This window comes from Balaenoptera borealis, assembly GCF_965194805.1.
Source record: "Balaenoptera borealis genome assembly, chromosome: 16".
In the NCBI taxonomy this organism is placed as follows: Eukaryota; Metazoa; Chordata; class Mammalia; order Artiodactyla; family Balaenopteridae; genus Balaenoptera; species Balaenoptera borealis.
The window spans coordinates 62,992,365-63,569,080 of record NC_138872.1 but is presented as its reverse complement, the minus strand read 5'-3'; the positions used below and the strand labels follow the sequence as shown (position 1 = coordinate 63,569,080).

Here is a 576,716-nt window from a genome sequence, read left to right as displayed (position 1 = left end):
AGATGAGGAAACTGAGGCATAGAGAGGTTATGTAACCAGCCCATTGTCTCCTAGCAGACATTGCACCAAGCAGTCTGGCTCCAGGCTAAAATCCCTTAGCAAACATAGTAGTGAGCCTGGCACATAGAAAATGCTCAATAGATTTTGGTTATATTTTGCCATTGAACTGCCTCCTAATTGCTCACCTATTCAGAAAGGAAAATCCTCAGTGTCTTGGGGTAAGAACAACAGAACAAATATTGACCCTTGGGTTTGTCCCAGATTCTTTACTTATACTCTCTTCATCTTCATAGTAATACTGCATGCTATTGTCATGCTAAATCCCATTATCCCCATTGAATGTATGGGGACCCTGGGGCTCTACATAGCCAAGGGACTCTCCAAAGGCACACGGGGCACCAGGACAGAAGTCCAAATCTTCCAACTCTGAAGTCCATGGCACACTGACAAACTGGGCAAGCCCCTGTAACATACACTGTCGAATCAGACAGATCCTTTCCACCTCCTCCACTTCATCCCGTCTTGTAAGACAGGGCTTCTCAAACTTTACTGTGCACATGAATCATCTGGAGACCTTGTGAAATGCAGATTTTGATCCAGCAGGTCTGTGGTGGGAACTGAGATCCTGCATTCCTAACAAGAACCTGTGTGACACCATTTCTGCTGCTGTGAGGACAACAGTTTGAACAGCAAGGATGTAAGAAAGAGTCCTTCAGTTCCTCCAGTTTTTCACTCTGCCACTTGAGACTCAAGAGGCTTCTAAGGTTGTAGCATTGAGACTGGGAATTATTTTCACCTTTTTCAGCTCTATGGAGTCAGATTTTCCAAACCATCCCTGCCTCCCACCAATTCCAGTCTCACCACCAACATCACCATCAAACACATACGTGCACGTGCACGTGCGCGCACACACACACACACACACACACACACTCCATCTCTCTCTCTCTCAACCTCTTTTAAATTTTTATGCCTTTCTAGCATGCGGTTATTATGCACATTTCATATTGGATCATTCCAATGGCATATGAAAATTCAAATTGTTACTAGGCATCTTTAACTCCAAGAGGAGAATTTACCATAAGGCAAAATGCAGCAGCACCAGCAATTTACAGTAAATAATGACTTAAGTAAAGATAATGGGCCTGATGGTATTTGTTTATACATGGCTAAATCATTTGCAAAATAGTCCCTTTCCCACTCTCAAATTCAGACCTAGGAACAGTTATTTAAGGGGTTCTCTATAAAGAGGCCCTCTCTCGCTAGCCCATGATTTCATAGGTGTGGTCCTTCCTGTCCAGCCAAGACCCACTTTGCCCAGATGTGGTTGACTGTCCCCGCCCTTTTTATCCTACAGAATCACTCATAGCAAACTCTGAAGGCATGTGGGGCAAAGAAACACCACCAATTCAGCCCCAGAGCCTCAACCCACAATGACTCCTTTAACGGGTCTTGTTCGGGCAGCCTCGTAAAGCTGTAGAATATGGCTCCTCTTTCTTTTATACTGGAAGTGTCAGGAGTCTCTCTGGCCATTTATTTGATAGAGAGGTTGCTAAATGTTACGGCAAATGGCCACATCAATCTGGATAATAGCTGAGCATCGGTGTCTGCTGAAACCCTAAGACCTCACCAACCTGCAAGGAAAAGTTTTCCTGACCTCCACGCCGTGCTCCGCATGAATACAATCAGGAAGGTCCGGTGGTGCAGTGGACTCTGACCTCGAGGTGAGAGGTGCTCCCTCTTAGCCCTGATTCTGCTGCTAACTTGTGTGACCTTGAGGAAATCAATTCTTCTCTCTGGGGAAGTTTTTACTAGAAGGGAAAAGAAGCTAATATCAATAGCCCCAAACATGTGCACCCAGACTTTAGAGGCAAGTGCATCCTTTCAGAATTGGGAGGTGCCAATGAATTCCTTCACTCTTCTATCAGCTAACTATGGCTACAATATTGCTTTCTGCTGTGTAACAACCACAAAATCCCAGTGTCATGCAACAATAAGAATTTATGTAACTCCTGCATCTGCGGTTCAGCTGATGTAGGCTCAGCTGGGCTGGCTGATTTGATCTGGGCTTGGCTGGGGCAGCTGGCTCTGTTCCACGTGTGTCTCATCCTCCTCTGGCTCGGGCAGCAGACTAACCAAGGTATATGCTTCTCATGGTGACGACAGAGACACAGAGAGCATGTAGAAACGGGTAAGGCCTCTCAGGGCTTGGGCCCGGAACTGACATGCAGTAACTCTCGCCTTACTCTGTGGGCCAAAGCAGTCCACATGGCCAAACCAAAGTTCAGGGGCAGGGAAATAAACTACATTCTTTTGGTGCAAGGAGCTACAGAGTAACATGGGACAGGCCATGCATAGAGGGAGGAACCACCTGTCCACCTCAACAGGAAATCTGGACCTCCACTGGGCCAGTTTCCTCACTGTTCCCCACAAATGTCTTTGCTTATGTTGTACCCTGACCTGGAATGATCCTCCACCCACCCCTCTAAACTCCACCTTCTCTACAAGTCCCGGACCAACAGCCCACCTCCTCCCCTGCCCCAGGATGGACCACTTCAGCTGTTCCAATCCTCTGGATGTAGGCTTGTGATTCCTATCTCTCTGGCCAGCTCCTGACTGCCTGCTAGAAGCACATATGGAACATGTCTCTTTCAGGGCCCCGCCACTGGAGCTCACTCAGCAGGGGCTGGCTGGTGGACTTGCTGTCTGTGAAAGGGAGGTGGTGTTGGTGCTTAGCTTTCCTCCCAGGAAGAGGAGGAAATGTTGATTATCTCTGACTTACCTGCCAGACCTAAAATCCCTGGGGAGCTGAATGGTGTGATTCCCCTTCCGGGGTCATTGAGTCGGAACCAACCTGTGGTTCACCAGTAGAGGGCGCTGTACTTTGTCAGGTTGTCAGGTTGATGCACAGCCCCACTGCCTGTACATCAATTCTCACAAAGCCCCCTTCAGCTTGTACAAAGAACCTCCATTCTCCTGAGAGCCCAGACCTAGCCTATGGAGTGGGGCTGAGAAGCAGATCACAGCATCATAGGGTCCCTCGGAGGATCTCTCATGCAGCCACGATACTCAAAATTTCCTCGTTGAAGAACCCTTCCTTCTACAAAATCAACCCAGGCACAGACAACTGTGGTTGCAGACCCACACCCCCAGACCTCAATTTAGATTTATCCAATCCACCTCCAATGACAAATACAATATTTCAAAAGTGAGAACTTAAGAAGAGAAAACAAAGGTAGGAAACAAGATGAAGCCAAGAGCATGTAACACTTGAAATTAATTACATTGCATCCCTAATAATCCCTGGCTTTGGGGTGCTAGCAGGAGTCAATGATAAACATATGTGAATGAGCCCAGTCTGTTTTCCGCCACAGAGCCCAATGCATGAGCCTCCTTCCTTCCCCTTTGGATCTTCCTCATCAATCTCCTGGACTGTCAAGGTCTTGCTCATCTCTGACTACAGGATCAGGCCTGCTGGGTCTCAAAATAAATACAGTCTGATCCCCACAGATTCCTCCAGGGCCACTCTCCTCTCACAAAGTCCTGTACTGCCACTTCCTTCAAAGTCAGAGGCAGCCCGGCCCCCTGCACACCAGGCCGTATGTATATCCTTTCCTCCTCTCCCTGTTAAGTGCCCGGGGACCGTTTTGCATACACCTCTCAGCAGCGCTGCAGAAACATGAGAGCAGAATTCATTAGCTCTGTAACAGGTCCTTCGCTCGCCCTCCCCAGCGTTCCTGCTTCCGTGGGGCATCTGCGGGCTATGGCAGAGAAAAGAGAGAGTCCAGCAGCTCCTGATGCCCCGCGGTGGCCCCAGTGGCCACCTGGAGCACATCTAAGTGGCCTCCTGGTTTGGCAGGCATGCACCAGAGCCTGGCGGGTGCACTTCAGGCCAGGCCACGCCGCCTCTGCTCAGAAAACAATTTATCACATTTTTCCCACTGTTCAGGAAAGTGGCGACCTACAGAGATTTGGTAATTGGCATCCCAAGTCCTAGCCTGTCCTGATCCCTGCAGAGCTCCTTGTTCCTCTAATTGTTTGGAGATCCATTTTCATATCCCAAGACCAGGGGCCAGAGACTCTATAATAACCTAAAGGCAACAGACACGAAACTTGCTCATGGTGCTGGACAGAATGAAGTTTTCCATTTTTAGCTGGAGCAGCAGGGCAGGACAATTCTGTGATCTAAAGAGTTCCTTCTAATAGGTTAGGGTCCACAGGAAACAGGGACTCATCAGGGTCACCCCGAAGTAGAATGGGCTGGCTTGGGAGGTTGTGGACACTGTAAAGTGTAGGGGAGCAAAATTTGCCACCCCAAAATGTCTTCGGCATGTGGATTATTTGGGGCTGAAAACAATCAAGGCCCAAAAGACTCAGGAAGAAATTTGACCTTCCCCCTAACTGCCTAAAGAATGTAGACAGAGGACCCTTCTGGGAAGGGAACGTCACCATAGATCACTGGAGTATGAACTAGATGTGTGGAACCTAGCTAAGTGTTTGTTAAAATTCCTCTCTGTGTCCCACTGTCTCTGCTGACCCAGCAAACATTTGTTTACTAAACATTTGCATTTCCTTTTCCATGGCAATTGCCTTCCTCCCCTTGGAGGTCCCAAACCCCTATCCCAACAGCCTCTTTTGTCTTTAGCTGCAGGTGGTATTTAAGGTGAGGGTTTCAGCCATTTTGGTGAGTTTTCCTGGGTCTCTCCCATGTATACATGTTATTAAACTTTTGTTTGATTTTCTCCTGTTAATCTGTCTCATGTCTCTTTAATCCTTAGACCAGCCAGAAGAACCTAGAAGGGTAGAGGGAAATGTCTCCCTCCCCGACAAGGGGTTCAGACTGAGCCCCTCAGTCCAGCCAGAACCCTGGGCATTATCTGTCCTTCTTTTCTCTCCCTCACAGGCCCATCAATCAGCAAGTTTTGACGATGTTACCTGCTCAGCAGCTCTTGGATCTCTCTCCTATCTTCCCCATTCCATTACCACCACAGCCTCGGCTCATCTCTTACCTAGACTATTCTCTGAACTCATCCTCACCCCCATCCCCTGCCCCCGTTCAGGTCACCAGCCCTCCGAACCCAGGACCAGCAAACAAGCTCACGGACGGCATCTGGGCCACCATCTGTTTCTGTAAATAAAGTGTTTTGGCACACAGCCAGGCCCATTTGCTTACATATTGTCTACAACTATTTTTATGCTACAATGTCAGAGTGGGGTAGTTGCAAGAGACCTTGCAGCCCACAAAGTAAAAAATATTTACTATCTGGCCCTTTAAGAAAAAGCCTGCCTAGCTCTGCCCTAAACCACCACAGCCAGTGTGAGTTCAAGTCACTTATCTCACTCAAGATTCACCAACTGTTCCCCCTGCCAAATAGGAGAATTAAAATTCCTCATCATACATCCTTTATGAACCAGTCCTTAGTTTGTTCAGGGATTACAAATGGGCATCCCATAGGCTTCATCTAGCATATATATATTGGGCTTCCCTGGTGGTGCAGTGGTTGAGAGTCTGCCTGCCAATGCAAGGGACACGGGTTCGAGACCTGGTCTGGGAAGATCCCACATGCCGCGGAGCAACGAGGTCCGTGAGCCACAACTACTGAGCCGGCGTCTGGAGCCTGTGCTCCGCAACAAGAGAGGCCGTGATAGTGAGAGGCCCGCGCACCGCGATGAAGAGTGGCCCCCGCTTGCCCCAACTAGAGAAAACCCTCGCACAGAAATGAAGACCCAACACAGCCAAAAGTAAATAAATAAATAAATAAATTAGCATATATATATCTCCACATATACACATATAAATATATCTTTTTGTGGCCCACACAGAGTTTAAAACATTAATTGCAAACTTTTAAAAATCATAAGATTATACATAAAAATTCATATTCCTGACTTGTCTTGAAAATAGGGAATTTTAGCAACACTTGGCCCCCATTCCCACATGGCATCAATCAGCCACAGAATCACCACGCATCTGCCCCTCGAGATGGTGCCTGTGCTCCCCAGATCACCACAGACTCCACCCCTCCGTACTGTCGTACACTAGGCCTGCTTCATTCATGTAGGCATATGAGCCTGACACGCCACACCCTTCCTTCTTTCTTTACCACTCAGCCCTCTTCCTAAAACTATGTACTATGGTTCTACCAAAAGACCCAGAGTCCCCAAAGAAGCCATGCCCGCTCCCACCTCCACCCTTTACGCATGCTATCCCCCTTGTCTTAGTCTGCTAGGGCTGCCATAACAAAGTACCACAGACTGGGTGGTTTAAACAATAGAAATTTATTTTCTCATAGTCTGGAGGCTGGAAGTCCAAGATCAAAGTAACATGAAGTTGGTCCCTTCTGAGGCCTCTCTCCTTGGCTTGTACATGGCCATCTTCTCCCTGTGTCCTCACATGTCTTCCCTCTGTGTGTTTGTCTGTGTCTGGGTTTCCTCTTCTAATAAGGACACCAGTCACATTGGACTGGAGCTCACTCTGGTGACCTCATTTAACCTTAATTACCTTTAAGGACCCTATCTCCCAATACAGGCTGAGGTACTGGGGATTTAGGCTTTAGTATGTGAGTTTGGGGGAGATACAATTCAGCCCATAGCACTTGTCTTCTGGGAATGCCCTCCCGTACTTTATTCAACTGACAGATATTCATACTTTTTATTTTTTTATTTTTTTTAATTTTTTTAAATTTTATTTATTTATTTTATTTATGGCTGTGTTGGGTCTTCATTTCTGTGCGAGGGCTTTCTCTAGTTGTGGCAAGTGGGGGCCACTCTTCATCGCGATGCGCGGGCCTCTCACTATCGCGGCCTCTCTTGTTGCGGAGCACAGGCTCCAGACGTGCAGGCTCAGTAATTGTGGCTCACGGGCCCAGTTGCTCCGTGGCATGTGGGATCTTCCCAGACCAGGACTCGAACCCGTGTGCCCTGCATTGGCAGGCAGATTCTCAACCACTGCGCCACCAGGGAAGCCCCATACTTTTTAAAAAGGATCAAATCAAGCACCACCTCCATGGTGAAGCCTCAGAAAACCCCTGCAAAAATTCGTCTTATATTTCTTTGCAACTTTTGCACACTTTCACTAGAAAACAATCACCTTGCACTGTAATCATTTATATTCCTTTTTTCCCTACTGAACTGTGAACTTCTGGGGGTAGGAACTATTTTTTTCATCTCTATTCACCCAGTACATATTCACTGGGGGCCTGAACATGCCAGGCACTGTCAACATCACTGAAGTTCTGGCAGTGGACAAGTTTCCATCTACATTCTAGTGAGGAAAAAGGACAGTAAATTAGTAAATAAACAAAAGTGGTAAATTGCACAGCACCATGGTTAACCTGTTGTAAGTGTTCAAAAAACACTGAAAGAATGCTATGGGGGAAACATGTACAGAATGGGTCTAGACATCTTAGAACACCTGCAGAGTTGGAATTCTGTGATTTTTTTTTTTTTTTTTTTGACTCTGAGTTGCTGAGGCCATTATTATGTAGAATGTCAGGCAGCCTTCCCTAAAGATTGGGTCACTACCTTGGGTCACTGCATCCCTATATCCCTCCTTAAATCTTGGGACCCAACATCATCCCTAGGAAGAGATTCATGAGGACTAAAACAAAGCCAAAGCCCACCATTTTCCCTCACGGCCCCTGCCACAAAATCCCCAGAGCCAAGGCTGGTTGCCAGTGGCCCGACACAGAGATGGGCTATATTTTCCTCTGTGCAATTTTTGGGTAACTTTGTGCAGGATGATGGGGGTGAGGCAGGTGACCAAGCCTAAGAGGACCCTCTCCGTGTAAACGATGCCCATTTCAGGAGCATCACAGTCTATATCCACCTGTAAGAAAGTGATGGATGATTTCTGGAAATTCTCTAGTAATACATGAGAAGTGGTACCAGTCACACTGGGACCCTCACTCTGCTAAAAGCACAAAGCCAGCAGAAACTCAGCATGGCCACCCATAATGTCCACTCCCTTCCTATTTACCATGATTTTTTTTTTTAAATATGTGTTATTTGGGTATCACTGAATAAAAAATGCCTGTTGTAGAAAGTGTAGATTAGAATTTAGGCACAAAATCCACCCATGGAACTCCATGTCCTCACTCATTTATTCATACAAATGAAATTTAAAATCATTTCTGTCACATAAAAATGTAAGTTATATTTATAGATTAATGTTAAATTTGTAGATTAATGGGACTTGGTTAGAAATCCTGGGCATCCCATTCTAGAGCACATCTAGTAGTCTTTTACAATATTTAAAGTAATTTTACAAATTTATTTCAGTATGTCCTACATATCATCTTTTGCTAGGTGGCTTATATACTTGGTGACCACTATCAATGAAATCTTTTTAAATGATGATATTTTCTACCCGGTTATCGTTGGTAAAGAAACGGTAAAGTTCAAACTACTGAATTCTCTTATTACTTTTAATAGTTTTTAGTTGACTCTATGAGATTTTCTATGTAGATATTCCTATCATTTTAAGTAATGATTATTTTGCCATGTTCTTTCCAGTATATATCCTTAGTTCATTTTCTTCCATTATTGCATTGGCAGGCAATCCCAGGGCACTTGTAAATAATGACAGAGAGAGTAATTTATCCTTATACTCAGTGGAAATGCCTTTAGTATCTCTTTGCATCTACAGGCATAATAATGGTTGACTAGTGACTTGGTATAAATTTGGGGTTATGTCTAAAAAACACATTTTCAGATTCCATTTGTCCTATTATCAGTCATTGATATCAGATTTTATCAAATGTTTTTAGGGATCTACCAAGATGATCTTAAGATTTATATATTACTTTTTCTGTGATATAGATTTCCATAATCCTTTATTTTTCCATGTTACAGGCCCAGTAGTGGAATTACTAGATCAAAGATACAAACATTTCAAAGTTCTTCATACATTTTGCCGAACTGTGTCCCCAAAGGATTGGGCCAATTGACACCTCCTCCAGCAATGGATGAAAACAAACTCTCTCCAGCATTGTGTTTTAACAACTAAAATCACATTTAACTAGACTCTTGAATGTTGGCCATAAAATATACAAGATATACCACCTCTTTCCCACTCTCCTACTGCAACTCTTAAAAAATAATTCTTGGTCCTCAGGTTTATGGTACCTGCTGACATTTCATAAAGATTTTAACACAATTCCTCCAGAAGAGACCTTAAGGAATATCTAGTGTGATGACTGATAAACATTTTGAGGTCACAGAACTATAGTAATCTGAAAAAGTTATAAATCCTTTCCCCAGGAAAAAAAAAGGTGCACACATGTAACTTCTTTGATAAATTTCCAAAGATTCCCAGATCTCCAAAAGCTCATCAATGGGGTGTCACAGAGCCACAATGAAGACCTCTGACCTATTCCAACACCTGTATTTTACAGGTAAGGAAAACTGAGGCCAGAAAATTCTGCTTTGATTAAAAATTGCAAAGAAATCTTTTTTTAAAACTTGTTTTCAGGGCCTTTTCCAAAAATATTTAAGAAGAAAAGTATATATTGGTTTTCTTTTTTTTTTTCTTTTTTTTTTTAAGCATATATTGGTTTTCTACTTTAAAAAGATATTTCCGTTTTGAAAAAGGAGAACACTTTGAGGATCAGCAGCATTACTGAACTAGCCATGAACTTCCCAAGGTGAGCACTGTAAGGGGGTCCACGCCCGTTCTCACAGGGTGAATGGGAAACGTGCCTGAGCAGGAATGAGAAGATCTGGGGTCTGGTCCCAACAGGCCGGAAAGTGAGTAACTCGTAACACTGTGAGTCTCACTTTCCACATCTGTAAAAAGGGGAATAATACGGTTGTATGTTATGGGGGTTGTGTGTGTGTGTGTGTGTGTGTGTGTGTGTGTGTGTGTTGTAGGCCGTGTATGTGTGTGTTGGGTCATGTAGGTGGGTTGTGTGGGAGGGAGCTGTGGATTGTGTGGGGGGTTGTGTGTGTGTGTGTGTGTGTGTGTGTGTGTGTGTGTGTTGTGTATGACTGTGTATTATGGGTTGTGAGTTGTATGGTGGATTGACGGTTGTATGTGTGTCTTATAGATTGTGTGTGTGTGTGTGTATGTTGTAGGCCGTGTATGTGTGTGTTGGGTCATGTAGGTGGGTTGTGTCGGAGGGAGTTGTGGATTGTGTTGGGGGGTTGTGTGTGGTGTGTATAAGGGGTGGGCTGAAACAGACTGTGGATATCACAGTAGATGCTGTTGGAGGCCCACTCATGTCCCTTCTTCAATGCAAGGCAGCTGGCCTCCAAATGCTAACACAAGCACCACTTTGCCTGAGCACCTTCTCTGAGTCTAGGTCCCACTTTGGCCCTGCCATCAGCAGGACAGAAGTTTCAGTGAATTCATGCTCCCCTCTGCCCCACCCCAGGAGCCCCCATCAGTCAGTGACTGACAAGAGTTGGAGGATAAATACCCCAGCTCCCTCACCTCTGGAGACAGAAAACTCTGAAGTGCATGTTCTATACCTTCCCTGGAATTCCCCAGGAAGACCACCCTCCAATTGCCCGCCATCACTCCAGTTGATAGTTTATTTTAACCAATAAAACCAATAGTTTTATTGGTTGCTTTCCCTTCAGTGTTTCAATTCCACGCTTTATCTGGGTGTTTCCTGAGATCCTTCCCAAATGAATGACTGGATCTCACATCCATTATCTCATTGATCCACTTCTGAGCAAACCTAAGCTAAGAAAACCGTGTAAGCCATGCTGAACTTGACCCTGAGGGCAACAGGCAGCCGGGACGGTTACTAGTAGGGGCACCACACAGCCTGTTGTGTGTTTAAAAAATTAAATAAGTGGGACATAAGGCAACCTTCTATGACCCACAGTTCACACCCCAAGGAAGGTGCCTATATAGTCCATGCCCAAAGCCTCCCAATCAAGGAAGGGTATTTGCCCACTTGCCAGGCAGGGTGATCCCACCCTCCAGGGACTTCTTGAGATTCCAGAGCATATAGGTAACTCATCTGAGCCTTCACAGCCCCATTCTCACTAGGATGCTTTCCAGTAACACCTTCAAAAGCATTTTGTCCAAACCAGTCAAGAACGGGACTCTCAACCAACTCAAAACCTGTTGGTCAGAGCTGCCGTTTCTGGTGGACACCGTCACTTCCATTCAGCCTCCACTTGGGAAAGAAAGACTGAAGCCACATCCTGCCCTCGGACAGGAGCCAGGGCTGTTTTCTTTGAAAGTCGGGCAGCTGCTGGTGAACCTGCTTTAAAAATGGGATTCTAGGCCGTTAAGAGATTCTGGTCCTGCCACGCGGCTCTCCTGGGAAACATCATCACTGTCGCTCTCTAGGCATGATGGACAGCTTGGCCTTCCTGGCTGAGGCGCCTTTGAAATGTTCCCATGTCAGCTCGCCCTTCAGTGTGAGTGAGAAAGGACAGAGCTGCAGCCTCAGGTCAGCTGGAGGAGGGGCCTCTAGCCTTATGAGAGACAGAACCCACTCCTGTTGTGGTTAGACTGTCAGTCTCTCCCAGGAGCCTGCTTCCTGGAAATGCTGGGAGGCCTGGCAGCACCAAAATAGTAATAGACCATGACACCACACAGACTCAACACCAACCCTAGATATTATTACTATTGATAAATATGTATTTTTGGACAAATTACTTAACCATTCTGTGCCTCGGTTTCCTCCCTTATAAAAGGGGGCTAATAATACCTGTTTCATAGCATTGCTGGGAGGCTTAAATGAGACAGTGTGTGTGAAAACCTCTAACAGGATGCCTAACACATACTGTTAAATATTCCTCTTCTTCCCCATTATAATAACTAACATTTGGGGATTGCTTACTACATTCCAGGCACTGTTGAAAGGAAACTATTAATGTTATTTATCTCCTTTAGTTCTTAACGACCCGGTGAAGCAGGTCCTACAATTCATCCCATTGTATAGATTAGCAAGCTGAGTCAGAGAGGCTACATAAGTTACCTGAGCTCTGGCACTTGCAGGGGGTGGCACCAGGGTTGGAAACCAGCAGGTCTGACTCCAGAACCCAAGCTCTTCACCCTTCCACTTTCTTCCCCACTTATAAGAAAGACAGGAAGCCCAGTTTTCCCAGGAAGAATGCTTACATATCATCAGGCATCGATTGTGTTAATCACTTGTTTATGCTAAGTTTTCAAGGCACAAGGCTATAGTCATGTCATCAGTGGTATATTTTATAGCTCTGGCTTAAAAACCAAACAAACCAAAATAATGATGCTGTGCAGCAGTGGTTCACAAGGTGTGGTCCACGGACACTAAAATCTGAACACCACTGCCATAGTAGAGTGTGTATTTTCACTCTGCAGTACCTACAAAGCATGAAGGTGTTATTGTTTTATTTCCATTTGGGATTGGTAGGAGATGGGGGTAGCAGACATGGCCATTGAGGACAAATTCATTCATTCGCTCATTCATTTATTCAAAATCTATTTTTTGACCACCAACTATGTGCTAGCTAATATGCAGGGAACGCAGCATTAGGTAAAAAGACAGATGTACAAGATCTTACCTACTTTTACAATCTAACAATCTAGTAGGGGAGGCAGTTGTGTACCACATAATTACACAATTATTAAGTTGTGTTTGTAATAGGTATATTAAAGAGAAAGGGAAAGCATACGGGGAGGGGAGGGCTCTGATCTAATCTGGGAGGGCTGGGACAGCCTTTCCAAGAAAGTGACATTTGAGCCAAGACCCTGTCCGGTGAAGCAGGCTGGGAGGGGACGACCCAAAGGGGGACTGGGAGCAACTATCCCAGGTGCGGGAGCAGCCTGTACAGAAGCCCCGAGCGGGAAGGTCCTCCACGGGTTGGTCTTAGAACCTCCACCAGAGCCCTTTGGACCAGTTTTTACGTTCCCACACTGTGTGATGGGGCAAAGTCAGAACCTGAACCCACGCACAAGGCCCCGTGTGAGTCCAGCTTCTCTCAGGGGATTCTTTTCCCACCCACAGCCCCAGACAGACGCCCAGCCTGCTTGCTGCACCCCTAAGCCTGCAGGTGGAGAGTTCGAGTTCCCATTTCCCATGATGGGTGAGTTCTGCCTGCAGCCAGCAGCTCCACACACAGAGGAGACACCTGGGGCGGTCTAGATGCAGCTCCTGCCCACCACTCTAGCTTTTGTTTCCTCTTTATTTCTGCTATGGAAGTTCTCCTTTCTTTTTTCCAAGCTCAGTTACATTTCTTTTTTCTTGTCATACTTTGCCCAGAATTTCTCTGGAGTTAAAGAGAAACAGGAAGAGTAGACTTGCCACAGCAGCTCAATCCACTATATTTATTTTTAAATCCCCACATCCACATTAGGTGTCATTGCCACACACTTCCAGTATATCTTCCCCATCTGAAACTGAACCACAGTGGATTATAACATCTACTTTAAGCACCTCCTACTAAACTGCAAATTCCACACAGGCATGAGCTTTCTGGCTTGCTCCCCAATATTCCCAGCACCTAACACAGTCTCTGGCATATAACAGGTGCTCAATAAGTATTTTTAAATGGATAAACGAGTTCACTGTTAACTTTCATATAACTCTAAAAGGCAGACCACATTGTTCCCCTTTTAAATATGAAGAAACTGAGGCTTGGAGTGTTAGGTAATTCACCAAAAGTCGATCATAAAGTAAGTTGCAAATCTTGGATTCAAATCAAAGCTGCTACATCCCAAAGACCTCTTTTCTCCACGCATGGTATTGCCTCTTCAACAGCCCTGAAACTCCAGAAGGGCTAGGTTTGTAGGCGAGTGCAACTGGATGGAAAATAGGGCTGATTCTTTCTGCCCTGAGTCAGGACGGTGTTTGCGTGATTGGAAATGAAGGGTGTGAGCCCTGGGGCATGGAAGAGTCACTGGGTTGCTGACAGAATGGGGTGAATGCAGACATCCTTGCACTGTCGCAACCGACAGGAGATGTTCTCATCCTAGTAATAATAAAGTTTAATCCTTCATAAAGATAGCACCAGATCTGCCCTGTAATGTAGAGAGCAGCAGGACCTTCCACATGAAAAGTCAGCTCAGACTGGTGCACATGCCCTCAGGGTCGCTCCCTGGACATAGTGCTCTGGAGCGTGCAAAGAGGGCAGCAGGGGGACTGACTGTCACCAAGAAAATCATGAGAGGCCGACAATTCTCCATGACTCTCAATACGAGAGACCCACCTTAGCTTTGTGAGACATTCAGAATTCTGAACCCTTAGCAGATTTAGTGAAACAGCAGTTATTACCTCATGATAAAAGTTGAGTGTAGAAAAGCAGGGTATAGACTGTGTTTCATGATGATTTCAACCTAGGTTAAAAACTAAATAAAAATATGTGCAACATGAAGGAGACAAGAACTAAAGGCAATACATGAAAAGTTGCTGGAGTGGGACTCAAAGTGGGTTTTTCCCCTCATTTTCTGTACTGTCCTAGCTTTCATTAATGAACCTAACTCTGTTGAATAAAATGAAATTCTGTTTTAAAGGAAAATAAATGCTTACTGAGTGCTTGTTATCTGGCCATTTCGTTCCATTTTACATAACGCAAGGAAATACATAATATTATCTTCATTTTACACATGAGGGCGTTAGCCTCTGACGGGCTTAGTAAATTGACCAAGCTGGATCTGGTAAGTGCAAAGCCAAAGTTTAAAAATAAATTTTGACCTACTCTAAAGCGGCAATTTCCAGTTTTGACTACATGTCAGAATCATATAGGAAGCATTTAAAAGTCCTGATGTCCAGGCTACACCCCAAACCAATTAAATCTGAATCCTTGGACACTGGACCCAGGCACCAGTACTTTCTAAATGTCCCCATCAGTTACAACGTGCAGCCAAGACTGAGAACTCTTGCTCTAAAGCCTGTGTCCCCAACTACCGTGCTATGTTGCTTCTCAATATATAGGGACCTCTGTCTCGAACAAATGAAAAATAAATATAAACCATTTTTTTAAACCTTCAATATCAACAAACACTGCCTGAGCACCCACTGAGCACCCTGTGGACTTCAGAGCCTTGTCCCTGTGTCCATGTCAGTGTGTGGAAGAAAGTTAGCCATCCTGCAGAAGCAGGGTGCACCCGACCGAGTGGGGAACAGAATAAGAATGCTGAGAAGAGACTCCTGAAGGCTGGAGCCATTTCAACAGGTTTACTGGTTGACCAGATCCTGGAAAGAAGGGAAGGATTTAAGATAAGCAGCAAAGAGAGTCAGAGACTAACGGGAAAGTTTCAATGAACCAAGACCAGAGTGAATTCAAGTCAGCTGCACCTACCATACAAAAGCCTGGCATGCAGTGCTGTTGGGCAGTGACAGAGGGTGAGCTGTTTATTTACACAGCTAATAATTCGGCACAGAAGAGGAAACTGAGGTCCCCTGGGAGGGCCAGATGAACAGATCTGAGACAGGTTCACAGGCAAGAGGTTGAAGCTAATGCACACATGGGTCAACTAGAGGTCAGAGCACCAAGCTGGTGAAGGACAGAGACTGAGCTAGCACAGAGTAATGACTCGGAGTATTAAGGTCCTCGCCACACAGGAGTGATGGTTGGGGTTATCATCCCTCTCTCCTTCTTACTGTGGGCAGGGTACACTTCTCAGCCCCATTAATTTCAGATGTGACTTGCTTTGGCCAGTGGGGTAGAAGCAGATGTTGATATAAGCAAAAGCCTGAAATATACTTGTATGGTTGGGCTTGCCCTCTTGTGCTCCTGTCTCTCACCCTATAAAGAAACATATCTTGGGTAACTGCTGGTCCAGGGAGAATGAGAGACGTGGAATGGACCTGGCCCAACCCACAGTGTTGCAGGCAAGCCCAGTCTAGATCAGCCAAACCACAGCCAACCTGCAGGTGCATGGGCAGGAGGAAGATGCTGTATTAATAAGGGTTCTCCAGAGAAACAGAACCAATACCAGGAAAGCCAGTGGTGTAAGTTCCAGTCCAAGGCAGGAGAATACCAGTGTCCCAAGTCATGCAGTCAGTCAGGCAAAGTTCCCTCTTGCTCAGCCTTTATGTTCTAGTCAGGACTTCAACAGAATAGGAGACCCACCCACACTGGGGAGGGCAATCTGCTTTACTCAGTCTACTCATTCAAATGTTAATCTCATCCAGAAACACCCTCACAGATACACCTAGAATAGTGTTTGACTAAATATCTGGGCACCCCATCCATGGTCCAGTCAGGCTGATACGTAAAATTAATCCTCACAGATGCTTGTTGTGGTATGCCACTGAAATTATGAGACTGTTTGTTACACAGAGTTACTGCAGCAAGAGCCGACTGAGACACATGATTGTCTCATTCCATCCTCTCCACAACTCAGAGAGAGAAGCATTGTCATTGACTCCATTTTATAGGGGACAAAGCAGAGTTTTAGGGAGGCGAAATAACTTGCCTCAGAAGAGTAGGCGGGAGATCTAGGTTTCTAATCAAGGTCTCCCTTTAAAGACCATGCCTAAAACCACTACACTATGCCACCTCCTTGAACCTTCAGGCCAAGAGAGCCAAGGACTGGCCCAGCAGTGACACTTTTCCTGGGCTTTTATCAAGGTCTGAGTCACAGGTAGGGCAGGTGAAGTTTAAAAGCCAGAGAACAGAGGTGATCAAGTGGTCACAGGGACATTGCTCTGGAAACTTCCCTCTCTGAAATGACAACATGAGCATAGGGGGTTATGTTTCAAATGGCCAAGATTTAAAGACGGACTGGCATCTCCAAAGTTCTTACAAGCTATTCTATCTTAATGGGAGTGTAACACCTCTGGAGAGAATGGTGCTGTAGGATCTCAGGAAAAATGAGCACCCTTTAGTATAGATACTCTCAACCTTAGCTCTGTTGACATACAGAGCTGATGATTCTTTGTTGAAAGGGACTGTCCTACGCACTGTAGGATGTTCAGAAGCATCCCTGGTCTCTATGCATTGAGTGCCAGTAACAGCCCTTAGATGTGACAACCAAAAATATCCCCAGGTGTTGCCGAATGTTCCCTGGGGGGGCAAAATCGCCCCCAGTGGAGACCTGTAGCTTTAATATATTAAGTATGTCCTTGGAATTAGCAAAAAATGTCACTGACTCTTGAACCTGGCCTACACATCAGAATCATGTGAAGAGCTCTGACAAATGTATACTCCCAGGCCTTGCTCTGACTCATTGAATCAGAACCTCTAGAGAAGAGGCCTGGGACTCTGTATTTCTGATGGACTTCCTGAGTGATTCTCTTCAGCCAGCCAAGCCTCAGACAATAGACCATTACTTAGGAGCCATGGTCTTGGGCCAGACTGACACAGCCCTGGTCACCAGCTCCATATTTACTAATGTTGTAGAAAACTGTCATGTTTTCCAGCTGCCCAGCATTTTGGGGACAACAGCTTTCCTACGTTAGGGGCATTTCTGCCTTACGAGTCCTTCCTCCCCAAGAGAGAAGCCAGAAGATTTGCTTGCCCAGTTTTCTGAGAATCAGGTGTACTCAAGAGAAACATCAATTCAGAAGACAGCACTGTGAGGAAGCAGGCACCTGGCAGAATCCATCTTTCTGGCAATGGTGGCATGGCAGCAGCTGGCTCTTGAGGCATCAGGGCAATGTTCAGACTCAGTAATATGAGCGTGGTGCCCATACCCATGAACAGCAAGAGTGTGGTCTTTAAAGACCAGCCCTGCACTGGAGTTCCTGGCAAGCTCAACCTCCAGCCCTTCGGTAGAGTCTGTGTGCACCCTCGTTGCTTTTAAACAAATTCCTTTCTGCTTAAACTAGCTCGAATGGCTTCTGTTGTCTGCAATCAAGAAAAGATAACTTAACCCCTCTGACCCTTTGAGGGAAGAATGATTAGCAGTATTAGGAATATAACGTAGGTGTCTGGAGCTTGGAGGTTGAGATTGGACTGCCTGGGTTCAAATCCCAGCTCTGTCACTTACACTGCTGCTTTAGGCAAGTTACGTCAGCCTTCTGAGCCTCAGTTTCCACTAAGTACCATGAGGATAGTACATACTTCACCTAGTGTTTTGAAGATCAAAAGGGAGAGTTTAAATGGTGCTTTTCACATATAAAACACTTCAACATTAGCTTTGTTATTGTGGAGTGTTGTGTCAAACAATAATCAGTATTGAGGTCGCAAAGAACAAAGAGCTTTATTTGGGGTCTTAAGAACTGCAATTCAGGAGAGACAGATTTGGGTAAAACTGAGCGAGTGTTCCAGGAAAGAGAGTCAGGGCAAAAGCCACAGAACTGTTCAAGGGTTATGACTGACCCTGACACAAGAAAGGAAATATTTGTCCTTAAGGGATAGGCTGTCATGAGTTATTTAGGGTAAGGGTCCGACAAGTAGATGGGCTGTCAAGAGTTATTTTAAGGCAAGGGTCCGATAAGTATCTTGAGTTTCTGGCAGATGTTCTGGATGCCTGCGTTAAGACAATAAGTGGTCAAAAGGTCAGATTCCATCTGGGCTGAGACGTGCCTAAGTCCACTTCCTCAATAGCCTCCCAGTTCCATCTAAGCTCTCTTAGCAATACCGACTCCATTTTGATTTCCCTTTCACAGTCGGTTCTGAAAGCTTTTCACCTTCCCTAAGACTCCAGGGGATCTAGTCTCCTCCATGTTTTTTAGAGGTCAAGCCATTCCTACCACCATCCCTTTGCCCTCGAGAGGCTCCTGCCTGGAATAACATTCCTTTTTACTTCCACCTATCCAAATCTTTCAAAACCTAGCTTATCTCCCTCCTTCACAAAAGCCATGCTACTGTTTCCCTACTCTGAACCTCTGTAGCATCTGGCAATCCCTACTGCAAAAATTTAGCACTTAATTTAGCATTGCTGTGATAATCTCAGTTATTTCATCCTGGGTATGTCCTGTCTCAACAGCTAGACTATAGACTTCTCGAGGATAGATCTATTGCCTCAGTATATCTTGGTCAACCCCACTGGGCTGGGCACTTAGGGGAAAGAAAAGAAAAATGTATCATATTGAACTGAGCAATTCAACAGATGCTAAAACGTCTCAGGTCACAGGAGCAGAGGAAGGTCAGCAATGAAACCAGGAGTGGGTCTCCAGGCAGCCCTGAATCCCACACAGCAGAAGGACTAGGAGGCTGTTTGGTAATTTGCATACAGATGACATTCTACAAAATGCAGGTGTCTGCCTTTTTACCACAGAGGCCAATTAAATGCTTTGCATTTTAAAAGCAGACTCTTTAAGAAATGCCTGTGAGAACAATTAAGAACACAACACAAAGTAAATGAAACTGGAAGTTATCAAAAGCTACTGAAAGAAGTTGAGGAAAAAGGCCAGTGGCCAAATGGGAGGAAACAGAGTCCAGTGGATCAGATTATGAGCTTTGGAAGCCATAACCTGGAAGCCAGGTCCCAGTCCCAGCAGAGCTTCTCACTGGCCAGCTGTAAAATGGAGGTAATAATAGTACTTGCCTTACAGGGTAGTTGTTAAGATTGAATGGATTAATATATGTAAATTAATTAAAACAGTGCCTAGTACTTAGGTGCTCAATGACTGTTGGTTACTATGATTATAATGATTATTAACACAGTATTACATATGTTCCAAAATAGCAGGGACCTTTTCTGCCTTGTTTTCTCAGCACCCCAGCACTTCTGGGCACACAGGAGGAAATTCAATAAATGTTTGTTGAATGAGAGAATTAAATGGCAAGTTTTGCTGGTGATAAATTATGATCCTGAGCAGCCTGCAGACCTGCTGCCCAGGTGCCTTCAGCTGTTCCCTCCTTCCCACAGCCAAGTCTCAGGATCCCTCTTGTAAGTTTCAGCCCTGGTTTGATAGCCACAGGACCCCCTCCAGGCTCATCCGGATCCTCAGTCTCTCCTGGCACGGCTCTCCATCCCATCCCCTCCACAACAGAGCCACTTCTTGTATCTTGCCCAGCCCCCGTGGACCTGCACATTCTAAGCTGAGACCCTGGAATCTTACAGACCTGGGTTTAAATCCTGACATTCAGTATCTTGCTAACCTATGTCTTTGGGTCATTTGCTTCATTTCCCTAACCTCAGTTTCCTCACCTGAAAAGTGAAATAACAATACCTGCTTATGGATGTAAATTACTGCTACTGTGCCCAACACAGCATCTGCACATAAAAGGGGGTGGCCCACTGCTAATTCCTTCCTGGCCTGCAACTTCCACAATCGGGTAGAATCACTAGAGCCCCATAAAAACACTAGATGAGCCATTTGGCCAGCAAGAGCCTGGTGACTGAAATCATGAGCATCAAGTCTATTTCTCCAAAAGAGAGCAGAAGGTTGTAATAAAACTGACTTGTAGTAGAATGATAGGAAAAGCTGTTTGCTGCAGCCTTAACAGGCAAGATATAAAGAGCACATCCTCAGAGGCCAGGGGACAGGTTTATTAATAGGATTAAAGTCAGGGGGAGCTGCTGGAGAGTCAGGGTGGCTTATCAGCATGAAATAGTGTATACTCACAGATAAGATCACCCACAGAGTAGCCAAGAGGCCACTTCAGAAATAAAAAATAATGGGCTACTGGGATAGGAAATGCCAATGGTCCCCCAAGCACTGGTCCATGATCTTTTCTGTAAGGATGGTGATATCAGAATCACCAGGAGAGGTTTTTCAAGCACAGAATTTAGACCCATCCCTGGAGTTTCTAGTCCAGTGACAGTAAGTGGTCCCTGGGAAGCTGTTAGCAATTTTTAAAAGAATCACAGGTTATGATGCTGAAGAGACAGCCAACTTTTGGATTGTTTGAATTACAGGCACCTAGATTTATCCATCTGTTTATCTAACAAATATCCATTACATATTTTGGTAAGAAAGAAATAAGAAGAAAAGATGGCCACCTTCCTCATTGAGCTTACACTTGACTACTGGAGATGTTAATCAAAGAGCCTAACAATCAATCAACCGTTCATTCATTCAAAAATGAAGTGCCCACTGTGTGTCAGGCTCTGTGCTCGGGATTTTGATTGGGCCCCAAAAATGGGAAGCAACAAGGGACTGGGGAGAAAGTCATATTTTAGACTTTAACCTATCCAAGGGAGGCATCACTGTTTCCTTTTTTTCTCTTTTCAGAATTATGGCCCATATTATTCCCTGAGATGGGAGAGGAATGTTTCCTAAAGTTCAGAGAAAAGATTATGTTTGCAAGATCACAGTCTGCAGGCTTGGGGAAGAGGTTTGCACAACTGAAATACTGACAACATGTTCTCAAATGATACAAATGAGTTAGAAAAGAGTAAGGAGAGTAAAAGGGAAAAATAGCAGTAATCATATCTAACATATTAAGCACTTACTATGTGCCAGGCACTGATCTCAGTGCCAAACAAACATAAAAATATATATACATAGCTCTTTCATTGCTACTGGATGGAGCAGCAAATGCAGTAGTCCTTTGCAAGGGTAATTTCACAGTGGCGTCAGTGGCCTTAAAAAGCATTCCTGCTGTTTGACCATGTTCTTTCTTTACAGAGAGTGAGTGCATCCTTTGGCTTCATGCACATATCACTAAGGCTTCACTAAGGCACAAAGACCTGCAGCACTGGTTTCTGATGGCATAAACCTGGAAACAAAATGCCTGAAAGTAAGGGTTTGCTTAAATTATCTCAGGTACATCAACATAACCGAAGAATGAGAAACCTTTCTTTGTACTGATACCTTTTCCAAGATTAACCATGAAGTGAAAAAATGCAAGGTACAGAAGGATGTGTAGTACCTTTGAAATTTTATATCATAAGCATACATTAACTTTGCAAAAGCAATTTAAAGCAATACATCAAACTATTAATTGAGTGTAATCCAATAATCTATGCAGGGACAAGAAAAATTGGGAAAGAAGTTTGGGAAAATGTTAGCTGGTTTTGTTTGTGTAGTAGATCACTGGATTTTTTTCTCCCATTTTTCTATATTTCTAAATTTAGATGTGTGGTAAAATTTTAGTAAGAGAAATCATGAGTCCAGGCTAGGGATTTGCTTAGATTTTTAAAACCTTACAACACATATAAGAAGGGATCCATGATCAAGAAGCAAACACCAAAGAATGGCAGAAAAGGTTGAGCATATGGTTAGAAAGGCATAAATCTTAGAATAACTTGCCAAAAACCAAAAAGCCAAGGGCCTCTCAAAATTGAGTTTTAAAGCATTGTTCAGTGGTTGTTCTCTGGGTTTGTTTGTTTGTTTTTTTTAAGTGTATTGGTTAGGACTTTTCTGTTGCAGTTGACAGGAAACCCAACTCAAACTGGATTAAGCAAAAGAGGAGATTATTGGCTTATAGAATTGAAAAGCCCAGGGGAAGGGTTTATTCAGGAATAGCTTGCTTCTAAGGTTCACCCACAGAAAGGCTTACTTTCTCTCTTGGTGCAGCCCTCCACTGTGTGTCTTCAGAAAAATCAGACCCAGGTAGTGGTTCCTGAAAGCCTAGGCTCACTTCACTGTTATTACTAGCAGTTCTAGAAGAAAAGAGCCTCTGCCTCATCTTCCCACAGATGCAAAAGTATCTAATTCACACCAATTGGGTCACACGCTCATCTCTGAACCCATCACTGGGGTCAAGATGATGCAATGTTCTGATCGGCCAGCCTGGGACACACAGCAAAACCTGGAGTCCAGGGTGGATTCAACAACATCTGAAGCATGTTGTTCCAGAAGAAAAGCAGGTACCAGGAGAAGAGACTGGGCAGCAAAACAACAGCTGTCCCCTCAGATAAAAGAGAAAATTGCAAATTCACACATGACCATCTCTTCAATTAAAAAAAAAAAAATTAAGAGCAAAAATGAAAGAACACATACTGTTAAGAATAACTTGAAATCTGACATAAATGAGCAGCTGGTAAGAGAACATTGTTTTAAATGAGTTCAAAGATGGGAGGAGCAAAGTGTCACAATTCATGGCTCTGTCCATGGAGCTGCCATTAAAGACCTGGGCTTTGACACCTTTGGGAGAAACCAAAAAACTAGAGAGACCACAAAGGAAACAGGGAAGAGTTGGAAATTGATAATCCAAGAACCAGACTCAGCCACTGATTTCTGAAGAAATGATTGAACAGATTGTAAAACAGCAGATTTAAAAGGGTTTAGAGAAGAGTTGATCAATAGGACCCACGATAAGCTCACCAAGAATATGTTTACCAAATGCACTGCACAGGATTACCAGGTTGGAACCTCTCAAGAAGACCATTTTAAAAATAGCACATGTCCTTTACAGAAAAGCATTTGAGAACTTGAAAGCAATATCTCATGATAAACCTTTGGAAGCGTAGGAGACGTGGGTGTGACTTAGTAGCTGACTGGTTATCTATACCAACAAATACCATCATTATCATCATAAGAATGGCTATCGAGTGTTTTTTACTATGTGCCAAGAATCAGGCTGTATCGAAACACCCTCTCACTAAATCCCCTAAGCAATACAGGAAATAGGTATTTATTAGTCCCCTTTTACAGATGAGAATGCTCAGTCTCAGGAGGCAAAATAACTTTTCAAACTAGCAAATGATAGAGCTGGCATTCTGACCCAAATCTGTCCAATTGCAAAATTTTTCCTAATTACACTAGTCTATATACAGAGAGTGTTCATAATTGGTAGCTGCTCTCATGAACTGTTAGCATTATCCCAAACAAAACACTGCCCTTTAAGTGTGAAAATGTGCCTCATTCACTCCTTTTCCATAGGACCTAGACGTTTAAAGGTGTACCAAGAAAGGACAGCACCCCCTTCAGGGCAGGAGGACAAAATGCTTGGCCAAAGGTGGTTGTACCTGTGTCTGACATTTTTCTTTCTAAAAAACCCACTAGTTCTGTTCTTCTTTCTTCTTCCTCATCTTCAACCTCTCCTTCTTCAATTATCTGAGCAATTCAACATTTTATTTCTTTATCTTATTTGATGTTTTAGCTACCAAAGTACTGTGCACTTATCCTCCAAATATCAAGCAACAGATAAATGCATAGTAAAAAATGAGTGCTCCCACCCCCTAGAAAACTTCTGGTGACAGTTTGGTACATAATCTTCCACAATATTTACTGTGTACATATAAGTAAATTATGTTTAATATAATCTTGTGTATTTATACAGAAGTGGTGAAATATCCACCAGAGTGGCCAGCAGCCTTGCCTGGTCTCTGGAGCATGCATGTGGCCTTTCTGTTGACACCTCTCAGAAACCCTGTTTACTGCTCCTTTCATTCATTCCTCTACCAGTCAACAAATGTTTAAGTGCCTGCTATGTGCCAGCTGCCACGCAAGGTGCTCAGAATACAGCTGTGAACCAAACAGACTCAGTGCCAATCCTGGAGATGAAATCTGGGCTACATGGATGGTGGGTCTAACTCAGTTCAAGAAATGCATTCACCAAGTACCTTCACCACATCAGCCCTTGTAGAGGGTGCAGGATGTCACAGGTAAATCAGACACAACCCCTGCCCTGAAGTGCTCACGGAATAGTAGAGGAAGTACATGAGAAAACGAGATATATTCTTTTTATTTTTAATTATTTTCATTATATTATTATTATTAACTAACTTTATTGAGCACTTACTATGTGTCAGGCACTACACTGAGCACTTTACATGCACTAACACACCCAATCCTCACAAGGACCCTTTGGGGTAGGTATGATGACTATTCTCATTTCACAGATGTGGACTCTGAAGCTCGGAGAGGACCAAGTGACTTGCTTGAGGTCTCATAACTGGTGAGGGACTGGGCTGTGACTCAAGCCCAGATCTATCTGTCTCCAAGACTCCTTTTCTTTGACCCACCAGCTATTCCATTCCACAATGTTTTCTTTTTTGCTCCCTCATCAGCAGATTCCTACAGAACCCACATGACTCTGCCTCAATCAATTTGCGCCTGAGTCTCCAAACTTCAGGGAAAAGCCTTGCTTGAACTATATTGATAGCTACACTGACTGAAAATTGTGTCACGTACAACAAAGAATATCTGTTCCCAGGGCACCCAGCGACACAGAAGTAGGTCTGTTACCAGTTTTGTATTCCGCATTCCACTCGGAAGGTTAACGTTCCAGGTCTCATTCCTCCTGAGCTTAAAACCAGGGGCATCAAAGTAATGAGGGGCGCAAGCATTCCATGAGGTTTGGACTAATGACCACTGAGCTGCGGTTCAGTACTGAGACCCCGTCATTTTGAGTTCAGCATGGTGAGAAAACTTGACAGGATCTTGGTCAAAAGAAGTCTTGATCATTTCATGAAAAAGGCTAACTGGCCAACATCCCACTAACATTTATTTTTAGACCAACCTAAGTCATAATTCTATTATCTTACCCCCATCACCTTCCTGACCCTGCCCTGCACCCAATCACTGTCAGCCAGCTCTGGGATGCAAACATTCTGTGAATGTCTCCCTGCCCTCTAGATTTCCCTGAACACTGTGCCTTGACTGCAGATGTGTCATTACTTCCATAAAAACGTGTCTCTGCTGACTGAGCTGACTGTAGGGCTGTTCCATCAGGATCCCTCCTTCACTGTGCCATCCCCTCCTCAAGCTCCTATTCTCCAATCAGACCCTTCAATCCATCTCAAACGTGTTCTACTGAGCTTCTACCTTGGCTGGGGATAGGAAGATGAATGAGGCCCAGGACTTAGAAGATCCATGGTGCCCAGAGTCAGAAAAAAAGGGTGGAAAACTTACACCAAAATAAAAAGAGTAATGTGTTTCCCATGCAGTAATATGAGGAAAAACAAGATACAGAGGAAGGGGTTATTTATTCTCTCTGGAGAGCATAGGAGAGGACAAAAAGAAGTTTTCGTAGATGAGGGTTTTAAAGGATGAATAGGAGTTTTCCAGGAAGAAAAAGAGGAAACAAAGATAGGAAATTGTGCAAGGGCATGTTTGGTGGGTGGAGAGGTGGGAAGAATAAAAAAGGGTTGCACAGAAGATAGTAAACCTATAGCGTCCAACAAGGGCAAGCAGAGGGGTGATGAGCAGTGGGGATTGTGATGCCCCCTCCCCGCCTCACCACATGGCTTGCTTAGTTCTGTAAATTTTTTTAGATTTGGAAATAATTTTACACTAACAGGAAAGTTGTAAGATTTGTATAAAGAACTCTCATATAACCTTTCACTTAGTTCCCCCAAAATAGTCAACATTTTACCACACTAGCTATGTCATCTTCTCTCTGTGTACACATATTTGTATTTTTTTCTGAACTATTAGACAGTGAGTTGCAGACACAATATTCCTCTACCCCTAAACACTTTAGCGTGTACTTCCTAAGATCAAAGTCATATAATTACTACATAAAGTCAGGAAATTTATGTTGACTTAATACTATTACCCAATGCACAGACTTTGTTCATATTTCACCAATTTTCCTAATAATTTTCTTTATAACAAAAAAAATTGACCACCCTATTTTAAATTGGAACCCCACCACACTCCCAACATGCCCTGGTCCTGTTTTATTTTTCTTCAAAGCATTTACCACAATATAACATATAATTTTTTAAAATTTCTTTGTCTCTCCCTTCCTATCAGCCCACTAGAATGTAAATCCTATAAAGTCAAGATTTTTGTCTACTTTGTCCACTGCCATGTCCCCAACACCCAGAATACTGCCTGACATGTTCCATAAATATCCTTTGAATGACTAAATGGCCAAGCCTGGAGGTATCTCTTCCCAACCTCCTATTCCTTTTTTTTAAACAACAACAAAAAAAACACCAATGGATATTCACGTCAGCAACACTGAGCTCCACGTTACTGTTTTCCTTCTTTGAAAATTCTTGTTTGGGGTTCTTTTGTTCCCCTGCAGGTATACAGTGTATATTGCAAGGGAGAGGGCTAGCCCAAAACAATTAGGGCTTCTTCTAAGACTAGTCCAAGTCAACTGAATACCCTTTGGGCCATCTGCATTGACGCAAAAGTCCTTGATGTGCAACGGTAGCTACCCCTCTGCAAACAGAGTTAGCATCTTTAGATCTAATTGAAAGATTAAAAGAAAACCCCCAACCGGAAGGTCAATTTATAGATTCAACAGTTAAATCAAGTCATATCCTTAAGCACATGGGACACGAACCTTGTATTAAATCAAAGACTTAATCTAAGTTAAGCTACCCTGCCTGGGAACATGAGCTGAAGACATGTAATTAACACCAGCCAGTCAGCACCAGCTGCTCCAGCTGACAGTCCAAGGCCTAGACAACCTGTTACAATTTCCAGGAGGCCCGGGATGCTCACCTTCAAGTTGCAGAGATGGTGGGCTTGGCCTCTTTCTGTCTGACCTCATCTCCTAAGACTCACCTCTGGGCTCATGACACTGCAGCCTCACAGGCCTCCTCGTGCTTCTCAGACATGTCAAGGATGCCTCAAGGTCATGTGTACCTGCTCTCCAACCAAATTCCCTTTGGACTTTTCTCAAATGTCAGCTTCTCAGTGAGAACTTCTCTCTGGTCCTATTTAATTCTGTAAGCCCCTCTCCTCCCTGTCACGTGCTATGCCCCTGCCCTCTTTATCCTTTCCCATAGCACATACCACCGGACATACTGCACATCTTACGTAATCACTTACTCTCTTCCCCACAGCAGTATTCACGACCTAGGAAGGCAGGGGGTTTGCTTTCTCATTCAGTGCTGCCTCCCCAATCACCTAGAACAGTGTCTGGTATATATTACACACTCAATACCTAATTGTTTAATTAATTAACTGGTTAGTTGTTTGATTAAGTGACTTGTTAATTATTTAATTAAATCCACTCCTGTGGCTAGCCCAGTGTGGCCACTGGGCTGATAAACTCTATCAAAGCCTGTGCTGGGTACTTGGGTTACCAAGTCAAATAAGATCCACCTAGAAAAACCCTAAGCCCAGATGTCTCCAATATCCCACCTGAGTCACTGACGCAGATTGGTGCCCTTAGGATAAAGTTCAAATGCACTGCTTCTAGAGTCCTTATCTCCTGGATCCCTACCCTCCACACCCCCCAACAGTTCCTCTCCCCTCCAGTGACCTAGAACTTCTTTCAGCTCCCCAGAGTCACCAGGTTCTTCTCACCTGCAACACCTCTCTTCCTAGAATAGTCCTCTCCAACATCCCCTACTCTCGAAGCCTGGCCAGCTCCTACTCACCAGGTGCATCTCCTGTCACAGCACCCTTCACACTCTATGGAAGCTGTCTTCTTGCAGGTCAATCAATCCCACTAAACTGTGGGTTCAGTGACACCAGAGCCCTTGCCTTCCTCTTCACCACTGTACCCCAGCATCTAGGGCATTGCCAGACCCCTAGCTGAATATTTGCTAATTTGGACAAGAGTTATCATCCCATTTCACAGATGGAGGTCAAGTATAGTATAATGATAAGACCATGGCCTTGACACAGCTCTGAATTCAAATCCCAGCTTTTCCACTTAATAGCTGTGTGACCTTAAGAAAGTTTCTTAAGCTCTCTGAAATTTTTTCTCATCTATAAAATGATGAACACAGTAAATTTTTGATCTATTCAACACTGTTCTCAGAACTGGGAAGATGGCAATAAACAATAGGGTGGTTCGTAATGATATCTGAGCCAAGTCCTAAGTGATAAGAAGGAGGTGGCTACCTAGGGTACAAAAGGAAGAACATCTGGGACAGAAGGAACATCATGCACGGCAGTGTTGAGGCAGGAAGAACCTTGTAGTGTTCAGGGAAGAGAAAAGAAGACTAGTGGTGTGTCTGATATTCTTAAGAGCAAGCCTCCCATACTCTTAAGATGCACAGAGCCATTTTCCTGGCCCTATTTCAGGCTCCTTGACCAATCTGCCCAGCTTCAGACTCCAAGGTCCATCTCGGCTCCAATAAAGGGCACTGCATCTCCAACCACAGCCTTTTCATTTATCCCCAACCACAACTGGAATGTCCCTCTGGTTGGCCACTGTGTGTATTTCCCACCAACCTGGGCTTCTCAGTCCCCTGTTGTCCCCTTGGGTGTCACTGTAAACCAGGTTTACCTGACTCTCAAGATGAAAATCTCTAAGACAAAAATCTGTGGGTAATAGGGAGATAAGTAAAATGTGAGAGACTGCAACTCCAGATCTTGATGCCACTTGGAGCTAGTTAGGTCTGAAAATATAACAATTCTACATCCCAGTCATCCAAATTCCTATCCTCCTCTAACTCCACCATTCCTAAATGCCTTACTATTGGATATTTTATCTTTAATTAGTGTCTGCTTCACTCTCGTCCCTTTATGGCACTGATTCTCAACTGGGGGCAGTTTTGCCCCCCAAAGGACATTTGGCAACATCTAGAGACATTTTAGGTTGTCACAACTAGGGGCAGGATGCCACTGGCATCTAGTAGCCGGAGGCCCGGTATGGTGTTAAACATTCTACGATGCACAGGCAGCCCCCTCCACCCCCGGCAACAAGTTATCCTTCCCCAAAATTCAACAGTGGTTGACAAACCCTGCTTTAAGGGAACTCGCTTTACCCACATAAACATTAAACATACATAAAGAGATGTTAAAATGTATTTGTATGCAGAGAAATACAAATTAAAATATCAATGAGATATTTCAGACTTAGTATGCTGACAGTTCAAAAAGGACAAGTATTGGCAGGAATGTGGGGATATAGGAATCCTCATCACAGCTGGGGGGATTGGACACTGGTTTGGCCCAAGCAACCTGTTACCTTTTAGTCAAAGTAAGATTCACAGACTCAATGACCAGCAGTTCTACAAGAAATTCTTACAAGGCCCCTTAGAAGGACACATATGAAGGGGATCATTGCAATGCTATTTGTTGTTTCAGGAAGTTGGAGGCCACAGGGTGTCCATTACTAGAGAGGCAGACAAGTAAAAGCAGATCAGTAAACACCACGGAGTACTGGAAGTGATTTTTTTTTTCTTTTTTCTTTTTGGCTGAGTTGGGTCTTCATTGCTGTGCTCAGGCTTTCTCTAGTTGGGGAGAACGGGAGGATACTCTTCATTGCGGGGCACAGGCTTCTCATTGCGGTGGCTTCCCTTGTTGCGGAGCACAGGCTCTAGGCCCGCGGGCTTCAGTAGTTGTGGCACGTGGGCTCAGTAGCTGTGGCTCTTGGGCTCTAGAGAGCAGGCTCACTAGTTGTGGCGCACAGGCTTAGTTGCTCCGCGGCATGTGGGATCTTCCTGGACCAGGGCTCAAACCTGTGTCCCCTGCATTGGCAGGCAGATTCTTAACCACTGGGCCACCAGGGAAGCCCAGAAGTGACACTTTAGATGTACACATAGCAGTAGAGATAAACCTTACAACTACAATGAGAGAGAGGAGGAGGAATAAGAAACCTCATGAGGTCATTAGTACAATTCCACATACATCAACCTTTTTTAAGTGTACACATTAAGAGCGTACACTGATACAAGTACTTTGGAAAATTGTTTGGCAGTATTTACTAAAGCCAAATATAAACACTATGACCTAGCAATTCTACTCCTGGAAGTATACTCAAGAGAAATGAGCACTTGTGTCCACCGAAAGACAGGTACAAATATGTGCAGAGAATTTTAATTCATAATAGCCCCAAACTGAAAACAATTAGTTGTTAATAAATTAATTAAGGTATCCCCATATGATGGTATACTGTACGGCAATGAAAATGGACAAAGTACAACTATATGAAACATGGATGAATCTCATAGGCATAAGGTTTAGCAAAGAAGCCAGACACAAAAGAGTACAGTGTATGATTCCTTTAATGAAGTTCAAAATCAGGCAAAACTAATCAATATTGTTAGAGGTCATTACAGCAGTTCCCTCCTGAGAGAATTTAAGGGTTCACAAGGGAGACCTGCAGTGCTAAATCTAGGTGGTGATCATGTGGGCATCTATACATATGCAAAGAAAATCAAGCTAGGCATCTAAGATTTGTGCTCTTTATGTTAATTATACCTTAACTAAAAATAAAACTTAGAGGGGGCACTTTCAGAAGATATAGATCCACTGACAATACGAAGTACTGGCAAACATCAGAGCAATTGGGAATTTTCATGTTTTACTGAGGGGAGTACAAGATGGCACAGCCACTCTGTAAAACAGTGCGGCAGTTTCTTGTGAAGTTAAACATACACTTACAATATGGCCCAGCGACCCCACTCCTGAGTATGCTGAAGAAATGAAAACTTAGGTTCACACGAAAACCCATTCACAGATGCACATATGTTTATAGCAGCTCCATGTATAATGACCAAAAACTGGAGACAATCCAAATGTCCTTCAGTGAGTGAACGGATAAAGGGACATCCATACCATGGAATACTGTTCAGCAATGAAAAGAAACAAACCACTGATACAGGCAACAACCTGGATGAATCTCGAAGGCACTACCCTAAGCAATAGAAGCCAGTCTTGATACATTACATGCTGGATGATCCCCTATGTATGACTTTCTTGACAAGACAAAATTATAGTGATGGAGACAGATCACTGGTTGCCAGGGGTTACGGGTGGGGAGAAGGTGGACTGTAAAGGAATAATATCCTGATGGTGGGGGCAGTAGTTACATAAATCTATGCGTGTGTTCAAATTCACAGAACTATACACCAAAAAGGGGGGGGGGGCACCTGTACTGTATAATTTATAAAATAAATAAGATATTGATGCAGAGCCCTACTCCACAATTAATATAAAGCTATGTTAGAAATAAGACAAATAATTTCTGGGTATTTAATGTACAACATGGTGATTATAGTTAATAATACTGCATTATACACTTGAAAGTTGCTAATAGAGTAGATCATAAATGTTCTCACAACAAAAAAGAAATGGTAATTATGCGAAATGATGGAGGTGTTGGCTAACGCTATGGTGGGAATCATTTTGGAATATGTAAGTGTATCAAATCAATGTGTTGTATGCCTTAAATTTACACAATGTTATATCTCAATAAAGCCGGAAAAAACATAAATACACACACACACACACACACACACACAATATACATGCTGCAAGAACATAAACAAAATGTACTTTAAGCACAAAACGGTGGCCTCTTAAGAGTAGTGAATATAAATGAATGCAAGTGAAGTGCGGGGATAAAAGGAAATGAGCCTGCAGACAAATAAATAAAATAAGAGACACAGTCAGTGATGCACTAGAAAGACTAGCAGTTAGGACTGAGGCAACTGTACTCTCGGCGGTGGTTTATTACAGGGATCAGCAAGGGGCAAATCTGTACCAGGCGAGGGCCGGGGGAATCTGTGCACGAGCTCCCCACATCTCCCCATCTCGCCCGTCCCCCAGGGATCCCACTGAACGTACTCCTCCCCCTGGCAAAATTCAGCAGCATGTGTGCAGTGTTTCTGCCTGGGGAAGCCCACTTAAGACTCAAAGTTCAGGGGGCTGGCTGGGGGCTGGTCACATACGGAAATTCCAGACTCCTAAAAGGGAAGCAGGGATTCGGCGCCCCAGGTGGGCAAAACAGCCTTGTTACTGAGAATAGGGAACAATCCAAAAGCCAAGTTCCCTGATGCCAGTCAAGGGTCAAACCCCAAAGCACACCCTTCTAAAGAGACAACCTCAGGTCCACTACGTGAGCTCCTCCTTGCACTGGAGATTTGCACAGACCAATGTCAATGTGTCCTGAGCCTGTAGTCCAAAAGAAAAAATAAAATCAAATCAACACTGTATGAGTCAAACAAAACAATGGTTTGACCAGATACAGCCATGGACATTCTCTTGTGACTCTGCTCTCAGGGCTGCAACCATAGGGAAAAGGAACCCCGTGAATGTTCCCATCTCAGCCCATGAGGCAGATTACAGCCACCGGTGACAGGGAGACAGAGTGAATGTCCCTCCCCTTTCCTCATATTAAACCAGCACTGCCCTCGGCAAACTGACCTGAATGTATTTTTCTCTCACCTTTGCCTCACTGTGTAACAACCAAAGAATCCCTCAGCAAATGTTTAAAAACAGAGAAGTACAGAGGGGCAGAGAACAACTCAGAAATCTCCTCAAGGATAATCTAAAGATGGAAGGATTCTCACCCTCCTGCAATGACCCTCCCAGCCCCCCAGCTCCAAAGCTTCTCAGATTAAAAGGAGAAATTCTCTAATGTTTGCAGTTTCAGTTTTTGAAAGTTTCAGGCATGAAAGAGTTTTCACTCCCTAATGAAACCTCTTAGATCTAACAGGACCTGGGCTCTGTTTAGCTGAAGAATTGCCTTTATGTTCACCACAGACTTCCCTCACCTCAAAGATAGATGCTCAGCAAGAACAAGGAAACTGCAAAGCCTCAGAAACTCTCTGATATTAATTGATCTGCTCCTAGTCATCAGTTCTGAGTATAATTTCAGCCATGCTCATGTGTTAATCAGGCAGGCTCACTGGATGGATGGATGGATGGATGGATGGGTGGATGGATGGATGGAGATCGACAGATATAGATAGAACTAGATACAATTAGAGATACAGATAAATAAAGAGAGATGGAGAGAGATGATTTACCCGTTCACACAATAAATATTTGTTGAGTATCTACTATGGGTCAGGCACTGTTCTAGGTGCTGAGGATATAGCAGTAACCAGAACAGGCAAACATCACCTACCTTCATGGAGCTTACATCCTAGAAGAAGAGAGACAGACTATAAACAAATAAGTATAACATATAGAATGGTTGCTGGTGTTAAGTGCTATGGAGAGAAAAAATAAAAAGGGAGGAGATTGGGACTGGCGGGAAGGAGTTTCAATTTTAAATGGTAAAGTCAGAGAAGGACTCACTAGAAAGAGATCTTTGAATAAAGATCTAAAGGAGATCAGGGTGTTCAGGTTCAGGAGTACTTTTTAAGTAGACCTAACACCTGAGGAAAACAGGTTCACACCAAAAATACCAGGACAATAGAAAGTCACTGAAGTTGTTTTAACACTGACAGGTATTTAGAGGAGATCATGGAATAGAAATGTTTATTTGTTTGCAAGATTTAGATTGGAGAAGTATCATATGGCTAAACACACTTGAAAGAAACCAATGGGCTATCACCAAGAAGGAGCTGCCCAGCCCCAAGGTAACCAGGAGACCTAACCACTCCTTGTGTCATGATAATGCGGTAACACAAAAAGATGGGGGGACATGCCTAATTTTGGCATAGAAATAGGTAGAAATATAGGACCAACCAGGGCTGATAAAGACACCCTGGGGACATACCAGGTGGGTCAACAAGGACAACAGGAAGGCTGAAGTTCTTTATAAATATGGAAATGCAAGTTCTAGGCACTTGAGAATCTCTGGGATTTTGCAGGTCTGTTGCTTCTCCCACTGACCCATTAGTCACGCAAATAAGTCCATACTGGCAGAGCCACATCCTTCACACGTCTACCTGTTCTGAATTGCTGCGAGGACTGCTGTGGGGATTAGGAGATGGTGATGATCAGTCCTGATAGTGCTTGTGAGTCAAATCGGAATTCTAGTGATTTCTAAAGTAGTAATATCCCTACATGCACACCCCTTTGCTGTTCTTCCCTTTAAAGTGTGGAGTCTATTTGTCCACCTTCTTGAATCTGAGCTGGCCATGTGATTTGCTTTTACCAATAAAATCTCACAGAAGGGATGATCTAGGAGTTTGAGCCTCAATAGGCCTACAGCTCCTGCCTTCTCCCTTTTGAAAGGCTACCCTGCAGCGTGAGCACAACTTGCATTTTGCATCCGAGGTGCCTTGCTTGCCTCACCATTGCCTGGCCTTGCACCTTCCCTTCCTCAGCGCTGTGGGACAGTGAAACTCCTAAGGATGGGATGGCCCGGTGCTCTGGGCTGGTGTTGTGACTGGTGCCTCCCCTTTCCTGTGCAGGTGGGGCTGATGAATGGCGCTGTTACAGAGAACCAGCTGCTGCTTTCACTTCCCCTTCCTGCAGAGATCCATAATTACTGGGCTTCACCTGTTGAGTCTCCTTAAGCGACATAAGTGTGTATTTTTAAGTGGGAAAACAATTCATTAGGAAGTGCCAACATCTTAGAGGAGGGGAGTGCCCCCAATTAATTTCAGAACCACATTGCTTCAGCCAGGTAAGCACCCATCGAGGAGATGTTGCTTTGATCCGAACGCCATGAAGCCAGGGGAAAAACAGCTTCAGCGGATGGTGGGGACTTGGAGCCCACAGGAAGGGGCCATGAGGTCAGACCACCCCCTTCTTAGTCTCCCTCCACCCTTTAGCATCCCTCTGGTCCCCCGCTTTAGCTCAGCAGCCTTGGAATGACAGCAGGTACAGGCATTCAGGGACCACCTCCCTAAGTCAATACTACTTTAGAGATTTTTACTTAGCTCTAGCATTTTGTTAAATAAATGCAAGCTTTGAAAAGGCTAGCCTAGAGTTATCAATAGATATTTTGGCCCAGGATAACATGTCCTAAGGTACTAGAATTCAGGTCCTAAGACATCTCACATCAAGGGAGATTTTTAAAATTCAGGTGCCCAGACCCTGGGTTCGGATTTAATTGGTTTGGGGTGTGGATCTGTACGTCAGGATTTTTTTAAAGCTCCTGCAGAGACTTTAATGTGCAGCTAGGATTAAAAAAAATCACTCTAGTTTGCATTGCACTTTGATACATTTATAAAGTACTTTCTAAAGGATGGATCCTGGGTCTTATCACTCTATCACCCATGCCAAGCACAGTGCCCAGCATATGTTATGTGATTACATGTTATGTGAATAAGAATAATGTCACTTGACTCCTTTATAATTTTTAAAATTATTTTGCCGTACATATATATCCACAGATGTGTATGTATGTGAAAGACAGAGAGAGCACTTTTATTTCCTTATTTTTTGCTTTCTTGCCCTGCCCCAACCCCCTCCCACCCCTGCCCCATGACCTGTCCTGACTGAAATCCCTATATAAAGAGCCCTGTGTTCTTCTATATATTCTCCATCCTCATTTCACTCTAGACAAACATATAGACATAAATGAGCATGCGTGATCATTGTCTGTTTTGTAGAAATGGGATATTATACACACCAATCCCTCGCAGAAAGCCCTCCAAGTCAACTGTTAGAGCGCTACCTCATTCTCCATGACAGGCACGAACAAGTCCATGGGCAGATGCAACATAACTTACTTGGTCATTCCTCTGTGGAGAGGCACTCACTTTGCTTCCCATTTCTCCCCCATCAGAAACCACACAGCAACAAACACAAGGTCATGTGATGCTCACAACCACCCCGTAAAGCACAAATATCCATGTGGACCTTTCTTCCCATCCCCAGACATGTAGCCAATTGTCTGGCAAGCCTGCCTTGACACCCTAAAACTCTATCTCTAACCAAGGAGGATTAGAACAAATTACATGAAATCATGCATACAGAAAGCACTTTACAATCTGCAGAAGGCTTTGTGTCAAAGTCGGGCGTTCACAAAGCGTGGCCAGGTCCTCTGTGGCCAGCCCCATCCACAACACGGCTCTGGCAGAAAGCTACTCAATAGCATCATTAACAGCCCATTGATCCAATTACGTTTCTTTCTGTTCCACTTCAGAATTACAATCTCTTGTTACCCCCGCAAGAGCCCAAATAGATTCCTGGTGATCAGTAGAAGAGATAGCTGCGTCAGGACTTGCTTGATGGACCCAAACACTCATCTAATTGTGGCCCGGGATGAATTAATCTGGTTGACACATCAGACTTCTCTTCTCCATGAGAATTCACCATTTCCTCCAGCCTCTTAGTTTTTCTGGAGCTATTCAGAGATGTACCCAAACTTGGGTCAACCCAGTGACATCACTGGGCTGCCCTCATCATGTATTCTTGGCGTGTAGTAGGCACTCAATAAACAACTGTTTAATTGAAAACAATGCCCAAGGGATCAGATATTGGGGCTCCAAAAAGAGCAGATTGGCTGAATAAATAGTATTTGTCCAAATTGTGTCTTTGCCAGATGAGCCAATATGGAAGCTAGAATCTGAGTCCAAAGGTAATGCATAAAATGAAAATATACTCTAGAATAAGGCAAAGTAAAGACCTTGAGTGACAGCAAAGTAGAGGGAGCCAAATACACATTCTAAGTCCAATGGGCAGGATATGAAGGAAAGAAATAGACAGTAATAAGATCAGAATAGGAAGCATTCACTCACTTGACACTATATATTGAACACCTACCATAGCCAGGCACTGTGCTAAGTACTGGTGACATGGTGGAATAGAAGTCATGATTCCAGCCCTAAACTGCTCTGGTCTTATGGAGGAGACCAAGACATAAACACACAATCATAACACAGCCATGACAAGATAGGACAGAATTGAGGCCTAAGACAGAGGTAAACCCACCGAGATTTGGGAGTACATAAGGAGGTACTTAGGCCAACAATTGGAAGTATAGAAGGCTTCCTGGAGGAGGAGATGGATGGGGAAGAATTAGTAAAGCGGAAGAAGAGGTGAAGGAATATTGGCAGTTAAACAGTCTATACCATGAACGCCTGTGGCCTCAGTCCCCTTGCAGTGACCTCAACCTCTGACTTCTTCATCTAGATTCCTGGACAAAGGAATCTAAACCCATAATCACTTCCCTGGGAGTCATTGGCCCTGTGCTCCCCCATCTCTATGCCTTTGTCCATGCTGTTCCCTCTGCCTGGATAGCATGATCCCATCAACTCTTCCCAGTTTGCAAAATCATTATCTCCACCTCCCATCAAGGCACAGCCCAAATGCTACCTCCTGCCTGAAGCTCTTCCAAATTCCTCTATGTGGAATTAATCTCTGTCTCTCTCCCTGAATTCCAATAATACTTTGCTTGTTCTTCTCTTATAATACACAGCACTCTTGACATTGTATTATAATTATTTGTGTATTTGTCTTATCTCCTCTACTAAACTATAAACTCTGCTGGTGCAGAAAACCTTGTCTTAACCACTTTATATCCCCCACAGTGCCTTGTCCAAGGGAAGTGCTCAATACACGTTGAATAAAGATTGTGTTTACCAGATTCCAGGTGAATGGAAGAAGTTAACAGACAGCACAGCTAGAATCAGTGGACAGAACCAACTCTCTAACGACTAGAACCGGCTGCTGGCTGAAGCAGTGAATTTCCCATGATTGGATAGAAAGATCCTTTTTTTAATTTTTATTTTATATTGGAGTATAGTTGATTAACAATGCTGTGTTAGTTTCAGATGTACAGCAAAGTGATTGACATGTACACACTGCTATATTTAAAATAGATAACCAACAAGGACCTACTGTATAGCACACGGAACTCTGCTCAATATTCTGTAATAATCTAAATGGGAAAAGAATTTGAAAAAGAATAGATACATGTATATGTATAACAGAAAGATTCTTTAAAAACAGATGGACTAGGTGACTTCTAAGTTCATCTAACCTTTACCAGGTTACTATGATGGGGAATGGCTAATGAACAAGCAAAGAGAACAGAATCCACTAACAGGTGAGATGGAAATGGTCGGAAGCTATTGTCAATGTTACAGCATGTGGACTGGATGATAATCACAAGGGCATTTATTAGATTATTAAATATTTAATCAATTAAAGTAAAATAAAAGAGGTTCATTCTTAGAGAAATGATGACAGTGTGTCATGAACAAGGATTATAATTAACCTAATTCTGAACATCTGAGACCCATTTTACAAGTTTAATCTAGATAACAGCTGATTTCCAGACCTGATTTTGTGTGTCAGTGGGGTCAAGTTGTTAGGGCTTTCTAGAGCACAAATCTCACCATGTCATCCTGCTACTTAAAACCTTCAATGGCTCCCCAGTGCCCCCAGGACCTCCTCCTCAGTCCTTAGGATGATATTTGAGGGCCTGAACTATGTAGCTCTTGCCAATCTCATCTTCTACCACTCACTTGACACACTCAGACCAGAAGTCCCAATCTCAAAGGTCTACAGGGATGCAGTGGAGGGTGCTGGGCCCAGAGAAAACCACAAGTGCATGCCCCAACTCAAAAACTCAGCAATTTCACTGGTCCAGCCCCTTTTCCCAGCAGGAATACAAAGTCAGTATTGCAAGCTCGTCCTCATTTTCAAAATAAGGAAATCCAGATATTTTTATAGGATCTGCCATTTTTCGATATTGGCTCAAAATTTTTAAACAACGTGTAGGCCAGACAAACCCCACCTGCAGCCCACGGATCCCTACCCTATGCTTTACTTAGAATCTCTTTTTGTAAACTACTTAGTGTAATGTGCTATGCTCACTCACCTCCACAATCCTCTGCCTACATCTCTCCTCTCCACCTCCTTTTCCTGGAATCATTTCTACTCAACCTTTAAGATTCATTTCCAGTAGCAGTTATTCCTACAGAACTATCCATTTCTTTATACTTTCCTATTTTCACAAATTTTTATAATGAACATGAGTAGCAGATGCTGTCACTGCCCTCCCACACCCCTAGGATCCCTTGGACATCTTCATGCACACCATGTGCTTTCACTCTCAACAGCTTCCGGCTATTGGAACCCACTTTCTCTTCATGTTTGGAGAACCACAAGTTCCTGGGAATTTATGTCCCCCCAAAAGCAGCCCTTAGCCAATGAGTGGCAGGTGCAGGATATAAATACTCCAACTCCCTTGCCCTCAATGGGGATAACTACAAAATAGGCTGTCTCCAGTCACCCTTGCAGATTGAGCCAAAGTTCTCCTCTGCAGGACTTTGCTTGGTATCACATACTTCCTTGTGTTTTTCCTGGAAACACTTCCTAACAGATCAGTTTAAAATGAGTCCTATTCCAGGGTCTGCTTCTGGGATCTGTGACAGATAGCTTCTGACATGGCCTCCAATGATCTCCATCTCCTTATGTTCATGCCCTTGTGAAATCTCCTCCCTTGAGTGTGACTTTCTTCTAAGTCTAAAGGTGATGGGTGTCACTTCCATATTTACATTAGAAAAGATTATGAATTATATCTTGCTGGATGACTCTCTGTATTGTCCTCCCACTTTGCATGCTTTGATAATGCAAGTTGCCATGTGGGAGAGACCCAAGTGGCAAGGAACTGAGGGTGGGCTCTGGCCAACAGCCAGCAAAGAACTCAGTGCTGCCAACAACCACTGAGTGAGCTTGGAAATAGATACATCCCCAATCAAGTCTTTGGATGAGACCATGCGCCAACACTAGATTGTAGCCTTGTGCAAAACCATGAAGCAGAGGACCCCGCTAACTCACAGCCAGCCTCTTGATCCACAAAAACTATGAGATAATAAATTTGTGTTGTTTTAAGCCTCTGGGCTTTGGGGTGATTTGTTATGTGGCAATAGATAACATATAGGATCTCAACATAAAAAAACAGGTAATATAGTTACCCTTGAACAACATGGGTTTGAACTGCATGGGTCCACTTATTTTTTTCACTAAATATGTAATATAGTACTACATGATGGGCAGTTGGTTGACTCCCCAGATGCAGAACCAGATAGGGAGGGCCAACTGTAAAGCTATATGTAGATTTTCAACTGTGCAGGGGTCGGCACCCCAAATCCCTGCATTGTTCAAGGATCAACAGTAATTCTATAATTAGAAAATATTCCAAATCAGACATCTTTTCCAAAAAGCCATTTCTGAATCCCCAGGCCAGAGCCCTTGTGTCCCCTCTGTCATGGTTCTCATAACCCTGAATTTAATCATCAATATCCCTTGCCTCTCCCATGTCTCCCCAACTTATCACCTTCAAGGCAGACATTTGGGAGAGAAAAGGGCTGATATATTTCTTTAACTTATCACCTAAGCATAGTATCTGGTATAGAGTGGACGCTTACTGAATGTTTATTAAAGTAATTAATTTATTTGTTAATTGTTTCCACTATGAGATTTTGGCCAAATGTCTCCCTCTACTCCATCATTCTCCAGATGCCAAATCAAGGGTACAGCAGGGCTTTGGTACTCAGCGAGATCTCCACTCCATGCATCCTCTATGTCACTTTCTAAGCAGTTTCTTCTTTTCCATCACCAGGGTGCATATCAATTTCACATTGACACTTCATCCCATCTGTTTGATTCATCTGTTGGATGGTCACTTGCTGCCACTTCAGAGCAACAGGGAGTTCACTCTTCCTTTCATACCCCTCTGGGAAGCCCAGGGAAATTATCTCTGATTGACGTGATTTCTTCTTTTGGTCCTATTGAAAAATTACAGAAAAATCCAGCCCTACTTTGCATCACACTTGGAAGAAATCTGCTCAGCTTTTACCTGCCAACCACAGCAAAAACTTGATTAACCAGGACTCAGCACACAGTCATTTTTTGTTGTTGTTGTTTGTTTGTTTGTTTGTTTAGGGGTTTTTTTTCCTGGTTAGCTGAGGGATAAAACTGAAAATGCCATTAATTTCCTCCCTTACTACTTGGAAAAAGAATCAATATGTTAGCCCACAATGCTGTTCACTGTAAATAAACCCCCCCAAAGAAACTGTGTCTCTCTGAAAGAGATGAGCATTCTGCAAGACAGAGGAGTAAAGATGGTGTTAGAAACTAGGCTGAATCAGCAGAGGTCTTTGAAGGGTGGAATTTTTTATTTAAAAAATTATTGCTATCATCATATTCCTTGTCTTTGCCCTTCTCCTCCAAGCAAAGAATAGTCTGTATTCTGGTTATTTGAGGGTTCCAGATTCTTAAAGTCCAGCTCATATAAGTTGTATTCTAATTAATATTGTCTAAATCCAAGCTTATTAATGTCTCATATTCTATCTACTCAATGGGTAATCATAGCCTCCTGAGCATCTTGGATCCTACTCCCCCTCCCTCTGAGACACATGGAACTCTTACTCAGTTCCTTCCCATGGTCTGTGGCATTGTGAGAAACGGGAACCCTTCCTTGTTACTAAACTAACAGATCCTTTCAGCTCTAGGGGAGGAAGAAGAAGCCAGGATGGGAATTTGATACCCTGACCAAAATTCAACACCATTTCAAGGAAAAGGAATTGTAAAGAAAGGAAACAGATTATTGAGCACTGACTCTATGCCAGGCACTAGACTGAGACTGCATTTTTATGCACTTTTTATGATCATCGCTTCTGAGGCCCTATATGATCTAGCCCCTGCTTACCCTTTGGACTACATCTCTGCCCAGGCCCCCACATCACTTCCCATGCTACAGCCTTGCTGGCCCTTTCCTTTCTAGAGCGTGTCTAGCTCTTCCTACCTCAGAACCTTTGCACTTGCTGTTCCCTCTGCCAACAGTGCTATTCTCCTGATCTTCATGTGGCTCACTCCTTGTCAGCCCTCATTTCCCAATTCAGTGTCATCTCAGAGAGGTCCTCCCTAGCTAAGTTGCCCACCTTCCATGCCCAGCCATTCTCTATCATGTTCCTTAATTGCATTTTCTTCATAGTCCATCATCATTTTTAATTAACTCAATTATCATCTGCCTCCTCATAAGAATATAAACTTCATAAAGACAAGGAACTTTCCTGTCTTACTGTTGAGAGACCCACATGCCAGTACCTGCCTGCCACGTCACAGAAGCTCAATAAATACTTGTGGGGCTTCCCTCGTGGTGCAGTGGTTAAGAATCTGCCTGCCAGTGCAGGGTACATGGGTTCGAGCCCTGGTCGGGGAAGATCCCACGTGCCGCGGAGCAACTAAGCCCGTGTGCCACAACTACTGAGCCTGCGCTCTAGAGCCCACGAGCCACAACTACTGAAGCCCGTGCACCTAGAGCCCGTGTTCCGCAACGAGAGAAGCCACCTTAATGAGAGGCCTGTGCACCGCAATGAAGAGTAGTCCCCGCTCACTGCAACTAAAAAGAAAGCCCACATGCAGCAACAAAGATCCAATGCAGCCAAAAATAAATAAATAAATAAATTTATTTAAAAAATAAAAATAAAAATAAATAAATATTTGTGCAATGAATGAATAAATTTCTCTCTAATCCTCCCAAGATAAATATTTTTATGATCCCTATTTACAGATGAGGAAGTTGAGGTTCTGAGCAGATAAGGAAAGTACAAGTTTACACAGCTAGTGGGTGAGAGCCAGACTTTTGACCACAGACCTAACTCCAGAGCCTGAATTCTCCATCACTACTAGCTACTGTGTGGGAAGACAAGAGATTATGCTTTAATCAATTGTTTTCCAAATTCTGTTAATGAAAAATGTCTGAGCAGCTGTGATGAGAAAATAAAAAGTCTTTTATCAGCCCACAATCATGAGTATGTCATACAAGGGATGTGTCTTCAAATCAAACACTGCTATTTTCTCAAATATCTGAATTGAATGGAATTTCAAGAAACCATTGTGTCTGTCCTTCTCAGATGCACCCCCTTTCTGAAAGATCCTCTCAACAGGCAGATGAGGTGCAAGCAGTAGAATGGGTGATGCAGGCATCTGTCTAGGATGGTTGGAGTGGATGGATTTGATGAACCTGTGTTTGATGTGGGCTGTCTGCCCTCACCCCAAACCTTCTCACCAAAGCGGCCACCCAACCAGCATGGAAGCAACGGTGCAAAATCGTGGGAACTGGGTCCTGCAGCCCTAATGGTGGTCATTTTCTGCGACCCTCTCCTTTCATTAACACCAATGCTTATACTCCCATCTTCACTTCAGTCAATATTCACCCAACATCCAGTCTTTTGCTTTCCCTCTTGTTTCCAGCTCAAAGCTCAAAAGCCGCATAAGAAAGGACTGAATTGTACTTCCTGGATCTTGAACCTTGGGGCATCTTAAAGAAGCGCCTGCATGCCACACCCTCATCTGCCAGTCCTTCCTGAGCGTGACTGATTTAGGAATTGCTCCAACCCAGCTTCGGAGCCCCAAACAACAAACCCAGCTCTAGACATCCCTACCCTCGTTCCACTTACAAGAAAAAAAAATAGCTACGTCATCACACTTACTGTACTGAAAATTTCTGACCCAAAGAGAGAACTTCATGGAGGTGACCTGACAATAGGCAGATGCTTACTGCCCTGTAACTGGCTACAGAATCAGAGACAGGAATTACAGTTCAAAGGCAAAACTTGCACTGTCTTTTCATTCCTATTTTTTCTCACTTCAAGTCTTTTTTATTAAGAAAATCATAATGTTCTCTAACTGCATGACACTTTCCATCTTTAAACATTAACTAATTAATTGACTGAAATGGTATCTTGGGAGCATTTATCATCTATCCCATTAGCCAGAGAGGCAGGCAACTGTCTATAAAAGCTGTTGAACACTCAGTGGAGGCTTTGTTTTTCTGCTTGTCTTCCCAGGAATGTTTTTGTGTGTGTGTCTGTGTCTGAAGGCGTAATGGAAAAAATCAAAAGAGAGGATTTTGCTTCCACCAACCGCTATAAAAATCGACCTCTGGGAGACATGGAATTTCAATTGTGAAATAATCAGTCTTGGAAATTGTCCTGTCCTCCAGGAAAAGAAAAAATAAGTAGTTTAACAGCAATTGCCCTTCAAAACAATTACTAATTATAATGTCTATAAAGAAAAATACCCTGGAGACCATTACTCCTAATAAAGCCAGGCAAATCTATAGAAAGGAATTAGCTGGCATGTCTAAAATCTGACAGGAGAGCTCTTAGGAGTGGGTCAGAAGGGGGGGCATGCTCCAAGAGGTTTATAAACCCAAATCCAAAGCTTTAGGAAGCTTACCACCTGGGGCAAGCCCCCTTCAGCAAATTGGGAAGATTAACACATGCCTCAAGGAAATCAGGCCAGGACAATTAAGAGACGGGAACCCAAGTTATTTTTCCTGACCTTCCTTCCACTCTCTCCCGTCCCAGCTTTCTTCCCTGTACCCTCACCTCCACCTCAAGTGGTTGCCATGGTGTCTGGGATTCCACTTGTGAGTCATGCCCTGCCATAGGGTTCAGCATCGCCCTGTCCCCACGGTCCTCTGAAAGATGCAGAGATGCCTGGGAAGAGTTACATCACATCCCTAGGGCCTTGGAATGAATATGACTGTCAGATCCCATCTGTTTGGAACAAAATATTCTGTGGTAGAAGGATACTGGAAGAAAGAGAGAGAGAAAATCGGCCCAGAGAAAAGAACTTGGTGGCAGCAGTGAAGACAGACAAACAGAAAGAGTCAGTCTGGTTTCAAGTTCTCAGCCACTTAACCTGCCATGAAACCTGAGTCAGGTCATTTGAACCCTGATCCTCAGACCTCAGATCTTCATCTGTAAAATGTGGGGAGAGGACAGGGTACAAGAAACCTGGTGTTTTAGGTATTTCTCAGTTGCAGACTACAGAAATCACTTCAGCTACTTTAAGCAGAAAGGAACATATCACTAGGTGTAAACCGACTTAGAAGCACTCAAAGAGTTGGAGCTTCCAAGAACAACTCCCTGCCCCAAAATCTCCCTACCTCTATTGTGATCGGGAAAACTGCCACCATTGCTACAAGAAGTCACCAACTCAGGGAGCTAATGGCTATAGAACCACTTTGACTCTGCAGTGATCCACCCGCAAGGTGGATTGCATTATGCCCTTCTCCCCTCTAACTCAGTTCTAAGTTCAAGACTCGCGGGGTGCATTTGATTTGTAAAACCTGAATGATATCCAGGATCCTAGCTGCAAGGGAGTCTTAGAAACGTACCTTTTAGGCTTCCAGCCTCTGCAGTACAGATAGCACAGTTGACAGATACTGGAAAAGAAGTTGAAGGAGACTGTCTGTAAGGTGTATCCCCCACATTACTGGGTTGTCAAGAGAACTGAATGAGATGGTGTTTATAACGTGCCATTAATAGCTTCCCAATAAATGTCAGTTTCCCTTCTCTTTGTCAAAGTTTTGGTACAAGTTGGCCCTGTGAATCATCCTAAAACAACAGAAGGAAGAAACCTGGGAGCAGAGACTGGATCTTCCTAACTCACTTGTGAAGTCTATTTGGGCATCTTCTATTCAGCATCCATATCAAATATCAGAGTTGTCCCTACTTAAGGTGTTCTTCTACCAACAAGTAAAGATGCAACCATCTTAAACAGAAGGTTTTACCCTTTGTAAACAAAATTTTCAAAGGGACCTCCCTCTGGATAATTACATTTACTTTATCAATTTAACCAGTGTTTATTGGACACCTACTAGATGCCAGGCAGATGTGATTACTTCTCTTCAAAGAGTTAAAAGTCTCGGAAGAATAATTGTACAAAACTTATAAAATTGTAAATTCTGATAAAAGCTAAGAGAAAAGAACAGGGTTCCATGAACCAGAAAGGGCAAAACCGATTCTATTCAGGGAGTCAGGAAGTACCTCATTGAGAAAATGATGTCTAAGCTAAGACCTAAAGGATAATAAAGGTTAACCAAGTAAAGAGCGGGAGAGAAGAGCATCTCTGGAAGAGGAAGCAGCATGTGCAAAGGCTGTATGTTTGAGAAACCAGAATACCAGCATGGCTGGAGTATTCTGAGTGAGAAGGAGAATAGGGTAAGAATTACCTTGACTATGTACCCAAGACTATTATCTGGGGGTGATATTTTCCATGAGGTTGGAATCCAGACATGTTAGGTTACTAACATTTCACAAAAGTAACATCTGAAGCAATGTTTGCCCAACTTTCTGCATCTTAATTGTTTCCACCTCCCATCACCTGGGCCTATCAGATTCTTACACTTGGAAATTTGAAACGGAGACACAGGCTGATTTGGTCAGAGGGTGTTAGAAGCAGGAAAAATAAGGTCATAAAGAGGAAGAGCCAGAGCCCTGGGCAAGTGGAAAGTGATCAAGAGCAAAACCTGAGACCTCGATGGCAGATGCCGGTCTGCAGAGAGGAGACTGGAGCGGATGTGCAAAGATGAGCCCCAGAGAGCAAGACACAGAGAACGGCTGGCTAACAACATTCCAGGTCCCACGAGGCCCAGCTGTTATGGTGGATCCCCTGAGAACCTTCTGTGTCCTGACAATAAAACTTCCTATTCACTTTAATTTCTTTGAATGTATTTCTGGTCCTTGAAATTAAACAATCACTGCCTAAGAGACTCATCAAAGTGGAGAACTGAGGCCACCCTTCCTTAAATCAGATCTGAAATGCTACCCCGTCTTGCAAACAGGTCATAATAACCATGACCGTGTGCCCCACCGCCTTCTCAAGGCCTTTGCACAGGCCGTTCCCTCTGCACAGAAAGCTCTTCCACCCACATTTTGCAAAACTAGCTCTCACTCAACGTTCCAGGCTGTCCCCTTCAAGTATCATTTCCACAGAGTCCCACTCTAAGGTGGACCCATGCTCTCGGAACTTCCCCTTTGCATCATGCAACCCACTTGATTACTTGTCCAACGGCTGCCACCTCCCCAGATGCTACACTCGACATGTGCCTGCCCTGTTACCTGCTATGTCTCCAGGGCTTGATGGTGTGTCGGGCACATAGTAGCTGCTCAATAAATATCTGATTAATGGCTAGTCAATAGTCTAATAAGACCAAACTGACTTTTTAGCTCTCCTTTACTCTTTCTTTATAGAAAAAAAAAGTTTCATTGTAGCCTGCTGGGTGCTCTATCCTGAGCAAGGTGTTGGAAACATGAAGATGAATTAGATGTAATCCCCGTGTTTAGAAGCTCACAGTTTAGGAAAAGATGGATATGTAAATAAATAAGTTTATTATAATGTAACATGAGTACTAGGAGAGATAGAGAAAGGGAGAAAGACTATCACAGGAATGTTCAAAATAACTTACTTTGGATGATAGGAAAAATGAGGGATGGAGGAGGGGGTCCTGGTATCCCCTGTACCACCACCCCTCTGAATTTCCTCAGAAAATAAACGTAGTTGACGTCTGTTGCTTGGTTGTTCAGCATCTCTTCTCTCTTATTCCAGAAACAGCACTCCATTTTTCCTTTTGGAGAAACACCTCACCACTCTCTCAGTCCAAGTGGTTTAGATGGACCAAGCCAACACCTCCACCCCAGATCAGGGGTGAGTACGTGTCCCAGGGCTCAGTCAGTATATCCAGCCCCACAGCAGTGGTTCAGAAAAGATATAACAAAGGTTAGCCAACAAGAGCCAATCTCAGGATTCTTGGAGGGAATCAATGAGAAAGATGAGCTCTTTTTCATTGAGCTGCCGGGTCCCATATTGTGACTCTGAGGGAGAAAACCTCCTAAGAAAGAAGCTCACAGGGAAAGTAGCAGGTTGGAGAGAAAAAGATGCTTCTTATGACATTGTTGGAACATCTGGGTCCAACTACATCTATCCTGGATTTTTCAGTGATGGGTCAATAAATTCTACTTTTTTTAATATTAAACCAGAAATTCCCAACCTTAGAATTACTGACTTTTTTGGCTGGATGGGGGCTGTCCTGTGCTTTGTAGGATGTTTAGCAGCATCTCTGGCTTCTACTCACTAGAAGTCAATAGCCATCCTCACCCCACAGCTGTGACAACCAAAAATGTCTCCGGTCATTTCCAAATGCTCCCTAGGGGGCAAAACCATTTCCAATTGAGGACCACTGATTTAAACCAGTTTGGATCAGGTTTCTATTGCTTGTAACCAAAGAGTTATGATGTCATATGAACCCACCAACTAATTCCTTACTTAATTTCCAGGAATAATTTTTATTCCTACATTTCTTTACTTTCCATGGTACTTGAAACATAGAAAGCAAAGCCAAACAGTCTATTTCGTATTTTTTAAATACTGTAGTAAATGAAGCAAGTCAATCAGATCAAGAACAACTTAGAACTCAGTTTCAGCAGTACTTTTTATAAGTGGCAGATTTGGGTACATTGATTACACCTTTTTCTTCCTTTAAAAATTTAAACATCTTCCCTAATTTACTTTCTTTATTTTAGAATTTTCAGCAGTCAATTTTCTTTTATCCACAGGCCTTGCCTTCGACGGGAAACTAATCAATAAGAAATTATATTTTTGCCAGGCTATTTTAAAGTAATGTAACTAACATATTTCTCGCTCATTCATGGCTCTATTGATTGTGAAATAAAAAGAGAAAGTCAGTGGAGATTCCACACTACATTCCTGAAACTCCCATTTCATCGCACTCCATCACGGCCAGCTTCAGCTATCAGACCCATTTCTCCTGATGGCCCTACTTTAAGTGAAGCTTGTGTTTGATCATCAACCTCATATTGTAAACTGAAGCTCAGCTGAAAATGAGTTAGTCCTTCAGAATGAGGGATGGCAGGGTGGTAATTATTAGCAAAACACTCAAGCAGACAGCCTGCATTCACTAATTCTATCTGAAATTCTTTTTATGCCGGTTATTACTCTTATCATGATGATACTGACCCACCTTTTGGCTCCTAAATTGGAATATCCCTTTCAAGAAAATGTCACGTTGTGTTGAATAAGAAAATCAAAGTGAAGTTTCAAGATTCACTTTGTTATACAGCAGAAACTAACACACCACTGTAAAGCAATTATACTCCAATAAATATGTTAAAAAAAAATGAAGTTTCAAGGTGAGTACAGCTACCATCTTTTCAATTGTCTTTGAAAACAGCAGCCAGGAGAGTTTTCAAGACACAGGCACAGTTAGACATATGATTACATTTCATACACGTACTTGTGTATCTGAAGACCACTGATGCCGGGGAAAGATGGAGAGAGAGAGTAGACAGTGAGTGCCCCTCCCCCAGTGCACACAGGACATGCTTGGTGACTGCTGACCTGACCTGGTTTCTCAGGGTGGGAAGAGGGGAGAAATTCTGCTGCTGGAACCATCAATAATATTAATTGGAAAGTTATATGATCTTTTATTGTATGGAGAGAAATCATCCATTTGGGGTAGCAGCTTGAGAGTCTGCCAAGTCATTGACTCAAAGGTTCACGCATGGGTTAGCAGGTCATTGGGAGCACGCTGACCAAACACCTCAGAGCATGTACATTCTTGAGCCACGAGACCAACATCGGCCAAGAACTCATGTCTAAGTTTGACCAAAAGAGGCAAGCAGGAAATGAGACTTCCCAGGATGACTGGATATCACAGAACTCCACTCCTGGTTGCTCCATGCTAATGATATTATAGCAAAACAGGCACATGCCAATGAAGAAAGCAGTAACAGGATGGGACAGGACGTGATCTAGCCAACTCCATCTTGAAGGCAAATAAGGGAAGGAGTTTGGGAGGCAGTTGTGCATTTATTCTTTCAGCAAAATGATTGAGCCCCTACTCTGCACCTGGCACTGTCCAAGGCTCTTGGGATACAAACTAAACAAAGATCCTTGCACTTGTGGAGCAAACACTGTAGTAGGCAAAGGGTGAAGTTTTGAGGGGATGGTCAAGGGCTGCAGATAAAGGGATTGCATTAAGCCTGAACACTTCCTAAGTCCTACAAGCCTATTTAACCCCCACGACTTTGACAGAAGTGAGTCTAAGTAAACAGAATGCTTCCCGCATCCACGTGTCCTCCTCCATCTTACCTGTCATGGAAGCATACTCCCATCTCCAGGACAGGGAGATGGCAAAGCAGCATCTCCTGGGTGGAAGCTGCAGTGAGCTAACTTGAGCTGTGGCCAACGTTGGCAATTTTCTGCTTAGATAAATCACCCATCCCTAGCTGCCAACAACAAAGTTTCAACCTCCATGAGCCGTGAGGATTAATTCACAGGAGAGTCAGCAAAACAACAAGAACTAACACATACTGCACCTGCTCTGTCCATCCCTTCACAGATATCATGTCTCATTTCATTTTCACAGCAATGCTATGAGGCATATACACGTTGCCCCCATCTCACAGGTGAAGAAACTGAGGCTCAGAGAGAATAAGTGACTTCCATAAGGTCTGTCTGACTCCAAAGTCTATGGCCTTTCTGCATTGCTAAGCTGCCCACTTCTCCCAGTAAAACCCAACTCATTAGCATGTGAGTATTAAAAAATCAATAACCTGAGTCTCTCCGGGGTCTGGCTCTGTGCCCACCCCCAGAGAGGGCACTGTGAGGGGCATGGAGTTAAGATGCAGTCTCTCCTCTCCTGGGACTAACAGTCTAGCTGAGGAAACAAGAGGGAAAAATACTCATCCAATTTTTAACAATACTGACATTCCACCCTCACCCATTATCTTGTACGAATACTCGTGGGTCTCAGAACGTGCTATGCCCCTGCACAAGCCTGCAATCCCTCTCGCTTCTCCTCTCTCCTCTTACCCAAATCCTCGTCATCCCCCAAGAGTCAGCTTCTTTAGGAATCTCCACTAAACCCTCAGTCTGGTCAGTTGCCTCTCTTCTATGTACCCCAAAAACCTCCACCAGGAAACTTATAATAACTCGAAGAAAGGGAATTTCAGTAAGAACTTCAGGAGTCAGGGAACCCTGTGGGGAGGAAACAAAAGCCAGAGGTGGAAAGGTGGGCAAAGATAAAGGGGATGAGGGATGTGTATTGTGGTCTATGGGGGAACCATCTCTGACAGCAAACTGATAGCCAGGTATGGAATAGGATGGCGCTAGGGAGGGTATAACCATAAGACATATTAGTCAGTGTACTCAGAACCCAATTAATTACAATGTTTCACTTATTTTCACTAGGTGCTTCCTCCTCAGGAAGTATATCTGATCCTCACAACTAAGAAGTAGGTAGTAGATATTGTCATCCCTGTCTGATGGAAGAAGAAACTGAGATGCTCAGAGAGGTTAGTAAGTTGCCCAAGGTCACACAGCAAAAAGACCCCCAGGCAGCAGAGCCACGTGGTTAAGATCACACACTCCAGTGTCAGGCAAAAAACAGCCCTCAACTTCCTGGCCCTGTGACCTTGAATAAGACTTCACTTCTCTAAGACTCAGTTTTCACATCTGTAAAAGGGGACTAAAAGTCTCTACTTTCTAGAGTTGTTGGAACCATCAAATGATTATATAAGACTTCAGTCAGCTCTTGACATCTGTGACCACCTTTATCCCACCCATCAGCACTGCTTTTGTTTTGCCTGAGTCAGCTGCAAAACCATTTGCATGAAACCCTGGCCCCAGCTGTTCTCCAGGAACATCCGGGCTTCCTCTTGAAACGGGGTGGACAAGTTTCTGAGCTCCTGTCTGACTGCACATCCTCTTCCTTAAAAAGCCACCAGTTTCGCATTTCCTTTCTAAGCTGCCAGGAAACAAATGCCAGCGGCTTGCTCTACCGAATCGTTTGGGAAATAATTAGTTTGCCTTCCTCAAAGGCCAGAGTTCAGTCCTGAGATATTTAAAGCTCTACTGATGGCTTAAAAAAATATCACAATGGAGACGTCAAAACAGCAATGTGTTCTAACACATGACGTTTGGGGGTGGGGGGAGTAAAAAATGTAAATGGATTTACCAAAATAATCTCAAGGTAAGACCTTTGAGGTTTGATAAAACAGAAATGTCATATTGTTTCAAGTTTCTTTTTTTTTTTTTTGCAAGTTTGTTTTCCTCCTTTGAGGGCCCTGAAAGGTTTGTCATGAAAAAGAACTAAGAACTTTTCTCAAAAGGAAAAAAAAAAGCGTAATTGTATTTTTTAAATCAGTCGTAACAATTTTCAGTTGTTTCTTTATGAGCTTAATGCAATTCCCAAACACAAATAACTGATTTCTCCAACTGGGAGATGTCCTGAGTACCCAATGGACACCAAGTTCTATGCTGAGTATTTTAAATATTTCTTTCATTTTAGTCCTCACAGATGCTCAGTGAGGCAGGCATGATTTTCCCCCCTCTGCAGAGAAGGTAATAGAGACCTCAGGCACGGGAACATGGGGTTAATAAAACACATTGTCAGATTTGAGCCCAAGTCCGCCTTTATCCTGACTCCATGTTCTTTTCTGCACATTTCAAGAGCCCTCCACTCCATCCAGACCCATGAGGGCTAACCACCCAACATTATCAGACAAGGCAACAAACACAATCTTATTAACTGAAGGGCATGGCTAGCAAAAAGCAATAAAGGATAAACCTCAAAGAGAAGCAGGTCTAATAAATGCCCATATACTCAAGAACGTGTCCTCTCCCCACTGGCCTGCCTAGCAAAACCTTCTTCCTCACCTCCTACCACTTCCCACTTTGCCCTTTATGCTCTGTTAAACACCAAATCTCATATATTGCCTGGAACTATTCACGTCTCATGTCACCATGCCTTTGCAAATGCTGTTTCTCTTTCCCAAATGCTCTTCCTTCATAATCTGCTTGGTGAACTCCTATTCACCCATCAAAACCCTAATGAAACAGAATCTTTTGGAAAAAGACTTCATCCCTCTCCCACTCCTAGACCCAAAGGAATTCATCAGTTCCTCTCTAGTCCTTTCTCTGTATCATGTACATGCTTACATGTTTGTAGTCATCACAATATTTGGGGTTGTCCTCTTGGTTGGTTGGTTGGTTGTTGGTTGGTGGGTGGGTGGTTTGTCTACCTTATCTGTTCCCCTCACCAGAGTGACTTTCTTGCAGGCAGGAGCTATGCCTTAATCCACCTCTGTGTCCCCCACGCCCAGCTCAGAGCCAGAGTCAAAACAAGCATCTAATTGAATTGGATAAAAATTGAAAATGAAAACAAATATCATGGAGAACTAGAAGAAAGGGAAGCAACTGCTAATGTTGTGAAAGTCTATTACAGAGCAATCAAGCAGACCATGTTTTCCTAATACAGATTACAGAACTGGCACAGAGGCAGGACGGAGCAGCAGTGGGGACTCAGACTCTCTGGACATCTGCTGGGTGTCTCATCTGATCAATCTTCGCCTTGCCTTGCTGACAATTTCATCTTTCAGAAGTCAGAGGAAGCGACAAGGGAGATGGTTACTTGGCACTAAATCCTGGCAACAAGGAAACGCTGGTTAATGAGAAAGCGGCGAAATCCTTGGGAGAAAAAAAAATAAAATGGGCACGTAATCTTCGAGTTTATGATGGTTCAGGAAAAGGAGAACGAAAACAAGCATTCATTAAACGTTTACTGTATACCACCTACATTACACGTGTTACTATGTTTAATTCTCACAACCCTAGAAGGTGGGTATAAGTCTCTTCGATCTACAGAAAAGAAAACCAGAAAATGCAGAAAGGTAAAGTCATTTGCCCAAGGTCATACAACGCAAGTCTGTCTCCTGGAAAACCTCAAATTCTAACCTCACACTGAGTGAAAATCAGGGTATTGCCTGACACTCAACCTGGTCTTGCAGAAAAAGAGGTGTCAATCAGTATAAGCTAGGTGATGTTACAGGAACAACACACACACACACACACACACACACACAGACCAAAATCGCATCTGTGACACAACAAAAGTGATTCTTCGAGCCTTGGCAGCTTTCTAGGGCGGCAGCCACTGTTCTTTGTGTGGTGGCTCAGTGTTCATGGAGCTCATGGACCCTCCAGCTCAACAGATGCCTCAGGGTTTGCCTCAATCAGGGAAAAAAGCCCCAAAGATCTCACGCCAGGAATTGAATGCCTCTGCCCAGAAGGAGCAGCATCGCTTCCACTCACGGGACCTAACCTAATGCCAAGGGGCAGAGAAATGCAATTCTCTACCAGAAGGAGAAAGAACCAGAAGTGGCTGAGTGCCAAAAGTCCCAACCACAGCAGCTTTTGTAAAATTGAGAAAGACTGCTCAGTGGGCAGCCTGGAACACCTGGCAGATCCTGCCTCTGCAAACTGGCAAAAGAGAGAGGAGAAAACACAAAAACAAAAATTAATAATTAGATAGCAATTCTCAAAGTAAGAAATGGGGACACAGGAGAATTTTGTTATGGAAGATGGTGGTTCCCAACCAAGTACCAACAAGCATGTGGGGAAGGTCGGTGCTATGAACAAGGCCCCACACCACAACTCGAAAAGGAAATGTTGTGCAAAACAAACAAGAGCATCTTAGTCCACTTGGGCTGTTATAACAAAAATACATGGATGGGGTGGCTTAGACAACAGGAATTTATTTCTCACAGTTCTGAGGCTAGAAGTCCAAGAGCAGGGTGCCAACTTGGTCAGGTTTTGACGAAGGCCCTCTTCCTGGTCTGCAGACAGACACTTTGCTATATCCTCACAAGATTATATGAGAAAGCTCTGGTCTCTTCCTCTTCTTATAAGGGCTCTAATCCCATCTTGGAGGCTCCACCCTCATGACCTCAACTAAACATAATTATCTCCCCAAGGCCCCACCTCTTTGTATCATCCCTTCGGGGACTGGGACTTCAACATACAAATTTAAGGGAGACACAAACATGCAGTCCATAACGGGGAGGCCCAGAGAAACTGTCTGCCTGTTCCATTTGTACCATTGCCAGTGAGAAGGAAGATGAGGCATCAAAAGCAACTGACAGAATAAGCATAAGGGAAAAAATGTCCAACATCACTAATCATTAGGGAAATGAAAATTAAAACCACCATGTAATACTACCACACACCTATTAGATTGGTTAAAATAAAGAATACCAATAACACCAAATGCTGATGAGCATCCAGAGAAAACAGAAGTTTCATACATTGCTGATGGGAATGGAAAATGATGCAGCTGCTTGGGAAAACAGTTTTGAAGTTTCTTAAAATTTTTAAATATATATACCATATGACTCAGCAACTTTACTTCTGAGTATTTTATCCAAGTGAACTGAAAATCTGCACATGAATATTTACAGCAGCTTTATTTGTAAAACCCAACACTGAAACAACCCAAATATCCTTCAACAGGTAAATGGATAAACAAGCTGTGGTACATCCATACCATGGAATATTACTCAGCAACAAAAAGGAACAAGCTATTATAACACAAAATAACTTAAATAATCGCAAAGACAATGTTCTGAGTCAAAAAAGCCAATCTCAAAAGGCTTGTTTTTACCATGAGATCCCATGGTTGATTAGAAAGAAGCAGTGTGGTGTAAGTGCCTGACAATTAGCTTTTTTCATTGTAATATAAGTGCATGCTTGACATTAAGCTTTTGATTGCTGAGGTATACATTTCAAAGAAACCCATCTCAAATAAACCCACTGCCAGCTATACAACTATATAAAGAGCCAGGCCACCCCACCCATGAAGTTTCCCTTTCAGAAAGCCCTGGTTGACCTAGATAACCGATCATTTGACTGACCCTGCTTTTCCCTCCCTGTGCTTTAATTCCCGCTCTCATGTTTTAAACTCACCAATAAAGAGTGAACCTGCGAAACCCTAGGCACCCCACCCTCAACCAGAATAAAGGAAGAACCCCAGGTCTGCTAGTGTGCGCTCTTGCTCTCTAGTGTGTACTCCTGTTCCTCACCTCCTGACCAAACCTCTTGCTATGTGGCACCGCACGATGTGTACCTCCCAGGACCTGTGAATAATAAACCTTGTTTTCTCAAAGTTAAAAAAAAAAAAAAAAGCAGTTGACAGGTATACACAAGAGTTTCTTGGATGCTCTTATGTGAAAAGCTATGAGCCAAAGCTGGAAGGTGCGACACAAATAAACGGTGCTTTGGATATGGAGGCGGGATAGCATGAGAGAAAAAGTGCTGAGCCTTTGCCACGGAGCTTGTGACCTTTCAGTCCTTGATTTCTTGTATGTGCAATAAGAATGATAAACGATCTGCCTCAAAGGGTTGTTATGAGGGTTGAGAAGACCCTCCAGGTCATCTGCTTGTCGAAGTGCCTAGAAAATGTTAGAGTAAGGAAAAGGTGGAGAAGAATAAAAAGATGATGATGACAATATGCCCTTTGATGGGATAAGTATCAACCTGGTTGTCCCAAGAACCTTCAGTCTTGTTAGCTCTCTGACTTCATTCCCATCACCTTGTTCTTACCTGAACTTTGCTCCATTCCAGCTACACCAGCCTTTTTGCTTTGATTTGAATGAGCCAGGAAAGTTCATGCCTCAGTGCCTGGGCACTTTGGGGTTCCCTCTTCCTGCAATGCTCTTCTCGGGTCATGAGAGTGTGTCTTGCTGAATGTTATTTACTCGTTGAAACCCTCCACAACTACCAACTTGAAATTACAACACCCGCTCCCTGCCCCACACTCTCTATCTGCTTTATTTTTCATATTGGCACTTACTATCTCCTAATATACAAAATAATGTACATATTTATTTTGTTTACTGTCCATTTCCCACCCCATTAGAAAGTTTTCCCAAACTCATATGAACCCCCAGCCTAGAATAAACCAGGCACATAGTACACACTTATTATGTGTGACTTCTGTTGTTGTTGCTACGGTGAGTTTGCCTTTCTTACCTCTGATCTAATACTTATTAATTTTATGTTTTAGCAACAGAATATGCCTCATTTCTAAATTCTGGGCCTCCTGCACCTTCTACCCCTTTTACTCTGACAGTCTGAGCTTCCATGACAAAACATTCTGAAGGGTTCTTGAAAGTGTGACCCAGTCCTCCACGTCGTCCTGCAAAGACCTGTGTCACTTCGGCCCCACAGCTGCCCATCACATCACTCCTCTTGAGCTTTGGAGCTGCTTGGACATCAACTTGTGGGAGGTGACCTGCATCCACAGTGTTCGAGACTCGTAGAATAGTCAGCATAAGTTCCAGAAGGTATCATGCCTCCTCACCACAGGTCAGCGTGAGCCTGTGAATGTCAGTCTAGCTTTACCCATTTTGCATCAACTATATCTTTTTCTCAGGGGAAAGGGGTGTTCTTCATTTAACCTGGAATCCAGCTCGTGTGATTCTGTACTGTGAATAATATGGAATACCTGTACTGGGCTCCATCAAGGGTTCTCGTACTCAGTTAAAAGCAATGGTTTGCAAGTAGTCGTGACATCTGAATTTCTTGGACAATTTCTGATTACTTTTACAACACAATGACAGCATGGGGGCCATTTTAATACCAGATCTTATTTGGATGAAAATATAAAAATTCTTGGAAGCAATGGAATAAGTACCCAGCTACAGATTATCTAGGGGGTATACACCTCCATTCCCTTCAGAAAAAGGGCCTCACATGTACTGAGCATGTTCACAGTACCAGGCCCCATGATGAGCACCTTACTGTGCTATTCCATGTCCACAAGAAGGGTAAGCTAAGTTCTACTGGTCCTATTTTTCAGATAAGAAAAGTGAGTTTTGTTATGGTTACCAGGGGGGAAGGATGGGGGGAAGGGATAGTTGCCCGGGCGTTTGGGATTGACATGTACACACTGCTGTATTTAAAATGGATAACCAACAAGGTCCTACTGTATAGCACAGGGAACTCTGCTCAATGTTATGTGGCAGCCTGGATGGGACAGGAGTTTGGGGGAGAATGGATACATGGATATGTATGGCTGAGTCCCTTTGCTGTACACCTGAAACTATCACAACATTGCTAATCAGCTATACTCCAATGTAAAATAAAAAGTTAAAAAACATATATATATAACTCAAAAAAGAAAGTGAGGTTCAGAGAAGTTGAGATCATTCCCCAATTCCATGCATCTAGCAAGAAGCAGGGCTAGAAGTCAAAGTTATGCCTGCCTGACTCTAAAGATTGTGCTATTGCCACTATGATGGATGGGGATTGAGGCAAACAAGCTGCTCAAAAAGTAAATGAATGGAAGTACTGGTAGACCTTCTTCTATGGGATACTTGAAGGAGTTGCTCTGAATCTACCAAAGCCAGGGCAAGGTGATGTGTTCAGACCCGATAGGTCCCTCACCTCATTTGGGAATTTATCACTACTCCCAGTAGACCTAGATCAGTGAAGGCATTTAATTGAATCCATTCATCCACCATTACTAATTGGTCTCAACAAGCCAACAAAAGAAAGATTCTGTTCATCCAATTGACCTTGGGACTGGCTTATCCTTTATCTCAATGCTCACTCAGATGGAGAAAAGTCCTCCAGGCCATGATCAGGAAAATGAGCAACCTCCACTAAAGATGGCAGCTTCTCAAAAGCCATCAACTTAATATCATAAGAGATGAGGAGAGACAGATGGTAGATAAAGTACCTGGAAAACCCCAAAGATATATATAAGGCCAGTGTAACAACTTATATATCCCACATTCCTCCCAAATAGTACCATTCTCTCGATCTGATTGTCTTAAGAGACAAAACACCTTTTGCACAGCCTGATATGCTCAGCCTTGATTTTTTAAATGACTGGATATTTAGGAGACAAAAGAGTGATGAAGATTCTTGGCTGAGTCAGCCAGACCTGGGTTTGAATCCCAAGTCCACTGAACATAAGCTACAGGACTTGAGCAATTATTTAATGTCTCCAAGCCTCCGAGTTTCTTTATCTCTAGAAAAGGAAAAAACATAGCACCTCCCTGTCACTGAGTTGTGAGTTAAGTAAAGAAATACAAGTAAATCCCTGACACAGGGCCCAGTGCATAGGCAGTACTCAGTGAATGCTGGCTATTATTTCTAAGAAAGAAAATGGTTAGCTCATCTGTAAGTTGTATAGGTCAACATCAGTGCTGAAAATTCCTCTTTGCCATACCCTGAATCTTCTTCTCTTGACTGATATGCTTATGATTTCTGAATTTCAAGCTTCTCTTAATTCATTATTTGGGTGTCAGTGGGGTGATTAATGTTCCCCCAGGTCTCTTTCCTCTTCACCCTGCTGGACTCATGTTTCTACTGGACAATCTCATCCACACTATGGTTTTAGCCATCTACTCATTCCCTCAACAAATGTTAATCATCTGTCGATCACCAATTACTGTGCTCTACACACAGAGGACCGCACAGTATATCCACTCATCTCCACTTGGATACCCTACATACCTAAAACTTGAAGTGTCTGAAACTTGACTTTCCATCTTTCTCTTAAAACATGCTTCTCCTACTGCCTCCTTTCTTGATCAAAGTTTCCACCAACCAACCAAACGAAAATCATCTTAGACTTCCTCTCCCTCCCTCACCCTCTACATCCAACTGGTCTCCAATTCTTATGGATCCCAGGTCTGGATGTCGCTCCTATCCCGTGTCTCTCGATTCACAGCTATTGTGCTCATATTCAGGGCTTGGAGTGTCTCCTCTAGGTCACTACGGCAGCCTCTGATGCGGCCTCACTACTTCCAGTCTTCTCCAGGGGAGCCCCCATGCACAGCACAAAGTCATCCTCTGAAACATGATTCTGAATCTGCCACTTTCCTGTTTAAAAACTTTCAAGGATTCACAAAGCCTCCAAAATGAAGCCTCTTCTCTTTAGCCAGCAAGGCCCACCATGATCCAGCCCTGCCCACCTGCCCAGCCCCCCTGCCCACCTGCCCAGCCCAATCTCTGGCCATTTCTCAGCAACCCCCTTCACAACAAGCTGCAGTCCCACATGCCTTTCACAGCTCCACACCTTAGAATATGCTGCTCCTCTTGCTCACAATTCCCTTCTTACTCCTTGGTTACTCAGCTAACACCTTATCATCATCTTTCATGAGTTCAAATCCCCCTACAGGCCTTTTCTGATGTCTCCTCTCCAGGTTGACCTTCCTCTGTGTTCCTTCTAGCATGTTCCTTCTATAATAAGTATGACACAGAATTGTTACTTGTTTTTTTTTTTTCTTCTTTCTCTATTCTCTCAAAATCAGACTGTCATCTCTTTGAGGGCAGAGATTCTGTCTTTATTTTCAACGTCAAACATATTTTAAGAATAAAAATAACAGTTCTCCAAAGAAGACATACAGATGGCCAAGAAGCACATGAAAAGCTGCTCAACATCACTAATTATTAGAGAAATGCAAATCAAAACTACAATGAGGTATCACCTCACACCAGTTAGAATGGGCATCATCAGAAAATCTACAAACAACAAATGCTGGAGAGGGTATGGAGAAAAGGGAGCCCTCTTGCACTGTTGGTGGGAATGTAAACTGATACAGCCACTATGCAGAACAGTATGGAGGTTCCTTAAAAAACTAAAAATAGAACTACCATATGATCCAGCAATCCCACTCCTGGGCATATACCCAGAGAAAACCATAATTCAAAAAGACACACGCACCCCAATGTTCACTGCAGCACTATTTACAATAGCCAGGTCATGGAAGCAACCTAAGTGCCCATCGACAGATGAATGGATAAAGAAGATGTGGTACATATATACAATGGAATATTACTCAGTCATAAAAAGGAACGAAATTGGGTCATTTGTAGAGACATGGATGGACCTAGAGACTGTCATACAGAGTGAAGTAAGTCAGAAAGAGAAAAACAAATATCGTATATTAACGCATATATGTGGAATCTAGAAAAATGGTACAGATGAACTGGTTTACAGGGCAGAAATAGAGACACAGATGTAGAGGACAAACGTATGGACACCAAGGGGGGAAAGTGGGGAGGGGGGTGGTGGGATGAATTGGGAGATTGGGATTGACATATATATACTAATATGTATAAAATAGATAACTAATAAGAACCAGCTGTATAAAAAATAAAATAAAATTCAAATATTAAAAAAAGAATAAAAATTTTTTTAAATAAAAAAAAATAAATTTTTTGCAAATGTACTGATATCAGAAATTTTCTAAAAGCAAATATTTTATGTGTATCAGGAGAATAATTATAATGATGATAACAATACCAGCTATTTCTAAGTGCTTAATACGACTAAACACTTTACAGGCATAGTTCATGCAACCTTTTTAGCCACTCTATGAGGAGGTACTATTGTGTTCTTCCTGGGGGGATGAGGCAAGTCCAGAAAGGCACGATTCCTGATGCGGTTCTGGCATTTCCCTTCTCTGTGACCTGAAGGCAATTCACTTAGTCCTTGTTTGTTTCCTCATCTCTGCAACGGGGAAAGATTCACTGTGATCATATTTACAAAGTTACTGGCGCAGAGCTGGCACTCAAGGTTAACACCTCTTCCCCCAAACAATGACCTCTCACAATTTGTCCAAACCAATTCTGCAGGAATATTATTAAATTCTTAAATTGGAGATGTCAACCTCTGGTTGGCTGGTTCAGCTCTGGCTTTTCCAATAAACCAGCTCTGAGTCTCTCCCCCTCCGTGCCCCTCACCCCCTCCAAAACCCTATCAATACCAGCTTCATGGAAAAGGTGGGGCTCAGGACAAGTGATCTGGGATGGGGTGAATGTGATCACGACTCCCATACCGTTTACTTGATAACTTTAAAAAAGTGGAAAGCTTAGCAGTTTGTTTTTAAGGTTGTGAAGCAAAACTGAAAATGTTGGACAGTATTTCAATCAACTACACCTGAAAGGCCGCACCCCACGCCACGTACCCAGCTGTGGAAGGCCCAGAGATATGACACAAGCGGGGATTTGCCATGATGGGATTTAAAGGCAACCTGCTGGCCTGGAGATGCTGAAGCTGTCTTCCCATCAGCTCCCACCTCCTTTCGCTCCTCCCCCAGCCCTTCCCAGCTCCTCACCCAGGAATACATTGACATTTCAAAATGTATTGATTACAGGGGCAGACTAGGTTTGGGCGGGGGAAGGGGGAGAAATGGATTGATTTTATTATTTGTGGGAGGAAAAAAGAAGACTAAACAAGGGTGTTTTTGTTTGGAGGACAAAACCAAAATTTTCGGTTGAATGAGGCTGAATTAAGCACTTAAAGTTCAATCTTTTCAGGGTGCTGACAATGCAGGTGGAGATCAATACAGAAACAATTTGCACCGTGGAGAAGCCGGGCTCTGGTTATTAATGACTAATTATACCAAGTTTTCTGCAGGATGGGGTTAGTTCTCTTAAAGGGTGTGATACAGCAGGACTCATGGCAATGTTGGATCCAGGGCAGGGATTCAGTTCCCAGAGCAGCGAGTCCACAGCTTAGGATCAAGCAACTCCCGGAGGCCTCTGCTCTGTGAGACCCACTTCACAGTTTGCCACTCGCAAATCAGGGTACAGGAAGCTCATTTCGTTTTTATCAGAATTTTTAAAATATGACCACCAATGGCAAGGCTGATATTTAACCAAGAGCATCAATATGGCCATACAGGTTATTAACATACAGAAATTCTTCCATAGTAGTTAGTCAACAATCACCCTTGGAATCTCCCAGACCTCCACACCCCCATAATCCAAGAACTAAAGAGTTAACACCTGGCACAGCAAGGGGTCTCCAGAATCTGCCCCAGCATCCATTCAGATGAGTCAGTGCTCATGCCCTACAGGTGGTCAAATATTTTTAGTATGATCCCAAGCACAGATAATGGCTTTCTACGATCATTAGTCACCACAGCCAGTCTACAAACCCAGATGCCTTCCTTTGGGGGAGGGGGTATTTATTGTATATAAAGTACACACTATATATGTGTACACACATACATATGTATACATATATATATAGTTATATATATGTAATGATGTAGATATCATATATAGTTTTATATATACAGATAGATAGTTTATTTAAACTTGGTGTGTTTGGGAGATTTCCATGTTAGCACATGTAAGTGTATCTCATCTTTGTAACAGCCACATAACACTCAATAGTATTGGTGTACCATAATTAGCCACTCCCTTATTGACGAACATTTAGGTTACCCCCACTTTTTCACTATTACAACAATACTGTAACGAACATCTTGAACATATGTTATTCCACACACCCCTGGACATTTCCATAAGATAGATTCCAAGAAATAGAACTGCTGGATTAACGGGGATGTGCATTTCTAATGTTGATACGTCCTGACAAATTAGTCATACTTTCTTTTATACACAAATGATGAGGGCATGTACACCATTTACCTGGATGGTTTGCAGACATTAGCCCCCCTCCAGTCAGTCTCCAGTTGACTTGAAGAGCCTCTGTGATGTGTCCATCTGCCTTTAACCATCAGAGTCCCCCAAACACTTTCACATCTGTTCCGGCACACAGTTGCCCACAAAGAGACTGAGCAAAGCTTCGTTGCTGTTTCTAGTCAACAGATTATTCCAGATGCCCCAAAGCTTCCAGTCTGTTGAGTTGCCTGAGTATAGCAAAGAGTGAAGTTCCCTGCAGAGCCTGGGAGAATGGCCTTCTGGCCAACCCTGTGCCATCAGTTGTCACTCAGGCCCTGAAGCTTCTTTGCTTGTTGCCTGCACAGGCACATAAAGTCCCTCTGAGAGCTCTGCCAACTTCTGGCGGCCACACCTTGCCTAGGATATCAGCAGTCCTCTTAGGAAAAGCAGCTGTCTGTCTCCATCCCTCTAATCGTAGGAATTCAGGCCACGCAGAGGGTTAAAGGGAGAACAGATGCTCGCCCGTCCCCTCTGCCTTCCTCCTTCCCACAATAAAAGCTCGAGGGCCTGGGAGGGGACAGAGGAGAGGGAAGCAGTGCCCACAGTAGAAGCATCTAGACCCCCAGCTCAGTCAGCCAAAATGCCCCACTACAAAAGCATTTTTATTTACTCCATGAAGGACTTGAGGCAGCTCCAGAGAAGGTACACAACATAATAAAATTGAAAAATGTAATTAAAAAACAAAGCTGGGAAAAATATACTTGAGACAGGAAATGAAGACCAAGGGGAAATGCATCTATGCAATTCACTAGGTTCTTCACAATTTTAGGCATTTGGACTCCAACTGGATGCCAAGCTCCCTGGTGGCCAAGCCAAAGCAAAAAAAAAAAAAAAAGAAATGGGGGATGAGGCGGTGGATTTCAAGTTAGTATCCAAATCCACAATGTGTATGAAGAAAGTTCCCACATTCAGACTTTGAGGATAATCATGAAGTGAAAACAGGAAATAAATATGACACAATTCAATTTCTCAGAACAGTCCTGTTACTCCTTTGAACATGGGTCCCAGGAGCTGAAAATTCAGCCAAGCTGCCTCTCCAGCCAGCCAGGCAAGACCTTTCTGAGCTGACCTGATGCTTCATTTCCCATTTGAGCCCCACCCCAGGACTTCTACTCCACCCAGGCTCCCCCCTGCCCTGCCCCTCCTTGAGGCGCTGCCCAAATCAGGAAAAAAAAAAAGGCAATTTTTTTGTAAACAAAGAGAAAAGTTGAATGGGGTGAGTAAAATTGCACCAGAAGACCTAAATTCAGACCCGTGACTTAGCCATCCATCTTCTAGATCCACAAAATGAGGGGTCAGACACCAAAAGAGAAACTCTTTCCACCTCTGACAATATTATGTCTTCTGACTGACAGAGGCCCTGCTTTCCAGGGTGGGGGAATTCGCTGACATCTACAAACCATGGCAACTTTGATGAGAGGGTCAGGAGAGGGACTCTCTATGATGGGGCCGTTTCACTTTATTTTTTGTTTGAAATGTCTCACCCTGCCTGCGCCCTCAGCACCCCACCCTCAGGGTTTTGCCGGCATGTTAGGCTGACGGAGCTACAAAGATGAACTGCAGGCTTAGAGGCGGTAGATTCGTTTTGCAAACAGAAACAAAAACAAAACAGAGGCAAGACAAATTTTTTCAGCCTCTTCCTTTCCTTACCATAAATTGTTGCATAAAACAAGCAGCCTGTTTTCCAGAGGTAGGCTGGAGCCCCAGGTGTGTCCTGGAAGCCGAGCCTTGAGCGCCATCTAGGTGCCAAAGGAGGCACTGCAGGCGGCCTTGAGCCTCGCCTTCCTGTTCTTGCAGACCCTCCCCCTCTATACCCCCTTTTCCCATTGCTGGGAGGTCCCGGGAGAGGGGAGGTGGGGAGCCGTGGATTTTGCAGTCTGACCCTGCCACTTCCCTAACTGTGGAGTCTTGGGCAATTCGTTCTCTTATCTGCAAAGTGGGGACAATCATGCCCATTTCACCAACTGATTGGAGGATTAAGTAAGAAAATCTATATAATCTGGCGTATAACATAGGATCAATAAATTATTATTCCCTTCCCCCCCTGAAACATAAATTGGCTCAGCCCACAGACAAGTTTCTCGGGAGGGCTTCCTTTACTCATCTGCAAACCAGGGATGGGAACCTTGCAGGGATGTTGGAAGCAGAGGGAACGTAACCGATATATACAACTCCTGGCACATGGTGAGTGATCAACTGTTATTAAGGGGAAGGAAAGGAAACTGTAAATCTGACCCTGATCAGTTACAGGCACTGAGTTTATACAAACATATGAGACAGTTATAAAGATAAATAAGACAGTCTCATAGGAGAGAACCAAATGTAAATAATAATACAAGGTAATAAATTAGATGAACAAAGTGCATGTCAATATAGCTTTCCAGCCTATATCAATTACCTCACTTAATCCTCAGAAACACCCTGCAACAAAGGATTGTCACCCCCAATTTAGAGACGAGCCAGGGGAGGCTCAGTGAGGGTAAGGGGACACACCCCAGACTTACACTGTTCATGTCCCCATGTCTTCTCTGCTACTATTCCAGGTCTGATCCACCCTCTGTAGCCTTCCCAAAATGGATTCCCCATTTCTGCCCCTGAAGCAGAAGAAGTTCAAAATCTGACCCTTCCTTCCCACCTCTCCCCTCTCCTCTGCCGCCGGTACTCCATCAGCCCAAAGTCCAGTCTATTCCAATTCTCCACGTCCCTTCTGTCCGTCCAGGCCCTCTTTACATTTCCACCATCCTCTCCCCAGTTAGACCCCCTGCACTCCACCCCTGCAGGAGCCTCTGATCTGGACTCTGCTCGCCAGCTCTTTTCCCTGAAATCCCTCCTGTAGGGGCTCCCAGGGGGACCTCACACCTTTCAGCAGGTCCTTTCAGCAGGTCCCGCTACAATTCTAACCTCTCTAGGCTGCTCGCCTTCCTCCAGGAAGCTCTTCCCAACTACACTCCCCACAAGCACCTCTGCTTTCCCTCAACACAAGACAGGTTGTTCACACCTCTGACCACACCTTAAAATAAACTGGGGAAGATTTACAACACACTGTTTGCCAACAAGCACATGAGAAGATGCTCAAGGTCATTAACAATCAGGGAAGCCACAATGAGATACCACTTCATACCCATTAGAATGGATATGATAAAAAATACAGACAACAATAAGTGCTGGTGAATATATGGAGAAATCTGAAGCCTCATACACTATTTGTGGGAATGTAAATGGTGCAGTTGCTTTGGAAAACAGAGCTGGCAGTTCCTCAGAAGGTTAAGCGCAAAGTTAACCACATGACCCAGCAATTCCACTATTTTGTATATATCCAGAAAAATTCAAAACATATATCTATGCAAAAACTTATACACAAATGTTCATAATTGCATTATTCATAATATCCAATTATCCTGGATTAAAACCCCTGGGGTGGGGAGCAGGAATCTGCATGGATAACAAGTGTCCCTTCTCAGACATTCTGAAAGTTGAGAAGCACTGACCTACAGAATCAAATTCATCCAAGGTCTGTGTCACAGCCAAGACCATGCCTTTAGGGCCTGGCTCTGCTTGCACCTCTGACTTCATCTGTCACTGTTCCTGCCCAGCCCCATACAGCTCCACCAACACCTGCTGCCCCATGTCACAGAAATGACCTTTCCCTTCCCCTGCACTTGTCTCCTGCAATTGGCCTCCAGGCCCCCACTCCAGTATCACCTCCTCTGGCAAACCTTCCCTGAGCGCCTATATATATATAGATATCTATATATATATATCTATAGATATAGATATATATATATATATTTTATCTCCCAGGGATTTTCAACCAGGGGTGACTATGCTCTCCAGGGGACACTTGGCAAATCTGTAGATATTTTTAACTGTCACGACTTGGGGTGGGGAAGTACTACCATCATTTGACGGGTTGAGTTCAGGGATGCTGCCAAACATCCTACAGTACAACAGGACACACACACACCCACATTCACACACCTCAAAGAATTATCCAGCCCACCCAAAATGTCAATAGCGCTGATATTGAGAAATCCTGCCACAGCCTATTGTCATGTGAGTTCCTCAAGGGCATGAAATGTATAAGATTCAACACGTAACCTCAGTACCAGGTACAGAGCCTGGCACACCACAGAGGAATGGATTATCTGTTCCCCTCATCTGGCATTTGGCTGTGTTCATTCATACCCACCATATTCAAAAAAAGAATTGTAGCTGCTAACAAAAACCTACGCAATACAACAGGATAAAATAAATAAGTGAGAGTGTCTTAGAAGGAGAAAATAAGACGAAGCCAAATGTGGGTTGGGATCAGGTAAGCATCAGGAATGGTGATTATAGCCATAAGGTAGAGATGAGCTGAAATTTGACTCTAGGCTTCCTGTTGGCCATAGCAAAGAAGGAAACATGAGATTCATCCACTCAATAAAGATACCCCTGTTGCTCAAGGGAAACACAGCTTTCTCTGATGCTGAGACATGACAGGCACTGGGAGTGAAGTAGGCAACCTCAGCAGCATCAACACCCCAGGAGTCTTTCATGACTACTTTTTACTACTTCCTCTGAGTTCTCCTTTCCTCCCTGACCTCATTCTCTTTGCCATGTAACTTGGTAGTTTCTCCCCACTCCTTGAGTTTGGGCTTGGCCATGTGACTTTCTTTGGTCAAAGGGATGAAGACAGACACGATACAAGCAGGGGCTTAGATGGTCTTGTGAGGCTGGATGTGCCTTCTTGCATCTCTGCCATCATCATAAGAAGGACATGCCCTAGCCAGCCCCCTGGTCCAAAGAGTCAATCTAACTCAGGTTAACCCACAGTCCTGCAACATGCAGCAGAACCACCCAGCTGAGCCCAGCCTAGCTCAGCAAATCCCCTGATGGCCTACAGTTGCATGAGCAAGCCCAGCTGAGTTCAGCAGAGCCTCCCCAACCATCCCTCCAGATGCACGAGCTAAGTACATGTTTATTGTTACATGTCATAGCATAGGGAAGGTTTGTTATGTGGCATTATCCTGGCACTAGCTAACTAAAACATCTCCCAAATGCAAAGTGAAGGCATAACACCAAAGCATGGCAAACATAAATTAGTAAATATAAGCAATCTTTTGCAGGGCTAAGACAGAGCAAATTGTCCCATGTTAAGTTTTCCCCCAAGTAGGTAGTAATTCCTTGACGACAGACCACGTCCCCCTAAGTGACCACCACAGAGCTGGGCACTTAAAGGACACGATGCAAATGTGTCAGTCAGTATTTGATTGGGAACATAAGCAACCGGGAGCATTTCAGCCAAATGCTGGAATGAACCAAAGTCAAAATGCATGCAAAACTAGACAATAACTGATTAAATTGGACAGTCTATAGATTCAGATGCTCTAAATGCCCTCCAGCATATCAGATCTGCCAGAGGACCTAAAACAGAAAATGCACGGCAGGTTTCCTAGTCTTAGCTCCCATGTGGCATCCACCCTTCCATAGGTTGAGTTCTTTCCAACCAACTCAGACCCCTCAGCAATGGGTCCAAGAGCTCTCTTGATCTCTCATTCTTGCACAAGGCTCCACTTTCAACCCAGAGAGACAATTCCTGTCCTCCTCTCCATTGGGTAACAGGCCTGAGATCTCTGGCCTGACTGCTCAGAAATTAAATGGTCTGGCCGCCACCTCTACTTATGTTCTCTCAATTCGTCAGGCAACAGAATGGTTAGAGGCATGGACTGTGGAGTCAGGCAGTCCCAGGTTTCTACTGCAGCTCTGCCACTTATGTGCTGTGTGACCTTGGGGAGGCACTTAACCTCTCTGGGTCTCAGTTGTCTTAACTGTACAATAGACATCATAATACTTACCTACCTTAGAGTTGTTGTTAGGATGGAAAAAGATAAGGCATATAAGGTACTTAGCACAGCCCCTGGCACATAGTGTTTAATGAATGTGAGCTATTATCATTTGGCTTTGAATTCAGAGTGGACTGGTCAGATGGATCTTCCATGGGGTGGAATGGGGAGCAGAGGTGAGAGGACCTACTATGAGTACCTACCTACTGTGTGCTGGCAACTGTGCTAAGCTCTCTCACTTAATCCTCACCACCACCACCTACTTTGTTACCATGGCATGATGGTGGGAATTCCGACATCAAGTGGGAATTTTCCTATTGTTCTGGAATTGACAACTATGGCAGACAGCTGGCTCCTAGCTCAGGGTAGGAGATCTCCAAGAGAAATTGCTCCCAGGGAGGACAATCACACATCCCAGGTTTGCCTGGGATGGTCCCAACTTATACCTGATGTCTTAGCACAACTATTTATAACTCCCCACTCCCTTTCATACTCAGAAGTGTCCAAGTTTGAACAATAAATTATATGGTCACCTACCCTGGAGCCAGAGATGATGTGACTTATAAGTAGGGGAGCTAATGTCCCCATTCTTGAGGTGCAGAACCACAAGACCCCTCCAGTGCTGTCATCAGACCAAAGTCAAGTGAGGATTCTTGGGAAAGTTTACTCTAAGCAAAGTAACCACCTCTCACTCCCTGCACCCTCAGAGCCCTTCAGGGATGCCCGTGACTCTCTGTACAGGAGAAGCCAGAGGGAGCTGAGAGGCCTCCAGCCTCTGAGTTTGGGGTCTTGAGGCCACGGATGATTGAAAGGAAACAAAGGGAGGCAGGGCTGGCCCTCTCTTAGGGGGCTCAGTGACAGACAGGACACAGGTGAAGTTGGGACCAAGCCCACCACCAATGACAGGGCCACCGCATTTGCACAAGTTTTGAGCCACAGACAGACCTGGTGTCACTCTGGCTGATGCCAGGTCAGAAGTGCCACCCCACAGCTACAGCCTTGCCAAGTTAAGTAACACCCTTTCCCTCTCCCTCCCCCCACCTCTTTAGGTCCCTGCCATTGGGAAGGGAGAGAAATTTCCATTGGATCTGAAATTGGAGGTTTAACCTGGACCTGACTGAGATTTTTAATAGCTGAAAGTAATCAGAAAGTTAAGGGAGCTGCCAAGCAGTGGGGTAGAGATTTAACACACAGTTGATAATACGATTGAAAAAATGGTTCCATGTTTCTATCCCATGGAGTTGAAACTTCTTCCCAGACTAATTACCTGTCATTTACTGTGTACATTGTGCTAAATGCTTTACATATTTTAGCTCACTTAAACCTCACAACCCTTACCCCATCTAACAGATGGGAAAACTGAGGCTCAATGAGGTGAAGGACCTTGCCCAAAGGACTCCAGCTAAACAATGAGCAAAGATTCGAACTCAGGTCTATCCACCTGCACGGCACTTTCCCTTGCATCAAGCTGTTTCCTCCATCCCATCTTCACCCACCTCTATTCGCAGATGTCCCCTGGGCCTCATCAATTCCACATTGCAGGCCATAGCCCCAGCCTGTTAAATGGCATGCGGCCACTGTGCGAGAAGGTTCTAATTGCGTCTGACCACAAGGTCTGCAGGGAGTTAATAAATTATTCCAAGAGAATATTTGCACTGAAGGCATTATTGACTAGAGTCCATTTCCTGAGCTGGCATAATTTTTTTGCTGGCAACTGTTACAAAGCAAGTGCAAGTGCAAATCTTGATGCCTCATCTATGGGATCCCTTGCTTATCACCAAGGCTACATCTTCACAGCCTGCCTCCATAGTCAAGGCCATTACAGAGGGACAACCCCTTAGGAAAGAGGAAAGATAAGTTTTAGGGGTCCCCAGGTTTCCATAGAAGAGGCACTTCAGTTCTATTCTTTATGGGTTTTCAAATGAGTATCATTTTCTCCATCCCAGTCTCACTGTTTTCCCTCATTGCAGTATTGTAATACCCAATAAATAGAAACAACCCAAATGTCCATCATTAGGGAAATGGTTGACTAAATCATGGTACATCCACACAATAGAGTGCCATGAAATCATACTAAAAGAATGAGGAAGATCTCTATGTCCAATATGGAGTGGTCTATAATTTATAACTTTTAAATGAAATTAGCAAGGTTCAGAAAAGAGTAGTATATAGTTTTGTATAGGAAAGATATGAGCATATATTTTTGTTTATATTAGCAAAATAAAACATGGAAGAATAGATCATCAGAAAGTGGTTCCCGTCAGTGGGGAGATAAGGATAGAGGTAATCAGAATGGAAGTGGGACTTCACTGAGGCTGAGAGTGGGAGGAGGTACCAAGAAAGGAGGAGTGTGGGAGTGGTCTGCCCCACCAGATGCAGTCAATCAGATGCACTATCTGCAGAGAATTTAAAAAACAATAATAAACCTAACTATGTGCTAAAAGCAATGTGGTGTCCTGGACTGGATCCTGGGTCCAAAATAAAGGACATTGGTGGAAAAATTGGTGAAACCTGAATAAAGTCTGTCATTTAGTTAACAGTATTATATTGATGTTAATTTCTTAGTTTTGACAAATGTATCATGGTTGTATAAGATGCTACTATTAGGGGAAACTGGATGAAGAATAAATATGGGAATTCTCTGTGCTATCATTACAAATTTTCCGTACATCTAAAATTATTCCAAAATACAAGGTTTATTCTTTAAAATATATGAGACATGTTGAAGGGCATATGAATGAATTAGCAATATGAAATGAGGAGGGGGAAGCAACTAAAAGTCACCTGCTTTTTATTATCACTGTGTACTGGCACCACTAAACAATATCAGTGATAGAACACCTACCTTGTCCCCCCAGGGCAACCACTCACCAGCAACCCCTCTTTGTACCCCCAATGTTCTGAGGATACCTTTTTAATACCATTCTTAGTTTAGAATGATGTAAATGTTTTATGTATACAAAAAATAAAACAAAATTTGAAAACAAAAAAGCAAGAGCCATAATACTGGGCATAAATAATCCAAATCTGAGAACCATCACCACAGACCCTTGTCTAGTTCAGGTTTTGGCAACTCCTCACCAAAATCCCACAGCCATAAAAATCATGGTGGAATTCAAATCCAAGTCCAAATGAGCCCAGATGGACCTTCTTGGGGTGGGGGTCGGGGGGGAGGTGGGGCAGGTGACGGAACACAAAAAAATATCAGAATGGGAGCTTGCAGTTCTTCTTCTGCCCCCTTAGAAGTGTCAACAGGGACGCGAAGATGTCATCATCGTCAGGACTGCACTTTGTCCTCGTAACAGGACACTGCTCTTCCAGGGAAATCACACTGGCAGAGCCTCGAGTGCTAAATCTAATGCCGAGAGGCCACGGGCAGAGCAGAAGGAAAGCTGAGGACAGGCCCTGTCCATTCAGCCAACAAACAGTCCCTTTGAACAACGTATCTCAGAGTTCTTCCCTAAAAGGAAGCCCCCTCCTCATGGAAACCCCACAAAGAACTCAGCACAGCCTCAGCTGCGTGACTTTCGTATTTAACTACGAGCTTCTACTGAAGCATGTTTTATGGGTATAGTCACAATTTCCAAGCCCTACAGCTCTCTGCCCACCTTGGAGCCTTTGAATCGGCTCTTTCCTCTGCCCCACTTGCCCCCACATATCTGCATGGTTCATTATTCAGGTCTTTGCTCAAAGCTACCTCCTCAGAGAGGGCTTCCCTCACCGCCCCCATCACTCTCCATCCCTTTACCCCACTTTATTTACCCTCATAATGCTCACTCACTGTCTCTTGACATTTATCCATGTGTTGACTTGTCTGCTGTCTTCCATCTCTGAAAGCTCCATAAGAGCAAGGTCTATCCATGATGCATCCCCAGAGCCTGACACTTTTCAGAGTAAACTGTAGGTGCAAAGGCCAGGAGATGCAAATGGCCACGGTGTGCTAAAAGAGCAGGAAGAAGGCTACCGTGGCAAGAGGGAGAGCGCTGGGGAATGAGCTAAGAGAGACAGGCAAGGGTTGGATCACAAAGACCACTGTAGACCAGGGCGAGTGGTTTGGGTTTTGTTCTGGGTACAATGGGTAGCCTCTGGGGAGTTGTAAGCTGAGGAGTGACATCATCTGATTATGTTTAGTCTAAAGATCACTCTCGTTGCTATATGGAGAATAGATGGAACAGGGCAAGAGGTAAAGCAGGAGGACCAGTTATAAAGGTTACTGGAACAGGCCAAGGGAGATGGGATGGTGGCTTGTCCATTGAAGATGGACAGAAGTAGATGGAAGGCTTGTGGACGTATCTCGGCCATTTGCTATGAATTGGATGTGCAGTGTAGGAGAAAGAAAAAGGCAAAGATGGCTACAGGCTTAAGGAGCTGAGCAAATGAATGGATGGTGGTGGTATTAACGGAGATGAGAGTCTATACCTTCGGCAGGGGTAGGGGTAGAGAATGAAAAATTGTCACGTTTTGTGAACTCCATGAACAACAAGGAGCCAGAGAAGCTTAATATGAGCTTTTGGGAACCACTAACCACTCCTTTCTTCAGAGCACAGGCCCTTTCCCTTCTGGCAAAGATGTCTTCCTTGCTTAGCCAAGCCCAGATTCCTTGCAAAGAGAAGAAAGGAAAGGCGTTGTTTTGATTCACAAAAGGACCACAAAGATGGGTCTATATTAGACTTTGCACCAGAGTCCGGTGGGTTACTAATTTCCACAGATGGCCCCCAGCATGCACACCATTCTTCACATGAAGGAGGGTGCTATTTCCCCTCTCCTTTAGGCTGGGCTGGCTGGACCAGCTATGAGCAATGGAATGTGATGGAAGTGACATGCCAAGTCTTCTGAGCCTTAAGAGGACTGGTGACTTTTACTTCCTGCCCATTAAAACCAGCTGCCATGCTGGGAGAAGCCCAATCCACCCAAAGAGGACAACACAGAGGATAAGTGAGGCTCCCTGGTCAAGCTTCCAGCCAGCAGCTGCGTGAGTAAGCCACGTGGGCACTCCAGCTGAGTCGCAGTCCCACATGACTGCAGTTCTAGCTAACGTCACGTGGACCGGAAGTTTTGCCAGTTGAGCCAAGCCAACGTCCGGAATCATAGCAATAATAAGTTTATTAACCCACTAAGTGGTTAATATGCAGCAATTGGTAATTGAAGTTACTCAATCTAATAACTACCTTGATTCTAGGATTCCTTTGATGAAGTAATAATCCTACATTCAACGCACATATCAAATGAAAAGTGCATCATGATATTAGAATCCTTAAAAATCTGCTCAGTGTATGTCTTAGAATCAAGAATATGGCCACTAGATGACATACACAGGTACTTTAAGCCCCGTATCCTCCAGATTCCCACATTTACTTCAACTACATGCAGATAACAGAACAAATCTTTAGACAACTCAGATTGCATCTGGCTTATCACCTGGTTTGTCCCTAAATTTATTGCTTCTTCAGAGTGAGCAGACATGTTCCTCTCTCTCCCCCTCTCAGGGCATATTTCAATAACACTCCTTTTTGATGAAGTAATACAAGACACAGACACAGTCCTAAAACTCAATTTATGGAAGTCAGTGGAGACCAGAGTTTGGATTGAAACTCCCAATCTGGACTAATTAATGACACACATTATTGCCCCTGCTCCCCTAACTGAAAGCAGCCTCCAAACCTTGATGTGTTTTCCCAACGATAAAATGCAGTAAATGAATTAGTGTCCTGAGGGACCGCGGTGGGAATAAAGGGAAAGCCACAAAAGATAGACGATGTCTCAACTAATGTTATGATTTATCGATCTCCACTTTGCTCATTTTGCAATGTGGGAGAGCTCATTTTTCTGCCAGGCCCACAGTGGTGTCACCCTTGCTAACAGATATGATTACCATCCCCAAAACCATGTTTGTGAAAATAAGAAGTGTAGCTACTCTCCGCTGCTGACCTCAGCAGTTTTCTTTTATTATGTGTGCTGGACCTGCCAAGAACCGAAATTGATGCCCTTATCCGGGGACTCTGTTGGACGGTCACAAGCCTTTTTCTCATTTTTCTTACAAACAAGTTCATCTTTAAGCAAGTACAGATCCACGGTTTAAATTACTGAGTTGACACATCATCTGTTTTCAGTGTGTGTAACCTCACAAGGAGGATCTTTCGTGCGGTGGGAGAGTAGGAAAGGAGAGAAGCGTCACCACTAACCATTTTTGGCCCATGTGCCAACTTGAGTTTAAAGATATATTTGTTGGGACACAACACAAACTAATTTGGATGGTTCGATGATTCCATTCGGTAAACACTGATGTGTACAAGTATTATGCTAAGCATCCTGGGGTCGCCAGTTATTCAATAAGTATTTATTTGGTATCTACTGTATGCTAAGTGCTGGTGTTGCAGAGTGAGCAAAATGGACATTATCTCTTTTCCCATGGAAACTGTGCCCCAATGAGAAAAGACAGAATTTCAAAAGCAATAGAATAGCATGCATTGATGTACTACACCACAGCTGTGCTGTGTAGCACACACCAGTGGTTTCCAATGACAAGCATTAAATCTTGCTCGTGCATCTATGGTTCAGCCTGGGTCTGGCTGATACAGGCAAGGCTTGGCTCCAGGCCATCGGTTCAGTTCAGGTCCGTTCCAGGCATTTCTCATTCTTCCGGGACCAGCAGGTTACCCAGGGCATTTTACTCTCATGGCCATGGCAGAAGTGAAGAGTGTAAGCCCAACAACTCTGTGATATTTCAACCTCTGCTCATGTCACGCCCACTAATATCTGGTTGCCCAAAATGAGTCATATGGCCAAGTCCAAAATCATGGGATAAGAAAATAAACTCCACCCACAATTGGAGAAGGAAGGAAGTAAACATTTGCTGGGCAATAATCCAAACTATCACACAGAATGATGTGATTTTTAAAAAGTGATTTGGGAGGGATCAGAGAGAATAGAAGCCAGTAAGTAAGGGGGAAACAGAGAATAGAATGGTGGTTGCCAGTGGCTGGGGCGTGGGGGGAAAGGGGGAGATGTTGGTCAAGGAGTACAAATTTCCAGCTGTAAGATGAGTGAGTTCTGGGGATCTAATATTCAGCATGGCGACTATAGTTGACAGTATTGTCTTATAAGTTGCTAAGATGGCCTCACCACCACCAAAACAACAATAAAAAAGGTAGCTATGCGAGGTGATGGAGGTGTTTACTAAACTTATAGCTGTAATCACTTCACAATATATACATGTATCAAATCATCACATTGTACACCTCAAACTTACACAATGTTATATGTCAATTATGGTTAATAAAGTTCCAGGGGGCAGAGGCGGGAGGAGATCTGTGACTGAGTTCACCCTAAGTAACTCTCCTGATTTGCCACCATTCTGCAAAAGGAAGACTAGATGTTTGGGGGAGGTGGTCTGGTAAAGATAAAGCCTCAGAATTGAAAGACCTGGATGCACAGACCCACCTGTACCCTCAACTAGCTCAGTGATTTCTTTGCTCTTCAGTTTCCTCATACGTAAAATAATGGGCATTAAGTAACATGAGCAGATATGTGCACCACAATATATGGTGCATCACAGACTCTTGAATATGTGTTGAACAAATAAATGAATATTTAATGCAGCATTATTTATAATTATAAAAATGCAGGAATTACCCGAAGGTCCTCAATAGGGCAGTAACAAAATAAATAATGGTAAGTCCATACCTTGGAATATTATGTAGCTATGCAAAATGTTCTCATCATAAAAATTCATTATTGAAAATGTGGAAAATACAGAAAGATGCCAAGAAGAAAATAAAACTCCCCCCACAAAGACAGCCTCTATTAACATTTTGAAGGATGTCCTTCCATTCTGTATGGTATTTTTTTATGTGTGGGCCTTCATGCGAGAGTGTGTATCTAACACAATTGAAAGCATATCAAATGTATGAATTTGGATACTGCTTTTCCCCCCTTAATATTATTTTGAGGTGTTTTTCCCATATCTATACATTTTTACAAAGAGATTTAATGAAAGCATATCAAACTTATGAATTTGGATCCTGCTTTTCCCCCTTAACCTTATTTCAAGGTATTTTCCTATACTATGCATGTTTACAAAGAGGTTTAATGATGTTGAGAAATTGGTACTAATTTTATGAGGGTAGAAAACTGGAATGCAACATTATATATTCAAAGAGATTTCAATTACATAAACACCTCATAAAGACAGACGTGTGTGTTATGTATGTCTGTATGAATGACTGTGAGGAAATACACCCAATGTTAGTAATGGTTGTCTTTGGGTAGTGGGATTACGGTTGCCTGTCTCCAGCAATTGGCCTCATTTCCCCAATCTTCACTTTCACACGCACACACACACACACACACACACACACCCTACTGTCCACACCGGCCAGGCCTTTGCTCAAGCTGTTCCCTATGCCTGGAATGCCTTTCCCTCATTTCTACTTATTCAAATTCTTCACATCTCCAAAATCCTCTTCCAAGAAACCTTTTGAAAAACTTGAGTTGATAAGGCAAGAGCTTTGTTCAGACAGGTTCTGTCTCAATCCAGGCCCCTCTCCTTACTGGTTGTGCAAACTTGGGCAAGTCAAATCATCCTTCTCATCCCAATTTTCTCATCAGTAACATTGGATTATAATAATAAGAGCTGCCTCAAAGGGTTGCTATAAGGATTAAAGGAGAGAATGTCTTTCAAATACCTGTCAAAAAATAGTCAAGTTTATTTTAGTAAATGTCAACAAATGTCAGGTCCATATCCTCTTTCCTACCACAGTTCTCCACCCCATGTTCTGGGTAGTATTTTGCCTATATATTCACCATCTTCTGTCAAAGTTTACTTCTAAGTCTCCTGCAGTCAAAATTAGTGCAACTGCTAAGAACATCACCTCCCAATTTAGACAGAGTTGGGTGGTGTCCCAGCTCTGACATCTACTAGCCGTGGGATCTTGACCAAATCATTTTATCTCTCAGAGCCTCTGTTTTCCCATGTGAGAAATGGTTTTAAGGCTTAGTGTTGGGATGTTTAAGTGGATTAAGATACATAAAGCTCTTAGAACAGTGCCTGGCACACAGGAGGTGCTAGAAGGGTCTGTTATTACTGCTTCAAGGGGTTATGGTGAAGATGGAACAGCATTGCTCCTGCAAAGCCCATATGCAGAGTCCTGGCTGGCACTCAGCGAGCCTTCCATAAACATGAGTAGTATAATCTGGTGTTTGGTAAACAAGTTCAATGCTCCCCTCTGTGCCCCCTGAGCAATGGTACAGATGTCAATCAATCCCTGTTCAGACCAAAAAGGCCTGTTTTCTCCAGTTCGCTGGAGTGCCCCTGGACTAATTTAGCCATTCCCCTGTCCCTCCCATCCTAAACAGGAGGACTTCTGGAGCCAAGTGGGATTACTCTCTTGCACCATGAGGGCCCAGGGTCCAGGTATCATACCGTCTGGCTAACTGGGGACCAAGCAGAAACTGGCGCTGGAGGACATCCACCAGGTTTATTGCATTTCCTTCCCCCATAAAGGAACCCTACAGTCCAGCCCAGCCAGCTCCTCTCATCGACCAGCTAATGGGGTTACAAGATTCCACTCCCCAGGAAGCTGACTTCAATAATGGGATGCCAAGGAAAGAATGGTGCTAGCAGGGAAAGGGAGAGAGGGCAGGTGAGGGTATGAATCTGCAGCTGAGTGACACATCCTATATGAAGTTGATTCATGTCAGAGCAAATCTGGGCAGGGACCAGCTGATTCTGGCGGTGAAGTTATTGCTCTGCCAGTTTAATATTTCACCATCTGCTAACTGAAGGCTCCACTGCCTGCTGGGTCCTATAAAGACTTTTATTTATTATATTACACATGGCAACATCTGCCACCGGATGAGGCTGTAGTCGGTGCCCTAATTAAACAAACACATGATCCTGCGATGGCAGAGGGCCCCGGGTCTTGCTGTGAATGAGCAGAAGTGCTGCAGATACTAGGCAAAACTTGGAGTGTCCCAGACTGAGTTTTCCTGAGAAAAGGCAGCACGTGGGACATTCACATCCCCACCTGATGGTCACTAAAGATTTATAGCTGATTAAAAGTAGGCTGGAAAAGTGCTTTAAATATAGTCTGGGTTTAATCTCCTCCATCCTGCCTCACCCTTAAAACAGAACTGGAATTTTACGACTTGGTTCGGCCAGCAGTCAGACTTCCGGGTCTGCTTTTCCTGCCACTCTGTCACATGGTCCCCCTCCACAGTCACCTTCAATCTCCTTGTTCACTTTCAGAAATGCTAACTATCCTTTCTGAAAGAAGAAGCCCTACAGATGAGGAAAATGCATTTTTTTGTTCATGGATTCATTCAACAAATATTGAATCTACTGGGTGATCTGGTGAATGAGATCGACTACAATTCTATCTTCATAAAACATATGTTTGACTGGAGTCTTCCAATGGACAGCTAAACAAGATGATTACAGATTGTGATGAGTGCTAGGCCGGAAATAAAATGGGTGATGTGTTAGAGGGCTACGGCTGGGCTAGGATATGGTGGTTTTAGTTTTCTATACAGCTGTAACAAGTTACCATAAATTTAGTGGCTTAAAACAACACAAATTTATTATCTTATAGTTCTGTATTTCAGAAGTCTAACATGGGCCACACAGGGTTAAAACCAAGGTGTTGGCAGGACTGTGCTCCTTCTGGAGACTCTAGGAGAGAATTCATTCCCCTGCCTTTTTCAGCTGCTGGAGGCTCCCGTCATTCCTTGGCTCATGGCCCCTTCCTCTGTCTTCAAAGGCAGCAACAACATATCTCTGCTTCCATTGTCATGCTTTTTTCTCTCTCTTCCTCTGTCTTCCTCTTCTACTCTTAAGGTCTCTTGTGACCACATTCAGCCCACCCAGATATTACAAAACAATCTCCCTAGTTTAGGGAGATTAATAACCTTGATTCTATCTGCAACATTAATTCCCCTTTGCCACGTAGCCTAACATAGTCACAGGTTCCAGGGACTCGGATGGGGCATCTTTGCAGGGGTGTGTTGTCATCCTGCCTGCCACAATGGGCAGTGGGCTATTTTAGATACAATGGCCTTAGGAGGAGGATTCTCTGATATGTGACAGTGAGAAGAGGTTGCAAGTGGAAGGAAAAAGGAAGTGCAAAGACTCAGGGGCAGGAAAGAACTGGAGTCGTCACAGTACTGAAGGGAAGGTAGTCATGGGCTTGGGAGAGTCATACAGAGTCGTGGGCAAGGGAAAAGTGGCCCAAGATGAAGCTGAAGAGGTAAAAATGGGTCAGTTCATGAAGAGTCTTACAGACGCAGCCTGGTGCAATGATTAAAAGGCCAGAAGGGAACTTACTTTCATTTAGCACCTAATTTTTAACAGACCTTGTGCCAAGATCTTTAAACATATTATCTTGTTTAATTCCTACAAGTACGTAATATATGCTCTGCAAGTCCCATCTTACATATTATGAAGTAGTGACTTGTACAAGTGGTAGAGACAGGATGTGAACCCTGAAATCTCTGGCTACAAAGCACATACTCTCCCCACCACACAAGGCTGCTCTCCAAATGGCTTTGCCTTCTGTGCATTTGTGATTATGATGCCAGGACACTCGATCTCCCTCTTCCTCCTTTCATTTGATAGACAGGCTTCAGAGCCCAAAATAACATGCAGTCAAGTGTCCCACTTGTGTTTTGCTTGTTGCTGCTTTACCAAGAGAGGTATGTGAAATTCCTCGTTTGCCCTAAAGAGGTTGGCTCATTGGAGAGTTAGAGATGATATGTTCTCCAATCCCACCGACTAGGGAAGACGTATATTAGTTGGGACACTGGCTGAGGTGATGGAACAACAGACCCCCAAACAAAGTGCCTCAAATAGAGTAGGGATCTCTGTCTCTTTCACATAGGATCCAGAGGTAAATAGTCTGGGCTGTCATGGTTCTTCTGCCCTTCGCAATTATCCACAGACCCAGGTTTCTTAAATCTTATTGTTCTTCTTTCTTCTGGAGAATTGTTCTCAACCACATGGTTGAATGAAGCAGGCTTACCAGCAACCCATCAAATTCCAGCCTGTAGAAAGACGGGCGAGAGGACGGACTGCAAACATTTTCCTTTCAAATGATGTAACTGGAAGGTGTACACATCACTTCTGCGCACATTCCACTGGCCATAACATAGTCACACGCCCACATGTAATTTCAAGAAAAGTTGGGAAACGTAGCCTCCACCTGGATAGTCATGTGCTCAGCTAAGGCTTGGGAGGTTCTATCACTGACAGGAATAAGGAGAAAGTAAAAATGCCAGGGTGTAATTAGTACTCACTGCCACAAAGCATGACTGCCCTTCTTGTTGATCTAAGGTCTTGCCTTTCCTTTCCCATTGCAGGTTGTTAAAACCTTTTAGAGGCAGTAAATCTCTATTGTCCAGGAAAGGGAACCAAATTAAGTTCTTTTTCTCTTTCAAAGACTTAAATAAAAATGGTCTGGCCCTGAGTTGATTTGTTCTAACCTCCTGTCCCTGTGAAAGGCACAGGAGTTATGGGACCCATGGTGAATGTATACACAAACCTGCTCTGGAATAGGACCTCTTGAGGGGAGAGTCCTTGGAAATGAAGGCTCAGTGTATGAAAGAAAGAATTTTGTTCCAAGGGCTGTAGCTGGGGGAGCCCAGTGAGTCAAATGCGGACCCAAGGAGAGGGGTTACTCTAAGAGTTATCAGGCTGCAGGGCAATGCAGCCCAGTGGTGCCAGAACAGTGTTCAACAGTGCCTTCTGTGGCAGTGAGGAACAATAACAGGCTGACAAATACCAGAGCTGCTCCCTACTTGGCAGTACAAGTTGTGAGGACCTCTTTTCTTAACTACAGAAAACCCTGGTCTTAGAGGAAAGGCTTTCAGTTTTTCACCACTGAGTAAGATGTTAGGGTCGTAAAAAACCCTGTGATTCTTGCATGATCCATGGTAAAGGAAAGCCCCAATAATGTAATATAGGACTTCTGGCCAACTCAGACGGTGGCAACTCAAGCAATTTTTATTTAATTTGGAAAACAATAAATAAGTAAATAGGTGACAGTACTTGTTCTTGAGGTGTTGTGGGAAAGCTTATTTCTATCAACATGTAAAAGAGGTAAAAATAAACAAATTCCCTGGAGACCTCTTTAAACATGATGCAGAAACAACACAGTTCAAAAAAATACCAAAGATGTGGCTTATAAAGGTGCAAAGAAACTCATGAAGAGCCATGGTGGGTCACTAAAAACACTCCAAGTGCAATCTCTGAACAAAATCCCACTTAAAAGATTGTTTACCTGAGGTAACTGGAGGACAGGGCAACCCAATGAGGAAGAGACTTTCAGTGGGTCTTTGGGGCACATATTGACAATAGGAATTCCCTGACACTCACATAAGCTTCTGGCTTGTTCTCCACAAATACCCATAAATGACCTCAAATGTTTCATCTGTGAAATGGGCTGAGTGCTCTAACAGCAGGTCCAAATTGTTATGAGAACACATGGGAGTAAGAAGCTAAGCTCAGCTCTGTGTCTAAAGGATGTATCCCTGAGGAGGTAGCACTTGAGGTACATGTGGAAGGAGGGGAGGGATTTTGATGAGCAGAGATGACATGCAAGTGCAGAACAAAGGGAGTATTCCCAAACTTGCTGAGCCTCCATCTCCTCCATCAGTGACGTGGGTGACAGCATTACTGGGAAGGTTAGAAATAATGTTTGTAGAACACCCAGGACAGTGTGTGGCTTCAAAAAATAAGAAATGATTATTATTAAAATGACAACCAATCAGTGACTGTGGCAAGGCATACGAATCTGAGAATGCCACATTAGGCCAGTTTCTTAAAGGGAGACAAGGTACTCTCCGGGCTCCAGCAGAGGCAAATACAAATCCTCTCTACTGGAAAGACTTTCTTACTTAGGCCCTTGGTATTTCAATAAAGATCAAACCTCTATGAGTTCACAATCAAAAGCTACCAAACTCACTAGGAAATAAGCCACCATGAGTAAGGATCAGCAGAAAGAATACACAACGTACTTTTATCACCACTGACTTCGGATACAGATACAGGAAACAGAGAAACAACCAGATATGCAATATACAATAATCGTGTTTAAAAGAAATAAAATATAGAATTAGAAAAAATGAGGAAGTAATCAAAGACTATCAAAATTGACCAGGTATAGTTGAAAAGGAACCAAATAAAAACTTTATAAATAGATAATTGTTGAAAGCAAAGAGAATTAAAACTTGAAGATGTACCTGAAGAAATTATCCAGAGTGCAACACAAATAGACAAGGAGATAAAAACTCTTAAAGAGAGTTACAGGAGGAGGGCCTTCAAGATGGCAGAAGAGTAGGATGTGGAGATCACCTTCCTCCCTACAAATACATCAAAAATACATCTCCATGTGGATCAACTCCTACAGAACACCTACTGAACGCTGGCAGAAGACCTCAGAATTCCCAAAAGGCAAGAAACTCCCCACGTACCTGGGTAGGGCAAAAGAAAAAGGAAAAAAAACAGAAAAAAGAATAGGGACAGGACCTACACCTCTAGGAGGGAGCTGTGAAGGAGGAAAAGTTTCCACACACTAGGAAGGCCCTTCACTGGCAGCAACACAGCGGGTGGGCAGGGGTGAAGCTTCGGAGCCACAGAGGAGAGTGCAGCAACAGGGGTGCAGAGGGCAAAGCAGAGAGATTCCCACACAGAGGATCAGTGCCGACCAGCACTCACTAGCCCCAGAGGCTTGTCTGCTAACCCGCCGGGGTGGGTCGGGGCTGGGAGCTGAGGCTCGGGCTTCGGAGGTCAGATCCCACGGAGAGGACTGGGGTTGGCTGCATGAACACAGCCTGAAGGGGGCTAGCGCACCACAGCTAGCCGGGAGGGAGTCCGGGAAAAAGTCTGGAACTGCCTAAGAGGCAAGAGACGATTGTTTCAGGGTGCGTGAGGAGAGGGGATTCAGAGCACCACCGAAACGAGCTCCAGAGATGGGCACGAGCTGCGGCTATCAGCGCAGACACCAGACACAGGCATGAAATGCTAATGCTGCTGCTGCAGCCACCAAGAATCCTGTATGCAAGCACAGGTCACTATCCACATCTCCCTTTCCGGAAGCCTGTGCAACCCACCACTGCCACGGTCCCGTGATCCAGGGACAACTTCTCCAGGAGAACACATGGTGCACCTCAGGCTATTGCAATATCATGCTGGCCTCTGCCGCCACAGGCTCACCCCACAATCTGTACCCCTCCCTCCCCCTGGCCTGAGTGAGCCAGAGCCCCCGAATCAGCCACTCCTTTAACCCCCTCCTGTCTGGGCAAAGAATAGATGCCCTGAGGCGACCTACACGCAGAGGCGGGGCCAAATCCAAAGCTGAACCCTGGGAGCTGTGTGAACAAAGAAGAGAAAGGGAAATCTCTCCATGCAGCCTCAGGAGCAGCGGATTAAATCTCCACAATCAACTTGATGCACCCTGCATCTGTGGAATACCTGAATACACAAAGAATCATCCCAAAATTCAGGTGGTGGACTTTGGGAGCAACTGTAGACTTGGGGTTCGCTGTATGCGACTGACATGTTTCTGATTTATATGTTTATCTTAGTTTAGTTTTTAGCGCTTGTTATCATTGCTGGATTTGTTTATCAGTTTGGTTGCTCTCTTTTTTGTTTTTTATTTTTATTTATTTTTTTACTTTTTAAATTTCTTTATTTTAATAATATTTGTATAATTTTTCATTTTAATAACTTTATTTTCTTTTTTTTTCTTTCTTTCTTTTTTTCCTCCCTTTTCTTCTGAGCCATGTGGCTGAGAGGGTCTTGGTGCTCCGGCCGGGTGTCAGGCCTGAGCCTCTGTGGTAGGAGAGCCAAGTTCAGGTCACTGGACCACCAGAGACCTCCCGGCCCCACGTAACATCAATCAGCAAGAGCTCACCCAGAGATCTCCATCTGAATGCTAAGGTCCAGCTCCATCTACGATCAGCAAGCTACAGTGCTGGACACCCTATGCCAAACAACTAGCAAGACAGGAACACAGCCCCACCCATTAGCAGAGAGGCTGCCTAAAATCATACTAAATTCACAGACACCCCCAAAACACAGCACCAGAAGTGGCCTTGCCCACCAAAAAGACAAGATCCAGCCTCATCCACCAGAACACAGGCACCAGTCCCCTCCACCAGGAAGCCTACAACACCCACTGAACCAACCTTACCCACTAGGGGCAGACACTGAAAACAACTGGAACTACGAACCTACTGCCTGCAAAAAGGAGACCAGAAACACAGTAAGTTAAGCAAAATGGGAAGACAGAGAAATACACAGCAGATGAAGGAGCAAGGTAAAAACCCACCAGACCAAACAAATGAAGAGGAAATACGCAGTCTACCTGAAAAAGAATTCAGGGTAATGATAGTAAAAATGATCCAAAATCTTGGAAGTAGACTGGAGAAAATACAAGAAATGTTTAACAAGGATCTAGAATAACTAAAGAACAAAGAAACAATCATGAACAACACAATAAATGAAATTAAAAATTCTCTAGAAGGAATCAATAGCAGAATAACTAAGGCAGAAGAACGGATAAGTGACCTGGAAGAGAAAAAACTGGAAATAACTACCACAGAGCAGAATAAAGAAAATACAATGAAAAGAATTGAGGACAGTCTCAGAGACCTCTGGGACAACGTTAAATGTACCAACATTCCAATTATAGGGGGTCTCAGAAAAAGAAGAGAAAAAGAAATTTTCTGAGAAAATATTTGAAGAGATTAAAGTTGAAAACTTCCCTAATATGGGAAAGGAAATAGTCAATCAAATCCAGGAAGTGCAGAGAGTCCCATACAGGATAAATCCGAGGAGAAACACACCAAGACACATATTAATCAAACTATCAAAAATTATATACAAAGAAAAAATATTAAAAGTAGCAAGGGAAAAACAACACATAATACACAAGGGAATCCCCATAACGGTAACAGCTGATCTTTCAGCAGAAACTCTGCAAGCCAGAAGGGAGTGGCAGGACATATTTAAAGGGATGAAAGGGAAAAACCTACAACCTAGATTACTCTACCCAGCAAGGATCTCATTCAGATTCCATGGAGAAATTAAAACCTTTACAGACGAGCAAAAGCTAAGAGAATTCAGCACCACCAAACCAGCTTTACAACAAATGCTAAAGGAACTTCTCTAGGCAGGAAACACAAGAGAAGGAAAAGACCTACAATAACAAATCCAAAACAAATAAGAAAATGGTAATAGGAACATACATATTGATAATTACCTTAAATGTAAATGGATTAAATGCTGCAAACAAAAGACATAGACTAGCTGAATGGATACAAAAACAAGACCCGTATATATGCTGTCTACAAGAGACCCACTTCACACCTAGGGACACATACAGACTGAAAGTGAGGGGATGGAAAAAGATAGTCCATGCAAATGGAAATCAAAAGAAAGCTGGAGTAGGAATTCTCATATCAGACAAAATAGACTTTAAAATAAACTCTATTACAAGAGACAAAGAAGGACACTACATAATGATCAAGGGATCAATCCAAGAAGAAGTTATAACAATTGTAAATATTTATGCACCCAACATAGGAGCACCTCAATACATAAGGCAAATGTTAACAGCCATAAAAGGGGAAATCAACAGTAACACAGTCATAGTAGGGGACTTTAACACCCCACTTTCACCAATGGACAGATCATCCAAAATGAAAATAAATAACGAAACACAAGCTTTAAATGATACATTAAACACGATGGACTTCATTGATATTTATAGGATATTCCATCCAAAAACAACAGAACACACTTTCTTCTCAAGTGCTCATGGAACATTCTCCAGGATAGATCATATCTTGGGTCACACATCAACTTGGTAAATTTAAGAAAATTGAAATCACATCAAGTATCTTTTCTGACAACAACACTATTAGACTAGATATCAATTACAGGAAAAAATCTGTAAAAAATAGAAACTCATGGAGGCTAAACAATACACTACTAAATAACCAAGGGATCACTGAAGAAATCAAAGAGGAAATCAAAAAATACTTAGAAACAGGGACAATGAAAACACGATGGTCCAAAACCTATGGGATGCAGCAAAAGCAGTTCTAAGAGGGAAGTTTATAGCAATACAATCCTACCTCAAGAAACAAGAAACACCTCAAGTAAACAACCTAACCTTATACCTAAAGCAATTAGAGAAAGAAGAATGAAAAAACCCCAATGTTAGCAGAAGGAAAGAAATCATAAAGGTCAGATCAGAAATGAATGAAAAAGAAATGAAGGAAACGATAGCAAAGATCAACAAAACTAAAAGCTGAATCCTTGAGAAGATTAACAATTGATAAACCATTAGCCAGACTCATCATGAAAAAAGGGAAAAGACTCAAATCAACAGATTTAGAAATGAAAAAGGAGAAGTGACAACTGACACTGCAGAAATACAAAGGATCATGAGAGATTACTACAAGCAACTATATGACAATAAAATGGACAACCTGGAAGAAATGGACAAATTCTTAGAAAAGCACAACCTTCCAAGACTGAACCAGGAAGAAATAGAAAATATAAACAGACCAATCACAAGCACTGAAATTGAAACTATGATTAATAATCTTCCAACAAACAAAAGCCCAGGACCAGACGGATTCACAGGTGAATTCTATCAAACAATTAGAGAAGAGCTACCACCAATCCTTCTCAAATTCTTCCAAAATATAGCAGGGGGAGGAACATTCCCAAACTCATTCTATGGGGCCACCATCACCCTGATACCAAAACCAGACAGAGGTGTCACAAAAGACGAAAACTACAGACCAATATCACTGATGAACATAGATGCAAAAATCCTCAACAAAATACTAGCAAAAAGAATCCAGCAGCACATTAAAAGAATCATACACCATGATCAAGTGAGGTTTATCCCAGGAATGCAAGGATTCCTCAGTCTATGCAAATCAATCAATGTGATACACCATTTTAACAAACTGAAAGATAAAAACCATATGATACTCTCAACAGATGCAGAAAAAGCTTTCAGCAAAGTTCAACACCCATTTATGATAAAAACTCTCCAGAAAGTAGGCATAGAGGGAACTTACCTCAACATAATAAAAGCCATATATGACAAACCCACAGCCAACATCGTTCTCAATGGTGAAAAACTGAAACCATTTCCTCTAAGATCAGGAACAAGACAAGGTTGTCCACTCTCACCACTATTATTCAACATAGTTTTGGAAGTTTTAGCCACAGCAATCAGAGAAGAAAAAGAAATAAAAGGAATCCAAATCAGAAAAGAATAAGTAAAGCTGTCACAGTTTGCAGATGACATAATAATATACATAGAGAATTCTAAAGATGCTACCAGAAAAATACTAGAGCTAATCAATGAATTTGGTAAAGTAGCAGGATACAAAATTAATGCACAGAAATCTCTTGCATTCCTATACACTAATGATGAAAAATCTGAAAGAGAAATTAAGGAAACACTCCCATTTACCACTGCAGCAAAAAGAATACAATACCTAGGAATAAACCTACCTAAGGAGACAAAAGACCTGTATGCAGAAAACTATAAGACACTGATGAAAGAAATTAAAGATGATACAAACAGATGGAGACATATACCATGTTCTTGGATTGGAAGAATCAACATTGTGAAAATGACTGTACCACCCAAAGCAATCTACAGATTCAATGCAATCCCTATCAAACTACCAATGGCATTTTTCACAGAACCAGAACAAAAAATTTCACAATTTGTATGGAAACACAAAAGACCCCGAATAGCCAAAGCAATCTTGAGAAAGAAAAACAGAGCTGGAGCAATCAGGCTCCAGGACTTCAGACTATACTACAAAGCTACAGTAATCAAGACACTATGGTACTGGCACAAACACAGAAATATAGATCAATGGAACAGGATAGAAAGCCCAGAGATAAACCCAACCCACACACATAAGGTCACCTTATTTTTGATAAAGGAGGCAAGAACGTACAATGGAGAAAAGACAGCCTATTCAATAAGTGGTACTGGGAAAACTGGACAGCTACATGTAAAAGAATGAAATTAGAACGCTCCCTAACACCATACACAAAAATAAACTCAAAATGGCTTAAAGACCTAAATGTAAGGCCAGACACTATAAAACTCTTAGAGGAAAACATAGGCAGAACGCTCTATGACATAAATCACAGCAAGATCCTTTTTGACCCACCTCCTAGACAAATGGAAATAAAAACAAAAATAAACAAATGAGACTTAATGAAACTTAAAAGCTTTTGCACAGCAGAGGAAACCATAAACAAGACGAAAAGACAACCCTCAGAATGGGAGAAAATATTTGCAAATGAAGCAACTGACAAAGGTTTAATCTCTAAAATTTACAAGCAGCTCACGCAGCTCAGTATCAAAAAACCAAACAACCCAATCCAAAAATGGGCAGAAGACCTAAATAGACATTTCTCCAAAGAAGATATACAGATTGCCAACAAACACATGAAAGGATGCTCAACATCACTAATCATTAGAGAAATGCAAATCAAAACTACAATGAGGTATCACCTCACACCAGTAAGAATGGCCATCATCAAAAAATCTACAAACAATAAATGCTGGGGAGGGTGTGGAGAAAAGGGAACCCTCTTGCACTGTTGGTGGGAATGTAAATTGATACAGCCACTATGGAGAACAGTATGGAGGTTCCTTAAAAAACTAAAAATAGAACTACCATATGACCCAGGAATCCCACTTCTGGGCGTATACCCTGAGAAAACCCATCATTCAAAAAGAGTCATGTACCACAATGTTCATTGCAGCTCTATTTACAATAGCCAGGACATGGAAGCAACCTAAGTGTCCATCGACAGATGAATGGATAAAGAAGTTGTGGCACATATATACAATGGACTATTACTCAGCCATAAAAAGAAACAAAATTGAGTTATTTGTAGTGAGGTGAATGGATCTAGAGACTGTCATACAGAGTGATGTAAGTCAGAAAGAGAAAAACAAATACCATATACTAACACATATATATGGAATCTAAAAAAAAAAAGGTTCTGAAGAACCTAGGGGCAGGACAGGAGTAAAGATGCAGACATAGAGAATGGACTTGAGGACACGGGGAGGGGGGAGGGTAAGCTGGGATGAAGTGAGAGAGTGGCATGGACATATATACACTACCAAATGTAAAATAGATAGCTAGTGGGAAGCAGCCACATAGCACAGGGAGATCAGCTCGGTGCTTTGTGTCCACCTATAGGGATGGGATAGGGAGGGTGGGAGGGAGACGCAAGAGGGAGGAGATATGGGGATATATGTATAGATATAGCTGATTCACTTTGTTATACAGCAGCAACTAACACAACATTGTAAAGCAATTATACTCCAATAAAGACGTTAAAAAAAAAAAAAGAATGAGTGTGACATAAATCGTAGCAATACTTTCTTAGATCTGCCTCCCAAGGCAAAAGAAATAAAACCAAAAATAAACAAATGGGACCTAATCAAACTTTTGTACAGCAAAGGAAACCATATACAAAATGAAAAGACAACCTACAGAATGTGAGAAAACATTTGCAAATGATGTGACCGAAAGGGCTTAATTTCCAAAATATACAAACAGTTCATACAGCCCAATATCAGAAACAAACAATAAAAACCCAACCAAAAAATGGACAGAAGCAGTACCTAATATACAATAATCATGCATATTGCAATATACATAGGTACTGTTATTACTGTTATTATTATCATTGTTTTTGTTTCATTACTAGTAATAGTGTCCATGGTTCTAGTACTAGGTCTCAATTCCCTCTTCTAGTAAAAAGGGGGAAAAAATGGGCAGAAGACCTAAATAGACATTTCCCCAAAGGAGACATACAGATGGCCAACAGGCACATGAAAAGATGCTCAACATTGTTAATTATTAGAGAAATGCAGATCAAAACCACAATGAGATACTACGTCACACCAGTCAGAATGGCCATCATCAAAAAGTCTACAAACAATAAATGCTGGAGAGGGTGTGGAGAAAAGAGAACTCTCCTATACTGTTGGTGGGAATGTTAATTGGTGCAGCCCCTATGGAGACCAATATGGAGGTTCCTTTAAAAACTGAAAATAGAATTACCATATGATCCAGCAATCCCATTCCTGGGCATATACTCTAATTCAAAAAGACAAAAGACAAAACTCTAATTCAAAAAGATACATGCACCCCAATGTTCATAGCAGCACTATTCATGATAGCCAAGACATGGAAGCAACATAAATGTCCATCAACAGATGAATGGATAAAGAAGATGTGGTATATATATACAATGGAATACTACTCAGCCATTAAAAAGAATAAAATAATGCCATTTGCAGCAACATGGATGGACCTAGAAATTATTATAGTAAGTGAAATAAGTCATACAGAGAGAGACAAATAGCACATGATATCACTTGTATCTGGAATCTTAAAAAATGATACAAATGAACTTATTTACAAAACAAAAAAAGACCCACAGACATAGAAAACAAACTTACGGTTACCAAAGGGGAAAGTGGGAGAGGGATAAATTAGGAATTTGGGATTAACAGATACACACTACTATATACAAAATAGATAAACAAGGACCTACTATATAGCACAGGGAACTATATTCAATATCCTTTGATAAACCATAATAGAAAAGAATCTGAAAAAGAATATATATATTCTTTACATATATATGTATATATATACAACTGAATCACTTTACTGTACACATGAAACTAAGACAACATTGTAAATCAACTTCAATTTAAAAAAATTTTAATAAATAAGTAAAAATAAAAATTAGGATTCCAGAGCCTCTCCACCCAAAAAAAAAAGAAAGAATGATTATGAGATAACATTTCCATATAAACAAAAAGCTGAAAGATTTTACTACCACTAGATCTTCACTTAAAGAATTCCAAATGAAATGGAAAAAGGAAAATGGCCCAAAAGAAAGGTCTCAGGTTGCAAGAAGAAATGAATAGTTAGCAAATAAACTCTTAAACTGGTAAGCAAATCTATATTTATCTATATCAGAATGAAATATTAATATCCCAATTTGTGAGGTTTTAAAAGCAGACGAAATTGAAACAATTGATAATATTGACATTTAGGTCAGGAGGAAGACAGTGGCATTAAAGCATTGCAGAGTTCTTCTATTATTTGGAAGGAGAAGTTAAGACATTTATTGATCTTCAATTTTGTTTGGCCTACACAGTAAAATTTCAAGGGAAAAGTAAGAGAAAAGGGACTTCAATTTTTTGGAATTTTAGAATTTGGGGAATTTTAATTTTGGAATTTTGAAGTTTTAAATTTTGAAATTTTAAAATTCTGAACCAGTAGAAGGGGGAAACATAATAAGAAAACAAAACAAAAACAAGCAAAAACTTCAATTCAATGAAAGGGAGAGAAAAACATAGAAAATATGGGGTAAATCTTAGAAACCACATTGAATGAAAAAAGGGAAATCTCAAATATTACTTATAGTATGATACTATTTTTATAAAGTTCAAAAGCAAGCAAAAACAAATAAATATAGTAAATAACACATTTGTGATAAATGTGTTATCACAAAGGAAGGGAATGATAAACACAAAAGTAGGATAGTGGACTTCTGTATAAGACTGGAATGGGGGTGAGAGGAAATTAATATCCAAAAAGACCCAGGAGTATTGATAATTTTAGTTAGTAAGTTAGGCAGTGATTTCATGGGTTCTCATTTTATTAATATGCTTTATAGTTTTCATACCTTATGTTTCCTTTTGTTTGTTTCAAATATTGCATTAAAAATATCTAAAAATAAAATGAGTGAAACAATAGGAGGATAAGTTTCCTGAGGACAAGAACAAAGCTTTTCTGTATCCCCTGTTTGTTGTGCACCCAGTGGGCCCTCAACAAATATCTGCTTACATTACATCCAGAGAATATTTTCTCCTTAGTGAATTACAAAAGAATGAGGAAAGCCAAGACTTCTTAGAAGCAAATGGCAGTGGAGCAGAAGGGAGTCTAAATTGTGTGATACATATTATATATATTATAGTATATAATATAGTATAATAGGCACAATACAGGTAATATTAGCAGAAAAATACATCAGTTTTTCAGCCCTGAATTACACTGTGGCTTTGGGCAGGAAGCATGCCTGTAGCTACCCTGGGCTTCAGGTTGTTCAATCATGGTGGATGATCCCATAAGGAACTAAACAAGATCAGCGGAATTCATTCATTCCCCTGGAGCCCTGGGAACTCTTTCATTTTCCCCAGCCCTGACTGCTTCCTCCCATTACAAGAGGCAGCAGTGGATCCATACGACACAAACTAACAATGAGGTGGAAGAGAGACCCAGGACCACAAAGCTAGCATCCCAGGTCTAGACGCAATAGTTAGAAGGTAAGCATCTCTCTCACTCAGTCCAAAAAGAACAGCAGGGTGGCTGGGGGGCCCGGGGGTGGGGAGCACACTTGAGAATGAAATCCTGCATCTGCAGCAGCATGTGTCTGGGGACAGGTTAATTTCCCTGCGCATTTCATTAGAAAAATGGGAATGATCATGTGTAATTCAAGGATTACTGAAAAAAATATCTGCTTGTACCACGTCTAACACCTTGTAGGTGCCCCTCAAAAACCAGTTTACTTTCCTTAGTAAGTTCCCTACACATCTTCATCTCTGACTCCAACTTTAAATAAAGAAGAGAGCTCAATCATGAGTGACAGAGAAAAAAATGCCATTTAAAACTACTACTGACTGCATTGCTTCTGCCCCTAAGGGAGAGAGACACTATTTCTCTCCAGATGAAATATATTTTCTTTAGCAAAATACTTGGTAGGCAGCTTTGGTTAAGAAATGAGAGGCTCCCCCACCAGGGCACAGTTTAGAAGAAGACAGTGAAAACAAGGAGGTAGCTAAACAGCTCTGCATCACAAAAATGAACAGAAAATTTGAGGCTGGGCAGCATGCTGAGAAGTGGGGTGGCAGGAGAAAACACATTGCAACAGCAACCCCCATCTCTCCTGACAATCCATCCCATCCTCTTCCCCTACTTTATTTCTTTCATTAGAAATTATCAGCATCTTCTAAGTATAGAAGTGTATTCTACTTTTTATGTGTTTATTGTCTGCCTTCCCCCACTAGAATAGAAACTCCTTGAGGGTAGAATTTTTGTCCTTTTTAATCACTGCTGTTTCCCCAGAGCCCAGAAGAGAGCCTGGGAAATAAGATTTTTCTCAATAAATAATTAAGAGGGGACTTCTGAGGAATTTTGAAGCAGAACTGCCACAGCTGATCTGCAGATCAATGGAAATAAATGCTATTGCTTTACATTTGAGTTTGGGGGTTGTCTGTTGTGCAGCATTATAGCAGCAACAGCTGACTGATACAAATAACAATACCGGTTGGGCTCAAATATGATAAAAATAATATCGAAGTTGTGTGGTTGACTGAGGATTTGGATTCAGACCAACCTGGGGTTAATTCTGTCCCAGCATCTCTGAGCCTTCATTTCCTCCTCTGTAAGGAGTAGATCCTCTATAAAAAGGAATTAAATGATACCTTACTCACAGGTAACTCTTAGGATAAAACTGCCACTTTTTCTCATAATAAACACTCAACAAATGGTAGCCATTATTAATATCTGCTCAAACAATTGTGATGCTTGATTGATTCATTTAGTCTCCATGTAAGATCAGTCCCACTAAAAAATGAACAGAAGATTTTGATCCTGTACATATTTGAAATTAAAGATGTGGAATCCGTGATAATATTTTTGCCCAATAACGTAGCAAAATAAAATTAATTATAATTCTCAAAGCTTATTAAGCCAAATGGTTATTCTCATTCACCAAAAATTGGTGTGGCTTCCCTTCTTTTTTTTAAATTATAAGACCACATTTCATTAAGAACCATGAAAATCTGTAGATATTTTAACCCAGTATCCACCTTCTAGAATCTACGCTAAGAAAATTATCATAAATATTTTTAAACAATTTATGAATACATATCTTTAATGAAGTATAATTGGTTGGCATTTTATTTCCAATTCATAAATAGAAAGTCACCATAGAATGCCAGTCTCACCCAAATAACAAAAAGCCAGATAAGTTATAAAATCAATTTTTAAAACCTCTTCAGTGAGCTAAGGACACAGATAAACCCAAATGAACTAAATTCCAGAAAGTGAGTATTATTTTAGAAGAGAGATTTACCACTGATCTTATCCCTGGCAGAACTACAGGAGGAAGAATGGCAATAGAATAAGTAAGGAGAAAACAGCCAAACTCCTACCAAACTGGTAATAGCCATTTGTAGGCTGGCATGACATTAGAATCCCAAGAAGCCCCAGTCACAGAGCAAGTCTCCACCCATCTTTTGAACACTTTCTCACAGGTCTTCACCAATACTCAGGGATAGTAGACAAAACTAGGGATGAGAAAAGAAGTGAGAGAGTGTCCCCTGAAACATGTGGAACCTCCACATTAAGTGCAAGACAGCTGTTCCCTGAAATGGGAGGAGAGATTTAGGCAGGGCAGGAGAACAGAGATGAATCCACCAGAAGCATTCTGGACAGGCAGGGCAGCAGAGATGCTCCAACAAGGCCTGAAGGAAGGGCAAGAGAACTAAGACAAGCCTCCTTCAAAGCATTCTGGACTTCACAAGGGGTGGAAATGTCCCCTTCAGAATACTCAGGGGCAGAGCATCAAGGCTAAAATAGATTTTACAAAGTTCAGAAAGCAGGGACAGTGGGATTGGAGAACAAAGAGAGCTCTCCAATGGCCCAAAACGCAGGTATCCAAGCTTTACAACATGAGAAGTTTCTCTAGTCCCTAAAACTGGTGGTTCAGCTTGAGTCACAGGCAGTTTCCCGGCATCTCATCAGTGCCCAGATCTCAGGACCTGCTAGAGAAAAAGTTCTGATCTCACCATCAAAATATTTGAAACCAGTGGTAAGCTGAATAAAACTAAAGCTGCAACAAAGTCCAGACTGAGCTCAACTACAGACCAGATGGACTCAGCTCCCACTCTAATGGCCTGACGTAAGAAAAGGCATGCTCTGGGACTTCCCTGGCGGTCCAGTGGTTAAGGCTCCATGCTTCCACTGCAGAGGGCATGGGTTTGATGCCTGGTCGAGGAACTAAGAGCCCATATGGCACGTGGCATGGCCAAAAAAAATTAAAAATATAAATTAATTAATTAATTAAAAATATGTTTAAAAAAGAAAAGGAATGCTCTTTTCTAGAAGAAAGTATTTTTTTACCTGAGTTTCTACTGCTCTTTTATACAAAATACCCAGCATACAATCAAACTTTAAAAGGTACATTAGGGCTTCCCTGGTGGCGCAGTGGTTGAGAATCCGCCTGCTAATGCAGGGAACACGGGTTCGAGCCCTGGTCTGGGAAGATCCCACATGCCGCGGAGCAACTAGGCCCGTGAGCCACAACTACTGAGCCTGCGCGTCTGGAGCCTGTGCTCCGCAACAAGAGAGGCCGCAATAGTGAGAGGCCCGCACACCGCGATGAAGAGTGGCCCCCGCTTGCCACAACTAGAGAAAGCCTTCGCACAGAAACAAAGACTCAACACAGCTAAAAATAAATTAATTAATTAATCAATTTTAAAAAAAAGGTACACTAATAATTGAAAAAAATATGTGAAATAATCAATAGAAACAGACCCAGAAATGATCCAGATATTGAAGTTATTAGACAGAGACTTTATAAAACTATGATAAAAATGCTTTTAAAAAGCTAATGGAAAAAAAAAAAAGCTAATGGAAATGGTAGACAATATGCAGAAAGAAATGGGAAATTCCAGCAGAAATATGTTCCTCAGAAAATGTTAGAAATGTTAGATGGAAACCAAATGGAATAATTAGAAATTTAAAAATATAGCATTAGAAATGCAATTTGTTAAATGTTATTCATTGTTAAACTATTTTTTTCTAGCAAACAAACAAAAAACAGAGGAAAATATCAGTGAACTAAAGAAAAGATCAATAGATCACCCAAACTGAATCACAAAGAGAAAAGATAATGAAAAAATCAGAACAGAATATTCAACATCGATGGGAAAATATCAATGAGTCTAACTTGGTATTAAATAATGTGAAGAAGTCCCAGATAGAGAAGAGAAAAATAATGGAACAGATGATATATTTGAAGTGATAATAAATAGCTGAAAGCATTTCAAAATGGATGAAAGACATAAATCCACAGATCCAACAAACTCAGTAAATCCCAAGCAAGATAAATATAAAGAAAATTACACCAAACGCATTATAGTTAAAATTATGAAAACCAATGACAAAGAGCAAAATGAAACATTACATAAAGGAGGAGAAAATAAATGATGGTTGACTTCTTATCATAAGCAAGAATACAGAAGCCAGAAAACAATTAAAGGATGTCTTTAAAATACTAAAAGAAAAAAGTGGAAGCAGAGAATTCTATATCTAACAAAAATATCCTTCAAAACAGATGAAATAAATATATCCTCAGAGAGCCAAAACCTCAGAAACTTGATGAAAGAGGTTCTTCAGGCTGAAGGGGAATTACACCAAACGGAATCCCAGATCTCAAGACAGAATAAAGAGCATCAGAAAGGGTAAATATTTGTGTAAATGGAAAAGACCTTTTCTGAACATTTATTTTTATATCTATATTTTCTCAAATTTTTAAAATGACTACTGACTGTATAGATCAAAAACAACTAAAATGTATTATGGGATTTATAGCTATTTATAGCTATAAAATAGGAGATAACAAGAACCCAAAGAGCAGAACTGGACATAGTGTAATTATACAATAGTATGATTTTAGTATGGCTTCACTGTTTATGAAGTAGTTAAATATTATTTGATGGCATACTGTGAAGATGTACACTGTAATCTCTACAGCAACTTAAAAGGTTACAAGAAGAGGTATAACCTAACCATCCACACAGGAAATAAAATGTAATATTAAAAAATATACAATTTTCCCAAAAGAAGACAAGTATGAACAAATGAGCCAAGAACAAATAAAATAAATATAAAACAAATACCAAGAAGGGAGACGTAAACTAACCATTTCACTAATAGCATTAAATGTACGTGGACTAAACACTGTAACCAAAAGGCAGAGATTGTCAAATGGGATATAAAAAGCAAGATACAATATACTGTTTTCAAGAAACAAAATTTTATTATACAGATGCAGACAGGTAGAAAGTATTGATAAAAGGATGAAAAAATATACCATGAAAACACTAAAAATTAAGAAATATCATATGACTATGTTAATATCAGACAAAGTATCCTTTAAGACAAAGCATATTACTGGAGATTCAGAAGGACATCTCAAAATGATAAAAGGATCAATTCATCAAGAAGACAAAACAAAGACAAATATATATATGCACTTAACAACAGAGTTCTAAAACTCATGAAGAAAAAAAAATGACAGAATTGAAAGGAGAAATAAGCAAATCCACAATCACAGTTGAAGAAGGTACACCTTCTCTCAGTAATTGATAGAACAAGCAGAAAAAATACTCAGTAAAGATAATGAAAATTTGAACAACTCTATCAACCAAACTGACATAGTATTATAGGATACGGCAGAAAACACATTCTTCTCAGGTGCACATGGAACATTCAGCAAAATGATCATATTCTGAGTCATATAAAAAGTTTAATTAGTATCAAAGAATGAAATCATACAGAGGACACAATAGAATGAAAGTAGAAATCATTAACAGTGAGATATCTAGAAATCCCCAAAGTACTGGGAAATAAAACAACGCTTTCCTAAATAACCCATGAATTAAAGAAGAAATCACAAAGGAAATTAGAAAATATTTTGAATTGAATAATAATGAAAACATATCAAAATTTCTGGGGTAAAGCTAAATCAGTGCTTAATGGGAAATTTATGGCTTTAAATACTTATTTAAAGAAATATGGACTGGTGGTTGCCAAGGGGGAGAGGGCTGGGAGAGGGATGAAGTTGGAGGTTGGGGTGAGCAGACGTAAAGTTTTATATATAGAATGGATAAACAACAAGGTCCTACTGTATAGCACAGAGAACTATATTCAATATCCTATGATAAATCATAATGGAAAAGAATATTTAAAAAAACAATGTGTGTATATATATATATATATATATATATATATATATATATATATATAAAACTGAATCACTTTGCTGTACAGCAATAATTAACACAACATTGTAAATCAACTATACTTCAATTTTAAAAAGTTAAGTAAATAAAGAAGTATGAAAGAAAAGTATGAAATTGATTATCTACTCTTCCATCTTAAGTAGAAGAACCTAAAGTAAATAGAAGAAAATACTAAAAGTAAAGTGTAAATACAAAGTCTCAACAATAATCAAGGAAAAAAGAGAGAAAACACAAATTATCAACATCAAGAATGAAAACGGAACATCACTACAGGTCCTACAGATATTTAAAAACATAAATATTAAAAGAATATTATGACAATAATACAAAAATTAATATCAATTAAATGAAACTACAAATTACCAACCCTGAAGACAACGAAAATAAATAACCCTCTATCTATTGAAGAAACTGAATTTGTAACAAAAACCTTTCCACAAAAACAAAAACAAACTTCAAGTACATGTGGTTCACTAGTGAACTCTACAAAGTATTTAAGGGAGAAATAACATCAATTCTGCACAGACTCGGAAAATGAAGGAGGAGGTACCACCTCTCAACTTAATCTACAAGGCCAGCATAACCCTGATACCAAAGTCTGACAAAGATATTACAAGAAAAAAATAAATAAATAACAGGCCAATATCTCTCGTGGACACAGACAAAAAATTTTAAACAAAATATTAACAACATATAGAAAGGATAATACCTCATGACCAAGCAGGTTTTATTCCAAGAAAGCAAGGTTAGTTTAACATGAAAATCAAAGTAATTCTTCACACTAACAGAATAAAAGAGAAATTATTTGATTATCTCAAAATATGCAGAAAAAGCATTTGACAAAAATCATGAATCTTTTATGACAAAAACACTTAGTAACTAGGAATAGACAGCAATGTCTTCAATATGATAAATTACACCTATCAGTGTAACTAAAAAAGTACAGTTTATATAATAATTAATGGAAAACATTAAACCTTTTTCTCCTAAAATCAGAAACAAGGCAAGGATGACCACTCTAAACACTGTTTGATGTTCACTAAATATTTCAGTATTTATGTTCAATATTTACTAAAGTTCCTAGCCAGGACATAAGGCAAGTAAAATAAATAAATAAATAAAAGGCATGAAGTTTGAAAAGAAGTAAACTATTGTTGTTTACATAAATATTTACTTAAAACATGGAAGCAAAACTAATGGCCCCAAATAGTGGATCCTTTGAATAAATTTTGGTGAATACAGTCAATAGACTATTTTATAGTCATTTGGAATGATATTCTATAAAGAGTGTTAATAAAATGAGAAAATGTTTGTTATAACCAGATGTGAAAGACATTCTAGGGGAATTCTGGGGAAATATGGACTCATAATTAGATGATTTTAAGGAATTATGTTTAACTTTGTTAGAATTGATGGTGATATGTGGTTATGTGGAAATTTACATTTTAGAAAATGCATTCTGGGCTTCCCTGGTGGCACAGTGGTTAAGAGTCCACCTGCCAATGCAGGGGACACAGGTTCAAGCCCTGGTCTGGGAAGATCCCACATGCCGTGCAGCAACTAAGCCCGTGTGCCACAACTACTGAAGCTGCGCTCTAGAGCCCACAAGCCACAACTACTGATCCTGCATGCCACAACTACTGAAGCCCACGTGCCTAGAGCCCATGCTCTGCAAAAAGAGAAGCCACCGCAATGAGAAGCCTGCGCACCGCAACGAAGAGTAGCCCCTGCTCGCCACAACTAGAGAAAGCCCACGCACAGGAACAAAGAGCCAACGCAGCCAAAAATAAATAAATAAATAAAATGTATAAAAAAGAAAACGCATTCTCAGTAATTTAGGGCAAAGTTCTTCAATCTCAGCACTAACTGCGGAAAAGATGGTTCTCTGTTGGGGCGGGGGAGGGGGGACTGTCCTGTGCATTGTAGGATGTTCAGGGGTAACCCTGGGCTCTACCCACTACATGAGCATTCCCCTTGTGACAACCAAAAATATCTCCAGACGTTGCCAAATATCCCCTGAGGGGGTCAAAATCACTCTCAGTTGAGAACCACTAATTTAAGGTTCAATAGCATGAAGTGTGTTATTTAATTTAAAACATTTTAGAAAAAACACACACGTATAAACAAAAGAAATATAGCAAATATTTAGTGCTAATTCTAAATGATGACTATGTGGTGGTTTATTATACTATTCTATATTCTTTTCTATGTGTTTGAAATTTTCATAATAGAAGTCAAAATAATTGTAACATGCCATAGGTGGAAAACGTAATACTCACTACATATGTGCATTAGGATTATAAATATGTTAAACTATGTATAGAAAAATACTCAAAGAAATGTATCAAAGAGTTTGTGGATGAATTAGAGTGTGGCTCATGTTTGATTTCCTTTCCCAGTTTTTAAAATAATCTGTAATTATATACTTTTAGACTGAAAAAAATTGACAAATCTAAGAGTGTTGAAATGCAATATTATTAATCATTCGCGGTCTAATATTAGAAGAGAATTAGCAGTAAGCACAACAGGGATGGAAAACTTTCAGACTTGGAATCTCTCCTCCCTCACTGCAAAGAAAGCATCTTAAAGGCAGAATGGCTTTGAATGGGCATACATCTGCATAATGACTTTCCTTTGTTCTTTCCTTGCCGGCTAATTGAGTAACTTGTTAAACAAACATGCCTTCAGACGCACACCAGATTAGAGCCCTTTGTAAATAAAATTATAGCTGGGAATATGCTTCCCCTAACTGGTAAATAAATTTAGGAATTTAGAGATTTGGCATTGCATGCCAAGATGTCTAAGTAAATCTCAAATTCATCCACGCTTATGAATAAATGCCAAGGATTGTCAAATGCCAAGAGCTCTCAAGGCAAAAGGAGCCCACCTCACTCTCTGAATCAGAGACTCCCTCCAATCAAAATGCCCCACCTAAAAAGCAGTTCCTTTCTCTCCTACCACATTATGTATAAATGGGTGGTCATTGATGTCATGCTTGGTGGGATATCTGCATGGTTTCTATGACAACAAGGACAATAAAATCTCTTAGGATTCTGTGGCAAAGAGTCTTTTTCTCTTGAGTTCATGCATTTATCCATGCCTCCATTTAGCATGAGTGCTTCCTATGGTGCCAGGCATTTTTTAATCACTGGCATTACAAAAGACAACAAAACAAAAATCCCTGTCCTCACACAGCTTCCTTTTTAGTGTCTTCTTATTTCAATTTTCCCAAGATCCTAGGAAAACACACAACTTTCAGGGGATGAATCTTGGGTATCTTTAATCAAGAGTGAAGTTGTTTGGGCAGTGTATTCATTCTTCACATAAGGATAAAAATCTTTATCTGATTTGGTATTCATCACACAGCATAAGTCTTGGACCGTTTTAGGAGAAGCTGACAGGGAAGTGTTCTTGAATCTTTCAGATCAGAATGATGTCTGCCTAGGAGATGGGAAAGGGACTGACTGCTCTGAGGGATAAATGTTGCCTCCATGATGTCCTCTTCTCTCTGGAAAGCCAGCTCCTTCCCCACAAAGTAAGGTCAAGAGAACAGGAAATGGGATCAAAGGAGCCTTCACAGACAGGCTGCTTCAGTTCAAATAAAAGCTCTACCACTTACTAGCTGTGTTTCACTGAACAAGGTACTCAGCTTTCTTACCTCCATTTCCTCATCCATAAAGTGAGGATAACAAGAGTACTTCACAGAATTGTTCTAAGGTGTAAGTGGGATGTTTCATGAGAAGCAGTGAGGCACAGTGCCTGTCACATAATAAACACTCAATAAATGTTAGCTATTCCCCACTAATATAGTATAGTTTATATAATATATAACATAATGCTGGTTAATTATGAGTCATTATGATCTTAGGCCCAGTTACATACTGAGCACCCACTATGTGTCAGGCATCATGCTAACTACTTTCTATATGCTCTCCTTTAATCCTTCCAGCAGCCTGTGATGGAAGTATTATCATCTCCGTTTTACAGGCGAGGATACTGAGCTCAGAGAGGTGAAGCAAGCTACCTGAGACCACAAAGCCATGAGTAGCAGAGTCAAGATTCAAGCCCAGGCCCATCTTACTTGACATTCTATGCTCTCTTTGCAACATAATCCGGCTTCCCCATCTTCTGTCTTTCCAGTGACATCATTATCTCCGAGCCTTCATCTTGCCACATGTTCTTTAAACAACATGTCATTCAGATATAGATATAGACATATAATGTGCGTGTGTGTATATATATATATATATACATATATACACACACACACACACACACACACATATATATATATATATACTGGCAATCAGGTGTCTTACTCCATTCAGGCAGCTAAAACAAAATACCACAGGTTGGGTGGCTTATAAGCAACAGAAATTTATTGCTCACAGTTCTGGATGCTGGGAAGTCCAAGATCAAGGTGCTGGCCGATTCGGTGTCTGGTGAGAGCTTGCTTCCTGGCTCATAGATGGCCATCTTCTCTCTGTATCCTCACAAGGTGGAAGGGGGAGGGGAGTTCTTTGAGGCCCCCATTTCACAAGGGCACTAATCCCATTCATGAGGACTCCACTTTCATGACTTAATCATCTCCCAAAGGCACCACCTTCAAATACCACCACATTGGAGATTAGGTTTCAACATATGAATGGACGTGGGGGATTCAAGAACAGGGAAACCATCAGTCAACAGCACCTGGGAAATGGACTTCCTCACAGGTGGAAGCTCATGCTAATTGCTAAATCACCACCCCAAGCACCTCTGGACCTCTGAGCACTATCAGAGGTACAAATGTACTCACCCTTTGACTTAGCAGTTCTACTTTTGGAAATTTATCCTACAGGTATACACACACCTGTGCAAGACGACATATGCACAATGTTATTCACTGCAATGTGGTTCATAATAGCAAAAGATTGGAGCTAGCCTAACTGTCCATCAAGAGGGCAATAATTAAATAAATCATGATACATCCATATAATAGAAAAATATAAAATTATGAATAAGAATGAAAGAACTATTACTAACCTGATACAGAAAGATAAGCAAGACACATTGTAAGTTAAAAAGGCAGGATACAGAACTGTCTGTGTAATTTTTTAAAAGGAATGTATATACATTTATATTTACTTGTATATGCCTGAAATTCTACAAAGATAAAGAAGAAACTGCTAACAATGGCTGCCTATGAAAAGGTGGTGTCAGAAATAGGAGGAATACTTTTTGCTGGATACGCTGACATACGCTTATTTTTAAATTTTTGAATCATGTGAATAAACTGTCTATTTGAAAATGAAATAATAAAAAGCTATGTTTTAAGAGCATTATATTGGGAATCAGGAATCTGAGTAACAGGGTGAACTTGGACAACTTACCTTACCCTGATCAGCCTCAGTTTCCTCAACAGCAAAATCTCCTAGTCCTAAAATACTGTTACCTAATAATAGCAACATCATCTCCATCATTGTTACCACTTATTAAAAGCTTACAATGTGCCTCATGAAAAGATGCTCAACATTGCTAATTATCAGAGAAATGCAAATCAAAACTACAATGAGGTATCACCTCACACCAGTCAGAATGGCCATCATTGAGAAGTCTACAAATAGTAAATGCCAAATAATAAATGCTGGAGAGGGTGTGGAGAAAAGGGAACCCTCTTACACTGATGGTGGGAAAGTAAATTGGTGCAGCCACTATGGAAAACAGTATGGAGGTTCCTTAAAAAACTAAAAATAGAGCTACCATATGATTTTGCAATCCCACTCCTGGGCAAATATCCAGAAAAGACACAAACTCTAATTCAAAAAGATACACATACCCCAATGTTCATAGCAGCACTATGTACAGTAGCCAAGTCATGGATGCAACCTAAATGTCCATCAACAGATGAATGGATAAAGAAGATGTGATATATATATATATATATACACACACACACAATGGAGTATTACTCAGCTATAAAAAAGAATGAATTAATGCCATTTGCAGCAACATGGATAGACCTAGAGACTATCATACTAAGTGAAGTAAGTCAGACAAAGACAAGTATCATATAATATTACCTATAGTGAAATCTAAAATATGATACAAATGAATTTATTTACAAAACTGAAACAGAATCACGGACAGAAAACAAACTTATGGTTACCAAAGGAGAAGGGGGAAGGGGATAAATTAGGAGTTTCGAATTAGCAGATACACACTACTATATATAAAATAGATAAACAACAAGGACCTACTGTATGGCACAGGGAACTATATTCAATATCTTGTAATAAACTATAATGGAAAAGAATATGAAAAAGAATATATATATAAAACTGAGTCACTTTGCTACACTTGAAACTAACACAACATTGTAAATCAACTATACTTCAATTTTTTTTAAAAAAGCTTACTATGTGCCAGGACCTAAACTAAACCCTGTAAACAACTACCTCATTGAATCATCACAAGCAATTCTATGAGGTACGGACTATTATTATCCCCATTTCACAGATAAGGAAAATTAAGCTCAGAGAAAGGATGTAACATGCTAGTATGTGGCAGACCCAGAATTTGAACCTGGGTGTCTCTGGATCTAAGGCCTGTATTTTGACTCTATGGTTTGCCGCCTCCATCCAAATTAGCAATTTTCCTCCTGCGTTCCCTGCCCCTTCCACAAATCCCATCCAGAAGTCCCCTTCTGAGCACTGTCAACTTCCATCAGGCCTGGCCCTCACTCATTTCCAATCACGCTTTCTCCACCATAGCTTTAGAAATGAACTGTTACTAATGGCTAGTCATATGTCAGCCTAATGAATGGGATGCAGACTTGCATTAAAATAATGAAATTAGTGAGTTTCGAATTTGGTTACATCACATGGCACACAGCCTCAAGTAATTACCACCCCATGTTCCTTCCCTTGAATTAAAGTCAGTTTATTTATTTAGGGTCTTTGGCTGGGCTATCTCTATTAAGCTCACATCATCTATTTGGGGATGGATTTTTTTTTTTTTTTGGCTTGTTTGTTTAAATGATGTTCGGGCTGTTCCCATGATTAATAAAGTTGTAAATACAGCCAGAAACAGCTTCTGAACCATGTGCAAAAGCAAAGAATATAAATCAAAGAATAATTCTTTGGGGGCTTGGGTTTTGTTTGTTTGGTTTTTTTTTTTTTTTCTCCAAAGGATGGAAACAATGAGAAAGAAGCTCTTTGAGCTCCAGGAACTACAATTATGCTGACATTTCTGCAGCAGAAATACACCAAGATCCGTTTTGCAGGAACCCAGTGAACTAGCTAATCAGATTTCCTTGGATAATTTGCTCCAAAGGTCAGCTGCGTTAAAAAGCACCCAGTGCCTCATTATTTGGTGCAGCAGGCTGCACACAGGCTAGGATTTGGAACTCAGCCTCCCACCGCAAGGAAGTAAATCTTAAATTTTTTAGCACAGATCTGCTACCCTGGCCTTGGCCAAAGTCTCATCCAACTTTGTGATTGGCCTACAGACAAAATCCCCTCCAGAGAAAACACCTGAATTTGAGAGATCTCTGTCTCCCAGATGGGTCTCTCCTGTGTTCCAGGGGCACCACAGATGGCAGGCTCATCTGAAATGTTCATGCCATTGGTAAATTTCAGGAGAGGCTTTTATTGATGTGATGAGTGAGGGGGGCCAAACCTTGGTTAAAATCACCAAGTCCAATTCTACAAAATACCTGTCTAGCACTCCTCAAAACTATCGAGATCCTGAAAAACAAGGAAAGACTGAGAAACCATCGAAGACCAGAGGAGATTAAGGAGGCATGAGACTAAATGCAACATGGGACTCTGGATTGAATCCTGGACAGAAAAAAAGACATTAGTAGAAGAACTGGTGAAATCCAAATAAAATCTGGAATTTAGTTAATAGTTAAGTTGCAATGTTGGTGTCTTAGTTGTGACAAATGGACCACAGAAACATAAGATGACAACATTACGGGAACTCTCTGTACTATCATTGCAACTTCTCTACAAATTTAAAATTATTTCAAAATTAGAAAAATATTTTTTAAACTTTATATGCCCTAAAAACTCCACTGTGAGAACAAACTAGTGGTTACCAGTGGGGAGATGGATGAGGGGAGGGGCAACATAGGGGTAGGAGATTAAGAGGTACAAACTATTAGGTATAAAATAAACTACAAGGATATATTGTATGACATGAGGAATATAGCCAATATTTTATATCAACTATAAATGGAGTATAGCCTTTACAAATTGTGAATCACTATATCGTATACCTGTAACTTATGTAATACTGTACAGCAACTATACTTCAATAAAAAAATTTAATATTCTAAATATTTTTAAATTCCATTGTGTTTTATGCACAGTTTGATAAAAATAATTAAGTTTAAGTTTATTCTATAATAAATTTGACATAGTGATCTGAAAACAAAATAAAACACCAAGTCCAGAGAGGAGGTCAGAGCCTGTCCTATGACTACCTTTTTTTAAAATCTCATTTAAAATCCCAGCAAAGACATAAACAATAAAAGTAAACTAAAATTAAACTAAAATGCAATGGATGTTCACCCTCTACCAACTGGGACAGGAACAACCTTGCCGAAGAAGCTGGGCTCCTCAGTGTTTGCTTACCATTCCCCGCAAGCCTCATCGCCCTGAGGGATTCCTATGTTGACAAAAGCCACAGTAGTGAATATTGCTGGTTGAACACCCACCCTCACAGATTTATAAGAAACCCAACTCCAACTCTCACCCTGTGACCCCCTCATCTCCCCTGAGAGCTACTTCATGGAAAGCAATGTATGGAGGCAGCTGTTGTGCCCCATCAAGTCACCTGAGACCAGATGCTGGTCTTGCATCATGAAAACCTGGTAGGAGGGGTGTCGGAGCTGAGCCTTGAAGGAAGAAGGGGAGGGAGTTGGACGAAGAAAGGGAAGAGGGTTCCAGGGAGAGCACAGTGCATGCCAAGGCACCAAATTGCAAGACTTAGATGCACACAAACAAGTGGACAAAATTGAGGTGGTAGGAGTTAGAAAGGGTCCCCTCTCGAAAGTGCCTCAGTCAGTTTGGGCTGTATAACAAATATACCATACACTGGGTGACTTAAAAACCAAACATTTATTGCTCAGGTTCTGGAGGTTGGAAAGTCCAAGATCATGGTGCCAACAGATTTGGTGTCTGGTGGCGATCCCCTTCCTGATTCACAGACAGCCGTCTTCTTGTTGTGTCCCCACATGGAGGAAGGGGCAAGGGAGCTCTCTGAGCCCTCTTTTATAAGGGCACTAATCCCATTCATGAGGACTCCTCCCTCATGACTTAAACACCTCATCACACGGGGGATTAGGCTTAAACACATGAATTTTAGGGAGATACAAATATTCAGTCCATAGCAAAGGTTTTGTGTGCTAAGGAATTTAACTTTGTCCTGAAGGTGATGGGGACTTTTAACCAGAGGAGTGAAATGGCAACATTAGCATTTTAGAAACATTCAACAGATGCATCTGGGAAGGTGGATGGAAGGTGAGGCAGCCAGCAGTGAGGCCATGATCTGGCCAGAAGTGTGAATAAACCTGCCCAGAGACAGGGGCATAGGAAGATTTCTCCCAGGCTGGCACAGGGATGCTGCAGGGAATGAGGGAATTATTAACCCTTGCTATAATAAGAACTGAGGTTACTGTTTCTCCAGTAGCTTTGTAGCTCAGCAGCCATCCTTCCTCAAACTGGAAGATATCCTCTGCTATCCCTAAATTCCATACTCCAAGACTCTGCCCTACATCATGAACTTTTTGCAGCCTACCCTCTGCCTCTGTGTTACACTGTATCTTAAATCATCAACCTAAAGATCTCAGTTTCTCATAAAAAATGGAGGACTCAGAGACAGCTTCAGGATGGCAGAGGAGTAAGAAACGGAGACCACTTTCCTCCCCACAAATACATCAAAAATACATCTACATGAGGAACAGCTCCTACAGAACACCTACTGAATGCTGGCAGAAGACCTCAGACTTCCCAAAAGGCAAGAAACTCCCCACGTACCTTGGCATGGAAAAAGAAAAAAGAAAACCCAGAGACAAAAGAATAGGGGTGGGACCTGCACATCTGGGAGGGAGCTGTGAAGGAGGAAGAGTTTCCACACACGAGGAAGCCCCTTCACTAGCGGAGACGGCAGGGGGTAAGCTACAGAGCCATGGAGGAGAGCACAGCAACAGGGGTGCAGAGGGTAAAGTGGAGAGATTCCTGCACAGAGGATCAGTGAGGACCAGCACTCACCAGCCCGAGAGGCTTGTCTGCTCACCCGCTGGGGCAGGTGGGGGCTGGGAGCTGAGGCTCGGGCTTCGGAGGTCAGATCCCAGGGAGAGGACTGGGGTTGGCTGCGTGAACACAGCCTGAAGGGGGCTAGTGCACCACAGCTAGCCGGGAGGGAGTCCAGGAAAAAGTCTGGAACTACCTAAGAGGCAAGAGACCATTGTTTCAGGGTGCGTGAGGAGAGGAGATTCAGAGCACCGCCTAAACAAGCTCCAGAGACGGACACGAGCCGCGGCTATCAGCGCGGACACCAGAGACGGGCATGAGATGCTAAGGCTGCTGCTGCAGCCACCAAGAAGCCTGTGTGCAAGCACAGGTCACTATCCACACCTCCCCTCCCGGAAACCTGTGCAGCCCGCCACTGCCACAGTCCCCTGATCCAGGGACAGCTTCCCCAGGAGTACACGGTGCACCTCAGGCTGTTGCAACGTCACTCCGGCCTCTGCTGCTGCAGGCTCCCCCCACATTCCGTAACCCTCCTTGCCCCTGGCCTGAGTGAGCCTGAGCCCCCTAATCAGCTGCTACTTTAACCCCATCATGTCTGGTTGGCAACAGATGACCTCAGGAGACCTACGTGCAGAGGCGGGGCCAAATCCAAAGCTGAAACCCAGGAGCTGTGCGAACAAAGAAGAGAAAGGGAAATCTCTCCATGCAGCCTCAGGAGCAGTGGATTAAATCTCCACAATCAAACTGATATACCCTGCATCTGTGGAATACCTGAATAGACAACAAATCATCCCAAAATTGAGGCAGTGGACTTTGGGAGCAACTGTAGACTTGGGGTTTTCTTTCTGCATCTAATTTGTTTCTGATTTTATGTTTATCTTAGTTTAGTATTTAGAGCTTATTATCATTGGTAGATTTGTTTATTGATTTGGTTGCTCTCTTCCTTTTTTTTATATATATATATTTTTTTCCTTTTTCTCCCTTTGTGAGTGTGTATGTGAATGCTTCTTTGTGTGATTTTGTCTGTATACCTTTGCTTTTACCATTTGTCCTAGTGTTCTGTCTGTCCGTTTTTTTGTTAGTTTGTTTTAGTATAGTTTTTAGCACTTGTTATCATTGGTGGATATGTTTTTTGGTTTGGTTGCTCTCTTCTTTCTTTCTTTCTTTCTTTTTTTTATTACTTTTTTATTCTTTTACTTTTAATAATATATTTTTTATTTCTTATTTTAATTATTTTATTTTATTTTTCTTTCTTTCATTCTTTCTTTTTCTCCCTTTTCTTCCAAGCCATGTTGCTGACAGGGTCTTGGTGCTCTAGCCGGGTGTCAGGCCTGTGCCTCTGAGATGGGAGAGCCAAGTTCAGAACATTGGTTCACCAGAGACTTCCCGGCCCCAGGTAATATCAAACAGTGAAATCTCTATCAGAGGTCTCCATCTCAGTGTGAAGACCCAGCTCCACTCAATGACCAGCAAGCTACAGTGCTGGACACCCTATGCCAAACAACTAGCAAGACAGGAACACAACCCCACCCATTACTAGAGCGGCTGCCTAAAATCATAATAAGTTAACAGACACCCCAAAACACACCACCTGACACGGTCCTGCCCACCAGAAAGACAAGTTCCAGCCTCATCCACCAGAACACAGGCACCAGTCCCCTCCACCAGGAAGCCTACAACACCCACTGAACCAACCTTACCCACCGGGAGCAGACACCAAAAACAACAGGAACCACGAACCTGCAGCCTGCAAACAGCAGACCCCAAACACAGTAAGTTAAGCAAAATGAGAAGACAGAGAAATACATAGCAGATGAAGGAGCATGGTAAAAACCCACCAGACCAAACAAATGAAGAGGAAATAGGCAGTCTACCTGAAAAAGAATTCAGGGTAATGATAGTAAAAATGATCCAAAATCTTGGAAATAGAATGGAGAAAATACAAGAAACATTTAACAAGGACCTAGAAAAACTAAAGAGCAAAGAAACAATGATGAACAACACAATAAATGAAATTAAAAATTCTCTAGAAGGAATCAATAGCAGAATAACTGAGGCAGAAGAACAGATAATGACCTGGAAGATAAAATAGTGGAAATAACTACCAAAGAGCAGAATAAAGAAAAAAGAATGAAAAGAATTGAGGACAGTCTAAGAGACATCTGGGACAACATTAAATGCACCAACATTCGAATTATAGGGGTCCCAGAAGAAGAACAGAAAAAAAAAAGGGACTGAGAAAATATTTGAAGAGATTATAGTTGAAAACTTCCCTAATATGGGAAAGGAAATAGTCAATCTAGTCCAGGAAACACAGAGAGTCCCATACAGGATAAATCCAAGGAGAAACACACATTAATGAAATTATCATATTAATGATAGGCACATATTAATCAAACTATCAAAAATTAAATACAAAGAAAAACTATTAAAAGCAGCAAGGGAAAAGCAACAAATAACATACAAGGGAATCCCCATAAGGTTAACAGCTGATCTTTCAGCAGAAACTCTGCAAGCCAGAAGGGAGTGGCAGGACATATTTAAAGTGATGAAAGAGAAAAACCTCCAACCAAGATTACTCTACCCAGCAAGGATCTCAGTCAGATTCCATGGAGAAATTAAAACCTTTACAGGCAAGCAAAAGCTAAGAGAATTCAACACCACCAAACCAGCTTTACAACAAATGCTAAAGGAACTTCTCTAGGCAGGAAACACAAGAGAAGGAGAAGACCCACAATAACAAATCCAAAACAATTAAGAAAATGGTAATAGGAACACACATATTGATAACTACCTTCAATGTAAATGGATTAAATGCTTCAACCAAAAGACATAGATTGGCTGAATGGATACAAAAACCATACCCGTATATATTCTGCCTACAAGAGACCCACTTCAGACCTAGGGACACATACAGACTGAAAGTGAGGGGATGAAAAAAGATATTCCATTCTTTTGAGCTGGAGTAGCAATTCTCGTATCAGACAAAATATACTTTAAAATAAAGACTATTACAAGAGACAAAGAAGGACACTACATAATGATCAAGGGATCAACCCAAGAAGAAGGTATAACAATTGTAAATATTTATGCACCCAACATAAGAGCACCTCAATACAAAGGCAAATGCTAACAGCCATAAAAGGGGAAATCGACAGTAACACAATCATAGTAGGGGACTTTAACACCCCACTTTCACCAATGGACAGATCATCCAAAATGAAAATAAATAAGGAAACACAAGCTTTAAATGATACATTTAACATGATGGACTTCATTGATATTTATAGGCTATTCCATCCAAAAACAACAGAATACACTTTCTTCTCAAGTGCTCGTGGAACATTCTCCAGGATAGATCATATCTTGGGTCACAAATCAAGCCTTGGTAAATTTAAGAAAATTGAAATCGTATCAAGTATCTTTTCTGACCACAACGCCATGAGACTAGATATCAATGACAGGAAAAAATCTGTGAAAAATACAAACACATGGAGGCTAAACAATACACTACTAAATAATCAAGAGTTCACTGTAGAAATCAAAGAGGAAATCAGAAAATACCTAGAAACAAAGGACAATGAAAACACGATGACCCAAAACCTATGGGATGCAGCAAAAGCAGTTTTAAGAGGGAAGTTTATAGCAACACAATCCTACCTCAAGAAACAAGAAACATCTCAAATAAACAACCTAACCTTACATCTAAGGCAATTAGAGAAAGAAGAACAAAAAACCCCCAAAGTGAGCAGAAGAAAAGAAATCATAAAGATCAGATCAGAAATAAATGAAAAAGAAATGAAGGAAACAATAGCTAAGATCAATAAAACTAAAAGCTGGTTTTTTGAGAAGATAAACAAAATTGATAAACCATTAGCCAGACTCATTAAGAAAAAAAGGGAGAAGACTCAAGTCAATAGAATTAGAAATGAAAAAGTAGAAGTAACAACTGACACTGCAGAAATACAAAGGATCATGAGAGATTACTACAAGCAACTATATGACAGTAAAATGGACAACCTGGAAGAAATGGACAAATTCTTAGAAAAGCACAACCTCCCGAGACTGAACCAGGAAGAAACAGAAAATATAAACAGACCAATCACAAGCACTGAAATTGAAACTGTGATTAAAAATCTTCCAGCAAACAAAAGCCCAGGACAAGATGGCTTCACAGGCGAATTCTACCAAATATTTAGAGAAGAGCTAACACCTATCCTTCCCAAACTCTTCCAAAATACAGCAGAGGGAGGAACACTCCCAAACTCATTCTACGAGGCCACCATCACCCTGATACCAAAACCAGACAAAGATGTCACAAACAAAGGAAACTACAGACCAATATCACTGATGAAGATAGATGCAAAAATCCTCAACAAAATACTAACAAACAGAATCCAACAGCACATTAAAAGGATCATACACCATGATCAAGTGGGGTTTATCCCAGGAATGCAAGGATTCTTCAATATAGGCAAATCAATGTGATAAACCATATTAACAAATTGAAGGAGAAAAACCATATGATCATCTCTATAGATGCAGAAAAGGCTTTTGACAAAATTCAACACCCATTTATGATAAAAGCCCTCCAGAAAGTAGGCATAGAGGGAACTTACCTCAACATAATAAAGGCCATATATGACAAACCCACGCACATATGGTCACCTTATCTTTGATAAAGGAGGCAAGAATATACAATGGAGAAAAGACAGCCTATTCAATAAGTGATGCTGGGAAAACTGCACAGCTACATGTAAAAGAATGAAATTAGAACACTCCCTAACACCATACACAAAAATAAATGTAAGGCCAGACACTATAAAACTCTTAGAGGAAAACATAGGCCAAACACTCTATGACATAAATCACAGCAAGATCCTTTTTGGCCCACCTCCTAGAGAAATGGAAATAAAAACAAAAATAAACAAATGGGACCTAATGAAACTTAAAAGCTTTTGCACAGCAGAGGAAACCATAAACAAGATGAAAAGACAACCCTCAGAATGGGAGAGAGTATTTGCAAACGAAGCAACTGACAAAGGATTAATCTCCAAAATATACAGGCAGCTCATACAACTCAATATTGAAAAAACAAACAACCCAATCCAAAAATGGGCAGAAAACCTAAATAGACATTTCTCCAAAGAAGATATACAGATTGCCAACAAACACATGAAAGGATGCTCAACATCACTAATCATTAGAGAAATGCAAATCAAAACTACAATGAGGTATCACCTCACACCAGTCAGAATGGCCATCATCAAAAAATCTACAAACAATAAATGCTGGAGAGGGTGCGGAGAAAAGGAAACCCTCTTGCACTGTTGGTGGGAATGTAAATTGATACAGCCACTATGGAGAACAGTATGGAGGTTCCTTAAAAAACTAAAAATAGAACTACCATACGACCCAGCAATCCCACTACTGGGCATATACCCTGAGAAAACCATAATTCCAAAAGGTCATGTACCACAATGTTCATTGCAGCTCTATTCACAATAGCCAGGACATGGAAGCAACCTAAGTGTCCATCAACAGATGAATGGATAAAGAAGTTGTGGCACACATATATAATGGACTATTACTCAGCCATAAAAAGAAACGAAATTGAGTTATTTGTAGTGCAGTGGATGGACCTAGAGTCTGTCATACAGAGTGAAGTAAGTCAGAAAGAGAAAAACAAATACCGTATGCTAACACATATGTATGGAATCTAAAAAAAAACAAAATGGTTCTGAAGAACCTAGGGACAGGACAGGAATAAAGATGCTGATGTAGAGAATGGACTTGAGGACACGGGGAAGGGGAAGCTGGGGCGAGTGAGAGAGTGTCATAGACACATACACACTACCAAATGTAAAATAGATAGCTATTGGGAAGCAGCCACGTAGCACAGGGAGATCAGCTCAGTGCTTTGCGTCCACCTAGATGGGTGGGGTAGGGAGGGTGGGAGAGAGATGCAAGAGGGAAGAGATATGGGGATATATGTTTATGTATAGCTGATTCACTTTGTTATACAGCGGAAACTAACACACCATTGTAAAGCAATTATACGCCAATAAAGATGTTAAAAAAAAAAAGGACTCACATGTGCTTAATAATGTTGATAGCAGAATCATGATATGAGCACTAACTATATCTAGGAATTATGCTAGCCTTCAACCTGCAAAGGAGGGTATAGTAATCCCCACTTCACAGATAGGAAAATTGAGACTCCAAGATGTTAAATAACCTCATCCTACAGCTCTTAATGAGGGCTGAATCCAAGAATGCCCGATTCCAATCACCCTCTCCACGGCACCGCACTCTCTCACTTTTAATTACTCTTTATTCATTTATTGCAAGTGTCCCTCTCCCTCAGAATCAAACACATAACCATATGGCTGGACCAGAATAAAATCTGAATAGCTGCATGTAGCTGTTTTAAAATGCCCAGTCTTCCCTGACAGATCTCTGACTTTCCAACACTACAGCCTTCGTGTGGCAGGTTAAACAGCAAGGACAGTGGCTCCAAATCTCTTTTCCATTGGATCAGCGGAACAAGGCAGTCTTCCATCTAAAATAAAATAAAATAATGGCTGACTTTTTCTCATTCCTGAAAAAAATGTATATAGATGGATCAACAGATGGATGGATGGTTGGATGGATGGATAGATGAATGGATAAATGGATGGATGGATGGATGGACAGATGGATAGATGGATGGATAAATGGATGGATGGATGGATGGATGGATGGATGGATGGATGGATGGATGGATGGATGGATGGATGGATAAACAGCTGGATGGATGGATGGATGGATGGATGCATAAATGGATGGATGGATAAATAGCTGAATGGATAGATGGATAAATAGCTGGCTGGCTGGCTGGCTGGATGGATGGATGGATGGACAGATGGATGATGGTCAAACAGATGCATGGATATGCATTTCCAAGTGAAGACTATTTCTAAAAGGTAACATAGGAAACTATCAACAGTGGTAGTCATTCCTGGGAGGGAACAGTGTCTGAGACAACAGTGAGAGTGGGAACTACTTTTTACTCTACCATCTCTTATATCTTTCAAATTTTGAGCTGTGTGTAATACTTATGTTAAAATAAGTAGCAATATAAAAGTAATTTTAAAACACCTTGTTAAATAGATATATGCATGAATGAGAGGCTGGAAGAATGAATAAATCCTAAAAATAAAAATGTTTTAAATAGATTAATAAATTTTAACAGTTAAAAAATTTATGTTTCCCATTGATTTTTCTTTAAATCTTGGCACCAACTTCTACTTGTCTGTATTAGAATCTAGCATAATGTGGTTTCCAACTTGGCACACAATCGATTACAAAATTTGGTTATTTTAAGTCAAACAGGTCAATAACAGTGTGGTATTTTGCACAGAGCATCTTGACTTTAAGGTTTGCCCACACAAATCTGCTTAAGGACTGCTCTGCAGTTACAGTGAGCGACAATAGGGCTGAGGCCTGGACACGTGATCCCACCCAATTTTCCTTATTTAAGCTCTAATTCTCCTCTCATGCATCAAACCCCACCTGCATGCTGGGCCTCTGAATACTGCCCCTGCATTGCTGGGGGCTCTGAGTAATTGGACCCTGCCAAGGGAAAAATAAGAAGACAAATGACTTCCCCAGCCACCATCACTAGCATTTCCAGGAAGAAATGAAGAGAGCTGACTCTTGGCCATAAATGATTTGCTGCTTTCCTCTCCATCAGTATGGAAATGGAGCAGGGTTGCTTCAAAGCTGGGATTTTAGCTTTCCAGGCAGCTGTGTGGATTCCATACACTAGGGAGGTTGACAACATTCAACAAGACTTTATGGAACTTTTGCTGGGTTAGCATGGATCCCATGCCCTGCCCTCAAGGGATTTATACTCTAATCCAAGATATAAAATATAATCCAAAAAAGAGGAGGCAGTATTTGGATGTCAACTGTCCACAGCAAGTGCCAAGTTATTTGATGGATGGAGGATGGTGACAAGTCTGTGATGCCTGGCAATGTGACAGGACTGCCAGAGGTACGTGAAATCACCTCTGTTTAACTATGGGACACCAGTCACAGTTCTGTTCCTTCTGGGACAGTTTGGAAATCATAAAATTCTCTTCAAGAAAGAAAATGAATAAATGTAAGGCCAGAATAAATGTAAGGCCAGACACTATAAAACTCTTAGAGGAAAACATAGGCAGAACACTCTATGACATAAATCACAGCAAGATCCTTTTTGGCCCACCTCCTAGAGAAATGGAAATAAAAACAAAAATAAACAAATGGGACCTAATGAAGTAACAAAGTCGATTCAAGCAACAGAAAGAAGTTCAGTGTGGCTGGAATGAAGTGGATAAAAAGAAGGTGGTGAGTGATGAGGTTGCAAAAGTAAACAGGGATCCCATCAAGCAGGGTTTTAGAAATCAGAATAAAGAAGCACTGAGGAGCCATCGCAAGCTGCTAAGAAAAATTAGAGTTAATTTATGTAATGTGTCCAATATACAGTAGTTGCCCCAAAAATGAGAAGCATTGTGAGTACTGTTTTCTGTTAAACCATTTTATTGAGGTATAATTGAAATGTAAAAAGCTATACATATTTAATGTACAACTTGATGACTTTGGGGATAGGTATATACTTGTGAAACCATCACCACCATCAAGGCCACAAACATATCCATCTCCCCCCAAAGTTTCCTCCCATCCCCTTTATTATAATCATTGTTATTATTTTGTGTGGTAAGAACACTTAAAATAAGCTCTATCCTTTTAGCAAATTTTAAGTATACAATACAGTTGTTAGCTATAGACACTATGCTGTATAGTAGATCTTCAACTTATTCATCTTGCGTAACTGAAACTTTGTACCCTTTGACCAACACATCCTCTTCTTCACAGCAAAGAGAACCATCAACAAAATGACAAGACAACCTGGAGAATGAGAGGAAATATTTGCAAACCATCTGTCTGATAAGGAGTTACTATCCAAAATATATAAGGAACCCATACAGCTCAGTAGCAAAAATGCAAATAACCTGATTTTAAAATGGGCAAAGGACCTGAGCAGACATTTCTCCAAGGAAGACATACAAATGGCCAAAAAACATACGATGTGCTCAACATCATTAATCATCAGGGAAATGTAAATCAAAACCACAGTGAGATATCACCTCACACTTATGTTAGAATTGCTACCATTTAAAAAAATAAATTAAAAAAATTTTAAAAGATAACAAGTGTTGGCGAGAATACAGAGAAAAGGGAACCCTTATGTACTGTGGGTAGGACTGTAAATTGGTACAGCCAGTATGAGAAACAACATGGAGTCTCCTCAAAAAGTTAAAAATAGCACTGCCCTATGATCTACTTCTAGGTATTTATCCAAAGGAATTGAAATCAGGATCTCGAAGAGATATCTGCATTATTCATAATAGCCAAGACATGGAAGCAACCTAAAAGTCCATCAATGGGTGTATGGATAACGAAAATGAAATATAGATAGATAGATACATAGATACCTGTAGAACATTATGCTAAGTGAAATAAGCCACACACAGAAAGACAAATACAGTATGACCTCACTTATATGTGAGTATTGTTTTACCTCCGAATACACACAAACTCCTCTAATGAAATGGAGATGCATCGCTTGTATTTGCAAGCCCACCAGAGATCACAGACACAAACCAAGGGAATCCAGTGTGGGAAACAAAAAAGAAAAACAATTCAGCCAGGACAGTTCAACCACTGCTTTACTCTTCTTTGCCACTGTCAGGTTTATTCCCACAGTGACTCACCCACAGCACCACCTCCAGGCTGCCTCTAAGTGACCATGCTGACCAGTGACGTGCAAGATCATCTCAGAAAACAGTGGAAACTCCAAGGCAAGGAGGCCACCTGAAGAGGCCCTTTCCCTTCCCTCCTCGTCTCTGGACTGTTTCCAGCAAACGCAGCGAGTGCCTAAATGAGGGTCTGATCAATGGAGGCCAGGCTGATATTGATAAAGCGGCTGCAGTTTCTGCAAATCACCCGGCACTCATAGATACTGAAGATTAATCTTTACAAATACGGGGCAAAGGGGGAGAAAAGAACCAAGTCGATTTAGCTTCTGATTATTACTTTCTCCAGAAAGCACTGAAGAGTCAAAAGTTTAACTGATGTACATTAGACAGGGAGACAAATCCAGAAATATCACCCAATTACCTGGCAGCTTCTAGAAGGTATTTTTCATGACAGCAGGTGGGTTTGCCTTTTCTAAATCAGGAAGGAGACAAGACACCACTAAAAGGATGTTGACTTGGCCCAGTGCACAAGTGCTAACCTCACTGGACAAACTGAAGGCTGAATATTTGTCCTGAGTCTACAGAGTGTCCTTGAAAACACATCTCCACTGATTTCCTAGTTATTTTTATGTTATAGTGTATGTATCTTTAGAAATTATACTGACTGCTCCTTCCTGAAACAAGAAGGATTTATTTTTTCCTACAAAGAAATAATAAATAACAGTGCTTAGCCTCCTTGGGCCTCTGATTTCATATCCCAAGAGTGGGTATGAGCCCAGTATGTAACGTATAGCACAGTTTCTCAACCTTGGCACTACTGACATCTGAGGCCAGATAATTCTCTATTGGAGGGCTGTCCTGTGCACTGTAGGAGTTTAGTGGTACCCCTGGGCTCTACCCACTAGATGCCAGTAGCAGCTATCCCCCCCACCCCCAGTTATGACAACAAAAATTGTCTCCAGATATTGCCAAATGTCCCGTGAGGCAAAACTACTTGTGTATAGTAATGTGCAAATACACAACATAAGTAAGAGTCGGGGAAATGCCATTCAAAATATCTTCCATGTTGTATTCACACAAAGCAACAAAACCAAATTCTACACTTAATGCCAGCTATAACCTCTTTATTCACATCCGTGTCATAGCCAGACAACCTGAGGCAGAGGTTTTCAAAACCTGGATCACAGAGCAATTTCCTGAGATCAGGGCCAGCTCATTCGCAGGGCCAGCAATTACACACAGCCCCTGCTCAGAGGGCCTCACGCTGCTGCTGGCATCTGGAAATTCCTAATAATTTTTAACGAGGACCCCACCCCATGTTTTCATTTTGCTCAGGGCCCTGCAAGTTTTGTAGCTAGTGCTATCTGAGGTGCTTATTTTTTTTTTTTATTTTTTTTTATTTGGGTGCACTGGGTCTTAGGTGTGGCACATGGTATCTTTAGTTGCAGCATGCAGGATCTTTAGGTGCAGTATGCAGGATCTTGGTTTTTTTTTTTAGTTGCGGCATGTGGGATCTAGTTCCCTGACCAGGAATCAAACCAGGGTGCCCTGCATTGGGAGCGCGGATTCTTAACTGCAGGGAAGTCCCTGAGGTGCTTATTTTATTCATTTATTTTTTATTTATTTATTTATTTTTGGCTGCATTGGGTCTTTGCTGCTGCATGTCGGCTTTCCCTAGTTGCAGCAAGCAGGGGCTACTCTTCGTTGTGGTGTGTGGGCTTCTCATTGCGGTGGCTTCTCTTGTTGTGGCTCGTGGGCTCTGGGTGCGCAGCCTTCAGTAGTTGTGGTACATGGGCTTAGTTGCTCCGCGGCATGTGGGATCTTCTCAGGCCAGGGCTCGAACCCATGTCCCCTGCACTGGCAGGCAGATTCTTGACCACTACGCCACCAGGAAGTCCCAGTACTTATTTTAAATTCAGGCTCTTGAATGAAATGAAAACAAGACCATGTTCACTGCAGCATTATTTACAAAGCCAAGATATGCAAACAACTTAAGCGTCCATCTAGGAATGAATGGATAAAGAATATATCTATATGTGATGAAATACTATTCAGCCATTAAAAAGAAGGAAATCCTGCCAACTGCACCAACATGGATGGACCTTGAAGACATTATGCTAAATGAAATAAGTCAGACAGAGAAGGACAAATACTGTATGATGTCACTTATACGTGGAATATAAAAAATTCAAACTCATAGAAACAGACAGTAGACTGGTGGTTACCAGGGGCTGGGGGATGGGGAAATGAGGAGATGTTGATCAAAGGGTACAAATTTCCAGTTACGAGATGAATAACTTCTGGGGATCTAATGTACAGCATGGTGATTAGAGTTAACAGTACTGTACTGTATAGTTGAAAGCTGCTAAGAGGATAGATTGTAAATGTTCATACCACACACACACATACACACACACAAATGGTAACTATGTGAGGTGATGGATATGTTAACTAACCTTATTGTGATAATCATTTCACAAGATATCAGTATATCAAATCATCACGTTGCATACCTTAAACTTATACAATGTTATTTGTCAGTGATATCTCAATAAAGCTGGAAAAAATAACAAATAAAATAAAATAAACTCAGGCTCCTGAACCCCACTGTTTTTCAGTAATTCAGCTTGATGTCAAAGTCTGCAAGAGACATTCTTTGATTCTGTGACTTAAAAATAAAAGAGAGGAGAGAGATTTCTAAAACGTAGGAAATTCCAATTAAAAGTAATCTTTCATTTTAAATGCACAGCAGAAACACGAGATAAGTTAGAAGACAAAACTGTGACACCACTCTGGGAGGGTTAAGAGACTTCATGGAAATGAATACAAAAATATTTTAAATATTTAAATTGTCTAACCTTTCCATTTTTACTTCTAAATGAACCAAGAAAAAAAGTCAGATCATTTGAGAGGAATGAAAAAGAACAATTTTTATAAAATCAAAATCACATTCGGGAACTTTCCACTTGCATATAGAGGATGAAACTACACAGAATTTTCCTTGTGGGAAAAGGAGAACCAAGTGCCCCTTGTGGATACTGTGCTGGTGGGATTTTCCAAGCACAATTCACACTGCAGAATTTTCTGAACCTGATTCACTTTTCTCAGTATTAATCACTTTTCACTTATATTCCAACTACTATCCACCCCCCCCCAAAAAAAATTAAAGCAAAGACCTAAACTCTTGGGAACTTTCATATGAAAGGAACTTTCTAGACTGCCTTTAGATGCCCTACTTAATTAGCTATCATGAAAGCAAGACAGAGACTTCTTCCAAGGAGTTGACCCAGTGTATTGACATGATGCTCTACAGATCTAACATCATACGGGGTGAGACAGGCGGTCTCTATTTTAGAAAACAAAACAGAAGCAGAGCATACCAAGTATGTGTTCCAGCCACTTGACTGTGTGAGTCTGGAAACTAACCTGGCAAAGGAAGAGATGAAACTTAGAGGATTTTCAGAATCACAGGGCACAGTAAAATGTTTCCAAAGGCGGCCCTCACCTGATGCTACGAATAAGATGCATGTTTTGGTCTGAAGGAATAACGTAAAAAACAGTTTCATTTGTTTCTCTGGGTCCTCTGTTGCTGCTGTTGTTGCTGTTAGCTTGATCAAAGATAAGTGCCTTGCTCTGCAGCAATGCTAAGCCAGTCACTGCTAAAAAGAAAGAGATGAGTATGCCTAGCTTAGGCCAATTGAGGCCCATGCCCTGAGGCCAGGAGAAGGAAGGACCCTGTCTTCTCTGGGTGTACAGCCAACTGACGCATTAACAAAATGAGGGTACTCTCAGCAATGAAGAAGCGGGAATGGCTGTTGGACAGACAACCAACACATCCCCAGTAGTACATGCTCAATAAATGAGTGCATGGGTCCCTGGATTTAAATAATGGATGGCAACTTTCTGAAAGAAAGATAAAGTAGAAAAGGTCATCCTTTTCTAAGGATGCATGAGAATCATGCAGAATAGGCCCAGAGTGACTTGGATATTCAGGGGAGATCTTAGAGCCTTTAGACAGTTTGATAGCTTGATTACACAATTCAGAGCCATCAGAGAAAATGAAAGGGGGATGTGGGGAGCCCTTATTAAAGTCAAATACAAATATGTTCTTCCCCTGGTTAATACTGAGCAAAGCATTTTACAGTTCATAAAGCTCATGTCCATCCATTAATCTTTCTATTTAATCAAAAAACAAACCAATGTAATAGCCAGGTCAGGTACTGTTTAGTTCAAATACTTTTGAGAGAAATTAAAGAAGACTGAAATTAATGGCTACAAGTAACAGAGAATTCATTAACTGGAAAACTCAATATTGTTTAGAGAGAAATTCTTCCCAGTTATCTATAGAATCAGTGCCATCCCACTCAAAATCCCAGCAGGTTGTTTTTTGGGGTTTTTTTTGAGAAATTAACAAAATGACTCTAAAAATTATATGAAGATGTATTATAACAGCCAAAAATAGCCAAGGCCATCTTCAAGGAAAACAAAGCTACAGACATACCACCAAATATCAATATTTATTATAAAGCTAAAATAATAAAGACAGTAAAATGGCACAAGGGTAGACAAATGGAACAGAAGAGGAGGTCCAGAAAATGTGTGACAAAAACACCACTGTGATTCAGTGAGAAAAGATGGTCTTTTCAATAAGTGGTGCTGGGTCAGTTGGATATCAATATCAAATGTCAGCAATGATGTAGGGCACCGTGGCTGGTGAGTGTAGATTGGTATAAGCACCTTGGAAAACTGGTTACATCTACAAAAGCTGAATATATTCCCTGTAACCCAGCAATTTCACTTCTGGGTATATACATAACAAAATTAGTGCATACATGCATCATAAGGTTTAACATAAGAATGTTTGTAGCAGCTTTATTTGTTATTACCGTAAAGTGAAAACAGTCCAAATGTCCATCAACTGTGGTTTGTTTATACAGTGCAATGATACACAACTGAAAATAAAGTATGGCCATGTGCAGCAACATGAATGAATCTCAGAAATATGTTGCAACAAAAGACACCAAACACATATCCAAAAAGTGCGTAAAGTATTATTCCATCTATACGCAGTTCAGAAACAGGCAAATTCATTAAGTGAAATAAGTTAGAAAAGCAGTTCTCTTTGAGAGATATTGACTGGAAAGGGGCTCAAGTGAGCTTTCTGGGGTGCTTAAGATGCTTTAGATCAGGATGGTGGTTACACAGTTTTATACATGTGCAAAAACTTATCAAGCTATCCACTTATGATTTTTACACTTATCATTACTGTACATATGTCACCCTTCATTACAAGAGATAAAAAGTCAAGGGAATATTGTTAGGAGGATTTCCTGAAGGTGTGGTGCCTAGATTCCTGAGGATTTGACTCACTGCAGAGATAAAGCCTAGGCTACTAGGAAAATAGATGAGGAGCATGTCCTAAGCCTTGGCCCCTTGGGTGACAATTGTTTGGTTCTCCTTGACAGTGGCAGAGCACCTTGGCAATGAACTGGGCAGCGTAATACCCGGAAAGGGAAATAACCCGAAAACATAGCCAGCAGCAGACATAAATCATGGCTAAAATAGGAGCCAAGTTCTACCCCAGAAGAACAATATCTTTCACCAAATCCCAAAGGAAATAATGACAATAATTAACAACTAGCATTTTTTAACTGCTCGCTATGTGCCAAGAATTTACAAGTTTCAATTTACTCATTGAAACCTCGCCACAAACTAAAAACACATCTAATGTGTGGCAGAGTTGAGATGCCAACAGAAGAGTGGCTCCAGCCCTCATCCACCCTGTCCTGTGCCACACATATTTCCTAGGGATTCAGAGTCAGGTCTTAACTGTTTCCTGCCCACTTCTCTCCCCACTGGACTGGGTCTTAGGTCTCTCCCTAGATGTTTCTCTCTTTTATAACCCTCTTCACACTCTCTTGTCACTGTCTGGTTTTGTATTAGTTTCCTGAGGCTGCTGTAACAAATTACCTCAAACTCAGTGTCTTAAAACAACAGAAGTTTATTCTCTCCCAGTTCTGGAGGTCAGAAGGCTGAAATCAGTTTCACTGAGCTGAAATTGGGGCATCAGCTGGGCTATGCTCCCACCACAGGCCCTAGGGGAGAACCTGCTTCTTGCCTCTTCCAGCTTCGGGCGGCTGTGAGCATTCCTTGGCTTGTGGCTGCATCACTCCGGTCTCTGTCTCTGTCTTCATAGTGCCTTCTCCTCTTCTCTGTGTGCAATCTCTCTCTGCCTTCCTCTTATAAGGACACTTGTGATTAGATTTAGGGCTCACTTAGATAATTTGAAATAATCTCCCCCCATTACAATATCCTTAACTTAATCACATCTGCAAAGACTCTTTGTTCCCAGAAGGTAACGTTTACAGGTTCTAGGAATTACAACCTGATATCATTGGGTGGCCATTGTTCACCCTACTGTCTCTATATTAACTCTATCACTGTATTCATTATCTCTGTATTAACTCTGCACTCCTTAACAGTACAGACCATTTGTGGTCATTTTCAAGTGGCTACACATTTTGACATTCCTCTTATTAAAAGATGGGATCTACTTCTTCTCCCTTGATCATATGAATTCTGTGATTGCTTTGACCTATAGAATAGAGTGGGAATCACCCTGTTCCAGATTCTGATCCAGGTTTTAAAAGATAGTCAGTTGCTACTTCCTATCTCTTGGAACACTCACTCTTGGAACCCAGCCACTTTGCTCTGAGAAACCCAAACTGCATGGAGAGGCCACATGAAGGTGCCCCGGGCAACAACATCAACTGAGAGCTCCTAGTCAACAGCCAACATCAACTGCCAGGCATGTGTTTGAGCCATCTTGTATGGCCCGCCCAGTCAAGACTTAGATGACTCTAGCCCCAGCCACTATCTGATCGCAACTACATGAGAGATGTGAAATGAGAACCACCTACTTCTCAGTCAGTACAGAGTCATGAGTGATAAGATCAAATATTTGTTTCCAACTACCATGTGAGCGGGTCATTTTTTATGCAGCAGTAGATGATCTGAACATTGTCTTATTCAGAGTTGCACACCAAATGCCTGGAACTATGCTTGGAGATCTTGAAGTCCAGTGAACGTGGAATAAATGAAAAACAACCAAACTCTAGAAGTTATGGCCAAGAAGGTAGGCTGGAGATCAAGAATTGTTCATATTAGATCCCAAAGACAATGACAAGGTGATAGGTTACCAGAGGAAAGCCATGATGAAATAAATTTTCTAGAGCCCTGTATTAGTCAGGTTAGAACCAATATAATACATATATTACAATTATATAATCCCTCATAATAAATCTCCCAAGAGAGGGAGATTGAGATTTATTATGAAGAATTGGCTCACATGATTATGGAGGCTAAGAAGTCCCACAATCTGCTGTCTGCGAGCTGGAGAGACAGAGAAGTGAGTGGTGTAATTCAGTCCAAGTCCAAAGGCCTAAGACCCAGGGGAGTTGATAGCATAGATCCTAGTCAAGGGTAGGAGATAAGATGAGATGTCCCAGCTCAAGCAGTGAAGCAGGAAGGGGTAAACCCCTCCTTCCTCTGCCTTTTGTTCTATTCAGGTTCTCAGTGGATTGGATGCTGTCCACCCACATCTGGAAGGTGATTTACTTTATTTGAGTCCACCGATTCAAATGTAATCTCATCAGAAACACCCTCACAGACACACTAGAGTAATGTTTAATATGGGCACCCCGTGGCCCAGTCAAGTCAACACATAAAATTAACCATCACAAGCCTTTTGAGAGGTAATAGGTGGGCAGGTACACTGCTGAGCAGGACCAAGTTCAACAAACCTTCAGTCAACGCTTGCTGACTTAGAGATGCACAGATTCTACATATCATTTGCTTTCTTTTTAACCATTCCTTTAATTTAATAAGCAACGTATTGAGTACTTACTGAGAGCCAGACGTTGGTTTAGGTAACAGATATTCAGTTGTCAGCAAGTCCCTTCCTTCGTGGACCTTTGAATCATAGAGTATTTACGGAGACCTCAAAACCACAGGTAGGGGGTTCAAGGCCCCTTCCTGACCTTAATTACCTTCCTCTGCAGCCATGCTCACCAAAAAGCATTTTCTAAAAACATTATACCATTAATACTACTAAGTGTCTCTTTCAAAATGGATATAGTGCAGGCAGTAAATCAGGAAAGATTAACTTGGCAAAGTCCTTCCATTCATTTTGGGGCAGCTGTTACAATTTCCTGTCGTGGGAGATGAATAGACAGACCCCTTCTGTCCAAATGACTCAGCACACCTTCGCTGGGCACAAGAAAGGAAAGTACAGGTGTTAATGAGATGAGCCTGTATTTGGTAGGGAGAGTCAGCCCAAAGCCTTAATCTTCTCAAGACCACCATTATGTGCCTTCACCAAATGCTTCTGCTATAATAATGCACCAGCAGCTGCAGCCATGGAGGCTCCCTGCTCAGATCTTCCCTCACAGGAACCGACTCTCGAGAGCAGAGCTGACCAGCAGTCAGTCTCCAGCCGCTGCACTTCTGGACCACTGAGGTGTTCATGCCAAGCCACTCTTCCCAGGGCTTTTCCCAGCCAATGGCAGAGCATGGCAGGAGTACTAGAACCAGGCTATTCTATTCCAGGGCTGGATCTGTCCAACAGGCAACTTTGTCTCAAGAACTCCCTATTAGCCTGGCTGAAACTTTCTCAGAGGAGGCTAAACTTCCCTTCCTTCTCCTTCTCCTTTCATAGGTGTCAGACCTGCATCATGACCTGAAGGTTCTCCCTGCCTATCCCTGCACCCTTCCCATTTTCCTCCCCAGGCATTTCTCCAATAAATTTCTTGCACGATTAATCCCTGTTTTGCCTTCTGAGTCTTAGAGGACCTGAACCGACATACTATCTACAGACAACTGTTATTTTGTGCATGCTTCCTTCTTTTTCTGTTAGTGCATTTAATGTACATCGTTGTCATTTTGCTTTCTTTCCTATTTTATACTACGATATATGTGCCATCTTATGTTTTTGTGCTTCCTGCATATTATTTATAATCCTTAATATTCCACTGTATGAAAGGATCATAAGTGTCATCTGTTCCTCTTTAGTTGGACATTCAGGGTCTTTCCAATTTTTTCCTAATTAAACGATGCTGCAATAAATGCCTTCTTTGGGAGCTTTGGTAACGTTTACTCAGAACAGATCAGTGTACGGAGAACTTCCCCACCAGGGGAGGTGGATTCCAGGGGCTGCCTGGGACCGAAGAAAAAGTACTTCATGAGGAACCAGGAGACCTGAGTTCTGGTTCTGATTCTGCCCTATCCTAGCTGCATGACCCTGAGCAAGTCACTTCATTTCTCTGGGCTTCTGTTTCCCCACCCAACAAAAGGGGCTGATATCAGAGGAGGATCCTTTGTGAATATCAAATTTAATTTATGTCATCATTTTCAAAAGATTTTGGTTACTAGGGGCCAGAGAGGCAAGGAAAATGGGGAGATGTTGGTCAAGAGGTACAAAGTTGTGGTTATGTAGGATGAATAAATCTAGAGTTCTAAGGTACAGGCATGATGACTATAGTTAATAATACTGTACTGAATACAGGAAATTTGCTAAGAGGTCAGATTTCAGGTGCTCTCACTACACACACACACACACACACACACACACACACACACACACATCGAAAAAAGAAAAAAAATAGTAGTTATGTTAGAAGATGGTTAATTACCTTGGCTATATTAATTACTTCACTATGTATATATATATCAAATCCTGTTGCACACCTTAAACATATACAATTTTTATTAAAATATATATATAAATAAATGAAAAAAGTGACCCCAGAGAACTCTCTCACCCTCTTTCCACCATGTGAGGACACAGCGAGAAGTCAGCTGTCTAGAACCCAGAAGAGGGCCCTCACCAGAACTCAGCTATGCTGGTGCCCTGGTCTGGGACTTCCAGCCTCTAGAACAGTTGAGAAATACATTTCTGTTGCTTATAAGCTACCCAGTCTATGGTAATTTGTTATAGCAGCCTGAACAAAGACAGTGTAGATCCAGGCAGGGAAATCATTGGGGCATATTTTGCAATCAACCTACCACAACGGGCTCTGTATTATCTACTCCCGGAAATGGTGGCGGGGCAGACTGTGAGGGGCAAGAGACATCATGAGGAGGCAGGACTGTGGTGCTTGGGGTGGAAGCTGCTGATGAGAAACCTGCCTCTTAAAAGCATCTCCCAGAATGAGATCTACAGGTGCAACATCAAGGTGGCCCTGAAGAACCACCGGCAGTGCCTTCCAGAGCCCAGGACTGCTCTCCATGCTGGCCCGATACAACCCTCAGAGGGGCTGGTACTGAAGCCCTCTTGGTCTATAACCATGTTCAGGAGGCTGTGCCCTGGGCTCAGAGGGCTTCCTGCCACTACAATCCAGAGTGAGTGTGTCCCCAACTCGACTTCCTCACCTGACTTCCACGTCCGTTTTTTAAGGAGTTATTTGGGAAAAGTTGAAGCATTTGTTTTAAAAAATAAAAAGCAAAAGAACTAGCATATTTTTTTAATCAGCTTGAAACACAATAAACAACCCGGCCAAAAGCAAAGGGGGAAATGCTGAAAACGCTCATGTCCCTTCAACTACCCCAACCAAGACTTCAGAGGAGGCTCCGAGGGGGAAATACGCCTAGGGCTCTGTTATCCAGAGTCATAGAACACCCTAAGCTTATCTTTCCGGGGGCAATTTCACATTCCACTTCCCCTGGACCCTTCCCCTACCACCCCAGGACCCCATTCCCATTTAGCAACAAAAATACAGCCTTTGGAAGGAGAAGGGGAATAACTATTTAAATAAAAATAACACATCCCAAGTATTCAATCACCCTCTTCATCCTCACCTCATCCCCCGCCCCCCAAAAATCTCATTTATCATGTTGATTTTCTCATCTCTTCTGCACACAACACAATTGGGTAAATAAACTCTGTGTTCAATCTTTTAACGGGGGTTATTCAATTTACTCAAGCCAATGTGAATAGTTCCCCTGGTTTCCATGACAACCTCTCCGCACATTCAGTCGTCGTATAAATGAGTTATTGCTTTTATGTTCTCATACCCTAAGACAATGGGGAAATTAACATAATGTGGTCATACCAAAAAAAACCAATCAAAATCCTCATATCCTCCCCTGAAATTCACAGACAGCGTTCTGTGAAAAAGAACCAAAGACAAATGAGGCTTTTGCATCTGACAACACTGTTAACATTAGAGATTTTATTTCAGATGCATTTAAATGAAGCCAGACCATAGTGAGATTCACAAAAGTATACAGACAAAGAACTAAAATGAAGCGGAGAGATGTAAAGGCAGGGAGCCAACTTCACCTTTCGGACATAGATCATCCCCACGTGGCTGCCACACTGTGCCTCCCTCTCTGCACTCTGGCCATGCTAGCATTCCTGCCCCAGGACCTTCACATATGCTGTTCCCTAGGCCTGGAACATTCTTCTCCCGCTATTCTCCCCATGCCTGCTAATTTGCTTAGCTAATTCCTGCTCATCTTTCAGGTCTGCCCTTAGAAAAGACATTGCTCAGGGAAGTCTCGCTTCACCGCTCATCAACACTAGGTAGGATTCCCCTGTGTTATATATATAAATATATCCTCATGGCTCCTGGTATTCTTCATTGCCTTAGGTGGGTTTCCCCAGAAGCAGATCCTAAGAGAAGGGTTGAAGGCACGCAGGTTATCTGGAAGCAATTCCAGAAAACACTGGTAAGATAGTGGAGAAGTGAGACAGGGGAGGGGAAGAGGCCAATCCGTGTGCACTGAGCAGGTTAATAAAGACAAGTGGAGCTCAGTCCCAAGGGGGACTTCTGGGATCCAGCACAGAGCAGTCCTCATCTTAAAGGTGAGGAAGGCGGGACAACCACCCTCCCCTGAGTGTGCATTTCTCTGCACTTCCTCCCCCAAGGAAGCCCCAGGCATTGTTGCAGGTGCTTGCGGTAGGAATAGAGTACCGGTGGATGTGGCCAAGGTACCAACAGCATCTGCCACATCCTCCAATACAAATAACATAATTATTACTGGAGACTGGAGATCAATGGAATAAGAGACAAGAATTCAAAACCAACAGGCGAAAAGTAACAGAAGCCCAAATGAAGACCAAGGCACGGGAGCAGAGGAGAAAATATAGACTCAAGAGATATTTAAGACCTTGACCCTAGGTCTGGGTGACTGACTAGATATTGGGCTACAGGTGTAGTCAAAGAGCTGGAGACTGTAGAAGGGGGTGTGTAAGGTCCTTCCTGCCATCTTAAAATCCCCCATCATCTCTTTTGCTGGCCAGGGGCACACCAGGTAGGACCATCCAATCCACGGCAATTCCAGTTCACAGGACAAGGGAGATCAATCTTTGGTTCCAAGTATAGGAGTGGCTGCTCCCCAATGGACTTCAGAATGAACTCTGAACTTCTGTTTGTTGAACTTTGAAGCTTAAGCCTCTGAGCTTCTAGATGGTTCCAATTGGAGAAAGTAATTTGATTAACCACCAATAGGGAAATGCATCATTAAACAGTGATAAAACCATTCAATCAAATATTATGCAACCACTAAAAATGATGGCTGTTTGGGGTAGGTATTCATAAAGACTCGAATGTAACAATAATATTAGCAAGTATGAATTATGCTTATTGTTTCCTGATTGTCTTCCCACACTAATACGAAAGTTCATCAAAGGCAGGGATCTTTGTTTTGTTCAATGCTGCACCTCAGCATCCAACACAAGGTAAAATTCACAAAGTCTGGCATCCAATCAAAAATTACTCAGTCTACCCAGAGTGGGGGCAAGAGCTGGCCTCGATCACACCCACCAGTTCCCAGAGGTTCTGGATTCCCCAGCAGCTGCTAGGAGGGGCTGGGTGATAAAACAGGGTGAGGCAAACTTTCACTAATAAAAGACAGGAGGCAGGAGGGAGCTGGCAGATAAAGGACTCGCCCTTCCTACCTCACTACAGACAGTCCTGAGATGCAGTGATTCTACAGAACCTCTCCAGAGGTGGCCCATGGGACAGGTTGTGTTTCTGTAAAGCCGTGGCCAGTCCATGATACGCACCACCTGGCATCTGCTTTCTCTCCTTTCCTGCCTCACTTCCATTTTTCCTCGTTCCTCCTTCCTTGGGATTACTTAGCCCAATAAATCAATAGTGTATACACTTTCTATTGGGCTCTGTTGATAGGTGGAGAGAACACCTCCCAAAATCTATGACTCATGGAATATCTCCGGAAGGATGCTGCTCTGCTTAATCTCAAAACTTACTGTCTTAAAACAACAACCATGGTTGTTACAGCGCACAATTTTGAGGGTCAAGAATTCAAGCATCTTGGCAATTATGCTCCACGTGGTATCCACTGGGGTCCCTCAGTCGTATTCAGCTGACTTCTGGGATGCTCTGAAGGTTCCAAACAGCTTCAGTGACATGCCGGGTGCTGTGCTGGGGACAGCTGGAAGCTGGTCTCAGGGGACCCCTCTCCCTCTCCATGTCACCTCAGGGTCTCCCCACGTGTCACTCCAGCAGGGTCATCGATCGGACTCCTTACACAGTGACTCAGGACTTTAAGACCAAGAGTTGCAAGAAACTGGAAGCAGAAACTGCCCAACCACTTAAAGGTGAGGACCAGAACCAATATGGCACCATTTCTACGGTGTTCTATTGGTCAAAGCAGTCACAGGCCAGCAGAGGTTCACAAGGAGGGGAGATAGAGCCCACTTCTCCATGGTAGAATGTCAGAAAGTTTGCAGCCATCTTCTACTCTCCAGACACAAACACATAAGAAACTGGAAACAGGGGGAAGTAAAGACTGAAGCATTGCAGAAGGAGGGTTCCTTTCACCCTGTTGGCATGATTTGCCATGTGCATTGTATTATATTACTTTTTTCAAGTAAAAACATGTGGAGGGAGAGACGAGGAGGGTAGGGACAATGTCAGTAAGCCGAATCCTCACCTTCTATGGCAAAGAGTCAATAGAAAATGTCTTAAATTGATAAATCAAGAAACAGCTGCATAAGCATCTTATTTGGAGTTATAGAGATAAATACCAGAAGATCTAAAAATGGAAACAACATTTCAAGCAGTTGCCTCTTGGAAATAAGATTTGGGGAGGGGAGAGAGGAGAGAAGGGGCCAGGAACTGCTGCTTTCATTAGAGGCCCTTCTGTTCTTTCACTTTTTACTATGTGCACATATTACTTTGATAAAAAATTTAAAAGGGGAAAAAAGTAGAAAAAAAAATAAGATGGTTATTTTTAAAGCTATGTAATTAAACTTGGAAAAAAATCTCATTTTGCTAAGTGAAAAAAAAAAGTAGCAGGATGGAAAACTATATTCCTAGTATGGTTGTAAGTACTTTTAATTAAAAAAGAAATAAAGAAAGAAAACACATATATGGGGAAGAGGAAGACTCCCAAGAAATGTACCTACCAAATGATAATGGGTGGGTTTCTTTTCTGTTTCCCAAATTTGCAGCAATGTGATTCTCTTATATTCATAATGAAAAGAAAAAAATTCATTACTTTAAATAAATGAATTGAGCAGTGATTAAATAAAAATGTCAGAAGAGTCTCTGAAGAGCTCTTGGCTACTACACCAGAACCTTATTTTAATTCCTGGAACTTCCCAGGGAAGAGGGTTGGTTCTATGGATGGGGGCCTCTGTCCATAGACTCTGACAGGCTCTAGCCAGGCAGGCCTGTAGACTTGGTTATAAAACCTTCCCAGAAAGCATTTAGTCCATGCAGTTTGGTTTTTGTGTGTGTGTGTGTGTTTTGTTTGTTTTGTTTTTTTGGCCGGGTGGCACAGCATGTGGGATCTAAGCACAGAGTCTTAACCACTGGACTGCCAGGGAAGTCCCTAGTCCATGTAGTTTTAATTCAACAGAACAATAACTTCTGTAAGCCTCCAATGTACTCAGTTCTGAGTCTAGAGTGCTCCTTTAATCATTAAGTTAAGTATTTATCAAGTACTCCTAGGTGCCAGACAAAATGCTAGGGTCTGGGGTTATAATGATAAATAAGACAGGTAAAATCTCCACCCCTATGGACCCACAGTCTAGTGAGAGAGACAGATGAGTGGCCAGGTGATTCCAATATATCCTAATAGATGCTTTGATTGGGGAAAGTATAAGTGGGAGGAGATCACCTGGAGGACTTCCTGGAAGAGGCCAAACCTAAGCTCAGACTCAAAGGATGAACCAGAGGAGATCAGGCAAAAGGGGGGAGAAGTACTTCCAGCACAGAAAATACCATTTGCAAAAGCTAAGAGACGAGAGAGAAGATGGCGAATTCAAGGAATCGGGAGTGACAAAAAACAGACGTCCTATGATCAAAACAGTCAGTCTGAAAGGACAGCTCACTTGGGGGCTCTAGGGCTTGACAGCCTGAATTGGAATCCTAGCCCTGCCACTTATAAGCTGTGTGACCTCGGTCAAGATATGTCATTTCACTGTGTCTCAGTCTCCATATCTAATATCTTAGTCTGTTCAGGTTGCTATAACAGGATATCATAGACTGGGTAGCTTATAAACAACAGAAATTTATTGCTCACAGTTCTGGAGGCTGGGAAGTCCAAGATGCAAGAGTCAGCAGACTCAGTGTCTGGTGAGAGCCGGCTCTCTGTGTTAGGGGACCGCTGACCGAAACCGCCCGCCTTGGCCAGGCACGATGATGACTGCTTGCCTGAGGCGTCTCACAAGAGGAGGTCCCAATAAAGAATGTGGTGCTGCTACCGAAAAATAGCTGGGAGAATTCGGGAGGGTCCGAAAGGAGGAGGGAGGGAGGAGATGACCAACCTCCCAGAAACCCTCACGCTGGAATGCATCTTGGCTGAGTGATATGCACGCCACCAGGAAGGACCCTGAGTCAGGCCAACTACGGGCCAAGCAAGATGATCGGCCAGAGACAACCTGGAAACTAACCCCATCACCATAAAATCTGAGACTGCGAGCCACGTGACAGAGCAGTTCTCCTGGGTTCCCTTACCTGCTGCTCTCTGCTCAGGCGCCCCTTCCCAATAAAGTCTCTTGCTTTGTCAGCCCGTGTGTCTCCTCGGACAATTCATTTCCGAGTGTTAGACAAGAGCCCACTCTTGGGTCCTGGAAGGGGTCCCCCTTCCTGCAACATCTGGTTCATAGATGGCCATCTTCTAGTTGTGCCCTCACATGGAGGAAGGGACAAAGGAGATCTCTGGGGTCTCTTTTATTAGAGCACTAATCCCAATATGAGGGCTCCATCCTCATGACTGAATCACCTCCCAAATGCCCCCCACCTCCTAATACCACCTTGGGGGTAGAATTCTACATACGAATTTGGGAGCGACACAAATATTCAGGCCATAGCCCTGGGCTCTTTCTCCTTCCCCATCCTCCTTCCCTCACCTCCCTTCCCCGAGAGCCCTCCCACAGTAAACCACGCCCACCCAAATCCCTGTTTCAGGCTTCAAAGGAGCCCAACCTGTCACACAACTCACAGGGATTCAGATCTGGGTGTCCCCACTCCAAAGGCCACGTGTGAAACCACCAGGCTGCACCAGGTCACTTCTATCGGGCTGCATGGTGGGATCAAGGAACAGTTGTGATGCCAGCCCCATGCCCGGCACGGAGCCCCTACCAGGGTGACAGACCTAGAGGGGCTGATCCAAAGAAGAAGGCGACAGAAGGGGAGGCAGCAGATCCCAGCGCACCTGCTGTATTCTGATGGGTGCTGTACACTAATGAAGGCAGAACTTGAGCTTTGGAATCAGATCCAGTCCCAGCCCTGCAGGCCAGTAGCCTCAGTTTCTTCACCTGTATCCTAGAGATCATCAGGTTCACCTCACAAGGTAGATTAAACAACTAGCACATGTAAAGTGCCCAGCACGATGTCTGGCATAGCAAGGTACCCGGTACATGTCCACTCCTCTCTTGTTTGAGGTCACCACATCCATGAATGGAAGAGCTGGGAACCTCCTCTTTTACCAAAAATCAAAGAATATCTACAAAAGAGATACAGCCCCATACTCCCTCCTGCCTCTGCCTTAATAGTTTCTAAGTTATTCAATGCAAGAGACTTAGCCCAGCTAAAATTATTCAAAATCGACCTTGAGATCAGGAACAAATTGGCTACAGCAGTCAGCGATTGGCAAATGCAATCTAAATGCCCCAGGCGGCATTAGAGCCTTCCACGCTGACAGGAAGAGTCAATGTGCATCTTGGAAAATTCTGAAAAAAAAATTAAAGGTCACCACATTTGTAGGCAGAATGGATTTTCTTGAGACCATTACAAACAGACTGCCTAAATTGCAAAGATTCGAAGCTTGACAACTCCCAGAGGACTTCAGGTGAAAAGAATCCCACACTCCAGCTCACAAACATCTGAGCTGCTGCCTACGGGCATCTGAAGGTTCCCCCATAACCCATTCTCTCCTTGAAATTTCACAATCAGCCTGTGATGCTCCAGTGAACTCAGAGTACCAGATTGGGGCCAGCCCTGTGCTCAAAGGGTCTGACCAGGCAGAGAAGCCGAGGAGGCACAAATCGGTAAGATAAGTCTGAACATTTCTGCAGGAAAGGAGTCTTAAGCCAAGCAGGAAGACCAAACCCCAAGGCCAAGTCTAGAAGGAAAGAGTGTGCTCATAATTGAGAAAGGCACTGGGTCAGAGGAACATTAGTTCTGGGAACCAGCAAGGGACAAGGTGAGATAATAGCCTTGAGCAGCATTAGAATACTGTGCTGTTTTTGTTGCAAGAATAGTATTAATATTAATAACAATAGCTAATATTTATTGGGTGCCTTCCAGAGCCAGGCACTGTGCTAAGATTTTACATGCATCCTCTTACTTAATCCTCCCAGTGCTCTGTGCAGTAGGTGCTTGTTCCAACACCATTTCACAGAAAAGAAACCCGAGACTCAGAGAGGCTTCTCCAAGGTCACCCAGGTCATCATGAAAAGCCAGGAAATATGGCCACAGAGCTCAAGACCCTGTCCACGTCACTTTATTACACGTGGGAGCTCGAGTGTGTGTTAGCTTAGCTCAGATAAATAGCAAAAGTTAATTCTGAACAGAAGCTAGTCGTTTGTATCCCATTTTTCAAACAAGGAAATTAATTCCCAGTAAAAGCGAAGAGCATAATAGAGCTCTTCACATAAGCTGGCTTCATGGGAGCAAAAAATCCAGACATATCCATATATAATGAAAATACAATGTGTTGGTGTGTGTTATTGTTCAGCAAATATTTACTCCTCCCCATTCCCTCTACCATGGGAGGAATATAATTCCCTGCTCCATTAATGTTGGGCTTGCTTTGGCCAGTGGAACTTGGGCAGAAGTGACAGAGGACCAGTTTTCAGCTTAGGCCTTAAAAAGCATCAATTACTTCTGCTCACCCGTCAGAGGCTGCCAACTTTCACCAGGAAACCACTGCCTCTCCAGCTTGGACCTCAGAAGAAAATGTAGGGATCAGACCTGAATGCAACCTACAGCCTAAAGCAGAGTCTCCCCAGCCAAACCACAGACCTATGCACAAGAAATAAATGCTTATTTTTATTACCTACTGTTTTTGTGGTGCTTGTTACACAGCTATAGATGACTGATAAACTTACACATGTTTAAGGGTACATATTACACATGTACATATTATATAGGATACATATCTGTGGATGTGTGGCATGGAAATATAAGTGTGTAAATACAAAAAATACACCTCCACATATGGGTGCTAGTATTGGACAATGGTGTAGGATTTGGAGAAAGAATTAAGTCTGCATTCTTGCTCTGACATTTATTGGCTGTGTGTTTGAGGGGAAACTACTTGACCTCTCTGAAAACAGTTTCTTTTTTGTAACATGGGGACAAAAATCGTGACTATCTCATAGAATTATCATGAGATTTAAGTGAAATAATGCACACCATGGGCTTAACATAGAGCCTAGCACTCACTCATTTATTCATTCAACAGATATTGAGTAAATGACGTTTGTCAGACCCTTTTCGTTTTTGGAATACAGTTCCTAGCTCTGGAAAGAAGGAAAAGTAAAGCAGCGTAAGGAGAACCAGCAGCCCGGGAAGAGGAGGGAAGCATTCCGTGGGAAATGATCTGCATGACGTCTGGCACAGAACAAGTGCTCGCAAAACAGCAACCACCTCTATTCTCGGAATGATTAGCATATAAGAATGTGGCACTCGGCTGCAAACAAGAAGGAAATCAGCCTGTCGACTCCCCAGCAGACCCCAGTCCTTGGAAGCCTCAGCAAACCACAGCAACACATCAAGGACCTTCACCGTGTGGACACAGCCTGAGGCACTTTTGAAGCTGACACACAAATCCTGCAGCTCAAGCCAGACTCATACAGTAGGGTCGAGAACAGACAGGCCAGCTGCTGCTGAGAGACTGGAGCTCTGCTTCCCCATGAAACAAGAAGGCTCCTGGGGCCTGAGCCATACTTCAAATCCACTGATCACATCAAACACAAGTTGTTGTGGGCAGCGAGCGAGAGAGGTGTTCAGGTGCTGGAGGGTGAGGTCAGCTGACAGGGACCCTTCCTGTAGGTGCTGGGGAGCCAGGGGTGCTTCAGGGGTCTTAGGCAGTGGAGAAACACATATGCCTTTGCAAACACACTGAATGCGCTTGCCCTTGAGGCCACCTCCTGTTTTTCACCCTAATTGGCATGTTTTCCCATCTCCTCAGAAACAGCCCCGGGAGACGTTACATAGCTGTAAAAGTGTGGTCTTTGGAGTGAGATAATCTGGGTTTGCGTCCTGACTCCATCACTCACCGGCTGCTTCCTTGGGCTCACCACTTAACCCAAGGAGCTACCCACTCCCAGCGTTGAAGATTAAATGAGATAACCTTATAACACCTTATGTGCAAACACCTTGAAAGCACAGTACCTGGTATAAGGTAATACTCATAACTGTGGTTCCTGTTATGGACTCAATTTGCAAATGAGGACACTGAACCCCAGACAGGTTAGGCAATGGGAACTCTGACCTTGCCATCAAACCGTGGGAATTTTTCCTCTACCACACTATCCCCAGCTGATCTGCTTCTCCAACAAACCTTAAAAATCCTCCAAAGATAAATTTTGATCTACCTGGAGGCTTGCTGACTTAATTCAAGGACCTAACAGATGAATATTTTCAGTACATGAGGAAAGTTGGCCTTGAGACTATGTGAACTTGGGACTGAGGTTGGGTCCCTATATCAGTAGTGATTACCACATGGTATGAATGCAACAGATTAATTTTGGTGACCAGGTCTCAAGCTCAGATGCTTACAGAGTCTGGGTTGTACTAGGGTGATCATCCATCCCAACTTGAGCACCAAAAGTCTCACATCCTGGGAACCTGCTCAGCGCTAGACAAACTGGGACAGCTGGTCACCCTTTGTTGTAGCATAACTGAGTGAAGGAGTAAAAAGCGTTTCCATCTCTGTTTGGGTTTTCCATCTCTGAGAAGCAATCATGTACAGTGTGGTATGAGCAAGGGCTCTGGGGCAGCCTCACTTGGTTTACATCCTAGCTCATTGCTCACCAGCTACGGGACCTTGGGATGACTTACCGAACCTCTCCACATCTCCTCTCCTGTAAAAATGGAGCTAGTAGAGCCCCTGACCTATATGGCAGAGGTCCTCAACACTATTGATATTTTGGGTCCTATCATTCTCTGCTGTGGGGGCGTCCTATGCACTGTAGGATGTTTAGAAGCATCCTTGACCTCTACACACATGACACCAGGAGCACCACCCCCACCAAGTCATGGCAATCAAAAGTGTCTCCAGGGGCTTCCCTGGTGGCGCAGTGGTTGAGAGTCTGCCTGCCAATGCAGGGCACACGGGTTCGAGCCCTGGTCTGGGAGGATCCCACATGCCGCGGAGCAACTAGGCCCGTGAGCCACAGCTGCTGAGCCTGCGCGTCTGGAGCCTGTGCTCCGCAACAAGAGAGGCCGCGACACTGAGAGGCCCGCGCACCGCGATGAAGAGTGGTCCCCGCACGCTGCAAGTCGAAAAAGCCCTCGCACAGAAACGAAGACCCAATGCAGCCAAAAATAAAATAATTAATTAATTAATTAATTAAAAGAAAAAAAATTAAAAAAAAAAAAAAGTGTCTCCAGGCATTGCCAAATGTCTCCTGGGGGGCAAAATTATCCCCAGTTGAGAATCACTGGTCCAGGCAGTGTTGTGAGGATAAGTGAGGTGATGCACACATCAGATTCTTTGGAGAGTCTGTTTCTATAGGAACAAACAGACTAAAGCCGTAGTGATAAAACAGGAAAGTGGCAAGCCAAGAGATGAGCAGATGGGACATGGCATGGGCCAGAGACTGGCAGCCAAGCAACTGCTGGGTGGGACAAACCCTGCGAATGGAGCCCAGTCTGGCCAGCATCCTTCTCACATGAGCCTGGGCTTCTATTCCACCCCAGAGGCAAAAGGTTGAGGGGATTACTCCTTAGTTGCTGGCGGAGCGCCATCATAGAGAACAAAATCCTCTCTCACTGTATGTATTTCTTTTCCCTTGAATGTGTTCATATACTTGTAAAGTGCACCTGTTCATCAAATGTTGAGTGCTTACTGTATGCCAGGTATACAGTGGTGAAAAAATAGACAAAAGTCTCTGCTCTCATGGAGCCTGAAACGTATTGTGCTGGTTTGTGTGTAATGCATTTTTAACCAATAAACGTGTCATGCTGTAGAACTGATTCCGTTCCTTATGTTTTTCCCTCAGTACTTTCTTTTTAAGATCTATACGTATTGCTGTGCATAAATCAGATATATTCTTCTATCTGCTACCTGGTAGTATTCCACAGAGCTCATCCACCATGTCTTACTTATCTATTCCCCCTCTGGTGGGTACCTCCATTGCTTCCAGTTCCCCACTGCCACAAACCCACTTCCTTGAACATTCAGGGGTGAAACTTTCTCTGGGGTATAAATCCAGAAGCAGAATTGCTCTGTCTTGGGTCAGTGCCACTCAGACTTTACCATGCCCATGACTCCCCCAGGGATCTTGTTAAAAGGCAGATTCTGACTCAGGGGGTCTGGAACGAGACGAGAGAACTTCCGTTTCTAACAAGCTCCTAAGTGACGCTGATGCTGCTGGTCCAGGACCACAGAGGATACGCAGACATCATTTGCTTTAGTGCCAGATCTCTCTCCAGAACCACTGCACCCGTCAACATTCCAAGGACTTGCCTTTAAAAGAGGCCAAACCCCACTGAACTCACTGACATGGTGTAGACAAGTGGCTCTGTCAACAGCCACCATTACCCAAAAGCACTGTGTCCCACCATCCGCTGATGTGCACACGACCATTTTGCCGTAAGTTATCCTTGATTTCTAAGTACATCAGAAAATCAGAGCCCCTAAATTCTGGAGTGAAGTGACCTAGGAGGGCATCCAGCCCAAGCCCTGGCTTTCAAAGGGAGAGGCTGAGGCTCAGAGCTGTGCAAGCAATCGTGGACATTTTTGGCAGAGCCAGGTTTTGACATTCCTGTCTCTTGGCATCTTGTTCCTCTACCGAGCCCTGTTCCAGAGATCAGAAACTCGTTCATAATTTACAGGAGTTAGTTCACTTTGCTGATTCTTCTCCATCTCTCCCTCCCCATCTCATCCCCCTCACCCCACACCCTGCTTTTTAATTCTTGCCAGAACCATCCATTTTGCAACCAAGTGTTGACTTCAAATGATATATGAGACGACTGACATTTCAAATATTCCAGCCAGAGGAGAGAATTCTGATCACAATCCAGTCTGAAACATCTCCTCCACGTCTCCTTCCTTACTCCTTCCGGGCAATAATTGTCCCCCCACCAGCCCACCTCCTCCCCCTTTGCCCCAACATTAATTTCCCCTGATTCATTTTTCATGCCTTTGAATTCTGCCTTTTCAAAGCAGAATATGTTTCTGTAGCTGTTTCTCATACCTCCCTTCCCCTCATGAATGTTTCAAATGCAATAGTGATATGATCGCTCAACCTTAGAGGCACACCAACTTTATCTTATTTATCTTACGGAGCTGCTTCTGATCCTGGGATTAAGTCCAAAACAGCCTTTGAGAGTTTGTTTGGGTTATTTTCCCCCAGGCTGTTGCTGTCGTGTATGTAAATTATAAAGGGAGGCAGCCTCCCCCCTCCACCTGGGCCCCAGCCCTGGGCGCAGGCCCTTGGCCCCAGATACCGGCCTTGCCAGTGCCAATTCTGCTCCAGCGAGGTGTGAGATGTGAGACACGCTCTTCTCAAAGCCAACTGGCAGGCTTCCTAATGGGTCCCTGCGGTGGCACAAATCTCCCCTAACTTCCGGTCCACTGGTCCGTTCAAAGCACACAATTAACTCATGGTGTGACCTTGGGTAGGTCGTTTCACCACTCTGGGGCCAAGGTTCCCTGTCTACAAACAAAGGTAGACCCTAAAGTCTTTTCAGCTCTAAGGCTCCACATGATGTAGTGTAACAAATAGAGCACAGGATTCAGAATCGGGAAGTGCCTCGTTCAAATCCAAGCTCTACCACTAAATTAGTATTATGCCCTTTAACTCTGTGTACCACTAACTAGCAGTATGACTCTTAATTGTGTCCACGACTAACTAGTAGTATGACTCTTAACTGTGTCTACCACAAACCAGCTGTGTGACCCTTAACTAACTGTGTCTACTACCAACTAGCTGTGTGATCATTATGCAAGTTACAGAAGCTCTTGGAGCATCAGCTTTGGCCATCCCATTGGGCTTGCCTGGACCTGCGGAGGTTCCAGGGACACGGTACTTTCAGTGCTAAAGACAGGAAAGTCCTGAACAAGCCAAGATTCGGTCACCCTAGGTTGTTGTGAGAATTAGAAGTGAATTAGGTGACATGTAAAGAACCTTGTACATTGATAGAAATCAGTATATAGCATTAAAAATTACTGTTAATTGTTATGTCCATAGCTGTAGAGGAATTATTTTCACTTCTGGTTTTTTCAAGAATTAAAAAAAAATTTTTTTTGAAAGCATACAATCATGTGATAAAAAAGATTTGAAATGAAAAGCAAAGCTCTCTTGCTCCAGCTCTCCTCCCAATCCAGCCCCCACCCCTGAAAGGCAAGCACTTGCAGCCCTTCTTAGCTTCGGATCTGTCAAGGCTGACCTTGCCGTACTCACCCTCCATCTGCTCCTCTGTCCCCGGTACTTCTGGCCTTAAGGATCAGCTTCTTGGGGCAGGGTGGTATCCCACATGTAACAATTCTGTGGCAGGGGCGCTGAGGATCAGAATAAGGAGTGGGAGCAGGCCCTGGAGCCCCCTCTGCTGGAACAGGCATTAACTCTTTAGATGCTGGACCATGAGGAGGTGGGAGGCATGGGTGGCAGAAAGAGAAGCAGCTATTTACTATGGTATGGAAATGTTTCGACCCTGGTGAATGTCAGCGAGCATCAGCTCTGCTTATGAGGGCCCCACCGAATTCAGAGGTGAGGACATCTCCCAAGGGGAGAGACTAGGAAACGAGTCGGATATCTGGACCTCCAGGCAGAGTTATAGCCAAGGCATCCTGGACCCCTGTTTTGCATCTGCGTCTCCCTGGCAACGCTGTCTCCAGGAGATCACAGTCAGCTTGTCTGGGTCAAAGTAAGTCTATTTGGAGTGGGAGAATATTAGCTCCACGAGGTAGATGTAATCAGCTCAGGGAACCGTCACCTCCTGGAGAAGCCCAAGTGGCTGTGTGTCATGCCATAGACAGGAAGAAGATGCTATACCGGCTGCTGATCACCCTGCCTGGGACAGACCATCAGTTTTCATATCGCCACCTGACAGGTGTGCAGGCTGGTTCATACTCCTGTCAGCTGGTGTTCCTTGTCAACACTGGTGAAGCTCTCACCCACAGAATCCAGACCTAGCACTGAGAAAAGAGCAAAGCAGTCTCCCCGCCCCGCCAGGTGGGTCTTGAAGGAGACAGAGAGAAGAGGAGACATTTTATATCCCTATGGCGCTATCCCAACCAAATCAAAACCCAACCCCAGAGAAGCTGGTAGTGTAGCAGAAAGATCTGCAAATTGAAAGGCCAGAGAAAATGAATACTAGCCTTGAGTCTGCTTCTTATTTCTGGGGCTCTATCAGTTAAGCTTCTTTGGTTGCAAGGAACAGAAGTAAAATCAAACAAAAATTTAAAGGGGGGAACTCACAGCATCAAAGAAAGAATAGGGTACCCACACCTAAGGAGGTCCCAGGGCTCTCCCTGCCAGAAACACCTGGACCATCTCTCTGCAGTGGTGGTTCTCAACCCTAGCTGCAGGTAGGAATCAACTAGAGAGACTTTTTAAAACCACTGACACAGACACCTCACCCTCAGAAACTGGGATTTAATTGGTGTGGGTGGGGCTATCTGACTCACTTCAAAGATGTCCCAATGATTCTAATGTGAGGCTAAAAATGAGAACCGCTGTTCTAGGGATGCTACTCCAAGTGTGGTCCACAAACCAGCAATACCCGCATCACCATCACCAGGAAGCTTGTTAGAAATGCAGATTCTCAGAACCCCCTGGATCTTCTGAATCAGAATTTGCACTTTAATAGGATCTTTGGGTAAGTTTTGAGCAGATTAAAAGTTGAGAAGCACAGGGCTGGAGTATCATGGAATGACTAGGATTTAACCCCAGATCTAGCCACTCCCTGAGGCTCTGCTTAAGAGCAAAATCCCCAGACAACAAGCATTGGACTGTGCATGCTTGGGTCACACCATGACAGAGGGTGGGTGAACAGGAAATGATGCTTGGAGCCCCACCAAACCCACAGGCAGGAGACAGGCTGCCCTGAAAGGAGTGTGATGCCGGACAGATAAAGACTACACAGGCCCTGCACAGTGATCTTGGACAAGTTCAGAGATGATGAGGCCAGCTACCACTTATTAAATGCTTACTTTATGCCATTCACTGTGCCAAAGACTCAAATTAGCTCATGTAATCCCCCCTATAATCCACAAGGCAGATATTAATTACTATCACTACTACTATTTCATAAAGGAAGAAAGTATAGCTTAGAGCAGTAGATCTCAAACTGTAATGTGCATCAGAATTACCCAGAAGGTTTCTTAAATCACAGATATCTGGGGCCCATCCTCAGAGTTTCTGACTCGACAAGTCTGGGATAAAGCCCAAGGAGTTGTATTTCTAACAAGCTCCCAGATGACACTGACGCTGCTAGCCTGGTCACACAATTTGGGAGCCAGGCATTAGCCCTTCAAGAGGGAAAAGCAGTAAAAACCAAGTTAGTGACTCTTCAAAAAGCACTAATGCCTCCAAAAAAGGTAATGCCAAATATTAGGCAAGTCCCCATCTTCGCAGTGAGAAATCACCCACTTCGGTTTAGAGAGATGCTTTTCCCAAGAGACATGTGCAGCTGGCATTTTGCAGGGAGGGCACAGTGGAGGGAAACAGACCTGCTTAGAACTATAGTTAATGGGAAATCTTTGGAATTCACAGAATCATGAGAGTCGTTTCCTTCAGCCACACACCTGGCTGGGAAGGTGACAATTTCCTTAGGAGGAGGATACAGGAAAAATGTTAATACCAGAGCCCTGACTTTTATTTGCAACGTGTGCCAATGCTTTTGCTCAAGATAGACCTTTAGGGAGCTGTGCACAGTGCAGCTAACCATTGGGTAGAGTTACCATCAACTGGTCATTTCTATCTTGCAAAAAAAGTAAAGAATAACACTCACAAAAGTCAGACTTCCCAGGTTCATATCTGGAATCCACCATTTACTGGCTGTGGTCATTATGCAAGTTGCTTAACCTCACCAGGTATTCTATCCTCATCTGTAAATGGGGAAATTTTTATGATTCCCTAACCTGTAAGTTACTGGAAGGACTAAATGAGATAACACATGGAAAATTCTTAGTAAAATAACTGGAATATTATGAGCTCCCAATGAGCCTATTTAATTATTATTATTGGTGGGAGTGCTGGTGGTGCTAAAATATTGCTGGCAATACCTAGCTCAGGATCCTTATCAACAACTGCAATCATGATTCTGACATCTGACCGTCCCATGCTGCTAGTGAGAATGTAAACAGGTACAATTTTTCTAGAAAGCCACTTGGCGATATATATCAAGAGCCTCACAAATACTCCCTTTGATTGAGAAAGTCTGCTACTAGGAATTTATTCTAGGTAAGTGGTCCAGTAAAGTGATAAAGATGCATGCCCAAGGATGCTATCACATTATTGTCAATAGTAAAATATAAAGTGTCTACCAACTGGAAAACATTTTTGAAATTATGCTATGTTCATACAATGGAATCCTCTACAATAATTAAAAATAATGTTCACGGGTTTCCCTGGTGGCGCAGTGGTTGAGAATCTGCCTGCTAATGCAGGGGACACGGGTTTGCGCCCTGGTCTGGGAGGATCCCACATGCCGCGGAGCGACTAGGCCCGTGAGCCACAACTGCTGAGCCTGCACGTCTGGAGCCTGTGCTCCTCAACAAGAGAGGCCATGAGAGTGAGAGACCCGCGCACCGCGATGAAGAGTGGCCCCCGCTTGCCGCAACTACAGAAAGCCCTAGCACAGAAACGAAGACCCAACATAGCAATCAATCAATCAATCAATCAATAAATAAATCTTTTAAAAAATAATAATAATAATAATGTTCACAACTTTTAATTGGGCATAATCTAAATTATGTTATATTTTTGAAAATACATATGTAAAATTTCATATAGACTATGAATTCAATTATGTAGATATATGAAAGGCAAAAGAGAATAATCCAAAACTTATCTACTCTGGCTCTTGAAATGGGGCTTCTCATAGTTTTGTATTTTTACCGATTTTCCTCAATAGTCATCCTTAAATCAGAGAGCTTGGATAGAATCTGTTACAAGAGATTTCAGCAGACTAGATAATAGCTTAAAGAGATTATTTCTGTCCAGGTGTGCCGTAAGTTATAGGAACCGCTTGTAAATGTGGGTGTAATTAAAATAGGGATCTAGTGTTGGAAAGAGAAATGGGAGGTAAAAAGGAATGAGGAGCAGGAGTAGATACCGTTTCCATGCATTCTTGAGAGATTCAGAAGGATGAGGCAAAAGAGCAGCAGGAGGGTTGAGGGAGCAAGATCAGAGGGTTCCGGGACCCTCCCATGTGGTGTCCCAAAACTGATCATGAGCCAAGCTAAAGTTACATAATCTACAGATTGGGAAAGGGAATGGAGAGATATCCCATGGAAACACAGGGCATTTTTGAGCTGTGAATTGACAGAAACTGCCTGTCATACAGACTGAAGTAAGTCAGAAACAGAAAAACAAATACCATATGCTAACATATATATATGGAATCTAAAAAAAAAAAAAAAATGCTTCCGATGAACCTGGGGCAGGACAGGAATAAAGACGCAGACGTAGAGAATGGACTTGAGGACACGGGGAGGGGGAAGGGTAAGCTGAGACGAAGTGAGAGAGTAGCACTGACATATATACACTACCAAATGTAAAATAGATAGCTAGTGGGAAGCAGCCGCATAGCACAGGGAGATCAGCTCGGTGCTTTGCGACCACCTAGAGGGGTGGGATAGGGAGGGTGGGAGGGAGGCGCAAGAGAGAGGGGATATGGGGATATGTGTATACATATAGCTATTCACTTTGTTATACAGCAGAAACTAACACAACATTGTAAAGCAATTATACTCCAATAAAGATGTTAAAAAAAAACAAAACTGGCTTAACGAAGAAATTAACTCTAGGTGAGATCTGTCTTTACGTTCAACAAAATATCTGTTCTTAAACAGTGTGATCAGCCTGCTTCCTCCTCTTCCAGTTCTGCCTTCCTGTGGCTTCATCCTCAGGCAGGCTCCGCCCTCAAGCGGATGAAGATGACAGCCAACAGCTCCAGGTTTCCATGCTACCAGCTGTGCAACCTCAGCAAAGAGAACATGTCTTTCTCTACGGAGCTAACAAAAGTCCTGCAACTGACTCGCTGTCCCAAATAAAAGGCCTGTTCCTGAGCCGGTCAATGGGGGAATGGCATTCTCTGATCGGCCCAACCTGGATGGGTGATGCCCCCTTTCCCTTGAGCCATTCACACAGACTGAGAATAAAGAAGGGGAGGTTCCCCAAAAGAAACGTGGGACGCTGGTCTAAGAAAAAGAGGCATGGAGACTGAGCAGACAAAATCAACAGAGAACCACTATGTAGAGCTTTTCCCCCAGAATATGAATCAACGACTCAATTTACCCCCAGATGATATCAGGAAGAAGGATTCAACAGTGCCCTCCAGCCAGGGCCAAGGCTCTCAACTAGGGGGGACTCCTCCCTCCCTCCAGGGAACATCTGGCAACACTGAGAGGAAGGGTGCTCCTGGCATCTGGAGGGTAGAGGCCAGGGATGCTGATAAACATCATACAATGCACAGGACAACCCCCTTACAACAAATAATCATCTAACCCAAAATGTCAACAGTGCTGAGGTGGAGAAACCCTGAACTAGGGGGATCATCTAGTTTATCATCCAAACCAGAGCACTTTTGAGACAGGCAAAACCAGGAAATCATGCATAGCAGAGACTGTCCCAGCAAACCAGGACACATGGTCACCCCGCCCCCAACACACTGTACAAGTAAGAGGTGACACCATCATCACTGGAGGCTGAGACTCAGGGGCCACGTTTCACACCCACATCTGGCAGTTCCAGGACCACAGAGGCTCACCTCCCGCAGAGGGCTCATTTCTGCCCTCTCCCACTCCTGGTACTGCTGACAGTCCCTGACATCTACGAAGCCACAACATCTACCAAGGTACAAGCACCACCGCAATGGAGTTGCCCATAGGGCGGCCTACAGCTGCTCCTTCAAGAAATTGTCTCTGGCCTGGCCCGTGATGCAGTGAAAGAGGCCAACTGCCTTGCTTGGTGGAAGGAATCCCACCACAGTTAAATTGCAGGAGCCCTGACAGAAAGGAGGCAGAGGGGGAGGGGAGTTGGGAGCCTTGCGAGCTGCTCCTGACTTTCCCTTTTCATCTTGGAAGAGCCAATTTCAAACTTGCCTCGGGTCATAAAAGAAATTGATTTGATTCTCTCAACCTTGCTCAGAGTGGACACATGTCCCCCGCTGGAGCATCTGCTGCTAGTAGATCCAGGGCAAGGGATCCATGCCCTTGAAATGATTCTGGCTTCAGGACGGGTCAAAATCATTTGCCTGAAGCCTGAGAAGCAGCTGCCTCAGAATTCTCTAGGCTCTAATTTTTGTTAGCAAGTTCCAAAAATGATTCTCATAGCTAAGGTGAGTCCCAAGTCAAAGGAGGTTTACCCAGAGGGTTGTGCATGGGCAGGACTGGTCCTTGACAAATACCTGAACAGAATTCAGCTTTGGCATCTGTCCACCCCCGCTACATATTAATAAGCATGATCACATTAAGTCCCTGTATGTGCCAGGCATGGTCCCTGGGCTTCAACTGTGACACCTGATTGTGACACCTATTTGTGACGGACACATCTAAGAGGACTCTCTTGTACAGTCCCCTCCCCTTGAGTGTGGGTGGAACCTGTGACTTGCTTCTAACCAAGAGAATATGGCAAAGGTGCTGGATGTCACTCCCCTGATTATGTTTTATTATATAAGATGCCATCTTAGCAGACTAAAAGAGAGAACTCCCTTGCTGGCTATGAGGAAATAGTCACCACGTTGTGAGACGACCACATGGCAAGGAATGTAGGCAGCCTCTAGGAGCTGACAGAGGCCCCAGCTAGAAGTCAGCAAGAAAACAAGGACTCAGTCCTGCAACCACAGAAAATGAATTCTGCCAATAGCCTAAGTGATCTTGGAATCAGGTCTTTCCCCAGTCTAGCCACTGATGAGGCTGCAACCCCAGCTGATACATGGATTGCAGCCTGGGAGACCCCAAGCAGAGGGCCCAGCTAATCTGTGCACAGACTCCTGATGCACAGAAACTGAGCTAATAAATAGGAGGAACGGGGAGTATTACTTCAAGCTGCTAAGTTTGTGGTAATTTTTACACAGCAATAGAAAAGTAATACACAATTTTTCAGATGAGGAAAACAAGGCTCAAAAATAACTGTAGAAAGCTGCAGCTAGAATACAGGTACTTGAGTTTGAGGTCACCTAACTCCATCTGCCACCACACACTTTCATTATAGAAAAGTAGAAAAAGCCATTTACATCAGGTTAGTTAGAGATCGATTCAGCTGTGAACCCAGAAGCTCAGTGTTCTGGTCTTGGCCCTGCCCAGTGTTCACTGAGCAAATCACTGCACTGCTCTCAGACTGTGTTTTCTCATCTGTGAAATGGGTACAGAGCACCAAACCCATGGAACTGATGATAATGATGATGATGATGATGATAGTGATGATGGTGATGATGGTAATGCTATATAATGCTTATCCTCCACTTCTTCAGTCGAGCTTTCCTATTTGGACTTCAGACTCTGAGTCTCTCTCTCTCTTCATTCAAACACTACTCTGAGTGGTATAATACATGTGACCAATATTTGTACTAAGCACAGTACATAGGCTAAGGAAATTCAGAGGAAGCAGACACTCTCCCTAGGCTCAAAGCCTCAAAGTCTCATAATCAAGGGCAGCAGAAGGGAAAACAAATATGTGAGCAAGCACAACTTGCATGTCCGTTGAAGCCTCCTGTTGGTCTAAATCAGAGAGGGTCAAAGCTCACTACGCATCCATCCTGGTGGGTCCAAAACTCTCCTGGAAGTTTGTGTGAATTGCTTGGGGAGTTGACACTCTCATTTATTTATTTCCAAGATGGGCCTAGCTGCTCCACAGTGTCAGCAAGACCCAGAGGCTCCTGTCCTGCTCTGCCATCCTCCCTCTGTGGCAAGGTCTCCTCTCACTGTCACAGATGGCAGCTGGGCTGTCCCCCGTTACACATCTCAGGCAGGAAGGAAGGGTGGGACTCTTTCTCCTTGCGCAGCTCTCTTTCTATCAGGGAGCCCTTTATAGCTGTCAGAGAGTTACTCCTCTCATTCATCAGCCAGAACCAGATCACATGCCCATCCCTAGACCAACCACTGGCACAGGGGAATGGCCTTCACAAGTCACCCCTGGGGCTGAGGACAAGCCCCACCTTCCCTAGGTATATGGTTGCCTGATACCTGAAAAAACAGGGTTGTGTCAACAAGGACCAAGGTATTATGGCTTCTGGATTAGTTCAGTTAATGGTTCAACTTGACACCCAACACATGACCAGCTTGGCAGTTGTAAGACATCTCTCTGGCTACAGGGACCAGAGTCCTGGGATGGACAGAACCAGAGTGAGCCAGAGACCAGCTAGGATGCTATCCTATTAGTTTAGCCAGAGGTAAACATGGATAGAGCAGCGGGCAACTCAGCAGCTCTCAGGGGGATCCACTGTCTAAACCTGTTCAAATGGAAAATAAAACACTGAAAACCACACAAAACAAATTGGTGGCTTACTGAATTATTATAAGGCAAAATCTCTGCAACTACCTCTCATCGGAAAAAAATGAGAAGTTTGCCAGCTCCAACCCCACCAGAAGCCCCACCGTGTCCTTCATCCTGATCACAGACCTTCCCCATTTAATGCTGTCCCAACTTATACAGTCATCCCTTCCTTATATGTTTTTATAGTTCTATCACCCACATGTGCATCCTTCGACACTACAGTTTAGTCTGACCCAATTTGAAACTTGATGTGCCTTTTCTCTTTTATAGATAAACTTTACTTCGTAATAATTTTAGATTTACACAAGATCTACAAAGATAGTACAGAGACCTCCCATTTACTCCCTCACCTACTATCAGTTTCCCCTAATGTTATCATCTTGCATTACTGTGGTACATTAGTCAAAACCAAAGAACCAACATTACTAGTAACTAAAACCTAGACTGTGTTTGGATTTCACCAGTTTTTTCATTAATGGTTGTTATTGTTGTTTTTCTGTCTCAGGATTCCATTCAGAATACCACATTATTATTTTCTTTTATTTTTCCAGCTTTACTGCGGTATAATTAACAAATAAAATTGTAGCTACTTAGGGTGTACAACATGCTAATTTAATATACATATACATTGTGAAATGATTAGCACAATTAATTAACACATCCATCACCTCATAAAGTTACCATCTGTGTGTGTAATGAGAACATGTAATATCTACTCTTCTAGCAAATTTCAAGTATAAAATACAGTATTATTAATTATAACACCATGCTGTACTTTATTCATCTTATAACTGGAACTTATAAGAACTTATTCTTCTTATAACTGGAAGTTTGTACCCTTTGATGAGCATTGTCCCATTTCTCCCATCCCCTAGCCTCTGTTCTTCTCTCTGTTTCTATGAGTTCAACTTTTTCAGATTCCACATATAAGTGAAATATAAAAGTAAGATTTTTTTTTTCTTCTTAGATTCTACTTTATTTGGTAAAACTCAGGAACACAACTAGTTCACGTCTCCCCATAACCCCCTGACCTCCTTCTCTCTGAAGAAGGCAGTTCCCCAGACACAAAAAGGCTGAGGCTTAGGTATCGTCCACCATTTCTAGGTAGATTTGTCTTTGTCTGGCTTATTTCACCGAGCGTAATGTCCTCCAGGTTCACCCATGTTGTTGCAAAAGGCAAAATTTCCTTCTTTTTATGGCTGAATAATATACTTCTGTGTGTGTGTGTATCACATTTCCTTTATCCATTCATCCATCAATGGACACTTAAGTTATTTCCATATCTTGGCTATTGTGAATTGACATTGGTTTTGGCAATGATATTTTGGATAAGACACAAAAAGCACAGACAACAAAACCCCATTACATTTATTCATCATGTCTCTTTAGGCTCCTCTGGTCTTTGATGGTTTCTCAGTCTTTTCTTGTTTTTTGTGACCTTGGCAGTTTGGGGGAGTATTGGTCAGGGATTTTGTAGAATGTCCCTCAATTTCAGGTTAATGCTTTTCTCATGATTAGATAGATGGGAGCTGTGGATTTAGGGAAAGAATACCACCAAGGTGAAGGGCTCTTCTCTTCATGATGCATCTTTTTAAGTTTCTTTTAATCTACAGGTTTCCCTTCTATCCTTTTCTTTACCTTACAGTTGATCTGTGGAAGGACCCAGGACATCTGGCTTATAGTTATCCAGTCTGGATTTTGCTGACTGCTCACTCATGGGATGGTTCAATATATTCCTTTATCCTGTGATGCTACTGCAAGTTGGCAGCTGGACCTAGATTCTTAGTTGAGATAATCTCATTATAAGGCATAGAACTCACTTCAAGAAGGGTACAGAGTGCATTCATTTCCTAGGGCTGACATAACAAAGTACCACAAGCTGGGTGGCTTAAAACAACAGAAATTTATTCTCTCACAGTTCTGGAGGGCAGAGGCATGAAATTAAGGTGTTGGCAGGGCCATGCCCTCTCAGAAGCCTCTAGGGGAGAAGGCTTCCTTGTCTCTTCCAGCTCCTGGCAGCCTCACACGTCCCTTGGCTTGTGGCAGCGTCACTCTAACCTCTGCCTTGTCATCACATGCTGGTCTTTCCTCTATGTCTGTGTCCAAATTACCCTCTTCTTATAAGGACATGAGTCATATTGGATTAGAAGCCCACCCTACTCCAGTATGGCCTCATCTTAACTAACTACATCTGCAATGACCTTGTTTCCAAATAAGGTCACATTCTGAGTACTGGGGGGGGTGGTTAGAGCTTCATCATATCTTTTGATGGAATACAATTTAACCCATAACACAGGGTACCCCACAAAACGCAAAGAAATACAGCAAGGTTTCCTGGTAGAAAGCCAGCAGGAGCCAACACAGCTTGTCCATGTCTTTCTAAGACTGCCTGACCTGTCCTTCCTATGTCTCTGTTTATGTGTTTTATTCCCTCTCTCCTTCCCTGTCTCTTCATACCCATTGAACTCATTTTCTCTGCTACAGGCGCCCATAAGTCAGACATGCCTGTACTGGCATCAATTTTCCATCCCCTCTAGGTTCAAGCACCCACCAGTGATGAGCTCAGACTCTAAATTCCAAATTCCTGGGAGAGAGTCCACAGGGCTTAGCTTTGATCCCATATTTGCCCTTTGGTAGATACAACTGGCCATGACCAGAGCCAAAAGAATCATATATGCAAGGTTCTGAATTTTCCAGGGCTCTGGGAAGGACAAGTTTCTGAAGAAAAGGAATGGGAGTGAAGAATAAACAATAGGCTGAGAAAACAGCTGGTGGATAAAATATTATTTCTGGTAGAATATGTAAGAGGCTGCTGTGTTCTAAAACACAAAGAAAACTCCCTCAGGATTCTCAGTGCTGTCTGAAAGGAATTTGAAAGCAGCTGAACTCTCACAGAAAAGGCAAAGTGGAATCAGAAAAATTGTGACACTTGGTTCAAGTCTATATCCCCTATTTGGGGGAGAATAATTTACATCCCTCTACATACTGTCCCCTCCCATTTTCCTCATCCCCCTGGACTAAAGTTCTAGGGTGTGGAGTCCAACCTCACCATGTCTGAAATGCAGGGTCAAGAACACTCTCCTAGCTTGGCTATTATAATGGAACACCACAGACTGGGTGGCTTCAATAACAGACATTAATTTCTCACAGTTCTAGAGGCTGGGAAGTCCAAGATCAAGGTGCCAGCATGGTTGGGTTCTGGTGAGAGCTCTCCTCCTGTCTTGCAGAAGCTGCCTTCTAGCTGTGTCCCCACAGAGCAGAGAGACTATATCTTTCATGTCTTTTCTTATAAGGGCACTAACCCCATTCATGAGGGCTCCACCCTCATGACCTAAACACCTCCCAAAGACCTCACCTCCCAATACCATCACACTGGGGTTTAAGCTTCAACTTATGAACTGGGGTGGGGTGGGGGGACACAAACATTCAGTCCATAGCAGACAGTGAGGGAGGAGGAGGAACAGTGAGATTCAACCTGGGAAGGGCTGGTGTTGAACTCTCTCTGTGTGATGGATGAAGTCCCACCGGTCCTCTGGGCCCTGGTAACTCCTCTCAAGGACTCCCGTACCCATTTTCTCCCTGCAGCAGTGAGCCCAGCCCTGCATTTCATAAGCAACTGTCATCAGGAGCCAAAAAGATATAGGAAGAGCTGCAGTGAAGGCTTAGAGGGTGCTGGAGGTGCCGAGCAACTCAACAAGAACTTCCCCTCAGCTTCCCCTGAACTCATTATCTCCCCAGCTGGTGGGGTGGCTCACCCAAGACACAGAGCTGGTTCACCACTTCCTGCATCAAGGCTGAGAGCAACAGGACTGGATTGTTGTCTTCCTTTGTAGAGCCGGCAAGGTGCACCAGGAAGAAGTGATTGTCAAAGCGTTCTCTACCCCTCTCTACACGTGACAGACAGAATTATATTTATCTGTGTGCTAGTATGTTACCACGGTGACATTAACTTATTTACCCCCCACACTTGTGTGTTATTCCCATTTTAAAGATGAGAAAACAGAGGATCACTCAACTGGTAAATGAAGTATCTATTTGCCTCTAAATCCCCTGTGCTTCCACACCAAGCCAAATTGTCTCTTGGGTAGATTTGAAGAACAGAAGAAAATGGCAGATGCTTCCAGTAGATGTCTCAGAAAGAGTTTGTTGCAATTTTCACTGTGAACATCTCAGACTTAAGAATAAATGCAGTTGACTGCATAGTGATTTGCGACAGTCAGGATTTTTTCTGATGCAAATGAAACGCAAACCAAACTTGCGTAAGCAAATGGCATATTAACTTACACCCAGGGGTACATTCAGGCATAGCTAGATCCAGGAGTTCTGATGATACAAACAGGAATCTGAACTTCATCTCCGAGTTCTTTATTTCCTTTGTGTTGGCTTCATTCCCAGTCTGTTCCATACACTAGCTCTTCCCAAAAACTTTCAGCTTACATTCTACCAACTTAGCAACTCCAGTAGACAGACGGTCCCAACAAAAGTCTCAGGGACAGTGCTCATTGGCTTGGCTTGGGTCACACCAATTGGTCCATAACTGAATCAATCACTGTGGTTAGGATGCTGGTCCAGAACTGAATCACATGCTTACCCCTAAAAGGGTGGGTGAGAAACAGTCCCTAACAAACATCATAGTCTGGAAATATAGGGGAAAGAGGCGTGATATTCAAAACAGTTAACAACTAGTATGGCACAGAAACCCACCAGTCAGAATGGATGCTGGCTATAAATAACCATTGTGGCCATACATGTGTGTGTTGGCTAAATATCAACTCTGTAGAGCAGTGATTGCCCAAAGTGAATTTTGCTCTTACTGGAAGAGAAGCAGATGGATGCTGAACAAGCAAAAGTACAGACTTCCTCTATAGGGTGGCTTGGTATGCCCTTCTCCCATCCCTGTTCATGTGGCAAACTCCTACTCACCCCGCAAGTCCCAGCCCAAGAATCTCCTCCTCTGTAAGCTTTTACTTCCCCACCTCACCCTACTCCAAGTGGTTCATTCCCACAATGGGTCCACTGCCAGGCCTTACTGCTGCCTTTACAATATCACCTTTCACACACTCCCCCAAGTTTTGGTATATATATCTATGAATTCCTAGGGCTAGGCCTATCTTTGTCATTACTGTTATCTCTTCCATTTAGCATTGGGCCTTTCACATGGAAAACACCTAACAAATATGTGATGAATGAATGAATGCACATATAAGTTACCCCCAAAGAACCACAGGATAAAAGGAAAGGGAAGAAAATTACAAGAAGAAGAAAGCTTTCCTAGAAGAAAAAGGTAGAGCAAATCAGACAAATAAAAAAATAGCATCCAGTACAAAACTAAAGTTCAAAAAGATGAAGGGTTTTTCCCAGTTTCACAAACCTACGAAATGTTGGAGTTGACTTTTTCCCAAACACCATGTAGTGAAAGGAAGAAAGCGATTTCTGCAAAAATATCAGGCAAATCAAAAATTCATCTTCAAGGGATGGGGCTGGAGTTACATCCTGGAAGCAAGCAGGAAAATTTAAGTAGGGGGCTGGTATATCCATCAGGGACCCCAAATATATTCCTGTCACCCCAACAGGAAGCAGAAAACCCAAGCAAAGAGAAGACCCTCGGGACTCAAAAATCTTGGAAAGCCTGGGAACTCCCAATGCAACCCTTCACATGTCTTGGTGCCTCAAAGAAGGACACACCAGCCTCATGTTACCTAAATCAATGAGAAATAAAAGACCAGTCCCTTAATATAAGCCCCAATAGCCTTAATTCCTTGTGCTCAAAAGGCACATGAAAAGATGCTCAACATTGCTGATTATTAGAAAAGCAAATCAAAATGACAATGAGGTATCACCTCACACCAGTCAGAATGGCCATCATCAAAAAGTCTACAAATAACAAATGCTGGTGAGGGTGTGGAGAAAAAAGAAACCTCCTACACTGTTGGTGGGAATGTAAATTGGTACAGCCACTACGGAGAACAGTATGGAGGTTCCTTAAAAAACTAAAAATAGAGCTACCATATGATCCTGCAATCCCACTCCTGGGCATATTTCCAGAGAAAATCATAATTCAAACACATACATGCACCCCAGTGTGCACTGCAGCATTAATTACAATAGCCAGGACATGGAAGCAACCTAAATGTCCATTGACAGATGAATGGATAAAGATGTGGTATATATAAATACAATGGAATATTATTCAGCCATAAAAAAGAATGAAATAATGCCACCTGCAGCAACATGGATGGACCTAGAGATCATTATACTAGTGAAGTAAACCAGACAGAAAAAGACAAATATCACGTGATGTCACTTACATGTGGAATCTAAAAAAATGATACAAATGAACTTATTTACAAAACAGAAAGAGACTCACAGACATGGAAAGAGAATTTCTGGTTACCAAAGGGGAAAGGGGGCTCGTGGGAGGGATAAATCAGGAAGTTGGGATTAACATGTACACACTGCTATATATAAAATAGATAATCGGGGAGACCTTCAAGATGGTGGAGGAGTAAGACGTGGAGATCACCTTCCTCCCCACAAATACATCAAAAATACATCTACATGAGGAACAACTCCTACAGAACACCTACTGAACGCTAGCAGAAGACCTCACTTCCCAAAAGGCAAGGAAGTCCCCACGTACCTGGGTAGGGCAAAAGAAAAAAGGAAAAACAGAGACAAAAGAATAGGGATAGGACCTGCACCTCTGAGAGGGAGCTGTGAAGGAGGAAAAGTTTCCACACACTAGGAAGCCCCTTCACTGGTGGAGATGGAGGTGGGGGGGAAGCATCGGAGCCACGGAGGAGAGCACAGCAATAGGGGTGCAGAGGGCAAAGTGGAGAGATCCCCGCACAGAGGATCAGTGCCAACCAACACTCACCAGCCCGAGAGGCTTGTCTGCTCACCCGCTGGGGCAAGTGGGGGCTGGGAGCTGAGGTTCGGGCCTTGGAGATCAGATCCCAGGGAGATGACTGGGGTTGGCTGTGTGAACACAGCCTGAAGGGGGCTACTGTGCCACAGCTAGCCGGGAGGGAGTCCAGGAAAAAGTCTGGAACTGCCTAAGAGGCAAGAGACCATTGTTGCCGGGTGCACGAGGAGAGGGCATTCAGAGCACTGCCTAAACAAGCTCCAGAGACAGGCACGAGCCGCGGCTATCAGCGTGGACACCAGAGACGGGCATGAGACGCTAAGGCTGCTGCTGCCGCCACCAAGAAGCCTGTGTGCAAGCACAGGTCACTATCCACACCTCCCCTCCCAAGAGCCTGTGCAGCCCACCACTGCCAGGGTCCCCTGATCCAGGGACAACTTCTCCGGGAGAACACACGGCACGCCTCAGGCTGTTGCAATGTCACGCTGGCCTCTGCCCCGCAGGCTCACCCTGCATTCTGTACCCCTCCCTCCCCCTGGCCTGAGTGAGCCAGAGCCCCCTAATCAGCTGCTCCTTTAACCCTGTCTTGTCTGAGCGAAGAACAGACACCCTCAGGCAACCTACACACAGAGGCAGGGCCAAATCCAAAGCTGAACCCCAGGAGCTGTGCGAACAAAGAAGAGAAAGGGAAATCTCTCCCAGCAGCCTCAGGAGCAGCAGACTAAATCTCCACAATCAATATGATGTATGTACTCTGCATCTGTGGAATACCTGAATAGACAACAAATCATCCCAAAATTGAGGCAGTGGACTTTGGGAGTAACTGCAGACTTGGGGTTTGCTTTTTGCATCTAATTTGTTTCTGGTTTTATGTTTATCTTAGTTTACTATTTAGAATTTATCATTGGTAGATTTGTTTATTAATTTGGTTGCTCTCTTGCTTTTTTTTTTATATATAGATATATATATTTTTTCCTTTTTCTCTTTTTGTGAGTGTGCATGTGTATGCTTCTTTGTGTGCTTTTGTCTGTATAGCTTTGCTTTTACCATTTGTCCTAGGGTTCTGTCTGTCTGTTTATTTTTTCTTTTTCTTCTTTTACTACTTTTTAATTTTTTTTCTTTTTAATAAATTTTTTTTAGCTTTTATTTTAATAACTTTACTTTATTTTTCTTTCTTTTTTTCTCCCTTTTCTTCTGAGCAGTGTGGCTCACAGGGTCTTGGTGCTCCAGCTGGGTGTCAGGCCTGTGCCTCTGAGGTGGGAGAGCCGAGTTCAGGACATTGGTCCACCAGAGACCTCCCGGCTCCATGTCATATCAAACAGCAAAAGCTCTCCCAGAGATCTCCATCTCAACACTAACACCCCAGCTCCACTCAATGACCTGCAAGCTACAGTGCTGGATACCCTATACCAAAGAACTAGCAAGACAGGAACACAACCCCACCTATCAGCAGAGAGGCTGCCTAAAATCATAATAAGGTCCCAGGCACCTCAAAACACACCACCGGACATGGTCCTACCCACCAGAAAGACAAGATCCAGCCTCAACCACCTGACCACAGGCACCAGTCCCCTCTACCAGGAAACCTACACAACCCACTGAACCAACCTTAGCCACTGGGGGCAGACACCAAAAACAAGGGGAACTATGAACCCGCAGCCTGTGAAAAAGAGACCCCAAACAAAGTAAGTTAAGCAAAATGAGAAGACAGAGAAACACAAAGCAGATGAAGGAGCAAGGTGAAAACCCATCAGACCAAACAAATGAAGAGTAAATAGGCAGCCTACCTGAAAAAGAATTCAGAGTAATGATAGCAAAGATGATCCAAAATCTTAGGAAATAGAATGGAGAAAATAATAGAAACGTTTAAAAAGGACCTAGAAGAACTAAAGAGCAAACAAACAATGATGAATGACACAATAAATGAAATCAAAAATTCTCTAGAAGAAATCAATAGCAGAAAAACTGAGGCAGAAGAACGGATAAGTGATCTGGAAGATAAAATAGTGGAAATAACTACCACAGAGCGGAATAAAGAAAAAAGAATGAAAAGAATTGAGGACAGTCTCACAGACCTCTGGGACAACATTAAATGCAACAACATTCAAATTATAGGGGTCCCAGAAGAAGAAGAGAAAAAGAAAGGGACTGAGAAAATATTTGAAGAGATTATAGTTGAAAAATTCCTTAATATGGGAAAGGAAATAGTCAATCAAGTCCAGGAAGCGCAGAGAGTCCCATACAGGATAAATCCAAGGAGAAACATGCCAAGACACATATTAATCAAACTATCAAAAATTAAATACAAAGAAAAAATATTAAAAGCAGCAAGGGAAAAACAACAAATAACATACAAGGGAATCCCCATAAGGGCAACAGCTGATCTTTCAGCAGAAACTCTGCAAGCCAGAAGGGAGTGGCAGGACATATTTAAAGTGATGAAGGAGAAAAACCTACAACCAAGATTACTGTACCCAGCAAGGATCTCACTCAGATTCGACAGAGAAATTAAAACCTTTACAGACATGCAAAAGCTAAGAGAATTCAGCACCACAAAACTAGCTTTACAACAAATGCTAAAGGAACTTCTCTAGGCAGGAAACACAAGAGAAGGAAAAGACCTACAATAACAAATCCAAAACAATTAAGAAAATGGTAATAGGAATATACGTATCGATAATTACCTTAAATGTAAATGGATTAAATGCTCCAACCAAAAGACATAGACTGGCTGAATGGATACAAGAACAAGACCCATATATATGCTGTCTACAACAGACCCACTTCAGACCTAGGGACACATACAGACTGAAAGTGAGGGGATGGAAAAAGATATTCCATGCAAATGGAAATCAAAAGAAAGCTGGAGTAGCAATTCTCATATCAGACAGAATAAATTTTAAAATAAAGACTATTACAAAAGAAAAAGAAGGACACTACATAATGATCAAGGAATCAATCCAAGAAGAAGATATAACAATTGTAAATATTTATGCACCCAACACAGGAGCACCATAATACATAAGGCAAATGCTAACAGCCATAAAAGGAGAAATCGACAGTTACACAATCATAGTAGGGGATTTTCACACCCTACTTTCACCAATGGACAGATCATCCAAAATGAAAATAAATAAGGAAACACAAGCTTTAAATGATACATTAAACAAGATGGATTTCATTGATATTTATAGGACAATCCATCCAAAAACAACAGAATACATTTTCTTCTCAAATGCTCATGGAACATTCTCCAAGATAGATCATATCTTGGGTCACAAATCAAGCCGTAGTAAATTTAAGAAAATTGAAACCATATCAAGTATCTTTTCCAACCACAACGCTATGAGACTAGATATCAGTTACAGGAAAAAAATCTGTAAAAAATACAAACACATGGAGGCTAAACAATACACTACTAAATAACCAAGATATCACTGAAGAAATAATAGAGAAAATCAAAAAATACCTAGAAACAAAGGACAATGAAAACACGGTGGCCCAAAACCTATGGGATGCAGCAAAAGCAGTTCTAAGAGGGAAGTTTATAGCAATACAATCCTACCTCAAGAAACAAGAAACATTTCAAATAAACAACCTAACCTTACACCTAAAGCAATTAGAGAGAGAAGAACAAAAAAAACCCAAAGTTAGCAGAAGGAAAGAAATCATAAGGATCAGATCAGAAATAAATGAAAAAGAAATGAAGGAAACAATAGCAAAGATCAATAAAACTAAAAGCTGGCTCTTTGAGAAGATATACAAAATTGATAAACCATTAGGGAGACTCATCAAGAAAAAAAAGGGAGAAGACTCAAGTCAATAGAATTAGAAATGAAAAAGGAGAAGTAACAACTGACACTGCAGAAATACAAAGGATCATGAGAGATTACTACAAGCAACTCTATGACAATAAAATGGACAACCTGGAAGAGATGGACAAATTCTTAGAAAAGCACAACCTTCCAAGACTGAACCAGGAAGAAATAGAAAATATAAACAGAGCAATCACAAGCACTGAAATTTAGACTGTGATTAAAAATCTTCCAACAAACAAAAGCCCAGGACCAGATGGCTTCACAGGCGAATTCTATCAAACATTTAGAGAAGAGTTAACACCTATCCTTCCCAAACTCTTCCAAAATATAGCAGAGTGAGGAACACTCCCAAACTCATTCTATGAGGCCACCATCACCCTGATACCAAAACCAGACAAAGATGTCACAAAGAAAAAAAACTACAGGCCAATATCACTGATGAACATAGATGCAAAAATCCTCAACAAAATACTAGCAAACAGAATCCAACAGCACATTAAAAGGATCATAAACCATGATCAAGTGGGGTTTATCCCAGGAATGCAAGGTTTCTTCAATATACGCAAATCAATCAATGTGATAAACCATATTAACAAACTGAAGGAGAAAAACCATATGATCATCTCAATAGATGCAGAAAAAGCTTTCAACAAAGTTCAACACCCATTTATGATAAAAACCCTCCAAAAGTAGGCATAGAGGGAACTCACCTCAACATAATAAAGGCCATATATGACAAAACAACACCCAACATTGTCCTCAATGGTGAAAAACTGAAACCATTTCCTCTAAGATCAGGAACAAGACAAGGTTGTCCACTCTGACGACTATTATTCAACAGAGTTTTGGAAGCTTTAGCCACAGCAATCAGAGACGAAAAAGAAATAAAAGGAATCCAAATCTGAAAAGAATAAGTAAGCTGTCACTGTTTGCAGATGACATGATACTATACATAGAGAATCCTAAAGAGGCTACCAGAAAACTACTAGAGCTAATCAATTAATTTGGTAAAGCAGCAGGTTACAAAATTAATGAACAGAAATCTCTTGCATTCCTATACACTAATGATGAAAAATCTGAACGAGAAACTAAGGAAACACTCCCATTTACCACTGCAACAAAAAGAATAAAATACCTAGGAATAAACCTACGTAAGGAGACAAAAGACCTGTATGCAGAAAACTATAAGACACTGATGAAAGAAATTAAAGATGATACCAACAGATCGAGAGATATACCATGTTCTTGGATTGGAAGAATCAACATTGTGAAAATGACTCTACTACCCAAAGCAATCTACAGATTCAATGCAATCCCTATCAAACTACCAAGGGCATTTTTCACAGAACTAGAACAAAAAATTTCACAATTTATATGGAAACACAAAAGACCCTGAATAGCCAAAGCAACCTTGAGAAAGAAAAACAGAGCTGGAGGAATCAGGCTCCCTGCCTTCAGACTATACTACAAAGCTACAGTAATCAAGACAGTATGCTACTGGCACAAAAACCGACATATAGGTCAATGGAACAGGATAGAAAGCCCAGAGATAAACCCACGCACATATGGTCACCTTATTTTTTATAAAGGAGCTAAGAATATACAATAGAGAAAAGGCAGCCTCTTCAATAAGTGGTGCTGGGAAAACTGGACAGCTACATGTAAAAGAATGAAATTAGAACACTCCCTGACACCATACACAAAAATAAACTCAAAATGGATTAAAGAACTAAATGTAAGACTGGACACTATAAAACTCTTAGAGGAGAACATAGGCAGAACACTCTATGACATAAATCACAGCAAGATCCTTTTTGACCCACCTCCTAGAGAAATGGAAATAAAAACAAAAATAAACAAATGGGACCTAATGAAACTTAAAGGCTTTTGCACAGCAAAGGAAACCATAAACAAGACGAAAAGACAACCCTCAGAATGGGAGAAAATATTTGCAAATGAAGCAACTGACAAAGGATTAATCCGCAAAATATACAAGCAGCTCATGCAGCTCAGTATCAAAAAAACAAACAATCCAGTCCAAAAATGGGCAGAAGACCTAAATAGACATTTCTCCAAAGAAGATATACAGATTGCCAACAAACACATGAAAGGATGCTCAACATCACTAATCATTTGAGAAATGCAAATCAAAACTACAATGAGGTATCACCTCACACCAGTCAGAATGGCCATCATCAAAAAATCTACAAACAATAAATGCTGGAGAGGGTGTGGAGAAAAGGGAACCCTCTTGCACTGTGGGTGGGAATGTAAATTGATACAGCCACTATGGAGAACAGTATGGAGGTTCCTTAAAAAACTAAAAATAGAACTACCATACGACCCAGCAATCCCACTACTGGGCATATACCCTGAGAAAACCATAATTCAAACAGAGTCATGTACCACAATGTTCATTGCAGCTCTATTTACAATAGCCAGGACATGGAAGCAACCTAGGTGTCCATCGACAGATGAATGGATAAAGAAGATGTGGCACATATATACAGTGGAATATTACTCAGCCATAAAAAGAAATGAAATTGAGTTATTTGTAGTGCGGTGGATGGACCTAGAGTCTGTCATACAGACTGAAGTAAGTCAGAAAGAGAAAAACAAATACCATATGCTAACACATATATATGGAATCTGAAAAAAAAAATGGTTCTGAAGAACCTAGGGGCAGGACAGGAATAAATCGCAGATGTAGAGAATGGCCTGAGTATACAGGAAGTGGGAAGGGTAAGCTGGGACGAAGTGAGAGAGTGGCATGGACATATACACACTACCAAAGGTAAAATAGATAGCTAGTGGGAAGCAGCCACACAGCACAGGGAGATCAGCTTGGTGCTTTGTGACCACCTAGAGGGGTGGGATAGGGAGGGTGGGAGGGAGGGAGACGCAAGAGGGAAGAGATATGGGGATATAGGTATATGTATAGCTGATTCACTTTGTTATAAAGCAGAAACTAACACACCATTGTAAAGCAATTGTACTCCAATAAAGATGCAAAAAAAAAAAAATAGATAATCAACAAGGACCTACTGTATAGCACAGGGAACTATCCTCAACATTTTGTAATAACGTCTAAGGGAAAAGAATCTGAAAAGAAATATATATCTGTATATATATATAAAACTAAATCACTGTGCTGTACACCTAAAACTAACACAGTATTATAAATCAACTACACGTCAATAAAAATAAAACTTTTTTAAAAATGAAAAGACAACTTGCGTAATGGGAGAAAGTATTTGCAAACCATGTAGCTGATACAGGGTTAATATCCAAATATCTAAAATATGTAATTATATATAATATAATTAATATCCAAAATATACAAGGAACTGATAAAACTCAATAACAAAAAAAAAAAAATCTGATTTAAAAATGGGCAGAGTACCTGAATAGACATTTCTCCAAAGAAGACATACAAGTGGCCAACAAATACATGACATGGTGTTCAATATCACTAATCATCAGGGAAATGCAAATCAAAACCACAATATCACCTCTCACCTGTCAGAATGGCTATCATCAAAAAGACAATAAATAATAAATGTTGGCAAGGATGTGGAGAAAAGAGAACCCTTGTGCACTGTTGGTGAGAATGTAAATTGTTGGAGCCGATATGGAAAACAGTATGGAGTTTCCTCAAAACAATTAAGAATAGAACTACTATATGATCCAGCAATCCCACTTCTGAGTATCTGGGTATATATCTGAAGGAAATGAAATCAGAATCTCAAAGAGATATCTGTACGTGCATGTTCACTGCAGCATAATTCACAATAACCAAGACATGAAAACAACCTAAATGTCCACTGAAGAAAATGTGAGATAGAGAGAGAGAGAGAAATAGATACAAAGAGAGAGAGAGAGAGAGATTATTCAGCCATAAAAAAGGAATGAAACCCTGCCATTTGCAACAACATGGATGGATCCTGAGGGCATTATGCTAAGTGAAATAAATGGACAGAGAAAGACAAATACTTCATGATATCACTAGTATACGGGATCTAAAAAAGTCAAACTCATAGAAACAGAGAGTAGAATGGTGGTCCAGGGGCTGCAATGGGGAAATGAGGAGATGTTAGTCAAATGTTATACTTCCAGTTGTAAGACGAATAATTTCTTGGGATCTAATGTACAGCATGGTGACTATAGTTAACAATCCTGTACTATATACCTTAAAGTCGCTAACAGAATAGATCGTGTGTTCTCACCACACACACACAAAAAAAGTAATTATGTGAGGTGACTGAAGTGTTAACTAACCTTATTTGGTAATCATTTCACAATATTTGTGCAACAAATCATCACAATTGTACACCTTAAATTATTACACAATGATATATACCATTGGTACCTCAATGAAGCTGGAGAAAAAAATGTTTCTAAGTGCATATGGTCAAGTCCGGGAGGGACCGGGCACAAGCTTCCAGCTGTCCTCTCTCAGGGGCATTGTATGGACAGCAACTGATTCTCCAAGAAAGGATGTATGACAAGACGTACAAAGTATTACCAACCAAAGAAGTTCATCCAAGCCCTGTTGTCCAGGGTTTTTATTGAGGGTCACATACGCATGGAGCACCCTCACGGCTGATCTTAGCTACTCAGTTTCCAGCTCCTTCAGAGGGCAAAGCCTATGAGACGTACAAAAACAGGCATTCCCCATAAATCACACTGTTGGCATAGATTATCTGGCACGTCCCAAGGCCCCACTAAACACAGACATTCTTATCAGGCAGAATATTCCAAGGACTTAGAGGTTATCTCCCAGCAGCCAGTCAAGGGCCAGACCTTCCTTTGGAACGTACAGGATTCAAACACCGCAGACCTGCTGAGTCAACCAACCCTTTACAGCAAAAGGACAATATTCAGGTGAGAAAGACACCACACTCTTTAGCTTCTGGGCAGCGAAGTAAACAAGTGGGACCAGGCTGAAAGGAGACGCATTCAGGTAGAACCAGGGCCACCTCCACCCCCACACTACATAGAACCCCCGTGGGCAACAGGAACACTGCCCGGCCCCAGAGGCACTTGTACACAAGTTCTGTTCCTCGGCAGGCCAGAGGGTGGCCCTTTTGCCGAACACCCACGCCCCACAGTGATGTTTAAAAGCCCATCACGGGTCGGGTTTTCAGGGAGACAAAGGCAAGGATGGAGATCTGTGTGCAGGAGGTTTACTAGGGAGCATCAGCCGTAAGGAAGGAAAGAGCAGCAGGCAGAAGGAGGTGGAGCAGTTGCTATGGACACCAGAGGCAATCCCATGGGGAACCTTGAAACTGGGGCATCCCTTCAGAGATGTCCCACATCAAGGCAAGGGACATGGCCTTTGGAGCCCTTAAGAATCAGTCATTGGTTGTGGATGCCATAGGGCAGAGGGAGGATTTCCTGAAACTGGGTAGCTTGCTTCACCCAGAGGCACAACTCAGCTGTGAGCTGTCAGCAGCCAAGTCTCCTGAGAGCTGGGCAGGCATGCCTCCATGGTCCTACATAGAAGGCTGGGGGCACAGCACCCAGCACAAAGCCTGTCACCAAAGAGGGAAGCGAAAGATGGGAGAAACTTTGAATTGATTAAGATTTAAAACCCAGGATGACTTAAGAATCCTGAATTGATTGTATACCCAGGAGACTAGGTTTTTAACCAGAAGAGTCTGGGTGAACCTTGACTTGACAAGACTGAGACTAGCACTGGAGTAAAAAGGGGCTGGTGTGGATCTAGGAAAAAGAAGGAAACTGTAGGATTCAGAAACACAGCAGACCTCGTGGACTGGGGTAACTCTAAATATGTGGTCGTTTATCTCTGAGCCTAGCAACTCAAGATGTAGCAAACAGACATCATTCCACCTCTCTGGCCTGAAGAAGAGCTGGGGAGGAGCAAGGCGGCCGCAGCATCTGTGAGTGGTCACCAAGCTCCATCAATCTGATCTCCTTGAGGAAGGTGATGCTCCCTCCAAGATAAAGAATAAAACTTTCCTTTTAAACTAGAAGACATAATATTATAAGCGCATATCCTCTTTGCCCAGCAATTCCACTTCTAAACACTTATCCTACAGTTGAACACATACATCTGCACCAATGTACATACAAGCATAGGTTGTAGTGGAAAATGACATAAAGCATCCTGAATGTTTACCTTCAGAGAACTGGTTAACTAATTTATACATATCTATATGCTGGAATACTTCACAGCCACTAGAAAAAAGGAGGCACCTCTGGATGTACTGATATGCAACAAAGATACATAACAAAGACACCTTATTAAGTGAAAAAAATCAAGATGCAGAATAATGTGTACACTATGCTATCATTTATAGCTTTTAAATTGGAAGGGGACCATACATCCATACATTATTCTATATAAAGAGTGTATCTTCTGGAAGATTTCAAGAGAAGCCAGCGACATTTGTTACCTTTGGGGAGGAGGAACTGGTGGTTGGGATGAGAAGGAGACTTCCTTTGCGCTGTACACTTTTTTACTGTTACATTTTTTTTGCCACATGCATTCCCTATTCAGAAAGGAATTTTTTTAACTAGGAACAATGAAAAATCCCATAGGCATGCAAACTAAATTAAGTAGCCATTCCTATAGCTGCAACATGCCTTTAAATTTGCAAGCACCCTGGCCTCCAAGATTGATTGGTTGTAAATTGAGAACCTCAGCGATTTCTTTTCACAGGGACAGATGTTGACATTGTTCCTCTGATTTTTCACAGATGTTTGCCTTCCAGCATCTTTAAAATCGGATTTCTCTGTCAATTTGGAAATCCCAAATTTCTCATACCAAATCAAGATAACAGGAAAATTCGAAACCATTACCACAGTTTGGAAGAGTTCATAGGTGGCAACTGGTGATGGGAAGGGGGAGATATCTAAGGAGGAGGCAGGACATCTCTTCCGTAAGCCCCCTTGTCACTGTGTGCCTCAGTTTACCTGACTGGGCTAGCTGGACGGGAAGTCTGTGTCAATATGTAGACATGGGCTTTGGAGTCTGAACAGCCATGGGTTCTAATTTTGGCTCCACCCCTCTCGAGCTGTGCTACTTTGAACCAGTTCTTTAACTCTGCTGGTCCCTTTTCTCTCATCTGTAAAATGGGGCTAATATCACCCACCTTGCAGTGTGATTTTGCAATTAGGTGATGTGACAAATGGAAAATTCTTGGCACCTGCTGAGCACTCCATGAATCCTTTTTCCCCGCCCCTTCCTTGACCACTTCCCTGAGTTTTTCCTCCTTCATCATGTCCATTTTTTGCTTTAAGACATCAGGGGCTTTCATGGGATCCCCAGGTTTTCCCATTTTGAAATATTAGATGGAAACATTCACCAACCCCAAGACCCTCCTGACCTGTGAATTCTCCCCTTAGGACTCTGCTCTCCCTAAATGACAGCAGACAGGAATGTTATCCACTAATAAAAACCAAACCACTGCTGCTTGTGCATCTTAGCTAATAATGCCCAATATGCATTGAACACTTACTCTATCAGGATCTTGATAGGCATTTCACCTGCATTAATGCCATAAAATCCTCTCAACAATAAAAAGACACTATTATTATTCCCATTTATAGATGTGGAAACTGAGCACCAGAAGTGATGGAACTTGTTGAACATCTGAGTGGTAGATCTGGGAATCAAACGAACCTGAAGCACAACCACAGAAAAATCTCAAGGTCAAGCTGGGTCTCCCCACTTATTATTAATAAGGCTTTATGCACCTTGGATGGATATGATGTGGTGGTGAATTCCGTTCTCACACCAAATGCAGTCCTTTGGGGAGCTGGCACTTATAAGTTGTGCAGCCATGGATGACTCAAAGCATGTCTTAAGAGTCTTAATGTCCTCATCCATCAAATGGGGACAGCAAGGATGACAGAGAGGGCTTAAAAAGGGGTTTTGGAATAGGAAATGTTACAGACTGAATGTTTGTGTTTCCCCAAAATTCACATATTGAAGCCCTAATCCTGAATATCATTGTATTTGGAGGTGGGGCCTTTGGGAGGTAATTAAGTGTAGATGATATCATGAGGGTGGAGCCCCCATGATGCCATTAGTGCACTTATAAGAAGAGGAAGAGACCAGAGCTCTCTCTTTCTCTGCCACGTGAGGATATAATGAGAAGATGGCCATGTGCAAACCAGGAGGAATCTCACCAGACCCCAAATCTCCCAGCACTCTGATCTTACACTTCCCAGACTTTAGAACTCTGAGAAATAATATGCCTATTGTTTAAGCCACCAGTGTACAGTATTTCATTAGCAGCCCAAACTGACTAAGACAGTAAAGGATGGTTGGTCCTCCCTCCAACATTTCTCCTTTCCAATGCCCAGCGTGGGAAAGGCAATCAGGACAGTGAAAGAAAGCATGCATCACAGACATGGGTGTTCCTGTGCTATTGGTATTGGAAAGGTCAAACAGGATTATAACCCTGAGAACATACAAAACTTGGAAAAATTTATTAAGAGATATTAGGTTTGCACACACACAAAGAAATGAGTTCTTTACCTGAATAATTTAGAGAACATTTAAGAGAACATGAGTTTGAAATCTTAGAGCTTTATTTTGTATACTGATAAACAGTAATTGAATTATAAAGCTAATGTTTACTGAGTGGGTAATTTATGCCAGGTACTGGTTGCTAAGCATATTCTATGCATTGTATCATTTAATTCTCATAGTACTATCACTACCCTTATTACTGAACCAAACTTGGGTCCATTCACCCATGCACAGTAAAGCCAATCTACTGACACCAGGCTGTGGTGAAGGAAAGCACAGCATTCACTGCAGCCGTCGAACAAGGAATGCAGGCAGCTAATACTCAAAAGACCTGAACTCTTTGTTTGGCACCTGCAATAAATACTGTGCTTTCCTTCACCACAGTCCAGTGTCAGCAGATTGGCTTTACTGTGCATGGGTGAATGGACCCAAGTTTGATTCAGTAACAATTTTGGCACCCTAGATGGGATGGTAGTCCCAAGTGGGCATTTCACCTGCGGCACATGGGCCCCTGGCCGGTGGTGGCTTCCAGATCCTGTCCACAGCTGCCTGAGCACCTCTGTCTCAGAGATAGCCCTGAGTGCTTACCGATAAGCAGGCATAATTATCCCAGGGTGCTTTTGATTTCTGTGGTAAAGGAAACAAGAGGCAGTCAAAGGACATGGCGGGGTGGTCGTGGGTGGCGGGGGGAAGGGGGGGTGTTCTGTCCCAGGAAGGCCCCATAGGGTCTTGCCCGGTTACACCCTTTTCAGATAAGAAAAGTGACATTCAGAGAGGTTAACTCACTTGCCAAAGTCACACAGCTTCTAGTAAGTGGTAGAGGCAGAGTTTGATCCCAGGTAGTCTGATTCAAGGATTCACCCACCACACTCTACTGTAATAACAGAAAGTCCTCATGGAATTTTCCATCAGAATAAAAAGTCTGCCCTGCCCCAGCCAACCTTTTCATTTACTATATCTCTGGGCACATGGAGAATAAAAATCAACCATAAAAGGAAGGGCCGGAGATGCCAGTTTTATCAAGGTCCTACTGGGTAAAGGGAAGGATGGCTCAAGCTGCCTAAAGGAGAAAACTGACAACAGTCACTTTCCAGGGAGGGAGAAAGCGCCTTAGTACCCAAGAGCGGGTGGGCTTGGCACAGCCTGAACTGATGGTCATCTCCAACCGTAATTAGATTGGGAAGAAAAAGTGCTCTTCTAACTGAGCTAAAGGAAAGTTAGAAGCACTTTAAAAGTTCTGGCCAGAGCATGCAGCACTGATGTGGGAGGTGAAGGAGTCTGGCTTTACCCTGCAAACAAAAGGAAAACAGGATGTAAGAAAGCAGCCGCTCCCGAAGGAAGCATCTGTGTATTTCATTCTGCCAGGTGCCCACAGTTGATGTTTTTGTGTCCCTAATATAATCAGGGGCCCAGTCTCTGCATTCAAGGAACATATTCTAGCAACTTGAAAGTAATTTAACAACAGGTCCCCATGTACCAACCCGAAGAATATCACAGGGCACGGGTTCTCAGCTCCATCAGGTCCAATGCCCTGATGTTTTTGCTGATATTTTGAAATGGAGGGACTGAATGAGGTAGTCAGATGCTCACACCTATGTGTAGAATCACTGAATGCGGCAGTCACAAATACAGAAACAGCAGGTGTGTGTCACAGTGGAGTAACTACAAGTGTCAGGGTTTTCCAAAATGGCGACTCCTTCTTGACGACACTCCATACAGAACAAAGTGTGATCTTCTCTTGACTTATGCTGGAGCTACGCTCCTGGACACTTCAATGTTCATTCAATGTTTGTATGCAGAAGGTTCCAGAATTCGGACAATCATAAATAGGTTTCTAACCTATATGAATGCCTGGTAGACCATTCAAAAATCAAGCATACCATAAGGTTGTTTTTTTTTTGGTTTGGGGGGTTTTTTTGCATCTAATAAAACTGTCTCGCATTTTGAGTAACTCCTCCACCTCCCATTGTTAGGGCAACCAAAACCACAGATTCTTTTTTTTTTTTAATAAATTTATTTATTTAATTTTGGCCGCATTGGGTCTTTGTTGCTGTATGCAGGCTTTTTCTAGATGCAGCGAGCGGGGGCTACTCTTCATTGTGATGCACGGGCTTCTCATTGCGGTGGCTTCTCTTGTTGCAGAGCATGGGCTCCAGGCACGTGGGCTCAGTAGTTGTGGCTCCCGGGCTCTAGAGCGCAGGTTCAGTAGTTGCGGCACACAGGCTTAGTTGCTCCATGGCATGTGGGATCTTCTCGGACCAGGGCTCGAACTGGTGTCCCCTGCATTGGCAGGCAGATTCTTAACCACTGCACCAGCAGGGATGTCCCAAAACCACAGATTCTTTTTAAAAAAAAAAAAGAGTGGGGGAATTCAGTCCCCAGTGAGAATGTCTTTAACAGGAGATCCAATTCCTAATAATGCTCCTAAAGTCCCCTTTTCCTGCCTCACCAGTTCTCCTGCATTCCTCAGTTCCCACACCACTGACCCCCAAAGAGCTCTTTTGACCCCCAAACACCTGATAGTTTATTGCCCTCCCCCAACACTGTGTCTCTCAACCCTTGTCAAGTAGACTAACTTAACCCTTTTGTCTCCACTTTGCAGCCATCTCTGCTCTCTTCCTCCCCAGATTTTACATCAGAAAAGTCCCAGGAACCAGCCAGGACAAGGTCTGGGCTCTCCTTAAAATGCAGAGAAGGCTATGAACCCCCTCAAAATAAATCTTTCCCCCATGGAGAAAGAACATTTGTGCCAGGCACCGAACTAGACCTTTGAGATACAATATTTCTTGGCACCTACTAAGTAGGGAATGATTAAAGTAATTATTATGTAAACCAGGGGTCAGCAAACTACTGTCTGCATATCAAATCCATTTCATCTGTTTTCCTATGGGCTGCAAACTAAGAATGGTTTTTACATTTTAAATGACCGGGAAAAAAAAACAAAAGAGGGGTACTATTTCATGATGCGAAAATTACATAAAATTCAGAGTTCATAAATAAAGTTTTATTGGAATTCAGCCACTCTCATTTGCTTCTGTATTGTTTATGCCAACCTTCAAGCTACAAGAAAGAACTGAGTAGTTGCTACAGAGACTTTATGGCCTGAAAAGCAGAAAATATTTACCATGGGTCTTTCCAGTAAAAGTTTGCTGACTCCTGGTTTAGACACGGAACAAGTGCCCTTGAGCACCTACAGTGTGCCAGGCGCTAAGGTTACAGAGAGAGAGGGCAATCAACAAGGATATTCCTTCTCAAAATTTCTAAAAGCGTGTTATTCTGAATCATGTAGACTTGGGATCCCATCTCAGCTCTACTGACCTTGCACACGTTTCTTGACCTCAGTTTCCTCATCTATAAAGCAGGGTTGTGGATGACCTACTCACAGGGATATGTGGATATAAAATGACACAATCTGTGCAAAGCTCCTCAAACAGAGAAGAGAGACCAGCAGCTCACAGTTCCTTCCTGGTTCTCCCTCCCACCCACGTGTGCCGAGAAAGCAGACGAGAATGAGTGAGCGGGGTCACAGCCTCCTTGTCTAAATGTTTTCTTGTTAGAAAACATCTTTCTTCTTAACATCCTTTCCTATGTGAAAAATCCCCGTCAGAGGAATATGAAAAGGCCCTAACCTACAGTCAGATGGAAGGCAAGCGTGTGATCTCACAGCTAAATCATTTTCGTCTACCTCCATACTGATCTGATGCTGCCCCCCTTTAAAAAATAATAATAATATGAAAATTGGGAAGTGGAAAACTTCATCCTCTGGATTTTTCAAAGACTAATTCAGTTGTAATCACAGAAGATTGAAACGAGGATTCACAACACATATCTCTTCCTCCTGGGCAGATGAATCTATGACTTGCATTTGATTTTAAATGTCATTCTCCTGCATCGTCAGTGGGTTTGATTGATAGAGCACACGAGGCCACTCAGTAAAATGATACAGTGGAGATCAAAGCATGAAAGATAACTTTCGCCGAAATGTCTGTAGCCGATGGTGAGTTATAAGCCGTTGTCTCCCACTTTATGGAACACAATTTCATTTAAAGTCGAAATCTGTCACTTCAGCATTGTTTATTGAAATGCGTCCCACACCACGGTCTCCCGAAGAACAGTGTCAAGTCAAAAGGTAGAAAATCAAATGGATACAAAGATCCCAGGACAAAATAAAGTAAGGGAAATGGTTTCTGATCTGCATAAATATTATCCACCGGTGATGCATGTGGAACAAGAAATGAAGTCACTCATCTGCAAGGTAAATACGCGGCATTGTCAGAGGGGCCTGACAGAGCCCCATAAACCCAGGGCGTGCTGCTCGGAGGCTCATAGGTCTCCGTTTCATAACTCTGCTTTATTCATGGGTCCACAAGGAGAGTCACAACTGGGTTTTTATCTTTGCACAACTTTTTTTAACCTTTTCTTTTGCATTCATTCATATTGTCAATATATCATGATTGAGGATCTACCTGAGGACCATTGGGAGTTACCTAGAAGGCAGGAGGGTGGAACACAAGAACCTTCAGTTAAAAGCTATGGGTTTGAGTCCAGGTGTTCCCACTTTCCAGCTCTGGGAACTTGAGCAAGTCCCTTCACCTTTCTGAACCTCAGTTTCCCCATTACCAAGTTGAGGGGAAATGAGTCCAAACTTGGAAATGCTTCGTACATTGCCGAGTGCTTCACAGATGCAAAGCCCAAGGATAGCACCATTCTAGGCACTGTCACTGATGCAAGAAGCCTTGGTTGTCACTGATTCAATGAAGGTGTCTCTACAGCTAAGGGTCATCGGTCTCAGCAGAAAGGTTTTATGGAGAAAATGACTCCATTGAGGCATCTTGATTCCTCTGACACCAATGGACTCTATGACGTTGGGACAGTCACTTTGGAGATTTCTGGATTGCCTAGTTCACCAGGATGCTATATTCTGGAACCTTCCCAGTCTCCTGCCTCATCACTCACCACACCCCACTAGCTTTTCCTACACTTTGGTAGATGCTACTATTGCTTATCTAAGAAAGAACCCCTTCTTCTTTGCTAACGGAACCCCAATTTTTTAGGTACTAAACAGTCACATGATTCAGGAGAAGCTATACCCATCCTGAGCCATGAAGAGTAAATCTTGACTGATCTAAACCAATCATAGTAATACTGACCCCCTTTCTAGTGACTGCTTTAAGAATAGGCACGTGACCAATTGTGACCAAAGAGGGTTGATGGGAGCTTTATTGGGAACCTTTAGAAGTATCTCCTGTTGTTAAAAAGAGATACAGGAAGACAAATTTTCCTCTTCTGGTCTTTGGACATTGTTGTGTGAGGATGTGATTTTGGAGCTATGGCAGCCATCTTGTGACCAACAGAGGAAAAGACTGGGACAAAGGCCACACTCTGTAAGTCAGAGCAGAAAGATGGCAAGAGCCCAGGTCTTTGATGATGTGACTGAAATACTGAATAAGCCAACTCTAGAGTTATTCTACCTCCAAACTCCTTTTTATGCAAGATAATAATTCCCCAAATGAGTTGTTTAAACCATTTGAGTTTTCTGTTACTTGCTAACAAATACATGTGGATTCCAAGTTGTTATTTCTTTCTACAGAATTCACTCCTGACACAATTCACCCTTGCTGGCCTCACTGGCAGGTGGTGGTTGGACTGGCGGGGGTCTAGGAGGACTTTTCAGGACAGGGTTGTAAAGAGCTGCCTTATCTCTGATCCCTGTTACTAGGCCTCAGGCTTTCTGTACCCCTCCTCCAACCACCCACCCACACCCCATTATTTGGCTAATTCCTCTTCATATTTCAGGTTTCAACTTAACAGTCACTTCCTCAGCCAGACCATCTCTGACCAGCACCCACCCAAGGTCAAAATACCCTATGATTTATACATTCTCATAGCTCCACTATGTTCTTCATAGCGCTTATCATAATTTGTAATTATACATTTATTTGTTTCACTATGATTAATGTCCAGCTCTGTAAGCTCCATGAGGGCAGGGACCACATTGTGTTTACCACTTTATACCCAGCCCCTACAATAGAGACAGATACATAATAGTTGCCTCAGTAAATATTTATTGAATACATGAATTAATTGGTTGATCAATGCCCCAACATTCCAGTCATACTTGGTTCCTGAAAATATCCAAATCCTGGCCTGAAATGTCCTTCAAACCTCCATTGTGTGCAGTCTTGAGAAATAGAAGCCAGAGGGGACAGAGTCTCCTTCCCCCAATCAGGGGGCTGGGAGGTTTTGTGGAATGAAGAATTTTCAGTGCTAAAATTATTATAGTCCCAGGAAAATCAGGACAGTTTGTCACCCTACATGTGACTGAGCATGGGACTGGGCACAGCCAATCAGATGATTCCTCCTGCGATTTGCCTCCTGATGCAAGAGCATGGGGCCTATTGGATTTCCATGGATTCTCTGCAAGGACAGCTGTGGTCTGCAGACCAGCCCATCCCCAACACACGCTGTTGGTGGAGTTGCCGCCGTATAGCCCTCTACGGCAACCTTGGTTTGGGGCCCTTTTCCTAGGCTGGTCCTTCAGGACTCTCCTCAAAATATTCTTTTTTTCTTTAGAGTCATTTTGTGGGGTGAACAACTGAGAACTCAGAGACGTAGACAAAAAATCATATCTTATTGTTTAAATCCCCAGCACAAGTCCTGGCACAGAGTAAGCGTTAGTGGGAGGTTTGCTGAATGAATAAATGAGCTGACTCCCCTCTCTGGGATATGGTATCAATCAGGATCATGGCAGGAAACACATGGCTTGCTCAAGTGGTATAATCAAGAAAAGTTCTTAATAAAGGGCTATGTACAGAGCTTTGAGCAAGATTTAGGAAAACCCAAAAGAAATGCTGCAGTACCCCACAACTAGCAAGAGTGAGGAGCCAGTACCACTCCAGAAGAGGAAGAAGATGAAACAGTTATGGAACCCAAGGAGGGTAGCTATAGCTGTTGGAGACAGCTGCCTGGCAGGAGCTGCGACCTTCAGTAGAGAGAGGCAGCCAACCCATGGCAACTCAGCGGGGAAGAGCCAGAGGAATAAATCCCCCAACCTCTCTCTCCTCCCACCCTCTACTATCCTATGGGGGTCTTCTATTGGCCAAACCCAACCAGCCACAAGAGGGTAAGGGAGCTCGGGTGATGCAGTCCACAAAGGTCAGCCTCCTGGGGTACAGAGCAGGAGAAGGATGGGTGGAGAGTAGGTCTGGAGGGGCAAATGCTAAATATCCAGCACAGAGACTATCCAGACAGAGGACAGACTAAGAAAATCTCCTTCACCCAGAACCGCCAGCCCCAGAGGGGCCAAAGCTCTTTGGAGAGTCAATCCCACCCCACTGCCACCAACATCATCAACCAGCAGCAGGTTTACCCCAAACTCTGGCGTATCTCCTTCATCTGTATAAATTTCCACCATGATTTTGCTAGTAAGAGAAACTATCCTCCAAAACCCAGAGTAACTACAGAGCCCAGAAGTCTTGGGGCTTTCCAACTTTGAAGCAGATCCAGGGCTCAAGAGAGCCAAGAAGTCATATCGATGCCAGAAATCTGGACCCAGGCAGGCAGCGTGGGTGAGCCACCCCAGCAGATGTGCAGGCTCTCTTCCCTTCACCCAAAAAGCAGCAAAAGCATTTCTTATTCACTGTGGCCCCTTTGCTTCCAACTGGGGGTGCAATAACTTCTAAAAGTTTAGTGTCATCCAACATCAACAGTCTCTCCTTCATGCACAGAAAACAGAAACTCACTCATCTCCAGGCAGGAAACATGGACTCAAGCTTCCCTCTTCTCATTTGATGTCTGCCACCCTCAGAGAGTCAGTTATGGTTTGTGGATTTTTAAATGGTGTTGGGGATGGGGGTGGGGGAGAAGGATTTCCTAGTGATAAGGAATAAAAATGCAAAAGTTTTATTGATGAGATATGCATGTAAAGGGCTTGCTATAGTGCCTGACATGCAAAAAACACTCAATAAATGTTTGCCAACCAGTGTCTACTATCTTCATTCTTATTAATACTAGCCATTTATTGAGCGTCTACTATGGGCTAGATGTATTATGGAGATTTGATCCTCATAGCACCTCTGCTTGAATAGTTATGGTATTTTCTGCCCCATCATCTTTTTCTAAGAACAGTCCCACCCCACCCCCACCTCCTGTGATCAGAGTTGACCCAGGGACAGCCACATCACCCAAGCAGGACCAGACGGTTCTTTCCTTGGAATTTTGGACACTGGGACGAAGAGAACTTCGGTCTCATTCCTGTCACTGGACCAATGAGATGTATAACTTCACATTTATTTCATGCTCTACACAAGAGATGCAAAAACAATTCTGTAGATGCATCAATCCTGGAGCCAGTTTTCCAAAGCCCAGTGGCCATGTTGCTTTTCCGTGGCCTCTTGTTCAATGAACTAACCCAGTATCCTCCCAGTAAATTCCTTTGCACTTTAGATACCTTGAGTTGGGCTTCTGGCGCTTGTAACCATAAGCATCCCTTGAGACAGGTATTACTATCTCTACTTGAGAGATGAGAGCATCAAGGCTCAAAAAACAGTGAAATAAGTAATCTGCCTAAGATCTCCCAGGTCCTAAGTTGTAAAAGCCAGCATTCAAACCCAGGATTGTCTGATTCCAGGACAGGCTCACTCTGCCCCATTGTACCAGTTTTCCTCAGATCTGGATTGACTTAATTACTCCCTTTCCGTGTGAAATTTAAAAAAAGAGAGAGAGAGAGAGAAGTAAGGGAGAGGCACCCAATACAGGTTTGGGTTTAACCAAATAGAACTGAATTGAGTGACTGCGTTTCCATGAATCTAAGCTACATGTTTTTCAACATTTCATCATTTTTAAAACACACTCATCTTACAATCAATGTAAGTATTTAATGTAGGGTTTCTTTTTCCCCCAAAGAGCTGTTATCAAATCAATGATCTAACTTACAATCAACAGTACCTTATAAATAAGGAAATACGGTAAAATACTGTCACCTTGGGAAGGTACCTACTTACTCCAATGATGCTGCCATTGTTGAAAATACTTTTGGAGTTCTCCAGAACTCCATTTCTTGAATGGAGTTCAAGCTGCCACGTTGGGGCAGCTCATTTTTTCAGGGAAAGAGACTCCAATGACCATGTGTCCTTCTTGTTCCCACTTTCTACCTGGGCAGTTGCTGACACTACGTGGCAGCCAGTCATAAAAGAAAACTGAATTTGTATCCTCAGCAAACTCAGAGAACACAGTGGTTTCATTTATAAATACCAGATTTTGAAAACACTTAAAATTTGGAAGGTTGCCTTAGTCCTAAGTAAAATAGTCTTTGGAGGGACACTTCATCAGCTCATTGGAACTGAAGGATTTCACATTTGCATCAGTTCAAATCCAACCAGCTCTCCCTTCCCTTCTGGGGAGACAGGACCCTCAGACATTGCTGGGTCGGATGGGCAGAAAAGGTGACTTGGTACAATCCCTATGGAAGAGAATTTAACAATATCAAAATTACAAAATTACCCTTTTGACCCAGCAATTTTACCTCTAGAAATTGATGCTACAAATGCACTTGCATTCATATGCATAAGATTACACACAAAAACATAATAATATCAAAACATTGGAAATGCCATCAATAGGAAACTGGCTAAATAAATTATAGTATGGCCATTTGATAGAATACTATTCAGCTGCTAAAAAAAAAAAAAGAGAGAGAGGTTTCTCTATACTCTTTCTATGCACTAATATCTCCCCAAAATATTGTACTAAGAAAAGCAAGGTATAGAACAGTATGTGTAGCAGATTATATTTTGAGTAAAGAGGGAAAGGAGAATTTGTATTTATATTTGCTTGTAATCATGTATATAAATTCTAGAAACAATGTAAGAAACTCTTTAAGGTGGGATTTATGAGGTCTCTATTGCTGTATAATAAATTACCCAAAATAGTGCAGCTTAAAACAACAAGCGTTTATTATCTCCCAGTGTCTGTGGCTCTGGGATCCACAAGCAGCATAGCTGGAGAGGTTCTGGCTCAGGGTCTCTCATGGCTACAGGGGAGACGTCAGCCAGGACTGCAGTCATCGGAGTGTTTTCTGGGGCTGAAAGATAAGCTTCCAGCCTCACTCATGTGGCTGCTGGCAGGCCACAGGTCCTCACTGGCTGTTAGCTGAAGACCTCAATTCCTCACCTCTCCCTAGGGTGCCTGAGTGATCTCTCACAACAAGGCGGCTGGCTTCCTCTGAAGCAACTGATGACAGACAGATACAGACAGAGAAAGAGAGACTGGACAGACAGAAAGAGCCCAAGAACAAAGCTGGAGTCTTTTATAACCTAACCTCAGAAGTGACATACCATCACTTCCGCAGCATTCTGTTGGTCACAAAGACCAACCCTGTTACAATATGGGAGGGGACCACACAAGGGTGTGAATGCCAAGAGGCAGGGATCACTGGGGAACCTCTTGGAAGCTGGCTACCTCAGGGGAGTACTGAGATGCTGGGGGATGGGGATAGGAGAGAGACATTTTACTATACTTTTTACATTATTTCTCTTTTGAAATTTAAACTATTCAAAACACTGGAATTTAAAAGAGTGAGGGAAAAAGAGAATGCCCTGAGGGACAACCAGCAGCCCCGGGATCAGAGTTTGAGACTCCCTGTAATAGAGCCATGGTTCTCAAACTGGGGCACAGGTACCCCAGGGGAACCCTACTGTATCCCTGGAACATTCAAAGCTACAGAACAAACATGACCGTCTTCCTTGTAGCATCAATAGACTTTACTCTGTAAGTAACTTAAAATAGATATAGCACGAAGTAGAATACAGAATTCACAAATATCTAAGATAAAACATGAAACTTCAAAGAAATGTTCACCCTTGGAGAAACTGTTTTGGGCTATACTTGCAGAGTTTGAAGTCATTCTCCTTTCCTTTTAGGGGTATTTTTTTAAAAGTTTGAAAACCACAAATGACTTCCAAATGTTTTTTAAAAATCCAACCCACCCTCAGAGGACCAATATGCTGTTAATTCTAAAGATTACAGGCAAAAAAAGTTGCCCATGTTCTTAGTCTTGAGGGCAGCATCAGGAGAAGGTGCATACTCCAATAGTGGCTATTTGGAAGGGGCAACACACAAGTGAAACCATCAGCTTTGCTCTATTTTTTTAATATAGCCCATGACCAGCAAATGGAGTTTGGTTTCCCTGCTCTGTTTCTCCATTTGGTACTTTTCCTTCCCTCCCATGCATTCTCCTGAAAACCAAAAGTGAATCATGTTGTCCCTTGAACAACACATGGATGGTAAAGTGATAAAGACCCTGGACTCTAGAGTCTGACTGTTTGAACCCAAACTCCAGCACCCCTACTCAGTTGCTGTGTGACCTTGGGCAAGTTCTTAATCTCTCTGAACCTGTTTCTTCACCTGGAAAACAGTGAAAATAAAAGTATTCATGAGATCAGATTATATAACACTCTTAGCCCAGACTCCACACAGAGTAACCATTCAATAAATATTAGCACTATCACCATCAAGGAAAAGGCTTCTGATAAAATAATTCTATTGAGCAATGAATGTCTGTAACAGTAATGAATTCTTGGTCGACCAAACAGCCCAATGGCTGACAAGAGACAGATAAAACTTAGCGTTTTCTTCTTTATAATTTCCCTAGATTCCAAATTCCCTATAATGAACATGTATGACTTTTGTAATCAGACATAAAGCTGGCATTAGCTCTCTGCCTGCTCATCCTGAACCACAGCAATTGGCCACCGATTTCTGCTTTAGCTGGCCCATCTTTAGAGCATGGTTAATTACTCCAATTAAAGACAGAATCTCACCTTGTTTTTTGTAAAAAATAAAAATAAAATAAAATGGATATATACCCTCCAGGTAACACAGAACTTCCCAAGCTAGAGAGAACAAGAGGAAATTAAAAATGTCTTTCTCCAGCTCAAATCCCTCCTCTCCCCACCCCCCATTCTCTCCCATCACCCAGTCTGGGCTCCAACACCCTGAAGAAAAATTGAGAGAAGCTAACTTTGTGCTTTTTGTGCTTTCACTCTGGAAAATAATGAGCAGAAGCAGGGGGTGAGGTGGCCCTGCTAATATGGAATGGCAGGAGAAATCAGGATGAATTAGGGAAGCGTAAATTCTGGAGCATGTTTTACAACCCCATTAGTTCTAAGCACACAGGATTTCAAGTCAAAGAGCATCCACACACATACCCTTGGATTATTTAAGAGATAAGGCATATACAAAATTAGCATACAGATCAGAGGAATGCAACTGAGTACTGCTAAAGTGGGCTATAAATGCCTGAAAAATGGTTGTTTCTCTGAAGAGAACTTTACACCACTCCAAAATCTTGTTCAGGAAGTGTGAACTGTAAATCAGACAAACACCACTCACATCCTGGTTTTGACACCTAACTCTTGTATCTCCTTGGGGCAAGTTACCCAACCTCTCCAAAGCTTCATTTCCCTACCAGTAAAATGGGTATCCTAGTACCTCTCCTTCTCACCTCACAGGGCTAAAGGGACATGGTAAGCAAATGCTTTCTAAACTGTAAAGTACTGTGCAAATACAAGATAGTGTTAATCTCTTCTCATGGACTTATTTACACTCTGCTTTGTTACAAAAGAGGATTTAGGGTAGATGTCAGCAAGCTTCTTTATTTTATTTTGAATATCAAGAAAGAAAGAAATAAGAATACTTGTTTTCTATAGGGACACAAATACAATTTCCATGATGACACAAATATAATTAGTTTACCTAACAAATTCTTTGCTCAGACACAGTGGAAAGATAAATTCCCCCTTGGTCTCGAGGCTTCAGTTACCCACACACTCTAAATCCAAACAAAAGTGCTATTGAGTGCCTACTATGTGCAGTACCCAACACGATGTCTAGCACTGAAACACACATCACATACACCACCCCCATACACAGCACATGCAAAACACACCCTTTACAAGTGGGAAGATCAAAGATTTTTGGAGTTCAAAGGGTCTTAATGCAAACTGGCTCCCAGCTCTATCTTTTCTCTCTTTGAGACTTTGGTTAAATCTTCTCTGAGGCACCATTTCTTCACATGGCAATTGGAGATCAACCATCCTCAAAGCCTCATGGGATGATTGGCGATATTAAATGTTAAGGACCTAGCACGGTACTAATAGAATTTTAACAAATGGCAGCTACTGTTATTTTCTATCATTGCACATTTTAGAGTGCCTATTCTTAGAGCAGTTCAGACAAATTATTTTTTTTTAGGCAACTAAACAACAGCATTAAATTTATTATTTTTTTAAATTAATATGAGTTCTCGTAGTGTTTAGAACACAGATCACAATGGATAAAAGCTTGCTTCTTTCCCTCTTCAAAAAATTTACAGTTCTTACACATAACATTTAATGGAGTACTGTGTGTCACCCTACAAAAAATAAATTTAAATTGAAGAAGCAGAAACATGGGAGAGTCCTTGTTTGGCCTTAATTTGTACTTGAGTACAATAAAGTCTTATCCTATAAGCTAGAGTCATAAAGTCAAAAGTCAGGAAGGAAAAGAATGGCTAATTAGGCGCTGAAAGTAAAAATTCTTTCTTTATTGCTGTTTCATTAAGACCTAACAATTGGTGAGACACAGGGGCTTAGATGTGCCATTCTAGTTAATGGTCAGTTACAGATTTCCACCATAAACTCATCTTCCTTCCAGCATCTTAAATCTCAGGCACTGGGAGCTAATAAGTAGAGAAAGCTCTGAGGCCCAGGGCACTCTCTCTCTCAATCCAATCTCTCCCTCACTCTGCCCCCTCCACCCTGCCATAACTGGTTGTAAGGCTCCTGATTTCACGCCCAGAAACCCAACTCTAACTCAATTCATCACAAAAGGAATACATTGGTTTATCCAGCTGGCGTAGTTTACGGAAAGAACCAGAGCCCCAGGGACTAGAGAAAGGACTCACTGCCACTGAGGCATGCACCCTCCCCTCCCCCATTTCTCTTCTCCGTTTGTCTTTGCTCAGCCTTATTCTCCATCTCTCCCTATGCGCGAGGAAAAGCAGATGCTGACAGCTCCATATTCACATCCTACCTATTTAGGAGCCATGATAAATTAATCCCAGGGGAGATCCTGATGGACCCTGTTCAGGCCAGGCGCTGCCCTATGGTCAACATTGCTAGATAGAAGGGCCACTGTGGTTGACCAGGCATGTGCCGTTTGCCCAGCACAGCAGACATTGGCAATGCCCACCCGTGTCCCTTGAACCCCTGTCAGCCCCATACAAGCCGAAGGCATGCCACTGCAAGCCCCTGAGACTCACCACCTGAAGGCTTGCTCTTGGCCGAGACAAGATGAGCCAGAAGTTCCAGGAAGTAACCCCCCACCAGGAGCATCCCTCAGACATGTCAGATGAGAAATGGAAGATGAATATCTCAGTTTCCTCACCACTCAGATGGGAACCTCTGAGGTGTGTTCCACACTGTCAACCAGAGCTCACCAAAAGGACTGAGCCCCAGTGCCTGTAGAAGTAGCTTTCTCATTACCGCACTCTTTATTGACTTAAATTCCATTGTCTCATTTCTCCCTGTGAAGGTTAATTTTATGTATCACCTTGCCTGGGCCATGGGGTACCCAGATAGCTGGTAAGACATTATTCTGGGTGTGTCTGTGAAGATGTTTTTGGGTGAGATTAACATTTAAATCAGTAGACTTAGTAAAGCAGGTTGCCCTCCCTAATGTGTGTGGGCCTCAGGTAAGGGACTGAATAGAACTGAATAGGGTGACCCTCCCCCAAGCAAGAGAGAATTCCTCCTGTGTGACTGCCTTTGATCTGGGACATCAGGATTTTCTTGCCTTCGGACTCAAACTGAGACATTGGCTCTCCTGGGTCTCCAGCTGGCTGACTCATCCTACAGATCTCGGGATTTGTCAGCTTCCATAATTGTGTGAGCAATTCCTTTTAATTAATTAATTAATCTCCTACTGGTCCTGTTGCTCTGGAGCCCCCTGACTAACACACATCCATGACTTCCTGGAGTCATCCTACAAATAACCATTTACATGCAAATCCTTATCTCAGGGGCCTTCTCCTGGGGGAACCCAGCCTCAGATTGCCCTGACTTTTTTAGGAGAAGAAAGATGCCTAGGAACTGGCAGCCTTGCTGAACCACACAGAAGGAGGGAGGAGTGCTTCCTAAACAAGAGGGTGCTGGGCAAATAAAAACAACCTAAACCCATCATGGTCCAAGTTGCTGAGCAGGTAGGCTGGGGTGAAACACAGCTCCCACCAAGTGTGAGCATGTGGAGGGTGGTTCCTGGACTGACCTGACACAAAGGCAGAGTGCTTAGCTGCTCAAACATCCATCTCAACCAAGCTTTCTCCATGAGGATCGGTTCCTCTGCTATGGGCCCGGGCCGCCCGTGGCTTCTCCAGCAGGCACATCAGCTCTGTGGTGCTGACACCCTGCTCTATTGTTGTTTGGTCAGCCTCTAGCCTTGACTCCCAAATTTGCTCTGACCCATGGGATTCCATGCCTGAACTTGAATTTCAAATTTCAGTTTCTCAGGTGTCTTTAAGGCACAGGTTGCAAACTTAAAGGCCCACAGGGGGCAGATATGTAACACATATGAATGAAGAAGGCTGGAGACAGGAAAACAGGGCTGGGTGGAGACTGAGGCAAACTGGAGAGCACATGCCTCATCGAAGCAAGGATTCCATCCTGGGTGACTTGTGAAAATGGAAGTTGAATGTTGCCAGGCTGCCACTATTTTTTTAAAGAGAAGTAGAAAGTACAGGTTTTTTAAATGTAAAATATACAGATTACTGAATGCCGGCAACTTACTTTTTTAATGTAAGTAGTGAGCCAAATCTACGTTCCCGCCAGCCCTATGCTGCACGGGCCATCACATGGTGGCCCTAGGAATGAGCCTCGCAGACCTCCCACTATAGGGGATGAAACTGACCAGGGGCTACTGTGATCTGAAATCCGTATGCTTCCACAGGCTGCCCCCTGGGGTGACTGAGTAGGGCAGGGACACTCCTTCCTGAGAGACACAAGACTCCTGTCCCCAAAGTTGGCTTGAGGACTCCCCTATAGTGATGCCACCCTGACTTCCCTCCTTTCTCTCCTTCACTGGAGGTCGGACTTGCTGTGCTGTCCAGGGGCTCTCCCTGCCTCTTCTGGCTCCCTCCCCATTTTCTGTCACAGGTGGTTCTCCTAATAAAAATCATGCATGTCTGATCGCGTACTAGAGCCTGTTTCTCAGAGGAACTAACACAGCATCTTGTAAATTCTGCTTTCAATACTCAGCACACAATCACTTATATCCTCCACACTCTGTGGCTATTCGGGTCTAACTCTAACCCAGCTCCCACCCTTGAATCCTCCCCACTGCAGGGACTCCCACACGGATTGCCCACGACGGGGACACTTCAGCCTAAAGAACTCAAATCTCAGAGGGCTCCAGACAGTGTGATGAACTTGGCTCCTTTCATGATTGAACGAGGGCCATGTGCATGGCCCTGGAATAACTCTAGTGCCTACAGAAAAGAACATTCTCCCAAAAGAGATGATCTGAACTTTCCTACCAACACTCCTTGAGTACAAGAGAGCCTTTGCGATGGCCTGTTTCTGTTTGTTTCCCGAATCCCGTCTTCCCAGCATCCGCCCTCTTGTGCAGACACAGTGGGGAATCTGTTTTTGGAGGAACTCATGCAAACTCTGCAGCTGAATCTTTCATCTCCAGCCTTGATGGTGTCTGGTTGTGCCCCATAAGGCAGAGAAAGGACATAGGATGCAATTTTGTCAGGAAATCAACTGGTTAATAATCTACCATGATCAGAAATCAGCAACATAGTAGTTGGCTGTTGAGAAGAAAGCACTAAAATTTGAAGTCAGGAGGCCTAAACTAGGTTTAAGTCCTGGATTCTCAGCCACTTGCTGTGTAATCTTGGGCAGGTTACTTAAGCCCTCTGCACAACCACCCGATACCTGTAAAATGGAGCTAGTGATATTTACCTCTTAGAGTGGTCGTAAGATCCAAATTGAATGCAGTGAAAATACTTTGCAACTGAAGTGCTTGGACTGACCCTTCCATTTTCAACCAAATGATTTTTTCAGCACATCAAAAGAATTTGTTCTTAGAATGAATGAATATGTAAGCAACATGGCTGAATATATAAGTGCATCAAATCATCACGTTGTATACCTTAAACTTATACAATGTTGTATGTCAATTACATCTCATTAAAGCTTGAAAAAAAGAATTTATTCTTTGATTCTAATAATTAGCTTTGGTATGTAAAGGCTAAACATAAGCACAATTGAAGGAATAATGATGGCGATGGAAATGTTCTAAAACTGGATTTTGGTGATAGTTGCACAACTCTAAATATCAACAACTAAAAATCATTGAATTGTACACTTACAGTGGATGAAGGTTACAATGTGTACATTATACCTCAAAAATCTATGTTTAAAAAAAAAAACAATGAAAAAAATAACGATGACCTTCTCTTAACCACCCCTTACCCTGGCCTCCCAGAGCTGTGTGATTTGGCCCCTGCCTGAGTCTCCCAACATCATCGCTTACCATCCTTTGTCACTAGCTCTCCTCCAGCCACAGTGCCCTTTTTCCTGTCCCAAGCTTATTTCTGTCTCAGGGCCTTCGTACTTGCTCTACCCGCTGCCTGGACATCTTTCCCCAGGCCATCGTCCCGTTGTTTGCTTCTCATAACTTAAATCTCAGCTCAAATTCTCCCAGATGCCCTCCCCGATCACCCCATCTAATGGCACTCCTCATTTCAGACATTCTCCACCACAGTGTTGCCAGTGTTGATTTATTCAGCATACTTCTTACTCTTGAAAATCTTTATATACTGACTTATTTATTGTTTGTCTCCCCAACTGTTATGTGAGCTCTGTAAGTGCAGGGAGCATGTCTCTCTTGCCACTACTGTGTTGCCAGCATTTAGAATAGTACCTGGCACATAGTGGGAGCTCTGTAGACACTTGCTGAATGACTGTCAAAAAAGGACATGAATTTGACGTGCTAACAGCCCAATATCTCTTAAGGTCAGTTTCCTCACCTGTAACATGAAGATACTATCACCTGGGGTGATAGTAAAAATGAAAGCAGTTATTAAGGGACTCCATAAATGCTAGCTGTCCTTCCTCCCAAACTTTTTCCCTTCCTTCCTTCCTCCCTATGACTAAAACAGTCATAACTAAACAAATTATCCTTTAGATGGAGACCAGAAGCAAAAATTCCAACATTATCGGCCAACTGCCACTTAATATCTGCAGATTAAATTTGCTATTGTAGATGCTGTGTCTTCTCCCCAGGAGCAGTTGAGACATCATGACCAAAAATAATAAAGCAGGCACACCCCAATCTCAAACCTCAAGGAATGAACCTAACAAAATCCTTGCAAGTGCTGATTTCAACTACCCATGTACACACCTGGTTTAATAAAATGACTTTTCCTCACATTGAGAACAATCATCTTTGACATGTAACAGAAGCTGAAATTCTAAAGGAGAGCTATAAGGCAGCAATGAGAACATCTTGTCTGTTGACTGCCTGCTACCTGCAAATCAAATTAACACCAGATCTCTGGGCTAGCCCCTTTTACAGGTAGGGAACCTGAGGCCCAGAGAGGGAGAGTAGTTGATGACAGTCGTTCAGCCAGTTTGTGGCAGAGCCAGGAATAGACACCAGCTCTTCTTATTCCTTATATGTTTCTTTCTGGTATTTTAGGCTGGCTGCAGACACAACCGTTATTTTTGCCAATCAGCATCCATTCTCCTTTGTTGGTTACAGCATTTCTGTTTTCTTTTTGGGGAACAATCCTTCTTTCACTGTTCATGCATGTAGTTTAGGTAGGACTGACACCATCCCCTGGGACAAAGGGTGAGCACATGACTCAGACTGACCAATCACCATCCTCTAGTTTCATAGAATAATTGGTTCAGAGATAGGCACATGACCATTATGGTCCAATGAGAATCAGCCCCAGGGCTTCTGTCAAGTCTCTTGGCAATAATAAGTTCCTTTCCCCCTGGGATTACTAGGCCAATAAGAGATAAGTCAAGAGCTGCTGATGACACAGAAAAAAGCCTGTCTGAGAATGAAGCCAACATAGATGAAAACGGAACCGAGAGCTAGAGATCAGAGAGATTCCAAAGTACATCATTTAAGTACCTTGATCCAGCCATACCCGAAATCCAAGTCTGTTTGTGGGTTTTGACATTGCAGGGAACAACAGCATGTAACTGGAAGAGTTTGGCTAATATACCACTTCACTTCTCATCCAATTTCATGGAATATAGAAGACATTATCAATTTAAATTTACAAAGAGTATAGATATAAAACCCCTGCTATCTTAAAAATGGAATTTTTCTATTCTTTCACTATGTGCCTAGGGCAGTCCTGTCCATTCCGTGCTTCAGCTTTTTTCTCTCAAATTGAGCAAATTCAATATACCCTACTTGCTTTAAGAGGAAAGTCAGGTAAGAACGCAGCAAGGAGGCAGCTGTCTGCAAGCTAGGAAGGGTGCTCTCCCTAGAGACCAATCAGCCAGCATCTTGATCTTGGACTTCCCAGCCTTCAGAACTAACTTTGCTACTCTTCCATCAAGAAGCAGACTCTATTTCTCCTGCCACTGAAACTGACATGGCCTTTGTGATGCATGATTCCCAACTGGCCCAGAAAGCTGTTTTCTCGGTTTTCTGGCAGCTCATCAGCCACAGGATCCAATCCATTGCCAGCACAGGCTGTTAAAACTCCAACCTGGGTCCAGAGATGGGCTTTGGACTGTGCAGGCATAAAGGATAATAGACAGAAGATACTAAGGCTCAGAAGTTTAATGTCAAAAAAAAAAAAATCTTGAGACGGCAGACAGCAGAAGCAAGAAGAACTACAATCCTGCAGCCTGTGGAACAAAAACCACGTTCACAGAGAGATAGACAAGATGAAAAGGCAGAGGGCTATGTACCAGATGAAGGAACAAGATAAAACCCCAGAAAAACAACTAAATGAAGTGGAGATAGGCAACCTTCCAGAAAAAGAATTCAGAATAATGATAGTGAAGATGATCCAGGACCTCAGAAAAAGAATGGAGGCAAAGATCAAGAAGATGCAAGAAATATTTAACAGAGACCTAGAAAAATTAAAGAACAAACAAACAGAGATAAACAATACAATAACTGAAATGAAAACTACACTAGAAGGAATCAATAGCAGAATAACTGACGCAGAAGAACGGATAAGTGACCTGGAAGACAGAATGGTGGAACTCACTGCTGTGGAACAGAATAAAGAAAAAAGAATGAAAAGAAACGAAGACAGCCTAAGAGACCTCTGGGACAACATTAAACGCAACAACATTCGCATTATAGGGGTCCCAGAAGGAGAAGAGAGAGAGAAAGGACCCGAGAAAATATTTGAAGAGATTATAGTCGAAAACTTCCCTAACATGGGAAAGGAAATAGCCAACCAAGTCCAGGAAGCACAGAGAGTCCCATACAGGATAAACCCAAGGAGAAACATGCTGAGACACATAGTAATCAAACTGGCAAAAATTAAAGACAAAGAAAAATTATTAAAAGCAGCAAGGGAAAAATGACAAATAACATACAAGGGAACGAATCAATGGACAAAGGATTAATCTCCAAAATATATAAACAGCTCAGGCAGCTCAATATTAAAAAAACAAACAACCCAATCCAAAAATGGGCAGAAGACCTAAAGAGACATTTCTCCAAAGAAGACATACAGATGGCCAAGAAGCACATGAAAAGCTGCTCAACATCACTAATTATTAGAGAAATGAAAATCAAAACTACAATGAGGTATCACCTCACACCAGTTAGAATGGGCATCATCAGAAAATCTACAAACAACAAATGCTGGAGAGGGTGTGGAGAAAAGGGAACCCTCTTGCACTGCTGGTGGGAATGTAAATTGATACAACCACTATGGAGAACAGTATGGAGGTTCCTTAAAAAACTAAAAATGGAATTACCATATGATCCAGCAATCCCACTCCTGGGCATATACCCAGAGAAAACCATAATTCAAAAAGACACATGCACCCCAATGTTCATTGCAGCACTATTTACAATAGCCAGGTCATGGAAGCAACCTAAATGCCCATCGACAGACGAATGGATAAAGAAGATGTGGTACATATATACAATGGAATATTACTCAGCCATAAAAAGGAACGAAATTGGGTCATTTGTTGAGACGTGGATGGATCTAGAGACTGTCATACAGAGTGAAGTAAGTCAGAAAGAGAAAAACAAATATCGTATATTAACGCATATATGTGGAACCTAGAAAAATGGTACAGATGAACCGGTTTGCAGGGCAGAAACTGAGACACAGATGTAGAGAACGAATGTATGGACACCAAGCGGGGAAAGCAGTGGGGGGCTGGGGGTGGTGGTGTGATGAATCAGGCAATTGGGACTGACATGTATACACTGATGTGTATAAAATTGATGACTAATAAGAACCTGCTGTATAAAAATAAAATAAAATAAAATTCAAAAAAAATTTTTTTTTTAAATCTTTTTTCTTCCCTTTTCCAAGGATCTTTTTGTCACATTTCATAATAGGAAAAGAAATGTCAGAGACATGAGTGGGTGAAACTTAGAAGCACTTTAGAATAATTTGCCTTCAAATTGTCTGATTGTTATTTGATTATATATAGATTACTTTGACATGTTCTGATATTCATTTTTAAATATTATTTCTTATTTATAAAGAACTACATGAAACCATCACAATTAACTGCAATGCTTAGATTTTTAAAATCTTTACCTCATATTAAGTATTTACATAAAACTTTTGTCTCCATACATTTCTGTCCATGTACTGAACCAAGTTTAAATAAAAGAACAGTATATTTTAAACATCAAAAAAAAAAAAAAGAGGAAAGTCAGATTGCCTTATCCAGGAAAGTACAGAGAAAAGTATAAAATATTACTATTTTCCAAGAAATTCCAGCACATACGTCCAGGAGCTTATGAACAAGGGCTTAAGGGTCAGACTGACTGGATTCAGATTCTGGCAACATAACTTACTGGCTGTATGACCTTGGACAAGTCACCTAACCTCTCTGACCCTCAGTTTCCCATCTGTAATAGGGAAACCCCAATCATATCTATTGCACAGGACAGTTGCAGAAATTAACAAATATACAGAGTGCTTAGTGTAATATCTGGCACTGTATAAACACTCAAAATATGCATTGTGTAATTGTTGTTGATACTATTTATATGGTTCATACTATAATAAATGCTGTTAACATTGATCCTTATAGTCTGATCCCAACACAACTTCCTATAACCAATGGAAAATTCTGCCCTACAATCCACCAGCCTCCTTAGCATACCCAGCTAGATGGCTTGTCAAGGAAATGACTTAACTTCTTCTCCAGTCAAGACAACTTCAAGAAAGAAAAATAAAGTACAATGAGCCCAGCTTCAAATGCCATTTGGGAAAGTTTCCCAATTACCACAACACTTCTGCACATCAAATATGAATTACTTTAATTGCCCCATAAGAACATACTGTTGAAACATTTGACTTGCCCAGAACTAATTGTCTGTCAAAAAGATATTTTGCAGACAAGCAAATCGCTTAATTGGACATCTAATTTAACTGAAACCTTTTTTTCCACACTTATTTCATGCTTTCTTCCCTTGTTTTTGCAAAATTGTGAATGCTGGGCACTGCTTTCAAAAATAATTTACCTTGGTTTTTTTCCCCCTATTATAAAAGTAATTCATGTTCATTATAGAAAACTGAAAAAAAAATTTTAATTCAAAATGATAAAAACCAGTTACCCCTAGACTCACTGCCCAGAGAAAGATTAACAAGACTTTAGCAAATCTCCCTCCCAATTGTTTTCTATAATAGATTGTTCTACATAGTTAACAAAAACATATACTCAATTTTGCAGCCTGAACTTTTTACTTTATATTTGAAGTTGAACATTTCCACTTGCCATTCCAAAAGCTTCAGAACATTTTTAGAAACAGCACAATATTTCCAATAAGAGTCTGCCTAACCTCCCACCTAATGTTGGACCTCTGAGTTGTTTATGAATAAATTTTTGCTTATGTTTCAGATATATTTTTCTTAGGAAAGATTCTCTTTATTGGGAGACAATTCTCCATGCATCTCTCACATTTCTGCACATCTTGTACCAGCCTTTGTTCCCACCTATCTTTACAAGGATGTCTGTATCTGTATAGCCAACGGCACTGGAAGAGAGAGATAATGGGGCAGAAAGCAGATTCACTGGCTGACCAGGACTATAAAGATAATGCCTCCCTCCAGAGCAAAAGTTGGGCAGCCCCTTTATGAAGAGATTGGGATGCCTCAGCTGTGATGCAAACCCACTACACGCACGGGAGCCAACAGGGTCCACCTCCATGTCACCCTTAAGGGACTTTGGGGTCCAGGGGAATGGGCACAAACATGAAGCACATGCTTCCTGCTGTGCCATGAACAATGAAGTCTTTTGCCTCTGACGGAGCAGTCTCATGTCTTCTGCCCACATCCATGAAACAAGCTAACAGGATAACTTGTTAGCCTGCACACAGGGCAATAGCTCAGACCCTTCACAGTTCCTGACACCATAAAAGCGAACTTGATGGGTCAAAGGGCATGAACAATTGCTGAGGCTCTTAACACCTATTTCCAATTAGCTCTCCAAACGTAAATGTGAATCACTGCCTAAAATTTGTCTTGTCTTCAGGAAGTAATATATCTGCCTGACTTGAGTTTCAGGTAGATTTCATATGGAGCCTACACCAGCCTAGGCCATCATTCTTACCTCACATCCTGTAAGAGGTAGTGTTCCTCACTATTCAGGTCCTTCAGCCAAGCTGACTTTCTTTTCTGGATTACTCTTTTGTATAATAGAAGTTGGGCATGAAGGTCAGAATGAAAGGGGAAAGGGGGAATTTGTTTAATTTCTACCACTTGCCAGGCACAGTACAGAGAACCTTGAGATGACATGGGAAGAACCCATTATTTTAATCTACCAAGCAGCCCCTGCTCTAAGAAGCTTTAATGGGACCTGTACTTTATTTTTTTTAATACATCTTTTTTTTTAATACATCTTAATTGCTTCACAATACTCTGTTTCTGTTGTACAGCAAAGTGAATCAGCTATATGCATACATATATCCCCATATCCCCTCCCTCTTGAGTCTCCCTCCCACCACTCTAGGTGGTTGCAAAGCACCGAGCTGATCTCCCTGTGCTATGTGGCTGCTTCCCCCTAGCTATCTATTTTACATTTGGTAGTGTACATATGTCAATGCTACTCTCACTTCGCCCCAGCTTCCCCCTCCCCCTCCGTGTCCTCAAGTCCATTCTCTATGTCTATGTCTTTATTCCTGCCCTGCCACTAGGTTCATCAGCACCATTTTTTTTTTTTTTTTTTTAGATTCCATATATATGCATTAGCATACGGTATTTGTTTTTCTCTTTCTGAGTTACTTCACTCTGTATGATAGACTCTAGGTCCATCCACCTCACTACAAATAACTCAATTTCATCTCTTTTTATGGCTGAGTAATATTCCGTTGTATATATGTGCCACATCTTTATTCATTCATCTGTTGATGGACATTTAGGTTGTTTCCATGTCCTGGCTATTGTAAACAGTGCTGCAGTGAACATTGTGGTACGTCTTTGAATTATGGTTTTCTCAGGGTATATGCCCAGTAGTGGGATTGCTGCATCATACGGTAGTTCTATTTTTAGTTTCGTAAGGAACCTCCATACTGTTTTCCATAGTGGGTGTATCAATTTACATTCCCACCAACAGTGCAGGAGGGTCCCCTTTTCACCACACCCTTTCCAGCATTTATTGTTTCTAGATTTTTTGATAATGGCCATTCTGACCAGTGTGAGGTGATACCTCATTGTAGTTTTGATTTGCATTTCTCTAATAATTAGTGATGTTGAGCACCTTTTCGTGTGCCTCTTGGCCATCCGTATGTCTTCTTTGGTGAAATGTCTATTTAGGTCTTCTGCCCATTTTTTAATTGGGGTGTTTGTTTTTTTTGATATTGAGCTCCATGAGCTGTTTGTATATTTTGGAAATTAATCCTTTGTCCATTCTTTCATTTGCAAATATTTTCTCCCATTCTGAGAGTTGTCTTTTCATCTTGTTTATGGTTTCCTTTGCTATGCAAAAGCTTTTAAGTTTAATTAGGTCCCATTTGTTTATTTTTGTTTTTATTTTCATTACTCTAGGAGGTGGGTCAAAAAAGATCTTGCTGTGGTTTATGTCAAAGAGTGTTTTTCCTATGTTTTCCTCTAAGAGTTTTATAGTGTCTGGTCTTATGTTTAGGTCTTTAATCCATTTTGAGTTTATTTTTGTGTATGGTTTTAGGTAGTGTTGTAATTTTATTCTTTTACATGTAGCTGTCCAGTTTTCCCAGCACCACTTAGTGAAGAGGCTGTCTTTTCTCCATTATGTATGTTCTTGCCTCCTTTGTCATAAATTAGGTGTCTGTATATGTGTGGGTTTATCTCTGGGCTTTCTATCCTGTATCAATGATCTATATTTCTGGTTTTCTGCCAGTACCATACTGTCTTGATTACTGTAGCTTTGTAGTATAGTTTGAAGTCATATTATAGATATGTATGTTCCTATTACTGTTTTCTTAATTGTTTTGGGTTTGTTCTTGTGGGTCTTTTTCTTCTCTTGTGTTTCCCACCTACAGAAGTTTCTTTAGCATTTGTTGTAAAGCTGGTTTGGTGGTGCTGAATTCTCTTAGCTTTTGTTTGTCTGAAAAGCTTTTGATTTCTCCATCGAATCTGAATGAGATCCTTGCTGGGTAGAGTAATCTTGGTTGTAGGTTTTTCTCTTTCATCACTTTTAGTATATCCTGCCACTCCCTTCTGGCCTGCACAGTTTCTGATGAAAAATCAGCTGATAATCTTATGGGGATTCCTTTGTATGTTATTTTTTTGTTTTTCCCTTGCTGCTTTTAATATTTTTTTCTTTGAATTTAATTTTTGTTAGTTTGATTAATATGTGTCTTGATGAGTTTCTCCTAGGGTTTATCCTGTATGGGACTCTCTGTGCTTCCTGGACTTGGGTGACTATTTCCTTTCCCATGTTAGGGAAGTTTTCTACTATAATCTCTTCAAATATTTTCTCAGACCCTTTCTTTTTCTCCTCTTCTTCAGGGACCCCTATAACTCGAATGATGGTGCATTTAGTGTTGTCCCAGAGGTCTTTGAAATTGTCTTCAATTCTTTTCATTCTTTCTTCTTTATTCTGCTCCTTGGCAGTTATTTCCACCATTTTGTCTTCCAGCTCACTTATTCATTCTTCTGCCTCAGTTACTCTGTTATTGATTCCTTCTAGCATATTTTTCATTTAAGTTATTGTGTTATTCATCTCTGTTTGTTTGTTCTTTAGCTCTTCTAGATCTTTGTTAAACATTTCTTGTATTTTCTCAATCCGTGCCTCCATTCTATTTTTGAGATTCTGGAACATCTTTGCTATCATTACTCTGAATTCTTTTTTGGGTAGATTAACTATTTCCTCTTCATTTATTTGGTCATTTATGTTTTTATCTTGCTCCTTCATCTGTGACTTTTTTTACCATCTCTTTTTTTAATGGGTGGGTTTGTGTTCCTGTCTTTCCGGTTGTTTGGCCTAAGGCTTCCAACACTGGATTTTGTAGGCTGTTGGGTAGAGCTGGGTCTTGGTGACAAGATGAGGACCTCCGGGAGACCTCACGCCAAGGAATATCCCCTAGGGTCTGAGGTGCTCTGTTAGTCCAGTGGTTCAGACTCAGAGCTCCCACCGCAGGAGCTTCAGCCTGACTCCTGGCTCGTGAACCCAGATCCCGCAAGCTGTGCAGGGCGGCAGAAAAAAAAAGGGGGGTGGGGGGGAACAATAACAAAGAGTAAAAAAATAAAATTAGGCTAGGAAACTAACAGATATGTTAGAAAGAATATAAAATAAAAATATAGATGAAACAACACCAGAAGGTAAAACAGAACCACAATAGTAAAAAAGAAGAGAAGAAAAAAAGAAAAGAAAGGTGGAAAAGGCCTTGGCTGTTGAGGGTAGTGACTAAGCAGGGGTGGGGTTTGGGCAGTGGGCAGGGCCTATGCTCAGGACCCACAGGGCTTGAAAAGACTCTGGGGGCTGTGGGGGGTGGGGCTTAGGCTCAAGGAACAGAAGGGGCCCAGGCGTGCCTCGGCGCCTCCAGTCTCAGAGGGTAGGGGACCCCATCTGGGAGCCCAGCAGGCTTCCCAGGCTGGAGTGGGTGGAGCAAACGCCCTCCACCCTCCGGTCCTGGAGGGCCCCTCCAGACTGTCTCTCCTGTTCTCTCCCGGCCTCCCTCCTATGTCCCCAGGACCAACACAGCCCAGAGGGGGGTCTCTGAGGGTGTAGGACCCAGACCAAGAGCTGGGAAGACTTCCCCAGGCAATTGGGCAGGGGAAACTCTGGGCACAATGCCCCCTGATCCGAGCCCCCAAAGGTCCCTCCAGGTGTGGGAACCCCTCCCCCCTCTCAGCCACCCCTCAGGGGCGCCAGTCCTGTCCCCAGCCTCCACTTCTCCTCACCCCTCAGTCCCCCCATGTCCTGTTCGCTTAGGGGTTCCTCCCATCTCTTTGGGCGTCGAGGTCCCCCACCAGCATCCGGCAGGTGCCCTAGTTGTGGAGAGACGCAAACTCCACGTCTTTCCACACCGCCATCTTGACTCCACCCTGGGACCTGTACTTTAGCCCCTGACCTGGCCATGTGGGTGCATGACCATGTGACCTAAGCTGAGCCAATCAGAGTCCTTCTCCGGGATTTTTCACATCGTAAACATGTAAGAAGGTCTCTTCCATCCTGAAATAGGGAAGGTTGTTGGAGCCATGGTTCTAGCCAAGTATGGAAAGGCAATCTGAATAAACAAAATCACCACAGTGAAAACAGATCTGAGAGACATGGGGATGGTTTACTGCAGGGTTCCAGTGGCCCTCATGCTCAACTGTACCCCTACCTTTCCCAGATTTGGTTATTAGAGTGAATAAATTCTCCTTTTATTGCCTAAATTACTTCCAATGAGTTTCTGTCCTTCGCAACCAAAATAACCCTATTAATAGTAGCTAGCACTCAGTGAGTGTTTAATGTGCTATGCCCATTAATCCACCTAAGCCTTTCTACAATGTGGGTAGTAAGTGCTTATATTAACCCCCAATTTACAGAAAGGGAAAATGGGATTAGTGGAAGTGAAATGACTTGCCCAGGGTCACTCAGCTAATAAGAGGCAGAGTCTAAATTTAAACCCAGAACCCACACTCTTCACCACTGCCTTATAACACAGATATATTATCCTTTTGTGGTGCTGGGGAAGTTGGAGAATCGGGGACTGAAGGACGAGGAGCTCAGGTGAGCACTAACCAGGTCACCGTTCACAAGGTGAAAGGCATGGAGGTCAGCGGCCCTGTCCAAGTCCAGCCAGTTCTCAGCATGGTCAGCAGCAGGGGGGGCCCTCTCCAGCCATCCACGGTGTCATGGACTGAACATGACACAGGTTTCTCCAAAATTCGTACGTTGAAGCCCGAATCCTCACTACCTCAGAATGTGACTGTATTTGGAGATGGGGCCTTTAAAGAAGCAATTAAGTTAAAGTGAGGCCTTTAGGGTGGAATCCTAATCCAATCTGCCTGGTGTCCTTCTAGGAAGACGAGGTTTGGACACACAGAGAGACACCAGGGGCTCGCATGCACAAAGGAAAGACCATGTGAGGACACGGCAAGAAGGAGGCCACCTGCAAGCCCAGAGCGAGGCCTCAGAAGAAACCAAACCTCCTGAACCCTTGGTCTTGGTCCTGGACTTCCAGCCTCCAGAACCGTGAAGAAAATAAGCCCTAGAAAACTAATGTACACGCTAACTCATCACCACTGTATCAGTCCCTGCCACACAGTAGGTGCACACACACACGCACACAAGGATTTTTAGAATACAGGATCAGTGGATGCTGCTTCCATGTTGGCAGATGTTCATGAGTAATTGATGTCCACTCTGGGGACCTTGTTTGTTTTTGGTTCCCATCCTATCAGGCCCTTCACACCTGCTGAGGAAACTTTGCATGAATCCCTTGCCGCTATAACAGTCCACATCTGAAGTCAGAAGAAGCTTCCAAATCAAATACAGACAGGGTGTTTGACACCTGGCACCCTATCCATACTTTGGTATGGAAAAAAGATTCTACATCACATTTTAATTAGTCTTGGCAAAGAGAAAAACAAACAATAAAAGGACACCAGCCTAGAAATGGAAAGATTTCAGATAATGAACAGAATTGTACTAAGACACTGGCAGACGCTTTGCCAAGGGCTGGCCCCTGGGGAGCTGGCCACTTTCTGTTGGCAGGGCTGCTGGCTGTGTGTGTGTGTGTGTGTGTGTGTGTGAAGCACGAGATGACAAACGCTGGGGTCAGGCAAGATGATGGAGGAAAAGGTTAGGACAGAATATTATACAACAACCTTGGGAAATGGTTTCATATTGTCTGACAGGGAGCAACCCAAAGCTTCAAGCTCCCCTCAAAGGAAACTTAAACTAGGCTCCCGTGTACTCAACTTGGATCTCATGCACATGGACACACACATGCCCTCCTCCTCAATATTCAGAGAAGACTCTGTTGTCCACTTCTCCAGAGAGAGGGGTGAATTTACCACACAGCTAGTGAAGCTGAGGCTTCAGGCCCTTTCCTTCCCCAGGTCCCTGTGCGTGCTGGGCTTGTGGAGGGCGCTAGGAGGGAGGGGAAGCCAGGTTGCAAGAATAAAGCCCCTCCAGGTCCACACTTCTGATTCATTACCTACAGAGAACTCAGAAGAATGGAATTTAAATATCCAAAGGCTCCAGACCTGTCTTTTGATTAATTTTCTCATTCCAAACAAATATTCTCTTTTGTGTCTAATTTTATACTCATAATTTTATATTATTTTTCCTACAGAGAGATCCCCAAATTGTGTAAGCTTCAGGCCCCACAAAACCTGGATCCAGTTCTGCCAAAGTGATAAATTCTTTATGACTCTACAGAGAAATCCTGGTTATTTCTGAGCATCTCAAATTTTCTGTTACAAAGACAGGTTCGATTTTGAATATCCTATTGTCTAACTTTAAAGACCCCAGGGGAGGGACTTTCCTGGTGGTCCAGTGGCTAAGACTCCGCGCTCCCAATGCAGGGGACCCGGGTTCAATCCCTGGTCAGGGAACTAGATCCCACATGCTGCAACTAAGAGTTCGCATGCCGCAACTAAAAGATCCTGCATGCCACAACTAAAGATCCCTCACACAGCAACAAAGATCCCACGTGCTGCAACTAAGACCTGACACAGCCAAATAAATAAATAAATATTAAAAAAAAAAAAAGACCCCAGGGGAAGCTACGTCTTGATCAAGGCCATAAAATCTCCAGGCTAGATGAATTTGCGGGAGTGGGTTAGTGGATTCTGAGGGTTGTTTTCAGTTTCCCATGTAGAAAAATGAGGAACATCATTAATACTATCTACTTTATTGGGTTGAGAGGATTAAATGAGTTGATATGTGTAGATCACTTTGAATATTGCTATCTCCTTACAAAGTGCTATGTAAATATTTGTTGTTATTATTACTCTGTGCCAGGCACTGTCCTAGATGATGGAGAATACAGCAACAAATAGAACGGAGAAGGCATCTGTCCTTATGAAGCTTATATTCTAGTGAAGGAGACAGACTTCTTTAGCAAGCAACCCCTGATTCAGCCATGCCTGAAGCTAAATCTACATCCTTGAACTTTCCAACTTCCTGAAGCATGAAATTCTTTTTCTTTCCCAATTTCCTGAAGCATTAGGGCCCATTTGAGCTGAATTTCTCTCACTTGTGAACAAAAGTGTTCTGACTAATACAAGGTCCCAAAGCCTAAGCTCTTCCTACTCTCCTTCGGCCTCTTTTCAGCTGAGGGTCTATTAGTTAGCACCTAACATGTCTCTGAGGGCCCCTTTAGTTTGTAACTAACACCATCAGTGTGTCAAATCTGTTAAACCACCTGCTGAGGTCCTTGAATATTCAAACCAGTCTTTCAGCAGAGTTAGAAACCATAAACAGTTAATTATAACAAGCATGAAATGGAAGCATGATGTGGATCATTACACAGGAGAGCAATAAAATCCATCTTGGTGCCTACAAGTTTTATGGAAACCGTGACTATGTTTTAAAATCATTTTTTTATATAAAGAATAATTTACTAAGTAAATTAGATTTCCTCATGTTTTATCTAATTAATCCAACCTTTAATGTAAGAAGGATAACTCTTAATTGCCAGTTAATTGCATCAATATAATGCATTTGTCTCACTCCTTAGAGGCCCCTCTACAACCAGAAGATATTTGCCGCCCTGAAAGAACGAGGAAGACACAAGAGGTGGCGGGTGTTAGTGAAACACGCAGGGATTTGGAGTCTGACAGGCCTGGTTTTAAATCCTACCTTAGTTTGGACTTCCCCAGAAACAGACCCTGAGGTCCAGGTGCAAGTAGTCTATTCAGGAGGTAAATGAAACAGGAGGGGGAAATGAGACAGGGGAGAGAAAGCTCCCAAGAGGGTAAATTATCAAGCAAGTGACCACTTTGGATGACTGGAGCTTAATCCTGATGGGAAAGTCTGGGAGGCAGTGTGGAACACATCCAGTTGTGTGCTGGTGAGCGTTTAATGACTGACTCTCTGGAAAAAAGTGAAAAGCCCTGATGTGTAGTGTTTGCCCATCGCTATGGTGTAAATCTTCCCACCGTGGCTGATTTCAAACCACCCGCATGATGTCACTGAACACGGAGCTGGGGAAAGATGCACACAGCCAGCTCTTGCACACATGAGCACGTCTCATAGCAGTCTCACCCAGGGGCACGGTGGGGGGACAGGGCTGGTGTAGTTATCCACCCACTCCCACCCGTCCCTGTTGGAGGGATGCTTCCGGGGAGGGTGGTGTAAAATCCCCAGCTCTTCCATGTTGTTACTCAAGTGAGTAGAGAAGGTTACAACCAGAGAAAGTCTTCAGGCAGAGAAACGCAAATGTATTTGGTTAGCCGGTGCACACGTAACAGGTAAGGGTTGGGAGATACGGGTGGAGCGCTAAGAGTATCCACTACCTGTGTAACTGTGAAAGAGCTGTTTCATCTCTCTGTGCCCCTAACACGTCATCTGTAAAATAAGGAGTCATGAATTCTTTCAACAAATATTTGTGGAGCACTTACTATGTAGCAGGCACTGTGGAGGCCAGTGAGGATGTGATCTTGAGCAACACTTACCAAGTTACTGTTATGGAGCTTACATTCCAGCCCAGGGGGTGGGGGGCCGGGGCGGGGGGTGGGAGGAACAGCCTCTAACTCTACAAACCATGAAGTAACAAAAATCATCTCACAGTTAGAGTGATGTGATAGAAATTAACGTGGAGGAAGGGGTGTGGATGGGAACACCTTCTGAAAGGGTAACATTTCGGGTGAGGCCCAACAGATGAGAATGCGTCCTGTGAAGATCTAGGGAACAGCATTCCAGGCAGAGGGAACAGAGAATGCTAAAGTCTTGAGGGGGGAAAGAGCTCGGCTTGTTCACAGAAGAGAATGGAGACCAGCGTGGCTGGATCAGAGCAAATAAGTCAGCAGGTACTAGGGGAAGAGATAAGAGCTGTAGGCAGGAATCAGTGTACGCAGTGCCTGGTCAGCCTTCATCAGGGATTTGGATAATGACACAATCCTGCAGATATGTTATGAGGGTGAAATGAGCTCCCATGTGTTTAACAGACATGACCACTTTATTAACCCAGGAAACAGTCACATCTCTTACTTTTCCAATTAATTTCATGCCTTCTTACCATGATCATAGGAATAAGAAGACCAGGATCTCCCTCTAGATTTCCGTTCTTACAGTCCAAAATCCAAAGATTTAGTTAATCCAAGGGTCACTTTGAAACGCCAGGCAAAGAGAAACCTGAGAAGTTTGATCCATTCACTGGCAGCCCCATTTTCATCTCCCCTCATCCCCAAGGCTTCCACAAGGTGTCACTGTTGAAAGCCGGTTCAGTACAGTTGGGGTGTCTGCGCTGTGACAATCGACACCCACATAGTCCAGTCCCTATATAGGACCCAATAATCCACCTCCACACTTCAGCTCCCGGGTTCCAGCTCTTTGAACTTATATGCAAACACTTAAACCTTTCATCATATGCTCCTCTCTAAGGCCTTCGGGGTCCTACACTTAAGATCTGACTTGGGACCATCCTAATCTATTCTTAGCCTAGTGTTAAACTGGGTCAGCAGCCAGGACATCTTCCTCCTTCGGGGTAATTTTATTTCCAGAGTTTTGTTTCCCTTCTCTGTCATTTGGCGTTAGCTGCCATTAGGCATTCACATTCATCCAAATAGATTTCCAAATCTCATAAAGAAGGGACTGGGAGAGGAGTGAGTAATTGATTATAATTACTGTATTTATTAAGCTCTTATTCCATGCCTGGCCCTACATTGAGATAGATAGATACATAAATAGATAGAGATTTATAATATATATTAATATATTTACAGTATAATTAAATAATTATATATGCATGTTATTTTCTTTTCATCATCACCATATCATCCCATTTTACACATGAGAACACTAAGACTGGGAGGTTTGTTGCCCGAGATCACATGCAAATAAGTAACAGAAGCAGGATTTGGAACTAAGCAGTCTGATAAGAGAGCCCAAGCTTTTAACACTATGCTGTATAGCCTCTCTGACCCGCATCCTACTAGAAAATTACCTGAGTTCTTTATACAAATTGATGAACCTTCTCCCCAGAAATCCCTTTTGGCACCACAGATCTTGGAATGGCAGGACTGCTCGTATCAGAAAAGCTTTTGTTGCACCCTATTCCCAGAACAACCTGCAGAACAAAGAGGGTCAGCACAAGCGACTGACCAGGAAATAAAGACAACCTCCAACATGTTTTCACCAAACATGCAATTCCAATTAATGAAGATCAGTTACTTGCAGTTTTTCTGCTTTTTAAAGTCCTGGCTGAGGTTGTCTATTATGACACTGAATCCTTGCACAATCCAGAGAAGACAGGCAACAGTCAGTTTTCTTGGTGTCAGTAGGACCCTGTCCCAAAGGGCCAGCCATTTTAATTAATACAGTTGGAACTCTTTGCAATATCCTTGTGAATTTGAAGTTACAAAGACTGGCTCAATCTGATGCAAGAACCATGGTGGAATACCTTTGTAATTCCTTCCATTTTTTACTTTCTTGCTGATAATTCCCAGTTTGGGGGAATGTCTGGGTTTACATTGTTCCCTGCTTGGGGGGATTCGATCATTGGACCCTCCTCTGCCCCACCTAGCCAGCTGTGAAGTGGTTCGCTGTACACAGAGCCTCTGCTACTGCTGAGTTATGGATCAGCAACACCACAGCCACGGGGAGGGTGGACACCAGATGACCAAGGCCAATTCCCTTATCTACTGAGCCTCCACTTCCCATCTGTGAAACTGTATTCATCATGTTTTTTGTTTTTCTATATTTTGCGATGCTTTGACATCTTGGGGCCGTCCAGACCCAGGGAAGGACTGCCCCTCCCGGGGCTAGCTAATTCCTAGAGAGAGCAGACACCTTGACTTTGAACATGCCTTTGACATGCAAACCAGCCAATCTCCAGTCCACATCCCCATCCACCTCCTTTTATCAGACTCCTGCAGTCTGGGACACTATCCCTCTACCCTAAATCACACCAGGGCCAGGTATCAGACAACTAGCAACCATCCCTATAACCCAGAGCCTGCCAAATTACTCAGATTATCCAATCCTGAACTTGCTCAGGATACTTACCTATCTCATCCACGGAAACCACAATAAATGCTCAGGCCCACGCTTTCCCCTTGCTCCTTCTGCCTCCTGACTGACCCTGGGACTTCCCCATGTGGCCCTGCATGGCATAGCACACTCCTTCTTCCTCTTGGGAACTGTAACAAAATCTCTTTTCAATGGCAATCATCTCCTGATCTGCTGGCCTCACCAAACAGGAATAAAACCAAAATCCTGGGTACACTCTAACAAAGTAATGAGTATTACGATGTCAGCTTATGGTATTATGTGCTTCTGAGATGCTAAGAGTGCCTAAATAAAGGGCATACCTTTTTCAAAGATACTAATAAAGAGAAGTAAGATGGTACTGTGGGAAAAGTGCTCTGTAAGGCACTAGAAGATCAAAAGTTGTATGCAACTCTGCCATTCATGGGCAGGTCACCTTGGGCATGTCCTTTAATCTTTCCAGTCCTTAGTACCTTCATCTCCGATTGGGGGTTAACAATACTTGCCTCACCTGCTCCACAGAGCTGTTGTGAGGACCAAATCATATCAAGATGTGAAAGCACTTTGTAAACTTTGAACCACCACCAGGAGTAAAAATTCACTAGGCCTGAGCTGCTAGGAGGCAGTATAGCATGGAGGTTAAGAACTGATGCTCTTTAAGTCGGACTACTTGGGTTCCAACGTAACCTCAGCCAACTTGATTCTCTAAGCCTGGGTATAATAATATTACAGGATCTTCCTCACAGGCTTGGTTTGTAGTTAGGATAAGGTGAGGTATATTCACCAGAAAAGGAGACAGCAGGGTTGGGGAAAAAAATCTAGACTTCTCCTCGCAGAAGGGGTAAACTAGCTAAAGATCTGGAGGAAGGATTTGCCCCCAATGCTCCCTTCTAGAATGAGGAATCCAGTCATTTGTACCAGTGCTCCAAGCCATTGTCAGCCCTGGAACCCAGTCTCCAGAGTATCTGACACATGGTCAGTGCTGAGGAAACAGGAAGCATGGCCAGCTTTGAGAATAAATAGATGCTCAAGGTCTCCCCTCTAGCCTCCCTTCCCACCAATGAACAGAATCATGATTTGATCCCTCTGTCTACCATACTGGTATTGAAATCTGTTTCCAGTGTCCCTGACCTTAAAGAGCTCTATCACATGTCTCTTAGACACGTACCTCAAACCCAACTTGTCCAAAAATGAATTTATCCTGCCTCTCAAATAATTTCACTCCCATTTCTGGGCTCCCTTTCTCAGTGTTTATCATCACCATTCATGCACTTCCCCAAGCCAAGCGCTGAACATCATCTTTGAGTCTTTCTCCCTTACGCCTCATATTTAACCAATTGCCACATTCTCCTTAATCTGCCTTCTTAAGCCATGGGCTTAATTTGGGAACCATCACTTCTCATTTGGACTTGTCTTCATGGTCATATATGGTACCTGGAGATCCAGCCACTGCATCCCAATCCCAGACCAACAGGACTAGGCAAAGAAAGGAATACCCCTCCCTCTGAGAAAATTCCCATATTACCCTTCTTTTTGCATTTCATTGGCCAGAACTAAATCACATGGCCACAGCTAGTTTCAGGAGAGATTAGAAAATGTGGGGTTTTTCAGCTGAGTTCATGTCACCCTGATTAAAATCAGAATTTTGACTTCCTTCCTTCTTCAAAAATTCAGTCTTAAAGTCATTAGATGGAACCAAACAAGGTAAGCATCCATGACAGGGGACAGAGGCCTGCCTGGCATGAGGTGTTGAAGGCTGAGGGGTGTATAACCTGAATCTAATCATGAGAAAACATCAGAAGAATCAAAAATGAGAGACCTTATACAAAATAAATGGCCTGTACTCTTCGAAAGTATCAAGGTCAAGAAAGTAACAAGAAGACTGAGGAACCCTTCCAGAATAATATATGACAACTAAATGCTATGCAGGATCCTGGACTGGATCCTTTACAAAATACATTATTGGGATAGTCAGTGAAACTTGAATGGGGTCTATAGATCAGATGGTAGTAAAGTATCAATGTTAATTTTCTGATTTTGATGGTTGTATTATGATTATGTAGGAGAAGGTCCTTTACTGTAAGAAATGCACACTAAAGTATTGGGAGATAAGGGGCATCATGTCAGAAATTTATTCACAAATGATCTGGGGAGTGGGAAGGGGGTTATCTGTACTATGTTTGCAACTTTTCTCTAAGTTTGAGATATTTTCCAAAAGAAGAAAAAAATTCAAGGCTTTATTTCAGAAAAGAAAAGGGAATATGGATGTTTGAATATGAAACTGCAGGCTCCACCACAGATGGAACTTAAATAATTTATCAGAGGAGATCATTCCAAGGAAATAATATTTAAAGCCAGAGACAAAGATGAAAAAAAGAGCCATCTACGTGAAGAGCAGGGAGACAACCTTTTCAGGCAGAGGGAACAACATGTGCAAAGTAGCTGAACTTTGAATTTTTAGAGTTATGACCCCTGCAACATGGTTGAAAATAACAAGTAACTAGCAATATAGTTTGAAAATAACAAACCATTATTGTGTCAGAAACATGAGTAAGTGCCTCTGTGTATAGGAGCTTGTATCAGTCAGCTATGGCCACAATTATGTTGTGAAACAAACAACCGCAAATTCTTGGCAAGCATTTTCTTCTCATTCATTCTTTTGTGGGTTGGCTGGGGCAACTCTACTCGAGGCTGCAGGTCTACAGTTATGCTGGGGTAACTCTGCTCCACGTGTCTCTCATTTTTCTGGGACCAGTGACTAATTAAGGCATGCTGTTCTCATAGAGAAGGCAGGAGCACAAGAGGGCAAGCCTTATCACACAGGCACATTTTAGGCATCTGCTAGAGCTAGGTCCTCTCACATCCCATTTGCCAAAGAATATCACATGGCCAATTCAACAAAGGGTGGGGAAGTACCCTACAGCCCTCATCAAGGCAAAGTCACATGACCTCGCTGAACATCAGTGAGGTAAAGGAGAGAATGAATATTTACTGAACAATAATCTAGTCTACCATAAAGGTCAAACACTTCACAAAAGAGCCACCATTAAAAATACCTTCTGTCTAATCTATTTTATAGGTGGGAGAGGAGGGAGGATGAATGCCAAGGTCTTTTTAAGAGTTTCATAGACCCTAAACACACTTACTTTGGGAGGCCTCACTAGACAGCATTTCAATCATATTACAAATTTGCCTATATCTTACGTTAAATGGGTTTTTTGCTATAAAACATTCTGAGCGAATTTTTAAATTTTGCTTCTGAAATTATTTGGCAATAAGTGGCTTATTTAATTTCTGATTGCATGTGATTTCTTGGCAATCTGCATACTCAGAGGCTCTTGAAAGTGGGAAATTCTAATCTACCAGAGTTTTCAGATGTAATGAAATCTCTATGAACACTAAATTTAACAATTAGCAATATTGACAAAGTAGCACAGTTTGTGGGAAGTTTTTTTTTTAATATTCATTAATTTCAACATTGCTGCTTTCTCTTCACATTTTGGAGCCAATAATTTTTTTTCAAGTCTTAAACATTTTTGTACAACTTGAAAAACCTGTAGATCCTAGAAAGACTCTGTGTCTAATGGATTAAAAACACATTTTTCCTGGAATCAAATCTAATTGGAATTGGCCATGACATGCGTACCTTCCAACTCCAAACTCCAGACTCCTTGCCACAGAAAAATGAGAGCTGCTAAGTGCAACTGAACCCAACCCGTTTAGAAGGCTCTCTGTCCGGGCAGAAGGGAGAATGGTTTGGGTTTGCTGATCAGCAGAGCCCTTCATCTCATTCCACTTCCTCTGTAAGGTAAATAAAAGTGTCATCTTCCAAGCTTGGCTCACTTCATCTTGTATGAAAAGTCTCCCTTCCCAATGCCTTGCTATCATTTCCCTGTGGTGATTAAAAAACACAACAGGTAAAAAAAGTTGGCTTACCAGTTGGTCCTTAAGGACCACGATGTGGTTGAGGGAGCAATAAGGTATCCCAAAGCCCCAAGGAAAGTTTTCTTGATAATGTAACAGAGCTAGAGCTAATGGTGTCAGAGCTAGTTTTATTGATACTGTACCCTGTAAACTGCTCACTTTCAACTAGTTACATATGTATTAAAGGGAGTCAACGTATCTTTGCAACAATCATCTGTATGGACACAAAGTATCACAAACATTTAGCTCTCTGCCCCTTCCAGTGATTTGGCAACATGGGAATAATCACCAACCATAGATTCTGGAAAAGGGGTGAATACTAATCTCTCTGGTTGCCCTCTATTGGGCTCCTTCTCTGTGCCAAACATTTTACATGTGTAAGTGGGATGGTGTAAGTTTCAAATGCAGCCATGTTTATGTTCCTTTCAATCCCCAGCACCTGACACATGTTAGCCACCCAAGATATACTTGCTGAGTGAATAAATGAAAATGTCAATGGTTCCAAGACCCTACCTTCCAGATTATCAGCAGGATGACCCTGCTTTTGAGGTCCTTACACATATTCTCCACCCAAAATCTCTTGGTGAGTGTCTGGGGGATGTGTCACATCAAGTGCTCCATGAGTCTATGCCTCTGCTTGCACCATTGCCTGTCTCCTCACCTCACCATCCTTCCCAAAGCCCCTGTTCACACCTTAATCAGATACTCTGCAGTTCAGGGACTCCCAACCTCCTGGAACAAGGCTAATACTGTCACATCAAGCCTCACAGGAGGAAGGAGACACTTGCTTTCCTGGGCATTTTCTATTCATGATACATTTGCTAATTGAAAAAAATCAGATTATAATGCTGTATAGATAAAACACACAGAGAAACACATTTTTTTTTTTAAAAATCAGAAACATGTGCACAGAAAGTTAATATGATTATCTCTGGGTGGTAGATGCTAGTTAATTTTTTTTTCTATTCATTTTTTTCTGTATTTTCCAAATCTGTTTATCAAGAACAGGTTTGCACTGTTTTGGGGATAATAAATGTTTGGCTTGTTTGAGAAGTGTTTGTGATAGTAAGTCAAGAACTTAGGAGGCAAGGGCTGTTCTCCTTAAACCCTGTAAGACCCTAAGGTGGGTCAGTCCACTCAACCATCAACACCCTATTTACAAGGGATGGAAACCACCTCACCAGCAGCAGCCCTACTCTCAAATAAAACTTAGTCCCCGAGTTACAAGCCAGTTTAACCATGAGCACTAAACACACTTACTTCCTTCTCAAATCCTCTCTAACGGTCCATTTCCCAGATGTCAGAAGCAACCCAGTTCCATCATGCTATTTTCTGTCTTCCAGTGATTTATCTCTTGGTCCTTCTTTCTTCAAGATTACGACTTTGAGGTTCCAAGCAAACATCTTGGCTGCACACATTCTTAAAACAACAGTCATTTATTCACCTGTACATTCAACAAATTATTTAGTGAACGCCCATTACGGCCACTGCTTAACATAAGTGCTATGGGGATGTCGCAGTGAGCAACACACAGATTTGGTCCCTGCCCTCATGGAGCTCATTATCCAGTGGAAGAATCAGACATTAATCAAATAAACATAAAAATGAATGTGAAATGGATCAGAAATCAGAGTAAGTGTTCTGTAGGAAGGGATATGGTTTGATACACAGGGAGTTGTGGACAGCTTCCAGGAGAAGTGCCTGGGCTCTGAAGAGTGAATAGGAGTTAATGGGTAGGTAATATGGATTAAGGTGGGTCAGCAGAAGGCTGCAGCTTGTGCAAAGGCCCTGTGGCAGTGTGCCCCTCCCAGGGAGTGAGAAGAAGTGGCATATGAGGCTAAAGAGATGAGCAAGGCCCCTCGCCATGTGAGACACTGTAAACCACATTGAGGATTTTGGTCTTTATCCCAAAATTAACACAAAGCCATAGGAGGGTAACAAGCCCTCGAGTAAGCAAAAAACTTCAATCAGCTAGATCCTTCTCTGCACTTGCCTTTTAGGGAAAGGGAGCCTAGAAGTCAAAAGATGGGATTTCAGTTTAAAAGGTTTCCAGCATCTGCCTGGGGTCAATCCATCTCAAAAGCTAGATTAATTGCTCCTATTAATCATTATGTGCCAGGCACTGTGATGATGGTACACTTTATACAGTATCACATTTAATCCTCACAACAAGATTTAGGTCCTATCACTATCCCTATTTTACAGATGAGGAAACTGAGGTTCAGAGAAGTCAGTAACTTGCCCCAAAATGCACAGCTAGTAATTGGCAGAGCCAGGACTCAAACGCACGTGATCCTCTCTCCAAAGGCCATTCTTCTTCCCCTAAGCCATACTGTTGCATCTGGGGTCGTGGGAACTAGGAGATGATTTTCAGAATTATAAGACTCAGCTGCTGAAGCTCCTTAATCATCAAAGAAAGTCTGGAAAGATGAGGTGTTTGCAGGAAGTCACGGCAGGAGAGGACATTTTGGACAAAAGAGCAGCATGGAAGCGTGAGCTCACACGGCACACTCATAAATATGGCAGGGAGGGGGTCACAGAGTGGGAAGGGACCATGGGGAGGTGGGCTAGATTACAGTGGTCCTGGGCATGCATGAAGTAACGCCACAGTGACTCTGGCATCAGCAGTTGTGAGGCAGCCACAGACACAAACAGTTATATAAAACCATCATGTTTTCAAAGTACAGCCCACTTGCGGATCGCAGCAAGATGCTTCATCAAACCTCTGCCTGCACTTTGAGCTTGAAAAGGATGCATTGTAGTCAATCAACTTTAATGTGCGGAGGAGACCGGCACAAAGGGAGAGACACTTCACCCCTTTTTAATAAATGTGTCCAGGGGAGGGAGTTGGCCAGCAATGTACGGTCTCCAAGGTCTAAAACGTCACAACAGCAGTGACAGGTGGGACAGTGGGACACACAGGATATCAGCTGGAATAACAAGTAACACCTTCAATAAGCCAGAGGGGTTCTTTCTTTTCTTCCTTGTTGATCTGAGCCCTGGAGAAATGCCACAACAATTTATAGAAAGAAAAGTTAAAGGTAGACAGCGCCTAGATATTATTTCTGCCAGCTCATTTTAGTTCGTTTGGTTAACATTTTGCATTTGCAAGTTGACATAGTTTAATAATAACTGTCAATGTCAATGATAAATGCCATCATGACGGCACAAATACCCTTATGGGCTTGGGGGGTTGTGGTGGAGTAGGGGCTGACTTCCCTGTCTCCTGTCCTTTCAGTTGTTATTAATAATGATGATAATTCTCACTTCTATAGCTCTGTGATTTCAGAGAGCTTTAGGCTTTCTGAGAGCTCTCACCTACTTTACTTCATTTGTTCCCTCCACAATGTGTGGTATCTTTTTTGTCTCCCTCTAGGAACCTGAAGTTTGACAGGGTCAGAGAAGGACACACAATTCAGGGAGTCCATATACAAAGAGGAACCACACACTAAAATGCCTGCAGAATACATGCAGGTCACATAAATGAAGAGAGGGAGGGATGGAAATCAATAGAGAATGGTGGGGTCTGTGACAAACTGGAGCTCATGCCCCATTAAGAAAGGTGGGGGCAGCTGCTGCATATCTTGTACCGACCACCTGCTTCCATGTGGAAATATGGGCCCAATGCTGCCCGACCTTCTAATACACTAAGAGAAGATAAAAGGCCAGATGCTATATAAAGCTCCCAATTATTAGACGATTCATTCCAACTGGATTTTTTAAACACCATACCAATCGAACAAAATACATTTGAGGACTGGAAGTAGTCCTTGGGCTCCCCAGCCTATCTCTAGAGCCACACCTAGAGGGATTTGTTAAGTTGGAACTTTATGGAGCTGACAAAAGGGTTCATTATGATCAACCAAACCACATTCAAAAGAACAACTCTTTACAATTTTACATGTACTGGGAGTCACTGTTTCCAGTGACTCAAACTGACTTAAACAAAAGGAGTAACTTATTAAAATGATAGTTTTAAAAAAAAAAGGCTAAACAACCAAACCATGGGAAAGGTACAAAAGAATGTAGGCTTCAGGAACAGCTGGAAGCAGGATGCTGGAGTTCATCAGGGCTCACATGTCCCTGTCTTTCATCTCTGTTTCCCCCTGCACATCAGATTCATCTCTCCCACTGCAGACTGGCCTCCCCTCCAACCACCAAAGTTCCCAAGTTTCACACTGTGGGCCTCCCATCCTCAGGGAAGTACTGATTAACAACAGAAACCTCTTCCCACCCCACTCCCAGGGAAGAATTCTGACCACACCAGGCTAGTGCAAGTGCCTATAACTGGACCAGTCACCAGTGGCGATAAAGACAGGTATCTTAGTGGGCCAGCTTCAGTGAGGTGCCCTCCTCTGAGCCAGTCCATTTTGGCCAGGGGATCAACATGGAAGAACATAGCAGCCGCTACCACAGCCATGTGGAGGGTGGGGCCGTTGCAGGAGAGGCGAGGGGTCCTGGATACACGTGGGTTCAGTCTCCATTTTGGACAGTGATTTTGAAGGGGAGGAGCTGTAGTGGCCACCCCATGGTGCTGCACAGACCAGTCCCAGCTGCCAGGGTGTTGGCTCTCAATGTCTCACCACTGAGCCCTCCCCATAAATCTCCCTTGGCCAAAGACAGCTGCCTCGACCAAGGTCACACCCCCAGGGAGCAGTCCTCATCTCATGATGGGTCAGTGTCAGGCACCAGGTGGAAAGCCTTTCTCAGCTTCAGAGCTCTGAGAGGGATTAGCTGAGGCCTCCATTGCCACCTCCCTACAGTCCAACTGCTCCCTTCACCTAATCCTGCTTCCCTTCTTCACGGGTGTGACTCCCCTGTCCACTTCCCACAGGCAAGTCCCCATCCCACAGTCTGTTTCCAAGGAACACGACCTAGCAGAGTGGATACCAAGAGTAGACCCTGGAATCAGACTCTAACCTGTGCTTTGGAGCTGGCTCACCCTCTGGCTGGCTGGCAGTCAGAGCTCCATGGTGGGAGGAAGGTGGAATAGTAATTTCTCTTGGAAGGTTGTAGCAGCACAATTGTTAACCTTCCCACCAGAGGTGATCTGGGGTGGGGTACTGGTGGAGGGGTGTGTGTGATAGCCTGGGAGTTTGAGAGGTTCAGAAGAAATCATATCAGAACCAGGCCTGATACACATGGAGACAGAGACAAATCTGATTCAACTCAATCCCCAGCACAGGACCCACCCAGGGAATGTGGCTCAGACATTTATGCTAAGAAGTACTTCCCTTTTCAGGCTCAGTCTCCTTACTTGCAAAAAGGGAATCCCTTCCAAACCTGAAATTCCCTAAGTCTAAGGATGAAGAGATGGATGAGATAGACAGATGGATTTGATGGACTGAGAATAATAAGCCTGAGGTGAGGTGGGCACTGCTCACTCCGGCCCAGGGCAGACAAGTGGCAGAGGAGGCCTGGGCTCCAGCCATGAGCCCACCTGCCCATTCTGTCCAGCACCCACCAAAAACTCTTCTGCTGCAGACTCCCAGCAATTGGTACTGGGGCCAGCACATAACAGATGCTCAGGGGATGTGGCTAAATGTCTTTACTGATTACAAGGCACGTTCTCATCCATCATCATCACCCAAGACTCTCATGAGCACCATGCAATGCATGAAGACTATTTCCCTCATTTTACACATGAGGAGCCTGAGGCTCTGGCAGCTCAGTGGCTTGTCCCAGGTCATGTGGCTAAAAAAGAGACAGAGCCAGGATTCAAACCCTGGCTTTCATTCCTCTGCTCTTGACCACACCCGAGGCCCACCTAGATGGAGAAGAGGTGTGCGGATGTTGCTGCGTTCTCCAAGGGAGACAAGCCAGGGAAGCATTTGTGCATCTGTCCCTGCCCAGTGGGTCTCTATTTGGCTCACTGTGTCCTCACCCAAACCAGCTTCTACACCCCTGCCCCCACCACCATCCAGGCCTTTCCTGGGCCCTTCCTGCCCACAGTGCCCCTCCTCATACACCCAACCCCTCTCACTCAAGGTTCCACTGGAGTCTGGCCTCTCCCCTGACTGCCTCCTAGATTCCTGCCTCCTTCCCTAACCTTGGCCTCTAGCTTCTGACAGGCTGGGGTCTCGGGCCTGGATGAAATGACCTCTGCAGGGCCCATACTCCCTGGGTGTATATTTTGGGGAGCTTTTCTCATATTTCATCAAGGCATTAGGCCTCCAGGAAAGACGGGTAGCTTCTTGCACACAGAGCAGGGTTGAGACTGAGGAGGTATGCTGTGGACTGAATGTGCTCCCTCCCCAAAATTGGAATGTTAAAGCCCTAACCCCCAGTGTGATGTTATTCGGAGATGAGGCTATTGGAGATCAGGGTTAGACAAGGTCATGAGGGTGGAGCCTCATGGTGGGGTTAATGGAGATCTCTCTCTCTCTCTCTCTCTCTCTCTCTCTCTGTGTGTGTGTATGTGTATGTCTTTCTCTGACTCTCTCTGCCATGTGAGGACATAGCGAGAAGGTGGCCATCTGCAAGCCAGGAAGAGAGCTCTCACCAGGAACCAAATTAGCCAGCACCTTGACCTTGGATTTCTAGCCTCCAGAACTGTGAGAAATAAACGTCTGTTTTTTAAGCTGCCCAGTCTATGGTACTTCGTTATGGCAGCCCAAGCAGAATAACATAAGCTGCCTTTCTTTCTCCAATGAGGCCTAACCCAGTACTGTGCACACGGCCGATCTAGACTTTGTTCAACACCACGCCCCTGCATCAGCCTGGTGGGAAGTCTCAGGACAGGGAGGTGCAGTGAGGGGATGGTGGGTGAAGAGGAGGCGGGATCAGACAGAGGCTGCCTAGACACAGCCTCCTGGCAGACTCACCGAGCGCCCTGGGAACAGCTGGCCGTGCCTCCCCAGCACACCCTGCACCTGCCCCTGTCCGGCCACCTCCCAGCCTGACAGGCACCCAGCCCGACAGCCAGCTCTTCCTCAGACACTTGACAAGGTGGGGACCACTTCCCTTGCCCGCCCAGGACAGCCAGATGGCACCTGCCAGGGCCCAGGGAGCCAGAACCCTACCCACCTGGACCCCAAAGGCTCAGTCTGATCTCAGCCTCCTCCAAAATCAGAGCCTCAGCAGAGTCAGAGGAAAACTGAGTTTCCCTGCCAGCTGGGCACGTGACAGCAGACGACCCAAAACCTAGGAAAGGGGTGTGACTGGGCCGTGAGGAACCACAGACCAGCTCTCTCTCTTCCATCCACATCTCCCATAAGCAAGCTGGAGAAAGGCCCGTGCAGGTCCATGGGAAGAGACCAAGGAAAGACATGAATGAGAAAGGGATGAGGAAAACAATGTGAAAAAATATGTTCATTGTCAATCGTATGTTGTATGCTTTGGTAGCCTCGTTTCAAGAAAATCAATTTTTGGCTTGCCCCTCATCTTTCTAGATTTGCATGGGGTCTTTTAAAGAGAAGTTCACATGGAAAGAAAAGTCAGCTTTGCAGCCATGGAGCTGTGACCACTTTTATTTAGCTGATGGAGATTTACACGGTGAGGAAGACAGGGCAGTTTCCCAGTGGAACCCCAAACTTGGTTTCACAAATGTAATCTTATTTAACTTTTTTCCTAGTTTAATGTAGTTTTTTTTATTGAGATATAATTGACATATAGCATTGTGTAAGTTTAGGGCGTGTGACCAGGTGACAATGCATGTCAGTACTATAATGCAATCACCACCAGTGTTGCGAACACCTTCACATGCTAATTAACTCGAATTTGCTTGGCCTTTCTCAGGATATGGGCTTCTAGACTAGACCTCATTTTTAAATTTCTTTCTTTTGAGCAAATACCATGCCAGTACTTCTGTCAGACAAAAGTTCACATGAAGATGGGAGGGTTAGTGGCTGAAAGATGAAGATAACACAGGAGGTGGGAGAGTGCAATCCTCTCCCAACCAGGATTCGTTACACATCTTAAGTTGAGACGCGTTCTTCCAGAATCCTTTGCTTTGACGTGGGTGTTTAAACCAATTCCACCCTCATGACCTACTCCCTTCCCAAAGGCCGCACTGCCGAACACCACTGTATTGGGGGTTAGGGATTCAATATTATGAGTTTTTGGGTGACACAAACATCCAGCCTCTGGCAGTAGCCAAGACTCTGAAGAAGGGGTGCAGGTCACCACAAGAGCAAGGCCGAGGGAGTACAGTGTGGCCTTTTGAGCCAGACTGTCCTGAGACTTGGAGACTGCAGGGTAGTGGCGGGTGGACAGACAGTCCTGGGTTCAAATCCCCGCTCTACACCTATTGTCCACGGGATCTGGACAAGCCACATAATCTCTCTGAGCCTCGGTTTCCTCAGTTGCAGAATGGAGTGTTTGTGAGGATAAGATGACTATTCTGCTTGCGGTGCCAAGCCAGGGACACAGTTTGAGTCAATTCAAGGCTCCCTCCTTGCTGCAAAAACTGACCTCTAGGGAAAAAAAAATCCGGTCTTGTCTAGCCATTACAGAACACTGCTTTCTCTCATAACCTGATGTGATACGGAAACATCCAATGAAGAAGCCAACAGGTATTGAAATGCCAATTACAAGATAATTGTTAATCACTGCAAGTCCAGCCTATTTCCAGGGAAGCATGGGCACGGAAACCCTGGACCTCCGAGCCAGGCTCCCAGAGCCCAGGCCTTCTGTTTAGGCTGATGCCAGGGCTCTGTCTCCCAGGGAAAGGAGTTTGATACAAGGAAGAATTTTCATTATCTTTGCCCTGAAGCACCAGCAACTGCCTACAACGAGCAGAGTGTGGAACGAAGGGCAGTGAGAAATAAATCATTGTGTTTCCTCCTCAGCGGCTAGTCCATTTAGAAATGGGTAGATTCAGAGAAGTGTTTCTTTGTTCGGTCCCACTGTTTCTGTGATATCAGAGATGAACAGGTGACCAAGCTTGACCATCTATCAGTCAGTTCCCCTTCACACGTGGGGGGCAGAGGCTGTGTTGGACCAAGTTCAGAGGCAGGACAACGTCTCCACCAGGCCTCCTGCAACCAGGGGAAGCTGGAGGCTTGGGTGAGTCCGCTGTGGGGACTGTCACTCTCCACCTCCCACAACCCTGCAGTTCCCCAAGTCTAAGACGCTTTGACTCTGGAATTTGGTAAAGCTCACTTGTTCGTTTACTCAGTCAGTGCTTATTGAGCGCTTACAGTGCCCCAGGATCAAGCTGAGTGGAGAGGATTCAGAAATGGCAAAGATAGCACGATCCTTGCCCTCCCAGAACTTGTTCTACTACAGGGGTTCTCAGCCTTGGCACGATGGACATTTTGGGTCAGATCCTTCTCTGTTGTGGGGGTGTCTTGCACACTCTAGGTTGGTCAGCAGCATCCCTGGCCTCTACCCACTGGATGACAATAACACCCCCAGTTGTGACAACTAAAAAAGTCTCCAAACATTGCCAAATGTCCCCCGGGGGTCAAAATCCCCCCTTCCCCCCCCCCACAGTTGAGAACCACTGTTGTGATGGGAGAGGCAGCACAGTAGAAAGAGTACAAGCTTTGGGGCCAGATGGGCCTGGGTTCTCCCACCTTATTTGCTGTGTGACCTTAGGGGAATTACCTACTTCTCTGAACCATAGTTTCCTTATTAGCAAATCATGGGTAGTAATCATACTTTTGTAAGGTTATTAGGAGAACTAAAGATCAAATGTGTAAAGTACTATGGCAGACATTGTTGACAGCCACCCAAAAGCCATCCTCTCCACTCCAGTTCTTCTTGCTAAAAGAACCCCAGTTCTACTTAGAGGTTCTTATCTCAGGAAAGTTGGCTCAGTCCTGTCCTTTCTGGGAAGTGGTCATGTGACCCAGGACTAGCCAATGAAATATAAGGAGCATCTGAGGGAGGAGGTCCTCTGGGACAGACCCCTCTCTGATAAGAAAGAGATTGATAAAGAGTGTGGTGAAAAAAAAAACAAAAAAAAGAGTGTGGTGATTTTAAAATATGTGCACAAATTCTTTGATACTCCTCCCTTCAAAAGGTGGAGACTAATTCCCTTCCTTTTGAAGGGAAGGCTAAATTTACTGACTTACTTCTAATGAATAGAAAGTAAGGGAAGTGACAATATGTGACTTCCCAAATTAGAACATGAAAGGCATTGCTGCTTCCTCTTTGGGCTCAGTCTCAGATGGCCCTGGGGGACACAGCAGCCATGTTGTGAGAACACTCAAGCAATGCCATGGAGAGTCCCACATGGAGAGGAGTGAAGGCCTCCAACTGACAGCCAACCCAACTTGCCAGCCATGTGTGGAAGCCATCTTGGAATGGATCCTCCAGCCCTGGTCAAGCCTTCAGAACACTGCAGTCCCAGCCAACATCTTGACTGAAACCTCACAAGACACCCTGAAGTAGAACCACCCACACGAAGTACTCCTGATTTCCTGGCCATTGATGATAAATGTTTATTGTTTTAAGCTTCAAAATTTTGGAGTAATTTGTTATGCAGTAATGGATAACTAATACAAGGAGAAATTATGTGAACACGCACATGCTCCATCACCTCCTTATCCTGCCTTTGGATCTGGTCAGATGAGGACATGAGGTTAGAGCCATGACAGCCATCTTGGAACCAGGAGAGGGAGGTCAGGAGAGGCCCCCCGGGGATGCTAACCAGAGCCAAAAACCATCCCCAAAGCCCCAATTCTAGACATCTTGTTACAGGAGAAAAATATCCCCTATTCACTTAAATCAGGGTTTCCTGGTACCTATAGTTTCATGCCTTGAATACAGCAAGTTACCTATGATGCTATTTTTACTATAACTTCTCAAGTCTCCTCCCATGAATTCCAACCCCTCTCAACTCCACACCAGGTGCACCCACATCCTGAACAGAAGGGAATGATGATGACGAGAGGTGGAGGGCAGGGAAGTGAGAAGCTTTGAAGCTGTCACCTTTCACCCTTTATTCTGAGATCTGATATTCCTGACAGGCCAGGATAGACTCCCCTGCTCTTGGTCATCTTGGACCGCCATAACAAAATATCATAGACTTGGTGGCTTAACCAACAGATATTTATTTTCTCACAGTTCTGGAGGCTGGAAGTCTGAGATCAGGGTGCCAGCATGGTCAGGTTCTGGTAAGAGTTCTATTCCTGGCTTGCAGACATCTGCCTTTTTGCTGTGTTTTCACATGGTGGACAGAAAGAAAACTCTGGTGTCTCTTTCTCTTCTTATAAGGGCACTAATCCCATCATGAGGGTCCCACCCTCATGACCTCATCTAAACCTCATCTAAACCACCTCCCAAAAGCCCCATCTCCAAATACCTTCACATTGGTAGTTAGGGCTTTGGGGGGACATGACAAATCACAGAAACCTCAATTTTGTCTTCTCTATACTAGAAAGGAAAACAACAATGCAATCCCCTTTCCTATCCATCATCGTATTTACGGAGGGCTATAGCAGTTCTAAAATTTAGAGGCATATTTGTTTAACAGGAGTACTAGACCTCAATTATCCAGGTAGAAAGCAACAAAAGCAAAGCAAAACCATTATGTTTATGTTCAAAAGATCTCAGGCAAGGGATGGGGGAAGAATGGCAGAGTTAAAGTTTTCTGTATATTTATTTTGATTCTATTTTAATATTGGGCCTCCTTCTAGTAATTAATCAAGCTTGAGCTCTGGGGCCCAAGAGCCTGGGTTCAAAACTGGGTCAGCCGCCCACTCACTGGTGGTGACCCTGAGTTACTTCGCCTACAATATTGATATAGGTTCAAGGAGGTAACGTATATAAAGTGCTTAGGATGGTGTCTGGAAGACTGTAAACATTCAATCTCATGGTAGCTATTTATTATTGTTGTTGTTACTATCAGCATTTTTATTATTACTAAGGAAAGAGGGAGGCCAGCAGCCAGACCATGGATTGCGGACCCTCCAGGGAGTAGCCCAGAGAACTGGCAGAAAATTCACAGAACTGGGAAGCTGTAAAGTAGCTCTAGATGCTGGGCCTGTAACCTTTTGAAACTCAGTTATCAGTTGCCTCATCTATAAAATGCGAGTAGGGATTTCCATCTTAGAGGATCACAAAGAAGGTGCAGGAAGCTTGAAACGGTGTCCTGGACACACACACTGTTACCTTCCCAGGCTCTGACACCACTGGGATTATGAGCTGGAGTTTCAGGTATGAGAACACATGTCCAGGCTTTTCAGAACAATGAAGACTGTCTTCAGTGGAAAGATGAAAAAGCTGCCTAAGAAATATTCCTAACACATAAAAATGATATGAAATTCAAATCTCAGTGTCCATAACTAGGCCCATTCGTTTACGTGTTATCTATGGCTGCTTTCATACTACAACAGGAGAGCTGAGCAGTTGCTACAGAGACTGTAAGGCCACAAGGCTAAAATATTCACTATCTGGCTCTTTATAGGAAAAGATCCCTGGTCTAAGCCAGAAGTTCTCAAACTTAGTATCTATCAGAGTCACCTGGAAGGCTTATTCAACCATAGATTGTGGGCCCCACCCCAGAGTTTCTCATTCAGCATGTTGGAGGGTGGAAGTGTGGGGAAAGGGCCTAGAATTTGTATTTCTAACTAGCTCCCAGGTGATGCTAATGAGGCTAGTCTGGGAACCACGTTTTGAAAACCACTGATTCAAGCCCATCATGGTAATTCTACTTCCCTTGCCAGTGACTGGCTTAAAAAAGGGCATGTGATGCAGTTCTGACCAATGAGGTTCAAGGGGATGTCAGCTGGGGGGGTCTGGGAAAGTGATCATAAAAGGGACAAATGGAAGGGCTGGGCTCTCTTCTCCCCTTTCTGTATCATCTTGAGACCATGAGGGGCACCCCTGAGGACAAGAGCCATGTGCTGTGGAAGTCAAAAGAGCAGAATGGTGGAAAGAGACTGGATCGGCCATTACACAACAAAACCCTTGAATGAACCAATCACAGGGTCACCTACTGTGAGGCAATAACTGCACTGTTGCCCAAGCCACTTCCAGTCGGGTTCTCAGTGATTCAGAGCCAAACACATCCTACGTGGTCCCACTCTGCACAGCCACGTGGCAGGTTCCAGCTCCACCCCTCACCACTGGGAGACACCACACATCCCAGGCTATGAGGGTTGGGGTCAGGCATGTGGGCTGCACTCCCCACCACCCTACAGGGGCTAGGGCAGGTCTGGGATAGGAGAAAGAGCATTATTTGGGGGCCATAAAACCCCAGGTTGGAGCCTTAATTTCACCACTCAGTGGCTGTGTGACCAGAACACTGTTCACCCCATACTCCGGGATGTGACTTATCCCTGCCCGTGGTTTAGCGGGGCAGCTCTGTCTGGGGTTCTGGGCAGGTTACTTTCCTCTCTGGACCATTATTAACCATTAGAGGTGGCATTTGGCAACCACTCACCAGGTCCCAGGCACTGTGAGAAGCCCTTCACCTCTATGAGCTCATTTCATTGCCACATGACACTAGGAGGTGCAACCATCGTTCCCCCGACTTTACAGCTCAAGAAACCATGGCTCTAGGAGTGCAGAGAGGATCCCGACTCATCCGTCTGGCTCACGAATCCACATATTTGAATTCCACATTGTAAGGCCGGGTTAAATGGCAGAATGTTTGCAGAGGGCCTCAGCACATGTCAGAGGCTCGGGACACAGCACTGCATCTGAGTATCTAACATGCTCATTCCTCTCTCATCCGCCACCGCTCAGTCGAGAAACAGGGGCGGAATGTTGACGCCACTTTCAGACGCTGGCCAGCTCTGGCCAGTGAAGCTGACGTGAGCGTCAGGGGAAATACTGGAGATGACATGAGACGTGGACAAGGAGCCCCGCCGCCCTGAGAACCACGGCGGGGGCTGCAGCGTGACTGCCTGTGCCAGGCCTACCCAGCATCTCATCCACCGGCTCGGGTTCCCGGCCGCAGCCTGAACTTACCTGCCTGTTTCCGTGCCTGGCTGAGCATCCCCCACCACCCCCTCTGGCATCCAGGTGTCTAATCAGCCCTGCTGAGTTCCCCCCAGAGAGCTGGCTGTTTGCCTTGCCCCTCTGGAGGGCAGGCAGAGGCAGAGGAATGGGCAGCAATTCTGGAGCCATCACAACTCCTGGCTGAAACAAAACATGACAGATTTACCATTGGGCAGGCTGTTCCATTTATTATTTAACGCTTGCAATAAATATTTGCATGACCCAGCACTGGAGGGAATGCTCTGTGATAACTCACTGCGTTTCCCTGCCAAACACCACCGCAATCAGATTCCCAAGCCGCAGCAGAGACTATTTTATGCTCTTCTAAAGAGGTGGGCAATGGCCCTCTGGTAGAAAACATTCTCTCGTCCATCTCCAAAGAGGGAAGAGGGAGCAGGGAGACTGAATTCCAAGAAGCAACTGGAGGAGGAAGAGGATGAAGATGATGCCTAACATGCACTCAGTGCCTGTTGTGTGCCAGGCTCCGTGCGGAGAGCTTCGTTCATTTGTTCAACACGGATCTTGAGGGCAGAGCTGCCAGGTTTAGCAAATAAAATACAGGACACCCAGTTAAAGCTGAAATTCAGGTAACAATGAATACGTTTTAGTACAGTATGTCCCATGCAATGCTAGAAAATTATTCGATGTTTATCTAAAATTCAGACTTAACTGAGAACCCTGTTTTTCTCTGGTAACCCTAACTGAGGTTATGCCCAACTGTGACCAAATAGCAAGGGGGATTTATTTTCAACTGGGAGGTCAGGGAAGGGCCCTATAAGAAGGTGACACTTGAGCAGAGATGTCAAGGAAGGAGACATCCATGACCAGAGGGGAATAGAGTTCCAAGCGGAGAGAAAAACCAATGCAAATGACCTAGGGCTGGAAAGAATGTGCACATTTGAGGAGTAGAGGGAGGCCACAGGAGTGGGGCTGAGTGAAGGAGGGGGAGTGACAGGTGGACCACACAGGGCCTGTGGTGACAATAAAGAATCTGGATGTTATTCTAAGGCAAAAAGAAGCCACTGGAGGGCTTTTCTGCTGGAAGTGGCCAGATTGGGGTCCGACTCCTGCTGCCTGGATTTCTGAATCCAGCTGTGACACAGAGGACCTGACACTGGCAGGAAAAGAGAAGGAACAAGAAAAGGAGAGATTGCTTTAAAGGAGAGCTAGTCAGGTCTTGCAGGAAATGTTCACACAGTAACAAACCAGCCGCTTCAACAGAAACCTCTGTGTTTTGCCAGAGTTTTTCCCCCAGCCAGGCAGCCAGGGGGAGGGGGACGCCAGAGGTGACAATGCTATCAATTTCCATTTTGCTTTTGCCAAATACAGAAAAGGACATTTCAAAGACTTTTAAAAATAACTTCCAAACTACTCAAGGTTGGGAAGAAAAGAGGGAGAGGAATTATAGTCGGCCTGCTCTAGAATAGAGATAATGACAATAAGTACACATAAAACAACTGCATTTCTACACATTACATCATCTGTTACTTAGTGCCCTATGAAGCAAGGAGGGTGGATGGTGGTAACCCCAATTCACAGAGAAGGAAACTGAGACCTAGAAAAATAGGGTCCAAGAGCTAGGAAAGGGCCAGGCAGGGTTTGGAGCTACGTTTATCTGGCCTTAAAGCCTGGATCCCCCAAAGCGCTCTGGAGACTTGCTATGGGCTGAATTGTGTCTCCCCCCCCACCCCCCCAAAAATTTCATATGCTGAAGCTCTAACCTCAACGCAACTGTATCTGGAGAAAAGGTCTTTAGGAGATAATTAAGTTTAAATGAGGTCATAAAGGTGGGGCCCTAAGTGGATGGGACTGTGTCCTTATAAAAAGAGGAAGAGACCTCCCTCTCTCTCTCTCTCTCTCTTTCTCTTTCTCTCTCTCTCTCTCTCTCTCTCTCTCACACACACACACACACACACACACACACACACACACACGCCCTACCAGCCCAGCTATGTGGAGCAAGATGCCTGCTCCCACTTCCACATCAGCCTTCCCAGCTGACATCCAAAGCAGCCTCCCACCTGGCAAGCCTGTCCCTTCTGCCCTTCTTCCCCGGGACTCACATGCCTCAGTGGATGTCAAACAGTAAGCCAGGCAATACGAGGACTCCTCCTCTGGAGAGGAACACGGGGGCAGAGTGGGAGGAACACACCTTTGGTGTTAGAAAACCTGAGTTTGAACCTCAGCTCTATCACTACCTAATAGGGTGGCCTTGAGCAAGGAACTGAACCTGTTTCCTCTTCTGAGGAATGGGGATAATACAATCCACCCCACTGGGATCACTGTGGAATTAAATAAAGATGCTAGATACAGAAAAACCAACACAGTGCCTGGCACAGAGTCAGCACCTGGTTACTAATAATAATTACAATATTGATAACACTCAAATCGTGGGATTCAATGTCCATTCAACAAATTTTTATTGAGCACCTGCTATGTGCTAGGCACTTGGGAATAAAACAGAACACAAGACACACGACTCCATCATATGAAACTTATAATGGAAGAAACAGACTTATGATATAATGAAAGAAACATATTTGTAAAAATTCAAGTATAAAAAGTATTAAAAGAGTTGAAGAGTGCAGCAAAGGAAGAAAGAGGTTTCTGTGAGATAATCACCTACTTCAGTATCAGAGATGGCCTCAAAGGATATGTCAGCTGAGACATGGGGGTGTGAAGGAGTCAACCAAGCAAAGACCAGGAGGGACAAGACTTCCCAGTACAGAGAGCAGCACGTGTGAAGTCAGAAAGGCTGGGAGAACTGGGCTTGTACTGGGGGGACGGAGGGGGGTCTAGGGGGAGGGGACAGGCCGGGGGTGGGTGACGGGAGGCCAGTTCAGCTGGAGGAAGCAAGGAAGAGAGAGGCAGTTATAGAAGTCAGCCAGAATCAGGCTGTGCATCACCCATCTCTAAGTTATTCTGAAATCAAAGAGAAGGAGGCACTCAAGCTAACACAGCACATTGGCTGGCACAGAATAAGCTCCAAAATATGAGTTCCCTTCCCTACCCTGGAACAGCCAAGATAAATAAAAATGGCTCCTCTGTTTTGAATTTCTGGACTTGATTTTGTCTCGCAACTGTTTCTTTTAAAAATGTCCATGGACAACAGGTGAGGTGGGGAAAGGGATGTGAGGGAACAAGTTCAAAATCAAACAAGCCAAAAACTCCTGGCTGGAAACTTTCTCTCTAGACCACTGCAGGAATGGCCACACTGGTGGGACCATGGGAGACAGAACAGAAGTTGGCAGAGCCTGGAATTCTCTCTCCAACCAAGACCCAGATGCCAGGCAGGTAGTGAAACTGCCCCTACCCCATCTCCACCCCCACGGCCTGTCTGAGGACAGAGTCTGCCAACCCCCTCCTAACACCAGACCAACCCCTCAGAGCCACTCTAGGCTGAAGGCATTGGCCTGGGCCACTTTGATGCCAGGAAAGCAAAATGTATTGTTGGCAAAGAGCTAAAGAGAGACAAACAAACAAAAACTGGTAATTGGTCACGACAGAGCCACAGTCTGAGTCTATGACAAGTCATCCAGCTTGAAGTTTGGTGTGATGCAGGCCCTTCTTGGACTTTTAAAATTCATGACATTTTGTTTATTCATTCACCACCCACATCGAACTTACAGTAGACTCCAAGAAATATGTATGACAAAATTATAGAATATAAATTTAAACTTGGGACTAGAGAAAAATAATTTAGAATAAGAGAGAAAGACAGGAATAGAGCAGGATGGAAGATAAAGATACACAGGCCAGAAGGTCAGTTCCTAAACTGGATCTGAAAATGTGGCTCTGAGTTCCCCAGTGGCCAAGTCAGAAAGGGCAGTAGAAGCTGTTCTCATGGTACACAAGGAGAAAGACACTGGACTTTCCAGGACCAGCACTGTCCTGCCATGTGACCCCAGATAAATGATTTAACTTCTACTTGGACTCAGCAGTTTCCCCATCTCCAAAAATGGATGAGAAACTATTGAATCTATGTGAGTCCTTCTTTAGATGATTAAAAAAAAAAAAACAAGCTGTAATAAAAACCAAGAACGGCTGATCTTGCAGCCTAGACTCACAAATAAGAATCACAAACTCAAACATCTATAAGGACCAGTTAGCAGCAGAAATGATGGAGGCAGTCTGGGCATAACACAATAGGGAGTGGGGGAACTGTGGTGAACTGGGCAGCCCATACTCTTCTAAAGGGGGCAGCTGCTTCTCACCTCCAGCTGATCATTGCCCTGCAAGAGTGTGGGTCCATCTTCTGATTTTTAAGAGGAGCTCAAAATCAGGATTTTTAACGTAAACTCTTCTAACTTTTAAATGTTTGCTTTTAATTCAAGTTTACTTAAAACAAAGTACGGGTCAAACATAGCCCCACCTGAAGGCCAATTCCAGAAAGAAATGGTAAATCCTTTTTGTGTTACAAATGGCTTTTTCTATCTTCAGGTTAAGTTGCAATCACCAGCCCTTATCTTCCCCCAGCTGAGCACCTCAAAGAAGCATTTCCCAACAAAAGTATGATTCTTTTTGAATCCCATCCTACATACACTGTTGAATCCCTACTGTATTTTAGGAACAGGGAAGGATACACCAGTGATAAACAAGTCTCCACTACATAGCCAGATGGACCTGGCTGTGTACTCCATCAAGACACTAGACAGCTCCCAGAAAAGTTCTCAGGGTTTGGTGATGTCTACAGAAATCAGCCCTTTCATCATCAACTTCAAAACGTACTGCTAGATTTATTTCTACTAGAAACCAGAACACATCCATTCCTCTAAGTGCATTTTCCTCTGTCCAGCCCCCTGGATGAGGTTTTCTTCATGGAGCCCTGGCACTCCATTCAGTCCCGGTTCAGTTCAACAAGCACTTGCCCATTGGATACAGGTACCTCGCTAAGAACTGGAGGCATCAATATGAACAATATGACTCCACTGGTCCACATTCCAAGTAGGTCTGAGATATGAGAAGCAACTAAACTTATCCTAGAGAGTATTTTAACTCACAGAGAGCTAAGTGATACAATGGAAAGTTACCTTGACTTGGGTTTGAGTTAGAATTCTCCCACCCACAAGCTATGTTATCTTGGGCAACACACCTACCCCTTCTGTGGCTAGTGCCTCAACTATTTTTTTAAAAAACGGAGATATAACACCAACTAGCTTACAGTTTGTTGGAAACAGGACTGGCCCATACTGCTGCAAAGGTTATGCACTGCAAAATTCCAAGGAGTGCTGTTCACCCAGGAGTTGTGCAGTACCCGATATGAAGAGCTGTATGCAGCAGGCCTGGTTGGAATGAGTAAATACTGCATATGAAAGAAACAAGCAGAGTGTCCGGCACATTGTAGGGGCTCAACAAATGAAACCGTGGCTAGTACAAAAACCAACTGGAGGGACTTCCCTGGTGGCACAGGGGTTAAGAATCCGTCTGCCAATGCAGGGAACACAGGTTCAACCCCTGGTCCAGGAAGATCCCACGTGCCGCGGAGCAACTAAGCCCGTGAGCCACAACTACGGAGCCTGCGCTCTAGAGCCCGCAAGCCACAACTACTGAGCCGGCGCGCCTAGAATCCGGGCTCCACAACAAGAGAAGCCACTGCAATGAGAAGCCCGTGCACCGCAAAGAAGAGTAGCCCCCGCTCGCTGCAACTAGAGAACGCCCGTGCGCAGCAACGAAGAACCAACACAGCCAAAAATACATAAAATTAAAAAAAAAAAAAACCAACTGGAAAGTAAACCCTACTTTTCTTAACTTCTCTTTTCCACCATCTTTTCAACAAGAACCTCACTGCATAAAGGGAAGCACTCCTGAACAATCAGGGTCCCTCAGACTCAGGCTGAGCCCTTCTCATCCATCAGGCATCAACTGCGCTGTGCTTCCTCCTCCAAGGAAATACACATACCAGTCCTGGCGCCTTGATTTATGCTGCTGCCGTTCCTGTCAGTCCGCCGTCCTTGCTTCCCCTCCTGGCCCAGCCTGGGTTCAGGCTGCTGACTGCAGCTCAGAGTCCGCATTCTTGCTTGGTTCAGAGTGATTCTCCAGGACCTGTGCTCAGAGTCCTCAGCCCTGGGATTTTCTTTTCCTTTTAAGCTTTGAATTGATTGTCTCAAATGTTTAAAAATAGCTGGCATCTCACTCTCGCCTGCTGATTTTGGAGGTGGTATTGGCCAGGTCGCTTTCCCTTGTAAAGCCACAGAAAAGCAGCTGGAATCAGTTCAGCGAACAATGAATTCATTGTTTGACACGTCTGAAGAGTCCAGGGGTTCAGGTACAGTAGGACTCAGGAGTCCAAAACGATACTATGGGATCAACGTCTCCATCTCTTGATTCTGCTCTCCACATGGTGGAGCCATGTGGCGGCTTCTGGGGACTCTGGGTGTTAAAAGCTGAAGAGAAACTTCCAGCCAGAATAAGAAGCAAAAGAGAGTACAGATAAGTGAAGCAGGCTGAGTAAAGACTCCAGGAGTGCAAACTTCAGTTCCTGCCCCCACTTCGCTTCATTCGGCCACCTCAGCCCTGCAGGGAGGCTGTTTCTTCTGCTCAGCGTCCAGCGTGTTGGAGGAGGTCATCGAGAGGATGTGACCTCTGGGTGACCCGCGAGCTGGCCCCGGGCAATGGAGGCCCCTCACCGCACCCCTGTCCTTGGAATGTGCTGTTCCTGCACTAGGAGCCATTTCAAGGACGCAGCCTTGAGAAAGGCGTCGTGGAGACCATCTGGCCGGGATACGTGACTGAACCCCGTCAAGGCCTCTCTAAACTTTGAAGATTCTGTCAGACGCGTGAAGAGACCACCTCATCTTGCGGCATCCGAGACAAGCCTCGTTTGTATAACAAATTCTCTTGCTTGTGAAAACCGCCACCTACCACCTACCAATGCGGAGCGGCTGCCGCTTTCCGCAGTCTCTCCTGGCCCTCCGTGTCCCGGGCCAGTTCCGAATTTCACCCAGGAAGCTCCAAAGTTTGGAGCCTACACGGCGTAAGCCTAAGGTCTACCTCCCTCCCACAGCTGAGGCAGAAGCCCCGCCTCTTCCTGTTTCCAAGGCCCTCCCACCTAGCCCTCATTTCCTGTCCAAAGGGAAGCTGTAAGCCCTCCGGTCATTGGTGGAGCAGATTTGACTGTCAGAACCTGTACCCAGTGAAGGATCAAGTTGGTTCCAGCATCAGCCCCACCAACTTCTGAAGGACTATTTTCCTCTCTCAAGAGTCTCTCAATGCTTCTTATTGTAGGTGTAAGAAGCCCAACTTATTGGTAAGATACTGAAGAGTCTCTAATTATTACTATTATTATTAAATACAATAATATTATTATTAGCTATTAGATATAATACTAATAGTAGTATATTATTAGATATAATGGCATATTATTGTTAATACTATTATTAGATATAATAATAATATTATTGTGGTTACCAGGGGCTGGGAGGTTGTGGAAATGGGGAGAAGTTGGTCAACGAGGTAAGTTATAAGATGAATATATTCTGGGGATCTAATGTACAGCATGGTGATTAGAGATAATAATACTGTATTATATACTGGAAAGTTGCTGAGAGTAGATCTTAAACAGCCTTACCACAAAAAAGAAATGGTAATTATGTGATGTGATAGAGGTGTTAGCTAACAATATGGTGGTAATCATTTTGCAGTATACAAAAATATTAAATTACCTTGCTGTATACCTTAAACTTACACAATGTTATATGTCAATTATATCTCAATAAAAATTATTAGTAGTTGTAGATATAATAATAACATTATTGTTGTTGCTATTATTATTAGAAGGAGGAGGAGGAGGTGGGGAGGAAAAGGGAAGAGGAGAAAGAAGGAGAAGCGACATTTATGTAGAATTTAATACCTCCCAAGCGTTATTCCAAGCACTTTGCATGTATCTCTTATTCCTTACAACCACCCTATAAGGCAGGTATTCTCATTTATCTCATTTTACAGTCTGGCTGTCTCACACCTAGGCCATGAGCCAGGATTTGAACCTGGGTGGTCTGGCTCCAGAGGCTGCACCCATCACCATTAGACTATAATCAAAGGAAGAGCGGCATGTGCAAGTGTAACTGAAAACAAGCACTTGAATTTCAACATACTCACTCTTCATCTCTGCCTCTGTCAGTTTTTTCCTTCTCCCAGCAGATGAGCTTCCCTCCTGCTGGCAGGAGATGAGGCTCCCGACAGCCCCCAGCCTCATGTCTCACAGCCTCCACCCGATAGAAGGACAGACTGACACTCTCTCCCTTTCCAAGTTCAAAATCCCAGGGAAGGGCCCCGACTGGTCCAGCTTGGGTCACGTGCCAAACTCTGGGCCAGTCACCTGTGGCCAGGGGACGCTGGTGTCAAATCAGTCAATGGCAGGTGGAGGCAGGACCCCACTAGGGTTTCAAAATGTCAGGGATGGGAAAGAAGGTAAAAGTCGTCCTCATGAGAAGGGAGGCGTGCTGGGGACATTAGCATTTATTTCATACTGAGAGCAAGGGAAGTTTGCCCAGAAGCCTCACTGGGAAGAAGCCAGTTGGCCAAGGATTGAGGGCCCTCCCACCTGTGGCCCTTCTGACATCTGGTCCAGATGCTGGCCATCATTCCCTGGAAGTGCACATGCAGCTTTAATGAGGGACTAAAGAGAGCAGTACTCCCAGACTCCCTTGAAGGGGCATTAGCATGCATTATCCTGCTCTGCCTGTCTGCATGAAATATGAAGGGGGTCTTTGAAGACACATCCAGAATGTTTAGCAAATGCTCCAGAACAGCTCATCTGAAAATATTCCAAGTGCCGGACTCATTGTGTAATCTGTTACATTACACAGTTGAAGTTCTGGCAGGAGGTGGGCTGTACTGACATTCACTTCCATGGCATCCTGTTTGTCAGTTCTGCTACCTTCCTCCTCCCCCACCTCCTCAATCCTGATTTACATCTTAAGACTCCCAGGTTGGCAGGGCAAGAAAGCAGGCTCTACAACCAGTCAGAGCTGGGTTTGAATCTTGGATTTACCACTTACCAGCTGGGTGATCTTGGGAGAGCTTTTCGACCTCCCTGAACCTCAGTTTTCTCACCTGATAAGTGAAGATATGAATATCTGCTTTGTAAGACAGTTGAGAGAATTATAAGCAATGTACGGAAAGTTCTATATTAGTCAGGCTAGAATGAATGTACTGCAGTGTCAAATAAATCCCCAAATATCAGTAGCTTAGTGCCGCAAAGGTTCTTCTTCACTCACTCCAAGTTCCCTGCCACATGAGAGGAGCTTTTCTGTGGTGGGACAAAATAAGGCCAAGTCACCAAGGATGCTAACACCAGCAGAGGTGACAGATGGACAGCATCTAGTCCCTGGTCCACGAAGCAACCCCTTTCATTCAACCCCTAAAATTACAGAAGGGATGAATTAGGCCAGATACACACTCACAAACACTTCCTCCCCTAAAGGACTGAAGACCTGAAAAAGGTCATCATAATAAACCAGATTACAACAACCAAATTGGAAAAAACTGTAGCACTCAGTGTTGGTAAGATGACGAGTTTCCTTGTGGATGGCAACAAACCCTTTAAAAAGCAATGAGATGATAAAGGTCAAAAGCTGTAAAAATGCTCACTCATTACCCTTGGAATTCCCACTCCTAAAAATTTAAAGAAATAATTCAGCAGTACCAAAGATTTTTTTGCATGAATACGTTTACTGTTTTTATTATCTGAAAAAACCTGGAACAGCTTAACTGTCCAACAGTTGGAGTACACAGCCTATAATCATGATTGTTATGAAAACTCAGTGGAGCCACACAGAAAAAGGATTATGATAAATGAAAGAAATCAGGTAAGAACTAGAATATATATTCTGGCTCGAGTAGGAAAACTACTTACGGACAAGGACTAGAAGAGAGCAAGAAATAATGGCAATACTTATGCAGTGTGGGGAAGACTGCAGGCTGCCCATCAGATTTGGTCCTTCCCTTCCTCCAGGACACACAGCTAACCAGATCTGCCAGCAGCCCTTGCACCTAGGTGGACCCACATGACTGAGTTCAAGTCAGTGGAATGGGAACAGAAGTGAGATGCCACTTCCTGTTCTGGCCCATAAAATCCTACCATGCATGCTCCACCGTGCTGTGTCTCCAAGGGGACCTTAGAAGCCACATGTGGGAGACGGCAGAGACTCTGTGAGCCCCAAACAATTGTGCATAACATAAACCAACCCCTCCCCATTCACCCGAGACCACCCTTCACAGTAACATGAATCAGAAATAAACTTCCATCGTGTATGTGCCATTCGGCTTAGGTCTATTTGTTATAGCAGTTTAGCCAACTCTAATGAATACACTGATGACAATGCCTGGTGGCTAAGAGCTCAGGCTTCGGCGTCAGTGACACGCTTTATGATCTGTGTGACTTTGGGAGGTCGCTTAACTGCACTGAGCCTCAGTTTCCTCATCAGTGTGTTTTGAGTATCAAATGAGAAAAATACTATAAAGTCCTTGGTTCTGTGCCTAAGGTGAAGCAGGGGCTCAGCCAATGGTTCCAAGTGTTCTGGAAGCCCAGCACATCCTGCCCTTCCTTGGATTCTGGAGACATTTGCCTAAGCTAGAACAAGCTGTGTTTCCAACCCTTGCAAATGAGAGTGCTGACTAATGCAACACTGCTCCAAACATTAATGTCTTTCTCCCAACTCGTCACTCAGGCAGAGGTGGTCCAGCCTGGGCAAACCCAGGGAGAGACTAGCTCTCCCCTAGGCTTAGGATGGAGCCAGGGGCAGTAACTGACTTAATGTCCTCTGCACCTTAGGGGCAGAACCAGGTCCAGAAGCCAGGTTCACCCAAAGCAGCCTTTCCCAAGATGTGGCCCCATCCCTGGTGCCCACTCAGGTCAGGCTGGGCTGTTTTCTTGGACAGAGAAGTCACAGACCAGCAGTGGTCAGTGGGCTGTGCCCAGGCTGAGAACATTTCCCAGACCAGATGGTGTGTCTCTGGCAGGCCTTCAAAGCCAGCAGAGGCCAAGTCATGCCCGGAGGCCAAAAGGCCCAATATGGTGGGGGCTGGTCCAGAGTCCCAGTGAGCAAGGCATCCCAGTGCCCTCCTTGTTTGTCAGCTGGTCACCACCTGAGGGGCCCAGAGCAACAGGTGGACAAGGCAAGCCCAGGCAGGGGCACTTAGCCGGAAGGGGGGCTCGTAACCTCAGCTCACATACACAAACACACACACACACACAGAACCCCATATATAAATGCATGCACACACACATCACACACACACACACACACTCTCCTCCCAAGTGCAACACCTGCTGACAGCACAGCAGACCACAGGGGCCCAGTGTGGCGTGGGGGAAACCCTGGAGTATGAGCCCACATTTTTTTGCATTGTCAGGGGAATAAAGATATTTGACAAAACCCTTGAGTCACATCCCCCATGGGGTCCTGCCTGCCTGCAGACCCCACCGAACCAGCTCCATGCACACGGCCGCTCAGACCCTTCCTCACAGGGCCCCCAAGGATTGACCACTATTCCAGCAATTGCAGAAAGATCTGGATCTGTAGCAGCAGGTCACTGATGGCCTTGGGCCAGGTGTCCTAGAAGCAGAGCCAAAAGCAGGGACTTGGGCAGATATGAGTTTTTAAGGGGGGGCTTTCAGGAAGGGAAGGGAAGTAAGGGCCCCAGGAAGTGAGGGGAAAGAGCCGAGCAAGAATGTAATGTCTTCCCTCAGCCTGATCCCACAGGGAGCTCTGGAGCACAGATTGTACCACCGTGAGGCAGGGGCCAGCCATCCCTACTGCTGTGTCAGTTACTCACTGGGGCAAGGCATCCCCTCCCGGGTAAGGTGGCTCGCATCTGGAGAGGGCTGTTCTCCAGAGGAGAGACAGCTGTGAGCTCTTAGCAGCCAGCGCTCACAGCAGCTGGGGAAAGGTGCCCTGGCCAGGTAAACAGGATAAGACTCCTACAGTGTCTGCACCAGTGTAGACCAATGTAATTGTCTGAAGCTCTAAAAGGAAGGGATGAATTCATCTCTACTCAGGGATGCTTTTCAGAATATTGAACATCTGTCATGGCATGGGCCTGACCAATCAGAACACTGTGACCAACCCCAATGGCTGGTTGTAAAATATGGGCACAGCTACACCAGTGGGTATCAGCTGAATGTCAGCCCCGCCTCTGAGAAGGGATTATACCAGGAAGCAAGCCCTGCAGCAGGTGCTCTGTGAGCATCACTTTCCTGAATCCTCACAACCGCCCTGTAATGCCCCCTTTTCCTCATTTTACTGTGGAACAGCCACAGGCTCAGGGAAGTTAGGCAGCTCGTCCAAAGTCACACAGCCCAGTAAATAACAGGGGCACGACTCGCACTCAGACCTGTCTGCCTCCAGAGCCAGCGAACATTTTCCACTCTGCCTCACTGGCTTGAAAGAGATTTAAAAAGAAGGCAAGCAAAAGGAGCCCTTCTTCCAAGAGACATGAGGGTCCCTCGGTGACGCTGGGATCATGACTTTATCATGTTCAGAGGGGAATGAAAGGGACAGGAAACAAGCGATGTGTGATCTCCTGTCATGTAGGGAGACGCTCTTTTCGGAGAAATGTGCATTCTGCAGAATCAATATGCTCTGAAGCCTCAGAAAGCCAAGGAAGACAAACAGCCCTGACCCCTGCACGTGACAGCCCTGTTGTGAGAGATAGTAGAAATTAAATGGAATCATCTGGAGCAAGTAGGATATAAACATTCAATATTAATGATCCATTTCAGTCCCAAGGAAGTGAGCCTTGGGCTTTGCCCAGCTGTATGCCCTGTTGTTAAAAAGACCGACTTGTCCTGAGATGGGGATTCCTTGCCCTTCCTGCTAAAGGATGATGACAGAACTGTGTCCCCTACCCTGGAGTCAGCAAAATTTTTCCTTAAAGGGCCAGATAGGTAGTAGATATTTTGTGGACTGTGTGATCTGCGTTGCAACTATCCACTCTGCTGTTGTCACTCAAAAGTAGCCATAGACGATATGTAAATAAGTGGGCGTGGCTATGTTCCAATAAAACTTTATTGACAAAAATGGGCAGCCAGCTGGATTTGACCCACGGGCTATAGTTTGCCAACCCCTGCCTATCCTATTCCTTGGCTCTTCCAGGTAACCAATGCATGCAGTCTGGATGCTGGGCCATTTCCTGGCCCCAAGACATATCCCTAACTTGGGCTTTTTGTCTCTTGGGGTCATTGGCTATGCTGAAGGTCAGGCAACAGAGGTTAAATGGAACAATATGAATTCATGCCCACAAACTAAACCAGGTAAAACACTACTAGGTTGAGCATATGGCACTGCCACATTCGACCTTTTTTTTTTAAATAAATGTTTAAACTTTCTATTTTAGAGTAGTTCTAGAAAAATGATAAAGATAGTAAAGTTCCCATATGCCCACAAATTGATGCATTATTATTAACTAAAATCCAAATTTATTCAGATTTCCTTAGTTTTTACTTAGTGTCCTTTTTCTGGGCCATTTATTTATTCAGTCATTGATTTATATCAGTATGGAACCATGGATATTTATTCTATACTTTGAGTTATAATCCAGTACTACTTTATTTTGTTGGTCAAATTGTTCCAGCTTTGACTATGGGAGCTCTTTCAGCTGGCTCCTGTGTCCCTTTGAGATCCCCCCCATCAATGGGGTGATTTGTCTTGTTTTGCTTAGTGCTTCTGAGACAGGCTGGGACCCTTTGCTGCAGTGCTTGTAACTGGACAATCCTCGAGCAACAAAATACAAAGAAACTATGAGGGACTAAAAATAGATGTGTGCATGCACAGTTGGGGCAAATTATGGACAACAAGATACAAAAAGACCAAAAACCCAACTGCCACTTCTGAAGAGCCAGCGGCAAAAACAGGGTGTCGGGAGCAAAAGAAGGGTACTTTTTCACAACACCATTCCCCCTGCACACAACACCAAAGGGGGGGGCAAAACACCTAAGCCACCCCTCCTGCCCAATCCCTGGACACACCCCTACCCTCACCCCATATAAGGAACCAGCTCACCCCACCTCAGAGAGCAAGCAAGGGAAACTGTTACTTGTTTTCGCTTCCGCTGCTGCAGCAGGGGCCCCCGTAAAGCCCTGCCTGCATTTCTTGTCTGGGCTTTTATCAATTTCTATTGATTAAGGAAGGCCAAGAACCCTGGTCGGTATCACTTCCTTACTTTCTGACACTATACGATGCTCCCAGCTCATCTTATATATTTCCCACCCAAGTCTAGAATCAGACATTTCTCCACCAAGCCCTGGTGCCTTTTATTGGAGAGGGGTGTTATTAGAGAATGGAGATCTAAGCACTGGGTGTTTGTTGCTACTAAGCTCTCATTGCTTCTAGCCCTGCTCAGCTGGCAGAGCAAGGAAGCATATGTGTGTTACTAGCCTGTGTGTATGCACATATGTATAAATATTTCCATATGCAACCATCTGTGTCTATATGAAATGTGAGTTCATACTGACGTCTCCAACTCTAATCCATCACCACAGGGATCAGTCTAGTCTTCTCTCCTTTGCTTACTTGTATCCTTCCACTCCAACAATGAGAAACCTGGCTCCCATATCCACTATCCATTTACTTGTTTAATTTCAGTACGCATGTATAATGGTTGGTTAGTCAACCATTTTGACCTATAAAAATGGCAGTTTCATATGGTTCATCCTAAACAGAAGACAAGTGTGAATTGGTGACGTGGTCTCCATGTGAGTCATGTGGACGGATCATGACCAACATTATTTCTAATGACCATTCATTCATTCATGCATCAATGAATGGGTGGAGCGTTGACAACTGTTTACCCAACCACCCTTTCCTGGGTTCCCCCACCTCACTGGCCACTTCCACTCAGTCTCTCCGGCAGCTACCCCACACCGTCCAGGACTTGACCTCCTGGCTCTTCCTCAGACCCGTGAAGCTCATTTCCTCCTCAGGGTTTTTCTAATTACTGTCCCCTCCACCCGGGCAGCTCTGCCTCCCGATCTCTGCCGAACAGGGCCCTTCTCTAATTCAGGTCTCAGCTCAAACAGCACCTCCTCAGAGTGGCCTTCCCTGACACCAATCACCCTCTACCCCGTTGCCCTCTTCCCCTCTTCTTTTTTACAACACGTTCTCATCCAGGAAGTTCTCACTCACCCCTTTCATGTCCTTCTCCTCCGTCAGCATTTTGCTTCCGGAGAGTTGAGGCCCGGCTGCATGTTCTCACCACTAACCCCCAGTACACAGAGCAGGGCCTGGCACAGCAGATACTCAACTAATGCTTGTTGAATGAACTAATGACTCTCCCCAAAATCAAACTTTACAAAGTACCCAGTAGACTGGAGGTCAGCAGACCTTTTCTATAAAAGGGCAGATAGTAAATAGTTTAGGCTTTGTGGGGCATTACAGTCTTTGCCACAGCTACTCATCTCCACTGTTGTAGGATGAAAATAGCCACGGACCATTTGTAGATGAATGGGTGTGGCTGTGTTCCCATGGGTGTGGCTGTGTTTATTTACAAACACAGTGGCAGACCAGATTTGGCAGGGGTAGGGGGAGCATAGTTTTGGGGTCTTATTTTTTTGGCAATTTGTAATTTTTTTTTTAATTGAAGTATAGTTGATTTACAATGGTGTTAGTTTCATGTGTACAGCAAAGTGATTCCGTTTTATATATATATATTTTTTCACTATAGGTTATTACAAGATATGGAATATGGTTCCCTGTGCTATACAGTAGGTCCCTGTTTATCTGTTTTATATATAGTAGTGTGTACCTGTTAATCCCAAACTCCTAATTTATTCTTCCCCCACCCCCCTTTCCCTTTGGTAACCATAAGTTTGTTTTCCATGTCTGTGAGCAGCTACTGTGGAGAACAGTATGGAGGTTCGTTAAAAAACTAAAAATAGAGCTACCGTATGATCCAGCAATCCCAATCCTGAGCATATATCCAGAAAAGATGAAAACTTTTCAAAAAGATACACGCAACCCAGTGTTCATGGCAGCACTGTTTACAATAGCCAGGACATGGAAGCAACCTAAGGGTCCATCAACAGATGAATGGATAAAGAAGATGTGGTATATATGCACAATGGAATATTACTCAGCCATAAAAAAGAATGAGATAATGCCATTTGCAGCAACATGGATGGACATAGAGATTATCATACTAAGTGAAGTCAGACAGAGAAAGGCAAACATTATATGATATCACTTATATGTGGAATCTAAACAAAATGATACAAATGAACTTATTTACAAAACAGAAATAGACTCCGGGGGCCAGAGTTTGCTGACCCCTGTCCCCAACCAGTGTCAGTCTTAGACCTCATCTTCATATGTGATCAGTTCTTTGCCATCATTAACTGAGTATCAGTCATCACTTAGGTGAGGCATTCTCGAAACTGTATAAGGGAAGAAGCATTTTTAGTAGGCAACAAAATGTTCTTTCTCTGTATTCCCGCCCACCCCGGCCCATGAAAAGGAAGTGAGAGAGGCCCATCTCGAGTTTGATCACTCAGCGGCAGTTAGCCATCTCTTCCTCTCGGCTCCAAGAGCAGTAACAGGATAAAAATGCAGCAGCTGTCAGCTTCCCTCCTCTTGCCAGCCGCCTCCCCTGCAAAGACTAGACAGGGAGGGGCAGCCATCAGTCCCCAGAGGCATGGATTCCGCACAGACTTGGGGACCACTTGTTCCAATGCATTCATTTATTTTACAGAATCTTCAAATTCCAAAAAGCAAATGCAAGATGGGCTGCTGTTTCATCCACAAGGTGGAACAGTGAAACAGTCACTCATCCGGAAGGGTATGTAAGCAGGCAGCATCGTAAACAACCCCAGGTGTGGGGACAGCAGAAGGGCTGTAGTGACAATGGTTGTGATCCATCCACGATCCTACCACTGTATCATGAAGCATAAACGCTCCCACTGAGAAGGGGGGAGGGAGGGGGTCCCCTCATACCTTCCCCCACTCCATACAGTAGGCCCACAAGAAGATGAGTTTCTCCCCTCCCCTAGGCATGTCATGATAAGGTCACAGTTATTTGCTAATGAAAAGATAAAGCCAAAAAAAAAAAAAAAAGAAAGAAAAGATAAAGCCAAAAATGATGGGTGACTTCCACCAGGCCTTGTCATCAAGTTTTGAAGGGAGTGGAGCTGACTTCTATTGGTTTTGCCCACCTGGGATCCCTCGTTTCTCTGGGAAACACAGCGACCCCCTGCAGGAGCTTCACATGGCATGGACAGAGGTGTGGCTCAGGGCTGGCCAGGGCCCCATGAGCAGTTTGCCCATCACTCCTTCACCTTCCCCAGATGGACACAGGGTCTGTGAGATGGAAGTTCTCTTTCTGTGGGGTCTGCAAATTGGGATGACATAGGCCCAACGCTGCTGGGTGACCATCTTCCACAGAAGCAGAAAAAATCAGAAGTCAAAAGCCAGTTTTCCCAAACTCTACTCACAGTGGAGTCTGTTCCACACCTGCCCCTGCCACTGCCTCAGGCAGGGCAGTGACTGAACAAATAGCCAAGGACCTGGTTTCAGTGTCTGTCAGTTTCCAGCAAAGGGGTCTTTCAGGGGTAATCACTGAGAGCTGGCATAGAGCCTTGATGGAGGGAAGAGCATAGTCAACACACAAAGGGAAGCAGAGCCGGGAGGCTAAGACATACCCTGGATCCAGCCATGCACGGAGCCAGACACTCCTGGGTTTCTCAACTACATGGGCAGTGAATTGCCCCATTTTGCTTAAGCTAGTTGGAGTTGGGCTCCTGTCGCTTGAGACCAAAAGAGCCTTGACTAACACAAGTAGAAATGCATCGATTTACTGGGAGTCTCTCAGTCACTGTCCATTCATGACAGACCTTTAGTGAGTACTGTTCCAGTTACCTAATGTTGCATAGCAAGTTACCCCCAAACTCAGAGGCCTAATACCGTCATATATCATGTTCACAGATTCTGTGAGTCAGGAATTTGGGAAGAGCTCAGCCGGGCAGTGTCACCTGGGGGTCTCTGAAGCAGCAGCAGTTAGACGTCAGCTGGGGCTGCAGTCAACCAAAGGCTTGACTGGGGCTGGAGGATCCATGTCCAGGGCCCCTGAAGCGCAGGGCTGGCAAGCTGGACTGGCTGCTGTCCAGGGGCCTCAGCTCTCCGGGGGCTGCCTGTGTACCCTCACTCAAGGCGGCTGGCTTCCCCCAGGGCCACAGTGGGAAGTGCAGTGCCCTTTAATTTTTTTTTATTGAAGTAGAGTTGATCTACAATGCTGTGCCAATCTCTGCTGTACAGCAAAGTGACTCAGTTATACACATACACTATATACATTCTTTTTTTATATTCTTTTCCATTATGGTTTACCACAGGATACTGAGTATAGTTCCCTGTGCTACACAGTAGGACCCTGTTGTTCATCCATTCTAAATGGAATAGTTTGCATCTACCAACCCCAAACTCCCAGTGCATCTGTCTCCCTCCCCCACCGCTTGGCAACCACCAGTCTGTTCTCTATGTCCGTGATTCTGTTTCTGTTTCATAGATAGGTTCATTTGTGTCATATTTTAGATTCCACATATAAGTGATATCATATGGTATTTGTCTTTCTCTTTCTGACGTACTTCACTTAGTATGATAATCTGTAGTTGCAGCCATGTTGCTGCAAATGGCATTATTTTGTTCTATTTTATGGCTGAGTAGTATTCCATTGTATATATACACCACATCTTCTCTATCATCTGTTGATGGACATTTAGGTTGTTTCCATGTTTGTGCAATGCCCTTTATGACCCTGCCTGAGAAGGCACACATCATCACCCACGTCTGAGTGCCAGCCCTGACTCAGTGTGCAAGGGGACTACACACAAAGGCAGTGGGGATCATCGGGGGGATGACCTTGAGGCTGGCTCCCTACCTCAGGCACCCGCCATGTGTGAGGGACTGGAAATGCAGGTGATTGAGACACAGTCTTCACTCCCAATGAACACTCAGCCTAGACAGAACGGAATGCAACTACGCAAACTCTGTCCCCAAAATCCTTCCCAACTCTCCTCGTCAGGTTGCTCCAGCTTTTGAGGAAAGGGGAATCTCACCCACTGGATTTGGATTTGTGTTTAGGGAATTGGATTTAAGCATTTAGTCACATAACTCTGGTTCTAGAAACAATGCTGACGGAACAATTAAAAGGTCCTATGGCCCAACGCTCCATTGCACACATGGCTGCATGTCACTGTGCCTTGACTAAATTTATCACAGCTTATGCCCGCATCTCTGGCAGACGACATTCACTTTCTAAACCCCTGAATTATTCCCAGACAACCTGGCACACAAATGCACTGACTCATTTTGTACAGCAGGAGTTAGAGAGCACAGTGGTCAAGAACTCTTGCACCTGGGTTCAAATCCCACCTCTGCTACTTGGTAGCTACAAGATCTTTAAGTCTCAGTTTCCTCCTCTGTAAAGTAGGGTTGAAAACATACCTGTGTCATAAGGTCATGTGGACCCTGCAGTTCATGCATGAAACTCAGCATGGCACCTGGCACATGGTCACCACTTGAGAAAGGCTAGTCTTTCCGCGAGTGCTCTTAACTCAGGGAGGTAATCGTTCACTTTTCCCTACTTTCACGAATCTTCTTTCCTTACAGACCACTGAGAGTTGGGCACAAGGACCGCCTCTTCCCTCCACCTCTCTTGCAGTCACCAGCCCCTCCCCACTACACATTCCTCACACCCACCCCTTCCCACCCCCCACTCCAACCATCCTTGCTGGTTGGTTGATAACACTCCAAACAAGTAAACCAGGAAAGACTGAGGTGAAGCCAGCACCTTAGAAGGGCACTTCTCTATCGGTCTTCGGGGTGTCCTCACTGAGGTTGGGGCTACTTTAATAAGCAAAAAAATGTGCAAGCAATGGAGGTCTTCAGGGACCCGCCATTTTAGACATTTTTAATTTCTCAGGGAAAAAAAAAATCTGTCTCATATAACTTTTGCCCCATTCAAAAGCCTCTAACTATTCATACTTACACCTCACAGGGGGATCAGGGGAGCTGTCCTGAGATTGCCAGCAAATGAAGACAACTACAGACAACAGAGTAGGCCCAACTTCCAAATGGACCGAGAAAGACAGCAGCCTTTTCCAGGAACGGAGCCCTTTAGAAGACCCACCACCACCAAGGGTGACATATAGCAGTGACAGGGGAAGACTGCCACTTAATGGCAGCGCCTGGAACTGGATGGAACATATTGACATTTAGTCGTATCTTTCACGAGCTCTTAACCTTTACACTGTGTCAATAAAAAGCCCCATTAACATTTAAAAGGGATGTTTCTGGGTGTCCACTTGGAATAAGAGTTAGAACACACTCCAAGAAATGGATTATGTATCTCAGCTGTCCTGGATCTCTAAGAGTTTATTTCCTTTCACGGTGAAAAAGTAACACCCGTGAAATGGCCAACACTCAACAGCCGCTGGTTGGAAACACAGCCGCCCTTTGGTGGCCACCAAGGGGCCGGGGACCCTCCAGCTGACTGTCTGCACTGGTCGTGGCACCCAACAAGACCTTCTGCCTTATTTTTCCTCTTTCCGTGCTGGGTCCTTCCAGACTTGGCCTAAACATCATGCCTGGGAAGCTTCCCTAAGCTCTCAGGTGGGATCGGACCTCTGCTCTGTGACCCCTCGGCCACGTGAGCCTCCTCCACCAGGAGGCCTTCAGCTCTCCGCACGGCCCTCATCCACCTGCTGGCTTGTCTTCCACCCAACGATGGCTGGGTCGTGCGCTCGGGGGGCGGGGCCCCGTGCCCGTGTGCTTGTTCATTCCTGCAGGCACGCACACATTCACTCATTCGTTCCTTTTAGAATGCCCACTCCACACCAAGCGCTGGGGACACGATGAGGAACAAAGCAGAGGGGCCCTGTCCTCGTCCAGCTCCGTTTATACCGTCATCTACTCAGCTCATCTCGTACCCCGGTGCCTGTCACACATGGGACTCAATAAACATTGGATGGATGGATGTCCCTGCTTCCAATATAACTTATTAACTTAATTACTTCCTATAAGAATTAAACTAATGCTGTTCAAATGGTGAGCATTCCTGTGGATCCCTTATGCAAACCCGCAGCCTTCCAGCTTCACACATCCTACGTATGCATTTTGTCTGTCTCTAACATTTAAAACGTGGAAGAGTTCACATAAAACTCTTGTCTTCCTGGCTTCTCTAGAAAAATGAACGCATGTTCCCGCAGGGCACCGGGGAGCCAGAGCCCCCGAGAACCTCAGGCTCCTTTAGATCAGGTAGGGGTGGGGCTCTTCGCTGTGCCACAACCCCTCCTCCCCTGTCTTCCTACCGCTGAGGCCAAAAGCCAGCTGCCGTGTGTCATCTCGCCTTCACTCAGGACCCACGTGCCCCTCCAGGTGGCTTTGTCGGTGACCCCAGCATTAGGCCCATGTCATCCAAGGACTACACCTGAGATGACCTACAACACAAACAAACGGGCAACTTTATTGAGTTTTACCTCCTAACACACCCTCCCAGTAGCAGACACGGGCTGTGTGGTTTCTAGCAGGGACCTCAAATGCACAGGGAAGTTAAGGGGAAGGTCAATGCAACAGGTGCTTGATTAGGGGGCCAGAGCCCCCATTTACTAGAAGTCTTCTTGCAAATGAAGCAGAAGACTGAGGATTACATTCGCACGCCACCGGCACAGCTTAAATACTTCTTTGATAAAAATAATAATAATAAATTATCTTCAACTCAGAAAATCAATTGTGCTCAGCAGAGTGACAGGAGGGTCCATTCACGGCATGGCACCGGGGCCGGGCGAGGGGCGGGTGGGACAGGCAGCGTGTCCTCCACGCCAGGGGCCTGTCCCGAGGGAGCCTTCCTGGGCTCTTCCCCTCACGTCCGCCTCGTCTTCTGTTTCTTGGCTTGTCTCTTAGCGTCTTCCGGGCCGCTACCGTCAGAGGCTGCCTGGCCGAGAGCTCGGACTCCCTGCAGGCGACTAGTCAGCTGCAACAGCAAGGGAATGAGCTGGAAAGAGAGAGAGTATGAGAGAGGGGGACGCCAGGAGAAGACTTCTGTCCAGTGGGACATCAGAGACCCTCCCCCGCGCCCCTCCCTCCCCAGGCCCCGTCACCACCTGCTCTGTGCTCTCATGCAGATCTCAGTTCAGACCAGGGCAGGTCTTTGTACTAGAGACGGTCACCAGAAACCCAGAAGTACCCCAGGTTTAAGGGTTAGGAGAGCTGTTATGAGAGGTTTATGGCCTTGCAAGGAGGCCTTAGGGATTGGACACGACCTAAAATGCTGTAACCTCTGTAACAGTGGACGTTCTTCCACTGCCACGTCCCAGTCATGAGGGATCCCTCCCTCCGACACATCTGCTGCCCATGAGGTCTCGGGACCCCCTACCTTGTCGTGGTTGTAGCCAGCCAGCAGGATGAGCAGCGTCAGAGGCAGGGCGATGTAGGATCCCTGCGCGATGTCCTGCTCGGGCAGCTTCCTCTGCAAACACCGAGAGCACCGTCACCCCCAGACACCAGTGCTCCATCCACAGCCCTGATCTGCCCGGCTTCTGAGCCGGCTCCCCTGGGACCCCCGGCACACTCAGTACCCAAAGTAAGGAACCGAAGCGACGCAGATAAATCTCAAGTGAATCTTCTGCTGCACAAACTCTTCCTCACTTGCTCTCTGAAGCTCCGGAATAACCAGATTCCAATAACAAGGTGCTACTCACCCCCGCACCCTTCACTGTCTAAACTGACAGGACAAACAGCTGCAGGCCGCAGGGGACCCCTGTGGTTGGAAAGTAGAAGGGTCTCATTTTGTTGAGTCCCAGCCGCACACAGGGACTCTTTCCTACAAGGAGGCATCGAGAACCCACTGTTCCAGGCTTGGGGACACAGTGGGCAGCAAGCTAGTCCCAGAGGTCATACCCAGTGAGGAGGAGAGGCAGCGCTTGGGTACCAGGGGCCATTCACGCTTCCTTCCAGTGGAAGGACGGACTTTCATCTGGGCCAGTCAGAACAGACCACATTCCCCAGCCTCCCTCGCAGCCAGGTGAGGCCCTGGAACCAGCTCTGGCCAACGGCCCAGAGAGGTGACAGCGCAATACCCAGGCTGTACCCTCGGAGAGAAGTGGTGTGCCCTCCCTCCTTGCTGGCCAGACAGCCTCCAGCCAAGTGCGCCATTTCGGAAGGTTGGCGACGTGCTGGAGGATGGCAGAGCCACGGGAGAGAAGGAGCTGGGGGCCCCGGCACCTTGGAGCTGCCATATGACCCCTGGACTGCTCACTCCTGGTGCTGACATAAGACAGAACCTTCCCTCTTGCTAAAGCCCCTGAAATGCTGGGTCTCTGTAATAGCAAATGAACCTATATCCTAACTAGCCCACTCCACCCTGACAACAGAAACAAATAAATTAAAAGATAACTTTCGGTTGACGATAAACCAGGTTAACGAGCCAGAGCACTGGTTCTGAAGATTCAGCCCAGGGGCCTCCCTTTCAGGAGATCTGCACGGTCCAAACTATTCTCATAATAATACTAAGATATTACGTGCCATTTTCATGCTCTTACAAGTGTACAGTGGACTTTCCCAGAGGCTGCAAATGTGATGATGTCATGACTCTGACAGGTAATGGGACGTGTGGCTTATGGATTCTTGTGTTTTCAGCATTTCTCAGTTTTAATTTCTAATATGATAAATATATATATATAACCCATATAAATCAAAGCTCTTTGAGATTCGCAACAATTTTTAACAGTATAAAGGGGTCCCAAGACCAAAATATCTGAGAACACGTAGGCTGGAGAATGACTGAGGGGCCTTTTGACCTGAGATGAGTGAGGCAGAGTGAGATGGTCCCTTAATAAACAGAAGGGCAGGAACAGATTTCCATCCCTAACTGCCTACTCGAACATTTTTTGACATGTCTTAGATCCCAAACCGTTTTGCATTAAAGTAAATCCTTAAGGAGAAGTTGAAGTCAGTGGGAAGTAGTAGAGTGATTACGAGAAGAAGCCTTGAGGACCGCGGCCCAGGCTCCAGGCCAGGTCTTCCCGTGTAACCTCGGGCAGTCACTTTAAGACTAAGTTGGGGGCTTCCCTGGTGGCGCAGTGGTTAAGAGTTTGCCTGCCAATGCAGGGGACACGGGTTCGAGCCCTGGTCTGGGAAGATCCCACATGCCGCGGAGCAACTGGGCCCGTGAGCCACGATTGCTGAGCCTGCGCGTCTGGAGCCTGTGCTCCGCAACGGGAGAGGCCGCGACAGTGAGAGGCCCGCGCACCGCGATGAAGAGTGGCCCCCACTTGCCGCAACTAGAGAAAGCCCTTGCACAGAAATGAAGACCCAACACAGCCATAAAATAAATTTAAAAAAAAGAATTTATAAAAAAAAAAAAAAAAAAAAGACTAAGTTGATTCAACTATAAAATGGGGATAATACAGACAGCACCTACTGCAGGCGAATGTTGTGAAAGTTCAACAAGATGAGGTGCGTGGTAGAGTGGTCAGCAGTGCATGAAATACTGGGTCAAGCATCAACAACGTGGCTGTCGGTACTGACATTCAACACGGGATAAAGCGAAGCGCCCTTACGGCCCTCATAAGCGTATGGCGCTGAGCTGTCCAGCAGACGGCTGGAACGTGGTAAAACCCGGATCTGCTGACCACCCCCAGGTAAGTCACTCAGCCTCTCTGAGCCTCCATAAAAAATGGAAGAATGGCACCTCCCCATGGAAGGATTGTCGTGAGGACCAGCAGGACACCCTGCCAGGCCATCCCTTCCCTGGCACATGGCCCTGCTCTCACCGTCTCAGAAGTGGGACCACACTCCTGGCAGCAGCTACGAGGCCTGGTTGCTCGGCCCCCACCAAGCGGCACCTCTGTCCTGCCCAGGCCGCCCACGTGGCTCCCTGGACCGAGGGAGTGTCCTGGCGAGCCCTGGTAGGTGTCCCAGGCTGCAGCCCCAGCGCCCTCCGCAGAGGCCCTCTCCCTCCCCTAGGGTCACCGTACACCTCCACAAGGAGGCAAATGGTTCCCCTACGTGCTCGTCTCTTTGGCACTTTCTGACCGAGTCTCCGCTGAGCAGAACTAGGAGGAACCCCCTATTCAGGTAAGATCATGGGCCAGGTCACCGAACAAGAGCCAGAAACCAGCAGAAGAGCCACTTCGAGTCTGGGCTCTGCTACGCACGAGCCCCCAGCCTTCTCTTCACATCAGGGATGATGACTCCCACCAACTTCCCACACGGGACGGGCTCTGAAAAGCACTCAGTGGTACCTGGAACCATTCTTCACACCTGACACCCAGAAACTCCCTCCTCCTTACCGTGGGATTAAAGATCAAGGTGATGTGTTTATGATAGCCCACTGCCGTGAAGGACACTTGCGGCAGGACGTAGTCATACTGGGACCTGGGCAGCGTGGAGTCCAGAAGCACCACGTAGTTCTGTGCACAGGGAAGAAGTTGTTGTTTTCATAAAGGACAGCTGGGGCAAAGCAAAAGAAAACTAACTCCTAACGTATGACTGTGATGTAAAGGACTTTATGTTTCTAAAGAAATCCCCAAGTTTACACCTCCAAGCCTAGGTTGCTAACTCCCAATGGGCGGCCTCAGCAGGCTATTCCTGCAGTGACAGCCGCACGTCCCCGACATCTCTGAAGAGGCGCGCAGAGCTCGTTTTTACAAGCATATCCAACCACTGCACCCACGGTGGTCCTTGGAGAATCTGACTTTATGAAACACATACAGTTCTGATGAGTCAATTCTGATGAGGGGGGCACATGATCAAACTGAGGAAGACTGTTTTTAATCTAAAACGAGGTTGACTTTCAAGGGACGATTCTTAAGTGGCTCATTAGCTGGCGAGTTCTAAGACGCAGCGTCTCTGCAGTGGTTCCAGTGGCGGTCGTGGTCCTGGTGTGCTGAGCCCCGACCAGGGATCCGGTGCCATGAGCACATTAGGCAAATGCCTGTTCTGCTCTCAACCACTGACAAGATCAGGATTATTGCCCCCGTTTCACAGATGGGGAGAGCAAGGCCTGAAGAAGTGAAGCATGACGTGCCCAGGGTCTCTCAGCTGTAGGGTACCGAGCAGGCTGTGAGCCCAGGGGAGTCTGTGTCCACGGTGCTGTGCTGCCAAAAGTGGCTCGATTACAAAGGGCACCTGGAGAAGTGGGGAGGAGGCCCCAAACTCCGTCACAACCTGCTTTGTTATTTCACAGCCATTTCACGCCAAAAAAGGCCATAGAGTATCATCCCCGTGGCAAGTGGTAAGAAGCCGGGGGAGGGACCACACACACACAGGCTCGCTACTCACACCCTCAGGCTAAGTCCCCCGGAAAGGGACCAAGTTCTCTGCAAAGTTTGCTGCCACCGCGCCAGCCACGATAGCTTGCTCTGCCCAATTAAAATGGATAGGAAACATCCTATAATCAGTAAGTGATGAACATTAAGGCCTTGGTTAAATAGATCATGGTATTTCCTCTATCATGGACTACCGTGCAACTGTTAAATATCATGCTATGGAAGATTTAACGATGGGGAAAATATTTGTGATATAGTTTTCATTGAAAAGCAAAGACTACAAAACAATGTACAAGCAAAGACTACAAAACAATGTACAAAACAGTCCCAGCTTTGCATTATCAAAATAAATAAATATATATGTGCATTTATATTTATACACACATATGCACATGCATCAAAAAAAGACCAAAAGGAAACCTATCAGCACATTAACAGTGGTTACTTCTGGATGACGGGATTATGTCTGATTTCCAACCCCCTCCCCAATCTCCTGCCATGAATGTGTATTATTTTTGTAAACAGAAAAAGAGCTAATTCTGAAAAAATAATCCTTAGAGAGCCCCACCACCTCTGATTCAGAAAGCACAACATCAACTGTGCCAGCAAGGTGGTATAAGGGGGGAAAATGGGAGAACTGTGTTTCCTTAGCTGAAAAGTGCAACCACTATGACAAAAACAGAAAGCAGAGTGGAGCGGGCATCACCTGGCCGTCTCTGAGCAGGGGCGGGAAGTGGAAGAAGAGGGACTGGCCCAGGGAGACCGTCTGGATCGGGTTGTCCAGGTTGTCACTTTTGTAAAGCTTTACCTGGAGAGCAGAGACAAACAGGGCGTGCTTTTGAAACTGAATACACGATAAACATTGCATTTCAGACACCCTCGGGTCAGCATATCTCTTGTGGGGAGAGGATCTCTGGAGACATGGATCTTTGAAAGAGCTACCGTCCACCCCCGACAGGCCATTCCTAACACATCTGAGATGCCAGTGACGTGACACGTGTCGAGATGTTAAGATTTTAAAATAGATTCTGACAACTTACATTAACACTCAAAATAGTGTAGTGATAATATTAAAGAGAATAGCTTCTAACGTGTCTATAACATGCCAGGCCTGCTACAGGCACTTCACATACATCGTCACCAATTCTGGCTATTAAACAGGCATGGTAGTCATCCCCATGGAGACTCAGAGAGCCTGCGTCACCTAAGGTCGCACAGTTATCGCCTGGTAGAGCCTGGGACCCAGCCCTCCTCAGTGCCGGCCTCGCCCACCTGGCGTGGCCTCCCACATGCCGTAACCTCAACCCCACAGGTATTCCTTAAACTTGAAACGCATTCCCATTTTGCGTCTGGTTCTCTGGCTGCTTCCAGAAGCAGTTCAGTGCTTTGTTGGTGGCCTTTCTTTCTCTCCAGCCCAGGTTCACTGCCTGTTCCCACCACCATCTGCAATGGGGCGTGAGACACGGGAGGTACAGCCCTGGCGCCATCCCCTCCCTCCAGTTTCCCCATCCCTGCCCAGCCCTCTTCACACTCAGGCATCACCCACCAGGCCCATAGGCAACATGCCCGCAGCCCCTGAAGGGCAGCTGAGGTGAGTTAACTTAAGCACATGTTCTCACTCAAGTCAAATGCTTCACTGTATATATTACGTGTGCCTCTGAAAAATACATCCCCATGGCGATTCATTAACATCCTTCCAGGCATCACAGGATACTGTATAGACACTTCTTCATTAACTGCAGACATGCGGGTTCTGTTAAGAGCTCCAGCAGGCCTTAAGAGGCCACTGAGTCCAACTCCGTGGTTTCACAGAGCAGGGGACAGAGGCCCATGGGAATGAGGGGGTGCCCGAGGCAGCCAGGTGAGTAACTGTGGGACAGGAGCCAGCCCGGACTGTCTGACTCCAGGTCCACTGCCTATCACCCCAACCCTGCACAGAATCTAGAAAGTGACGAGGTGCTTTGCCCTATAACCATCTTTCTGTTTTAGACTCCAGATTGTATTGTTCGTTCATTAGGTTTCTACTATGATGCTTCCAAAGACACACACGGCTGGCAAAACAGTGATCTGAAACTGGACCACGTTTCTCTCCAGCAATCAGGAATCATTCCCCCAGAGGCATGCTGGGATTGAAGATTCTTAAATCTCAACCTCAACCCTCAGCTAAAGCAAGCGCTAGACAGGCCCGGATATCCTGCTCCCTCTCATCTTGAAGCCGGAAAGAACAGAGCACTTGAACCTTAAAAATCTGGCCTTACCCATAATGTAGGAAGATACTCGGATGAAGTGATCACATTTCCACTCAAGTCAAACTGATTTATCTGCCGGAAAACTATGATGTTCACATCATCGATGTCATTATTCCCAACCTGGGAAGAGAGAAGGAAGGCTGGGGTTGAGGACGCTGGAAGGGAGACTTCTACTCCAGCCGGGGGATCTCCTAGGAGCTATTTCCTAGCTGATTTCACTTTGTATTCAGAGAGCAAAGCTTGCCGTTCCAGCAGCCTGAGTCTATGGTCCCAAACTGACAGGAGATGGGCGACACCTGGCCCATGGGCACATTTTGTTTGACAAGCAGTTTTTTTTTTTTCTAACTTTTAATGACTTGTCAACATTCAAAAAAAGAAATTTCATATAAAAAAAGCCAGATTTCCCAGCTTCTCTTGAAAAAGGGGAAAGATGTTCTTGCCTGGCAGGGATTGGCAGGAGCCAAGCTCCAGCTGCCCCCTCTGGGTGGGTGTGTGCCCCCGTTCGTGACCTTTTCATATGTGGGACCACAGTCCACATGACTGCCTGTGATCCTGGTCTAAGTCCCCATGGCAGGGAAATACAAAATTATAAGATGTAGCCATCACAACCATTTAAAATGCCAGATGCCATAAAGACATCAAGAAAACTCACTTTCTAGGCCAAAAAGTTCTAAATGCCCCACCGGCCTCCTAACCCCTCATAATCTTTATGCCTAATGCCACCTAATAAAGCCAGCAAGAGGCAGGCCCTCTCGTCCACCCAAGCCCTCTACTCTAGAGAACAAGACCTATTCCATGGAAGAAAACCTCACTGCAAATGATTCCAAGGCCACTTCCTGTGACCTGGGGGGCTGCCTCCTTAGGGATCAATTAGCTAAGTCGTGATCTTAAAGATCAAGAGGCTCTCCTTGGTGGGAAAACAAGGTCATCTAAACATAAGAAAAGTGGGCAGCCCCGTCACCAATTAAGCTCATGTTCTCTTTATTACCCTCCCTTGATCTGAAATGCTACTTAGCCCTTAAGATCCTTAACTTGCAGAATAATGATCCGAACTTGCGGTGGGGGGTGGGGGGGAAGTGGGGAAACAACAGCTCGGATTTCTTCTCTGGATGCACGGACAGCCATGCTGTTCATTAAAAGCCCAAGAAAATGCTGCTTGTGAAGATGACACTATTCCAAAAGGGCCCTTAATTAGGATTTAAAGAGCCCCCCCACACCCCACCCCGGCCGAAACAGATGAAAGGCAGACAGCCAGAGGAGTGCTGAAGGATTTTTGATGAGGGAAGCAATCATGCCACGATTCCACTGAAGAAGTTCATGTCATACCGCGATGACCCGGTGGTGAGGCAGGGCCCGTTCAATGTGGTCGTTGCCTTCTGCCTTGAGCTGAACGTGGTATACACATCCCGGCTGCAAACAAACGCAGGAGTCACTTCTTTGGAAAGGGGCTTGTCACGAGACCTGATCTGAGCCTGCTCTGCCTGCAGGCCCCCATCAGACGGGCGCCTTCCTGTTCCACCTCAGTTCCTAGGATGTGGCCTGTTAACCCTCTTAAGAGTTCCTTGAAAAAGCACCCTGATGCAGAAACATTTTCCTGAAGTTCTACAATTCCTTCAAACCCCATTCAGTTTCTCCTACCCAAGGGAAATTAAATGTGGTTTCCGATTCCAAAACTGCAAGCATGATATGCTTATTCTGATAAAATTATTCTTTCCTCGCTGCCCAGCCCGCCCCTCTAGCTGTGTATGTGCACTGAATGGTATCTGGAATGACATTCCCAAAGGGGTATTATTTCTGGGAAGTGGGATTTGAGGTTTTTCCTTTTTTAAAACAAATTTCTTCTTTATACATTTTATTCTAGTCCTCAAATGTATAGGCATATATGATGTTTATCAAAAAAAAAAAAAAACCCACACTTTTCTAAAAAAACTTTTTTTGTTGACACTGCACACATGAAGGATGTATATTATTTACTTAGATAATTTTTTGGCAGATAGCAGTAAAGTATTTTGTTCTAAGAAAGCCAGCACACTATGACAATTTTCCAAAAGAGGGAAGTAAACTGCCTTGAAGAAATGAAGTTTTTTGTTTGTTTCTTACATTGCTGTATGGGCTAGTTGCAACTCTGATAAAGAAAGATATGAGTTCAAGATATGAGCCTTCTTGGAAGGCTGCAAATCAGACAAAATTCAGCTTTACGCAAGGCTTTAATAAGAGTATAAAAGAACCCATTGTTGGTCAACTTCTGAACTATTTTTTCTTACACACTTATTAAAAGAAAAGATCTGCATCTTTCTGCAAAGGATGACAGATCACTTATACTAGCGGGGTTTTAAAAACTTTTAAAACAACCAATTGCTGATCATCAACTGCACACTGGACCGATGACACATCAGGATCTAGAGCTGGGGCCAAGTTCAAAGCTGACCGTGTGCATCCAAGAGGGGACAACCCTGAGATCGTAACTGCTGATCTATATACGTTAGCCAGGATAACACGGCCCTGGTCTCCTAAAATCATGTGCACTGTGACCTTCCTCTCTGTGTGCAGGCAGAGCAGTGTCCAAAATGGCATTTGCTCTACATTAACCAGGGGCCCTTCCAGGTGGTAGCTTAAGGGTGATTTTTTTTTTTTCCCTTTCAAAATTTCATCCTTTTTGATATGTTGCTTGAACTATTTTATAATGAGCACACGGTACCTTTACAGAGACAAAAAGCTATTATTAAAAAAACAAGAACAATCAAATTTATGATCACCAATAGTGACTGTATTAATTCACTTTATAGCTCAGTGAGGACCAGCAGCATTGGGTTTGGTTCAAAATATCTTTCCTGCACCTCAGAAAGGAAAGACATGCATAGCAATTTGTAAAGAAAAGAAGGGACGGGCACTGCTGAAGCTGGGAAGAACGGGCACTGCCCCCTCATGTCCATGCCCGGCCGGGCAGGAGCCCATCGGACAGCTGCTCCCATCCTAACCAGCCCGACTCCTCGCTCCTGGCCGGCTGACTCTGGGATTCACCTTCAGCCTCTGGCAGCAACATCTAGGGATGCAGCTTCTCACCCAAGGTGCCTTGACAAGTACACTGCCCGGAAAGATCAACTGGGGAAATGAATTCTAATGGGAGCTGAAATCCTTAGGAAATCTTCAACAAGGGCTCTCCAGCCTGGCGTCCTCTGGGAGACTGGCAAACTCAAATCCAAACCCTTGACGGGAAACGTCTAGCCTTAGGCTATTCCTCCAGAATCCGAGGCCTGGCATGTGAAAAAGGAGTGGGCTGCCACAAGGGGGCGACTCTAAGCAACGCTGAAAGCACTAATGAATTAACACCTATTACGAGGAGGGTGTGAGGCAGCATCATTTAAAACGGAAATCTATTGTCGTGGAGAAGAAAACTATATTTGGTTTAGTTAAATAAAATGTGTTAAGTTGGTGAGTTTAGAGAAACATGTCTGGGCCAGTAAGACCCTGGGAAGAACCAAAACGGTGATGCAGAATCTGCATTCCTGCAACCGTAAGAGGGAGGTGAGCGTGGAACACCGAGTCCCCCAGCTCCGGCCAGGGGAAGGCAGACTGAAGTGCACAGGCGCCGGCCAGGCCCTCCTCCTGCTGCTAACTTAGACCAAGAAAAGCTGCAAACAAACACCTAAGCTGGCAGTTCTGGTGAGGACCACCTCAGGGGAAGGTGCTGTCTGTTCTTGCTTTTACCACTTACGGAGTCAGTGTGTCACGCACTGTTCCATGTGTTTTACGTGTATTAACTCACTTAATACTCACAGCCATCCTGGAAGGTAGACATTATTCTCATCCTCACTTTACGGACGATGAAACACATAAAAAGCACAAGACACTTGCCTGAACTTACACAGCTAAGAAATGACGGAGGCAGGATTCAAACCCAGGGAGAAAGGCATTAGTGCAGCCCACGAAGGACAAAATTTCAAAGGCTGGGCCTGCACTGAACGCGGGAGACAGAGAAGCTGGCTCTAAGGACCCGTCGCCCCTCCCGGGGCCCTGGTTACAGCCAGCCTGGCGGCGGGGGACATCCATGCTACCGCCACCACTCTGTGCTCTCTGGAACCACTGCTACGAGGGAGGAAAGCAGGCCTGGGGGACAGCAGGGAGCAGTGTCCCGCTGGCAGCACGCTCCACAGAGGGTGGGCCTCTCCAAGGGCAGAGGAGAGTAAGAAGGGAGCGTCGCAGTCAGGCCATCCAGACTCCTGCGGGAGCAAGAGCGCCGTTGTCTCGCCGAGTCTGATGAGAAGAGACTGAAGATGGGGAGTGGTGGGCAGAGGGCACAGGGAGCCCACCCGTGGGTGTGCATCCGGCTTGGCCATCAGAACACACGCTCTCCAGTCCTCCCCAAGCCCATCTTCCTCCTTCAGCTTTTTGAACCCTCCTCACTCACCAAGCAACCTCCTGACCTGACTTCCCCATATCTGCGAGTGGGGATGGGCGCACAATGGACGTGGATGTTCTTACCTTTGGGAGAGGACAGCATCGCCCCAACATACCTAAGTAAACTGGCAAACGGATCTGCATCTCAGCTCACGCGATTCAGAAAAACATCAGTCAGTTGCCAACATGTGTACGACTATCCCTGGGGTCAACTAAGAACATCCAGTTTGTGAATCTGAAAGGCTGAGGACCAAACCCTGGATCCAAGTGGCCCTGTCCAGTGGGTGCCATCAACCCACACTCTCGTTCGGTGACCCTACTTAGTGTTTGCTGAACGAGTAAATGAATGTATGGATGCGCAAGTAAAAGTGAGGAAAAAGGCACCAAAAATTCTGAACCAAATGTTGCAATTGAGCAGCCAAAAGGACAAATAAGTCGGTTATTTGGCCTGCACAAAGTTGTGGGTTTTTTTTTTTTTAATTGGTTGTTAACATCTAAAAATCAGAAGTTTTCATGTTTTTACAAACTCAAAACGATCTGGCAACCCTGAGTCTGTCTTCCCACACAGCTGTGTAGAGCTGGAGCTGAGTGGCAGCTGCCCCCTTCTCGTGGGCCAGACCCTCTCCAGGGCCCCGCAGTCCGCACCGCTCCCTACCAGGCACCCAGCATCCTCCAGCCTTTCACACTTGTCTTCTGGCGCCACTGGCATCTGGTTTGAGAGCCCTGGCCTGAGCCACACTACCCATGCTAGGCAAAAGGTGCACCAAACCCATGGTTTTCCACCTTTATTTCGCTACAAAACCCCCAACCCAGTACATCAGCTACATAAAAGGTAAGTATGTCAGCTACAATAGGGATTGGGAAGAGCTCCAGAACCCTATGCTGCCCTGGCAATGCTCTTGACCCCATTCCTAGCAGTCTTGGGGGCACCACAAGGCACCGCTGAACCCGGTATGAAAAAAGCCACTAATGAAACACGTCCAAAGGCTCACCAGCAATCCACGTAACCTGAACTTCCCTTCTTCGTCCGTCACGGTGTCTTCTCCATAAATACTGCAGTCGTTCTGGCCCACTGCTTCCACGGCAACACCCTGTTCTGGTTCTCCGTTTAAGGAAGAAACTGTACCATAGCAACTAAAGGTACGAGAGAAGAAACAGAACATGACGTTCTTGGGGTTTTCTGAAGCACACAAAAGATTTCAGGGAAAGTGTCCTGCATTTACTAACAATTTACGGTGCAAAATATTTCAATGGAGAACTGTGCCCCAAATGACCCAGACAACTCAGTTCTAGCTGTGTCACTTGCAAATCGAGCCTTCCTGCCGGAGGGCTCAGGCCAGCCAGAAGGCTGTCATCAATTTCTCTTCTTGTACATTCTAAGGGATGCTCCAGAAACTTGTAATTAAAAAAGGTTAAGCTTTATTTTATTCCACTTTATTGTATTTTTGTGTTAAGCTTTAAATAATGAAGCATCCAATAAAATGAAAATAAGTTATTCCATTTTTATGTTCGATTGAAAATGGTCCATTTTTCTAAAGCCACTCCTTCTGATTAATCGATCTTTGCCTCGAGTGCTTTTGTAAATGTGTATAATATGTGTGCGTGTGTATAAATATATTTACTAATATTTGTATAAACCGTCTCTGAAAGTATTCAGAAATACTGGAAAACCCAGGTAGCTCGGAGACCAGGATAGGAGGGAAACTTCACATTGTACAGACTCTTTCCAGGATTTCCAAGTTTCACTCAAGTGAATGCATTTCCTCCTTTTCAAAATGTTCACTCAAGTTTCAAACTTTTTAAAAAAATGAAAATTTTTAGGAACTAAATAGGGTCTCTCAGGCCAATTTCAAAATAGGAACTTTGTGACCGAATCACTCGTTTGAAGGGAGTTCCCTGTTGGCCTAGTTGTTAGGATTCAGCACTGTCACTGCTGCGGCCCAGGCTCGATCCCTAGTCAGGGAACTGAGATCCTGCAAGCTGCCTGGCATGGCCAAAATTAAAATTAAAAAAAAAAAAAAAAAAAAAAAAACGGGGACACTCGTTGAAGATATTAGAAGAAAACGGCAGCAGTCAGGAGCCTGTGGACCTCGTATCTTATGTCCCTTGTCTTCCAAATAAAATCAGTATGAAGACTGGGATGAGTTTCTAGAGAACAGAAGCGTGAGTGTGATCCCATAGCCCGGGCTTGGGAGAGAGGGGCGCAGGTGGGGCTGCCCACCTGTAGGCCGTGCGGTAGCCGGTGATGGTGATCTTCAAGTTCTGCCCCTCCTGCACCTCGATCATCTGCGAGGATGGCTCAAACCGGAATTCTTTCATCATGGGCTTGAAGTAATACTGGCCGGGGCTCTGCCGAGAGACAACCACAAACTGAGCCTCTGCTGCAAATCTAGGTATGGCTTCAAAGGGGGCGGCTGAAGTCATGATGGACCAGAATTAGGCCCAAGAGCTCCATGGCTTCCTAGACACACAGAAATGGTAACTCTAACTCTACAATAAATCATTACAGTGACAGCAATTACAATTCTAACAGCAGCTGTCATCATGGTGCGCCTACAAGAACTCTGTGGGGTAGAAATCATATTTGAATTTTATGAAGGAAGCAACGGAGGTCAGAGAGGTCAAGTAACTTGCCTGAGATGACCCAGCAAGTAAGTAGCAGATGGAAGATTTGAAGCTGGGTGCGCATCACTGCACAGCACGTGATCTTTCAGATACAACTCACTGCCTGTTTGCGACATCCCTGTAACAGTCACTTTATTCCCAGGGCTGACAAGACGGCCAACTGACGTGCACTCCTGAGTGCCCATCACTCAGGGCCTCATTCTACATCCCCAGTGAAAACTGGGTGCTATCCACTCACCACGGGGAGTGTGCTTTGCAGAAGAAACACAAGCTCACCCCCCGAACAAGACTCGGCATTATAAACAGCATGATCCTGTGGTAAAACAAAGGGATGTTTAAGACAGGAGCCGCTGTGGCCGGGGTAATTAATTACACTGTCTCAGTGACAAGGGGGTGACCAGAAAACAAGAAGTCTGTGCAGAAGGGAACACGAATCAGCAGCATTAAGTTCTAGTGAGAGCAATCCTCTAATTACGTCTGGTCCCCGAAGAAACGTACAACACTCCAGGCTGGTTTTCTGTTCTCACGTTGTCAAGCAACACACAAGTCAAGGCCGCCGTGTCCCGGCACTCTCATGGGGGGAGTCAGGCAGGCAGTAAACTACCAGACACCTTACCAGGTTTGAGAAGGTCAGAATGCCGTTGTCCTGAGTCAAGAGGTTGGAACGAAACACACCACCGCTGAGGGATAGGAGAACCCCAGGGAGGGGCTGGTCGTCTTCAGCTTTTATCTGGGGGTGGAAAAAGGAACCCCAGAGCAAGGTTAACTCATATTAGCCATGAACAATTCAAGAGGTAATCCTTAATGGGTTATTCATTGGGGGAGACAAAAGGTCTCCTATTCATCCCCAGGGTAACCAATGTTAATAGTTTGGTGTGCAGCCTTCCAGAACTCTGCCCACACAAATCTTATCAGCATTATGGCTGCTGTTGATGGACTTCATAAGTGATCTGGTGGGGCTGGGCGGGGGGGCCCCTAAACTGTACGGTTCTGTAACTGCAAGTTGCTTTCTCTGCCCTCAGCCACTTTCCCGGCTGCCCTCGTCCACCAGTCCCCACCGATCAGCCTCGCTGCCTCGGAACAGCTGCATATCGTTCTAAAGCAGAGGTCGGCCAACCACGGCACACAGGCTAGCCACCGAGTTTTGTGATGGAAAAGGAGAGACGATCTGAATGTCCCCGAGCGTGTGTATCTTTGTGCACTTAAGTTTTTTAAGTTTTTCTTTTTCCGAACAGTCAATTCTTAGGAGTAGAATTGTTGGATGTGTGCACTCGAAATTCAGAAAGAAACCCCCAAACTGCCCTCCATGGTGGCTGTAACCATTTCCAGCTCCAACAAATTACCTATGTGTGGGAAAATGCGTGCTCGCCAAGAAGATGGATATTGTCTTGATTATTGCAAATCTCACCCCAGACCCAGTGTTTCGATGGTAACTTCCTTTGCATTTCCCCAGTCACTACCAAAGTCAAGTGTTTCCTGTATGTTTACAAGTGACTTGGATGACTTCTGTGAACTGCCTTTCATGTCCTTGGTTTATCTTTTCTCTGTTGGGTTGTCTTTTTTAAAAAAATTTATTTATTTATTTATTTATTTATTTATTTATGGCTGTGTTGGGTCTTTGTTTCTACGCACGGGCTTTCCCTAGTTGCGGTGAGCGCGGGCTTTCTCTTGTTGAAGAGCACAGGCTCTAGGTACACAGGGTTCGTTAGCTGTGGTACACGGGCTCTAGAACGCAGGCTCAGTAGTTGTGGAGCACAGGCTTAGTTGCTCCGCGGCATGTGGGATCTTCCTGCACTAGGGCTCGAACCCGTGTCCCCTGCATTGGCAGGCAGATTCTGAACCCACTGTGCCACCACGGGAGTCCCATGTTGGGTTGTCTTTTTCTTATAGATTTTAGGAGTCCCTGGTAAACAGGGAATGTTATTTATGGTACAGATATTTCTTCCCAGTTTGACTATCTTTCAGTTTGGTTTAAAACGCATTCTGCAATATAGAATTTTAATTTATTTGGCCTCTATGTTGAAAATATTCAGCCTCAAGGATCTCCAGACTCACTCTGTCCATCACACAGCATGCTTCTTCCCAAGAAGGACTGAGGCAAGAGAGAAAGACATTCTGCGTCCTTCGACAGAGAACAGAGTCAAGGATGAAAGCTTAAAATACTTCCCAAAAGGTATGCACACAAGCTAAAGTCAACAGATCTCCTAATTACAAGTGAAAGAAGCCAGACCAAAAAAGAGTACATCCTGAATGATTCCATTTATATAAAACTCTAGGAAATGCGAAATGACCCATAGTGAAAGAAGGCAGATCAGAGCAGTGGGGAGGGGCAGGAGAGAGGGGTTGCCAAGGGTATGAGGAAATTTTGGAGGATGACGGATGTGGCCACCATTTTGATTGTGGTAGTGTTTTCATGGGGGTTATCATATGTCAAAACTGTCAAATTATACACTTTACGTGCAGCTTACTGTATGTCTATTATACCCCATAAAGCTGCTTTTTAAAAGCACACAGTGTTACCTCAAAGCTCACGCCTGCCAAGGCATAAGCCTTAAAGTCTCCTATGGTTCCTTCCACGGCAGTCAAAATGTAGCCCTCCTTCTGCGAGGACACGGTATACTCCAGGTCACTGTGCAGTGGCCCAACACTGAATAAAAAAGAAAACACTGGAGATGGCTTTGCTTCAAATCCTGGAAGAAGCATCACCTGCCCCAAGGAAACCTGGCTCCCCAGTTTCTTTCTAGGCTCCCCAACTGATCCCAAGCAAATGTTTCTTAGTCACGGCCTTACCTATAGGCACCTTTGTCGTCAGTAAAGACTGTGATTAGGGGTGAACTCGCCCCCTTTTCACTGATGACAATCTCCACTCCTTCCAACTCTGGGTGGATCTGGCCTTCCAGAAATAAGCCTGCTTTCCCTTGGATCTCAATCAACTTCCCTGGGCAGCTTTCTAAAAAGGGAAGAGATAAAGAAGATTAGGTTGGGGCTTCCCATTAAAGAAGGGCCTAAAACTGAGATATTGGAAGCCAGCTCCAATGAGGCTGCTGACTGTACCAGAATCCTCAGTGACTGCAAGTGGCCCAAGCCTCTCACCATTGATGAATGGCCTTGTTCAACTGCCAGGAATGTTAGCAGGTACAGCCAACAAAGCTGGCTTTCCCCTGCTCCTCTCCCTTGGCTCTCACAGGCCACAGGTGGGGAGAGAAGCCGTTACTGCAGGTCAGAGCCTGTGCGGCTGGATCTCAGAGGACCGGTATGGAAGGCTGCCCCGGACAGGCTGCCTGCTGGACAGCCACGCCCTTCAATACTCTCCTTCCAAACACAGAAACGTCCAGGGTTTAATGAACCCACGATGCTAGGAAAAGCTATTGGTAGCCTAAATATTCCACCAGCAATCACTTCTGGTTATCCAGTCCCCAAAAGACCCTCCCATAACCCCAACCAAAAAACGCAAACATCACAAACAGTTCGGACACACAAAGACATTTCAGACGTTTCAACAACTGATGCTTTTGCTTTTTATCTCCCTTCTGGTGTCAACCTGATAACATCAAGGAAAACTGAGTCCTTTTCCAAAAAGATCCCCCAATTCTAATAGTGAAAGTCACATTTACTGATTTAGACCTTTCGTTCATTCACTCACTCATCAAGTAGTAAGATCTATGTGCCAAAGGGGATTGAAGGTACCTTACAAAGATGGTTTCACTATAACAGCAGCACAGAATAAAATTTTAATTGCAGGGAAAGAAACACTTGCAAAGGTGTGTCATCGGCTCGCTGAGCTGACATTTACCTCCACTGACGGTGGCTTCCATGGAAGGAGGATAAAAGAGCAGCTCTTTAGACGAGGGTGTGACAGTGATTTTCTCTCCAGACCTAAAATAAGTAAGATACTTCAATGTGGCTGGTCTGTCCCCCCATGAGGAAGGACATCAGAACAGAGGACCCTGCAGGGAAAGCCGGAGAGTGCTCACCGTGCCCAGTAGGAGAAGTCGTAGGAGAAGGGGCCCTGTAACTCGTCCACCATCTCCTGCACAGGGGGTTTGGTCCTTCCCTCAACCCCCTCCTCTCCACCGGTCTTCTCCCTCTCCTGCCTGCGGCTCTCGATCTCGGCCAGCTGCTGCTCCCTCCGCAGCTCCTGCACGGACCTCAGAGGGCCGAGGACCAGGGCGGGTTCACTGTCGATGGAAGATCTGGAAGAAAGGAAGGAGCAGTCCAGAAGACAAAGTCACGCATCCCTGTAGTCAGTGGGAATCGGACATTTCTGCAAGCAGAGATCCAGCAGTAAAAAAAACCCAAGCACCTCATAAAGCCACCAACACAGTCTTCTCCTGTTTTGAATAAACTAATAGCTTTTTAAAAACAAAAAACTGAACTTCTTTGCCATGGTGGACATATCTGATAGATCTGGGCTGGTATGAAATACCACTGACTTTATGACTTGAAGGAAACTTATCAGATTTCCCGTAGGACATGGAGTCCTTTCCACACCACCATCTTCTCTCTTTCAACCTTTATTGAGAACATACTCTGCAAGAGAACCAGGCACTGGGGAGACTGTACACAGGACAGACAACATTCCCCAACCTCGTGGAATCTACATTCTAGTGGGAAGAGGTAGACAATCAACAGAAAAATGTTGTCAGGTGATAAGTACAATAAAGAAAAATAAAGCAGCATGGAAAGATAAAAGAGCTGGTGGGAGGCGAGGGGCGCTACTTTTTATTAGGGGCTCAGCCAAGTCCCTTCCGATAAGGTGACACCACGCCGACCTGAAGGAAGGGCGGCAGAGAGCAAACCACTCGGCTCTGGGTAAGGAGGCCTCAGGCAAGGAGGTGTCGAGTGCAAAGTCTCTCGGAGCCTTGGAGGCAGCTCCCTGCCATGCTCAAGGGACAGCAAGGAGGAGACCAGGGAGGCCTGGCCAGAGGGACGCAGGCAGAGCCAGATCAGGTAGAGCCAGATCAGATGTCAGACTAGGGCTTGGCAAACCTTGGTGTGGACCCTGGGGGGATGGAGTTTTAAACAGAGGAATGACAGGGTCTCCACTTTTAAAGATCACTCGGACTTCCCCATGAACAACACACTGTTATAAAGCAACAGCCAAAACTCGGAAGCCAGACAGGAAGCTGCGGCAACGATCCCAGCAAGAGACAAGGGTGGGTGGAACCAAAGTATAGAGGCCAGGTGCTAAGAAAGGACTGGATGACGGATATACAGTTGGCCCTCCATTTCCATGGGCTCCGCATCTGAGGATTCAACCAACCGCAGATGGAAAATATTTGGGGGAAAAGATATTCCAGAAAGTTCCAAAAAGTAAACCTTGATTTTGTCACATGCTGGCAACTATTTACATAGCATTTACATTGTATTTACAACTATTTACATTGCATTTACATCGCATTGGATATTATAAGTAATCTAGAGATGACTTAAAGTATATTTAAAGTGTACAGGAGAATGTGCATAGATTATATGCAAATACGACTTCATTTTATAAGGGACTTGAGCATCTGTGGATTCTGGTAACCACGGGGGGTCCTGGAACCAAACCCCCTGGATACCGAGGATTGTACAGTTGAGGATTTGCAGATGGATCGGTTGGGTATGGGATGCAAGAGAAAGAAGAGTCAAGGACCAACGAGAAAGACGGAGCTGCCATTTCTCAAACAGGGAAGGCTACAGAGGAGGTCTGTGGAGGGCGACCACCAGGAATCTGGTTTTGGATCGGGAAGCACAAGACCCCCATTAGGGACCCCGCCCCCGGCCATGTCCAGCTGGAAGATGCATTTCACATAATTTTCAGCAAAACCAAACCAAACAAAAACCCTTCTGAGGTTACAAAAATAAACTTAATAAAGACTGAAAACAATGTAACATGGAGTCACTACTGGTAAAAATATGACTTTCTAGTCATACCAGTAATTCATACTTTCCAAGCAGGAAAATACTAAAAGACATTGCTCCAGCACCAGGCAAAGTGCCAGGCCCACAAGACAAACGTAGCAAGGCCTTCTCCTAGAAACCATGTCACCCTGGTAAATAGGTATCCCATCAATTCAGTCAGAGACCACGGGCTGCCCCTGACACTCTTCCCTCCCTGACCCCACGTGGTCAGCCTGCTGCCGCGTCCCTTCAACTCAATCTCCCTGACAACTCTCCAACCCATCCACTTCTCTCCATCCCCACCGCCATCCACCTGGCTGAAGCCCCCATCCTCCCTCACCTGGACTCCTACAAGAGCCTCTGCCCCCACCTCGATCGACTTCCACTCTTGCGCCTCTTCTATCTGTTCTCCACTCAGCCGCCAGGGGGACCTTCTTGAAACAAAAAGAAAGTGATCCCTCTACTTGAAATATGTCAGAGTGTCCACAGGACACAGCTAAGACCCTTCACATGGCTGGCCCCCAGAAGCCCACCTCTCCTGCATGGACCTCAACCCCCTGACAAGGTCAAAGTCAAAGCACTTATCACAGCTGTAATTTTACAGTTCTGTATGTTGACTCTTGGCCTACTGTCTGCTGCCCCCATGAGACTGTAAGTTCCACGAGGGCAGGGGCTATCGCCTACGTCCAGTGCCTAACCACTGAGGGTTCTCCATACATATTTTCTTCACAGACGGACGGGTGGACAGAAAGATGGAGACACGGCTGGAAAGGCAACTTCAAATAAGGCAAGCTGGGAGAAAGTTACTCAGATTTCCATTCTATTTGACAAAGATGGTTATATTGTCAAAACTCTTTCCTTTCTTGAGAAAATTAGGGTGTCAGATGCACCCACCACACAGCAAAAATTCCTCTCAAAGGTGACATTCACACAAACCTGACCCTCAGTGAGGCACTGCCTTTCATACACTTTCTCTCATGACCCTTCTCATATAAGGTGTCATCTCTATTTCCCAAGCCTTAGAAAAAGGATCTAAAGAAAAATAGGCAATTTTTTTTGAATTTGCTAAAACACTTGAAATACAGTGAACAAACCAGACATTTTTTTTTCCCTTAGCAAAGACAGGAAGTGTAACGAGTTCAAACAGAAATTTAAGACACTGAAACGAGCTGTCAGGAGACTCTTACTCATCCGCAGTTAATTCCTGAGTCATAAAAGGAAAGGAATAAGGCTGTTGTGAATTTACAGCTATGTCACATAAGTATAAGAGCGAAGACCGTTTGTACGTACGCCTAGAGATAACAAATCAAGAATAATTTTCAGAGCGTCCATTAGAAAAGGTCTGGTCCACCACTCTCCCGTGCTCAGCCCAGCACAGAACACTAGTCTTACTTGATAGTCACAGTGACATCCATCATTTTGTCAGTGGTGATAGTTCCAAGGACGTGGTGGCGAATGGCTGTCAACGTCAAGATACTGGGTGAAGACCTATAAATCAGAGAAGTGGAAAGAAAACACCACATCACCTCATGGTTCTCAAAGGATCACAAACAACATCCTTTATGGGCGACCTTCCTGACCCTGAAATACACTCTGTGACACTGCTCTTAGTGCATCAGAACTCCTAAAATACATACAAGTGTCTTTAAGAGTAAACTGATTCTCCACGCCATAACTTTACACCTCCAATTCCCTGTGAAACCCACAAGCATTTGTAAAAATAGAAAAATGGTAGACTTGAGCTTGAGAAATTCTCATCAGTGAGGCTGGAAGATTCAACAAACATTGTATTTAAGCCACTTCCAAACCACAGCCTTCCGTCCTGGGTTTACAGAATTCTTGGGAAAGAGAGCTTACCTTCATTTCCTCAGTAATTTACCCAACTGTCTTAAAATCCTTGTCTAGAAATTCTTTTCCATGCCTAACCTTACCGCTTCCAGAAAAAATACAAAAAACTCCCGTGTTCTCAGCAATGAGTGAAGAAGAGAGTCACACTCACTCTCCTCCACAGGAGACACAGACACCCCGGAGCAGTCGGCGCCCGGCTTACGTGTCATAGGTGTAGAACGCTTGCTCGAACCGGTGGCAGGAGCGAGGGGTCACCTTGTACACGCCTGCAGCCAGGAAATCAAAAGTAATTTTCAGAGAAGAGCGTCTATTATGCTGAGCAATTCCAACATCCGAAATCCAAAGGCGGTGCCTCTCACTCACAACCTATCATGGATGTGCAACACGGGATCAGAAATGCCTTTTCCGCTGCCTACGATGGCTTCTTACCAATGACCTGATCCACTTAAAGGCCCACTCACAAAGCAAGGATTTTCATTTTGCATAATTTAACAAGTCACAGCACTTTAGTCTACACAGACCAAGCTAACAGACACGTGCACAAGGAGGAACAGGAAGTACATTTCTACTGCGAATCAGACTGAGAATTTTCTACTTAACAGATTCTGTTAAAGACCCAAAAGACAGCCACAGCCTGGACTCCTTCCTATAAATATTCCTAAGAGGGGGCATGGGGCAGGGGAAGGCCCAGAAAATTACGGAACAACTGCAAAAACACTTTCACGCCATGAGCTCACGCGGGGTACACTCAGATTAGGGGCATAGGATGTCATTTGCCAGAAGAATAGTTTCAGGAAGGAGCAAAGTGTAACAACGGATTCTCCCAAATGGTCTTTAACCAACATTTTGGCCATATGACCAACCAAAACATGAAATTAGTTCAAATCACCTCTGCTGTTTCTGTCACACTGATCAAGCCTCAATGCAGTTACGAGTAGAAAAAAAATTACTAGGTTTCTCCATTCATTTTGTTTGTTCTTTCATTTGACAAACACTGACAGGGCAACTCGGGCCGGGTAGTGAGCCAGGTGTTGGTACACGGTGGGAACAGACACGGTCCCTGCCTTCGTGGGGCTTGCCATCTACAGAGAGAGAGCATTCGACAGCCACGTGCACACCAGGTGTGACGGGTATGGGCAGGGGAGGAACTGGGCACTGTGGACACGAGCACAGCAGGGAGCTCCCAACGACACTGTAGAGCCAGTCTCCCTGGGGAGTAACATCGGAACCAAGAAGTGATGGGCAGGCAGGCAAGAGCTGGGTGACGAGGGGGTGGGGCAGGGAAAGCACTGGGGCAGAGCACAGCATCTGAACCACAGGCTTGTTGGCTGTCTCCCTAACAGCTGTCCTTCCTGCTTACGTTTAGGGTGAAAATGCGCCCAGCCTCGGGCAGCAAATCCAACCTCCCCAGGCTCCCTTGCAGCTAAAAGTGGCCTTGTGACACGGTTCTGGCCGGTAGGACATGAAGTTTCCTGGAGGATGCGGCATGGAAAATGTTTGCCCGCCCCTCTCCCCATCTTCCTGCCTTAAACATAAGTTTTCTGGGGCAACAGTAGGCACCTTGAAAACACAAGGTAAGAAATACCAGGGAAAAAGCTAAAAGAATCACGAAGACACCAACCCTAACATCTACCAGCTGCTGAACCCATGCCTGATGCTGCCAGACTTTGTTACTGGGCCAAATTAACCCCACTTGTTGGGGGTTGTCGTATAGATTTTGTTACCTGCAGCCAACGGCATCCTGATTAAAACACAGGACAGAGTGGTTGGAGCAGAGTGTGACAGGTAGAGCTAGATTACACAGGAGCTCAAGGTCTGATTAAGGGTTCTGTACAAGAGTACCCCCTATCTGTGGGGTATACGTTCTAAGACCCCCAGTGGATGCCTGAAACCGCAGACAGTACCAAACCCTCTACATGTTATGTTTTTACGTACACTAATGGGTGGGTAATGTATACAGGGTGGACGTGCCAGACAAAGGGACGATTCACATCTCCGGGCTGGAAGGGAGCAGGATGGTGAGAGATTTCATCACGCTACTCAGAATAGCATGCAATTTAAAACTTATGAACTGTTTATTTCTGGAATTTCCCATTTAATATTTTTGGACCACAGTTGACCACAGGTAACTGAAACTGTGGAAAGTGAAACCATGGGTGAGTGGGGATTTTATCTTGAGAACCAAGAGAAGTCACTGAATTATTCATTAGGAAAATGCAAAATAAAACCACAATGAGATACTACTTTACACCCACCAGGAGGGCTAAAAATCAAAAAGATAGTAACAAATATTGGTAGAGATGTGGAAAAACATGAACCCTCAGGCATGGCTGGTAGGAATATCAAATGGCAAATACAGCCTTTTCAGAAAACAATTTGGCAGTTTCTTTAAAAATTAAACATAAATTTATTATGATTCCATTCCTAGGTATCTACCCAACAAATGTCCAAACAAAGACTCGTACACAAATGTTCATAGCAACACTATTCATAATAGCCCCAAGCGGGAAACAGTTCAAAAACCCACCAACTAGTGAATGGATACACAAACTGTGATATATCCATGCAATGGAATACTATTCACCAATAAAAAGGAACAAATTATTAATACCTGCTACAACCTGGGTGAACTTCAAAAACATTATGCTAAGTGAAAGAAGCCTAAAAAATAACAGTATTGTATGATTTCATTATATGAAATGTCCAAAAAAGGCAAATCCATAGAGACAGAAAATAAATTAGTGGCTGCCTAGAGCTGGGAATAGAGATTAAATGTAAACATGCAGGAAGGATATTACTGAGGTGATGCAAATGTTCTAAACTGGATTAAAATGATGGTTGTAAAGCTAGGTATAGTTACTAAACATCGCTGTACTGTACACATTTTAAATGGGTCAATTTTATGGTCTGCAAATTGCATCTCAATAAAGCCATTAACAGACAGAGAAGCCACTGAAGGACTTTAAGCAAGGCGGGAGATGATCCAATCTTTATCTTAAAAAGATCACTCACCAGGAGAGGTCATGGGCTGATGGTACAATGCTTTTAGAAGTGAAAAGGGTCCAGTGGTCTGGCCCCAACTCCAACCCGAGAGCCCGGGAACACGTGCCAGCCCCCACCTCTATTTCTTTGGGAAAAAACGCTGCTGCCTCCAGAGGAGCTAACCACGACCAAAGTTGACAGCTTGATGCAAACTGAACCAAGATAGGGAAAAACGCCTTTAAAACCACCCTCTGGTGCCTTTCCATTTCTCTCACTCATAGCACATCAATCCTTCCAGACTCACCGGGCTTAGACAGGCAGAATCGGTTGACGCCTTTGGAGAGGTTATAAATCCCCACGTTCTCAGGTCCATTTCCATCCTGATAAAATTCCTAAGGGACCAAAGCCAATACAATGACTTACCAGGGGAGATGGAGACACAGCGATGATTAATAATATTTCTGTTTCTGAACCAGTCATCTGTTTTGCCCATTAATCATGTGAGCAGCTGGGTGCCACAGGAAAATCAAAAAGCTTCCAAAACTTCCAACAAAAATGTGATCTTTTTCATTCAATCAGCTAATATTTATTGAGCACCTGCTATGCGGCAGACGCAGGCTAGGCCTTGGTTGCTGCCCTGGCTCTTGTTTTCAGGGAGGCTTACATTCTAATATGGGAAGAGAGAAAACCCAGGTAGTCAACAAAGAAGTCAGTAGACTTCAGCTAGGAAGGAACAGAGCTTACAGAGAAATAAACAGGGAGCAGGATAGAGAGGGACCACCGCAGAGGCCTGTTCAGCTTGGCCTCAGATCAGACCCCTCCTGAGCAGGTAACATTGGGGCTGCAGCCTGACTGATGAGAAAAAGCAACTATGCTCAGTTGTGGAGAAGACACGTCATTCCAGGCAGAGAAGAGTATGTGCAAAGGCCCGGAGAAGGGACCGAGCTTGGTGTGGAACTGGCCAAGGCAGCCATATGCCACGGCCCAGTGAGCGAGGGGGAGAGGGGTAAGGGGTAAGGTACGAGTTAGCGAAGGGCTGGCCATCGTTAAGGAAGATGGATCTCAGTCTAAGGGAAATGGAAATCCACTGGAGGGTTTAAGGGAAGGAACGGTTTCCTAAATGTCTGTTACTTATTCTCAACTGGATATTAATCAACCCATCTCTCGTAACAAAGCTGTTTGTTGAGCACTTGTAGTTAAACGGTTAGAGCATTCAACTGGCGTTGGAGACACCAGTCTCACTGCCTCTGGTATAAGCGGCCACTTAATTGCCATTTGCCTCCATTTCTCCACTGGGACCTGACAGTGACATCTGCCATTGCTGGAAGTCAAAATATTATACAAAGTTCATGAATGGGTCTACATAGGTGTACACAGGTGCTCCCTTTCCTGAAACCCACTGCATACACTGCCAATCCAGCTGCAGAGACTACAACAGAATAACCGACTCTGTCCTCAGCTGCACCTGTTCATAAATAATAGCAGTATACGGCCAGGAAAACTTCAAATACGTAAGAGGTTTACTTAAACCTTACGATGCCCCTGGGGAGTGAGTATTATGATCTCAATTTTAGAGGAGAAAACGGAGGCTCACAAACACTAAATGAACTTGCCCGACGCTACAAAGCCCACGTGCTTTGCACTACGTCAACGGCTTCCCCAAATCACTAGTCAAAGTTAGAATTTAATGTGGAGCCAGGACAAGGAAATCTCCCAAAGGCATCTTTCCACTAAGGGACTCAAAATACTTCCTCATGGTGCTTTCCATAATAGGCGGGTGAGTCGAGGGGCAGAAAAGGGAATCCGCCTTGACTATCTATGCTGATAATACTCTTAGCATGCTAGTCCTTCTCGCTCTCCAAAAGGCGAGTGTCCTTCCACATAAGAGAATCCTCAGAAGCCCCGCTTACCAGAGTGATGGCGTGAGAAAGGGAGCATCTCAGCATATAGCCTGTCTGCCTGAACTCAATCGCTGACACATCGTCCTCCAGAACCTCCACCTCCAGACTCTTGTTCTTCCAGCACCAATCTTCATGCAGGATGCTGACTGCAAAGGACACAACACACACCCACGTGGGAACAGAGCACACCGCCTCCCTGAATGCCCCCAGAAAAACAGTGCTAATGAATTCTATGTGTGAGCCTCTATACACATACATACCAACAAATATGTGTGTGTGTGTGTCAGTATACACATAGAGCTGGTCACACTGGGAATAAATAACTGCTAAAGACAAACTGAAACCAGTGGCCATTAAAATCACCATGAAAGAAATTCAACTGGGCCTAAGAGCAGGCTACAAGTAAGACATGCAGGGATTGGCAAACTTTTTCCTGTAAGGCGCCAGAGAGAAAATATTTTCACCTTTGCGGGCCACATGGTCTCAACTATTCAACTTTGCCTCTGCAGCACACAAGCAGCCACAGATGATAAACAAACAAGTGGGCGTGGCTGTGTTCCAATAAAACTTTATTCATAAAAACAGGCAGTCGCCCTCAGCTCAGTTTGCCAACACCTGACATAATAGAAAATATAATTCCCCAGAAAAATCAGCCTACTTTATAAGCCATTCACTGCCAGCAGCTCCCAGCTAAACTCTGACAGAGCAAAAATACAAGCAATGGGAGCTTCTCAAGAAAGAGAAAAGAGAAACAACATTCGCCAGCACCTTCTGCTTCCCAGGCCCTGTGCAAGGGGCTTCACATACTGGATTTCATGAGTCCTACATTCTGCAGAAAGGTTCTATGACTCCTATTTCAGAAGGGGAAACTGAGTCTCAGGGAGATCAAGTAAGCTGCCTCGCTCACACAGCTGCTAAGTGGTAGAACATGTCAGTTTAATTATTTCACACTCTTTTCTGGCATTTAGAAATAAAACGGCATGAGAAGAAGTGTGTGGATCATCCTGATGAGGTGGCCGTTAGTTCATAAAGCCTCAACTCCCGCATTACTGCCCAAGGCTAAATAATGCACATTCAAGGTCAAGGGGCAAAGAAGAGTTAAACGAGTACAACTGTACAGCTGGGATGCAACTTGAGAGCAGGTTTCTAGAAAGTGTAGAAAGACAGGAAGTGCTGCCTTCAGTTCTTACTTTTGTATTTTCCGGGCAGCACGTTGTCAAACGTGAAAGTCATCGAGTTGACCTTGCCGGAGAGCTGGAGGCTCCGCTTCTCGCCCTGGCGGCTCAGGGACTGCAGGGTCACCAGCAGGTCACCGCAGGTGTCTGCAGAGAAAAGATGCGGGGGCCTCACTCGACTGCCTTGTGAACCATAGCACCTGTTCGAACCCTCAATCTCTGTGTGCTGCTTCCCACCCCTTAGCTCCTGAAGGACAGTGCCAGGAGGTTCCTTCAAAGCTAACATGCATCTACTTGATTCTAGGAAGTCTCCCCCTATGCTTGTCATCGGTACCAAACAATGAAGCCACCCAGCAATTATTGCATCGGGGGAAGTAATATCTATGGAGGATCAACAGGAGCCAGAGAAAAATAGACAAAGGTGATGAAACTTTATTGAAAATCCACTTCATACCAGGTATAGAACTGGGTCCTTTATCATCATCATAACTAATCATCATTACTAATAATGGCAAAGATTAATATGGCTCTTGCTGTGTTCCAGGTACTTCCAACGGCTATACATACAGTAACTCATTTGATCCTCACAACTACCCTGTGAGGTAGGTACTATTAACATCTCCACATTACAGATAAGGGACTCAAAGCACAGAGAGGTTAAGTAACTTACCCCAGGTCACACAGCGAAGGTTCAAGCCCATGTGGTCTGGTTCCAGAGTCTATGATCTCAACCACTGTGCTACACTGCCTCTTGACATGACCGCATTTAAGCCTCATTAAAACCCCCTGAGAGCAGTAGTATTCCCATTTTACAGAAGAAAAACTGAGGCTGGGCAAGTACATGCTTACAGTCTCATACTGGTAAGTGACAGAGCTGGGATGGAAACCTGGGCCCAACTACCATCTTCCTTTCAGAGTCAGAGGGGAATAAAAAGAAACCCACATGTTCTTTTGGAAGCCAAAGCAGCATTACTCAAAGAGAAATGTTATGGTGATTGTGGCAATTATTCAGAAAGAACTACACACGACACAGACTCTCAGACACCACTCCCCTGGAGCAGCTTCTGCTTTTACCTTCAATGCCGCCCAGTGAGGAAAAGCTCACCAAAATCCCACCTCTCCCCATCTACTTCTTTGAATCTATCTGTTCTTGCTTTCAGTTGACATCTTACCCAAACAAGAGACTTTCCCCGAAACCGATGCCAAAAACTGCACGAAGGCCACGTCCATCACGGGCCTGTCAGTCACAGCCAGAAGCAGCGTCTGAGGCTTCAACATCAGCCCCGCTCTGGTCTCCGCCTCAGGAACCATCACCTGCGGGACACACAGAACAAGGTCAGCGGCTGCATCAGGGCCGCTGCTCCCTGGCCGACATGGCACCAGAACATCCACCTGGGCCCAAGGCTAAACGGATTCTGTAGGACGAAGGTTCATTCCTAGGCCTAGTTTTATAATCACAACAAATCTGCATACAGCCGGTGTGAAGAAAACATATTTCTAAGCAGACATAAAACACTAGCCTTCAGCAGTGCCAGGGTGTACACAAAAGCGTATCGGGGCACGCAAAGCTGTCATTAAACGTGTGCACCCAGCTGGAAACCATACTAAATCCCAGAACCTGATCCTGGCTTGAGGTCACTCGTGACATGAGCTGTGAACTTGTGGATGCCACGTGGATGACCAACAGTGGAAGTGGGCCATTTCTTCTCCCCTCACTTCTGTGTGCCTTTCTCAAGCTCACAGAGGGACTGGGAGAGGAGGCGGTGCTCGCCTTCTTCATCCCTGGTAGAGATCACATTCTGGAATTGCTCTTCCCTGGAAAAGTGCCTGATCATGCCTCTGAAAGGGCCTCTAAAGGCTTGTCCCTGTGTCCAACGTCACAAGACGCTGGCTGGCTGGTAAAGGAGCTGCCAACCCACACAGTATGCTGTTCGTGGAAGCAGGGGCAAAGCTGTGCCCCCACCCCATCTCCTTAGCAGGGGTGGGGGAGCGGGGGGCAGATCCCACTGGCCCTACAGGAGAGCAAAGTCTTAGAAGGACCCTTCCCAGCCCCCTCCCCTGCTCTTCCCCAGGGAGCACCTGACTTGATGGGTGAGAGCCTGAGACCCCACGGGGCCGGTGGCCTGACCTCCACTTCTGTCTCATCTCTTGCCCACTGCCCCCAACAGTGCTCAGGCCTTCACCCTGGTGGTGAGACTACAAGCCAGGGTCTCCCCTGCTTCTCCACCTGCCTGGATGGAGAAATCAGGTGGTGCCTGCCCAGCGTCTTCAATTTACAGCAAGGCAGGAAAAGGGAAGCTCTGCTTGGCCTCACGGTCCAGAAGCCATGCTCTGTGGATGTTACTGAGCTGCCATTAATAAAGAGTTCACTGTGATCTCCTTTGGGGACCCATGGATATTCAACAGCAGCCAGAAGCCTGAGAAGGTGGAGGCGTGACTGGCAGCCTGATACTAACCCCTAATAAACATCAGGACTGGAAAAGAGAAAGGCCTGTTGCATCACCTTCAAACCAGTTGCCTGTCTGCTCTACTAACTGTGACATGCAGGAATGTAAAGATTTCAGAATACGAAGTTGGGAATGGAAATGCTCCTTCTCTAACCCCATTTTAAGATAACCCTTTTAAAATCATTGGTGTTTTTTCAAATATCTTAAATAGAACAAAACTCATCATACCTGGACTTTGTAGGTCCCTGGTTTTGCTTTAAAACAGAATGATCCCTGAGCATCCATCTCCACGGTGACCAAAGACTTGTCCTTGTCTTGAGAGGACAGGACAACTTTGTATTTACTCATCTGCTTGACAGTGTCAGGGAAGCGAATGATTGATATCTGGCCACAGACACTGAACCTGCAACAAGGGGACCATTCATTCCAGCATGAGAACTCAATTATCACAGGAAAGGTGCTTAGCAACCCAAACTATGCATCCCTCTTTCAGCCCTCGTCCCTAAGACTAGTATGATCTTAATGAAGAGACAGGAATGCAGCCCAAATGACTCCAGTTTTCAAAGCAACCTTTAGAAAGAAGATTGGACCTCTTTCTGCATAAGGAAAAGGCAGAGCGAGGGCCCGGGGTGGGGCTGTTTGTATGTTCTGGGTGACATCTGGCCATCCCCCACTGCAGAAGCAATTTTCAAACAATCTGTGGATGATAAAAATGCTTCAGATAATTGGGTCGTTGACGGTGGAGCTGCCTCGAACTGAGAATGTGCACTAGTCCTTAAAAGCAAGAGCTGTAAGCTGCCTATGAAAGTGTGTTATTACCCAGGGGATAAAATAAGGCAGGGTTATCAAAGACGCCTTCCTCGCCTGTGATTATATATAATGCACAGATAAAAGCAATCTGAGAGATCTGAATAGGAAAGGTAATTAAGTTAAACAAAAATGCAGAGCTAAAACTGAACTCCTTAGGAGCTAGGAGCCACAGAAGCAACTTATAAGTGAAAAGCCCTATTAAGGTAATGGCTCAGACTGGAGACTGCAATGAGCAGTGTGTAAAGTGCTACAAGGCGCCCCTCCAGAAGCACATGAAAGGCACATCCGCTCGCTAACAAACACCAATGAAGCCCGGCATCCGTGGAGTGACCGTCTTCATTTTTAGTCAGTTGGTGTGTTTAAGTGTAATAATGTCCCACAGCTGGAGGCCACAATCCCTTCTTCAACTGCCTAAAGGTTATATTTTCTAATCTTAAAGAGAATCACTTTAGATAAAAAATCAGTTGTGCCTTTTGACAGGAGAATAAAAAATGCCGGATTCAGTGTTGGATAATTATGGGGTGCACTAAATGCTGGCACACCCACTCTGCTGCAAAGAAAAAACAGCAGAAGGAACAAGAAGGCGGCGGAACGCTGTGTGTGTGAAGTCCGGGAGCGAAGGAAAGCACAGCCGTCTCCCTAAAGGGATGTGACCAGCCCGGCCACGGGGGCTCAGGCTGGACAGCGAGGGGCAAGGCACCACAGCCCACGGGCCAAGTCACACCAGCCACCTGTTTTGGGAGGGACCATGAGCTCAGATGGTTTTCACACTTTTAAAGGGGGAAAAAAAAAAAATCAAAAGATTATTTCATGACATAATAAATGACATGCTACTACGATGTCAGTGTCCACACATAAAGTTTTCCTGGAACACAGCCAAGCCCGTTCATTTATGAACTGTCTGTAGCGGGTTTCGTCACAGAGACCTTATCAGCCCGTGAAGTCTGAAATATTTATTCTCTGGTCCTTGACAGACAAAGTGTGCCAGCCCCTGATCTAGGTTCAAAGGTTTGCCTTTTGGTTCCCTACTGTGTACTATCAGAGAAAATGGATAGGAAGGGACTACTGATGGAATTATTCTCAAGGACCTTCCATATTCCCTTCATTTGTGTCCATGTTGGGGAGGGGGGAAGTCCCCTTATTCATTCCAAGTTGAACCTCTTTGCCTAAGTTTTAAAGATTTTAACCATACAATCAGTTTTAGCTCATATTCTCAATTAAAGATAAGTGTCCAATTACCCTAAACCTCAAATATATACTGGTTTAGTTTAGAAAAAGAACTAAAAAGCCAGTAAGACAGTGTTTTGTTATACTGAAGCTCTTAAAAATTGATGTGTCAATAAATTATTTCATCAGGATTTAATACATTAATGAAGAGAAATCAGTAATTTTGGTGCATCGTGAGACAACTATATTCTCATTGCCATTTAGACAGAAGTCAGAGTTTGGTTTTCAAATAAATTAGCAAATAATTTTTTTAAAAGGGAGAAACAGAAAGAGTAAGAAATAGCAATGAATTAAAAGGTAAACGGGCCAAAAGGAAAATGATGAATTTTTCCAATGATGCTCAACAGATGTTGTTTCACTCTCAAAAGGTAAACGGGCCAAAAGGAAAATGATGAATTTTTCCAATGATGCTCAACAGATGTTGTTTCACTCTCTTTGACCCAAATATTCCACTTTAAAGAAGAAAATAAATATAAAATTAAATTACGTTTCCTCATCTCCATGAATGGCACCTCCTCCATCTACCCAGATGCTCAAATAGGAAACCTGGGCTCTGATGCACAAAGCCTCCATATCACTCATCAAATCCACCTACGCCTCCTCCCTCCCCCGCCGGCAGGATCCCAGGTCCCACCGGTCACCATCTCCTCCAGACAACTGTCACACCTCCCATCTACGCCCTCCACTTATACTCTGGCTTTCCTCCAATCCACTCTCCACATAGCAGTCAGGAGAAAAAAAGACAAAAAAAAAAAACAACTTTCCCAAATGCCCTGATCCACACAGCTCCCTTGATGAAAACTCGTCAATGGTTTCCCACGGCACTTGGGGAGAAGCCCATCCCCACAAGATGGCTACAAGGCCACGTGGCCCTCCAGCCTCACCATCGCCCCCAGCCACGCTGGCTGTCCCCAGCCCGACCCCAGAGCTCCCGTCCCCTCCAGGCCCCGGCACAGGCTCTCCCCTCTGCCTGCCAAGCCCTCCACTCAGCTACCTTTCAGTCCTCCCGAAGGTCTCGGCTTCCACAGCGCCCCACCTAAACGAAGTCGCCTCGGGGTCCCTGAGCTCTTCCTGCACCCCCACCCCAATTTACCATCACTGACTCCTCGCCTTCAGTCTGTCTCCTGGACCCCTGCCTTTGTGACGTTAGCCTGGTTCCCTGTACACACCCAGCACTTATCACGGTGACTCACCTGGAGTCGCTGCTCAGAACTGTTTATGAGGGAAGCAGGGAGAACTGCAGCCCAGGAGTCACTTCCTGAGGCTCCACCACGACACACACGGCAGCAGGCTCCACAGGTGCTCTGCTTCCTGGCCTGCCTTTCAACACTGAACCCCGGACCCGGACCCCCCGCCTGCCTACAGACAATGGTCACCTCCTCAGCGACCAAGCCAATAAAGCGTGTCTTCAGGGCTCAGCTCCTGGACCTCCGGGACCGTCGGGAGGTCACACCTAAACCCCCGCCCCAGGTTCTCCTGAGGCCGCCCCTCGAAGGCTGACGTTCTATTTCCAGTCCACTGATCCACTTCTACCTGCTCTTACACATTCGAGGCTCTGGCTGCCACCTGCCGTCGAGTCTTCCCGATTTACGATCTGTCCAAGCACCTGGTGGAGGGCGCCACCTAGCGGGCCTATGGACCGCCGCGGCCAAAACTGACGCCTCATCCCCAACCGGCTCCTCTCCCCGTCCACGGCCATCCTGCCTCTCAGGCTGGGAAGCCCGAGACATCTTCCCGATCTGTCCCTGACTTCCCCATAAGACAGGCCCTCGTTAACTCTGCTTTCAGGCCTCCCGCACCCTCTTCTGTCCCCTTCGAGGCCTTCCCCCCAGCCATGGCACCACGGTGTCTCACTGAAGACAAAAATCTAACCACGTTACCTCCATGCTCACACTGTTCACCGGCCCCTTGACTTTTCTCCCTGGTGGAGAAAATCCTCGCCTTCCAACGGGGAGTGAGGAGGCCCTCTGACATCTGCTCCCTTCATCCACCCAGCACTTCACACTCCAGCAACACCAAGTGCTATGCCCCCATCCGCACCGCGCTGCTCTCAGAGGCCTCTTTCCACGCAGACCCTGCTCACCACCCGCCACCCCGTTAGGTTACTGTTTAGTGAGCACCTATTGCCAAGGAGGGATGGCAGCCTCCCCATTCTATAGGTGACACACGGATAAGAGAAAGACCCAAACTCTGACTCCAAGGCCGGGGTTCTCTGCACTAGACGGTGTCACTACTTGATGAAACTATAGGAATTCAACCACGGGATATCTCCTCACAACTCACAATAAGTATAACAAAGTGGGAAGAACTGTGACAACGACCCGAAGCATCTTACAGCAAACGTTCTCAACCGACTACACTATCTTCCAGTGAAGCCAAGGCAGGCCTCACAGATGTGAAGTCAGGCACAACAGATCTTCTTCTAACTTGAACCCGTTTTAACTTTGAAGCAAGACGATTTTCTTGAAGCAGCTAACAGTTAAGCACCTTCAGTTTATAACACTTAGCTCTGATCTTTCTAAAGAAGCCAGCCTGAGTTTCTCCATAGGTGTCTGAGACTGGATGTGGACCCTTGGCAGAAATGCACGGTCAGATCGAAGGTGGTCTTGTTCTCCGCTGGCCGCCAACGTAAGCACCGGCCCTTCCAGGCCCTGCACGCCCGCCTTACCCTGTGGCGATGATGTCAGCCAGCTGAGGCGTGTTGGGTGCGATTTTGATTGAGACGGTTTCAAAGTAGAGGTGCTCCTTCTGGGCGTGGATGGTGTACGTCCCGGTTGTTATGTTCTCCAGACGGAACGAGCCATCGGCTTTTGTTTTGACTGTAAAACAAAAACAGGCCGACAAAGAATGAGACAAAAACAACTGTGTAGCCCTCATCTACACAGGGATACTCGAGACCAAAAGCTGGCATGTTTTCATAGAGTCGTTAAGATTTTCTTTCCTTTCCATTCCTCTCTGTGAGCAAAATCCAGCCCAGGCAAACAGGCCAGGGCCCAACGTGTCTGCCCACCTTTGATCTGGTTGTTCAGGGTGACCACCGCGTCCGGGACACCCTCTCCTTCAGGTCCGTTCAAGACCCTCCCAGTGACAGAGAATCCCATGACGTGGAACACCGGCTAGAAGATGAAGAACAGGGAGGAGGCTGTCATGTGCTTGAGCCGCAGAAGCCCCCCTCATGCCCCTCACGCTGTCGCTCAGCACCCCTGCCTACGCTGGCTTCTCCTGGTGCCCCGTGCCAGCCAGCTCCCTCCCAGCTCACCCACCCGCAGCCCTTTCCCACATCTTGTCTTCCGCTTGGTTTATGTGTCTGGGCCCTCCTCACTTGTGAGGGCCAGGGCTTGGCTCTCTGCACTCAGCTGGGCTCCAGCCACCCTGAGCTTGGGTTCCTGCATGCTTTCCCCACGAGGGGCTTTCACACCAGCTGCTCCCTCAGCCTGGATCTCCTCCCACACCTGCAGAGGATGGGGGAGAGGCCGCCCCTTCTCGTCCTTCAGGTTTAGCTCAAACTGTCACCACCTCTGAGATGCTCTCACTACCCTCTCTCGGGAGCCCCTGCCTCATGCCCCAGCCAGTTGCTGTCCATCACACTAACCTACTCTCTAGGCTTCAGCAAAAACCTCCCCAGTATCTGGTATGTCCTTGTTTGATTTCTTCTAGTTTGTCTACCTCCCACTAGAAAGTGAGCTTCATGAAGATAGGGACCTTTTCTGTCTTAGTCACCTGGTACACAGTAGGCACTCAATAAATGACTCCTGAATGAATGCATATATGCAACAGCATTTGCACTCTAAAAAAATAAAATGGCTTCCTCTTTAGTCAGGTAGCTCTTCTTGATCCTTCTAAAAAGACGTGGTTAACCCACTTATTAAATTATATATTCACTCAACAATCACTTTTATTAGGCACCTACCACGTACCTGGCACTAAATCATGTGTTAGGAATACAGTAAAGAATAAGACTCGGGCTTCCCTGGTGGCGCAGTGGTTGAGAATCTGCCTGCTAATGCAGGGGACACGGGTTTGCGCCCTGGTCTGGGAAGATCCCACGTGCCGCAGAGCAGCTGGGCCCGTGAGCCACAACTACTGAGCCTGCGCGTCTGGAGCCTGTGCTCCGCAACGGGAGAGGCCGAGACAGTGAAAGGCCCGCGCACCGCGATGAAGAGTGGCCCCCGCTCGCCACAACTGGAGAAAGCCCTCGCACAGAAACGAAGACCCAACACAGCCAAGGAAAAATAAATAAATAAATAAATAAAAAAAGAATAAGACTCAACGGTCCCGACCTCATACAGCTTACAAGCCACTCCCTGAAATTCCATTCATGTCTGTTTAAAACCTTGCATTTGGTTGTGATCTGGGAAATGTCTTTCCCCACTCGCCTGCCCCCATCCTTCTGTGCAAGTCCCTTGAAGCACTAAGGACTTGACCTTCACCCTTCCATCCCCACTCCAGGGCACAGTGCTACAGTCAAATGCTTTACTGAATCTTAAAAGGCAGAGTCAGAACCCCACTGAGAATGTGACCTAAAAGCTAGCTCCCACCAGTTTAAGCTACTTTAACGCAGTACTTTCTAATGTAACATTAAAAGAAAACGATTAAATTTAATTTTTTCAATAACTGTAACACTGGGTGGTCCACTTATGAAAGACTGCTGTTTTCTTTGGGGATTTGCTCTATCTAGAAAATTTTCTACAGTAAACATTTTCTACGTCTGTAATTAAAGATAGAACTGTGATGAAAAACACACTTACCGTCTATTTTAGGGCCTGTATCACCCCATCCATCACCCCACCTGTCATTCCACTGTGGTCCAAGCTCTGTCAGCTCTCACTTACTCAACCGGTACCTCACTTCCACCTTGCCCCCTGCAGACTCTTCTCAACATGGCAGCTGGAGGGGACACACCTCTTCTTCTGTTTAGAACCTTTCAGTGGTGCCAACTGTCACCCAGAATGGCCCACCAGGACCTGCACAACTTACCCCACCATCTCTCTGACGCTCTCTCCTCTTCCTCCCTTCTTCACTCGTTCCATTCCAGCCACCCTGGCCTTTCTGGGGTTCCCTAAACCTTCTGGCCACACTCCTGCCTCAGGACCTTTGCACCATTCCCTGTCTTAAACACTCTTCCCACAGATGTAAGTACACTTCGTTGCCTCTTCCCCTTCAGGTTGTTACTCAGAAGTCACCTTCACCCTAAGGCTTTCCCAAGAACAACCTATGAGACCTCAACCCTATCTTAACCTTGAAACTATATAATCTCCTTTCTTGCTTTATGTTTCTAAAGAACAAAGACTTTCTCATATACTTTCTTATTTACTTATTTGTAAGTATATTGTCTCTTTCTGCCATTAGAACATGAATTCCACAAAAACAGGAACTTTTGCCTCTTTGGATCACTGCTATATGCCCATCGCTAGAATAGTACCTAAAATATATGTCACTGACACTCGGTAAATATATTTCATTGAATGAAGTAGATGTAAATAGGGCTCTGATTCTCTAAGATAAAGACATTATGTGAGAGAGGTGAAGGATCTAGTGGATTCCAGAATGAAGTGGAAGAGAGTACAACATTCAGTTTTTTCCAACAGTACTTCTAGATAAACTGATTTTTTTTTTTTTTTTTTTAACACGTTTGCAACACCTGTGCCCAGGGATGGGAACTCCAACAGAGAGGCCTTACCTCAATTTTCAGGCTGTCATGTTCCACTGTAAAGTCAAGTCTGGAAGGAGCAACATCAAAGGTAATCCTCTCCCCTCTATAGAATGGAATCTGGAAGGAAAAGTTGGTTAATTACCAAGAGCCAATAACATGATTCAACCATCAATATTAATACTCAATCCAGCAGCCCACAAATAACCAGGGGTTCAAAGCAGGCAAAGAGACACTATTAATCATAACCGTTTCGGATTTAAAAGAGAAAGACTTGCACTATTCCCAGCTGTTACTGAGGGGACAGAGTTACATCTTCAGTAACTGCTAAATAAAATGTTCATTGAACTGCAGGCCAACCATTCAGTCCTTTGATATCCAAATGGCACTGACTCTTCCTGTGATATAAGTGTCCCAAACATAAACAGAACGGAAGTCGGCTTCGCTCACCACAGTATAGCCCCCACTCGGCAACGAATAGAAGGAGAAGGAGCCATCTTCTTTGGAGACCGCGTGGCACAAATACACCAGACTCTCGTCTTGGGGTTGGAACCCGGGCACTGGGGAGATGTTGCAGCCCAGGACATCCTATGCCAGGAGAAAAAAGCCAAAATGACTTCCTTTTCCACTTACAAGTTCTGATTATTATCAAATAGCCACGCTTTAAAAATACTTGTATAAGTCTTATTTCACAAAATATATATTTCTGAAACCTTGGACATAGCAGAGGACATAACAGAATGTAAAATCTTTACATTCAAGTTTGAAAAGTTAAAAATGGTCACCATCCTCCAGGTAAGAAACCGGAGTGGTCCAAGTTCACACAGCTGCTCAGAGGCAGAGCTGGGATTTGTCTGAACTTGGGTCTGTTTGATTTCAAAGCCAGTGCACTTTCCACTGAATTCCACTGCCTCCCAGTGCAGACATTCAATTTCTTGTGAGTCAACAGAGAAACACAAGGTTCTTAAATGCTGAAACTACAAATCAACCTTGATCTGCATTTTATTTTTTATTTAATTTTTTTTTAATTGAAGTATAGTTGGTTTACAATGTTGAGTTAGTTTCTGGTATACAGCAAAGTGATTCAGTTACACATATATATATTCTTTTTCAGATTCTTTTACCATTATAGCTTATTACGAGATATTGAATACAGTGCCCTGTGCTACACAGTAGGACCTTGCTGTTTATCTATTTTATATGTAGTGGTGTGTGTATCTGTTAATCCCAAGCTCCTAATTTATCCCTCCCCACCTCCCGCTTTCCCCTTTGGTAACCATACGTTTGTCTTCTAGTCTGTGAGTGACCTGCATTTTAAACCGTGTATTCTTAGTCTATGATCCCCCGTGCCCCCAGCCCTGCCCACAACCTCTCTTGTTCTTCATTCTTCTTTGCGTACCTCTTTGGTTACTAAAGAAGAGAAGAGAAGAAACTTCACCCCTTTCATGGGTTCCCCGTCACTGCGGACAGAGCCAGACACGTTGTAGCCAGCCACTATGAGGGGGCCCGCGGCATTGGCGTTGGAGGTCGTTACTCGTACAGTGGTGCTTGCCTACAAGAGAAGACGTCAACTTCCAAAAGAATAAACACTCACAAAGCATTTAACAACACGAGGACATGCTGACACTAAAATATTAACTGGGGGGAAGCAACATACAAAACTGCACGTGTAGCACCATAACAACTGTTTTTTAATTCGCAAAATGAAGTGAAGGGAACTGTGGCAAAATGGAGATGATGGTGATTTCGTCTAGATGGTAACAATGTACCTCCTTTACAGTTTTCCACCTTCCAGATTTTCCACTTCCACTCCTTTATGCTCTTCTGTATGTTCCAATTTTTTTTAATGAACATGCTTTATTTTTTTCCATGTTTAACGGTATGTATGTGTGTATTTTTAAACTCTTTGTCAAAGTATAACTCACATGGGGAACACTGCACACAGTCTGAGCGTCCAGCACAGTGACTTTCCCAAACTCACCATGCATCCAACATCCAGACACAGAACAGAACCAGCACCCCAGAAACAGAACAGAACCGGCACCCTAGAAGCCCCCCTCATGCTCCTTTCCAGTCACTACTCCCCCAAAGGGCAACCATTATCCTGACTTTTAACAGCCTGCTTTACTTTAAAACACAATTTTACATGAATAAACTCATATTCCTTTATGTATACAATTAACAAACAATGCAAACCTTAAAATGTATTCTATTTATAATGTGTAAGCTATGGAGTTTTAAGTGAAATATTTTTCAGTGTCGCCCAGAAGAGAAAAATCCTGAAAACAAAGTCATAAACAGAATACAGACATATCTAGGTGTGAAACTATATCATCAATTATAAATGCGTAAAACTTACAAGGTAAAAACTGAAATACTGATGCTTCTTTAGCAAAAAAATGAGACGCAGCCTCAAAACTAATATAAAAACTAACCTGTCAAAATGCTTTTTAAGTCTTAACTTCAATTTGTTTCTTCACAGTTATTACAGAACCTCGCTTAGTATTTTTCTTCCTTTTTTGATCTTTTATTATAAACTATTTCAGTCAAACAAAAAATAGATATAGGGATCTATACCAAAGAACACCTATATAAGTTCCAACCAGCTAAAGAATAAAAGAGAAGAAATACAATTCTAGACCCTTGCAGATGCCCACATCCCCTTCCTCCCTCCCTCTACAAACATCAGTACCATAATGAATATACTGTTTGCCATTCCCATTCACGCCTTTATAATTTTCTACATGTGAATGTATCCATAAGTGGTATTATCATAAGTGTTTTTAATGACTATATAAACGGTATCATATTTCCTTATCCTTCAGCAATTTGCCTTTTCCCTTCAACTTTATGCTTTTAAGCAAGTCATATTGATATGCATAGCTCTGGTTCATTCATTATTACTGACATACAGAATTCTATTGTGTGATGAAACCACAATCCATTCTCCTCTTAATGGACATTTAGGTTGTTTACAGTATTCTGCTACTACAAACAAAGCTGCAATAAACATTCTTATACATTCTCCTTGGGCACATGTACAAGAGTTTCTAAACTGTTAAGTATATTTATAGATTGTTGTTACAGACTAAAAAAAGAACAATAAAATAATCTCATCAGGTCCTTCTGGTGTTGATTTAGCTTAAAATAGCTACTGTTAGTAAGAGACCAGTTTCACAGCAGGGTGACAATGTTGTTACCTAAAACTGAAACCAATATAAGCAACATCTGCTACACGGAGGGAGTTTTCCTGTATAAGTACCACCAAACTAATCAGCAGCACCATTGTTTTTCTCCATCGACTTCTAGAAAGACCATAAAATCATTTCATATCTGGAATTGAAAACCTCTACATTTGTCCCCAAACCAGCACACTGTTGGCACGGCCATCAACATAACTGAAATAAATGCTCACCTCTTTCAATGGCCAGGTTGGATGAGTTGCAAGGATTTCGTAATCTCCAGGAAGAACTTTAAAAAACGCAAACCTAAGAAATACAAAATACCACTTCACTTTCTCCCAACAATCCGAGCACTTCTAATTTTAGGACAGCTATTGGAAGCATAAGAAAATAATGTTTGAGTTATCACGACTTGCCCTTAGCCAGTTAAATGAGCATAAATGAAATTCAATCCTTCGCTGTACAAATCCTCATCAGACAACACTTATTGGGCACTGGCTGTGTGCAAGGAGAGGGGTTCGTGTGCTAATGGGAAGGAAGGCTGATGTTTCCCTTAAACCCAGAAAGTTCTGGCCTAAAAACCAGTCCCTGTGGTTCAGCAAGGATCAGTCACAGAACATTCAAGTGTGTGTTGCCAGAGCGAGAGGCATGAACAGGAGAGAAGAGAAGCATCCAAAGCAGAAGTGGGAAGGGACGAGAGGTGGGTAAAGAACAGAGGACAGACCCGATAGGCTGAGACGGACGCTTACACAAGATGACACTAAGCGTTAGGGGAGGGCAGGTGACAATGAGCTTGACTCCTACCCCAGAGTTTATTAAGACCTGTTATCAGACACAGATAGAAGCCAATCTGGGTTCTTGCACAAAGCAACTGTGATGAAACCAGAAGCTGACAAAGATGATTCTAGCAGCTGTGAACAAACCAAGACCAGAGTGGGATGAGCTGAGATGGAAGCACTACCACCAGGATTCTGACACATTTAGCCCTTTAGATTTGCAAAGCATCGGACCATGAAAGGGCTAATTCCAGCGACAGGAACTCCAAAAATTTCATGCAGTTTCTTCTTCTGTGGTGGTATTTTACTACATCCAATGTTGCCTGTAATAACTGGATAGAGCTTGGAAATCACTTTGCTACAAAAGAGTTGACACTGCCACTGGATTTTGGTCTGGGTAAGATTCAGCCTCTACTTCACGTTCATAGCATCCCAGTTCTGCACGTTACTGTCAGTTTAGTTAGTGCGCAGGAAAGAGATTTGGAAAGTGAATCGCAAAGTTCAAGTCACTTTTCCCAGCACGGTCAGCAGCAAATTACTGAAACTAGAGAAAATGAAAGTCCCACATTCAACCCCCTCCTCTGATCCCCTACAGATCAGGGGAGGGGGTTGGAGAGGCATCAGTAAGTATTTTTCAAAACTGACATATAATTTCAACAATCATCATTTAAAAATCGGATGATGTCCTGACAGACACATTACAAACTTCTATTTTGCAGTTTAGTCAGATTTGTGTATTGAAGTAGTCAGTGGTGATTTGCGTGCTTTCAACATTACCAGGTGGAACTATTCTGATATTAATCTTGGCACATCTATTAACATTTACAATTCAACGATATAAATCCATTACATAAATGCTTTAAATTTGACTCAGCAAGGTTAATTAAATAGTCATTAGTTCCAACTACAAATGATTGTGATGTAATCGTGATAAAATGATTTTTAAAAATCGTAATTGAGCTAAGTTATTAAGCACCTATTCTATGCCAGACAGTTTGAAACGATAATATCGTAATTTAATCTTCTCAATAACCTTAAGAGGTAGGTTCCATGATTATCCTCATTTATAAATGAGGAAACCAAGGCACAGAGGCGTTAAGTAACTTGCTCTGGGGCAGACAGCTAGCAAATGGGGGAACCAGGATTCAAACCCAGGCTGTCGGGCTCCAGAGCCAGTCCCAACCATTAAATGAAGGCCTACCATGTGCCAGGCCCTGCAGCAGGTGCTTTATTTATCTCATATTTAATCATTGCATCAACGCTAGATGTAATGGGTCAAATGACTTCCATTTTACAGATGAGGAACTTGAGACCCTGAGGGGCAGGAACCTGTCTGAAGTTAAGAGGCCAAAACAGGATTTGAACCCAGGTCTCCCTAAATCCAAAGCTCCCCCCAATCAGGGCCCAGCTCTAGCCTCGGGGCAGGGCGTAACATGCATGACTCACTTTCCGCCAGGCTGTGTGACTGTGGACTGGATCTTTGCTTCTGTGCCTGTGTTTCTCAGAGACACCTGAACTCCTGCGGGCCCCAGGGGCTGCCCTTTGCTGAGAACCTGCCGTGGAGAAGGAGGAGTTAGGAGCCGCCCGGCAGCAACATTCTCCTCCCAGCCGCACTGTCCATCCTGCTCCTGCTCCCCAAACGAAGCCCATGACCTTCTCTGGGTCAAGTTTCCTTGGAAAAGATGGTAGAGATTGTGGATACCCTTCCCAGGGAGGCTTGGGGACAGGGAGAGGGAACAGCAACAGTAAAATGACACTTTGTTTCATTGACTCTAAGACACCTTCAATTAAAGATGCACAATTATTTTACAAACCACTGCGAAAGAATAAATACCCAGGGTCCCCATCTCTAACAAGAAACCCACACAAAAAGCCGGGACCAAAGGCCCTCACTCTCAGGGTCAAGGGAAAGGAGAATAAACCCACCATGAAGAAAAGGAAGGCAATAAATATGCACATCTCAACCACGGTGCTGGGTGCAGGGAGGGGGAACTCTCCCCTGAGAACCTGTCCCTCTAAAAAGCCATCCTGGCATCTATACTTGGACAGGGGAGTGACCAGCAACCTAGACCCGGCCCCTAAAAACACCCGCTACGTTTCACATGCAATTTCATTGAGCTCCCAGGCCCTCTTGAAGCTTATCTGTGGGTCCCTTGTGGGCTCAAAGCCCCCAGTTTAAAAACCTCTTGCTTTTTTAAAGGTAAGAGAAGACCAGTATGTACCACAGAGCAAACGTGACAAATGTCAAACCTTTCCATTCACGGAGAAGCCCGTGAACACGAAGTTGACGTCCCCGCCCTTCGTGCAGATGTCGCTCACACCATCCACGTAGAGCTCCACGGTGGTTGGCTCTGCCCAATGACAGGGGGAGGGGGGAACAGGGTACAGGACACAAGAGCAAGCTGAGTTCTGGGACAGGATGAAACTGTCTGTGTAAAACACATTGAACTGCTTAACTTTCACTATATTCACTTTTGAGCCACTCACATGGCTTGAAATCCGAAGGCACAAGGAGGTACACAGGGAAAAGTCTCCTTCCCACCCCTACATCCTGACACCCACTTCCCCACCCCAAAGGGAACCAGAGTTTAGAGTATAATATACTTTTGTAACAGTCTTGCAGCTGAGCTGTATCTCAGAGTCCCATGGAAAATCCAGTGAGTGCCAAAGAGTTTTATTACTGAACGCCCACCACAGACCAGGCACTGAGCTAAGTACACTTAATCCTGACAACTATCTTAGAGGTAGGTAGTAACATCTGCAGCCGATTGAGGGGTAAAGTGGGGCACAGGAAGGTTAAAGAATCTCCTAAAATCACAGAGCTTGTGAGGGACAGAGCCCAAATTCAACCCAAAAGTCTGGCTCCACATCTGTCTCCTGACCAAGTACAGGAGTTCGGCCACATTATACCAGGACTATAAGCTCCAATGTCCATAGTAACACGGTGGATTAGAAGTCAGCAGACTGGCCAAGTGTGGACTGCAGCAAATGGAAAAAGGGGGACAGCTTCTACCAACTACTGCCACGTGACCCAGTGCTGCCCAAGTTTCCACCTTCTCAAGAACAACTGGAAATCTGGATTTTATGTGCCGTGTCCTGATTTTTCAATATTAGCAACTAAGTCAAATTTTTAAAAAAGCTGAAGAGTTCATCATAATAGGGGTTAAAGTTGAGTTTTTAAAAGGTTCGGAAGACCGTGAAGTGAGAAGCAGAGGAAAAAATGGACCAGTCAAGAGAATTTCTGGTAAAATGAAGAATGACGCACATACACAGGGGAAAGCACCAGTGAAAAACGGACAAAACCTTGAACAGGCAGCTCACAAAAAGAGGATATCCAACTGGCCAGGAAACATATGAAAAAGTGCTCAATCTCATGGACCATCAGGAAATGCAAATCGAAAGCACAATGAGAGGCCACCACTCCACCACCAGGACGGCTAAGATGAAAGAGTCTGACAGCCAGTGCTGGTGAGGATGTGGAGGTCTGAACTCTTACACACGGCTGGTAGAGCAAAGTTTTGTGACATCTACCTTGGCTGTCCAGCAATCTCTACTAGGGCTGAACATGTAAAAAGTCTATCGCCCAGCAATTCCACCCTGTTATATACTCAACAGAAATGTAGACATGTGTGCACCACAAGATATGTACAAGGATTTCGCAGGAGCACTGCTCCTAGTGGCCAAAACTGGGGCGCAACCCAAAGGTCCACCAACAGTAGAGGGGGTAAATCACTTGATATTCACACAGCAGTAGAATGAACTAATATACTAACACATAATAACACATAATAAGGATGAATTCTGTGAAAATTGTCAAGAGAGAGACACCAGGCACAAAAACGTACCCTGCGTGTTTCTATTTACATGAAGTTCAAAACAGACAAAATAATCTATAATTTTAGGTCGGGCGGTACAATTAGCAAGTGCCTGGGATGGGGCACTTCTGGTGCTGGTCAGGTTCTGTCTTGTCATCTAGGTGGTGGTTACGTGAGTGTGTTCATTTTGTGAAAATTCATCGCCTGATATCCCTGTGATGAGTACAATTTTCGGAAAGTATGCTATAATTTAATTTAAAAGCTTATTAAAAGAAAAAGAACTGACACGAAGGGAGGGGACTCAAACAAAACACTCCTGCAAGCCACTGATCTGTGACCTCGCTGGCCGATTTGTCGTCTCTCTGGCCGTGGGTTGGCTTTGACTCCCCTCCGCTTTTCTGGAGCGCACCAGCCAGGCACCCCCGGCCGTGAATTGAGAAAGAGCTTGTCGCCCAGATGCGAGTTGGCTGTCGCTGCCGCTGTGACAGCAGGGACTCAGTTCTTCCCCCTCTAACTCACAGGCAGGCCTGGTAGGAACAACTGGGCCCTCCTCGTCTCCCCCCAAGCTACGGAACTGGGGTCACACACCCTCTACCGAACGTCAAGGCTCGGCTCTCCAAAAACACCAGCCACGTCGCAGCAGAACCCCTTCTTCTGATCCAGCCCACTCCCGCTCCTCCGACTTTGCTAAAAGACAGTCACCTCAGGAAAAAGTCTGGAGCTTTTGCTTGTACGTGTGCGGAAAGACTGCTTTTAAGTGTTTACTAATTAATTGCCAATTATGTGCCAGCAATTCTGAACACATAAATACACTGGTCCATTAACCCTCCAGTAGCCTGTGAGGCAGGTACTACTACTCTCCTGACCCCTAGTGAGAAGACAGACGCTGACCCAGCGGAAGTAACTCGTCCAAGGTCGTCACAGAGCTGGTAAGGCCCAAGGTTGTCAGATCTTCTGATCTCTTAAGAGAAGTAAATCTGGATTTTTATGTCAAGTCTCACAATGTTTAATGTTGCCATTAATTCTCTGAAAAAATTTTTTTAAAAACACTGAGGGGGCTAAGAAAGAAGCCATCCTGGAAGAGGAACAACGTCCCCACTCCTGACCTCTATATTCATCAAGTTCTACTGGCACTTAATGAACGAAGCTGCTAAAGTGGAGTTTTCTGAGAGGTACAAGAAAAGATGCCTACTTTAAGAAACATGACAGAAAATCTTAAGGTAGATCTAAAGTAAATCCAATCTACTCTAAAGTAATAGGGGCGAGGCGGTTAAAAAAAGAACAAAAAAACCCTCTTCCACACTAGAAAGGAATCCTTAATATTTTAACAATCTATGCACTCTGTCAATTTAAATTAATATTCAGCATATAACCTAATCCTTTACAGAGTATACCTGGTTATTTGTTAACTTACCAAAACTCCACCCTAGAGGAGGCTCAATCTTCAGAATGAAATCTCCCTACAAGGAGAAAAAAAAATCACTGCAAAGGACTAAGAACTGATGACTATTCAACTAGTTTAATTTCGTTTAGTGCTAGCCTATTATCTAGAATTTTCACACCTGAAATGGAATTCCAAGCATAAACTTTGTACTTGTAAATGGTAGTGAGCTCTTGATTTCCTTCATGTGCTGCAATCTCAACCCCCGAACCTCCCATTTAACCCATCAAAGAGTTACAAAGACTCTGTATTCAGCCGCTCTTGGTTTTTTGATTCCGAACATTCTATTAATCCAGTCTCCTGTTAACCCCTCATATGACTAAGGTTGCCAGGGTCAGCCAGATCTTCAGGAACTAAAGTCATTTCTTAAAACTAGATTTTACATACACCCTTGAGTGAAGGGTTCCTTGAGAATGTTTTAATAGTTAAAAAAAAAAAAAAAAAAAAAACAGATTTCAAGACCCAACTAGTCTACCTCTAGAAATCAATCTTATGGACTGTGCATAAAGATGTAAGTTCAAGAATATTTATTGCTGTGTGGTTAGTAATAATAATTTTAAAAACTGGGAAAAAGCCTCTGTGTCTATAGAGAAATTGGGAATAAATTAGTTTGGCCTGCCTCTGACATGTGTGCTGCCGTTAAAAGGAAGGTCCATACATGCCGATGTCCAAAGTGTGCCAAAACGTCACCACAGGAGAAAAAAATCACATTGCAGAACAATGCCTAGTGTTTGAGTCCATTTGTTTTTTTTTAATCAAAAGCAAAACTACACAGTATATTAACTACTTTTGCAACTTCCTGTGAATCTATATTTCCAAATAAAAAGTTGAAATGTGGGGAGGATGAGGGGTGGGAGAACGGGTATGCATGGATACCCATCTATGTGCACATGTGTTTGTGTATCTGCATAGATGTACATGCATGTATATTCGTGGATATCTGTACAACTCTAAATACAGAGAAAGCCATCTGCTAGGATACACACTGAAACTTTTATCAGAGGTTATCACTACCGAGGGACGGGGGTTTGGGGGATAAAAGATAAAATTTACTTCATATACTTCTAAACACCTTGATATTTTTCCACAAAGCTCATGAATTCACATATTACTTGTATAATTCTTTTTAACGATATTTTAAGCTGCTTGCAAGTAAAGGGTTCTATTAAATCAGGGTTTCTCAGCCTTGGCACTGGTGATATTTGGTCTGTCCCGTACAGCATGGCAGGATGTTTAGCTCCATTCCTGGCCTCCACTGACGAGATAACTGCACCACTCTCCCTCCCTCACAGTTGTAACAACCAAAAATGTCTCCAGACGTTGCCAAATGTCCCTGGAGACATTGAGAATCACTGCATTCAATCAAACCAGTTCATAAGCTTGGCCAGAATTTGGCCAGAATTACCATACTCCACTTACAACTTACAAAACATGAGTATTTGCACATGTGGGAAAGCCACTCTCCCAGTTAGCGCAGCCCTGTGGGTCACACTGACAACTTCCCATCGTAAAAGACTAAAGTACTCTCCCCTCTTACCTTATCATACAAGGGGATCATAAAGTAACCATTGTTAGGGGCACAGTCTGTCTGGTATTTCAAAGTCCCATGCTTGGTGTACAACTTTATCTAGAAAGGAAGGAAAGAAAAGAGAAGTCATAATATCACTGTTGAGAATTAGCTACATATAATGCACCTGAATGCATTCAGTCAAAATGCATTTGCTGAGGACCTACCATATGAAGTTACTAACACTGGGCATTAGGACAGAGGGAAATAAGACAAGTATCCCCAAAATAATGTGATTTGATATTTTTCAGGTTAGAAACTACCTCCCAAAGTCATATTTTTTCAATGCTTTTCAGTTTATTTTAGTGTCTGTCTCTACGTTGTTTCTGGGTCTAAAACAAATTTTCAAATTTTGCTGTTAGTAAGGGGCTTGTTAAAATGCAATTCCTGGGGCAGGTTGGATTGGAAGTTTGGGACTAGCAGATGCAAGCTATTATATATAGAATGGATAAACAACAGGTCCTACTGTATAGCACAGGGATCTATTTTCAATATCCTGTAATAAACCTTAATGGAAAAGAATATGAAAAAGAATATATATATATATGTATAATTGAATCACTTTGCTGTACACCAGGAACTAAACACAACACTGTAAATCAACTATACTTCAATTTTTTGTAAAGTACCTTAAAAAAAAATGCAATTTCTGAGCCCCACGTCTGTTTCTAAAATAGAAGGTCTGAGGTGAGGGCCAGGGATCTGTATTATTTACCCCAAAGAGTCCCAATGCTTGGAGTAACATCCATCTAGAAACTTTTAATGTTAATAATCTGTAACTATGATAACAGAATTGGGTCACACCAGCTAAGAAGATGTATAAAGCAGCAGACTCAGAACGCGCACACTTAGGAAAGGAACACAGTGAAATTACGTACAGACTGCAGGCTCCCCGTGGGCAGTGACCACGGCTTACATTCCATGGCGCCTGGGTCAGTGTCTTATTTAGTGTAAGTACTCAATAAATACTCAAACTTGTTCACGGGCCATAAAGAAATTCAGATGCATGCACTTAAAGCAGGGACTGAAAATCCGGCTGTCCAGAGGGGCCATGGAAGTCCTATCAAGGGGTATTCACCTAAAGACAGACAGATCACTACTTAACCCAAGCCAAGTTTTGCGGCCCAAAGATCAGCTGGTTTCCCAGAGAAATCAGGAATGCAGTTTTTAATGTGAAATCTCCTGATTGTTAAAAAGAATTAGCAACCAATATAGTTTTTCTTTTTTAGGGATTTCTGTCTGCTCTGTTCACTGAACTGAATATCCCCACCAGACACAAGGCTTCTGCACATGCCGGGGCTCACTCAACAGTTACTGACTGAATGAATATGATGGAAAAACACCCAGAAGGGAAGAGAGCTGGAGAAGAGAGAAGGTAGTTTTACTGGGACACAGAAAACACAATCAAGAAATGATTGTGAAATATCTTATTTACATTTCTTTCGTAAAGCACAGGTCAGGGCACAGAATGGCAATATACATTACACATATGAAACACCTCATTTCACAATCAGAAATTCAGAAAGAATGAGTGTCTCAGACCACCTGGACAGGCAGCCCTGGGGCTCAGGGAACACATTTCATACTAGGTCACAAAACCCGCCCTCTGCTCTCAAGGTCACTATTAGTGTTTGGGGTGGGAGTGCCCCTTACTGCCTTCACTTTCCTCCTGGAGCCCCAGGAAACTACAAGTTGCAAAGCCTTTCCAGGCAGCTTCTGGAATGTCCTGTGCCCACAACCCGAGGGGTGGCATGGGCACCCAGAGATCCTAGGAGCCCTGCCACTGTCAGTGGGTAGATTCATTAAACGCCTGACTTTTTAAGATCAATCGTCTTGAAGGTGACGATTGATTAACTTCTTTAGAAAATACATGATGCTGGGTTCTGCTGCCTCTCACCCAACACCATCTTACAGGAATAAAAATTGGGACTTGGAGCAAGGCCAGGTCAAAGAGCTAGTGGGATGTGAATCTACTTCCTCCCCCTCCCCCAGTCCTCAGTAACCTACTTTGTAGAACACACTGGTCCAACCCTTCACCGCAGCCCTCCAGCTACCAGCACAGAAGCAGCTCAATGCGCTTTCAGACAGACAGCCTTTGGGGTCTTAGTCCCCACTCCCTTCTCTTTTTCAGCCACTTCCTTTTTTCTCTCTCAAATTCCCTTTTCTGCCCCATCATCAGTACCCTCCTGAAACAGAAGCCAACCCTCCCTCGGGTCCCTTCCCATCTGTCCTGTAAGTGACTTTCTATCCCTACCTCCATCTATCTCCCTTCTTCACAAGCTTTCTGGGTCATAATTCCACTAGGCTAATAATCATCTAACTGAACAGGGCTTTGCAACTTAATAAAAAGACTTCTGCACAAATCTCTAGTGTAATTCCAATAACTACCCAGTACGGGCAGCTGACAACTCTCCATTTTCAGAGGAAAAGGGGTCCCATGGGGGAAACAAGGGAAATTAAAAATACAGTTTCCCAGCTCCAGAGATGCCAAGAGAGATCTACTGGGTCAGGATCTCTGGGATGGGAATCCATGCTCTTTAAAAGCTCCCCAGGGGGGCTGGAGGAGCAGTGGATTAGAACTTTGTGGGGACTCTCTGTTGTGTGGGTAAGACTTGCTGTCTCTAGGTTCTGGAATATAGGTTTCAGAAATCTGAGTTTCAGGAGGTCTGGGTTCCTGGGGGTTTGAGCATCTGGGGTTATCAGACCTAAGGGGTCTGGGTCCTGCTGAGACTGGGTTTTAAGAGATCTGGGGCCTGGATTCTGGGGATCTGCAGTTTAGGTTTTGAAGAATCTGGGGTCTTGATTTGCAGGATCCTTAGTTTTGCGTGACCTAATAAAAGTTTTAGACCACCATCATCATCACCAAAAATGTCCCTCACACCCATGTGCACATACCTTCGGGGTCCCGCCCCCGGCCCCACTCCGTAGCTGACCCCAAGATAAGAACCCCCACTCCAGCGCGACTGGGGAGGAGATAGTGGAAACCCGCGGAGAGCGGCGCCTTTAAAAAGGAAAGGACTCGCAGAGTGGGGAGCTGGTGGCAACTGCCTGGTGTCAGAGGCGAGGCCACCGCGGCTCAGAGAGGTTGAGCGATTGGCCCGGGGTCACACAGCGAGCTCCGGGCCGCGGGGCGGGCGCTCACCTCGATGAGCGAGTAGTTGATCTCCACGTCCGACTTGACGAAGCCCCCGCAGCCCACCACGATGTCCTCGGAGCCGCGCGCCGGCCCCACGCCGCTCAGCAGCAGCACCACGGTGGCGACCACCACAACCGACCCCGGCGGCCCCACGCCCCGGCGCTCCCGCATGGCCCTGCCTCTGCTGCCAGACCCTCTGCTGCCAGACCCTCTGCAGGCCTCCAGGTCCCGCCCCTCAAACCGCACGCGGCCCGCGGCTTCCTCCTCGGCGGGCGGCTGACAGCCCAGTCCCCGCCCCGGCCCGGCCGCGCGTGCGCGATCCGGCCCCACGCCCACGCCCCCAGGCAAAAGATTTATGGCGCATGCTCAGCAACAAAACGAGACCATTTGTGCCCTCTGGAGGCCTGGAGGACTCCTCGCACCGTCTGGCAGGTGCAGTTGCAAACTGTGTGTGTACAGTCGTAAACTACAAAGCTAAACTCTACTTTGGGATTCAGTAGCACTGAAATTGGAAAGGACGAGAGACTGTTGATCGAAGTATCCAACAACTTTCCCGAATCTTTTTGACTGTAAATTTCACAAGTATAATCTCAAACCCCTTTTAGGGATTTGTGTCAACTGGTGTATTTTTCCGTGATAAGTGATGAATTAGTTTTTTTTTTAAAGAAAAACATGTCATTTAAGTTCAGCATAATATTTAAAAGGTATTTAAATTTTATTTAATCCCAGCTCCAATAACATTTGTATAGAAACAAACTTTGAGGGTTTTCCCCCAGTAAGCAAGAGATGCATGCAGTTTGATTTACTTTGAACTAGCTCTGTGAGACAATGCATGATTTATCTGCAAATAAGTTCAAAAATCAGCACGTTATATTTTGTCCTAAGACTGAGTGTATAACATAGTGTAGATGAACTACAAGTCACCACATCAACATAGACAAAAATTGCTTTTCTGACCTGATATTTGAAAGTCTTCCATTTTACCCCTGAAAACATCAAGTGCTTTATTTGGATAGTTTTTAATACTTTGTTTCTAAATGATGAGGTAAAAGAGAAGATTTCCCACTGAAATTTGCCATTGTGGCTAAAACTCAAGCAATATAATACAATTATGAATCACAGTGATTTTAAACTACACAGTGGTCAAAACCTTCACAGTGGCTACAATGCAACGATACACCCACTGAGGATTTCAATCATGAGCGCATCAGATTTCTGCTTCTCACTCTGCATTCTCACTCCAAATACAGTGAGATTCTCAACTGTTCAATTATAAAGAGAAACTATTTAAATAATGGTTTTATTTTCTGAGGTTCATTATTTATCATTACAATTGAAACAGATGCCCTTTACTCTCCCTAACATAAATCCCTGGTTTGTCTTAGCAAATCACCAGGGGGGGTGAAAGCCATCGATTAGGAAATGCTGGCCTATGGAATCCTCTTATCTTACAGAATGGTAAACCGAGGCCCAGAGAGGGAAAGGGACTTATCTAGGGCTCCGCACACAGCCATGTGTTGTTCAGAGAGCTGGAAAGTAGGCTTTGGGATGCCCGAGTTCTGTTCTTGGCTCACCTGCTGATTTCCTCTGTGTTCTTCCTGCCTTCCTAACCATTCTCCCTCAAACTTTCACCATTCCCCTCAAATTCATCTTCAGGTATATAAAGAAATAAAGCACTAGGACTGTGGCAATGCCAGCTGGAGCAGGGGTTTCAGGGAGAGGGGGCTCAAGCCTCCCCATAATTTCCATCAGCCGCCACCAAAACCACCTCAAATAAACAGACGCGATCTGAATGTAAACAGCAGACCATCCACACTCAGCCTCAAGACAGATCCCTGAGTTTCTGTGTCGCTGCTCTTCCAGAACTCCCAGGCAGGAGGACAGCTGAAGGCATACTGCCTAGGTCCCAGACCAGGGTTGGAGAAACTCAGAAAAGAAAAGGGGAAAAGGCCAGGGAACCCATGCTGTGGAAGCCCTGCCGGAGGCGGGAAAAAGGACAAGAAGTAACAGGGCAGCATGGAGAGTGCAAAGGATTTGAATTCTTCACTCAAACTGAGCACCTGTGCTTGTCGGTCTGAAAAAGCTGAGTCTTTCCTTCCTATCTTGAAAGGAATACATGCTCATTGCAGAAGGAAAGAAAATAGAAAAGGGAAAGCAAGGAAAAAGAAAAATTAGGATTCCCATGACCACCGCTTTAGAGCATTTCCATCTTTTTATCTATGCATATATGTTACATAGAGTCATCTCCCAAAAGAACTCGTGGCTGGGGACACACCTTGCTTTAAGACCCAGAAGAAGAAGGTAAATGACTTGACTTCCTTCCCCACTTTCCCCAACTTAAGCACATACTTTTTTCCTTTGGAAACATATCACAGGCTATTTTGTATTATAATCTCTTTTTTCCACTTAGCATTTAGCAACCATATTTCCGTATTAAATATATTTCTGCAATGGCGCTTTGAACCACGGCTTAGTAACCTAGGGATGAAATAATACTACTAATGCTAATAAGAGCTAACTCCGTTTGCGCGTTTACTGTGTGCCTGGCACTGTGCTAGACACTTTGTTGGTCATCTTAAAATCTTCCTCCCACTCTAGAGGCAGACAATGTCCATCCCACAGGTGAGGAGACTGCGGCTCTTACTAACCAGGCGGTGCCCCCATCCCCCATGCCGGTTGTTGGACATGTGCACACCTGTTGGGTTCACTTATCAGGATAAATTCCTGGAATTGTTGGTCCACAATATTCGGGAAGCTTGCGATGACATTTGTTCCAGGGGGAAGGGGGGTTATATGGGGATGCCGCTGCACTTTCTGGGGCTCCGGGATCCCCTCCCTCGCTGCCTGTTGGGGCCTCCCTTAGCGCCCCTCCACCTCGCCTCCTTTCACCCCTTCGCGCCCCACCCCCGCCGCGCGGCCGGACCTTGCCCGGGGCCTCGCAATCCCGGCGCTCGAATCCCCGCCCCTTGCACGGCGGAGCGCGGCCAAGGAAGCTGTCCAGGGACCCACCGACAGTCTGACAGACTGACTGACGGACGCACGGCGCCCGATGGCCGCGCCTGGCGAGCCCTGCGCGGGCCCGGAGGTGAGTGTCTCCATCCCGCCCCTCTCTCCTTTTCGGGCTCGAGAAATCTCTTGGGCAGGGGAGGGGAGAGACCTCCAAACTCCTGGCCGGGAGGGGAGGAGACCTGCCAGCCTAACCGCAGGGCGGGGCGACCCCCTTAACCAAGCTGGTCCCCCAAAGAACCCAGCCATGTTAAAGGGGCCTACTAGACCCGCCCCACCCCTCTCTGGTTCCTGTCTCATCAAAGGGTTCTAGTGGGAGGGTGACAGTGATGCAGTAGGGGGAGAATTAAAGCAGCCGTGTCTTCTAAACTCACATTCACACTTCTCAGATAAGGAAAGGCCAGCAGAAGGTCTGAGATAAGAATTACAGATGGCCACCTCCAGTAGAACAAGCTTCGGGGTCAGACAGGCCAGCATGGACTCAGCTCTGCCATTTCCTATTTGTGTGGGCCTGAAGGAGTCTGTTCCCCCACCCCCAACCCCGTGCCTCAGTTTCTGGTCTATGAAATGGGGACAGTAATACCTACCTCCTATAGTGGTTATAAGTATGTGCCCAACACTCATCAGAGAGCCCAGGTCTCCTAGATTCTAGGACCGGACTGCCTTGGTTCAGATCCCAGCACCACCACTGTCCAACTGGGTGACATCAGCCAACTCACTCAACCTCTCTGGGCCTCAGCTGCCTCATCTGCAAAATCAGTATGACTGCATCTACTTCATAAGATTGGGGTTAGGGCTAAAGAAGTCGAGAATTATGAAGTACTCTAAAGAGTGCTTAGCACATTTTCATGTAAATGTTAGGGGTCCAAAGAGTTGCCTGGCCCCCTAAGCAGGTGAGTTTGGGACCCCTGCGTTGTACCATCATAACAGTCACCCTGGTGTTCCCTCAGGTCTGGAACCAGACGGAGCCCCAGCCCGCCGCTGCCCGCCTGCTGAGCCTGTGCTTCCTGAAAACGGCAGGGGTCTGGGTGCCCCCCATGTACCTCTGGGTCCTTGGCCCCATCCACCTCCTCTACATCCACCGCCATGACAAGGGCTACCTCCAGATGTCCCGCCTCTTCAAGGCCAAAATGGTAGCCACTGCCCCTGGGAGCCTGTAACCAGACAATGGTAGGGGGTCGGGGGAAACAGGCTGGAACCTGGCAGAGACCCCAAAGTAGACACTTCTTCTATCAAGGAGCACACAGCATGGGGACAAGAAGGGACCGTGTTAATCAAACAGAGCAATACCCCAGAGGCTACAGAGGGAAACTCAGTGGAATAGATTCTCCCAAACAGATCTGGTAATAATAAAAACCATACATCCACAAACACACCTCCGGACACCCACACATCCAGTTTATGGCCATCACAGCCCAGCATTCCCCAAAGTGTGCAGTGTACACTCCTGGGATACACAAGGTGATTCTAGGGCCATGCTAGGATGAACCTTTTAAATGTTTAACAGCTATGCATTGATTTTTGTGTTTCCCCACTGGCGGTACTAAAGAACAGTTCTTAAAATTGTTATGTATTTATTTGACAGTGTTAGAAAAACACTGGCATTGCAAGTGTGAGCTTTTCTGCTCATCCTCCCGTTCTCCAGACTTCTACAAGAATGCCCTCCAAGGTTCATTTATTTCCATACCACCTTGTAAATTTTTGACCTGTTGCCGACCACCTATCCAGGGCTGGCACACTCTTCCTTAAAGGGCCAGATAGTACATGTCTGAGGCTTTGAGGATCATGTGGTCTCTGTCCCTACTACTCAATTCTGCTCTTGCAGCAGGAAAGCAGCCACAGACAACAGTAAACAAATAGATGTGACCGTGTTTCAATAAAAGTTTATTTATAGTCACTACAATTTGCATTTCATATAATTTTCATGTCATGACATATTAGACTTCTTAAAGTTTTGTTCAATGACTGAAAAATGTCAAAACCATTTTTAGCTCAGAGGTGATACCAAAACAGGCAGGAGGCCAAACTCAGCCTGCAGGTGGTAGTTTGACCCCTGCTTGAGACTAACTGAAATGTTCAATAGTTTCTCCAGTGTGCCCAGGTCTGCCCACTTTCTTGATTTCTCTTGTTCAAAAGAGAGACCAATGCATCTTAGAGCAGGCCTGGAGACATACCAGTCCCAACAGAGAGTTCCTCCTTGATTTAATAGTAGGGAGGGAAAGAGACTTAAAGAGGGTATAACATTTTCACCTAGAGAGTAAATTTCATTTCATGCTGTTCCTTCATCCCTAAAGCATCCTCCCGTGCATTATGGGAGCACCGCTGGCATTTTGGATCCCACCAAGTTGGCTTGGGCCCTTGTGGTGCATTATTTATATGACAGTTACAGGTCAAGATTGAGCTGCATCACCCCTTACAGCTTTTTCTTTCACGTCAGCACTGTTCAATGATCACACTGGTACGTTACAGTGCCCCATCCAGAGCCACTGTCCAATTGGCCGCCATCTTTCTTCCCCCCCCCCCCCAGCCTTATCCAAATTTGTTTCCCCAGGTGCTTGGCTTCACCCTCATAATCCTGTGTACCTCCAGCGTGTCTGTGACTCTTTGGAGAATCCGGCAGGGAACACCCCAGGCCCTAGAGTTCCTCATACACCCCACCGTGTGGCTCACCACAATGGTAAATGACATCCCCAGACCTGCTGGCTTGTTCCTAGCTGCTGCTTTTCCTGCCCTGGTGGAGGGCATGGGGCAGAGCGGGGCTCCTTCCCTACCCTCTCTTCCCCCACCCTTCCCTGCCTCTGTCCACCTCCCACCTGACTCTCTGGTCCAGAGCTTCGCCATGTTCCTGATCCACGCTGAGAGGAAGAAGGGGGTCCAGGCATCCGGGGTGCTCTTTGGGTACTGGCTGCTCTGCCTTCTCTTCCCAGCCACCAGCACCGCCCAGCAGGCCTCACAAGGGGTAAGTGGGGGCCTGGGCCACCTGGGAACCAGTAGGGCAGTTTCAGGCCTTGGGTCCCATCCTTCCTCCTCGTCTTTCCACCCATGGCTTATTCTCTACACAGAGACACACACACCACAAGTGCTTAAACTCAAGTGACACACAAACACATTTCACATAGAAGTTCCCATCAACCCATACCTTTTTGGCAACACAAATTCCCATTGTCTTACACACTCAAGTCACACACTTCACTTGCACACACTTGTATGAACCCATTCACGTATCACACAACCACAGACTCTGAAACATCACACACAAACACACAGACACACACACTCGCCTGCACACGTCCACTCACAATTGCTGCCACCCAGGTGTGGCTATGCCTTCAAGCTCCTACAGGACTCAGGCACAAATGTCCCACATGCACACACTCACACACACTGCGTAGGCACTGAAACACTGTTGGTTTGAAACCTCAGGGGTTCCCGGGTGAAATTAGAAACCGGCCCCATACACGGAGGGCCAGGAGAGACCAAAGAAAGAGGCAGCCACTGCAGATCAGTAGGTGACGATTTTAACGAGCAAGGGAACTTACCTACGAGGCTTGTCTTGGGCGATGCAAGAGAAGTTGATCTCTGCACCCACCTGCCAGAATCTTAACAGTTTATAGAAGATTTAACAGGGGTCAGTCACATGTACTGTCCAGAGGGTTTAATCAACACATTGCTCTTTCAAGGAAGGCTGCATCCTTGAAGTAGTTCCTAGTGCAGGAACAGTGTGGCCACAATGCACATTTCAAGGACAGGGGAGGGGTGAGGAGCCTCCAATTGCTGGGTCCAGCTCACAGGTCAGCCAGCGGTCACGTCCTCTGGATGGCCTCCTCCAGCACACACCTGCACTCACTCTGACTCCATGTACCTGCACGTTTCCCCTCATTCTCACCTATTCTCACCCTCACCCGTGCTCCCATACATCCATATTTACACACTCATTTTGCACACTCACCCATATTTGTTTCCCTACCTGGGAGGCAGCGTTTCCATGTTAGAGGGCATGAGCTGCACAGAGAAAAATGTATAACCTCAACAAGGGTTTCTCAACCTCAGCACCCTTTACGTAATTCTCTTTGGGGTGGGGGCAGTGGGGGAGGTGTCCTGTGCACTGTGGGATGTTGCAGAGCACCCCTGGCTTCCACCCACTAGATGCCAGTAGTACCACCCCATTACGGTAACCTGTGTCTACAGACAATGGCAGATGTCCCCTGGGGGCAAAATCTCCCCAGTTGACAACCACTTGCATAGCTGGCGCACTCACCCAAGACGTTGGATAAGGAAACCAATCAGAGGCTGCTGGTCATCATTTCAAGAGCCAAATGGTTACTCTGTCCTGCTCATAAAAGTAGAAGGCAGAGAAACACCTTCTGTCCTTAAGGACAGATTTCTTTACAAAGCAATTTTTGTAACTAATGGGAAAATTCCACAGGCCATCCACTGATTTATGAAAGGATGGGTTCCCACAGTTGACTTCTCAGTTAGCTGTTTGGAACACAGCATAGAAATAATACTATTGGGACCACCTATGCTCTGGAGCTCCATGTGCCAGGCTCTGTGGCAAGCACTTGACATCAGGAATCCAGTGAAGATTCTAATCGTCCTGTTTTAAAGATGAGGAGACTAAGGCTGAGAGAAGTGAGTGACTTCCTCAAGGTCATGCAGCTCAGGTCTGCAGAGCCAAGTCCATCTCACCCAAATTCAGAACAAACTTTCCAGTAGAAACGATGGTAAAAATGACACTATGGGGAATAATGTAGTTGGAATATCAGACTGTCTACTATCTGCCCCCAAAAAACAAAAATAAAAACAAAGAAGTATAAAAATTTAGTAGAAAAATTGTGATTTGAAGCTAGGGCTCTTGTTGTAAGCCACAAAAACTCAACTCACACTAGCTTAAGGAAAAAAAGTCCAAGGGAATCTATTAGCTCATAGACGTGGGACCTGCCAGGCATAGAGGGTCCAGACATTTAGATAACACCACCAGATCTCCATTTCTCTCTGTCCCTTGGCTCTGCTTCATTTTCCAGTGGGATGGCAAGAAGAGCCCCAATTGCTCCAGACTTATGTTCCATCAGTAGCCAGGGGACTAGATGGTACCCATTAGTCAGGCCTCCATCACCTGCCCATCCCCTGGGATGGAATCAGTTCTGCATAAACCCCATACCTGAGCACGGGGAAAAAAATTAGGGTTCTCTGGCCAGAAGGGGCAAGGGATGCGAAAGCAATCATGGCACGGCAGCAAAAGCTCATGATCTGGATCAGATCATCTGTGTGGCCTTGATCAAGGTGCTATCACTCCCCTGAGCTTTGGTTTCCCAACGAGTAACACAGAGCAGGTAAACCCCAGCTGGGGTCAGGGTCAGGAGGAACTTGATGAGACAGTGCATGTAAAGACTCCAGCATGTGCCCGAGGCAGAGTAAATGCTCCATGAAACCAGCTCCCTTCTTAAACCAGGGAACACTGGCCACAAGGGAGTGGGACGGGAGATTGTGGGGGGAGGGGAAGGGGGTCCTTTATTGCACAAGGAGAAAGGCAAAGTGTCCCTTCAACTCATGTCCCGGTGCCTAAAGCCAGTTGTCACCTGGCTAAGGGCAAACACCCCGCCTGCCATTTGTATGGACAGAATATGCATAAGCCAGGTATTTTCGAGAAGCCCAGGAATGCTGGGGGTTCTGACTTTCAAACCTGGCGGCTCCGGCCCCCTGCCTGGGCACTGCTCCCAGCATCAGAAACCCTGTTCAGCCTCCACCCCTTCTCCCCTTCCCCACACCCTCCCCAGTCTCTGCTCCTCAAGAGCCCAGACTCAGTGGGTCTTCTGCTTTCTCTCCCACAGGATTTCCAGAGTGACCCCTTCCGCCACCTGTCAACCTACTTGTACTTGTCTCTGGTGGTGGCAGAGTTTGCGCTGTCTTGCTTCGCCGATCAACCGCCCTTCTTCCCTAAAAGGCCCCCGCAGCCTGTAAGTCACCACATCTCCAAGTGCCTTGCTTGTCCCTGTCCCTCTTCTGTTCCATCTCAGCCCCCCCAAGTGATGGAAGGAAGTTAAACTAGAGCACAGGCCTTTAATTTTTTTATTCATTCAGCCAAAAGCATATTACATGTCTACTCCATTCCATGGGTTGGCCAACTCTTTCTGTCCAAGATAGAAAATAGTTTAGGCTTTGTGGGCCATACAGTGTCTGTATACATGGCAACTACTCAAGCCTACTTTCATAGCACAAAAGCAGACACAGACACTATGTCAACAAAGGAGCATGGCTGTGTTCCAATAAAATTTTATTCACAGAGACAGGCAGTGGGCCGGATTTGGCCTGGGCGCTGCAGTTTGCCAACATGCTCTATGCCCCAGCTCGGTACTGAGGATCTATGGTGAACAAGCGATGTCTCTGTCCTCATGCAGCTAACACCCAAGTAGGGGAACTAGACGTTAATCACACAATTACACAAACGTGTAGAAAATTGCAACTGGGACTGGTTGTAAAGATTCAAGATTAAAGTGACTTGCCCAATAGAAATGCTCTGCAGGAGAAGTCCACGGTCCATGAGAGTTTACAACAGGTAACACTGAATAAGTCTGTGAAATCAGGAAAGAATTCTCTGAGAAAAAGACAGCTGAGCTGAGAAATCATCTAAAAAGATGCTCAACGGTTTGAATAATTAAGTTAAAACTGTAATAGGACTTTTTCCAATGAGAGTAGCAGAAAAAAAATTAAAAATTGATAACAAGCTGTGATGGCAAAGATGTGGTAAAATGGGCACTCTCATGCCCTATTGATGAAGAGTATAAATCTGTGCAGTCTTCCTGGAGCTGCTGGTAAAATCTCACTTCCTCTTCACCTCCTTTCCACATTCACTGAAGGATATTGTTGAGGACATTCTTGTCTGTGTCATGCATGGTCCTTGCTTTGAGAACTTCTTGGTCTCAGTATTACTAAAGTTGTTCTGAGCAACTGTTCGTTCTTACCTTGTAGGTACTTTCAGTCCTGTGGCCGAATCCCTTTTTGGCTTGCCTGCTAGGAAGCACCATGCCCTTTGGTATCTACTGTAGATAAGTAGGCAGGACATCTCAGTCTGTGCTTTCAGTATTAAGCTTGTGGTCAGTTCATCCTGTCTTCCTGCCCTTGGTTCTCCTTACCACATATGGCCATGGATTATGACACCAAATCCTCCCCCTTCTAAATCATTTGTCTTTGCAGAATCCATGTCCAAAGGCTGGGGCCTCCTTCCCCTCCAAGGCCATGTTCTGGTGGGTTTCTGGGTAAGTAAAGTAGCAGGGAAGGGGCTGGGGTGGTGCTCCCACCCACCTGCATTTGCTCCTCTTATTTGTCATCACAGCTTTTGCCCCAGGAGGTTTCCTCCGAAGCCTACCAAGGTCAGCCAGGCTTTCTCCATCCCAGCCTCCATGCTTCCTTCTCAGATTTTAGTGTGTCCACTATCCACATCCCATTCCCACTCACTCACTGGAGTGAGATCTGAGTTTGAATCCTGGCTCTGTCTCTTAGCTGGCCATATCACAAGCATTCGGAGTCTCAGTTTTCCCCTCTGTAAAATGGGAACAGCACTACCTTCATTAAATGTAAAGTGCTTAGTGCTTGTACATGGAAGGCACTCAATAAAATCATATCTCTATCTAGTCATTCCACCAACATTTAATAAGCACCTATTATGTGCTAAGCACCGAGGATGAGGACGTACAACACCAATTCTTTACTCACTAGAGGCTCCCAGGCTGGTGGAGAAGACAGATGTTTCCCCAGAGTCAGCACACCAGATACTGAGGATGCGCCCACCTACTGGGCCCTCTCCTGACCACACCACAGTCAGATCACAGTCGCACCCAGATTTGAATCCCAGCCCCACCACTTCCTGGCTGTGTGACCTTGGGCAAGCTACTTAACCTCCCTGTGCCTCAGTCTCTGCACTTGTAGAATGAGGATCATAATAGCATCTACCTAATAGGGCTTTGAGGATTAAATGAGATAAGGTTTGTGAAACACTTAGAACAGGATCTGGCCCATAATGAGTATTATATAAAGTGGTTGTTAAATAAATGAAGAATAGGATACTCTGAGGGTGTGGAATTGGTGAAAAGAGCATAGAAATCTGCTAAACATCTCTAGAGAGAATCTAGCCCTGTTTCCCAAATGTAGGCACTTATGGACCATTCTTCAAGCTTTTTGCCTTATTGGGGTATCACTCTTACTCTATTTACTTAATGAATTTTCTTTAAATCAACTCACTTTTTCTACTTTAATAACCTTTTAAAAAGGAAACTTTCTATCTCTACCAAAATCAGAAAAATCTAGAATCCCTTGCCATGTAGAACACCAAAAATAATTTTAGTGAAAACCAAGTATTGTGAAGAATTTCTGGATCCAAACTGTTGCTTGCCTGAGTTTGTATAAAGAGGAGCTCAAGTCTCAAAGAGGAGCTCAAGACCAGCTCCAAACAAAACCTTCTCCTTGGTGTCACGAGAAAGATGAAAGAGACCTAAAAAATAAGAACACTCCTGCTGTGGAAGTCTGCAGTCGTTAATTTCTTGTGTGTGCATGTTGGTTTGAAAACTGTCCCCAGTAGACGGTAGGCTTGGAGAGACGGAAGAAAGAGGCAGCCACTCCAGACTGGTAGGAGGCAGGGTTAACAAGCAAGAGAACTTACATATGAGGCTTGTCTTGGGCACCGCAATGTGAGTAGCTCTCCGCACCTGCCCACCAGAATCTCAACAGTTTACAGAGGCCTTAACAAGGTTCAGATACATACACCATCCAGATGGTATAACACTTAACTACTGCATCCTTGAAGTAGCTCCTAGTGTGAGACCAGTGGGCGGAATGGAATGTACATTCCAAGGACAGGGGAGGGAGGAGCCTCAGATTGCCTGGGTCCAGGTCACGGGTCCACAAGTGGTCACATCCTCTCGATGACATCCTCCAACAAGGCACCAACTACAGTCATCTCATATACCAGTCCCAAGCGCTGGGAAACACTCTTATTTTAAGATGAGAAAATTGAGGTCCGTTGCTGGGCAGTGACTTGCCCAAGGTCACAGGGCTGTAAAGTAGTGATTTTTATTTGACAAATCTTGTGCCCTGAGCCAGGATGTGAGGATACAGAAGAGGGAGAATCAAGGCAAGTACTGTCTTTGCCCCTATGGAGCTTACTGTCCAGTGGAGGAGAAAGACTAAATAAATAATCAGACTGAAAAATTAAATAATGATAACTGTAGCAAGCATTATCAAGAAAAAGCTCAGGAAGCTAGAGGATCTTGCAATGGGAGAATCTACCTGGACTTGGGTGTGGGGGGTCATCAAGTGGGTTTTTAAGGAAATCACGTCTAGGCCAGAGGTGAAGGACAAGTAAGAAGTGGCAGGGAAAAAGTTTTAAGCAGAGTGACGTGCATGTGCAAAGGTCCTGAGGCCAGGTGGCTGGAGCAGTGACCGAGGAGGAGAATGGGTACATTTAAAGCTGAGGGAGGAGTTCAGGTTTCCTCCACAGTAATAGTTTTCAACTCTGGACTTCTGAGTCCTAGGGAGGTTTATTTCCCCTGTCACAGGTCACCCTTTGGTTAAGTCACTTAATCTCTCTGAGCCTCTGTTTTCTTTCTTTTCTGTAAAATGGATCAATAGTAATCTACTGAATAGGCTCACGTGAGAATTAAATGAGATGTTCTTTGTAGACTGAGAGGTGCCCTCCAGTGTTAGTGCAGTTAGGCAAATTGCTTTCCTTGTACCGAGGGGCTAGCAGAGGTGCAGAGTGGTAAAGTGACTTACCTAGGGTCACACAGCTACCAAGCCAGGACCCTTCAGGGGTGGACACAGGAGGAGCTTGCTCTGGTGATCCTCTTTTACAGGTTAGTTTGGAGGGGCTACTGGAGGCCGCTGGGACCAAAAGACCTCTGGTCGCTTGGGAGAGAAAACTCCTCAGAAGAACTTGTTTCCCAGCTTGAAAAGCAATGGACAAGGAACCGCAGTGCAGCCCAGCGGTGAGTGTGTGGAAGATGGGAGCTCAGCCCGAAGCTCGGTCAGCAAATCGCTTGACCCCAAATACAACCACGCCCCTACTCCAGGCTCCAACGCCATGGTCCCCTCCCTGTCAGCTGACCTCACTAAGCATTAGCAGGTCGGGCTCAAGATGCTTTCCCTCCCAGAGTGCTTTGCAGGTTCCAAAAGGATATTGACAGAGGGGGAGCCTCTCTAGGCTCCCAGAAGGAAGCTCGGATGGTGGGATGGAGGCAGGGAACAGAAGGACTATTTTAAGACTGGGGGTGGAGAGGTAGGTATGGTCCATAACACGCAGGCCACTACTCACTTATTACTTAACCTGAGTGATTAGTTTCCTGGCCTTTAGTTTTCTTATCTGTTCAAGGGGGATGCCATTAGCCCTAGCTCATAGCTTGTGGGAGATGAAAAAAAAAAAAAAGATTTATAGAAAAGAACTTAGCGAATTTCTTAAAAATGGTAAAAGTTCCAGCAATATCAGTTATCCAGAGGATTTCAATCTCTTTCTAGTCCTGCCCACTCTGCCTCACTCTTGCCCTCTCTGGCATCTCTGGAAACTTCTGCGAAGTGCTCAGAGCCTGAGGAACCTGGTTTGTGAAACTTTGGTCTAGAGAAATAAGCTCTCAAATAGGATTAATTAAACCAGGGTTAAATGTAGCCCTGCCATCGAGTGGTTGATGACCTTGGACAAGTTGCTTGACCTCCCTGGAGCCAGGTATTTCAGGGCACAGACAAAAGTAGCTCTGTGGGAAAAGTTACAGGGTTCCCCTGCATACTCTATAATTTTGTGGTGGTTGTTATAGGTGGCTAAATCCCGCAAATTAGAAGGAGCCAGAGAGAGACAGAGTCTGCTGGCTCACATAGCTGAGAAGGTAGGTCTGGCCTCAGGTGTGGCTGGATCCAGGACTTGCATGATGTCCAAATTCTTTCCCTCCATCTCTCAACTCAGCTGTTGTCTGGGCACTGGTCTCTCCATAAGGCCTGTCCTGTATCATGCCAACTCAGCAACCCCTACTACCATCCACATAGAAACTCCCAAGGAAGGCCTTTTATTGGCTGGCTTGAATCACGTGCCTCTCAGGGGCCAATCCCATGGCTGGAGAGCAGGCCCTGTAATTGGTGGTCTCTTCAGAGCCACACAGGGAGGGGAGGAGCTGCTCCCCAAAGGAAGGGAGTATGTTTTCCAAAAGGGGTAAGTAATACGAGCAAATCAAAACAGCAGCTCTCGCTCTCACCCCAGGCATATCTTGCTGTACTGTGAGTTTAAGTACAGCTTAAGTGAGTTTTGAGTGGCAGAATTAATTCAAAAGGACCCTGGAGGTCTTGTCCACCCTCTCCCAGCTCTGACCTCCCCTGCCAGCCTGGGAATGATAGTCACCCAGTGTTAGAGCTAGCACATAGAAACATTCTCCAAAACAGTTTGAGAATCCGTGAACAACTGACAGAAAGAGAGGAGGATGGCAGGGTTATACAGAGATCTGGCTCAGGCATTTTCTAAGCTGACTGATTACACACCAAGAGAACTTTGGTTTTATTTCTAAAATATTTTGCAACCTTCGGGGGCAGGGAGAGGACGTCATCTTAAGAGGTCACAGACCAATCTGTCTGCTGGCCAAGTCAGTCACAGGTGTGTTTGGCCAGCATGGTATCTTGTTGTTCTTGTTGTTTAAGGTTTTTTCTTTGTTTTGTTTTTTAATAAGTTGCCAACATTTAAAATGTTGGATATGTCACTTGAAAATCTGGAACTTTGGCCTCTCTTAAAGTAGAATGGCAGTACTGGGCCACATCCCTGCATGGCAACAGGAGGGTGGATCTGGGTAGCAGCTTCCCCACTGAACAGGGCATGTGAGCTGCAGTCACCACCACTCCCTTTTATATCCCCCAGCTTACACCTGGCCACTCACTCACACCCCCTGCCTTGGCCTGTGGTCATTTTTGGGTCCTGCACTAAGTGGCTTTGGAACCACAGACCAAAGACCAGCCACCAGTCTAGAGACCTTCCCTGATGGAAAGTGAGACCAGCTAGAAAGGAAGAAGTTTGTTCCCAAGCCTGCAGGCTGAACACAGTGACTCAGAATTTTGGGGTGAGCAGCTAGAACAGAACAGAGCAAAACATCCAGCTGGAAAGAGGCTTTCACAGTGGTCTCTTCACCCACCCCATTTTATGGATGGGAACACTGAGGCTCAGAGGGAAGGGCATTTGGACCTCGGTTTTCCTGCTCAAAGGCCAGGTTCTATCAACCAAACCAAATCATTTCCTTCCTCCCTCCCTCCCTCCTTCCCTTCCTTCCTTCCTTCCACAAATCTTTATTAATATCAAGCAGTAGGCCCTTTGCACACATCACTCCATCTGTTTTTTCCCATTCACTGGACAAGTATTTATTGAGCACCTATGCATTCAGGTGCTGAACTAGGTGCTGGGGGAAATACAAGTAAAAAGAAAATACAAGCAGAAAGCCTACCCACCTGAGTTCCACTTTGGGCGGGGCCGGAGGTGGGGGTGGCCCTGGTTGGCACTTGCCCAGTGGTTGCCCAGCCCAGTGGGTGTGCGGCACCAGCCGAGTCAGGACCAGCACCCAACATTTGGCATCGAGGCGCGCGGCGTGGACGCCATGCTGGCCTTGCCTCCGACCCGGCCCAACCCCAGGCAAATTGTGGGCGCCAAGGAGAGGCCACATCTCAGGGCTACAGAGGTGACAAGGGAGAGGGGTGAGCGCAGGGTTAGAAAAATGGCTGAATTGCAAATACCGGAAGGGGAGGCTGGGGGGCGGGGGTAGGCTTCAAGACAGGGGTAGAAAATTAACATTTGCTTATTTCTTAGCAAACCGGGTGGTAAAGACTGGTTCCTGATAGCCTCTTGTGCTAAAAATACCACTTTTCCTTTGGACTGCCTGCTGAGATTTGTCCCTCCCCTCCATCCTGAGGAGATGCTGAGAGGTTTCTTGAGGGGGAAGGAGGGAGGGACTGGACGTCCGGCTTGTGGTGGAGGGGTATTCACACTGCTGGCTGGGCCTTGGGGGTAAAAAGGCTGACTTCCGGGGTCTCAACCCACCTCTCTGAAAAATGAGACCCAGGCACACCACTGATCCTTCAACTCGTTCAGGTGGAGTGGGGCTAGGCGGTTTGCTTTGCTGGACAACAGGAAACTCGTATCTGTTAAAACTGGGCCAAGAGACTAGTTGCACCCGGTTCTAGTAAAAGCAACCAACAGGTTAAGTCCAGTGTCACGAGGAGATCTTGAAAAGTTCAGTCTATTCCCAGGTAGTGAGTGCTTGATTCAGTGCCTGATCTGTGCCAGGCCCTGTTTTGATGCTGGGGATACAGCAGTAAACAAGACAGCTGTGGCCGCTTGTTCCAGAAAGCTGATTTTTGGTGGAGAAGACAGATAATTGCAAGTTGAAGTAAATGCTGGGACAAAAAACAAGGGACTGGGATAGAGGACCAGAGCTACTTTAGTTGGAGCCAGCAGGGAAAGTGTCTTTGAGGAGGTGATGTTGAAATTGAAGTCAAGCCTTGGGAAGAGCAGGGCAGAGACATTCCAGACCATGGACAGTTTGTGCTGAAGTCCTGAGAAAGGTAAGATGTGGATGTGTCAAGGAGCTGAAAGAAAACCAGAGAGGGACTTCCCTGGTGGCACAGTGGTTAAGAATCTGCCTGCCAATGCAGGGGACACGGGTTCGAGCCCTGGTCCTGGAAGATCCCACATGCCGCAGAGCAACTAAGCCCGTGTGCCACAACTACTGAGCCCGAGTGCCACAACTTCTGAAGCCCGTGCTCCTAGAGCCCGTGCTCTGCAACAAGAGAAGCCACGGCAATGAGAAGCCCACGCACCGCAACGAAGACCCAATGCAGCCAAAAATAAATAAATAAATAAATTAATTTAAAAACAAAGAAAGAAAAAAGAAAACCAGAGAGGACCAGGATGAAGTGGGGAGGTGGGCAGGGGCCAGGCCATGCAAGACTGTGTCTAGGAATGGAGAGATTTTTTTAAACCATTGAAGGGTTTTATGAAGAAAAAAAAAAAAGCCCACCCACCTGGAGTTCTAACAGAACAGATAAGAAAAGGAGAGAGTTGGAGACAGTGAACATGGCTATGAAGGCAATGAATTAAATGATGGGATCCGATGGGGAGGGGTGGTCAGGGGTGGCCTTTATAAGAAGGTAACATCCTTTTGGCATTCAAGACCCAAATAATACCAAGACGTGAGCGGCAGGCATGCCCAGCTCATGACGGAGGCCAAGCCACAACTCTCCAGAGATGCCAAACTAAACAACAAGCCGGGTCAAGGGGTGAGGGGCGAGACCTTGACCTTGTTAATGAGGGCCTGGGTACCTGCACTCATCAAGGGTTTTTTTTTCTTTTTCTTTTCTTTTTAATTTTTGGGTGGGGGGTGTGGGGCTCACAAAGAGGCTCCATGTGAATCGTGAGTCAAGATCTGGGCTCAAATCCCTGCTCCGTCCTCGATGTGTGATCTCGGGCACCTGTCACCACCTCTCAGAGCCTCAGTCTCCTCCGAGGTAAAATGGGGACCCCATGACACCCATGGGGCAGGGAGGTCGAGAGGAGTTGATGAGCTTGTGTGTGTGTAAAGGGCTGATCCCAGTGCCTGGCCCTGGGTCCCAGCTCTGAAAACAGCACTGAAATTCTGATAACCCCGTAGGTTGTCAGAGCTGGAAGGGACTCAGAGAGTGGGGCCAGCTCCATCCTTTTGCATATGAAGACAGAGAGGGGAGCAGCCTGCCCAAGGCCACACAGCAACTGCGCTGTCAGTAGCTGCATCACTGCCAGCCTCTCCCTATGGCCTAGGAACAGCCTGCTTCCAGAAAGGCCCTCTGGCTTCCTCCCCTCCTCTTCTCCCTCCTCCCTCCTTCCACCTTCCTCTCCCTGTGGCCTCTGATGATGATCACGGGCCAGGGATCTTAGGCATCATGGCTGCCTGAGCTTCCATCTGCGGTTTCATTCAGAACAGGTGTGCCAGGCCCACAGACCTCATCTGTGATTCTAAACCCATTCTGAACCAGTTCTAAACTACCTCAGGGCTGGCTGGTTGTGGAAGAAGGGGAGGGCTGCGTAAGGGATCAAAAAGTGCTGGGCTCTCAAGGTTGGGATCGAATCCCAGTTCTTACACTTCTCAGCTGTGTGCCCTTGGACAAGTTTACCTTCTGAACCTCAGTTTTTTCATGTATGAAATGGGGTTACACCTGAGGGCACTCTCCAGGGTTTTTCTTATAAGGGCACTAATCCCATTCATGAGGGCTGCACCTGCATGACCTAATCGCCTCCCAAAGGTCTCACCTCCTAATACCATCACACTGGGGATTAGTTTCAACGTGAATTTGGGTGGTGGTGAGGTGGGGGTGGGGGAGACCCAAACATTCAGTCTATTACAAGGACCCAGAGCTGATTTCTCCTCTCCCCTAAGGCACACCAAGGCGACAGCATTTAAAAGGAAAGGAAACCGTTGTGCGGAGACCCCAGAGATGGAGACCCTCCTACAGCAACAGGGGGGCAAGAGGGGCCCACTGCTGAGGGCCATCTGGCAGGTGGGCCGCTCCACCTTCCTCCTGGGGACCCTCAGCCTCATTATCAGTGATGTCTTCAGGTTCACGGTGCCCAAGCTCCTCAGGTAGGTCCAGGCCTTGGGTGTCTTGCTGAGGCTGGTGGTCCCTTTAACGGCATCCTTCCAGGGCCAGGGGACCTTCAGCCCTTCTTCTGCCTGTGCCTAGACCTCTGGTGCTCAGGGCACTGAGGGTGGGTGAAAAGGATACTCAGGAAGGACCAATTAAACGAGAAAGTGACTGACCTTGGGGAGGGAAAACGAGTGAATTCTAGCCTGACTGTATCAGTTTGCTTTTACTATACAACAAAGCCCCTCAAAAGTGAGGGGCTTAAAGCCACTTCTTTAGCTCATGATCCTGTGGGTCAGCAATTCAAGCTGGGTTCAGCTGGGCGATCTTCTTTTCTTGGCTGGGTTCACTCATCTGTCTGCAGTCACCTGTGGGGCTGGCTGGGGACTGGCTGGTCCAAGACAGTCCCAGCTGGAACATCTTGTCTCTGCTCCGGTGGTCTCTCATTCTCAAAAGGCTAATTCCAGCTTGTTCACAGGGCCATTTGGCAGGGTTCCAAGACAAAGCAAAAGTTGCATTTTCTTGTGAGGCCAAAGCTGGTTGCACAGCCAGCCCAGATTCAAGAGGTGGCATGTTAGTTTGTTAGGGCTGCCATAACAAAGTACTACAAACTGGGTGACTTAAACAACAGAAATTTTTTTTCTGGTGCTTATCTTTTCTACTGTTATTTCTTTCTTTTCTTTTTTTATTGAAGTACAGTTGATTTACAATGTTGTGTTAGTTTCAGGTGTACAGCAAAGCGATTCAGTTATATTGTACATACATATGTAAATATATTCTTTTTCAGGTTCTTTTCCCTTACAGCTTATTACAAAATATTGAGTATAGCTCCCTGTGCTATAGAGTAGGTCCTTGTTGGTTATCTATTTTATAATAGTAGTGTATATATGTTAATCCCAAACTCCTAATTTATCCCCAGCCCTTTTCCCTTTGGTAACGATGAGTTTCTCTTCTATGTCTATGGGTCTATCTCTGTTTTGTATATAAGTTCATTTGTATTATTTTTTTTAGATTCCATGTATAAGTGACATATGATATTTGTCTTTCTCTGACTTACTTCACTTAGTATGATAATCTCTAGGTCCATCCATGTTGCTGCAAATGGCACTACTTCATTCTTTCTTATGGCTGAGTAATATTCCATTGTATATCTATACCACATCTTCTTTATCCATTCAATGGACATTTAGGTTGTTTCCATATCTTGGCTATTATTGTAAATAGAGCTGCAGTGAACATTGGGATGCACGTTTCTTTTCAAATTAGAGTTTTCTCCAGGTATATGCCCAGGAGTGGGATTGCTGGATCATAGGTCAACTCTATTTTTAGTTGTTTAAGGAACCTCCGTACTGTTCTCCATAGTGGCTGCACCAATTTACATTCCCACCAACAGTGTAGGAGGGTTCCCTTTTCTCCACACCCTCTCCAACATTTATTATTTTTAGACTTTCTGATGATGGCTGTTCTGACCGGTGTGAGGTGATACCTCATTATAGTTTTGATTTGCATTTCTCTAATAATTAGTGATATTGAGCATCTTTTCGTGTGCGTTTTGGCCATCTGTATGTCTTCTTTGAAGAAATGTCTATTTAGATCTTCTGCCCATTTTTCGATTGGGTTGTTTGTTTTTTTGATATTGAGCTGTATGAGCTGTTTGTATGTTTTGGAGATTAATTCCCTTCTCGGTAACATCGTTTGCAAATATTTTCTCCCATTCTGTAGGTTGTCTTTTCGTTTTGTTTATGGTTTCCTTTGCTGTGCAAAAGCTTTTAAGTTTAATTAGGTCCCATTTAAACAACAGAAGTTTTTGTCCTCACGTTACTGGAGGCTAGATGTCCAAGATCAATGTTGTTTCTTCTGAGGCCTCTCTCCTTGCCCTGCAGACAGCTGCCTTCTCGCTGTGTCCTCACGTGGTCCCTCCTCTGAGCACATGCACCCCTGGTGTCTCCTTGTGTGTCCAAATTTCCTCTTCTTACAGGGACACCAGTTGTATTGGATTAAGGCCCATCCTAACGGCCTCATTTTAACTGAATCACCTCTTTAAAGGTCCTATTTTCAAATACACAGTCATATTCTGAGGTACTGGGAGTTAGGACTTTAACATATAAATTTTGTTCAGCACATAACAGGTGGGGGTAAAAACTCCACCTGTTGATTGGAGGAGACGCAAGTCACGCTGAAAATGAGCGTGGACAGTGGGGGAAATGATTGCAACCATTTTTGTAGAAAACAAAAAAAAAACCCCATACAGTCTGGTCCTCCAGACCTGGCCAGGCTTAGGCAGAGGCAATAGCCATGGGTGCCCTTTCTCACCAGCCTCTTCCTGGAGTTTATTGGTGACCCCAAGACCCCGGCCTGGAAGGGCTATCTTCTCGCCATGCTGATGTTCCTCTCCGCCTGCCTGCAAACACTGTTCGAGCAGCAGCACATGTACAGACTCAAGGTGCTACAGATGAGGCTGCGAATTGCCATCACGGGCCTGGTGTACAGAAAGGTGAGCCCCAGGGGAGAGGCGTGGCCTTTCCTCTCTCTCCATCCTGTCCCAATTTACAGACAAATGTTCCAGCCAAGAAGAGGAATGTCCCTGAACCGTTACTGTCATCAGTGCCTAAAACCACACTCATTCATCACTACTCATAGTTGCTCACACTACACCCTCACCTTCTTGGCTGTTTCTATAAGGCCTTGCATGATCTGACCCTGGGACCTCTCCTATCTGATTACATCACACACTTCCTTCACACTTCTTTCACTTTCCTCCAGCCCCACAGGTCTTCTTTCAGTTCCTCAAGCACACCAAACAACCTCCCACCTCAGGGCCTTTGCACTTGCTGTTCCCACTGCCTGGGCACCCTTTCCACAACTCTTCATGTAGTGAACACTCACCCCACCCCAAGGATAAAGGGCTAACCTTCGGGCTGTGTGGAAACTGGATAAAGGTGGACTCTCAGCTATTTTACCAGGTAACACTGCTTGCAATTAAAATGACCCCTGACCCACTGGTAAATTGCATCTGGGCTGGAAGTTCGGCCAATGAACTGTGATACCCGGAGGTAAGCCATAGCATTGGGCTTCTCTCTGTGCAGTGATTCTTGTCCCCTTGGGGGACCTTGGAACCAAAACCCGTGAGGCTGCTGCTCTAAGAGATGTTGGCCCCTCTGGGGTCTGGAGCATCTGAGCAAGGGCAACCCAGTCCTGTGTAAGCCCCTTTCTCTCACACCTGAGCTGTCACTTGGGAAAGAAGGGGGCAAAGGGCCGTGTGAGTGGCTCCTGAGTTTCAGGCCACATCCCCCTGAGCACACTGGAGCTGGTGTGGCCTGTCCAGTCTTGGGAGTCCACACAAGGAGCTGAGGCTGCAGGAAGATGACCCGAAGCCTTTGCTCTTCCCATCCCCACCCTTGGGGCAGCCGCCTTCATCACCTGATGAGGTCATACCCCTCCACTCTGCCCTCTGGGCTGCTTCTGTTTTAACTGTGTCTTCTTATTTTCTGTATCTGGTGCTTTGACATCTGGGGTCTTGCTGACCCTGGAGGGACTGCCCCTCCGTCCCTCCCAGGGTCAGCCAGTTCCCAGAGATGCTAAGTGACTCATCTGAAAGCATCTCTTTCACATGCAAGCCAACCAATCCAGAGCTCACACCCCAACTGCCTCCTTTTTGGGCCCTAACACTCTAGGCCACTATCTCCTGCCCTAATCGCCCCAGGGCAGGGTACCAGACAATGAGGCCCAGCTCCTATGCCCAGAGCCTGGTGGAATTATTCAAACTATCAATCCTAAGCCTGCTTACCCTGCCTGACCTTCCCATGAAAACCACAACAAGCTGTTGCCTGTGGTCCCCCCAACCCTGCAGCATCCTGGTGCTTCCCCAAGTGGCCCCCTCATAGCGTGGGGTGCCCCCTCCTCTTGAGATCTGTGAGTATAATAAACCGTCTTGTCAAGGGCAGTCTTCTCTGATCTGTGGGCTTGCCATGCCTGAATAATGGTAAAACCTATATTTTAAAACACTCCTTCATGGCACTCATCATAATTACTATTAAAGGATGAACTATGTAAATCTTTATTTAATTTTGTTCCCAAGCTCAAACTCCACTCTGAAGAGAGCAAGTGCCCTGCCTCTGTTGATCACAGTACTCACCTCAGAGTGAGGCCCAGAGCAGGTGCTCAGTAAAGATTTGAAGATTTTTTTTCAGAATTGCTACACTCAATCATTTCCAGCTCACCACTTCACCCCCTCACTTCTGCTCTGACACACTCAGCAGAGAGAGGATTGCAAGTAGAACGTAGCATTCAACAGGCTGGAAGGGGTCCACTGTGACCCCAGAGTTAGGGCAAATTTGGGGCTGCCAGAAAACCAGCTTGGTGTCTGAGAGGCACACTGAATGCCTGCAGGGGTCAGTCTAACACCCTGTCTAGCCCATGTCGTGCCTCTGTCATCCTGGATTCCAATCCTGGCCCAGCCACTTACGAGCCCTCTGGCTTTGGGCAAATTGGTCAATTGCTCTGTGCCTCAGTTTCCTTAGCTGTGAAATGGGGTTAATAATTCCGCATCTCATTGATTCTAGGCTCACTTTTTTTTCTCTTTTTAACTTCTGAAATCAAGATGTTTTAATTTAGTTGGCATTGATTTTTCTCCCTTAGTGATACAAAAATAGAGAGTACTTTATCCACAGTGTTTTAGATTGAATGAAATATGGCAGTACCTGCTCCATACAGTTGTCTGATGTGCCCCATCACGGAAAATGGTGAAACTGTTCATTTATTTAGCACAGTGCCTAGGATATAGCGCTCAGCAGATGACCACCATTATCAGCATAAATCCAAGGTTTTTATGTAGTATGTTATTAATTGTTATTAGTCCAGTGCTTTAGGGGTTTCAGGGTATTTTCATTTTTGTCTTCTCCCTGGAGTCTCACAGTGGGAGGTTAGCTGAGGAGATTTTATTAGCCCATTTTACAGATGAGTGAACTGAGGCTCAGATGGTAAAGAAATCTGCCTCAGCCAGCAGGGGCAGCACAGCTTAGACCCCGGCCTGCTGGGTGGCTGTTCTCTTGCTCAGTCCAAGCCATGGGCCTCCCTCCCTCCTGGGCCCTTTCTCCCTCCATGGGTCTCCCTGCCTCCATGGTCCTCCCTAACTGCCCCTCACCCCCTCCTTCCCTCCTTCCTGACTCAGGTCTCCATCTTCTGCCCCTCCCAGGTCCTGGCTCTGTCCAGCAGCTCCAGAAAGGCCAGCGCAGTGGGGGACGTGGTCAACCTGGTGTCTGTGGACGTGCAGCGGCTGACCGAGAGCATCACCTACCTCAACGGGCTGTGGCTGCCGCTCATCTGGATCGTCATCTGCTTTCTCTACCTCTGGCAGGTGTGCTGGGGCAGAGGGAGCTGGGATTTGAGTTGAATCCTCCTCCCCCTCCTCCTCCTTCCTCTCCTCCTTCTTAATCCTATCTCCATCTGCACACTGCGGACTGACCTAACGAGCAAAGTCTTAGATGAGGATGACCTTCACTTCACCTTGGGCAGGATGCTCACCTCTCGGGGCCTCAGTTTCCTCATCTATATGATGATGATGGTGATGACATTGGCACGTTTTGGGTGTGATATCGGGGTACCAAGTGGGCAGATTAGGCATGTTTTGAAGTTACCAGTAATGGTAGGGCACCATCACCACCACCACTACCAACAACAAAAAACATGGAAAGAAAATTTAGGGGAAAGAATTTACTACTTGGTTTTCAAAAAGCATAAAGTAGCCAACCAGGCAAAAAAAAAAAAAAAAATCAGAACTTTTTCTAACTTTCTTACATCTGTTTCGTGGTGCAGGATTTTCTTTTTTCTTTTTAATTAAAATCACAGACTTTGTAGTGGGACTGCCTCGGTTTGAATCCTGCTTTCACCACTTGCTAGTTGTGAAACCTCCTGGTAAGTAACTTAGCCTCTCCGTGACTCATTTTCTCATTGGCAAAGTGAGGATTGTAATTAACCAAAGTGTCCCAGCCCTTGAGTTGTTGAGGAATTAAATGAGCTAATACCTATGAAGCACTTTTATAGCATCTGGGACACAGCTATACCCTATAGGTGTTTAATTGTCTTGTTGGTTATGCATGGGGGTGGGGCAGTTCATTTGAAGATCTTCTTCAGCTCTGCTCCATGTGGGCTGGTGCCAGGCTCACAGACTTTTCTGTAAAGGAGCAGACTGTAGATATTTTAGATGTTAGGGGCCATAGGGTCTCTCTCAAAACTATTTAACTCTGCCCTTCTAGTGCACAAGCAGCCACAGACAATACTAATCAAACAGGCCTGGTGGTGTTCCAATAAAATTACTTACGGACACTGAAGTTTGAATTTCATATAATTTACACATATCATGAAATCATCTTCGTTTGATTTTCTTCAGTCATTTTAAAATGTAAGAACGATTAACAATCTTTGTACGGCTTGAGGTCGGCATATAAACAGGTGGAGAGATCTGGCCCATGTGCTGTGTTTCCCAGGCCCCTGGGTGGGTGTATCAACGGCATATTGATTGTGAGTGAGTGTGGAATGCTCCAGAATACCAGCTGTGTGTTATCATCATTATTGTACCTCTGCCACTGCCTCCAGTGCCCCCACGATAAGGGCTTGGGGCCTGGACACTTTTTGACTTGCTACCTTGCAGTCTAGGACCTAGCATACAGAGGGTGCTCAGCAAGTGCATAAACGTTAGCTGTTATTATTAGAGAGAAAGGGAGGAAGGACACTGGGGAAAATGCAGGGCAATTAAGCAGGCCGACCCATGACTCAAGTGAAACTGCAGACAACACACCTGTCACTTTCCCTGACTCTTGGCAGGTGGTCCTAACGTCAGAAAATCACCAAGAGACCCTGGTAAAGGGGGAGGGGTAGGAATCGGGGTTGCTACTGTTAGCATTTGTAGCATTTTTGCCAGAGAGAGTTTATTTAACCTTCTGTTCACATTCCTTTGAATATTCTCCCAGCCCTGGCTGTAGGCAGGTGTTTGCCTTCTGGGCATCTCTCCATTTGGCCATTGGGAGGCGCAATTGCTGTATAAATGAAACACTGGCTTGCTAGGGCGTCAAGATTAGAAAGTAAACATTCTTAAGGGCTGAGAGGGGAAAATGAGACCCACAGACTGAAGAGGGGGGTGGGGCTTGTCTAGAGAATGGACCCAAATGACCTCAGGAGGAAGCTCACATCACAGCCACTTAAAAATCATTTACCCTTCTCGCCACCTCCACATTTTCCAGATAGAGAAACGAAAGAGGGAGGGAAGATAACTGTCCCAAGTCACAAAGCTGGGGGGTAGGGCTGCCAGACAAAATACGGGACGTCCAGTTAAAGATGAATTTCAGATAAACAGAAGAATTTCTTATTATAAGTATATCCCAAACATGACATGGGATATACTTATACTAAAAACTTATTTGCTGTTTATCTGAAATTCAGATTTCAGTGGGCAGGCAGTTAAATATATTTATTTGCTAAATCTGGCAACCCTTGTCAGGGGATAATCATTGATTGTATGACACCAGCACTCACTACAGGCAGTGGGAACAGCTCCATTTCCATTTAATGTGAGAAACTGCAGCTTAGGGAGGGTCAGTAACTTGCCCAAGGCCACACCAGGATGTGTAAAGTCAGGATTTGAACCCAGATCTCGATTCCAGAGTCTTGTCTTCACCGTTCTAGCCAGCCGCCGCCCTTGCCCTGCCCATCTAGGTGCATGACCCGTCTTGACCATGACCCTGCCCCCACTCCATCCTGTGAGGTGCGTCATTTCCCCCTCTCTCCCCTCCCTAACGAAGATGGACTCCATCTTCCACAGGTATTTCCTTCTAAGGAGCCCATGAGTCCTGGTCTCTATGACCCAGTGGCTGCCCTCATTGGACTGTCTGACACCTCCCTGCCTTAGGGCCCAAGTCTGAGCCTCCCCCCACCCCTGTACTGCCAGCTGGGCTTCTGGAATTGTCTCGTGACATCCTGCCCTTTGTCTCCAGCTTCTAGGACCCTCTGCCCTCACCGCCATCGCTGTCTTCCTGAGCCTCCTCCCTCTGAATTTCTTCATCACCAAGAAGAGGAACCACCATCAGGTTTGGCATTTGGAAGAAGGGACACTCCAGGCAGGAAGGGGGCGGGAAACCTGCAGGTCCTGGGTCCTGCACTGGTGCAGGGCAGTGGGGAGGAGAGAGGTGTGGGGTGGGCGTGGTGGCGGCTTGCGGCGGTTGCAGAGAAGGAAAATCCCAGACTTGTCCCTGTCCCCTCCTCTCTTCTTCCCTCTGGTCCCAGGAAGAGCAAATGAGGCAGAAGGACTCTCGGGCGCGGCTCACCAGCTGCATCCTCAGGAACGTGAGGACGGTCAAGTACCACGGCTGGGAGGGAGCCTTTCTGGACAGAGTCCTGCGCATCCGGGCCCAGGAGCTGGGCGCCTTGAGGACCTCCAGCCTCCTCTTCTCTGTGTCTCTGGTGTCCTTCCAAGTGTCCACGTTTCTGGTGATGTCACTCTGGTCTCCCTGCAGAGCATGGACTGGGGGAGGGAGTGCTGGGGGTGGGGATAAGGGCTCCCCATATAGGATCACAGGGTCACCATCACACCGACTGACCATCACCTAGTGTGATCATAATATCAACGACACCTGGAACCAAAACACCACCAACCCCTGGAACAGAACCACACCCTAGTGACATCCGGAACTACAAATGCCACCAGGACCTAGAGCCCTCCATGGCTGTTGATACCTGCAACTTCAGAGTCATCTTCCCAGAGAGTCTAGAGTCACAAGTTCCACCCATGTCTAGAACCACAAAAATGCCACCAAGATGGAAAACTGTGGTGTCCCCCAAAGCCTGGAACCAAGAGTTTCTGATTCTTAGAACAGGGGTCACACGCGCACAACTCCTTTCATCAGCAGAAGAATTTGGGGGGAGATCTGGGTGGAGGGGAACCCATTCCCACATGGCAGGTGTGGCCACAAGGACCCCTGGAGATACCACAGCTGGCCTGCCTTTCCTGGCCATGTTCAGCAGCTCAATGTCACCTCCTGTGTCTCCCACCCAGGTGGCACTGGTTGTGTTTGCTATCCATACTCTGGTGGCCGAGGAGAATGCCATGGACGCTGAGAAGGCCTTCGTGACACTCACGGTTCTCAACATTCTCAACAAGGCCCAGGCTTTCCTGCCCTTCTCCATCCACTCCGTCGTCCAGGTGAGGTGGCAGGGAGGGGAGGCCATCTTGGAGGAGCCTTGTAGGGGTGTAGCAGGCTGTGCCGGGGCAAGGAAACGAAGCAGGGAAAGAGATGGGAGGGCACAGGGAACAGCGGGAAGATGCCAGCAAACATCCTCAAAATAGGCAGCCTCACCTTTCCAGCAACTCCACATGCAGTCTGGTTCCCTTTTTATACAAAGCAATTTCACTTCATTTCTCTTCCTCTACTGTCTGCACTCACACTGTGTGATGAAAATGAGAAAATTGGTCCAGCTGAGCCATCCCTATTTAACTATCCTTTCATCACGGAAGATGGGGTTAGGGCTGGGAGTGGAGAGGGTGCCTCCAGGTGGACAAAGTTTGCAATCATTCCTGATGACGGCCAACTGCAAAAGCCGCCATCCTCTTCCCGGGTCTGGTCTGCAGAATGGAAGCAAGGAGGTGGGAGGTCACCACTACCTCATTGTGTCAACCTCATGTGCATTGTTTTCCGTGACCTAGAAAGCTTTGTGTTGATGCCTTGCAAATGTGTAGGACTCGGTAGTCCGGAAGCTTTCCCACCATCTTGAGGCACCCGACACCAGACATCTGAGTTCTTTTTTTGCCCTTATGGCACAGTTGACCTAGGGCTTTGGTTTTTCCAGGCCCGGGTGTCCTTTGACCGTCTGGCTGCCTTCCTCTGCCTGGAAGAAATTGACCCTGAGGCCATGGACTCAAGGTCCTGCAGATGTGGTGAGAGCTGAGTTCAGCAGGAAGGGGGTGGGAGGGATGAGGGAACCAGCAGAGCTCCCCCTTCCCACAGATGGAATGCCAGGATCCCAGCTGAGGGGCTGCTGGCATGTGCTGGCATGTGCAGACCAGGCTATCGGCCGTGTGACTAGGAAACAGATGCCATGTAAGGACTCTCCCCTTGTACCTAAGAAAGCATCAAGCTGCTTACCTAGAAATCACCCACATGGTGATTAGAAGTGTATCCTGTGACATTGGTGCCTGAATCCAAATTCTGGCTTCAGCACTGACCCCAATATGGGTGACCTTGGCCAGTGATTAATCTCTCTGAGCCTCAGTGTTCCCATCTGCAAAATGGACATGATGATCATCACAGCACCTCTGCATAGGATTGCTGTGAGGGTTAAATGAGTCCTTTGAAGCATCGCAGTTAGAGCAGGGCCCTGCACAAAGTCAGCATTCAGTGCATTTTAGTTAGAATTATTATTAGGAAAGACCCCCACAGAAGTCAGCAAAGAGGCCTCTAAATAACCCAAAATTGCTGTTTCTGAGGCTCCTCACAGCTCTGGGCACGTTTTCAGCTGGGCAAAGCTTTGTTCAGCCAAATCAGTGTGATGCGGGCATTCAGAGGTGGGCTCTGCACTCAAATTCCAGGTCTGCCTCGCCCAGCTGTGTGGCCCTGGGCAGTAACTCCCCCACTGCCGGCTCTGTTCCCCACTGTGTCACCCCACCTCCACCAGGATCATCCTGAGGGCCACCAAAAGATAGCAGGTCCCCGGTCTCAGGAGCTGTCCAATAAATAGCTTAGGGTCCGTGATATCGTACCTTTATCCCCACAGGAGGGCCCCATGGACCCTGGACCAGAGACCCCTGAGGGTTATCTGAGTCATGACTTTGACACACCTGGTCACCTGCCTGCGGCCAGAGCCTCATACCGCCCCCCGCAGTCTCAGTCCCTGCTGTTCCCCCAAAGGTGTGTGACAGTGAGATTAACACAGACACCGACAGCTAATGTTGGCCAAGTGTTTACCACGAGCCAGCACATTCAAAGTGCTTTACTTAGTGGTGACCCCCTCTCTCCTCACCACAGCACTATGGGGTGGATACCTCTACGACCCACCCATTGTACAGATGGGAAAATGGAGAAGCATCCCCACACCCCAGACCATTAAGAAAGGACAAGACCCCAGAGTTGGGTGGCCAGATTCACAAAGAAAAACATAGGACTCCCAGTTAAATTTGAATTTCGCATACTCAGAAAATAGGTTTTTTTAGTCTCAGTAGCTCCCATGCAATATGTGGCAGCATAATTATCCTAAAAAAGTACTCATTGTTTATCCAAAATTCAGATGTAACTGGGCGTCCTGCATTTTGTCTGCAACCCTCCCCTAGAGACCATCCAGTCCAGGGGGTGTCAACGGGTGTCAACCGCTCATTAGATGTAAGATTCTCAGGCCCCACCCCCATGGAGATTCTCATTTATTGGTTTGGGCTGAGCCATGGAGAGCTTTGTGTTTTAAAAAAATCTTTCCAGGTGATTCTAAATGTGTATTCAGTGTCCAAAACCACTAATCTGGCTCCTCCCTCATTATATAGATAAAATATCTGAGACCCAGGGACATAGGGAGACCATATGTCCCTGGTTACATCTGTGGTCCCAGTGAAATTAATAACACTCCCTTCACTCTCCAGAGTCCCGGATCAGGTGATAAATTGTATCAGAAGCCCACTAACCTTTTCTGTGAAGGACCCAATTGTACATAGTTAGGCTTTCCAAGGCCCTTTGTTCTCTGTTGTAACTGCTCACCTTTGCCTTTGTAGTGTGAAAGCAGCCATAGCACTACATAAATGAATGGGCATGGCTGTGTTCCAATAAAACTTTATAAAAATAGGCAGCAGACAGGATCTGGCCCCTGGGCCATGGTTTGCCGACCCCTGAGTTGTATAACCATCCGGCAGGGAGAGAATATGACCACCACAGGGTCACACACAAGCCAGTGAGTGGAGGGACAGTTTGTTTAGTGGAAGAGATTTCCTGTTGCCTGGGGGTCTCTTAGAGGAGGGGCCAGCTGGGAGCATCTCTTATAACTGGTCTTTTATGCCCTGCAGCCACTGGAGAGGATTACATCAGAATACAGGAAGGCACCTTCGCTTGGTCCCTGGAAAGCCCTCCCTGCCTGCACAGGTACAGGTGGTTTCCCTGGTAACAACCTTCCTGTTGCCGTTGACGAAGTGGGAGAGGATGGGAAAGCTGGGAAAGGGAGAGCTCCTGCCCACGGAGGGGGAACAGGGCATCTGAGCCTCGCCCAACAGGGAGGAGATGGCTCTCTGGTCCCCAGGCTGGTCACGATGATGCCAAGGGAAGCCTGGCCAAGAACAGCCCCAAGGCCCGGCCCAGTTAGCTGTGGGCGCGTCTGTGCCTCCTGTGTCAGACTGGTCATTGTCACCTCCAGCCCCCAACTATTTGGCTGGGTCTCTGTGGCAGAAAACCCCAGCCAACCCCAAAACTCCCTGTGAAGGGAAAGAAAACACCCGGGGCCGTATTTGTGTTTCTTGTCATTTGCTCATTTCATTGTATTTATTGAGCACTTGCTATGTGCCAGGCCTTGTTCTAGGAACTGGGAATAGAGTGAAGAAAACAGACAAGAACCCTGTGCTCTTGGGGCTGATGTTCTGATCGGGCGTGGGGTGGAGCACAAATGAGAAACCAGGGTCGGGAGGCAGAGCACGATGTCAAGGGAGGGGTGTATGCAGTGAGGGAAGGCTTGGCATTTAAACAGAGGTCAAATGAGGGGAAGGAATGAGCCTTGCACTTGTCTGGGAGAGGAGCTTTCTAAGCAGTGGGAACAGCAAGCGCAAAGGTCCTGAGGCAGGAGTATGCCTGGACCCAGGATTCTCCACCTCAGCACTACTGATGTTCAGGGCTGGATACTTCTTTGTCATGGGGGCTGTCCTGTGCACTGTAGCATGATTAGCAGAACCCCCAGTATCTACCCACTAGATTCCAGCAGCAGCCACGCCAGGTATAACAACTGAAAGTGTCTCTAGACATTGTCACGTGTCACCTGCAGGGCACAATCCCCCCAGGTGTGTTTGGGAAGCAGGAAGTCAGCATGGCCGCAGCAATGGGATGCTGGGTGTCCTTCATGATTGTTAGGACCTCAGCTTTCACCCTGAGTAAAACAGGAACTGCCGGGGGCTTCAGCGGGAGAGTGTCATGAGCCGGCTTGGGTTTGAACAGGTCCCTTGGGCCCCTGCATGGAGGACAGACTGCAAGACACAGAAAGGGGCGGGGAGCGAGGGCAGAAACAGGAAGAGCGGTGAGGAGCTTGTAGCAATGACCTGGGCAAGAGGAGATGCTGGTTAAACTTCCTGCCCAATAAACCCTGTGTGAGTGCGGGTACATGTGTACACATGGGTATACATGCGTGCATGCAGATGTGTGTGTGCACGGGCGTGTGTGAGAGCATGTTTGTGTGCATGCACTTGTGTGTGCATGGATTGTGTATATGTTGTGTGCATATGTCTGTACACACGTATGGTGTGCATATGTGTACTTGTGTGAGGGTGTGTATCTGTGTGTGTGCAGTCTGTGTATGTAGTATATGTGTGCACAGACACATGTGCCCTATGTGTGCTTGCATGTGTGCATCTGTGTACATGCATGCATGCATGTGTGGTGCAGTGAGTGTGCACATACATGTGTGCGTGCATGTATGTGGGCACATGTACGATCACATGCAGGATGGCTGCTCGCATGGCCGGACAGATATAGGGAGAGGGAAGGATGGCCCCCAGACATCCTCTTAGTGACCCCCCCACCCCAGGTGTGTCATCAGCAGCCAAGGCTGGCTCTGTCTGGGGTTCACCAATTCTGCGCAGACTCGGGCTGAATCCTACCCAGGGACATGTCACCCCTTCTGTGTTGCCAGGATCAACCTCACGGTGCCCCAGGGCTGCCTGCTGGCTGTCGTTGGTCCAGTGGGGGCAGGAAAGTCCTCCCTGCTCTCCGCCCTCCTTGGGGAGCTGTCAAAGGTGGAGGGGTCCGTGAGCATCAAGGTGAGGCCGCACCCCTGCCTGTCTGCTGGAATGTCCCCGTCTCTGCTCCTCCCTGTTCCCCGTCTCACAGCTAAGCTCCCTGCTGCCTTCCACCACCATCAAGAGCCCAGCTCCCACCTTTCCTCCTCCGTCCCCATCAGCCTCCTTGTGTTTTAGGGTCCGGTGGCTTACGTGCCGCAGGAGGCCTGGGTCCAGAACATGTCCGTGGTAGACAACGTGTGCTTCGGGCAGGAGCTGGACTTGCCGTGGCTGGAGAGGGTCCTGGAGGCCTGTGCCCTGTGGCCAGACGTGGGCAGCTTCCCTGCAGGAGTCCACACCCAAACTGGGGAGCAGGTGAGGGTCTCAGGGGCTTCTTGGGGCAGGGAGGCATGGTGGCTGAGGGCAATTTACCACCCTGACCTGTGGGCGGTGTGGTGGGAGGGTCACTGGGGGGGGGGGGAAGGGAGGTAGGGGAGAAAAGGGGCCCAGCTCAGAGCCAAGCACATAGCAGGTGCTCAATAAATAGTTATTAATGAGTGAATGGTTGAAAATAGAGACCGAGGAGAGGCTGGGAGACATGGCAGGGCTTGGTGGTGAGGGGCTCTCCAACAACTGGGAATGAGGTGACCCAGGCTCCTGCCTTGCCTCTCTGGGTGACACTGGTCAAATTGCTTCCCCTCTCTGGACCTCACCAAAGGGTCTGGGCAGAGATGTCCAATAAACAGGATGTATGCATCCAGAGCTATGGGTTGGGCGGGGATTGGCAACTTATGACCCACAGGTCGAATCTGGCCCACCGTCTGGGTTTGTAAATAAAGTTTTATTGGGACCCAGCCATGCACATTCATTTACCTGTGGTCCATGGCTGCTCTTGCACGATAAGGGCAGAGATGAGCAGTTGTGACAGAGACCAGGGCAGTGGGGGTGGCGCGGTGTGCCCACAAAGCTTTAAATAGTTACTTTCTGGTCCTTTACAGAAAACACTTGCTGACCCCCAGATTAGGGAATTGAGAATGGAAAAGTGAAAGTTTAAGTTAAGTAAATGGGTGAGGTTTCCTCTAGGGAAGAGGAGAGGGTCCTGGAAAGGGTCTGGAGGAGCCAGAGAGATCAGCTGAGAAGGAACATCTAGGGAGGGGGATGAGGCATCGTGCAGCCAAGGGAAGGGGGATTCAGAAGGAGGGGGGTGCCTGCTGCCGGCTACGTCTGTCCAGCTGTGTCACATCCTAAACCAAACATGATTTCCCGTTACCTCCTCCCCCGAAGCTCGCCCCATCCTGGGTGATGGAAGCTCCGTCCTTCCAGAGCTCAGATCCAAAACCTTGGTGTCCTCCTCGATTCCTCTCTTTTTCTTACACCCATATCTAATTCATCAGCAAATCCTGTTGGATCCACCTTTGAGGCAGATCCAGAATGTTCCAGTCCCCACATCAGCCCTCCCCACATTGCTGCAGGAGCCCCTGGCTGCCCTTCTTGCTTCTGTCCTCACCCCTAATAGGCTAATCCCAGTGCAGCAGCCAAAGGGATTCTTTTCAGACCTGTCAGTTCATGTCCTTTGTCTGCTCAGAACCCTCCAGGTCTCCCCATTCCCTCAGAGTCATAGCCACAGTGCTGACCATCACTGACAAGGCGCACCCCCACGATCTGACCCCAGTTATCTCCGACTTCATCTCCCATCATGCTCTCTTTTTCCTGCTTCTCTCCAGCCACATGGATCTCCACGATGTTCCTCAAACACCCAAAGTATGCTCCTACCTCAGGGCCTTTGCACCTGCTGTTCTGTCTGCTTGTAAAGCTGTTTCTCAGGAGTTCACATGGTTCATCCCGTCAAGTCTCTTAGTGGAGAGTGGCTTTCCCTGACCACCTTACCCAGCACAGCAACCCTGCTCATGCCAGTACACCCTACACCCTTCCCCTGCTCTATTATTCTTCATGGTGTATAACACCATCTGATAGGTGATAACATTTTATGTGTTTGTTTATTGATTATCTCTCTCCCACCCCACCCTCATTAGAGTGCCGGATCCATGAAAGCAGGGATGAGGTTTTGTTCATTGCTGTTTCCCCAGAGCCTAGAACACTGCTGGGTACATAATAGCCATGCAGTAAATATGAGTGGAATGAATGAATAAGTGAAAGAACAAAAGGAAGGAAGAGAGGAAGGGAATGAAAGAAAGAAAGAAAGAAAGAAAGAAAGAAAGAAAGAAAGAAAGAAAGAAAGAAAGGGAAGGAAGGAAGCAAGGAAGGAAGGAAGGAAGGAGGAAGGAAGGAAGGAAGGAAGGAAGGAAAGAAAGAAAGAAAGAAAGAAAGAAAGAAAGAAAGAAAGAAAGAAAGAAAGAAAGGGAAAGAAAAAGAAAGAAAATAAGGACTGAAAAGCTACCGCTGGATTAGGCAACAGTGGAGTGACCAGTGTCCTTGAGGAAGGCTGTTATCAGTGGAGAAATGGGAACAGAAGCCAGACTCAAGTGGAGGGAGCAGTGAGTGCAGGAAGCTTGTCTGGAAAGGGGAGAAGCCAGGCAGGGTGAAAGCTGGGGGGATGTTGGCTTGAGAGCAAATGTTTCAAGCTGGAGGTGGCCCTAGAGGACAGGCACCATGAGCCATAGCTCACTCTGATGAGCAGACCTGGCCCCCGTCACACCGGCTTCACCCAGCAGGCGTAGACGCAGGTCCCTGTCTCTCTCTTGTGGCCACAGGGCATGAATCTCTCTGGGGGCCAGAAGCAGCGGCTGAGCCTGGCCCGGGCTGTGTACAGGAAGGCTGCTGTGTACCTGCTGGATGACCCCCTGGCAGCCCTGGATGCCCATGTCGGCCAGCATGTCTTCAACCAGGTCATCGGGCCTGAAGGGCTGCTCCAGGGAACGGTAAGTTTGGGAAAATGTCTCAGAGGGCATAAAGCAAAGGCAGAGAAAGTCCTAACCCAAGTCTGCTCACCACCATCCTCCATGAATCCAATGGTCCTCTTTGTAATGGTCAGCTTTTGCGTGACAATGCTGCATAACAACCCCCAAATGTCAGTGGCTCACAGCAGCAGTCATTTCTTTTTTTTTTTGGCTGCGCTGGGTCTTCATTGCTGCACGGGCTTTCTCTAGTTACAGTGAGCAGGGGCTACTCTTTGTTGCGGTGCACGGGCTTCTCATTGTGGTGGCTTCTCTTGTTGCGGAGCACAGGCTCTAGGTGCACAGGCTTCAGTAGTTATGGCACATGGGTCCTAGAGCGCAGGCTCAGTAGTTGTGGCACATGGGCTTTGTTGCTCCATGGCATGTGGGATCTTCCCAGACCAGGGATCAAACCCGTGTCCCCTGCATTGGCAGGCGGATTCTTAACCACTGCGCCACCAGGGAAGTCCGAGCAGTCATTTCTTGCTTCTGGGTCTGTGGTTAAACTACCACAGCTCTGCCTCAGGTCATTGGCCAGGTTCAGCTGAACTCCGTGTCTTCTGGTTTCGAGACAGGTTGAAGGAGTCCCTTTATTTCACTGTTGGGACGTGCTATTTTTGAGAAAAAGGGCAGGAGCACAAGAAGGAGAGCTTTCCCCACTCTGAGCCCCAGGACCCTCCCGGCCCATTCCCCCAGCTCTGGAACAGTGGTCAAGCGCATGAGTGTAAATTCCATCCCTTCCTGCCCAGACACGGATTCTCGTCACCCATGCGCTCCACGTCCTGCCCCAGGCTGATTGGATCGTGGTGCTGGAAGATGGGGCCATTGCAGAGATGGGTTCCTTCCAGGAGCTTCTGCACAGGAAGGGGACCCTGGCGGGCCTTCTGGATGGAGCCAGACAGCCAGGAGATGGAGGAGAAGGAGGTACTGGCTGGGCTTTGCTGGTTCTCTGTGCCTGGCTTCTGCCACGCTTGGGGAGAAGGTTCCACAGATTCCACTGGCCAGAGTGGAGCACTCTGGCCACACCCTCCCTGCAGGCCCAGGCCTGGAGGCAGATGCCTCTCCCACAAGGCCACCCATCCCCCAGTAAGAGCCAGTGGCACCTTCTATGAGCCAGGGGCTATACTAAGTGCTTCTGTAAACATGCATTGTCTCATTTGGTCTCCACAACACCCCTGGGAGACACCTGCAATTATGACTGCCACTTTTCAGATGAGCAACTCAGGCCAAAGAGAGTTAAATAATTTGCCCAAGGTCACAGATTAGAACTTGGGTGTGTTCAACTCCAGGGTCTGTGCTTGAAACTGCTACAGAGACTGAGCAAAGAGGTCATTTGGTGCCTTGAGGCCAGAGGCCCCCAACATGCCAGCTAGGGCTTCTACTAAACCAGAGAACACGGTGCCCACTGGAAAAATGACAGTGTTCTGGAAGTGAAGTCAGTGATCCAAGTGCAGCCACAGTGAGTGATAAAGAACAGCCAGGGGCCCCTCCATTCACTCATTTAATCACCACTTAGCCGCTATGAGGTCAGTACTGTACTTAGCTCCATTTTATAGATGAGGACTGAGGCCCAGAAGTTAAGGAACTCGTCCAAGTCTACCTGGCTCATAAGTGGCAGTGTTGGGCTTTGAACCTCCAACTGCAGGCTGTGTGCTGCCCCTGCATGACAGAGGGGGTCTCACAGCCAGGTCCCCCATCCCAGGCTCTGCCTCCTCTGTTGAGCCCTGGCTCACCCTGGTAAAAACCTTAAGTGTTGGTTCCCGGTGTCAACCTCCTGCAGCTTGAAGATGGAACCCTCCCGGCTTGGGGGATGGTGGGCAGGAGGGTCCTTCCCTGGGGGAGATGACACCTGAGGTTGGGTGAGAGCTACCTGGAAAAGAACATTGCAGACACAATGAATTGCTTATGCAAGGGTACTGGGGAGACCCGAGCTGTTGGACTATGTGCAGTGTTTACTGCTGTTTGCCAGCCCCAAGTTCATAGCAGATGCTTGATTATATTTGCCAAGTGAATAAGTGAACGAATGAATAATGTTCCTGGAAGAACCCAGGGAGGATGGAGAGAGGGAGAAGGAGCCAGATGAGAGAAAATGGATGCTCAGCGAGTGAAAGCTGCACAGCCAGTGGGTGTCCAAGCTGGCATCCGGACCCCGAGGTACCGACCCCCATCGAGTGACATGGCACCCTTGACCCTGCAGAAGCAGAACCCCCGGCCAGTGCCAAGGACCGCAGAGGCTCTGCTGGAGGTGGGAGGCCCGAGGGTGGGCCAGAGAGGTGAGTTTGCTCTGGTGCAGAGCTTGGGGAGGGCACAAAAGCCGAGGCTGAAGCAAGGCGGCTGTGTCACCACCTGCATCTCAGGCAGGTAGGGGGCGGCCAGAACCATTCTGGATTGAACATCTGCTTAAGCCCACCATGGGGCTCAGCTGTGGGATAACTCACCAGAGACTATCTGACAATCAATTAGCCACACTGATTAAGTCCCCACATGTTCTGTTCACAGGATGACCAGTTTGCCCTCAGATGTGATGAATCCCCTAAAGTTTGTCAGAGTTGTCTCATGGCTGGAGTGGGGCAGGGCCAGCTCCAAAGAAGGATCCACGCCATAGCTGTTAATGTCCGTGCCAGGCCCTGTCATTCATGCTTTGAAGGACATCAGCATCACTTGGTGCTGGTGGGGGTCACCAGGAGGAGGCCTGCTGTCCCCTTTTCTCAAGCCCCCTTTAGCCAGGCCATAGCTGGACTCCTGTGCTCTCCCTTTTTATGGAAAGTGACCTTGTGAAACAGAACAACAGACCACTGGGAGCCAGAGAGTGTGAGCTTAAGTGCCAGCTTGTTAGGGAACTACAGGCGGAGCTGGAGGGCCCTCGGTCCCTGAGGTTGGGCCCCAGTTCCTCCCATCCCAGCTAGCCAGCCAGAGTACTCCTGGGCCACACACTGGACCGGCCCGCCGTCTTCACAGTGCACAGTATCCTAAGTAAGACCAGATAGGCAGATAATAGGTAGAGAGGTAAGTAGGTAGGTAGACAAATAGGGTGACAGATAGACAAACAGATAGATGATGAATGGATGAATAGATAGATAGATGATAGGTAGAGTTCATAGACAGACAGACAGACAGATAGATGTAGGTAGATAAATATTGTATTGGAAAAACCTGCTAGTCTTCCCTCTTTCTCTCCATTACTCTCACACAACTACAACATTCACTCTGACACCAGATGGGTGCCCCCTGCCCCCCCGCAAACCTTCACACCAAGCAATTCTCCACAACTCAGTTCTGACACTGTCTATCTGGAGATGTCAAATCCCACAGGTTAAGGGCTCAGTCCCTCAAGTCTGCTCCCCCCACTTAAGATGCCAATTGCAAGTAGTAGGTCCCCAGGGTTCCCACAACTTCTGTCCTACTTGGGGACAAATTGGGGGTTTGCATCACCCCCTCCTCGAGTTCAAGTAATTTGCTAGAACAGCTCATAGAACTCAGGGAAACACGTACATTTAGCAGTTTATTAAAGGATGTGACAAAGGAGACGGAACAGTCAGATGAAGAGATTCACAGGACGAGGTCTGGGAGGGTCCCGCATGCAGGAGCTTCTGTCCCCGTGGAGCTTGGTGTATCAACCTCAGGGTATGTGGATGTGTCCACTAACCTGGAAGCACCCCAAATCCCATACTGTTGGGGTTTTATGGAGGCTTCCTCGTGTGGGCATGATCCATTATTAACTCCATTTCCAGCCCCTCTTCCCTCTCTGGAGAATGGGGGCTGGGGCTGCAGATTCCAAGCTTCTAGTCATGGCTTAGTCTTTCTGGTGACCAGTCCCCAACCAGGAGCCATCCAGGAGCCCACCCAGAGTCACCTCAGTAGAACAAAAGATGCTCCTAGAGCTCTTATCACTTAGGAATTTACAAGGGTTTTAGGAACTCTGTGCCAGGGATGGGGTCAAAGACCAAATATATATTTCTTAACATAAATCACAATATCACAAAGATGGATAGGTGAATAAATAGATTGATTGATAGATAGATAGACAGATAAATAGGCAGACAGAGAGACATAGATTATCCCCATTTTACACCTGAGGAAACTGAGGCACAGAGAGATTGTCAGCTGCCCATGGTTTCACAGTTAGCAGATGGTAATTCACATTTAAGGTTGTCAGCCTACTCAGCCACAGATAAAAGGAACATTCAAGAAGTCTTCAGCATCTGAATTGTGCAAAGTTGACTTCCTGCAAACCTGGACTGACAAATCTGAGAATAAACAGCAGGTGCAAAATGATTGCAGCAAAGCTTAGACCAAAATGAAAACCAAGTTCCAAAGTTGGCAAATAAGTTCATTCAGTGAGATGGCGCCGGAAGAACAGGCTTGCCTGACTCTGGGGTGATAGGTGGCATCTAGCTGGGCACCACAGAGGGAGGACAGGGGCATGGCACCTAGTTGGCACTCAGTACGTTAGTTGAATGAATGAATGAGAGAGTGAGTGGCTCAGTGGCTTCCAGTGGCCATGAGGGTTAGGCATATACACCCCATGAAGAGAGACACTGATTTGTCCTCATTTCTTCTAAATGACAGGTCCATGAAGTTAGTCCCTGAGAAGGACAGCGCCACTTCAGAGGCCCAGACAGCGGTTCCCCTAGATGATCCGGAGGGGGCAGGACAGCCAAAAGGAGAGGACAGCATGCAATATGGCAGGGTAACCACCCGCTGCTCCCTCCCCCCTCCACATCCACTGCCACTGCTGCCCCCGGGGACTCAGGCCCTCCCAAGAGATACAGCACTGGGGGGGGGGGACGACTCACCTTTATTGAACACCTACTATGTGCCACGTAAGATTCTAGATACTTCATACTTCTTAATACCCACAACCACCCTAAAATCAGATGGTGATAGCTCCATTTTAGAGATGAAGAAACTGGGTTCTTAAAGAGTTTAGACATTTGTTTGTGTTCTCACAGCTAGCAAGTGACCAACTTGGGACTCAAACCTAGGACAGTCTGAATCTGAAACTTGTACTACTTCTTCTCTCCTATGCTGCTTTGTCCACCCATTCACCCACCTACCTACTCATTCATTCATCCATCCATTTACCTTTCCACCTATTCACCCATCCATCCCACTCACCCATCCATCCACCTACCCATCTACTCACTCTTCTATCCATCTCACCCAACCATCCACCCATCTGCCACCCTGCCATCCATCCATCCATCCATCCGCTCATTTATCCACCCACCCTCCTACAGACCCACTCATTTATTCATCCACCCACCCATCTACCCATTTACTCACCCATTCGCCCACTCAACCATCCACCTACTCATCCGTCCAGAAGACATTTACAGAACCCCCACTGTGTGCCAGACAAAGTTTCTGCCTTGGTGGAGCTTGCAGGCTAGTTGTGGGGGGCAGGGGAGAGAGTCAGAAAACAATTATGCTAATAAGCAAGGTGATATCAGGTAGTGATAAATGCTATAAACAAAATAAAGTGATGAGACAGGGACTGACCAAGGATCAGGGACCTGCTTGGATAGGATGCTCTGAGGAGTGACATTTGACGTCCCTGAAGGATGCGAAGGAAGTAGCCATGGAAAGAGCAGGGGGAGGAGCATTCCAGGCAGAGGGAACAGCAGGGGCAGAGACTCTGGGGTGAGAAGGAGCTTAGGGTGCCAGAGAAAAGAAAGGGATACCATGAGACCAGCGGATAGTGCGTAGAAGGTAAGGTGAAAGAGTGTACAAGAGGTTTAGAATTTCTTCTCAGAGCAAGAGAAAGTCCAGGGCAGCTTAGCAACAGCAAGATGTTTTCAACAGCAAGTGGATGTTTTCAAAAGTTCACTCTGGCTGCAGCTGCATGGAGAATTTCAGATTTGTAGGAACCAGACTTTAAAGTGGCTTAACCTCTCTGTGCCTCAGTTTCCCTATGTGTCAGGTGGGAATTATGATGAGGATGGAGACACATGCTTGTCCCATAGTAGGTGTTCAATAAATCACTCCAAACTCAGGAAGTGCCACAGCCTGTCCCCTTTAAGGCTCCCACTGTCATCTGGGAGCCATAGAGGAAGGGGGTCCTGAGGCTGGGCGGGCCTGGAGGGGAGAGGATGCTCCAGGTGGGAGGTACTGCATGGTGGTTCCATCTGCCCCACTGGCAAGTTTGGGGAGCCCCACCTGGCCTTTCCTCTCTCCCCCTGGGGTGTCTCTCTGCCCCCATCTCTCCTACGTGTGCTACAGGTGAAGGCTACTATGTACCTGACCTACCTACGAGCTGTGGGCACCCCACTCTGCCTCCACGCACTTTTCCTCTTCTTCTGCCAGCAAGTGGCCTCCTTCTGCCGTGGCTACTGGCTGAGCCTGTGGGCAGATGACCCCACCGTGGACGGACGGCAGACTCACGCAGCCCTGCGGGGCTGGGTCTTTGGGCTCCTGGGCTGCCTCCAAGGTACCCCTGCCAGCCTTCCTCACTCTCCATCCTCCAGCTCCACCCGAGGGTTTCTCAGGGCTCCTTCGCCCACACCTCCCTGGCTCACCCTGTCCTTCCTGAACATCTGTGCAAACGTCCTGGGTCCAAACACAGACCTGCATCCTTAAGATGGGCCTGGGGAAGTGGGGGACAGGGCACATCCCTACTTTTACAGAAGCCTCAGAGTCTCTCCCAGCCTCATCAGCAAAGGCAGAATCTTGGCCTCCAGATGCTGGGGCAGCTGAGCACTTAGGTGGCGCAGCAGTTCCGCTGGACTCTGCCCCTCTCCCAAGCTGAGGACAGCCCCAAGGCCTGACTGCTGGTGACTTCCAGCACCCCACCCCAATCCCACGCTGCTGCCACTGCCCCACCCCCATCCCCCAGAGGAGGTGGAGCCCTGCATCACATCCCCACCATCATCTCCTCCCATCTTCTCTTCCTTTTTAAAAACTGGATTTGTTTTTTTAGAGCAGTTTTACATTCACAGCAAAATTGAGCAGAAGGTACAGAGACTTCCCCACTCATCTATAACCTCCGTCATTACCAACATCCCCCCACCAGAGCGGTACATTTGTTACAAATGAACCTATATCCACACATCCTAGTTAGCCAAAGTCTGCAGTTTTCATCAGGGTTCACTCTTGGTGTTGTACATTCCATGGGATGGACAAATGTATAATGACATATATCCACTGTTACAGTATCATACAGAATAGTTTCACTGCCCTAAAATTCTCTGTACTCCACCTATTCATCTCCGTTTCATTGATCTAGTTGTCTATTCTTTCACCAATACCACAGAGTCTTTTTTTCCTGAGTTCTATACCATAATATTTTTTCCCAGTTTTGTTGATGTAGTTGGCTTACAGCACTGTGTAAGTTTAAGATGTAGAGCATAATGATTTGGCTTACACACATCATGAAATGATGACCACAGTGAGTTTAGTGAACATCCGTCATCTCATATAAATACCAAATTAAAGAAACAGAAAAAACATTTCCTTGTGATGAGAACTCTTAGGATTTACTCTCTTAACAACTTTCATACATAACACACAGCAGTGTTTATTATATTTATCATGTTACGCATTACACCCCTAGTGCTTAGTTATCTTATAACTGCAAGTTTGTACCTTTTGACAGCCTTCATCCAGTTCCCCCTCCCCCCATTCCCCCGCCTCTGGTAATCACAAATCTGATCTATGAGTTTGTTTGTTTTTGAAGTATAATTGACATACAACACAATGTTAGTTCCTGTTACACAAAATAGCAATTCGATATTTCTCTACACTTCTAGATGATGACCACCTAAGTCTAGTTACGATCTGTCACCATGAAAAGATATTATATAATTATTCACTATATTCCCCCACACTATATATTTCATACATCTGACCCATTTATTTTGCAAATGGAAATTTGTACCTTTTAGTCTCCCTCACCTATTTTGCTCCTCCCCTCTGGCAACCACATGTTTTTTCTCTGTATCTATGACTCTGTTTCTGTTTAGTTATGCTTGTTCATTTGTTTTTTAGATTCTATGTATAAGTGAAATTATACAGTATTTGTGTTTCTCTGACTTATTTCACTTAGCATAATACCTTCTAGGTCCACCCATGTTGTCACAAATGGCAATATTTCATTTCTTTTTTATGGCTGATGAATATTCCATTGTATATATACCACCTCTTCTATATCCATTTATCTGTCAGTGGGCACTTATGTTTCTTCCATATCTTAGCTACTGTAAATACTGCTGCAATGAACATACGGGTGCATATATCTTTTCAAGTTAGTGTTTTCATTTTCTTTGGATAAATATCCAGAAGTGGAATTGCTGGATTGTATGGTAGTTCTATTTTTAATTTTTTGAGGAATCCCCATACAGCTTTCCATAGTGGCTGCCCTAGTTTACATTCCCACCAACAGCGCACGAGGGTTCTCTTTTCTCCACATCCTCACCAACACTTGTTATTTGTTGTCTTTTTGATAATAGCCATTCTGACAGGTGTGAGATGATATCTCATTGTGGTTTGATTTACATTTCCCTGATGACTAGTGATGTCGAGTATCCTTTCATGTACCTGTTGACCATCTGTATGTCATCTTTGAAAAAATGTCCATTCAGATCCTCTGCCCATTTTTTAATTGGGTTGTTTGATTTTTTGATGTTGAGTTGTATGAGTTATTTGTATATTTTGGATATTAACCCCTTATCAGATATATCATTTGCAAATAACTTCTCCCATTCAGTAGGCTGATTTTTTCATTTTCTTGATAGTTTACGTCACTGTGCAAAAGCCTTTTAGTTTAATGTAGTCCCATTTATTTATTTTTGCTTTTGTTTTCTTGCCTGAGGGAACATATCCAAAAAAATATCACTAAGGCCAATGTCAAAGAGCATACTGCCTGTTTTCTTCTAAAAGTTTTACGGTTTCAGGTCTTATGTTTAAGCCTTTAATCCATTTTGAATTTACTTTTGTATATGGTATGAGAAAGTAGTCCAGTTTGATTCTTTTGCATGTACCAGTTTGATTCTTTTGCATGTAGTGTCCACGTTTCCCAGTACCATTTACTGAAGAGGCTGTCTTTTTTTTTTTTTTTAATCCAATCCAACCTTATATCTTTTTTTTTTTTTTTTAACTTGGGGTATAGTTGTTTTACAATGTTGTGTTAGTTTCTCCTGTACAGTGAAGTGGAGTTCCCTGTGCTATACAGCAAGTTCTTATTAGTTATCTATTTTATACATATTAGTGTATATATGTCAATCCCAATCTCCCAATTCATCCCACCCCCACCCCCCGCTTTCCCCCCTTGGTGTCCATACGTTTGTTCTCTACATCTGTGTCTCTATTTCTGCCTTGCAAACCAGTTCACCTGTACCATTTTTCTAGATTCCACATATATGTGTTAATATACGATATTTGTTTTTCTCTTTGTCTTACTTCACTCTGTATGACAGCCTCTAGGTCCATCCATGTCTCTACAAATGACCCAGTTTCCTTCCTTTTTAGGGCTGAGTAATATTGAAGAGGCTGTCTTTTCCCCATTGTATATTCTTGCATATTTTTTTGTAGATTAATTGCCCATATAATGTGGGTTTATTTCTGGACTCTCTATTCTGTTCCATTGATCTGTGTGTCTGTTTTTGTGCCAGTACCATACTGTTTTGATGACTGTAGCTTCATAATATAGTTTGAAATCAGGGAGTGTGATACCTCCAGCTTTGTTCTTCTTTCTCAAGATTGTTTTGGCCATTGAGGATCTTCTGTGTTTCCATACAAATTTTAGAATTATTTTTTTCTAATTCTGTGAAAAATGCCATTGGTATTTTGATAGGGATTGCATTGAACCTGTTGATTACCTTGGGTAGTATGAGGATTTTAACAATATTAATTCTTCCAATCCATGAGTATGGTATATCTTTCCATCTGTGTCATCTTCAATTTCTTTCAACAGCGTCTTACAGTTTTCCAAGTAAAGGTCTTTTACCTCCTTAGCTAGATTTATTCCAAGATATTTTATTCTTTTTGATGCAACTGTAAATGGGATTGTTAAGTTCCTTTCTAATAGTTCACTGTTAGTGTATAGAAATGCAACATATTTCTGTATATTAAGTTTGTATTCTGCAAATTTACTGAATTCATTGTTGGGTTCTAGTAGTTTTTTGGTGGCATCTTTAGGATTTTCTATGTATAGTATCATGTCATCTCTAAATGGTGAGTTTTACTTCTTCCTTTCCAATTTGGACTCCTTTTATTTCTTTTTCTTGTCTGATTGCTGTGGTTAAGACTTCCAATATTATATTGAATAAAAATGGTGATAATGGGCATCCTTGTCTTGTTCCTGACCCTAGAGTAAATGCTTTGAGCTATTCACCACTGTGTATGATGTTAGCTGTGGGCTTGTTGTGTATGGCCTTTATTATGTTGAGGTGTATTCCCTCTGCTTTGTTGAGAATTTTTATCATAAATGGATGTTGTAGTTTGTCAAATGGTTTTTCCATATCTATTGATATGATTGTGTGATTTTTATTCTTCAGTTTGTTAATGTGGTGTATCACATTGCTTGCTTTGTGGATATTAAACCATCTTTGCATCCCTGGGATAAATCCCACTTGATCATGGTGTATGGTCCTTTTAATGTATTGCTGAATTTGGTTTGTGAATATTTTGTTGAGAATTTTTGCATTTATGTTCACCAGTGATATTGGTCCGTAATTTTCTTTTTTTGTTTTATCTTTATCTGATTTTGGTATCTGGATGATGCTGGCCTCGTAGAATGATTTTGGAAGTGTTCCTTCCTCTGCAATTTTTTGAATAGTTTGATAAGGATATATGTTAACTCGTCTCTAAAGAGTCTGGACCATCTGGTCCTGGACTTTTGTTTGTTGGGGTTTTTTTTTATTACTTATTCAATTTCATTCCTGGTAATTGGTCTGTTCATATTTTCTATTTCTTCCTGTTCAGTCTTGGGAGGTTGTATGTTTCCAGGAATTTGTCCATTTCTTCTAGGTTGGCCATTTTATTGGCATATAATTGTTCATAGTCATCTATTATAATCATTTCCATTTGCAGGGAGTAGCTTTTTCCATCCCCTCACTTTCAATCTCTGTGTGTCTTTAGGTCTAAAATGAGTCTCTTGTAGGCAGCATACATGTGGGTCTTTTTTTTATATCCATTCAGCCACTCTATGTCTTTTGATTGGAGCATTTAGTCCATTTACATTTAATGTACTTACTGCCATTTTGTTCATTATTTTGGGGTTGTTTTTATAGTTCTTTTCTGTTCCTTTCTTCTTCTTTTGTTCTCTTCCCATGTGATTTGATGACTATCTTTGGTGTTATTTTTGAATTTCTCTTTTTTTGTGTGTGTGTCTATTATAGATTTTTGGTTTGTGGTTAGCATGTGGTGTAAATATAGCAATCCATATATGTGTGGTTTTTTTAAGTTGTTGATATCTTAAGTTCGAATGCATTTAACAACCTTGCTTTTTTTTCTCTCTCCCTGCCACATTTACTGTTTTTGACATCATATTTTACATCTTTTTGTTTTGTGTATCCCTTAACTACTTATTGTAGATATAGATGATTTTATGACTTTCATCTTTTAATCTTTCTATTAGCGTTATATGTGGTTGGTTTAGCACTTTTACTGTATATTTTCTTTTACCAATGAGATTTTTCCTTTTGTACTGTTTGTATTTCTAGTTGTGGGCTTTCCTTTTTTGCTTAGTGAATTACCTTTAACATTTCTTGTCAAGCTGTTTTTTTGGTGCTGAACTCTTTTAGCTTTTGCTTGTATGTAAAACATTTGATCTCTCCTTCAAATCTGAATGAAAGTGGTTGTAGTTTTTTTCCTTTCATTACTTTAATATATTGTGCCACTCCCTTCTGACCTGCACAGTTTCTGCTGAAAAGTCAGCTGATAGCCTTATGGGAGTTCCCTCACACATAATTTGTAGCTTTTCCCTCGCTGCTTTTAATATTGTCTCTTTATCATTATTTTTTGCCATTTTAATTACAATGTGCCTTGGTGTGGTCCTCTTTGGGTTGATCCTATTGTGACTGTCTGTACTCCTGGACCTGGATGTCTGCTTTTATTCCCAGGTAAGGGAAGTTTTCAACTCTTATGTCTTCAAATACGTTCCCTGCCCCTTTCTCTCTCTTCTCCTCCTGCAACCCCTATAATGTGAGTGTTTGTACCCTTGGTTGTTGTTCCAAAGATCTCCTAAATAATTTTTTTTTTCCTTTTTCCTGTTCAGTTTGAGTGATTTCCACTACTCTGTCTTCCAGTTCACTGATCTATTCCTCTGTATCATCTAATCTACTGTTGATTCCTCCTAGTGTATTTTTTATTTTGGTTATTGTATTTTTCAGCTCTGTTTGGTTCTTCTTTATATTTTCTAACTCTTTGTTAACTTCTAGCTTCCCACTGTGTTCATCTATTCTTCTCCCAAGTTCTTTGAGCATCTTTATGATCATTACCTTGAACTCTTTACTGGGGCTTATCTCCACTTCACTTAGTTCTTCTTCTGGGGTTTTATCTTGTTCTTTCATTAAGAACATATTCCTCTGTCACCTCATTTTGCCTAATTCACTCTTTTTATATCTATGTATTTGGTAGGTTGGTTATGTTTCCCAATCTTGGAGAAGTGGCTTTTTTGTAGGAGACATCCTATATTTCCCAGCTGCACACTCCCCTCTTGTCACCAGAGCTATATGCTCTAGGACTGCCCCTATGTGGGTTGCATGGGCCCTTCTGTTGTAGTGGGCTGACTACTGTGGGTGGTCTGATAGTCATGGCTGATCCCTAGTCTGGTTGGTTGCCAGGCCCTGCCTTGTGCAGAGGCTGCTAGCCACTGGTGGTGGGGCCAGGTCACAAGGTAGCTGGCTGCAGAGCCCCAGGGGTTCCAAGGGCAGTGCTGGCCCACTGGTGGGTGGAGCTGGGTCCCAGGGTGGCTGGTTGCAGGGCTGGTGTCCCAGATCTAATGTTGGCCTGCTGCTGGGTGAGGTCAGTTGCTGACAGGACTGGCTGTGGGGTCCGGGGTATCCCAAAGCTGCTGCGAGACTGCTTGTGGGTGGAGCTGGGTCCTGGGATCTCTGGATTCAGGGACCTGGGTGTCTCAGAGTTGGTGTTGGCCTGCCAGTGGGTGGGGCTGGGTCCTAACAGCTGACTGAAGGGTCCCAGGGTTCCTAGGGCTAGTGCCAGTGCACTGGTATGTGGGGCTGGGTCCTGGGGTGGCTGGACACTCAGGCAGTCCTAAGGCAGCCAGCCTGCTGTCCTCACCTGGATAGCTGCTTGGCCTGAGGCATCCCACTACTGGTGATGACAGACTAGTGGGCAGGGCCAGGTCCCAAGGCTAATAAGCTCAAGGAAGTATTCCAAAATGGCACTTGGCAGCACCAGTGTCCTTGTGGTAAAACAAGCTACCCAAAGTGGCTGCTGCCAGCATCTGTATCCCCAGGGTGAACTCCAGTTGCCTCCTGCCTATCCAGAAGGCTCTCCAGGATCTCTCCAAGATCAACAGGTATGTCTGACCCAGGCTCCTTTCAAGTTACTGCTTCTGCCCTGGGTCTCGGAACATTCATTTTTTTTGTGCACCCTTTAAGAATGCAGTTTTTATTTCCTACAGCCCCCTGGCTTTCCTGAAAGTCTAGTCTTCAAAACCGAGTGTTCTGGGGTTCATCTTCCCATAAGAGCTCATCTTCCTGGGGAGCCTTATGTGGGGCTCAGACAGCATGCACTTTGGGGAGAATCTCTGCAATTGACCCATTTATGAGTCACCCACCCAGGGGTGTGGGTCTTGACTATACTGCGTCTCTGCCCCTCCTACCCATCTCATTGTGGTTCATTCTTTATATCTTTAGTTCCAGAAGATCTTTTCTGTTAGTCTTCTGGTTTTTCTCATCAGTGGTTGCTGTGTAAATAGTTTTAATTTTGGTGTGCCTGTGGGAGGAGGTGAGCTCAGGGTCTTCCTACTCCACCATCTTGGCTACTACCCCCATAATATACCCCACAGTCTTGATTATTGTGGTTTTTATTTTTTTAGCAGAGTCTGGAATTTAGATAGTGTCAGTCTTCCAACTTTATTCTTCTCCTTCAATATGGAGTTGACTATTCTGGATCTTTTGCCTCTCCAAATAAACTTTATAATTAATTTTTCAATGTCCACAAAATAACTTGCTGGGATTTTGATAGAGGTTGCTTTGAATTTTAGATCAAGTTGGGAAGAACTGACATCTTGACAATAGTGACTCTTCCTGTCTATGAACATGGAATATACCTCTATTTAGTTCTTTGAATTTGTTCATTGGAGTTTTGTAGTTTTCCTCATATAGATCTTATACTTATTTTGTTAGATTTGTACCTCGATATTTCATTTTAGGGGGTGCTAATTGGTATTGCGGTAAATGGTATTGTGTTTTTAACTTCAAATTCCACTTGGTCATTGCTGGCATATAGGAAAGTGATTGAATTTTTCATACTAACCTTGCATCCTGGAATGTTGCTATAATCGCCTATGAGTTTCAGGAGTTTTTGGTCAGTTCTTTCAGATTTTCTGCATAGATGATCATGTGATCTGCAAACAAATACAGCTTTATTTCTTCCTTGGCAATCTGCATACCTTTTATTTCCTTATCTTATTGCATTAACTAGGACTTCTAGCAGGGTGTTGAAGACGAGTGGTAAGAGGGGACATTCTTGCCTTGTTCCAGATCTTACTGGGAAAGCACCAAGCTTTTCACCATTAAGTTAGCTTCTCACCATTAGGTTTTTAATTGATATTCTTTATCAAGTTGAGGAAGTTCTCTATTCCTATTTTACTGAGAGAGGTTTTGGGTTTTGTTTTGGGGGGGGTTGTTTTTGTTTATTTATTTGTTTTATCATGAATAGGTACTGGATTTTGTCTAATCTTTTTCTGCATCTATTGATATGATCAGGTGATTTTTCTTTTTTAGCCTATTGATGTGATAGATTACATTAATTGATTTTTCAGATTTTTAAAATATTTATTTATTTATTTGGCTGCACTGGGTCTTAGTTGTCACACGCAGGATCTTCATTGCCACGTGCAAGATCTTCATTGTCGCATGCGGGATCTTTAGTTGTGGCATGCAGGATCTTTAGCTGTGGCATGCAGGATCTAGTTCCCTGACCAGGGATCAAACCCGGGCCCCCTGCATTGGGAGCGCAGGGTCTTAACAACGGGACCACCAGGGAAGTCCCAATTTTTCAAATGTTGAAGCAGCCTTGCATATCTGGGATAAATTCCACTTGGTCATGATGTATGATTCTTTTCATACATTGTTGGATTTAATTTGCTAATATTTTGTTGAAGATTTTTACGTGTACGTTCTTAAGAGATATTGGTCTATACAGTTTTCTTGTACTGTCTGTCTGATTTTGGTATTAGGGAATGTTGCCCTCATAGAATAAGTTAGGAAGTATTCCCTCTGCTTCAACCCTCTGAAAGAGAGTGTAGAGAATTGGTATAATTTCTCCTTAAATATTTGTTAGTGAACTCATCTGGGCCTGGCAGTTCCTGTTTTGGAAAGTTATTAATTGTCAATTCAATTTCTTTAATAGTTATAGGCCTATTCAGATTGTCTATTTCTTCTTGCATAAGTTTTAGTAGATTGTGTCTATCAAGGAACTGGTCCATTTCTCCTAGGTTATCAAATTTATGGGCATAGAGTTGTTCGTGGTATTCCTTTTTTATACTTTTAATATCCATGGGATCTGTAGTGATGTTCCTTTAAAAAATTTTTCAGATACTAGTAATTTGTGTCTTCTCTCTTTCTTCTTAGCCTGGCTAGAAGCTTATCAATTTTTTGATCTTTTCAAAGAACTAAGCTTTGGTTTCATTGATTTCCTGTTTTCAATTTCACTGATTTCTACTGTAATTTTTATTGTTTCTTTTCTTCTGCTCACTTTGGATTCAATTTTCTCTTCTTTTTCTAGTTTCCTAAAGTAGACGCTTAGACGATGGATTTTAGAGCTTTCTTTTTTCTAATATATATTTATTCAATGCAATACATTTCCCTCCAAGTACTGCTTTCACTACATGCCCAAAATTTGGTAAGTTGTGTTTTTATTTTCATTTAGTTCAAAATATTTTAAAATTTCTCATGAGGTTTCTTCTTTGACCCACGTGTTACTTAGAAATGTGTTAATATTCAAGTATTGGGGATTTTCCAGGTATTTGTTATTTCTAGTATAATTCCACTGTGGTCTGAGAACAGACATTGTATAATTTCTCTTCTTTTAAATTTGTTACGGTGTATTCTATAGTCCAGAATGTGGTCTATCTTAGTGAATGTTTCATGTGAGCTTAGGAATTTGTGTTCTGCTGCTGTTGGATGAAGTGGTCTGTTGATGTCCATTATATCCAGTTGATTGATGGTGTTGTTGAGTTCATCTCTGTCCTTACTGATTTTCTGCCTGCTGGATTTTCTGCCTTTTCTGATAGAGAGGTGTTGAAGTCTCCAACTATGATAATGGATTCATTTATTTCTCCTTGCAGTTCTATCCATTTTTGCCTCACATATTTTGATGCCCTGTTGTTAGGCAATACACATTAAGGATTGTTATGTCTTCTTGAGTAACTGACCCCTTTATCGTTATGTAATGCCCCTCTTTATCCCTGATAACTTTGCTTACTCTAAAGTCTGCTCTATTTGAGGTTAATATAGCTACAAAATATATAGGTATAATATACTATTTAAAACTATATGTCTCAAACTAGCTTAAGCAACAAGAGAATTTATTGGCTTGTGGGACTGGAATCCATAGGTAACTAGCTTGAGGTATGGCTGGATCCAGGGGTCCAGCAAATGCTGGAAGATTAGCTTCATTTTCTTCCTCTATGATAGCTTCCTGCCCAGGCAGGCTACTTCCCCTGGTGCTAACATAGTATCCCACAAAGTGAGTACCTCTTCCCAAAAGTCCCAGCAAAGTCCCAGGTCTCATTGGCCTGACTTGGGTCATGTGTTCACCCCTGAACCAACTGCAGTGGTTCGGATTGGCTGGGGATGAAATTTGCCCCACCCCAGAAACAGAGAGTGAAGTTAGCTCCATTCCAAGCACACAGATTGGCACTGGGAGGAAGGGGGTGTATTAGTTTCCTAGGGCTGCCATAAAACGGATTACCACAGACTTGGTAGCTTAGAACAAGAGAAATTTTAATTCTCTCACAGTTCTGAAGCCAGAAGTCCAAAATCAAGGTGTCAGCAAAAATTGGTCCCTCTGGGAGGCTCTGAAGGAGAAACTGTCCCACGCCTTTCTCCTAGCCTCTGCTGGTTGCCAGCCATCCTTGGCATTCCTGGGCTTGTGGTGTATCACTCCAGTCTCCGTCTCCGTCTTCACATCATCTTCTTCTCTGTGTCTCTGTGTGTCCTCTCCTTTCCTTATAAGGACACTAGTTATCGGATTTAGAAGCCGCCCTAAATCCAGGATTTCACCTCAAGCTCTTTCACTAATAACATCTTCAAAGGCCCTCTTTCCAAATAAGGTCACATTCTGAGGTTCCTGGTGGACACGAATTTGGGGGGAGACACTATTCAACCCACTGCATGGTGGTCCCATCAAAGGATAAATCAGGGTGGCCAGTTCATAAGATAGCCACCACAGGGTGATGGGGTTCTCCAACCCTTATGCCCTGACCCCCTTCTCTCTCCCCAGCAATCGGGCTCTTTGCCTCCATGGCCACAGTGCTCCTAGGCGGGATCCGGGCATCCAGCCTGCTCTTCCGGGGGCTCCTGTGGGACGTAGCACAGTCTCCTATTGGCTTCTTTGAGCGGACGCCCATTGGGAACCTGCTGAACCGCTTCTCCAAAGAGACAGACATAGTAGATGTGGACATCCCAGACAAAGTCCGGTCTCTGCTGATGTATGCCTTCGGACTCCTGGAAGTTGGCCTGGTGGTGACGGTGACCACCCCGCTGGCTGTCGTGGCCATCCTGCCGCTGCTGTTCCTCTATGCCGGGTTTCAGGTAAGGGGAGGTTGGAGAGGCTCCTGGGGCCAGCCGAGGTCACCTCCACCAGTCCCCTGTCCCTGGGCAGGACTCAGTGTAAGAGGTTCTGCCCAGCTGGACATCTAGGAGCTGCCCCTAGAAGAATTCTCAGAGACAGAGACACCACAGTCTGTTTCTAACACTTACTCTCATCTCTGTCTCCCAAATGTTCACATCAAAGTTCTTAACATCTAACAGTTTATCCTGCTGCTGTTACTGAAATCAGCTTTCTCTTCTCCAATGATCTGGAAACCAAGAAGGCATTGCAAGCTCTCAAAGACCATTGTATTAGGCTCGACTCTTTCAGTTGCCAGAACCAGAGACCAACTTAAATTAGCTTAAACACAAGAACAGAATTTAATGGCTTATGCTCCCAGGGTGCAGGGGGTCAGCTCTCACTAGGACGCTGCCACTCTTTCCATATCTTCCCTCAGTGGTTCTTGAAGTGTGGTATCAGACCAGCAGCATCAGTTTCACCTGGGAACTAGTTAGAAATGCATATTCTCAGGCCCCATTCAAGACCTACTGACTCAGATACTATGGAGCTGAGGCCCAGAAATCTGAGTTTTAATGAACCTTCCAGGTAATTCTGATCCATGCTGACATTTAAGAATCACTGGCTCAGCTCTGCTTGGCCTAATTTTGCACACACTCCTTTTCCAGGGGGCAGGTCTGATGGCCCCCTTGCAACCCTGTACTCACAGCCTCCCACCTCAGCAACCCCCAACACAAAGCAACCTTTTCTCCAGCTCAGCATTCGTACATCCATCCCAGGGAAGATTCTGATTGGCCCTTCATGAGGCATGTGTCATCCCTGAGCTCATCACTGTGACCAAAGGAATAGTTTGGTAAATGTCAGTGCTTCTCAAACTGTCTCTCTGTGTTTGTAATCTCTCTGCTCCCCACTGTCCCACTTCAGAGCCTGTATGTGGCCAGCTCGTGCCAGCTCAGACGCCTGGAATCAGCCAGGTACTCATCCGTGTGTTCCCATGTGGCCGAGACGTTCCAGGGCGGAGCAGTGGTCAGGGCCTTCCGGGTCCAGGGCCGCTTTGTGGCTCAGAACGACGCACACATGGATGAAAGCCAGAGAGTCAGTTTCCCACGGCTGGTGGCTGACAGGTAGGAAGGGGGCAGAGAAGAACCTATAATCCATCTGCGTCCCCAGAGGATGAGACCTAAGGTCATACTGTGTGGTCAGAGAGGTCAAGTGGCCTGCTCAAGGTCACACAGCGAGTCGAGGGTAAAGCAGAGCCTAGATCCCACGGGTGCACATGGCTCACACTGTGAGCAGATGGAACTTGGCCTGAGGGATCCCCAACAGCAGGTGGGCAGGAAGTACAGGTGTCAGCAAAAGGGAAGAAGTCTCTGTTGCCAGGCCACTAGACCAGCCTCTGTTGCCTTGGTGACAAAGGAGCTACATAAGCATCCTCAGCCTCCTTTCGGTACTAAGCAAGAATAAGAACACAAGCTTTGAGCACAGACAGACACAGGTGCAAATCCCAGCTCTGCAACTTAACTAGCTGGATGATCTTGGGCAAGTCACATAACCTCTCTGAGCCTCATTTGTCAAAGTGAGTTTGCGCTCATGGAGTGGCTGCTGAGATTAAACAAATACACTCATAGCTAATCCTTGTAATGTGCTTACCACATGCCCAGCACAGTCCTCAGCATCCTCTGTGGATTAATTTATTTAATCCTATTAACAACTCCACCAGGCAGAGACTCTTATAGATGATGAATCTTAGGCACAGAGAGATTTAGGAACTTGCCCAGGGCCACACTGCAAATACATGGTGGAGTGAGGATTTGCATCCAGTCAGTCTGGTGCCAGAGTGTGGAGAGGGTCAAGCACACAGTAGGTTTGAATTCAATAAATGTCAATTCCTTCCTTCTTTCTGCCCAGATCCCCAGCCAGCTGGGGCTATGAGGCTCTGTAGCTGTGGGCAGTGTCTCAACGCCATATGCCTTCTGGGTGACCTGCCCTGCCCCTTCCTGGGGTCCTAGCCTAGGGAGGAGGGACCTTACAAACATTTAGGAAGCACCTACTTTGTGGAAGTGTCAATGATTTCTGCACCATATATGGTGGGTGTATCTCATTTAATCCTCACAACTCTAATGAGCCAGATGTTACTTCATCCCACAGATGGGTAAACTGGGGTTCGGAGAAGTGAAGGGACTCCCCCAGGGTCAGCCATCTAGGAAGTGGCAGACCCTCAGTCAGGCAGATGTGGCTTCAAATCCTGGCGTTTGTTATGTGTGTGGACTTGGGCAAGTACCTAACCCTTCTGAGTCCCGGTGTCCTCATCTGTCAAATGGGGACAATAGTCCTCCCATCGTGGGGTTGTTAAGAGGACTAGGTGTCATATGCAGTGAAGCCCAGAGTTCCCTGAAGACAGGGATTTTTATCTGTTTGGTTTGCGGCTGTGTCCCCAGCATCTCCAGTATGCATGGCACACAGTAGGTGCTGAATACATATCTACTGAATGAATGCATGAATGAGTGGTCAGGTAGGAATTCAATAAAAGGAAAAAGAAGTAGGAATTCAATTTCCTCATCCATTCAATATATATTTGTTGAGAACCTACTACGTGCTCAGTCCTATGCTGGGTCCTAGGGACAGAGCCATGAACAAGACAAAGAAAGTTGCTGGACTTCCCTGGTGGCGCAGGAGTTAAGAATCCGCATGCCAGTGCAGGGAACACAGGTTCGAGCCCTGGTCCGGGAAGATCCCACATGCCGCAGACCAACTAAGCCCATGCACCACAACTACTGAGCCTGTGCTCTAGAGCCCGCGAGCCACAACTACTGAAGCCTGTGTGCCACAACTACTGAAGCCCGTGCGCCTAGAGCCCGTGCTCCGCAACAAGAGAAGCCACCGCAATGAGAAGCCAACGCATCTCAATGAAGAGTGGCCCCCACGCGCTGCAACTAGAGAAAGCCCACGCACAGCAACGAAGACCCAACGCAGCCAAAAATGAAATATTAATTAATAAAAAAAAAAAGACAAAGTTGCTGCCCTCATGGAGCAAATGAGCCTGCTGATGGAGACCGACAGTCAAGGACTGATTAACTAGTTTAGTTATACAGAGTGATAAAAGGGAGGAGTCGTCCTGAGGGCTCTCTGAGGAGGTGATGCTTGAGCTGCCTTGTGTGAGGGTAAGATGTTGGCCACGTGAAGATGGAGGTCAGATTCAGGCAGGGGGAACACAGGGGACATGGCTTGGCATAGCCTGGGGACAGAAAAGTGGCAGCACAGCAGAGCTTACTTGAGCACCTACTGTGTGCCAGGCCCTGAGCTGGGCGCAGGTGAGACAGGACAGCATCGGCACCCCCCCACCCCTCCGAGCTCAGGTGGGGCCTGGGTGTGGAGGAGACCATTGCCGGGACCCCATGGGCACTCCAGCCGGCACGCTGTCCAGGCCTTGTGCCCACGGAGGCAGGTACCGCAGAGAGGCCCCACTGACCCCACTCTTACCTGTCCCCTCGCAGGTGGCTCGCTTCCAACCTGGAGCTCGTGGGGAACGGGCTGGTGTTCGCGGCCGCCCTGTGCGCAGTCCTGAGCAAGGCCCACCTCAGCCCCGGCCTCGTGGGCTTCTCTGTCTCGGCCGCCCTGCAGGTACTTCTGACACCCCAACCTGGGCTCTGGGGTGCGGGCAGAATGGACACAGACCTCTGCCAGTGGGACCTTCAAGGACCTGAGTCCAAACTACCAACCAGTGAGGAAGACACGGCTCTGCAAGAGCCTGGGCTGGACCTCGGGCGAGACTCTTCTTCCCTCTCGGAGCCTCGGTGTGCTTCTCTGAAAAATGGGCAGTAATCCCTTCACTTCGGATACTATAAAGACTCACTGAGATAAAGTAGACAGAGTCCATTTCCAGTGCATTGTTAATGTTTTGTTAACTATTAATAACAATATTTAACGTCAGGTTATGACATCTGTAAAGGAAAAATATATACATATATGTAAGTAGCATTCATTATGAATGAGACATTGTTCTAAGAGCTTTATAAATATTAGCTCATTTAATCCTGCCCACAACCCCACCAGGGGTACTATTACTGTCCTCATTTTACAGTTGAGGCAACTAAGCTTAAGGATAAAGCAAGTAACAGGATGGAACATGATTGGGGGGAGGGTGCTTTTCTTTCGCATGGCTCAGAAGACCTCTCTGAGAAGGGGCTTGAGATCTGTGGCTTAAAGGAAGTGGGGGAATAGGGGAGGGGAAGGGGAGGAGCAGTCCTGGTGGAGGGCACAGCAGGAGGAAAGGCCCTGGGATGGCAGGAGGGGCGCGACTGGTGTGTTAGAGGAACAACAAGAAAGCGGTGTGGCTGTAGAGAGTGTGAGGACAAAACTGGAGGGAAATGAGGTTGGGAAGGGGTGGGGGCAGGGCTGGAGCAGGCAGGCGAGCAGGCCCTGGGGAGGAGCTTGGCGTGGCTCCAAGTGGGAAATCAGTGTTAAGTGGAGGGAAACCTCTCTGAATGGACGTCATTGGGCTGGATCCTGCTGGGTGTCCTTGAGAGGGCCACACACCTTCTCTGGTCCTGTCTCCCTACCTGTTTCAAGAAGGGTTGGATAAGCTGATGTCCGAGGGCTCCTTTCTGGTCCATATACTCCAGTTCAACTAAAAGAAAAGAGGGATCCTTGTGGCTACAGCCAAATTCTGCCCCCTTGTCTGCCCTGGGTCCTGCCTCCCAGCCCCTGCCTCACCTGTGGGGTGGCCTTGCTGAAGCTGTCCTGAGGTGTCTTCTCGAACCAGGTGACCCAGACACTGCAGTGGGCTGTTCGCAGCTGGACAGACCTGGAGAGCAGCATCGTGTCGGTGGAACGATTGAAGGACTACGCCCAGACGCCCAAGGAGGTGATGGGCAAGAGATGGAGGGGGGGGCGGGCACCATCCAGGACTTACAGCAGAGGACGGTGGACCCATGTTGACATCGGCCACCGGCTTTAGAGTCCCCACCACTGCAGACTGGAGTCACAGCCAAGGTGGCAGTAATGGTGAAGGGGTAGGGTCTGAGACGAGGTCAAATCCTGGTTCCTCTGAATGGCAAGGCAGGGCACTCTGAGTGACAGGGGACCATGAGTAACAGCAACATGACAGTAACATAACAGCAGCTTGATAGCAACATTATAGAAACATAACAGCAGCACAACAGTAACATGATAGCACTACTGAAACATAATAGCAGGAACAGCAGAGAAACGTAGCGGCAACATAACAGTGTGGGGTGTACTAGGAGGTCATCCCACAATAAAGGACTTCATACAGTCTCTGGCACACCACAAACACTCAATACATGTCCACCACTCTAATTAGCCCCATTTCCCAGATGGGGAAACCAAGGCTCAAGGGAGTGGAGTGACCTGTTCAAGGTCACAGGAATAGCAAATGGCAGCATTGGTCTCCCCACTGCACAGACTTGCCCTTTTCACTAAAAGGAGAGTGTCTACCTCTAGCGAAAGAGAGAATATTATTTGAAAATTAATAATGGCTAATAACAACAATAGATAAAGAGTAGCCAACACCATTATTTTTTTATTTTCACTATACCAAATATTATTTGTTTTTAGCCTTGCTGCATTCCATGCCCCATAACAACCCTGTAAAATAGCGGTAAATAAGCCCACTTTACAGAAGAGGAAACTGAGGGTCAGAGAGGCAGGCCCTTTTGTGAGAAGCCTGGAGAAAGGCTCCTCTGACCCAGTGTCGCCTCCTGCCCTAGGCACCCTGGAGGCCGGCCACCTGTGCGGCCCGGCCCCCCTGGCCTCGTGGGGGCCAGATCGAGTTCCGGGACTTTGGGCTGAGATACCGACCCGAGCTCCCGCTGGCCGTGCGGGGAGTGTCCTTCAAGATCCACGCAGGAGAGAAGGTGAGCAGCTCACCTACAACTTCCTCCTTGTGGTGGCCAGGCCACAGGGCGGCTGGAGAGGCCTCAGGGCCATGGCCAGGCCGGGCATCACCCAGGGTCCGGGTCCTGAGCACAGCTGCCTGCTCCACGTCCTCACCTCAGGTCCCCCAGTCTTCAGACCCACCACACCCTAAATGGAACTTATCATCTTCCCCAAACCTGCTTCCATCTTGGCGAAACCCACCCACCTTGGTGTCCCAGATGGGGAGGCATCACCCCAACTTCTTTCTTCTTTCTCTGTCATTAGTTGAACACCTACTATGTGCTGGGTGAGGTGCTGAATGTTCCACATACTTATCCAGTTTGCATGGGCTCAGTTCCTTGCTTTGCCATGGCTGACCTTGGACAAGTCACTGCATGCCTTGGTCTCAGTTTCCCATCTGTAAAATGAGAATAATAATGTCAACCTCATAGAGTTGTTAAGAAGTTTACCTGGGTTAATACATAGAAACTGCCTGGAACAGTGGCTGGCACATAGCAAATGCTACAGAAGTGCTCACCAATGCTTTTATTCATTATTATTTGCATTTTCACTCTGACAACACCCTTAATATCACCTCATTTACAGATGATTAGTCAGGCTGCTTCACTGAATCCTTCTCTGCCCTCCCCACCTGGCGACACTTCCTCCCTGCCCTCCCCTCCACTGCTCCAGGCCCTCAGCTTCCTGTTTCACCCCCTCCAATCTATTCTCCTGTGATCTTGATTTGAGCATGTCATTTCCCTGCTCCAGACTTTCCTCCCTCTCCCAGCTTCCTTCTGGTAAAGCCCAAACTCCTGAGCTTGGCATTCAAGGCCCTTTCTCCACTTCATTCATTGCCCTGCCAGGGCTTAGCCAACATTTGTGGAGCAGCAGCCTCTGGGCCAGGTGGGTACATGGTGCTGCCCTCGAAGAGCTTACAGGCTAGCAGTTGGTGTGGTTCACCTGGAATCTTCCCCCTCCCTGAACTCCTAGTCATCCTTCAAGATTCCACTCAAGTATCTCCTCCTCCATGAAGCCTTCTCTGATTACCCCATCGACCCCCATCCCAGGCAACATGAACAGCAGCACCTCCATGCTTATCTCCATTGCTGCAGGGCCAGAGCCTGATTATAGAGAGTGCTTGTTCATCACACTGTATTTAAGGTTACTCAGGTGCACTATTTCCAAGACCAGATGGTGAGCCCTTTGGAGCAAGGACTCCTTAATTTCTGTATTCCTGGTGCCTAAAAGAGTGCCTGTCATACAATGGGCGACACACATGCTTCGTTCACTTATTAAACAAAGAGTGTTGAATCCCCACCAAGTGTCAAGGAAGGATGGGGGATGGATAGAAAGATGGGCAGATAGATGGAAGGATGAAGGATGGATGGCTGGGATTGCGGGCTGGATGGAAAGAAGAAAGAGGCATGGATGGAAGGATGAATGGATGGATAGGATGGAGTGGAAGAAAGGATGAGAGATGGAAGGCAGGATAGGAATATGGATGGAAGGATGGTGTGTGGAAGGAAGGATGAAGGACAGACGGAAGGATGAGGGTATGGATGGAAGGAGGGGGATGGAAGGAAGTGTGAGGGAGGGATGGGTAGAAGGAAGGGGGATTAATAGAAGGATGGGACATAAACAGGATGGAAGGGAAGATGAGGATGATGGAGGGGGTGTGGATGGAAGGAAGGGGGAGGATGAAGGAATAGAAGGAAGGGTAGGGAAGTGGATGAAAAGATGGGAGAGGTGTATCAGGATGAGGGGACGATAGAGAAGAATGCACAGACAGAAGGTTGGATGGACTGATGAATGGATATATGGACAGGTGGACAGATGGACAGATAGAAGGATGGATGCTCAAAGGATGATGGATAGATGGATGGGTCTTGGGTGCAGGGGGAAACATCTAGCAAAGACATGCCCAGGAACCCTGTGGGCTATGGCCTGCCTTCTTCTGGCCAGGCCTGGTTGGAATGGGCCTTACTCCCCCATCCCCCGGCAGGTGGGCATCGTTGGCAGGACAGGGGCAGGAAAGTCCTCCCTGGCCGGGGGCCTGCTGCGGCTCCTAGAGGCGGCTGAGGGCGGGATCTGGATCGACGGGGTCCCCATCGCCCAAGTGGGGCTGCACACACTTCGGTCCAGGATCACCATCATCCCCCAGGTGAGGCCTGGGGAGAGGTGGGCAGAGGTGGGGGGAGGGGAAGAGGTGGGAGGCATGGCTGGCCCGGCTCTGACCCACTGTCCCTCCCGGCCAGGACCCCATCCTGTTCCCCGGCTCTCTGCGAATGAACCTCGACATGCTACACGAGCACTCGGACGAAGCCATCTGGGAGGCCCTGGAGACGGTGCAGCTCAGAGCCGCGGTGGCCAGCCTGCCCGGCCAGCTGCACTACGAGTGTGCTGACCAAGGCGACAACCTGAGGTAGGGTCGCCGCACCCCAGCCAGACCCTGTGAGGTGCTGGGGGAGAGGCAGGTGTGGCCAAGTTCCCCCCCCTTCCAGGGTAATATGCCCTGGAAGTCACCTCCCCACATAGGATGATCAACCCCATCCTATTCCTAATCACAGTACAAATCCCATCCCTCATCAGCCATTCCAAACTCCAACACAATCTCTGAATATCAAGAGATATTCTTTTTCCTAAATTTGTTTCTAAATTTATTTGGTGGCAAAACTCAACCTCTACTGACACGAGGCTACTTCTGGTCTGTATTTATCTCACTCAGCATTTATTTTGCTGCAAAAATATTGTGTTTGATATTGGGCGCTAACCCCACACTCGCTGGGGTTGTCAAGTAACATAGGGTGTACGCCTTTAAAAGCTTTAAGAAATTGTAGTAAAATACACATATCATCTTAACCATTTTTTAGTGTTCAATTCCATAGTGTTAAGTACATTCACATCATTGTGCAATAAACCTCCAGAACTTTTTCATTTTGTGAGACTTAAACTCTGTAGCCATTAAACAATAATTCTCTGTTCTTCCCTCCCACCAGCCCCCATTTCACTTTGTTTCTCTAGGTACTTCATTTAGGTGGAATATTAATAGTATTTGTCTTTTTGTGACTGGCTTATCTCACACAGCATAATGTCCTCCATGTTCATCCATGATGTAACATGCGCCAGAATTTCCTCCATTTTTAAGGCTGACTAATATTCCATTGTATGGATAGACCACATTTTTCTTATCCGTTCATCCATTGATGGATGCTTGGGTTGTTTCTACCTTTTGGCTATTGTGAATAGTGCTGCTGTGAACATAGATGTACAGGTGTGTGCCTTTTTAAAAGTCAAGACATTCTGGATTCTAAAACCCACCTGACCCAGAAGATGTTAGGGTAAGAGACCGTGGGTGGTAATGGCACTAGAGGGGCAGCAGGGCTTGGTAGCCAGGAGCATAGACATAGTTGTAGGATCTTGGGCAGGTTACTTAATCTTCAGTGCCTCAGTTTCCTTATCTGTAAAATGGGAATAATAGTTAGAACCTGCCTATCTGTGCAAGGATTAAATGAGTGCTATGTGTAAAGTTGTTGAAACAGTGCCTGGCATGTAAGAAATATTCATTTCAATATTCATTTTAATCCTCAAAGCTGCACTTTCACTAATCCCATTTCACAGAGTTGGAATCTGAGGCTTGAGATTTGCCAACTCACCCAGCCCATAAGTGGTGAGTCTGGAGCAAAGCCCAGGCACCTGACACCCACATGGCCGTAGTAGGTCCTGGTTCCCTAAAGGGTTTACTCTGAGAGGAAGCTGGACATGGCAGGAAACAGCCCCAAACACCCTTGAGTCTCCAGGTTCTGGGGGCTCACTGACTGTGTGACCTTGACCCTCAACTTCCTTATCTGTAACTGGAGTAAAAGAAGGGCTTACTCTGTGACATGCATAGCTTTTAAATGATTTTTCTTATCCTCACAACCCAGTAAGGACTCATTGACACAATACCTACCTTTGTGGTCTTTATGAGATGAGTTAATATACATAAGCATATAGGATGTGTCTGGCACATGGTGAAGACCATAGAATAGAAACAGAGATAGCCATTGCACAGATGGGGAAACTGAGGCCCAGCGGGTTTCAATGACTTGCCTAATGTCACTCTGCTCAAAAATGGCAGGATGGGAATTCCTACCAGCTCTGTAGACTAGGGACCCACAGGCACACATCCCCGACTCCCGCAGCTGCCATGAGGACACATTTGTGGGCACCCCCTGCAGGTCAGTCCTGATGTGCAAACATCTGGCCTGTCCCCCTCATTCCCAGCCTGGGCCAGAAGCAGCTCCTGTGTCTGGCACGTGCCCTTCTCCGGAAAACCCAGATCCTCATCCTGGATGAGGCCACGGCTGCTGTGGACCCGGGGACGGAGCGCCAGATGCAGGCCGCCCTGGGGAGCTGGTTTGCGCAGTGCACGGTACTACTCATCGCCCACCGCCTGCGCTCCGTGCTGGACTGTGCCAGGTAAGCCCCCCTACCCCACCCCACGCAGCTGGCCCCCAGGGCACCCCTGCAGGCAAAGGAAGGCATCAGGGTTTAGAGCTGGAAGGGCACTGGAATAGATTATGAAGTGCCCGTTGTACAGGTGGCAAGACTGATGCCCACAGGGGAAGGATGAACCCGAAGACACATGCCCAGCAGATGCTTCCAACTGGGCCGTCAGGGTCAGGAAGCCACGTGGAAGGCCAGACCCGCTCAGAGCAGACACGCCGGGCATTCAGAGCAGCCAAGACCCTGGGCTGCGATCCAAAGAGCTGGCTGTGTCCCTCTCCCTTGCAGGGTGCTGGTCATGGACGAGGGGCAGGTGGCAGAGAGCGGCAGCCCGGCCCAGCTGCTGGCCCAGAGGGGCCTGTTTTACAGGCTGGCGCAGGAATCAGGCCTGGTCTGAGCCCAGCCCCTGGATCCTGCTCCCTCCCCACCAACCCGGAGAGTCTGCCAGGCCCTGGAGACACAGTGACCCAGGGTCATCAGTGGCCACATGGAATTGAGTCTAGACCCCTCTCTGCTCTCTGGGAGGAGAAAATGCCCGATCACCCCAGACCCAAGAGGACACAGCAACCCGCAGGTTGGCCTGATCAGGGCTCATCCAGCCGCATCTACCCTGGAGCCAAAGTCGACAGCAGCTCTCTGCCCTGGCTGCCCACTGTACTCACCTGGGGACCCCAAAAAACTGCCTGTGCCCAGGCTCCACCATAGACCAATGAAATGAGAATCCCTGGGGCTGGGGCTGGAACAATGGTGTGTGTACCTTTTACAGAGTAACCTTTTATTTTGAGATGATTGTAGATTGACAAGCAGTAAAAAATAATCCAGAAAACTCCTTGTGTACCCTTTACTACTTTTCCCCCAATAATAACATCTTTTTTTTTTTGAAGTATAGTTGATTGACAATGTGATAATTACTGCTGTACAGCAAAGTGATTCAGTTATACATATATATACATTCTTTTTAAAAATATTCTTTTCCACTATGGTTTATCATAAGATATAGAATATAGTTCCCTGTGCTATACAGCAGAACCTTGTTGTTTATCCATTCTATACATAAAAGCTTACATCTGCTCACCCCAACCTCCCACACACCCCCTCCCCCTTGGCAGAGTCTGTTGTGTATGCCCATGATTGTTTCATAGATGGGTTCATTTGTGTCATACTTTAGATTCCACATATAAGTGATACCATATGGTATTTGTCTTTCTCTTTCTGACTTACTTCACTTAATATAATCTGTAGTTGCATCCATGTTGCTGCAAATGGCATTATTTCATTCTTTGTTATGGCTGAGTAGTATTCCGTTGTATATATGTACCACATCTTTTTATCCATTTATCTGTTGATGGACATTTAGGTAGCTTCCATGTCTTGGCTATTGTGAATAGTGCTGCTATGAACATAGGGGTACATGTATCTTTTTGAATTATAGTTTTGTCCAGATATATGCTCAGGAGTGGGACTGCTGGATCATATGGTAATTTTATTTTTAGTTTTCTGAGGAACCTCCATACTGTTTTCCACAGTGGCTGCACCAACTTACATTCCCACCAACAGTGTAGGAAGGTTCCCTTTTCTCCACATCCTCTCCAGCATTTGTTATTTGTAGACTTTTTAATGATGGCCATTCTGACTGGTGTGAGGTGGTACCTCGTAGTTTTGATTTGCATTTCTCTAATATTTAGCAATGTTGAGCATCTTTTCATGTGCCTATTGGCCATCTGTATTTCTTCTTTGGAGAAATGTCTATTTAGGTCTTCTGCCCATTTTTGGATTGGGTTGTTTCATTTTTTTTGTTGTTGAATTGTATGAGCTGTTTGTATATTTTGGAAATTAAGCCCTGTTGGTTGCAGCATTTGCAAATGTTTTCTCCATTCTGCAGGTTGTCTTCTCATTTTTCTTATGGTTTCCTTTGCTGTGCAAAAGCTTGTAAATTGATTAGGTTCCATTTGTTCATTTTTGTTTTCATTTCTATTGCCTTGGGAGACTGACCTAAGAAAACATAGGTTCGATTTATGTCAGAGAACATTTCGCCTATGTTCTCTTCTAGAAGTTTTATGGTGTCATGTCTTATGTTTAAGTCTTTAAGCCATTTTGAGTTTATTTTTGTACATGGTGAGAGGATGCATTCTAACTTCATTGATTTACATGCAGCTGTCCCAACTTTCCCAATACCACTTGCTGAAGACACTATTTTTCCCATTGTATACTCTTACCTCCTTTGTTGAAGATTGGCTGTAGGTGTGCAGGTTTATTTCTGGGCTCTCTATTCTGTTCCATTGATCCATATGTCTGTTTTTGTGCCAGTACGATATTATTTTGATTACTGTAGGCTTGTAGTATTGTCCGATGCCTGGGACAGTTATGCCTCCTGCTTTGTTCTTTTTCTTCAGGACTGCTTTGGCAATTCTGGGTCTTTTATGGTTTCATATGAATTTGAGGATTATTTTTTTCTAGTTCTGTGAGAAATGTCATGGGTAATTTGATAGGGATCGCATTAAATCTACAGATTGCTTTGGGTGGTATGGCTATTTGAACAATATTAATTCTTCCAATCCAAGAGCATGGGATATCTTTCCATTTCTTTGAATCATCTTTAATTTCCTTTAACGTTTTATGGTTCTTGGCATATAAGTCTTTCACCTCCTTGGTGAGGTTTATTTCTAAGTATTTTATTTTGGGGGTTGTGATTTTAAAAGGTTTTTTTTTTTTTACATTCCCTTTCTAATATTTCATTGTTGGTGTAAAGAAATGCAACTGATTTCTGTACGTGAATCTTGTATCCTACTACCTTGCTGAATTTATCAACTCTAGCAGTTTTGTGTGCAGTCTTTAGGGTTTTCTATATATCATATCATCATCTGCATATAATGACAGTTTTACCTCTTCCCTTCCAATTTGGGTACCTTTTTCTTTCTTTTTCTTGTCTGATTGCTGTGGATAGGACTTCCAATACTATGTTGAATAGAAGAGGTGAGAGTGGGCATCCTTGTCTTGTTCCAGATTTTAGCAGGAAGGCTTTCAGCTTTTCATCACTGAGTATTATATTGGCTGTGGGTTTGTCATAAATGGCTTTTATTATCAAGACATGTTCCCTCTATATGCACCTTGGTAAGAGTTTTTCTCATGAATGGATGTTGAATTTTGTCAAATGCTTTTTCTGCATCTATTGAGATGATCATGAGGTTTTTGTCTTTTCTTTTGTTTACATGGCGTATCACATTGATTCACGTATGTTGAACCATCCTTGTGAACTTGGGTGAATCACACTTTGTCGAATCCCACTTGGTCGTGATGTATCATCTTTTTAATGCGTTGTTGGATTTGGTTTGCTAATGTTTTGTTGAGAATTTTTGCATCTATATTCATCAAAGATATTGGCCTGTAATTTTCCTTTTTGGTGGTGTCTTTGTCTGGTTTTGGTATCAGGGTGATGGTGGCTTCATTGAATGTCTTTGGGAGTGTTCCCTCCTCTTCAATTTTTTGCAAGAGTTTGAGAAGGATGGGTGTGACTTCTTCTTTGTATGTTTGGTAGAATTCACCTGAGAAACCAACAGTAACATCTTAAAAGACGACAGCTCAATATCACAATCAGGAAATTGACATTGGTACAATCCACCGATCCTGTTCAGATTCCCCAGTTTTACTTGTACTCACTGGGTGTGTGTTTTGCATCATACATACAGGTTCCTGCATCCATCACCACAGTCGGGATGCTGACTGCTTCCGTCTCCACGTGGACCCCTCAAATTGCTATTTTGTAACCACACCCACCTCCCCCTGCCCTCACAACCACTGGTGTGGTCTCCAGCCCATATGATTCCAACGTGCAGCCAGGACTGAGAACCACTACTCCACCCTCGTGCATGAGCTCCAGGGAGCATCATGTCTGAACAGATGCACAAGCCACAGCCCACACCAGGGAAGGGCCTCTCCGGGCACAAGCCCTCGCCCAGCACACAGTTCAATTCCAAAAGGGAGATGAGAAGAGACAGGCCTCCTGGGCCCTACCGGGAGAATTTGCTCAGGATTTGGTGCATTTCATCCATTTGTTTATTCAGGACTAAATCTGCCCCAGCAGCTGTTAGAACACCTAGGGCGTTTCTGGTCACACTTCCACCCGCCAGGCGCCGTGGGGGAGATGCTGTTGGAAGGCCGAGGTCAGGGGTGGGTCAAGGTCCAGCGCTTGCTTCCATGAAGGTCAGTACACAGCGCACAAGGCTCGGGCCCGTTTGTGACAGCGATCAGCATTCTAATGAAAATGGCTTCAAGCACCAGGAAAGAGGTGAGAGCCTGAAGTAGCCAAGCCTGAGGTCACAGGGACACAGCTGAAAAGGGCAGCGTGAGAAATGAGACAAATCCCCGGATCATAACTATGGCCGCCCAGGGGTCTGCACTGACCCCCGGCACTGCAGCTGGGAGAGAGCAAGTTAATACTCAGAGAGGGTCGGAGCCAAGCAGGGTACAAAGTAAGTGCTCAATAATCGTTTGCTATTATTCTCGATACTGTTGTTTACGGGCCTCTGAGGGGCAGCAGAGGAGGGTAGATACCACAGGATTTTTGTTAACCTCTTCACTATTGATATGCGGGGTGGGCAATTCCACGTGGAGGCGTCCTGCGCACTGTCGGATGTCAGCAGCATCCCTGGCCTCCACCCACTCGAAGCCAGGAGCACCTTCTCCTCTAGTTGTGACAAAAATGCCTCCAGACACTGCCAGTTGAGTCATGGGTCTCCGCCATCAATAATGCACTGATACCTGGGCAACGGCTGTGTTGGTGTGTCAGGAGAGGCCCGTGGACACACACCTACTTGCCCGGACACAGGGCCTGCCCTGTCCCAGACAGCTCATGGGGACATTTTTTTTTTCTGTATTCCTTTGAATAGTTTAAGGCTTGAGTTGTTATCTTTGTTTTGTATACACTTTTTCATTGTGCCTATTGACCTCCTAACCTCATGGGGACTTTCTGATTGTCCATCCTGACTTAGGGTTTTCAGCCCAGAGGAATCTAAATCCAGGTCCAGTCATGGCTGCCTCCCCTTTTCAAGATGTGACCAGAGTTCATTTTGATACCTTCAAAATGGGGTAGGGGTCTGCATCCCTTGCCTGCCCCCATCATGCCAACAAAATGCCATCATTACTAGTGATTTTGCTCCATTTTGCAGATGAGGAAACTGAGGCTCGGAGAGTGGACGTGACCTGGCAAGGCCACCTGGCTAGTAAGTGGCAGAGCGGGGATCTCCCCTTGGGCCTAACACCAAAGTCCAAGTCATCTCGTGTGGGTGTCTGTCCTACTGCAAGGTGCAGGAAGGGACCAGACACAGTGCTTCTCATGTCTCCTCCTGGAGCCGAGCCAGCTGATGCCCTGGCAGAGCGACTGCAGGCAAAGGTGGCAGCTGTGTGCTTGGCATGGTCACGTGGCGTTGTTCCAGGGCCACAAGAGCCTCCTTCATGGAGGGAGGTATTTTGCCAGGAAGCAGAGTGTGGGCTGCGGAACCAGTGCCCACAAGAGCCCACTAACAAGGCTGCTGTTGGGCCCACCCCATGGCTCCTTGGACACCAGCCCGTGGGCTACCCGGGCCATTAATCCCCTGGCTATGGCTCCTGTGAGCAGGGCCTGGCTGGCAGGTGAGCACAGCTAAGAGGCAGGAAAGCTATGTACAGACCTTCTTTGGTCAGTGCCTCTCTCGGTAGGTCCTTAAACCTCACCCGAGTCCCACTGGTCACTGCAAACACACAGCCCTGCTCTAAATGCCTGTCACCCAGTTAATCCTCACAATCAGAGGGGGAAGGTACGTCACCCCACACCTTACTAGGATGCTTTGCTGAGGAAGGTACTATCATTAGGCTCCTTTTACAGGTGACAAAACTGAGACAGAGTGTTAAGTAAGTAGGGATCTGAACCCAGGCAGGCTGGTGCCAGAGCCCACGTCCTAACCACTGTACCACACTGCCTCTCGCACATTTCTTTAGCTCTAGCACATCGCTCATGGATAAGAGATGAATTCCACTCTAGAATCCCACCAGAAGGACAGGAAAGGGCTCCTTTCCTTCTTGAACTGAGACGAGAGATCTGTGCATTTGTGTTGGCTGTGCTTTCCCTCGCACCCAGCGTGGTACACAGTGCGTAGGAGGGGTCAATAGATACTGACCGTATGACTGGATGGATGGATGGAGGGAATGACTAGGTGGATGGATGAACAGACGAATGAATGCATGGATGGCATCACCACATATGAAGGCATCCTAAGGGCCAGGCATGGCTGTCTTCATCCTCACAGCCACCTGGCCAGGTGGCTACAAAGATCCCAGTTGTACCAGCAAGGAAGCTGCAACTCCGGAAGGGCAAGTTCTAGGGTCCCAGTGACTTCAATCTGGGTCCCGGCCCGGCACAGGGACAGCACAGTCCCAGATTGGAGAATGCAGTCACTAAGCATGTGCCATATGAGCCTTCAGCAAGAAATAAAGAGATTACAGCCCTGCTTGCACGGAGCTGCCCCTGTCAAACAGGGAAAGGAGCAGGTGACGCAGACGTCTGGGAAAAGAGAGAGGACCCTGAGGTTGGAAGAACAGCAGCGAGGCGAGGAGGCAAACATGGCTGGGGATGCTCTCTGGCCCGGGGCTCCCTTCCCACGGGGAGAGCTGTGCAAAGCGCTGAGCCCAGGGCCTGGCACGCAGCAGGTGCACAACAAAGCTTGCTTCTCCCCTTCTCCTTCCACGGCGCTGGGGCACTCACCTGGAAGAGGTGTGCAGGCCCCCTAACACCCCCCTCCACGCCCTGGCTCACCCTCTTCAGGGTTAATGCTGCACCCGCCACTCTTCATGACGTGGAAGGCACATGCCGATCGCACACTCATTTAGCATCTGACCCAGGATTTTAATACTCAGGGCCAGGCCCTGAGACAGAGACACACCCACATCTAAAATCGACTCCCCACAGGGCACATCCAAGTGCTTCTCATTCTAAGGGTGACAACCTCGCAGCTGCTTTTCATTGAGCACCCTCACCTCCCAGCTCCTCAGACAAGGCAGCCTGGAGGCGGGGGATGGGTAGGGGACACACAGCCAGCGCTGGCCGCTCCACCTGCGTGTGTCCTTGGAGCATGGTTCTGGGGTGTGTGCTCCCCAAATCCTGGCATTCCTCGCTGTCGAGACTCACCAATACGAACTCAGATCCCAACACCCCGGTCTTCCTCCCCCACTATCCAAAACTCAGAAATAACATCAGTTACCACAGGGAGGGGCTTCCTTCCTTAAGCGTCCCTGCATTTCCTGCCTCCTCTGTGGCCTGGTGGGGCCATGTGACTAATTCTGGCCAACAGGCTGTGAGTGGAACTGACTTGTGTCACTTCTGGTTTGAGACACTTAACAGTGGGTGTGAGTTGTCCACAACTTCCCTTCCCCAGCTGTGGTGACCCAGAAGCCAGCCCCTGAGAGGCGATGTCATAAAACCAGAAGAGTCTGGCTCTGTCAGTCATCGTACCAAAGGAGAGGCGCCTGATCCTCATCAAGAAATATACGAGAAATACACACTTGTATTCATGTCCCAAGAGTTTATGGCTAGTTTGTTACTGCAGCATAGCCTAGCCTGGCCTAACACCACAAAGGGATTTCCAAGGGTAATTCTTGCCACTTGTGATGTTTGCCTTGCCTGTGTCTTAGAACCCAACCTGGGCCATGCACATAACACACACATCAGTGCTCATCTTCACAACAAGCCCAGGAGGGTATGATCAGCCCCATTTTACAGATGAGGCAACCGAGGCACGAAGACTAAGTGACCTGCCTAGGGTCACACAGCCTGCAGATGACAAGGACAGGACCCTGTCCACCGTGCTACACCGATTCCCCACCAAACCCCACCTGATTCTTAATCTCTAGGTTCCCAATTCCAAGAGCTCCCGCTAGAAACAACATGCTTGCCAAGGAGAAAGAACAGCAGCAGATGAGAGGGTGCCCCATCCCGACTCCTGGAGAGATGGCAGGAACCTTCGCTAGAAAGAAAATGGAACAGTCGTTTAGAAAGAAATAAAATATTTTTTTTTTTTTACTGCAAATTATTTGCAAATGTTCACGTTTCCAGTGTAAGTCATTACAAAAAGATCCCCAAGAAACACTTGGTTTATCTAATGTGAAATAATGGTTTAACTTACAAAAAATAAATATGTATTTCCACCTAAAAGAAGAAAGATGCTTCTCTGGCTTGAAGTCAGCAACGTAATTCACATAGCGAGCATGAATCTTGGGGCAGCCGTGACTTCTCTTTGCTTTTTGGGTCTCACTTTGGTCTCCAATCAGGGAACCTAAAGGGCTTTGAAGAAAGGACCCCACTTGCCCGTTTCCTTCCAGGAACACAGGGACCAACCACCAGATGCTGAGCCAACATGGCCATTCCCTGGGATGCCGCTCCTCGGCCCAGTACTTCCTCCCAAGAAATTAAAGTGTTGAGACTGTTTTTCTCCCTAGAGCAGTACTTAAAAAAAAAAAAGAAAAAGAAAATCACTGACACTCATGATTGGGTTCTTTTCTTGTCCCAGAAGAGACTCAGTAACCATAAGTCAAGTTCTCCACCCGGCCGCCCCTGACAGCCAACCAGAGGCCCCGGGTGAGAAACTGAAATCGAAGAACAAGGAGGAGACTCAACGGGGCTCTTTTCAGTACCAACTGCTCACACTTGGAGGCACCAGCGCTCTTGGCTTTGAACGCTGCATAACCATGAGCAGGCCTTCTCTTTCGGTACCTGGAGGCGTAAACCCATTCTAGCTACAGGTAGAAAGAGGGAGGAAGGAAGGCAAGGTAAAGACGGGAGCGGGTGAGGAGGTGAGCAGTCAAGCGGGGAAGTCGGCGTTGAGAGAACTCTCCCAGCCTGGAGCTCCAGGGCCAGGTCACCCGGAGGCCAGCCCAGTCCCGTCAACGAGAAGCGCTGGGAGACATGCGGCCTCTGGCCCGTGAAGCAAGTCCCGGTGGAGGCAGCGCTGTGACACTGGTTCCCACGTCTGAGCACCCAGAAGACCAGATGGCTGGTGAGAAGCGCGTCCACGGCCCGCAGGACACTGCCTGAGAGTGAAAATGATCTTCACCAGGCCCCTCACCTCCAAACTGCAGCCTTGGGGAAACAAGCATCTGGGTAGAGCCAGGCAAGGACAGAGAGGTGTCGGGGACCAGGGAGCTTCTCGAAAGCTTGGAACCCACAGACTTCGGCTGGAGAGATCTGAGGCAGTTGGCTGGATTTGGTCACTAGCATGTTTTATGCAACCGATTTCTCTGGAAGTCTGGCGGCCCAAACCACCCCACAGAGCACAGAGAGCACATGTGCCCTCCCAGGGGCGTGAGAACGTGTGTGCGTCTGTGGGGGTAACAGAGGCAAGGATGTGCGTGTTTTGGGGGCACCGCATCCCTGTGTCTCTCCTGTTTCTTCACAGCCAATTCCAGGCAGGGGGCCAGAGGGTGGCTGCTTTCTGTGTGTTTTGGTTTTTTCTTTCTTTTTTTTTTTTTTTTTTTGGTTTCAGTCTACGCGAGGCTTGGGTTCCCAAGGATGCTGACTCATCCCTGGCTGCTGGCATGTCGGCCCTGCAGTTCTGAGCAGCTGCACCCGCTCTGGGCTCACACCAAGCCAGCGTCTTTGGCCATGCTGTAGAAGAGACCTCTCTGTTGCAGGAGGCCGGAGGGGGGACCATACTCCCGGATCTCCCCTTTGTCCAGGACAATCACCCTGCAAGGAGGGGACACAGACATGAGGGGTGGGGAAGGGGTTGGCACCTCGTGCCCCAAGAGCCCATCTGGGAAAGTCCCTGCTTTGGGTCAGGCCCCTAACACCCTATGCCAGGACTCTTACAGTAGCTTTCTACCTGGCTGCCCATCCTCAACCCCAGTTCTAGTCAATGTCAATGTCCTGTGATGCTACCCCCAGTACTCTCTATCGCCTTTTATATTTCCTTCCCAGCACAATTCCCTTTTATTTGTTGCTGTGTTTATTGTCTGTCTCTGCACCCAGCCCCCAACTAATCTATAAGGTCCCTTAGGCAGGCTCCCTGTCTGACAGCTCCCTGCTCAGTCCCCAGTGCCTGGAACAGAGCCAGGAATGTGGCAGGCACTCCACACGTGCTGACTGAATAAATGATTGAGTGATGGCAAAAAATGCCTGGTACTAACCAGGACAAAGAGAGGTTCCACCAGCTCAGGCTGTCACTAGGCATAAGGACAGTGTTGAATGAATGAATGAATGAATGAATGAATGAACGGGTGACCGGGGTGGACCACAAGGTCCGGAGGCCTTCTGTGCCAGGGCATCACCTCGTGTAGTCCATGATGGTGTTGAGCCGGTGAGCAATGGTGAGGACGGTACAGTCGTCAAACTGCGTCCGGATGGTGGACTGAATGAGGTCGTCCGTTTCCAGGTCCACAGCAGCCGTGGCCTCATCCAACACAAGGATCTTCGTCTTCCTCAGCAGGGCCCGGGCCAGGCACACAAGCTGGCGCTGCCCGACGCTTGACCGGGAGAGAAGGACCAGGAAACAGTGTCAAAACCACCCCGACCCTGAGCCTAGGCCTGAACTGAGAGAAGGGAGAAGAGACACTGCGTGCTGCTTAGATCAGGAGAGCGCTTCCACTCCGCACATCTGTGCCCATGGCAGACATCACTAATCGATCAGAACGGTCTTCCCGTTGAGCTAGAAGCAGGCTCAGAATCGTTCTCAACACAGGGCTCAGAGGTGATATCCAAAATAACAGGTAGCAAAAATGATCTCATATCCATGCCTTCTGTAGGGCCCCTCACTGCGGACTTTGGACTCAATCACGTGCCTGGCTTTGGCCAACGGGATGCTGGCAAACATAAGGCCGGCAGAGGCTTGAAATGGGAATGCACACCAGGCTTTGCTCACTCTTGCACCTCTGCCATCACCATGACAATATGCCTGAGCTGGTCTGCTGGAGGATGAGGGACACACGGGGCAGAATCTAACTGCCCCCAGTAGAGGCCGAATAGATCTGCCTACAGCCAGCGGCCACCACCCACGTGCGTGAGCCACGACTAGCAGAGTAGCCTGGCTGACCGCCCCAGTGTGTGAGCGGTCACGGCTCTTGTTGAACACACCTGAGGTTTGGTGTCTGGTTGTCATGGTGATGGATAAGTGAAAGAGGCACAGGATCCCTGCTGCGCCAGGCATTAACACTTCAGTTGCTGGATCATGGGTGGATCCTGGGGAGCCTGGGAGACGGACCACGGCAGCTGGGGCAGTGGGTGGGGACACGGAGGGCTCAGAGCAGTGCTATTTACTGACTGGAAGAGAAGCCTTCCCAAAGTTTAACAACTGATAGCCACTCTCCATTGAATGGACCTGGTGTAAGCAAGGAAGCGTTTTGGTCATCCTGGTTACACCTCATGGTAAAATGAGCCTAGACTGAAACCCATTTTAGATACTGAAACTGAGGCCCCAAGAGGTTAAGAGACCAACAGCTCACGTGGCAGAGCTGGGACTCAAACCCAGGTCTGAACCAGATGGAAATGGACAAAACCTACAAACGCCCTGACGGAGGGAGAGCTGAAGCCGAGGAGACCCGGTTTGGGGCCTCACCCCCGCCTACCTGAGGTTCTCCCCGCCTTCTGCGCACTCGTGGTTCAGCTTATGGGGAAGGGCCGACACGAAGCCCTTCAGGTGGGCCAGCTCCAGAGACGTCCAGACCTCTTCATCTGAATACTGGCTGAATGGGTCCAGGTTCATGCGGAGGGAACCCGAAAACAAAACGGGGTCCTGTTCGGAGGGAAGATGGCAGATGACATATGAGCCTCACGTCACGGTGGACACGGGTAGGGCAAAGAGGCGCAATGTAGAAAGTTCTTGCCAGAATTGTTCAAAATGGGGTTTCAGAGTCCCTTGGAATCACCATTTCTGAAGATGTCAATAATGGGGGAAAAAAGCCTGGAAAACTCTGGGTTAAGTGAAATAAAATAGATTTCTTTCTTGCAAGATTTCCCAGAGCATTCAATATGCAAATGTGTTGGGAACTTTCGGGAAGGGAGATGCAGCATGGGCAAATCCTAATTGCAAGGTACTTGGATTCCTCCCCATCCCGCTTCCAAATAAGAACCTTAGAAGAAATATAAGGCAAAACAACACTAAAAGGCAACGTATTAAGGAATCACCACCTACTGGCATCAGTCTAGAAAATTCATCTTTCTCGCCTAGCTCTTGGGAGAGTCAGAGATCCCTGTGCTGACCGACAGCCGGCAGAGAAGCCGGTACCTTAACTGGATCCTGTGAGATGCTCAGGAAGCTGCCTACTGGGTGGCAGGAGTGAAGGAATGAATGAAACCTGCTTAAGTCCCACTGTTATTTATGTGCTAAGAGGAGATTCCGTGAAGAAACATAGCATAATTTCAGTAAAAAGAAAAAAAACATGAAAGTAACAAAGTAGGAATAAAGGTAGGTTTGTCCTGAAAATACACACACATCGCTTTCAGCGTGACCCAGCCCAGCCCGTCGGCCCCACCTGGGGGATGATGGTGATCTTGAAGCGGAGGTCGTGCAGGCCGATCTTGGCAATGTTGACATCGTCAATGATGATCTCTCCCTCGGCAGACTCGTTGATCCGAAACAAGCCCAGGGTCAGGGATGACTTCCCGGCTCCTGTCCGCCCCACGATGCCAACCTGTGGGACAGGAAGGGCCCAGGGTGAAGTGGGAATGCTGCTATCTGGGGTTACCTCCTGCCCCATGGTGCCCTCATTTTAAGTACCAGCACCAGAGCAATTCAGTCGTCTGGTCAACCCACCTCCCACCATAGCCCCCATCCGCAGCAGCTTCCCAGAGACATTCCTTTAGGGGCTGTTTCGGCCAAAGGTCAAGAAGGACTCCCTTCTCTTTGCCAGCTCTTTTTAAAAATTAAAATTATAATCAGCTCTTTTTATAAGTTAGTTATTTTCAACTCAAGATAATATTAAGTAATAATCAGATTGTTCTGGTGAAATATCTGAGCTGTTGAAATATCTCAAAGGTTCAAGCAGATCCCCCTGCATCCCAGCTGAGTAAGCAAAAAGAGGTTAGGGATACGAGCTGGCCTCTACTTATCCTCTCTTGAGGGAACTGGGCTCCCCATTTAATGGCCAATGATTGATGTTCCAGTTAGAACTCTCCCTTCTCATCTGGGCTCCAGAGAGGCCAGCTCCTCCACCCTCTGACAGCAACTCACAGAGCAGAGTCTCATGATGTAACATAAGCCATAAAGCGTCAGTGAGAACACCGCCCACTCTGTTCCTCCCCTTGTTATAAGTTGGAGAAATTCTCTCATGGGAACAGAACATTCTGAGCCTTGGGGTAGGAAGTTTAACAAATCCGTATGTTCAGAGATGAAACACTGTCTTCTGGCAAACGGCCAGGAGGACCCTTGGTCTCAGGGCAAGGATGTCTTCCAGGAACAGCAATACGTTCCAAAATTCTGTCCATTTCACATGTCCCTTGAGCCATCCCTAGTAGTGACGATGACGTCTTTCTGTTCTAGAGACTGCCAACTCGAATGCCTACAGGCCGAGTGGGCACATGAATGGAGCAGGAAGGGACCAGTCGGTGAACTGGGAGGCTCATGTCTTGTCTAGAAAGAGCCAGGCAAGGAGGATGGGCCCAGTGTTGCCAGATGTTCTGATCTTTCAAGAAAAGCAGGAAATGGATTTTTATATAAAACATTCCAGATTTTTCAACATTTGCAACTTAGATTTCTTTCAAAACGTATCTGTGGGCCTCCTTTGGCCCTCGGGCTACCAGTCTGCAACCCTGCTGGGACACTCTCTGAGCAGCTTTTACTTCCATAAGCCCCTCTCCAAAAGGCCACTCCACCCTGTGGTTTGGGACAGGGACAGACTGGGAAAATGACGAAGCTCATTTCATCTGCCTGGTGGCAACCTACGCCCGACCGTGAACTGGTGGGAGTCAAAGTGCACCCACCTTCTCCCCTCCATCGATGGTGACGTTGATGTGCTTGAGAACCAGGTCCAGGTCCTCTCGGTAACGCAGGCCGTAGTCCCGGAACTCCACTCGGCCCACCTGGGGCCAGTTGCTGGGCGGTGCCATCTCCTGGATTCGCCAGGGAGCCTGCAATCACAGTGGGTGGTGGGGTGGGGTTCAGGAGTCTGAAGTCCATCTCATGTGTGTGCCCTAAGGCTCTGTGTGAGAGGCCTCCATGACCCCTCTGACCACACGGCCCTCTCCCTCGCTCACTATGCTCCCCACACTGAATTCTGGACTGTTCCATGAACACCCACACCTGTTGCTTCAGGGCCTTTGCACTTGCGGCTTCTTTTGCCTGGAGTGCTCTTCCCCAAACTACCCTCTGGACCTGCTCACCTGCTACAGATCTCAGGTCAATGCGACCACCCTCTTCGCCCTGGGCCCGTCTCTCCCCTCCCCCACTCCATTCTCCTTCAGAGCACTTACCCACCTCCTAGCATTTTAAGTACATATTTGCTCGTTCTGTCACCCACACCCACTAGAAATCCCCTCTATGAGGACAGGTTCTTTTATTCGTTCACTGCTATATCCCAGGGCCCAGAGCACATAGTAGGTGCTCAATAAACACTCATGGACTGAATCAATGAATGAGCGGTCTTCTCTAGACAGACACAAGGGTAAAGGTGAGATACTCCAATGGCTTCTAAGGTCTGGAGGTCGACAGTAAAAGCAGCAGCTAACACTTGAAGGTCACTCTATCACACTACCTCGTTTAATCCTCAGTACAATCCCACGAGTGGGGTCTTTCCTATCCCCAGTTTACACATGAGGAAACTGAAACACAGAGAGAGAAAGCAACTTGCCTGGGGTCACACAGCCCCTATTTCTGAAAAGCTGCTTAGTTCAGTTCAGCATTTCCTGAGGTCTACACCTGGATGTGCTCTGGGCCAGGCTCAGGGCTATCTTCAGGGAAGGAGAGGAATGGTGAGGGCAATAAAAGAGAAAGTCCGGGCTTCCCTGGTGGCGCAGTGGTTGAGAGTCTGCCTGCCAATGCGGGGGGCACGGGTTCGGGCCCTGGTCTGGGAGGATCCCACATGCCGCGGAGCAGCTAGGCCCGTGAGCCACAACTACTGAGCCTGCGCGTCTGGAGCCTGTGCTCCGCAACAAGAGAGGCCACGACAGTGAGAGGCCCGCGCACCGCGATGAAGAGTGGCCTCCGCTCGCCGCAACGGGAGAGAGCCCTCGCACAGAAACGAAGACCCAGCACAGCCAAAAATAATTAATTAATTAATTAATTAATTAAAAAAAAAAAAAAAAAGAGAAAGTCCACCCTTTCTCCCCCGTAAACTTCTTACGTTAATTTTTTTTTACACCCTTTATATAAATAAGGGGACATGCTATAATAACACAGAGGGGACTGGAGAGAAGTGGGTGGAGCTTTCTACCTATAACTAAATGTCATACATAATATATATAAACACATAAGTAAATACATATATTTTAATAGTGGTAGGACTCTGGTGATCTTTCTTTGGTCTTTTTCAAATATGCTCTTATTCTAAAAGTATAAAAATAAATAATTAAAAGCAGTAAAATAAGTAAAATATTTTTTAAAGTAAATTAAATTGAATTTCACACTTTAAACGGGTGAACTGCGTGGCATATGAATTACATCTCGAAAGCTTTTATAAAAATAAATTAAAAATAAATAAATAGATAAATTCAACGTAGGGTGGGAAACTCCTGGTGTAATGTGCTGTTATTTCCACAGGGGGCGCTCACACCATTCTGACAGATGCTCTCTGATGAAGTGGGCCCTGGTTCACCGGGTCAGAGCATTAACGGACCTGGCGTAGTTCACCTCTGTAAATCCTCAAGACAGAGTCTAACCAGGGTCACTTTGGTCTCATTCCCAAGGGGCATTTTCTTGGAATAAAGTGCGGCATAAAGGCACACACCCAAATCCTGGGTCTGCCATTTACCGGCCATGTGATCTTAGGCAAGCAACTTAACCTCTCTCTGTCCATTTCCTCACCTGCAAAATGGGGATAACAGCAGAATGTGAGTTATAAGGCTGTGTAAAGAATAAATGAATTAGTCTATGTAACATGTTTAGTCCAGGCCCTGACACCCCACAAGAGCACAATATGTGTGTCCCTATTACTATTATTACGGGTAGTAGTGGGGATGGTGGTATCTCCAAGCATCACTGCTATTACCATTATTAACACTACTACTGCTATTCGGAGGTGGTGTGTGGGCAGAATAAGGCAGTTATTAGGGGAAACATGGCACCAAAGCCTGGAGACTTGGGTCCTACTCCCAGCTGTCCCACGGACCATGTGTGACCTCAGACCAGCCATCGTCCCTCCCTACATGCCTTTTTCTTCCACCTATAAAATGAGGACTTGGGTTAAATAAATGCAGGGTTTCCCAAACTCTGGTCAATTCCTTACCAATAACATGATTTTTGCAATATCCACGTACTGATTCTCTTGTTCCTGACTTTTAATATTTTTGAACGACTCATTTGTATTTAATTTTTAAACTTATTTAAAGAGAAAATTAGTATGATTCATTTTCCATAATGTAAGTCCCCCCCGCAAAATACATAACAAATAACAGAAGATTATTTTTGTCAGACAGAGGTTGCCTACTGAAGGCCCACATGGTAGGGCTCAAAGGATTCTTTTGGGTAAAGCCACACCGAAGATCATGGCCAGGAGGTCAGGCCAGGGGCTTGTTTTACCTCCTTATCAGTCTCTGAATACTCCTTGAGTCTCTCCACGGCCACAATGTTGGTCTCCATCTCGGATGACATCCGAACAAGCCAGTTCAAGTATGTGGTGACCTGTGAGTGGAAGAGGCACATGGAGCTTCTAGAGTGAGCGAGAGTTGCTTTATTTTCATGAAGTCATTATTAATTATGAAATGTTTCAGATAACAAAGGTACAGAAAACAGCAACCCCACATACTGTAGCCAGACTTCCTACATTGTGTCTCTTAAGCAAGCACCACATGTCAAAATAACCCAGGGGCCACACAAGTAATCAGAAAGGAAATGAAGAGATATTTTGAACTGGATGTTAAGAAGAAAACACAATGTATCAAAAATTTGGGAGATGTAGCTAAAGCAGTGCTTCAAGGGAAATTTATAGGATTAAGTACATTTCTCTTGTAGCTGGGGGCATCCTCTCATGCCATCAAGGACTCTCCTTGGCTGATGGGGGAAGCAGGGCCGCACATCTGATTTCTCTCCTGCGCCAGTCGGTCACTGGGCTCTAGACCTGCTCCTCAAACTCTACTTGGCCCCCTTTCGTCTCCCCCGCTCCCACAGAGATCCAAAGCAAAGGCCCCAAAACCTGACAACTGGCTCCCCATTAAGAGAACTGGAAAATCCACCTGAGAGCACCCCCTCTTACCTGCAGTGAGTAAGACACTGAGAGGCCCACCAAGCCAGCACTGAGACTGTGCCGGGAGATCACTGCAAACAGGGCGGCAAACAGGACAATGCAGTTGCCCACACACTCCAGCCGCACAGCCAGCCACCTACGTGGAGACACAGGCAGAGGGGGACGGACACACACACACACACACACACACACACACACACACACACACACGTGCCCAGAGTCAGCTTTTCAGGGACTTGATTTCCAGCTGGGGGGGCGGGGGGAGGTGGCCACTTTGCTAACCGAAATAATTCCCCGATAGTTCCTGAGAGAGGTCTCGTTTGCCCTGCTCATGGGACATGGGGAAGGAGGGCCGAAGGGACATGATTTCAGGAATTCCTCACTGATCTGGCAACCCCAGGAACTTAAATAGAGTTCTCCAGAAGTGACCTTTCCAGGAAGCTGAAGCCTGCCTTTTTAAGAACCAACTTTTTCTCACTGAAACCTTTAAAATATACCCGTGTGTGCGTTTTTTAAAAATATGTCCCAGAAAATTCCTAAATACTAAGAAATCATCAACTGTAAGAGGCACCCCCTGATTTAAAATAACTTTCTTCTTGGCAGGAGAGGGGGAGGTGGGAGTGAGAAATAAACCACCATTTTCAACACAGCCAAAGGGTTCCCAGACCCAGATCACCCTCATTTCAGAAACATTAAAATGTATTACCTTACCTTTAAAATATAAACAGGTTTACTGGTTTAAAGCTAACTTTTATAAGATATCACATAGGAACATTATTTTAATGTTTTAAAATGTAAAGCATTCTAGAAAAGACACTATTATCAATATTTTTTCCACTACAGCATTAAGATCCATGTGACTGGTCCTCAGGGTGAGCTATTCCCACACACACCCAGATTTTGACAAACTCCCTAAAAATTCTTCAAGGGAAGGCAAGGTTCTCTCCAGTAATTCACAATCTCCCTGCCCAGTCTTACACGATGGGATTACATTGTGCACAGTGGGTCATTTCCAGGGTGCTATTACCCCTCTCCAGAGTTTTCCATCCCACATCTCAAAAAATACATCAGGATGTAAGCAAGTGAGGAGGGTATTTTTCCAGATTCGTCAATAATTAGCAAACTTCTACCCCTTTTTTTGATTGATGATGTTTAATCATTCTTGATCCCCCAAATGGCAATTTCACACGGTTCAACCTAATATAAGTAAATTGCTTCCAATACTCATCACACGGGGGTGGTGTGATGAGAAGCATGGCACAAAAACACTCAATAGCTGAAGTTGCCGTCACTGATGGTCCTGTATCACCAGGACAACAGCTAAATGATGGTTCCTGCAGTATCTTCTGACCCCAGAAGAACTCTTTGTCCCTGCACTCCATTGCCCCTGGAGCTGCGTGCTGACCATGTTCCTTTCTGCTTTTAATGGTTATACTGTCCTCTCCGTGCACCGAGTCTATGGCTCCACACCCTCATCCAGGAACCCGGAGGCTCCCCCCGCCCCCTCCCACGGCCGCACGCCCACCTGTTGGCCACGATGCTGGGGTAATAGGCCTTCTGGTTCTCGTCCACCTTCAGGTCGCTCTGGCGGATGAAGCGCTCCTGCTCCTCGAAGGCGCGGATGACGCTGACCCCCAGCAAGGTCTCATTGAAGTGGGAATAAACCGGGGAGCGGCTGACCGACTCGAGGCGCTTCAGCTGCCGGGAGGAGGCCACGTAGAACCTCTGTGGGAGAGAACAGACGGGGAGTGGGCGAGGGTCCCTCATCCCAGCCTCCCAGGGCTGCGCTGGAGAAAGTCTGGATCCTTCCAGGGGCGAAATGTTGGAGCTGGGCTGCTCTCAGCGGGTGTCCCGACTCACCTGGCAAACGGCAGGCACAGCGCCCGCAATACTGCCGGTGGTGGTGATTATGATAATAGCTAACGCTTACGTGGAGCCCAGCATCCTAGGATTGTTTTAAGTTCTTTCACATATATCAGCTCATGCAATCCTCACCAAAAACGTACGAGGTGCTCATTCCAGTTTCACAATGAGTAAACTAAAGACAACCTCTTCCCTAAGGTCACGTGGCTAGGAAGTGGCAGAGCTAGGATTTGAACCCCGTCAAAGTGCTAACCTCAGCACTGCATGGCCCCTCTGATACCACTGACCTCTAGGGTTTATGGGCGCCGCAGGGTGGCTTTATGACAACCAGATCTCAGCGCAAACCCTGCCTCCGCCCGTCCCCATGGACAGGGACCACATCCGCTCTGCTCCTGCCCTCACCCCGGGCATTCAGCTCGTTAGAGATGGAACAAGATGGAGTCGCTCACTGGAAGTGTTGAGGAGCTGTGACAGAGGCTGGACTGGTCATCTGAAGACACCTCTGTTCTCCTGGACGTGCTGCAGATGTAACGCCGCTTCATCAACAGCGGAGTCCGGCAAGCAGACACCGGGTGCTCAGGGACATGGCCTCCTGCCTCCTGGCCTGCGCCGGGTGCCCTGGGCCATTTTGGGGGCAGAGACCTTCCACGGAGAGCACTGAACAGAACAGGTGGCTCTGACAGGGCCTCCAAGGTCAGCCACTTCTTTCTGGATGGCAGCTCACGTGGTCACTTGAACCGCAAGCTGGGCAGCCTTCTGGGGCTCCAGAAACTCTGAAAACTCAGCCAGGGACCACACCAACCAGGGCCATCTCAGAACAGTGGTTCTGACAATCCCTGCACACGGTCAGATGCCATCTCTTCCTCTGGCAGCGAAATGAAATCCAGACCTCCTGCCTGGCTCGAGGCCCCCCGGCATCCGTCCCCATTACCCTCTCCTGGAATCACCTCCTCTCCCTGGCTTTCTTTCATCCTGGGTGGAAACAGTTCCACAACATTTTACCTGCTCAATTTATTCCACTTGTCATGTCCTCAGAATTTTATTTCCTCTAAAAAGCTAACCTGAGATTCATTTTTGTTAAGGAATAGCCTGATTTTTAAAAAATAATTATTAGCTTTCCTTTTAAGCTCTGTTCCAGGAGACGTAATCCACCTCGTGGGCTCACCTTACTCTTCCAGAGACCAAGACATTGCCTGGTATCATGAGTGAAAATAACTGCCCGACACACACCTGCCCTGTGCCAGGCAGCGGGCTGAGAGCCGAGACACTAAGACGTGTGCCGGGTAATTTTCATGGATGCCAAACAATTCCACGGGCAGAAATGCCTTATTCCAGCAATGTGGAAGCCCAAACAGAATTCCACATCATCTTACCTCTTACACTCCTTTTTCTAAAAATGACTTGCTTTTAAGTTAAAACAGTAATGTATATCCATTTTTTAAAATCTTGGAGTGATATAGACAGAAAGATTAGATAAACATTACATTAAGTCCACAATCCAGAGATAAGCACTATTCAGATTTCAGTGTATAACCTTTTAGATGTTTTCCCGAGAGAGAGAGAGAGAGAGAGAGAGAGAGAGAGAGAGAGAATACATACCCTTACACACATATACCCTTAAAAGCCACTTTTTGAGATGCAACTTACATCCACTGGAAAGTGCACTAAATCTTTACAGCTTTATGGATTTTATGTTTATCTACACCTGCATAGCCACTACCTGATCAAAATCTAGAAAATTCTCTTGTGTCCTCTCACAGTCAATACCCCTTATAGCCACTACTCTGACTTTTATCACATTGTACTTGCCTGTTCTTCAACTTCATAAAAACACAATCACACAAATGTACTCTTTTGTGTTTGGCTTCTTTCGATCAACATAGTATCTCTGAGATTCATCCTCCTTGTGTGTATTAGTAGCTCACTCCTTTTCACTGCTGAGTCATTGTATAAATATACCACAATGTATGTATCCATCCTCCTGTGATGGACATTTGGGGCTATCATGAATCAAGATGCTAAGAACATTCTAGCTTTTTTTTTTTTTGCTTGATAGATTCTCTTCTTTTGCATATACACTGAGGATTGAGACTGCTGGGTTACAGGACCAGAATATACTCAGTTAAAAGCCATTAAAAAACCAAATTCTCCCATAATCTCAACCCTTAGAAAGGCAATGTTTTCATTTTTGTGCCTCTCTTTCCAGTCCTGTCCACACACATTATGCACTTCATCTTAGTTATAATGACAGTGTGCTGACAACTTGGTCCTTTGCTAACTTCATTCGCTTTGTTGTTTAAAAATAAAATTGTCGGTGTCGCAACAGTGTCTTCCTAATTCTCCTGTTAAAGGCACGTAACATTCCATTACCCAGTCGTTCCATGGTGTGCTCAAGGCCCTGCTACTGGCAGATATCTGAGCTGCCTCAAACATCACATTTGGCCCATTTTGTTCTCTCGAATTGGGTCCTTCAGGAAATTGTCCAGCCAGGGTATGAACTCGGATAACATTTTTGGTAAATGCAGCTGGATGACTTTCCAGAAAAGCTGGCACCAATTTAAAGAGAACACCACGAGGGTCTGGGACCTGCTCTGATTCCACCTTTGTTCACACTCACCAGTCACTGGGCCACAGTGTGGGAGGGTCTGGGGGCTGGCTGACTGGGCCAAGGCCTCCCGAGACCCACACGAACAGGCCACACAGAGTGCGGTTTGAGGTATGGAGCACCTCGTGGTTTCTTACTCTTATTTTGTGCAGCAGTCATTACGCTCCCATCTAAACAGCAGTCCCCCACTAGCAACTCTGCTGCAGCTAACCTCTCAGAGGCAGGAAAGCACAATGCAGCACTGCAGTTACCAGCCAGAGCTTTCGAATCGGGCATGAGTTCACATTCCCAGCTCCACCACTTGGGCCTCAACATGCTCATCTGTCAACTGGAAGCACCACAGCTGATGTTGACTCAGCTGTCAAATGCTCCCTTGCTGCCCTGTTCCCTTTCCTCAAGCTTACTTTCTGAAATACAAATGTGATGGCTGGAGCTCCAGTAGCCAGCTTGGACCATGAGACCAACTTAAGAACGGAAGGCAAAGACGACAGAACAACACCCCCCCCCCAAAAAAAAACAAAACAAAAAACAACCCACAGTGAAGGAGTTTGGGATATTAACAAGCTCATGGAGCTGCCACACCAGCCCTGAATAGCCTACACCTCAAGATTTCTATTACAAGGGAAAAAAATATTTAAGTTGCTTTTATTCATGTCTTCATTATCTGCAGGGGGCTTAGGACCTAAAGAATTTCATACTTAAAGGAATTTTAATAATAAAGATGCCTTTATGGCTATAGCTTATTTTCTTTTATAACTTACAGCTTTAAAAAAAAACCCTTATTATTAGGAAAAAAGGATATTTGGTTATTGCAAGCTAAAAACAATCAACTTAGGTATTCAAAACTGACAAAAATAAATCTAACCCTCCTCCAGCACATCCTCCACAGCCCCACACTGAGGAAACATAAAACAAAGGGAGCCCTGTGCTCACATGGAGAGTGATACAGAGCTGGGCTCGTCCTGGACCCTAAGACCCCACCTCTTACCTGGACAAAGAAGTAGATGAGGCCCAGGGGGGGGATGATGGCGGCCACCATGGGAGTGGCCAGCAGGATGATGATGCAGGCGCCAATGACATTGAACAGGGAGCCCATGAACATCTTGATGACCTGCGGGATCATCGAGTCCACCGTGTCCAGCTCCTTGGAGAAGCGGTTCACCAGGTTCCCGCTGGGGGTCCGCTCGAAGAAGCTCATGGGCGACCTGAGGACGTTATGCAGCAGGTCCAGGTGCAGGCGGCGCGAGGCGAAGATGCCCCCAACGGACACCACCATGGAGTAGCCGAACACTGTGATACCTACAAACACTCTCGTGTTAAATTCCATGATGGGAGAGGGACCGAGCTGAGGGCAGGGACGAGTGGCCATGTGACCATGTGGACCAAGCAGCCTGGACTCCCAGCTTCTAATAACAATAATGATGGTGGCAATTATTAATCGAGCACTTAGTATGCACAAACCTCACTGTGTGAGTTTTACATGCATCTAATCCTTATGAGGACCCTGTATAAGTTCTATTAGTACTCATGCCACAGGTAAGGAAATTGAAGCTCAGATAGGTGAATTCCTTTGCCCTCAATAGACTCAGCCAATCAGAAGCAGAGCTGGGGTTCCAATGGCAGCAGCCTGCTCCAGCGTCATGCTCTTAATCTGTATGCCACATCCTCTAGACCAGCGCTGTACAACAGGACTTCCTGTGGTAATGGAAATGGTCCGTATCTGTGCTGTCCCATGTGGTAGCCACTAGCGACATGCGACTATTAAGCATTTGTCATATAGCTAGTGTAACTCTATAACTGATATTTTAATATTATTTAATTTTTATGAACTGAAATTCAAATAGCCACATGAGGCCGGTGGCTACCATACTGGACAGCACAGCTCTGGAACGGACACAGCTGCTGTGAGTCCAGATCAATATCACACCCTCTCTGTGCTCTATCTTCTCTTAATTATAATCTGGAGGCCACAGACCCTAGCCCTTTGAGGGAGTTTTAGGGATTGAGAAATTTAAGAACTCCATGCCTGCTCTTCTGGTTTTTTCAAAGCCATCTCTTAGAGATCATGAGACATTTATGGTCCCTCCAAACAAGCCACAGTAGGGCACCCTTTCTGTTCAGAGAGGTGATTTCACAGGGATGGAGAGGCTTCGATCTTGGTCTCCTTGATCAAAGAAGGAAGCCAGGAGGCAGGGGCTAGGACAACAGACTCTGGAGCCAAATCCTATCACTGCCAGTCACCAGCCATGGGACCTTCCTTCAGTCACTTAAGCTCTCTGCACCTCAGTTTCTTCAACTGTAAAATGGGGACAATGACACATCTTGTAGCACTGCTGAACATAAAGGGTCCACCTGGCAATGTGCCTGGTACACAAGAAGTGCTCAAAATGCAGACTGTATACACTTATTGTATACACTTATTTATCATAAAAACATCATTTTTATGAGCACATAAACACACAGCTCAGGGACCATGTAGCGTGGTGGTGAAGAGGATGGGCTCTGAGCAACACTGCCTTGCTCAATGCCAGCTGTGCCATGTATTAGCTTCATGACTTTGGGGAACTTACTTAACCCCTCTGGGCCTCAGTTTCTGCATCTCTAAAATGGGGAAAACATTAGCTCCTACCTCATGTGATTGCTGCAAAAGTAAAATAAATTAAAACACCTTAAAGTGTTCAAAACAGAACCAGGCACCAAGTAAGTGCTCAGTAAACATTAGCTATGACTATTAACGCTGCTGTGTCTAGGTACCTTCATGGGACCACAGGAGGGGTATATGCAGGATTTCTCAACTTCCTCACTATTAACGTCTGGGGCTGGAACATCCTCTGCTGTGGAGGTTGTGCTGTGCACTGCAGGATGTTTAGCAACATTCCTGGCCTCTAGATGCCAGTAGCACCCACCCCTACTCTGAAGCTGTGACGACTCTTAAGTATCGCTAGATATTGCTAAATGTCCTCTGAGGACAACACTGCCTGTGTTATGAACCACTAATATAAACTAATTCCCACCTTTAGGCAGCAGGCAAAAGTCCACAAATAAGACTTTACAGAAACGCCATTACCCTGCCAGAACAACAAGGGGCAAGGGCCCTTGGTCGCCTTCTATTTCTCAACTTTCCTCATCTGTAAAATGGGCACATTGGAGCTCCCCTCCCCTCTGTCTCCTAGGGCCACACGAAACAGAGCATTCGAGAAACATTCATTCTACAAATACCTCAGTGTCTATTATGTGATAGTTACTATTCATGTGTGTTTGGTTTATGGGTCTGCAAAACCCTGACAAGTTGGGGGACCCAATCCTGTAACAAGACATGGAAGTGGCTCCAAGTGCCGACAGCAGGTGGGGGGCAGGGAGGCCCACCTTGAGAAATGCCCAGGGCTCCATAGATGCTCAGCCGGACTTTCGTGTGCTCCTGGGTCCCATTGACGATGGGGTCATCAGTCCAGAGACTGAGCCAATAGTTAGAGGCCAGGGAAGCAACGTGGTTACACAGGAAAAGGAAGATGCTCAGAAAGGAGATGAAAAGTCCTATCGCCTTCATGTAGTCCCAGTACACGGAGAGCTTGACCTGAGACCAGGGAGAGAAGGCATCTTACAGAATGCACACACCAGCCATGCCCACCCAAGGTCAGGAACTTCAACAGACCCTGTGGTCCAGCCCCCTAACCTGTGCTTATGCCTACGACCCCCTCCCCCTTAGTTCCTCGGCAAAGAAGTCATCAGCAGCAGAGTCAAGGTTTCTGCCCTCATGGAGCTTCCAGTCAAGCGGCAAGACAGGCTTTCATCAAATCACTGCCCAGATAAATGCATAATCCCAGAGAAGGGCTGGAAGTGGTACATGATTTCATACGAGTATAAAACTGGGCATCCTGACCTAACCCAGGGTGGGGAGGTATCAGAGGAGGTTCTCCCTAAGGAAGGGACATCAAAGAATTAACCAGGTGAAAATGGAAAAAAGGCACTCCAGGCGGAGGGACCAGCATGTGCAAAGGCCCCGACGTAGGAGGGAACCTGAAAGGAGGAAAGGATGGCTGGAGCAACATGAGGCTGAAGAACAGGGAGCGGCCAGACCACACAGGGCCTGAGAGATCCTGCCCAGGATTCCGATTTTTACTCCAGGACCATCAGGGAGCCATCAAAGAGTCTGAAGAAAATGGGAAGATGGGACGTGTTGCCTAGCACCCACGACCAAGTGTCACATCCCCCCCACCCCCAGTCCTCTGAACACCCAACACCAATTCCTCCCAATCGCAACTGGCCTCCCATTGCTCAGCCCGTTCCCCAACTCCACCAGGTGACAGCTGGGGGCTTCTTTCACTCCTATGTCCCTATAGAGCCCAGCACGGGGGCTACGTAATTACGTGTAGCCACGCAAAGGGTGGCTGAACACCACAGACAGGGACAATGTGCTTTGGGCCAGCCCCACACCCAACCCGCCGGGCGTGGTTTCAGCAAACTCCAGGTATCTTTCCCTGTGTGTGTGCTCATTGTCACATCAGGCTTTTCATGCTGAATTTTGGGTCATAAACATCATCTGCTTGAGGTGCAGTCTGGTTAAAGGGAAGCAGGTGGAAGAACAGAGGTCCAAGGTATAGCTGAGTGTTTCCTTTTGATTTTTATTTTCCAAGTCTCTGTTCTTCAAACTGAAAGAGTGGGGAGGGGGTGTAAGAATAAAGAACATGTTTATCTCACCACCTGGCCCTCTCATGCAGCTGAGCTGCCTGCTGACCCCGAGTTGCTCTGCAGGACTTGGGACCCTTCCTCATGAGCAGAGGAACAAGGTGGGCATGGGAGTCAGAAGTGACCGGGGTGGGCTGAGCCCAGCTCCGCTCCTGTTCAGACTTCGGCAAGTTACAAGCCCCCAGGTCTTTGTTTTCCTTGCATGTAGAATGCAGATACTGGCGGGACCCACCTGCTCTGGGTGGTGTGGGGATTAAGTGAGGATTAAATGGGCCTAGCACCTCTGGCCCTTCCTTCTCAAGTCCTGGCTTCTGGGCATTTCTCTGGGTCCCTGGAGGGTCACTAAGAGCAAGGGAGGAAAACACCCTACAGCCACCTCTGCCCCCAGACACAGGTGTGACCAAGATGAGGTTAGGAGCTGGAAACAGAGGGCCCGTGAAATTCTGGATGTGTCCAGGTAGATCTGAGAGAACAGTGCCCCAAACTTGCTCGTTCCCGTATCACCTTTCATAGGTTCGTTTTTATTTGTGTACTTTTTTTTAAACTTATTTTTAAAACACTACTCCCTATTAAAAAAAAAAAAAAAAAAAGACCACTTTAATTTTAAAAATAAACTTTGCATTACTACCATAAACAGAAAATTGACACTTGCCCGAAACAGATGATCATAAAAAAACACAGTAAAACAAGAGCTTGAAACCTGCTCTCCTTGTTACAAAGAGAAGTTTGTGATTGTTACTGCTATAGACGGAATGTTTGTGTCTCCTCCCGAATTTGTAAGTTGAAATCCTAATCCCCCCCCACCCCGACTATAAGTTAATGATCTATAGGGCTGAGTCTGTGATGACCTGAAACCAAGGCACACACAACTGAACCCCGTGAGGTGGAAGCCCTGATTTAAGGCGTCTGGGTCACCTACGGCTAACAAGGGCCCCAGCTGCTCAAAGGAGGCGGTGGTCAGGACGGCAGAGACTACAGATACCAACCCTGGAGTCCGAGTGCCAGGTTCAAATCCCAGCTCTGTCACGCACCAGCTGTGACCTGGGGCAAGTCACCTAGGCCCTCCGGTCTGGTTTCCGGCCCTTAAAACAGTACCTTTCGAGGCTCCTTGTGAGGAAGACATGAATTAAGACGACCCCAGCACTCCGCACAGGGCCCAGCCCCCAGGGACGCACAGCGACGCGGGCCGCCGCCCTCACCTGCCCAGTCTGAGCCTTGTCTGCCTCCATCAGCTTCCAGGTGTCCTCCTCCACGGGCCCGGGCTTCTGCAGCTCCGCGGTGCCGGTGTGGTGCCGGCTGACGTCCCCGCCGTAGGAGGAGCTGCTGAGCTGTCTGGGGAAGCAAGGCACACGGGCGTCAACCGCATGGAGGCCCTGGGCAGAGGTGGGCCCCCAAAGCACCAAACTAGTTCACCCTTCTGATTTTACATAGGTGACCCCGAGAGGGGAAGGGTCTGGCCCCAGGGCCCCACGGAAGAACCGCTCCTTTACGCGGACTTTATTCAGAAAGCATTTCCTGCCCACCAGTACTCACCAGCTTTATGCAGATCATGACAGATCATCATCCAGAGCGCTTTCCTCCCTGGGGCAGTCTCTTTCCCTGGGGAGGTGTATGCTTGGGGAATGACATGGTGTGTGTGTGTGTGTGTGTGTGTGTGTGTGTGTGTGTGTGTGTACACGGCTCAGACCTACACAAGCAAAGGGATGGGGTACGACTTCCACCTTGGTCGTCAACTCTACTGCCTTCTTGGTTTGCCTGCCTTGATGAAGCGAGTGTGGAGGTTGGAGAAGCCCACGGAGCTGGGAATGGAGGGGTGCTCCAGGCTGTGGCCAGTTAGGAACTGAGGAACTGAGTCCTGCCGACAGCCACGTGAGCTTGGAAGCCGACCCTTCCCCAGCCAAGCCTTTAGCTGAGACCCCAGCCTGGCCAATGCCTTGGTTACTGCTTGTGAGAGACCCTGAGCAGAGGAGCCAGCTAAGCTGTGCCTGGACTCCTTGACCCACAGAAAGTGAGATGACAAACCACTAAGCTTGTGATCCTTGGCTATGTAGCAATGGAAAACGAATACCCAGTGTTCTGTGTGTTTCTGCTCAGTCCACCTGTGGCTCTCTCTCGCAGTCACCTGCCCCTACGTCCCAGAACAGCCTGTAGGCGCCTGCCTCATCTCAGCTAATTCTTAGACTGATTATGCTGGCCGCCTGCACAGACCAGGGCAGTGTCCCCTCACCCCCTGGCTGACTCCGGGCAAGGCACTGTTCTAAGTGCTTTACACACACACACACGCCGAGCTCACCACCGGGACTGGTGCGCCAGCAGAGAAGGAAGGAAGTATGTCCACCTCTCGTGTATGATACAAAGCCAGGCTCAGGAGAGGACCGTGGGCAGGGTTCTGAGGGGCACAGATGCTTGTGCCAATTTCCGTCCCAGCCCATTTCTGTGAAATCTCCCCACCCCAAAAGAAGTAACCTCAGGTGGCCCCAGCTCACCCAAATAATAACTGAGTGGCATTTACTGAGTGCCGATGGCTTCACAGGCAGCGAATCACACAAGCCTTCCTACAACCCTACAAGGTGAGTGCACCAAAGACCCTATTTGACCACTGAGGAAACTGAGGCACAGGGAGGTTAATGCCGCTCCTCCAAACACCCAATGATCTAACCAAAAGCAACCTTCTTTAAAAGCACCGAAGTGTAGAACTTAGGAGCACTGGCTCAGAGGCCAAACTCGGGTTCAAATTCAAGCTCAGCTTCTCTGCAGCTGCATGACCTATGGACAGCTCTCAGTTTGTTCACCCGTAAAATGGGAAGATGACAGTTAACTACCTCCAGGTCCACAGACCGTACAGGGCTTGGCACTGTGCCTAGCTCCTAACAGGACATAAAACGCAGCCGTCACTATTACTCTATTTTGAATCAGCTGCTGGTTCTTAAAGCCTGAACGTTCCAGGCCCCTCTGCGTGACTTGAGCAAAGAGCCACACCATGTAGGGAGCTTGAGTGTCAGAAGCGCAGACGGATGGGTAAATCGTGAGGCCTGTGTGAGCCGTGCCGCCTCGCAGGAACAGAACCAGGCTTCCCCTTTGGGCCTCTGTTCCCTGGGAAGTGAAGTCCCCCCCCCAAGGATTTGGGAGGGAGACAGAAGCTGAAAGCCTTTTTTGGTAGGTGAGCCTCGCCGCGGGCACCCTTCTCCCTCCTCTCCCCCCCCAGGCAGGGGGCAGAAACGTGATGCCGGGAGAATCCCCAGGGTGTTCCCCCCCCCCCCCCCCCCCGCCTTACCTCTGCAGTTGCTTCCCCGCAGTGTCCGTCACCAGCATGCCGTTCTCCACCTGCTTCACCTCCTTCCCTGGCCTGCCAACACCTGCTAAGCCTGGCAGAAGCGGGGAGGGGGAATCGTGGCTTTAAGAGCTGGACACCAAAACCTGTCACTGTGGGGGGAGATGGCAGATAACCTGGCCTCCCGGAAGCTCAGAAAGCAAGACCTGCTTTGCTGTAGCCACAGACAGGCTGCCCAGCTGGGCTGCAGGAGATACTGGAGCCAGCTTCCTTGGGGCAGGGATGGTGCTTTGCAACCGTCTCAAGGGCCCCGGGCCCGAGCAAGTGCCCTGTGCCAGCAGCGACCAGTAAAATCCAGTTCTGGGGATGGCATCTGTGCTGTGTGAAGCTCGGATAATGGAGCCAGGACGCAGGGAACCACTCGGGGGAAAGGGCACAGTCCTCTGGTCCCCAAGCATCCCAAACAAGGGCGAAACCCAAAATACATGACAACCAGTTTTGACAAGGGCATCAGACACTAGAGTCCCAGATGCCCCCAGCCAAGAGTTAACCCTCTGGTTGCCGGGTCAAGGGGAGGGCCTGAAGATCAGGGTAAAGGGTACCTGGGATTGCTAGGGCAGTGGCTGTTTTTCCAGTAATAAGGAACTATTTCAACACTTCAACAACTGATACAGCCACCACGGGGCACCATACCAGCCGGATATCTGCCCCAATCCCAGGAAGTATCCGCCCAGCATCAACAATGATCACCATCACCTTAAGAACAGTGGCTAACATTTATCATCAGCCACTGTGCTGTGTTGAAATACAGTCTCTCCTTTAATCTTCCAACAACTCAGTGATACGTTTATTACCGCTCACTTTGCACTGATTTCCTCACTCTTTGGTGCCAGGACAGAGAAAGCAGGAGAGAGAAGCATAAGGTAGGGCTCCAAAGGACTGATCCCAGAAGAGGAGGGGATGCAGGACAGAAGTTATATGAAGGGATAAATACGCAGCCAGCAGTGACCCTGAGAACATGCTGATGTGACATGAATTAAAGCAGAATCCAGAAAGGCAGGTTCTCTCAGGCGACAGCCACAGGAAGAAACAGAAGATGGAAGGGAACCAGGGCTGGGGGTCATTCCTGGGTTGATGGGAGGAGCTCTGAGCTGGTGATTCTCAATCTTGGCTGTGAATGAATCACCCAGGATGCCCTGGGCCAGCCAGGTCCCTGCACTGACTCTGCCAGGGAGGCCAACCCCCATGCTGAGAGCACAGTCAGGTAGCTGGGACGTGTGGGAAGTGTTCTCTCACTTCCCAGCTGTGGGTACTGCGGAAGCAATGAACCTCTCTGAGCCTCAACTTCCACATCTGCAAAATGGGAGCAACAACAGCACCCGCCCTCATTAGCGGGAGGATGAAATGAGGTTGTGCCTGGTGCTCGGTAAATGTAAGATGCTGATGAGGCGCTTACTGTTATATCTGCATTTTTAAACATGTCCCACAGATAATTCAGGGGCACAGCCAAGATTGAGAATCACTGCTTTAAATGTTTCCTTAAATATCAGCATCTTTTTTTTTTTAAATTGGAAAAAAACCCTAAAACAAACAGAAGAGTGATAACAAGCAGGACTTCCCATGCAGCCGCATGCAGACAGTGCTCATATACATGCACAGCACTGGGGCCCAAGCCCGGCCTTGACTGTCTTGCTCTGTGCAGGGATGGGGATGCTTTAAAACACTCCCAGAGACATCTGTCCTGCGGCGGGGGCTTCAGAGAGCCCTCTGTCCTGCACAGCTGCCCAGGGGCCCTCTGGGAGCCTCAACCTTCCCTCCCACTCCTGCTTCCCACACAGCAGAGGCCCCCACAGTGGCCTCCATGGCTGCCTCCCCGTCTTCTCCACCCAATTAGCCCACAGGTGATACGCCAACTGGGGCAGCTGGAAAATTCTCGTCTGCAAGGGAGGGACAGAGAGTCCTAGGAGGGGAACCGAACATGTGTGCTGCACCACACCATAATTTGCAGGGGCTTAGTCCCCCTCCCCCCGAGTCTCCCAGGCCTGTCTGCCAGGCTCCCCAGCCAAGGGGGAACCTGCCCAAGGCCAGCCGATCAGAACCCCTCCCCCCGGCACTTTCAGCCGTCGGTGGCCCCAGGACCAAAGATCTGTCCAACTGCTCTGTCCTAAAGGAGTCTCATGCCCAGAGTTCCCACTGCCTGAGTCCTGCTTGTTCAGTTTTGCCTTTGATTTCTGAGCTGCCTGTAAACACCCTAGTTTAACTGGCTGGCGTTGGCTCCTGTGCCTTCCAAAAGGGGCCTCTGTCTGGACCCTCAGCCACAGGTGCCGGTTACGGAAGACAGGAGGGAGGGGTCTGCTCTGGTGGCCGGTTCACACTTTTCTGTCACCAGAGGGAGCCAGGGCAGCCTTTCCTGCTGAAGTTCTTCTAGAAACATCCCGCCTCCGGTGCCCCAGCCACCTGGCAGCTACTCCATCAGGAAGCCATCAGCCCGGTGCTGTCTTGGCCTGCCTGGGTCTTGATCATGCCCAGGAGGTATGGGAGGGGTCGTTATAATCAAACTGTTACCATTCATCGTCCACCTACTGTGTGCCAGGCATTTCGCAACCAGGATCTCCTTCAAGGCATGCTGGTCATGGTCATTTGACCTGCAAAGATGGTAAAGCTTAGCCGAGGTCACTCAGCCGGCCTGTAAGAAATCTGGAGATTCGAACTGTATCCACAAGGGCCAACCACAAAGCCAGGCACAGAGCAGGTGCCCAATAAATGCTGGATGAATGATGGAAAGGGATGGAAAGGCAGACATTCAAGGGTCCCTTCCCAGGCATGCAGCAGCAGGACAAGTCCATCTGCAGCCTCATTCTGCAAGCACAGCCAACTCCAACCCCGCTGTCACTGACCTTCCTCCTCATCCATCACATTGGTGCCTGGGAATTCACAAGACCCAAGAAAGCGTTAAGTACCAAGGTAAAACTCCCTACCCTTGAGTTCCCCCACTTAAATGCCCAGAGGGTTTGGATGAATGTCTTTCCTTAAGGGTGAGGGGCAAGGACAGCTGAGGAACCTGCTGCATTTGTGCCTCGGTTTCCCCATCCCACGTGTTCTGGGCGCATCCCTGACAAGTACAGTGCCTGGGCCAGCCCCCTACCCTAAAAGCTGCAAGTGTTCAAACATAAAGAGAGCTAGAAAAATGCAGACAGACCTTCTGTCTTCACGCCTGTTTTCTGGGCACCAGAGGGAGAGAGAGAAAGTATTACAGAGCGTAGGGCGGGCGTGCCAGCTGGGAGACGGCACAGGCCTCTCACCAGCCCACAGCCTCTGCTTCTTCAAGGACATGAGCACCTTGCTCTGAGCCAGCTCCCCGTGGAGAGAAGGGGGAAGAGGAGGTGACTTGGCTTAGATATCATCTTGGACGCCCCAGGCTGGGATGGGGACCCCATCTCAGGGTTCTTCCAGCTCCCCAGGCTTGCCTCCAGCACCGCGCTTAGCACGATGATGTCCTTGATTATTTAGTGTTTCTCTCCCCCATCATACTGTGAGCTCTTGAGACCATTCCTAGGTCTTATCTACCACTCTACTCCCAGCACCTGGTGCATCCGATCGCCATGTGGGGTTGTACAGGATGTGCACTGCACAATCCAAGGGGCACCATTTCATATGGTGGCTCATGTACCAGATGTCCCCGTGGCACACAGCAGATAAGCAGATGGACGGATTAACAAATGAATGGCCAAGTGAACGAGCAGAGCCGACCTTCCAATGCCAGAGGGGCACAATATCGGCCACAGTGGTGCCATCTCCTAGCCTGAACCCACAAAGGTGATTTCTAAACCAGCCCTGAGAGAAACGGGCAATATCAGCTCATGGTTCTTTCCAATCTGGGATATACACACAGATGTGTTAATGTCCGATGGTTACGCAGGGCATGCCTTAAACAATCAAGATGCAACTCATTCAGTCACTTATTTAACACATTTCCTGAGTATCCACTATGCGCCAGGCACTGTTCTCAGCCCTGGGGATACAGAGGTGACCAAAAAACCTTCATGGAGCTTAAATTCCAAGGGAGAAAAAGAGATAATCAAGTACTAGATCCAGAATATACTGTCAGGCAGTGTTAAATGCTACAAAGAAAAATAAAGCAGGGTAAGGAGAAAATATGAATGGTGGGGGGTTGGGAGAGGGAGGGTGCTATAAAATAATTAAGAAGCAAAGACATAAAACTTGCAACCCAATGACTCTTCTTTGAGTGCTTCTAAGCACCAGGGATGGGCCTGTGATACTAGTAAGCCAGGCGCCACCCCAGCCCTTGAACCGCATAAGCGCTGCCCGGGCCGTGTGTTCAGCCAGCCACTGACCCTCAAGGCGGGCACCTCTCAGGCTCGCTGTTTATTCTCAAGAAGGTTCTGGAACTCAGCTTGGGCAAGAGCCAGCAGGCAAGTCTCCCCCTTGAGGGAAGAATTCAAGTCACTGTTTTACAGTCAACGGCTGGTTTTTGACCAAAAACGGAATCGATCGGCTACATCTCCCAGCCCTATCCTCCCGCCTCGGCCCTGCAAGTTCTTCAGACTCAAAAGGGGAAGAAACATGGACACTGAGGGCAGCGGGGAGGAATGTGCCATCTGTCTGACAGACTCTCCAGCTGCTGTTCGGTGCTTACAACAGACTTCTGCAACATGGGGAGGTGCCTGGGACCTGACGTTAAGAAACAAAAGAGGGACAGGAGAACTGATGACAAAAGCACACCCTAGGACCCTACTCTTCTCAGGGAAAAGGTCCTGGGCTAGAGAGGCAGGTGGGAAAGAGGCCAAATGCCAACGCAGTTCCCCTCTGGGCAGTGCAACAGCAGAAGGATGTTCTTTTTGCTGGTTCCTGGAGCTTTTCTACACTTTGCCATTGTCTACACGGAGCACACATTGATTTTATAATCAGGTAAAAAACAAAAATCCCCAAAAAATCTGAAAAAGGGAAAAAAATGAGTGACAAGGTTGAGAGATGTCTCGAATAAGGTTCTGAAAAGCAGCCAGGTCGCTGGAATCAAAGTCTTTCTCCCAAGATGACAAGGGAAGAACCTGGGCAGAGAGAAGTCACAGCAGAGCGGCTTTCACACCCTCGGCTCTACTGACATCGTGGGCTGGGTGATTCTCCGCTCCGGGGGGACAGAGGGGGTCGCCCCGTGCACTGCACGTTGTTTAGCAGCACCCATGCTCTCTCCCGACTAGATGCCAGGAGTGTCCCCCTCCACCCACACTGTGACAACCAAACATGTCTCCAGACATTGCCAAGTGTCCCTGGAAGGCACATATGTTCTCTACTGAAAACCGCCACGCGAGGTTTTAGGTTCCTAATAAAGAAACCAGAGAAAATAAAAATGTTCTATACCTTCCAAGTACAAGGGTTAATGAACTACTTTGTAAACTCTCTTTGCAACCAAAACCAACAAACAAAAAGTCTCCTAGAAACAGGATCATGCATATCCCTGGGGAGGGGTCAGTCTCCCCTAACCCCAAGCCTAGCTCCTATTCCCCATCCCAGGGAGAAAGAATCCCCTCACAGCAAACACTTGTCCTTCAGCCTGCGTGTTCTAAAAAAGACCTGATTAATCCAATGAGGAAACAAAAGTTTCCCTTTAGAAGGAGCCAAAAATGTGGTTCAAACAAATCCAAGGTCACTGGCACTCAGAGTTGACTACAGCTGAGCAAGACTGGACCCTGACGCCAAGCCTTATCGCTGGGGCCCCTCCACAGAGGTGGAAAGAAAGGGGGGAGGGCGTTTGGTTTTTAGACCCATGGGCAGAGGACCTCTGTGACCTGCCCAGCTTGGGGCTGGGTGGCTGAATTGGGGAAATAACCCCACAGTGGTGCTAGAGTGGTGGATGGTATTTTCACCACTAAATTAAGTGCTGACGTGCACACAAAAAAATTTTTTTAACTGGCAGCATTCCATATTCTGCATAACCTGCTTTGGATATGCAGGCGGCTGGGGAGGAAGGGAAGGGAAAAAACTCAACAAGATATAAGGACAGTCCCTGCTCAGCTGGATAGAAAGGGGAGAGAGAGAGACCTCATTCTGGGAAAAAGATTCAGATAAACCCACACACGTCACTTTAGAAAGCACAGAGGGTTATTTTTGCCTAAATGCAGCCCACCAAGCAGGCCGGTGAAATACAGTGATCTTGAAGTTGCCACCACCCATCGTGTGACCTTGGCTTGACTTGGGCTAAGAGACAATCTGAGGAAGGAGACTCTGCAGCAAGAGGAAAGCAGCTTAGACTTACAGCAGAACCTTCCAACCACAGGAGCATGAACATGTAGAAACTCATTCCAACCTGGAGTTTAAATGTTGGAGGGAGCGTCAGCTATCCTGCACTGGCAAAAGAAAATACTTTTCTTTTAAAACCCCTAGGGTTTGTAGCAGCACTATTCATAATAGACAAAAAGTGGAAACAGCTCGAATGCTCATCAGCTGATGAATGAAACGTTGCATGTCTACAATTCAACAATCAGAAGAAATGAAGTGCTGATGCAAGCTACCACAGACAGACCTTGGAAACATCAGGCAAAGTGAGAGAAGCCAGTCACAAAAGACCACGTTAAAGAATTCTGTTTATATGAAATGTTCAGAGTAAGACAAATCTATACAGAAAGCAGACTTGTGTGGCGGTCGTTTTGTGATGTATAGAAATATCAAATCACTATATTGTGCACCAGGAACTAGCACAGTGTTGCAGGTAAATTATACTTCAAAAAAAACCAAAAGAGAAAAAAAGATCAGATTTGTGGTCACCGGAGGTGGAGGGGTGAGGAGGAATTGGATGAAGGTAGCCAAAAGGTACTAACTGCCAGATGTAAGACAAATAAGTACTAGAGATATAACGTACATGATTAATATAATTAAAACTGCTGTGTGTACATATGAAATTTGTTAAGAGAGTAAGTACTAAGAGTTCTCATCACAAGGACAAAAATTTTTTTCTATTTCTTTACTTTCATATCTATATGAGATGACAGATGTTCACTAAACTTATTGTGGTCATCATTTCAGGATGTATGTAAGTCAAATCATCATGCTGAACACCTCAAATTTACACAGTGCTCTTTGTCAATTACGTCTCAAAACCGGAAGAAAAAAAAGAAAGTAGATGAGTGGTTGCCTAGGACTTGAAGGGCTGGGAGGAAATGGGGAGTGACTGCCAATGGGTATGAGGTGAGGGGGGTGAAAATGTTCTGAAATTGATTGTGGTGATGGCTGCACAAATAAAATACTAGCATTTTTTTTTAAAATCATTGAATTGGGTGAATTGTATGGTGTGTGAATTATATCTCAATAAGGAACTTATTAAAAACTACGAGGACTCCAGCAAACGCTAACACAGAGGAATGAAGGTGTGCACTCTTGCTGTGTGCCCTCCCCTTTCTGACATTCAGTGGCTTCCTGCTGCACAGAGAACAAAACCCAAACTCCTCACCCTGAAGGCCCTGAAGGGTACCCACCCACACCCCCGCCAGCCTCGTCTCCCACCCTGTCCCTTGCCCACCACAGTGTGGCCACACTGGCCTCTTCTCTGTTCCCTGAACAGACCGAGCTCACGCCGGGCTGAGGCCTGTGCTGTTCCCTGTGTCAGAACACTGTTCCCCACAAAGGGCTTCCCTGACCACCCTGCCTGAGTTGCCCGAACCCCCATCACTCCCCGGCCCATTACTCCACGTGCTTTCCTTCACAGCACTTAATGCTGCATGACACCATCTTCATCTGCTGATTGCTTACTGCCTTTCTCTCCCACTAGATTCTGAGCTCCACGAGGGCAGGATGTGCCTATATTTTGTTCACTTCTGTCTCCTCAAAACCTAGAACGGTACTGTTATGGGCTGAATTATACTCCCCCGCCAACTAAATTCATATACTGAAGCCCTAACCTCCAGTACCTCGGAATGTGACTGTACGTGGACGTAAGGTCTTTGTAGATGTAATAAGTTCAGGTGAGCTCATGAGGATGGACCCTAATCCTATATAACTGGTGTCCTCATAAGAAGGGGAGATTTGGAGATAGAAACACCACAAGGAGAAGAACACCATGTGAAGATGAGGGCAGACTGGGGTGATGCTTCTGCAAGCCAAGGGATGCCAGAGATTGCCAGCAAACCACCAGAAGCTGGGGGACAGGCATGGAACCCTCACAGCCCTCAGAAGGGACCAACCCTGCTGACACCTTGATCTCAGACTTCCAGCCTCCAGATCTGTGAGAAAAGGCATTTCTGTTGTTTAAGCTTCTCAGCTGATGGTACTCTGTTACGGTAGCCCTAGGAAAATAATACAAGCGCTTAACACATATTAGGTGCTCAGTAAACACCTACTGAATGACTAAATCAATGAATAGTAAATAGCTTTCTTAGTGATCGGCCCCATTCACAGGGACAGGGACCCGCCTGCCCCAGACACAGAAGGGACAAGCTTCTTTAAGCCTCAGTTTCCTCACCAGTGAACTGGGAACCACATCCTACCTCTTTCATGAAAAGCTGTTAGGAGGAGTCAACAGGATAACCCCTGTCAAGGACAGAAGCCCCAGTAAGTAGTCAACAACCACTCGCGGTTGTGTGTCTTTACATCACAGACACCTCGATGACAACTCTGCCCACAGGAGTTGTGCAACGAGGCAGTCCTGCAGCCCCACCCCGGGGGAGAGCCAATCTGAGACCTGTTTGGGGACTAAGCATGTAACAAACACACCCCAGAGGCTCAGGGAGTCTGTAATTAGCTCCTGAAAGAGGGAGATCGGAGTAGGACAGGTGACCTCTCTTTAGTTCCACTCTTTTTAGCAACAGCTGAAACCAAAGCAGAAAAGGCATCAGGTGACCTCTTCTCTCTCCGTATTAACTCAGGTCGAGGCTCCGAGGAGGACCAGCAGAGGATCCATTCCAGACGCCAATCTGACATAAACACAGGGGAGCCTGGAAAGGCTGCCAACCAATTCCCTGAATTTTAAACCAACTAATAAGAGAGAGAACAGGATTCTCAGAAGCCTCACCCCATTTGCTTCAAATAAAGACAGGGTGAGCTCCCAGCCCAGAATTCAAAGCAGGCCTCTGAGACTATCCCTGCTCTCAGAGTCCTGACCTGGGAGGACAGAGCGGGTGTGGTGGCTGGGAAGCGGGCAGGTCTACCTGGACCTGGTAGATGCCAAGTGCATGGGGACATCAGAGGGGCACTCTTCCCAGGGAAGTAATAACAGCAGCTGTCATTGGTACCGTGCCAAAGGCTCCAGTAATCTAGCACATTCATTCTACACCAAGTGCCTGAAGGTTGGTTCTGTTGTTACACTGCTTTATCAGCAACGGCCGGACATTACACAGCTGGAAAGAGCAGCAGCTGGGGTTCGAAGCCAGGTCCTGCCAACTTCCAGCCTGCAGGCTCAGCCACCACATTTGGCCTCATGACCCTCACATCTGTCCTGGATTATGGCACATGTGCCATTGGCTTCTCACAGCCTCTTGGGAGCCAGGAGGACTGTAATTATCACGACCTCCATTTTTGCCACCAACACCCTGAAACTCAACAGGCACAGAGCCTCATCGCAGAAAAGAGTGGGGACTTGCGTCCAGCTCTGCTGACCCGGCTATAAAGCACTGGGGCCCCCTCTCACTTCAGCCCTGAAAGTCCTTCCAGATGGTTCCTGAGGGGGCCTGGCCCAACTCCCCATCTGATGCCCTGATGAGCTGCCAGGGCGGCTGGTGGGAACCTCCAGGGGACAACTGGGGCTGGACAAGGCACCACCCGCGCCGGAGCCCCGCGCAGCCCTACCGTCGTCGGGCTCCCCCTGCTCCTGCTCGGCGCTGGCGTATGTGCGCAGGAACTCGGCAAAGGCCCCGTCCCGGGCCAGCAGCTCCTGGTAGGAGCCCATCTCGGAGATCTTGCCACCACTCATGACAATGATGACATCCACCTGGGGCAGGTAGCTGATGCCGTGCGTGACCAGGATCCGCGTCTGCGGGCAGAGACACGGCCACATCAGCGCATGCGAGGGAGAGGGAAATTCCCCGCCTCCCTCCGCCCACCTGGACACAGATCTCAACTCTGAGGCTGGACACGCGCCTGGGATGCAAGCGTGCAGAAGCATTCCAATCCGCACGTGCTTTCATTCAACACGCGTGTGCCGGGAGCTGGGGTCGGGGGGCAGCAGGGAGGGAAATAAAGATTCCTGCCCCAGATTCCAGGGTCGGGGGAGAAATGACCGACGTAAGTAAAACACTGTCTGCTGGACGGTGAGCACACATTAGCAAAGGGGAAGGGATACCGAAGTGGTGAGGGGCAGTGCAATTTTAACAAGGGTTATGGGGGAGGTTATTTTTGAACAAAGATCTGGAGGAGAGGGAAGGAGGGAACCATGCATGTGTAGATGAATAAAAGAATGACACTGCTGCAAAAAATGTGCAGGCAGTAGCTGAATTTTTTTCAAGTTTCTCCCTCCGCAAAAAGAGTACAGAGTTTTGTACATGTGTATACATTTTATCTGACTATCTCAAAGTTTGGGAGGATGTTCATCAAACTGTTTACACAAGTTGGCAAACTTTTTCTTAAGTGGTCAAATGGTAAATATTTTCAGCTTTATGGGCCCTCTGGTCGCTGCCAGGTCTGAAGGCAGCCATACACAAGACATAAACAGATGGGCTGGCTGTGATCCAATAACGCTTTATTTATGGAAGCTGATATGTAAGTTTAATGCAATTTTCCTGTCACAAAATATTTTTCTTCAGGTTTTCTCCAAGCAGTTAAAAACGTAAAGACCATTCTTAGCTGGTGGGCTGCCCAAGAAACAGGCAGCAGGCCAGATTTGCTGGCCCCTGCTTTCCACAGAGGAGCTAGGGCTGCAGGATGAGGGAGAATCATTTTTTTTAACTTTACATATACTTTCATACTCTCTGGTTTTGCTACTATGGACATATGTTACTTTGACAACAGCAAAAACAATTTTTTTTTTTTAAATCTCATGTTATTTATTTATTTATTTATTTTTAATTTTATTCATTTATTTATGGCTGTGTTGGGTCTTCCTTTCTGTGTGAGGGCTTTCTCTAGTTGCGGCAAGTGGGGGCCACTCTTCCTCGCGGTGCGCGAGCCTCTCACTATCGCGGCCTCTCTTGTTGCGGAGCACAGGCTCCAGATGCGCAGGCTCAGTAGTTGTGGCTCACGGGCCTAGTTGCTCCGCGGCATGTGGGATCTTCCCAGACCAGGGCTCGAACCCGTGTCCCCTGCATTGGCAGGCAGATTCTCAACCACTGCGCCACCAGGGAAGCCCCAATTTTTTTAATATTTAAAAATTATACAGAATTTTTGTGGTGTGCATGGGAATGCTTACAACACGTTAAGTGGCATGAGGTTTACGATGTCTAGGCATGATGTGATAATCCTATTAAAAAGCTTATATACACAGCAAAAAGACTGGAAAGAAATACAAAAATCTCTAAGTGGGGGGATTATGCATAACTGCTTTTGTTTTTCTCCTTCGTGGTTTTCCGAATTTGCTACATTTTTCCCATGGGCATGTCTTACTTTTTTAATGGGGGAGGGGGAGGAAGAGCCAGTTAACCTCCCGCCCCTATAATTCCCCTAAACAAATAAATTAAAAAATAAAAGAGGAAAGGAACTGTTTCCTGTCACGTTAAGGTGTGGTGGCAGTTTTCCTGCTCAAACCTCTGTCCCTTAGCCCATGGCCATCTCAGCAGGGAAGGGAAAGCAGCCTCCCTGCTGACAGGGGATCTTGGGGTGGGATTTCCCTCTGCGAAGCCACCCCCCGTTATTTAATCAGGAAGAGAGTCTTCTTTTGGCCAAGTGGAGGCAATGACTTCCAGTCAGTGCCGAGAACATCCGCCTATAAAGACAAGAGCAAGAAGGCTGTCCGGGGAAGGCTGCCAAGGGAAGGATTAGAAACATGTTCTCGAGTCCAGTTAATTTAAGGAATCCCAAAGGGGACACACTGAGACTTGACCAAAGAGCGACGGCCAGACCCAGACCCCGAGCCACCCGTGCAGCAGGTACCTTATTCTTCAGCATCCCCTTGGGGCCAACCACGTTTTCAAATATGTGCTTCCCCACGTGGGCATCCACTGCCGAGAGGGGATCGTCAAAGAGGTAGACGTCGGAGTTGCAATACACGGCCCGGGCCAGGCTCACGCGTTGCTTCTGGCCGCCAGACAGGTTCACGCCCTGGGGAGAGACAAGTTAGAAGGGTGGGCCTCCTGGGAAGCAGAGACAGACAGAGGGGGCCACCTGCTCAGGATGCAGGAGACGGCGGCCAGAGGCCCTTCAGGGCTGCACCCGCCACCCGCGGATGGAGCAGGCGGCAAAGGCGTGAGATCACGCCTGCACCGACGTGGGTTCAGGTCCCGGCAGGGGGTTCGGCCTCAACTGTAAAACAGGCAAAGAGAAAACCTGAGCCTCCGGGCACTGCTGACCAGGGCACTCGGCACAGTTGGGAAAGGGAGGCTGGTGGCACCAAACAGTGCTAGCTGCAGGGAGGGCTCCTGATCTTGGAGTCTGGTTCTTACTCTGGATCACTCACTGGTGAAGCCACACAGTCAAGGCAGGCTGTGCCCTGGGGGTGCTGCAATCCAGCCTGTGTCCCACTCGCCGGCAGGAAGAGCACCATTTTCTAATTTGAACCAGGGTGCACGGCCCACACAGCCCTCCTGCAACAGATAACCCAGCATGACTTCCATATCTGGCTGGAATCAAAGTGGACATGGGCTAACTGCCCAGCCCCTCTCCCAAGAGATGCCCACCCTCTCCATGCTCTGAGGTGGGGTCCTGGCAGCCAGGTTCATTTTGAGGGTCCCTCTGGCCACAGCTTGTTGGCCCAGGGCAGACACCAGACCCAAACTAAGCCAATCACGTCCTCTCCCTCCAGAATTTGGTACTGGGACCTAAACAGCGAAAGTGAGGAGTCTCCAAGTGGCAGAAACAGACACTTGTGAAAAAAAAGGGACAAAGCTGCGCAGAAAAGCAGAGACAAAAGACAGAGGAGGAACCAGGTTGCCTGTCCCAGGTTGCCTGTGAGCCCCACCACATTCCAGCCCTTGGATTCCAGGAGATGCATTTGTATCCTTAAACTCAGTTCTCACTGAGTTATTTTCTGCTTATACTACCAATAACTCAGGCTCCTTTTCTACTTGAAAACCCTAGTAATTTGTTTTTTCTTTCCAAGGAGCTGCAGATTTCCCTCAAATAAAAGAAATCATTCACCAACTAGGAAAGCTGGTGGAGCCACTGGCTTGTAACTAAAAGCAAAGATGGGAAAGCTCTTCAGTGCAGCTGTAGAACATTCACACTCCCCGAGCGCACACACGTAACCACTAGGGGGCACTCGAGTGAGCCAGCCAGGCAGAGGGGAAAGCACATGCAAAGGCCCTGAGGTGGGAAGGGGCTCAGGCAAGTCTTTTGGCCTCCTTTTCCTCAACCATTACATAGGGTTAACAGTAAATCCCATCTCATGGCTTGCTGTAAGGACAAAATACGTATAAAATGTTTAGCACAGTGCCTGGCTCATAGTAATTACTCAGTAAGTGTTAGCTATTGTATTATTTTTACCATTATCACTGTTTTGAAAGGAACTGTGGACATTTGAATCATTGACACCCCTCTTCTCTGTATAGTGCCCTTGGTCATGTGACAAAGTCACATGACTGCAAAGGTAGAGTGCACTTCCTGGTCCCTTGTCTTTGGGCTCAACCAAGTGATTTGCTTTGTGGGTAGAAAGGACAGTGTGCTTTAAGGGACATCACATTTTTTTTGTTGTTCTCTCGGGCTTCTGCTGCCACCATTAGAAGAGCTTCCCCCCTGTGGAGCTGCTGCCCCCTCACCTAGGCCCTAGCAAGAAGCCACGTGGGGCAGACCTGAGCCAACCCACAGCCTGGAGCCAGGATCAGCTGGCCAGCAACATGGAGCAGAGCCACCCAGCTGAGCCCAGCCTGGGTCACCAGTCACAGTCGACTCACCCATAAGTATGAGAGTAAGTGTTTAACATAATAAGCCATTCAGATTTTGTAGTTGTTTGTTACACAGCAATAGCTGACTGATACAGGGGCCATGCTGAAGCCTACTGACCTTCTCACCAATCTCTGTCCGGTCCCCACTGGGCAGGATTTCCAGGTCTGGGAGGAGGGCACAGGCTTCTATCACAGCCTTATAATACCGTTCCTGTAGCTGGCGTCCAAAAAGGATGTTTTCTCGGAGAGAAACATTCTGAATCCAGGCCTGCTGGGGGACGTAGGCCACTGAACCCTAGGAGGAAAGCGGAGAAGGCAGCAAGACAGACAGACTTGGTGAACAAGACAGCAGCCGGCCTACCCACCCACCAGGAGGGCCCTGCTTCACAAGACATTTTCATCACATCTATGGTTTTAACAAGAGGGAAGCTGAGTCCCAAAGGACTACAGTCACCAGGGCTGGGATCAGAGCCCATGCTAGGTCAATCACTGGCCCCAACATTAGGAGTTCGAGAGCTGAAATCCTCGTTGATGAGATTACACTTACATGTTTAGTAACTATTCACTGAATGCCTACAGCAGCGAACAAAACACTTAGCTCCACTATATTGTACACCTGTAACTTATAAAATATTGTACATCAATTATACTTCAATTTTAAAAATTGAAAAAGAAATTAAAAATAAAATAAATTTTAAAATAAACAACAACAAAAACCTCCTAACTCCCAAGAATGGGAAGTACGTGAATGATAAAAAAAAAAAAATGGTTTGATTATTGTTGTGGTAAATGCTAAGAGAGAAAAACATGAGACTTTTAAAAAGTCCTTTAAAAAGGGAGACTTAACCTATAATGGAAAAGAATCTGAAGAAGAGTATATATATACACATACAGCTGAATCACTTTGCTGTGCACCAGAAACTAACACAACATTGTAAATCAACTGTACATCAATAAAAAAATAATACTTTTTTTTTTAAAAAGGGAGACTTAGGGACTTCCCTGGTGGCACAGTGGTTAAGAATCCATCTGCCAATGCAGGGGACACAGGTAAGAGCCCTGGTCCGGGAAGATCCCACATGCCGCAGAGCAACTAAGCCCATGCACCACAACTACTGAGCCCACGCGCTGCAACTACTGAAGCCCACGCACTCTAGGGCCCGTGCTCCGCAACAAGAGAAGCCACCACAATGAGAAGCCCGTGCACCGCAATGAAGAGTAGCCCCCGCTTGCTGCAACTAGAGAAAGCCTGCACGAAGCAAAGAAAACCCTGCGCAGCCAAACATAAATTAAAAAATTTTTTTAAATAAAATAAAATAAAAAGGGAGACTTAGTTTGGGACATCAGGGAAGGAGTCCTTGAGGAAATTTCCTTGATGAAATTTAACCAAGGATGTCTGTATAAAAACTGTCCATTTCTAAAGTTGTTGTCTTTATTTCCACATAATGTAAGGTGTCAAGAGTGGCATGAGAATAAAGGTTAGGGGGAGGGCATTTGTTTCACTTATTTTAGTAATTGAAAAAAAATTTTAAACAAGCACTGACAGGTGAAAATAATTTGGTCTGATAAAGAGAAGAGGGAAGAGCATTTCAGTCAGAGGAACAGCTCGTGCAAAGGCCTGGAGATGAGAGGAACTCGGCAAGTTCAAGGAACAAGAAGCCTGGTGTGATGGGAACATGCTTGAGGGGAAGACAGACAGGAACGAGCTGGGAGGCAGGGGAAGGCAGGGGGGCTGGTGGTCCTAGTGAGGAGTATGGGCTTCACTGGAAAGGCAAAGGGGAGCCATCAAAGATTCTTCAATAAAGGGATTCTAGGAGGACAAGGTTGGGAATGGAACCCAGGTAACCCAACTCTTCTCCTTCATTCTCAGATAAATAACCAAATTGCTGACTCCAATCTCCTAACTTAAAGGGGCCAAACTGTCACAAAGCCTCACTGTACAACCCACAGATAATTCAGACACAGTATGCACAAGCCCTACCAACTAAAATATTGAGGAAAAAATAAACGTTTTAGACACATTTCTAACACTCCCCTTACCAAGGCAAAATAACCAGTCACAAATAAATCTATAACCTTATCAAACCAAATACTCAAGCACCCTCACTTTTAAGATCCATCATATCATTGTATTTAAGGCGTTTTTACTTTAAAACAGTGGTTCTCTCCTGGGGGCAATTTTGCCCCCCAGGGGACATCTGACAATGTCTAGAGACACTTTTGGCTGTCACAACTTGGGGCTGCCACTGGCATCTAGTGGGTAGTGGTCAGGGATGCTACTAAACATCCCACAATGCACATGACAGCCTCCACAGCAGAGGTTACCTGGCCTGACACATCAATAGGGCTGCAGCTGTGGAAACCCGGGGTTAGTGAAACAGAACGCAATGTGGATCCCACCGTGATTTGGAATTTTCTTGCATTAACCTAGTTCACATTGCCCATTAATCTTACTTTATAATGTATATTTGAAAGTAATGACAGGTCATTTCTTAAAACAACAGCTAAATGTCATTAGTCCGGACCCAACTATTGTAATATACGCTTTCTCTAAGGCACGCTAGGCTCAAGGGCATCATATAATCAGCAAAGGATTTTGCTCTGAAATGAAAACAATGGCACAAACCAGCATCCCCAAAAGTAGATTCCAGGAGACAGTAATTTTAGGGATTTAAGGAGTTGCTACACAGACAACAAAAAGATGCAGGCAAATGTGTCTGGGACACGCTGGATTAACCAAAGTTAAATAGGTTTTTTTCTCCCTGCAGGACTTCTCAGAGCCTTTACTTCATTAATGTTTCTTATAAGTCTCCAAGAGGGAGGGAATCAGAATATGCAGTATTTCCCAAGCTTGTTTGAGCCCAGGACTCTTTATTCCCCAAATATCCTGCAAGATGAGTTTGAGTTTGCTGCAGACCACGCTCCAGGAAATGCTTATCGAGTGCCCACTACATGCCGGGCACTATTCTAGGTGCTGAGACACAGCAGGAAATAAATGACACCACAATCTTGCCTCCTAGAATGGCACAGAGAAGAGGAGAAAGAATGAAGCTGTTCCCACTTGATTAACAAGGCTGTCATAAAAGAGAACACAATGTTGCCCTTGGCCTTCCCCTTGGCCATTAGTTACCCCACCCCCACCCAGGCCTCCTACCTTGATAGCCACGTGTCCCTCCACCTTGTCCATCTCAGCCAAGAGCGCTGAGAGCAGAGACGACTTCCCACAGCCCACCTGGCCCACCACGGCCACCAGGGAACCTTCCGGAATGGAGAAAGTGATGCTGAAACGACACGACATGCCCTGGGGCTCAGCTGGGGGTGCTCGGCCTGCCCAAGCTGGATGGACCCCAAGTGGAGAGAGCGACAGAAGGCAGGGCTGTCGCGAGCCTTCGAGGTCTGGAAACTCCTCCCGCCGCGTCTACGACGAGCTTAGCTCAGGGAACTGTCTCAGAGGCCTCTGCACCTGAGGCCCATGACACGTGCCAGGATGCACCTGCATCTTAGAAAAGATCCCGCGGGACAGACCTGGGGGGCCGAGCAGAGGGAATCAGCTTTGCCTGGGGGCGTGATGCAGGTGCCCAAGGGAGAGGACACCCCAAAACCAACTCTGGAGGAAGAGTGAGCGTGCCCCAGACCCAGGGGACAGCCTGAGGAAAGGCCCATGGGTGTGAAATCACAGGCGTGATCAGGGGTGGACACGTCGATGACACAAGAGGAGGCAGAGGAAGTAAGGCCAGTCCTGAAGAGGTGGGTGGGTGGCGGCCAGACCCAAGAGGGCCTCAAAGGACACGCTTCCCAGCTGGGAGCCATGCAGGGGGTGAATCTGAGTTTCAGAAACACGTCTCTACAGAAATCGCCCTATGGCAGATAACAGTAATCGAAGTCCAGTAAAACGGGCTCAGCACTGCCAGAAAGACTGGCCCCTCCAACGCGGACAGCAAAGTCGGAGCTGGGATTCCACCCACCCGGAGAAGAGCGGGTACGTCCAGGGCCTCCTTGGGTTCACCTACATCGGCTGCCTTCCAGCCACTGCTATTATGATTTCAACATATTGGTGGAAAGGCTGATGGATTTCGCTGCCATTGTTTAATTCTTGTGTACCTGTTGCGTGGTCACACTGATTGTTCTTTTGTTCTGTGATGGGAGGGGAATGGAATAAGGGGCCAGAACAGAACAGGAAGCCCAGTGAGGCAGCTCCTGTGATCGTCCAGGTGAGACAGGAATATTTTATAGGCTGAGGAGAAAAAAGGTTTGGATGGAGAAATTTGCGGGGGATTCAAGGGGTGAGGAAGGGTGACTGGAACAAGAAGGTAAGGTCTTTGAGACTGGAAGGATGGAGGCAGGGATGGGGGCACAGGTACAGACTATTTAGTTGTGAAGCAGGACTAGAGAGAAAAGCTAAAATTGAAGCAGGCAGAAGTTAAGTTAGACATAAGAAAGGACTTCCTAAACAAGCAGTCCCATCAAGGGAGGTATTAACAGATTCTTTTCTCTGGAGAATTTGACCCTTGCCCCTCCCCACGTCCCCGGATAAAATACAGCAGTAATTTGGCTACCCAGTTAAGGGAGCAATTATTTAGGGGCATGGAGGATAAACCTGGCCCCTAAAAATGTCCCATGTGGCCCTGTGTTTGGGGGACTCCTTAAGGAGGCTTAAAAGAGCCCCTGGGCAAGGCCTCCAGTCAGAAAGAAATCAGAGGCAATTGACAAGTTGCCCAGGGAATCAGGTCAATTCCCTGGATGCTGTGATTTGGAAAAATAAAGGACTGGGGTGGGCAGGGTCCCAGATGTGGAAATGGTGTGAGAGAGGGTAAGCCAGGAAGCTGGGGGACCTTGGAGAGGATGGAGAACAATCCATCCTGATAGCAAACGTGAGTGGACAAGAATTCTCTTCAGCTGACCCAAGCCTTCCTGCCACCAGTGGCGGCATCACAGCCTCAGACCCAGCCTGGCCAATCGGTGCACTCAGTCTCTTCTGGCCCAGTGACCGGCTCAGGGAGGGGCACATAACCCAACTTGGGCCAATAAGAGGCAAGTGGGTCTCCTGATGAGGTAGGAGGGACACTTAGAGTCAACGGGGGCCATCTGGATCGTGAGGGGAGAGGACGTCTGAAAAGGAAGCAGCACAGATGGAAGGGGAACAAAGACAAGATGGAGAGAGTCTTGATGGCATTGTCTGAGCCCCTGGATCAGTGTCCCTGAAAGGGAACCTTCTCAGTTACGTGAACCAGAAATTTCCCTTTGTTGCCTAAACCTATCTGCTATCTGTACCAGGTTTCTGTCACCTACAGTCTGAGGGAACCCTCTGAGCCAGGCACACTCTCAGCTGCTTCTCCCTGAAGCCCAAGCAGGTGTGACTGGATCTATCTGACAGACGAGCCAAACTGAGGCTCAGAAAGGCAGTGACCTATTCACGGTAACAGAGCTGGAGTGTGGCTGGAATTCAAACTTGTGTTTGCCCAGAGCCCCGTGGCTTTCTCCACATCCCACTTACCCATGCAGCGTGGGAGGGTCGCTCCTGGCCCAAGTGAACGTGGCATTCTTCACGGTGATGCTGTTTGTGGCCCCAGCTGGAAAGCACCAGAGACAGTATGTCAGGCGTAGATGAAGCCACGGCCTGAGCGTGAACAGCAGGCGCTTACTTCTTGTCTAATCAAGTGGTTCAACTCCAGCTGCTAGCCACTCACGCTAGGCATTATCTGATTACATCAGTCACCGTTTCTAAAGAACTTCAACCAGCAGCTCTGGAGGCGGCCTCAGACCCAGAGAGCAGCAGGAAACCGCGAGAGGGCTCTGCCTTTGAAAGATAGGAGGCTGCACCATCTGGAAAGGTCAGGGGACCCCTGGGGGCCTCCCTCACTCAGTCTTGGGAGGTTCCGGCAGCTCTGGCTGGGTGGGTCAAAAAGAAGCCAAGGTCACAGGGCACAAGCAGTGCCCTCACGCAGACGCCTGCCCATCAGCTTGGGCTGGCCCAGGGCCCTCACTACACCTCTGGGGCCCCTCCTTTATGTTCAAAGCGGGGTCCTTTGCCCTGAAACTCCTGGACTCCAGGGCAGCCTCCTAACTCACCTCCCTGCATCCCCTCTCCCCCGCTCCCTCCAGCCACCCTGCTCACATCACAGCAAGCCAGTCTTCCTAAAACACAGGTCACTGTAAACTGTGCAAACTCAGGGATGGAACAGGAAGTCGGGAATCGTGGCAGAGGAGGGGAGGGTGCTTAAGACGAAGCCTGCGTCATATGGACCCTCTGTGATTCTAGCACCTCTGCCTTCATCTACTTTCGCTCCCCTTATTTTCTTTTTACTCCACGCCCCTCACTTACAAAAACAACTTTTGACTCAATTATGAGCCAACTTAAAACCATCTAGAGAGAAGATGGGGGTGTTTTCAAGTTGTCAAATGAAGAAATAAATTCCCCCACCCATCAAAGAAACAACTGTGGAGAGAGGAAGTTACTGGTTAACCTAACTTAACCTCCCCCTCCCCCATCACCCCCCTGAAACAGAGAACAAGGAGGAAGCTGGAAGGTGCTGTTTAAGGAATTTAAGAAAAGCCACTTGAGTCGGTCAAGCTAGAGGCTGCAAGACGTGGCCCGGAGCTGCCAAGGGGGCCCCACCTGGCACCCAGAGAATGTGGGTAAACATAAAGTCTAACCGCCCGGGAGACTGCCGTCAGGGCAGGAAGTGGGGCTGAGGCCTGGGCTGAGGCCCAGGGGTTTTCCAATGTGACTCCTGTAGTGAGCTGTGAACAACTTCAAGAGCTCGAAACCTCCTAGGATGCCCCAAATTTCAGCCCTGTGTTAGGCAGGGAAATTTGACCCTGGTAGACGGCATCATTCCGCATCATGCGTGCGTGTGTGTGTTCACATCTGTGTATGTGTATGTATGTGTGTGTGTGTGAGAAGGGGGGAGTGACTCGGTCCTCACACACAGCAGAAACTGGACGACCACGGGCCAGGGACATCGGGAGGGAGATTCCAGCGAGCAGTGGTTCTCAACTCGGGGTGACTTTGACCCCCGAGGGACACGATGTCTGGGGATATCTTTAGTTGCCAAAACTGGGGTGGGTGCTACTGGCATCTAGTGGGTAGAGGCCAGGGGTGCTGCTCAACAACCTATAATGCACAGGACGCCCCCACAGCAAAGTGATCTTGCCCCAGATGTCGGCGGTACTGAGGCTGAGGAACCCGGCCCCCAGGCCAACCGCCTCTCACACATACTGGTGAAGGGACGACCACCATGATCTTCGTTTGGCAGGCACTGTGCTGGGTGTTTTCACGTCACTGAGGACATCTGAATGCCTGCTAGGTGCCAGGCACCGCTCACACGTTATTACCAATATATACACACATTCACTCTTCTGACCTTATCTACTGGGCTCGGGAGCCAGACTGTGTGGGTTCAAATCCCCGTGCTGCCACTTCCTAGCTGGAGAACCACAGGCTAGTTACTTAACTTCTTCTCTGTGCCTCACTTTCCTCGTCTGTAAAATGGGATTGATAATGGGATCAACCTCACAGGGCTGTGATGAGGAGAACCTTATGCAAAACTGAGAGTCCTTAGAACAATGACTGACACATAGTAGGTGCTCAATAAATCTCAGTGCGGAGATGCTGTACAGTGGGTGAGAGCACAGAGGCTGCTGACGGGCCACAGGTGTGAATCCTGACTCTACTTCTTATTGGCCATGAGAGTTACCCAGGTGAGTCTCCTCATCTGTAGGTGGGGGCCCCTCTCCTTGAGCTGCAGTGAGCAACGGACAGGTGAGTATGGTGACGTCCTTAGGACGGGACGCGCGTGGCGGGAGTGTCATTTCAGCAAAAGTGGTCACTACCATTAGTGCTATTAATATTTATTATTAAGTGCCTGGAAATCCCTGCTCAGGGGGGTTGACTGGGAAAGGATAAATTAATAAGCTACAAAATAAACAAACCTACCAATAAAAATCCATGTAACACCCAGCCAAAGAAAGGCACCTTCATTTCCATTGCCCAGGTGGGGAAAGTGAGGCTCAGATCACTGAAGTGACCTGCCCGAGGCTGCACAGCTAGTGGGGGTAGGGGGTTGGTCATTCTCCAACATCCTTGATTTGCCCGTCCATCTGCCCAGTATGGAATCAAAGCCCGGGCCCTGGAACCCGGCCCTCAGGGGTGGACCTCGCCCAGGGAGCCTGCCTCTCAGCAAGAAAGCAAGATAACAGAAGTGCAAGTTCACCCTCCTGGGAAGACTAGGTTAGACCCCGCGTCCGCCCACTCTCCTAGGACACACCGTCTTTGATGGGCCATCGCTGGATGCTGTCAGGCTCCAGCTCCTCGTGGGAGAGGAAGATCCTGAGGCGCTTGAGGGAGACACTGGCCTACACAGAAAGCAACGACAAGGTGTAGTTATTTTGAAAAACGTTTCTGCAAAACAGACCAAGGCTAACTTACAGTGGTTTCCCCTGGGTGTGGAGGGGCCCACATCCTCCCTTATTTCTGAAGGTTCTGCAGCGCCTACACCTTAGAATAAAAAACCAAAAGCGTTTTGGTTCTTGTTTGCTTTCCTTTAAAAGCCCACAACCGGTATTAAAAAAGACGGCGGGGGACTATCGTAGCTGACAAGGGACCTAAGAAACAACCGAAGGCAACGGCCCCATTTAAGACAAACTTGCGACTCGGAGATAAACGTGTCCTGGAGATCGAATGCGTGGCACGGTGGTTACGGCCAACAATACTGTATAATAAACTTCAAAGTTGCTAAGAGACTAGAACTTAATGGTTCCCCCCTACAAAAAAAGAAATGATAATCGTGGCACGTGACAGAAGTGTAGCTGACGCTATGGCAATCACGGTACAGCAACATATCCACGGATCCAATCACCACGTTGCACACGTTGAACACAATGTGAATTATGGTCCAACAAAAATAAATTTTAAAAAAAGCAAAGGTCCTGATTCAAACAGCCCAATGGTAAGGACATTTCTGAGATAACCCAAAAAATTTTAATATGAAGTGGGTATTAAGAGATTACTGTTAATTTTGTTAAGTGTGATAATGGTGTTATACTTATGCAAGAAGAAATTCGTGCTGAAGTATTTATGGGTGAAATGCCAAGAGGTCTGTGATCTGCTTTAAAATTCTTCGGCAAAGAGAGAAAGGAATGAAGGGAAGGAGGAAGACAGAAAAACAATTAGACAAAGTAACTGTGGCAAAATGTTGAATCTGGGTGACAGGCACACAGCATTCTCGTGCTATTCGCTCCACTTCTGTGTATATTTGAAATTGTTCGTAATAAGAAGGGGTTTTACTTGCTTATTTTTTTAAAAAAACCGTGACCAGGGCTTGTACAACCAAATCTTAATCTTAATTTGTCTATGTGGCTAAGAAAAGGGTTTTCACGGGAAAATGTGCAAGGCTAGGGAGAAGAGTGTGACAAACGCTGTCGGCAGCAAAGTGCAGGAGCTTCAGATGGTGCAAGTGTGACTGAGCGGTTCCCCCTCGTTACAGAACCACCGCAGGGGCTGGGGGGATTATAGGGGGGCCAGCTGGGGATTTTCAAATGGTGAGCCAAGGCCTGTGAATGGGTTGCAAAACCAATTTAGTGGGTCAAAAGCTGCATTTTTGAAGACACAGAACAGGATAAGGTAGGGCAGGGTGGAACAGACTCGATCAGAATAGCAGAGGATCAAATGTTTCAGAAAGAATCTTGCAGAGCTTAGGACAGCCTAGCTGCAATAACTTGTTTCATACACTCCAGTGTGTGTCGAGAAGTAAAACGTTATGTCTCTCTTTGGGGCAGGACCAAAAAAGCACGAAGCCCACTAGTCTGGGCCTTGATAAGCCCCCCGGCCACAGTGGGACGGGTTGCGCAGAGGGAGCTGCATCCAGGGGGATTTTCATGCCCTTTTGCTTTGTTTCCCCCAGAGACCCCCTCTCGGAAGTTCCCCAGCCTCGCCTGTACCTGCACGATGCTGCTGATGACCATGGGGAGAATATTCAGGGGGAAGCGAAGGATGTTGAACAAGGCCAAGGACACGAAGGCCTTCTGGGCATCCAGGATGTTGTTCTTGTCGATGGTCACGTAGACAGCAAACGTACACAAGGCCACCTGCAAACAGAGGGCCAGGTCAGAGTCCCAGTCACAGAAGCAGTGACACGCGCCCGGGGAACTTGCTCCAGCCTCCTGGTGTGAGCTGCAGGGGCTGACGACTGGCCTCTGGAGGCAGCAGAAATGCCCGAACAGTGTCTAGCACAGAGCAGGCACTCACTAAACACCCAGAGAACGAACTGGATAAACCAATGACCAGAAGCCAAAAGTCCAGGCCATTCCCGCCAACATTCTCCGTGGGACACCGGATGGCATTCTCAGGGTCCCTCAACATCACCAAGCATGATCCCACCTCCGGATCTTTGTTCTTGCAGTTCCCTCTGCCCAAAACGACCTTCCTATCCAGACGGTGGTGTGGTTACTCCCTCTTCCCGTTCCAAGAGGCTGCCCTGCCCAAAACAGCCCTGCTACTTCCCGCCATCCTTTTATCCTGGTTCATTTTTCTTCATAACACCTATCACTACCTTATATTGTAAGATTATAGGTATTTATTGTCTGTCTCCTGCAGTGTGAAATGCAAACTCCACAAAGGCAAGGACTTTTGTACACGGCTGTATCCTCAGGGCCTAGAATGACCCCAGGCACATCGGAGCACCGAGACCTCACGTTAAGTCACCTCCTCTCCCCGTACCTCCGACATCTCATCAGTGAAATGGATGTGGAGGATCCGTGCTACTGTTGAAAGCTCCTTCCAGCTCAGAGTATAGGGTTTTATACCCCCAGGAAAGGAACATAGGTTTTCAAAAAAAAAAAAAAAGAAAAAAGGAAAACAAACAGCCAAGGGTCCCCCAAAGGCTACTCCCTTCCCCACAAAGTCAGACCTGCCTTAAGCCTTGCAATGGGGCCTGGGGTTTCAATTCCCAGGCAATCGGAATTTGGGTTCGGTTGTTTGAGACAGCAGCACCTCACCTCCCTCGCCAGGAAAAAGGAAGGACCCCTGAATAATCCAAGGCTGGGCTGCGTGGCTTAGGAGGGAAAAGATCAACAGGTGGATCTCCATGCCCCGCCCACCTGTTGGCCCCCGAGCAGTGCCAGGTGTTGCCGGAGGAGGCTAATAACATCCCCCCTGAGATCACCTGGTATACACCACCAAAGCAATCTGGAAAACCGTGCACCCTGGCAGATGGGCACTACCCCATGCTAGTCCCAGGCGCCAAGAGCCATTAAAGGCTTTCCCTAGGGGAAACAAATTGCCCGGGACCTCATTCTTGAGCTCAGGGCAGATGTCCGGCAATCAGGAGATTGCGGAGTGGCCAAGATTCTGGTGTGGACGCGGTCCAGGGTATTTTCAGGGTCTCAGCTGCCTCATTTCTTTGTTACCTATTAAAAGGTCCTACATCTTAAAAATTAAATCCATAAGCTCTGCCTGTTTATCATCTGTGTGACCCTGAGCTGTGATGTCACCTCAGCTCTCCAAAGGAGCCTCTGTTTTTCCATCTATAAAATGGGGGTCATGATACATGTTCGCAGGGCTTCTGGCAGCAAGGAATCAGGCACTTCTGCAGAGTGCTTAGCCCTGTACCTGGGGCACAGTAAAATGCAGTAGATAGTGGCTGTTTTATTTCTTGTTTCAGCACTTGGTCCAAACTCCTTGGACTATTTTTCCAAAGAGTCTATTAACTGGGTCCCAAGAACAAGGCATTGGAAAGCAGAGCTGGTTCCTGTTCTGGTTCTGACATTAATGAGCGAGGTGACCCTGAGGGAAGACACAGAAATTTTCCAGGATCCTTGGCCGAGAGGGAGGTTAGATGCTCGAAAAGCCACTGACACCCGATCCCTGGGATGGCTGCACACACAGGTCCCCTCCTCCAGGTAGTGATGACGCACTTGCCTCTTAGCCAGAGATTCTCCTCACTCAAAACTCTCTAAACACATCCACGCAGAGGAACAGTATTCAGCCATAAAAAGGAATGAAGTGCTGACGCCCACTACGACATGGATGAACCCTGAAAGCATGATGCTAAGTGAAAGGAGACAGACACAGAGGCCACACGTGTTATATGATTCCATTTAAATGAAATATCCAGAATAGGCAAATCTACAGAGACAGAAGGTAGATTAGTGGGTGCCCGGGGATGGGGGGGAACAGGGGGGATGGGAGTGACTGCCAGTAAGTACAGAGCTTCCTTCTGGGGTGATGAAAGTGCTCTGGAATTAGACAGTGGAGATGGTTGCCCAACCTTGTGAATATACTAAACACCACTGAACTGTACACATAAAAGTGGTGAATTATATGTCAATAAAAATAATAAATTTAAAAAAATAATAATCTCTCCAAAATCAGTCTATTTTACTCAGTACAGAAGCCAAAGTCTTGACTCAGGCTCCAGGGGCCACCTGATTCATAAACGTCCCTTTTCTGAACTCTTGTGCCCTCCTCTCCTACCACTCTCCCGCCTCCTTCCCTCTGTTCCAGCCCCGCTTGCCTCCAAGATTATTCCTTTTTGGGGCAGCGCAGTCCTGCCTCAGGGCCTCTCACTCTTCCCTCTCCCTGGTCAGGCCCCTGACCTCCATTAGGTTAAGACTCAAGTATCATCTTCTCAGTGAAGGCTCTGATCATCCCTTTTTTTGTTGTTGTTTGTTTGTTTGTTTGTTTTTTTGGCTGCGCTGTGCAGCATGGGGGATCCTAGTTCCCCGACCAGGGATCGAACCCATGCCCCCTGCAGTGGAAGCATGGAGTCTTAACCACTGGACCGCCAGGGAAGTCCCGTGATCATCCTATTTAAAAACTGCAAGCCCTCCCTATCACTCTAACCAGAACCTTTTTTTCCCATAGCACTTATGACAGTTTAGCATACTATATATTTATCATGCCTGGTGTGCACTATCTATCTCTCCCAGTTAGAATGAATGAACACCCCATGAGCGTGCAGGTTTTTGTCTTTAGTATTCACTGCTCTATCATCAGTGCCTAGGACAGCACCTGGATCATGGCAGATACCCAGGAAATGTCTGTGGGTGGGTGGATGGATGGGTGGGTAGACAGATGGATGGAGAGGTAGGTAGATGGATGGGTAGGCAGGTGGATGGATTTGCCCAAGGGTGAGAAAGCACACACTCAAGGGTGTCTCTTCAGTAACAGAGAAAATCAGGCCTCAGGCATCTCACCACCAGAATATCCCAGCTCCACTGGCCCAACTGATAGGGCGGCTGCTGGCAGCACAGGAAGCGCATTAAGAGGGAGAAACATCGCGTGGCCCCCGTCAGACCCACATCATCCACTTCTCCAGGAAGCAGAGGTCACTCATTCATCCATCAGTTATTAACTGGGCACCTACTGTGTGCCAGGCACTGTGTGAGGCAGGCTTGGAGATCCTGAGACGCACGGTCTAGTGGGGAACAGATATGCACCAGGGTCTCTCTAGCACGAGTGTCTGCAAGTGTGTGGAGGCGGCTGGGGAGCTGGGGTTTGCTACAGCCTTAAAGGGTGAGGGTCCAGGGTGCGAAAAATCCTTCGCAAACAAGGAAGAACTACCGCCCCCCTCTGAGTGCTAAAAGAGCCTCCCCCCCATGCTGAGAAATGGGGCAAATGACGGAACCAACTTCCCCAGCCCAACCCCTAAAAATCTGCCGTCTCTCCATGAGGACGTCTGTTCCTTCTGCCTGGTCGGCAGCCACTCTTGTTGCTGGTGACAACACGTCAGTTTTCCTTTGGGGAGCTGAACCTCCCCCAACCTCAGTCCATGAGCTTCAGCCACAGATGAACTGCCCACACCGGACCTGACCCCAATCTCCAAAGAAGCCACATGACCCAGGCCTGGCCAATCCAAGCATCCCTGCTCCCTGGCCCCAGTGATTCAGGGACAAGCATGCAGCCAACCGCAACCAATGAGACTCAACCCCACAGCTTTGCAGGAACTAATGGGAAAAGAGGAGCTCTCTCCTTGGTTACTGTGGTTACTGAGATGACAGAATCAACTGTAATCACATGGCGAGTTCCCATCTGACAAAGAAACCACCATGGAGAAAGCAGAGCTGGGAGACAGAGGAGGAATTATACCCAACATGATCGCTGGAGCACCTAGGTCCAGCCACACCCGAAACCCCAGCAAGATAGTTCCTGACTAATACAGTTTATTCAAATCTTCTGTCCATTCATTTAGTCAGTCATTCCTCTACATACACCTAGTGAGTGGGTACCATTTGCCAAGTCCTCTATGTTCTAGGGATACAAGCAAAAAAAGACAAGGTCCATGTATGTTCTGGTCAGCAGAGAACTGCACAACAGGTAATTAGCGTATGGAATGATAATTATTCTAAAGAAGGGACGGACATACAAGGCACAGAGAAGGCAAGAAGCTCACAAATCTTCCAAGAGAGCAAATGCTAAATACTGACAGGGATGCTATTTTAGGAAAGTGCACTAGGTGGACATGAGGACATGATAAATGCCAGGCTCTATATTCCAGAAAAACAGTCCCATCAATCCTGCCACATGGCATCCCCATTCCTGCCTGACCTCCCCAGGCCTCTGTCTTCCATCACACCTACCAGTGGGTAAACACATCATCCTTGAAGTGCAGGAATTCACCAGTGGAAAGCACATGCAAACACCTTCCAAGGGAACCGAAGGCCACATATTTTATCCTAATGTAGTCAGAGGCTTCAGTGTCTCAGTCAGGGCCAAGGTCCCCGACTGACCCCTGGGCTCATCTGTTTCATGCCAAACAGCTGAACCAACACCGTCTCTGGAAGCCCATCATCACCCAAAAACTTAATGGCAAATTCAAGGTCAAGAAAAGCCAGTCCCACTCTTAAGCATCTCTTGCTGTGGCCTCCTAACGGAAGCCAGGGCAGGAGATGATATTTGAAGGGTTAGCAGTGTGGGTGACAAGCTGGAAACTGCAGGTTTTGTCAGAGGATCTGATGTACAGAGCAAAGGGTTATGGGGAAAGGGGGAAAGGTCCCCTTCGTCCTAAGTGTAACACGACCCACCGACTAAACCTTACTGCTTGACCCTTCTGACTGCAGATCTTTTCCTATTTTAAAAAATGCAATCCAGATGCCTTGAATTTCTGTGTGATTTGCTATCACTTGCATAAAAGTAAAGTAAATAAAAGAGACGTTTAAGTTTGATTCCATTTATTGCATATAGTCAATGTTATGCTGGTATACATGCAGGCTCTCTCTGGAAATACACAAAAGAAACCGGTATGGAGAAGGAAGCTAGGTGATGGGGGGTCTGCGGAGGGAAAGAGCAGTGCCTTTCACTGCAGACTGGTGGTTCTCAACTGGGGGACATTTGGCAATGTTTGGAGACAATCAAACATTGACTGTCATAACTGGGGAGGTGGGGGGGGGAGAGGTACCACTTGGCGTCTAGTGGGTAGAGGCCAGAGATGTTGCTAAGCATCCTACAATGCACAGGACAGCACCCACAACAAAGACACAATGAATTACTGGGTCCCAAATGTCAGCAGCGCTGGGGTTGAGAAACTCAGCTGCAGACCCTCTTTGGAACAGCTTTAACTATTTTTACCATGCGAATGCATTACTTTCTGTTTTTAAATTAAAATGTATCATATATACAATAAGGACTACTTAGCAGTTGTATTTAATACATAGAGACTATTTAACAGTTTAAAAAAAAAATAGAACGAACATCCTCTATACCATCCAGTCTTATATTTTTACTTTTGAAAAAAACCAAGAGAGTCGCTAAGGACCTGGGGAAAGCTGGAGAGACTGGGGTATGAAAAGAATGAGACAGCAGACCCTTCCAGCCTGGAATGCTGCTGGTGTGTTTGAGCCGGAGGGGATCTTAGGGAACACAGAATCTCAGAACAGCTAAGAGACGTCGCTGCTTGGGCCAACTCCAGTCAATCGGCAGCGGTCACCTGGAGGGTTGCTCGAACATAACTCAGTGGGAGAGAGCACCACGACAGACCGGGGGTGTCTGCTGTGGTATGGGGGCGGGGGAGGGCAGGGCCCGAATGTCACATCCCTGGGGCCTAACCCCTTCATCTTTCACGCTCAAAAACCCAGAGGCAGGGAGGTGAAATGACCGCTGCAGGTCACACCGTGAGCTGGCAGGAGAATTCAGCAGGAGTCCTGACTCTCAGCAAAACATTCCATTCCTCTAAGCCAGGGCTCAGCCAACTATGGCCTGTGGTATACCCATCTGTGTCTGGGCCCATGAGCTTAGGATGGATTTTATATTTTTAAAGGATCAAAAGAAATCAAAATATTTCATGACACATGAAGAGTGTATAAAATTCAGATTTCAGTGTCTATAAAGTAATTTTTACAGGAACACAGCCACACCCATTCATTCCGTGTTATCCACAGCCGCTCCTGCACTACACCGGCAGAAAGGAGCAGTTGCAACAGAGATCGCACGGCTCAGAACACCCAAAATATTCACTGGCTGGTCCTATACAGAAAATGTTTGCTTACTCCTCCTTTTTCCCAGTGTTTCTCAAACTTTAATGTGCATACAAATCACCCAGGGGAGATTGCTAATACTCAGGTCTGTCTTAGCCTGGTGTGAGGTGAGGCCTGAGAATCTGCATTTCTCATAAGCAACCCCGTGATGCCGGTGCTGCTGGTCCATGGGCCCCACTGCTGAGGACAAAGCGTGGATCCCAAACCAAGAGCATCTGCAGCACCTGGGAATGTGTTAGAAATGCAAACACTCAGGGCCCACCGAGACCGACTGGATCTGAAACTCTGAGTGGGGCCCAGTGAGCTGCATTGTAACAAGCCCTCCAGGTGACTGGGAGGCCCACCCAAGTTTGAGCGTCACTGATTTCCACCACACTGCCTTGTGTATGGGTTAAGACTCCGGGAGACATTAAGCTGAGCCTAACAAAATCCAGCGTCAGAATGGATACACTTTGACAAACACTGAAAAGGCAGGAGTTTCCTTCAACATTCCACCTGCAACTCCACTGTGATGAAGCCGATGGCAGCCTAACAGAAAATTCTGTTTCTAATTTATGAATATGTGTGGTTTTAGTCATAGGAACTTCCCATAAGAATATATATTTGCCAACGTAGCTAAGTAATACTTATTAGCACAACATTTTTAAAAAAGAATGACATAGTTAATAATACAAAGACAGAGAGAAAAAATAAACATGGGGGGCATGATCTGAAGTCCTCCATAACCATGCTCAACTGTCAATTGAGCTTAAAAGGTTTCCACAGTCCATACTGTCTCCTGGTTTGGGGCCAGCTTTGGAAAATAGTTAACTCACACTATTGTCTTTAAACTTTTCAAAGTTGGCCAGCTAGGGACAGACCCATTACAGTACCCCAAGATATGCGTATGGGAACATTCAGGGCAGTGTGGGCCATAACCGCAAAGAAGAGGGACCAGCCTAAAAGGCCAGCAACGAGAGATGGGTTAAGTCAACTACAGCACATCCATGCTCTGGACAAGCATACATCATTAAAACAGACAAAGGAGATCTGAATGCATGAACTGAGAGGTTACATATCAAGTCCAAAAGTCTAGAACACCACGTAAGTATGAGTCCATTTGAATATATTACAAATATTTAAAAAATATCTATATGTGTAATTTTTTTTCCTAAAAAGACATACAAAACTGTCACTTTGGAGGAAAGGGACAGATGGAAGGGAGGACAATATACTTTTCATTTCATAACTTTTTGTACAGTTTGAATTTTTTTTCAGTGAATGACAAATATTTGTTGAGCACCTATTATGCACCATTTTAGGCACCAGGATACAGCAGTGAACAGAAGAAATCCCTGCCCTCTTGGAGCTGACATTCTAGTGGAGAGAGGCAGACAATTCATGAAATAATAAGTGACTTTCAGAGTATGTTTGGCATTGCCACTTGAAGTGTGGTCCACAGGTCACTGCCAATCTGTGGTTTGTGACCAGATGACAGTAGATAAGGAGCTGATACCATAACGTAGCTCAACTGTGGCACCAAGCACGCATGTAGTTCAGCTGACATTTTTTTTCTTAGCAAGACTTTCTCAGGACTTCTCTGGTGGCGCAGTGGTTAAGAATCCACCTGCCAACGCAGGGAACATGGGTTCAAGCCCTGGTCCGGGAAGATCCCACATGCCGCAGAGCAACTAAGTCTGTGTGCCACAACTACTGAGCCTGCGCGCCACAACTACTGAAGCCCATGCGCCTAGAGCCTGTGCTCCACAACAAGAGAAGCCACCGCAATGAGAAGCCCACGCACCACAACGAAGAGTAGCCCCCGCTCACCGCAACTAGAGAAAGCCTGCGTGCAGCAACAAAGACCCAACGCAGCCAAAAATAAAATTAATTAATTAATTAAAAGAAAAAAAAAAAGACTTTCTCAATGAAGGAAGCAGACAGCAGAGGTTTACATTCCACCACAAACTTCTCATCTTATCGTGAACCTGTAACAAACAGTTCCTGAACTAGCTACTTTGAGTATCCCTGGGCCGGAAGCTGTAAATGCTGTGAATAAAACAAAAGGTGGGAGTGGCACTATTAAAAAGGAGTGGTTGGAGAAGGTCTTGCTGACTTGCTGAAACAGTGACTTCTGAAAAATATTTAGCCATGACAACACAATAAAACATCAAACAATGTGGGCCAGGATAAACTTGGCTTCACTCACCAGGAAAGGGGTGCAGACCCAGGTGAAGGTCCCCACAGCGGCCAGGTAGGCAGATTTCTTCAGCACCTTCAGCTCCTCCTGCCTGATGGCCAGTACCTTGTCTTTGAATGCCAGCTCCCAGGCGTAAAGCTTTAGCACTTTGATCCCATTGAGAATTTCATTCATCAGCTTAATCCGATTGTCTTTGTTCTTCATGTGGGCCACCTTCGAAGAGAGGAGCAGTCAATTGTCTCCAAACCACACCTGGGGGCTGGCTGCTCACTTCTGGCCCTGGCATCAGACCAACACTCAACAACCCCATCTATTAAAAATGGGCCGTCCTAAGGGTGGGAAAGCTGGCCTGCAATTCCTATGAACCCTAACTCTTGACCCTGAGAGCACTCCAAAGGATTCTTTTTTCAAGGGAAAAAAACTGCTTCGAATCACATTAAATTTGACATCAGAGAAACCTCTTAAATTCAGAAGGGAGGAAGAGAGGCAAGAAAAACCTTTCAGGTATCCAGGCAGGAAGCGGCACATGCCCTACTCTGCTTATCTAAACCAAGAGATGGTATTTTTTTTTCTTCCATTTTCTTCTTTTCTTTACTGCTTTTCAGGCAGTGCATGGTTGTTAAAATACTAAAGTGTTTCTGTACCAGCCAGCACTGGTTCTGACCATTTGGGTGCCCATGCTGCACAGTTGTTAAGCATTTTTAAGGCCACCTGGCATTTTCCTCACGCCGGGCACTTTTCTAAGCTTTTCAAGTGCATTTAGTCCTGCTCACGAGAACCCTATCATTAAGTGCTATGTCATTCCTGGGTCACAGAAGAGGACAGTTTAAGCAACATGAGGTCAAAGCCAGAGACTGAAGCCGTTTCAGAGGTGGGCCGTTCAGGGAAGAGGCTAAGAGGCGACACAGCCCCATGCCCCTCCCACGCCTCTCCTCCCTCCTCCCCAAACCTCATTTCAACAGTCCCACGTCCTGGAACTCTTCTCTCCTTCGGCATCACCAGCACGGCCAAGCTCTCTCATTTGAAATTCCACAGGCACATCATAAATAGCCATCAGTGGGGAAGCAGAGGAATGAACTCTGGCCTGTCTCTGTTATGGACCATCAGGCGCGAGTTCAAGACAATGAAGTCAGACCCCATGGCATGCTGCAGAAAAGATCCCCCAGGCATGGCATCGGACGATAAAATCACTCTGCCAAACGGGCCCGTTTGTGTTAAAATATATACAGTGATAACACCATGACACACACACACATATACACACCAAGCCTAACTATATAGTTAGTCCGATCTCTATATAAACACATAAAAAGTTCTAGAAGGATTTGCTTCAATGTGTTCACCGTGGTTAAGAGGACAGGGAAGAGGGGCTTCCCTGGTGGCGCAGTGGTTAAGAATCCGCCTGCCAATGCAGGGGATACGGGTTCAAGTCCTGGTCCGGGAAGATCCCACACGCCACGGAGCAACTAAGCCCATGCGCCATAACTACTGAGCCTGCGCTCTAGAGCCCGCAAGCCACAACTACTGAGCCCGCGTGCCGCAACTACTGAAGCCTGTGCGCCTACAGCCTGTGCTCCACAACGAGAGAGGCCACCGCAGTGAGAAGCCCGCGCACTGCAAGGAAGAGTAGCCCCCGCTCGCCGCAACTAGAGAAAGCCTGCGCGCAGCAACGAAGACCCAACACAGCCAAAAATAAATTTAAATAAATTAATTTAAAAAAAAAAAAAGGACAGGGAAGGGGACATGTCCTTTTAATCTATATACTTTTGTATTATTTGAACTTTCTTTTATAATGAAAAGGCATTCACTCTGTTACTTGAGTATTTAAAAACTTTAAAAATACGAAGTATCTCTGAAAATTAAGAGTTTAACCCTGCAACCAGCATAAGGAAATGGGGAGAAAAGCAAGGGGTGATTTTTACTCAGCTCTTGAATATGCACACACACAGAAAGGAATACACCTATAGGAAATAAGGAATCTCTTGGAGGCTCACAGATGGGACTTCAGTCACTGGCCCACGAGGTCTAACTATTTCGGGAGCTCTCAACCTCAGCGACCCAATGTAATAACCTGGGAAGCTTTAAAAACTCCCAATGCCCAGGCCTCACTCACATTAGATGAATCAGAATCCCCGGAATTGGGCCTAGGCATCAGCATTTGTTAAAGCTCCCCAGGGGATTCCCACAGGCAGACAAGGCTGAGACCCCCAAGGCCTGTGCAGAAGGAACTCAACTAACACCCAGGTGGAAAGGCCTTAGGCAGGGGTGCAGCTTGGAGCCCTGTGCGGACACACCCCCTACCTGGTAGGTCTTGGTCTTCATGGCCATCACTGCATTGAGGGGAACCATGAAGATCATCACAGCCACTCCAGCCAGAACGGAGGGGCCCAGGTTCTATGGAAGGAACAAGAACAAAGGCCTTAGCATGGGGCTTCCACGGGCTGAGCCACCCCGTGTAGCCGCATTACTTTTCAGATTTATCCGGGAGCCTCCCTTGGGGTCCCACAAACCCTGTAAGAACGTTCAAGGCCACAATCCTTTATCCGAAACCCTTGGGACCAGGTTGAGTTTTGCAAATGAGAACTTAAGGATTTCAGAAAGGTAACAGGATGTGGAGCAGAAAACAGTGAACGTGGCCCACCTGACGGCTTATCTTGTTCAAAGGTCCTTGGTTGGCGCCTGGGTGCTTGGATTTTGGGAGAGTTCCCACCATTCTCAGAACTGATAAGAGTGACTCACTGCGCCTAAACTGTTTGCATGAACAATATGGTTTCTGCTGATTAACCCCTTTTCCCTCTGGGAGTCTGGAAGTTTGGTCTGTGCCAGGCAGAGGCTGCCGGTGTGACCAGCCCCCAATAAAAACCCCGGGCACAGGGTCTCTCCCAAGTTTCCCTGGCTGGTAACATTTCACATGTGCTGTCACAATCGTCACAACTCGTTGCTGGGGAATTAAGTGCATCCTGTGTGACTCCAGGGGGAGAGGACTCTTGGAAGCTTGTCCTTGGTTCCCTCCGAACTTTGCTAATCTTGCTGTAATAAATGATAGCTATGAGTCCTCCTAGCAAATCATGAACCTGGTGGGGTCTCGGGGACCCCTGACACAGGTAGATATGCCTGTATATCACATCTCCACAGGGCCCTGGCACAGTGCTCCAGAAGCAAATGCAATGATTTTTTTCAGTAGCAAAATAGGAATATTCCCATGAGAGGGATAATCAAAATTATAAATCACATATCAGTTCAAGTCAAGTCTTGCCACCAAATAAGAAAAACTTGCAATTTTCAGAGCTCTTTGATTTGGGGACTTGTAGATAAGAGCCTGTAGACTGTTCTGTTATCCCATTTGCAGATAAGGAAACTGCATCTCAGAAAGGTTAAGTGGTCATGATTGACACAAGATACAGATCAACATTTTTCAACTTCCAAGTTACACAAATAAAAAGAGACAGCTTACGAAGTCCATCCAGTGCACACTTGCTTAGCTGAGACAGACGGATGGAACTACAGGGTAAGCGTGTTAGTCCCTTCCAAGGAGTCACCCTCGAGGTCTCCAGTCCTAGTTACCAAAAAAATGCTGCTACCGCTTGTTTCTGTGATGGATCTCTGCCCAGTGAAGATTAATCCACCTCTAAGCATGAAGGTGATTTCTACCAACAATCTAAAGCATTGGGAATCAATTCTGAGAGCAAATCATAGTAACTAAAAGATACCAAGCACGTCGCTGTACCATGTTACTGTTCAGGGAACACTACCTGTGCTAATTTGTTCAATTATCCCAACATCACTATGATGAGGTTCCCTTATTATCACCAGTTTACAGATGAGAACACCAAGGCTTAGAGACATTAAGTAATAAGGTCTGGAAGAGGGAGGATCTGAACCCAGGCAGCCTGATTTCAGAGCCACGCTGTCCCCCATTATCTTATGTCGTGTTCTTGATTGTCAAATAGAGAAATCCTGGTTTTGGTCTAAAGCAGCGGTTCCTAACCAGGGAGGACTATTCCTCCAGGGGACATCTGGCAACATCTGGAGACTGTCACAAGGGATGGTGGGAGTGTGGGGGAGGGGAGGTGGTGTGTTATTGAGATCTAATGGAGAGAGGCCAGGGATGCGGCTAAACATCCTACAATGCACAGGACAGCCCTCAACAACGAAGAATTATCCGGCCCCAGATATCAGTAACACATTCAGCAACTCTCATCTAAAATAAAGCAATTTTGTAGTGGATCACAGACCAACCCTGAAGGCAATTCTAAAAGAAGTGTTTTATGGCAGCACTTTCTGGGGAAGTAGATGCCCCAAGACATCTGTTAGATGGAAGAAGTCCACCTAACTGAGAGGGAAAAAGAATCAGTGGAAGTTGCATTTTGTCACAGCCTTGAAGTTTGGGTGGGATTCCATCAGTAGGGAGGAAAGAGGAAAGGGAATTCATGGTGGAAGGAAAGACATGTGCAAAGGCCCAAGGGTAGAACAGAATAAGGCACATATTAGGCTATAAGCATCTTTGCTTGTCATCTTATATTTTGGGAACTGCCCTTCCCCATGTGGAAGGGCTGTCAATCACACCTCCACCCCTTCCACACTGAGCGAGAGCATGTGACCCAGGGTGGCCCATCAGAGAACTCTGCCTATCTCACAGTGATTGGTTCAGGGATGTGAATAGGACTGTGCCAAGCCAATCAGAGTGCCCCCTGGGACCCGGGTGAGACAAAGAGGAATGCAAAAAGGAATCTCTTTTCTCTGGCACCACTGTCTGTGAAGATGATATAAGCCCAACACTATGGAAGCCATTTGAAGAAATCCCATTGAGAATGAAGTCAACTCAGAGAAACACAGGGCTAAGAAATGATGAGAGTATGAGACTGAATTCTTACAGCACTGCTTGAACTCCTGGATCCATCCCTACCTGAAGCCAGACCCTGGACTTTTCATTTACATGCACCCATAAAATTCCCTTTATTTGCTTATATTACTCTAAGATGCATTTCTATCTCCTGCAACCAAGAGACTCTTAACCAACATAATTTGGGACTTGTGTATAAATGAGTTTGGTTAGCATTTGGGAGGATACAGAGGGAGAAATACAATGTGTATGTTATAGGGTTGTTAACTACATACACTGTCAAGAAGAGACAAATGCAAATGAATACCATGCCACCCTAGAGAACATAACCCAACAACTGAAGAAAGGAATAAAATATCCAGGAACTGGCTGACAGGCTGGGAAATAAAACGTGAATGACAGCAAGAAATGCCAGTGAGCTACAGAGGTTCTTATCACTGACACCCACTCGCTCGCCCCCAATGCCCACACATGGAGGCCCCTCCCCACGCGCCACGGGAATGACATCAAACACACACCAGCCACAGGAGGTAGAGGGCAAGGATGACTTGCAGAGGGGCTGACCAGATCATGTTAATGTACGTGGCCAGGTCCATGAACCTCTGGGCGTCCACAGACATGAGGTTGACGATCTCCCCGACGGTGGACGATTTTCTGGCTGAATTGGTGATCACCAGGGCCTGGAGACAAAGGAGAGGGAACGAGGGTGAGTGTGGCAGGTGACAGCCCAGCGCCCTCCCCTCCAGGCCCACGTGGAGGAAGGAGACAGCTCAACAGTCGAGAGGCCACTCACTGCTCTTTTCTCCTCTCCTGGCGGCTTATCTGCCTTCCCAGCCCATGTGTCTCATCACAAAGCCCACTCTCTTATCGACAGCACTCACTGCCTCCCCATCCTGAGCTCTTCAGTATGGAAGGGACCTCAGAGGTCGCCTAAACCACGGCTTCACACACTTGCGTGTGTACGCACCCCCAGGGAGTCTGTTACGGTGCAGTTTCTGATTTCGCAGGACTGGAATAGGGACTCTGCATTTCTAACACGCCCCCGGGAGATGCTGACGCTGCTGGCCCCCAGATCAGCCTGAAGGACCAAGGTCTCAGCCAGGGTTTCTCATCCTTGCCATTACTGACATTTGAGGCTAATTCTCTGAGGGCCTGTCCTGTGCATTTTAGGATGTTCGGCAGCATCCCTGGCCTCCACCCACTAGATGCCCCCACCCCCAGCTATGACAATCAAAAATGTCTCCGGACATCGCCAAACATCCCCTGGAGGGGCAAATTCAGCCTGGCTCTCGATGGTTTCACGCTGTCACCTGGGGAGTTTTAGAAGTACGGATGCCTGGGTCCCACCCTCAGAGATCATGACTGAGTTGGCTGGCTTGCAGCCTGGTCCTTGGAAGTTTCTGAAGCTCTCCGGGTGAGTCTAACTTGCAGACAGGGCCGAGAGCCAACGATCAAGTCCATCTTTCCCGACTACCTGCTGAATAGTCTCTTCTTAACCCACGTGGCCCAGAGGCTAAGAAATGAAGGGACCGAGGAGGTAATCCAGGTCCTTTAAGGCTGTCCGTGCCCAGATACCTGCTGAGTATCTATCACCCAAGGAACATACCATCTGCTCCGTTCAAATGGAGAGTTAGAACGAGTTCACACACAGACTATTAGCAGCAGAGCAAGGATTCAAACCTGGATCTCCCCAAATCAAGTGCCATCTAAGAAATCCAATTACCCTCAGCTGACCCCGGGGCTCCCAGACATGCCACAGGCTCGCCCTTGGGATCAGCTTTGCTAAGCTCTCAGGCCTGACGGTCACTCCCTGCCGCCCGCGGCCACTCAGGCCACCATCATGCCACTGCTCCAGAAGCTGGGCCTGAGAGGTGACCTGGCCACGCCCCCAGGGGTTCCACGGCGGCAGCGGGAGCCGCGGGCCCACCTTCCGGTACACAGCCCCGATGACGGCGGTCTTGATCCGCATGCCGCTGACGAAGCAGATGTGGAAGTACTGGTGCAGCACGAGGGTCTGCAGGCAGGCGCTGACGAACAGCAGCGCCGTGTAGAAGTAGCCCTGCCAGTCTGGGGCCTTCCTGTCGTTCACGAAGCTGATGAGCAACCTGTGGGGCGGCAGGGACAGAGCCCCACGTGAGAGACCGCGAAATGCGTGCGCGTGGGGACAAGTCCTCTGGTTTCCGCGGGTGACCTTCTCCTGAGCCAGGCAAGGCAGGCACTCTCAACGCCAGTTTTATGGATGGGAAGCCCAACCCACGTGGCGATGCCCATGCCATGGTGGGGGGGGGGGGGGAGTAATCACGGCAGGGCGCGCAGCCCCGGGCTTCTCGCATTGATTGCTCTGCCTCATCACCCAAAAGTGACCAAGTAGAGAGCACAAGGGGCGGAGGGAGGGAGGGAGGGAAAGAGAACGAACATGTGGCACCAAAGAGACAGACAGAAGCAGGGAAGGAGGGAGGTAAACAGAGAGGTGACCTCCTTTCTGGGTTTAGGTTGCAGCTTTCATGCAATCTGACATTTCCCTGCTTTTGGTTTCCCAAGATAATCCTCTATCTTCCCCCTTTTGGCTTCAGGGGAGCCTGGTAAGGTTTCTGTTACTTGCAACCAACGTGGCCTTAATTAAGATGGTTGTATTAGAGCAAAGCATCAGGCAAAGCAGGTAAGGATGTACAGGCCTGGCCCTGTGCCCTCGGGAGCATGCCACGTGACCCTAAGGGAAGGTGAAGGGTGTTGCAAGTGGAAGGTCAAGGACGTGAAGAGCTGCCCGGCTGAGAGGGAGGAGGCCTTACTTTAAGATCTCTGGGCCGGTAAACATCATCAGGTCGTGCACAGCCTTGAACAAGAAGCTCATGAGGAAGTAGGGCCCAAAAGTCTTGTATAACACCTTGAACAGGGACGGGTTCCAATCCTTCTGGGGGGACTTGACAATCAAAGCCTCAGCCTCCTCGTTCACATCCACCTTGGAACTCCCTTTCGTCTTGGCGGGATCCTTGGAGGAGTACACGATCTTCACCGGCTGTCTGGAACACGAGGAGCAAGGAGCAGTTGTGGGGTCTGCCAGGCACTCAGGCCACCGGCCAGAAGGCCGGAGAAGGCCCCCCCCCACAGGGAGGCCTAGCCAAAGAAAACCAGTCGCTGCAGAGAAGCAGCTTAGCACAGTGATTCTGACCACAGACTCAGGATCCTGGCCAGCTGTGTGACTTTAGGCAAGTGCCTTAAACTCTCTAGGCCTTAGTTTCCTCATCTGTACAATGGGGAAATAGTAGGACCTACCTCACCTATACATGACTTAATATAGGTAAAGGGCACAGAAAAGTGCCAACCCAAAAATGACCTACAGATTCAGTGCAATCTCTATCAGAATCCCAGCTGGCTCTTTATAGAAATGGAGAAGCTAATCCTAAAATTCATATGGAAACTCAAGGGATCCAAAATAGCCAAAACAATCCTGAAAAAGAAAAGCAAAGTTGGAGGATTCACATTTCCCGACTTCAAAACTTACTATGAAACAACCATAATCAAGACAGGCATGAGGTTGAGCATATACAGAGATCAATGCAACAGAATTAAAAATCCAGAAATAAACCTGATTGATTTTGACGAGGTTGTCAAGGCCGTTCAATGGGAAAAGAATAGTTTTTTCAACAAATGGTGTTGGGAAACTAGATAGCTACAGGCAAAAGAGTGAGTTGGACCCTTACTTCACACCATATACAAAAATTAACTCGAAATGGATGAAAGACCTAACATAGAGCTAAAACTATAAAATTCTTGGAAGGCAACAGAGGGGGCAAAACTTTAGGACTTTGGATTTAGGAATGGATTCTTAAATACGACCCCACAAGCACAAGCAACAAAAGAAAAAATAAATTGAACTTCATCAAAATCAAAAACTTTTGTGCTTCAAAAGACACCACCAAGAAAGTGAAAAGACAAACCACAAAATGGGAGGAAATATTTGCAAATCAAAACTCTGATAAGGGACCTGTAACTAGAGCAAATAAAGAACTCTTACAACTCAATAAGAAAAAGACAACCCAACCATAAAAGGCGCAAAGAAGACATGCGGACGGCATAAGCACATGTAATGTTGCTTAACATCTTAAGTCATCAGGGAAATGCAAATCAACACCAGGATGAGATACTGCTTCACACCCGCTAGGATGGTTATCATCAAAAAGTCAGATAACAACAAGGTCTGCAAGGATGTTGAGAAATCGAAACCCTCATACATGCCCCTGTGAAGTCCCCTCCCACTTGTAATAGGATATTGCAGAAATGACGGAGAGAGAGTGTCATACCCAAGATTAGGTTGCAGAAAACACTGTGGCTTCTTTCTTGCCCTCTCATGGATCACTGACTCTGGGCAAAGCCAACTGTCGGGTCAGGAGGACACTCCACCAGCCTCCTGGAGAAGCCCCCACGGTGAGACCTTGCCAACAGACAGCACAGTCTTACCAACCATGTGCAACGTGGAAGCAGATCCATGGCCCTGGTCAAGCCTTCAGAGGACTGCAGCCATGGCAGACCCTGAGCCAGAACTACCCAGCTAGACCCATCCCAGACCCCCGACCCAGAGACCCTGTGTGACATAGTAAATGTTCATTCTTATTTAAAGCTGCTACGTTTTGGGGTGACCTGTTACGCACCAACACATACAGCTTCCCTCTCCCAAAATGCAGTCAAAGCAACATCCTCAAAAGGCCAAATGTGGGCTCCATCCCCGAAATGTGCACCAAGCTTCATCCCCATCGTCCACCCGACACAATCGTCCACTGCATAAGCTCACTGAACATCGTTTAATCACAGGGGATTCTTGCCTCTCCCATCTAAGCCACATCTGACCATTTGGACCAACTGAAACGCCCTCCTGGAGACCACAGCCTCCCAACCTGCCTTGGCTCCCTCCTCCGTCCCCACTCCAAACCGTGGGCACTGGTCTGGGCTCTGTCAAGTCCGTATCCTTCCCCTCGATGCTCCTCACCCCAGGAAAGGACCAGAAACATGGGAATCATCCCTGAACCCCTCCCCTCCATGCTCCCAGCTCCAGTCAGGCACATGGTGTGTCCATCCCACTCCCGGGATGTGTGCAGTCATCCATCCGTCCACGCTTTCCATCGCCACAGCCTCTGACCCATGCAAGTGACCATCACCGGGGCCTCCTCGCCACTCCCCCCATTTCCTTCCACTCTCGTTCCCTAACAACCAATCCCTGCACGGCAGCCAGTGGGATCCTCCTAAAGTGCATCACCCCAACCTCAACTCCACTGCTGGCCTCCCACTACATCCAGAATAAAATCTAAACTCTGGGTGAAGTTGTAGAACTTCCTATGGCTGCTGCAACAAATTAACACAAACTGAATGGCTTGAAACAACACAAATTTAACATCTCATAGTTGTGGAGGTCAGAAATCTAAGGTGGCTCCATGTATCTTTGGGACCTGTCAGCTGTGGAAGTCTCCCTTCCTAGCCATGGAAGAGCACATTCTTGTTTATTAGCAAAGCTGTCACTATTTAACTGGTATCAGATTCTGACTTGCACAAGTAACATTCTTCACTTCAAAAACCTGGAGGGTACTGGGTTATTGGGCAAACATCTAACTACTGTTCAAATGTTTCTAGGAAGCTGAAATAACTGTTCCAATGGAGGATGGAAAATATAACAAAATATCAAGATATCCAAAGCAATATGGACGAAGTCTTATTTAGCATCCTGTAGTACACTGCCAACTGTCATTTTAAATCTCAAGTATGGTATTTAAATGGAGAATAAAGGAGTGCTTCCTTGCTATATAAATAAAATGCTTGATTTGTACGGATTAAAAAAAAAAAAGAAAAAAGAAATCTAAGGTGGGCCTGCAGGCTCCATGGGAGAATCTGTTTCCTCCTTTTCCAGCTTCTAGAAGATGCTTACAGGGACTTCCCTGGTGGCACAATGGTTAAGAATCCGTCTGCCAATGCAGGGGACATGGGTTCAGTCCCTGGACGGGGAAGATCCCACATGCCGCAGAGCAACTAAGCCCATGCGCCACAACTACTGAGCCTGCGCTCTAGAGCCCGCGAGCCACAACTACTGAGCCCGCACGCCACAACTACTGAGCCCATGCGCCACAACTACTGAGCCCGCATGCTGCAACTACTTAAGCCTGTGCGCCTAGAGCCCATGCTCCACAACAAGAGAAGCCACCGCAACGAGGGACCCGTGCTCCACAACAAAGAGTAGCCCCCGCTCACCAAAACTAGAGAAAGCCCGTGCGCAGCAACGAAGAACCAAAGCAGCCAAAAAAAAAAAAAAAAACAGCAGCCCATACACCTGGGCATGTGGCCCCTGCCTCCACCTTCCAAGCCAGCCGCTCAGCGTCTTCTCTCTCTCACCTCCTGTCTCCTCCTTATAAGGAACCTCGTGATTATGACATCAGGCCCACCCCAATAACCCAGAATAGTCTCCCATCTCAAAATCCTGAACTGAATCACATCTGCAAAGTCCCTTTGCCATGTAACATATTCACAGGTTCTGGGGATCAGAATGTGGACATCTTTTTTTGGGGGGGGGGGTGTCATTCCACCAACCACAGAGGATTATTTCTATTTTTCGTGTTGTCAGTGTCACTGCGTAAGCTCTTTCCCTGCTCACTTTACTGACTTTTCCTGAAGCTGGGATTCTGGCAGGGATTTTTAGTATGATTTCATTCAGCACACACATGCCCTCTTGGAAAGGAAGACAAGAAGGCAGGGCAGGGGGGCAGGGAGTGGCTGAGTCGGTCCCCCCTCCGCATTCATTTTCTGCACCACGTCCTAAGCTGGGCCCTGGCCCTAGGCCTGCCTGGGCTGCCAGTGACCCAGGCTGTTTTCTGTGGCCAGGAGATGGGCGGCCAAAGGGCCAGGGAGAAGGTCTCAGGAGGGCAGAGAGGAGGAAGGCTCAGGCCTGGGGGAAAGGGGTCTAGAGAAGTAGAAGGGACCAGCTACAGCCAAGTCAGGAGAGAAAAAATATCCAGTGAACAAGAGCTCTCCAAGGGAAGCTGGCACTCCTGGAGGGTGAGGAAGAAAGCAGGGCACCTGAATGGTCTGGCTGGGAAAGAAAGGAATGTTGGAGAGGGAAGGTCTGAGTCAGAAGAAAACTGCTCAGGACAGGGGAAGAGGAAGGGGTGGGGAAGCTGGAGGCTGGGAAGAAAAAGGAACTTGCTCACCCAAGAGATTTTTATATGGGCAAAGGTGCCCCTTGCTCTCTCCTCCACGAATGCCCTGCTCTGGGCCGGGCCCTGGGGAGAGCCCCACCATCGAGCAGCCCTGTGAGAGAAACGGATCAGCCATGTGAGGGGGACTATCATGGGGGCTTCCTGGAGGAGGGGACATCATCAAAGCTGAGACCTGCATGATGAGGGATCGAGTCCACTTGCGGAGGGAAAGGGTGCTCTAGGCAGGGGGAACAGGATAAGCCAGGCCTGGAACTAAGGGATTTTGAAAAGAGGTGAGGCAGCCCTTCCAAGAACCTCAAGTAACCAGAGCAGGGCTGAGAGAGCAGACTGGGAGGTGCGTGAACCAACCAAAGGGCCACGAGGAGCTACTGGAGGCTTTGTTTGTCATTTGTTAAACAAATAAGATCTCTAATGTTGAGGCAAAGGCAAAAATCTCAAACTTATAAAGATCATAGCTCAATTAAAACTAAATTTTCTGGATGTACTCTGAGCATTGTCTTTGATCCATAATACCCAGTATAACACAGAAGGGCAGATTTGGCCTACAATTGCAGAGAACGGATTTTACACCCTTAACTCACATTTTCATTCTCCTTCGAGCTCACAATATACGGGATAACAGTTCTGGAAACCACAGATGAGCATGGCAGCCACCTCCCCACTCCCACCCCTCCAGCCCCGCAAGGAAAGTATAGCCCTGGCAGGATTTTGACTGTGTTCAGCACAAATACAAATGACTCGAGATCATTCTTTCCCTTTTTGTTGCTGTTGTCGTAGAGTGCTTTTTGTTTCTCAAAAACAGGCTGTCAAGGGGGTTTCTCACCCTCTGATGTCACAGTGACTGGGCCAGAAACCAGACCCTCTTTGAGTACAGGACCATCCCAAAGAAACAAGATCCTACCAGGCATCCATGAAGGTGAAGAGCCTGCCTAAAATCACCTAAATCTATGGGGGGTTTTGTTTGTTTATTTGTTTGTTTTTGCCACCACCGACGGCTTGTGAGATCTTAGTTCCCCGACCAGGGATCGAACCCACGCCCCCTGCAGTGGAAGCGCAGAGTCTTAACAATTGAACAGCCAGGGACGTCCCAAAATCACCTAAATCTACACTCTAACTTCATCTTTGGCATAAATCCATACACAGAGTGTTTTTTTTTTTTTTTGCAAGTTTAAATATACCTCGATTTTTTTCAGAAATGCAGTCAGCGTGCAAATTAAGTTCTGTTCAGAAATTTGCCAAGCATGAATCACCACTTTGCAAAACCTTGTCCATGAGGGTGACGATGGTTCTGGTCTCCAGAACCACAAGACTGGGTCGGTCGAGATTTGCTGCTGCCACAGAGAAGGCTCCACTTAGAAGCACTCAGCAATTCTTCATTCTCTATTCTAGCGTGCGCCTGAGTGTTTACACACAGACATACATGGATGACGTTTTATTACAAATCCTTTGCCTTTTAGTTTCTGTTAAAGTTGAGCAAGAACACTTTGTTGATTTTTAAAGTAAGATACATGAGTGGGTTTATTTTTATATATTTCCTTAAAGTACATTTAAGGAGATGTTACAATATCTTTATTACTCAAGGGGGCAATGGGTCTGAAAGGCTGAGAACCATAGCTTAACACCTGTATTTTGGAGCATTCTGTTTTCTTTGTTTCTGTTTGTTATCTGCTGTTTGCACTCCTTTATGAAATAGAGACAATTAAGTAAAATGGTCACCCTTTCTTTAAACACTACTGCTTTTTTATACATTGCTTTATTGGAGTATAACTGATGTAAAATCAAGGTCACACATTTGAAGTGTACAATTTGATGAGTTCTGACAGATTTACACACCTGTCAGACCATCAGGGAAACCAAGATAATGGACACGCCCATCACCCCCAAGAGCTCTCCTCTCTGTAATTTCTCCTCCCATCTCACTACCTCCCCCTACCTCAGGCAACCACTGATCTGATTTCTGTCACTACAGACTTGCTTTCATTTTCTGGAATTGTATATAAATGGAATCACCTAGTATGTATGCACTGTTGCCTGGCTTCGTTCACTCAGCGTAATTATTTAAAGATTTTCATGTGGCTGAGTGTACCAATAGTTCATTCTGTTGTTTTGCTCAGAAGTGTTCCCTTGCATGGCTACACCGTGATTTGCACATCTATTCACTTGTTAATGGTTGTCTGGGTTGCTTCCAGCTTTGGCCATCACACATAAAGCTGCTACGAACATCCCTGCACAAGTTTATGAACATATGTCTTCAGTTCTCTTGGGTGTACACCTAGGAGTAGAATGGTGGGGTGGTATCATAACTATTTAACTTTTTAAAAAAACTGCCCAAGTCTTTTCCAGAGCCATCAAACCATTATATAGTCATTCCAGCAGGAACCACAGTCCAAAATGGCCTTAACCTATGGGAGGCCGTAAGTCGAGAAATTTCCACTCCATTTTGTTAAACTCAAAATCATCTAATGAAAACCAATGAGGCACTGGATTTTAAAACCCAAAGGTCAGGGAAGCAGGGGAAGCAGCTCAGACCTGACTCCTGAGAGGAGTCACTCAGGGTTGAGGAGAAGAACTGGGGGCAGGGGGGGAGGTTGAGACCCGAGGCCAAGAAGCCAAGGCAGCCCTCCTGCCCAGGCCGCGGTCACCTGCTCCCCAGGAGCCCTGGGGCACCCAGCAGCCCAGAACACGGGACTCTCCCCTCCCCACCCATGTGGGTCACAGGGCCAGATGTGGCTCACGCCTCTGGGAACAGAGCCACTGACCCATCTGCCCCTACTCTCGCCCCACAAACCACCTTCCCCAGCACAGCCTAACTGGCTGATATAAAACAGAACTCCGGGCATGCCGCTGCCCTGTGTAAAACCCACCGGTCTTCTCACCCCATTTGGGGTCAACCCCTAAGCCAGTACCATAGCCTATGAGATCCCTGCAAACACTTCTCCTACTTTATCTCCTCCTGTTCTCCCCACCTCTCACTCCACTCAAGCCATACGGGGCCCCTGGTTGCTCCATAAGCATGCCACACTCACCGCTACCTCAGGACCTTTGCACTAGCTGTTTCCATGAAACGGAAAGCCCTGTCCCCACATTTGCACGCGGCTCACTCCCTCCTTTGACACGAACCTCTGCTCAGAGAGGCCATCCCTGACCACCAAACCTGCATCAGCTCCCGCAGTCACTCTCACCCTCATTTCCCCATTTAATCTCATCACCACACTAAGGCTCTTCAAAGTTTCTCAACAGTCTGTGTTTGACTCCCAACTCCCTGTGTCCCACACAGAATGTAAGTGGCACCAAACAAGGAGCCTGTCTATCTTGTTCCACTCTCTGAACCCCCAGGGCCTAAACTCCACTCAGCATATCAGCAGTTATCAACTGCATCTGCTGAACGAATCAATGAAGGGCCAGGCCCGTGATGGAGCTTTACGCTGTACGGCCAGTCCTCTTCCCACGAAGCCTCATTGCCAGCCCCTCCTACAACATCTGCAGCAACCGGCTCACTGGGTGAGCCCCAGGGGACAGCACGGTGGGCATCCCCTGCCACCCAACGTGGGAAGGAGGTGGAGCCAAGCAGTCAGCGAGGCTCGGGTAACTCAAGCTGAGGACGCAGCCCTCTCATCAGGAAGGAGGCTGCAGGCCAGGCCGAAGGGAACCAGAGACCCCACTTCTCCCTGAGACCCTCCAACTGGGTCACAGACATGGGACAAGGCCAGAGCTGTGTGTGCACAGAGCACCAGCTATCTCCTCACAACGCCCAACCACAGAGGCTCAAGCTCAATCCACCTCCCAAGGGACAACTTCTCTGTCCGTGGCCACCCCGAACGGGCCATGGCACAGAGTCACAAGTCCTCCGCTGATGTCCTGGTGGCCAGCACGATGTCCCACATTCCCATCCACAGCCTCGGCCTGAGTGAAGACCTGGAACTTGGGCGCTCCTGCAACGGGTGAGGAATCAGACCTAGAGCCTGGGCCTCTCTCCTGGGAGGCCAGCTGCTCTGCGGGGCCACACACCAGGCTGGGCTCTCGTCAGCCAGCTCTCCAAGGTGGACAACAGGCCCAACCCCGTAATGACAACATAAGTAATGACACCGTCCCCTGCCACCAAATCCCTTGTGATTTCTCTTCTGGCTCCTGTGGACGCAGGACGCGTCTTATGTCAATGTCATGTCCTGGTTTAATCGGCAGCCGTTTCTCTTTCTCACTGGTGCGTAAAATAATGATGCATCGCACAACTGATGACGTCCTAGATTTGATGAAATAAGGTATGTGCTGGGGAGGCCCTGGCCTGATTCCCCAAATAACCCGATGACAGAGCTCGGGGTTGACATGCAGCTCTCGTCGGCGAGAGTCTGAAATCCTGGACACCGAGAGTGAACCCTGATGTTAACCACAGACTCGGGGTGACAATGCTGCGTCAATGTGGGCTCATGGGTTGTCACCAATGTGCCCCTCTGATGGGGGATGCTGACAGCGGGGCAGGGGTGCACCTGCCTCTGACCTTCTGCTCAGAACTGCTGTGAACCTAAAACTGCTCCAAAAATTAAAGGCTGTTGGAAAAAAAAAAATCCAGTACAGCCCAAATCACCATCGAATGGGGCTTCTTAGGCTGAACACCTCAAGAAGTAGTTGACGTGGCGTGTTGAACCAAAACATTTAAAACAGCGAGAACATTCAGGATGCCAGATGCTCGGAGAGAAGCAGGGAAAATGAGACTGACTCGGGGAGGGCAGGGTCACACAGCCAGGTACACGCTCGCCAAGGGTCACGGCAAACAAAATCGTTCTCCCACTTGACATCTTTCTCTCTTCTTTCCTCCCCAAACTGCCTTAGCTACACGTCACACTCTACCCCATTCTGCAGATGAGCAAACCGTGGCTCGGAGGAGGGAAGCAGCCCGCCCAGGGTCATGAAGCTAGTAAGAGGTGGAGGGATGGAGCTACGGGGTCGCCCCAGTGAGTGCCCAGCTTCCCCGGGGCAGGGTGCCTGGCACTTACTTTCTGGACTTTGCACATTCCTTCTTCCAGTTCTTTACCAAAACGGGCACAACTTGTTCTGACGTGTCCTCCTTATTCAGGGACCAGAGGTCAGTGCTCTCCAGGGGCTGGCGGTAGCCCTGGACCATCATCCTGTGGCCGAAACACAAGGTGGGAGGCGATGAGAGTCAGAAGGAGGAGGACGACGACCCTCCCTGCCACCACGGCCATGCGACCGAAGGCGGCCGCAACTCAGGAATATCTCGATAAGGAATAATGGACATGCGGGCACATTAAATCATTATTGCTAATTTTACTGTTAGGTCACCCAGGAAAAACAGTCTCATTTTTAGAGATACATACAGAATATTTAGGAGGAATAGCATGATGGCTCTAATTTACTTAAAAAAAAAATTTTTTTAAGGAGAATATGACAAAGCATTAACCATCGTTAAATCAGGTGATGAGTTTATTGCGGTTTATTAGACTAGTCTTTCCGGTTTGAATACTTTCATGATAAAAAGCAAACCTAATATTTTAACTTGTTATTTGAAACATTTCAAACTCAGAGAAAAATCACAGGAATCTTACAAAGAATTCCTGTCTACCCTTCACCTAGTTCACGACTGTTAACATTTTAAGTGTGCTGTATCTGCTTCTGTCTCTACATACATGCATATGCAAACACATATAGGCAGAGCTCAGATATATTGTGGGTTCGGTTCCAGACCACCATGACAAAGTGAATATTGCAATAAAGCGAGTCACAGGAATGTTTTGGTTTCCCATATTAAAGTTATGTTTACACTATCCTATAATCTATTAAATGTGCAATAGCATTACGTCTAAAAAAAAAAAAACAACATACAGAGCTTAACTTAAAAATACTTTATTGCTAAAACATGCTAAGCATCATCTGCGCCTTCAGCGAATCCTAGTAATAATATCAAAGATCATGGATCACAGATCACCATAATAAATATAATAATAATGAAAAAGTTTGAAGGATTGTGAGAATTACCAAAATGTGACACAGAGACACAAAGTGAGTGAATGCTGCCTCAAAAATGGCGCCAACAGACTCGCTTGACGCAGGGTTGCCACCAACCTTCAATTTGTAAAAGACACAGTGTCTGCGAAGCGTAATAAAATGAAGTATTTCTTTTTTCTGAACCATTTCATAGTAGGTTGCAGATTCTACACATCTTTACCCCTAAATATTAGTGTGCATCCCCCAAAGAGAAAGGACGTGCTCTGATATAACCAGAGTACAAGGACCAAAATCAGAAATACAAGCCTGGTTGGCATGACCTGCAGTCCACATTGAAATTACACCAACTGTCCTAGCGCTGTTCTTTAACAGCAACTGAAAAATAGTTCAGTAAGACAAATATTAAATTAAAAAAAAAAAACACAATGTTTGTAAAAAGTTTATAAAGACAAGGAAAAATGCTTGGGGGTTGGGGGAGGGATTTTAATAATCCCCAGTAGGATGCTGACAATGTAAAGAAAAAAGTGTGCAAATAAAAGGAGGGCGAGAAGGGGGTGTGTTGAGCTGTGGACGGCGGCTGCCTCTGGTGCTCTGGTGCTGTTGGTCCACGCTCTTACCCGCTTTTCCTGCGGTGCACGGGCATTATTTTTCTCATGGGGGGAAACAATGCCAACGACAATAATTACACCTAATGCAAAAAAACAGCCAAATCCGAAGCTGAGCCAAGAGCGTGCAGCTTCTTGCCCAGGCCAAGCCGTCCACAGAGGTGCAAGCTGTTTAGGTTTATGCATTTATCACATGAACGTGGGGTCAGGGTGAGTGTCTCTGAGACCCCGGCTCAGGGAAGGCACACTCAGGACACAGCCCCATTGGAAAGGGCAAGGGAGGAAGAGCAGGGGCCCTAGTGGCACACTCATGGCCCAGCGGCCGCCCGAAATTTGGGGACCAGGACTTACCCTGTGATCCACCAGAAGGTGATCCTGGAAAGGAAGGAGGCGCTGGATTCTGGGCAAGGATTCTAGTGGAGAGAAAGCACAGGGTGGGGAGCAAAGGGGAAATGAACGGTTAAACTTCTCATCTACGCCAGCTCTAGGCAGGGAGCAGCCAGCTGACTGCTCTTCCTCCCAGTGGACCAGCGGCCACTCTCAAGCCACTGATTTTCACCCTGAAAGGGCTTCCCTCCTGAGCACCAGTGGCCTGGAAAGAAACACCTGGCAGCTCCTCCAGTTTTACCTGGCAACTGTTTCCTGAGTGTCTGCTATGTGTAAAAATGGTACAATGAGTCCCATACCTGCCTTATCTTACATCCCCACAGCAACCCAACAAACACGGCCCTACTGTTGTCCCTGCTTTAGTTCATTCATTTGTTCATTCAACAAATATTTACTGAGCATCTACAATGTGCCAGGCACTCAACAAGTTACTCATATCCTCACAGAATCTTAGGTGTGGTATTACTAGTATTCCTATTTCTTTCATTCATTCATTCATTCATTCACTCATTCAACAAATATTTTCTGAGCACCTACTATGTGCCTACCACCTGTACACAAATCTGAACAGACATAACCCTAAACCAGGGCAATAACACCACCTGCTAACACTCTCTGCTAGCTAGCTCTGTTTTAAATGTTTTACACAAATTATCTCATTTAATCTTTATAACCACACTACGAAGTAGGTAAAAGCATCATCCTCATTTCATAGTTAAAGAAACTGAGGGGCAGAGAAATGAAAAAACTTGCCCGGGGTGCCAACAGCTAGAAGCAGTGGAGACAGAATGTGAGTCCCAAACAGTCAGGGTCCGGAGAGAGACATTAATCAAACGATCACATGAACAAATACAAAACCACAAGTGTGACAAGGCTCATACCCCAAAGGCAAGTCAATATTACCAGTGAGATCACTGGTATCTCACTGGGCTGATCTAGTTGACAGAGGTCAGGGAAGGCGCCCCTGAGGAAGATGGTCAAGCTGGGGTCTGAAGAGTGAGGAGAGGATAACTAAGTGAAGGGGAAAGGCAAGGCAGTCCCAGCAGAGCGACTAGTGTGTGCAAAGGCCCTGTGGTAGAGGGGAGCATAGCCAGCTCCAGGAATCAAGAGGGGGCCTGAGTAGTCTACACTGGAGGCTGTGCTCAGTCTACGTTGGAGGCCACATAAGGGACTTTGGTCTCCATCCCAAGAGCAACAGGAAATCATCAACAGATTCTAAGCAAACTTTCAAAGAACCTCTTTTCCAGAGCCACAAAGATGAGCTCCAGTTCAATGCCACACAGGCAAGGAACGGGTAATCAGCACAGAGCCTTTGAGACTGCACACAAGGGCCAATATGTTCAGGTCTAAATCCTGAAACACAAGTGTTAGTGTAGGTGGGGTCACCAGGGAGTGAGAGGATCATTAGCCGAAGATGTTGCTCTTCGTTCCAGCATTTTGCAGAGATAAGATGCTGGGGAGCCCCATGAGGGAACACACACACTCTACCCAAATGGTTGTCAACCCTGGCCGGGGGCACTCGAAAAAAAAATACCGTATCTGCCCCACCCCCCAGAGATTCTGATTTAGCTGGTTTTGGGGTGGGTCCAGGCACTTGAGTGTTTGTTTTTGTTTTCAACTCCCAGAGTCTCCTTGACCAAGTGGCTGGGCAGGAAATGTACAAGATAAGCCCAGAACATCTTGTCACACCTGACGGGAGGAGGGTTGGTAAAAGGCCTCAGAAGCAAACAGAAGTGGTTCCCACAAGCCCAGAAAGGGACCATTTGAGCTGCAATACAGATAGTAAGTCAAAAGGACTGAGACACATCACAAACGTTTAAATACACAAGTTCATCTTGATACTGGAAAAGAAGAAAAACCTCTTGGTGTCGCTGATGAAAAGATTCTAGTGAACCAAGTCGTTGTTTTGAAAACAGAAAAAAAGAAAGAAACAAGCATTTGTCTATGACACCACAGGGTGACTAAAGAGATGAGGAAGCGTCTTTGTATAAAATGGTCCCGCTAACAAATGAAGGAATGATATCACATAAGAGGCTGCACCACTTTGCAACCATGGTGGATTTCTGGAATACTTGATGATATTAAAGAATTAGTATGTTTTTAGGCCATATAATGGTATTATTGTTGCACTGCTTAAAATCCTTATCTCTGAGATATTATTGTGGAAAGTTGGAGAAGGGTATACAGGAACTCTACCATTTTTGTAACTTTTTGTGAGTCAAGTTATTTCAAAATAAAATGTTATTAAAATTTTTTAATTCCTTATCTTTCCGAGATACATATTGAAATGTTTACATGCGATGCAGGGTAAACAGTCCGTGGCGGTCATTATACCATGCTGTCCACATTTGTACACATTTGAAAGTTTCCATCATGAAAATCTTCCCCAGCGAGTCAAACAAGAAGCCTGGGCTGAGAACCACCAGGTTTCACTCTGGGGGCCGTGAGGCATGGGGAGGTTCCAGTCCTACCAGCCCGGGAATCACCTGGGGAGCTTTGTAAACACAGCTGCCGAGAGTCCCAGCCCAGACCAACTAGATCACTCTCTCTGGGGCTGGGGCCCTGGCACCAGTATGTCTTTAATCAGATGCAGCTGGCCCACAGACCTACATTCTAAACCAACCTAAAGCCAGATGGCCCTGGGTTCAAATCCCAGCTATGCCACTGTCTAGCTGAATGACCTTGGGCAAGTCCCTTCACCCCAAAGTCTCAGTCTTCGCATCTGGGAACTGGGAGCGGTCAGTCCCACTGCTCAGCCTACCTCATGGGACTGCAAGGAGGGACAAGTGGAATGAGATCCATGGGACCTCATTTTTCCAACCTAAGGCCGCAGCATTATTCCTGGAGCAGGTGGTGGTATTTGCTTTGTAGGCTGGTTTTTCTTCTGGAAGTGGATGGGTTGTCAGGGAATCGCAAATACACTTCAACTACAGCCCAGTTCCCACCCACTGTAAAAAGCTAAGGTGCTGGCAGAGAAGGGGATGGGGCGGGACACAGCTGGCAGTGACTCATTTATTTCTTAAGCAAAAAATGAGGGAGGATCTGCTTATATGCCAGGAGGTGGCTAAATACATCCAAGACTGAGCTACGCAGGAGAGACAGTGAGGTCCCGGCCCGGTACTGCCTCTCGCCTTGGAAGAGAGGGACCGTAAGCAAACCAAGATGCAAATAAATATACAACTATACACGGTGAGAGCTGTGACAACAACAAAACAGGGTCCCAGCGGGGGTGGGAGCCAGGCGTGGGGGGCGTCCATGGGTGAAGCAACATGAAGCAAGGTGGTTAGAGGGAGGTTTGAATCCCAGCCCTGCCACTTACTAACTGAGGCGCCTGGGCCAAGTTACTCGGTGATGATGAGATTAAATGAGATAAAACCTGTGAAGTACTTACGACAGCTCCTGGCAAAGAGTAAAAGCTCGAGCAATGACATTAGCAGTCTTAACGTGAATACTAATGGTAAACACAGTAACAGGTCCGCCGTTTCCTGCAGACCGTGACACACCAAGAACTGTACCAGACGCTTCACATCAGGGCTGGCAAAGTCAGGCCCACAGTCCGGCCACTTGCAAAATAGTTTTATGTGGACACGGCGATGCCCATTCATTTCCGTACTGTCCACGTCTGTTTCTGAGCTACAGTGGCAGAGCTGAGTACTTGCGACAGAGACCATGTGGTCTACGAAGACTAAAATATTTACTATCTGCCTCCTTACAGAAAAAGTTGGCTGACCCCTGCTTACATCAGACCTCACGACACCAAAGATGGCGATTCTTAAGGGGAGGAACTAGAACTCAAACGCGGGCCTTCTGCCTCCAAATCCAGCCTTCTTTCAGTCTTGGCATCAACGCAGAGTCAGCCCTGCACAAAGACGCCCAGCCGAGGGGGCGAGTGGGGGCCGAAGTGCATCTGGTCCTGGGCCTGGGGGCGGCAGGACTGCATCGGCTGAAAGGACGCAGGGCCTTTCTCAAACTCATCCACCCAGAGCGGGCCAGATGCCTTTTTCTAACCTGCACAAGGCCCAGTGCAAACTGTCAGGGTGTCAGGCTTATACACACAGGGGCCTCACAAATCCTGGCATTGCTTCAAAATCAGGCAAGCCCAGCTGTGGGTCAAGAACAAAGCAACCTAGACTTATCATGATCATTTCGTAAATGTATAGAAATGGCGAATCACTATGGTGTGTACCTGAAACTAACAGCATTGTAGGCCAATTATACTTTAAAAAAAAAAAAAAAGGGACATGTAAACACAGAATTCAAACAAGTCTACAGTGAACAATATTTACAATTGTTATAATGATGCAAACACTAATTACTGATGTAATTTAAAGTATGATAAAATTGGGGGGAGAGGATGAGGAAGGAGAGGTGGAGTTATTCAATCTTCATCTCAACATTTATAAAGTTAAAAACTGCTCTTTTGGGCATTCCCTGGAGGTCCAGTGGTTAGGACTCCACACTTTCACTGCTGAGGGCCGGGGTTCAATCCCTGGTAGGGGAACTAAGATCTCACAAGCCATGCAGCACAACCAAAAAAAAAAAAAACTGCTTTTTTCTTTTCCTTTTATTCTACCTGTATGAGAAAATAGATGTTATCAACTAAACCTATTGTGGTAATCATTTCACAATACATGTAAATGAAACCATCAATGTTGTATACCTTAAACTTAATCAATGATGCATGTTGATTATTTCTCAATAAAACTGAAGAAGAAGAACGAAGCAACCTGTCGGCTGCGTAACTGAAGGTGAATTCATTCCCTTTATACCCAACTGTACCCAAATGGAGTCCTACCCCTAAGACCATAAGAAATGATGGCCCAGCGGGGAGAGACTAATCCTCACTCTGGCTAGTAAAAACCCCAGCCCCTGCGAGAAAATGCACCCTCCAGATGCAGTAAGGCTGGGTCAGCAACGTGAACACTTCAGTTTCTAATGTGCACAATCCAGGAGCCTCCTTAAGTTCGTCTCCCCAGCTCTCCTCCCTCCTCTGGATCCAGATACAGATGTTCAGATTATCAGAAGTCACATCGGGCAGACAGCAGGTCCTGTCACCAGCACAGATAAGAAATTACATCAGCTTGGGAGCCGGTTTCTGGAAGTCCCTATCTGACATGAGAGGCCTCAAGTGATAACAGACGATTAGAGTTCTGAAGTAGTCAAGAACTGATAATTAAAGAAAGAAGGAAAGGGACTTCCCTGGTGGCACAGTGCTTAAGAATCCGCCTGCCAATGCAGGGGACACGGGTTCGAGCCCTGGTCCAGGAAGTTCCCACACGCTGTGAAGCAACTAAGCCCACACGTCACAACTGCTGAGCCTGTGCTCTAGAGCCCTCAAGCCACAACTACTGAGCCCACATGCCGCAACTACTGAAGCCCGCGCGCCTTAGAGCCCGTGCTCCACGACAGGAGAAGCCACCGCGATGAGAAGCCCTCACACCACTATGAAGAGTAGCCTCTGCTCGCCGCAACTAGAGAAAGCCCACGCACAGCAACGAAGACCCAACGCAGGCAAAAATAAATTAATAAAATAAAATAAGAAAGAAGGGGGAAAAAAAAAAAAAGGAGGTCGCTGGACAAGGATCCAGGCAGCGTTCCGTTCAACCAAAACCAAGCAGAACTTCTCAAGGTGGAAAAGACAGGGCTGCTGGCTGGGGGTTTCCTGGCCTCTGAGACTGGAGTAACTCCTGTCCCAGGAGGAAGGAGGATTATTAACTGATCCCCCATTTGGTTAGAAACAAGAATAATTCAGACAGGCCCTGGCTGAAAGCAGAGGAAGAGGAGCAGGGAGCTTCATGCAGAGAGCTGCATTCTTTGGCATCTCTACCTGGTGCAGGTAATTAGGCCTGAAACTATGAGGTTTAAACTCATCTGGTACACAGCCCCCAGGCACTGGTCCTCTGAGAACTGGTCACGCGTGACCTCGCACGAGGCACTCTAAGGACCTTTGTCTGGGCCCTCAGCATTCTGGCCTTTCTGTCGGAAACTCTCTGGGTCCCCACCCACCTTTTCTGGTTCTGATTCTACTTTTAGTTCAGTTTTCTGCCAGTTACTCCAGCAGTAAGGGACGCGTGAGCAGCAGTGTAGCTCAGACCAGGGGTTCTGAAACCCGGCCCCATCACCAGCATCCACGGTGCCTGGGGGTTTGTTAAAAATAGAAAGGCTTAGGCCCCACCCAAACTGACTGACTCAAGAAGCTCTGGGGGTGGGACCCCGCAATGATCTGTGCTTTAACAAGCCCTCCCAGGTGATGCTGATGCAGGCTCAGATGTGAAGGGCTCACCGGGTGGAAGGACTCCCAATCCAGCCTTGTGAACTCAGGCGACACTACACCACCCTGAACCTCGGTGTCTTCATCTGTAAAATGGGGGGGAGACTCACAGTTCCGCCTCAAAGTTGGGTTGCTGTGAGGATTAAATAAGTTAATTTTATTTATTAACACAAGGCTGCTATTATTATTATTGGTTGGAACCACCTAAACGTCCGACAGTAAGAAATCCGTTGGCACAGCATGTTACACTGGTGTTCTTTGTTGGCTCTGCCGCTTCTCAGCTGTGTAAAGCTCCTCCGGGCACAGGACCACAATTTCTTCTACTGCGGCACACACGATGTGTGCTTTTCCCATGAACTCGTCCGATTTCTCTTCCTGGTTTTTGATGCTCTGCTACACACAGGGTCACTGTTCAGGCCAGCCTTCCTCTCAACCTGCCTGGACTCTCGCAATGGCTTTCCTAAGTGTCACCAGCCTCATGCATCCTCCTTTCAGCAAGAGGGATACTCCAAAACACTTCCAACCTGAGTGTGTCACCCCCCGCCAGCTGAAAAACCTTCCATCAGATCAAAATTCTAAGTCCATATGGTGACACCCAATTCTACCCTTGATCTTTCATGCTCAGGTCCCTGGCCCCTGTGATCCAACCAAGCAGAAGTCCACGCAGTTCCCAAACACCCACAAGTTCCATCATACCGCTGGACCTCTGGACATGCTGCTTCCACCACCAGGAGCACCTTCCCATCCACCCTCCAGCCTTCAACCTTACTGGCCTGACGGAGGCATCCCCTCCTCCGGATGCCGGCTCTGGCACCCCAGGCTGAGTTCAGGACTGCTCCTCGGGCACCCGCAGCCCCCAGCACTTCCCTGTCTTGGAACCCCACTGTCCATCCCGCAGCAGCAGCTTATTTGCCTGCCGCCTCCTCCTCCATCTCTCCTAAGGGGTGGTCAATGTCTGTTCGTTTCTAGGTACTCCGAGCCCAGCGGAGCCTCCGGCACAACACCGAATCACTAAATGGCTGAAAGCATAACGGAGAAAGGAATTAAAAATGGAGTTTTCAATGCTCTCATTAACAGTCTAGGCCCAGCAGTTGCCTCTGGGCTGCAAGGGGTAGAGACTGACCATGAAGGGGCAGGAGGGGACTTTCTGGGGTCCTGGGAATGTTCTGTATCTCAATAGGGGTTTGAGTTACTCATTTGTCAGCACTCATCAAATGGTAACTTAAGATTCAGGAATGTCACTATGTAAATTTACTTTAAAAAAAAAAAAAAAAAAAAAGAACCATAAAGAGATATTGAGCTCTGGCTAATGATTTGCACAGTGAACTGTGTGAATGAAGGATACTAATGTATTTCAAGGTGACTTTTAAATACCAAAAATCTTAGCCGGCTGGCTGGCTAGACAGATTTGTGATAAAGCAAATTTAGCAAAATGTTAACTTGTAGAATATAGTTGGTGGGTAGATGGGGAGTACTCGCTGTGTCTTTCAACTTTTCTGTAGATTTGAAATGTTCATAGCAAAATATGAACAGGATTAAAAATACCTCTTACACCAAATGAGCTGAGCAGTTTTTAAGAATTTGCTAAACCGGTGCTTTTCAACCATGAACCACCCCAGGGATCTGGTGAAAATGAGACCCTGACTCAACAGGACTTGGCAGGCCTGAAACTCTGCATTTCTAATGAGCAGCTGAGGGATGCTGATGCCGCCGGTCTGAGGACCCCACTTTGAGAAGTGAGGGCCTACTATCCGCCACATTTGCCCCTGATGCCCCCAACTGCCAATGGCAACCCCCTCCCTGCACCCTAAGCAGCAGCCTCAGGGCCAGCAAGATAAAAGGACTAGAGGCCGGGGACAGGTGACAGCCTCAGAAAGCCTGCGAGGCCCACTCAGCCTGGCCCCACTTGATGCACCGAGGGGAGCAGCCCTGCCAGGAAGCAGGGCCAGGACACAGCTCTGAGTCACACATCAGGCCCGGGGCCAGCTGGGGAGGACGGCAGCTTGGTGACTCAGCAGGGGGGAGAAGGTCAGCACTGCCGGCCCCCATGCTGGCCCCGCCTGACCCTGGGCTTGGCTGACTGCTCGCTCTGAGGACAGGTGACATGTGACTGCTGCTGTGAGGGCGGGACAGCGACAGGGACCGGACTCACCCCATCTTCCAGGCTCCACTGTGATGTGAGCCCTGAGGGTGACGGGGGGACAGCAGAGGTGACACCTAGCAGTGTCCTCCTCCCCAGATCACAGGCCTCCGTTCCGGGGCAGGGAGGGGGGTGCAGCCAGCATCAAATCGAGCCTCAACCCATTTTCAAGAACAGGACACAGAGGTCTTGAAAGGAGAAGCGACTTGCCCAAAGTCAGATCCAAAAGTCACATAACCTGATTCCCAGTCTTCATCTCAACTGTAGTCACACAGTCTGCTGACCTGCTTAACGAGACCATAGCTTCCTGGGGGCATGCAGTAGATGGTATTTTCCAAAGTTGGCCAGGCATCACTTGCCATCTCACACGCTCTTCTTACAATGAGACCTGGCCGCTCCCCCATCTAGAGGTGGGGGCCTGTGTGCGCCCACCCCTTGCACCCAGAAGACCTTCGTGGTTGCCTCAATCAGAAGAGGGTGGCAGGAGTGACTCTATGTGACTCCGGGACTGGGTCCTAAAAGGTGACACAGCTTCCACCTCGTGCGCGCTCACTCTTAGAGACCAGCCGCCACGCTGTGAGGAAGCCCAGGCAGCTCGGGGAGACCAGGTGGGGCTGTCAACCCTGGCTGAGGCTCCAGCCAGAGGCCAACGCGCTAACCACCCGACACATGAGCAAGGACCCTGAGTGAAAACTACGCAGCTGAGCCCAGCCAATGCTCGGGCCTGTGACACATAACAAAGTACTGTTGCTGTTTTATGCCACTAAATTCAGGGTGGTTTGTTATGGAGTAACAGATAAGCGTAGCAGGGCATGGACCACACTTTTTCACATACTGCTGTGTCCCCAGAACTAAGCGCAGTATAAAAACGGTGCTTAATAAATATCTATTGGAAGAATAAACGGGACACAGGTGAAATTAAAGTCCAGGGTCTGCCTGACTCCAAAATGAGGCTCTCCTTCCATTACCATGTTGCCTCCACCATCAGATTCAGGCTGTAAGTCAAGACAACCTCTCTGAGCCTCGATTCCCACAAGAGAAAAAGAACAGCTGGGAGAAGAGTCGGGGTACCCGGGCAGAGAAGGCCCCACACCCCAGAACTGCAGAAAGCACAATGGGAGGAGGAAGGCAGCTCTGTGAGACACCCCGATGCACACACACCCAGGAAAGAAGAGACAGGAATTCTATCCAGATCCCAGAGGGGACCAGAAATCAGAAATTCCCCACAAAGCATCAGGGACCGTCCAGTGGGAGAGGCTGCTTCTCAGGCCCCACAGGGAGCCTGAAGAGTCAGGAGATCCCCACGTGGGCCTGTCTGCCTCCCCCGGGCTCGGTTTACCCCCAGAGCACCCCAGGGTCTGCAGTCACTCAGGGGGGTATGACTTGTTCAGTGCGATCCCCGTCTCCACAGAACAGCCTGACATCTAATGTTTCTGATGGGGACACTCCACTGTCACACACCCACACCCGTGCATACAAACACCGACGAATAGCAGACATGAGGGCCGGAGACATCTTAGCTCCTCTGTGCCAGGCAGGGGCTGGATCCCCTGGGTGTTCATGCATGGCTGCTGCCCTTGTGAACTTGATACACATGCAAAACACACTCACATGAACACACAAAAACACACACATGCACACACTCATACACATCTACATGCAAAACATGTAAACATAAATATGTGCATGCACGTACACACACCACACGCACACACACCTGTGTGCACAAACACACATAAATACACACATTCACAGACACACATACACACTTTTCTAATTTCTCCAACCCAGCTCCCCCCAGAGCAGGGAGATGAGAAAATGAGGCCTCTCCGAACACACTCTAGGGCACGGGTTTCTGAAGCTCACGCTGGGAGCATCCGTCGCCTCCTCCAGGCTGATGCCCCACAGGTCCTTTCATCACCCACAAAAGCAGCCTCAGCCTTTTGCTGAGGTTCAGGCCAAACCCAGCAGAACCACAGCTGAAAACTGCTCCCACTGCAATTTCATCCGTTAGCAGCTGACTAACCATGAACAAAGCAACAAATGAACGCTCCAAAGGCTTCCCATCCCTCTCAGAATAAAATCCAAACAGCCCACCCGGCCCATAGGTGATTGTCCCAGCTCTCAGAGGCCATCCCTCAACCCCCTCCTGCCTCTCGCTTCTCCAGCCGCACTGGCCTTTCCTGCTGTTCCGGCGACATTCACGGCAGCTCTGCCCCAGGGCCTTTGCACTTGCCACCCCTCTGCCTGGAACCTCTTCCCCTGGGTATCTGCTTGCCTGGCTCCCTCGCTCCTTCAGGTCTCTGCTCCAATGAGGTTTCCTGGGGGGGGGGGGGGGGGGGGGCTTCCCTGATGGCTTTTATCAAAACCACACACGACCCCAAACCATCATCTCCACCTCCTTTCCCCACTTTCTTCTTCCCAGCCTTTACCACCACCTGACTGATAGGATATATACTTGGCTCCTGGGTTACTGTTTGTGCCCCTGCCCGTGAAAACACAAACCTCAAGTGGCAATAACTCTGCTTTATTCACTGCTACAGCCCTGTGTCCAGATTGGGGCCTGGCACTCGGCACTAGACAGAAGGAGGGAAGAAAGAAAGGGGAGGAGTGAGGAAGGCAAAGAGGATGGACGGAGGCAGAGAGGGAAAAAGAAGACAGGCAAGGGTGATAAATAACCGTGTTCACTTTCCTGCTACCAGCAGAAGGGCGGCCATCCCCACCCCGCCCACTCAGATCCTTCTACACAAGCAGGATTTCCCTCAAGCGGACGGAAGAGACCCAGGATCTCAAACTCAAACCCCCCAGGGGCCCAAACTCAAACCCCCCAGGGGCCAGGCACGTACGTAGGTGAGGGAAGCAAGACTGTCTAATGAAGCAGGGAGTGGTGAGGACTGCGGTAGGAAACCAGGGCAATGCTCCTCAAATCTGGCCAACCGCTGCCATGTGGGATAACAGTCCTACTGCTGCCAGAACTTCACATTTTTCTAGAAAATCTGGACAGTTAGAACTTATATGAAATTTCCTGATTTTTAAAAGTTCACTCGCACTGTCTAAAACCACTACGCCAACCAAATGAGACAACGGGCTGGAAAACACAGCAGTTAACAACTATGAATCAGATTCCCTCCTTAAATCCCCCGAGCCACGTCTATGGCTCAGTTTTTCCATCGGTAGAGTGGAGAGGATAATGTCACGTATCGCCAGGTGTTCAGGGAAGACAGAAGGAGCTCCTAGATGGACGATACTGGCTCAAATCAACGTTAGCTGGCACTGTGTATTCTCTCTTGCACACACACATGCACACACACGTGTCTCTGTGATCACACTTACGGGATCGTGGATGGTTTCGGAGAACAGCGGTGAGCGGTCTGAGAAGCAGGACAACACAAGCTGAATCAGCACGAGGGAAAAGTAAATGTAGAAAGTGACATCGTGAAAGACGTCGACTTGGGCATCCTGAACAAGAGGGAGGGAAGGAGGAAGAAAAGATCACTTTCTGGAAGCAACCTGCGGAGGCCGGGGGAGCAGACAGCAGAAGGCCCACTCTCTCAGCCTGCAGGCCTGACGGCAAGCTTTCCCACCCTGACCCTACCCCCTGCAAGATAACAGAAGACAAGCAGTTACGTCACAGTGTGGTCCACACTGCCTGGTCCAGGCAGCCGACACGGGGGAGGAGCCCCAGGCTTGGGAGTAGAACAGACCTACCTTCAAGGCCTGACTCTGCTCATTCTGGCCGTGGGACTTTGTCTACTTACTTAACCTCTCTGTGCCTCAGTTTCCCCATCTACAAACAGACCAGTGGTTCTCAAGTGTGGGTGACTTTGCCTCCCAGGGAACATCTGGTAGTGTCTAGAGACACTTCTGTTCAGGAGCGGGAGGCTACTGGCACTGCCCCAAACATCCGACAACCACAGGACAGCCCCACAAAACAAAGATGTCTCGGGCCCCAAGTGTCAACTAGTGCTGAAGCTGAGAGACCCTGTCAGGGTAATTGTGAGAAGCCAGTAAGATTATTCACGGAAATGACTCAGTCCCCGGCCTGGCACTTTGAAAACACCAACTCAATAAATGTCAGCTGCCATCACTATTAAAGACTGCCTGAAATGTACACTGCAGGTGCTCAACAAACATTCAGTTGCTCTTCCTTCCTTTGCCTGATGCCAGTTCCTGATTAGCCCGAAGGTGACAGGGAACAACGTGACAATCTGAAAGAGCACGCTCTTCAGAATCCTTAGGAGCAGCGGATGGCAGCCAACGAGAGCCACTTCCCAGCCAGAGCAGCACCAAGGCAACGTGGGGACGAGTCTAGGGTCCCCAAGGAGCCACCACTCTGCAAACACTGCTCCCTGCTCCGCTCTGTTCCAGACAATAGACACCGAGAGCCAACTTGCCTGGCTGTTACCGCTGACAGAGGCTCAAAGGGTGGTGTGTATCTGCCCGCAGCTCCTGCCCCTGAGAGCTACACAGACACATGGGGCCCTGAGGAAAGAAGGTTCTAGAACAAAGGTTGCACAGGCGAGGGAAATCCTCAGGAAAGAAGCTAGGCCCATGCAGTAGCCATCCCCTGGTTCCCATGGAAACGCACGGTTTCCACAAAAGCCAGAAGGAACAAGCATCTTCCAGGAGATGCTGACGGAAGATGCAAAATGAGGCCACCACTTACCTCTTTTAAGGCAGTCATGATTTTGGATCTCAGGATGGCCAGGGCACACAGTAGGGCTATAAACCAGAAAGTGAGCATGATCCCTGAGGACTGGACTCCCCTCCTTCTCTCGATCTGAATTAAAAAGGTAGCAAGCAGCTGGAAGAGAAAAGCATACAACGGGAGTCATCAGGAGAAGGCCAGGCTCCCAAGGCTCCCACAGTCCAAAGCCTGGCAGATGCACGGCCTGGAGGAGGGCTGCTGTCGGGTCAGTGGGAAGCACTGGGAACAGCCTGGGAAGGACCTGGCTCCAGTCCCAGCTCTGCTCTCGCCTTGCTGGGTGACCCTGGGCAAGTCACCGAACCTCTCTGAGCCTCTGCTGCCTTGTCTGCAAAATGGGGATGGTAACAGTATCCAACTCGAGAGCTGTGGGAATCTAACAGACCAGGTACAGACCCAGGACAGGATGGAAAAGTCAGGGGAAAGCTCAGTTTACGATAGAGATCGGCACACTTTTTCTAAAAGGACCGGAGAGTAAATATTTTAGGCTTTGTGGGCCATGGAGTTTCTTTCACAACTACTCAAGTCTGCACTGCAGTGTGAAAGCAGCCTTACACGACACATGAAAGAGTGGACACGGCTGTGTGCCAATAAAACTTTATTTACAAAAACGGGTGGCAGGCCAACCCTCAATTTAGATCAGGAAATCCAGCCCTGACGCTGACTGGTTCTTGTGCCTTGGGCAACAGTGGTAACTGCTCCCCTTTATTGAGCCTCTCTTATCTCCGCCGCATAGGAGGCATTCACATGCACCGACTCGGTGCAGCCTGTTTTCAACTGTTTTCAACCCCAGTTTGCAGATCAGGAAACTTACTTAACCTGCTACTGTCACATGCCTGTCTTCAGGAAACTTCATTAGAACAACCATGGTGGGCAGATTGGGATTTTATTTCATTCCTGATACCCGGAGCTATGACTTCCGTTTTACATGTGACTTAGAGATCAGGAAGAGAAAATAAACAATGAAACTGTGTTTCCTTGAAAGAAGGAAATGCCACGGCCATTCCCCAGACAGGCGGCCCGCTGGAGGCAGACCCCAACGCCAGTCACAGTCAGGAACCTGACTCCCGTGGAGCTACGGGCACTGAGGGCACCTCCCCTCAGCCCCCAGCTGCTTGAGCCAGAGACACGTCTGTCTGTCCTCATCTGTCCTTCTCGGTCCCCCATCTCCCTCACTCCCTGCATCTATCCATCAGCAACTCACACTGGCTCTGCCACCAAGGCCCGCCCTCAGCTTACCTGCTGCTCACCCTGGTCTCAGCCTCCATCCCCTTATGCCGGATGACCCCCTACTGGCCTCCCAGCTTCCACTCCTGCCCCACAATCCATTCTCCACTTGGAGGCCACGGTCAGCTCTTAAATATGCACAGCCTGGCATGCCCTTGCTCAGAACCTTTGCCTTTGGGACTGGGGGGTTTTAACCTGGGGTCCAAGGACAGGCTCTGGATAGAACCCAGGGGTCCATGAACTTAGATGGGAAACAATTACAGCTTCACTTTCCCTCATTAGCACCACCAATGACACGTGAAAGCAACAAACCACAATGGCATCAGCAGTGCCTGGGGCTCTGTCACCATTAGAAATCGTATCTGAAAATAGACAGCTGAAGGGACTTCCCTGGTGGTCCAGTGGTTAAGACTCCGCACTTCCACTGCAGGGGGCACGGGTTCGATCCCTGGTCAGGGAGCTAAGATCCTGCATGCTGCACGGCGGCGGCCAAAAAAAAAAAAAAAAAAAAAAGTACCTGAAGATGTCTCTGACTATCATGTATGGTCAATTGCTATTTGGAAATTAAGGAAGCATCAGTCACAGCTACTGGTAGGTCTTGATTTGAAATGCATTCATAAAGAAGCACATATATTTTTATTTTGCTTTTTAATCTTTTGATAACTGTGATTAAAGATAACTGGTTTCCCAGCCCAAATGTCCTGCACCCAAAGAATGGATAAACAGTGCATGCGGAATCCATACAATCAAACACGCTGAGCGACTTAAAAAAAAAAAAAAGATCTTTGGAACCGCAGGGCCTGAGAAGTCAGACTCAAACTGCTCCAGCCTTCATGGTTCCATTCACATGACATTCTGGAAAAGGCAAAGCGATAGGGGCAGAAAACACAGCAGCAGTAGCTGGGCGGGGGGCGGGGTAAGAGGTGGAGAGAAGTGCTGGAGCGGCACCAGGGGAACTTTTGGGGGTGATGGCGCTGTTCCATATCTTGATTGTGGACATGGTACTCACCTGACAATATTTGTTTATCAAAACTCATGAATTGTTCAAGGAAAAAAGTGAAGTTTACCCTATGTAAATTAAACCTCAAGTAAAAATATAAATGTACATCACAAAATCTTCATATGTATACATATGTGTGTATGATTGGTTTCCTTTGTAAGCCTATGTGTTCTATGATTATTCTGAGAAGGAGACCAGATTGGCAAAGAAGAAAGGGGTCCATGGCACAAAAAAGGTTTAGAACCCACCTTCAGGAATGAAAAACAAGACAAAACCCACTAACCCTGAAGCTCGAGGTCCTTTGGGGTCAGCCCTCTGCCCTTCCTGCCATTCCTGCTCCCCTGCTCTCCCCTCCTTACTGTCTCTGCCCCAGCCACACAGGCCAACTCTCACTCTCTCCCTCCGACCCCAGGACTTTTGCACATGCTATTCTCTCCAACTGGATCATCCTCTGCCCCCAGCCCCTTCAACTTTTTAACATCCTGCTCATCCTTTAGGCCTCAGCCCCATCATCCCTTCCTCCCTACCCCCCACAAGACTACATCAAATTCACCAAACTGTATTCACCTAACTGTTCACCTAGCTGTATTTCTGGATTTCTACTGTGAGATCATTTCATTTCTAAATGCCAGCCACTACTTTTGGTCTCCACAGTGCCAGCCCCTACTTACCATGGTGATGCCCAAGAGGGTTGGGCTGACCAGAAACACTGGGGCCAGGAGCTTGCCCAAACTTCTTTCCCAGAAAGAGTAGAAGAGGTCTGCCCAGCAGATGATCCATAGCAAAAATCCCAAGGCCTGGAAGAGAAGTACACACACATCTTACAACGGACAGCAACGGAACTTCCCCCAGCACCTGTGCAAAAATCTCAGCCTTGGGGGCACCAGCCACCCCCTAAACCATCAGCTGTGGTCTTCAGATACAGCATGTATCCTCTGGAACACAGACAAGCCCTAGGTAGGGTGAGCCGGCACCTGGGCTGTCCCACACGGGTCTGTATCTCTCCTGCACCACAGGCACAACTCTGTATGGTCACTACTCTCCCCAGCACCTGAAAACGCAAGTCTCTGGCTTATCTACATCTGTAACCCCAGCAGCCTGCACAGGGCACCTCTCAGGATGACCATTCATCCAACAATATTCATCCAACCAAAATTTACTGGGGTCCTACTGTGGGCCACATACTTGCCAAGGTGCCAAGGATACAACAGAATAAAACAGACAGAAGTCGCTGCCTTCATGGAGCTGCGATTCCAGTGGAAGGAAACAGGCAAGAAACAAACTGAAAAATACATACTATAATGCCAGAAAGAAGTAATACAAGGAGGAATAAAACAGGTAAGATAGGGTGGTCAGAGAAGGCCTCTCCCAACAGGTGACATCTGGGTAAAGAGCCAACAGTGACTATTTGAGGGAAAGAACAATTCAGGCAGAGGGCAAGTGCAAAGGTCCTGAGGTAGGAATGTGTTCAGTAAGGTTGCGGCTGCTGTGGCATGAGCTGTGGGTGTGGTAGGAGACGGCTGAAGAGGAGCCTGGAGCCAGACCAAGCGGGGCCACTGTGAAGACGTCCAGGTTTTATTCCCTATAATGAGAAACCACTAGAGGTTTTCTGAGCAAGGCACGGATAAAATCTGATTTACATTTTAAAGGGAGATGTTGTTCCCCAAGAGAAGTACAAAGCGCTTCCAGAAGTCTAAGAGGAAGACATCAGATCCAGCTGAGGATAGGGGAGCAGACAGCATGTTGAGATAGGCTTGGATTGTGGTCTGAACGAGACAGGTTTGGATGGCAGTATTATAGGCAAGGGGCCAGCTTCAGTAAAATCACTCAAGTTTTCCTGTTTGCCAAGGGCTTATGGAAATAAATTTTGGGAAATGTGGCTTAAAAAAGGACTGAGACACATGGTAAGTCAAGAGGAGAAAGTGGAATGAAGGGCAGGTATGTACATGCCCTTCACGTGTCTCCCCCAGAAAGCTCATCCTTACGAGGGGAAAACCAGCACCTGCACAGTGGAGAAACCAGACACGCTGACCAGAGGAACAAAATTAAGCCGATCAACGAGGGGCAGATGGACACCATGCGGCCTTAGATGTAACCAGAGAAGGACCCCACATCCCTTTTGTAGTTTTCCAGCCAGACAGGCATTACCTGAATCTAACCAGGAGGGAACATCGTCCCAATGCCCAAGTTGAGGAACTGACTCTAAACTAACTGGCCCACGCGCTCCAAATATGCCAATGTCATAAAACACAAAGAAAGGTGAAAAGTTCTTCCAAAATTACAGAAAAATAAAGAGTGTGACTAGATGCAACGCATGACCTTGAACTGGGGGGAGGGGAAGGGGTGCTAGAAAGGACAGTATTGGGACAAGTGACAAAAGTGGAATATACACAGTAGGTTTTTTTTTAAAGTACTGTGTCCATGTTAAATTTCCTGAATTTACTGTACTGCTGTTATATAAGAGAATATCCCTGTTTTGAGAAGAGATACACTGAAGAATCACAGGCGTGGTGGATGCTAGCTTTTCTCAAATGATTCCGAAAAAAATAAATAATACGTGTATATGGAGAGAGCAAAAGAGAAGGATGAGGTTAAAATGTTAAATGTGGCAAAATGTTAAAAATCGGTGACTATGAGTAACGGGTATACAGGGCTGGGGGAGTGCTTAGTATCATCCTTGCAACTTTTCTATAGTTTGAAACTATTTCAAGATAAAAACTTTTTTTAAATTAAAAAGACATCCTTGGGACTTCCCTGGTGGTCCAGTGATAAAGAATCCGCCTTACAATGCAGAGGATGCGGGTTCGATCCCTGGTCAGGGAACTAAGATCCCACATGCCAAGGGGCAATTAAGCCCATGCGCCACAACTAGAGCCCGCGTGCCGCAAACTACAGAGCCCACGCGCCCTGGAACCCGCACGTCACAACTACGGAGCCCATGCACCCTGGAGCCCACGCACCACAACAAAGAGCCCGCATGCCTCAACAAAGATCCCGGGTGCCACAACTAAGACCTGACACAGCCAAAAATAAATAAAATAAATAAATAAATAATAAATAAATCTTTAAAAAAAAAAAATAAAAAGACATCCTTGGTCAGGGAGGAAGACCTCCGGATAATCTCGTGAGATAGATCCTATCACCCCCACTATAATCATGGGAGAACTGAGGCTCAGGGAAGTTAAGAAATTTGCTCAAAGAAAAAACTTTCTTTCCATTTCTTTGATTTTGTTCCTAAACGAGATGGTGGATGTTCACAAAACTTACTGTGATAATCATTTCACGATGTAAGTCAAATCATTATGCTGTACACTTAAACGTACACAGCGCTGCATGTCTATTGTATCTCAATAAAACTGGAAGGAAAAAAGAAATTTGCTCAAAGTCACACAGCTAGTAAGTGGCAGAGCCGATATCTGAACCCACGTCTGAACTCAGAGCCCCAGCCTTTATCCACCACATTATTATTCTGTCTCCCAGTAAAAGGAACTCAGGGCCAATTAAGCAGAAGGAACATGTCAGTTTTCACAACCACCATTCCCCACCCCAGCACACACACACCCACAACACACACGTCAGGATAAACTCCCACGTGACTTACAGTTTTGGCTTTGTTGAGATGTGTCATCTGAATGTAGCCCCGGTCATGGCGGGAGAGATAGAGGAAGTAGAAGGGGAAGCAGGCCCAAAGGTAAGAGCAAGGCACCCACACGAGGACGGTGTTCTGAAAGCACCTGGTGAAGTCGGGGTTGCTGGTGTTCCACGTGACATTCCACTCCTGAGGACACAAACAGGCACAGGTCAACAGGACGTCCCCAAGAGCTTGGACAAGGGGCCCATGAAGAGTTCAAAACTAGCTGCCATGGGATTTAAGAACAACGAGGCCCTCCCAGGCAGAACAGGCAAACTGGAAAGATTAGTAGCCAGAAAGACTCCAAACAAGGAGTGACGAACAAAGGTACGTCTCATCTCACCTAACGGACAAGTTCTGGGACCTGTGGTAAGTTCCATTATTGTACAAAAGATGGAGACTGCCATTTAAAGGACTCCTAAAGGGTATTCTGTAAACTGACACGTCGTTTAGTCATATAAATCATTCCTACTTTACAATGTTGTGAATTAAGAGCTTTCTACTATTCTTCTTCATTATCATCATCATGATCCCCATATCACTGCCATCAATGTCATCAGCATCACCACTATTGTGATCACTTTCATCAGCACCATCAGCATGGCCACCATCATCACCATCATCACCATCACGATCACTTTCATCATCACCATCATCACCACCATCTTCACCACCTTCAGCAGCAGCAGTAGCAGCACGGATAACATCCAAATTGCAGTTCTATGTTCTAGGCCCTATTCTAAGTCCTTTATATGTATTATCTCCTTTAATTCTATAATTACTTTATCATTCCTTTTTCAGGAGGGAAAACTAAGGCACAGAGAGGTTCAGTGATTTGCCCAGTATCTCACAGTTCGTAAGATCTGGAGCCAAACTCAAACTCAGGGAATTCAGCTCTGAAGTTCCTGCATTTAACCATTAAGCTATCCAGCCTCAGAAACAAATTTGTTTCAATTACTTTTAATTTTTTAACAAGCCACCTGTATTTCACTAGAGACACGCCAAATAGATAGGTAGATAGATACATACATAAACAGACCAGGTATATCTATATCTGCCCAAGAATAAACTTCAGACTTCCGTAGTGGAAAATTTAATTCAAGTCCTGATCTGACCACTGAACCATTATACAACTTTGGGAAAAGTTATTACCCTATCTTGGGGTCTCAATTTCCTATCTCTACCATAATTAGGTGGGATGAAATTAGAGGTCTGAAACAGGTGGCTCCCAGGCTGATATGGCTCGCAGATGGTTTGTTGTTACTGTTGTTGGTGTTTTAAGCATGCTTTTTTTAAAAAAAAATCTTACGTTAGCTGCCAACATTTAAAAATCAGGAAATTTCATGTAAAAACTGGATTCCAGTGTCTCTTTTAAAAAAATCAGAAAATCTGGCAGCACTGGGCCCATATTCCAACCTTACAACCATTGGGAGGAGCCAGAAGTAGCCAGTCTTTGGATAAGGTCCATGCGGTCCAGCTGGCCAGTCCTCATGCAGCCCCCTCCCCCCAGCACTCTCTCCCCACCACTGGATGATGCGCTCTCCAGACACGTCCAGACAGCTCCGGTTCCAACAGCCTTCCCACAATCAGATAAGTGAAACCAACAAGGAACTCCAAGGAACCTGGATTCTTACAACTCCATGCAAGTTTTAAAGCCACATCAAAGAACTTTACAGAAGAGAAAGTGATGGGAACAAGCAGACCATTTATTTCACTTAAAGATACATTTGATGATCAATCAAAATATATGTTCCAAGTTTTTCAAAAGAGTTGTGCACAACACTGTGAGGATACTTAATGCTACTGAAGTGTACACTTAAAAATGGTTAAGATGGTTAAAAAAAAGGATTTGACTTGAAAAAGAGGGAGAGAGAGAGAAAGACCTAGGTATTAAGTACCCAAACTGGTTCTTCAGAGGTTTAATTATTCTATGATAGAAATGGTTATTTTTCCAGAACAAAGAACAAGGAATCATTGAAAAGTAAACTTTAAAAGGTCAACATACACAAAGGGATTTAGCCAGGAAACTTCTAGACACAAAGAAACCCTTAAAAGGACAAAGGTCATGCCTCTGGACTTGGGCACTGGAAGACAGCCTTGGAAATAAGAATGAGCATGGAGACGAGTAGTTTATATCAAAGACTATTTTAATTGGTTTCACACCACTTATAATTCTTTTTTTTTTTTTAACATCTTTATTGGAGTATAATTGCTTTACAATGGTGTGTTAGTTTCTGCTTTATAACAAAGTGAATCAGTTATACATATACATATGTTCCCATATCTCTTCCCTCTTGCGTCTCCCTCCCTCCCACTCTCCCTATCCCATCCCTCTAGGTGGTCACAAAGCACCGAGCTGATCTCCCTGTGCTATGCGGCTGCTTCCCACTAGCTATCTATTTTACATTTGGTAGTGTATATATGTCCATGCCACTCTCTCACCCTGTCACATCTTACCCCTCCCTCTCCCCATATCCTCAAGTCCATTGTCTAGTAGGTCTGTGTCTTTATTCCCGTCTTGTCACTAGGTTCTTCATGACTTTTTTTTTTTCCTTAGATTCCATATATATGTGTTAGCATACTGTATTTGTTTTTCTCTTTCTGACTTACTTCACTCTGTATGACAGACTCTAACTCCATCCACCTCACTACAAATACCTCCATTTCATTTCTTTTTATGGCTGAGTAATATTCCATTGTATATATGTGCCACATCTTCTTTATCCATTCATCCAATGATGGACACTTAGGTTGCTTCCATGTCCTGGCTATTGTAAATAGAGCTGCAATGAACATTTTGGTACATGACTCTTTTTGAATTATGGTTTTCTCAGGGTATATGCCCAGTAGTGGAATTGCTGGGTCGTATGGTAGTTCTAGTTTTAGTTTTTTAAGGAACCTCCATACTGTTCTCCATAGTGGCTGTATCAATTTACATTCCCACCAACAGTGCAAGAGGGTTCCCTTTTCTCCACACCCTCTCCAGCATTTATTGTTTCTAGATTTTTTGATGATGGCCATTCTGACCGGTGTGAGATGATATCTCATTGTAGCTTTGATTTGCATTTCTCTAATGATTAATGACGTTGAGCATTCTTTCATGTGTCTGTTGGCAATCTGTATATCTTCTTTGGAGAAATGTCTATTTAGATCTTCTGCCCATTTTTGGATTGGGCTGTTTGTTTTTTTGTTATTGAGCTGCATGAGCTGCTTGTAAATCTTGGAGATTAATCCTTTGTCAGTTGCTTCATTTGCAAGTATTTTCTCCCATTCTGAGGGTTGTCTTTTGGTCTTGTTTATGGTTTCCTTTGCTGTGCAAAAGCTTTTAAGTTTCATTAGGTCCCATTTGTTTATTTGTGTTTTTATTTCCATTTCTCTAGGAGGTGAGTCAAAAAGGATCTTGCTGTGATTTATGTCATAGAGTGTTCTGCCTATGTTTTCTTCTAAGAGTTTTATAGTGTCTGGCCTTACACTTAGGTCTTTAATCCATTTTGAGTTTATTTTTGTGTATGGTGTCAGGGAGTGTTCTAATTTCATACTTTTACATGTACCTGTCCAGTTTTCCCAGCACCACTTATTGAAGAGGCTGTCTTTTCTCCACTGTATATGCTTGCCTCCTTTATCAAAGATAAGGTGACCATATGTGCATGGGTTTATCTCTGGGCTTTCTATCCTGTTCCATTGATCTATGTTTCTGTTTTTGTGCCAGTACCAAACTGTCTTGATTACTGTAGCTTTGTAATATAGTCTGAAGTCAGGGAGCCTGATTCCTCCAGCTCCATTTTTCGTTCTCAAGATTGCTTTGGCTATTCGGGGTCTTTTGTGTTTCCATACAAATTGGTGATGGTGAAAATGGGGATTAAACTGTTGGTGGTTATTATATACAAAGCAGTTTCTGGGCAGTTGCCAGAAAAAGCTCATTCCAAAGGCATCTGCCTTTCTAGTAAGAAAAGAATGCTGGGACTTAATATACACAGTTAGGTATACAAGAAGCTCGGTTCCTATGTGAATCAATTCAATAACCTGATCCTTACCCCAACTATTCCTTGCCTGGAATCCTGCAGTAGCTTTCTAGCCATTCACTGCTTCCAGCCCCTCCGGGCCCCACTTAGTCCTCCCCACTACAGCCAAATTTATCTTATTTATCTATGCATCCATACGTGCATCAGATATAATTATCCACTCAGCCATGAACCCATCCATCCATCCACCAACCCACCCATCCATCCATGCACCAACTCATCCATCCATCTACCATCTATCCATCCACCCACCCCCGCTACCCATGCACCCATCCATCCATCCACCCACATACCCACCCACTGACTCATCCATCCATCCATCCACCCGCCTACTCACCCACTGACTCATCCATCCATCCATCCACCCACCTACCCACCCACTGACTCATCCATCCATCCATCCATCCACCTAACTACCCACCCACTGACTCATCCATCCATCCATCCACCCACCCATCCACCGGGGCATTCATCCATGTCTCTCTTTGTATTAATTTACTTTTAATGGGTAATACATTTACTTTACGTGCTAAAACTTTCCCAAACTACACAAAATGGTACACTGTGAAAAATAAGTCCTCCTTCCTGAACTCACAGCACTCCCCTCCTACCCCACAGGCAAAACTACCATGGCTAACACCTTGTATATTCTTCCAAATATAGCTTACCTACTTTGCTTCCCCAAAATGTACCATAATACGTACCGGTTCCACACCTTGCTTTTTTTACATTAGAAACTGATCTCTATCAGTGCCACAGATCTACTTTATTCTTGATAGGTTAATTTTATTTCTTTTGAACAAAGGGTAGAAGTGACAAGCCACCTTCCATTCCTTGTCCCTAACCTCCCAGTTCCTCTCTCTAGAGGTGACAGTATCGGTTTCTTGTGTATCCTTCCAGAAAATATTTTATGCATCTATAACAAAAATAAATACATATTTTCTGTTATCAAATGGAGAGAAACATACTCCACACATCCTGCTCTGTACCTTCCTTTCATCTCTTAATAACAGATCTGAAAGATCATCCTGCTCTGCACACTTCCTCATTCTTTGTTCCAGCCGCTTTGTATTTCATTGTATGGATGGACTTGACCTTATATCATCAGCCTCCTGCTGACTGGGCACTGGGCTGCTCTTACAAACAATGAAGCCATAAATAAATAACCTAGTAAGTGCCTCATTGCACACAAAGCAAGCATATTTGTAAGATAACTTTCTAGAAGTAGACCTGCTGGATCAAAGGGTGTATGCATTTAAAATTTAAACAGACACTGCCTCCAACGGGTACCATCAGTTTATACTGCACCTAACAAGGTACAAGGATAACTACTTCCCAAACCACAGTATATTATAAGCTTTTGATCTCTGCCAATCTGATAGTGGAACATAGCTCCCTGTAGCTTAACTTCCTTTTCTCTTTACAATGAGTGAAACTGAAGATCCTGCCATTTTTTGCGTTTAAAAGCAGTCAGGGGGCTTCCCTGGTGGCGCAGTGGTTGAGAATCTGCCTGTCAATGCAGGGGACACGGGTTCGAGCCCTGGTCTGGGAGGATCCCACATGCTGCGGAGCGGCTGGGCCCGTGAGCCACAACTGCTGAGCCTGAGCATCTGGAGCCTCTGCTCCGCAACGAGAGGCCGCGATAGTGAGAGGCCCGCGCACCGCGATGAAGAGTGGCCCCCACTCGCCGCAACTGGAGAAAGCCCTCACACAGAGGCGAAGACCCAACACAGCCAAAAATAAAAATAATGAATAAATAATAAATAAAAAATTTTAAAAAATAAATAAATAAAATAAAAGCAGTCAGGTTCTCCTTAGGGGAAAAGTCATAGGCTTAAATACTTGTGTATTAAATGGGACAGATTTGATCTCCCCCGCCTGCCAATAGTGGCCCTGACCACAACTGTTGCTATTGGGTAACAACCTCCAATAGCTCCGGATCACCTTTCAGAGCCGATCCTTGCTGCGGTTCATGAGGCCTTCCACATTCAAGTCCCATCTGTTTCTTCTACAATTTCTCCCGCCCTGTTCCCCAATGTGTCAACTCCACTATTCACTCAAAGGAGGATTTATCAAGCCTGTGTCAGGCACTGCTCAAGGCACTGGAGATTCAGGAAGGCCATGGTCCCTGCCTTTAAGGCATTCCGCAACTGCTAGTCAAATGAATGGTTCTTTGGGATATGTCTTGCTAGAAGCTCTTCTTGCATTGTCTTTCCACAGTAACAAACTCCTATTCATCCTTCAAAACCCAACTCAGATACCTCCTTTAAGAAGCCTTCTTCCTCACTCCCCAAACCATCAGGACACCCCCTGTACACTGCAATGATTTTCTCACATGTCTGTCAATACCTCTGTCCTGCAAGGACCTCAGTGCCAGGACTGTGTGGTATTTACTTTTGACTCCTCTCCTCCTCACCCAGCAGGTACCCAAAGGTAACTGAGTAAACAAATGGCCCAAACCATGTCTCCCCTCACCAGCATTATTTCCTTTTTTAAAATAATTTTTAAAATTAATTTATTTTTAATTATTTATTTATTTATTTTTGGCTGCATTGGGTCTTCATCGCTGTGTGTGGACTTTCTCTAGTAGCGGTGAGCGGGGGCTACTCTTTGTTGCGGTGCGCAGGCTTCCCATTGCAGTGGCTTCTCTTGTTGCAGAGCACAGGCTCTAGGCACGCGGGCTCAGTAGTTGTGGCTCACGGGCTCTAGAGCGCAGGCTCAGTAGTTGTGGCACATGGGCTTAGTTGCTCTGCGGCATGTGGCATCTTCCCAGGCCAGGGCTCAAACCCGTGTCCCCTGCATTGGCAGGCAGATTCTTAACCACTGCGTCACCAGGGAAGTCCCCCTACTCTGTTATTTAAAAAACAATCCAATTGGGATATTGGGATTGACATATATACACTAATATGTATAAAATAGATAACTAATAAGAAACTACTGTATAAAAAAATAAATAAAATAAAATTCAAAAATGCAAAAAAAACAAAAACAAAAACAAACAATCCATCAAGGTAGAACCTGGCTATGACCCTGGCTTTCTGGTCTGATGGATGTGCATTAAAATTCAGGCCCTGACCTCATGTGAACCTGGGCAAGTCACTTAACTTCTCCAAGCCTCAATCTCCTTACCAGTGTGGTCAGGAAAACACACAGGCCTGGAAAAAGTATCAAATGGGCCCATCCTCTGCACCAGTTGGCATGGTCTAGAGTTGGTAAGTGATGGCTATTAGTTGCAGACACCAATAATTAATAATAATCTCCACCACTAACCCCAGCACTGCCCAGAGTCAGGAAGCTTAAGGGACAAAGAAAAGTTCAAGTTAGGAAGTGAGCAAGAGGAGACTGGGGAGCATCTAAGGACACAGAACTCCGGGGAATGAGAGGTCACAGAAACGCTTAGCTAAGGAAGGGGTTTATTCTTCAGACAGCGGCTTCCTGCTAAAGCCAGGTGGCCAGCCCTGACAGAGAGGGCAGAGACGGGAGGGAGGCGGAAGGATGGGGGAGCATGAAAAGAGGAAATCCGATTGTGACCGTGAACTTGCACCATCCCCGCTGCCACTACCGCCTGCCAATAGTGGCCCTGACCACAACACTGTCACAGCAGTGACGTAACAGGGTCAAAGGCCTCCTGCAGGTCCCTCACTTGCCAGGAATTTGATGAATCCTCTGTGCAATCCCCTTGACAACCCCTGAAGACAGGCAGTGGGGCCCCCTCTATTTGGGGTTTCTGGGGGAAACAGGGAATGCCGAAAGCCGCCCTTAAGCAAGAACGACTCACTGAGACTTCCCCGACCCCAGAGACGACAGCTAACCCCAGTCTTCCTCCTTAGGGGGCTCTACCTCCAAACGCAGGGAGCTTCAGAAATCAAGCTGGTCGGACCACTGTTCCCTGCTTTTGCTAATGGAGCTTCCATCAGCCCAACTACTGGGAAACAAAATTCAGCTCCAGGAGTCTGGAAAACAGTCACCAGCGCTGGCCCAGGCTCTGCACTTCCGGGAACCCGGCCCATGGAAATCTTAGAGAAAGGGCATCCCCTGATCCCCCCAACTAAGGCTTTTCTTCCCAGGACACCTTCGTCACCCATTTATGTCCCTCCCCCTCCAGCGCTGACATTAGAGGATCTGGGGAACAAGTCCAAGTCTGCTTGGCCCACAAGATTGAAGTTCATACAATTTCTACTGTGTGGTGTCATGTCGCACCCTCCTCTCTCAGAGGAATAATGACAACCAGCACATTCTGAGCACAGATGGGCCAGGCACATCACTCAGCCCTCAGAAGAGGCACTGCTGTTATCCCCATTTCACAGATGAGGAAATCGAGGCACCAGGAGATAAGACATCTTCCCAAAGGCCATGCTGCAGTGGGTTTATGTTGTCCAAGCCCCACACACATTTTCCCTTCTCTGGCAACAGCCGCTGGCTCTTGTTCGTAAACAAATCCTCTAGTCAGCCACATGCTTGGGGCAAAGCTCCAGGGGTAGGTCCTCTTTAGTATCAGCTAATCAGCAGAGTCCTTTACCCACATGCTAGTGATTAGCTCCAGAATGGGCACTTGATCCCAGTCAATCCAATCACTACAAGGACACATACTCTCTTGTCCCCAGTGACACGGACAAGTGAGGATGTGGGGTTGACAGGTGTCTCAGCCATTTATAAGGGAAGCACCAAGAGTTGGGAGTGGAGAGGAAGGGGTGGCACCACCAGCGCAAGTGTGAGAATGAAGCTGACATCGTGAAAGGCAGAGATGAAAGAAACTGATGCTTGGTGGTCTGTGGGCTGCTGGATCAAGCTTCACCTGCAGCCCATCCTCCCACTGGACTTTTCCAATAAATTCACTTTTACACAAGTTTGAAATAAATTTGCTCTCACTTACAACACAAAGCACCCTAGTAATACAAGTTCTGATCCGCTACGTCAACTTTTACACAACAACATGATTCAGAACTTGACACGACTGAATTTAGGGATAGGACATTACTAGTAGCATACTGCTGGATAGGTCACTGTTCTTCTCTGAGGCTCAAAAAGCCCACCAGCAAAATGGAGCTACTACCTTCTCCTCCACAGGAGATCCTAAAAGCCCTAATAAATGTTGATTATTACTATTATTTATAACCGCCTCAGTTGACTTTTAGGAACCCACTTTTTTTCCTATTCTCTTTCCCCATCACCGCTCCTCCCCTCCCCAAAAGACTATCTGTCCCCTTGTCCCTTTTCTTACAGGTCCAATTTCCTTCTCTGTTAGCTGTGTGACCTTAGACAAGTTATTTAACCTCTGTGAGCCTTACCTATGACTAACAGCTAAGAATACCTATCTCCTGAAGCTATTCTACAGTTTAAATAAAATTACATACATACAGCTCAGTGTCATATCTTAACACTCAATAAAGGACTACTGTCACTAATCTTAATTCTTACATCAGTAATAAAAATAAATGATGTTTATGGCATTATACTCTTAATATGACGATCTTATATTGTTATCGATAATAACACCACCTAGCTTTAACTGAGCACTAACTGTATGCCAGGTATTGCTTCCATGCACTTTATATGAATTAACTCAATCTTCATGATCACCCAGAAGGGAGGTTCTGTTTTGATCCCCATTTGGTAGATGAGGAAATTGAGACACAGAGAAGTCAAATAATTTGCCTAAGATCACACAGCCTGTAAGGGATGAGGCTGGGGCTCAAACCTAGGAAGGCTGACTACTGAGTCACCCCACCCCTGACGCCAACTCCTAGTGATGGGCAATATAAGAATTTTAACAGAGCTTTCTGGAGCACATGCCTTCACCCACAGGGAATCTGGGCCAAGAGGAAGATGTGAATCCCCAGAACACCACCAAATTCAGAACCAATTACCTGTATTAGTTTCCTACAGCTGCTGTTACAAATTACCATAAATTTCGTGGTTTAAAATGACACAGACTTTTTTCTTATCATATAGTTTCAGAGGTCAGAAATCTGAAATGGGTCTGACTGGGCTAAAATCAAGGTGCTTGAAGGGCTGCAATCCTTCTGGAGAGGAGCGCCCAGGTACCAGGTGTCCCCTAGGCCAGAGCCTAAGGTCTCTGGAGGGCTGCCCCTACAGCCCTGGCCTGCCGACACAGCTTCACGTGGCTGGGGCCTGTGGAGACAATGGAAACGGTCCTGCCTGGACCCAGCTGGCCGACCTCGGGACAGGAGGGAAGCTGCAGAGAGGAGGATGGGCGGGGGATGCGATTATGAACTTGAACTGCTGCTCAGCATCATCAGCATCCGCGAGCAGAGTTGCTCTGACACTATCGAGTAATGAGGACCTACTAGTACCAGGCTGTTCCCTCGGGGCCTGAACATCCCTTTTCCCATTCAATTCTCAATAACTTACAACCATCAGGTTTCTAAGGCTCAGTGGACAATTTTTTTTTTAATCAATTTATTTATTTATTTATTTGCTTGTTTGTTTATTTTTGGCTGCATTGGGTCTTCGTTGCTGCACACGGGCTTTCTCTAGTTGCGGCGAGCAGGGGCTACTCTTCGTTGCGGTGCATGGGCTTCTCACTGCGGTGGTTTCTCTTGTTGCGGAGCACGGGCTCTAGGCACACGGGCTTCAGTAGTTGTGGCACACGGGCTCAGTAGTTGTGGCTCACGGGCTCTAGAGCTCAGGCTCAGTAGTTGTGGCGCACGTGCTTAGTTGCTCCGCGGCATGTGGGATTTTCCTGGACCAGGGCTCGAACCATGTCCCCTGCATTGGCAGGCAGATTCTTAACCACTGCGTCACCAGGGAAGTTCAATGGACAACTATTAATCATGAGATTCCTATGTGCCAATACCATTCAGAGGTAAGTAAGGTTTCCATTATCAGTTTCATTCTATCACAAGAGGTAGACACTAAACAAACAAACAAACAACTCTATGTATGCCTAGGCAACAAATGACCTGACGAAGAATCAAGGGAACAGAGGCTCATGGTGGGCACTGGGTGCTACTTTTGTATCAGGTGGACAGGAAAGGCCTCTGAGCCAAGATGTCCTCTGAGCGAAGACGTGAAGCAAATGAAGAAACGTGTGCTACCTTCTACTGTCTATGGAAAGCGAAAGAGTCAGTAAGGTTCTTAGTATCATGTGCCAGGACTGATCTAAGGGCTTTACATCACAAACAACTCTAGGAGGCAGGGCTATAACCAAACCCATTTTATAGATACAGAAACTGAGGCCGAGTCACACAGCCTGCAAGCAGTATGGACAGCCAAGAATTTGAATCCCAGTGCAGATGCCTCTATATACGTAGAAAATGTATTGTTTGCAATTTTTTATCATATGCACGTATTACTGTTCCCACTTAAAATTAGTATAAAGGAGTATATAGACGTTTGGCTAGGCAGGGAAATTTTCTTAGCAGGGGACAAGAACAACAAAAGCTAACATTTTTGTTAACATGAAGAGTGATTATCTCCAGGGGGTAGGGCCGAAGCTGGTGAGAGGAAGGCGACTACTAGTTTTTGTTTTATTATCTTTTGTACTGTTTGAATTATTTTACTCCACATGTATTACCTTTAAAAAATAACAAAAACAAAACTAATTCACACTTTAAATAAATAAATAGCAGCAGCCGGAATTTAAGAGGAGAAATTTCTAAATGCTGAGCTAGGAATAAAGAGAGAGCACATATTTATTGGGTGCCTATCATAAAAGCACAGTGGCCACACCAGGCCCCGTGCTAAGTGTTTTCCAAGTGTGAGTCCATTTAAACCTCACAACAGCCCTACAAAGTCGGGAATGTGAAAACTCCCCCTTTTCAGGTGAGGACTCTGAGGCCCAGGGAGTTTACAGAACTGGCTCAGGCTCACAGAGCCAGGAAGAGTCAGGCAACATGGTGATGTGAACCCAAAGAGAGTCTGTCTGACACTTGAGTTCTTAATTCCCGGGCTCCATCACCCGTCAGCCAGGTGCTTGGAGCGCTAAGGGTTTTGCGAGGCCAGTGGCCCCACCGTCCCGCCAGAAGCAGCTTGCAAGGCAATGCTGTCCTCAGGCCTTGGGGATTCCAAGCTCATGGGCACAGAATGGAGAAGCAATGTGCTGACTCAGACACAGAATCTTCTACAACTCTCCCTACCCATCCACCCAATGTGAGCAATGCAGGGGGATGGTTAAGAACGATGGTTCAAGGTCTGGGTTCTAATCTCCTCCGGGTCACAGATATGTGCCCCAAAACAAGGATTCTCAAGCTCAGCACTACTTACATTTGGGGCCGGAACATTCTTTGAGGGGCTGGCCTGTGCACTGTAGGACGTTGAACAGCAGCCCTGACCCCCACCCAATAGATGCCAATAGCACACATCAGGTTTAATCCTCACCAACCACCCTAGCAGGCAGGTACTATACTTAAACCCATTTTACAGTTTTCTTATAGAGTAACAAACTGAGGTCACATAACCTGCAAGTGACATACACAGCCAGTTGTGACAGTTACAATGTCTCCAGAGACTCTAAATGTGCCCCTGGAGGGCAAAACTGCCCCCACTACCCTAATGCAGCGGCCTTGCCAGGCCTTGGTTTCTTCATCTGTAAAATGAGACTAATTCCAGGACCCACTTATTGTAGAGTGATCGGGAGGGTTAAATGAGATGACCCAAAAGGTTCCAGTTTCAGTTCCTGGCCAAGGGACTAATCAACAAACACAAGTGCAAGCTTTCATTCATTCATTCATTCATTCCATCGTGCAATGAATATGTATTGAGTGCCTACTCCATGCCAAGCTCTGGGCTGATCATGGGGATATGGGAATAAACCAGGCGCAGACCCTGCCCTCTTAAGACTCACAGTCCTTTAAAGACATAAGGTCACAAATCAAAACATAATTACAAAGGACACCACTTGCTACGAAGGGGAAGAGCGATGGGACAGAAAGTGTCAGGGTGAGGCTCTGAGAGGATCAGAGCAGCCAGAGATCGGAGGAAACTTGTACAAGGCAGGCGGAAGGGACCCAGGCGCCTGTCCACCTTTTCAGAAACGGAGAAGTTAAGAGAGGGAGGGAGAGAAAGGAGAAAAGGAATAAAAGGAATACGAACAACAGCAATAGCCACCAAGAGTGGGGACCCTGGAACCGGTTGGCCTGGGTTTGAATCTAGTCGCTGCTACTCACTTGGCTCTTGACCTTCAGAAAATTAGCTCCTCTCTCCCACCCTGGCCGCTCATCTGCAAAATAGGATTAATATTGGCACCAATACTCGGACTGCGGGGGTGAGCGCTCAGCCTGGCTGGGGCGGCCTCATCGGCGGCAGGGGCTGGGATTGGGAGGGTACAGGGTGCAAACCCAGGGGGCTGAAACTCAGACTAACCACAGCAATAGCAGCAATAAGACGGCAGCTCTTACCCAGCCCTGACTGTAACGACAGGCTCCGTGTTCTGGGTTCAGTGTGCATCGTTCCATTTCATCATCATCACCACCCTATGAGGTAGGTTCTGTCTTATTCCCACTTTACAGGGAGGGACACAGAGGCAACTGGAGGTGAGAAGACTTGTCGTAAGGTACCCGGGCAGCACCTGGCAGAGCCTGGATTCAAACCCAGAGAGGCTGGTTCCAGAGGCGGGGCCAACCCCCCAGCAAAGGAAAGAAGGAGATCTGCAGGACACAGCCAACGACTGGGCCCACCGTGGAGGGGCAGGGGCGGGCGTGGAGGCGACAGGCCGTCTATGAAGTGCATATGCAGAACCATCCCGGGTGCGAGATCCCCGGCAAAGGGGCAGCTCTGGAGCAAAGGGAAGCCGAGAAAAAGAATGCTGGGAGGCCCAAGTTAGGTCAGGGGACCTGCTGGGCTTCTGGACATTAATCCTGTTTACAGAGGCGGCAGGGGGCCTCCACTGCCCCACACAGTCCTGGAAGAGATCTGGGAGAGGCCTGAGGCCACAGCCCCGACACAGCGGTGGAGAAGGCAGCGGTGCCAGCATCACGCTGCGGGCAGAGCCGCGGCCCTCCTTCCCCCTCTGACTCACCAGAGCTAAGAATAAAGCCCAGAAACCTGGGGGGAGGGGCGGGGCAGCATCCAGGTCTTACCCCCAGCGCCCGGGAAGGCCCTGGCCATGCCCGGGCAACAGCCCCAAATCCTCACCGAACCCTCCTGCCCAGGTTGCAGATTTGGATACTTTGGTGAGACAGGGACAGGAGTGACATGCAAAAGTAAGACTCTGCCTGAACAGGACTTCGAGCGCCCAGAAGAAAACAGCCACGGCTGCCCATCACAGGTGTTTTGAATGTCAGCAGCAGGCAGTCTGCTCCGACCTGCCTTGACCCCAGCCTGCCCAGTGAGCACATGCGCAAATTACACACTTGTCCTTGCATTCTCCATCCAGCCCTGACCCCTTTGCCGACTCCTCTTATCAGACTCTGGAGCTTCACCAAATCCTCCATTTGGTCACGTTCCAGGGACCTGTCAGGGGTCGGGCACGTGCCAGGCACAGGAACATGTCTGGGGACACAGCAGTAAACAGGAGGGATAGCATCTATCCATCCACTGAGCACCCTTGTAGGTGCTGAGGACCCAGCAGTGAACAGCAGGACAAAGGGCTGCCCTCCTGGATCTGACAGTCTAGTCTGATGAGAGGAGACAGAGAGTCAACTAGAGGAAATATATATACACGCAAACTATGTATTATATAAAATACAGTGTGTGTGAGTGACGATTAAAAGGACTCAGAGAGGGGGGACTTCCCTGGTGGTCCAGTGGTTAAGACTCCACGCTCCCAATGCAGGGGGCCCGGGTTCGATCCCTGGTCAGGGAACTAGATCCCGCATGCATGCCGCAACTAAGAGTTGGCATGCCACAACTAAGGAGCCCACGTGCTGCAACTACGACCCGGCACAACCAAATAAATAAATAAATATTAAAAAAAATAAAAGGACGAGATAATAAAATTAAACAGAATTTATTTAAAAAAATAATAAAAGGACTCAGAGAGGGAATTCCCTGGCGGTCCAGTGGTTAGGACCCTGTGCTCCCGCTGCAGAGGGTGCAGGTTCGATCTCTGGTCTGCGAACCAAGATCCTGCAAGCTGAGCGAGCAGTGCAGCCAAAACAAAAAAACAAAAAAAAAACCCCAAAAGAACAACAACAAAAGGACTCAGAGAAGGGTGAAGGCCTTGCTGAGAAGGCGTATGTGTGTAAAGGCTTGAAAGAAACAAGTAAGTAAGCCGACTGGCCATTTGGGAAAAGAATCTGGGAGAAGAGCGCTCCAAGCAGAGGAAACAGCCAGTGCAAAGGCCCTGACGTAGGAACACATCTGGCATTTGGGAGCAATAATAGAGAGGCCAATATGATTCAAGAGAAATGGGAGATGCAGTCAGGGAGGAAGGTGGGAGCTGGGGAAGGACAGACTGTGCAGGACTTACAGGCCATTGTCGGGATTCTAACTTTCACTCTGAGTGGCACGGAGACTGTGGATCTGATGTGTCATCATCTGCTTTATGTATTCAGATAGTGGTTCTCAACCAGAGGCCAAGTTTTCCCCCAGGGGACATTTGACAAGGTCTGGAGACATTTTTGGTGTCACTCCTGGAGTGGGGCTGTCGGGTGTGCTATGAGCATTTTGCCGGTAGGGGCCAAGGCTGCTGCTAAACGTCCGCAATGCACAGGACAGCTGCCCATCGGAGGATGACTCGGCCCCAAATGTCAATAGTGCTGAGGCTGAGATACCCCATTTTAAGAGAATCCCTGCCCTTACCAAGGTTAGAGGCCCTATTCCCCAAACACACCCCTTATCAGGCAGATGGAGTTTCAGCTTCTCACCATGTGACACTGGGCAAGCCAATAAGCCTCAGTTTCCACACCTGTAAAGTGGGAATACTAATGAGATGATGCAAACATTCACTCAATTAACCATGAGCCAGAGTCCACAGTAGGTGGTCAACAAATGTCACTGCCAGATCCACCTCTTGTTATGTCCCTTCCACATATCCAGCCTCACCAAATGATTCTTTCACCCAACAAAGATGTTCTGAGCCCCTACAATGTGCCAGGAACTGTGCTGGCCAGAGCCCCCCAAAATGTCCACATCCCAATCCCCAGAATGAGTGGGTGTTTTACCTTACATGACAAAAAGGGACTTTGCAGATGTAATTAAGTTGAGGATCTTGAGATGGGAGATGATCCTGATTATCCAGGTGGGCCCCATGGACTCACAAGGGAATTACAAGGGAAAAGGGGCGGGGGGTGGGGAGGTGTCAGACAAGGAGATGTGATGACCAAAGCAGAGGGGTCAAAGTGAGGCAGGGCCACAACACAAGGAACGTGGGTGGCCTCTAGAAGCTAGAAAAGGCAAGGAAATGGATTCTCCCCAAGAGCTTCCAGAAGGAACAAAGCACCGCATCCTGGCCTTCTGACCTCCAGAACTAGAAGACAATAAATCTGTGTTGCTTTAAGCCAGAAGTTTACAGTGATTTGTTACAGCAGCCATGGGAAACTCATACAGCACAGAGCCGGCAGGGCGCAAGGGCCAGCAATGTCCCCAGCGAGCAGACGCTCCTGCGGGCCTCCACGCGCTCGGGCAGGCCCTGGTCCCCACCTCAACCTGACCTGGTCCTGCTCTGAATCAAACTCAGCCTCCACAGCACGTGCTCCCTGACGCCCTGGGTTCTGCTGGCCCGGGGGGCACTTCTGACACCTTCCTGAAGGACGGGCTCAGCCTTGCCTCGCCCTCCAGGGGAGCTGCTTAGGAAACACTTTTGTATGATTTGGGGAGTGGGGAATGATGGAAAATATTAATCCACCTTTAAATTTCACTTTAACAGGCAACGCATGACTCAAATTTAAGTACGTATATGTTATGTACATATGTGTGTAAAATACAAGGGCAAACAGTAAAAAGTTACTCAGTCTCCCTCTTCCCCATAAGCCCATCCCCTCTGCACAGTCCCTACTGCCCGCCGCTTGGGTGGCTGCCAAGCTTTTGCTATTCCAAACAATGACACAATGAATTCCCTTAGAAATTACTCCTTAAGCTAAAGAAAACACGGACAGCCTGACCCGAAGACCAACAGGGCTTCACTTAATCGCTCGTAAGCCACGCGGGCGGAAAACAAGGTGGCCCAGGTTAAGTGTGATAACCTGGAGATACACAATGAGAGTCACCAAACTAAAGATAAACGCTGACCCAGGGATTCCTGTGGGAATGTAGTCCTTAAAACAGGACGAAATACAGGACGAAATACACCCGAAGGAAATGCAATCACTCTCCAAAGGATATCCATACCCCATGTTCACTGCAGCATTATTCACAACAGCCAAGACATGGACACAAGCTAAGTGCCCATCAATGGATGAAAGGGTAAAGAAAATGTGATACACACACACACACATACATATACACAGTGAAACATTATTCAACCATAAATGAAGGAAATCCTGCCGTTTGTGACAACGCAGATAAACCCTGAGGGCATCATGCTGAGTGAAATGTCAGACAGAGAGAGAGAAAATAGTGCTATGTTCTCATTCACATGCGGAATCCAAAAAAGCTGAACTCAACTAGAGAGAATGGTGGTTGCCAGGGGCTGGGGGTGGGGGAAGTGGGGAGATGCTGGTCAAAGGGTACAAACTTCCAGTTGTAAGATGAGATACTGTATTGTATGCTTGAAAATGGTTAAGACAGTAGGTCTTAACAATTATCACCACAAAATGAAAACAAGGAAAGTAATTGTGAGGGGATGGAGGTGGTAACTAACCGTATTGTAGTAATCATTTCACAATACACATGTGTATCAAATGCTTTACAGCCTAAACTTACATATGTTGTACATCAATAATATCTCAATAAACCTAGGGGGGAAATCAGTAAATAAAGTAGTATGTAATTCCTGGAGGTATATATAGCTCTATAAATATTATAATATTATTATATAATGTTTAATTTTTAACAAAATAAGAGAAAACACCTACACCTTCAGTGTCCAATACAGTAACTTCCAGCCTCCTGGGGCTATTGGGCCCTTAAGGTGAGGCTAATCCAAATTGAGATGTGCTAAAAAACATACACCGGATTTAAGACTTAGGATGAAAAAAAAGAATACAAAATACCTCATTAATTACATGTTGAAATGATAATATTTTGCATACACTGGGTTAAATAAAATATATTATTACAATCATTTCACCTGTTTTTTGTAAATGTGGCTACCAGACAATTAACATTCTATATGTGGCCTGTGTTATATTTCTCCTGGGCAGTGCTCGGCTAGCCACTGAAAGGTAGAGAGATCATCAAGGAAACGAGAGCATATGGGTTTGCTGGAATAAGACATAGCCACGATTTTGGGGGTTTTTTTTTGGCCCTGCAGCGTGGCTTGCAGGATCTTAGTTCCCCCACCAGGCCTCGAACCCAGGCCCCGGCAGTGACAGTGTGGAGTCCTAACCACTGCACCACCAGGGAATTCCCTAGCCATGACCTTCTGATAAATAAGAAATCCTTTTGAATCCTAACTTGAAATAATAAAACAAAAAAGTGACGCACCGCTAGAAGGTACGTGATTGCTTCGATTCATCCCACACCTGACAAATGTTTATTCCATCCCAGTCTCCTAACAGGTGGCCCGATCCTCCTCCAGTCCCTCCTCCACACAGTAGCCAAGGGGAGAGCTTCAACCTGCAACCCCGATCCCATCACACTCTGACTAAAACTCCTCACTGCAGCCTCTGGGTCTAGCCCTGGCTTGCTGTTCCTGGACCACCCTATGCCTCAGGGTTTTACATGGCCAGTTCCTTCTGCCCTGACTTCAACTCAGAGGTATCCTTCCATTCTCAGCTGAAACATCCCTTCCTCAGGGAGTCCTGCCCAACCTCCAAGGCCTGCTCAAACAAATCCCTCATTTAACCACCTCATGGAACTCTGTATGTTTCCTTCGGGCACTCACCACACTCTGTCACTACATATTTCTTTCAGATATTATTTATTTGTCGATGTCATATATTATCTTATTTAATACTTTATATTACATTTGTTATGGAATATGCAATATAGTATATAACATTATGTATATGACTAAGATGAACCATATGAATTGCCATTTGTGTAGGACAAGGGTTGGCAAACTACAACACATGTGCCAAATCTGCCCCGCTGCCTGCTTCTGTACAGCCCCCAAACTAGGAATGGATTCCACATTTTTTTAACTTAAAATGTAAAAAATGACAATTGGCCTTCTGCCAACGGCGTGGCTCAATTTTGCCTCTTGGCCTGCAAAGCCTAAAATATTTACAACCTGGTCCTTCACAGAAAAAAGTTTGCCAACCCTGGATATAGGTCAAGAATCACTGAATGCCAGCAATTTCCGATGCTGCTAATTTTATACATTATTTCTTCTGCATCCCGCTCTCCCCCCAAGACGTCGTGGTGATGGATGTACAGCTCTGTGACTATACTAGAAGCTGCCGAATTGTACATTTTGAATGGGCAAATTACCTGGCATGTGAATTATATCTCAATAAAGCTATTTTAAAAAGATGAATAAGACCCAGGGTCATTTTAACTCCGTGAAGTTTTCACCTTATATATGCTGTCCTTAGAACCTAACACTCTTCAAAAAAATTAGTAAATATACATAGACCCCCCCCACATCATCACCTCAGAAAGAGGAAACATCTAGACGGGACTTGTTTGCACTTGTTTAAAAAAAAAAAAATTAATGCAATGTCTTTTCCCATTGTTATCTTGCTTATAACTAGATTTTACGTGTTCCCCTAACCTAAGGTTTCTCACCTTCACACTAGTGACATTTGGGGCCATGTAATTCTCTGCTGTGGGGCTGCCCTGTGCACTGTGGGATGTCTGGCAGCATCCCTGGCCTCTACCCACTAGAAGCCAGTGGCATCCTCTGCCCCGCCCCCAGTCATGACAATAAAAATGTCTCTAGATCTTGTCAATGTCCCCTAGAGGCTAAACTGCCGCAGTTTTGATCCACTGTCTTAACAGCTTTTCCATCTGGCCCCACTCCTGCCACTACCTAGTGACTCTCAAGACCCACCCACCTGCCATCCATTCATTTAACACATTTCCTAAGCCCCACTTTGTAACAGGGGTGAACCAGAAACATCCACGTCCTATCCTGCCCTCAAGAAGCTTAGAACTTTGTCCAGAAGGTAGGACGGGTACATAAATGGCTAAAGGATTTTGAAAGCACTAAGTGCCATCGAAGACATACACATAAATGGCAAGACACTTCCAGAAAAGAGAGACGGGTTAATTCACAAAGCGAATGGAAAGAAAACTCAGCTTCCTCATCCACACGGCAAGGACAATAATACCTGCTTTTCAGAGTCATCATGAAGACTGAATCCACACATCACATTATTTCATCCTCGCCCCCAACCCTTTGAAGTGGGTACTATTGTTCCCATTTTGCAGAGGAACCAACCAAGGCACAGAGAGGTAAAGGAACTTGCCCAAGGTGGCACAGACTTGTGGCCAAAGCAGACTTCAACGCAGGCAGGCTGGCTCACTGCTACAGGTCCTGCCTCCCTGAGAAAATACACACGTGACAACAGACGGGTACCCGGTGACCACTCTATTAGTGGAAGTTACTGTCATTGTTGTTATTTCCACTTGAGAACTCAGCAGTCTTCTTGAAGTAGGTAAAATCTAAGGGGAGGGGGCCTAGATTTGTCAATATGGAGACAGGAGGGAACAGTGTTCTAAGAGGGGGGCACGGCAGGATGGAAAGCAGTTGCTGGACAAGCTTAGGGCGTGTGAGTGGAACAAAGAAGTGGAACAAAGTGCCAGGAGGGGACTGGGTGACAAACAGGGCTGGGAGGACAGGCCAGGGCCTGAACAAGTTAAGCAAAGCAAAGGGGAGGTTCACTTAGGGTTCCAATGAAGCACCAAGAAAGTGCTGCATCACCTACACGCTGCAAAAGCTCCAAGGAATTGTGAAACCGAGAGAGAAAATTCCTGGCTTACTCTTTTCATTCCCTTCTCTTGAATAGGGCCAAGAACAGGAAACTGGGAAAGCCATCTCATCCTCAAAACAATCCCTAGGAGACACCCTGTCACGGTCCCCGGCCCCAGAGCCTTCCAACGCAAAGAGTGTCCCGGCTCACCCATCTCCATGTCCCAAGGTCTCTACTCCCAACTGAAATCTGAACTCTGTGCTCCGCATCCGTGCCAAGAAGCATCACGGGCACTGTTGAAGAGGACCACAACTGGATGGCCAAAAGCACAAGCTTTGGAGCTGAAGGCCTTGAATCCTATCACCACCGCTTCCTGGCTGTGTGGCCTTGAGGGAGTCACTCCACCTCTCTGATTTTGAGCCACTCATCTCTCATTGGACTATAAACACTCAACATTACAGGACTTCCCTGGTGGTCCAGTGGTTAAGACTCTGCGCTTCCACTGCAGGGGGGCACGGGTTCAATCCCTGGTTGGGGAACTAAGATCCCACATGCTGTGCAGCATGGTCAAAAAATAAATAAATAAACAAAGAAAAAAATGCAGTGTTAGGGGAGGGAGTGGCCACTGGGGGGTTGAACTTGCTGCTGCTTACTTCTACCATATTATTACTGCCACTATTATTGTTGTTGTTGTCGTTATCATTGTTTGAGTGAGGATAACAGCTCATAAAGCCATGTGCCGGAATGCTCCAGGCTTAGTCAAAGTCATTTGACACAGTCTGTCAGAAAAGACTCCACTCTGGCCCACCTGAGTCCTCCTACCATGGCCACTGACCTGGAAGCACCCACAATGGCTACTGTCAAACAGGCCACTATTGTGACAACCAGGGACACTCCCATCACGGTGGAGATGGTGCCACCCTTGAGAGCCTAGACTCTGGGCCAAACAGCTGGGGTCCTATCCCAGCTCTGCTACATATGAGCTGTATGACCTTGAGCAAGTCACATAACCGCCCTGGGCCTCAGTTTCCCCATCTGTAAAATGGGGATGATAACAGTCTATTAATCTCATAGGTCTGTTTCTGAGGATTAAATGGAAAGTGTTTTGTCCAGGGCCTGGGACTAACGAGCACTGTGACTGTTAGTTATGATCATCAGTCCTACCGGGTCCTGTAAGGCATGGTCGTGCCCCTCCTTTGGCCCATGATACTCTCCCCCTGACCTCTGATGCTCTAGCTGTGATGGCCTCCCCACTGTCCTTCAATTTCACCCAGGTTTTTCCCCACCTCGGGGGCTCCCACCCGCTGTTCTGGCCCTGGAATGCCCTTGGCCAGGCCAGCTCCTTCGCACCCTTCCAGCGATGCCAGAGGAGAGAGGCCTACCCGTCTAAAGCACCCCCCTCCCGGGTTCTTCACTAGGACCAAACCCCGTGTATTTCCTTCAGTGAGTGCCCCTATGTTTATGGGGCAGCACAGGACCGGGGTTACCAACCAGACTCGAGCCAGATGGCCTGGGTTTGAAACCAGCTCTGCCATCTATTAGCTGGGTGACGTCATGTCTCTCTGCCTCTGTTTCCCCATCAGTCTCTACTCCACTACTGTGGGACGGAATCATTAGGACTTATACAGAGCTTAGCACAGTCCCCAGAGCTTTGCAAATGCCCTGCACGTCTGCACTATCAACTACTTCCTGTTTGAGTTCTAAGTGTCTCTCTTTCCCTCCTACCTGTAATCTCCCCCAAAGCAGGATCGTGTCCTTTATCACCTGCGTACAGGAGGTGCTCATTAAAGACTTATTCAACAAATGAAAGAAGGGGTGAATAAATCTATCTGAAGAGCAACCCAGAAACGCGCAAAGAAAAGCCAGAGACTCTGTCCCCGCCTGTGACCCAACAATCCTAGTTATGGGCACAAGCCCAAAGGAAATAACTCAAACAGCAAGAAAAGGAACAATTTTCACATGCTGGGCCATTCTCAGTGACAACCAGGAAGCTCTCAGGCACGCAAGAGCCGAGCAAACAGTGGCAGAGGATCCTGCTGAAAATGACCGAGCTGTCACGAACCAAAGCCGGGGCCACCTGGAGAGGCCACCAACAGAGAGGGGCAGGCATTGGCCACCCAGGCTCACGCCCTCTGATGAGGGTTTTTAACCCGCATGTGAAAGCAGACCGAGAACAAGAGCTGTGACACCATCTGCAACCACCTAAGAGCTGTGATTAAGGGTTAGGGGAGGATCCCACATCACAGAAATGCTTGGTGCTGAAGGTGGAAGGGAGGTCTTGTTTTTCTGGAGAGGTTTAGATACCCTCATAGAAAGTCCTTAAATAGCCCCAGGAACAGTCTCAACCTGTCTAATCCCTGAAACAAACCTATGAGGAGACAGGTCCTATCACTAGTCTCCATTTTACGGATGCGGACACTGAGGCACAGAATGAAAACGCTCCCTGACCTGGGCCAAGGAGACCGTGTTACCCGGAAGACCAGAAGCCAACTGTGGCTAACTCGGGGGCCAATCGAGGGGCCTACATCGCTGGCCTGTACTTTTTCCATCTCTGCTTCCTCCCAGATCCTCAGATTTCACTTTGGACCAGAGCAGGGACTGCTGTGTAATGATGATGATAATGAAGATGATGGTAATAACAACGATGGAGAGCAATAGGAATAATAACAGCACTTCGCAGTGATAGGACTAGCACCATAACTGTATATTAACTCATTTACTTTTAGCACTCTATGAGGCAGGCGCTACCATTGTGCACACATGAGAAAACACAGGCAGAGAGAGGTAAAGTCACTTTACTGAGGTCACACTGCTGGCAAGCAGCAGAACCAGGATCTGAGCGGAGGCTACACTGGCTCCCTGTGTTGCTATTTTCCTCTAAACATCTTCCCAACTGGCCTCCATGAGGCAGGGAGGCTGTGGTTTCACTTGCACTTAGCACTGGACCTACAGCAATAATACACAGAGGAGGGAGGGATCAGAAACTATTATCTTGGGACTTTCCTGGCGGTCCAGTGGTTAAGACTCCACGCTTTCACTGCAGGGGGCAAGGGTTCGATCCCTGGTCGGAGAACTAAGATCCCACATGCCACGCAGTCAAACAGAAAATAGGAACTATTATCTTATTGCATCAATTCAAAGACCCACATTTCGTCACGCGACATCTGTCTGCATCTCGAGATCAGTGCATCCTACAATCTCTGCTGGCCACGTTTTCATAGCCTAGCATCCCTGAAATTGGGATGCATGTCACAACTGCCGGCCTCCTGGATTCGATGAGATGTGGTGTGCCTCTCTCAACACCCCAGCCTCTTCTCTAATCTTACTGCACCATGAAGGATGGCAAGAGGCTTTCTCCTAAGTTTCCAGAATCAAGAAGGAGAAATGAAAACTGCCCTTACTTCTTAGCCAAGCTAACCCTAGGAGGGAGGCAATCACCACCCTGCCCCACCTCCTCAGCACGGCTCCAGAACAACTCAAGTAACTTTAATGGGGGTGCAGGAGGATGAGTAACTGTCAAGCTACCTGACCAGGCCACCTAGGGCAAAACTGCCAGCAGCCTGATCTGATAATCTCCACCTGCCAGCTGCGTTCTTGTCTCCACAGTTCCTTCCCCAGGCCTTTGCCCAGGCCAGGTTGTTTTTGCCAAACCCAGGCAGAGAGGAGGCAATAAAACCTCCTACTCAACAAAGGATGTACAGCCCTTTCCCAAGGGCCATGGTTTCTGCCTGGCCCCATGAGAGAAATCCTCTCTGCCAGCACAGTGTTCTTTCTGAAACACGCACTCAGATAGGATCTGCCTCGGAAAAGGGTTTTTATTTCAACCACTTCTGGGTCCATGAGCTCCCTCCTCCTCAATTTCTATAAGGTACTTGGGGAGCAGCAACATGTTGAATTCACATCCACATGTATGCTTCTCGGGTTTGCTGGAGATCTGATTAGCTGTGGGAAGAGGCCTGAAAAGTACAAGCAGGCTACAGATGTAAAGTGTTACCGATATACGGTCACCCAGGAGAAAACAGAATCACACAGACAGTGATAAGTGACTAGCAAATCATGGCCTTGCCCAAAACATGGCAGCATGTGGACTGAGTCTGGGCAAGGGTTTCTCAATTTTCACACTCTTGACATTTGGGCCCCGATAATTCTTGGTTATTGGGGGGGCTTCCCTACGCATTGCACAATGTTCGCAGCACCCCTGGCCTCTACCCACTGGATGCCAGGAGCACCCTCCTTCCAGTTGTGACATCCAAAAACATTTCCAGATGTTGACAAATGTCCCCTGGAGGCAAAACTGCCTGGAGGAGAGAAGCACTGATCTAGGCAGTTTGCAGAATATCCTATTTTTTCATTTAGTAGTGACATATTTAACAGCTATTAGGTAAATACAAGAACATGACCAACGTGCAACCTCATAGAAATTCAAAAGTGACATGAAACTTCCTTTGGGGATAAATTTATTTAGATTTTTTTTAAAAAGTGAACTTATTTAAAGAAAAGTACTAAATAAGCAGGTGGCAGAAACTACTGGTTAGCTTCCTCAACAGCCTTTCCCAACTCCCTTCTCTCTCGCTGTCTCCCGCTAAAGAAGCATAAAACCAAATGCTCACTTTCCCTGCCTCCCTAGTAGCTAGAGGTGGTCATGTGATCCAGCTCCAGCCAAGGAGACATGAGCAGACGTCTATAGCACCAGGAGAGGGGCTTTGAGGGAAGATTTTTACTTTCCTGAATAAAAAGAGATAAATGAGGCTGGTGTGGTCCTTCTCTCTCCCTACCTTGAACCTACATGTGATGGCAGCCATTCTGGGGCCTTGAGGGAAAGACAAAGAAAATGGTGTCAGCCCTGACACCACTGGGTCGCTAATCCAATGCCAGCAACCGCCAGAGGTACTAGACCTCCTGATGTGTAAAAAAAATAAATACTTTTAGGTCTAGGCCACTGGAGTTATGCTTTCTGATTCTTAGAGCCAAATGCAATCCTAATAGGTATGAAGTGAGATATAAATGTCAAAATCATGAAGACTACACACAAGGGACTGAGGGTGAGACAGTGGAGAAGAGGGCAGGCACTGAGGTCAAACTGGAAGCTTTGAACACTGTCTACAACCCTTGCCAGCTGTGTGAACATGGAGCAGTTTCCACGTCTAAATAAGGGGTCATAAGAGCACATACCCAGCATTACCATGAGCCTAAAACAAAGTATTTACAAAGAAGGCACTACTTGACATAGAATAATCCTCAATGCATGTTATTTTATTTACAAAAATAAATTCTTACCAAAGTCACCCAGTAAAATAGGACTAAAGACTAAAACTGGGGACTTCGCGGGTGGTCCAGTGGTTAAGAATCCATCTTGCAATGCAGGGGATGCCGGTTCGACCCCTGGTCGGGGAACTAAGATCCCACATGCAGTGGGGCAACTAAGCCCACGTGCCACAACTACTGAGCCCACACGAAGCAGCTACAGAGCCCACGTACTCTGGAGCCTGCGCGCCACAACTAGAGAGAAGCCAGAGCTCAGCAACGAAGAGCCCGTGCACCACAGCCAATAAATAAATAAGACTAGAATTGATTCAGTCATTGGTTCTTTGCAACACTTAGAAAGGAAGCTGCCTGTAAGGATTGTATGTAAAATACCCCTGCCTTGGTGCTAAAGACAGAAAATCAAGCAACCAAGACTTTCTGGAGGATCCAAGTCTAGAGGTCCATGTCTGTCTCCTCACGCCAGCCCCCCTTCTCTCCAAGCTCCATACTGGCCTTCCTTGTTAAGCTGGGGCTTTTGTTCATGCTTTTTCCACTGCCTAGAACACTCTTATCTTCTGCTTTTGTCTTTGTAGTAAACTGCTAGTTGTACTCCAATACCCACTCTTCCTGAACCCCTAGTAATTAATCTTCAGCTGGGCACATGCCTGTCCAGAAAAGAAACTACATTTCCCGGACTCCCTTGTAGCTAGATGTGGTCACATGACTAGGTACTAGCCAGTGGGATGTGAACAGAGTGATGTGGGTGACTTCTGGGTTGCACCCTTCTGCCCGCTTCGCTCTGGCTGGAATGTGGACGTGGGGGCGCACATTCTTTTTTTTTTTTTTTTTAATATTTATTTATTTTATTTTTGGTTGTGTCGGGTCTTAGTTGCACCGTGCGGGCTCCAGAGTGCACCGGCTTAGTTGCCCCGTGACATGTGGGATCTTAGTTCCCCGACCAGGGATCAAACCCGCATCCCCTGCATTGGAAGGCAGATTCTTAACCACTGGCCCACCAGGGAAGTCCCAAGGGTACACATGCTTGAGTCAACAATGTGGGCAGCACCTGGGGACAGCAAAGCAACAAGACAGGAGGGGCCTGGGCCCCTGACACCCTCAGGGACAGAGCTGCCACACCAAACTGGGATTCTTACACCAGAGAGAATTCAGCTTCTATCTTAAGCCACTGTGTTTAGGGTCTATGCCACATACAGCCAAACCTATAACATCATATAGGCTCAGGAAGTCTCTCCTTTCCTTCGTTGGATCAGATCAAACCCCCTACTACATCACAGAGCTCCCTTTTGTAGCACTGCACAGCTATGATTTTCCACTCATTTGTTCAATCCCCAGACAAGACTGGAACTCAAAGATGGCAGGGAGCTCTGCTCTGCACATCTTTGATTCCCAGCGTCAAGTTCAGTGCAAGGATAATCAGGAGCACCCAGAGAATGTCGACTGAATGGGCCCAGGCCACGGGACCAAGGGGTGAGAGCTCTGTCCTCTGAGCGCAGCTCAGTCTTGGGGCACTGACCCTCGGAGGCTCTGTCTCCTGCAAGGGGCATCTAAGAGGGTGGAAAACATGCCCCTCTGACACCCACCCAACCTTGCTTCACATCTTTCCCAGATCTCCCTTACACAGAAGTTAAAAAACAAGGCTATCCAACTGCCTGGAGAGGAAACAATTATTAGCAAATTACTTAATTAGGCTCATGTTGACATTTCACCTTCGAGTAAATATGTTAGTTAAAAATGGGTTGAATCCAAGATGCACAGTTACTGAAACATAAAGAATGTTTTCAGAAAACCCCGTTCCTGCTTTTAAAAAAATATCTTATATTTGGGATGTGCGGAGAAGAGAGACTGAAAATTAAAATGCCAATAAGAGGTTATCTCTAGAAGAGCATAATTATGGAGGATTTTCACATTCTACTATACTGGTTCCTGTACTGTTTCATTTTATACTGGACCTCTTATAATGTCAGACAAAGAAGAGCATAAGAGAAAAGAAGTGCCTTTAAGTAATTCAATCGTGACCACCTTTACAGTAACTGAAAACCTGGAACTTCCCAAGTATGCATCTGTCAGCAGTCTCAGCTGTCATAGCCCACCTTCACTCCTGTGCCATGGATTTAAGTACTTAAGCAAGTCTTCTTAATCCTCAACTACAAAGAAAATCTGCAGAATGAATTTCCCCACGCATCAGCCCAATTTCAGAGCTGACACCCAACACCCTGGCATGCCTCATCCAGACCCGGGCGCCCTACAGACACCCCATAACAACTGGGCGAATTAGCCCAAACCCTCAGATGCTGGGGACCGGTAGTCTGAATCCCTGAGATCGCGCTGGGCTCCATCCTGATTTTGCCAAGGCCTGCGTGGGCCCAGAGGTTACAAGGAGGTGATAAACCAGAAGAGAATTGCCACACCAGAAATCCCCGCTCCACTGCCCCCAAGTGTCCATCACTGTCCCCTCCTGTCCAGCCTCCTGCAGAAGCACAGCGAGTGCCTGCCACGCTTAGCTAAGCATCCTCTGTATCTTGCCTCTTTTCTTTCCAACTCTGTGAGATGCATGGCATGACCATGATCCCCACTTCACAGATGAGGACACTGAGGCTCCCAGAAGTGAAGTGACCGGCCCAAGGTTGCACACTGGGAACTGGCAGGACCGATTTTTGCACCCGGGCCCCTGAACCTGGCCTCGTGACCCCAGCCGTATATGTCCCTGGCTTTCTTTGGAGCTACACCTTCTCCTCGCCCAAGTATCCCCATGCCTTCAGCTGCCAATGCTTGGGCCCCCCCCCACCACCCCCATCTAATATCCTCTTTGGGAATAAAGAGGGTCTGACTGAGGGGGTGGGCCATTTCTCCAACCCCTCCCCACCAAATATGCAAATGAGCTGGAAGTGGGTCAGCCCTGACCCCAGCACCAAGTGTGAAGTGGTCCACCTAGACCACAAGGATCTCAGTGGACAAAAGTAAAAGAAGGGAGAGCCCCATTACACTACAACTGCAGTCCTCAGAGCCTACACTACCACGTGTCTTTTGTCCTCAACCCTGAGTGAGTGAAACTGTTTTTGAGGAAGAAGCCTTATCATAGGGCTCCTGGATAATCTAAATTATAACTACCAGGTCACCTTCCCCAGCACCCTGCAGCTCCAGCTTTCCCCTGGGCCACTGGTCTCCAGCCTTATAAGGCTGATTAGAGGGACTGCAGTAGGCACTGCCATTAATATGCACCTGTCGTCTGCTATTAACAATCATAAAAACAACAACAATAATAATGGGCACCCTTAGAGAGACCCCGCTAGAATTGAGCCACCACTTTTTTAAACACAAGCCAGGCTGTAGACAGGACAAAACCTTATCGATGATTTGAGATATTCACTCCACTCCTAAAAGTATGTTCTAAGAAAGTAAGTCAACAGGCACTACCCATATGATATTCATTACAATGTTCTCTGTGAAAGAAAGAAAAAAAGAAGGGGGGAAACAGCAACCTAAATGTCAAACCACAGGCAATAATTATATAAACTACAGTCTACCAATACCAGGAACTACTGCTTGGACATTTAAAGGTATAATTACAAAAGTTGTGCAGGAACATGGGAAAATTCTTACAAGGATAAATGAAAATGTGGGATAGAAAATAGTACACACTCTACAAGTGCAACCTTACAAAACCACATAAAAATCTGGACAAGAATCAGATGTTAACACACCAACAAACAATGGCCAATGGAAAAATATGTGCAACACACATGATAGACAAAGGGGCAAGATTCCCAATATACCGAGAGCCCCCGCAAATTAACAGGAAAAAGCAAACCAGAGTAAAGATGCACAGAAAGGACACTGAAAGAAAGACATGCACAGAAAAGAACACGCAAATCACCAGGGAATATGTTGTAGGATGCTCAACTTCTAACTTCTAAGGGAAACGTGGGTGAAAAAAGATATCTTTTTTGTCCATCAAATTAACAGAATTCGGCCATGTCCAGTGTCAGGAAGGATGCAGAGAAATGGGAATTCTCAGTCCCTGTCACTAGGAATGGGCTTGCTACAACTTTTCTGGAAAATAACCAGCCAATACCCATTAAAAACTAAAATTTACATAATTTTAACCCATGTACAAGAATGTTCACTGGAGCATTGTTTACAGAAACAAAAAATGGGGAATAACACAAGCGATGTTATTAACTGGGAAATGGCTGAATTAATTATAGCAAATCTATATTATACAATTCACTAAAGAATTACTAGTGAGATTCTATGTATTGCCACGTATCATATGTTAAGCAAAAATAAAAAGTGATGATTATAACATAACCCATTTTATTTTTAAGCATATTATTTATGTTTATAAACATTTCCATGATTACAGAGAAAGGACAGGAAGTATAGCTTGGTTATTGATTAGAGAGAGAGTTAATGCTTTATTTAAATATCTCTATGTTGTTTTCTCACAAGGAGTATCACTTTGGGAACAAAAAAACTCTACAATTAAACTAGAAAGTTTACCTGTAAAAATTAAATCCGAGTTGTATTAGCTTGTATTAGCATGTATTAGTTGTATTAGCATGCATTAGTTGTATTCACATGTATTAGTTGTATTAGCATTCGATTATGAGTAAAACTTTTACCTGTTGTTAAACTGTTGATGTAAAAGCACTTTTTAAACAACAAAGACGTCAAAGAACGTTTAAAATTTAAACATATCTTTTTAAAATTAGAACAAAACCAATCATTCTCTGGACCAAATCCACTGGAACGTAAAGTTTAACTCTGCTGGGCAAAACCCTCTCATACACAGGGAAGCAACGTGAGCCTGGTCAATTCCCAGTCTGATCAATGCTCTCAAATGCCACAAACATAGCAGGTGCTTAATAAATGTTGGTGAGTCCATTAGTGGGAGTATAAACTACAGCTCCCCCTGACAATTAAAACTGTCAGATTTCAAAATGCACATATCCCCCAACCCAGCAATTTCTGGGGGGGTAGGGATTTACTCTGCTCTGTCATTTACATCTATTTGCATACAGTACCAAGATGAGTGCTCGTGGCAGCACCGTTCATCACACTGAAAACTGGAACCAAGGACCCTGACAGCAACCGAGGGAGGACTGGGTGAATACACAGTACAGTCCTGTAACAGAAGAAAGTGTGGCTTGTAAAGTATTATTCCCTTTTTCTTTCAATTTGCATGGACTTAACATGTAAAGAAAATCAACACTGGTTTCTTAGTGAAAGGAGCCAGATACAGAACATTATTTAGAATATGAAACTACTTGGGGAGGAAAAAAAGATACTCATTTTCAATCCCTCCCCACCCCCTCACCCTTCATACATATTTGCATATGCTTGAAATTTTCTAGAAGGACACCCCAGAAACTACCATGAATGGCGACTTCTGCAAACAGAGCACAGGGAGAGGAAGTACTGAAACTGTTACTTTCCCTTTATATTCTTCTACAATATAGTTTTATTCTGGGATTTTTATAACTTTTTTAAAAGTTATAACTTTTTTAAAAAGATAATTTTTTGAAAGTAAAAGCACAATCAAAAAAGTTACCGTGCAAGATCTTCCAGGCCAATTCATTATCTAGTCTTGTTTTGTTTTGTTTTTAACATCTTTATTGGAGTATAATTGCTTTACAATGGTGTGTTAGTTTCTGCTTTATAACAAAGTGAATCAGCTATATGTATACATATATCCCCATATCTCCTCCCTCTTGCGTCTCCCTCCCATCCTCCCTATCCCACCTCTCTAGGTGGTCACAAAGCACTCAGCTGATCTCCCTGTGCTATGTGGCTGCTTCCCACTAGCTATCTATTGTACATTTGGTAGTGTATATACGTCCATGCCACTCTCTCACTTTGTCCCAGCTTACCCTTCCCCCTCCCCGTGTCCTCAAGTCCATTCTCTACGTCTGCTTCTTTATTCCTGTCTTGTCCCTAGGTTCTTCAGAACCTTTTTTTTTTTTTTGGATTCCATATATATGCGTTAGCATACAGTATTTGTTTTTCTCTTTCTGACTTACTTCACTCCAACATCTAGTTTTAAAAGAAGAGTTTTCTAGCAATCTATAGAAAGTCATCTTAATCATGCAAGAAAAGCCCCTCATCATCTTAATGGGTCCTGAAAAGTCTTTGGAGGGGAATCCTAGTGGGGAATCCCAACTTGATCTGAATGGTGCAGCTTAGGTTCTGAAACAGATGAAACTCATTGAAAAATATAAACCTAAGACTCATTCAAACCTAAATGGATCAAAAGCCCATGACTATCGGGGAGCAAGTAACGCTCCATCTCCTCGCCAAGCTGCAGTGAGCTTCTTCCTTGGAATTTCCAAGCCCTTATTATTACCACAAGCCATTTTATTAGTGCTTTATGGATTTTTGCAGAATGCTCCAGGCAAGATTTTCATGAGACGGGCTCTGCACCTCAGGGTCTTTGCATTTGCTGTTCCCTCTATCTGAGACTCCCTTCCCCCAGCCCTTGCACAGCCAGCTTTGCCATTCAGGTCAAAGGTCAAATGTCACCTCCTCCAAAAAGCTTTCCCTGGACATGCCCCTATCATAGCTTGCACCCCAGTGCTTCCCAGTTCACGTCTTTGCGGCACTTGCCGCCACCCAAAATCATTTTGGTCATCCCCAGCGTAAGCTCCATGAGAACATGGGCCTCGTCTGCCTTGTTCATGGCTGTATTCCCAGCGTCTAGAACAGTGTCAGCACACAGTAGGTGCTCAGTTAATAATAAAAGACTGAATAAATGAACGAGTAAGAAAAGGTTGCGGGAAGAACAGGAGAACGAATCCAGTGTTGTAAAAACCACTCTCTAGTTGTCTGTGCCGGGGAAAGGCAGGCACTTGGTAACTGCTCTCCAGAGAGGAAGGCATCCCCAAGCAAGTATCAATAGTTACCCAAGAGGCCAATAAAAGGTAAACGAAGGTTCTCAGGGAGGCAACTCACTGAGAGGGAAGGAAAAAGCCTCATAAAACCTGAATTATTCCCCGAGGGTACCGGATGCCGCCCTCCCCAGGTCATCTAGAACCCATTTTCCAGAACTTGGCAACCTCCTCCAGGAGATGAAACCCCACAATTAAACCAAGGGGAAACTTAAGTAGAATCTCGACTTTGTAATTGTCCACCTATCCTGGGGGCAGTTTAAGATGAAGGAGCAGCGCTTCAAAGCTGACTTCTAAGGACCAGCACTTCACCCTGGGACTGAGCCGTCAGAAACCCCACTCCCAACCCAAATGGATTCGGGGAGAAAAGCCCTGGGTGGAAAGCGGCAAACAGCATGGAAACGGCTGCAATCGCTTCTCTAGCTAATTGGAGTTTAACCTCCTTAACATCTCATTAAGCTTCTCCACAGCAACCCCAATAAGCCAATTACGGGAGACATTCAACAGCCTAAAAACTTAAGGGAATGCAGGAGGGGTGAGGCAAAAGTCTTGCCCCAGATTTCTTCTCCGGATTCCTCCCCACCAACGGCTGTGGGACTTCGCCACCCAGGGGACGTCTGACAACGTCTGAAGACATTTTTGTTGTCACAACAGCGGGGAGGTGCTACTGGCATCTAGCGGGTAGAGGCCAGGGATGCTGCCAAACAGCCCACAGCGCACAGGGCAGACCCACAACGGAGTTATCTGGCCCCAAAGGTCAAGAGCGCCCAGGAGGAGAAACTGCTCCACACCTACCACCCCTCCCCCACGCTGGCTTCCGCACTGCTCAGCCTTCAAGAGGGAAGCAGGGGTTCCACAGCTCCACCGGAAGAGACGCTGCCCCAGTTACCACGCCAGGTTGGGGGAAACACTAGCCTCAGGATGTTCAAGTCCTTGTCATTATCTCAATCCATTTCATTAGCCCTTTATTTCTTTTGGCAAAACGTTCAGGTAAGTTTTTATGGGCTAGAGTTTTACCAACCATTAAGATCTGATGAAATCTAGACCTTATCCCACCATGAAAATCTGGAGCCAACATCACAAACTAGACGCTTGCTTCAAATTCCCCGGGCACTGATAATTTGTTTATCCATCCCCCTCTTGCCAACACGACCAAGCTAGAGCAGCACCAAACCAGTGAGCCAGGGCGGCCCCAGTCACCCCACCAAAAGGCCGGGCTGCAAAGCAGGATCTGCCGACTCAAATGCCTATGGGTGCCAGGTGGGGTCCATCAGTGAGGGAAGCAGACCAGGTAAGAAAGCACGAAGAAAAAAGGCAACGGACACCGGGCCTACGAATTAAAGCTGCAATAAGGAGGAGCGGGGACTGTGGCAATCTGGGGCCGGCAGGCCTGTTCTGGAGGGGGCAGCCCCAGCTGACCACCACCATGTACAAACGCGGGCCCTCATGCAATCAGATCTTCTGATTTTTCAAAAGTCAGAAATGCAGATTTTTCTGTGAATTCTTCCCCTCTGTAAATATTAGCAATCACAGTAATTCAACATTAAAATAAAGCCAAAGCAGCACACTAGTGGGCTAGATCTAACTCCCCCCAAGGAACTTGTACCTCAGACACTCAAATTCAAATGTTAATTGCGCCTACAGTGTGCCAGGCTCTGAGTCCTGGAAAAAGAGACGGACCAGACTCAGTTCTGACCTTTGCAAGACAAAATATAAGCAGTTGGATGTGGAAGCTGGAAGGCTCATTCTACCTGAGAATCCATTCCAAACAGGTAATGGACTATTTCATCCTTAGAGGGCTCTGGAAAGAGGTTTCAACCCAGCTCACAAGCCACTCCAAAGCTTCATGTCATTCATTCCTTCAGTAAATATTTACTGAGCACCTACTATGTTCCAGGCACTGTTCCAGGTGCTGGGATTATACAGCACAGGCAAAACCCCTGCCCCTGTGAAGTTGACCTTTTGATGCGAGTTTACAGGGAGTAAACAAAATAAATAAGTAAAAGATTTGGTGTAGATGGCAATACGTACTGGGTTGGGGTGGGGGGGTGGGGAGGAGCCAGAAGGACTGGGAATACAAGGAAGCGGCAGGGAGTCAGGGAAAGGCTGTCTGGGGTGACATCTGAACAAGGATTTGAAGGTGCAGGAACATGCTGGGCAGGGGAAACAGCAAGTGCAAAGGCCCTGAGGCAGTGTGAGGGAGACAGAAAGTACCAGGTGATGTGGTCAGAGAGGTGAGGGGACCAGATGCTGTCAGGCCTTGTAAGCCTCTCTAAGCCCTCTGGCTTTTTCCCTGAGGGAAGTGGGGCGTCGCTGCAGGGTCTTGAGCAGAAGGGGGAGAGGATCTGACCTCTGTCTTTAACAGGAGCCCTCTGGCTGCGGGGTTGAGACCAGACTGTAGGGGCCAAGGAGGGCAGCAGGGAAAGCACTGAGGCAGGAACATCCAAATGCAGGATTGAGCCCATGGTGGCTCTGGCCAGAGCAGTAGCTGGAGAGGCAGTGAGAAGCAGGCATTCTGAAGGAACAGGCAACAGGATTTGCTGACAGATCAGCTGTGGAACGGGAGGCAAAGGTGGGGAGTCAGGGATGACGCAGGGTTTGGGCCTGAGCCTCTGGGGACAGGGCTGCCATCAACTGAGATGGGGAGGGCTGGGGTGAGGGGGCTCGAAGTTCCATGTGGGACATGGTAAACTGGAGCCACCCATGAGACACCCAGGTGGAGATGTTAGTTCCAAAAAGTTGAGAACACGAATGGAAAGAGAGATTTTCCATCCACCACTGCGTTCCAAATGTGAGGCTCCTCCAAGACTATCACAAACAGAGCCGGTCCAGCTGGGAGAAGATCACTGCTCCTTGTTGTTGGGTCGCTGGGGCTTCGTTCTGCAAGGCTGGAGGGGAACCCAGGAACCCTGAACTAGCCCTTGCCCTGCCCTTGTCCTGCCCTAGCCTCTGAAATGGCTTTTCTCCTCCCAAAGCCATCCCCCTTGTCACGCTGCCATTCTGGGCCTCAGATTCAACATGCGTGAAGTGGGGTGGACGGAGGGGAAGACCGCATCAGTTCCAGGGGCCCTTTGGCTCTAATCCGCAAGGGAGAGAGGAGACTGGAAGGAGGGGCAGAGAGGAAGGTGGAGGAAGGCACAGTGATGCGTCTAAAAACCCACAGAAAATTTGAAGGATGGGGGAAAAATAAATCCGCTCATTCTACATTGTTGTAAAGCCTAAGGGAGCTAATTACGCCAGGAATTAGACTGACCCCAAGGTCAGACCTTACGCCAAGAAGAATGTCAAATGGTTTCTAAAATACTCCGTTTCTCCCACCCTTTAGCAGCTAAACTGAATATTCAGGGGGTTACTGAGGTGGAAGATGGTTCAGGGCAGCCCCGTGGCAAACATCAGCACCAGGACCAAATATTAGCAGGACTCCGTGAACCATGACACAGATCCGCCACTTCTGTTCATCCCCAGCAGCAGCAGGTACAGCAGCAAAAATTAACTAGAAAATTCCAGTTGCTGCACCGCTCGCATGTACTAAGTGCTAACTGTGTACCAAGCAGCAACATTCTAAGCACCTGCCAAGGATTCTCTTGGTACCGTGTTACCATCCTCATTATACACATGGGGAAACTGAGGCATGGAGGGGGAAGTAACTCGCCCAAGCTGCAGAGCCAGGATTTGAACCCCAGGGATGTGAGCACTGCTCGGAGCCGCCATACTCCACTGCTTACTGACTTGTCGCTTACTTTTCGACATTTTCTGATTTTTGTACACTGGACATGCAACACATTAATAAACAATTTTTTTTAAAAAATTAACTCGCAAGGGGAGGCCCGTGCCCATTTTCCCAACCATCATTTAAACATCAGCCACAAAACAGTCCCTCCTACCCACCCCCCTACAACCACCCTCAAAAAAAAAAATAAGGGCAAACCCAGCGCTGGGGAACCCAGCCCCTATTTTCCATTTAGATAACCAAGTTCCTCTTTTTCCATCCCAGAGCATTTGCCTGGGTGAAGGTGGGAAGTCAGCCAAACACTCACCACGGGCTATTTCCATGTGCTGGTTTTTCTGGCCATTTCCTGAGGCTCAGAGGCAGGCACTGGCCCAGGAACAAAGCTCTGACGAGAGTCTCAGGTGGGCTAGTCGCCTTTATTTCTAAACACATGACCTTGGTCAAGGGAGGAGGCAGGCATGACTGGGTGGGTGGCCCAATCCCATGCCCCAGCTGAAGAAAAAGTGGCTCCAAAGGAAGGACAAGCAACTCGAAACACACAACTTCATCTTTGGAAAGAATAACAGTAACCACTGCTTAACTCTGTGCAGGGCACAGGCTGAGCCACTTGAACAGATGGACTCATTTACTTTTCAAAACAACCACAGGAGGTTGAGACTTTGGGGGCCCCCACCCCCACTTTACAGATGAGGAAACTGAGGCACAGAGAGGCACACTGGCTTGCCCAAGGTCACACAGTCTCTCCTGGCCTTGAGTGTGTGCCCTGGAAAACACAGAAGTCACCTGCTTTCAATTACATTTGTTTTCTCCTGCTACCTGGAAGTCCTCATGCCCCAGCTGCCTACTCTCAAACTCTGGTTCCAGGGCACCTCCAGAAATTGGGACATCCAGCAAGTCCAGAAATCCAGAGGGAGGAAGCGCAGAGGAAAGTCTGCAAGGCCAAAGACTGAGGGAAGATGCAGGGCCTGGCAGAAGGGAAAGCCAACCACCTGGCAACTTCTGTAGCAAAAGTCCTTGCAGGAGAAAAAACACAACTGTTTCCCCCGGACAAGCTTCTTCAGCTAAATAAACGGAGGACACCCCCAAACCCAGTCGACTTTGGAAAACCTGACATCAACTGCCAGTTGCCATCAATAAAATACATCCTGGTGCAGAATCTAGTTTACAGTCGCCTATTTTTTCCCCTCTGTAATTTAGGAGAAGAAAATAAACAAGGAAATACTCCAGTATTCACAGCCAACACTAGACCAGATCCCCATCTGATTCTTGCAGAAATTATCTTGCTGTTGTTACACCAGGTACGGGGAGCAAGGACTCCTCAGATTTTCCTCTCTCTGCTAAGTACAACCCTACTTTGCAAATAAGTCTGCTCTCCAATTAGTCCTGGACCTTGAGTGCAAAGCTCTGGACTATTTCCAGCCCCAGAGTAAATCTCTGATCCCACTGGCCTGAAAATGTGAGACATACCCAGAAGTGTTTTGTTATTCTACAAAGTGATACCTCACAAAAATAAAGCCTTTCCCACGGGGCCCTCAAGGATGACTTTTCAACACTCCAAATGCAGCCTGCAAGGAGAGGACCACAAAACAGAACAAGAAGGTATTTTTGGATGCTAATCACTGGCTCCAAAGAACCAAGGGTGATTCCTAAACAAAAGTGGGAAAACTATCCTGTCCAGAACTGCATTCCGTGTTTACCAATAATCAAGATGGTGGGACACGAGAGTGCTTCCTGTAACAAAGAGGCAAATAGCATTACTGGGAAACTAAAGCCCAAGTCACTGGGGATTAAACCACAGAGAATGGACTCCGAAGACTCAGCAGGCTCAGCAATGGACATTCAGAAGAAACCTGGAGGTGGGGGTCCCCACAGAGACAAGCCTCATGTTTCAGGGGTGGAATGGCACGCCCACTGGTACCAGGATACTGGGCATCCTCAGCTGCACCCCAAACCTGACCCCAGGGTCAGGCAAGTCAGAGCAGGGGTGAGCAGCCCTACCTTCTTTCCTGGCTGTTCCTCAAACTTCCCTAATTCTCCCCCTGTTCCCCCAAACTCCCCTCAAAGTATAATCAAAAGGAAAGTAAAAGATGACAAAAAAATTTGTAACCACAGGAGACTAATGTGGACGCAAAACAAGTGGGGACGGGGAAAACCTCAACCCAGTCGCTGGAAGTCCCTTTCCACAGCCTCAGCCCTTCCCCAGCTCAGCCCTTTGGTAACGGGGTGTTTGCGAAAAGGGGGCTCCAACCCACAAAGGAGATGGGGGAACTAAAGCAGCGAGACACCCCCCACCTCTGGCGCCTCCTTCCCCGGCAGGTTATTTTTAATCGAAAAGGGAACCCCAGAGCGGAAAGGGCCCCTCTTTTCAGCCCCCTCCCCCAGGCTCTGGCCCCTCACCTTTCCCCAAAAGCCCCAGAGCCGGGCACAGGCAACCCCTCCCCAACGCCCTGCTTCCCCGAAGCCGAGTCACCCAAGTTTTCCCCCATCAGCAGCACTCCCGAAGGGGCCGGCCGCGGGCGGGATGGGGAGCGGAGCCCCCAGGCCAGCTGCAGGGTGGGGAGCCCGGCGCTCGGGGCGGCAGGGGTCCCCGGGGCTGCGGGCCCGGCCCGCCCTGCCCGGCGCTTCCCCCCAGCCGCCTGCCTCCCCGCCCGCCGGCCTCCCTCCCTCCCGCTCCCCGCCGCCGGCCCCACGCGGCCCAGGCGGCCGCCGAGCACTTACCCAGAAGGGGTCTGAGCCATCGGCGCTGCAGAAGCCGCGGAGCGCCATGCGGCCGGCTCGGGCACGGCGAGCAGCGTCGGACCGACTGGCCCGGCTGCTGGCGGCGGCGGCGGCGGCGGCGGCGAGGGCGGGAGGCAGCGGCGGAGGGAGCCGGGGCCGCAACGCCGCCTGGTTGGCCGGCGCGTCACGGGGATGCGGCGGCCCCGCCCCGCACGGCCCCGCCCCGCTCACCTCGTCCGGCCCGCGTGGGCCGCGGCGGGAGGCTGCACCCTCGCTGGTCCGCCCGGTCAGCAGCGGACCCTCGGGCGCCCGATCCTACCCCCTCATAGGAGGCCCGGGGAAGGCCGCTGCAGATGCGGTCGCGACCTTTGTGCCCAGACCCCGCGACCAGTTTTCAAATCCTGCTGTAACAACAACGACGACGACAGCAATAGTAATAGAAAAAACCGGGGGAAATAAAGTATACTGATCCATCTATGAGCCAGGAGAGTGCCAGACACCGTAGCTGCGTCCTCATTGCACCCTCACTGTTATGACTCCCTTTTCACGAAGGAAGAAAACAAGAGGCAGAGAGGTTTGAGTGACTTCTCCAGCGTCACCGGGCTTACCCAGCCTGCTGACTCCAGAGCTGACGCAGAAACAGTAGGAGGTGGATACTCTATTTAATCTACGCTTTACAGGTGGAGAAACTGAGGCTCAGAGAGGTGAAGCGACTTGCCCAAGGTCACACAGCTGGCAAGTGGCAAAAGTGGGATTGGAACCCATGACCAGTCTGACTCCAGAGCACTCATGGCCTGAAGTCTCCAATCTCCATCCCAAGCAGCTGTGTGCAAAGCAGCGTTTGACATTTTCTCCACCTTTTCTGCAGCACTTAGGAAATGACCAGGTTACTGATCCTTACCTTTGAGGTAAAGAAACTGAGGCCTAGAGATACAGTAATAATTAACAAGCATTCACAGTCATGGGGCTTCCTAAGGCTGAGTTGTTAGCAATGAACATGAATTAACTTGTGTAATGCTCACAAGAACCCCAAGAGGTAAGTACTATTATTATCCCCATCTTGCAGTTGAGGAGACTGAGGCCCACTGAGGCAGAGTACTTTGTCAGGGATTATGTAGACCGTAAGTGGCTGAACCAAACTTTGAATCCAAGGTGACTGATCGGGAAGGGAGGAATCTATAATGCTAACCATCTTGCCATACTGTCTCTTTTTAATATACAGGCAGCCAGTGACAGAAGCTGGGCCTGGGGCCTGGGAGTCAAAGCTTTCCTCCTTAATCCCCTGCCTGATGTATGGTTTCCATTACATACACACACACACACCAGCTGCACCAAATAAAACAGGAACAGTGATTGAACTTGAGACCACCCCCCACCACCACCACTGCCCTGCCATGGACCTAGTGAGGGAGGGAGGGAGATAGGATTGTTTTCTGTGATTTTTTTTTTTATTGGCCCAGGTTCCCCTCAGGGTGAGTGAGTTTTTATGGGATAATTACTTTCAGGTTATAATGCTCTTTGGGCTGTTGCTTTGACATTTATACATTTAACAAATACTTACTGAGCATTTACTATATGCCAGGTCTTGCTGGAAACAAGACAAAGTTGTTGCTCTTATGGAGCTTAAAGTGTTGGGGTTTCTTGTGGGGGGGGCGGAGTTAAAGTGGTTTTTTTAATGGGAGGGGAACAGGTTAATCAAATAATCACATAAAGTGTATTTACAGCTGTGATAAAAGCTAGGAAGAAAAAGTGGGAGTAAGAGGGTTTTAAAAGGTCCTGGCCTTGGACCTGGCGGTGGAAGTCAGCGAAGGCTTCCTGGAGGAAGGGTCTTTTGAACTGGAATACAAGTGATGAGTCTGGTTTCATGAGGCCTGCGCTGTGTTCTGGGATGAAGAAAACAGCTTATGGAAAACCATGAAGCAGGACAGAGCAAGTCCCTGGAGGAACCTGAAGACAGTCTGGGTGGCAGGAATCAGAGACAGAAGCAGAAGGGACTCATCTGGGGCAGGAGGGATCAGGAGGGGCCAGAGCATGCAGGATCTTGTTGGCTAGAGGAGGGGTTTCAGCCTGGCCCCATGAGTGATGGGGAGCCATTTGTGGATTTTAAGTGGGGTACGAGATGGTCAGATTTCTTTCCATTTTTATTCAAATTCTTTATTCATCCATTCTTTCAACAAATATTTATTTTTATGAAAATGTGCTCAACATCATTAGTCATCAGGGAAATGCAAGTAAAATCCCAGTGAAATACCATTACACACCCACCAGAATGACTGAAATGAAAACACCAAGTCTCGGCAAAGATGCGGAACAACCGAAACTCACCCTCTGTTAGTGGAAGTGTAAATTGGTTCAACCACTTTGGAAAACCGTTTGGCAATTTTTGCTAAAGCTAAACATACAACTACAGGGTGACACAGCAATTCCACTCCTTTCCCAGAGAAAGGAGTGCTTTTGTCCATCAAAAGACATCTACCAAAAATGTCCAGAACAGCTTTATTCAAATAGCCCAAAACTAGAAACAACCTGACTGTCCATCAATAGTCAAAAGGATGAATAAATTGTGGTGTGACACAGCAAAAAAATAAAAAGGATCAAACTACTAATGCATGTAACATTATGGACAAATCTCACGACACATAATAAGGAGCAAAAGAAGCCAAACATGAAAGAGTACATTTTTCATGATCCCATTTAGATGAAGTTCAAGCACAGGCAAAAACTAATAAATGTTGATTGATGTCAGAATAGTGGTTACCTTTAGGGAGTGTGATTAGGACGAGGTACAAGAGAGTCTGCTGGAGAGCTAGAAATGTTCTATAACTTGATCTGGTGGTCATTAGATGGTTTACACACACACACACACATTTTAAAATTTATTGAGCTGGACACTTAAGTTTGCTATGCTTTGCTTTGTAAAAGTTACACCTTAGGGAATTCCCTGGCGGTCCAATGGTTAGGACTCTGCGCTGCCACTGCAGGGGGCACAGGTTCGATCCCTGGTCGGGGAACTAAGATCCCACATGCCACACGGTGCAGCCAAAAAAAAAAAAAAAAAATTTATACGAAAATTTGAGATAGAAAATAAATAAATAAAATAAAAATATTTATTGGGGCCTACCATGTAGGTGCTGTAGAGACACTTCGGTAAACAAAACAAAGATCTCTGCCTTCGTGAGAAGCAAGCAGACGACAGACCAAATGAATGAGGATACCGTTTTCCAGGAGCAGAAACTGAAGGTTAGAGGGATGAGATAACTTGCCCATGATCCCACAGCTGGGATGTGGCAGAGAGGAGACTCAGCCCTGCTTTAACCACCAAACCCTCCCCGCACTTCTTTTTCAGCCACAGACTCACAAGTCTTCCCCTCCCCTTCTTTCCAAGCCCCTTCCTTCCCACCTGTGGCTCAAGTACAGTAATGAACACCCTCAGACCCAGCAGCTCTGGGCCCTGGGCCAAACCCACTCAATGAAAACAAACAAAATAAATTGATGGTGAAAATGCAGGATCTGGATTTCAAGCATCAGCAGCCCTGGTAGACCATGAGTTGAGTGAATCATATATCAAGAATGCCAGAGAGATCCTTTCTGTTTTTCCCTGAAATCAGAGTACCATGTTCCTGTTCACTTATTTCACAGGACTTTTCACTATTTGTAATCATCTAATTACTTACTTGCTCCATATAGGCCTCCCCAGCCATACTGGAATCTTCCAGCTACTACTGTCTCTCACCTGGACTGCGGTAACAGCCTCCTGCCTGGTCTCCCCATCCCTGTCCCTCCCCACTGCAATCAGAGCTCAACACAGCAACCAGAGGAGTCCTATTAAAGCAAGGAAGCAACACGCCTGCATAAAGCCCCCCTGGCCTCCTGTCGTGCTTAGTACAAAATCCTACTGTGATGTGATCCAGCAATTCCATTTCTGGGTAGACCCCCAAAAGAAGTAAAAGCAAGAACTTGAAAAGATATTTCCACACCCATGTTCATAGCAGCATTGTTCACAATAGCCAGGAAGTGAAAGCAGCCCAGGTGTCCATCAATAGATGAATAGATAAAGAAAACGTCGTCTATACATGTAATGGAATATTATTCAGCCTTAAAAGGGAAAGAAATTTTGACACATGCTACAAGGGTGAACTTTGAAGACATTATGCCAGGTGAAATAAGACAGTCATAAAAGGAGAAATATTGTATGCATCCACTTATATGAAGTTCCCAGAGTAGTCAAGTTCATAGAGATGGACAGTAGAATGGTGGTTGCCAGGGGTGAGGTGGGAGATGGGGACTTAGCGTTTAATGGGTATAGAGTTTCCATCTGAGAAGAAGAAAAAGTTCTGGAGGCGGATGGTGGGGACAGTTGGACAACAGTATGAGTATAATTAATGCCACAGAACTATACACTTAAAAATGGTCAAGATGGTAAATTTTATGTTGCGTACATTTTACCACAATAAAAAAATATATGAAAAAAGGAAACAAAATAGAGTGGTTTTAAAAAAAAATCCTACTAGGCCTCTATGATATGGTCCTTGCCCATCCCCAATGTCATCTTGAACCCCTTTGTCCTCGGTCGCTGTGCTGCTGCAGCCACACTGAGAGCTTTCTGTTTCTTGAACACCCCAAGCCCATCCCACCTCCAAATCTTTCCCCCTGCCGATCCCTCTGCCTGGAACCCTCTGCCTCTGAAGCTTCAAGTAGCCTGGGCTCCCTGCTCGCCCAGCCTCAGCTCGAATGCCATCCCCTTAGAGAGGCTTCCCTACTTCATTTACCTCGAGTAGCCACCATCCCCTCATCTCACCCCTGCTCTAACACGATCTGAATTTTTTTTTTAATTGTCTTTTAACCTTCCTTTCCCCAATTATTCCTGCCAGACTCTCAAGTTCTTTTTATTTATTTATTTATTTATTTATTTATTTATTTATTTATTTATCTGGCTGCATCGGGTCTTAGCTGCAGCATGTGGGATCTTTAGTTGTGGCATGTGGGATATTTAGTTGTGGCATGTGGGATCTAGTTCCCTGACCAGGGGTCGAACCCTGGCCCCTGCATTGAGAGTGCAGAGTCTCAGCCACTGGACCACTAGGGAAGTTCCTGAAATTTTTTAATTGGTTCTTCTTCCTCCTAGAATAAGAGCATGACCTTATCTTCCTTCACAATTCAATCAGCAAATATTTATTGCCAAACAGTGTTCTGGGCAGGAGATGGCAAAGTACCACCAGCCACCTGTTTGTATAAATAAAGTTTTATTGGAACATAGTCCCACATGTCCTTTTATGTTTGTTTTTTTTTTAATGCTCTGTGGAATTCTTTCTTTTTTTTTTGGCTGCGTTGGGTCTTTGTTCCTGTGTGTGGGCTTTCTCTAGTCGTGGCTCGCAGGCTCTAGAGCTCAGGCTCAGTAGTTGTGTCACATGGGCTTAGTTGCTCCAAGGCATGTGGGATCTTGCTGGACCAGGGCTCGAACCCATGTCCCCTGCATTGCCAGGCGGATTCTTAACCGCTGCACCACCAGGGAAGTCCCCTTTTATGTATTTTTCATGGCTGTTTTCATGCTACAACCTCAGAACTGGGTAGTTGCAACAGAGACCGCATGACCAAAAAGCCTAAAATGTTTACTGCCTTGCTCTTTACCTGAAAAATTGTACTGACCTCTGGTCTAGGAGTTTGGCCTACATCAGGGAGCAAAACATGCCAGAATCCCCTGCCCACACTGTGGAGCTGAGATTCTGGTGGAGTTGAGATTCTGGAGTTGAGATTCTGGTGGGAGAGAGAAAGAGATTTACCTGTTTACAAGATAAATAGGACAGAGTTTAATATAGATGACTTAGGATAGTTAAATGCTGAGAAGAAAAATGTACAGTATGGGTCAGGAGGGTGGATATCTAGACTGAGTGATCAGGGAAGACGGACCAAGGAGGTGGCATTTAAGTAAATGTACGAAGGGAGAGTGGATTTTGGGGGAGCACTCAATCAAAGGCCTGGGCTGAGGCATGACAGCCAAGCTTGGGGAAGAGCAGAGAACCCAGTGGGGTTGGAATGGAGATGCAACCAGTTCACATAGGGCCTCGTAGGCCCCAGCGATGACTTGGTTATCCTTGGAGTGAAGCAGGAGGTCACGGGAGGGAATTGAGCAGAGCTGCTGGTGTGACTTGACTTTATCAGCATCACTTGGGCTGCTGGGTGAAAATAGACCGTGATGAAGAATGTCACCTGCCATATCAGTAAACAAAGGATGTTGTGGCCATCAAGCCATCAGCCCCTGCAGCCACCTCCAACTGTGCACCCTGAGAGGATTCAGGGTGGAGAAAAGCAGGATACTGGCCCTGGATAGTTAAGGTGCCTATCAAAGGAATGATTTCAGTGAGCTCAGATTCTTGCATCTTCCCATGCATAGAGAAGCACTAAATCCATCGACTTGAGATGCCCGGTTTTCTTTGATTAACAGTAACCTTTTGCTGATCCAACTACCTGGCTTTTGTTGCAAAAACTCCTATATATCCTGGCTCCTCCCTTACCTCTTCGGAGCAGGCCCTCAGAGCTATCTGGAGAGGCTGTCTCCCAGGCTTGAGTCCTCAGAAAGTCCATTGAATAAAACATAATTCTCAACTTTTAGGCTGTTTATTTTTTGCCAGTCGACAAGACCATGGGCTGGGCAGGGAGGGGCGGAAGCAGGGCTAGCAGCTGGGAAGCAGGGTTTGATATGCTCAAGGAGGTCTAGGAGTAAAAGGGTTAATATCAGTCTGGACTGCCAAGTGGACCCAGGGTCCTGTTTTTCCGAAACTACAGCGTTCAATAATTGTGGACCACTGTATTCAGAACACCTTTGTCTGAAGCTCTGTGTCTGGCTTGGAACTCAAGGCAGCTTCTCAGCGTCTGAGTTCCAGGAGAGAGAAAGGCATGTCATTGGTACTCATAGAATTTCAAACTGCAAATGTTCTATAATTTTAGAGAACGATGTTTCTCAGCGAGTAAGAAAGTAGTGGTCACTCAAAGAGGGGGGGTACTATGGCACTTTAAAGCTGTGAGTGTCCTTGGAAGAAATACTATTTTCTGTTACCTTTGCAGCCAGCTTTATCATGTCTGTTACCCCAGCCTGAAGAATGGCCTGGCTGAGTTTTGGATCTCTCAGTCCGATCCAATTTTTACTTTCCTACAATTAAGGATCATGTACTACATTTAGCAGTTTCGTCTCTTAAGTGCCTTTTCATCTAGAATACTCTCCACTCTTATATATATATAAAACATTGTCCTGTTGAGGAGAGCAAGACAATTATACTGTAGAATACCCCACATTCTGGATTTCTCCTTTTTTGTTTCTTCATTGGCGTGGTTTACTGCGTTCCTCTGTCCCCTGTATTTTCTGTAAACGTTAGATCTAAAGGCTTGATTGGATTCAGGTTAGTATACATTCTTCCCGGAATAGGAGCTACTGGGTGAGGGGGGATTGACTGCAAGGGAACATGAGGGAACTTTCTGGAATGATGGAAATTTTCTATGTCTTGAATGCAGTGGAAATTAGGTGTATACATGTCAGAACCCATCATCAAAGTGGATACTTCAAATGGGTACATTTTATTAAACTATATCTGTATAAAACATATCTTTATGAAATTATATCTCAAAAGAGGAGAAAGAGAATCTGTTTAGATCTCAGCTTCTGTGTGTTCTCTCTCCTAGAACTAAGATGCCTGAGAAAGGGCCTGTGTCCAAGGTGTTCCCGCCTTCACAATTGTCCTTCCTCCACTCTGTAAAAGCAAGGCAAATGCTTCTCAGTCATCTTGAAACTTACTAAGGCATGTTGTGCTGTGTTGTAAAAACCTGGATGCTGAACAAAAGCATAAAGATAATAGTGTGTGGTTAGAAAAGGCAATGCGCCTAAGGACTGGGTAACAAATCCTTTTGCAATTCGGATGATTTCCTATTTGCTTCCAACCAACATGAAGGAGGCACTGCAAGACTTGTTGGATAATAGATTATTACAAATAATTTCTGGTAATGAATCATAATGTGATGTGTGGCAAATAGACATTCAAACATGGGTGACCTTGGGGACCTCCCTGGTGGTGCAGTGGATAAGACTCCGCGCTCCCAATGCAGGGGGCCCGGGTTCGATCACTGGTCAGGGAACTAGATCCCACATGTCGCAACTAAGAGTTCACATGCCACAACTAAGGAGCCCACCTGCCGCAACTGAGACCCGGTGCAAACAAATAAATAAATAAATATTTTTTTAAAAACATGGGTGACCTTGAATTACTTGGCTGTGACAAAATTTCCATTCCCGTTTCCTGTTTATGTGAAAAACATTTCTCAGTATTTACTTTATAAAAGAAAAAAAAAAAAAAGGAAAAGAGCTTCTTCTAAACTCTATCCCATTCCAGCAATAAATAATATTTATCCACAGACAGATGGACACCCCCCAAAAAACACCAAAAAATAACTAGCTCATCCATCTCATTAAAAGACTCATTTAGAATAAAACATACTTTTCAATGTATAACAATTACTGATCATAATGTGGTATATTTATGTTGTTTTGATCAATTATATTCAAATAATAGTTGTAATGATAATTTAGAGAAAAATTTTAACACTTAGAGCCTTTTTTTTAAATTTAATTTTATTTATTTTTTTATACAGCAGGTTCTTATTAGTTATCCATTTAACTCTTAGAGCCTTATGAACACAGGATACTCTTCAAAATTAGAGTCTTAGGGAAACAGGACGTTATATATATATACACATATATATTAACATAACTTACAAACATTTTGTTGCAGAGAAGTATGATCTGGTGATTAATTTTAAAACTTTTCACATATTATATCAATATTAGGATAGAAGTCTGTGGGAGAAATAGAATGGAAATACAAGTTCAAGGAGAAAAAAAAAAAGGTAAAATAAAACTTCCAGTTGTTAAAAGCCTGTTCTTTTTTTTTCTCTACAAAACTTTCCATTTATTTCCATGATGGTGTGTGATTATGTTCATGGATTTTTTAAAATAAATGATGATAGGTATATTTAAAAGTATGAAGTAAAATTATATTCTAAAATATCAATATTTATAATAACTGGGAAATTAAGACTGCAACTATTTAAACTCACAATAAACAAATTTTAGGGGCTTCCCTGGTTGGGCAGTGGTTAAAAATCCACCTGCCAATGCAGGGGACACGGGTTCAAGCCCTGGTCCGGGAAGATCCCACATGCTGCAGAGCAACTAAGCCTGTGCGCCACAACTACTGAGGCCCGCGTGCCTAGAGCCCGTGCTCCGCCACAAGAGAAGCCACCGCAATGAGAAGCCCGTGCACTGCAATGAAGAGTAGCCCCCGCTCGCTGCAACTAGAGAAAGCCCGTGCACAGCGGCGAAGACCCCATGCAGCCAAAAATAAATAAATAAATAAATTTATTTATTAAAAAAAAATTTTAGATGTCAAGTTTAAAATATGCAAGGGGTACAGAGTTCTTAGAAATTCTTTAAGAAGAAACACAAGTAAAATACTTGAAGATCACTAAACAAGACCTTTTGTCCATCTCCTGAGCAGAAACCATGTGCAGGCAAAATGCTCAACAGCAAGACTGACAGGTCCCTGCTCTCATGAGATAACATAGTAATAAACAAATATAAACAAAGGAAGAAAAACAGCCAGTTTCAGGAGTTGATACTTTGAAGAGTGCAATAAATATAATAGACTGTTCCTTGAATACGGATGAGGGTGGGAGTGGGGGGAGAGGGGAAGTTGGGTTGGTCAGGGTCTCACAAAGGAAGTGACATTTGAACTGAGACCTGATGTGAGGATGTCAGCAACCAGAAAACCCGGGAAAGAGAGATTCAGGCTGAGGAAATAGCAAGTGCAAAGGTCCTGTGGCAGAAACAAGCTTGGTGTATTCCAGGAATAGAAAGAAGATGCTTTCGGCTGGAGCATGGTGAGCCAGGGGAAGTGCAAGAAAGGTACGCTGGGGTGTTGTAGGCTGTGCTGTGGAGTCTGAATTTTATCCTGAGGACAATAGGAATCCTTTAGAACAGAGTTTCTCAACTTCTGAGTTTCTCAATGCCCTATTGACATTTGGTCCAGATAATTCTTTGTTGTTGGGACTGTCCTGAGCATCGTAGGATGTCTGACAGCATCCCTGTCCACTACGCATTAGATGCCAGTAGCCCCCTCATCTCAAAACCCATTGTGACAACCAAAAATGTCTCCAGACATCGCCAAATATCCTTTGTGGGAGGCTACACACCCACCAGAAACGGTTATGCTGGTCTATAGCTGATGAACAGGAAAACACTCATGACCCCAGTAAGTCATGACAAATTAAACACATTTTCTCTCTGCTCCCTCCCATAACCTCCCTGAAATGACCACTGAGGAATAAGAAAGGTTAAACTAATGAGGAAAAGGAGAATAGGAGAGGAAACAACATTAGATGAAGAATGTTGGCAACATTTCAGAAGATAGAAAACAGGTGGGAAGTGAATTAGCCAAACACAGAGACGGAGGCCAAGAACTAATCTAATCCCCAGTGGACAAACCAGAGGAATCTGAGAAACTGAAAATGCCCATCATATATGGAGGCTGGGGTGAGTTGGGACCAAAAGCTGAAGAACTGTGTGGAAGTCAGTATAAGGAGAGGGTGGATTCTTCCACCCTATAGAGCAGGTGACTCTATCTTTCCCAGCCACAGCATAAGACAGGAAGTTTTAGAGAGTCTAGATTTGGGAAGGGGCAGAGTAGAGGATGGAGTGAGTCACGAAACTGAAAACAGGAGGATGAAGTGAGAGGGTACCTAGAAATGGTGAGATTTCCAAGCTCCCAACCCCACTTGGTTCCCACAATGATGACAGTCAGGCTTAGACCTCTGAAATAGTCAACACAGGCTCAGTTATGCTGCAGTAACAAAAATCCCTAAATCTCAGTAGTTTAAAACAACGTTAGTGTATTGTTTGCTCAAGTTTTATCTCCTTGTGGGTTGTCTTCACTCAGTTTCTTGGAGCAGCCGTGATCTGAAGGTGGATGATCACCACACCAAAGGGAAAAGAGAGGTTCAGAGTCCTGCTTAGAGTGATATGTCAATTTTTTTTTGGATGAAATTTATACAACATAAAAGTCACCATTTCAAAATGAACAATTCACTGGTATTTAGTACATTCTCAATGTTGTGTAACCACCAACTCTATTTAGCTTCAAGTCATTGTCATCATCCCAAAAGGAAACCCATACACATAAGCAGTTGCTTCCCAGGCCCCTCTCCCCCTGTCTCTGCAACCATCCATCTGAATTCTGTCCCTATGGATTGACCTATTCTGGATTATTATGTATGCAGGTAATCCTCATTATATGTGGATTCCATATTTCTGAATTTGTCTTACTACGTTAACTTTAACTTATTTGTAATTACAAAATCGAGAGACTTACCTGGTGGTCCAGTGGGTAAGACTCCATGCTCCCAATGCAGGGGGCCCAGGTTCCGTCCCTGGTTGGAGAACTAGATCCCGCATGCCGCAAATGAGTCTGCATGCCTCAACTAAGAAGTCCGCATGTTGCAGCTAAGAAGTCTGCATGCTGCAACAGAGATCCCATGAGCCACAACTAAGACCCAGCACAGCCAAAATAAATAAATAAATAAAAATAAATCTTAAAAAAAAATTGGTAGCTGTGGACTTTCCTGGTCATTGGTGGAGCAGCAACAAATTTGAGTTGCTCTACATGCATGTTCCCAGTTGAGGATGAAGGAGGCAACACCCTTCTTATTTCAGCTCTCATACTCTAAACAAGTGTTCATGGTATATTTTGTGCCACATTTTGCATTTTTGTGCCTTTTGTTTGTGATTTCGCTGTTTAAAATAGTCCCAGGTATAGTGCTGAAGTTCTGGCTAGTGTTCCAAGAAAGTACATGTGTTAGGTAAGCTTTGTTCATGCATGAGTTTTAGTGCTGTTGGCCGTGAGTTCAATGTTAATGAACCAACAATATGTATTAAATAAGAATTAAAAAAATTTTTTTTTATTTTTGGCTGCGCCGCACGGCTTGCAGGATCTTAGTTCCCCGACCAGGGATCGAACCTGAGCCCTCGGCAGTGAAAGCACGGAGTCCTAACTATTGGACTGCCAGGGAATTCCCTAAATAAGATTTCTTTAAACAGAAGCACATATAAATCAAGATTATGTGTTGATTGGTTCATGAAAATGTTGTGACCAGAGGTTCACAGGAACTGTATTTCCCTAGAAGCAGCGATTCCGTATTCACTAAGTGTTCCCAGAGACGTTGTAGAACATTATCTACCATGAATAAAGAAAATCGTCAAATGGAATTTGTAAACGGAATCATACATTATGTGACCTTTTGTCTGGCTTCTTTCACTTAGCATAATATTTTTGAGGTTCATCCACATTGTAGCAAGTATCTGCATTTCATTCCTTTCAATGGCTGTGTAATATTTCATTGTATGGATATACCCCACATTGTTTAGCCATTCATCAGTTGAACATTTGCACTGTTTCCATCTTTTGGCTATTGTGAATAGTGATGCTGTCAATGTATGTGTACACACATTTTACCAGCCAAAGACTCCAGTCATCTGAGAAAAGCTTTTATTATGAAAGACAACTCCAAAACAAGCAGGAAAATGGGATTTGGAGAAACAGTGACGATGAGAGGAATGAAGTAAACTTCTAAAAAGCTGCCATAAACATCTTAGAGAGATAATAAATGATATAGCATTCCTGGAACAGAACAGGCTATCTTTTTTTTTTTTAATTAAAATGTATTTATTTATTTTTCTTTCCAGTGTTAAGATGTAATTGATATACAGCACTGTATAAATTTAAGTTGTAAAGAACAAGATATCTTTTAAAAGGAATATTCAGGGAACAACAACAACAAAAAGCTCTTGGAAATCAAGAAACTAAGAAGTAAAAAATATTCAATGAAACAAGAGGAAGAAAAAATTTGAAGAAGTCTTCCAGAGAGAAGAGGAAATAAAGAACATTAGAAGACCACAACAGAAGGTCCAATATCCAAATAATAAGAATCTGAGAAAAATAAAACTGGGAAAACAAAGGAGAGAAAATTATCAAGAAAATAATAATTAAAAAAAAACTTTTCTGAACTGACAGAAGTGATAATTTTTTAGAGTGGTATACTGGAGTATTTAAGGTGAAATGTCATGATCTCTGTAACTTACTTTAAAATATTTCAGCAAATCACAATGAGATACCACATTATACACACCAGAATGACTGTAATAAAAAGGACAACGTCACAAACAGATATGGGTTGTAGTTTGCCTTCGTTCTTTCCAATTCATGTCTAGCTTCTCCCCACCCCCCAACTGCTGGCCTTGCTGATCTCCAGCAACTTTAGGCCCATTGAATTCTCCACCAGCGTCCACAGTTTTCTAAGACTTAATCTCAGTAATAAATCCCTTATTATGAGTTGTAAGGACTCATACTGGTTCTGCTTCCCTGTTCAAACCCTAATTGATGTAAGTAGGGCACTAATTATCTGAGGAAAGGTGGCTGCTTATGCATAGATGCTACTGCAAGCACAGTCTCTGGAAGGCCTCACCAGCCACTGGTAACAGGACGTATTTGGAGGGAGGGGTTTGGAGGTCCAGTGGTAGGGAGAATTTTCACTTATTTGTTTGTTTGCAATTTTTTGTTTACCTTGTAATTGTATACATTTTAAAAACACATGCTAATGGTAAAATATAACATGTATCCAGAAAAAGTGCTGTAGGTAGAGTATGTAGTGGTATCTCATTGTGGTTTCAATTTGCATTTCCCTGATTACAAATGAAGATGAGTACTGTTTTTTTTTTCATTTATTAGCCATATCGATTTCTTCCTTTTTGCAAGGACATCTTAAAGTCTTTTGCCATTTTTCTATCAACTATCTTTTTCTTAATGATTTGAGGGAGCTCTATTTAGTCTAGGTATAAATGCTTTGCCATTTATATATATTTCAAATATCTTCTACTAGTCCATGGATTTTTTTGACCCTCTTTTGAAGAGGTTTCTTTTGATGAAATGTGTATTTCCTCTTGGTATAGTCTGGGTGTTTGTGTCCCCTCACCCCCCTCAAATTCATATGTTGAAATTCGAATCCCCAATGTGATGGTATTAGGAGGTGGGGTGTTTGAGAGATGATTAGGTCATGAGGATGGAGCTCTCATGAATGAGATTAATGCCTTTATAAAAGATATCCAAAAACAAAAACAAAACAAACAAACAAAGAGATTGGCTTTGGGACTTCCCTGGCAGTCCAGTGGTTAAAACTCTGTGCTTCCACTGCAGGGGGTGCGGGTTCGATCCCTGCTCAGGGAACTAAGATCCCACATGCCGCATGGCACGGCCAAATCAAAAAACAAAAGATTAAGAGAGAACCCAGAGAGCTCCTTTGCCCCCTTCCACCATGTAAGGACGCGGCGAGAAGGTACCAGCTATCAACCAGGAAGACGACCCTCACCAGAACGTGACCGTGCTGGCACCTTGATCTTGAACTTCCCAGCCTCCTGCACTGTGAGAAATCAATTTCTGTTGTTTATAAGACCAGGGATCGAACCCAGTCTGTGGTATTTTGTTATAGCAGTCTGAGCAGATAAGACACCTCTTTTCTCAACATAAATGCCATAGACTCTGGATCTTTTTTACAAACTCTCTCACGAGACTCTTGCGGGCAAGGTGAGAAGGCACAGGCCCAGTGACTGTGTTACTTGTGTTCAGAAGCTGGGTCTGCAAAGCCCACAGGCACTAATAAAGAGGTCTGTGGGGAAACATTCTCAGTGTCACACTCTGTTCTCTGCACAGTCCTTTTTTAAATTTGTGATCATCATTTATTAAGTTACAAAGATCCAGGCCCTGTGCTAAGAACTTTATATACTTGGCCTATTTTCTCTTTTTCACTCCCCCCAGTTACCAGAGCCCATGTATCCATCAGTTATAGAAGGCACAGTCTAAGGCCACAATACGTTGAAGGCCCCAGGAAAATGTTTAAATTCTTTTAGAATCAGAAGAAAAATAAATAAATATAACCCTGCCTTTATTATATGTCTTTATACCAACACCATCATAAAATACAGTTTTAGATTTGTGTGTGTGTGTGTGTAAGAATGTGTCCCAGCCAGCAACCTTATAAGGTGGGCACTATTGTTATATAATTTATTCAAGGGAGGAAACTAAAGTCTGAGAAATGACTTAGCCAAGGTCAGACAACTGGAAAGTGTGGGAACAGGGACTTGAACTTAAGCCTGGGGAACCCTAAAGCTTTTATGCTTGGCCACTAACCTAAAGGGTCCCCAGGTCAACACTGTCACATCCAGGGGGTGTGTCTGGCTGGAGCTGGGGAGGTTTACCCTGGAAGGAGAAGTCTTAGAGGAGATTTGATACAGTCGTCAAATATTTTAAGAGCTGTCACATGGAAAAAGGATTAGCCCAGTTTTTTGTGGCTCCTGAGAATGGAGCCGGGATAGCTGGGGTGGGGTTATTGGAAAGCAGATTTTGACCCAGTCACCTGTCAGTAGCAATTTATCCTGAAAACCATAGGAGGGAAGTTTGACCCCTGTCCCTGACAAGGAAAGAATTCAGAACAAAGCTGTGTTGGAGAGGATTACCGCCTTGGGAAGGGAGTTGAAGGAGAATGAGATGAATTTTTATGTCCCTTTAACATTAAGATTCTACACTTGCAGATATTAGAGGTTCAGCAAGTGTAGATGAGTTGGGATCCTCCCCACCCCCACCCCGATTTCACCAATCCTTAGCGGGCTCTCTCACACACTCTTAGTGGGAGTATAAATGGAAACAGCCTTTTTGGAAGAGCTATTGGCAGTATCTACTAATATTGAGACTTTTCATAACTTTTTAAAAATTAATTAATTTATTTTGGCTGCGTTGGGTCTTTGTTGCTGTGCGCAGGCTTTCTCTAGTTGCGGCGAGAGGGGGCTACTCTTCGTTGTGGTGCACGGGCTCTAGGTGTGCACGCTTCAGTAGTTGTGGCGCACAGGCTTAGGTGCTCTGTGGCATCCCGGACCAGGGCTCGAACCCTTGTCCCCTGCATTGGCAGGTGGATTCTTAACCACTGAGCCACCAGGGAAGTCCCGAGACTTTTCATAACTTTTGACTTAGCAATTCTATATGGAAGAATCTCTACTATGATATAAATGCACAAATGTGCAAAGATATTTGCCCAAGGATGTTTACTGCAGTGTGTTTATAATAGCAGAAGGTTTACAACAGCCAAGTGTTCATCAGAAGGGGACTGGTTAAATGAATGATGAAACTAATACAACATTGTAAATTATTGTCAATTAATTATGGACAATGATTTGACATTGTAATTATTGTCAACTATACTTCAATACAAAAATAAACAATATTTTTGAAAAGGAAAATAAATGAACGATGATAAACGATTCATAGATCATACATTGTATTAATGATCCAGGCTCTGTTGTAGGCCCTAGGGAGGCCCAAATGAGCCTAAGTGGCAAAGACCCCCAGCCCCACCCTGTGGTTGTCCCCCTTGTGGAGTGTGGGAGGAAAATCAGACAACAAACCTGTTTAATAAGTAAATCAAACTGCACGTTAGAAGGTGGTGAGGGTCGTGCTGAGAACGCAGGGATGTGGAGTGGAGGTGGGGGCGAGTTGCAGTTTTCAGTAGGGTGTCCTGGGTAGACCTCACTGAGAAGGGGACGTGAGAGAAAGTCTCGAAGCTAGGTGGGACACCTGCCACTCTGGCAGAGAGTCACTGGGAGAACACCTTTGAAGGGTCTGGCATCCAACAGGCTCTGAAGGACGGTAGCCATTGTTTATTTCAGTCCCCAGGAATTAGCAAGAGCCCCCAAAATGCTTATCTAAGGAAGATGCCTAAAAGTTTGTAAATGAAGAGTGGGAGGGCTTGGACTCTGGTGACTGTTTTTTATCTGCCTCCCCAGAAAGCAGTTGAAACATCTCATGCAAGGGAAGGTTCTTGCCTGTGTGTCTTGTTTGCCCACCCGCCTTTGTAGCAATCCCTCTGCCCATTGTGTTTCTTTCTATCAGTTTCACTGCATGGAGGAGGCTCCCCAGCTCCCTTGTCCTTGATAAAGCCCTAAGGGCCCCCATTAGGCAATGACGAAGCTCTTGGTGTGGTAAGGTCTCTCCCTAGACAGGAGCTTACTCAGCAGCAGCCCCTGAAACAGTGGGAGTCAGTCCCTATCAGTGCATTTATTCTGAGTCTTGGCAACAGACAGATGGGAGGTACCAAAGGGATCTGTGGGTTTTTTTCCCCTGACTCCAAGCAGGCTTTTATCTAGCACCTTCTAAAAATGGCTCTGGTCTCTTTAGGGTAACAGGTTATGGAGTCTGCTCTGGTTTAGATGTTACCTGAAGTAGGGAAAGGGGCTCCTTCAAGGGGAGAAGAGACAAGAGATTTCTATACAAAGCTGGAATTAAGTATCCCATGAGATCAATAAAGTCCTAATGGGGGGATAAGGAAAGCCTTCCCTGGCACCAAGGACACTGCTGGTGGGACAGGAGGAGACACAATTGGGGTTTTGACACAGGGAAATGGGGATGGTGTCCCAGGCAGAGAGCACAGCAAAGAAAAACACACAGAAGCAGCTAACAATGGAGCATATTCAAGCTGTTCTAAGTAGAACCTTTTGTCCAGAGCATAGTGATAAAGAAAAGAATAAATAATAGTAATAACCAACATTCATTGTATACTCACTATGTGCCTGGCAGCGTTCGAAACACTACATCCTCTCTCTAACCCCCACAACACTCCTAGAAGACAATATATTAACAGCCCAACTCTATAAGTGAGGAAACAGAGACAAAGATCGGTTGATAATTTGCCCATTTGTGGCTGAGGGGTTTATAACACACCACCACCACCAATAATAATAACCACAATTATTAGCTGCCATGGATTGATCGCCAAGCCCTTTCCTGAGTGTTGGGCATATCTCCTCCTCTGATCCAACCCTCACTTTCCAGGTGAGGAAACTGATGCTTGGTGCCCAGCTGAAAACCATGGAGCTGGTTATGGGTAGAGCCAAGATAGAAATCCAGAACTGACTTCCAAGTCCTGGTTCTTAACCACTCCACTGAATGACAATTTCCTTAACTCACAAGCAACAGAAGAAGATGTGTTTTCTGTAAATTCATCTGGCAACTGGAATTTGGAGGAGAAGGAGGCAAAAAGCCTTAATATCAGTGAGAGGAGTAGTTAACCTGTTTACCCAACAGAATCATTGGGAGAAGTGTATTAAACCCTTCAGATAGTCTGGCTATAAATGCCAGCTCTGTTTCTTACCAGCTGTGCATCGTGGGCAACCTCTCTGTAACCCAGTTTTCTCATGTACAGACTAGAGATGATAATACTTATTATTTAGAGTTACTATGAAGATTAAATGAGTACATTCATGTGAAATGTTTACATCTGTATACAATAAGCATTTACTGTTCGGTAATAATGATGGCGGTAATGGGCAGCCAGGTTTGGGAACCACTGAGTTAAGAGCCTATAGAAATAATGTAAACTAGCACTTCCCAAATTGTATAGCTGTCCTCTGATGTGGGAGATAAGACATATCTTATCATATGGATTTATCAATGGACTATTTATGAAACAATGAGATGTTTTCATTCTTAGGAAATACAAAGTGAAGTATTTATGTATGTATGCAACGTATTCTCAAATGTTTCAGCAATAATTATAGATACAGATCGATATAATTATATATGTTATTACTGCTGAACCATTTGACAGTACACAGAGAGAGTATATATATTGAGGATATATGTATATATATATATATATATGTACATATATATAAATATATCCTCTCTCATAGGTAGATATAGATATAGGTTTAGATATAGGTATAGATATAGATATGAGAGAGAAAGAGGGAAAGAAAGAGAATGGGAGAAGAGAATGTAAGAAAATGTTAACAATTAATATATCCAGGTAACAAATATTGGGAAGCTCATTGTGTTATTCTTGCGATTTTTCCATAAATTGAATTATTTTGCAAAATAAAAAGAAAAGAATATCTATTCTTTAAAAATCACATTGGCTTATTCAAGGCTCTGAGAAGTTCTATGATAAATAAATTTGTGTCCCCCAATGCTCCCTGAATGTGTTTAACCTGAAAAGCTCTTTCTTCCTTGTTACTTGTAATTCCAGACAACACTTTGGGCATAGTCTCGGATGATACATGTGGGAATGAAAGAGAGAAAGGCTATAAAAGATGCGACAAAAGTACAAACCACAAGACTAGACACGCTGAGTCATGAATTTGGGTTTTGGTTTCTGGTGGGGGTGATCGAGCTGTAGATAATTCAGCTCCTCCGCTGGATGAGTAGGGGCAGGTGGAGAAGGCATTAAGTTTTACTTTAGATGCCCTTAGGACATGCAAGTAGAGGCTCTGAGCAGACAGCTGTAAACATGGTGTGGAAATGGAGAAAGAAGTCAGCTTTCATTCTGAGAATTTGATAGAGTAAACAGTAGAAGTCAAGTGAATGGCTGAGATCACTGAAAGATAGAGGGATAGTGGATATTCGTCATTTTTTCCTACTCAGCATCCATTCCCCCTGCTTCAACAACATCTAAGTTTTCTTCTGCTGAGCTACCTACTCCTCACTGAGAACATTCTTGCTGAGACTGTCAGTCAAAATGCCTTCCCTCTCTGGCCAAGGAGTGGGCATGTGAACCAACCTGGCCAATTAGATTCTTTCTTCTGGAAATTTGAATATTGACCAAAGTGACATCACAACCAAAAATGTTTGGATCCAATTCATTCCAACATCATTGCCCTGGAAAGACTGTACATGCACGTTACTTATGTATCATCTGGCCAAAAATGTTTATCCTGGATCCAATTATGAGGGAACAATGAGACAAATATCAAATGGGACATTCTATTAGACATCTGACGTGGGCTCTCCTAAAAAGCCAATATCATTAAAAAAAAGAAAAAGGTGGAGGAATCATTCTGGACTGAAAGATATTAAAAAGATATAACAACTAAATACAGCACATAGCCTTGACTGAATCCTGAACTGAGAAACAAAACAAAAGCTAATTATATACATTTTTTAAAAAAACAGAATATCTAGACAAAGACTTAAGTCAACTATTTTATTTATTTATTTTATTTTTGGCTGTGTTGGGTCTTTCTTGCTGTGCGCGGGCTTTCTCTAGTTGCAGCGAGCGGGGCCTACTCTTCGCTGCGGTGCGCGGGCTTCTCATTGTGGTAGCTTCTCTTGTTGTGGAGCACCAGCTCTAGGTGCCTGGGCTTCAGTAGTTGTGGCACGCATGCTCAGTAGTTGTGGCTCGCAGGCTCTAGAGTGCAGGCTCAGTAGTTGTGGCACATGGGCTTAGTTGCTCTGCAGTATGTGGGATCTTCCCGAACCAGGGCTCGAACCCGTGTGCCCTGCATTGGCAGGCGGATTCCTAACCACTGTGCCACCAGGGAAGTCCCAAGTCAACTATTTTAAATATGCTCAAAGGGACTTCAAAAACTGGGAGAGATCATTGCAGGTAGACCTGACATGCAATAAATGCTGCAAGGAGTTCTTCAGGCTGAAATAAAAGGACACTAGACAGTAATTCAAATCTACATGGAAAAATAAATAACACTGGTAAAGGTAACTACATAGATAAATATAAAAGTCAGTATTAATGTATTTTTGGCTTGTTGCTCTTCATTTTTCCTATGTGATTTCAAAGACAATAACATAAAACAATAATTACAAATCTATATTCATGGGCACACAGTGAAAAAGATGTAATTTGTGCCAATAACAACATAAAGGGAAGAATGGAGCTATGTAGCAGTAAAAATTTTGTATAATATTAAAGCTAAGTTGGTATTAATTCTAACTAGATTGTTATAAATTAAGCATTAATTATAATTCCCAGGGAACCACTAAGAAAATAACTGAAAAATATGTAGTGAAAGAGAAGTAATACCAATCCCCTTAAACCCTTTAAAAAAATAGTAGAGGGTGATACTTCCTAATTCATTCTATGAAGCCAGTGTTACCCTGATACCACAGCCAGACAAAGACATCACAAGAAAACTACAGCTCAATGTCCCTTATGGATATAGAGGCAAAAATCCTCATCAAAATACTAGCGACTCCAACAGCATATACATGGATTCTACATAATGATCAAATGAGATTTATCCCAGGAATGCAAAGGTGATTCAACATTTTAAAAAATCAATCAATGTCATACACCAAATTAATAGAACAAAAGGGGGAGTGGAAACCACATGAACATCTTAATTGATGGAGAAAAAGAGCATTTGATAAAATCTAACACCCTTTTGTGCTAAAAATACTCCAACAACTGGGACTTTTTCAACATGATAAGGGGCATATATAAGAAACCCACATCACATACAATGATGAAAGACTAAAAGCTTTCCCCCTAAGGTCAGGAACAAGACAAGGATGTCACTTTTGCTACCTTTATTCAACATTGTATCAATATTTGAATTTTTTTTTTTAATTTATTTATGGCTGTGTTGGGTCTTCATTTCTGTGCGAGGGCTTTCTCTAGTTGTGGCAAGCGGGGGCCACTCTTCATCGCGGTGCGCGGGCCTCTCACTATCGCGGCCTCTCGTCGCGGAGCACAGGCTCCAGACGCGCAGGCTCAGTAGTTGTGGCTCACGGGCCTAGTTGCTCCGCGGCAGGTGGGATCTTCCCAGACCAGGACTCGAACCCGTGTCCCCTGCAGTAGCAGGCAGATTCTCAACCACTGCACCACCAGGGAAGCCTGAATGTTTTTAAATATAGGTTTCATTATTATTCAGGCATGGTGAAGCCAACAGATTAGGAGATGACTGCCTTTGAAAGATAGTTTATTATACCTTCAGATCCCAAGGAAAGGGAGCATGCCACATTGTGGCAGGGGTCACAAAGGGAAACACTAGAACTGGTCAGGAGGTAGAGGCATAAGGAGGAAATGTGGACAAAAGCCTTCATTGGAGTTTCAAAGGGAAGAAATGGGAAAGGTAGAGCAGGCAGGTTAGGATTGGCTAGTTTGAATAATTTCAGTGGGCTCTGGGGTACAGGGGCTGTCCCTAGTTGTCTCATTCCTGGCCCTAATAATTACAAAGCATTGCTGAAAGAAATTAAAGAAGACCTAAATAAATAGAAAGACATTGTGTCTCTATGGACTGGAAGACTTAATATTTTTAAGATGGCAATACTGCACAAAAACAATCTATAGATTTAATGCCATCCCTGTAAAAATCCCAATGTCCTTTTTTGCAGGCATGGAAAAGCCAAACCTAAAACGTGTATGGTATTGCAACGGCAAGGGACCATGAAAAGCCAGAATGATCTGGGAAAAGAACAAAGTTGGAAGATGCATGCTTCGTGATTTTAAAACTTACTGGAAATTCCCCGGTGGTCCAGTGGTTAGGACTCAGTGCTTTCACTGCCAGGGCCCAGGTTCAATCCCTGGTCAGGGAACTAAGATCTTGCAAGCTGCGTGGCATGGCCAAATTAAAAAAAAAAAATTTTTTTTTTAATTACTAAAAGCTACAATAACCAAACATTGTGGCACTGGCATAAGGATAGACATATAGATCAATGAAATTGATGGAATCAATGAAATTGAAATTAAAAATGAGTTGAGTGTCTGGAAATAAACTCATACATCTATGGTCAGTTGATTAGGGAAACATTTCTTCAACAGTTGGTCCTGGAACAAGTGGATATTCACATGCAAAAGAAGGAAGTTGGACCTTGAAGTCACATCATATACAAAAATTAACTCAAAGTGGACCAACAGTTGGTGGGAATGTAAAGTTAGTGCAGCCACTATGGAAAACTAAAAGTAGAGTTGCCAAATGATCCAGCAATTCCCACTCCTGGGCATATATCCAGAGAAAACCATAATTTGAAAAGAAAATGAACCCCAGTGTTCACTATTTGCAATAGCCAAGATATGGAAACAACTTAAATGTCCACTGACAGATGAATGGATAAAGAAAATGTGGTACATATATACAATGGACTACTAGTCAGTCATAAAAAGAATGAAATGATGCCGTTTGCAGCAACATGAATGGACCTAGAGATTATCATGCTAAAGGAAGTAAGTCAGAAAAGAAAGACAAATACCATATGATATCATTTGTATGTGGAATCTAAAATATGATACAAATGCACTTATTTATAAAACAGAAAGAGGGAATTCCCTGGTGGTCCAGTGGTTGAGACTCAGCATTTCCACTGCCATGGCCAGGGCTTGATCCATGGTTGGGGAACTAAGATCCCACAAGCCATGTGGCACAGCCAAAAAAAAAAGCAAAAACAGAATCAGACACATAGACATAGAAAACAAATTTATGGTTACCAAAAGGGAAAGGGAGTGGGGGAGGGATAAATTAGGAGTTTGGGATTAGCAGATACAAACTACTATATATAAAATAGATAAACAAGGTCCTACTGTAAAGCACAGGGAACTATATATTCTGTAATAAACCATAATGGAAAAGAATATGAAAAAGAATATATATGTACATATATGTGTGTGTGTGTATGTAAAAAAAGTGGATCAACAAACCAAATATAAGAGTGACAACTATAAAATACTTACAAGAAAACCTAGAGGCAAATCTTAATGATCTTGGATTTGACGATGGTTTCTTAAATATGACACCAAAGGCAGAAGCAGCAACAACAACAAAAATAGGTAAATTAGACTTCATGAAAAGTAAAAACATTTGTACATCAAAGGATACTATCAAAAGAGTGAAAAGACAACCCACAGAATGGGAGAAAATATTTGCAAATCCCATATTTGACAAGGCTCTAGTATCTAGAATATGTAAAAAAAAACTTTTACAACTCAACAACAAAAAAGCAAAGAACTCAATTCAAAAATAAGCCAAGGTAGAGACACAGATGTAGAGAACAAACGTATGGACACCAAGGGGGAGAAAGCGACCGGGGGTGGGGTGGTGGTGGTGGGATGAATTGGGAGATTGGGATTGACATCTATACACTAATATGTATAAAATGGATAACTAATAAGAACCTGCTGTATAAAAAAATAAAATAAAATTCAAAAAAAAACCCCAAAAACAAAAATGAGCCAAGGATTTAAATAGACATTTCTCCAAGAAGATATTCAAATGGCCAATGAGCACATGAAAAGAGGCTTACCATCATTAATCACCAGGAAAATGCAAATAAAAATCGTAATGAAATGTCTCCTCATAGACAGTGGGACGACTATAATAAAAAACAAATGGAAAATAACATCCTCTTTGACGAGGATGTGAAATTGGAACATATATACATTGTTGATGGAAATGTATAATGCAGTCTCTATGGAAAACAGTTTGACAGGGAATCCCCTGGAAGTCCAGTGATTAGGACTCTGCGTTCTCACTGCCGAGGGCCTGCGTTCAATCCCTGGTCAGGGAACTAGAATTCCACAAGCAGCGCAGCACAGTCAATCAATCAATCAATCAATCAATCAATAAAACTGTTTAACAGTTCCTCAAAAAGGTAACCAGAGAATTACCATATGGCCCAACAATCTCATGACTCCATATTTGCCTGAGAATTGAAAACAGGTGTTTTAACATTAACTTGTACACAAATGTTCACAGTAGCATTATTCATAATAGTCCAAAAGTGGAAATGACCCAAATGTTTACCAACTGATGACTGGGTAAATCATATTTTGTCTATCCATATAACAGAATATTATTCAGCCATAAAAAGGAATTAAATACTGATACATGCTACAACTTGGATGAACCTTGAAACCAAGCTTTATGAAAGAACCCAGGTATAAAAGGCCACATATTGTATGAATCCATTTACATACACGAAATGTCCAGAATAAGTAAATCCATGGAGATAGAAAGTAGATTAGTGGTTGTCAGGGCCTGTGGTGGGGAGAAGGGGGGAATGGGGAGTGACAGCTTAATGGGTACAATTTCTTTTTGGTGCAATGAAAATTCTCTGGAGTGGACAGTGGTGATGATTGTGCAACACTGTGATTGTGCTAAAAGCCACTGATTTGTACACTTTAAAATCGTGATTTTTTAGGTTATGTGAATTTTACCTCAATAAATTAAAAAATGATTAGAAAGTGTGATCCAATTCAGACTAATGGAATATAAGGAGAGCTTTGCTAAGAGTTTCTGGGAAAGTTCTTCCCAGTTTGCTGGGAGACATTCTGGAAGTTGTTCTCTTTTCTCCTCTGACCATTGTAATGCTTGAATGTGATACCCAGAACAGCTTGGGTCATCTCAACAACACTTGAAAAATGATGCCCATCTATGGAGGAGGGGATGTGAAGGTTACTTGCATGCTATTTTGCACTGTGCTCTGACTAAATGCTTCCCACTGGCTAGGATGTTCACTCTTGCAGCCCCACTGATGTTCACTCTTGCAGCCCCACTGAAAGGGGTGGGTGGGGGAGTAACTGTCCCCAAGTGGTACTCTAGGGTGCTGTCTATTCTGGAAGAATGGACAAGAGAACCTGAGCAGAAACAAGACATTTAAAGCACATGACAGACAAAGTCCTCCACCGTCAGCCCCTTCACATTCACTTTGTGTCTCTCCTTCTCTCTGCCCCTGTTACTTGGACCTGCTTTCACTTCCTCAAATGTGCTCATTGCTCCACCTCAGGGCCTTTCTAAATGCTGTTCCATGTTCCTGGAATGCTCTTCCACCACTGTGCCTAGTTAACACCTACTTATCTTTAAGCTTTCAGGTCAAACATCACCCTTCCTCAGGGAAGCTGTGGCAGTTATTATCCAAATATGGCCACAATTATATCTCCCATGGTACACTCTTCTTACAAGGTGTTTTGACACTCCGCCCATTGAGAAGTGTGATCTGTGTTCCTTTCCCTTGAATCCAGGTGAGCTTGAGACAACCATCAAAGTGACACTATGTGACTTTCAAATCTAGGTCATAAAATGTGAAAAGTTTCTGCCTGATTCTCTTAGGATGTTCACTCTTAGAACCCAGCCACCATGCCATAAGGAAGCCCAAGCAGCCCACAAAAGGGCCCCGATGGAGAGGAGCTAGGATCCCTGGCCCAAATCCCTGACTGAATTCCCAGCTGTCAACCAGCACCAACTTACAGGCCAGGTGAATGAGCCATCTTCGAGAGAACCCTCCAGAACCTTGATAACATCAAGTGACAGAAGCCGGACACAGAAGGCCACGTTTTGTATGCCTCCACTTATATGAAATGTCCAGATTATGAATATCTACAGAGACAGTAATAAAAGAAATTTTCACATATTGAGATATAGGGAAGTCATTCTGGCTTATACATGAGTTAACTTGAATTTTATGCTAACTAAAATAGCCTGCTTATGGCCCAGCAAACATACATTGTACATCTGCTTTAATTATTAGAGAAAAGGACACATTGACCAAAAGAAAAGAAGGTCCATGTTAAAAATAAAGATTAAATGCCTCTCTTCCTGGATGCCAATGCTGGTCCTCCTTTGACGATAAGACTCCCTTCCCAGGTGCCAAGGTCATGCTGACTTGCGGTATACATGCTGACCTATGTGTTTTTTTTCTTTTTCCTTGAAATATATCCCTGACTTATTTAATGTTCGTTGTTCTGACAAGATATAAAACTGTGCTGGAAACCATGCTTCTCTGGAGCAGTTTCTCAAATTAATGTAAATTAATTTACTCTCCAATCCCAGTCAAGTTGCCCCAGATGACACCACGTGGAGCCCAGACTTGCTGTCCAGGTTGAATTCTGCCCAAATTGCAGATTTGTGGGCAACATAAATGACTGTTGTTGGTTTAAGTCACTAGGTTTTAGGATAGTTTGTTACAGAGCTTCTGAGACAGAAGCTTTCCCTAACCACCTCTCCATTCCAAGGCAGGTCCCCTGTTGTCTCTGTATTTTTTTTTTAATTGTAGTACCTATTCAGTTTGTAATTAAATATTTGATTAATTGCTGTCTTCCCTATTGGCCAGTGTGCTCTGTCACTGTGTTTAGCAAGGACCAGTTCCCAAAGGTGTGTGTTTTCATGGTGTTTGAGAACTACGTGGCAGATATCGAGGTGGATGGACAGCTGGTAGAATTGGCTTTGTGGAACACAGGTGGGCAGGAAGAGATCACCTGAGGCCCCTTGCCTACCTGGATGCTGATGTTATACTGATGTGTTTCTCCACTGAGAGCCCTGATAAAGGGACATTTATCAGGAAACATCAGACATTCATCAGAAAACATCCCAGAAAAATGGACTCCAGTAGTCATTTCTGTCCCATTATCCTGCTTGGGAGAAGAAGGATCTTTGGAAGAAGATGAGCGCAGAAGGTGGGAGCTAACCAAGATAGGCAGGAGCCGGGAAAACTAGAGGAAGGCAGAAATACGGTGAACAGAATTGGAGCTTTGGGGTAGATGGGGTGTGCCTCAAAGACCAAAGATGGAGTGAGAGAGGTTTTTGAAATGGGCATGGGAGCAGCTCTGCAAGCCAGATACAGGAAGGAAAAATCTGGGTGCTTTGTCTTGGGAAACTGTGCTGCAAGGCACAGCCCTCATGCAGTAAATTTCAAAGAGCTATTTATTAATCTTAGCAGCTGATTACTGGCCTTTTTCATTTATCTATAATTTATCTAAGATTACATATCAGAAGTCATCTTGCTATCAGTGTTTAGAAGTCAACCGTGATTATCGATGATGTCCAAACCACCTGGCCTGCCAGGGTTCCTCTGACATCGCTCTAACAGCCCTCTGCTCTCCCATCTGACACACCAGGCGCTAATTCAAGTTATAACTGTGGTGCTCCAAGGACAAGGGTGCTTCAAGGACAAAGGACAACCCTGCCTGAAAAAGTGTCAGCGTTACACCCCCTACCGGACTCTTACTCTCCCTCCCTACCATGTTGTGATGGTTATGAAATTCCTGAGCCCACCTGGGCGATGCCCACCTGGGCAGCGGGACCTGTCCCAAATAAGGAAAGGCATCTGTCCTGTCCCACTCCCACCCTACAGAAGGAAAGTATATGTCCCTCGACCAATCAGTAAATGAAATTTTCACCTCTGACCATTCCTTTGTTTTCTGGCCATAAAGACTGATCAATAGCACATGTTCGGGCTTGAGTCTCCCAGACTACTAGGAAGTCAGCCTGCTGTTCTGGCAGTGACCCTTCCCTCTAATAAATTCTATCTTCTTTACATTCTGCCTTATGTCTGGAAATTCTTTTCCAACCCGCGTTCAGACCACGACAATAACTATACAGTGGTTATAACTGCTTTATAACTAACATGTCCTGCCTAGTGTCTGTCAGCTGCAAGGTATTCTGGTGAGTCACCGCTGCAGAGCTTTACTCCTAACAGATTTCACTGGCCTAGCTCTGGGGTAGGCATCCCGTTTTTGAAGATGTGCTCAGCCAGAAAGGCCCAAGTCCATGCAGCTGTGGCAAAGTTACAGTTCCATGGTTTCATGTTAGTTACCTTATAGTTACTTTGTAATTAGTGCCACTGAATGTACATTACCCCAAATAAATGTATCTGAAAATGTATTTTTTTTCTTTTTGTATAACTGGATTTCCTAGTACTGATATTTGTCATCCCTGCTGAAAGTGTCTTTTTTTTTTTTTTTAAGAAAGTGTATTTGAAAATAAAATCAGATGAAAAATTCATTAAAAAAATTCCTGTTCTGTCAGTTTCTCTAGCCAAAGATGGCTGTCTCAGCCCCCGGAATGTGTCTCATTCCGCCCCACACATCCCAGTACCCCTGGCCCCGGGCTGGGCTAAGTAAATTGGAATTCGGTTTCATGCCTGAGGCACTTAAACATTTCAGAAGGTGCTGTAACCTGCCTCACCTGGGTGGCGGGGTCTGGCTCTGGTTCACAGTGTCCCTTTTCCTCACCCTTTCAGGTTTCCTCCCGTCAGTTCTCTTGGGGGGGCATTCAGTGTCTATCATCTCTCCAGCTGACTAAACTGTTTTTCTGTATCTGTTAATATTTTTCAACTACTAATCAAATAAAGGCAGTTTTCTAAAAAACTGTGTTGAGCGCTTATCATGCATTAGCTAATTTGTAGCCAACATCCCAGGAAGTGGGTATGATTAGTCTCCTTTTGATGGATGGGAAAATCAAGGCTCGGAGAAGTAGAGCAATTTGTTCAAGGCCATGTAACTATCCAGCATTCACACCCAGTGCTGCATTTTAATAGAGCTTGTGTAGATAACCAGGATACTGCAATGCTGTCCTAGGTGGGAAATCAGAGTTGCAAGGGTACCACAGATGCATTTGTAAAAATGTTATCAAGAGCCAATACAGCAGGGTGATGGATAGAGATGTCACCTTGCCTGACTGAGATTTTGCTTTGCTTTCGCAGATTCTCTTTGGGAATGAACTTCCTGGATTTTGTGAAAGCTGCATCTTTTCACTCTCCTTGGGAATACCTCTTGAATCCACAATGAAGCTATAAAAAGGCTTATTGGGTTGGGTGGCTGTTAAGAAAACGCTACTCGCCAGACAATGGATCCTTTGAATTGGAAAAACTTCTAAACTGACAATTTTCTCATCTTCAAACAATTGTCTCATTGGTACCCATGAAAAGACCAAACTAAAAAGTGGATACAAAGAAATATAACACCCAGCCTTTGGGACTCTCTTAATAAGATGAAAGAACAGAAATTAAATTTAGAACAAAATTAAAAACCAAGTCTAGCATAAATTCCCCCTTTCCCTCCCTCTTATACACCCCTTATCCCCAACAGCCTGTCCTTGATCCTCTAGAAGATCTTTTGGATCTATGGATTCCTGGTCTAAACCCCCATCCCCTTTCACGAAGGAAACAGGTGGCCAGAACTTTTCCCAGGCCCTCCTGCAAATGACCAGGAAGTAGCTCAGCTGGAGGCTAATAGTCAAGATTTGATAGGTATGATATTAGAGGCTGTCTCCTCTAAAGTGAATTGGCCTAAAGTTGAATTATGCACTCAGAAAGATGGAAAAAATTTAACAGCAATTACCGTAGACTTCTGATAATAGACAATTACACTCCAAAACTCTTAGGAGAAAACTTGCATTCTATGTCCCTTGAAGACGTAAACCTTACCTTGTCTTTGAAATGTAAATACTCCAGGAGGTATCTAAAACCATGCCCACACTTGCTTGAGACTAAAGAGAGAGGATATTTTATTTATTTATTTACTTTACTTTTTTTTTTTTTTTCCCCTCGAGGCTTGCAGGATCTTAGTTCCCTGACTAGGGATTGAACCCGGGTCCACAGCAGTGAAAGTGCTGAGTCCTAGCCACTGGACCACCAGGGAATTCCCTAGTTTATTTCATTTTTGAGGGCTTTTAAAAATACAAACTGCTGGGGACTTGCCTGGTGGCGCAGTGGTTAAGAATCCGCCTGCCAATGCAGGGGACACGGGTTCGAGCCCTGGTCCGGGGAGATCCCACATGCCGCGGAGCAACTAAGCCCATGCACCACGACTACTGAGCCTGCCCTCTAGAGCCTGTGAGCCACAACTACTGAAGCCCGCGCACGCTAGAGCCCATGCTCCACAACAAGAGAAGCCACCGCAATGAGAAGCCCATGCATCGCAATGAAGAGTAGCCCCCGCTCGCTGCAACTAGAGAAAGCCCTCATGCGCAGCAACGAAGACCCAATGCAGCCAAAAATAAATAAAATTTAAAAAAATTAAAATTAAAAAAAATAAAAATACAAACCGCTAAAAGGGCTCTCTTGCCCAAACTCTAAATCACAGCCTCCTTAAGATTACAGCTGACTCTTGAACAACATGGGGATTAGGAGCACCAACCCTCCAAGAAATCAAAAATCCATTTATACTTTTACACTCATCCCTTGGTATCTGCAGTTCCACATCCACGGATTCAACCAACCATAGATCATGTGGTTCCTGTGCAGGACGTGCAGGTCCATGTCTAAGTGGACCTGTGAATTGAAATTCACAGCCTGTGTTGTTGGAGGGTCAATGTACTTGTCAAGAGCAAATACAAATCTTCAAAACCTTCTCCACAAATATTACCGAAAAGCTTTAAAGCAGGTAACCTTCACTTGTTATTTTGTCTAAAAGGGTCTATAAACAGCCTGCTTTGGTCATTTCTTAGGTCCTATACCTGTGTGACCTCCGTATGTACAAAATTAGATTTGTTTCTCTCCTGTTTCTCTCTCTTATGTCAATTTCATTATTAGACCAGTCAAAAGAACCCAAAGGGGTAAAGGAGAAATTTTCCTCTCCCAAACAGCTGTGTGACCTCTGTGACCTCGAACAAGGTACTTGACCCTTCTCTGCTTCGGTTTTAGTGTGTATCGTCTCACAATGACTGGAGCTCAGAGAGGACACGAAAGCCCTAACTGAGATAAAGACTAGGAAAGTTGGGGGAGATTTTGGACAAGACAGCATCTTTATCCTACCTTCTTTTCCAGCATGAAAACGTCCTTATTGTGTGGATCTGTAAGTTCATTATAACGACCACACATCATAGGTTTGTCTAGCCCATCTGGAATATCAGATAGTCTGTCCACTTGTTGTATGGATGAAACAGGAAACCCTGTGAAACCAAGCAGGACCCTGTGGGGCTCCCGGGTACAAATCCTTTCTGTGTCCCCCGTTTCTTGTTTGTAGGAAGTAAGTTTCATTCAGTCTCCTTGACCTTCCCTGAGTTCCAAAAGGGCAGATATGGGAAGGGAGGGAATGCAGGAACAAGGGAGGAGCAGTCAAGAAACAATAGTGCAGCCTTGGGGCAGCGTCCTGGTTCCTCCTCGAGGAATATATATATAACAATATCTTTGAGTTCTTCTGCAGAATTATGGCCCCCACATGGGTAGAGGATGGTAACTTGAGGCTGAGCACAAGATCCTTGGAGTACCACCCTGTTGCCTCACCAGCAACCAATCAGTAGAAAGTCACACACCCTGCAGCCCTCACCCCAAATTTTGCCTATAAAAACTTCTCCCCCCAAACAATTAGGGAGTTTGAGGTTTTTGAGCACAAGCCACCTGTTCTCCTTGCTTGGCCCTGCAGTAAACCTTTCTCTGCTCCAAACTCTGACGTTTTTGGTTTGTTTGGCCTTACTATGCTTCAGGCACACAAACTTTGTTTGGCAACACTTAGACTTGGCATCAGACTGTTTGAATGGTCAGGTCTCAGTCCAGCTGTCTGACCTGGACAGGTCACTTTGCCTCCTGAAGCCTTGTTTCCTCATCTCATCTTTAAAGCAGGATAACAATAATACTTACCTCCTGGGATAATGTGAGGATTCAATTACATGATACATGCAAAATGTCTCACACAGTGTCTAGTAAGAGGCAAGTATTTAAAAAAATAAGTCACTCCTATTTTTAGCACTGTGCCCAGTGCAACAATATTGCAAAAAAAGACAGTAGCTGTTTTCCTCCTTAATGAACCAGAAAGAATTTGAATTCCCCTGGGATTCAGACCCATCCCTTTGACTCAGCAGCTTAGATGTCAAAGTCTCAGGGGCTGTGAATGGCTTATATACAGGCGTGTCATATTTTCAAAAGATGCCTTGACTTGTCTGTTGAGGATACCATTTCTATAAAGTAGCTGTCTCCAATTTGTAAAACTCCATCTGCACTCCCCACCTCACCCCCATTCTCCAGACAGCCTTTCCTGCAGCTCCTAAGAAAAGGCACCCTACCAGGAGGGAGGTGACTAAATCTTGGTAAGGGACACTTAACTCTTTTGATCTCAACAAGCAGCTTTGCTCCAGCTGGGATCCTCTGATAAAACACATCAGCAAGATTTACCTCAAGAATTCCTTAATCCTTAGCCCTCTTGGTAAACAAAGCATTTGTTGAATTTATTGCTCATCCATCCCTCCAAAAATGTCCTGTTGGCAGTGGCATGAGAATGTCATTTTACCTAGCAGATTCATTTTACTTCCTCTAAAGGACTTACATTAATTGCCACTGCCTCTTCCTACCCCCAAAATTCCATTTTAAAATATTCTACATGGCAACGTTCCAATGTGAGAACTATGTATATGCCACAGTGCAGAAATCAGGACCTATGATCTCCGTGGGTTCCATTTTCTTAGTCCCTCTGGAGGAGAAGGGCTGGGCTGCAATCCCCACTCCACCACTCATAGTCAATTGTTGTGGGTCAGTTACTTCTCTGAGTCTCAGTTTCATTTGTAAAATGAGCCACCTTGCAGGACTTCATTCATTCAGTCATTCTACAAATATTTGTTCTACCAGAGAGGAGCAAGGTAGGCAAGGTTTCTGTCCTTCAAAGTAGTCCAGTGTGGGCACCAGACGTGAAACAAAGAGTCTCAGTCCAGCCTATGTAGGTGGCTCTGCCATGGTGCTGGTGTAGGGTGGGGGAATTCTGGGGCATTCTGAGGATGACTGTGACTTTACATTCCTGCTTCTCTCCAGGTGCAATTCAGGGAATGCCCTAAGCTCTGGAATTGCTGAGTGATGAGTCATCAGAGAACCGGGGGAAGGTAGGGGACCAAGGGCAATTGGAGCTACCCCTGGTCTCTGGGATTGAGTGGCAGGTTCCCAGAGAAGCCGACTCGGATAGTGAGATTATTAGGAAGTGAGATTATTATTAGGGAGGGCTCTTGGGTTCAACACCTAGGGAGGGGGATCGGGAGAGGGGAGGAGGAAGCTGGGTCCCAGAAAGGCCTCAACCTACCACAGGAAGCTCTGAAGTTGAGGGGTTCCCACGGAATTGTCCCAAGCTGGGGTGCGAAGTCTGGACCTTTATACTCCAGCATGGACCAGGCACTGGAAGTGGTCTGCCCTCAAGAAGGGGCATGACCTTGAGCCTTGGTTGGGGGACCAGGTGGGGTGCATCTCTATTTGGAAGCCTTCTCCTATCTCTATATCCCTTCCTTTTCTCAGCCCCTCCCAGCCCCCAAAATAGATCTGAGAAGAGAAACCTATTCTAGCCAGAGAACATTTAGGAAGAAATGAGATATAAACTGAGATCTGAAGAATGAGTGGAAATCAACTAGGAGGGAGAGGAGAGAGCAGGAAGAAGTTTTCAGGCTGAGGGAAGGGCATATGCAAAGGTCCAGTGGTAAGAGGGGGAGGCAATGGGAGGGGCAGGGAAGAAGTGCCTCTCATTCGGGATAACTGAAAATAGCTGAGCAGGGGTCAGTGGACTTGAGGTCGTCTGCCATTTACCTGAAAGTTACACAAACTCTCTAAACCCCAGTTTCTTTATGAAAGGGGATGATATACCTGCCTCCCAGTTTTTTTTGTTTTTTGTGTTTGTTTTTTTGGCTGTGTTGGGTCTTCATTGCCGTGTGAGGGCTTTCTCTAGTTGCGGCGAGTGGGGGCTACTTTTTGTTGCAGTGTGCGGGCTACTCATTGCGGTGGCTTCTCTTGTTGCAGAGCACGGGCTCTAGGGGCTCAGGCTTCAGTAGTTGCAGCACGTGGGCTCAATAGTTGCGGCACGTGGGCCCTAGGGCGCGCGGGTTCAGTAGTTGTGGCTCACGGACTTAGTTGCTCTGAGGCATGTGGGATCTTCCCAGACCAGGGATAGAACCCGTGTCCCCTGCATTAGCAGGCGGATTCTTAACCACTGAGCCACCAGGGAAGTCCCAGTATTTTTAGGATGACGTGAAATAACATGCACACAGTAAGGGCTTATAAATGTTGGTTGCTCTGTTTATTATTAATGGATATTGCTCTGAAAATAATAATGGTCCATTTGTTAATAATATACTCTTTGCCTAGAAAAATCATAGAACAAGAAGTCAGGAGTTGGCAAACTTTTAATTAAAGGATCAGATTGAGTATTTTATGCTTGTGGACCCCGTTACAAGTGGTCTCTTACAACTATTCAACTGTTGTAGCATGAAAGCAGCCACAGACCCTACATTAGAAAGTGGCGATGGCTGTGTCCTAATTGGACTTTATTTACAGAAAGAGGCAGCCAACCCCAGAAACCAGATTATTAAAACACCAAAGCAAGTCTCTGTGGTTCGAGAAGACATTTCAGGTCCTTCCTCTATGTACCCTTCCTTCCCTCATTTGGAATGCTCTCTGTACACATCAGTTACATATATTGGGTTGGCCAAAAAGTTTGTTTGGCTTCTCTGAACAAGCTTTTTGGCCAACTGAATATTTGCATCAGCGTGCAATATTACATAATGATAACAAGCAAAAAAGTGAGCTGCAACAAAAAAATTCCCATTTTGTCATCATAAGAGCTCGTGAATTCAGATTCCATGAAGTTCATGAGCTGCCATTTATTGCACTTGAGGTGATCAGTTGCAATGATCCTGTGTCAAGAAGCTGAAACTGCTCATTGCGATGATGAAGAATCATTCAAGAACTCTGCATTTCCTTCAATTGTCCTAGCTTGGTTTAACCCAAAAAGCAAAATCTGAGACGAGTTATTTTGGAAATAGTTTTTTGTGGGGAAGAATTCTGAGAAACTGGAGTGGGGGGAAGTGTGACAGTGAACTTGGGAAGAAGGTGAAATCAGTGCAGTGGTGAGTTACTGAGCTGGTTACTGCTCTGTGCAACTAGGGCTTAATCCCACTGGAGACCCTCTAGGGAACTATGTAGAATATGTCTCATAAATGTCCACCTGAGACATGGAGTATTCACTGGCTCCCATTGGTCAAGGGAGGTGTTACTTACCCCCTGCCCCACTTCAAGAATTGAGCATGTCAAGATCCTTAATGTGGTCAAAAGGAGGGCTATCAAGTTTCACCTGCACACAGCTGGTTGTGCACAGTAATGTATACACATAATTAAAAATTTAAATCAAAATTACTCTGTGGATTAAAGAATGTCTCTCTCTGACCACTGACCCCTAGCTATCCAGTCTTCCCCAGGGGCAATTTTTGTTTGTACTTTCTCGTATATCTTTTCAGATGTGTGCCATGTATAGCTATTGCTGAACCAGGTTTGTTTGCCTGATGTGCCACAAGCCAAAATGCTGAGGTGCCAAGATTTGCAGCAAAAAAAGGGTTTATTTACAAGGTAGTCAAGTGAAGAGACAGGAGAACAAATCTCAGATCCACTTCCCTGAAGGCGAGAGGCTTGAGATATTTATGGGATAAAGAAGAAGGATGGGGCTTCCCTGGTGGCGCAGCAGTTAAGAATCCATCTGCCAGTGCAGGGGACACGGGTTCGAGCCCTGGTCCGGGAAGATCCCACATGCTGCGGAGCAACTAAGCCCGTGTGCCACAACTACTGAGCCTGCGCTCTAGAGCCCGTGCTCCGCAACAAGAGAAGCCACCTCAATGAGAAACCCGCACAGTGCAACGAAAAGTAACCCCCGCTCGCTGCAACTAGAGAATGCTCGCGTGCAGCGACAGAGACCCAACGCAGCCAAAAATAAATAAATAAATAAATAAATTAATTAATTAAAAAAAAAGAAGGTTGGTCTTAGATATGGGGAAAGGTGATTGGAGGTAGGGAAAAGGTGAGGTAATCACTGTTCTACACAGACATATCTGAGTTACACGCTTTTTCATGGGATGTATGTTCAAAAATGGAGGCACTTAGCACGATCTGAAGGTGGCATTTCTGGCCCTCTGACATCAAAAGGTTATTCATCAGATGCCCGCACAGGCCCAATTTTAGGGTTGGTGGTCCCAAACAGTCTTGGCCTGATTGAGCTTGAACAAGACACAGCTGACTCCAAGTTCCTGGAAAACAACTCAGGCAAACATCTTATTGTTTAGGCTTCATGAAGCTTGCTGCGTATGCAATTTGAACAAAATAATTAAGGCAAGGTTGCCTAGTGAAGGTGGGCTACAAGCAGAGGGGTTTTTAAGCAAGCTGTTAGATAACCTCAAGAATTTCTATTAGTGACCAGTTTCTGTTAATCCTATGAGGCACAGTTTCAGAATGAGTTGGTTTGGGTTTTTTTTGCCCCAAGCTTCCCTCTCTTTATTTTTATGTATTAATTTTTTTTATTGGAGTAAAATTGCTTTATAATGTTGTGTTAGTTTCTGCTGTACAATGGAGTGAATCAGCTATATACATACCTATATCCCCTCCCTCTTGGACTTCCCTCCTCCTCTTCACCCCCATCTAGGTCATCACAGAGAAGGATGAGCTTTTTAATTATATGGAGAATGGTTTCATAGGTAAACAAATAGTATTTTCCCTTTCTTTAGACCATCGGTGACATACTACACACAGTCTCCTGGACCGTGCTTTTAAAAATTTCTATCTATGCATCTTTCTGATAATTACATATATATGTTTAGAGCTCCCTCTTCTTTGGAATGACTGCATAGTATTTCATTTACCTTAATTTACTTAACCAATCCCCCTACTGATGATATTGTTATTTCCAGTTATTTATTTATTTATTTATTTAATTTATTTATTTATACTTATTTTTGGCTGTGTTGGGTCTTCGTTTCTGTGCGAGGGCTTTCTCCAGTTGCGGCGAGCGGGGGGGCCACTCTTCATCGCGGTGCGCGGGCCTCTCACAGTCACGGCCTCTCTCTTTGTGGAGCACAGGCTCCAGACGCGCAGGCTCAGTAGTTGTGGCTCACGGGCTTAGTCGCTCCGCGGCATGTGGGATCTTCCCAGACCAGGGCTCGAACCCGTGTTCCCTGCATTGGCAGGCAGATTCTTAACCACTGCGCCACCAGGGAAGCCCTTTCCAGTTATTTTTTAAAAGTCAAGATGATTGAGGTATACATGCAGTAGTGTACAGCTCTATGAATTTTGATAAACCTATACAATCATGTAGTCACAACCGAGATGCAGAACAATTTCATCACTCCAAAAGCCTCCCTAGTGCATCTTTATACATAGTCATCCCCTTCATTCATCCCCAGCCCCTGGAACCACTGATCTGCTTTCTGTACCCTGTCCAAAAGGACTTTCCTTTTCCAAAATGTCATATAAATGGAATCATACAGGATGCAGCCTTTGAGCCTTGTTGCTTTCACTAGGCACAATGCATTTGAGATTCATCCATATTGTTGTGTGTATGAGTGTTTGGTTCCTCTTTATTTCTGAGTTATATTCCATGGTACAGATATACCACAGCTAGTTTATATCCATTCACCAGTTGGAAAACATTGGGTCATTTCCAGTTGGGGCAATCATGAATAAATCTGCTATTATTGCATACTAGTTTTTGTGTGGACATAAGCTTTTATTTCTCTTGGGTAAACATCTAGGAGTGGGATTACTGGGCTGTATGGTAACTGCATGTTTGACTTAATAAGTACTTGCCAAACTCATTTCCAAAGTGACTGTACCACTTTGTCTTTCTACCAGCAATATATGCCAATTCACCCGCATTTGGTATTGTCATTGTCAGTTGTTTATATTTCAGCCATTCCCATAGGTATATATAGATTTTTGTCTACCGCAAACAGTGCTACAATGAATATTCTTATACACATATCCTTTGTAATCGGGTATGAGTATACTGTAAGATATATTCTTAGAACTAGAATTGATGGGCCAGAGGATGTGAAAGGTTGTTCAGGTATGCCAAACAGCCTTCTGAGAAGGCGGGGCCAGTCTCCTTGCCTACCAGCTAGGTATAGCATTGGGTTGGCCAAAAAGTTCGTTCTGGTGTTTCCGTAACATCTTACGGAAAAAACAGAACGAACTTACTGGCCACAACTCAATAATACCTGTTTCACCACATCGTCACCAACACAGTGTATTACCCAATATCACTACAATTTTAAATGAGATTTCACTTTACACGACTGCTCTATGCATATCTATCTCATAGGGTTGTTGGTGAGTACTTAAAGTAGAGCTTTTAGAGCAGGGCCTGCCACCCACAGAGTGGCAATGGAGGTTAGTAGTTATTGTATGATTACCACTATTAATCATTATTATTTGCCTCTCTCTCTCTGAGTTCCTCATCAGTATATTCACAAACACTTTTCTCCAAAGAGCTCAAACATTCTGCCTATGGAATTTAGTTAATCTTTGTAAATCTCTTCAGACGCTGGCTAGGATTTCAGGCACTGTGGGTTTTACAGAATAGGGAAGTGTGACAGGATAGCACCGTTCTCAGGTTACAGAACAGATCTGTGTCCCACGAGGTCAAAATGAATCGAGTTTGGAACAGGAATGGGTTCCTCTAGGTTACAATGGCTGTGAAGCTTTTTTTCACTGCCATCCACTTTAAGAAATACACCAGGAACCAGAACACACATATAGACCTGAAACAAAAGTTTCTAAAACAATACTTCTATGTTTTCTATTTGTTCCATTCCATTTCATTGAAAATATGTTCACTGGGATATACTAATAGATTTCAAAATCTGCTATTGGGTTAAGACTAGTAGTTTAAAAGGCAGTGTTCTAGGTCACAAATGTTGACCTTTCTGGAAATACAACTGGAATCATAGAACCTCACACTCAGTTTTGGGTACATTATTCCCTTGTTCCTTTTTCTTCATTTCCTTGGGATGCTAGAGCTTATTCGTTCATCAATCATCTTCACAAATAGCTCTTGGATCCCTTATGTGCACTGCCCAGTATTAAGCGCCAGTGGAGAGAACAGGCTTTGAAGAGCAAGAGGCCTGGATTCAAATCTCACCTCCACCATTTGCTGGTGACCTTGGTTACGCCTCTGCAGTCTTCAAACACTCAGTTTCCGCCTTTGTGAAATGTAGTAGTAATAGAGAAATCAATGTCAACGCGTGTAAAGCACTTATAAGAGTGTCAGGCTCATAGTAAGCCCTAATACAGTGGTCCTCAAGGGGTGATCCCCAAGATCAGCAGCATCAGCCTCATTTAGTAACTTGTTAGAAATGGCATTCTCGGACCTCACCCCAGATTTACTGAATCAGAAACTCCAGGGGTGGGGCCCAGAAATCTGTTTTAACAAGTTCTCCAGGTGATTCGGATGCATTCTCAAGTTTAACACCTGGTAACTATTAACAACTAGTACTTGAGGCTGCAGAGATGAGCAGTGGGCAAATCATGAAGGCTAAAGTTAAGCCCTAGGGTGCCAGCAGGACTCCTGGTAAGGTTCCGACCTGCCTCAGTCCGGGCTTACCCTCCCTCCTCCCTCAGCAGGGCCCGCCTAGAGCACTCGCTGATTGGTAGGGTCTCTCTGGACCGTCACCACCCATCCAACCACGGAGCGCGTAAACGAAGAGGGGTTGGACTAGGTGCGGCGAGAGCGGCGAGCCTATTGGCTACAGGCCACGCCGCGGAGCGGGGCGGAGCTGCGCGTGCGCGCAGCCTAGGCGCGCGCCCCTGGGGGCCGTTGAAAAATGGCGACTGTTGCCGAGCTGAAGGCGGGTGAGTATGAATGGGAAGCTTGCCGGCTGAACTATGTCGGCCTTCAGCCTGTGAAAAGGATGGGACGAAAGGAGGGTGCGCGGAACACTAGTCAGCCTTTTCGGGGGTCGTTCTGTGACTTCAGGGCCTGCGGAGCATCTAGAGGGTGTGGCGGCCGCCGCGCGGGGGCTCTGGGGGGATGTAGTTGCATAGGGGCAATGTTTAAACCGGCTTTGAGCTGGAGGAGGAGTCCCAGGATCCCCAGGTACCTGAGAGGTCTATAGTTCTGCACCTTGGGGCTCTGGCGCATCTTTCTGGACCTCGACGGGGGCGAGGCCGTGGGCCGGGCCTTTCCCTCCGGGCTGATGATTACAATATCTAAACCACCATTGTTGGTGTTCAGCACAATCCTAAACCATTTGCTTTGCTTATGTCATTGCATCCTTACAACCACCTGCGAGGTGGGTCGCGATTTTCCATTGGGAAAAAGTGGAGGTAGAAAGGTGTCTGGCCTGGCCATTCTTCTGTGTTTTTAGGAAAAGTTCCACAAATGTTCGAGTCCTTAAGCTGAGGACATTTGTACACCGTTAGTTGTGACGCAGATGTCCAAACAAGTAATAGTAATTATAGTTATTAGTCATCGAGCCTTATGTGTCAGGCACAGCCCAGCCCCTGTGTTACCTAACTGATTCTGTGTATCAACCTTATGCCCATTTCGTACATTAGGAAATTGAGGCGCTGAGAGGAGAAACAGATCGACCAAAGTAATTTAGCTAGAAAGAGGCAGAGTGAGAACCTAGAGATGCTGCACCAGGCCTGTAGGTCTTAGTTACTGAGTGATACTGCTGCCCGGCTAGTAAAACTAGTTCCATTTTTCAGGGAATTTAGGCTCTAAATCAGTGATTCTTAGAGATTTGGTGGGGAGAGTATGATTTGAGAATATGATTCAGGAATTATTGATTTAAATGTATGTTTGTGGCCCAGGACTGGTGAACAATCATTAAAAAGGCATACCTCTATCCACAAGGACAGACTTGACATGAATTGGTGAACTCTCTCCCCAGGAAACACATATCACCTGTAATATTGCATGCAACTTCTGAGGATTTAAAGATACTTTGGAATATAAACCAGGTTAAGAAGCTCTTCCCAAAGAAATTGTCATGGTACAGTGTTTTAATAAACATGATAATAGAGGGCAGATCAGGATGATGGAACCCTAGAACTCTCTAGACAAGCAATGTCCTACACCGATGTAGGGAGCCCTTTATGCTTTTCCTGCATTCCTCAGCTCTGAATGTGCTTAGTGTTCAAGAGAAACCCATTGAAAATGCTTGCCAATCAATTATCTTATATGGGCTTTCACCTTTTTAAAGCACTTTCACCTCACATTTTTCCACCTTACTTGGTTCTACCTCTGAGACATAGAACTCATGTTGAAGAAAACAAGTGAGGCAGGAGTTAGTGATCTACCGCTGAGGTAGTGATGAGACATGCTGGGTTTCCTAACTCCAGCTTCATTAATTCTCATTTCTTTGCTGAGTTTGAGGCTGTGCTGTGTGCAAATACAGAGTAATTGGGGGGAAAAAATCTCTCCGTCTAATTTCTAAAGATGGAATTGGAGAACAAGGGTTCGGTTATGATCCCAACATAACAAAGCTGTACCTTCCTTTTATGGACCTGTTACACAGTCTGACTGGGTGAGAACTACTCTTAACACACCTGCAAAAAAGGTTGAGGGGATGAATCTAAATATAAGGGCCAAGAAAGGTTAAAGTCTAGTTTGGATTGTATCTCTTTAATCGACAAAAACCTGACTCAGGTTTTTGTTGTTTATCAAAGCTTAAAACAATTTCATCTCCATGCCTACTTGGATACACTTCCTGGGCTCCCTTTATTTTATTTTATTTTTGGCCGCGTTGGGTCTTCGTTGCTGTGCGCGGGCTTTCTCTAGTTGCGGTCAGCGGGGGCTACTCTTCGTTGCGGTGCGCGGACTTCTCATTGCGATGGCTTCTCTTGTTGCGGTGCGCGGGCTCTAGGCGCGTGGGCTTCAGTACTTGTGGCTCGCGGGCTCTAGATTGCAGGCTCAGTAGTTGTGGCGCACGGGCTTAGTTGCTCCGCGGCATGTGGGATCTTCCCGGATCAGGACTCGAACCCGTGTCCCGTGTGTTGGCAGGCGGATTCTTAACCACTGCGCCACCAGGGAAGTCCCTGGGCTCCCTTTCTGAATTGTCATTATTGTGGTGTACTTATTTATAGCATAATACAGTATTAAACTATATTTATTACACCAGTAGTATACAGCACAGTATTATAATGCCTCTAGGCAGCTCTCTGTTCTAGGCACTACGGGTGAAATGTGTTAATTCTCTGGAGTTGTTATTTAGCTATTAAGGACAACGTGAGGAAAAAAAGGTTCCAGACCACTGCAAGGGATGATGCCAATTCAGCCCTATCCATATTAGTATTTATAGCTAAATCTCATTATCATAACTATTGATATTTGTAATAATGACCCTTGCTTATCAAGAAGTTAGATTACATTCAGCATATACATCCCTGATTCCTTGAGATGGCATTGATAAAGTTACATGTTAGATTTCTAAGTAGGCTTACAATTTCAAAATCTTACTGTTCTAAGGAATTAACTCATAATTGTCTTTAACAAACAAACAAACCCCCTGAACAAAAGCCCACCTTTTTGTTCAGAATGGGCCATTTCCCAAGGGTTCTGGGTATCAGTTTTTATACAAAGGACATGACATAGTCCTTCCTTTTTGGAGTGTACTTGTTATCTTTAATCATCTACTTTCTGGACCAGAGGGTTTTAGTGACATACAGAACCTGTCTGCAGTGACAACCATTCTTGAAAAGATATGAGACACTGGGAGATAAGTTCAGGTCCCAGTAAGCTAAGTATATTTCTCTCCCTATTTTCTTCTTCACTAAAGAATGTGTATCAGGCTGTAACCTCTGACAGTGACGATGTTGGAAGGATAAACTTGCATTTGCTTAAATATATTAAAATAAATCATCGCAACTTAGGAACTTTATTTTTTATTGCAGATGTGGCTTGTGGTAGCTAATGTGATGATTGTTCAGTTTGTCATAGAGTATAGGTTGAAAGTGCGTGTTTACCTTTTAAGCATTTTTCTTCAAAGTTTAGCTAAGAACGACAAAATTTCTTCTGTAACTGAAGCATTAATATTTTATATTTAACAGTTTTAAAGGACACCTTGGAAAAAAGAGGAGTATTAGGGCATTTAAAAGCAAGGATTCGAGCTGAAGTTTTCAATGCTCTTGATGATGAAAGTGAACCTCGACCATCATTGTCTCATGAAAACCTTCTAATTAATGAATTAATTCGGGAGTATTTGGAATTCAACAAATATAAGTATACAGCATCTGTCCTCATAGCAGGTAAGAGGTTATTTATTGTTAGTTACCTGATATGAAATCTGCCTCTTCCCTTCTCCCAATTCTCAGAAAGTGTTTAGCCTAGAAATCTAATTCCATTACCAAACAGTATCATCTGGGACATGACTGGGACATAAAACTCCCACGGGCTCTTTCCATAGCTTGAACAAGTTCTCGTGAGGTTTATTGTATTGTAGGGGAAAATAACTCAATAAACACTTAAACTAGGTGCATACTTTGAAAAATCATAATTCCTGGCACTGACAATAAATACTTGTTTACTGGTATTGAGAGTAAACAGTTCTTTACATTTTACCCTATGTGCTGTCAGTCTTTTTTCTATGTATATGCTTTAAAAACACACATACACACACACACACACACACAAATACACACACACAGATTTTATATATATTCTTTATTAAAAAATATAAAACATTGGAGATAAAGCCTCAAAATATTGCTACCATGTATTGATCAGGCACTGTATACAAATGTATGTGAAAGCATGATATCTAAAAAGGATTAGATAATCTCTTAGAAATTTCAAATCACTGTGTTGTACACCTGAAACTAATATAATATTGTGAACCAACTATACTTAAATAAAAAAAGAAAGAAGAGATCAACTATACTTCAATAAAAAAAAAGAAAAGGATTAGGAAGGTAAACTCCAAACTCATTCTAGTGATGGGAGGGAGAGAAATTGTATTGGGGGGAGGGAGTCAACAGTTAAAAAGAAATTTACTTTATCTGTTAAATTTTATTTCTTAAGAAAGAAAGCAAAAGAACTGGAAGAATATGCACAGTAGTCAGGATCAGCATTGCTTATGGGCTGGGGGAGATGAGGCTGGGAGGATGATCAAAACACCTTGCACGTACATAACTTGATTCCCTTGTTCAGGGTGTAATCTGTGCTTTAAGACTGTTTGGTGCCTTGGAGATATGCCTCCTCAAAGAAAAGAGATCATGAAGCGGATTTTGGAAGAGAGAATGGATTCCTTATTTGTGGTGCTGGAACTTTCCATTCGATAGATCTTTTGTTAATATTCTAGATCTTTTATTTAATGTTAACTGAATGTTAATACCTTAACTGAATAAAGACTGATGATTTTTATTGGTTTAAGGATCTTCAATATCAGTATCTTCACTTTCTTCAGTTTGTTATAGATGGCTATATAATACATTAATAATCAGAAAAGAAGAATATGAAAATATCACCAATTAGATGTCTTGGACTTGTGCTTACCTAGAATGGAATATAATGACAGTAGTCAAGTTTCTACAGTGTCTTGGCTTTTTTTTTTAAAAAATGAGGTAAAATTAACATATAAGATTCTTTACCATTTTTAGTATATAGTTCTATGGATTTTACCAAATTCATACAGTTGTGTAACTACCACCACAATCACAATCACGATATAGAATGTTTCCATCACCTCAAAAAATTCCCTGTGTCCCTTTGTAGACAACCTCTTCTCCTACCCTCAAACCCCTAGCAACCTCTGATCTGTTGTTTTCTGTACCTATCATTTGCCTTTTCTAGAACGTCATATAAGTGAAACCATGCAGGATGTAGCATTTTGAATCTGCTTCCTTTCACTCAGCATAACACATTTGAGACCATGCTGTTGTTTTTCCCCTCCGAATAGCATTCCATTGTATGGTTGTGTTGATTTATCTATTATCAGTTGATAGACATTGGGGTTGTTTCTAGTTTTTGGCAGTTATGAGTCAAGCTGCTATAAACATTCATTTACAAGGTTTAGCCGAACGTTGTTTTCATGTCTTGGGTAAAGAGCTAAGAGTGGTATTGCTGGGTTGTGTGTGGTAAGTGTATGCTTACCTTTATAAGTGGATGCAGCATTTTGTTCTCCTACCAGCAGAGTATGAGGGTTCCAGTTGCCCTGTATCCTTGCCAGCACTTCATATTAGTGTTCATTGTACTTTTAGATTTATTGCCGCCAAACGGATATCAGCGCTGTCATGTATTTAGTTTACAGGCTTCTTAGAAAATAGGACTTCTGAAGTCTAGTATATAGAAACAATATTTTCCCAACTCAAAATTGGGAGATTTAAAAAATAAGTTTATGTTAAACTGTATTAAAATATGCATTTAACAAAGTAGCTATTCTGAAAGTCATAAAATCACATACAGTTGCATGTGCCTTGGCGTGTGCCATCATCATTCTTCTAAAATCTGAAAAATGTGTATACCTCGTAAGTGTGGTTTTTATCAAAATCCTATTTACTTTTTACATTAATAAAGATCAGTGTTTTATGATTTTCCCCCCAGAATCTGGTCAACCCATAGTTCCATTGGACAGACAGTTTCTCATCCGTGAACTAAATGCATTTGAAGAATCAAAGGATAATACAATGTAAGAAGTTTTTAAAAAAATAAGTTTTCAGATATTGTTGTATTAGAGTCATAATTGCATAGCAGTGGTTTTATTTCATTTTAATTCAGTAGGTATTTATTTGGGCCCAGTGTGTGTCTAGCACACGTCCACGGTGTGCAGCTGTGAGTAGGTGCTAAATGCATGTGGTTTCAGAGGACTGAGCACCCCTGCTTCATCCTAAGGGTCATGTCTCTTGGCTTCTTGATCCATCCTTTTGTTTTTTACCTGAGGCTTTGCTCTATCAATTGTTTTCTTCCTCACATTTAACTCTTCCTCCTCACTGCTTCCTTCACTTCAACTTGGGAATGTACTCAAATCTCCCCTCTCCAAAAAAACCTCTTAACTCCTTTTATCACTGAACTTAGTGAAGATCAACCCCCTGCTTTCATTTTGTTATTACCCCCTCTTTTGCCTTCTCTGCATTTAAAATTCTCCCCTCACCGTTTATACTGAAACTATGCTCTTGAAAAAGAGTGACCACTTTCTAGTAGTTTCTTAGTTTTTTTCCTACTTTAGTGTTTCTTAAACTTTTTCTAGAGGATCCCTGAATGGCAGAAAAAATTGTACCTCGGAGGCCTGGGAACATAGATCAAAGCAACTTTCTCCTAGTAAGAAATTTCTTTGAAGTCTTATGTTTTCTCTTTCTAAAAGTTTATTGAATTTTTTCATTCTACTTCATGATATAATTTTTTTACCATTAAAATGTTTTAAATGACATGCCAATTAAATTGAACTCTCCCTCAAATCTTTGTATAAAATTAGTGTTCTGGGATCATATGCCACCTGTACGTCGTACCAGGCCCCTAGCACTAAGAGTGGGTATATATCTATTTCCAATTTGAGAAGCTCAGCTTTACTTGAGTTTCTGCAGTGTTTTGTAATATTGACAACTCTTCCTTAAAACACTTCTTCTTGTCATTTGTCTTTTATGACCCTTTACTGTCTTGGTTTTTCTGTCTCCCTAATGGTCATCACAGTTTCTTCATTGGCTCCTTTAGGGTTCCTTTAAATTTTGGGCACTCTCTCCCAAGTCTTGTCCTTAACTTTCTTTTCCTCTTGTCCCCCTGCCCACTTTTCTATGTAGTCTTGAGTCTTTAATGATGTCTCCACGCTGGTGACTCTGCTTTAAATCTTACAGAGCTCGTGAATCATGGACCTACATTTCTGCTGGCATCTCAAACTCCGTGTGTCCAAATATCAAGTCCATTATTTTCATCTCTTCAAGCCCCCCTCGTAGCTTCCTCATACAGCCATTCAGGTCTTCACCTGAGAGCTCACTTGCACTTCTGGCTCCTTCTCACTTCTCCACAAGTCATTTTGCGAGTCTTATCAATTTGGCCTGTGCAGTAGCGCCTGTCTGTCCTCATGCCCTGCGCCGTGCAGTTCAGGAGGCGTCTGTCCCGTTTCTCTCCAGTCACTTTCTTTTCTAACTGGTGTCACGCTGCCAATAGTTTGCTTTCTGAAAGACACTTATTGCTTTAAAACATTTCCATTGAAAAGTTTTCAGATTTTAAAAAGTAATGTGGTCCATATATGGTGTAGGGTCCAGTGGAAGTCTGAAGTAGCACTAATAGTCACATTAATATTTTTCAGTGAAACTTAAGAATTTTCACAAAAAGTAGGATAAAGTGTATAATAACCTTATGTTAGGTCAAGCCATGCCACCAAATGAGTTTGTGCCAAATTTATGAAGAAAATTAGTTTTCAGAGTGTTTGTTTTTCAAAATTGCAAATAAGGCATTGTGAAGCTGTACTTTAAAAACAATTATCTCTTTTTTAAGTAGGATTTTTGAAAAAAGAAACCTTAATATTCATGAAGCTGCAGGTTAAATGTGGTAGTTTTATATTTTCTAATATGTGTTAAAAATTTTAAATCTTAGGTAAATTTTATTGCAAATTTGGAAAACAGAATTTTTTAAATTTAAAAATCTTCTTTGACCAGTTAACACTTTGGGAAACAATGGTTTAAAGTAGACAAAGAGACCTATTTTATATTCCTGTATGAAGCTTTTATAAGAGCTGAGGCATCTTATTAAATAGAGAAACTCACTCTCTTGGTTTCTTTGTGGTATGGAAAAATTGCTTTTGTGTGTAGTTGGTTATTTATTGCTGTATAACAGATTACCCCAGAAGTTGGTGGTTTAAAACAATAGACATTTATTATCAGTGGAGAGGAATCTGGGCGTGGCTTCTGTGGCTAGTCTCACTCATGAGATTGCAGTTAAGATGTTGGCCGGGGATGCAGTCATCTGAAGGCTTGGCTGGAGCTGGGGGATCCGTTTCCATGTGACACATTCACATGGCTGTTTGTCGGAGGCCTCAGTTCTTCACTACATGTACCTTTCCATGGGACAGCTTGAGTGTCCTCATGATATGGCAACTGACTTACCCCAGAGAGAGTGACCAAGAGAGAAGGCAAGGAGGAGGCCACAATGCCGTTTATGACCTAGACTCTGAAGTTGCAAGTGCTGTCACTTAGTGCCTTACTCTGTTCCTGAGAAGTGAGTTCAGCTCACACTCAAGAGGAGAGCAGTTAGACTCCGCCTTTTGAAGGGAAAGGATGTCATACTTTGAACCATCACACTTGCTAATAAGTAGATAGATTATCTCAAAAAGACAATCCATTAAATTGATATTTTCAACTGTGATATTGGAAACAAGGGAAAACCACTCTTTATTGTCATCAGAGCAGCCTCCATTGGTGCAAGGGCACTAACGTAAATCTCCAGGCAGCATGCTGTAAGGAAAAGAATATGGGACTTGGGGTTCAAGTGTAAAGTTTGTTGACTATCTAAGCAATCTCTAGCAAATCCTCAGTGAGCTCTGGTTTTCTCATTTCTAAATTGGAGGTGATGATTATGACATCACAAGGTGGGGATAAAATGAAGGGAGAGAAGAGTGTTTTGTAAACTGTAAAGTAGCTTTTAAAATATTAGTTCTTACCCGACTCCTGTATAGCTTGCATTTATATACCATTTAATATGTGCCAGGCATGGTTCTAAGCACTTGACATTTATTAACTCATTTCGTCCATAACTGCCCTATGAGGTAGAGACTATGCTTATCCTCATTTATAGAGGAAGAAACATTTATGAGGCTGGGGATGTTAAGAATCTTGCTGAGGTCAAGTGGCAGGACCAGGATTTGAACCCAGGCAAGGATTTATTAATCCAGTAAGTATATATTGAATAGTTGTTTTGTATCAGACCATGTTAGGTAGTGGGAAATCTCATACTGGACTTCGGAGTTTAAAAAAAAAAAAGCTGATTCCTGTGCATTGATTGAAATTGTATTTCAGCTTAGGTGAGGTTTAACTTGTTAACGTGTTTTCTCTGGATTTTAAAATTGTCTTTAGAGTTAAATGGTACACTTAAATTTGAAAAAGCATGAACAGTTTGCAATTTGGATGATAACCATGCATCTTTTTTCTTTTAAGTCTGGTGAATTACTTGGCTGTTTTCGTGTCAGAGGCTACCTTTTAAAGAGTAGATATTTTTAAGCTTTTCCTATTTATTCAAATTGAATTGATTTTGATTTTCTTCCTGCTATAGACCTCTTTTGTATGGAATTTTAGCTCATTTCTTGCATGGAACTAAGGATGACATCCAAAATACATTTCTGAAAGGGTCTTCACTTCAGCCTCCAAGCCCAAATCTTGGCAGACAACCTAATGGAAGAAAGCAAATGGGTATGAGTTTTCTGAGACTTATCATTTAGCTATCAGCAAGTATATTTTCTTCCTATCTGTTTTTATCTTTGGAACAGTTTTTCCTAAGATTTTGAGTCAAAGTTTAATTCCATTTATATCCAGTATAGTTAGCCTGTGTTATTTATACTCAGAAAAACAATGCTTTTCAGAAGGAGAATCTTGCGAGGGGTGGGGAGATGACTAGGCAAAATTCTTAGATATAATTTCTATAAAGAAGTGTTGAAAAACTTGATTTTTACATAGATTTGTACTCTTTGGAGTAGCTTAGATCCTTAGCATACTGAAGAAAGAGCTTTTTATCACATTATCAATTTTCTTCCCTCTAAGACTGAAAAAAGGCAAGATTGCTGAATATAGATAGAGCAGTCAGAGGTTTATGTGTTGTCCTTTGCATTTTCAGGATTTTTTTTGAGGGGGTGGGGGGAATACTCTTTGTGGTAGCGTTGTAGTTATCTATAAATAAATTCTTAGGAGAATAGCTCATATTTCTTTTAAGAATGCTCACTCTTCCAATGAGGTTTCAGTTGTTTTGATTATATCAGCAATAGGACCTCAATTTGATAATCTAAGTTGAATGGTTTATAGCTCAGTGTTTCCAACTATGGTTGAGAGTTGATCTCTCTTTTTAAGGATAGTCATAGGTGGGGCTCAGGCAGCTGATTATCAGAACAAATATAAATCTTTTTTCTTGAACCTGCACCCTTGGCAGTGAAAGCATGGAGTCCTAACCACTGGACCGCCAGGGAATTCCCAGAACAAATATAAATCTTGACTGTTGAAATAAACTTTTAAGAAACATCTAAAGTGCAAATTGTCTTTTGCAGTTTTCCTGAACTGCCATGAGCAATATTGATCATGTTGGGCTTCCCTGGTGGCACAGTGGTTAAGAATCCACCTGCCAATGCAGGGAACACAAGTTCGAGCCCTGGTCCGGGAAGATCCCACATGCCGCAGAGCAACTAAGCCCGTGCGCCACAACTACTGAGCCTGCACTCTAGAGCTCGCGAGCCACAAATACTGAGCCCACGTGTCACAACTACTGAAGCCTGCGTGCCTAGAGCCCGTGCTCTGCAACGGGAGAAGCCACCACATGAGAAGCCTGTGCACCTCAATGAAGAGTAGCCCCCACTCGCCGCAACTAGAGAAAGCCCGCGAACAGCAACGAGGACCCAACACAGCCAAAAATAAATAAATAAAAAATAAATAAATTTTTTGAAAAAGAAAGTAATGGCCTTTTGAGATAATTGTGAATATTTAAAAAAATATATTGATCATGTTAAATACTTACTCTGTCTCTTAAGATCTGAAAGCAAAATATTTGTGAATCAGGGTGATCTCTTGGAGGTTAGTTTTGACTTTACTAGGAGTTATCCTTCTATATATCTTAGAATTCTAAGTCCATGGAACATTGGAAAAGAAATCATTCCCATCTACTTATTTTACAGTTGAGAAAACCAAGACTAAGAGGTTCATTGACTCATCGAAAGCCTGTAGCTGATCATTTTTAGCAGAGTCAGCACCCTTGATTGCCATTCCTGTACACTTTCCAGTTAAAGAATATGGAGAAGTTTTCTTAGTTCCTTTTTCAAGTATTGGTAAGGAACTGTCATTATTGCCTACTATTTGGCAAGAACTTAAAAAAACAAAACAAAACACATGGTACAAGAGTAGATCTCTAAACATCAGTAGTATAATGTGAAATTCCCTCTAACCTCCTCCCTCCTTGCCTCTCCCTAATGCCTTGATTTCCCTCCCCTCCACAGAAGGTAGTGCTGTTAGCAGCTTGGTGGGTGTCCTTCAGGAGTCATTTCTACGTATTTAAATTTATATACACTGTTCCTGTACATATTATCCTACAGTTTGCTTTTTTCACTTGTTTTATCAATTTATGTAGATCTGCTTCTACTACCTTTCTGTAGTATTCCATAGTACTATTGCTAATCAATAGTACTATTTACTGATCTACTTTTGTTTTTGTTTGTTTTTTGTTTTTGGCTGTGTTGGGTCTTCGTTGATGCTCGTGGGCTTTCTCTAGTTGTGGTGAGCGTGGGCTACTCTTAGTTGCGTTGTGTGGGCTTCTCACTGTGGTGTTTTCTCTTGTTGTAGAGCACGGGCTGTAGGCGTGTGGGCTTCAGTAGTTGCGGCACGCGGGCCCCAGAGCGCTCGGGCTTCAGTGGTTGTGGCTCACAGGCTCTAGAGCGCAGGCTCAGTAGTTGTGGCGCACAGGCTTAGTTGCTCCACGGCATGTGGGATCTTCCCGGACCAGGGATTGAACCCGTGTCCCTTGCGTTGGCAGGTGGATTGTTAACCACAGCACCACCAGGGAAGTCCTACTTTTGTATGTTTTAAATTTTTTGCTTTTACAGTATTGCAGGGTAGCATTAGTATTTTTCTTATGTGGATGCCTAGAAGTAGAATTGCTGGTTCAAAACATATGCATATTAAAAAATGTCGGGCTTCCCTGGTGGCGCAGTGGTTGAGAGTCTGCCTGCCAATGCAGGGGACGTGGGTTCGAGCCCTGGTCTGGGAAGATCCCACATGCCGCGGAGCAACTAGGCCAGTGAGCCACAACTACTGAGCCTGTGCGTCTGGAGCCTGTGCTCCGCAACGAGAGGCCGCGACGCTGAGAGGCCCGTGCACCGCGATGAAGAGTGGCCCCCGCTCGCTGCAACTAGAGAAAGCCCTGGCACAGAAACGAAGACCCAGCACAGCCAAAAATAAGTAAATAAATAAATAAATTAATTAATTAATTAATTAATTAAAAAAAGGAAAAAAAAAGCATTAGATGGAAATCTATAAAAAAAATAAATTAAAAATGTAGTAGATATTGTTTAATTTCCCTCCAAAAAGGCTTTACCACTTTACATACTTGCCAAGAATATATGATAATGCCAGTTTCTCTTTAATTGTCACCAGTGGATATTGTACACATTAACACGTGTTAACACAGCAAACCCATGACATTGGTATTTTTAGTTCCAGTTGGGTGAGTGGGGGCAGGGTGTGCTAGAGAGGATGCAAGAGTCCTTGGATTACCTTGGCTCCTGTCTGTATAAAGTGCCAGAGACATCAAAGATTCGAGTTCAGGTCACCAAAGCTTTGGGTACCTATTCTGTGGAAGACTCAGAAAGGAGAATGAGTGCACTAATAGGAGAACAGTGATATTGCAAATTATTTTTCTTGATCATCAAAAATGTTACTGGCACAACAGGGACCTCGTTGTGCAATGAATTGTGAAGAATTGTTAGCCCCAAATTGCATTATGTTTCAGTAATACATTTAGGCATTCCATTTACTTTCTCAACTCCAGCTTATTGTGTGAATGATACATAAGTTTTATTTGACAACATTGAGAAATTATAAAGGTATTAAAATAATTATTCTTCAGATTATATACCTTCTATCTACACAAAGTCATCCAGCTGAAATATAAAACACTAGAATTAAATTCTCTTTTATTTGAAGATAAGTCCAAAGCCTGCCATCATGAAAGCACTTCCTTTATTAAAGCTTTCAAAGTACAAAAAAAAATGAAGAGGGTTTATATAACAGGCACTCTCACCTTTGAAATGGTGGCCAGTTCATTAATGCTGCTGATGTTAGTGCTTGTAATATTGAAAGCAAGGTAGTTTTTGCTATAAATAAAAGCCCAGATATTTTATAATAGAGAAAATCATTATCAGCTCAACATTATTGCACATCTATGAAGTACATGAGTGACATACTTCACTCTTTTATAACACTTTTCTAGAAAACCTAAAATGGTTTTGCCCTAAGGATGTTGTTGATCTTGTTCTTCCAGCAAAGTTGCCTAACACTGAGGGGGATGAATTTTCCAGACCTGTGGTAGTGTTAGCACTCTGCACTGCCTCTGAGGATGAGGACTGCTCTGGACTAGCAAGACTGTGTGTACATCACCTTGTCCTCAGAATTAGCAAATCTAGTGTGCATTTTTGGTGCTACAATTGCATATTTCTAACAACTTGTCTAAATTTGTATTTTTTTGTCTCCTGTTATCAAAATGGTCATTAAAAAGGTTTTGTTTTTTTACTTGTAGAGAGTGTTTGGGGAATTGGGGGTTAGGGTTGGGGGGGTTCATGTTTTCTTAGAAATTTAGTTTGTGCATCGCATTTTTTTTTTTTGGCTGCGCTGGGTCTTGTGGTGCGTGGGCTCTCTAGTTGTGGCACACAGGCTTAGTTGCCCCGTGGCATGTGGGATCTTAGTTCCCTGGTTGGGATCTTAGTTCCCCGACCAGGGATCGAACCCATGTCCCCTGCATTGGAAGGTGGATTCTTAACCACTGGACCACCAGGGAAGTCCCTGTGCGTTGCATTTTTGTCGCATTTGGATGTTAAGTCTCTTTAGGTTCTTTTAATAGAGAATACTTCTGCCTGCTACCCTCTCCCCCAGGACAAAAGAAATGGATCAGACATAACTAGGGCCCTTTCTTTACTATTCTGGAGCACAGTGTGTGGTCACAGGGGCTCTGGGCTTCTCTGAACCTGCATGGAACTTTCTTGTTTTGTTTTTGGCTGAAGAACATTTTCTACAGTTTCTCGGAGGATTTTCGGATTTTGGTAGGAAGTTGTAAACCATGCTAGTTTTCTTCTTGCCGCAAGAGGGTGCTGCTGGGAGGATTTCTATTTGAAGAAAAGTTTTTTGTTTTTGTTTTTTTTCTTTTTAGTTGAGCTTTGGCATCCCTCAAAATACGAATTGAATACACAGTCCTTTCTTGTGAATTCCATTCCTTACATACAGTGTAAGTTTGTAAGTACTTACCCATGGGTTTACTCCAGGGTGTACTCTATTCACTTAAAAAAAAAATAGGAAACACTTCTGAATAATTAGAGTGAGTCCTTAGTACTAAACATTTCTGATTTCTTCAATAGTGTTTAAAAAAAACCTTTTTTAAAATTGTCCTAAGCCATCTAAGGAACTCACACAATATTAAATATATAACATCCTACAATATATGTAGATAAGTTTGCCTGCTGCCCATTTTTGCTTGGGATGAGTACTGACCTTTGCTTCTGTTCATTGCAGAGGACCACCTACAGAAGGAGCAGGGCAGGCGCGCTAACACTGAAAACCTGCACGCTTCTCCCGCAATGAAGAGATGACATTTCCATTTGGAGCGTTTTTTCTAAACTTGTATGTATTAAATAACTTATTTATTCTCCTAATGTTACCAGAATTCATCACTAGTATTTGTACTTTGTGGAAATGTGAGTTTCTGCAAAACCTTTAGCCCCTTGTGTTTTACTGCATTTGTGAATAAAAGCTAACTCTGTCATCTAGCTTACCAGATTTGACTTGAAAGAAAATGTGTTGCTTTTAGGAAGCTTTTAAAGGCCCCTAAATTTTTGAGAAATGAAAGGGTTTTTTAGTACCCTATAAATTCTTCTAAAAAAGTAATCAGGTCTTTATAGCCATATGCTCTGTTCTTTTTTTGGCTGTACCACATGGCTTGCGGGATCTTAGTTCCCCAAACAGGGATTGAACCCAGGCCCCGGCAGTGAAAGCGCTGAGTCCTAACCACTGGAGTGCCAGGGAATTCCCTGCTCTGTTCTTTACCATGGCACATTAATTAAATTTCCTTCAGGCTGGAATTATGTGGATTTATAGGAAAATTCATTCATGTTTAAAAAAGAAAAATTTAAAAGAGCACCAAAACCAGAAAAAACTATAATTCCTATAAAGTTTGATTGTTTTGTGGGGTGGAACTAGCTATTTTTCAGATAACCATTTATAATTAGGTTTAAATATCTGAATTACTACCCAAATTTGAACTTTAAAACTTGGTAACGACGTACTTCTTCTTTACGTAGACAGTTTGGCTTCTCCTAGAAGATTTAATTAAAAGGTGTGTGGGGGGGAATAACTCTTTTAATTCTGCTCTAAGTAAAACAAAGAGTTTATTACGTGAAGAATGTGGAATAAACATGAAGAGACAGGCTTTATGAGAAATAGCAGAAAGTACCTTTTAAAAGATGGCATTGTTTAACCTCCATGTGGCCTTCAGCTGTGCAATTACAAGATGAGCTATGAAAGGGCCAACCCTTACTTGTATGGGCTCTGAGTGTCTTATTAAATGGCGATTTTTATTCTTGGGGTAGAAAAATAGTAAGAGCTCTTATAATGCCATCTCTAAAATGCTACTTTGATATTTATTGACATTTTTATAATGTGGAGTCTTCAGACTGATTTCACTGAAAACAACAAACTATTATAGTAGACACCTGATTGGCACAAATCATAAGGTGTATTCAGAACAAAACTGCATGGGTGCCTGTACACTGACAACATTTAGCTTAAACATTTTCCACAGGGAAGGTGATAAGGGCTGTAGTTGACAGAATTGGCGTTCTTTTCAGGGTATAGATTCTGTGCTACTTTTGGAAATTATTGAAACTTGATTTTATTTTTGGTGCTAGTCAGGGTTCAGTCCTTACAGATTAACCAAGAATTTTTATCTGAATGCAGAAAATTATTAAAGAAATTGCCTTAAACCATACTTTACAAGTCAAAGGATTTTGAGAGGCCCTATTGGTGGGCTAAAATTACATATACAGATGTAGAAGTATTATAAGGGCTCATTTCCATTTTTTAAGTGAAATCTATAGTACCTGATTACAATTATGAATTCCATTGTATTGTATGCGGAGTATAAATATCTGAATTCTTCTCAGAGGATTTAGTTTACATGCAGGGTTGTTGGCAGTGGACACTGTTTACCTCAGGAATTGCAATCATGCAGGACTAGGTTAAGAAAAAATGCTGGAGTTTGTCATTTTGGATACTGATATAAAATCATCAAAATAGAAGCTAAACAGAATTGTCACATGTAGTCTATAGCGCATTTGTATGCATTATTCTATAACTGGTTTGTACCTAGGCAACTTTTATACTTTCAGTGTATCATTTAATAAAAAAAAAAAAAATTTAAGCAACTCACCTTTGTGCAAAGGGCGTTCCTCTGACTGTTCTGTCATCAAGAGATGTCCACTGGAACCAGAAGAAGGCTTGGCGATGGCTCCCTAGGCCTTCATTCGGGATCTCCAGGAACCTAGTTGTTGGAGGGAGCAGAGTAAGGTTGAGGGTACTTGGCATCAGCCATATCACCCTGGGACGATTCTTCTTCATAGGGTGGCAGTGGTAGGGGCTGGAGGTGTTATTCTCTGAGGGGACAGTATCATAATCTGTGGGGCCACATATGGCTTGAAAAAGTGCATTTAGTACTATTATTATTTTTGGCCATGCCACGTGCCTTGTGGAATCTTAGTTCCCTGACCAGCGATTGAACCCGGGCCCTGGCAGTGAATGCTCCGAGTCCTAACCACTGGACCGCCAGGGAATTCCCATATGTTCTAGTAGTTTAAATAGGTTCCTGAGCTGAGACACTTAAATTCAAGGAAGGAAAAGACAAAAATAAACATAGAGGACCCATCAAACTCTTCTCATGAACTCATCAACTAAATTAGTACATCACTGCTGGTGGTTTTCATGAGGTTGTTGGGAGAAGTTATCCTCCAGACACGCAGGAGAAGTTTTAGGAGAAAACTTATACAAAAATAGGATGGGAATTGGACTTGAAGAGGGATTTAGGAAAAGTAGACATTTAAAACTTTGGCAATGTAAAAACTCATAGCAAGAGCAGAGGTGGCGTTTGAAGATGATAAATTTAAGCTTAGCATATATGCTTGCTTAGAATAAACTAATAGCTTTATAATTATGTGCAAGAACACATTTATATATGACTCACATGCCTGTATGATTATGTAAAATTTGATGTGTTCTTTTAACCTGAAGCCAAGTGTACATGAATGATTAACATTTGTGAAAATATGCCTTTAAAGGCATTTAGGACAATGCTTCCCAGCCACTTGGCATTTCATTTTTGTCACAACCATTCTGCAAGGATTGTGTGGTCTTCATTAATTTTTTTAAATGCAAGTGAGGTAAAATTATCTTTAAAAAAATAGACAATTTTTTAAAGCAGTTTTAGGTTCACAGCAAAATTGAGTGTGAAGTACAGAGTTCTCACATACCCTCTGTTCCCAGACACTCACAGGCTCCCCCGTTATCAACATGACCCCCGAAAGTGGTACATTTGTTACAATCAGTGAACCTACATTGACCCATCGTTATTACTCAAAGTCCATAGTTGACCTCAGGGTTCACTCTTGGTGTTGTACAGCCTATGGGTTTGAACAAATGTATAGTGACATGTATCCAACCACCATTACAGTATCAGTAATTTCACTGCCCTAAAAATTTTCTGTGCTCTATTCATCGCTCCTTTCTCCTCTAACTCCTGGCAACCACTGATCTGTTTACTGTCTCCATAGTTTTGCCTTTTCCGGAATGTCATATAGTTGGACTCATGCAGTATGTGGCCTTTTCATATTGTTTTCTTTCACTTAGTAATATGCTTTTGTTTCCTCCACGTCTGCTCATGGCTTGATAGCCCATTTCTTTTTAGTGCTGAGTAATATTCTGTCGTCTGAATGTACCACAGTTTATCCATTCACTTACTTAGAAGAACGTCTTGGTTGCTTCCAAGTCTTGGCAATTAATGAAGAAAGCTGCTCTAAATAACTGTGTACAGGTTTTAGTACAGACATAGGTTTTCAACTCATTTGAGTAAATTCCAGGGAGTGTGACTTGCTGGGTCATATGGTAAGAATATGATTACTTTTGTAAGAAACTATAAAACTATTTTTATTGAGAATTTTAGGACTTTCCTGATAGAGGTAGAGAATCCGGAGTTACCAAGACACCAGAGCTGGAAATTGGTGATAAAGGAAAGAGCACTGCAAGTTACTGTGTGATTCAGTCTTGAACCTTGAGAAACGTGGGGACCATGATGAGTGAAACGAAGTGCTTATGCACAGGAGAGTTGGAGCAGAACCGTGCTTGTGGTCAGGAAAGATGGCCCTTTATTCGCAAGGAGGCAGAGTCCTGTGCAGATCTTGAGCTGGATGACTCGAGTGCTGATGCACTTTTAAATAATTGTGAAGGACATGCAGGAGCCATGCTTGGACCCAGTTTTTGATGTTATTAAAAACTGGAGGGAATCACACTTTGGAAGTTTTTGAACCTAGTAGCAAAATCAAAGCTATTTGATTAAAAAAAAAAAAAAAAGACTCTGAGAGTGGAATTTCCCCACTGCTATCTTGTTCCATGAGTTCATGGAAACTCCCAGTACACAGCGCCTCACAGAAGACATGCCAGGGAAACTTACTTGACAGCCCTCAGTCAGTCACAGTAATGTTTTTTGAAGGTAACTTTTTTTCCCCCTCTATCTTTAACTGGCTTTTTGAGCCATGAGAAATAAAATGGAGGCATCTGATTTTGAAGATTCAAACATCTGAGCTTCTGCACTGGACAGATATTTATTGAATGACTATTATGTGCACACACTGTCCCTGAGTACTTCTAGAGTATACCAGAAGGGTATGAAACACTTTCCATGTTGAGGCAAAGATTCTGACCATCTGTGCTTTGAGAAAACACAGGCTCAGAGAGGCTCACTGACAATCCTGTGGCTGCCTGGCTGGTGCTTAGCAGATGATGAGTTAAAGACCTCAGACTTCTCATCTCCTTACCCTGGACTCCATCACACAGGCAGGGTTGGGATTCCTGCTCTACCATTAACTAGCTGTGCTAAATTGGCTGGTTATTTCACTCACCAAACCTGGTTTCTCCACAGCAAAATGGGAAAAAAAATGTTTAAGTACTTTATAGGGTTGTTACAAGGATTAGGTGAGATAATGTAGTACAATTCAGTGTCTGTTATAAAGCCTTCATTTATTGATAATTTATTATAATTATTCTCTTTTAAAAGTTACCAAATTCTTTAAAGAGTCAAATGCACCCCTTTGGAATATCAGTGTTAATGCCTCCAGAAAAGTGCCCGTTTTTACTCTGAGGCCAGCAAGTTAGACTCTGACGGCCTGCTCTGGATTATCTTTCCAGGATGGGAAGGGGATGATCAACTTCAGTTTTTCCCCCTTCCTGTTCTCTGCTCCACATCAGCTCTGTACTAACGCAGAGACAATTTCCACTCCTTTTACAGTGCAGACATTAAAAGGCACGTGGGGGAAGCAGCGCATTCATCACTTTCTGAAGAACTTTACCCCTAACGTCCCAGCCAACTGAATGCTGGCTGTTTTTGACTCTCTGACTTAGGCCCAATGTCCGGTAGAGAGCTGGGCCTGTGTGTTTTCAGGGGTGAAAAGCAGGCAAGATGTTGGAGGGATGAAGGGACCGAGAGGGTCTGAGATGCAGAACTCTACAGAGGAGACTGGTAGCCTGCAGGAAACAGTGGGCAGGACAGGCTCTCACCATTATGACGTCCCCCAGGCCTGGTGCAACTCTGCTTGGTTTCATGTTTGTTTTGAATAATAGCAGCTAACATGAAGCAGTGTACTATCTCCATTTTACATGGATCATCTCAAGGACTGTTTACAAACAGCTGGGAAGTGAAGAAGTGACTGATGTTCCTCCCATTTTACAGGTAGGGAAACTGAGGCACAGGGCCAAATAGCTAGAAAATGGCACTGGCAGATTCAAACTTAGTTATCTAACCTCAGAGAGGAGTCTTTAGCCTCAAGGCTAATTGTCCTGGGCATTTCCCCTTAAAGTCTCTCTTGGAAGTGAATCATGGCCAACAGTGGGCTCCAGACCCAGTGAGGGCTCAGGCAAATCCCTTCACTCTTCCAGGGCCTCAGTTTTCTCACCTGCAAAATGGGGGTATTAATAAAGGCCCCACCATCACCCGACCTCGTGGTTGGGGGGAGGGTTTGTTGGATAAGACTGGGGCGAGTGCCAAGCACAGAGCCTGGTAAGGGTCTTCCAACATCTTTAACCCTGTCTGTAAACCCTCTGGCTGGAAGCAGCTGGGACCCACGGGGGACTGGGGGCTGCCCCCTTCTGGCTCTGCCGGGAGCAGAGGGTCCCCTTCCCACCCCGCTGGACTCGGATGACACCCCCTCAACCTCCGCGGGGCGCCGGGAGGCCGCTTGGCACCATATTTAGTCAGGGGGAGCGGCAGCCCCGGGCTGGTATGCGGCGCTGGGAATTCCTGCAGGAAGGAGCCTGCGCCTGCCCTTTTTGGGTTGTCTCCCGCCCGCCCGGGTAGGGAGGACCGGCCGGGAACCTCGGAGCCGGGCCAGGCGGGGAGCGGGGCGCCCGGCTGCCCGCAGGTCCCCGGCCTGGCGCGGGGCCAGCCCACCGCCGCGGCTTCCTTTTATGGCCTGTGTGCGTGCATGTGACAGAGTGGAGAGCGATGGAGAGAGCGAGAGAGGGAGGGAGATCTGGAGCCAGAGACACAGAGACCAGAGACAGAGTGAGACAGAGGGACAGAAAGAGACAGCGGTGGGCAGAGTGACGGAGACATAGAGAAAAAAGGCAGAACAAGACAGAAACGGTGATGGAGAGACACGGTGTCAGACACACAGGAGGGGGTGGGGCGGACACGGGGTAAGGGAGTGGTACTAAGAGGGAGGGAGAGAGAGGAAACTTTCAGGCAGCTTCATTTGCAAGAATTTCTTGGGGCGGGGAGGAGCAGGTGAAGAGAACTTTCAGGAGCGCCGTGGCACCCACATTCTGTTTGGATCCTGACACGCGCCTTGCAAATTATGTAATTATACACACACACACATCCACCCCCTCCACACACGCACATACTTTTCAGCTTCGGACACTGAGGCTCAGAGAAGGCAAATGACTTGCCTGAGGTCACACAGCCAGCGAATGGCACACCCAGGGCCTGAAATCACAACAATTGGGCCTTTTTTTTTTTTTTTTTTTGCTTGTGGGTGGAGGTGGGGATGCCAAGTTGGGAAAAGTAAAAACTTCCCCTTTCTGCACAATTCCCAGCAGAGTTGGGGAGTCTTGCCTTGTACTTTGCAAAGTTCAAAAAATCCCCTTTCCCTACCCTTCACGCAGCACGGCCGGGCCCTTTCCAGGTAGTGGGGGGCGAAGAAAAATGGGGAGCGGGGAGAGGAGGTGTCAACTCGGCCCCCCCACAGTTCCTCCCACGCGGAGGAAGCGGTTAAAGCCCGTGCGGCTGGAACTGACTCAAGGGAGAAATTCTCAAGCATCCCCTATAGACAACGGCCGCTCAACCCCTTTCTTTAGGGACCCGGAGTCTCAGTGGCTGTCCCAGAGCCGGGGTCAGACACTGGCCCCGAACGCTGCTGCCCGCTGCGCCTTTCTCGGGAGCCGTGCGGCCCCCTGCGCCCCCGCCCGGGTGCGCCCCTCTACCGGCGCCGCGACAGGTGCGCGCGAGGCCTGGACCAAAGCCGCGCTTTTCGGACCCTGCAGGTGGCGCTGCGGAGGAAGCAGCGCGGGACTCAACACCCACTCCGCCCCCCTCCGCCGCCTCCCCTTTCCCTCCCGCGGGCAGCTCCGGGTCTATAAAGAGAGGCGTCCCAGGCGAGCGGGGAGGTTTGGATGCCCCTGCCTGGGAGGTGTGCCAGATAGGAGCTCTCCATCCAGTTTCTTCTCCGCTCTCACCCCAGTTGGAGATCTGTAAGTATGTGGTCCTGGTGGGGGAAGGGAAATTGAGTAGAGGGTTTAAGGATCCTAGAAGACATCTTACAGGGGCTGGGCAGCAGTGAGGAGCATCTGTTGTCCTCCTCTTAAGGACTTGGGGCTGGGGGGGGGGGTCACAATTTTCATTTCTCTCTGCCCCATCATCCTAGATTTCCCCCAAACCAGCATCTCCCAAGGTAACCAATGATAAGTACCACCTTGGGGGTACTTATTAAAGATAATGCCCGGGCCCAACTTCAGTTACACTAGAATCTTCAGAAAAACTGTTCCCTATATATATGAGTCCCAGATGATTCTTGTTATGAGGCAAATCTGAGAGATGTGCTCCCTTAGAAATCACAGAGGTCCAGCTTGAACAGCCAGGCTTCTTTTATTCTGGGCACAAAAAGAGTGCAGCTGAGCTTCACTGAAAAGTCATTTCCTATCACATAGGCAGGCAAAGTATGGCTTCCAGTGGAGCTTGCTTAGTTCTGTTAATGCATTATATCAGTTAAAAACACATGGGCAGAAAGGGGAGTGTTTTTCCCTCACTCTAGAGGATGCCTGCTGATAACCCTTGAGTGATAGGCTGGTTATGATCCAGTTTATTTATTACAGCTGGATTTTCTTCCAGACACCCCCCCCCCACCTCCAGATTTTTAAAAATCTCATCCAGGTTGACCCCAAGGGCCTCAAATGCTCAGACGGATGCCAGAGTCCCCATTTGCTTACAAAGCCTGCAGGTGCGTTAGCTAAGATTGGGCTGGGATTTCCTGCAGAGCATCCAGTACACGTTACTCTCATGTCCCACTAAGTGGGCAAAGTGAGAGAAAGTGGCTACTGCCTGCTGTATGTTCTCTCTCTGCACTGAGAGCTGGTGGGGATTTGGCTGCTTGAGGAAAGGCACCGTTCAAAGCCATACTTATCAAGAAGTAAAAGTAAATATTTAGAAACCCCAAGAAAGGGAGCATTTACTACAGTATTAAGAATTGATAGATTAAATTGCAAAGTGGCCATTTTATACAGAGAAGGAGCTTAAAGAAGCAGAACTGAAAGTCATTGGATAGCAGTGTGTGAAATAGGATATTGAAGATCCATGGAAGGAAATGCAGTCTTTCCTTGGTGCTTTCCCATTGAGATAAACTACCATTGATAGAGCACTTATGTGCCATGCACTGTAGCAGCGTTTGACCTAATTGATCTCATTTAATCATTGCAACAACCTTTTTTTAAAAAATTTATTTATTATTTATTTATTTATTATTTATTTTTGGCTGCGTTGGGTCTTCGTTTCTGTGCGAGGGCTTTCTCTAGTTGCGGCAAGCGGGGGCCACTCTTCATCGCGGTGCACGGGCCTCTCACCGTCGCGGCCTCTCGTTGCGGAGCACAGGCTCCAGACGCACAGGCTCAGTAGTTGTGGCTCACGGACCTCGTTGCTCCGCGGCATGTGGAATCTTCCCAGACCAGGGCTCGAACCCGTGTCCCTTGCACTGGCAAGCAGATTCTCAACCACTGCGCCACCAGGGAAGCCCCGCAACAACCTTTTAAGGGAAGCATTATGATACCTGTTTAGTATACAAGGTAGCTGAGGCTCAGAGAGGTTAAGTAATTTGCCCAGTGTCTCACAGCTAACAAGTGGTGGATCCCATTCCTGTGTCTGTCTGATGCTAATTCTATACCTTTGACCCCACCATCTTTTTTCTTTACCATGAACAAAAACTCTGTTGGAATCAGGTTTCTTACGGGACCAGATGTGTCCAGTAAGGCAAGTGCTTATCATCTCTTTGAAGAAAACATAAACTGACTTTTTGCAAATTTAAAATAAAATGCACTGTTTGTCCCCTGTGGTGGGGTCATCTAGTTGGCCCGATGACTAGATTAGATGGGCTGCCATCCCAAGAGTCCAAAACGTGAACTAGCCGGGCCTTCCTCGAGAAGCTTCTAGGGCTCGTAAACACTGTGTATTTTATTATCATGTCTGAAGTAGACGTGTTATTCCGTACAAGGTATTTGTTATGGATTTGTTATCCTTACTTTTCTGTGTGAGGGCTGAGATTGAGGCAAACATGCCCATTTATGGTAGCGTTTTCCATGAGGCCATCCTCGGGCCCCCTCACAAATTAGCCTTGTTTTGCAGCTTTGTTGGTCATGCCTCTGGAGATTTCTTTGCCCTTGTCCTTCCCATTTGGGAACAAGTGGGGGAGTCCAGAGGAGAAGACATTTGGGAGGAAAGGGGGATTACCTTTTCCTACTCTCTCCTATTTGGAAGTTTTATTTTTGGGGTGGGAAAGTTGTCTTCTCCTTTCCTCAGTGTATTGAATCCGAACAGGTGGATTTTATGCTGTAGGCACAACCATGTAATTCTAAAATTGGATACACATTAGATTTTTCTGGAAAACCACATCCAATTTTAAATCCACTGGAATCCGAGAACATCACAAGCAAATTTAGAAATCATCCAGGTTGACCTTCCCAAACCTCAGTTTTCCCATCTGTAAAATGGGGCTCCTGAGAATAGCTAATGTTAGTTGATTACTTTTGCTGGACAACACACTGAGTCCTTTACAGGCATCATGTTTCTAAGTCTTTACAACAACACTTTGGAATGGATGCTATTATTACTGGCCCTGTTTTACAAATGTGGAGTCTGAATAACTTGCTCAAGATAGCTCGACTAGCCAATGAGGAAGACAAGATTCTACAAACCTAGCTCTTTCTAACTGCAGAGCCTAAGGGATTGCCCTTTTGGGAGGATTCAAGGGGATCATGCATATGAAGGATTTAGCACAGTATCTGGCCCCCGGTGAACTTCTGTGGATGGTTATTTATAACATACATGACCAGAGACCTTAAGGATCTTGCTCAGTGTAGCCCATCTGGTACTTGGCAGAACCAGGAACCTTATGGTATAGTCTTTCTGTAAAAGAGAAACTTGCCCTTAATTTTCTTTTTGTGTAATGTCTTTTCATAAACTCAGTTCCTATTCTTCTTCCACTCAAATATAGATACACTTCCTCACCTGTGTCAGGAACATGACTGATACCAGGTTTATGGGCCCTTTTTTGATTCATTTAGGGTCTCGAGGGCCTCCTTTAAGAGCTCACCTGTGAGTGGGAGGAGCCTGTCTGGCTTCCACGGTGACTCTTTTGCTCCCAGGGGTCTCTTCCCTCTACCCCTGACCTTTAAATACAGTTAACTATGGCCACACCATGGGGGAAAGGCTGAGTTTGGAAAAGGCCAAGTCGGAATTTGAAGGAAATTTTTGTTTTGTTCTGTTTTGAATAGTTGACTTTGAAGAAACTTTTGTAAGGGATCAGATGATGGAGGAAGAAGCTAGCGCTGCCCGTTGTTCCTGCAGGGGGAAGTTGGGTGTCTCTGAGTTGCATCAGTGATTTGGGGGTTAAGGAGGAACAGCCCTCATCAAAGTCCCTAAGAAAGGACCATAGTGCTCGCCTCCTGCTCACCCATGCAGGCTTGAACTTCCTTCCCTCTGTTGGTGAAGCATGCAGCAAATGATACAGAATCTCAGAAGGGGCCAGTGTCTGAGACCCCTGTGGGTCATTATAGCCATTCCCTGGTCTCCAGGTAGAATGCCTCTCCAGGTAGAACTCCTGACCCTCTTTCTCCTTCCCCACCTCTCCACTCTTCCCCATCTTTAGACATTGATATAAACATGGTTAATGTATTCTTGCACATCTTTCCAAAACTTTTCTATGTCAAATCTTCCTTTTTTGCACGAATATTGGCATTGTAAATCAGGTGTTTTTTTTCACTTGATTACATATCTTCATCTTTCTATATCAGCACATTGTGGTGTTTCTTTTTATCATCTGCATAATATTCTATTATGTGGAAGGATAGCATCTTACTGAAACAACCTCTTATTGAAACATACCAGCTTCACTCCACCATATAAACAGGGCTTCAGGGACCATCTTTGTGTATCTATTTATGTCGAATTACATGAGTTTATCTGTAGGATAAATTCCCAGCAATGTGATTTGCTAAGTTAGAGAGCATGCACATTGAAAATGGATAGATATTGCTAAACAGTCCTCTAAAGACATTGTAAATTTAAACTTCAAATGGGCATATAGGAGACTACATTTCTTTTAAGCTGTGGTAAGCCAGAGTTGCAAGACACAAGACACAGTAGGGCTTTTAGGGCCAGAAATGGCCAGTTCTCTCCAATCCTCAAAGCATCCTCCGGGAGAGCCACCAGACCTCTTGCTAACCAAGTTCTCTTGGGGAGGTAAAAATAATTTAGCTTTACTGATTATAAGAACTTCCTTCTGGAGGTGCTTTAAAAACAGTATTCTAATGAGTTAGGCAGATATCAGAAGGGGGTGCAGCTGGTGGGGGAGTGGCACGGGGACCAGTCCATGCAAGGCAGTTCAAGCAAAGAAGAGACTTTTTGCTAAGAGTAGATCAGGTGTCAGATCTGGGTTCAAATCTCGTCTCCAACTTTTACAAACAAAAGCCTTTACTTTCATTTACCTTCCGGGACTTCCATAGTCTTATAGGAATGAGAAATAATGCCCACCTTGCTGAACACTTAGGAGACATAGCAAGATGGTGTATATAATAAATTGCCTGGTCCGATATCCCCTGAATAGAAAGGGCCCAGTGATAATTGTGCCTATTATTAATGACAGATTTAGAGTACCGATTACTCGTGGGGACAGTTTGGGGATTGGAGATCTGCTGCATCTGGGGGGCCCACCCCCCTCCCTGCTTCCCTCTCCACTTTGGCTCCTCCCATACCTGGGCCAGGCCTTGAAATAGTTGCTCCTCTGCAGAGGTCCCGCCAGCTGGTGGTTCGTGTTCTAGATCAGGCCCAGAGGGTTTTCATTTTGCCTGCATGGCATTCAAAATGTGCAGTGATTTAACTTTAGGCGTGGGTATTTCATCCCTAAATGCAGACTTCAGGGTCTGTGGGAAATCTGGCAATGCAGGGCCCACCTTCTCACTCACCCCAGCGGGAGTTGAGAAGCTGCCACGCTCTCTGGGCAGGACCAGAGGGCTCTGTCCAGCCACCTCCAGCCTGGGTCACCCTTGCATTGCTCATCCTTGCATTGCTCACCTGACCCCAGGGACATTTGGGTTGGTGTCTCTGGTCTAAAATCTTGGCAGTAAAACACTGAGGGAAGCTGTTAACTAGGCCTGATGATGTGCAAATCCTGTTACTGTTTGGGCTCTGGGGTATTTTATTCATTTTCCATTAATACAGAAGCAGAAGGGGCAAGATCTTTTACCCCTGAGTTCCCCTGGGGAAAATAAAACCGATGCTAAAACAAGCTAAAATAGTTAAACATTCTCAGTTGGTTCAACTTCAACACTTTGATCTGGAATCACAGATATCATAAAATATTACAGCTAGCCAGCCCTCCATATTTCTATCCCCAAATGAAAAGCACAAGGCCCAGAGAGGGAGAGTAACTTGCCCAGAGTCACCCAGCAGGTTCGGCGCAGAACGGGGACTTGTAACCCTGTGGTCTTACAGAGGCTAACAAACAGCTTGTCTGTGCTCAAGGAATGAAGCTGGTTGTTGTTGGTGAGGAATACAGGACTGTGTATGGAGCCGACATACTTGGCCGTGTCAGACATTGCTAACACCATTGATCATGAACTGGAGGTAGTATCCATCAGTCCTGTGGAATGATCCTGAAGGTGTCCTTTCAGCTCTCGGAGCTGATGCAGGACATTGGACGGGGGGTGGTGGGGGAGGAAGGCTTGAGGGGAAGAAACCAGGTCGGTGGGGAGTCTCCTTGAGGTTCGACTGTCTGGGTGTCTGTCTCTTGTCTGCTCTCATGTGCTCCCACTCCACCCATGTGACCTTCTACACTTGGCATTCCAGGTTGGTTGGGACAACTTTTTCCCCCAGGGGACATCTGGCAATGTCTGCAGACATTTTTGGTTGTCATGACTGGGGCAGGGAGGGTGTGCTACTAGCATCTATTGGGTAGAGACCAGAGATGCTACTAATGGCCTTAAACTACACATGACAGTCCCCCTCCCCCCCGCCTCGGCCTGCCCACCACTCCCCCTCTGCTACATGGCTTCTGCCCACCATCCATCCTACCAACAAAGAATTATCCAGTCCCAAATGTCAGCAGTGCCGAGGATGAGAGAAACCCTGCTCTAGCAGCAGGGAGGTGCAGACCAAGTTTTCCTTCCATTCAGTGCATGGAGAATTGTGCTCTCTGATACTGCTGCAGTCTTGGAAACTGCTTTGCGTTCCCCCCTGTGCCTCACCTAATGTCTGACCTGACACTTTTTGCCTGATTGTCCACTACCCCAAATTTTAAAAACTCAAGGCTCTGGGTGCATGCTGAGGCGAGTCCTTGCGGCAATAAAACCAAGTTATCTGGAGACTTCAAGTTGCCGCAGACCGATGCAGGGTGTGTCCCATGTGTGTCTGTATTTCTCTCAGTCCTCAAGTTCTCTCCCTATTTCAAAGAAGGTAGACAAAGCAGAAAAGATCACTTTGAAAATATATCTTTATTCAGATTCCACCATAACTAGCTGTGCCATGATGGGCAAGTTACTTAACCTCTCTGTGCCTCAGTTTCCTCATCTGTAAACCAGAGGTAATGGTGCCTCGCATAGCCTTTTTGAGGGGATTAAATGAGATAATAGCTGGCATTCAATAAGATAGAGCAGCAGCTATGATTATTAATATTAATAATATTAATTTGCTAGGCTCACCACATTTTCTCAAGGACAAATCTATGGGATCTAATCAATATTTGGTGGGAAAGGAAGTCTGTGGCTAAATGTTTTTGAGAGCCATGGGCTCAAAGGAGTGAAATAGCTTTCAGATGTCAGGACCTCGGATATCCCGATGGGAGTTCTCCCTCTTAATGATGGGGTGGGTAGATGTGTAGCGCTTTTCAAATGGATTTGACCACAGAATCGATTTCTTTTTTTTTTGGCCATGCCTCAAGGCATGTGGGATCTTAGTTCCCTGAGCAGGGATCAAACCCACGTCCCCTGCATTGGAAGCACAGAGTCTTAACCACTGGACCACCAGGGAAGTCCCCAGAATTGATTTCTGAAGAGTGTCTCAAGCTCCCTGAATCCTGCCCCACCCCACCCCAAATATTTTGAGGGATTAGGGTTCCAAGGAACACACTCTGAGAAACGCCATTCTAGGGTGAAACCAAGCTCCTCTTCCCTTTTCCTCCTTTCTTTTGACCAAAGCAGATTTCACACATCGTGACTGTCAGACTTCAAAGACATGGGAAGCAACCCAGCCTCTCTCCTTTTTCTTGTCAGAGACTGAATCTTTGTGCTTGATCTTGTTTGCATTTTTGAGTCCTAGATTAGGCAGTGGGAATTCCTCTGTCCTTTTATTTTTCTGTTGTTGTTTTTGCTTTTTTTTCCTGATTTGTAAGGCAACTCACCAACATCGTAATTAGAAAGAGCCCACTTTGTTGTCATGTTGCTCGAAACAAATAAAACATGTCTCCCGGCCCTCTTGAGTATACTTGGCTACCATTCAAAAACTTTTCATTGATTGTACTTATACTACCGAACTGCACAATTAAGTGCTTAAGGTGGTGAATTTTATTATGTGTATATTACCATAATTAAAGATAAAAAGAAAAAAAAATTTTTTTTCATTGAAGTATACTTTATATCGGAACAGTACACCTCCCTGTGGGTATGCAGTCTGGTGAATTTCCACAAAGTGGGCACACCCATGTAACTGGCACTCAGATCAAGAAACACAGCATCAACCCCACAAACCCCCATCATGTCTTACACTTCCAGTTACAACATCTGACATCTACCACCTTAGGTTAGATTTGCCTGATTTTGAACCTCATACACAGGCACACCTCGTGTTATTGCGCTTCACAGATACTGTGTTTTTTTACAAATTAAAGGCTTATGGCAAATCTGTGTCGAGCAAGTCTATCGGTGCCATTTTTCTAACAGCATTTGCTCACTTTGTGTCTCTGTGACACATGTTGGTAATTCTTGCTATATTTAAGGCTTTTTCATTACAATATTTGTTATGGTGACCTGTGATCAGTGGTTTTGTTGTTGCTACTATGACTCGCTGAAGGCTCAGATGACGGTTAGCATTTTTTAGCAATCAAGTATTTTTAATTAAGGTGTGTATGTTGACATAATTAGACATTCGACATAATGCTGTTGCACACTTAATAGATGACAGCATAGTGTAAACGTAACCTTTATAAGCACTGGGAAACCAAAATGTCCATGTGACTTGCTTTATTGTGATATTTGCTTTATTGAGATGGTCTGGAACTGAGCTCGCAGCATCTTCAAGTTCTGCCTGCAAACAGAGTCGCACAGTATGTCCTTCTTGTGTTTGCCTTCTTTCACACAAGTGTTTGTGAGGTTTGTTCTTATCACGGTGTGGAGCTATAGTTCACTTCATCTGATTTGGGTCCCATTTTGAACGTTTATTATGTGCTGGTCACTGTGCTAGGTGCCTTAAAGGGTCTGTTCATTGATTGCAAATACTCCACTGAGCTTCTGTCAAGCCCATCAAGCTTGTGTAGGAGACAGAAGAGCGCAGGCTTCGAATCAGACCTGCGTTCGGATCCCAGCTCTGCCGCTTTTTAGCTGTGTGACCTCAGGCAGATTCCTTCACCTCTTTGAGCCCCAGTTTCCATGTCTGTAAGGTGGAGCTGACCATCAAACGGAACTCCTAAGGCTGTGGTGGTGTCGCCCGATGATCCTGCATGTGAAGGATTTAGCCCAGGGCCTGTGAGGAGGCCAGGAGTGTTAAGTATCACTGTTTGGTGTTCAAAAAACTCTGTCCTGGGTATGACATACAGCCAAGTGGGAGATGATGTGATATTGACATTGCTTACATGTAGAAGATAGTTTTATAAATTTTACGTAGTAATATCTTTCCTTTTAAGGAAAATGTCAATCATGCAAAAGTAGACAGAAGAGTTTAACCCTCCTACAGGTACCCCATCATGCGACTCCAGCAATTAACACTGGGCCAATCTTGCCTCCACCCAAATTTCCTCCCTGCCCTGATTATTTTGAGGTAAACCCTAGGTTTATCATTTCATCTATAAATACTTGAGGATTTTCTTATTTATTTATTTATTTATGGCTGCGTTGGGTCTTCGTTGCTACACATGGGCTTTCTCTAGTTGCGGTGAGCGGGGACTACTCTTCGTTGTGGTGCGTGGGCTTCTCATTGCGGTGGCTTCTCTTGTTGCGGAGCACGTGCTCTAGGCATGCGGGCTTCAGTAGTTGTGGCACACAGGCTCAGTAGTTGTGGCTCGGGGGCTCTAGAGCTCAGGCTCAGTAGTTGTGGCCCACGGGCTTAGTTGCTCCCTGGCATGAGGAATCTTCCCAGACCAGGGCTCGAACCCGTGTCCCCTGCATTGGCAGGTGGATTCTTAACCACTGCGCCACCAGAGAAGTCCCTTCATGATTTTCTAAAAGGAAATACTTCTCTAAAAGGAAAGGACTCTCTAAATAGGTGAAATCACAGTACCATTTTCACACCAAAGAATTTAACCAATTCCCTAGGATAAAACATATTGAGTCAGTGTTCAAATTTCCCTGATTAGCTCATCCGTTTTTCTTTTTGGAGGGGTTGTCAAGTAAACTTTTATTTTTCTGACAATTACATTCAGTTTCTCAAAGCTTTTCATTTAAAGGGTGGCTTTTAAAATATATATATATTTAATTAATTATTTACTTATTTGGCTGCGTTGGGTCTTCCTTGGGGCGCGCAGGCTTTTCTCTAGTTGCAGTGAGCAGGGGCTACTCTTTGTTGTGGTGCACAGGCTTCTCACTGTGGTGGCTTCTCAGAGCCCGGGCTCTAAGCGTGCAGGCTCAGTAGTTGTGGCTCTCGGACTCTAGAGCGCAGGTTCAGTAGTTGTGGCGTACGGGCTTAGTTGCTCCGCAGCATGTGGGATCTTCCCAGACCAGGGCTTGAGCCCGTGTCCCCTGCATTGGCAGGCGGATTCTTAACCGCTATGCCACCAGGAAAGTCCCTAAAGCATGGCTTTTTAAGACAGAAAAATGTACCTTTATTTCTGATTTGCTCTGTGTGTGGATGTGCATGTTGACAGGATAGGGGAGTTCTTTCTCTGCCTCTATCAGTGTTCATCTTTTATTGTACTTGTTAGACTTTTTCATTATGAAAATTTTCAAACATATGCAAAAGTGGAGAGAACAGTATGACGTACCCCTGTGTTCCTGTCACTCACCTTCCATATAAGGCCAATCATTTCACCCCCACCCTCCTCCCATTTCTTTTGTGGGTCCCAAAGTCCCTTCTAATCTATAGGTTACCCTTTTTAAAAATACTTTACCTGTTAAAGAAACTGAGTCATTTGTCCTATGCTTTCCCACCTTGTGGGCTTTGTCACATGCCCGTGACCTTGTTTGGCATGTTCCCTGTGCCCCGCATTTCCCTTAAATAGGTGTTAGATCCAGAGGCTTTGTTGGCTTCGGTCCCCCAACCCCACCCCATTTTCCTTTTTGTAAGAATATTTCATTGGCGGTGGTGGCACTTCCTAGGGCAACCCCTCTGGAGGCACATAACCTCTGATGGACTTTGTTTTTGCAACGTTAAGGTTAATGAGTAGGTATAGGTGGTGCCAGCCCGATCCATCCACTATAAAGTTTGCCGTCTGCTTTTCATCTCATACAGTGGGTCTGAAAGTGTGGACCCCAGGCCAGCATCCTCAGCATCACCTGGGAACCTGTTAGAAATGCAGGTCTTGGGTTCATCCCAGACCTACTGACTCGGAAGCTCTGGGGTGGGCCCAGCCATCTGTGATTCCACAACTGCCCAGGTGAAGCTGATGCACAAGGAAGTTTGAGAATCAATGGTCTGATGTTTTAGCAACATTGATAGTCATTGTCAAGACCCATTATTTTATTCAGAGTTCCAAAATTGCTACATTTTAGTTTCATCATTTCTTCCACCTTTATTGGCTGGAATTCTTCTAAGTAGAAGGTAGTATTTTTTTTTTTTTAAACAGTGAAAGTGAGGTGAAAGGAGGATGTTGGACTCATTACGTCCCAAGAGAAATTCAATAACAATTTAAAAATGCAGGAAATGTGATTGTTAAACCTGGGACAGTGCACATTCTCTACGATTCTTTAGATCACTTTTTGAAATAACTGAAGTGATTATTCAGATTTAGGGAATGATTCACCCATTTCTCCATCTTTTTTTTTTTTTAAATGAGCTACTAGATCAGGTCTCCCAGGAGAAATAACCATCCCTTCTGAACAAATCAGCCTTTGGGGGTTTTTTTGTGTTTTTTTTATAATTTGTATTTTTACTTTAAAATAAGTTTGAGATTGAGTGAATTTGTTGGCAGCCTTCGGTTTGTATTATTGTTATTTTCACCCCAGAAGAGAAAAGTGGGAGTAACAGCCCCTCTGATTTTTGCCTTGCAAAGTCTGCATTTTAGGAGGTGGCTTCCCAGCTCCAGGGGCCCACTGATGGGATATGGGGGTTACTCCATCTCCGTGGGATTTGTTGGCCTAAGTGTGGAGATTATGTTGGTGAATTCAAAGGAGTGATGAATTGTTTTCTGCTGAAGTAGGGGGATCAACCACACAGTACGTCCTGGTGGCTGTACATCCTAACTCAGCTTGCACCTTAGTTCTTTGGAACCAACAGTGGATGGGGGAGGAGAGATGGGGTGGGTTGGAGGAGCTGAGTGAGAGCAAGTGTTCCTAGAGCAGGGCAGCTCCTTCAGGTATGGTCAGAGGGTCTGGAATGGGCCCTTGGATCGGCCTCTAAAGAGTCTGTTGCCTCAGCACCTTGTCTCATGAACACATCTAGACAACAGAATGGAGAATCTGTCACTAATGGGCTCCCCATGTTGAGAGGACATTTAATGACTTGACATTTTATATAAAGACAGACTTCTTGTCAATTATTTAGTGACCTTGAGGAACAGTTTGTAGAAAGGCAGCATCAGTGTTTTAGTTTCCCCTTTTTTTTTTACCAGTTTTCAATACAATGGGTTGGTCCCCCAGCATCTTACAAGGATGACCTGTGAATTTTTTTTAATCATTATGAGCTCATGGATTTAAACATATTCACCTTTCAACTCTTGTCCCATATTTGACCAAATAGAACCCTAGTTTAATATTTTAGTGTGTAGTTTTCTACACTTTTAAAAATGTGTACACAGACATATAAAATGACAAGAATTACTCCATTATAAATATTTTAATCAGCTTTTTTGAGGTATAATCTATATATAACTCACCATTTTTTAAAAAATTCACTGATTTTTAAGTGTACAGCTCAATGAGTTTTGACAAATGTATACAGTTATATAATCACCACCATAATCAGGATATAGAAAGTTTTCATCACCCCCAAATTTCCTTTGTGCCTCTTGGCGGTCAGTGGCCTCCCCAGCCTCTGGCAACCACTGATCTGCTTCCTGTCACCGTAGTTTTGCCTTTTCTAGACTTCCACATCAGTGGAATAATAGAGCATGTAGACTTTGGGTCTTGCTTCTTTCACTGAGCTTGCTTTTGAGATTCGTCTATTTTATTGTGTAGTTTGTTCCTTTTTATTGCTGAGTATTCCATTTATTCATATTGTTTTTAACCTAAAAAGATATCGTAAATATCTTTGCATGGTCCAAAGTCATCTATTGTATGATTCCGTTTATATGCAATGCCCCAAAAAGGCAAATCTATAGAGACAGATAATAGATTAGTGGTTGCCGAGGGTTGTGGGTAGGAACAGGGAGTGGCTGCAGACCAGCATGACGAAACCCTTTTTGAGATGATGCGAATGGTCCAAAATTTAGCATCATGATAAATGCACAACTCTGTAAATTTACTAAAAATCATTGAATTGTGCATTTACAATGAGAGGATTTTAAAGCATGTAAATGACAAATATGTTAAGATGAAAGGGAAAAATCTTTTTGTTAATTTTTAATTTTTTTATTTTCCTAATCTATAATTTGCATTTTAATTAATTTATAGTCTTTTTTTAACCATTTTTTTAAAAAATTTATTTATTTTTATTTATTTTTGGGTGTGTTGGGTCTTCGTTTCTGTGAGAGGGCTTTCTCTAGTTGCGGTGAGCGGGGGCCACTCTTCATCGCGGTGTGCGGGCCTCTCACTGTCACGGCCTCTCTTGGTGGGAGCACAGGCTCCAGACGTGCAGGCTCAGTAGTTGTGGCTCACGGGCTTAGTTGCTCCATGGCATGTGGGATCTTCCCAGACCAGGGCTTGAACCCGTGTCCCCTGCATTGGCAGGCAGATTCTCAACCACTGCGCCACCAGGGAAGCCCTATAGTCTTTTAATGTTCAAAAATTGTGTGCAAATCTGCAACCAGCATTGTCTATGAATTATCACTTTTATTATTTCTTTTTTATAACATTCTTTTTTTTAATATTCTTTTCCATTATGGTTTATCACAGGATATTGAATATAGTTCCCTCTGCTATACAGTAGGACCTTGTTGTTTATCCATTCTAAATGTAATAGTTTGCATCTACCAACCCCAAACTCCTAGTCCATCCCTCTCCCTCCCCCTCTCCCCCGTGGCAGCCACAAGTCTGATCTCTATGTCTGTGAGTCTATTTCTGTTTTGTAGATAGGTTCATTTGTCCATATTTTAGATTCCACATGTAAGTGATATCATATGGTATTTGTCTTTCTCTTTCTGACTTACTTCACTTAGTATGATAATCTCTAGCTGCATCCATGTTGCTGAAAATGGCATTATTTTGTTCTTTTTTATGGCCGAGTAGTATTCCATTGTATATATGTACCGCATCTTCTTTACCCATTCATCTGTCGATGGACATTTAGGTTGTTTCCATGTTTTGGCTATTGTGAACAGTGCTGTTATGAACATAGGGGTGCATGTATCTTTCTGAATTATAGTTTTGTCTGGGTATAT

The 576,716-nt window shown here is 45.3% G+C and overlaps 4 protein-coding genes, 1 long non-coding RNA gene and 1 pseudogene across 16 annotated transcripts; 3 read left to right on the top strand and 3 right to left on the bottom strand.

The window, feature by feature from the left end:
- Nucleotides 1–244,969: 244,969 nt before the first annotated feature.
- Nucleotides 244,970–297,211, bottom strand: LOC309613671 (BOS complex subunit NOMO1). Its single transcript, XM_082360765.1, has 31 exons — nt 296,917–297,211; nt 293,745–293,834; nt 292,181–292,226; nt 289,202–289,302; nt 288,398–288,504; nt 286,409–286,481; nt 284,393–284,545; nt 283,444–283,581; nt 283,024–283,113; nt 280,354–280,459; nt 280,012–280,162; nt 275,535–275,709; nt 274,032–274,173; nt 272,875–273,006; nt 271,694–271,830; nt 270,088–270,175; nt 267,004–267,067; nt 266,346–266,441; nt 263,045–263,263; nt 262,864–262,946; nt 261,861–262,020; nt 261,591–261,717; nt 259,687–259,800; nt 258,667–258,794; nt 257,438–257,579; nt 253,374–253,457; nt 252,057–252,167; nt 250,505–250,606; nt 248,821–248,940; nt 245,904–245,996; nt 244,970–245,522 (listed from the first exon to the last, which is right to left on the bottom strand). Exons 1-31 carry the CDS (start codon nt 297,079–297,081, stop codon nt 245,391–245,393), a joined length of 3,669 nt encoding a protein of 1,222 aa, XP_082216891.1. The 5' UTR covers nt 297,082–297,211; the 3' UTR covers nt 244,970–245,390.
- Nucleotides 297,212–297,276: 65 nt separating this feature from the next.
- On the top strand, nt 297,277–368,693 carry ABCC6 (ATP binding cassette subfamily C member 6). 3 transcript variants are annotated; one of them, XM_082360763.1, is made up of 31 exons: nt 297,277–299,995; nt 300,867–301,049; nt 302,468–302,593; nt 302,747–302,875; nt 305,748–305,873; nt 307,111–307,172; nt 309,765–309,896; nt 315,336–315,539; nt 317,857–318,034; nt 320,735–320,896; nt 323,529–323,621; nt 323,818–323,877; nt 324,587–324,733; nt 325,378–325,465; nt 327,572–327,647; nt 329,395–329,521; nt 329,678–329,854; nt 332,191–332,358; nt 333,123–333,297; nt 334,571–334,646; nt 336,943–337,063; nt 338,596–338,803; nt 350,008–350,318; nt 351,259–351,458; nt 353,829–353,955; nt 355,097–355,198; nt 356,064–356,210; nt 358,217–358,375; nt 358,470–358,636; nt 360,478–360,672; nt 360,988–368,693. In XM_082360763.1, the coding sequence occupies exons 1-31, from the start codon at nt 299,960–299,962 to the stop codon at nt 361,094–361,096; spliced, it is 4,371 nt and encodes a 1,456-aa protein (XP_082216889.1). In that variant the 5' UTR covers nt 297,277–299,959; the 3' UTR covers nt 361,097–368,693. The 3 variants fall into 3 exon arrangements, with proteins under 3 accessions (XP_082216889.1, XP_082216888.1, XP_082216890.1); XM_082360762.1 differs by having other exon boundaries at nt 323,818–324,021; XM_082360764.1 differs by lacking the exon at nt 300,867–301,049 and having other exon boundaries at nt 323,818–324,021.
- Nucleotides 353,962–360,471, bottom strand: LOC309613676. The gene is made up of 4 exons (XR_014235843.1): nt 359,533–360,471; nt 356,438–356,629; nt 355,247–355,402; nt 353,962–355,138 (listed from the first exon to the last, which is right to left on the bottom strand). It is a non-coding gene; the product is annotated as an uncharacterized lncRNA (long non-coding RNA).
- A 23-nt stretch (nt 368,694–368,716) lies between the features above and the next one.
- Nucleotides 368,717–500,704, bottom strand: ABCC1 (ATP binding cassette subfamily C member 1 (ABCC1 blood group)). 3 transcript variants are annotated; one of them, XM_082360759.1, is made up of 32 exons: nt 500,549–500,704; nt 461,041–461,217; nt 458,111–458,236; nt 455,174–455,311; nt 453,841–453,966; nt 442,061–442,122; nt 440,135–440,266; nt 430,737–430,967; nt 429,875–430,052; nt 428,466–428,627; nt 425,406–425,498; nt 423,114–423,317; nt 414,395–414,541; nt 412,723–412,810; nt 409,950–410,025; nt 407,610–407,736; nt 404,574–404,750; nt 402,510–402,677; nt 400,275–400,458; nt 393,377–393,403; nt 390,483–390,573; nt 388,408–388,540; nt 385,889–386,096; nt 383,511–383,821; nt 379,580–379,779; nt 378,064–378,190; nt 377,391–377,492; nt 374,639–374,785; nt 373,192–373,350; nt 372,286–372,452; nt 370,993–371,187; nt 368,717–370,411 (listed from the first exon to the last, which is right to left on the bottom strand). In XM_082360759.1, the coding sequence occupies exons 1-32, from the start codon at nt 500,594–500,596 to the stop codon at nt 370,303–370,305; spliced, it is 4,620 nt and encodes a 1,539-aa protein (XP_082216885.1). In that variant the 5' UTR covers nt 500,597–500,704; the 3' UTR covers nt 368,717–370,302. The 3 variants fall into 3 exon arrangements, with proteins under 3 accessions (XP_082216885.1, XP_082216886.1, XP_082216887.1); XM_082360760.1 differs by lacking the exon at nt 393,377–393,403; XM_082360761.1 differs by lacking the exons at nt 368,717–370,411; nt 370,993–371,187; nt 372,286–372,452; nt 373,192–373,350 and adding an exon at nt 373,365–374,340.
- Nucleotides 500,595–537,827, top strand: LOC309613165 (annotated as a pseudogene). Its single transcript has 2 exons — nt 500,595–500,954; nt 527,259–537,827. The product of its transcript is annotated as an uncharacterized misc_RNA (transcript).
- A 2,831-nt stretch (nt 537,828–540,658) lies between these two features.
- On the top strand, nt 540,659–555,576 carry CEP20 (centrosomal protein 20). 7 transcript variants are annotated; one of them, XR_014235842.1, is made up of 7 exons: nt 540,659–540,762; nt 543,964–544,161; nt 546,455–546,539; nt 549,638–549,733; nt 550,112–550,248; nt 551,715–551,864; nt 555,313–555,576. XR_014235842.1 is itself a non-coding variant. In XM_082360776.1 (6 exons), exons 1-6 carry the CDS (start codon nt 540,735–540,737, stop codon nt 555,387–555,389), a joined length of 621 nt encoding a protein of 206 aa, XP_082216902.1. In that variant the 5' UTR covers nt 540,659–540,734; the 3' UTR covers nt 555,390–555,576. The 7 variants fall into 7 exon arrangements, 6 of the variants coding, with proteins under 6 accessions (XP_082216902.1, XP_082216903.1, XP_082216904.1 ...); XM_082360776.1 differs by lacking the exon at nt 551,715–551,864; XM_082360777.1 differs by lacking the exons at nt 551,715–551,864; nt 555,313–555,576 and adding an exon at nt 551,177–551,497.
- Nucleotides 555,577–576,716: the final 21,140 nt, after the last annotated feature.

Excerpts from the sequence above, each read along its gene's own strand:
- LOC309613671 (XM_082360765.1), bottom strand. The coding sequence starts at position 297,081 with ATGCGGGAGCGCCGGGGCGTGGGGCCGCCGGGGTCGGTTGTGGTGGTC. Across the intron at positions 262,947-263,044 it reads GACTTCTCCTACTGGGCACG|GTCTGGAGAGAAAATCACTG; the intron begins GTGAGCACTCTC and ends TACTTATTTTAG. Across the intron at positions 253,458-257,437 it reads TCAGGTTACGTGGATTGCTG|CCGGGATGTGTATACCACGT; the intron begins GTGAGCCTTTGG and ends GTTTGTTTGCAG.
- CEP20 (XM_082360776.1), top strand. The coding sequence starts at position 540,735 with ATGGCGACTGTTGCCGAGCTGAAGGCGG. Across the intron at positions 549,734-550,111 it reads GGCAAGGATTTATTAATCCA|ACCTCTTTTGTATGGAATTT; the intron begins GTAAGTATATAT and ends TTCCTGCTATAG. Across the intron at positions 550,249-555,312 it reads TAATGGAAGAAAGCAAATGG|AGGACCACCTACAGAAGGAG; the intron begins GTATGAGTTTTC and ends TGTTCATTGCAG.
- ABCC1 (XM_082360759.1), bottom strand. The coding sequence starts at position 500,596 with ATGGCGCTCCGCGGCTTCTGCAGCGCCGATGGCTCAGACCCCTTCTGG. Across the intron at positions 388,541-390,482 it reads GCGGGGAAGCAACTGCAGAG|ACAGCTCAGCAGCTCCTCCT; the intron begins GTAAGGCGGGGG and ends TTGCTTCCCCAG. Across the intron at positions 383,822-385,888 it reads AGCCCTGGGCATTTCTCAAG|GTATCACAGTGTTCGGCTAC; the intron begins GTGGGCCTCCCT and ends GAGTGTTTGTAG.
- ABCC6 (XM_082360762.1), top strand. The coding sequence starts at position 299,960 with ATGGCCGCGCCTGGCGAGCCCTGCGCGGGCCCGGAG. Across the intron at positions 299,996-300,866 it reads AGCCCTGCGCGGGCCCGGAG|GTCTGGAACCAGACGGAGCC; the intron begins GTGAGTGTCTCC and ends GTGTTCCCTCAG. Across the intron at positions 309,897-315,335 it reads AACCGCAGTGCAGCCCAGCG|GCACACCAAGGCGACAGCAT; the intron begins GTGAGTGTGTGG and ends CTCTCCCCTAAG.